This window comes from Lagopus muta, chromosome 10, assembly GCF_023343835.1.
Source record: "Lagopus muta isolate bLagMut1 chromosome 10, bLagMut1 primary, whole genome shotgun sequence".
NCBI lineage: Eukaryota > Metazoa > Chordata > Aves > Galliformes > Phasianidae > Lagopus > Lagopus muta.
Genome location: NC_064442.1, coordinates 2,367,212 through 2,930,021, shown reverse-complemented (window position 1 = coordinate 2,930,021; position 562,810 = coordinate 2,367,212). Strand labels below are relative to the sequence as shown.

General features: G+C 48.2%; 21 protein-coding genes and 2 long non-coding RNA genes across 53 annotated transcripts in view; 10 read left to right on the top strand and 13 right to left on the bottom strand.

Moving 5' to 3' along the window:
• The window catches only part of ALDH1A3 (aldehyde dehydrogenase 1 family member A3), a 35,210-nt gene extending 10,181 nt beyond the window's left edge, over positions 1-25,029 (top strand). The window contains exons 4-13 of the mRNA XM_048956725.1: positions 2,175-2,304; positions 2,792-2,853; positions 5,547-5,675; positions 8,328-8,441; positions 12,383-12,485; positions 13,506-13,690; positions 18,090-18,254; positions 20,257-20,414; positions 21,725-21,799; positions 22,347-25,029. Of these exons, the coding sequence (XP_048812682.1) occupies positions 2,175-2,304; positions 2,792-2,853; positions 5,547-5,675; positions 8,328-8,441; positions 12,383-12,485; positions 13,506-13,690; positions 18,090-18,254; positions 20,257-20,414; positions 21,725-21,799; positions 22,347-22,419 (1,194 nt within the window). The 3' untranslated portion in view covers positions 22,420-25,029. The remainder of the gene's footprint in view (positions 1-2,174; positions 2,305-2,791; positions 2,854-5,546; positions 5,676-8,327; positions 8,442-12,382; positions 12,486-13,505; positions 13,691-18,089; positions 18,255-20,256; positions 20,415-21,724; positions 21,800-22,346) is intronic.
• A 591-nt stretch (positions 25,030-25,620) lies between these two features.
• Positions 25,621-98,329, top strand: LRRK1 (leucine rich repeat kinase 1). Of its 8 annotated transcripts, none has more exons than XM_048956717.1 (35): positions 25,621-26,551; positions 29,424-29,629; positions 45,222-45,385; positions 46,102-46,273; positions 46,819-46,998; positions 47,630-47,778; positions 54,323-54,549; positions 55,070-55,197; positions 55,437-55,600; positions 56,327-56,464; positions 58,637-58,749; positions 59,447-59,506; positions 59,888-59,964; positions 62,880-63,009; positions 63,544-63,656; positions 64,505-64,719; positions 66,735-66,899; positions 68,241-68,413; positions 70,355-70,475; positions 70,728-70,887; positions 71,295-71,571; positions 74,527-74,698; positions 76,298-76,461; positions 77,481-77,620; positions 78,764-79,010; positions 80,353-80,519; positions 81,317-81,514; positions 82,155-82,432; positions 82,576-82,770; positions 83,433-83,584; positions 85,115-85,232; positions 86,506-86,622; positions 91,248-92,083; positions 92,670-92,771; positions 94,016-98,329. In XM_048956717.1, the coding sequence occupies exons 2-35, from the start codon at positions 29,563-29,565 to the stop codon at positions 94,191-94,193; spliced, it is 6,057 nt and encodes a 2,018-aa protein (XP_048812674.1). In that variant the 5' UTR covers positions 25,621-26,551; positions 29,424-29,562; the 3' UTR covers positions 94,194-98,329. The 8 variants fall into 8 exon arrangements, with proteins under 8 accessions (XP_048812674.1, XP_048812672.1, XP_048812671.1 ...); XM_048956715.1 differs by having other exon boundaries at positions 25,621-26,889; XM_048956714.1 differs by lacking the exon at positions 25,621-26,551 and adding an exon at positions 26,921-27,259.
• A 125-nt stretch (positions 98,330-98,454) lies between these two features.
• On the bottom strand, positions 98,455-158,475 carry CHSY1 (chondroitin sulfate synthase 1). Its single transcript, XM_048956723.1, has 3 exons — positions 158,186-158,475; positions 151,579-152,074; positions 98,455-100,790 (listed from the first exon to the last, which is right to left on the bottom strand). The coding sequence occupies exons 1-3, from the start codon at positions 158,473-158,475 to the stop codon at positions 99,198-99,200; spliced, it is 2,379 nt and encodes a 792-aa protein (XP_048812680.1). The 3' UTR covers positions 98,455-99,197.
• An 8,086-nt stretch (positions 158,476-166,561) lies between these two features.
• Positions 166,562-173,376, bottom strand: SELENOS (selenoprotein S). Of its 2 annotated transcripts, XM_048956438.1 has the most exons (7): positions 173,187-173,376; positions 172,859-172,993; positions 170,608-170,714; positions 169,632-169,721; positions 169,457-169,535; positions 168,990-169,047; positions 166,562-167,293 (listed from the first exon to the last, which is right to left on the bottom strand). In XM_048956438.1, exons 1-6 carry the CDS (start codon positions 173,272-173,274, stop codon positions 169,034-169,036), a joined length of 513 nt encoding a protein of 170 aa, XP_048812395.1. In that variant the 5' UTR covers positions 173,275-173,376; the 3' UTR covers positions 166,562-167,293; positions 168,990-169,033. The 2 variants fall into 2 exon arrangements, with proteins under 2 accessions (XP_048812395.1, XP_048812394.1); XM_048956437.1 differs by lacking the exon at positions 168,990-169,047 and having other exon boundaries at positions 173,187-173,372.
• A 108-nt stretch (positions 173,377-173,484) lies between these two features.
• Positions 173,485-179,287, bottom strand: SNRPA1 (small nuclear ribonucleoprotein polypeptide A'). Its single transcript, XM_048956436.1, has 9 exons — positions 179,080-179,287; positions 178,682-178,829; positions 177,033-177,111; positions 176,104-176,150; positions 175,908-176,010; positions 175,313-175,392; positions 174,331-174,406; positions 173,882-173,975; positions 173,485-173,618 (listed from the first exon to the last, which is right to left on the bottom strand). The coding sequence occupies exons 1-9, from the start codon at positions 179,159-179,161 to the stop codon at positions 173,560-173,562; spliced, it is 768 nt and encodes a 255-aa protein (XP_048812393.1). The 5' UTR covers positions 179,162-179,287; the 3' UTR covers positions 173,485-173,559.
• Positions 179,288-182,181: 2,894 nt separating this feature from the next.
• PCSK6 (proprotein convertase subtilisin/kexin type 6) lies at positions 182,182-204,929 on the bottom strand. Of its 3 annotated transcripts, none has more exons than XM_048955938.1 (21): positions 204,696-204,929; positions 202,593-202,697; positions 199,855-199,965; positions 199,192-199,335; positions 198,901-198,977; positions 198,681-198,769; positions 196,173-196,345; positions 193,439-193,651; positions 192,854-192,954; positions 191,848-191,951; positions 191,093-191,210; positions 189,934-190,122; positions 189,610-189,746; positions 187,752-187,928; positions 187,262-187,364; positions 186,753-186,949; positions 186,387-186,474; positions 185,885-185,976; positions 184,596-184,725; positions 184,014-184,126; positions 182,182-183,617 (listed from the first exon to the last, which is right to left on the bottom strand). In XM_048955938.1, exons 1-21 carry the CDS (start codon positions 204,915-204,917, stop codon positions 183,520-183,522), a joined length of 2,781 nt encoding a protein of 926 aa, XP_048811895.1. In that variant the 5' UTR covers positions 204,918-204,929; the 3' UTR covers positions 182,182-183,519. The 3 variants fall into 3 exon arrangements, 2 of the variants coding, with proteins under 2 accessions (XP_048811895.1, XP_048811896.1); XM_048955939.1 differs by having other exon boundaries at positions 183,503-183,617; positions 185,885-186,056; XR_007379061.1 differs by lacking the exons at positions 182,182-183,617; positions 184,014-184,126; positions 184,596-184,725; ... (4 more) ...; positions 187,752-187,928; positions 189,610-189,746 and having other exon boundaries at positions 190,008-190,122; positions 191,093-191,206.
• Positions 204,930-205,308: 379 nt separating this feature from the next.
• On the bottom strand, positions 205,309-213,647 carry LOC125698086 (uncharacterized). The gene is made up of 3 exons (XR_007379066.1): positions 213,550-213,647; positions 205,955-208,462; positions 205,309-205,810 (listed from the first exon to the last, which is right to left on the bottom strand). It is a non-coding gene; the product is annotated as an uncharacterized LOC125698086 (long non-coding RNA).
• Positions 213,648-216,285: 2,638 nt separating this feature from the next.
• On the top strand, positions 216,286-245,622 carry PLEKHO2 (pleckstrin homology domain containing O2). The gene is made up of 6 exons (XM_048955948.1): positions 216,286-216,498; positions 219,928-220,080; positions 226,706-226,822; positions 233,838-233,942; positions 236,222-236,320; positions 238,757-245,622. Exons 1-6 carry the CDS (start codon positions 216,490-216,492, stop codon positions 239,981-239,983), a joined length of 1,710 nt encoding a protein of 569 aa, XP_048811905.1. The 5' UTR covers positions 216,286-216,489; the 3' UTR covers positions 239,984-245,622.
• Positions 245,623-256,958: 11,336 nt separating this feature from the next.
• Positions 256,959-270,939, top strand: ANKDD1A (ankyrin repeat and death domain containing 1A). Of its 3 annotated transcripts, XM_048955952.1 has the most exons (15): positions 256,960-257,101; positions 259,652-259,755; positions 260,154-260,252; positions 260,778-260,876; positions 261,344-261,448; positions 262,062-262,160; positions 262,601-262,699; positions 263,670-263,768; positions 264,318-264,416; positions 264,662-264,760; positions 265,642-265,740; positions 267,053-267,148; positions 268,568-268,769; positions 269,456-269,587; positions 269,904-270,939. In XM_048955952.1, exons 1-15 carry the CDS (start codon positions 257,068-257,070, stop codon positions 269,963-269,965), a joined length of 1,527 nt encoding a protein of 508 aa, XP_048811909.1. In that variant the 5' UTR covers positions 256,960-257,067; the 3' UTR covers positions 269,966-270,939. The 3 variants fall into 3 exon arrangements, with proteins under 3 accessions (XP_048811910.1, XP_048811909.1, XP_048811911.1); XM_048955953.1 differs by lacking the exon at positions 265,642-265,740 and having other exon boundaries at positions 256,959-257,101; XM_048955954.1 differs by lacking the exons at positions 256,960-257,101; positions 259,652-259,755; positions 260,154-260,252 and adding an exon at positions 260,300-260,627.
• A 123-nt stretch (positions 270,940-271,062) lies between these two features.
• On the bottom strand, positions 271,063-280,630 carry SPG21 (SPG21 abhydrolase domain containing, maspardin). The gene is made up of 9 exons (XM_048955969.1): positions 280,518-280,630; positions 278,113-278,201; positions 274,638-274,799; positions 274,448-274,528; positions 273,738-273,883; positions 273,130-273,238; positions 272,540-272,647; positions 272,005-272,145; positions 271,063-271,692 (listed from the first exon to the last, which is right to left on the bottom strand). The coding sequence occupies exons 2-9, from the start codon at positions 278,173-278,175 to the stop codon at positions 271,570-271,572; spliced, it is 933 nt and encodes a 310-aa protein (XP_048811926.1). The 5' UTR covers positions 278,176-278,201; positions 280,518-280,630; the 3' UTR covers positions 271,063-271,569.
• A 987-nt stretch (positions 280,631-281,617) lies between these two features.
• CLPX (caseinolytic mitochondrial matrix peptidase chaperone subunit X) lies at positions 281,618-301,129 on the top strand. Of its 2 annotated transcripts, XM_048955946.1 has the most exons (14): positions 281,618-281,782; positions 285,190-285,350; positions 286,704-286,821; positions 290,707-290,861; positions 291,637-291,796; positions 293,297-293,338; positions 293,800-293,976; positions 294,649-294,813; positions 295,156-295,244; positions 295,749-295,913; positions 296,620-296,919; positions 297,856-297,948; positions 298,168-298,274; positions 299,287-301,129. In XM_048955946.1, exons 1-14 carry the CDS (start codon positions 281,713-281,715, stop codon positions 299,375-299,377), a joined length of 1,893 nt encoding a protein of 630 aa, XP_048811903.1. In that variant the 5' UTR covers positions 281,618-281,712; the 3' UTR covers positions 299,378-301,129. The 2 variants fall into 2 exon arrangements, with proteins under 2 accessions (XP_048811903.1, XP_048811904.1); XM_048955947.1 differs by lacking the exon at positions 293,297-293,338.
• A 433-nt stretch (positions 301,130-301,562) lies between these two features.
• On the top strand, positions 301,563-304,910 carry PDCD7 (programmed cell death 7). Its single transcript, XM_048955956.1, has 5 exons — positions 301,563-302,384; positions 303,316-303,454; positions 303,777-304,013; positions 304,434-304,521; positions 304,767-304,910. The coding sequence occupies exons 1-5, from the start codon at positions 301,659-301,661 to the stop codon at positions 304,882-304,884; spliced, it is 1,308 nt and encodes a 435-aa protein (XP_048811913.1). The 5' UTR covers positions 301,563-301,658; the 3' UTR covers positions 304,885-304,910.
• Positions 304,911-305,022: 112 nt separating this feature from the next.
• Positions 305,023-317,502, top strand: UBAP1L (ubiquitin associated protein 1 like). 2 transcript variants are annotated; one of them, XM_048955959.1, is made up of 6 exons: positions 305,023-305,564; positions 308,595-308,750; positions 310,134-310,853; positions 311,087-311,284; positions 313,434-313,535; positions 314,304-317,502. In XM_048955959.1, exons 2-6 carry the CDS (start codon positions 308,619-308,621, stop codon positions 314,436-314,438), a joined length of 1,287 nt encoding a protein of 428 aa, XP_048811916.1. In that variant the 5' UTR covers positions 305,023-305,564; positions 308,595-308,618; the 3' UTR covers positions 314,439-317,502. The 2 variants fall into 2 exon arrangements, with proteins under 2 accessions (XP_048811916.1, XP_048811915.1); XM_048955958.1 differs by having other exon boundaries at positions 305,023-308,750.
• A 376-nt stretch (positions 317,503-317,878) lies between these two features.
• KBTBD13 (kelch repeat and BTB domain containing 13) lies at positions 317,879-320,260 on the bottom strand. The gene has a single exon (XM_048955955.1). The coding sequence runs from the start codon at positions 319,817-319,819 to the stop codon at positions 318,437-318,439; it is 1,383 nt and encodes a 460-aa protein (XP_048811912.1). The 5' UTR covers positions 319,820-320,260; the 3' UTR covers positions 317,879-318,436.
• Positions 320,261-320,489: 229 nt separating this feature from the next.
• On the top strand, positions 320,490-325,525 carry RASL12 (RAS like family 12). Its single transcript, XM_048955976.1, has 6 exons — positions 320,490-320,884; positions 321,497-321,613; positions 322,301-322,357; positions 323,566-323,639; positions 323,707-323,897; positions 324,233-325,525. Exons 2-6 carry the CDS (start codon positions 321,505-321,507, stop codon positions 324,597-324,599), a joined length of 798 nt encoding a protein of 265 aa, XP_048811933.1. The 5' UTR covers positions 320,490-320,884; positions 321,497-321,504; the 3' UTR covers positions 324,600-325,525.
• A 111-nt stretch (positions 325,526-325,636) lies between these two features.
• On the bottom strand, positions 325,637-332,088 carry SLC51B (solute carrier family 51 subunit beta). Of its 5 annotated transcripts, none has more exons than XM_048955972.1 (7): positions 331,982-332,088; positions 331,768-331,890; positions 328,585-328,685; positions 327,719-328,093; positions 327,294-327,431; positions 326,760-326,850; positions 325,637-326,056 (listed from the first exon to the last, which is right to left on the bottom strand). In XM_048955972.1, the coding sequence occupies exons 3-7, from the start codon at positions 328,622-328,624 to the stop codon at positions 325,837-325,839; spliced, it is 864 nt and encodes a 287-aa protein (XP_048811929.1). In that variant the 5' UTR covers positions 328,625-328,685; positions 331,768-331,890; positions 331,982-332,088; the 3' UTR covers positions 325,637-325,836. The 5 variants fall into 5 exon arrangements, with proteins under 5 accessions (XP_048811929.1, XP_048811930.1, XP_048811932.1 ...); XM_048955973.1 differs by lacking the exon at positions 331,982-332,088 and adding an exon at positions 330,037-330,184 and having other exon boundaries at positions 331,768-331,961; XM_048955975.1 differs by lacking the exon at positions 331,982-332,088 and having other exon boundaries at positions 327,294-327,428; positions 331,768-331,964.
• A 3,741-nt stretch (positions 332,089-335,829) lies between these two features.
• On the top strand, positions 335,830-344,455 carry MTFMT (mitochondrial methionyl-tRNA formyltransferase). Of its 2 annotated transcripts, XM_048955966.1 has the most exons (10): positions 335,830-336,084; positions 336,480-336,692; positions 337,072-337,194; positions 338,092-338,194; positions 338,755-338,830; positions 338,962-339,053; positions 339,215-339,296; positions 339,928-340,010; positions 340,308-340,539; positions 344,321-344,455. In XM_048955966.1, the coding sequence occupies exons 1-9, from the start codon at positions 335,936-335,938 to the stop codon at positions 340,506-340,508; spliced, it is 1,122 nt and encodes a 373-aa protein (XP_048811923.1). In that variant the 5' UTR covers positions 335,830-335,935; the 3' UTR covers positions 340,509-340,539; positions 344,321-344,455. The 2 variants fall into 2 exon arrangements, with proteins under 2 accessions (XP_048811923.1, XP_048811922.1); XM_048955965.1 differs by lacking the exon at positions 344,321-344,455 and having other exon boundaries at positions 335,831-336,084; positions 340,308-340,756.
• Positions 340,862-355,659, bottom strand: LOC125698061 (cartilage intermediate layer protein). Of its 4 annotated transcripts, none has more exons than XM_048955925.1 (10): positions 355,505-355,659; positions 354,172-354,299; positions 353,461-353,544; positions 352,981-353,034; positions 351,282-351,467; positions 350,085-350,399; positions 349,888-349,996; positions 348,800-348,957; positions 345,845-348,204; positions 340,862-341,289 (listed from the first exon to the last, which is right to left on the bottom strand). In XM_048955925.1, the coding sequence occupies exons 2-9, from the start codon at positions 354,239-354,241 to the stop codon at positions 345,863-345,865; spliced, it is 3,318 nt and encodes a 1,105-aa protein (XP_048811882.1). In that variant the 5' UTR covers positions 354,242-354,299; positions 355,505-355,659; the 3' UTR covers positions 340,862-341,289; positions 345,845-345,862. The 4 variants fall into 4 exon arrangements, with proteins under 4 accessions (XP_048811882.1, XP_048811881.1, XP_048811880.1 ...); XM_048955924.1 differs by lacking the exon at positions 340,862-341,289 and adding an exon at positions 355,084-355,229 and having other exon boundaries at positions 344,462-348,204; XM_048955923.1 differs by lacking the exon at positions 340,862-341,289 and having other exon boundaries at positions 344,462-348,204.
• LOC125698075 (gonadotropin-releasing hormone II receptor-like) lies at positions 351,598-372,607 on the top strand. 7 transcript variants are annotated; one of them, XR_007379064.1, is made up of 9 exons: positions 355,663-355,771; positions 359,544-359,744; positions 360,819-360,929; positions 361,562-361,735; positions 362,458-362,824; positions 363,692-364,194; positions 364,564-364,765; positions 364,871-366,140; positions 372,308-372,607. XR_007379064.1 is itself a non-coding variant. In XM_048955962.1 (8 exons), the coding sequence occupies exons 5-8, from the start codon at positions 362,812-362,814 to the stop codon at positions 365,278-365,280; spliced, it is 1,128 nt and encodes a 375-aa protein (XP_048811919.1). In that variant the 5' UTR covers positions 351,598-351,685; positions 359,544-359,744; positions 360,819-360,929; positions 361,562-361,735; positions 362,458-362,811; the 3' UTR covers positions 365,281-369,646. The 7 variants fall into 7 exon arrangements, 5 of the variants coding, with proteins under 5 accessions (XP_048811919.1, XP_048811920.1, XP_048811918.1 ...); XR_007379063.1 differs by lacking the exon at positions 372,308-372,607 and adding an exon at positions 368,633-369,646; XM_048955962.1 differs by lacking the exons at positions 355,663-355,771; positions 372,308-372,607 and adding an exon at positions 351,598-351,685 and having other exon boundaries at positions 364,871-369,646.
• On the bottom strand, positions 369,717-374,259 carry PARP16 (poly(ADP-ribose) polymerase family member 16). Its single transcript, XM_048955968.1, has 6 exons — positions 374,023-374,259; positions 373,463-373,600; positions 372,614-372,820; positions 371,324-371,495; positions 370,516-370,657; positions 369,717-370,380 (listed from the first exon to the last, which is right to left on the bottom strand). The coding sequence occupies exons 1-6, from the start codon at positions 374,203-374,205 to the stop codon at positions 370,242-370,244; spliced, it is 981 nt and encodes a 326-aa protein (XP_048811925.1). The 5' UTR covers positions 374,206-374,259; the 3' UTR covers positions 369,717-370,241.
• A 232-nt stretch (positions 374,260-374,491) lies between these two features.
• LOC125698084 (uncharacterized) lies at positions 374,492-376,870 on the bottom strand. The gene is made up of 3 exons (XR_007379065.1): positions 376,815-376,870; positions 376,281-376,583; positions 374,492-375,609 (listed from the first exon to the last, which is right to left on the bottom strand). It is a non-coding gene; the product is annotated as an uncharacterized LOC125698084 (long non-coding RNA).
• Positions 376,871-388,445: 11,575 nt separating this feature from the next.
• On the bottom strand, positions 388,446-476,437 carry IGDCC3 (immunoglobulin superfamily DCC subclass member 3). Its single transcript, XM_048955944.1, has 14 exons — positions 476,193-476,437; positions 467,594-467,899; positions 427,897-428,041; positions 425,251-425,381; positions 421,126-421,263; positions 414,952-415,110; positions 408,634-408,799; positions 400,894-401,141; positions 400,398-400,562; positions 395,585-395,773; positions 395,232-395,336; positions 394,272-394,410; positions 393,529-393,736; positions 388,446-393,364 (listed from the first exon to the last, which is right to left on the bottom strand). The coding sequence occupies exons 1-14, from the start codon at positions 476,254-476,256 to the stop codon at positions 393,200-393,202; spliced, it is 2,328 nt and encodes a 775-aa protein (XP_048811901.1). The 5' UTR covers positions 476,257-476,437; the 3' UTR covers positions 388,446-393,199.
• Positions 476,438-481,095: 4,658 nt separating this feature from the next.
• IGDCC4 (immunoglobulin superfamily DCC subclass member 4) lies at positions 481,096-560,360 on the bottom strand. 3 transcript variants are annotated; one of them, XM_048955919.1, is made up of 20 exons: positions 559,929-560,360; positions 534,175-534,504; positions 526,226-526,367; positions 521,232-521,365; positions 508,366-508,500; positions 505,827-505,982; positions 504,895-505,305; positions 504,129-504,293; positions 502,942-503,079; positions 501,374-501,547; positions 500,882-501,115; positions 497,069-497,176; positions 496,146-496,329; positions 495,740-495,867; positions 495,169-495,339; positions 494,899-495,036; positions 494,292-494,397; positions 493,366-493,600; positions 487,052-487,216; positions 481,096-485,343 (listed from the first exon to the last, which is right to left on the bottom strand). In XM_048955919.1, exons 1-20 carry the CDS (start codon positions 560,023-560,025, stop codon positions 484,813-484,815), a joined length of 3,882 nt encoding a protein of 1,293 aa, XP_048811876.1. In that variant the 5' UTR covers positions 560,026-560,360; the 3' UTR covers positions 481,096-484,812. The 3 variants fall into 3 exon arrangements, with proteins under 3 accessions (XP_048811876.1, XP_048811877.1, XP_048811879.1); XM_048955920.1 differs by having other exon boundaries at positions 501,374-501,544; XM_048955922.1 differs by lacking the exon at positions 559,929-560,360 and adding an exon at positions 540,849-540,870.
• Between the last annotated feature and the right edge of the window lie 2,450 nt (positions 560,361-562,810).

Here is a 562,810-nt window from a genome sequence, read left to right as displayed (position 1 = left end):
TGCTGAGCTCTGGCACTAACTGTATATGTTCTTTGGAACTGGATGCACTCCTCCCTCCCAGCCCTCCTTCTCCCTTCCCACGTGAAGGGTAGAAGAATCTAGGCAGAAATCATAGCTGATCTTCACTGTTCTGCAGGATGATTCTGGGGATCATAGACAATGACTGTTAGTTATCTATACTGGAGTTCTTACTCAAGACCTTGGCTGGTTATTGAATTGATTGCAGATATTACTATTACTTTTATTTTTAAAGCAATAAATATGTTTCTTGGTGTTAAGTTTATCAATGCTCTTGCATCTCCTAGCTAAGGTAGTATCTACATATTTGAGACAACAACAAGAAAAAGCCTATAAACCACAAAGGAAGGAAAAATGCACAACCAACCAAATCTGCCTCAGTCCTTATTACAAAAATGCAAGGCCAATTTGACTTTTTTTTTTCTTCAAATTTCTTCCCCTAAAATAGGGGGCTGGAAAGAGACTCTTGTTGGATGTCATCCAAAGTTTAGAATGTGTGTAAGTGGGATCTGCTACTTTTCCACTGAATGTACTGGCTCAGGAAAATCTCTTGGTAGCTGTGAGGCTGTGTTAACTTGGACTTTTGCACTGAAGAACTACTGCTAATGATTTCCTACCCTGTCCTAGAAGAATCCTTTTGGTGCAAAACAAGGGGAGTAGGGCCTTGGCTAAGATGTTCTGCAGCTGATAAGAAGCTTTTATGTTGGACTTGCACATTTGTACAAATAGTGCCTACAATTCCTAGTAGCTCTCAGCTTAGAGCTGCTATCTGTACTTTACTAGCTCAACTCGGCACTCTTACTCTGCACTTCTTCAGGAGCAATGCATTTGTGTTGCTCAGTGCTGTTGTATGCAAGAGTTCCTAAGCTGATGTCCCACTGAGAGAGCATGGTGTGTGGGGTGTATTTAGAAGTCTGTACTTGCTTGACTGTTTCAAGCTAGGTCTCTTCCCCCAGTATGTTCTCTGTGAACCGTGTGATGTCCTCCAAGTTCTGTAGAACAGGCTCACAAACTCCAGGTTTGAAGGCAATTCTGGCCAACAAATAAGAAGGGGGAGAAATAAGTGTGTGCAAATATGCTCTGTTTATTTTCTGCCTTTTTTTTTTTGTTTTTTAAATGGAAATTTAAAGCAGCCCCCTTTTCTACAAACCAGGGCACTAATTTCAAGCTTTCTGCTGTCCTTCTGATCTGGGATGACTTTCTTGGCATTGCTACTTTCTCTGAAGAAAAACCAGCCCTAGCTGCTTTGGTTGCATGTTAAGTAATCACTTAAAAAATCAGTTGTTTTAGCAGACATTCAGAGTGGATAACAATCCTAGTCATTCCAAGGGGAATGTCTGTTTAGACCCTAATGTCTGTGGAATATGACAGGGTATGACTTCATTTGTAAACAAAGATGTTTCAATCTACCAAGGGATATTGCTTCCTTTATGGATGTGCTGGCTTTTTTCACCAATATCCTTTTTAATGACCTGAGCAGAACAAAGTATTCACTTAGCTAATGTTCAGAACAGTGAGAAGGGTGCAGTCTGAGACTGGTCTTCGTTTAAAGCTGCTCGATGTCGGTGCAGCTTCAGTGAAATAACTTCTCCCTTGCAGTTGTCTGAGCAGAGATCTGAGCCCAAATGTTACTTTATTAGAACACTGTTTAAAGAAAAAAAAATGTGTTTTCTATCATCCTGTGGATAAAAGAGGCATTTCGGAGGTTGCTTTTAGGACAATGAGGCAGAAAAATAAAAGGAAAGTGGGTCAGGCTGATTTTAGTGGCACCATCTGGAGTCCAGAACATCTGTGTCAGAAGGTCAGATACAGTGAAGTCAAGGGACTTGCATTCCTTCAGATTGGTGCTCCAGACCACAGCCCTGTATCCCACCCACAGCCACCTCCTGGGCTCTTACAGAAAGTGTGCATTCACTGCAGTGATTGAGCAAAGCAACTTGTGCCTGTATCAGTGTTAGTGGGTCCAGCTGCCTCTATTCTACCTGACTTGTACTAACTAGATCTTCCTTTAAAGTGAGGGAAGGAAACTGTCTCCTCAGCACAAAACACAAGAAAATTGAGAGTGTTTTTCAGAAAGATATTTTTGTTTTTAAGAAAAAACTATGGATGTGTTTGACAATGCACATAATTTATTGGTTTTTCTTTTTTTTTTCCAGACTTTGGAAACAATGGACACAGGAAAACCTTTTCTGCAGGCTTATTTCATTGATCTGGAAGGTTGTATAAAGACACTCCGATATTATGCTGGATGGGCTGATAAAATCCAGGGCAGGACTATCCCTGTGGGTAAGTTTCTTCACACCCAAAATCAGGACTGGAAAGGGATCAGGCTTGATTGGACAAGTGACAGGCATGGAAAGATCTGCTTCTGAAAACCTGCAATGGAAGGCATTTATTTTCTGTCTCGGGGTGGATTTTAAGTGGTATCTTCTGAGATTCAAACTCAAATGAGGACTATAAATGCCTGGATAGATCTCTGGGAAAATAATGGAAGGACACTGTCAAATGTTCTAATAGTTGAGTTTTTTCAAAAGATCTTCTAGACTACAGACCTAGAGCAGTCACAGTGCACCCTTGGACCTATTCTGAAACGGATCCTCCTCCACTTGAGGTCAGCTGGAGGTGTGTTTTAAGATCAGCAGAGAGAGGATTCTTTGTCTAATGTGGTTTTGGATCTGTCTCCAACCTCTCTGTTTGCAGTCATCTTAACTGTTCCTGTAGAAGCAAAGATTTTTACTGTGTTTTCTTTTTCCTTTATTCTTTTGTTTTGCAGATGAAAACTTTGTCTGTTTCACCAGGCATGAACCGATGGGTGTTTGTGGAGCTATAACTCCAGTAAGTAACAGCAATGGTGCCCTTGGAAATGGAGGAAGTGTATGTGCATTTCCCTATCTTGTACTGCAGCCATTTGATTCCTAGTTAAGTGCAGCTGTTCTGCAGTGAACTCCCATTTCAGTTGCTTGATGTAGTTTCTTGTTTTACCCCCATGCCAATTGCTCTTGGCAGTGCAAAATCCTCTGCAGTGGAAGGGTGGGTCTTCTAATCAGTTGCTCTGTTCCTCTCTAAGGATGACAGCAGTCACCAGAGAGCAGTCAGAGCTCTCTGACTCTTCCACTGCTAGGACAACCATCTTGTCATTACATGTACTCGCTTCTTGCTGCCTAGAGCTGATGCATAGTTTGGAGTTTCAGAACATATCCATTATTAATAACTCCTGGCTGTTCTCTGAGCTTTCTGTGATCAAATCTCACTGAATGCAGTTTTTCCTTGAGCTCTCTTTCTCTGCTTAGGGGACAGCGTGGCTGGTTCTTGAAATACCTCCAGTTTTAGTATGTGCTGCTTGCTTTGTTTAAACAGACAACCAGAAAGACTTTACAGCTCTATGGGAGACATAGTTCATTCCCGTCTGGTTGTAAAATGCTTTGAACATGGTATCCTACAGGCCATGAAGCAAGTGGTGGTGTGCCAAGATTCTTTGGATACTTGGATCAGTGGAGTCCATGGAATATTTTGACCCATGGGATCAGGTTATAAGGGAGATGGGATAAAATGCATATGTGGTTTGGGATTTTCTGGACCCTGCAGATACCAGGTCTGGACCAATTCCCAAAGACATCTGGAGAAATTCTACCTTTTCCTTTAGCTGGACTGAGCTTGTAAACCTGGTGATAAGATGGTAAAGTCTATTTTGCCCTATGAGGGTTAGGCAAATTGGGAAACAGTTGTTACTATTTATCAGGCATTTGGCTTAATGACACCTGCGTGGCTTTTATGCTTGAATAAGCAAAGTGTCTGCTTGTAAGCAGCTAGAATTTGTGATGCAATATCAAAACATTAGGTATATCAACAAAGATCATTAGTGTTATAAGCATAATTGATCATCAATTAAATGATATTTCGCTGTTATACTTAAGCCACCTTTGGCACTTTTGGAATTGATCATTTTAAAAGCCTGCATGTAGGGTGCTTCGGAGGGCCACTGAAAGGAAAATAGTGGGACTTCTACTGTTTCAGGTGGGCCTTACACTAGCAATAAATACAATAATAAGACCAGATTTGTCTCAAGTTCAACACTGTTTGCAAAAAGCATGATTGGGGTCAACAAAGCCACATCTGTCTCCAGTTTACTTAGAACAAATCCTCTTCAATTTTTTTTCCAGTTTGATCTCTAACATGATCAGTCAGTGGATGTGATTACTCCAACCTGATATAAAAGGATTTGTCACTGTTCTGCATGTCTCCCTAGGCCAATTAACAATCCTCCCTTTTTACTGTGGCTTGACTATACTTAAACAACCCTCTTAGTGAGGGGCACTTTTTGGAAGGTGCATCATATGACTGAACTTTATCCCAGGGTGATATTGTTAGGCAGCCTTCATATCTGTTTCTGTTACATTCACCAGCCATTCTGCAATAGAAAGGTCTCAGTGGAGTTACATTGTGCTCTGAAAGTGTAGAAAAGTAGTGAAGGTGCAGGTGGCCAAAGATGAGAATTCAGGCCTTCGGAAGGCTTAGGAGAAAAAGACAAATGGTTAAATCATAGAATGTGGCCATTGGAGAAATCTCTGAAATGAGACAGGTCTGGAAAATGGGGAGAGAAAAGCTTCAGTCAATGTGCTGCTCTTCAGTTCCACTTTATCTGTGGGTTACAACAGAACTCATCTCTTAAAATCTAAACTGTTAACTTATTGTGAGTGTGAATTTGTGGATTCCTAACATGCTTAGCTTCTTTCTTGCTAGCTGAGGGCCCACGGCTTGAGACTTGACAAGAAGTCCCCTTATTGTTGGCCCACTTCCATCATCCCTAAAGCAGCCTTAATTATTTTTAATGAAGAAATCCTTTTTGTTGCCAAATGACCTTTACTGAGATTCAGTGTGAGCTAGATTTTTCCACTTCTTGCTTAGGCTCCAAAATCTACAAATACACATGACCATGAGACAGATTAGCACAGAGGAAGCTGATGTGGACTTGTTCCTGATTCCAAATAAGAAAACTAATTGGAAAGGAGCATTTTACAGAATGGAGGGAGACTAAGAGCTGCCCTGGTCTTTCATGACTGAACAATCCACTGAAGCTTTCTAATTATAAACCTGGAAATGAATGATACTGTGCAACTCCTAACTCCTCAGGGATTAGCTAATACAGAAAACTGAGTTTCTTTCAATGAGCAGCTTCAGTTCTCCCATATAAGGACTCTGTATGAAAGTGATGCATCAGAACACTACCTTCACCATGGTTTCTGTGAACAGACAAAATTTTGAAGTGTGATCAGACTTCTGTGAGCAATGAGGTTGCAAAGATTTGTTCAAATTAGAGTTAACTTGAGCACTGCCAACAGTATTTGGGATCTCAGTGTGGTACAGGAAGATATGCTCTGTGGACCAAGAAAATGCAGTGTTGTAAACACACGCTTTTCTTTATGGCTGTGCTCCCAGTTGCTGGTTTCTCCCTGAGCTGTCTGAAAGTGGGAGAAGCGCTGTGTGGAAGTGAGTAGGTGGCTGATCCAAATGACCTTGTGTTCTTGCAGTGGAACTTCCCATTGCTGATGCTGGTTTGGAAGATGGCACCGGCGCTGTGCTGTGGAAACACTTTGGTTATTAAGCCAGCTGAACAAACTCCTCTAACATCACTGTACATTGGCTCCCTGATTAAGGAGGTAAGGAAACCTGAATAACACACCTAGGTACTTTTCTTCTAAGACCGTAAGAGTTTGAATTGTCTGAGTAGGTTTGAAAGTTGTTAAGTATATGATGAGGTGTGAGAATGACCTGTATTCTGCCTCTTTTCCCAGAGGCCTTCCTGACTGGCAGGGGCTGGATGACAGGTAACAGAGCACAGAACTTGTAGGCTTTCCTCCTTCTTTAGGAAGCTGCTGATGCTTTTATTTTTCTTCCTTGTCTTTTACTTTCCCAAATGAGCAAAAAAAAATTAAAGCTCAGTTTTATTAGGCAGTGGGTCAAAAAGGAATATGATAGACAACAGTGAGCTTTTAAGTGAGATAATTCAAAAAAGACAGTGATTGCCATAAGAAACAATTCGTCATATTTCCGTGGCTTAAAGAAGAATTTAGCTACATCTGGTCTTTAAGGCCAACTCCTATATAGATGCAGAGGGAGGGTAATAAGCTGAGATCTCAGAGTGTTGTCTAGGTATTGTCAGGTAGGATCCAGAGTGCCCTCAGATCTAGTTACAGATATGGTGGGAGGTGCACAGTACCTTCCAGGACTGGTTAATACATCCTCAGCCTCCTACAGTTAATTACATGACTAACTGTGAATGAAAACTAAAAGGTTTGGAGGTATGTTTTTGCCTCTCAGCTGGAAAAATCCGTTTGTTAGGCTCAGTCTAATGATGAATCTGTCTGTTCTTGGATAGATGAAATGTTAGTAATTGACACAAAGGGCTTCTTTGCCTGCAAAGGAAGTGTAAAAGCACTTCCACTTAAGTGTCTCCTGCAGCTCATTGACTTGATAAGATTTCACAAGTTTAGTGAGCATAGGGTGCAGTTGTCATTACTTCTAGTAGCCCTGCCATGCAACTGATCGTTTGCATGTCATTCTGACATACAGCTCTTTGAACACTTGTATAGCATTTCCCCACAAAAAGCAGCTCTGTTCTGGTAAGGTTAATATTTTGAGCTGAAGTCCAAGCTGTCCATTTCCTGCAGTTGTGCTTCAATACAGAAGTACAATTAGGGCAGAATAATTTGATTTGAAGGTGTCCCTTTCTCCACCCAAAACCAGCTAGACTTCTTGAGGGCTTTTAGAAGAGCAAGTTCAACTTTTTTTAATCTTTAAAAGGATGCAGGTGATTTTTGGTATACAAGCAAAGCTATGTGTTTGGTTGAAAGAAATAACATGAGGCCAGCCAAAATATTTTGGCTTTCATTTTTGCAGAAAGACAGGAAAAAAAATTTAGCTCAGGGAGACCTGAACCAATTTTTACTTCCTTGTGGCTTTGCTGCTGACTCCAAACACCATTACTTGCACAGTTTGACATTCAGTATTTCTTTTTGAAAACTCATTAGCCAAAATGCAAACTCTATTGAACTGTCACTTATTGTTATCACATGCATAGTAGAATCAGATTGCACTGATTTACACAGAAACAAACAAAAAAATCTTACTAAAGCAGTTTTTTTGGTAAGGTGGTACATAAACAATTATTTCAGTTTTCTGTATTAGGAAGGAACAGCTTCATGTACTGAGATTTTGTGTGGAAAGGGCAAAAGGAAAGAAGCAGATGTTTAATATTCTGCCATTCCACTGTTAGTAAATGCAGGGAAAACTGCCTCTGCAATCAGTGGTAGGGAAGGGCTAGCTTCGAAGAGCTTAATCCTTGAAACTATTCTTTCAGGAAGTAAAGAACAGACCAGTAAGTCCCACACTTCTCCTTGTGCTAGAATTTCATCTGAAGTTTTACTATTTGTCTCTTTTGGCAAAATTACTATTTGGATAATCGAAGTTGTAAATGTGGTGGAAACTGGCATACGTCTGTTACCATCTGCTCTTGTATTCCTGTTTTATTAGGCCCATCATGTAGTGAGGTTTTACTGGCTTCTTAATTCCTCTGGCCCCTGAAAAACCACAAGTGTCAACCTTTGTTCAAAACAAACTTTCATTCATTTACCCCTTGGCTCCATCTGCAAAGAAGTACCTGGGGGCCAAGTTTGGCCGAAAGACTTGCTCTTGTTCGGTTTGACATTGGGACTCCTCCAAGAATGCTTACTGAGCCTTGGCATTTCCTAGGCATGGCTGTTATTTTCACCCATATCTATTGCAGCTGATAGCACGCAGCCGTGTTACTGGAAAGTCTGGAAAATACTGATGTATGTAGTTTGGGCTCCTTGTCTGCAGCTTGCAGTTCTTAAGTTCTACATATGCTTTGAAGTACTTTATCATTCACTAGGCATGTTAAAGACTTTTTTTTTGCATATCTGTTTCTTGTATGTTAATAGGGAAATGTATGTTTGTGCCCTTAACCTGATTTCGGCGAGATTAGTAAATTCAGGTGGTGCTGCTCATTATTAAAGGCTAAGATGTTTTGCTCGCTTATCTTCCATGAGGCTACATAGATAAAGGAGTTTTGCACAGCCTTCCTAGAAAGGCTATAGAAATGTTTGCAAGGGAAATGCTGTAGAAATTACTGTGATTGTTTTTAGGGTTGGTCCTCATCCATAAGAATACAGGGCAAGTAATTCAAGCATCCTGGGAACTGAACTGCAGCTCTCAAGAGTGCAGAAAGACTTCTGAGTGTTCAAAATCCCTTAAATCCCTCTCTACAAAGCTGTATTTAACCTCTATTTTAGGTGGGTTTCCCTCCAGGTGTGGTGAACATTGTGCCAGGCTATGGCCCCACAGCTGGAGCAGCCATCTCTACCCATCAGAGCATTGATAAAATTGCTTTTACTGGATCGACAAAGGTAGGTGATGGATTCCTTATAAAACACCTACTGTGCCTCTTTGTATTCACTTCTAAGGCAGCAATTCATAATAGATCATACCAATGGAATATCAGTTATTTCCAACATTATTTTCCATCGTGCTCTGTGAGACAGGATTTCTCAGAAGTGCTCAGGATTTGTCTAGGTCAGGTCCATCTCTTTTTACTACCAGTTCCTGTGCTTGTGACAATCCCACCTCTGGAAACTGGGGTTTTGCCAAACTGCCACATATCTATAAGATCTGTAATAGATGTTCTGACACCAGGTAAGACAGGCTACAGGAGTAACTGGCAGTTATTTAACATCATGTCATTGACCTGATGGAGCTTCTGGACAAGTTTGCTTGCTAATCCTGCCCTGCGTATGTGTGTAACTGGAAAACATGTCACTCAGAGCCCTGAAGAATTCTTCCTTGGCTTTAGTTAACTCTGAGCTAGGACTTAAATGAAAACACGGCCCTGTGCCTACAGCTTCCTCCAGTGATGCAGATGGGATTAACATTTGAGTGTCTTTTGAGACCTGCACAGTATAGCACCTTTCTATTTGTTGTTTTTCCTGTAAACAGCAATAGCTGCCTTGCATAGGAGGGGGGTGGCATTGAGGCCTCTGCAATATCAGACACCTACAGCCATCCTCATCTGTGTAGGGGAATGGAATGCATGGCTTGGCCTGGTCTATAGAACTGAGATACAGCTGTGACACACATCTCTAGTAATCGCTGCTGCAGTTTCTCAAACAAAAGCATGCTTATAAATGTGACTGTTTTTTTCCACTCCACTCACTATTCTAGATTTTTCTTGCAGTGTTTATGCACAAACCCTGAAGAAGGGGCAGCGTGTTAAGAATGGAAATGCTAACACCAATAGGTTCAGTTAAGGCAAACGTAGTCTCTTTGCTTTTATTTCCTTGAATAATATTATTTTTATGATCTTTTGATGACTTTGTGCATTCTAATGCCTATACTCATAATTGCAGAGTGTAATCAAGTTACTTAATTATTGCTAATTACCTTGAATGGAATTCTTGGTCAATAAAGGTAAATCACTAAACATTCAAAAGCTATTGCATTTAACAACAGTACCATCTAGTGGCTTTGTGTACATACTAACTGCTTAACTTAACCCAAAAGAGGGTGTGTGTTAAGCCTCTGTTTCTGTATAAAAAAATAATGGGAACAAATGTGAACTCAAAGTAAAAGTTCACAGTGAGCTCTTACTCTCTTGATAGTTGGCCTAATCTCAGAGCTTATCCAGATACACACTTCTCTCCAAATCCTAGATCATAAGCTTTTAGCCCAGATTAGATGCTGGCTGTGTGAAAACAATAGAGCTTATAGACTTTTCCAGCCCACATGAATCTGTTTGGTTTTTAATGAAAAAGGAGTATCCAGTGGATTAGGGGCAATAAGGAAAACCTCAGCTGCTGGAGCCTATGGGCAAAAAGCTCCTATAGATGCTATGCTTGTCTTTCTAATCCATGGGTGTGCAGGAAGCACCAAGGGAGATGGATTCTTTGCTAATGTGTGTGTGATTTAGAAGCGTTTTCTTCCCCCTCCACCCATCTGTGAGTTCAGCTGCACCTCTGCAGTGTTTGCAGCATAATGCTACTGTTTCTGAGCCAGGAAGTAAAGCTAATTCAAAATACATTTTGACTTAGTTTTTAAGCCCCAGCTTGGGCTCAGTGCCAGCCTGAAAATGCTGATGACAGACTAGACTCCATGAGAGCTTTCCCATCTAGATTTCTTTCTTTCCCTCAGTTTGACTTGCTCCTCCTTGGCCAGCTAGCTTGTAGTAGCACTTCTTGCGTAGCTACGTTCATCTGCAGCATGGTGTATCACTTCTCCTGTCTCTACGGTTAGGCTGCTAAGTGATTAGAACTGATCTGTACTTCTACATTCAGGACTCCATCTTGAGTTACAAGGGCAAACCATGAGAAATGCTGACTTGGAATTGCCAGCTAGCTGCCTCATGGAAACACAGAATGGTTTAGGTTGGTGGGGTCACTAAAGGTCATTTAGTTCCAACCGTCCTGCCATGGACAGGGTTGCCAACCACTAGATCAGGCTGCTCAGTATCCCATCCAACCTTGAATGCTTCCAGGCGTGGCACATCCATGGCCTGTCTGTACAGCCTGTTCAGTGCCTTGCTTCCCTCAGAGCAAAAAATTTCATTGTAATGGCTCACTTAAGTCTCCCGTTTTCTAGTTTAAATCCATTTCCTCCTTGTCCTATCCCTATCAGTGTAAAAAAAATTGGTTCCCCATCCTGCTTGTAAGCTCCCTTCAAGTACTGGGAGGCCACAGTGACGTTTCCTCTCACTGAGTCTTCTCTTCTCCAAGCTAAACTAGCCCAGCTCCTAGCCTTTCTTCATACGAGAGCTACTTCAGCCCTTTGATCATCTTAGTGGCCCTCCTCTGGACCTTCTGCAACAGCTCCACATCATTCCTGTACTGGGTGCCTCAGGCTTGGATGCAGTACTTCAGATGGGGCCTTACAAGGACAGAGTAGAGGGGGACAATCTTGTCCCTCTCCCTGCTGGCCACCCCTCTGCTGATACAGCCCTGGATACTGTTGGCTTTCTGGGCTGCAAGCTCACATTACTGGCTCATGTCCAGCTTTTTGTCCACCAGGATCCCACCCCAGTCCTTCTCTGCTAGGTTGTGCTCACTGGGTTGTTCTCCTGGTCTCTATGCTATCTGGGACTGCCTTGACTAAAGTGCAGTTTCTTGTACTTGGTCTTGTTCAACCTCTTTGGATTTTCACATGCCCACTTTTTGAGCCTGCCCAGGTCTCTCTGAATGGCATCCCTTCTATTGTGTCAACTACACCACTTGGTTTCATGTCACCACGTGCTTTCCTTGCTCACAGCTGCGTTGCAGGGCAACAATATTTCTAGGCAGAAATGAAGTTGATTGCTATATGCCAAGGTAAGACACAAGAAAAGCAGATGCAAAATAAAGTCATATCTAAAATAAAATGCTTATTAACTGGAACTCCTGAAGTGTTTTAATCCATACTATCTCTAACAAGATTAGATTACTAAATTATGCTGACACTTGATTTATGCTCTTCATGTGAGCGGTTTTGGTTTGTTTTTTTTTTTCTGGGGAACTGGGGAGAAATACCCTTGGTTTGTTATGTGGATTACAGTGTGAAACAAGAGTAAATCCATCTCTTCAGGGGAGTTGGCCAGATAACCTCCATCAGATTAGCTGAGCAGGCTGCTGTGCAATGAGTGCTATAGCAAAGCTAGTCAGAATTTATCTGCTGGTATTGTCAGATATTGTCTTGGAAGGGATATGAGTCCACTGTGGAGCAGCTCAGCCCAAACAGTCAGAAAGACACAGGTTTTTCCCTGAGCAACCTGATCTAAGTGAGTGGCAACCCTGTGCTAGCAGGAGAGTTGAAACTAAATAATTCTTAGAGTCCCTTTCAAAATGGCTCTCCAAAATGTCTATATCTTTCCATAGCTTTCTGGCATGAAAGTGGTAATAGAGAGGAAAGGTTAGTTCTTATTACTGCACTAGAAAGTTTTATCTGAAGAAGTTGAATTCTTGATTTTTTTTTTTTAATAGTAGCACTTTACAAATAATTCTCAGAGCCCCACGGGGTGCCAATGCTGCTCACTAGTTTGTGTTGAGTGGGAGATGCCTTATTCTGCAGCTGTAGGTAGCTGGTAACTTCAGAATGCAGTTTCTGTAGGTCTCCCATGTAGCCCATCATTTCAGATCTGCCTAAAACAGGCATTCTGGGGCTGGTTTTGACTCAGCTTATCACAGCAGAAGGGAACTCAAACTGTATGAGGCTGCTAGCACTAACTTCTGCCTGCTGGGCTCTTTGACCTTTTCTGGCATCACACTTTACGCATTTTAAGACTTTTAGGGGAAACTGCCCATGCCCTTTCTTTGTCTCAATGCTGCAGGTTGGAAAACTGATCAAGGAAGCTGCTTCTAAAAGCAACCTGAAAAGGGTGACATTAGAACTCGGAGGAAAAAACCCCTGCATTGTGTGTGCAGATGCAGACTGTAAGTACTGGCTGCTGTGTTTGTTTGCTGTAAGAAACAACGCGGTGCTCTGTTTGCCTCTGCTGTCCTTTGGCAGCTAGCAGGGCTGGTGTTTGCTGCTGCCTCTACCCTAAAGGCTGGAGGAAACCTCTGCTTAAGAGCAGGATGACCTTGTGCTGCACTTGAGCTCTTCTCCAGTGTGGGGACCATTCCCATGAAAAATGAGGAGACCTCATTGCTTTCCCTGGGGATGGCTGTAGCTGCAGACAGATCCTGCGTTGGTGCACATCTGCTGTTGTGGTACCTTCTCTTCTGTGGTTTGTGGTACAGCATAGCCTGAGCAAAGTGGTGGGGAAAGCAGTTTCCTAAAATATAACTCCCCACCCCAGGCATTCATATGACAGGAGAATTCCGTAGGACCTGATCTAATCCAGCTTCCACCTCTATCCTGGGAGCCTGTACAACTCATTTCACATGTTTGGTTAATGAGGAACACTATAAGATGTGTAAACTGTGGCTGCCAAAATGACTTGAAAATTCTGTTTGGCTTGGGAAAAATACTCTCTACTCTTCTGTGTAGTGCAGTGGAGATTGAGTGTCAGAGACACTTGTGTCACCTACTAACTGTGAGTACTGCAAGGAGAGGGTCTGAGCTGGCTGTACAACAGAAGGACACATTGCTTTCTAAACAGTCAGTGCTGAAATAAGTCTTTGGGAACTTGCATTGTGTTTAGGAATCCACATTTGAATTCCCACTGCAGACAGAAACTGGTTAATGCCCTTAATGACTCCTTATGGAAGAAGATATCTGTGGCTGTGGCAAACTAGTCTCAGGCAAAAGACAGGAGAGGGGGTGGAAATAATAAGAGAGCTTTAAGGGCTGTGTGAGCCCCTGTGAGTGCCTTCAGTGGGTGTGGATCATTGTCAGCATTTTTTAAGAAGTGTTTCAAAAGAGAAATGGGACGAAAAGCAGGTCTGAGAACACTGACTGGCTGAAGCTGTGCGTGTGCTAACGCTTCTCCCTCCTGGGCTGTGTTGCAGTGGACCTGGCAGTGGAATGTGCCCATCAAGGTGTGTTCTTCAATCAAGGGCAGTGCTGCACAGCTGCCTCACGAGTGTTTGTGGAAGAGCAGATTTACCCAGAGTTTGTCAAGCGCAGCGTGGAGTATGCCAAGAAGAGACTTGTTGGAGACCCCTTTGATGCCCGAACTGAGCAAGGACCCCAGGTAACTGTGTGCCTGAAAGCAGCTGTTATTTGGTTTTCTGGTTGTTTTTGTTTAATTTGCCTTCTGAAAATATTATCCATGTGAAATATGGTCCTAGCAGAAGCCTGTAAGGGTGAGTAATGTATTGTGGTTTTATTTTTCTCTCTATTTTAAATATGAATCAATCAAAACCGTTGAAATGTGATGTTGTAATTTTTTAAACACAAATGTATTTAATTCACTTCTTATCCAGTGTTATGGAAGGGGTTGCCTCCCTGGTACAGTAATACAAAGCATGTTACAGTGAGGAACAGTGATACACAGATGGGTGCAGCTGCAGAAACCACCATTTCAGCTACTTGGCTGTGTTTGGCTATGCTTGTGATGACAAGTGGTTAAAACCCAGAGACTCCTGAGTCCCCACTTTCTATCTCCTCCTCTGCCTTGCTTCTGATCCTTTGGAGAAGTTTCAGCTGAATTAGCAGGAAGAACCATGCCAAGCTGATGTTGCAAACAGTTTTGTCAGTGCTGCCAGAGCCTTCATCTTATTTCTTCCTTCCAAGGCAGTCCAAGCTGAAGTCAAGAGCTCTGGAGGAGGATGATCCTAAAGTCAGATCTTCTGCAGGGCCACTGTTTGTTTCCAAAAATAAAGGGAGAGTCCCAGAAAGCAATAGCCCAGGCCTCCTGCTTGTAGTATGACACAGATTTTCTTCTTTGATGCTGTATGGGATCCCTCAGAGAAGGGATGACTGGGGACATCTGCCTCCCTTTGCCTGGATCTCTGTGCCCATTCACACATGATCCATGCATGGGAGAACATAAATATGCCCTTTTGAAAGGGGTATAAAATGATGTACGTCTCTGGGTTGTGCTGGGGCTGCATCTTTCCCTGCGACTGGTCTAGAAAGAGATTTCAAATTGCTTAGCACTCTTGGGAAAATAATCCCATGTTGGATCTTGCTTCAGGAGAGATGAGCTGATCCTCAAACAGTTTCAGCATGCTCTCAACTTCCTCTAAGAGCTCTCAGCTTTTAGGCTTGTTAGATTTATATAATATCATCCTAAGACTTACCAGCTTTTGGTAGCAGTTACTGACTGCTTATTTCAGTTCATCTATGCCCTTGGTGCTTGCCAGGCTGGCAGAGCACAACACTGCTGTCACTGCTATATACAGAGCTATAATTAAGGGTAGCAGTAAGTACAGATTGTAACTATGGTCCATATATCTTCTCCTCCTTCTAGCTTACCTGTTACCCTTGTAGCTAGCAGAGATATCATCCCATATGCACACACTTGAAATTCTCTGCATGCAGTTCTCAAAACCAAGATGGGAAAGCGTTGTGAAAGTGGAAGGAAACTGTTAAAGCTTTCATGTGGCTCTGGTGTAAAGAAACAACCACTTCCTCTGCAGATATGGTTGCTCTCCCCTTTATGATGCAACACGCAGAAGTTCAAGCAGAAGAAAAATAATACAGTGTCAGAAGGGCTTAAAATATTTCTGAAAGCAGCAGAGATTCACACCTGCCCACAAACTACTGTTGAACTGTAAAGTTTCCAGACTTCTCTGTACATGCAGTAACCTGCTGGGAGGATGGGGATTATTTTAAACTGATGGAGAAGGGAAGAGTTACCAGGAGAAGAAAACATCTTTCTTCATCTTTCTTTTCATCTCTCTACCTTAGGGCTCAGCTGCCTCAGGTCCAGGTCATTGTTTTATTCTCCTTCTACGGGGCAACTTATGCAATGTTACCAAAACTGTGCAGAAGCTGCTGTATAGACCTCTTTCTGAGATGATCACTGGCTTAGATGCTGACTAGGTGGAGGAGTTGAAGCCTGACCTTAGGCTGTAGTGTTGGTAGCCCGTGGTCCTTTTGATCCTTCACCAGCTTCAGGTGCTTTTGGCCAGACAACAGGACCAGGAACTTTGAGGCAGAGTTCAGACTGTTTGAAACAGGAGATCTTCTGCAGTCTCGATGTTGAATTAGTGTTCAGTGAAAGCAAACCACTCTGTGGCTGAGCATACTTCAAGGAGCTGCTGGGACAGCCTGGCACAGGGCAGCCAGGGTGATAGGCAGTAGTATCCAAGAACTTAAAGTTGATGCAAGCTAGTCCTGGAGAATTGGTGCTGTTTGCAGCTGCTCCTTCCTATATTGTACTGTGCTTGTAAGTTAGATTGAGGAACTGGCTGATTCAGGTTTGAAGCAGCCTTTTTGGAAATGGGGAAGAAACGCTTTACTCAGATCAGTTCCCTGATGTGGATTACTGTACTGGCATGGATGCTGGTGACATGGGTGTGGGGAAAATACTGTGTCAGCTGCAGTGTTGGATTGTGCTGTTATAAACTGCGCTTCTCTGATCAAATTTAAACAGTGTTAAACTTAAATAGAAATGAGGCATGCCTGTGATGTGACTTCTCCAAAACTCGTGTGTCTGACTGTGTGGGCTGGCTGAGATTCAAAGGACACCATAAGAAACCCGGGGGGTGATCAGGACTGTTTGAGTAAGGTGCCAACCTCAAACAACTGACCAAGGGCACTTTTTAACTCTGGATTCCTGTGAACTGTGTCATAGGAAATAATAAAGTAAATCTGTACAAGCTGGTTAACCAGGGCATTTACAAAACTGTGAAAAGCAGAGTACATCCTATAAGACTAAGGTCCTAGTGGACTAGAGCAGGGATTAAATTGGAATGAGGCTAGACTAGCTTTGCTGCTGTAAAGCCTCAAATGCTGAGATCTGTGAAGCATGGTCTACAGGAAGACAATAAACACTCATACTTCTATGTGGCACTTGCTAGCCAGAAATTATTCAGCCCAAGCCCTATCACATGAATTTTAAGACAGTGAATTCTTTTCTTAGACCATAGACATTTGTGTATATTAGAATTAAAGCATGAAAGTAGAACACGTAAGTGAAAAGGGTGTGGGTCAGTCAGTCTGTTGAATGCAGTTGTGGAGTTATTCTGTAAGATTACAAATACTGGGTTTGGGAAAAGAGAATCTGCTTCTCACAGTTGTGGCTTGAATGAAAAAAGACTTAAAGATTTGGGGGTTCTCAGCATGATGGTAATCTTTAAAAGTCTTTTCTTTTGATTGAGTTGGACAAAAAATAGAATTTGCTCTATCAGATCGTGTGTTTTTAATAGAAGGCAATCCTGAAACCATAAATAATAGTAGAGTATGGGGCAGAATTTAAACAAGCTTTGCAAGCTCTAGTTACAATGACAAACAGTTCCACCCTTGCATGTCATTTTTACAAATGTTTTCTTTCCCCAGTGTCTTTTAATCTAACTATAGTTTGCCTTGCAACAAGTTACAGCTGTATAAATATCCTTGTTTTGTTTTCTGTGATGTGAAGTGGATGAACTGGATTGGTCTGGATCACAGACGTGCCAGGATGGAAAGCAGTTGCAGATATTTTCAAATTATTTACATTTGGCAGCTAAGCAACGAGACAAATAGACAATATGCATGACACCTGCCAAACTGCCTGTGACACCCTGTGTCCTACACCAGGGCACAAATTTCCTCATGCAGTGGCATGCAGCGTTTTCTTGGGTAGCACCTGAACACATGAAAGAACATGGGCACTCAGTACAAGCAGTCCACAGTGCACGTGATATGCACATCTGTGTGACAGGAGATGTGCTGTTCTGCTTTCACTGTACCAGAAGTGCCCCGAGGACACCCTCCTGAAGCTTTGATATTTGTCTAAAAGCATGAAAACTTGGATTGCGTGTGGCCAGGATTAACAAGGGACAGGATATAGTCTGTAATCTGAAGGAGTCAAATGTGAAATGCTCCGTGTAAACAGTCCCAACTGGCAACTGGCCCTGTCAAAATTAAAACAGATGTCTAGGGAGGAGCACTGCACCAGTACAAGCATTTGGTGATAACTGGCATTCAGAATAACCTCCCAGGCTGCCAGGCAACCATGAGCCAGTGGCAGAGTCTTGTATTTAATTAACCGCCATGGATTTGTTGGTTTTTGTGTTAGTTTTATGGTTTTTTAACATCTTCATAAGTATTTTACCATCTGCAGCCTGCTGTAATAAGGCGTAGCATTGCTTAATTATGCATCTTTGCATAGCCACATCCATTTGTTTGGGACCTGACTATACTATTCTGTGATTCTATACCTCCAGTGCAATGTTGCATGCTGAGCACGAACTGGTCAGAAGTGCTGTGGGGTCCTGCACATCTTCCCAGCACATGACCTCTGTGCTTATGAAGTGATGAGAACTTCAGAGAACCAGAAGATGCTACTGGTCTGTGAGGTCCTTGAAAGATGATTCTGTTCAGTGGAACTGCACTGCACTAAGTCATCCCAGTAGTAGGGATCTTTTCATGCCATGGATAATGAAGAACTGGCACAGTAATAACGAAGTCACTACTGCCTGCTTTCTTTTTGCGTTTGACAGATTGACCAAAAACAGTTTGATAAGATCCTGGAGCTGATTGAAAGTGGGAAGAAAGAAGGGGCAAAGCTGGAGTGTGGTGGTCTTGCCATTGAAGACAGAGGCCTGTTTATAAAACCCACCGTGTTCTCAGAGGTCACTGACAACATGCGTATTGCCAAAGAAGAGGTACAGTGCAAGTCATTTGAACCTTTACTTGTATGTTCTCCTGTGAAGGTGAAGGTGGCTGTAGAAAAGATGTATGGACACAGTTTCAAGTGAAAACCTGAGAGAATAGAAATCTCCCGTATTACCTAATACAGTATCCTAAAAACAGTAAGATCTGTGTTCCATTAATGGAGTACCTGCAAGGTGAGCTTCTATCTGGGGTAGCACAGGGCTGAGGGTGGGGTTGTGAGAGGAGGAAAAGAGCAGCACAGGCAAAAAGGCTGTCAAAGTGTTTGAGCAGCTTTTGTCTTCTTGCAGTGTTAACGGGGCGTCTGTTTGCCAGCCCTTTCTAATGCACTGCTGCTTTTCCTCGTTTTACTGCAACACAATAGCCTTGTAACAAATCCGTGGTGGGTAGCACTGCCCTAAAGCTTTCGGATCTCATTTGCAGACCACTTGATGTAACACAAAATGTAAGCAAATGCCTCACCTAGATGCAGCTGCTATGAATAGTGCTGCTAGTGGTTTCTGACAGAATCCACGACTTTAAAGCTCAGTAATAATAACTGAGATGGTGTTAGGCTGGAGCAATTCTGTGTTGTCTTTGCCCCGTAGTTGGAAAGGTTTCCTGAAGACAGACTCTGCTGCTCTGTACCAACTGTGCTGAGTGCTCATCTGCACCTCCTGCTGAATGGACTTGAAATTGCTCAGCACTGTTACAGGCTGATCCCAAATGACAGAGGAGAGCACAGTGGGTGTTCTTGCTCCACAGCTTAGTTAAAAGGAGCTGCTTTATCATAGGAAAGTGGAACAAGAACTCCAGGACGTGCAGCTGGTGAGGAGGGAAGGAAGGACCCTGCTACACTGCCACTGAAAACCATTTTTCAATTAGTGTTAGCATCTGAAATAATCTCAGATTCACTTCCCATGGTGAAATCCCCTGAGACTGACTACTTTTTTCCAATTTGAAAATATGGTTGAAGCCAGCAAAATGCAGATCTAACAGTCTGCCTTCCATTATTCATATACAGAAAAATTGAACAAGCTGCACATAATTAGATCCTGTGATATTCCTTTGAAATGTAGTTAATTTACTTTTCATCATGTTCCCCAGTGGAAAATAAGTTGATGCTAAAGTCCAACTGGCCCTCCAAGGAACCTGGGGAAGATATCAGTCAGTCTGGGCATGAGTTACATTCTAAAAATAGATGGAAAGAAAAGCTGCAAATCCCATGACAGGCCTTTTTTGTAATGAACTGACTCCAAATCCCAAGCTGTGATTCATGAGGCTTATCCAGTTTTGTTCATATGTGGTTTAGTTGCAAATACATGTTTCTTTTACCTAGGAACAAGGTTCTACACCTTACCTAGAAACAGTTCAACACCTGGATCTTCCAAAAGGAAAAAAAAACTTAGGAACACTTGTATGTGCCTTAAGGCCCAGCACATTCCTGGACTGGCCCTCTGGCTGGCACAAGTGAGACTTTCTCTCACCTTTGGTGAAGGATTATTGTATTGCAAGGCTATGCCAGCCAGAATGGTGCCTGAGTTCAGGACTGTGCTCGATGGAGGACTCCATCCCAGAAATGGGAAGTTAGGGTGTGCTGGCAGCTTTCATACTTGTGATGCCAAGTTTCTGGTCAGGCACATCCTTCAGAAATGCACTGCATGCAAATTAACTGCATACACTGGCAAAAGGGAAGTTAAAGAAAACTTGCAATGTTTGGAATACACTAATTGCTTTTTGACTTTCTGAAACTTGTCCAGATCTAACTCTGCTTATTTTGATTTTTGTAGCTCATCTGTTAGCTGTGGCTTTCAGCACTTATTAACCACCAAAGCACATCACTGTATTTTAATTCAGTTTAATCAGTAGTTTTAAAGAGAGTCTTCTAGTGAATTCTTGAAGGCTATGAAATGTGTATAATGTTTCAATTATATTATCCAAACAGAGCTTCTGATTGCTTCAAAATTACCATGAGTAGAAAAGGCTTTCTTATACTAATGTTTAATTGATGTGCAGATTTTTGGGCCAGTTCAGCCTATTATGAAGTTCAAGAGTATAGAAGAGGTCATAAGAAGAGCCAACAATACCGAGTATGGACTCACAGCTGCAGTGTTCACAAAGAATCTGGACAGAGCATTAACGTTAGCTTCTGCTCTGCAGTCGGGAACTGTCTGGTAAGCAGGATGGAATATGAGTTTAACCTGGTGTTTTGTTTGCTGGGAATGAGGAGGGCTGTGTAATTTGGAAACCTGTGTAAGTGCTGGAGGTCACATTCATGAGTCTCTTTAATTCTTGGTATTTTGCTGGAAAGCAATGTCCATGTATCAGACTGAAGTGGTGAGGACCAGACGTTCTGGCACGAACTAGTATCTTTGTTAATTCAGTCACTGTAGTTCTTCACTTCTGGATAATTCAGAAGATGAAGGGGTTTTACCAAGTTCCACCAGATACGATGCCTTCCAAAACCATGTATGTAGAAAAAAAGCAGCTCGTGATCTTAAGGCAGCACCAGAAGGGGTCCTGCACAAATGACTATGGGCAGTAGATGGCATCACACCACTGTTGGAAAGATCTGTGGGTATTCTTGCTACAGCGTTTCTTATATTGGAACAATGTTAAAGATGGAATACTGATTTGTTGGTGTTTTTTTTTCCCCAGTAAGGACAGGAATGTGATCTGGTGTCTAATTTTATGCATGCAGAATGATTTCAGAAATCTGTGCCAGAAGAATCTACCTCTGAAAAATACATAAAAATACACAATCATAGAATCATAAATTGCTCAGGTTGGAAAAGACCTTAAAGATCATTGAGTCCAACCTCAACCTAACCATACTACCCTAACTAGCAACCCTTTGCTAAAGCTTTGAAGGATACCCGTGCTGTACCTACATGAAGGTGCAGTCCTACAGCAACAGAGCACACCTGCTTCTCTTCAGTCATTTCATCTCACTGAGTTGCTGAGGAAGTATCTGCATTAGCTCTTTCTACACAGTGCCTATTAGAACTGGGTAGAAGAACTTCTGTTTTACTAGAACACAAGTGTCTAATGCAGGCTAACTTCTTCTCTGTACCTGGAAGTGGGTGGTGAGCATTTAGACAGCTTTTGTAGAAAATGTGTTTATTTTAGAATGACAGAATGGCTTGGGTAGGAAGGAACCTTAAAATCCATCTGGTTCCTACACCATGTTGGAGTTAAATTAGGAGCTGGGCTGGGCTTTTAGTTTACTCTAAACAAGCATAAAATCCAGCTCAAGCATGAATGTCTGAGCCATTAGAGGCTAGGAAGTTGAGACATGAGGCAGACTCAGAGCACCGCCCAAATGTCTTCTGTAGCAAAATAAGATTTTATTGCTAAAATCTGATCTCTCAAGGAAACAAACTGTATAAAAAGAAAACTGACAGCCTTTCTTTATAACGTGTCTGTTGTCATCACCTTGCTTCTCCTTGATGTTATCTTTTTACAATTGATGTTTTCATTGTAGGATCAACTGTTACAATGCTCTGTATGCACAGGCTCCTTTTGGTGGCTTTAAAATGTCAGGAAATGGCAGAGAACTGTAAGTTTTGCTCAGTATTTTGTTTATTTGTGAATTGTAAATGCAGTAATTATTGTGACTTGGTGATTATATTGTTGAATTTTCTTGTGAACTTATGCTTACAGCATGCTGTGCAGGTTGGTGCTAGGCCAGTACAGCATGGATTAAAAGCACAGCTATGGAGGCATAAGCAGTGCCTTCAGGATTACCTTCACCTGCTTTATAAAATCTTAATGGCAGTCAATTCCACCTGCAAGCCTTTTTGCTTACTGGTGTGGTTATTTCTTGTATGACTTACCAGAATAGCATTCAGTTTTCACTGAGAGTCATGAGATGTCATCTTGTGAGTTGGCCAGAAGCATTCAAAGCTGCTGCTGTGACAGTGTAGCTGTATGTATGTGAATGTGTACCATGATTATTAGACACACTGAGCGAAATGATATCTTGGGCAAATTCACATCTGATTTTAGTGGCCTACAGCAGCTGTTGATCTGATGATGCACTTGTGCAGAAACCTCCTAAGGAAGTGCACACAATCATTTGTCCCTTTCTCTCTCTTCTTTTCCAGTGGTGAATATGCTTTGGCAGAATATACTGAGGTGAAAACAGTCACCATTAAACTGTCCCAGAAGAGTCCATGAAAACAGGAGGCCTAAAAATGCTGACATTCTGAATGTGACACACTGGGGACGTGTTCAGAGCAGGTGGGAGGGGAGGGGTAAGAAAGAAAATGGAAATGCCTAACTTCATTCCTCTAGAATCACTGAATTTACTGGACTCCATTTTTTCAACTGGCTCTCTGAAAACTGATTTAACTGACCCTACTGGCAGCAGAGCACACACTTGTGCTGTACAATCCCTGTCTTAACACTCATCTGCTACCTGTGTCTAAAATACTCCCCAGTCACAGTGTTAGCAGGACATCTGCTTTCAAACTATACCCCTAAAGGATCTGAACATCATTGGCATGTTAAAGAGACTTCTGGTACCATTAGCAATTAGCTGACTGTTAAACTTCTTCAGATGCACTTGGATTTCACTTGGTATAAATGGACTTGTGTGATAAGGCTAGTACAACTGACACTGATGGAGTCTGTGTGAAGACTGCAGCTGGAGTTTTAGATGGGAGTGCAAGCTTTCATGGAAGGATCTGTAAAGAAATGGTTTTTGAAAGAGCTATCTTGGTCTCTCTAATTATACATGCATCTTCCACGCTGGTGATATTCTAGCCCTGAATGACATTGGTGGGAGTTACTTAGAGGACTCCTTTGGGGCCAGCATGTCTCTTGACAGAGCTAGACTTCCAAGTGTCCTCTGAAGCTGATGTTTTGGTGTGCACACATCATACATGCTGTAAATGCAAGTTACACACTTGCTAGCTCTTCTGGCTCCCACTGAGTCACAATTGTATCTCATACCTTCACTGTAGCACTTTTTGCAAGAGGATTTTGCACTGTACTTACCGTGATGATACAAAGTTGAATTCTAAACACTTAGCATGGTAGATACCCCATGGAAAACACCCCATGCCACTCCTTCTGAGAGGGAGCAGGAGAGCTGCAGAAGGCTGTCCTCCTCTCTCTTTTGCTGTAACTGTGTGAACATCTCTTCATTTTTTGAGCCAGAGCTATCATTGTGAGAGTAAAACGTATGAGTTCTTCTCACTGCTTCTTTATCCCTTGTGAATGTAGCTTAAAATGGATTTCTGGAAGTACAGTATAAAAAGGCAGGTGCTCCTAAGCTCATACTGAATGTTAAGCATGTAGGTGTACAGATGAGTTAGCCTGGAATGAGTTATGGCTGGACTTAAATGTGTCAGCACTTTGCAGTAAGTGTTGTCATTCTGCAGCTGTTCCTTCACTGAGGAATGAACTGCCATGTCTGTGGCTTACAGTTGTGTAGGCATGCACCCCCATGAACAGCATCCATGGAGTGGCTGTCACACCAAGTTCATGCCTTAGAATCTCCTGCAGTCGTTTCTTTGCATGCCCAGATGTTGCTTACTACAAGGTTAATGAAAAGCCACCTGCTGTCCTCAGTTCCTGGCTTCATTACTTTCCTGATTGTGTACTGGAGAACCACTTACAAATAGATGAGAAGCTCCATGTCTGCAGGAGCTGCAAGAAAGCAGGATTTAGTGGTGTCAGCTGGTTAGGAAGTTCATCTGATGTTGCTAGGCTCATCTTCTGAAAGCAAAGCAATGCAGATTCCTTATGGAACGTGGGCAGTTCTCCATGGAGCACTGGTGAAGACTGTCGCTTGGGGTTTTTCTGGATGTCAGGGCTTGAAGCAGAAATGAAGGTCTAACTTCTCTTCTGTGATCTTAAGCAAGATCTTAACCAGCAACTTCTGTGATCAGAGAGGTAGCTGTCAGTAACGAGTTCAGTTGCATGAGTGGATGTTTATCAGAAGGAGGAAGGAAGGTGGGGGATAGTAAGTTAAGGAAAAAGTTTGCATGAGCCTAAACTTCCTTATTAGTTTGCACTTCAACACTGCTTAATTACTTAAACGACATACCTCCAACAGCTGTGTACATCTGAGTGCCTGTCCTCCCATGGCGGTGGGAGGTGGGCACATCTCCCCATCCAACAAAGAAAGTGTCCTCCCTCACCCCACAAAAGGCCAAATGGGAACATTGTAAATAAGCTTCTATTTTTGTAATACACTTAAAGCTCAAACGTCTTCTCAGACAAACGTTTTACTTTTGCCTACCAGATGATTTACTGGGGCTGCAGTCGGGCAGGATGGAGGTAAGGCAAACAGTAAAAGGCTGGTTATCCTGATGTATCTCTGTATTCACTTTTGATTAACAGCGGTCAATACTGAAATCATTTGAAGTTCTTACAATCCTAATATTTTGGCTTTATATGTATAATATATATTTCAACTTCTTTTTTTTCCCATATCAAGTTTTTTAAGTCAGTGTATCTCGTATTGTATAAATCAGGGTTTGACTCTACACACTGAATTTTCTAAATTATATTACACTAGACACTAACTTTAAAACAACCCCTTAGAGGGTATATATTCTTTCATTGCACAGTAAGGCTTTCATGAAATACTACTTTATAAAAAAAGAAAAAAAAAAAACAACAAACTATATTTATAAATTAGGATACAGTTAATCTAATGTATTTTTATAACCAAGGGTACATGAAAATGCTATGTTTAAACTTCTTGTATATATTTAGACTATGGGCATCTTTTTGTAATAGTTCTTGTTCCTAATAAATGTTTGACTTTGTGAAGTAGTTTCTGCGTGCTGCATATTGATATGGCTCAAAGTAAGAAGGGGGAGTGGGAAACTTCTATTGCTTGTACACTGGAAGGGGTTAAGGCTCCTCACTTGTGGAACAGCATGGCACTGTGCTGTTGGTTGCAGGGGGTTCTTCCTTGAACAGCCTGGTGTCTGTTTCCCCATACAGAAGCAGTGTTCCCCATACAGAAATGTGCTCTGGGCTCACAAGATGTGGTGTCCAGGTGCCCTTTCCGTGCAGCAGGGCTGAATGTGGAGAGTCTGCTGGTGTGTACATGGGGGTTCTGTATCGCACAGGGGAGCTGTGAAGGATTCACAACTTGGATTTGCTTCTGCAATTGGTGAAGAATTGTGTGCTCTAAAAAAAGGCAAGGGAAACCAAGTGCTGAAGTGTGGTCAGCTTTACAAATAAAAGCTGGGTTGAGTGGCTGTTAGCTTACCCTCTGAGCAGGCTCTCTTGAAAGCTGTGCCACTTGCAGTGAGTGGAGAGGGGAGGAGAACTGCAGCTGCCAAAGCAGGCACAGCTCCTTCCAGTGCAAAGCGGGATGGATCCTTTATGCCTTCTGAAATGGGCCTCCAGATGGAGAAATCTGAAGGCACTGCTGCCAGATGGGGCTTCCTGAAACCCTCTGAGACACAGCCACTGTTGTATGACTGCCCCATGATGAGACATTCCTGTCTTATCTCCCTTATCAGCAAAGGAGACAGAGCAGGAACATACCATCATTTTTAACGCTCTTCACATCTGATCACAGAATCACCGAATGGCCTGGGTTGAAAAGGACCTCAAAAATCATGTAGTTTCAACCCTGCCACAGGAAGGGTCACCAACCACTGGACCAGGTGAGAATAGATACAAACGCCTACCATCTCCCTACACACACCAAGCCAAAGCCCATTGATTTTCCACTCGGTAATAGCACCACTCAGGAGCTCTGTGGCCAAACATGAGAAGGGAGAAGCATGGAGATAAAAAGGGATTGTTGTGAGTGATGTGAGCAGTGGAGTTATGAGTAAAGCCGGGAAGAGTGGGATGAGATTTGGAACAGGAAAAAAAGATGGAGCGAAGGAATTAGTGCTAAGGGAAGTTATGGTCTCTTTCAGAACAAAGGGGGAAAACGTGATTGTAGATTTTATTCTTTTTTCACACAGTGGTGGGGGAAAAAAAATAAAGTGTAAGAAGGGTCTGTATAAGAACCAGAGCGTGAGGCATAAAAGACAGCAGACTCGATGGAAGGTGCAGAGGGTGCCCAACAGGTGGCTGCAGCCAGATGCAGATTAATGGACATCTGAACACACTTGAAAGCACCCGTGAAGATCTTCTCTATGTCTCCATAACCACAGAGAGAAAAGCACTGCAGAACAAACTTCAGGCAGCAGCAGCAGCCACGGATATGGCTTTTTCCATCCTCAAGAACCGCATCTCTTGATTTGGTCCAGAGAAGGATCCGTGCGTGTCGTTCAAGGGAGCGTTATAAATAAACGAAAGGCACGCCGAAATGCTTTCCCTTAGTGAGGTACGTCGGGTGGGGAAGATACAGCCGGACTACCGCGCAGTGAAAGCCGGTGCGGCCCCAGGCGGTGCGGGGCGCTGCGGCGGGCAGGGATGCGCGCACCGCACGTGTTGGCTGCGGCGCCCGGCGGGAGGCAGGGGGCGATGCTGCTGTGTTTTTCCTGAGTGGAGCAGCTCCGGGATCCGGGCGAGGAGCAGCCTTTAGAAAACAGATCTCGGGTTGGGCCGGGCCTCGGGCACAAATCCGAGCGTCGAAGCACCCGCACGGCTGAGAGATGGCGGTGCGGCCCCTCCGCCTCCGGTTCTTTCAGGAAGAAAAAGAACGCGCAAAACGAAAGCGGTGTAAGCACGAGTAGGGCGAACCCAGGCAGAGGGCGGACACCAAACGATGGGTGTGGGGAACGAGCCTGGCATCGGGGCAGCCCCGCGGTCCTCGCCGTGCCCCACGGCGGGGAAGGGCGCTGAGCGGCGTCCCGAGCAGCCAACGGGGTTCCGGGCGAGACGCGGCCCCGACCGCGCCCTGACCGCGGCTCCCGGGCGGGCCCAGCCGGGGCCGGTGGCGGAGGAGGCGCCGCGCGGCTGCCCCGCTCCTTTCCCTTTCTTCCTCCCTCCGCCTCCCGCGCAGCACAGCGAGGCGGCCGGCCGGCGCCGGAGGAGGAGGAGGCGGCGGTGGCGGCGGCAGCGGAGAGCCGCCAGCCCCGGGACGCAGGAGGTACGGCTGCCCGTGCCACAGCGCAACGCCGGCTGCGGGGCGGGTGGAGTGGTGTGCGTGTGTGGGGGGGGGGCTTTTCAGTGCGGAGAGAAGCGGGGAACGAGCTTCCGAAAAAAAGTTGGGAGCGAAGTTGCGGAGCGAGCGGGGGCGGCGGGCGCTGCGTGTGCGCGGGGCGGCGGCGGAGCGGGGGCTGTGCGGGGCGGCACCGCGCCGTCATCCCGAACCGCTTCAGCCCGCCCGGGATTTAAGGGCAACGTGGGGCTCGCGTTGCTGGCTGGGATCGATGGTGCCGCTTCCTGGTGAGTTGAACGCACCGGGTGCCTCCTCGATCTCCGTCGTGCGATCTGCTGTGCTTTTTTTCCGCGGTTGTTCCCTGCGGGGCTCCGCTTCACCAAAACGCGGTGACGGAGACTCAGGAGAGGCGTTGGGAATACATGTGATGGGGTTGCAGCCCTCCCCCGGCTGTGTTCTTGTGCTCTTTCTGCGGTGTGGCATTCTGCAGAGCTCAGAGGACCCGCACGGGCCGTTTTTCCGGGAGTTCTCTCTCCCTGCATCAAATCAAGACACGGTATTTGCACGTGTTACAGCTGGGTGCATCTTGCTTAAGGTAAAAGCACCGTGGGGGTGTTTTTAGTAGACACAGAGGCCCTGAAATACGGAAATAGAGTGGTGCACTGACAGCTCGATGCTTGCTGCCATAGCTGCAGCTAAAGGGAACCAATGATCGAAATTATTGCTTTTCCTTCTGCTGGATGTGAAGAACATTTATTCATCCCCTCCACGTGAAAGTTTCCAAACTCAGCCCCTTACAGGTGCCCGAGTTGCACCCTGATGTATGGAGGCCATGATGCTGGGCTGTGTCTGCACACCTGTGTCCATTTAGAATTAGGGCTGCAAAATTGCTCAGCTGTGGGATGGGTGTGAAGGTGCCTGCGTGCAGCCCTCTCCCTTTTCTTATGATCACCCAAATCATTTTTCCCACCTTTGAGAGGCTCCCAAGCACCAAAGCGCCGCCCGTGGCTTTGCCCATTGCCCAGCTCTGAGCTGTGCATCCCACTGCCAGGCACACAAAGTAGGGATTATCAGAAGCTGAGTTTTGCTGTGAGTGCACCTAAAACTCAAACACTTGCCTAGAAACAGCTGATGAAGCATTCAGTGATGATTTTTTTTTAACACTTGGTTTGTGGTTAAAGTGCTGTGTATGCAGCGAGGAAGGAGCAGGCAGCTTTTGGGTGGTGGTGGTGAATCAGTGACCCATCTCCAGCTCAGGAAGCCATCCACACACCTGGGTCCTGCTTACCAAAGTGCTTTGTGTGTTTTGTTCAATGAGGGCTTCTGGTCCAAATCTCAGCATCGCACAGCAGGCGTGAGAAAATCTAATAGGGTTCAAAGGTGAAAAAGGTCACTGTGTTGAATCTGAGAAATGTTTGCAGACCGAAACTGAAAGCAGAAAATGAAGGAAAGCTGGTGTTGGCTGGGCACAGACTGCAAAGTCAGCCCTTGTCTTTAATCTCTGTGGAAGAGGCACAGAAAAGGAGAAAACGTTATGGGTGTGCAGATTGGAAGAGGTGAGAAGGTAGAAATGCCATGGGAGGCGCCTGAGCTGTGTGCAGCCAGCAGCAGCCAGCATGAGAGCTCCTGAGCTTGGTCTGCATGCAGGATGCATTTCAATAAGCTGTTTTGGGAGCACTGGGCTTCTCTAAAAGGAGTGGGCAGAGATGCTGCTGTGTCCCTCTGAGCCCTATTCTTTCTGTAGGGGATTCTCAGTGACCGCATCAACGTTTTCCAGCTTCTCACACCAGAACTGCAGTCGTTGTGGGTGGGAAAGGTTCTGAGGTTGCCTTTAGGATTTTTCCAGCTGCGTTTCATTGTTTCAGCCCTCTGCCTTCACAGAGCTTGTGGGGAATGTGGAGCTGCACCACCCAAAGGCACAGCAGCTTTGGCGGAGGAAAACTGGGAGCAGTAGTGGAGATGTTGTTGGTTTCCCCTCTTAATTCACGCTGTGCTCTTAATGAAGCTATTATGAAAATAATTGTGTTCGCATTTGCATAGCGCGTTTCTTCAAAGCAGCATTTTTGCAGCTGTGTTGGAGTGCATAGGGATGCACTTCTTGCAGTATCAATAGCGGAATGGTTAATTTGCTTTGCTGTTGATTTTCAACCAGGGTAAACGATGCTCCATCAGGACGGCGTTTGGTAGCAGCCGCTCTGCCCTGCATTTAGCTGACATTCAGCTTTGACAACGCTCAGTCGGAGGCGCTGCAGAAAGTTTGCTCTGTTGGATCTTCACCACTGAGACCCAGAATGTACTGGTGCGTGGGGACGGAGGAATCTGCTGTTTCCAGAGAGAGCAACATGGATCCACAGCACGGTAATGGGGCGACTGCTTTCCTTCCTGCACAGATGGGGAGCGGGAGGAGAGTCATAGAATCATAGAATGGCCTGGGTTGAAAAGGACCACAATGATCATCTACTTTCAACCCCCCTGCTATGTGCAGGGTCGCCAACCACCAGACCAGGCTTCCTGGAGAACTCGCATCGCAATGAGTGTTGGATGTATGAAAGATCTATCAGTGCACTGAGCCTTATAGAAAGGCTTGATTATTAGAGCCGCATTAGAAAGGCTGCAGTTCAGAGCAAGGAGTTTTACTTGCAAGGAGAGCAATGTTGGGCTGTTTGTGTGGTAAGAATAGATTTCTTGGAAGAGAAGTTTTCTCCCAAGGCCCGTGGGATTAGTCAATATGTGCATCGTGTCTCGGCAGCTCCTAAATATGTTTTACAGGATCTGTACTTTTTCAGCATGTGAATGCAAATATGTTCCCAGACGCTGTGGCAGTGTGTATTCGGGGTAGGAGAGCTGCTAAAATCAGAGCATCGCTTCCCAGGCTGAACGGGTGCTGCTCCAGTTCTGCTGTCAGCTTCAGGGACTGCAGTGATTTACTGCTGGGGCGGATGGGGAGCTCTGCGTTTATGTAATATAATAGATCTGTGGGTGGAAATGTCTCTGTAGGAAGGGACATATGCTTCAGGTTGTTTCCATTTTTTTTTCCTTTGTTTTTTTTTTTAATTTTTTTAACTTTTGGCCTATTTTTCTCACTGGAACCCTCAGTTCCCGGGCACTGCTGCCCTTCTCTGAGCCAAAACCCAGCTTTATTTCTGCATTGTGGAACAGCCCTCTGCTCGTTGTGTAACGGTGTTCCCCCCTTGGAACAAATGCTTCATTAGGAGGCAGCATCTGCGTGCTGCGTGTGGGATGAAGGTGTGTTTGACGCTTTGTACTGAGTAAGCAGGCTTCGATAGGAGCTAATGTATTTGCAGCCCTATTTTGGGTTTTATCAGCAACGATGAAGCAAGATCTGATACTTGATTCAGAGTCCTCCTCCTCTTGCTTGAAGACATTCCTCACCAGCGTCACAGGGAGCTCTGGGAACTCTTCCCTTCCTCTGTATGTATTCTGCTTATTCCTTAAGCCTTAATTTGTTTAGTTTGGTTAATTAGCACTGCACCTTTCTCTAGTACTCAATAACTGAACGTTTCTGATTGCCTTTAATATCGTTGACTTCTGTCACCTGCATTTCTCTCTGGAGGAAATATCTCCAATTGAATGCTGGCCGATGCGAAGCATCCTTCATGAGCAGGGTTTTAATTCTCAAGTGTTAAGAGCTGCTAATGCTTTTATTCTGCAGTGGTGATTTGACAAGTTTTTCTTGTTTAAAGATACAGCAAATAAGCAAATCAGTGTGTGAGCGAATAATGAGAACAGGGCATGTGTGAATCTCTGTGCTGGGAATTCAGTTCTTCTTCTGAGAAATTTCCTATGTCTTTCTGTTATGTAAATGCAGTCGGTTGAACTGGAGGCACACAGATCTCATGGTTATAACTCTTCTGCTCTGACGTGCGTGGATTGTTTCACTTGATGAGCAGTTTTGGAGTACTGGCAGAGCAATCCCAGGAGAGCAGAAGATCTGTGCTGCCTGCTCCGTTTGCTCTTTGTGATCATACTGCATGTGTTTAAACTCGTTTTTGTTTGGGGATTCTTTGGGTCCTGCCAAGAATAATTGTCATTATCTAGCTGGCCCGCTGGCTGGTCCTTGTTCTGCCTTTGGATCCTGTTACACAACTTGAATGCAGGAATGCAGTGACTCACTCAGCTTCCACTATTGAATCTATTGTTTACATGCATCCATTATCAACCTGGATGCAGCCTCCTGCTGCCATCGGGTGGGAAACGCAGGGAAGGGGAGTGAGATCACAGATATTTAATGCTGAGGACCCCATTTGTGCCTCAAGTCTGCTTTTGGGCAGGATGTGTGGGTATATACAAGCAAGTTGTACATACAGCCCATCCCTTGATTATGTGACAGCATTAAGGCTTTAGGGCTTTTTATCCCTGACAGCTGTGCGTGTGGTCAGATGTTCACAGGGACAACCTGCAGCATCACTGACTCAAGCAAGCAAATGTAACATATGATAAGGTGTGCTCACCTTGCTGTGTCCACACCTCCCTCTGCTATTCCACGTGGCTACAGCAGCAATCCTGCCTGCATCCCAGCTTGCATCCCAGCTTCCCACCAGCATCTGTGGTCTTCAACCAAACCTGAGCAGCCTCAAGGATGCTGCTGGGCTCCTCTTGTGGCTGCAGTGCAGAGCGATGCTCCCTTTTTGGAGCTCTTCAAACTCAGCTTTCCCTCTCTGGATTTGTTCACGTAATCTGAATGAAAAAGTGTGAAGGCCAGCAGAGGTATGGGGTGGCTGCAGGCTCTCCTGAAGCAGTGTGGCTTTATTTTAACTGAGTTGAAGAGCTCTGTGTAATACAGTGAAAGTGACATAACGTGGTTCTGGTAGGAAGGAAGTCCATAGGAAAGGAAACCCATAGAAATTTTACAGTTAGCATTTAATTCTCATACAAGTTTGTAGGAAACAATTCAGCGAAGGTGTAGAAAAGCAATAATTGTCTTCTGAAATGCAAGGATAATTTTGTTAGAGGGCTCATCTCTGTTACCAAGAATCCTCATCAGAGTCCCAGGTTGTTTGTGTGCATTTTGTGTGCTGGAACTGGATTGCCTTTCAGACACAGCAGAGGGTGTCTCTTCTCTCTTCTAAATCTGGAGATGAGTACTGATGAGGTGTGCTGTATCATCATGTGGGTTGTGTTACACAGTGTGGGACAGTGGTGCCAGTGCTTCCCAAATGGCACAGGGCTTTGTGCTTGGTCTGAAAGAAGGGACCTTTGGTGGTGGTGCAGCGGCCCTCCAGCACTGGTGAGAAGAGCTTTGCAGGGAGAGCTAAGGCCATTCAGACAGGAAGCACTGCTCTACCAACCCTGTAGCTCTACATGGGAAGTTTCACAAGGGATTGAATGGCGACAGCCCAGGGTTAAGTAATAGAGACTTAGGATGTCTTTGAAACTGGCTGTGCTCCTGGGACAATGTCTTCTTGCAGGGTCTGGAAGCATCATCTGGGTCTGTTGCAGCAGTGTGGGAGCAAGGAGGAGCAGGAGGATAGCTGGGATGCATGCAGAGCATTGAGACCTGCAAAGCCTGCTGGCTGCTTGAGCTTCTGTACAGCAAGCGCTGTGGGCTCCCTGTTTTTCTTCCTGCTTGTTAAGCTGTGAGTTAATTTGAGTCCAAAAAGTGAATTGAAAGTATTCTCACAAGTGAAAAAACACAACAACAGGGGGAGGATGTGTGGGCAAAAAATAGCTCAGGTATTGATGTGAGCTGGTCTTACTAATGCCCTGCAGAAAGAGAAGTAGGAAATGCTGTGCAGGAATAGGAAGTACACTGGTGAAGTGGCAATAGGCTTGTATTTTTAAACACATTTAAATACACGCTTCATACAGAAGTGGTGAAATCTCACAAGGGACCAAATGATGCAGAAGGGCAGCCTGCAGCCGAAAGCTCGTGTGGTGCAGCCTGCGCTGCTACCAGCCTGTAGCACAGCCACGTGTCACACCAAAATGGCAGTGAATGCAGGGATGTGTACAGTTAGGTGCCCAATTTAAGACGTTTCAGCTGTTCTTCAGGAACATCCCACCGAAGGTGTTCCTTATTTTGAATCAAAGGCATCCAAAAAAGCTGTTTGCTTTGGGAAATTGGTTCTTGTGCTCACGGTTGCTGTGCCAGCCTGGAGTCAAGGGGGTGTAAAGGAACACTGAAGGGTGGCAGCTCCAATTTTTCCCAGTGATTGCTGTAACTTCAGGGCGGCAGCAAGAAGGAAAGCGCTGCTGGGAACGCCAGCGATGTGGCACAGACCTTGGGAAGCCAACTGGGCAGAGTCCAGCCTGAAAGACAGCTTGAATTTCAGGCAGTAGTGGAACGCTGATCTTTATCTGAGCTATGCTTGGCTTTATCTCTTGCTTTACAGCTTTATTTTTCCAAATTCCAGTTAAAATTTACCAGTTGTGTGTTACCCTGACATGGAACTGAAGATAACTCTGTCAGAATGCCAAGAAAAAAAGCAAAGATAGGGTGATAAGGAAAGAAAATCCTTTCCACTTAGAACCTGTGTGCAGGAGCTCCCTACCTGTGGCTGTGTTGCTGTCGGGTGAGGTTGGCACTGTGGTCATGGCCTGAACTGCTGTACTGTATTTCAGTGGGAAAAAGCAATTGATAGTGTTCACACCTACTCAGTCTTTACCAGGCCTGTAATTGATTTATTGTTTTGCCAGTGATGCTGTAGGTAATTTTATACTTGCATTAAAGAAAGTGCTATGATTTTTCTTTTTTTTTTTTTTCATCCTCTCTGAAGCCTTTGGGGGGCCTTATCTAAAACCCATTAAGTCTCTGTGCTGATATAACTGGCTCTGGGCCCGACCTGCAGGAATCCTTAGAGCGTTAAGGCTGCTGTTTGTTTGATTTCCATCTCTCTGATCAGTAATGGGGCTGCCAGGCTGTGCTTGGCAGAAGGCAGCTAACAGAGGAAATGTTTGCATGGTAGATGAGGGTGTCGGGGGAAGGGTTTGATGCCAGCAAGCTCTCAGTCTGCTGTATAAGTGAGTTCTGTCCTTTATTAGGTCCCATCCTGGATTTTAAACGGAGGTCATGGACTCATAGAATGGCTTGGGTTGGAAGGGACCTCAAGGATCATCAAGCTCCACTTCCGTACTGCATGCAAGGCTGCCAGCCTTCGTGTTTAATACTAGACCAGGCTGCCCAGAGCCCCATCCAACCTGGCCTTGAACACCTCCAGGGATGGAGCATCCATAGCCTCTCTGGGCAGCCCGTTAGGGTTAGGAATGATGTTAGGAGTTAGGCTGATATTTAATTCCCTTCCTTAATCAGTCTGTACGCTCAGCGATTGCTTCTCTGCATGGTTAGGTAAAACCACAGCAGAGCCCTTTCATTTGGGTGCTGGTTGTTTCACCATAACTGTGTGTCCGTGAAGACCTTTCCCCTTCAAAGAGCCCTCCTGCAGTCAGAGGGGATCTCTGGTGGAAGCTGCAAAATGGTTTAAATTCCTCCGTAATGCTTCAAATGTGGCAAGCATGGAGGCTGGCATTTCAGGCACTGCTGGGACAGCTCTGTCCCACTCTCTCCGCTGCTCCTTTCCTGTGCGTAGCTGAAAATCATGGAAAAAGAACAAACCGAAGCAGTGATTCAAAGGAGAAGTCGGGATAAATTTAGCTCAAATATTCTCGGTATGTTTGTGGTCGCTGTGGAAATTACATCACTGCTTGTTTTAATGATCAGAATATCGCTTGGAAAGCTGGCGCGGCTACCAGGGAGGAGTTCAGCAGGCAATCTTGTAAAAGCATTTCTGCTTTGGAACTGCCCCACCTGCGTTTAGTTGGTTTGCAGGTTTGTCTGTTGCATTTCCACCTTGGGCAAGGAGTGGTTTGACTGCAGGTTATTGCTGCCACACTCTGCAGTGTGATTATCTGCTTCACACTGAAATCCCATCTAGGGAGTAAGACTCGAAAGGAGTGCTGGTAATTGCTGAAGACCAGACCTCCTCCTGCATGTCTGCCATCCTTCACATCAAAGAGCCTTTGAAAAAGCTTTTATTTTTGCATCAAACAGGAATGTTTTAATTTAAAAAATAAACACTAATGGACACGATCCCTTTTCAGATCTCAGATGTAGCTTGCAAAACAAAAAAGCCATCCCTCAAGTTGGCTTGTTATCACGGTTGCAGTTCTCCAATGTATTGCACCTGGGATCTGTCACGCAATGACAGAGCAAAAGCTATTAAATAAAAGGTTCTCCAATGCTGTGGGTCTGAGTTCCCCATATGTTGGTGGGAAGGAGATGAAACATCCTCGCCTGGTTTTGCCCTCTCTGCCTTGGAGCAGCCATCTGAAAATGCTGTCAGCTGCAGCAGGTTCACAGCACTGCCTTCATTTGAGCACAGCATCTTTGGCTGTCCTCAGCTGAAATGAGAGCTGATGTTCCCAGAAGGGAAGACAAGAAGGAAATATTTCCCCTTTTCCCCCCTCTCTGCTAATGCAGGCACTTCTGCCACTCTGGGGTTTTGCCACTTGCTATGGAAAGGCTTTTTCTGGTAGCCCCTGTTAAATTTTTGGCAGCACATCATCACACAGCCTGACTTGCAACCAGCACTGCTTTGGCCGACAGCAGAGACCCTTTCATCAAAGCTCTCTCTTCTCTTCCAGACACAGCTGCTAAAGTAATATTCCCTCCTTGATATTTTCTCCTGGAAAACTCTGAGGATCTGCTCTTGCTCACATGGAAGCCAATGGAAGCTCACAAGTCCAATAGAAGCTGGAGCAGAGGCTCGCTTTCTCACTTTTTCTTTCTTTCTTTCCTCTTCCAGAATATCACATTCATATCATTTCTCTGGTGTCCTTCCCAGCTCTTCTCTTCCCTTGGCTCTGCTGTTGCCTGTTCATCTCTCTTGATGCCAGCCATATCCAATGCAATGATTGCACTTCCAGTTGAACTAATCTGGAGTTGCTGTCTTCATGATGAGAGGTGGGGACTGCAAAGAGTGAAGTATTTAATAAGATAACAGTTAAAGAAGCACAACAAATTATGTACTGACCTTGGATCTCATGGTGTGGGGTATTTCCCCCCTCAGTTATCTTGCAGGGACTCTTCCCTCAGGTGTGTCTGCATTCCCCCAGATCTACCAGCTTGTTTAATGAACACCCTTCCTTCCTACCAAGTTCCTTGCAAGCAGTCTTTGTTATGCCCATCCATGTCTGATGGCTGGGTTCAGTTCTGTGCATGCATGAAGTTTTTCACCCAGAGGGTGGTGAAGCACTGAACAGGTTGCCCAGGGAGGCTGTGGATGCCCCATTCCTGGAGGCATTCAAGGCCAGGCTGGATGTGGCTCTGTGCAGCCTGGTCTGCTGGTTGGCAGCCCTGCACATAGCAGGGGGTTGGAACTGGATGAGCACTGTGGTCCTTTTCAACGCAGGCCATTCTGTGATGATTCTATGAATTCGGAACACGGCTGTAAGGATGGGCAGGGCTGAGGGCCCATGTCCTGCTGTCACCCTCCTCAATCTTATGCAAGGCATATTTTCAATGAGTTACTCATCTGTTCCTTTTGCTTTTTCTAGAGAACTGTTCCAAAGCCTCATTTCTCCAACTCCTCATACTTTCTTCTAATTGGCAGCTGAAATGTATTCATACCCAGCACACAAATAGCTCTCCTCCTTCCCTGATGTCTCCCTCCGGGTGTATTTATAAACAGTGCTCCCATCTCTATCCAGCCTTCATTCTTCCGTCCTCAGCCAACCAAGCTTGTTTCATTTGTAATCTTACAATTAGGCAGGCCGTTTATCTGATTAATCTTCTTTACCTCTTCCAGATTCTCCAAGAATGTGATAAACTGGAGTTGTGCAAAGTATTTTTACATAGCTTTTTAATGTTGCTACGCCTTTTTTTCCTCCTTTCAGGCCAGTCTTTGCAAAATCTTCAAATATCCAGGTTCTGTAAGAGACCATGCAGGTGACAGCAGCTGCTCAGGACCTCTGTCATGTGATGGAGGGATGGAGGGATGGAGAATTGGGTGTGCAGATGGGTTCAAGGGGGTCAGAATGGAGCAGTGCTCCGTCCAACCACTGTCATCATTTCTTCTCTTACTACTTTTTTAGACGAATACTGAGCAAATGAGTTGTCTGAAAGCAAGAAAACAGTCACGCATGGGAATTTTTCCATTCTGATGAAAGTTTCAAAAGAAGCCAAAGTTATCTGTGAAAATGTACTTTGTGAAGTTGCAAATGGGAATTCAGTCCTGGTTTGGTTTCGTGGTTATATTATTTGATGTAGTTGGACAGCAGTGTCCTTGCTGGAGATACCTTTCATGATTTAACGTTCCTCTCTTCCCAGCCATGCCTGAAAATGGACACAAAGAAAATCCAGAAGCGTAGTTCTACTTCTGCGTGTTTCATGACTGTCTTTCAGTTTAAAGCTTGGAAAGGAAGAGTGGCAGAGCTGGCCTTGCATACAAAAGCATACATTGGAATAACTCAGGCTGTAGGACTGGAACCTACAGCTGGGGCCAGAAGACAAAAATAGAGACTTTCACTTAGGGTTGAGTCTTTGTGTTTTCGATACAGCGGCCGTCCCTTTGCCATGAATGCTTTGAGCACTCCTCCTGTTAGAAGGGACACTGGAGCTGGTGAGGCCTGGCATCTGTCCTCAGGTGAGAGGGCAAAGCCGTGGTCCTCGCTGATGAGGGAATGCCTGGTTCCCTTTGGTGAATCACCATGTTAGTGCAGAGTTGATCAGTGCAGGAGGGTTTGCTCTGGCAGTCGTACCCCAGTGTTCATTTCGTTGTGTTCTTGTTCAGCTCAATTCCGTGTCCTTTGCTTTCTATAGCCTCTTTTCTACATCAGAGAAACAGAAATAGCCATTCCATCAGAAATTCTTAGACAAAGCAAATGATTTCCAGAGTCACGGGGATCTGGTAGGCACATGCACAGATGCAGGAACCTGCTCACATCTGGCAGAGCTCTGCATACAGCCGCTTCTCTCAGTGTTGATGTTCTTGGGGTATTTCTGTCTCCCTTGTTACCCTGGATGATGAAGAAGTGTTTGTGTAAATACATAGCCAGAGCTTTCCAAGGGGTCTGTTGTTCATAACTCAGTTCTGGAGTCCTGAAAAAGGCAGCAGCTCAAAGTACTTTTCTGCCTAGGACTTCATTTTTTTCCTTTCAGATTTGCATGAGCATCTGTTCGTTTTGTTTTTGTTTTTTTTTTTTTCTTTGCAGGTTAAGAGTTGTTGTAAATAGATAATTTCCATTGGCTCTGTGATAATTAGTCACCGTGCATTGCTGTACCTGAAACTGTCAGCATGCCTTTTCCAAAATCCTGTGTGCTTGCTGGAAAACATTTACTGCAGATCAGCACTTAGCGTGCATGATGTTGGCACGCAAACTATTTTAAAATAGCACCAGATTATGCAGGAGTAATGAAAAAGATCCCTTCAGGACTGAACTGTTACGTTTGAAGCATTTTTGTGTGTTCGTTTCTGGTTCTTTGTAGGGTTGTAAGCTTCCTTTGGAAGCAGGGAGCGCTGTGATAAGCCATGTTGTAGATGCAGGTTATATTTCTGCAACATGCATCATGTTTTCTGCTGGTTTGGCAAGCAGACCTTAGCATAAGGCCATTTCTGTAATTAGCTTAAATTGTGGGAATTTGGGTGAAAACAAACCACATATAGTGGGCAGAAAAAGTGTGTGTGTAGGGTTCCCTCCTCGTCCTGAGAGGCTGGTGTGTTTCACTCAGCAAGAGGAGATGTTAGTAATGGTCAGAAGGACACAGCCCACTTCTGTCCCGGCATCTCCAGTGGGAAGCTGGACTTCCCAGGTGAACCACCTTATTCCCCATCAGGCCCATTCACCGTCACTTTCCCTCCTTAGCTCCTCACAGGGACTTCTGTAAGTGCTTCTGACCTCTTTTTAACCCTGCTGGCTTTATTTTACATCTGAATTGATTGGAATATTCCCATTTTTTCCAAAATGTGAAAATGAGACAGAATAGATTATGGGCTTTTTTGCTACAGCCCCTCCTTTGCATGGTTCTGGGCCGGGTGTTGGTTATGGGGCCATGTGGGCAGGCAGAGAAGCTGCCATCTCTGCTGGGCCAGGTCTTGGTTCATGGCTATCTTTTAAGAAATGAATGAATTAAACCTTTATAAATGAATAAGTAGGGAAATGCTGTTTTGATGCGTTAGCATCAAAGGAACCCTAAAGGCATCTTTGTTTCACAAAGCATTTTGGCTGACTTGGCTTGAATTAAAAAAAAAAAAAGAAAAAGATACAATATTATGTTAAATAAACACAGGTTTAATTTTTTCTTCCTTGTTTGGGATGGGAATAATTTTCTTAGAAATTTCCATAGGACTGAAAACCTTTTCCAACCCCGTCTAATTGGAAAGCGCAACGTAGGACTGATCCCTCACCCTTTGAAATGAATGGAGGCTTCCCATGAGCTCAGTTTGTGGGTTCAGTTTGTGGATCTGGAGCTTTTCAGAGCAATGGGAGAGGTATCAGTGTGATGCAGAGACTCTGGTTCCGCACATCAGACTGACACCTCAGCTCTGCCCCATTCTTTCCTCGCTCGAAAGTCAAAATGGTCAAAGATGAAGCTGGTGGAGGTTAGCTGTGGCTGTCTGCTGCTGTTGAGGAATTACTGACTGAGCTCAGCCCGGAAAGGCAGCCTCCTGCCCACCCCCATCCCCAGCTCCTCGCTGAACCGGAGGCTTGGATTTCACCGTAATGGGGCATAGGGATGAAAATAACTGTCAAGGCTAAAATGCAGTGGTTAATTCAGACAAAGCAGCAGCCAGCCAGCCAACAGCGTGATGCACAGTGGCCACGGCAAGAGCTGTCAGTGCTGGAGCAGAGGTGGGTGGCTGACAGTCCAAGGAATTAATAGCTTAATTGAGCGTCGCTGAATGGGAGGCTGTGTTAAAGCCATCGTCTTGATTTGCTTCTGTCTCTGGGAATACCTGCACAAATTATGACAAGGTCAGTAGCACTTTTAAAGTCCTTCTGCTATTATAAGTCTGGATTGAAGTAAGGTAGCTTTCTTCCCAGTTTTCTCCTGTGTTAAGCATCTCGTTTATATCTTTCTCTGATAAATAAAAACATCATTTGCCAAGAACGCCAGTCTTATCAAAGGAAGGAATGCAGCACTTAGAAACTGTGAGGGGTTATGTGTCAAAGTGCAGCAATTTGGGACGTAAAGGTAACAATAATCTGTATGTGTACTGTTCAGTTATGCAGCTGTTTGCTGATTCACAGCATCACCTGCAAGCCATTACCTCTTTACAGGTGATGGCATATTGTAAATCTAGAAATGTTGGGTCTTTCTTCCAGCTGCTTTAATAACAAGGCCTGAGACTGGAGGTAACTGCATCCATCTCTAGCATTGTCATGGTGCCTTTTATTGTTAATTAGACCTCGTTTTATTTCATTTCTTGCAGCTGGAACTGCACAGTCTTCTGCATTTTTAAATTGATGCTGCTGTAGTATTTGAATAGCAATAAAATAACGCTGCTTTCTTATTGATAACCACTGTTTCCATTTTCATATGTTTGATAGAAAATTAGTCTTAGCTTTTTTGAAAGGCTGTTTCTCCAAAGGCAAACTTAAAAACTACTCCCAAAGAATTAAACACAGGACGTGCTCTTGATTTCAGAGTTAGTTGCTGTAGTGCAGGCTGGTAAGTGATGTGGTGAGGAGATGAAGGATATGCTTCTCATTTAAGTTAATACCCTCATTTTTCCTTCACAAACAGGGCTTGGTTTGCTTACAATCATTAGTAGAAGGCAAGCAAAGAAACTGTGGATCTATGGAGAATTTAAATAAATGTAGAGATAAGGGACTGAATAGTAGAGAGTAAACCCTGTAGTCTTAGGTTCATGGAAATTCAGATGTGTTTGAGAAGTGAGCCCAAATATTCTGCTTCAGTTCAAATTGGTTGCGTTTGTCTGCATCCCTGATGCAGCCTCGGGAGTAAGGAGGATGCAGATTTGGGGCCATAGCTTTAAAGCATCCCACGCCAGCACAGGAACTCTGATTTATGGCCAATTCAGCAAAAATTAAAGGAAATCACAAGGAAGTGGGTGCATGAGAGCTTCTTTAGTCTCTAGCAGCCTTTTGTTACAGGAGTACCCAAGAAGTTTTGATACGATATCATAACTTACTGTCCCATATGTGTTGTCAAATATTAATGTAGACCCTCCTGAGCAAAGTGCGAAGCTGGTTCCTAAACCTGCTCCAACCTAATTCCAAGAACTAGGAAGACCTTATTACAGCACATCCCACGATCAGTGCGAGCAGATCCTCTCAGGAAAGCCACAAAGTGTTCAGGGTAAAGAGCATGAAGTTCGTGGGGTTAAAGGTGTAGGCAGAATTTCTTTGGATTTCAGCCCAGATTTTTGCTAAAAGTGACTGATGCATATGCTGGCAAAATGTTATTCCCAACCTACGTGAGTTCAGTACTGATGATAGTTCAGGCATGCATCTTGTAGAAATAAAATGGTCCTTAGTCAGTAGAATGTACTTTTCCACTTTTTCTTCCCCTACTGATGAGTATCAATTAAGCTTATAAATCTGGCTGCTTCTTATTTTTCATCTGCATGTCAGAAATCAATGCATTATTTCTGAAGTCAACAGAAAGTCCTCTGTGAAGGGGGTGATTTGGTTCACAAGATGCTTAGCTTTGCAGCGGGTGGCTTCTGTGCTCTTTGGGAAGCTCAGAATGGTTGGCTGACCTTCTTTGGCTCAATGTTTGAAAGCTCCAGTTAACTTCTACAAAGCCTCGTGGGTAGAGCTGTTGGTTGAGGGCAAGATTTCTGTCACTCTCTGACTCATCAGTTTTGCCCTTTGCAAGCTTGGAATTAGTTCAATTGCAGGGCATTTTTTCATTGAAGATCTTTCATGCCTCTACCTCAGGTCATAGGTGGGAGGTCAGTTTACTCTGCAGAATACAACCGTAGAAATCTTGATGGCAGCTGCATGACAAACATCAATGATGAGCAGCACTGTCTTTCTGCCAATAATATTTAAATATATCAAACAGTAGAATTGCTCGGATCACTTAGATTCAATGAAGCTTTTATTGACATTTACTTGCTGGACTTTCCAGTGCATCCTCATTAGGAAGTTTTGGTTAGGTCGATTAAAAATTTTGATTTGCCTAAGAGAAGGTGAACATTTCAAGTTGGGACCAAAATATACTATCTTGTAGACTCTGATAGCTAACTCTGGGATCACATAACCTCCATGGAACAGCCATTTGTGACTGCAGAAGTGCCCAGAAGTTGGCCACAGGTGATGACCAGCCCATGTTCTCCAAGCAGTGGTTGTTATACAAGCAGTATATTGTTCCAACTACACCATTGCACTGGAAAGCATTTAAAGAATTTATAAAGGGGCCAAAAGTGTAAGAGGAAGTGTGATACATCTGCCAAGTGTTTCCATGAAGCAGTCATTGGGTAAAACAGAAGCGATCTTGGTTAGGTCTAGGCCACTGAGTTCCTCCTTCCCTCAGTCACAGCAGAAGCATCATCTCATTTCTTCAGCTTCCACATAATTTCTCTGGTAATATACACTTCTCACTCACGAATTACTTAATGATGGGCACGTTTGGAAGAGGGGGTGCAACAGCCCAGGGCTTTGCTATCTGGCCATTGTTGATGTGCTTTCCATTGCATTATATATAGTTCTACAGCAAGCTTGTGATTGACGAAGTTTTGCTAATGCAATCCACGCTGCAGCTGGAGAAATGGGGTCCTCATGGTGCTCCCTGGCCCTGCTGGTTTGCTTGTCCTCACTGCACAATGGGGCTGTTTCAGAAAGAGGGGTGGAAAATGCTCCCACGAGAAAAGCTCATGTGGCAGAGGTGCCTGGAGACCTGTCTGGTCAATGAGAAGGTGATGCTGGGACCTCCCAGATCCCAGAATAGCTTCTGATCATGAGACACTCACGTTTTACTTTCCCTGGCTGTGGTTTATATAGAAAGAAAGACGGCCCTGCTGATCCTTCGTCAGAAAGGAGGTGCCTGTGTGCTTGGGATTGGTTCCAGGCGTGACTCTTGAGTGATAGACTCCAAAATCAGGGTTAAGGCCAAAAGGAAATAGAACCAGTCCCTCTTTTCAGCATTTACCTTTAGGAACTAGCTTAAAATTGTTGAGCTCTACCAGCCCTGCTCTGCTGCACTTCCTGCTCAGCTCTCCAGCTGTTTTGGATCTCTGATGTAAGGCATTCTTTCCTCCAAGGGGAATTCCAGCTCTTCTCTCCAGGCTCAGGATTTCATCACAGGCTGCTGAGTGCACTGAGGCTGTGTCTCAAAATCACTTCATGTTTGCTTGCATCTTTGCTTAGACCATTTCTGAATTGTTGGGTTGGAGAACACTTTTGCTTTCAAGTTCTTTTTTTTAATCCCCTTTAAACAGTTACCTGCATAGGAATCGTTTGCATTTCACAGAATCACAGAATGGCCAAGGTTGGAAGGGACCTCAAGGATCATGAATCTCCAACCCCCTGCCACATGCAGGGCAACCAACCGCCCCATTTAATACCAGACCAGGCTGCCCAGGGCTCCATCCAATCTGGCCTTGAGCACCTCCACGGATGGGGCATCCACAGCCTCTCTGGGCAGCCTGTTCCAGCACCTCACCACTCTTCTACTTTTCATTTCCTACTTTGTTGTCTTTTGAAAAAGAGAAATAAAACATAAACAACGTCCATCTGTCCTTCACATGTCCTGCATCGTCTGAGCAAGGTTATCGATGTGAGCACATCTTAATGGCATGAATCTCTGGAGCTGTCTCCGATGTCTGGGTGATCTGAGCTCTGTTTAAATAATTGATGAGAGCTGTTAGTCAGAACGTATTGGTGATTTCAGACTGCATTATTCAAAGGTATTTACTGACAGTTATGTGTAGGTCCGAATTTACTTCTTTTTCCAGACTGCATTAAACTAGCCCTTGCACGTGCACCCCTGTTAACTCATGGAAATCTGTGGGCTTGGTTTAACCAATTGTAAATAAGTGACAATTTAGTAGGGAAGAAAAGGAATGTGAAATAGTCTCTTTTCAAGTGAAAATTGATTCCGTTCTCTGTCCTGCATGTATTTATTTGTGCTTCTCACTGCAGTCAAGTTGACATCTCCTCTCCAGGCCCCTGTGACGGGCACTGAGAGGATCCATGGGGAAGAAGCATCACGACCCCAAAGGGTCTGCAGCCTCAGCATGTGAGTGAGGACAGAGGAAGCTGAGCCTAGAAGATCAGTGCCAGAATCAGGAGTGGACCTGAGCATCTTGCTGTTAACTTGGTGGCTTTCCTGCTGAAATGTGCAGCTTTCCCCATCCTCGTGGTTGGAGCGGGGGGTGGTGTTTTCATGGCTGGCTCTGCTAGCCACTGCAGTCATCTCCTCTAATGGTCTGAAGCTTTTAATCTTTGACTTGTAAGAACTATTTTGGCTCCTAGCAGCATTAAAAAAAAGAACAAGTCTAGCCTAAGAGACTTGCCAAGACTGACCAAGGTAGCACAGGGCATCTTGTGTAATCTTTTGCTCTGTTTTCCCAGAGTAACATTTTTTCAGTGTCTTTCCTTTCACTGTAGCTGTATAAATCTCTGGAGGGAAGTGCTGGAGGAGTGCAGTGGGGTTCTACTCTGTAAGCTCTTCTCATGTTCCTGTACCAGAGGGCTGAGTGTGTGGGCTGCAGTGGAGCATCCCTGTCTGTGTGTGAGCTCTCACCTTCCTTTGGAAACCACCTCTGGGAGCAACTGGGGAACTCACCATCCCTTTCAGTTTCATGTCCCTTCTGGAAAGTACTGTGGCATACAATCACTTTCCTATACCAAAAAAGTTAGTGTCAACTTCTTTTTTCCTCTTTTTAAAAAATGGTATGTGGGAAATATTCCACTGAAGATAACTCCTCACTTTTTGTATTGTCAGAATGCATCGGTGTTGCAGCTGTACAGGCGTAACGGTCGGGGACTTCTTCATGATGCTTCTCTTCTATTTTTGCTATAGGAACTGTGGGCATGGGGGGCAAACAGTCCACGGTTGGCGAAGTCTCCATAACTCAGACACCTGTGACAGAAAGCATTCAGGCTGCTTACAAAGCTGGAGACGCCGCTAAAGCCCAAGAGTTGATTAGGTTGTCGTGTGAGGAGACTGCACTGCAGGTGGAAAAGGTAGGGTTGCTCTTTGTCAAGCCTTTTTGGCCTTGAAAGCACTGATCAGAAAGATGAGACGAACCTCAAGGGAGAGCATATGTAGAAATTGGAACCACAGGGGAGAATCCCTATCCACATTGAAGCAAATGGTAGAGCTGAGGTCAGTACTGCACACCACACTGCTAGTTGGTTGGGTGTGTGGGGGTTGGCTTTGTCAGGTGCAGAGAGTCCTGGGCTTTTCTGCCTGCTCTCCAAATGCAAGCCAGCTCTGATTCAGAGGCTGTGTTACCACCTGAAAACAGCACTGCCCTGCAGCTAATGTGCCCTGCTTTTCAGGAGCGTGTATAACTTGATCTTCAAGGGATGTACTGCACCTCGTGCTGTCAGGATGCTGGTAGAGAGCAGGCAGAGCCCTTGCAAGCATTGCAAGCTGCGTTAGCATGGAACCCAGTCCTACATTCAGTAAGCACACTTTGCTTTTGCACTGAAGTCATGCAGAAAAAAAAACAACAAGCAAAACCAGCTAATTGATCTAATTACTTAACACAGCAATAACAATTACAGTGACTACTGGTGTTTATGATGTTCTCATTTAACCATAGTGACAGTATGTATGCAATTGCACGAGCACAAAAAATAGATAGCTCTAGAAATGCTGTCTTTCTCTGCTTTCTCCCTTCACAGAGATGCAAAATAACATAAGAGAGTTTGTTTTGCTGTGTTTTCGTTACCAGTGTCAGCTTTTAGGTATTGCAGCAGCATATGGAGATCTACAGGCAGTGAGGTATTTACTGAAGGAAGCACTAGTGGTGTTACCAACTGAACCTAATGATGACAACGCAGCTGTGGTGGCCACCTATTTTGGACATAAGGATGTTGTGAAAGAACTGCTGGATTCCCTGCGTGGTGAGACTATTGGGTTGCCTCTCCTTTATGCTTGGTGTCTGTTTGCTATAGCTTTGAGCAGATGATTATTTTTATCCCATCCCTTGAAAGATGAGGGAACTCAGTCGTGGGATGCAGTCATGGAGGGATCTGATCTCTGCTGTGTTTTAAGAGAACTTTATCCATGGGAGAAGAATACATGAATAAAAACACTCCATGTCTGCAAAGCTGTCATTTAGGCAGTTCGTTCCCATCAGCTCTTGCAGCTGGATGATGTCCCAGAACACAAAGAGAAATTAGGGGATTTTCAGGAAACAGCATTGTCCTACTCTGCTGATCGTGCGGGCACAGCAGTGCTGGGAGTGAGTGCAGCACAGCTGCCTGGTGGGTAACAGCCTGGGTTGCACAGCTGGCAGCACATCCTGCGTTGGAATGGGCTGCTCAGGAAAGTGGTGGAGTCACCAACCCCGGAGCATCAGGCCTTTTCATAACCACTGATTATGGATGAGTCTGGCACATTACAGGCCAATGGCATCAACTGAGTCATTGCCTTATCTTCTTGGTAGGTCCCAATACTTGCCAACAGCTCCTGAACTGGATGCTGGCCATCGCCTGCCAGCAGGGACATTTGGACATAGTGAAACTCCTGATTCGTGCATACAGTGCTGACCCCGAGAGCTGTGCAGTCAGGAGGAATGAGTTTCCAGTTCTTATACGGCTGCCTCTGTATGCTGCTATAAAGGCAGGTATGTAATTTTGTGCCTCAAAGCTTTGTCCCTCCTCTGCAAAGTCTTTCAAGGAATAGGCTGAGTTGTTCCAACCTGGGAACACTATTAGTGTGGGCTGGCTCGTCTGGGATTGTTCTGGATTTCCAGCAAGATAAATTAAAACAGAATTGGCTCTGAACCGTTTGACTTAGCCAAACTGAAGTCAGGCCCTTTCTTAGTGAGATTACTGCAAATGCTGAGAGACTGAACTTTCCTCATTAATTTTAAACTCCTGGGGAAACGACCCTCCAAAAATAGAAAACTTTCAAGCAAAAGCAAAAGTGATACAGATACCATGGCGCATAGGCTTGATTTTAGGATGTATAATTTACACTTCAAAGCACAACTGCGTGTGTAATTTAACAAGATGGGGGGGAAAGAGAGGAGAAAAGAAATGGAGCTTGGGCTGATGTTTCTATAGTGCCTTTGGTGCCTCAGTTTGACTAAACTGAATCTTATCAGTGGAGGAAATAGCCCATATATTCAGTTCCCTTTTTCACACCCCCATGGTTTTTTTTCAGAAGTGGTTATTTCCCAGGATTTTGTTCAGCTCCTTGTTGATTTGTTTGCTTGAGAAACAGAGAACAGACAATCTGCCTTTTCTCCAAAGGGAATGAAGATGTAGCTGTGTTCTTACTGCGGAACGGGGCTTTCTTTTGTTCCTACATCCTGATGGACAGCCCTGAATCCAGCAAGCACCTTCTGAGGAAGTACTTCATCGAGACCAGCCCGCTACCAGGTAGTGCTCCAGCAAAAACAGTAAGTAGCCATTTATCTATCTGAAGAGATGTTCTTTCAAAGGAGCCCCATGTTAATAATTGATGTTTGTGCACCATGTGGCTGGTGGTGGTTCTTCTCAGCTGAGAGCCTTGTGGTTTGCCACCCATTTAGAGCACATGCTGTGGAGGTGGCTGTTGTGTCAGTGCTGGGTTGGAAGGTTAAACCATTGGGCCACACCAAGGTGCTGTGTGGCACCTTGCACTTGGCTATTTTAACAATGAAGCCAGGTTTCTGCTGTGAAAAGGAATCACTGACCTTTGCTCCAAGCCTCACAGGGCAATAAGCACTGCTGTAGGCTTCTCTGTGATCCCAGGTAAATCATTCATTAGGCTTCTGTGGTTATGAGCTCCTGCTTGTGAGTTCTGTGCTGCCAGGAGTGTTAGCACACCTTCTCTTGCCCTGGGTCTCTTAGCTCAGATGCAGCACATACAGACAGGCTCGTGTGACTTTGGGTTGGCTAGAGCATAGGTAGAGCAAGCTTACATCTGTTAACTGTATGTTCCTCCCAACCACAAATCTTCATCAGTAAAAGATAACTGGTAGCCTTTACTATCACTCACCGAGGGCACCTCAGCTTTCTGGAGCAGCATCGTGAGTGTCATGTTTGATCAGATCACGCTTAACCCCACAAAATGGGTTTGTGATGGGACAGAGGCTGAGAAAAAGTAGTCAAAGCCATTTTAGGTTGACAAGATCTTTTGACTGCTTAGTCACTGATAACATTTTGACTGTTTGGGGAACGTATTTGCATCTGTTTCTTCTACTGTAAAATGTGGGAATTTCAAATTTCTTGCATCATAGCTGTTGGAAGGATTAACGTATAGTAATGGTGCTGTGAGATCTATGGATGAGTGGCACTGTTTTTGTGCAGGATATTATTACATTTCATGACTATTGTGTATCTTTGCACAATAAGGCTGTATTCTTCATTCTCTTAATCTTGTATTATTCAAGTCTTTTTCATTCAGAAATGAGAAGTAATGAAAGAAAAGAAAGTAAAGAAATGAGAAGTGCAGAAACTGCACATGCTGTTTCTGCTTTGTAGGACTGTGTGTAGCATTTTGTTTGTACCTTTATCCCACAGTTTAGTTATCAGGCATCTTCCATTTTCCTCTTCAATGTATAGATGAACTGCAGTTGAATAGGAGCATCAGAGCTCCGAGCTGAGGGAAATTTGGGGATTGAGGTTCTGACTGCATCAATCCCACCGCCATTGGAGCATCTGCTTGCTCAACTAGTGGGGTTGTGGGGTGTTGATTCTGCTTTGGTGTCAAGTAAAACTAAGCAGAGAGATTCTCATAGCATTCCAAGCTTTTCTGTTCTCTGTTTTCCTGCCAACGCCGTCTTGCAGGATCCCAGACAGCAATGTAAATGGTAGGGACTACAGTCCACATGTGTGACCTTGACTCCTTTGGGTTCAGTCATGAGATTTAGGGCCCTTCCTATGTCATTCTATGTTTTAATGACAGATAGACAAAAGGAAGCTAAATCCAGGATGTTTCTGGACAGGAGTTGATGAGACTGCATGCCTGTTTAGAAGGAAAACAGAATCCTACTATCCTAATGAGATAATTCAGTTTGAATAAACTTCAGAATAAATGTTTGAATCATAGGGGAGAGATCTGTTTTCCATGTGAACTTGCTGGCAATATTTAACTTTGCTGCTGTAAGAAATGACTCAGCCTTGCTCTTGTCACACCCTGAGCAAAGAAGTCTTAAAACATCAGCTAATTGCTAGAAGATCTTGGTTTAAAAGGAAGAAAGAATTAAAAAAAAAAAAAAAAAAAAAACATTAAAGAAACAGGCACTCAGAAATTTGACCTCTTTTAGACCTCTTCTAGAGGCTGTTTATTTGCAGTATGTTGTGGATTCAGGCTTTTCTCTTTGAATTGTTTTTTTCGAACTGGCCCAAATTCAGGAAGGTTTGTCCTAGTTTGCCTGCGGAGCTCAGCTCTCTGGGAGGTGACAGTCACATACCTTTATGGCTTTTTGAAGTCAGACTTCAGTGGCAATTGCAAACCGATAGAGCTCATAAATGTCAGTCTTTCCAAGTGAGTGCCGTGATGCATTCTGCAGTGGGAGGAAGCACAAGGATCGTGCAGAGACAGTGCTGTGCCTGACAGCCAGCTGGATGGCAGCAGCCTCCTCTGGGACAGGGCAGGCTGAGCACTGGGCTCAAAAGAGCTCATCCTATCTGTGCTATCTCTGAGGGAAAGCACTGCACGGTTGACCTGCAGTTGGTTTTGCAGTAGTGTATGCTACAAACTATGCGTAAAATGTGGCTGGGGAGCCTTCCAGGCTGCTCTTGTACACTGTACATCGCTGCCTTTCCTGAGGCAAGAAGACATCTCGTTTTTCAACTTTTTTTTTCCCCTGTTGTATTTTTAATCCCATACCAAGCCTTTCTAAACACACTGGAACAGGTTGCCCAAGGAGGCTGTGGATGCCCCATTCCTGGAGGCATTCAGGGCCAGGCTGGATGTGGGCAGCCAGATCTGGGCAGCCTGATCTGCTGTTTGGCAACCCCTCACATAGCAGGGGGGTTGGAATTAGATGATCACTGTGATCCTTTTCAACCCAGGCCATCCTATGATTCTAAACAGAGGAAGTGCTCTGTTTTTACAGGAACAGGTAGCAAAGTCTGAAAATTCCCCCTGCAGTAAAACAGCTCTGTGCAGATTCCAGACTTTGATATGTGTGTTGTAAGCATGGGGATATTTAACTTTCCAGCGTGTGCAATGGTCGATTTTTTTGCTTTTCCATTACAGACTGGAAAAGAGCTTAAGCTGCTGCATTTCCCCAAGGGAGTGCTTTGCCAGGATTTTTGGCATAGAAGCGTTGTGTGTGTGTGTGTGTGTGTGTGAACCTCTGATTTCTTGATCCGCTGCCTGACTAATCTCAGTTACCATCAATAAAGAAATCTGCAGCAGTTCCACTCAAGGTTCACAACAGCATTATTGATGCAGGAATTAGATCACCACCCTCTGGATATCCTGCCTGCAGCAAGAGTGTGATTCTGGCGGTGCACATGATGTCAGTTGGGAGAAATGCACAACAGCCTTTTCTAATCACCTCACCAAACAGCCCTAAATTGAAGTAAGCTTTTTGGTTTTTTTTTTGTTTGTTTTTTGTTTTTTTTAATTTGGAGTTCACTGTTTGCCCAAAAGCAGTGGGGTTTCTTGCTTCTGCATAATTTCCCATCCACTGCATCCCCTGACATCACTGCAGGAGAAGGTTTCCATTCAGTTTTCAGTACTCAAATTGAGAAGTTATGATCTTGGCAGGAGAAAGATATTTTTTTTTTGGCCTTGCTGACTATGTCCAGGAGTCAAACAGTGTCCCTGTCTGCTTTAGACATGGAGCTCACCAACCAAAACGAGGAGGGCTGAGCTGATTCTTGGACTCTGCAGGTTCAGCACTGCAGCCCTTTGGCATCTGGAAGCTAGTGGTGGTGGTTGAGTTGGGGTGGAAATCCCCTCTCTTCATGACATTGCCACCAGGCTTTCACATAATTACATTTTCACCCTAGCAAATGCAGAGCCAAGTGGATCCATAATATTTCTCATCAGACATCTGGATTCAGACAAAGGTTTGGTGTTCTGCTCCTAAGTAAGATGAAGGGGCTTGGCTGGTTTGCAGAGACACGGACACCAACCCCACAGTTGGTGTTGAATTTCATGATCTTATCTGTGGTTTTAGGAGTCGCTATCTGAATTCTGCAGTTATCCTTCTATCACATTAGATGCCCTGAAGCCAGGACTGCATTTTTGAAGTAAATGATACATGTAATCCGAATGCAAAATAGAGATTAGTATCAGAGAAGTGGCCTCCTGGTCCTGTTTGCACCTGCTGAAAGCAAGCTGTGTATCTTCATATTACTGCATTGGTTGGTCTGCTCAAGGACAAGTTCTTTTTTGTGCTAAAATAAGAATGTGGGCCTGTGTAGGGAGCATCCTCTTGAAACAGGGCAGGAACTGAGAAAGGGGATAAACACAAACAGTTTTTTTTTGTTTTTTTTTTTTAAATTCTTTATTATAGCTCTATTGGGAGCAGTTTGGGAAGAAAGGAGAAATGTGGCAGTTGGGGTTGGCAGCTGGGTGGAATATTCACCCAGACTTTTGGCTGCAATTCTGCGTTTTCTTTTTCATGTATAGATAAATATGTGAATAGTTCAGGGGCTTGGATGCTCCGGTCATGGATATATCCATGGTCATCTGCTGGTGATCCCAGAACATAAGTGATGATTCTGATAGAGAAAGTGAGATGAATCCACGTTCCTACAGCCCTCAGTGCTGTCAGCGGTTAAAATTCCGTTCCAATCTCTGTGTCCTGACCATGGTGTGGGTAAATGTGAAGTCCCTTACTTGCTAGCTGTTGTTTTCAAGACCACAGAGATGTCTGGAACCGCTGCCTAAAAGCTTGGATTTTCCCGTACTCATTGTGGTTTATCCCGCCTCCATCTTGGCTGGATCTCAGCATAGCTTTTGACAAAAACAGTCTGCATTCCTGGAAGGAGCAGAGCAGGATGGAGTCTGCTCTGTCAGCCGAGGTCAGTTGTTAAAAGTAGCAAATCCCCCGTTAAAGCATCTCTCACATCCCTGAGCAAACTGCTTGTATTCTGCTTTCAGTACCTGGATCTCTTACACCTTCCTTCTAGCTGGAGTAAGTCTGTTTCTGGTGACCTCAGCTGGGAGCTCAACCAGCTGAGAATTCTCTACAATGAAAAACAGAAGTACTACAGGTGCTTTGAGCACGCTCCCAAGTGGCTGGACAGGCAGCACTCGAGGCTTCGTAGTGTAGAACTGCTTTCTGCATCACCTGGATTCAGGGGCTGGCTGCTGTTTTCAATTCTTGGGGTAATTCAAAGCACAAGGAAAAATGAGTCAAAATGACCATAAATGTGCTCTTTTCAGTAAGGTTTCCTCGTGCCAGAAAAGTACTCCAGCCTGTTAGCACTTGCCCCACATCCCTGCATCCCTCCTGAAGCATGGGGTAGCTAGAAATGGCTCCCTTTACAGCATAAATCACACGTGGTTGCTGTCTAGGGATGTCAACTTGCTCACTCCTGGGCTTTTACAGCTGAGGGAAAATCGCAAACGAAATTTTAAGCAAGGTTTTGTAAGCAGGAAGCCGTTAAACATACAGATGTGGAAAATCTAACAGCAGAGCAGAGTGCGTTGGGTTTTGATGTAAGAGATTCACACATTAACCCTGGTGGAGTTGATTTCTCATGATGGCTGGCTTGGTCTGTTTGATATGGATGCCTTGCAGCATGGTGGTGAATGTAGCTTTAGGTAAACAGCTTGTTCTCCCCAGTGATGCCATCAGCACAGTATTTCCATTCGTATCTGCTGGGCCATCCTGAGGTTTCACTGTGAACCTTTGAGAAGCATTATGTCTTAGTAATATAGTAACATAATTATTTTTGATTTCTAAAAAGTACTACTTTTTACCTTTTATTCCATCCTCCTTAGACATTAAGCCATGCAGCTTCCATTACCTGGAGTTTTGAGTGGCAAGAAAGCATCTGTAGTACACTTTTGTTTCCCTTTCCTTCTCCCTTTCCCAAATGTATTCCTTTTCATTCAAAATTTAGGGTTAAAAAAGCTTAAGAGTTAAATACTGGAATCTGAAAGCAAATTAAACTTGCTGTCAGGTCCTTGCTGCCTCCTGGTGGTGAATTAACAGTTGCTTCATCGAGGCTTCCATATTGGAGAGAGATGCCAAAAACACTGAGTTTACAAAAACATTTTGAGAACAATAGTGTGAAAGTGAGTCGTTTGAAGTGTAGATCTTCCTGGAAGGCAGTGGAAAGACTTTGTAAATGAAGGCTTGATTTGTTTCCTGACATTGATGACTATTATGTGTTCATGTTTTCTCCTGTCTGAGCTGGAGACTGAAGTAAATAGCTTTGCCTTTCACAACAACTTCTGTTTTTTATTTCCATAAGAGGATAAAACAGCTTCCTCATCTAACTGTCAGAAGCAGCCGAATGTTACCTAGAAAGGAGGCAACTGCCAAAATCATACCTCTTAGTAAAGTACCTTGCTAAATAACATTCAACAGACTTCTGTTGTCGAGAAATGCCTCACAGTAGGACGTTTGCTTGTCCCAGATGCTCCTTTGCAAAGCCCTACCCTGCCCCAGTTGTTCTGGGCTGCTGTTTGCTGGAAGTTTACAATGGAGGAGCAGCGCCTGAGAATCTGCCTGTGGAGCTCTGGGTGGTTTCAGGCCATGGCAGCCCTCCTTTGTGGGGCACACCATAGGCAGTGTGTGGCCCAGGACCCCTGCATGTGCTCGATTGTGGTCTCTGGAGTGAAGTCATTGAGCGACTGTATAGTGCAGGCTGCCGATGTCCAGGCATGACTTCATCTCTGAGTCAGTTTAATTCCTAGAAGCAGATTGGAAAGTGAGCAAAATGTTTACAGCCTGTGCAGTGATCTGCCAGATTCCGAGTGGTGTAACAGGCTGAGGGCAAGCAAGACTTTACTGATGTGTTTTTCTCTTTTCTTGACACGTGCAGGCTTTGTGCGTGAACTGGTCAAACCTCAAACTGCCCTGGGTGGATCTGGACTGGCTGATTGATATCTCCTGTCAGATAACAGAGCTGGATCTGTCTGCCAACTGCCTCGTCTCCCTTCCATCCGTGGTCCCATGGGGCCTGATGAACCTGAGGAAGCTCAGCCTGGCTGACAATCAGCTGGCAGAGTTACCCAGCGTACAGTCATCCGATGAGATTATATGTACAAGGTGTGTGCTGCAAGCCCACAGCAAACCGAGCCCTTATGGAGAGCAGGTGCAAGATTGTTTGCTGGTGTGAGAACTGCCTCTAAGAAAAGCAGATACAGGAGTTTCTCGGTTGTTTTTCTGCCTGTTGTGAAGTTGAACTGAAGATTTGCCCTTTTCCATTCTCAGGATCAAGCAGTTAGTTGTCAGGACAATTGTAGGGAGTTTCAGACCTTATTCCTCACTGTCTCATGCTGCTTCTGCTCCTGCCCAGTTTTGGTGAGCACCATTCCTCTGTGAGGAGAATCTCAGCCCTGAGCTGACCCAGATGGATATTTGATGTCTTACATCAGTTATCCAAACTGCTGTTGTTTCCCTGATAGGGTTAATTTTCTAAATAGAGGTTTTTGCTTTGCTCTGAGAGAATTCACTCCAGCTACTTTCATCCAGACCTAAAGTTGTCCTGATAAAATAGATGCCTACTGCAACAGGAGTCTTGCTAGCATTTTACTGATGACTGACTGAGTGTCTTCTGTAATCACAGGCTACTTGAGGTCGATGTATCCAGCAACAAGCTTTCTACTCTCCCTTCAGGATTCCTACATCTTAAAAACCTTAAAAAGCTCAACGCTGCCAAAAACTATATGGAGAAGTTATTTGACGAGGAAAACAGTACGTACAGTCCCTTGCTGCACTTATGTTTCAAGGCCTGATCTGGGGAGGAGAACCCCAAACTGCTGTTATTACAACTAAAAGCCAGTATTGGCTGCAGATGCTTAACGTCTCCCAAGGCCTGTTTATTTTTAATCACTCACCGTATCTTCTGGCTCTTATCTAGCAAGTCAGAACGTATCTTGCTGGGTCAGAATGCTGTCATGCTTACAAAGTCTGCAACGCTTTGTGTTTTCCAGCAACTAATTGGATTGGCTTAAGGAAGCTGCAGGAGTTTGACGTCTCTGACAACAGGTTGGTGGAACTTCCAACGGTTTTTCTATACTGCTTCAAGTCCCTAAACATACTGAATGTTTCCCGAAATCAGCTGAAAGTGTTTCCAGACCCCTGGGCCTGCCCCTTGGTAAGTCACACTGCTTTGTCAGAGTCAGAGGCTGTAAAAGCTGTTGAAATGGTGCAAATGTATATGTATATATATATATATATATAGTGATGCTTATGAAGCTGTCAGATGTTTTAGGCTAAAGAGATGTCCTGTTTCTGCAGGAGTGCCCCTGCAAGATTTGGTTTATAAGTTTTGGGGCAGGTCTTTCTGAGGTTCTGCCTCTTTCTGTAAACGTTGATGACATTGCTGGAAGTCTTCTAGAAAAATGTCTTAGATTAATTTTCTTTGTAGTTCATATGAGCTGAAGTGCTTTTAGGATTGTTTTTGTTGAACGATCAGCCTTCGTCCAAAGTTAACTTCACCCGAACCAATGGATAAAATGTGGAGTCTATGTCTGCAGATCACTGATGCTTTTATCCTTATTATTATGGGAAAATGTAATGACAAGACCCTATTGATGGCAGAACAGCATGCTTTAGTTAAGAGTTTATGACTGAAAAGCCAATGGGTGTTACTTTCAAAACAACTTTTGAAGTATTTTCTTGCCGAACAAAGAATTTGATCATCAGTTATGTAACTGCATCTCCTCAGCAAATAATACATGCCTACATGCAGAATCATTTACTTAGATCAGAATACCTGAAGAAATCATCTGGAATTAATGTGTAATTGACAGCTGACCTTTTATTTTTTTTAAAGAGATAATTACTACTGTTTGGGTGTTTTTTCTTTTATGCTTTCCAGAAATGTTGCAAAGCATCCAGAAACTTGCTGGAATCCCTACCTGACACATTCACTGTTTTCTGGAAAAATCACCTCAGAGAAGTGGATTTTTCTGAGAATTCACTGAAAGAAGTTCCACCAGGGCTCTTTCAGCTTGAAGTAAGTATCATTCCTTCCCACCTTTGAAAACTGCATGTTTGAATGCCTTTGGCGAAGCTGGTTGGCATCTCTTATCTTTGGTCTTGTGCAAATAAAGCAATTCTTCCCATCAGAGCTCCCAGTGTTACTTCAGAATTCTTCAGAATTTGTGGCTTTGCAGAGTTTTAACTTGAATCAAAGCAGAACTTGGGGGTTTCGTCCAAGGTTCCCTTCTAGCCTGTGGATCTCAAGGTCATGTAGACAGGAACAGGTTATTATTGGTGCAGAAGTTTAGCAGCGCTTGCACTGCTGGCCTCAGTGGGAGTGATGCAGAAGTGATGGTTTGTATCCATGTCCAATTTGGACCTTGGCAGTCTGCTGCAAAGGTACCTCTTGCTTTTGCCCAGAAGAGTGCTGAGGATCATTTGCTCCCTCAGTTGTTTTTAATGATCTTTGCAGATTTGTGCTTCCCTTCTGGTAACCATTTGTTTTCTATTGGTATTTCTCCTGAAGTTGAATGAATCCTATGGGCTGTTGTCTCCAAAACTTTTCTTTATGCCTTAAAATAATTCCAGTAAGTGGAAACTTAGTTTCAAGCCTGGTTAGCTTCTCTCACTGGCTGGAATTGTTCAGATAAGATGCTGGTCAGCTTCTCCATGTCATGAGCTGGCTGAGATGCTGGATGCTGCAGTTCTTTGTCTCTGATAGCAGAGGCCTCTTTGCGTGCTGTGGCAGCAGGTTGGAAGGAAGCTCATTTCTAGAAGCGCTCGTTCCCTTCTTGAATGGCAGCAAAAATGAAGAAGTTAGAGATGAGAGAGAAGAGGCAATTGCAAAACAAGGACTGTCCATCTCCAGAGTTACAGTCATGAAGAGTCACAGCTAGTTAGCAGTAACTATCCTCCCCTTATGGAGAATCACATAAATATTGCATAAAGTCTCACCAGAATTTTAGGTCTCATGGAGAGCAGCTTTTGTCAGTGTTTGTGGGAGATGTATAGCATGGACACAGCTGGCTGAGAACGAAGCACTGCAACTAAGCCGTGCAGAACAAAGTCTGTGCTAACTCTGCACCGCATGGCCTCCCTTTCCTTCAGCCCCTGCTCAGGGATATTTCAGGAGAGAAGTCTGAAGCTTTGTCATGGAGCAGCCCCCTGCTGACCCTTGGAGAGAGCTCTATACAGGGTGCCAAGGGAGGACTGAGCCTTCCTTCCAGTTGGAGGCTTGAGCCAGCAGAAAGCTAGCTGGTGATGAAAGCATTGGCTGTCAGGACACGAGGACAGTGAGGGTTTTTGTGCACGGGTCACCAGCTCCTTTCCCTGCTGGTTCCCTCGGCACATTTGCAGTTTTCTGTTTCACTTTGCCTTCCCCAGGTCCCAGCACGGCCCAGTGCTGCCCCTCTCGTGTCACTAGAGGGAGCACGTTGCATGGCAGTTGCCACCGCAGGGCTGCTGGGTGTCCATCTTTATGTCACATGGATGCCTCCTCTTTTTCCATTTGAGGATGGCCAAGAGACTGGCTTGGTGAGACACTCTTCATCTTCCTTAATGGAAAGGGTCGTAAACCTTTTATATTGTGTGGAGCATATGAAATATTTGACACACTTGAAGCCTAAGGCTCTGCTAGTAAAACAAGATTTCCATTGGGTATAATTCATTAACACTGCTGTAGTTAGGGCATGAGATAATTTAGCCTGCTTATCTGCATTTTCACGGGAGCCCTTCTAGAATAAACCTGGTGGGAAATTCTGCATGTATATATATGCTAACAAAGCACTTACAAACTTTCCTTGTGTGAAGTAATTCACATTTTTCACCTTGTACAATAGATACAAGCCCACTCTGACATGAGCTTCCACACACATGTCCTTATGTGGCCTACTATATATACAGATCATACTGTTCTTTTCCATTTGTAATGATTTCCTTACTAAGAATAAATGCTCTCATAAATGGTTTGTTTCCAATTGAATCTGTCAGCAAGTAGACTAATAATCTCCCAAAACTAACGTTGGCATTGCTTTGCACAAAAGATAAACTTACTGGAGACAGTAATTTCCTTTGCATGCTAGGCATGCTGGACAGGGTGTTCTGATGGAAAAAGGTGTACGTTGTGTTTCAGTTTTTAAAAGTCATGCTGAAAAAACTCTGGGTGTTTGGGATACTTTGTCTTCTAACTGCAAGCTAATTTTTTTAGGCTTTGGTGTCCCTGAAGTTGCTGGGAAATCACTTAACCACGTTACCTTCGCAAGATAAGTGGAATTGCAAGCAGCTTAAATCACTGGATCTTTCAAAAAACCAGCTTGGGAAGTAAGTGTTGGTTGCTCTAAAAATATCTAAGAAAACAAAAGCTAAAGAAATAACAGCAAAGCTGATCCTTCTTGTAATGCAAAGGGTGTCAGTAGTGAATTAATTACCTGCATAGAAGGCATTGATATCTGCATACCATGTCTCTAAGTACATTGTGTGTCTGTGACAGTGATGAATTATTGGTTACTGCTTCTGTGGGCGCTTAGCATGCTATATCATTTATTAAACGGATCGACTACTGATAATGGCAGTTTAATTTCAGAGCATGCAAAAAATTTATTTAACCCTATGTATGGTTCATCACTGCAAGTTCCAGTTTGTGGGGAGCGTATTTTAACCATGAACCATCTGGCTGGACTGTGGCAGGCAGTTAGCGTGGGAGTGTTGTTTTGGAAAAGATGAAAAATCTTTGTTTTTCACATGGAAGTGTAACCAGCTGCAAGTTTATAGAGAGTAGTGATGTTAATAAGGTCATCCAATATAAAGGTGATATTCTTCTGTTTAGCAGTTACAGCAGGGATGTTTAGCACAGAGACTTAAGAGTCCCCAGTCTTCTCCAGAACTGCACTTAACCGTGTCGTACTTTAATCTTCTCATCTGGGAGACTGCCCAGCAAGTTTTCTGGAGTTCTCACGAGTTGCTGTGCCCACTGCTAGAAGGACGTTATCATTCTGTGAGTGTCTCTGTGTCCTTCCAGAGTCACGTTGTTGGGTTGCCTTGTCAGGAACACTCTGCTGAGAGCAGGGAGCGGCAGCAGGTCAGTTGTCTAAGGCTCCTCGTGAAGCTTGTTCAATTTGCTGTTTGACAGGCTACTTAACCTTGACACCCATAAAGCTGCAGGTCAAGTGCTCTCACCCTGGGAGCTGAAAGCACTGCCTTGCAGAGCTCTGTTCATTTGCCAGAAGAAAATCATAGAGCCTGGACAAGTGTTGGTGGAGTCAAGCTCTGTGATTGCGCAGTGGGTTTCAATCCTGTCAAAACCAGACAGGAATCTCTAAGAGCTGAACTGGGCATCCCACAGCCTCGAGTGGAGCACAGCTCTCCTCTCACCTCCCCTGGGCGCAGAGCTCCAGCACAGTTCACACCTGCCACATCCAAGCTCAGTTTTCTACATGTTGCCATTCTGTTTTGCTCACAGGAATGACGAGGGATATAAAACCAAGCGGATTCCCTTTTTTGCAACGAGGAGCAGGGTGCGTGGAGGCCCAGAGGCAGGTAAGGGCATGGCAGAGCAAATGCTGAGCATGGGCTGAGGGGGACTGTGAAGCAGCAGGAATCTGTAGAGTTTGGCTGGGGGAAATAAGTGCAAATTCAGCTGCAACTTTACGTGCAATGGCATTTAAAGAAAGAGGAAGTGTGCTTAGATAAAACGTTCCTAAAGGGATGCAGCTGGTTGATACCATCAGCAAAGATGAAAAGAAAAGGTGAAACCTGTTCCTTTCATGGAGCTTTCTTTCTTTTCATGATGATTACTCTTTACAGCCGGAGTACTAGCTGGTGTATTGAAGGGAAATTAACCCATAATTAGTGTTATTACTCTTAGTATCGTCTCAGTTGTTGATTGTGTAAATGCATATTTTGCCCTGTCTCTATGATTTGCACCTGAGGTTTGTGGCAGAGCAGAGATGTCCTGTGTTAGTGCACATGAAATCTCAGAGAGAACAAAGGAGTATTTGAGGATATTTTTATGGCTTCCTGCTCACTGTGGGATTCATCTCTGTTTCTTTTTGTTTGTTTGTTTTATTTTAAATCACTTGGAGAGCACTCTCGACTGCCTGGAGAATAGCTGGTTCTAAAACATCTTTGAGAATGCTTTCCTAGTGAGTTCCCTCCAAAAATGTGCATCTGCATCAATGTGAAAAGGTAAATCTGGCAAGTGCACTAGGTTATAGTAAGGGAAATTGTACAACTGAGTGAGTTGTGCTGATCTGTGGAGTCTGAAGATAGATGTCAGACCTCCCCTGTCAAGTGCTACAGCATTTCCCAAGGGGAGATAAAGGCAGGAGCAGCGGGCAGAGCTAAAACCAGCTACAAAAGGAACGGCTGCCCTGATGGGAATTTCTGTGTGTTGCAAACCCAGCATAGTTCTTCTACGTAAGGCAGGAAGGGCTGGACTCTGCGTTGTGTACCATCTGAAAATCCTTGATAATGGCCTGGTGCAACCCAGAGCTGCCTGAGATTGCTGCAGGTTGCAGCAGGGCTTGGAGTAGCCTACCTGGCTGGTGCTACGTTGAATAGCCACAGGGACAGAGCAAAGCCAGCTCATCTTTTTCTCTCTGTTCCTTTGCCAAGTATAGCTTGGTGAGACTACAGGATGTGGCCAAGAATTTAAGGCACATCAAGAGAAAACAGAAGCTGGAATACATCAGCTGCTCGCAGAAATCTCCCAGCGAGGTGGAGGGCAGGTTTTCACATGATTTTTACTAACAAAGCTATTTACTCAAGATTATTTAAAGAAAGTAATTTATGGATGCTCACTATACCTGATTGATAAATCTCAGAATAACTTCTTGCGCACGCACGTGGCATTGGTGGCATTTACTCCTCCAAAAATATATTTTCAAGATGGGATTTGTTTTAATTTTTCTAAAGTTCTTTAAAAGAAAATTTGAGCTCAAGCCAGAGAAGTCATAAATAACTCATGAATAAATAATTGCAATTCATAAACACCTTGAGCCTGCCTCCAGTATAGTAGAGTCCTTTTCACCTTGGACTCTTCGGTGAATTGAGTATTGCAGCTATTTTGGGTGCTTGCTCCTACGTGTCCAGGAGGGACTAAATCTGTGCCTAGGTGTGTGCTGAAGAGGAACAATGAAAAGTTTAAGTCCAGTGATGAGCCAGAAATGAAGTAAATGGAATCCATGAATAACCCTGCTGTTCTCCTAAAATAATCCCAAAGATGAATTATTATTTCTTGAAAACTCGAAGGCAGGCTGTGACACCCTGCCCACACCGAGCCGTCCTGACATGTATAGAACAGATGCCTGCAGACAGTGGGACTGTCTCTCGTTTCTTCCTGATCATAGCTCAGGCCTGGAATGCTGTTAAAAAGAGAACTGGGAAGTTTCTCCTGTGAAAACCTCTGCCATTTTCTCTCCTTCTTTCTTTCTTTCTTTTTTTGTTAAATCGAGCTCCAGTTCCTCATCGTGCCTTCTTGGTAAGGGAAGATCTTGGTGGAAGTACAACTGTGTCCATCCCAGAGGAAGGATGTACATCAGGTCTCAGAGCTGCTTTTATAGGCTCTGGAGGCAGCAGATGGTGCTGCTTGTACTTCCCTAATCAGAGGCTCAAAATCTGCATGTTCCTGTGTGGCCTGATTTTCTTTGACTTCAGGATGCTTCTTGGTAGATATATGTGACAGTCTTAAGACAGCAATACAATTCATGGCAGCTTTTCATGCCGCTCTCCCTGGAGTAATTTGTGGAGCAAAATGATGCTCTTTGGAACCAACTGAATTTTCCTTTGTCTGATCCTCCCCAGCAACAGCAAGTCAGCCATGCAATGTCACTGTTATTGCTTGGATTGCTCTCAAAATAAGCTGCTTTTTGCTCAGACGTATAGGAAGGCAGAAATTCTATGAGACCTTGCAGAGTGGAGAGACAAATGCAAGCAATGCTTTAGGTTAGCGGTCTGTCAGTTGCAATTTGGGTTTTCACCTCTGCTGTTCCTGACATGATTTACCACTACTGCTCCGTTTTGCAACATGAAGGCCTGACTGTAAATTCAGACCAATTTTGTTTCCTTTTTCAACACGAAAAAAGCACATTGAGAGCCACTCGTGCCTTTGGCATGCTGTTTCACTGCAAGCTGGTAGGCTGGAGTTGGGACAGTTTGCAAGGTGCAGTGAGAAACGAAATGCCACATCTGCTCCGAAGTACAGTCGTCATGGTAGGCCTGGAGATCCTCACCTTCAGCATGTGCATCTTTATGACTTTAAAACACTGGGATGTGAGCGTGGATGTTTGGTCTGTGTTTTAGGCTCTTGGCTTTTCTGCTGTTGCTTTGTGGTGGTTCCTGCCAAGGAACATGATCTCATGTCCTGCCCACAGAGTGAAGGTGAAGGTTCTTGGTACAGAGCCTTGGTTCTTGTTGTGTTTTAAAGGTGCAGTTTGTTTCCTGTCTTGTTTCAGGTCCTTTTGTGGAGTTCCCAGCATTTCTGAGCGATTCTCTGGAAGTCCTTTATCTGAATGACAATCAGCTGGAGTCCATCCCGCAGTCCGTTTGCCTTCTGAAAGGTTTAACAGAACTCTATTTGGGAAAGTAAGTCCACGTTCTGGGAAAGCTAGGCAGTGTTCTTTCCATGTTGTTTTAGTGACCAATCTTCTGTGAAGCCCCACCCCCGATGTCCAGCGCCTTTGAAGTCACAAAGCTGCAAATAGTGGACTCCTTGTTCGAGCCGTGCCCATCATTTGCTTTAGATAAGGAGGAGGCCAGCCTTATGAATGAGGGGAGATGATCTAATGCTTTGAACACAGGCCTGGGAATCTAGTGTGCCTCTACTTAATTCTGGCTTTTTGCTGTCTGCTTCTATAGCGTTTGAGTCAATAATTCATAATTTTTGCCTGTATTTTCTCAACTGTCCAGTGAAAATGATTACACTTGTCTGCCCCGGAGGATACACTGAGGTTATGCATCACTTTTAGGATGGAAATTACTATTAAAGTGCTGAATGGTCTTATTAAAATGTTAATGGAAGATTTCTACGAGGAGAGAATAGTGTAATGTGAGAGTCCATGAGAGAAGCTACTTAGACACAAAGCCTGGTTGTTGGTAGATGTATTTGTTTTTGTACAGTAACCCTGGTATCCGAGAGCTTCCTCCAGAACTTGGACAGCTGGCTAATCTCTGGCAGCTGGATATCGAGGAACTGAGTATCAGCAATGTTCCTGCAGAGATCAGAAAGGAGGGTAAGTCTGATTCTGTGAGTGCTTTATTACACTGACTGAACTTACAGTGGAAGTAGCTTCTTTGCAACGGTCTTGAACAGGAACATTGTGAGCCCCAATCCTTCTCGAAGTCAACTGCAATTGCATAGGGTGAAACTCCTGCACACGCTGACAAGTTTGGTAGTGCTGTGTTACGGCACCATTTAAGGTAGATTGCATGTGGAAGTGATGACTTACAAATGCAGCACTTCATTTGCAGTGTGCGTGCTGGGTGAACTCCATGGCTTGCTTCCTGAATGCCTATGGTTTAGGGTGTATAGACACTCTTTCTAAAGACTGAAGCATTTAGGATCAGCAGTCGCAGTCACATTGCAGTAACTTTATTGTAAGCTGCTAGGTTTTTGAATCAATTACAATACTGTCTTCTTTTTTGTGTGTTGTAACAAGAAAATCCTGCGGGAATAAAGTTATTAGGAATTATCCCTTCTCTCTAGCACAAGACTAAATCTAATTTTAAGTAGAAACATAAAAGTAGAAGGGAAAACAGTATTTTCCAATACTAAATTAGTATTTTATGTTTCCTTTGAGCTTCTGAAGCACATGAGCCACGGTGTTTGTTTCTTCTTACAGTGCTCCATTGTGGAGTCTCAGAGCAGTGACCTTTTTTGGGCTCTCTGTCTCAGGTTTGTCCACTGGAGGTTTCTTTGTTTATTCTCTGGGTTGTCTCAGCCCAAAGAGAAACTTCAAGGAAAATATTAATTCAGCTGATTCGTCTGCAGCAGTGGGTTTTGTGCAGTCCAGCTTCTACAGATGTGCATTTGTAACTGCAAACCACAGATAAAGCCTGTCTTCTTCCCCCCTCACTGTAGGTCCCAAAACAGTGCTGGCGTACCTACGAGCACAGCTGCGCAAAGCAGAGAAGTGTAAGCTGATGAAGATGATCGTCATTGGTCCTCCACGGCAGGGAAAGTCAACTCTGATAGAGATCCTCCAGACAGGAAAAGTCCCACAGATGATGCACAGTGATGCCACCATACGTACAACAAAATGGGAGCTACCCAAGCCAGTGGGACACAAGGCAAAGGTGAAGAGCAGTTGAAGATATTTATTAACCCTAATGGGCTGTTTGTGCCCCACGGGGAGCGTTGGGGCTGAAAGGGTCCAACAGAAGCAGTTTCCCTTTGCCTGTGAAGCACACCTTGCAAGTGACATTTTAGAGCTGTCACAATCCTTCTGTTCCATTTCCAGTTGATGTTAGAGGACAGTTCTGATTTCCTGAGAATTCAACCTTGACTTTTTGTCCTAAAGAGTGAGAGCCGTTTGTAGACTGCCTGAATTTTGGGTTTCCCAGCTTGGGTGGCTTTTGGACACTTCGAGAGAATATTTTAAATCAGCTTCTCTAAAGCAGATTGTTCATTCATATGGGGCCACAAAACAGGTCATTGTACTTAAGGCTTGACCTCCTTGATGACAGAACTATTGTAAATGTGGAAGATGGGTGGAGGGTAGGATGCCTAAGCTCTGGTTGTGATGCCAGGAGATATTTAAGGCATACCTTAAACATCCAATTCTTAGGCAGCTCATCCGGAGGGTAGGTCCATCCATACTGAGCTAATTTGTACAGCACTGAATTAATTCAAGTATTTGAGAGGTTTGTAGGTGGTCCTTTCTGCCGCCATATAGGGATTAGAGCATGCAGAATTGGTCCTGGGCTATTGACAGAGCTGAGGATGTGCAAACACATGGCTCTCACTTTTCATATGAGAGCCATGGCCACCAGGCTGTTTTGGAAGGGGTAAAGGAGCCTGCTGAGTTCAGCTATTATACAGAAGAGTGCCAAGCCAGAGACAGAAAGAAAAAGAGCAAGCACAGCCCAGCTCTTCAAGGAGAAGACTTTGGTGGGAGAAGGGCTGTGCATTTTGTGTTGAAGAGCAATTGAATAAAACAAAAACCTAGACAGTGCAGGAAACCCAGAGTGGGATCCAAGTTGCTGAACAGGCTATTGTCCCTACCTCTGAGTCTGTCTTTCCATACAAGCACCCACAGCTCAAGGTCTCCTGGATGAACAAGGCAGCCCTGGTGCTAGTTAGGGTTTGGTTTAAACAATATGGAAATTCTTCCAACTGTTACTGGGAAACTCCAGACTGGGACTATGCTAGGAGATTGGAGCCATGCTGAGATGCTCGACTTCTTTCTGAATCTTCTGGGGCAAGATTGGTGTGTGGGATCAGACAGTACTTGGACCTGGATCGATAAACAGACCTCACTCTGATGACATCTTATGTGATGTCATCAAAGGATGGTGGCTGGAGAAGGGTTCCCTGCACAGCTACTGGCTCCTTGCTTCTCCAGAGCTAAATGATTTAGGGACAGAGCCTCAGAGACTTGTAGATAGATCCTACTGCAGGTTGGAGCCTGAATGCCATTCAAGCAGAGAGCTATGCTGTTCTCAGTGCTGTTGTGGGCCTACATTGTGGAATGGATGCTGAACTGAAGAGACTGCCATTCACACGTTCCCCTGAAGTCAGTGGGTGAATTACACTGAGCTGTAATTCTGGCTCTTCTGTGGCGTGGCACACTGACAGGGACGTGCAGGATGTCTTTATGCAAGGCTTGAGAAGTTCCCCACCTCCCAGGCACCTTTCCTCGGTGTGAACTCAGTTGGGGCTGAGCTCCACAGAGTGATTTCAGTGAGGGTTTCCTGCTCCCTGTATCAGTGGCAGATAACTAGCTCCAGCAGTGCTGTCGAGTGTGGCACAGACAAGGATGAAGCCGTTTCTATTCAAGATGCAGCAAAGTGGAGGGCTCAGAATGAAATCCTTGTTTGTACTGGAGAATCCACGGCCTTAACTGGAGATTTACCAGCATCAAGGGCACCTCTATTATTTTAGCAGCAAGTAATTAGTCTTTATTTCCTGTGGGGAAATGGAAGCCATGCTTAACAATTGCTTGTTGATTTTTCTTTCCTGGAGGCACAATTAGGACATTGAAACCCTCCTTGTGTCATACATTATGCAGACGTAGGTTTATGCTTCGGCTATTATCTCGCTGTGATTTACTGCAACCGTTTGATTTGAACACTTCTCTTTGTCTAAGTAGGTTGATTCAGTGGAGTTCAATGTCTGGGATATCGGAGGCCCAGCGAGCATGTCTACAGTCAATCAGTGTTTCTTCACAGACAAAGCATTGTACATAGTTGTATGGAACTTGGCGCTGGGGGAAGAAGCTGTGGCAAACTTACAGTTCTGGTTGCTGAACATTGAGGTAAGAAGTCACTGATGGACTCCAGGGCATCTATTTATCAAGCAGTAGCTCAGCACATAGATATGTGATATTACAGATTCCTTTTGGTCTGCTTTTAAACGCTCTGCATGAATTTTGCATAGCTTTTGGAATTAATTTTCCATTGCACTGTAGGCGTTATTGCTACATTTAAGGATTTAAGTTTATCATCTGCTTTGTTCTCCCTCACACATGTCAGAGAGTAAAACAAAAGCTGATTTATAAACCCTTACTAAGTAAGGACGAGCGTGCTTATTTTGGAATTAGTGTTTGACCACACTGTGCTCTAAGGGAGTTCTGGAGCACCTTCTTTTCTGTGTGGGTTAGACACATGTTAGTCTTGACATTAAGGTTTTAACACTTTAGATCCAGATAAGCTGGGATGTATCTCCTGGACAGCTGTCTGCTGAGCCTCAGAGCTGCAGTGAATTAATTGGCATAGACTGGTTTTAGTTCAGTGCTCATTACTTAAATACTTGCCTTTGCATTATGTGTACAGACAGGGACTCTAAACTAGTGCTCCTCAAAAGAAACATCTTGACATTGCAATGATGTTAGCTTCATATTCAACAGCAATCAACAGCTAAGTAACACAGCAGAGAAGATACTTACTGTATTTCAGACATGTATGATGTGCCTATGGTCCTTCACACATCTCAGTAAGCACATAGCAGCTTCAGAAAAGATACAGAGAAATGTGAGCATGATGCTTGTAAGTATGGAAATATTTTTGAATGCAGAGCAATTAAATAGACCTTTCCAGCTTGGGGAAGGGGCAAATAAGGCCTGTAATAGACTAGGTTATGAGAAGATAAGGCAAAAACCCCAAGGAACTATTTGTTCATGGTCTGTAGGCAAACTAGGAGAGATCAAATGAGAGAAGGAGATGGTGGTTTGAAACAAAAATAGGAACAGGGTATTTTTTTGTGGTTGAAGTCCTTTTGATCCGCTGGCTGATCCCTGCTTGAATTTTTGCAATCCCATTGTACTTGGCAGCGTGTTTCCTGAGATCTGGGTGTTTTCCAGTTCTGTGATAGAATCACGGAAGGGTTGGAAGAAACCACAAGATCTTCTCATCCATTCCTTTCCACTGATTCAAGATTGAGTAGATGATTTGGGCATTTCTAGCAGTTTATCTCACTTCTCCATATACCTCCAGTGCAAATGTTTGTGTTATTTCCCCAGATGTCCTTCCTGTAGTGTCACTTACCTTTTCCAGGGTATCAAAATTAGATCTTCCAGCTGCAGGTTAAGCTAGTTCCTCCTTTGTCCAAGCGGACATAGTTTGCTAGATTAGATCACTGTCCGTGTTTTCTCTTGCAGGCCAAAGCTCCAAATTCAGCAGTGTTAGTGGTAGGAACACACCTTGATTTAATTGAAACCAAATTCCGTGTTGAGAGGATAGCAACGCTGAGGGCTTACGTCCTGGCTCTCTGTCGCTCTCCCTCTGGATCCAGAGCAACTGGTTTCCCAGATATCACATTCAAGCACCTGCAGTAAGTACTTGTGTATTTGCCTTTATGAAGCTCAGTCACCCTATTTTATGTCACTTTAAATGATTTTCGTAATACTTCATCTCCTTGGCAACAGAACCAATTTGTAGACTCGTCAGCACGGCATTTTATCTATTTTTTGATTGAGGTAACATGGTGTAATCAGAGAGGAGTTGAGTGTGGTGCAGAGGGCTGATCATGGGGCTGAAGCTGGGAGCTCTAAAGCCATGACCTTGGCCACATCTTTCAGTGCTCCTGTTCTGCTCAGCTCTCTCATTGGCTAGATGCTGGTATGGTTTATTAATTAGTCACAGGGCTAGAGCACGCAGATTGAGTAATTAATGCTTAGCTTATTTTATAATAAGTTAATAATGCATATAGAATGCAAATATAACAATGCAAAGCTTATTTTACCAGTCATGATGATTACATGGAGGGTGCTGCAAGGTTTGGTAGGGGAGGCTGCGTGGGAACTTCTTGCTGCCTGAGCACAGTGAGGGGTAAGTCAGCCCCACGAGCTACCAGCAGCCCAAAGCTGTGCCGTTTCAGCTCTCTGTATGTGATAGCACAGGGGCTGTGCTGCCTGTCAGACTGGTATCAGGCCACAGAGCCTCACACAGCTCCCTCCCATCTGATGGAGAATGCCCTTGGGAAGAGGAGGCTTTCGTGCTGGGGAAAAAGTGGCTCTGTCAGCCAAGGAGGTGCACAGCACAGAGGAGCGTGGATGCAACCGGCTGGCACCAAACAGCTCCAAACAGCGTGAGGTTGCCAATGCCTGGGGCACGAGCAGGTGGCAGCTGGCAAGTGAAGAAGGGCACTGCTATGTCCCATTGCGCTTCGCATCTGCTGCCTGGCAGAGCTGTCAGGAGACCTCCCACACTCTGCTCTGCAAATGCAAGCTTTGCATCAGGCCCCCCAGCTGGCTCTTTCATCTGGCTGTGGATGGGAGAAGTACCAGGGAGCCAATGTGAGGCATGCGGACGCACAGTGCAGCGGAGAACACATTGTGGTTCAGTCCTCTGAATGTCTTTTCCTGTCATTGTGATCTCATTCCTCCTATCTCAAGGGGACTTTCTCTCTTTCCCTGCCCCACATCCCTCTCATTCCCCTTCATCTTCCTTTCTTCCAGCCTAATTTTGCTGGAGGAGTGTGCAGGGTGCATGTTGTAAAGCCCTGTGTGATGAGCCTGGGGTGTGTTTGTCAGTGATGCACCGTCAGCATCCCAGTGAGCTTAGACTTCCTACTGCCACTGATGGCTGAGGTTTAAGATAAAGCTTGTTGTTTTAGAAGAGGATTTTCTGTTGGCCACAGGAACATGTGTGGGATCAGTTAGAAAGACCTTTTGTTGGGGAAAGTGGAAGGGAACTGTTTTATTCAGCCCACAAAACGACCAGGAATAGCAGGAATTGGAAAGAGAAGTTTGTTAGCTATCAAAGCCGGAATGAAGGCCAGCTTTTAGGATCTAAGCACCAATTCCCAGATAACAGAACCCAGATGAGCGAGGGCCGGAATGAGAGTGGGAAAAGGTGTCTGGTACTCATCATCATCGTGTCTCTTTGATCTGAGGCTGGGAGGACTGGACTCATCTCCAGAGACTGCTGGAACACAGGATTTTCCTCATCTTTCAGTCCCTTCCAGGATGTGTGCAGCACTAAAGGGAAAAAGGCTTTGGTTGGTGTCCCAAGGAAGACCCGATAGGTCACAGTGCATGGAGAATAGAAGAACCCTCTGTGGCAAATGAAGCAAGCAGAGCAGAGTTTGGCTTAGGATTTATTTTCCAGACCTCTTAGTATTTTTCTCTGAAGCTAAAAATGCTCACTGACAGCCTTCCTCCTATTCATCTGACACAGGAAATTTAGTCAGTGATAAGAGAAAGTGAGCATGGAAAGGAAGCCAGCATGCTGATAAGGTTTGGTAATCCTCACCCTTGCATGACTTTTGCAGTGAGCTCTCATGTAAGACTTTGGAAGGCCTCGATGGACTCCGACAGCTGATTTTCCATGTCACTTGCAACATGAAGGACGTTGGCAGCTCAATTTGCTCCCAGAAACTTGCTGGGAGATTGGTGAGAACTATGCTTTGTAGTGGTTTTCCTTCCCAATGGCAGCTTTCTTTTTTTTGTGGGCTGGGTTTGGACTGGGAGGTGAATTTTGGGAGTTGTTGCTGCTGCAGGAGGCATGCAAAGAGTACAAAATGGCTTTGGAAAAAGCAGTATTTTTTAAGATCTCTGTAAAGGGAGATGGTTTAGACAGGTCATCGCTAGCAGAATGGTTGCTGTCTGATACTGATCCTGCTGTTTTTCTTATGTGTCTTGCAGATTCCAAGGAGTTACCTTAGTCTTCAAGAAGCCGTCCTTGCAGAACAGTATAAAAGAAGTCAGAATGATGATGTGCAGTATTTAACAGACAGACAGATAGAGCTGATCATTGAGCAAACCCCTGGAAATGATATCAAAGATTATGAGGACTTGCAGACTGGTAGGTCATGGCAGGCTGATAATTTCTTGGCAATTAGTGTGTGACCAATTGAAACATTCAGTGAAGAATAGGGCCCTTGTCCTGTGATATTTCTGGAAGCCTTGCTCTGCAGGAGCCAGGGACAGGCTTGGTGGGCTGGCAGGAGGAGAATGAAGGGGAGGTGTAATGGGCACAGAAATATGGATGGTTAGACAGTGTGGGGGCTTTACAAGTGGAATGCCAGATAGCAGCACTCCACAAGTACGTGTTGTTTTTGCTTTGCTACATGCTGTCTATACCTGGTGTGAATAAAGCTGCTCAGGATGCCTAATATCCCTCCTCGTCTTCGCTGTGTGCTTTCCTAATGCTGGTCAGTTGCTCATCTACAGTTGTGTTGTTCTTTGTTTTTTTTTTGTTTTGTCTTGCAGCGATTAATTTCCTCATAGAAACAGGTACACTACTCCATTTCCCAGACACAAGCCATGGCCTGAGAAATCTCTACTTCCTTGACCCCGTCTGGCTCTCCGAATGTCTGCAGAGGATTTTCAACATCAAGAGCTCCAAGTCTGTAGCTAAAAATGGAGTCATCAGAGCAGAGGATCTCAGGATGCTGCTAGTTGGGACGGGCTTCACTGAACAAACTGAAGAGCAGTACTTCCAGTTCTTGGCCAAGTTTGAAATCGCCCTGCCGGTAGCCAATAACAGGTAGGTTGATAATTAGAGGTGTTTAGCTAGGCTGGAGGAAACTGGCCGTTTAATCAGTGGACATTAACAGGCTTTGTCATTGTAAGCAGTAGTCTGGCACGAGCATCCTGTAGTCCAAATGAGTTTGAGAACTTTCCAAGGCAAGTCTTTGCCCATGCAGTGCACTGAGACTGGCAGAGTAAGGGATGCTCAGGTGACCAACTCGGCCACCAGCACAGGGGGGCAGTGGCACGGGCAGGAGTGTGGTGGTGAAGAGGTGGGAGCTTTGAGTGCTTGGTTGGCACAGCTGTAGCTGAGAGTGAATGTGAGGTTCCTGGCTGCTAGGCCTGAAACATAGATGGGCTGGAGTCACCTGTTTCTGATGGAAGATCCTCACTCCAGAGTATGGCAGAAGACTTTCTGTAATCAGTAATTACCTCAGCCCTGAATGCAGCGAGTGTTTTATTTCTAGTGAAAGCAGGGAAGTGTTGCTTCAGTAGCTACGTGACTTCCTTATTTTTTAGCATCATCCAAAGCTGCTGATCAATAGTTTTCCTAGAAATAGTGCAGGAAACCTCATTCTCTTTAAATGTCAATGAATCTTCCTCCCCCCTACCTCCCACCCCCCATCCCTTCTGGGCAGAGCTCCCTGCTATTTTTCTCTCTCCCATCTGCTTGGCGACCGCCTGTTGTTGGGTTAATGGTGAAACCGTCCTCGCAGTGCACTTCTACTGCAGCATTTGCATTTCACTACCTTGCCCTTCCAGGACAGCATGGCTGTGTTGCCCTCAGCCTCTTGGGAGCTCTGAATGCCAGCACAAGTGCAGCATTCTCTGTGCTGTCATTATGCCTGTCACTTATCCAGTCCCGGATGCCAACAAATTTTCTCAGGCTTAACACAGATACAGCAGTGAGGTTTCTGCTTAGTCCAAAATGACTTTTGGACTCCTCGTCGCTCTCTGCCATTTTTCTCCAAGGCAATCACATTGTTTGAGCTTCAAGAATAAGGAAACTGCTTTTTCATGGCCTGCCCAATCTTTTTTAGAGTGATTCAAGCCACATTAACAGAATATTCTTCCCACTGACAGACTGCAGCTCTGGCAGGTTGGATTAATTTAACGTGCCAGCCAGACACAGAGCAATTATTTGTTACTGCGCTTCTGCAATTATTGTCTAGATTGCCAGATAGGATTTCTGTGCAGTGAGCAGAGAAAGCAGCTGCTGGTCTCTGTTCTGAAAGGGTGGATGGGGGCATGTTTCACATATTTCCAAAATTTGCATTGGCTGTTGTTCAGGAGCATCAAATCTCCATCTGTATTATAATCCACTATATACTTGTGGTCCAGAAGGGCCTCACTGGCCTTCTTAATTCTAATGCTCATAGACCCTTTCTCTGATGCACTGAGGAAGATTTATTGGCTGTCATAAAGTGTGTCCTCCACTTGTGTAGAGCAAGGCTAATGCACTCCATTTCTCCACCTGAGGTGCATACAACTTAGCATTGATCTGCTTGTAAAAATACAGTTGAAAATATGACTATTGTTACTGTAATTTGTAAGTGAAGAGAAATTTTTATCAGCTGTACATTCCAAAGATAATTTTATGGAAGGGATAATTTGATCATGGGAAACGCAGTCAGATGTTATGGACTGTAACATATGGAGAAAGCTGTTGTCCAGTGATAGGTACCTTTTCCAAAGTGACTTTTCAGTTTTCACAGAGTATTACAGCTGCTGGAGAGAAAATGTGATAGGCTTAAAGCGTTGGATTTCGACCCAACATTAGTTCTAGTAGTGTGTCTTGTCTCTGTCAGTGTGTGTTGGTCGAGGCCCTTGGCTGTTTGCCTCCTTGCTGTCATGATGCCCGTCAGTGATGAGCCCCAGATGCTGACAAATTTTCTCAGGCTCAATGCTGATGAAACAGCAATGTTTCTGCTTACAAGCAAATGTGATTTGGGCTGGTTTTGGATCATATAAGCATCTTGGAATGTTATTTGGTACAGAAGAGTATCACCGATTTACAGATTTATTGGCAGGTATTGAAAGTCATAAGCTTGTAGTTTTCAAAACAGTTTTATGCATCCAAAGTTTTAGCTTCCAAGATCACAAGGATCAGAACAAGTGAATACTCAGTGCTTTCTGAGAGATCTGAAAATAATTTGAAAACTTTCTGTGGGCCTCTGCTCCACCACTGCTCTCTTCTGGTAGTCCTGTAGCTCTGGGTTTCCTCCCACACCTGGGAAAAGATCCACTGCTGGACCTAGTCTGTGCTTGCAGAACGAGATGGAGGAAAGCAAGTAACATCTTTGCAGGCATCAGTCTGGCACAGTGAGTCCTGGCTGTGGAAGTCTGTCAGGACTGCTGCAGGGAGTCCAGCAGCACAGTGCAGCAGGGAACACTGTCATACTGACACATGAGATGCTTAATGCTTAGGGCTGGGATGAGAGCCAGAGCAGCCTCATCCCTGTAGCCTGTAAATGTCTGGTTGCCACCTCCCACCACACCTCCTCTCCCCACCTTCTGGACTTAAAGAAGCCGAGCTGCTGTATGTTTCTGCATTGAGCTTCTGTTGCACGTAGCAGCACAGCTGTATTCTTCTGTTTACTACCAGAGCACGGTGATAAAGACACCGAGCCTGAATGAGGCTCAACATCACAGCTGTTCTAATGACTCTCGTATTTTCACGCATTTAATTTGTGATTACACAAATGTCCTGCTGATTACATCAATTTTAGCCCCGTCCAATAGCCCTGGCTGAATTATGTCATGTCTGTTTTGCCTCTGCTTGCTTCCATAGTGTAAATGAACTTCTCCGTGTATTGCTGCAGTGCCTTCAGCCTAAAAGCTTTTTTATATGCAGTAGGCTGTGCCATTAAAAATCTCTTTGGAGACTGAATCGCCTTATTATCCAGTAACAATGTACTCACTGTTACAAGCTGTAGCTGAAGTTTGAGCTGCTGAATTTGGTTTGTTTCAGCTACCTCCTCCCTCATCTGCTTCCTACCAAGCCAGCGTTAGATATCCACGGGTTCTGCCACCAGACCACAAATACCATCCAGAGGGTCTTCAAGATGAGTTTTGTCCCAGTTGGTTTCTGGCAAAGATTCATTGCACGAATGTTAATTAGCCTGGCAGAGATGGACCTCCAGGTAGGTGACTGTATCTCTCTGCAAGGAAAAAAAGGCTGCTGAAGTTAGTGCTTGGAGTGTTTCTTCCCATCTATCTTGATTCAGTCATGGCCTTCAATATTAAGGCTCATGTAAATATGGGGGGATAAGACTCTGCAATCAAAATCTGAAACTGTTCTTACAGTAGGAGCTATTTAGAACAGCAAATTGGGATGAGGGATGGAAACCTGCCTTTTCCACTGCCTCCTTGTTGCACTGTTCTCTGACAGAGCTCAGTACCCCCAGCACCTTCCAGCAACAAATATTTGGAGTTCTGCCTGCAGCTCTTGTCCATGACCATTCCACCGGGCCAGACTCTGCTCTTGTTTCCCAGTGGAGATCTGGAATACCTCCATCAAGTCAGCTTGCATCTATACGGGTTTAAATGAGGGAAAAAATTACAAGACTGTTGCCTTAATTAGAGATAATGAGTGCAAGCAGGCATCCATTAGTGGAAGTAGTATGCATATTACTAAAGTAGTCTTTGTAAGGTTCTGAAAGCTAAGTGAATTTTGTTGCTATATAGATGTTTTTTTTTACAGTAGCTTATATCTGAAAACACAGATCTGCTGGAAGCTATAATAAATACCAGCAGAATATTTTTAGTATTGCTGTGGTATCTTCTTAACAGCTATTTAATGCTTCTTAACAGCATTTACACTGTGTTCTGTCACTGATGTACAGAACGTGGAAAACTGTTCCTTGTTTTTGGAAGGTACTCTGAGTTCCAGGTTTCTGAAACCATTTTGTAATTTCACCTGTTTTAAACGGCTGCCTTGGCAACTCCTTGCTTACATCCCCACGGACCCTGCATAACCTTAGAACACCTTTGCTAGTGACCTTATTCAGTCCTTGGTGAGGTACATGGAAAAACGTCTGCAGAGAAATAAGTTCCAGGGAAGTGAATACAGTGAAGTTCTGCAGATTAATGCTTTGGTTTGAAAACAAAAGCACCTTTTGCTCGAAGAGCTGGTTTGAAATGCGTTGGAGGGAAGCCATCTTCCTCCCACTGAAACAGGTGGAAAAGTTAGCTCTACACTGAGGGCAGACTTGATCATCTGCTAAATTAGTGGTAAATTGGAGCTAAGCACATAGCTCTGCCCTTTTAAGACTTCTGGAATTGAAGAGTTCATGTCACAAATGTCCTGATTGTAGAATTAAGCTCCCCTAAGTAGTGAAAGGCTGTAGTGAGGTCTCCTTGGAGCCTAATCCAGGCTGAACACGCTCAGCTCCCTCAGCCTTTCTTCACAGGAGATGTGCTCCAAACCCTCTCATCATCTCTGTGGCCTCCTGTTGACCTGTTCCTGCAGCTCTGCATTTTTCTTGTGGAGCTGTTTGCTGCCATGGAACTGTTCTTTTTTGAGCGGCGTGGAAATGTTTTCATTGCTGCGAAACCAGCTTTGAATGTGCCTATTTTCATTCCAGTGCAATTTTTTTATGAGTACAGATTGTCCTGTGTGGAAATGTTATGGTAGCATCTATGAAGGCCAGAAAGAGTCATCACCATAATACCTGATTAAAACAATGTTATTAAGAGCAATTTCAGTGTTTTGATGATTATCATGCTTTCGTGTGTTTCAGCTGTTTGAAAACAAGAAGAACACCAAGACAAGAAACAAAAAGGTGACCATCTACAGCTTCACAGGCACCCAAAGAAACCGCTGCAGCACGTTCCGAGTCAAAAGGACTCACACTGTTTACTGGCAGGAAGGTCTGTTCGTTACCTTTGATGGAGGCTATCTTAGGTAATTTGTGTTTGTAATGCAGCATGCGTTACAGGGGACTAATAGAGTGTGTGAAGCACATCATCTGAATGGAGATGGATGGGCCTGACTCATTGTCAGTGCTCACTCATCGGTGGAAGAGGAGGCTCTTCTGATAGACATAACTCATCTGGTAACAGCTGGTGACAGCAACGATGAGTGAGTGGTTGCATGGCAGTTCTGAATGTATCAGCCTTACGTGTTATTGCAGCCACAAATGTAAAGAGACCTGAAAACAGAGAGTGGTATTCACAGCAGAACACTTTGCCAGGAAAAATCACACATTTACACCTGCAAAGGTTTCCTTAAGTCAGTGAGTTTTCCAGTGAATCCACTATTTCCACTATTGTGTGGCAGCAATCCAGATGAGTGAAGGTGCTTCACTGCTATCAGACTGCGTGTGACGAGAGCTATGGGCAGTGGGTTTAATCTGGCCAAGGCAGATCTGCTGGCTGTGAGGCTGGAGGAAAGCTGCCATCCATGTTCTTTCACAGTTGTGAGGAGCTGGTGGCCACTTCAATGTTCATCTCTGCATTATCTGCAGGTGCATTTACTCTTCCAGTCCCTGAAAAGATAGGGAAAGAACCATTGGTGCTGCTGTGTAGTTGGAAACCAGAAGAATATAGTGTCTTTCCTGAATTCCTTTAGGCAGTCTGCAGCTGAACAGAGACTTGGACAGACATTGCAAATCAGAGGCTAGAACCCTAAACTCTGGACCAAGGTTGTGGTCATAGTATATCTTCTCATGTACTGTGCTTCAGGGAATTACAGAACTAAGCCCTTTGTAGTAAAGATGCATTTACCTACTACGAGCAATTTCTTCTCAAAGTCATTTGCAGAATGGACTGAATTGAAATTCATATTCAAAGCCAAGGTTTTATTTTGATTGCCTATGAACTGCATGTTATTTTGTAGCTCAGCTTTCCTAGGAGAAAGAAAGTTTGTTGACACCGATTCTTAACAAAAGCTTCATTCCACTGTCTTTTGTCTTTCTTAAACAGTGTTGAGTCTTCTGATGTCAACTGGAAAAAGAAAAAAAGTGGGGGAATTAAAATCATTTGCCAGTCAGAAGCAAGAGACTTTTCAGCCATGGCGTTCATCACAGATCATGTCAACTCTTTGATAGACCAGTGGTTTCCTGGTAAGAGAAGTGTTGTAATTTGCGGTGTGGTGTTATGTCTGTGTAACATAAAGTTCTTTGGCAAAGCTCTCCAGGTGTGCAGTATTGCATATTAAACGAAAACCCCTTGGGCTCTGAGAGTCTCGAGCCAATAATGTCTCAGAGAAGCTGATAAGCTGCAAACAGATTGAGATTCTCTGCCAGCAACCATTGGTCTACACCTTGCGTCTTTCATCCCATCAATCTCAGCAAGCACAAGTGAAATATTACAATTGAAGCAAGACCTGCTTGTATAGGAGTGAGAGTCTCTTCCCTTGCTCGTAGTAGGGGCAGGATTTCACCCAAACTACTTGGTGCTGTCCCTCAGTGCCAAAACTCCTTTTGGGGTCAGCCGGGATCAGCTTTTTATCCCCCATTTTGAATAGCTTGTAATTAATAAAATTGAGATGTGAGCGGCATGAGTGAATATGATACCAAGGATTCTGTGCCAAGGTAACTTCCTTGACTCCAGCAGTTATTTTTCCTGTGATCAGCACAGATCATGCTGTTACCCAGCGGGCCGTTTGCAACCCCAGTACACTTTGTTTAAAACCAAAACAAAGTCTCAATATTCTTTGTCATCTCGTATCGGTCACTCAGCGGTCTGGAACACAGTGCCAGAATCTCTTAATTGGAGGTTCTCCCAAGGAAACAGTTGTCGCACATAATCATGTTCTGCATGCTACAAACTTAAAAGGAGATTTTATTTGCCTTTAGATTAAAATAATGATAATGTTAATCACTGGAGCTTGAGAAGAGTCATGACTTCAAAGGCTGCGGCCTGGATGCATCCATTGGATTGTAGGCATTTAATGGGGGCTGACAACACCAAATCCCTCTGTAGTTGATGGGAGAAGTTCTGTCGTGGTAGCTTTTCCCTCAGAGGGTCTGAAAATGTTGCTCATGAGAGAGAGCAATGTGTTTCTGCCTTCAGTGCTGCAGAGAGTGCTTTCTCCTGCCCTGCATCAGCTTTCATAACCCTGCTTTCACAAACTGCTGCAGTCACGAGTCTGACCTTTTCCTGCCACTGGATCCAGGTAGCGGCTGCAGACACTTGAATGCACTCAGAGCCGTTGCTCCTTCTCAGTTTGAGTTATGTTTTCTGTTTGTTTGCCTGGTTTGAAGCACTCACAGCCACTGAGAGTGACGGTACGTTGCTGATGGAGCAGTATGTGCCCTGCCACATCTGTGCTGCTTCCAGGCTGGAGGACGAGTGTGGTGAGAGGGCAGAGGATGCTCAGTACTTCAACATGGAGGACTGCGTCCTGACTGCCATCGAACTGGACTACATCACGTGCCCTAACCACCCCGACATCCCTGTTTCTCTCCAAGAGCTGGTCCCAGAGCTCTTCATGACAGATTTTCCTGCCAGGTAATGTTATTCAATGGCCTCTGGTTTAATTTCAGTGTGCATTCAGTTGTAATTCAGTTGTTTGTGTTCTTCCTAAACCATCTCTGCTAGAGGAGCATGCTGACGGTGAGGATTATGAGTGGAAGGTGTGCCTGCTTATGGCATGGCGATTGGAATTGGGTGGTCTTTTAAGGTCTATTCCAACCAAGCCATTCTGTGGCTTTATTTTCCACTTTATTGAGTCCTCTAGTATCACAGCAGTGCAACATGGAAGTCTCTTTTTGATGTCGCTTTTGTCCTGCATTGTCAGTACTCTGCTGTTGTTGAAGTCTTCCTCAGATGGTATGAACCAGGATGGAAATTTACTATGGCAGGACCAAAAGGCAGTGCTGCTGTGTCACAAGACTGATGCTTAGATCACCTTTAGGAGAATGAATTTATATAGGTGCCACTACAGAACTCACATTGGGCTGAGGCTTCTGCGTGGTTCCACTGCATGTGGATTAGTCGTGTGACAATCCTGAGCACCTGAAACACTTTCCTACCTCTAGCAGCATTTCTAAATTTGTTAGCTGCTTACCTGCATTCCATATGGATCCTGTTCCCCAGCAGGCAGAACACAAGACCAGAGTCCCTTTCAGTTCATATTTCTCAAACCTCTTTGGGCTGGAAGCAGAGCTGTGAGACGCCTCGACCAAATGGTGTCCTGTCAGCTGCTCTTGGAGCCTTTCTGTGTTCCCATTGCTTCCCTTTTTACAGTCATTTTGATAGGTACTTTGGGCTGGCATCACCAGTGGCCGACCACTATGGTCTCTCCTACAGACTTATTTGGCTGGTGTGAGGTGAGTGGAGATGTTTGAGTTCTGGAAGAGTGGGGAAATGATGAATTACAGGGAACAGTAAGCTGATTGAAATAATCAGGTTTTGGAGTGTAGGGCTGTTCATAAACATCCTGTCCTGCCTCAACAGAAAGAAGTGGAACAGGAGGTAAATGAAACAAACAAAAAAAATCATGAACAGATAAATGTTAGAAATGTCTGTAGCTGTGCCATCTGCTTGGAGAAGGAGTTCATGTGCTTTCCAGTTCTATTGGGTTCTCATAGGATAAGCTGGCACCCAGTAAAAAGCCTTTTTCACTTATTTGCTCATTACTTTTCTTTCTGCAAGGAATCTGTTGAGCCGTATGTGAACCAGCACAGAGTACCTTGAGATGAAAAAGGGGATCCTGTCTGTTCAGCAGATATAACAAGAACCCAAGGAGGGATGCGTGAAGATGACAATCATACTAAAAACATGAATTTACAGTGCCTTTAAACTTTAAAGCTTGTCTTTTAATTAAAAAGCCCCAATCTCTTTTTGGCAGATTGTTCTTGGAAAACAGCAAACTGGAATGGAGTGAAAATGAAAACAACGTTCTTGGCCAGGGTGGAAGTGGAACTGTTATATATCGGGCACGATACCAAGGAAAACCAGTGGCTGTGAAGAGATTTCAGATCAAAAAATGCAGTGGTTCTCCCACATCAGCTGCAGGTATGGTACAGAATCAGCACTGAGATTTACTCTTGCAGCCTGAGATCACAAGCTAAGACCAAAAACCTTTGCTCTCTGAAGTGCTGGCAGCACCTGTTTGTATACAGCTTTGAAATAAACTGCAAAACCAATGTGTTTTCATGGAGGAGGAAGGTGTCTTTAAGGAGTCTTTCATGTCAACACCTGTAAGGTACAGAAACTAAGACCATTTTCACTGTAGGATGTCAGAGAAGAAGGTCATTGGCAATGAGAAGTGTGTATTTGTGTGGGTTTGCACTAAGGGTTTGCAGGTCTACCTTTTAATAAGACTTTTAATAAGTCTTATTCCATCTATGCCAGCACATAAAGAAAGGAAATTGGAAATCCTCCTGTTCCACTTCTTGGGCAGGCAGGGATGTCCTCTCATATTGTGTATGCTGGGTGTTGAGCCCAGATTTCCATCAGAAGTTCAGTCCAAGGACAGAAGAAATGGAGAAGGTGCTTCAATTTCTTCATATACCAGGGAAGCCCTGAGATGAAGAAGCAGACAGCTGCTGTCCCACTGGCACGTAGCACACTTGCCTGAGCAGCCTGGAGTGTCCCATGGCAGAAGGACAATAGAGTCCCACTTCTGAGAGGGCAGTTGGGCAAGGGTAGGAAAGACCCCTTCCTCTGAAGGGTCTGCAGTGTAACATCCACCCCCAGAAGACGTTAGTTTAAAAGGGTTCATTTTCTCAGTGATTAGTACCCTCCAAAGAGGGTATAATAAACATTCTTTTTTTTTAGCTGGGGACTGAGGAGTTTGTATGTCTTGCCAGATACCATGCTGAAACACCTGAGAGCCATGGATGCCATGAAGAACTTCTCTGAGTTCCGCCAGGAGGCCAGCATGCTCCACTCGCTGCAGCACCCCTGCATTGTCTCCCTCATTGGCATCAGCATCCATCCACTCTGCTTTGCACTGGAGCTGGCCCCTCTGGGCAGCCTCACCACTGTCTTATCTGAAAACTCCAAAGGTAAAAAGCACAGTCTCCCTCCTGGGAGATCTCACAGCTGAGTCACAGTAGTGACAAATGATTGATAATGCCAAAAGCACTGCTTGATTCACGGAAGGGAAGGAGGGAAACTGGGAGGGATGGCATTGCTCTTCAGCTGTGCCTCTGGGGACTAAGTGTAAAAAGTGATGCTCACTGTTTTGAAAACTACTTTGGAGACTGGATTTTCAGTTTTTCTGCTACGTAGTAAGAAGTGCAACTCTCCCTGTGTAGTGCTGTGTTTTTCCCCCCACAGATGTGTATCTGGCAGTCTGAATTCTCCCGTAACTGTCTGTGTTCTTGTTGCTATCAAATGAATGGCACTCAGAATGAGTTAGATTGAGGCCATCTGACCCTCTTGGAACCTGGGCTTTGTGTCAACTTTCAGTTAAGCATTAATTCTCACCAGAAGATTCAGGGGTCTGGAGGTTGGAAGGGTTTTAAAACCCAGAATACAACTGCCAGATTTGTATAGCAACATGAATGGCAACACTTTGAATGTTGGCACTGGGTGATGTTTTAAAGCATTCTCAGTTATTGCTTTGGAGTTTGAAAGAGAAAGAAAGGGGAAAAAGCAGTTATGATTACAAGACCTGAAGGCAGACTGTTCCTTTTGTGGCAGGGTCTTCCTTTGTGCCGCTGGGACACATGCTGACACACAAAATAGCGTATCAGATTGTGACTGGCCTCGCCTACCTGCATAAGAAGAACATCATCTTTTGTGACCTGAAGTCAGACAATATCTTGGTGTGGTCCTTGGATGTCAAGGAGCACATCAATATCAAGCTGTCTGACTATGGGATCTCTCGGCAGTCGTTCCATGAAGGAGCACTCGGGGTGGAAGGCACACCAGGCTATCAAGCCCCTGAGATCCGGCCTCGCATAGTCTATGATGAGAAGGTAACCGTGGCATGTCCACGGGTGGTGGTGGCTTCGTGCTGAATTCCCTCCTAACTGCTGTGTTGCTGTGCAGTGCTATCTTTCCTGTTGTATTCTTTCATGCTGCCTTTACCATGGGAGGTTTGCTCTGTTGCTGGCTCTAGGTTGACATGTTCTCCTATGGAATGGTGCTGTATGAGCTGCTGTCCGGTCAGCGGCCTGTGCTGGGACAGCATCAACTGCAGATAGCAAAGAAGCTGTCAAAAGGGATCCGTCCTGTTCTTGGTCAGCCGGAGGAGGTGCAGCTGTATAGGATGCAGGCACTCATGATGGAGTGCTGGGACACTAAGCCAGAAAAGGTACCAGACACCCCTTCCTCTTGATACAGCTCTGCAGCTCAGTTGCCTGTTTCCCCCTCCTGCTGATTTGGCCCAGAGCTTCTACTAGCTTAAATTAGAGTTTTATGAATGAAACAATGGCACGTTGGTGGCCTGAGACGTCTGGGGTGATATGCAGGTCCCTTGATGTCAATGGCAGTTAGGCTATTGATTTCGCTTGGGCAAGGCATTACCCATAATTTCTAGAAGCAGCTACAGCATCGTGCTGTGAATGTAACTACAAAGACTTCAAAACCCCTCCAATTATAATGAGGGGATAGAAAAAGGATTTTAGGTATGAAAAAAAAGGATATTGGTGTATTACGTTTCTCGTTAATTAAGTTGGTGGCTTGGAGCCATCAAGTAAAGGTTGCCTTGACTCACAAACAGGCAGAGGTTGGGTCAGGTCCCAGAATTCTTGCATCTTACATCTGAATAAATTCTGGGATACAGAGGAATGCTAAGAACCACTGAGATGGGATTTGTAAGGAGAAGTTGGTGCAGATCTGGGTACATCACAGGAAATTTTATTAAAGGAGTCCTTGGCTCTGTAGCTTTAATATTAATGGTTATGGTTCTGTTCTTCCATCTGGACCTCCAGCTGCCTTTGTGATGTGTGTCCTTCTCTTTTCCTTTCCCCACAGCGTCCGCTGGCCATTTCTGTGGTAGGACAGATGAAAGATCCCACCTTTGCAACATTCATGTACCTGCTGCCCTGTGGGAAGCAGTCTTCTTTCTTCTGCTCCCAAGGACAGGAATACACTGTGGTTTTCTGGGATGGGAAGGAAAATACCAGGTTAGATGGCTCCTATTACCCATTTCTTTTTGAAGTAAAAATCCTTCAGTGTCTTCACTTACCCCTCTGAGGGGAGGTAGAGAAGTTGAAAGTGGATTAGAGTGAATGCCAAGGATACACTGAACGCTGTTTTCCCAAACTCTTTTAATTGGGAACAGTGGTTGCTTTATAAAGGATATTTAATGAGCTTAACTCTGCTTCAGTTAATATGAGGAGAAGATTAGGGCAGTGTAATGATTCATACACACAGGATGGAGCATTTGCACATGAGAACAGACGTGTTCTGCCTTTCCTAATGAGGCCATTTAACGCTAAACCTTTCCTAATTGAGACTGCAGTTCCATCTCTGTTCTGCAAAGCAATTAAGCACATGCTTAAATCCTATTGAAATCATCAGGAGTTAGCCACATGCCTGAAGCTGTGTGTGCATCCAAGTGTACGCTTCCAGTAAAATGTGTGCCATACTGGCTAGGTATGTGCTGTAAGTGTTATTAAATTGTGACTGAGATGATGGTGTTGTGCTCAGCCACCTATGACCCGTGGCTGGTTAGGTTTGCTTTTATGGATGTTACGGATTTTTATAGCCCTTGTTTTATTTGGAAACATTCACAAATGGATCTGAGTTTTGTATTAATTATTCGTAGGCATTAACCTAATGGGAAAGGTACGTGATTTGTTCCTGAGCTGTTTGCTTTGCTATCTGTTGTGCCTGGCCAGCCGTTCAGTGCAGGCAGTAGAGCTATTCCTGCTGAAACACATGGGACCCACAGATGTATTTTGAATATGTGGATGTTGTCCAAGTATTCACAGCAATATATCTCAGGGAATCTGCTTCCTGACCGGACAGTGCAATTGCTGGAGACTGCTGAATAACAAATTGCTTCTATATGACAGATTTCGGGATGTGTGATTGCCTGTGCTGCAGTTGGTCCAACATCTGGGCTCGCAGATGCGATTGTGAATATCCAGTTGTTGTTCAAACACCCAAAGCCAATAAACTCCCCCAAACCCAAAACAAACAAAATCCTTGTAGTTGCAAAAATATTTATAGGTCGTATTTATAAAAGTATTTATCAGGTTACGGATCTTTGCTCTTATGTGGAGGAACCGTCATCTGCTGTTTATGTACCAGAATTAGCAATGAAACAAGATAATACTGAGGCAGTGAGCTTGGGAAAAGAGCATATATTCTCTTGAGAATCTTAATGGGTGAGGGAGGCTGAGAGCTTCCAGCTATTAATTACTGCTCTTCAGCTGGAGCTGCTCATCTCACAGCTGAGTTATAGTAACTGGCAATGGGAGTGCTCCTCATCCACTTCATCCATTGCAAGGTTGGATAGCTGAGCTGAAATCTTCACAGCAGCAATCACACATCCACCCTGAGGAAGAGCTGGCATGTCTTTGTGTCTTTTGCTTTATGAGGACCCTTTGGAGAGCCCTGCAGCACCGTCTGCATCACGCTGTGGCTTGGCCAGAAGTGGCCCTATGCAGGTTGGAGGCTGGCTGCAGCCAACTGTTTGCTCTTTTCAGAAACTACACTGTGGTGAATCCAGAAAAAGGGGTGATAGAAGTGGAGAGGATGAGCTGCCCCGGAATGAAGCTGTGCTGCCAATTGAAATTTCAGAATGCCCTCTGGGCTGCCACGGAGGTAAGGCTATCAGCACCCTGCTGAACTGCTCCTCCTCGCAAGGGGTGCAAACCCACAGCTTCTGCAGTCAGTAGAACTAAGGCAACAGACCTGAGCAGCATGACTTGACACCTGCTGCCTCACGGGGTGTTGGTGCTGCATGCTTATTTGGCTGACACACAGAGGATGGTTGTGTCTCCTGGTGTTCAGAGCAGTCATGGGAAGCTCGGCTGCCTGAGGTGAAAACTGTCTCAGTTGGGGCATATCTGCACCCAGTGTTTCCATCTGGGAAATGTCCTTATCTCTGAGTGATAAAGGGGAGCAGTGAAAGAAACCATGCGTCATAGGCGGGGTTGTAAAACAGGGTGGAGGGATTTGGAATCTGGTGGGAAATGGGCACCCAAGTGCAGCATTCACCATGGAAAACCACTGCTGAAAAGATAAGAGTGAGAGAGCATGGCTGGCTTATCTCTGAGCCTGCATCCGCCCATCAGAAAGGGCTGTGTTAAGTGTCAGCCTGTGCTGCACAACCATCTGACACGAAGCAAGCAAAAAATAGATGAAACAAATGTTCCTGAAGTTCAGTTTCGGGGTGGGGGGGGGAGGAGGCCACATGTGCAGAATAAGTGATCTGTGTTGGTGAATTCACATGGCTGGAGTATGGAAGCTGGAATGGAGTGAAGGTGGATAGCTTTCTCCCATGTTGGTAAATAAGATATTTGGCTTTTCTGTCCACCCAAATTAAAGCAGGGTTCAAATATTCAATTTTTTTTCTTTTTTTTTTTTCTTTTTCCCATAATGAGAAGTATAGAAAAAGTATAATGCAGAGATCTTAAAGCATTTTGTTTTCACCTTTTTGATCCACATTAAATCTGCTGCTATTCTCCAAAGCAAGTGCTCTGTATTAGGTAGAGGTGTAGAGCAGGTTAACTCCAGTATTAGTCTGAACTGACAGGTGAATGCAAAAGAGCACAAAAAGTGTCTCAGTTGTCCTGACAAATTCAGGGTTTGTTCAGAGTCAGGGTTGCCAGTGCTGGTTTAGATATGCTGCTATAACAGCTGTGGTGATGAGTTTGGTTGGGTTTGGGTCACAGCTCGTTCTGGGGATGGCAGCCCCCTGGGTCCTGCCCATAGGCTGATGGTCTCCAGAGAAAACAAAGGGAAATTCAGGCTTTGCATACGAAGAATACAAATAAAAACTGTTTGCAAAGTAGTTGCATCTCATTCAGGTATCAAAGTGTAAAAATTATGAGAACCAATGGAAATTCATTGAATTTGATGTGTTCTTCCACAGGACCAGAAGATTTCAGTGTACAGGCTGCAGGGCATGTGTCCTCTGAAGGCCCCGCAGAAGAGTTTGGACTCTCCTGCTGCTGTCAGCTGCTTCCTGGTGATTCCTGTTGTCAAAAAGGTATGGGGGAATCCTAGATCCTGCTCTGCGTGTGTGGCTGCCAAGGCTTGTGCCACTTGTCACCAGCCAGCATCGAAGTAGTTTGCAGTGTTTGGTGGTGCAAGATGTCTTTGGCTTTTGGTGCCACTGCCAGCAGAGCAAGGGGCAGAGGTGTGGGCATGAACCCATGTCAGGGGTCCGGAGCTGGCACGGCCAACTCTGCCGGGATAATGGTCCAAACAGATCAAATTCCCCCCACAAGGAAGTTTTCCAGCTGTGTTTCCACATGACTGCATGACAAGGTTTAGGCTGATCAAGCAAAGTCGAGGGGATGTGAATGAGTAATTAGTATAGAGACTTGTTAACTCTTAACGCAGGGCTTGGGTATACTCTGGCTCCTGCTCTTGCTCTTTTGCTGGCACGTGTGCAGCTGTTGTGTAGGTAATACTGTGCACACAAACTTCTTCTTGGTTTTGGAAGAGAACGCTTAGATCATAAATGCAGTCTACGAGCTGCCACCTATGACTAATAAAAAGCTGTATGCTATCTAGCTGGTTCTGAAACTGCTACCATCCAATTATTGGCAAGAGGAATCTGACATTACTGCCTATTGCGGGCAAGTCTGGGGGATGTATAAAAATTGCTCTGGGGCTAAATTACCTCCGGTTTGCCTACAGCACCTCGAGTGAAAACACATAATTATACTCCAACGTTAATGGTGACCATGAAGCTTTTGCAGATGCCAGCGGGCTGTCTAAGGCTAAAAGCTCGACATGGAGCAGTTCTCACGGTGGCCGCAGAGCTGTTTAATCCCACGTGTTCTTTCACATTATTGTCCATTTCTGGCTGGTCTGCTCAGACTGCTGTCTGCATCCAGGGCAGATGGTTAGTGTAAGGTGTACCACTTGACTTCCAAACATGGTGTGAGGAGAACTGAAGGAGGGCACAGAGCTGAAGTTGGCAAAGGGACGAGTTTCACCCGTCGGGAGGCTGCGTCTGTCGGCTTTCTTTGGCTCCCATGTCTGCAGCGTTTCTCCACTGTGCAGTTTCATTTCTGACGTGTAGGGTAAATTTCTTTTTCGTGCTGCTTGAGGTTTTGTCCAGGATAGTCGAACGAGTCTTTCACTTTTCAGCTTTTCCACTGTCACACAGCTTGCAAAGCCATTCCTTAGGGGTTACGAGTGGCTTTATGTCTCCTGGTTTCTATTTTCAGTTTGTGGCTTGCCTAGAAAATGTCATAAATAATGCCAGGCTCTACAATAGTAATATTGAGTCTAGACACCTCCCTTCCTCCCCCGACCCTACCCAACCTTCCAGAAATCCACATCCCTTTGCTGCACTCCTTGCTTTATTGCACTTACTTTTTCCTCTCTCCTTTCTATGAATGAACTTGGCAGTGGAACAGCCAGAGCAGCAGCCGTGGGGATGTACAGACCAGGCTGGCAAGAAACTAAGCCATTTTTCGAAGCAGCCAGTTCTTCCCATAAAGCAAAATGGAAAGCTTACACTTGTCAAACCCACTGTACAGCACAGAGTTGTATCAGAGTTATCACACAGTAATTATTGCCTGCTGGAGGAAAGAATTGCTCGCGTTTCTCTGGGAAGAAAGCCTTCAGCTGATGAGATGTGAGGTAACTCGCAGTCAGAGAGCTGCTGAGGGATGTTGCTGGGAAGGGGAATTCTTTATGACTGCCTTGGGAAGGCTGATCCAAAAGAAACAGTTTCCAAAACTTGGTTTCTCATCCAAAGGAAGCATCATGGAAACTTAAAGGCAGCGGAGAGGGGCCCAGAATCCAAATCTCACCCGCCAAGGAAAAGTCTTGTACAGTTTGAGCTTTTTTGTTGTGTGGTTTCTGGGGGAGAGAGATGTGTATGGGTGCAACCCTCCAGCCTCCTGCAGCAACCTGGAACTCATGAAAACAAAAGCTGCATTTAAAGGCTGCAGCGCTCAGTGCCAGCAGTGCCAGACCCTGTGGGAAGGAGGGAGGAGGTGACCGAGGCCATTTTGGGTTTTTAACCTGCTCCTTGTGGCTGTCCCAGCTGCTCCTGTCTTTAGCCACAAGGACAGGATGTCTGGAGCCAGCTCACCCTCTGTGCTGCCCATCGCATCCCATCGCAGCCCCGCTCCAAGGCCTTCCTTGCTGGCACAGCAGGGCTGCTGGCAGGACGCACGCTTCAAATGCAGTTTTGTTGCTGCGTGTTTTTGTTGGCTCTTTGCTGAGCTCGAATGTTGAAAATGAATTCTGAGAAAGTTACTTAAGGTTTCTGGAGCCTGCTGCACTGCCCATCTCTGGTCGCTGTTGCAATAGCCTGGGTCTGAGGGCTTTGCCACACTGCCCTGCCCCACCAGCACCCCATAACGTCTGGTAGCACCTGGGCAGCCTCGGCAGTGCCCCTCTCGTGGTCTCTGCTAGGCCAGAGATGGCAGGTAGAGGGCATTTCCCGGGGTCTGAGTTCTTACTCCTCCTTTCCCAAGCGAAGTGATAACGGCAATGGCTGGAATGAAGCAAATCCTGATAGCAAAGACTGTGAGCAATGAGTGCCCCAAAGCATCAGGTACCTGTCAAGTTTGCTTCCACTGTAGGCTAGCCAGGCTAAAATCTGGCATAATCCTTAAAACTGAGGTGGTATAAATGATGCAGCTCTGCAGTGTTGTTCTCCCAGTCCCACCCCCTGCCATGGGCTGGTTGCCTCCCACCAGATCTCCAGAAGGAATCTGGTTGTTCTGCAGTGGCTGACACTCATCAAGAAAATGGCAATATATATGTATATATATTTTTTTGAGGGCTGTGCTTGGATAATCCAGCATTTACAAAGCAAGCGAGACAGAATCCCAGAGCAGGCTGTAATAGTGCTGTGTGCCATGCTAGCAGCAGCTCAGGTTGGCACACCCAAGTTGCATTCAAGCAGTGCAGCCACAGCACCGGGGAGCTCCTCACCCTCTTAAAATGTGCCTGATAATGAAACTGGGCAATAGTTTTCTGAAGGCCATCAGAGCAATGAAATGTGACCGTTTGATTTCAGGTGTTCCATTTTTAATATGAAATACTTGCTATGCGGGGTCCTTTGGTCTGAAAACATTGGACCATTTTCACCAGAGAGATGTGAGCTGTTCTGCTTTGCTTTGTTCTGTTTTAAATAATAGAACTCTTTTCCAAAGGCAGAAAAAAAGCTGAAACCCAGCTCGTGCAAAGCATCATGCCGTGTTCCAGCCTCTTGACACAACCCCCTGGCAGGTCCATGTCTAAGAACCTTTGCACCAGATCCACTTGGCAGTGGGGACGTGGCACCGAGCACTGCAGGCCGCTTGGGTTTCTTTTAATTAGTGGTTAGAGGATTGGGACCGGGCTGAGTTGGAGTCCAAGTCCCATTTCACAACTTTCCACTTGCTTCCCTAGTTTTTCCCATTACTGTAAAATTCTGCTGTGATTTGGATTAGTCATAGGAGTGCAGCATGCTGATGGCTTAACTCATACTGTGTGTGCAGATAGAATGGTTTAATCCAAGACTCTTAATGAACCTTGCAAACAGTGCTATCCATTAAACTAATAGCCCCGTGCTATCTGCCCCTTGGTATTTGAGAGCAGCTCAAGGTACTGATTTTGGCCTCCGTGGACCCAGACCCATCTCATGGGGCTGGCACAGCCACAAGCCCTGAAGGTTTCCATTGGCTTCAGAGCAGCCAGGGGTGATGCCAGGTCTGCTGTGTTCTTTGGTTCCATTTGCTTTTGGTTTGTAACAGCAGTGAGTAAGCCCTGGGCAAAGGGTCTTTTTTTTCTTTTTTTTTTTTTTCTTTTGAATTTATTGCTCCACAGGGAGGAAATAAAGGCCCTTTGAGGTAGGTATTGTTTTATCTGCTGCACAGATGGGGAGTTTCTGGTACAGCCCTGAGGTCACGGGGAGTTAATTCCCGAGAGTCCCATTTCCCAGCCTGTTTCACAGCCCTCTGCACTGCCTCACTGAGCAGGAGGTGCTTGGGATGCACTGAGCCATGGCCTTCTTGCCAGCCTCCCATACAGGGACATGGCGGTCCCCACTGCAGCCAGCACATCCCAGGGCAGGATGTGATCTACCTGCGGTGTGCTCGGGCACCTGGCAGTGTTTTTGTGCCTGGCACTGGGAACACTGCCTGCGATCCCACACCCAGGGCACATCCCTGGGAGGAGCGCAGCGGTTGAGTGCGGAGTGATCGCTGTGCGCCGGCGTTGGCTGAAGGACCATCTCCCTCTTTCCATTTCCTCCTGCATTGCTTCCATTCCTCTCCTTGACTGATAGCAATAGCTTCACTGTGCTTTACTCCTTTCTGGATATGAGCCGGGTTTCTACAGCTGGATTCCTAGGATCACGATGGCTGCCTCTGAACGGGTTCCAGCTTGAATTTGTTAACCTTGGGGGCAGGCTGCCAGGCCTGTCTATCCTCCCTTGCCAATAAAGAGAGAGGTAATACTGGGTGAGAGGAGTATGGCTCTGCAGCAGCTTCTGTGTAACAGCTTCTTTTTATGTTGCTGTTATCGCTGAGTGATCTGGGGTAAGTTACTGGCACACTTATAGGATTGTGACGGGCAGTCAGCGCCTTGGGGATTGAAGGCTTTTGTCTGGCGGAGAAGTAAAGAATCTGGAGAGAATCTGCCAACTGTTTCTTGCAGAACTCGTACATGGTGCTGGCCGGTCTGTCGGATGGACTCGTAGCAGTGTTCTCAGTGGCCCAGGGCATCCCAGCAGACAGCTGCTCCTACCTGTGCTCCCACACAGCCAACAGGTCGAAATTCAACATTCCCGATGATGACCCACGGCAGAACCCGTACCCGGTGAGGGCCATGGAGATCACCAACAGCGGCACGGAGGTGTGGTACAGCAACGGGCCCGGCGTCCTCGTCATCGACTGCGCCGTGATGGAGATCAGCAGGAGGCTGGAGCCCTTCAGCCCGCCGTCTGCCATCTCATCCATTGCCTGCAACTCGGAGTGCCACGGGGAGGAGGTGGTGTGGTGTCTGGACGAGAAGAGTAACTTCTTGGTGATGTACCACGCCGCCACCTACCAGCTCTGTGCACGCTACTTCTGCGGGGACTGCAGCCCTCTCAGAGACATGTTTGCCATCCAGCAGCCTGCCCCAGCCATTCCTGCTACTGCTCCTGTCAACCCCGGAGCGCTGGAGGGGAACTTGCTGGAGGACATGAGCATCATCTACAGCCCCGAGGTTGGCACCCAGATCCTCAACCACCAGGACTCGCTCACGGATTATTGCTCCGTGTCCTCCTACTCCTCCTCACCTCCCAACAGGTTAACCCGCTGCCCCTCCAGCCTGCCCAGCTCACCCACCAGCTCTTCCAGTGCTCCACTCTCCACAGATTTCGAGGAGTCGGGCAAATTTCATGAACTGAAGCCTTCCCCGGATCACGATGCTGTGCCTACGGGTGACAACTCGCAGCATCTGCAAGCCATCAAGATTCTGCCTGTTAAAGACCTCATATGGATCCCCAGGTAAGTGGGTTGCTTACCAGGACGGCTTGAGCCAAATCCCTCCTGAGCTGAGTAGTGAGAGATTAGCTGCAGGTAATTCAGGAACTTTGCATGCTTATTTTGACTCAGCTATCCAGAAAGTCATCACTAAGAAATTGTGTTCATAGTACAATAGCACATCCATTTCTCTGCTCGTTTTTAAAGATATCTGGTGATGGGCAGAATGGCTGCATCTGAGGCCTCGTGAGATTGATTTCAGCAGAATGGAATAGTGGATGGTGAGCTCGACACCCAGTTTCCCTGGCTACTGAGGAAACAAAGAACAGCAGGCAGCTTCCTTGCTCGGATGTGGTGCTGGCACGTCCCGCTGCCTCCTGTTGAGTTGCTCAGAACTGCTAGAAATGTGATTTGCCAGCTATAGGGGTTCTTACTGCAGCAGATTCAGTCACTTCTTGGTGACACGGCAGTGCCCCTTCCCTGCAGAAATCCCTGTCACTATAGGAGGAGTTGCAGCAGAGAGGATGGGTATCCAACACGGGATTTGCTCAGCTGCCAGCAGTCCCCATTGCAGAGTGTGTGTGTGCAATCTCCCTCCTTTCTCTTGCAGGAGAGGAGGGGATATCATCGTGATTGGACTGGAGAAGGAATCGGGCATGCAGCGGGGCAGAGTGATCGCCGTGCTGAAGGCCGGGGAGCTGGCTCCCTATGGGTAAGGCTGAGTTGGGCACCGGCTCCCAGGGGCACAAGGGGATGGGTTGCAGAGGTGAGGGTGAGATGCTGTGACCACAACCTGGTCTCCAAAAGTCACCCGGTGCCCAGTAACATGATGGGCAGAGCCCAGTGTCGATCTGATCCTGCCTGCTGCTGCCTCCAGGTACTCGGAGGGCACCGGCACCTGGCAGGAGATGGCTGGAGCTTGGCAGGCTCCGGCCCTGTGTTAGGAACAAGTAGTGTATTTATGCAGAGTGCAGCGCTTGTCTGTGGCTTCATTCATGTGGATCAGGTTGAAGTTCTGGCTCTAAATGAGCACCTTTGTGCTGTCGGCAGTGACGGGCCAGGGGACGGCTCCAAGAGCACGGGGGAAAGCAGTTCTATACGTTAATGTAGAAGGTTTCATCCAGCAAACGAGAGTCCGGATAAATAAATAGCTGCTGGGGAGATGGGGGCGCTCCTGCTGATCACTTAAATACCAGTCTGGGATTGTACTATTTATGTCCAAACAAATGGAGGTTAAGCACCGCTAAGGATTATAAATGACCATTTATTACCACTGGGCAAACACAGCATGAGATCAAAGTGCTCCTGCCTTTCCCTCGCCTTGTTCACGGAGCATTTTTATCAGTTAGTTGAGAGTCGGGCATTCCTGACTGTAGGCTTGACTTTATTTTAGCCAACTGTGTAGGGAACCTGCTTTGGCAGGGGGGTTGGACTCGATGATCTCTGGAGGTCCCTTCCAACCCCTACAATTCTGTGATTCTGTGATTCTGTGAAATTAGGTGCAGAGCCACAGCCATTGGGGCTGGGCTGGGGCTGCCACTGGCTCACCTCACAGCACTGCTGTCTGATGCATCCCACCCCATCCAAGCCCGTCACTCGCTTGGGCTGGAGGCTGCTCTGGAAATGCCCGGATGGCAGCAGGAATTGAGCAAATCAGGATGTTATCAGCAACTTCAGAATGTCGTGGCAGGCTTGTGCATGTAGTGTCAGGTTTGGGCACTGGAATCCCTTATGAAATCTTTTCCCGTGTCACTGAACTGCTTGCTTTCACCACAGTGTGGTTTCTCGTTCTTCCCTTTGCCATGCTCTCCCTTCTCAAGGATTTGCAGCTTATAGAAGGAGATTCACCAGCTGGAAAGGACAGCCTGTGAATCAGTGCCTCTGGGATTAGTGGGTCCTGCTGCTTAGTGGGGCTGCAATCCGCCCTGATGCCATTTTCTGCTCTTCCTTCCCCAGGACGCTGGTGGATGCTGCTCTCGTAGCAAAGGACATGGTTGTGTGCTGCTTTCAGAATGAAAACACTGAGTGGTGCCTGGCTGTCTGGAGGGGCTGGAGTGCCAGAGACTTTGACGTTTTCTACCAGGCCTACGAAGAGCTGGGACGGCTTGAAACTTGCATGAGGAAGAGGAGGTAGTGCTTGTGGCACTGGAAACCGAGGGCTGATGGAAGAGGGAAGCATCCTCCCCTGAGCATACAGCCCCACACGGGGAGGGGATGGGGTGCACAGGGTACCACTGTTTTGCTGCTAAAGAGCTCCATGGGGTTTTGGCAGCAGAACCCAGCAGGGCTTTGGGGACAGCCCAGCAGGGGCAGGATATGGGTGCTCGGCGCTCTCCCTGCAGCTGAGAACAGGAGGTGGCTGCAGCTCCGGGAGTGAGCGAGCTATTGAATTGCACTCCTGCAAAGTCAGTTGTAAAATAGAGCTGATACAAAGCAAAGCCACTTGGGCTGACAGCTACTTCCTGATGGGAGAGAAGGGAGAGCTCTGTGACCAGGGAAGCCCATAAGCTGCCTTTGTTTTTCTCCTCTTTCTCTTGGTAACTACACTCTGGAGTAGCAGGAGCACAATAAGCTTCATTTGCCTGTGTATCTGCTCAGCTTCCGCCGCTGCAGCTTTTAGTTTGTCTTCATTAGTGGCCTAGGATGTTTTATTGGCTCTGAGTTGCACTTCCTAATTCTGAGCATGTACAGCGTTGTAAAAGGAGCCTGGCTCCGTGCCCTGTGTAAAGGTGTACAGTTTGGACATTTTTTGTTTTTCTATTCCAAGAAACTTGTGTGAGCATCGGCTGCGTGGGCCGAGGTCTGGTTCACATCCCTGTTGCAGGCTGCTACAACACACTTTGTCTCTGAAGAGGGGTATCTTCAAATAAACAGATTCCTCCCCACCTTGGCACCGTGACACAGGCATTTGTGGTGGGCAATCTGCTGCAGGGGTTCAGGTTTGCAGCACATGATTCTGATGCCTGGCACCTGGTGGTGACTTCCAGCTTCATCTGGTTGTGTGTATTGTTTGCAAAACCACTGCTGGGAAGAGCCACAGTGGCTCTGCATTGCCCTGAGCACCCTGGGCACAGCTTTATGTTCTGCACCCCAGGCTGGCCTTTGCCCCGCAACTCCAGCCCCAACCTCAGCATCACCTCATTGGGCACAAAGCCGCCTTTGTCCTGCTGTTACTGAACGTGAGCACCGCCGCCTGCCCCAGACACATCGTAAAGTGGCTGCTCTGGAAGTCCTGCTGCCAGGAAAAAAGGGAGCTGAGGGGCTGGAGCTGCTGGGAGAGCTGATGCTGCTGGGAGCGAGCGCGTCCCAGTGGGCGGCAGTGGGCTGGGAGTGTGGGATTAGAGCCTGAAATCTGCTTCTCAGCAGTCTTGTTCCCATAACCCCGGTGTCTGGCTGCTGCTGGAGCTTGCTGTGGACACTTGACCTTCCTGTGGGCGACTCAGTGCAGTTTTGGGACTTAAAAGTGTATTTTCAGCTGAAGGTGGCACTGAGGATCTTCTCAGCCTTTTTTTAAGGGGGAGACCCTAAAACAGGAGGCAGCAGCACCCAGCTGGGCTGTATGCTGGGCACAGGACTGCAGCACCTGCACTGCAGAACAGAACCAAAGGAAACCACGATGGAGTGAATGGGATTGGAAGGTGCTGTCACCTGTGTCCATGGAGCAAAGAGTTCTGTCAGGGGGTGTCTCAACTGGGATGGGGAAGGGGAAAGGATAGGAACATGGATGGGATGAGAAGGGAATGGGGATGAGATGAGGATGGTAGCAGGAAGGGAGTGGTGATAGACTGGTGATGGGAATAGACTTGAAGGATGGAGAAGTGAATGGAGATGGAATGGAGAAGGGGAAATGGGAAGAGGATGGAAAAGGGAATGGAAATAGGATGGAGATGAGGAAGGGGATGAGGGATGAGGGTTGGGGAAGGAATCCTGTGGCTGCTGCCCTCCTGTCCAGCCCTGCGGAGCTGCCTGGGGCCCATCTCGTGCTGCTGAGATGCCCCAAATGCCACCTGCAGAGCCAAGGCCACTGCAGCCACCAGCCATTATCTCCTGTTTGCTTTGTGTGTTTGCTTTATCGGGGCATCACTCAGATGACTTAAACTGTGCCCTTTGTAGGAGCCTTCTTGAAATGTCAACAAAGGACAGAGGAGTGGCTCTGATTTTTCCTTTTGTCTTTGTTCTCCAAGGAGACAGAGAAGCAGAGCAGGCCTGGCCAAGCTCCCTGCACTGGGACCCCTGCTTGCTGGAAACTGGAGCTGATTCAGGGCAATTAAAGCCGAGGGTTTTATTGAATTAAAGTGTGAAGGCAAATGCAGCCAGCCTGCTAGGCAGCCCCTTCTTTTCTTGAAGCTAATTCCATCTTATTTTTTCACCCTGCTCATAGCCATGCCTCATGGCGGGGGCTCGCTGCCCATCTGCCCATGGCAAAGTGCTGTGAGACGTTTCCAAACAGCTCTCGTGGGCAAATGCTCGTGACTTCTGCACTAATTCACAACTCAGATGTTAGTTATGAGTATAGTTAGAGATATTAACCTCTCCCTGCACCAAACATGTGTGGTAAGTTAGGAGCAAAGCGTTCCAGCAGTGGTGTCCATGAAAAGTTGGGTCAGCACCTGAGAGCCGACGACTTCCACCTGCTCAGCCTCCCTCACTCGGGCAGCAAAATTACTTTTTTCAGCATAAAATGGTTTTTGTAAGGTTAGAATTTATCATAGACGGCTGTAATTGAAAACTGACCTTTTAAATGATTACTTTGAAGCTGTGAGTCCACAAACGATGCGCTCAATGAAGACGTGGGGCCTCGAAAGCTGACTCCAGCCTGGGTGTAAACCTCACTTTTAGTGCCCCTCTGGCCAATGTGGGAACCAAAGCTGAACTGCAGCAACCGAACAAAACCCCAGCACCAGATGGGGGCTTTTTGTTCAAGGGCTTTTTCCGCTTAACGCGCTTTCTGCTTTTACAGGCTGAATAAAACCTGACATAATCATCAACTTTAATAAACACAGCGTGCATTTTACATGTACAGGCATGCCTGCAGACATCTATCCATGGTTGGATGAGGTGATCTTAGTGGCCTTTTCAAACCTGAATGATTCTGTGCTCTCTAGGAGCTGCAAAACCAGTGGAAAAAGGATCAAAAAGCACTGGGGAAGGCATCAGACCCAGCAGTGGTGGCTCCCACCCACCCCAAAGCTAAGCCCAAGGCTCACCCCACACCAGATCCCTGCAGCATCCCCCCCCTCCCCGCGTCCACGCTGGTGAACAGGGACAAACTGAGGTAGACGACAGCAGGAGCTACGATTGCAAATAAAAAAAAAAACAAAACCTTTATTGCATCTTAGAAGCAAGTCTTTTAAAAAAAAAAAAGAAAAATTCCATGCACTGAATCCATCCAAGTACCTACATCCTTGGGACTGTCACCAAAAAACGATGAACATCTAAAAGACACTGACTCTACGCTAACTGCAGTTCATATTCCATACACGTGTAAACAATGGTTATTTTTTTCTACCAGAATAGCAATTGCTCCATAAGATCCCCTCCAACGTGGCAACAACCTTAGCACTGGTTTCTCTCCTTTCTTTCGCTATTCTCCACTTCCCAAAGAGTAGGCAAAGTGGGACTGAGAACAATGAGACAAAATGGTGCTGGAGGATACGATAGAAAAATATATTGTTCGCTGGTTTTTATTGTTTGTTTCTGCTGAGCAAGATATTTACAGGTAGGTGGGTCCCGATACATCACCTGCTTCAATGACAACGGCCATTCACTGCGTAAGTCTCAGTGTAAAGGGTTCCCTTTCTGGCTTTAAGGCACTTTATTTTGTATGTATGCTCTAACCTTGCTAGGTGTTCCTTCGTAGGGGTCGTCCTTTCCTTGTACTCAGCCTCCCCCATCCGCAGTTCCTCTCCAAATACCACAAAGACTCCTCACTTTTCTGACATCGTTCCAAAAAATGTTAAAGAAATTTAGGGGGTAAAAAAAAAAAAAAAAAAATCCATTAAAAAAAAAAAACAAAACATTTTAGAAAGTAATCTTTGGAGATCATTTGCTGCAATACGATGTACACTACCTTATCAGTGAGAAGATGCAATACATTCCTAATATATATATATATATATATATATTTACACACACATATATATATATATAAAATATTAAAATGACTAACAGATATTCAAGGAAAAGTCAAGAACCTAAAACAATGGATATTAAATAAATTAAAGGTCTATCAGATACAGGAAAAAAATAAAAACGAAAAAAAAAAGCCAACTAGTAATCGAATGTAATAATTGCTCCCATTAACATCAGGTAACTGATGGGACCAAGTAACGCCATCGGGTGCAGCACGCTTTGTAGAGAAGCGCTTGCAAAGTTCTCACGAGGGAGCTCTCCTTGTTCCTGGTGCACTGCTGCTTCTCTGCAAGAGATTCTGGTTCCCTCCGTTCCCCTCCACCTCTCTCTCAGTCTCAGCTCCGTGCAGGACAGCGGTTGAGGAAAATACACAGAATCTACCACGGATTCTTAACGCGTGAGATCCGGATACGGACCGAATATAAAAGACAAAGATTTCCACTGGGCTCTGCAGGGTGCAGGCTGCCCACCCGTAATAAGTGCATGCGTAACCCAAACCGTGGGCCTGTTGGGAAACCTCCTGCACCCATTCCTTTGTTCTGACGTGGTTGGATTTCCAAAAAGCACAGCTCTCCTCAACAAAACTTGGAATCTTTGCACTGCGGTGGTCACAACAGAACGCTCGGACGCAGCGCTTTGTCCCTCGAGCGCTCAGCTCCCAAGCGACAGAATCCAGCAACGGGAAAGGTAGGAAACAGTCTTTTGTTCCTAAGGGAATTCTAATTCAAGTCAGGCGCCTGCAGCTCGCTCAGGTAACTCCGGAACGGTTGGGTTGGTTGGTTGGACTGAAGGCAAATACTGATCACAGTTTTCGTTCAAAACCAAAAAGACAACGACAGAAAAACCAACGGCCTCGTCCTTCTCCAAGTGAGCGCTTTGTAAGAAAACAGCAATGATTGCTAAAATATATCCTGTGTGGTCTTTTAAAAGTGAATTATCAAAAAACATTTTCCCAAAAATAAATTAGATAATTAAAAAAAAAAGTCTTTTCCAGCATAGCTGGATATTAGGCTGTCCTCACTGAGCCATTAGTATTGCTGCTTTTCCCAAAACTGGGGTCGTTTTTTTCAAACCATATTTCAGCCAGCTGCTGTGTGGACCCATACGTGGAAGCTTTGGACCCCAAGCACATTTTATATTGTTTTGGATCAAGATTAGGGTCACAAAAAACAGGGTGATGCACGTGGACTACTCCAATTTCTTGGCTTCGGAAAGTTTTTAAGCCGGCTTGAATGACTTTGTTGAAAAGGTCAACGTCTTCGAGGCCCCAACCTTGGATGGAGACGTCAAAGCCCCCTGCTCGGATAAGGTCACCTTTGTAAATGCAGGTAATACCAAAGCCATAGTTCCTCCAGAAACCTGTTTTCTGGGTGAAGGCAAAATGATTGTCACTAGGAACCTTTCCACTATACACAATCTTTGGATCGTACTGGCTAAAAATGATGGGGAAGTATACTTGTTGACCCAAAACCGTATTGGCTCGACACCTCTGGAGGAATTCTGTGGTAAACACTAAGTCAACATCGCAGAAGAAAAGTAAAGACTCGTTCTGGAACTGAGAGGATCCGACTTCCAGAGCCAGTGCCCTTGAGAACTCCCCGGACACCGGTAAAACCTGCATGTCAGCCTTGGGGTACTTGGAGCGGTACTCTCTCATCAGGTCGATCTGTTTTGCTTTGTCAGGGTTGGAGTTGGAATTGAAGAGCAGGACAACCAGCTTGACGTTCTGGTTGGGAATGAGGCACGTCTTCTCAAAATTCCCCATGAACCTTGCAAACATATCAAAACGTCCAGAGAGAGGAATCAGGATGTTGATCTTCTGGTCTTTGAGTTCCTTCCTCTCTACCCTGGATCTGCTGAGCTGGAATGGAACAAACATCTTCAGCGAGTTGGAGAGGAAAGACAAGGACCCAGAATCCTGGTTGATTTTGCTGGCCAGCTCTTTGGCGTCCATCTCTTCATGCTCCATAAACTGGATCTTGCTGAAGGTCTGCTGCAAGTACGCGTGCCTCCTGACGGGGACGGTCATCTTCTTGCCCTTGTGTTTTTTGTAAAGCAGCAACAAGTCAAGCACATACTCTGCTCCGTACATCGGGTTTACCCTGCGATAGCCATACTGTATCTCCTTGAAATCAATGATCCTCCCCCTGGTCTTAGCATTCGCGTTGATCATCTCCATGACCTGCATCACGATGTCATCCAGCGCTTCCTGCTGGGACGAGTCCATCCCCCTTCGAGGGGGCTGCCCGTCAGCACCAGAGTACAGGTACTTGCCTGTAAGGAACTCCCACTCCAGGATCTCCTCCCGGTGCCGGGGCTGGAACCGCATGAAGGAGGGCGGCATGCCCAGCTGCAGGTCCTCTTTGTGAACTTCTGTATTGCTGTATTTGCTCATCAGGACAATTTCTCGGTGCAGCTGCACGGTCCGGTGACGCAGCTCTGCTATCTTGCGGCTCAGCATGTAGCTGTGCAGTCTGTACTGGTAGGGGGGGTTCTTGTTCGGGTGCAACGTTATGGCTCTGTGTATTTTGCTGTTCCTCAGGTCTCTGATGTAGCCTTTTTTGTTCTGCTCATAGTTTTCATAAAACAGCTGCTGCATCTGGAAGAGAGGAAGGACAGGTTAGCATCTGCAGTGCTGTGCTGAACATCAGCCCCATGGGGATGAATGCCCCGGCTCGCAGGGCCAGGAGGCTGAGTAAGCTGCTCATGGCTTTAGGCGCAGGTTGTAGCAACGCCAGCTGCTAGTCAGGGAAATTAAGAGGATTATTTGTTGTAAAACAATGTAAGAAACATCTACTGCGGATCGGAGATTACTACTGCCCATGCTATGGAGAGCAGGCAAACAGCTGAGCAGTACATGGATCCTGAGCTCATTTTTTTCCCAACAGCACAGCATCGCCAGGAAAAAAGCCACCAGGTATCCAGTACAGAACTCTCTGCTATGCTCCTATGCTCCCGCTTCCCGGGGGCTTTAATAATAATAAAAACAATTAAAAAGACACCATATATAGTAAGTATGATGGCAATTTTTCCATTACACCCAAATGCTGTTCAGGTATGAAAGCCACGCGTTATACTACGGACTACAGGCGTGAAAATGGAGCGTGCTGATCATTCCGGTCAGGATGCTAAGTGTGATATTGAAGCACTGCACTGCCATACAGAAACAATGAAAAAGCAACGGCTTCCCTGTCGTTTTAGAATGTCAGTGTAAAACAGTAAGTGCCTGAGATTGCTGGCAGAAGCTCCTGTAGACACGTAGCACGGGATGCGTGCGTACGATAGAATAAAAGGATCCTTCAAATGGAAATTGCTGTTTCAAAACAACCAGATAGTGAGCTCAGATTGGATTCAGAAGTCTCGCGGAAAACCACCGCATGAGCCAAGCAGGCAAACAGCTTTATGCTTCTGGGCAGCTCAGGCAGCAGTTGATACAATGGAAGGCAGACGCGAGCCAGCATGACAGTGTGGGAAATGAGCTCAAAGGAAAATGAAGAGACGGAGCAAATTCTAACCCCAGCACACCAGCCCAGAGGAGGGATGTTCTAGAAGATCATGGGTTGAGTCTGCATCAAAAATGCCACTGAACGGTCAGAAGAGCAGGCACACCGGCTTTGTTTAATAGAGCCCCAACCTCATTATCAACAGCAAGATTCACCATAGGTGATGCAGTCAATGAAGTACATATAAAAAATCTGTAACGATAGCTAAGAGCTAAAAAGCCAACATCAAAACAGAGGAGAAAAAGACCAGATCTGACGACCACGATGTAGCACACTCAAAGGAAAATCACGTGTCCAGAAAGGTGCCTTTCACAGACAGCACAAGTGATGCCTCCACCAGCTGCCCCAACTCAGAAGCCCTGTTTTATTCGGCTGTCAGCTGCATTTTTCCCATTGCTGTGGACAGACAGTGAATCTCAGGGATCAGCTCACACCTGGCTCCAATTGTCGCTAGCAAAACAAACCAGATGTGTGCATACTTTGACCTGAGGCTCAGCATCTCAGTGCGGGCAGCAAGGAGCAACCTGCTGGGGGCACACACCGCTGCCTGCACCGCTTCCTCTACCAGTAACACCCAGCTGCTGCCTGCTGGCAAGGGCTCCAGCAGACCTCCCATCACACCCATGCAGGGTCAGTCCCTTAGGCATGATTTATTACTAAAGCAGCCAAGCACACATGTATTTTACTCCACTTATCCACAATGTATATAGCACGAGAAGTATTAAACACAGCCAAAGATTGCACTGACATTTTAACTACAATAGAACCATAGGTGCAGGCTTTCTGAGGAGTATTGTGGCATTAGATAAATATTCTTAAAACATGTAATTAGGCAACTATTATTTCAAGGGAAGTTAACAATAGGATTTAATTTCAAATGTTGTTTTCAATTTATACAATAACAAAATCAAGACCATGCAGCCTGGACGCGTTTCTTGCCGAACTGCCATCTAGGGCATTCAGAATTAGCTGCAAGAGGAAACCATGAAAGCAGAACAACTTTTTTAGGTTACACAACAAAGTTTTAATGGGATACTGATGGGTAGGGAAAAATATTACAAAACTTCCCCTTGGAAGTACAGATAGGGATCCCCAGCAAACCATCCTAAAGAAAATTAGCAAGAATACCTAAAGAGAAAGCTTAATGTGCAGGATTCACCTCCTTCGTTCACTTCTGGAAACTTGAGAAAACCTCCTGCCTCTTCTAAAATCTGGGTCTCTTGGAAACATGAACATAGATAAGAAAGATCTCTGCACCATTTCACCAGTGCTTCAACCCAGAGCAATTTAGAGCAGGAGCATCTGCCGATGGCCACCTTGTCCCAGCCAAAGAGACGACAGCCAGCCAACAAGAGGGGCAGGACCAGCACCTGGTGCTCTCCCCAGGAAGCCTCCCCTCAGTGTCCCGCTTATCCCCTGGCTCTCGGCATGCAGGACGTGGCCACGTCTCCATCCATGAGCAGCATGCCATGGGGGAAGCGGGGCACCAGAGGGGATAACCCATCCCCTACAGGGGGCACAGCTCACAAACTGCTTTCCTACAAGCCAGGTCCAAGTGGCCAGCAGCCAACAAGGCAATCCATCCCTCTGCAGGACGTTGACCCGATGCTCCCAAGCATGCCCAGGCCTTTTCCTTTGCCAGAAGCAGCCCCTTGGTGAGTCATGTTTTCTCACCCACGTCTGCAAAACCACAGGTGAATTCCTGTAAGAAATGAGCAGCTCCCCCTGCAAAGGTTGATGGCTTCACCAGTATGAATCCATCTGCTCCAATCATTTCAGCTCTGCTTCTTGCTGCAGTCCCTGGGCTCCATCACTACCAAGGGCAGCAGCCAACTGCAAGCTTCTACTTCACTTGGGTCCCAAACGCCACCTATTACCTTAAGTATCTCTTGTGTTAAGACTGGTGGGCAGGAAGAGAGACAGAGAAAGGAATACCTGTGATGTGCTTGTTCCTCCTACCAAGCACACCCATGCAGCGATGCAAGCCCGTGCGTACTCATCTCACTTCAGTGTTACGTGCCAGCTTCCACATGGCCATGACAAGCCTCCTGCTAGCTGAACTCCTGCAAACCTTGCCTTCGGGGAAACAAGTTTTTCTATGAGTCTTTTTAAAAAAAAAAAGAACCTTTCATGGATATTAATTTTGCAATGATTATATTCTAAGCATGCTTTATTCTAGCACAGAGCACTGAGAGCGCAGGGATACAAAGAAGAGCTACTCTTTATTGACCACTATTTACTCTAGACCTGTTGAAGCCTTAAAAACCCTAATGTTCTCCAAACCTTTAGAGACTGAATGTTTAAACTGTGGTACAGCTGTTGTGGGCACTCCTGGCTCACCTCCAAAAGACCAACTGAAAGAGAGAGTGTTATGTTCTTCATTTTAAATGAAGAAGTCTTTTGCAGGCCAAAAAAAGTGTACTGGAGAAAATGGACTTAAAAAATAAGAGCAGTTTATGCAGAAACTGGCCCGCAGCCACGGATTAGCCCCCAAGGGCTTTCTCTCATAGCTCCAGATTGTACTGGCACAGCCCAGAAAACACAGCCCCCACAAGTCTCATGAAAAGTGTGGACAAGACATGTTGTATGGCAGGCCTCAAAATGCCCGAGATGGGCTTTAAATACAAAGCCAAACTAATTTCAAAAACGAGAAAACTGGCTAAGGTTGCTCGGTGGGGAGCAGCTCACCAGGAAGGAGATAGCAGGGAGTTCAATTTGCCAGTGCAATTGGTTGCTCCTTCCACGACACCGAGTGGATGGGCTGCCCCCCCCATAAGCCTCATGCACCTATTGCCCTCTTCTCAAAGCACTGCAGAATGCATTGCCAAGACCTCAGGTGGGATTTAGCAACCTGGAGGTCAAGGCATCTGCAAACTGGAAGAGTTGCTGCTGGAGCTTAATCTTCTGCTAGCAATAGTCACTGTTTAATTAACAGCTAACCTTCTCCCCATGCTTTCCCATTAAGCTAGAAGAAAAGCTTAAAAGTTACCTACTAGTATAGTGTCTCAATCCAAGTGGCCTTTAGAACACAGAATCACAGAGTGGCTTGGGTTGGAAGGGACCTTAAAGATCATGTGGTTCAAATGCCCAAGTAGTCCTAACTTAGCAACAGCAAGGAGAAAACCAGCATAAATTAATCTGTCTTCAAAACTGGCACCATGTACCTCACTTCTGATCTTCAGCATGACAGCCTTTGTACTCCAAACCTACAGATGGGAGCAACCCACATGCTTGGGAAATGACTGGGATCCTCCTGCCATGCTGCAGAGGAGAACTTCTGGCTTTGCATTAAATACTCCTAATCTAAACAAAAATAAGGGTCCTGGCCCAATGAACTGGGAAGCAAGCCATCCTTCCTTAGGTCTCTCTGCTTTTGGATAAGGGGGACAAATGAATCAGACCTGAGTGAATGAGGAGGAGGAAGATGAATCCACCACAGGCAACTCTCCCAAGCCAGTGCTGCTCACCTCGTGCTATGTCCTCCCCTCAGGTGTATCTGACACACAAAGGACACAGATGCCATCATGCTCTCCATAAAGCCTTTGGCTTCCTCAGAGGCACAGATTATGGCTTTAAAGCACAAACCAGAATCTGACCTGAGAGCCTTTAGTACCTCAGGAGAAATCAGGTAGAAATGAATGTGCCGTTTTGGGAAACAGAGACTGAACAGCACAAACCCGATGAGACCCAGCTGCAACTTTGGGCTGTGCTTCCAAAAGGCTCCAATTGAACAGCAACAAATAAAACACCACTAAACATTAACAAATGTTCCATCCCATATATATCTGCTGTCAAAGAAGCAGAACATCCTAGGTGCTAATAACTAATTATCGTGGCTATTGCTTGAAGAAGTGCACTCGGGATTTCTTTCCGGCATCATTTGCACATCACACGGCCTGGTGAAAGCTGCCATTCTGCACGTGGTTCTGGCCCAGGGGGTGATTCAGCTCTCCCTGCCCCGCCGATAGGGACTGCCTCCCACGGCACCCTGAGGGGAGCCGGAAGCCATCCGTTTCAAGGCCAGGCTGGGGATGACGCCAAATGACTTTCCCACCAAACACACAGCGTCGTGGGATTTCTCGTCCTTGTTGTCAACTCCTCACTTTGCAGACTCTCGGTGCTACAGGCAGAGGACAAGAAAAACTTGGTTTTCATTAGGACTTTCAACAGGCCCACAAAAGGAGCAAGCGCAGTCGTTGAAGCCTGGATCTGCTCTTCCTCACACACAACGTTAGGATGCCAAGGAGCTGCACATAACCCCGGGAGGGCAGTTTCTTGGAGATGATGAGCAGAAAGCTTCTGACACCCTGGCAAACACTTCTTGGATGCTGGAAATGAAAAGAAGGGACTACAGAAGAAAAGACCTCTTCTGGACCGCCGCGTGACTTTCCACCATATGTTTTCAAGAGGCAGTAATGTAATCATTTAGAAATACTTCTGTTCGTGGCATTCAGAGATTCCTGTTTGGGAGCCACTTTCCACACACACAGTGATTTTGTAAGAACCACACCAGATGAGGAGCCCTTTTGCTCCCCAAATACTTGGCAAGGCCATCATGAGCTGCTGTTACAGGGCAGGACACAAATCCTCTGCTCAGAGGGGCCTGGGTTGCGGCCAATACATCCAGGCATCACCCAGCACAACCAGCACAGCTTCCCAGTGTGACACACTGGGCACCACAGCCGGGAGGTACACGGTGCCCAGGTAACGTGGGACAATGCTGGGGCAGCAGGGCCAGGCTGAAGGACAGCCTTAAAGCAGCACAAAGCCCTAAGCCTCTCTGAGCCTTCACAGGATTACAGTGAATTTAATTAGGCGAAGATTTGGCCTCACGATAGCTACAGCCACAGCTTTTCCATGGGTGTACAAGTGAGGTGGGGGTGGGTTTTAAATACCAGGATTCATTTTCAAGATGTTTGGCACTCCCAGCCCAGGCAGCAGTGCTTTAGATGAGGGATCCGGCTGCCTTTCCTTATGGCAGCAGTCCATACTCTGTTTCTGATCCCTTGTGAAGACTCGTGGCAGGAACAGATCTTTTGGAAATGGGTGAGAGGGGAGCTGGGAACGCTGAGCAGAAGCACCAGGACAGAGCCAAGCTCTGAGCTGCCGTGCCAGCAGCACCTCCAACGTGCTGGAGCATCTTCCACCACCACCTTTAGAAATCTGCCTGCAATGTCCTCTCCTGAGGACTTATGGCAATGCCACTGCTCTGCCAGCACCTCATGGAAACTGGGAAATCCATGAGTTCATTAGCTAACAAGCTTTCCCATAGCTGCCACAGCAGCGGTCCCTGGAGGTGCTGGTGGAAGAGCTGCTGCAAGAAGGTCAGTGTTTGGGAGATACCTTCCAAACCTCATCCCTTCCACACTGTGAGCTTGCTCCACTATCCTTCCTCAAGAAAAGGGGATTGGAAAAAACATCACAGCTTTTTCTTGGTAGCAGAAAGGAAGGGCAAGCCACATCATCCCACGGAGTTTGAGCATCCATGATGCACACCAGTGATTTCCACGGTCCTTTTTCAACATCCTCCAATGGGTTCTTCACCACTGATCCTGTTTTTCAGCACAGCCATTGTTTCTGGAGCTGGTTTGGAGGCTATCAACAAGGCACAGCCCTCACCCACCAGCTCGTTCTGCAGGGGGAGCAGCGTGAGATGAGGATCTCCAGGGCTGGCTGCAGCCATGCAGCATTGTTCTGAAGCGTGCATTTGAGCCGTGCGCATGCTGCCCTGCCAAAAGAATTGTTTAATAATTGCTCAGAGGAGGGGAGGGAAATAAAACCACAAAGTCTTGTTTCATGTGGAGAAGCCACATGCTTCAGTCAAGCCATAAGGATACTACAGCTGAGCCCGGGCCTGGGAATTACGCAGCTTCAGAGGGAGCGATGGCAAAGAGCAAAGCGCGGTAATGCTGCACTGCAGACATCATTTCCACAAGATGCCATGATTGCAAAATGCAGAGGTTTTGTGCTTGTGTCATGACCACACAGGACTTCAAGCCTGCCCACTCTTCTGTGCTGAAAAAAGCAAACACTGTCCTCTGTCCCAACAGTGGAAAGCCAGCATGCACTGCCTAAATTGGATGTGGCACTGCCAAAACTGGAGCAAGGCTCTGCTACCTAAAATACAAGCAATATACGGACCTACAATACCTGCAACACATGACGGTTTGGTTGTACAAGATATGGTCATCCAGGGGGATCCGCAGAGGAGCCCTGCCCATCCAGGGGGACGGTGAGCTCTCACAAATCTGATTTTCTTGCCCCAAATGTCAAAAGCTTCATACATTCTGCAGTAATCACACTAACTACAAAGGTCACCTGTTTTTATTACTTTCGTGAAGAACAACGAATTTAAAATGGGCCATAATTTAAGAGAAAGCATCTACATACCAACAGAGCCCCTCTGGATGGGACTCATGGTCACCTACCTCCACACTGAGGGGAAGCAGCATATGCACCACTCTGGGACCAGAACATTCCTCTGCTGTTTCATATATGCTCTGAGCTATAAGGAAGGCAACAACCTTCCATTCAGCCCCAGCCTTCATTGTCCTCCTGTCAGTGGAACAACTTTCTCATTATTAAAACGAGCTGTCAGGCAGACTGGCATTTCCCCCCTCGTGGTATCCAAGTTAGCCCGTTAGTTCAAATATGGTTAAAGACTTCACATAGTGTTGCTGGCTAACTGTATATGGTCTGAGGTTTTCTGGAAGCTCGCTGTCTGGCACAGTTTGGAGAAGTAACAAACAGCACAGCACTGCAGCACAAGGCTGAGTGCCTCTGGCATTACACACCTCTGGCACTGCACACCCCTGGTACTGCATACAGGCTGTGTGAGATGTGGGCTCACCTCTGGGCTGCTCAACCCTACTGCTGGACGCTGTCTGCAGCCTCACTTGGACATGGAGAATATTCAGCTGCTGCTTCTGTAGTGACCTCAATTAACACAGGTGTGGACAGTGACAAACACAGTTATGCTGCGTGCAACTGGAAATGAAAAAAAACCTCATTGCTTCTGATTTTCCCAAGCTTTGTGAAGGATTTTCTACTCCTACAACACACCAGTCTTTCAACCACCACCATGCATACATGTGGGGCTTTCTGGTCCCATCCTGGGGTTTCCTTTGCTCTTGTAGAGCAGACCCATAGGACAGCTCATTCTGATGACTGTGCCTGAGCAGTTTGGGGGGCATGGACCCACTCCAAAGCTGTCCTTTGCACTTTGTCTCTCTGCACCAGGCCGGTGCTCGCTTCCTCTTCCCTCTCCTTGAAGGCTGTAGCCCCTCTGGATGTGGAAACCACTCCGCTTTGAGGAGTGTTTACGTTCCCATGCGTGACACCCCCTTACCCCATTGCGACTTTTCCCTGATGCAGGAGATGGGCAGAGGGAGGAGCAGGGAGACACGGAGATCCGAGCAGTCTGACCACGGGGCCGGGTCCCACTGCCCTGAGGAAAGGCAGGGAGGGAGGAAAGGACATTGCTGAGAAAGCAGAAGCAGTGCTTGCCAACAGATGGAGAAGGCTGTCGGAGTGAGCAGCCCCGTTCACCAGACAGCGATGCCTTGTCTCCTTATGACCCATTTTCAGTTGTTGATCGAGGACATTTCAGGGATTTGACTCATGAATAGCAAATGCCTTATGCCGGGGCTGCCAAAAAGCCTTCTCCTTGCTGCAGGAAGGCAGGGCTGCTTTGAAGCAGCTCCTGAAGCAGGACAATTTACAGCCTGACAGCTTAAAGCTGCATTGAGAGGAGCCGCGTTTCCTCGGGGCGCTGTAAATCGCCGCGGTTCAGACGGAGCCGGGCCATGGGCCGGGAGGGCAGGGTGCATGGATGGGGACAGTGTTCTTCTGCCGTCCCATGGCTGCACGTCCACAGGGAGCCAGAGCCCTTCAATGGGGCTTTCAGTGGGACACACAGGACTACATTCTGCTGCAGCTGCCGCGGTGCCCTTCTGAGATAGAAGTCTATCATCTGCACGGCAGGTTGTTGCTGAGGTCAGTGCGGTTGGAGCTGGAGATACCACGGACTCAGCGTGCTGGCGGCTGTGCTGCTGCCTCCAGCTCCGGCATGTGGGCTGAGCACAGCTCCTGCCTGCACCCCAGGAGCATCCTGTGCCAGACAGCACGCTGGGCATCCATGCTGGCTCTGTGCCCTACAACAGAAGCTCTGGTCCGTACAGTTGGGAGGCGTGCAGAGATCTGGGAGAGGAGGATGCTCACGGATGCGCTCTTTTGCAACAAGTCAGTGTGAGATGCTGAACCCAGTGCTATCAGGATTTTCATCAAATCACAGAATCATTTAAGTCGGAAGGGACCTCTAAAGGCCACCTGGTGCCACTCTCTGCAACAAGCAGGGACGCCACAGCTCCATCAGGTGCTCAGAGCCCATCCAGCCTGACCGTGGCTGTCTCCAAGGATGGGGCATCCGGCACCTCTCTGCCCAGTTTTCCCTTGGGACACATCCCCTAGAAACCCCACCCCTCAACTCCCAGCCACTGTGCCCCTCACCGTGGTGTTTTTCAGATGGCAGTGCCAGTGGGAGGGCACCAGCCATGCTCCTATCACGCCATGCCGCAGCCTCGCCTTGATGCAGGTGCCAAACAAAATCCACCCACCCGCAGCAGATGTTGGGAACCTGTCTGCCCGTCTTCAGCTGCACTCTCAGGGCTGGCCTCCTGTCAAACGCCCGAGGGCACGGCTTTAGTTTTTCTTTTTAAAGCGGAGGTAATGCATCCAAAATATTTTTTTATGCTTGGAGAAGGCAGAGCTACACCTGGTCCAGAATACACAGCAGCAAGCAACATTCCTGTGTCTCAGAGGGAAGCTCGACCTCTTTACTTGAGAAATAACTGCCTTCTACCTGCCTGTATAATTCAGAAGTACTACAGGAACACTGGTAATAAATCTGGCCAAATCTGCTCAGTGCCATATTCTTCAGCAAGCAGTTTGAGGACAGAATCTCTTCCTCCACTATCATATTTGTTTCCACAGAACCTGAAGCCAGAAGGATGCAGAGATGGCCCCTGGGACGCTTTGCTCTCCATGCAAACAGTTGGCTGTTGCGATATCCAACACAGATAGGAAAAAAAGAGGAGCAAAAGATGTGCAAAGATCGAGGGAGAGAGTGGGAGGGAGAGGGCACAGTAATGGACCGGGACAGACACATGTGCACATATCATCTTCCAGCATTTCTTATGCAAGATCTCCCTTTCAGGTACATCGTGTCCCAAAAAAAGAAAAACCCAAACCCAAACCATAACAGCCATCTGTGTTGCGCAAAGAAGAAAGATGGAACACATTATGCTAACCTTAAAACGTAGCTTGGGGGCCTGGTGCATCATAGGCTGTTTAGTGTTAGCAGCATCCAGAAAAGCACTAAAAAAATGCACTGCAGGATATTGAAGAAATCTATATCCGGATATTAAAACTAGTATCCAGTCACACATCCAAAGTGCTGGGAGTGGCTACTGCAATATGGTCAGACCACAAGCTTAACGAAGCCCAGGAAATAAAGCACCAAGACTAATTGGAAGCACGTCAAAAGAAATCACATACAAACTCCGCTAAATCCACTAAATCAGAAATGATTCTTCCCAACCCGACATGGGATGGTGAGGAGACAACAAGCACACATGATTTATGCAAGATGTTGTCCACTGCTTTACACTGATTTTCAACACATGGCAGTGTGTACTCTTGAGCTCTGGGATTTCACACTTGCTGGCTTTCCAAGAAAGGTTTTACAGCTGGATCTGGGCCGATCTGCCCGGCCAGGTGGCACAGTGCCCTGGTGCCTACTGCCTTCCTGCTGCCCAAAGCCCTGTCCTTGTAGTACAGAGCTCCAGGCCATGAGCCTCCAGCAGAGTCCCCGTGTCCCTCAGTGGATCACAGAATCACTGAAGTTGGAGAAGCCCCCCTGAGATGCCCAAGTCCAACCCAGACCACCCCCGCCTGCATCCCTCAGAGCCACATCCCAACAGATGTTAACACAGTGTCCCCATCACCCCCTGGGCAGCTGTGCTGGTGCAGCACTGCTCCTTCCAAGGAGAAATTCCTTCTAATATCCACCCAGACCCTGCCCTGGTGCAACTTGAGGCCATCACCTCTCACCCTGTTGCTGTTAACTGGGAGCAGAGGCCAACCCCAACTCAGCACAACCTCCTCTCAGGGGTCGTGGAGAGTCCCCTGAGCTCCACTTTGGGAATTGATCCACCACAGTGGGCTCCTCTCCCCTCCACTTGGAATAGCAAAGAACCCACCTGACCGATCAACATTTTTTTGTTTTGTCTACTGGCTAAAACACATTGGGGGAAGTAAAAGAACCCCACAGCATCAAAAAGCACACATCAAAAACAAAATAATCCCACCCCATCCCAAAGCATTCCTTTGATCTTCGCCCTGCAGACAGCTCCCACTTGGTACTGAGGCTGGGAATGGTCTCCAAAGGGCACTGTTTACTGAGCTGGGCTGCTCTGGTTGTGCTCTGTGTGACACTGCAGAGCATCCCATAGGCAGTGGGGTAGTCCACGGCAAAGAGACAACACAGAGTGGTGGCTGATCAGGGTACTGGGACCAGGCGTGGATTGTGGCCTGAGAGCTACTGAGCAACAGACAGGGTGCTATGGGGACTCACTGTTTGTAGGAGCTGCACCAGCTCACGTCACTGCTGCATGGAGCCAAACCCTGGTGCCTGATGCACAGCATGAGTCTTCCTTCCTTGCATGGAAGCTGCAGAAACCATTCCCCTGATGCCACAGGTATTGGGTTTTAGTAGCACGAACCTTTTCATCAAAAACAATGAAGAATATAATAATCATCATCATCATCTGTAAGGCTCGGTGGCAAACAGAAGTGTATAATCTGAGTTTGCTCGCCCGCGAAATAATTACACTTACATCATGCTGAAATAAAAGTCTAAGTCGTGTTTTCTGAAAAAACAAGGAAGAGATCAAACCGTCCATAGAAAGAGCCATAAATCCACACTGCAGAGAACCCAGACCAAAGTATGTAATCAGGACATAACAAATGGAGTTTAATACTCAGAGGAAAGCCGCAGCTCTGGAAGACGTTTAAAGGAATATTTCCATTTTCCTAGGTACTATATCAGGTTCTTGGCCAGACATTTTTGATTGCCCTGGACTAAAAATACAGCCCCAATTTCAGGAGACAAGAATTTCAGAAGCATGACGAAACGTGAAAGGTAATTGCAGCACTCCACAGAGCTATTTACTGCATTATCTAACATCTCCAAAGGGATTAGCTCACAGTGCAAACATTCTGGTTCACCCCATGTTTCAGCCCTGGCACCTGGGGAGCAGCAGGAAGAGCTGTGCTGGTGCCAGGGAATGGAATGGAACAGGGCATGCAGCGTGGGATGAGCAAGTGCACTTTGAGGAAGGCCAATGGAGGGCAATACCAAGGGCTTCAGCTTGAGCTCTGCAGCAGCTGTGTGCTGCTACCATCCTGCATACATGTTAGTCCTCTGTAAAACCAGCTTTAACCCTGAGGGCTGTCTTCAAGCAGCCATTAAACCCAGGCTTTTAAGCACAGCGCTGCAAAACTGAAGACTCGTTTCAGACAAGACTGGATGAATTCTATTTTGAATGTTCATTTTCTAGAACTCCACAGGCTGCTGTAACAGCCAGCCAGCCAGCGAGGCTGCCTCCAGAATACGAGGTGTCACTGGTCAAACGTATCCTCATTAGATGGTGGCCAAGTGATATTTATTTAAAGTGTTACGCGCTATGAATTAAACATTTATTTTGTATCACCCAGTAAAATATCTGAACCTCATGTTGGCAGCTGTGCAAATTCTGCCCCGACTGCATTCATGACTTACTGTACTTCCTTTGATTTTTCACAACGCCTCTCTTCTCGTTTGAAGAGAAAAACCTAAAAGTCAAGATTGTCAAAACTGCATAAGTTTGTATGCCAGCCCACGCTGCGCAAAATGAAGTCGAAAACAGATCACCCCTCAAGACATCGTCTTCATCTAGGCTGCAGATGGAATTACAGCGTGACAATTAGCACATTCCAAGACTTGGCAACCTCATCCTGAAAGGAAGGTACTGAATAAACCAGGAACGCAGACTTTCCCCTCCTGGAGCAGTGGTTAAATGGGGACTGGTTAAACACAGGAGTGCCCCCGGAGATCTGACCGCTGGCTCTTACCCCCAGGAGAGATGGAGCCTCACATGCTTTGGCCGGGTGCCCTGCAGGTCCTCTGCCTGGGGTGGCTGAAGCTGGAGAGGACAGCCTGCTGGTAACCTTCACCAGTCTGAAAAGTGTTCCAGCACCATTGGAGCAGGATTGCAAGATTTACTCCATCTCAAATGCTCTTTGGACCATAAAACAAAACAAGGTTGGTGCATGTCACTGCTTCGATGAGGCAGCAGCAGGAACATGCCATTTTTTCCACCCCCAAGCAGGCCTGGAGGGCAGAATTCACCGTCACTACCCAAGGGATGGTAATTACAGGCGGCAAACTGGTTGGTACAAGAACTCCAACAATGAAAGCTGAAATAGGAGCTGCTGACACCTAGTTCTGTCGGGCACAGCAAGTTCAAGAGGCACAGCCACGGTGCTGCCGGATGCACTGAGGAACTGCTGTGGGCCTGTGCTGCCCATGAAACATGGGTTAGGATGGGGCAGGAGTAACAAAGGGTGAGACGGCCTTAGAAATGACAAGAACGGGAAAGAAAGGATGACTGCAAGTACGGCTGCTATCATTTGCTTCATTTTCTTTGAGTGAGCAGTAGCTTAAGAAGAAAAGCTATTTGCAAAGGCCAAGCCACAATTGGAATGCTAGGCGTGGCTAGGTACCTACCTGACAACAGGGGAATGATGCTTCATTAGTGATTTGCAGGCACTGAGATCAGCAAACCTCGCTGTCAAGTGGCCAAACCTTGGAACAGTTCCTCTAAAATGCACTTATACCTTAGATCAAATTCCTGGGAGCTGCTGCATGGCCTCTGTGTCCACAGCATCCCTGCTGCTCAGCTGCAAGCACCCTGCCCGCACCAGAACCTGCAAACCCTCCATTTAGCTGCAAGTGACTGACTTTATCTTGCTTAGCATGTGCTCACCACAAACCCTTAGTACAGATTTGATATCTGGGGCTGTGGCAGCAGTCCACCAGGCTGAGGCTTGCTATTGTTGCATCTGTGGTAGCAAAGGGTGGAGGGGAGCTAGGGGGCTTGAGAAAGGCTTCAGAGCATCTCACACCAGAGCCCTATCCTGCAGCACTGTGCCTGGCCAGCTGTCACAGCAGGGTGTTGGGGTAATTCCTGCCCCAGGACAGATGGTAGAATAAGCTCTTCCCCTGCAGCGTAGGATATGCCTATCTCAGGTCCACTTAAGTACCTCTTCTCTAATCACTCACCCCTGGAGAAGCTCAGAAATGAGCTTAGCAAAATTAGAGCAGGCTAAAATTCTCCAGTTAACACAGCGATACCTGAAATGCGACACACAACATCCAAGGAGCCTGAAGCCCTAGCACAGCCTGCTCCTGCTTCCCCATCCTCGTGCTCTGCATAAACCACGTTGGGTTGGCGGGGCTGCAGGGAGCAGCAGCACCAACAGCTGCCAGCTGGGCACCAGCGTCTGCTGCACCTCGTGGAAAAACCATCGGCAAAGGCTGTGCAGAGCCAGCAAGGCAAGCAATGCCAAGCAGCAGGGAAAGCAGCCGCAGCCTCCCCAGCAACGTGGATGGGCGATGAAGCTGCAAGGACACAGTATTCCTCCAGACACCAGCCGGGCCCAGGCGCGCATTTTATGCTGCTTTGGTCACACCACCGGTTTGGAGCAATCCGAGCCTCAGCCGCAGCGGAACTCCGAGCTAAGCTGTGGGCACGAGAAGCGCTTTGGGATTAAGCAGCATTTTGCTTCCCTCCAACTATTACCCTGGGTGGAGCACAGCAGCTGGTCCAGACATCCCTGAAAGGCACTGCTGCGAGCACAGCTGCATCCTCTGAGCTCTGCCGCTGCCACAGACCAAAGAAAGCTGTTAGATTTTGCAAGAGCAATGCATAGGGCAGGTTGGCTTGGGGTACAGATCCCCACCCTGTCCCAGTAATGCTAGAAAGGCACTGTGTTCCCACACCCTAAGCAGGAAGACAAGGAAAAGGCTCACGCAGCAAGAACCTGACTCAGTGCAATGCACCACAACTCAGCTAACTGCCAGTAAAATGCAGCCTGGTTTGGGGGCAGGGAAAATCTGTGTCATTCAGGTCTACTTGCAAGGGCTGAGCCTGGGGAAATGGGGAGCAGCATGCTTGGACTGGGGGGAAGGGATGAGGGTAGGAAGCAGATTGCCGGCTACAGCCACAGATATACAGAAAGGAGATGAAAAGCTTTACTTAAAGTGCCAACGTCACTTCTGAGGGTTCACAAAGTGCCACCAGCGCAGAACAGCCCAAAGGAGCTCTGCAGCCATGGGATTTCACAGCTCTTTGTTGGCTCTGCTCCACTTCCAGGACTGTAGAGGACACTTACAGGGCCGCCATGAAACAAGCCCCAATCAGAGCAATCAGAGCTACCCCAGTTCTGTCTCTTCCCATCCCCAGCACTGCGCAGCCAGCAGGGCACTCCTCCGGGGAACCGAGAGCTGCAAGCGAGGTGCAGGCTCTCAAAACACTGCTGCCAACTCTTCTGCAATCCACCGTGCTGAATGCAAGATACAAAAAAAACCTCTGCAGCCTTTTGTTCTGTGACGTATTTTTATGACTGGCAAGACCATTATACTTGAGGTTTTCTTATTTTATCTCTGCGTTCAGTTTCTTTTTCTTTTTCTTTTTTTTTTGGTAATCAAAACGGCAATGGTTTTTATATGCTCTGAGGTTTCCTGCACACAAAAAGAAAAAAAAAAAAAGGCTGTGCTGCTATTCCTGTCTCTAATTCATCCCTTTTGCTGTGGGCAAGACATCAAATCATACCCAGCAATTTCATTTGCCTCCCAGTTACCAAAAATGAGTGCTGCGGCTGCTGGCGATGCGCAGGGTTGGTAGCAGCACACCCACTGCACCAGCAGTGCCTGGCAGCCACAGCTCCTCTTCATTGAAGCAGGAAAGCAGGGACAAAAAGCATCCCTGATAAACTACTGAGCACACACTGGCCAAAGGGGCTTCAGGCTGATTGGCTGAGGAATGCCATCTGACTTGTTATCTGATGCATATCTCTATTTGTTGGGACATGCGTCCAAAGGTGAAATCTATAAAATCCACGCCTGAAGACATGCTTACTTCTAACAAAAGATACAGAAAGAGGGGGAACCCCCTACATTAGGATGTATGGGGAAAACTACAGCTGGGATCCTCCACTCACCCCGTTCTGATAACAAATCCCCCCAGGATGGAGCAGCTCAGCATCCTCCTCACACGTCTTCTATATGGATCGGCAGAGGACCACACTCATTTGCATCCACAGAACAATGGAGAAATTAATGGAGATGACTGCGATTCATACCGCCCTATGTCTTCATCAGCGGAAAGGTCAAACAAATTAAAGCTGTGAATTCTGGGCAGAGATTTCAAGCTGGCTCTCTGACACTTGCAACACAAGGGAATAATTAGAAGACATCCATCAGCCCCACTTCCTTCAGAAAGGCAGTTTCTGTTAACACAGCCATGAGCTGTCCTCTGCATAGCTAGATCTGCTGTCAGATTACAGGCTATTATCTCCCCTCAAGCATTTCAGCGCTCGGAGCAGGGCCACACCAACCACACAGGACAGACATCCCATGCAGAAAGAACCCCGCAGGGCCAACTGAACCACTGAGATCCCCATCCCCACCCCTGCAACACCAGGGAGGAAGGCATGGCCCCACACTAACACAGCTCCAGGTATTCCTCAAATAAGAACCATGGGATTTCCACACTGAGTACAGGAACCCACAGCAGCTCCCATCCCCAAACACTCAGTGCTTTAGGAGGCTCATCCCACTGAACCACTGGGGGACAGCGGTGCTGCCATCGCCCCATTTTCCCAGTTTGTATTCGTGTCCCTTTTCCCCACGTTTCTTTTATTCCATTTGAAATCCGAGTTCTAAGTTAGCTGAAGCTCCACTACTTTGGAATGGCACCGAGAGAAAAATAAAACAGACTCCTCTGCTCTGTCCCTCTGCCTTTGGAAATGAAAACGGTTTGGCTGCCAAAGAAAAGAGAGAGCTACACCCATGTAAAGCTCTCACTTAGGAAGAATTAATACAGCCAACTGGGTTGGGTGGACTGCCAGCGAACTACAGTATAAAGACAGAAAAAGAAAAGCAGAAGCCCAAGGCCTGTCCTCTCCCATCGGACTCGCTCCAGTTTCTGCCTTCTGCTGGGTTCCTGTCCGAAGGGAAATCCTCCGTCACCTCTGTCTAGACTGCTCACCTGGTTTGCTTTTGGAAGCACAACTGCTAAAAATGTGCACCATCGTAAGGCAGAGATGCCAATGTCCTGCCCTAGGAGCCTTCAAAGCACAGGAGCTAGAAAGCATATGCAAGCTGTGCTCCATACACTGACAGCGTTTTACCTACGTGCCTCTGCAGCACCGAGCCCAGTGAGATTCCTCACTGTGTATTTCCCTGCTGACCATGGAGTCACGTGCTCCTATCTGCCTTCTGTACACAGAGAAGCTGCACGTGCAGCTCTGGGCGTGATTCCACGAACTCCTGGGGAGAAGTCCTTTAACTTCCCTGATAATTATTAACAATAATTAAGCGCCGATGACGCACAAGACAGAAATAAGAGGTTAATGAGCAGGGAGTGACTTTCCTTTTTGAACAACCAGCACCTGTGCTTCAGAGCAGAGCTATCACAACTGCCCAAGCAAAAGCATGTGGTTGGGGAGGGGAACCAGGAGGAGTCACTCAATGGGCCGGCAGGGGGATGCAGGGACAGCAGTAGGGGGTTCACAAACCCTCAGCACACATGCTTCAAGCCAGGCACAGCTGGAGAGCGCACTGAGGCCTGGGAGCATCCCTCCAGCACCATGAAGGAAGGTTTCTCCATACCGGTGTAATCCTCTTCAGCAATGTGAGCTGGATGAGACCCATTAAAACGCATCACTCTCAACTAAAAGCACGCCGAGTACTTTCTTTTTTCTTTTTTCCACTTAAAGAACAAATTCAGCTCCTTTCCTCCCCCCTTCCTGATCGGGAAGCTCTGAATAACAGTGACTGGGAGGAATTCGCCCACACGCTTCATCCCGAGGCTCCGAGCAAACCAGGACATCTCAAAAACGCTCCCAATTCCCCAGCGCCGCTCTGAGTCGCTTATCAAACATCTGACAGAGAGGCTGCTGGAGACGATGGGTCTGTGCGCCGGTGGCTCGAGCACCGCAGGCTGTTGCTCAACATTGCCCTGCTTTTTTTCCCTCGTCTTCTTCAGAAAAAGGGCAGGCAGCTGTTCCAGCAGACAGCTCCCGGATTTCCCTCGACGTGCGTCAGCGCTGCGATGCGCGCTCCTTCCCAATCTGGCGGCCATCCTTCAGACAGAAGGAAGTAAGACAGTGGTCATATCTAAGCTACCGCCAATCTTGGCTGTATGCTGCAAAGTGAGCCAGACAGACGGCGTGCTAAAAATGAATCTCCAAAAGCCACGACGCTGGATGGAACTCTTTAAGCCAGCCTGCTGAAAAGAAAGCCAAAGCTGAACGGCACTGCCAACGGAGCCCCATTGTGTCATTCCACAGGCAGAAAGGTCTCACAAGCAGTTGCAGACACTTAAATTAAGCCATCGTTAGTGAAATGGACAGCAGGAAGATGCTGACTGCTTGCTAAGCCTCCCAGCTTTTTGCCTTCCTAAAACCACATTCTCTTTAGCATCTTTTAATAGTGCAAATTCAAACACAAATCAACCAAAACAGCGTATCCTATGGGGGAAGGGCTTACCCCTAGGACAGGAGGAGAGAAGTAGCTGTGGGTCTGTGCTGACAAGGGAAGAAGCCAGGCCCCACATCTCCCTCAGTAGCCCTAAATGGAACTGCTCTGCCCCATGCAGAGCCCCGAGAGGGCAAACCCAAACCTCAGCAAGGACTTCCTTCTCACTGTGGAAGCGTCCCACACGCTGCTGGGGTGCTGAGAAGTGCTTCTTAACCTAAAAATCACCAAACACACGCTGAAGAGTTTCTGCCTCACAGTAGAAAAAGATGGTCTTATTCAATACCTCTCACAAGGCAAGACTTTTTGCCAGGGCTGCCTGCAGTATCTATGTCACAGGGGAAAACAAGATCTGCTTCATTTCCTCGCCACCTCCTGCCTAAAAATCCATCCCAGATAATAACATCCCAAAGCTGCCCCTGTTGCATGCAAGCCCAGAGAACATGCCTCACTTCAGCCCTTCACACACCAATTCCTTCCTGACACCTTCAGATCAGCATTTTAAGATCTCTCTTTTTTTTCCCCACCTAAGGAGCACTCACCACAATTCCCACGTTAATAAAACATACCACTGAACCCAGTGTAAGCACAGCCATGTGAAACGGGAGCAATGGCCGGGGCGGCAGCGACTCGGCCGTGCGGTGACAGCCCAGATGTTCCCCATCCGATGCCTCCCCCCACCCTCACAGCATTAGTCACTGAGACGTCGGCACAAAGCCACATCCAGGCTCAGATCAGCTTTTGTTTGCCTCCGAGCAGGGGCGGACAGCTGCTGTGTGCTCTGCGCTGAGGTTTGGGGGTGCTCTGTGGAAGGGCTGAAGGTCTCTGCCCCAGCTCCTGCTCGATGCGAGCGCAGCGCGATGCTTGTCCCATAACCCTATGGCTGCCCTCCCCATAGCTGTAGTGGCTGTCAGATGGGCCCTCAGCTCCTTCCTCACAGCTCCCTCAGCTTCCCGCTGGAGGATGTCTGGGACTCGAAGGTCTCTGGCCATCTTGGTGGGCTCCTGCTAAACCTTTTCCAGTTTCCCCAGGACTCTTTGGGCTCAGAAGGAAATAGGTGCAATCCACTAGCACCAAGCAGAGGGAGATATGAGCTTCCTTCCTGCTGGCTCTCCAGGCAGGTAATAAACATCTAGCCCTATGTGTGCTCATTGCAATTAGGACTCACACATGTCCTCCCCACAGCCCCAGGTCGTCACAGAAACATAGAATGGCTTGGGTTGGAAGGGACCTCAAGGATCATCAAGCTCCAACCCCCTGCCACAGGCAGGGCTGCCAGCCTCCCTATCTAATACTAGACCAGGCTGCCCAGGGCCCCATTCAACCTTGCCTTGAACACCTCGAGGGATAGGGCATCCACAGCCTCTCTGGGCTGGTCCTTTCCAGCTTGTACTAACACAGGAGTAATTCCACCCCATGGACAGAACTTCACATTTTTCATATGAAACCACACAACGTTTGTTAGCCCAGCCGTGGGCCCTCTGAAGTTCTCACACATCCTCTGGGTGAAATGAGAACATTTTGCTTCAAAACATGTTCTCTGTGTGATCCTTCCTGCCTGGAAGGACACCCACCACCCCTACATGCTAAATGAGAGAACAACAGAATGGCTTGGGTTGGAAGGGACCTTTAAAATCATCCAGTTCCAGTGATGCTGCAATGAAGCGTTTCTCCTCTGCAATCCACATTCCCCGTTTAAAAAGAGATAAATACACAGACACCTCCATAAAGGTCCAGGAAACACAGCACAGCCCTGTCTTGAAGATGCCAGTGAAGATGCAAAAGTAATGTGACCATGTTCACACGTCTGCCCCAAATCTATGTTGTTTCCTCCTTAAGACAAACTGTGAAGGTCTTAAACATATGTAATAGTTCATTTGGGAACATTTTCACTCTTAGATTATATACAAATCAGCCCTTACGTAATCAGAGAAAAACAGGGCACTTTAATCCATCATGTTTCTCTCCTCTGTAGACAGGCATTTAATCACCAGAAGATAAAACACAGCATCCGGAAAAACCACTTAAACGATCGGATTTTGCAAGCAAAGCCCTGGTCTTCCTTACAGTTTCTATTACTTTAGGAAAGGAAAGGAAAAAGAAAAGCAGTGGGGCACTTTTGAGAACAGCTGTTCCCACTGATGGGATGTAAGGAGGTCACTTCCCATTCAGACCCTCTCTGAAGAGTCATTGAGGTGAGGCCGTCCTTGTGAATCCGCTCCCCAAAACCACGGGAGCTCAGAGCTAGAAAGATGAAAGTGGAGGTGGGGAATATATGCCTTTTCCCACCCGGCTGAATGCAGCTCTCTGTGGAAGGCTCAAGCCCCAGAAGGCAAAACCCCAGCATTGGCCATACGCCTCCAACCCCACTGCAGAAGCATCTCCCTTGGCAGAGCTGCCACAGACACGTGGTGCTGGATAGGTGCCCCAAAGGACGTGCTTTGACCCCAAACTCACACTTGTGCCCTCTGGATGGCACCTCCGAGCTGTCCCGCACACGGCGGCCGGGCGCCGACCTGCCACATCTTGCTTTGTTCCCCTTTATGGCCTCTTGGACTGACAGTTGTTTAAAAGGTCTTTTTTTCCCCCCTCCTTTTTCTGTTTTTTAAAGGAAGATGCTGACGCTGCAAGTGACCACCCAGGCTTTCAAAGCACTGCAAGAGGCCAGAAAGGAAAGTCACCCATCAAGCTGCTTGTTATCCTGACGTGTCTTTACAAGAAGGCAGCTCTCACAATCCGCCCCATTTACTGCAGACTGTCATTTCACCCACATGGCAGTATCAACTCCTTGGGTACCGCTCTAGTATTGTGTGAATGCCTCTGAGGCAGTATTTCAAATTAACAGAGAAAGGATTTGGGTCACTCCCCACAAACCTACTACGTCCATTTGCAGACTATCATTTTTAACGGACTCATGCAATGCTTTTTGGTGCAGAACACACAAAATAGTTCTGAACCAGCCTCATGAGGAAAGGCCGCATGTGTGATGGTGCATCACGACAAACCTGGGACTTCTAATGCTTCAACCTCCACTTTCAGACCACAAGCCCCAACAACAAGTGCAATTTCTCCTGGCACACACAGGGACGACTGAAGCCAAAGGTTTCAATCTCTTCTAAAAATCTCTGCCGTCCTAAGTTAACGACAGCAAACATATGGCCAGCAGCCATATTATTTTAGTTTATTATGCATAGCACAATACACACAGCAACAAGTATGTGTCAAGATGCAGCCAGTCAAACGTGTTGAAAACATTTACTGGGCCATTAGCAATAAATGCTTCCCTGCCCTCATATTGCACAGATAGAGGTTTACCACACACAACCCAAATTTGAATGCCTTGCCCAATTTGCAGCCAACAGATCCACATCTCAAGTATTTTATGAGCATGTAACTTGGACCCAAGTTAAATGCGAGCAATTTCAGCTAGAGTTGTGTTCACACATGCAATAGACCTCTGATTGCAACAGGACTGCAATAAGATGGCCTTTTTCAGCCGTTTACAAAATGGTGAACTCCAATATCGAAGGTCATTTAGGTTTTTTATTTAGGAACCTCATTAACTGTAACAAAGCCCACAGTTGGGAGGGAGTTCTGCAGACGCTGCTCAGAACAGGGAACTTGCACTGGTCACAGGACCACATTCAGGTTTCAACCACCTTCGCAACAAGGATGTTTTATGTTTAACTCTTCAAGGCCTTTTCCAGCCTAGATGATTCTATACACAAATTTACGTTGCCTCTTGTCACTGCTTAAGGGAGGCTGGCAGGGTCCTCCTCACTGCCCTACATCAGCTCATAATCCTTTAATGTAGAGCCTCCTTTCTGCAGGCTGAGCCTTAAAGCTCTGTCCAGTTCTCCCCATGCATCAGCTTCTCCAGTCTCACCACCTTTGATGCCCGTCACTGGACTGCAGCACATCCAATTCTCTTCCACGCTGGGGAACGCAGCACAGGACAAAGTGCTCAGATGTGCCCCAGTAGGGCTGGGCAGTGGGGAAGGACCCCAGAGGACACCTCCCTCACACCTCCCTCCATCTCCTGACAGAGCTGTGCCCAAAGCAGCCGTTGGCCACCACTGCTGTATGGTCACGCGACTGGTTCACGTGCCACCAGGAGGTCATGAATCTTCCTTGCAAAGTCCCCAGACTATTACCTGAGTGAATTCAGCACACCATTGAACCTTCTCTCCCATCAATGACTACCACCCAGTCCTTATCTATGCTTGCATGAGCAGAAATCTACATGCAAACAAGGGACTCACCCAACACGTGCGCAAACCGACCAGTGCCTCACCCATCCTATGCTATAGGAGAGGTGCAGGTCATTGTCTTGGGGCAAGGACAGGACAAAGTCTAGGTAAGATATGGATTGGAACATTGCCCTAACGATGTGACCAGCGTTTAATTAACAGGACCTTGAAACACAATTGAAATTATGTAAACCAGCAGGTATCGACAGTGGGCTCAAACACGCCTGTTACTGGATTCCCAGTGCACGTGTAACAGAACTAAAAGAAAAGAGGGAAATCAAGTTAATTCTACCAAAATGTAATTGGGAATGGAAGCCAAAAACTACCGCACGTCTCCTTTTCCTTGCAATACAAGCTCCCCCCATCAAAGCTTAACGTCTTGTAAGTGCACACCAGCAAATCCATTTAAAGCTCAAACACAGAATTTCATTCTTCTGTGCCCACACGGCAAAAGAAACCATTCTTTCTTCATAGTGCTGGAAGAGTTTGGGCTGAAAACCAGCAAGAACCAAATCCTGAAGCTGGGTCACCGCTTCCCCTGCCTCTTCATTCTGGTAGGGCACTGGTAGCAACCTTCAGCTTTGTCAAAGGAGATTAGATAAGAGTTTCAGGAGTAGTACAGAAAAAAAGTGTGTTACCTTTAATCATTACCATGAAAGACTTCCACGGCGTTTCCATAGGAATTAATCCTTGTATTAATATTTAAAGCACGAACAAAGAAAGGACTCTGGAAGAAATCATGGGGGAAAAGTGCTAGCAGTTTGCCACCGCAATGCACTTAAAAATAATGACAACATAAAAAGACAACTGGCAATAGCTATTTATAAAAAAAGAAAGGAAGAAATAAAAAGGGCTTCTACACCTTAGCATCCCTTAAGACCTCTGAGGAAACTGGGTTGAACGACAATGTAAGCTCAATCCAGAACCACTTTATTCCCCATTTTACTCCCCCAGACATCTCCAGCAAACAGCACAGCCTTCCCAGATTTCTGCAGTCTCCAACACTGCACTGCCTTCCAAACAGCATTTGGAAGTAAATGCCGTCTCAAGTAAACTGCCTGAACTACAAGAGACTGAGATGCTAAGAAGAAAAACTCCTCTCCAAATTGTGTGGGGCTGTTCTGACTGAAGACAAAGTCTGGCACCATACCAAGCGCTACAAAGTAGGAAAGCATGACACCACGTTTCAAAACGTATTTTCAACAGATGAGCAATATCTGCCTTCCTCTTTGCATCGTTGCTTCACAGCAAGGCCGAGCTGTACCTTCTACAAAGATGGGCAAACCTCAAAGAGCTACAGAAGACAGAGCTTCCTGGGACTGTCCCTGGTGTGCGTGCAGAAACGTGTGTCCCAGCGCCATGCACGTGGCTCCAGACAGAGCTCTGCTCCACTCGGCTCTGTTAGAGCAAGATGCAGGCAAAAAGCAGGCAAGAGAGCATTGCTTGCAGCAGTGTTACATGAACCTGAATGCTTTCAGCGTGATGAAACCCTGTGGAAGCGCTGAGACATGGCAAGGGGTTGCTAAACATAAGGCTCACGCAATATGCCAGACCAGTAAGAAATATGAGGTCTGTGATGCTAGAACAAGTCTCCCTTTAAAGGCCATTATTTCAAGAGAGCTTGCAGATTTCAGCACTGCTCTCTGCAAGAACTGCAAGCTTCAGCCTTTGTTTCCCTGCCAATTTTCCTCTTTTTTTTTTTTTAAAGAAATTTGTACACCAAATGCTGCATTTCTCAACTATGCACATTTACCCCCTCCCTACCAGCATGCTGTACGGATTCTTACAGGCTCTCACATCATTTTAACCTTCTGACAGTTGGACTAGATGATCTTAGAGGTCTTTTCCAACCTTAGTGATTCTGTGATTCATTTGGGAACTCCTCTCCTGTGGGGAAGAGCACAGCACTCTGGGTCCCTTTGCAGGCAGCTCAAAGCAAGGAGTGCCCAGGAGGTTTGGGGGAGCATGCATTTCAAGGAAGACTAACAGCAAATAATAGAAGCTCTCCAGATCTAATTTCCTAAAGTTGATGTCCTGAGTGCTGCAACAACAGCAGAAATAACAAGTCTCTTTTTTCACCCTTTCCCTGTTAGCAACAGCTATAAATGTCACCAACAATAGCCGCAGAAAACCTCCGCAGAGGGCAGGACACGAAGCAATGAAACGCTTGGCTGCTTCAGAAGCCATTACATTTGCCATTTCCACTGAACTCCTACAGTCAGTCCTTCCTGAGAAGTTCAGGGGCTCCAGAAATAAAACAACCTACCCAAGCAGAAAAAGAAATTGCCTCTGCAGGCAGAGCCCTCCTCTGCTACCAAAAACCACAAGGTGATTTCACAGGAACCATCTCACAGCCCACTCTCAGGCACCCAAGATGCCTAAGAGAGCAAGCACCTTTTGGGATGATCTTCTATCTTCAGACAGGTATTCATGCCAATGAATTCCATAGATTTTTCCCAAAGATACTGGATGCTGCTTACAAAAGCCTTTCTATTCAACCTGCAAACCTGTGTGAAGCTGGAAGTCAGTGGGACAGAAGTGAAGCAGAAGTGGATGTGACAGATTTAAGCGTGAACCTTTAAGGTCTGGGGACTGGAAAAAACGACAACATACAAGATGTTAAAATCAATTCTGCCAAATGCAATTAAAAGCAATTTTTCCCCAGTGCCCTCCGTGCCAGGTCTACTGCCAGGCCTGTGCTTTGTAACCTGGGGATGCAACCTTGGTGCTTCTATCATAGCGATGACACCCAGAAGCAGGCTGCATAAGCAGCTTAAGAAAAATCAGCTGCCCCTACTTCCTCAAGCAGCAAAACTTCTGTACTGCAAGTTACTGCTGTTGCGTGGTGCTCTCCTTGCTGGGGTGATACAGGGCTGAGCTATGCAGAACAAGAGTGGTGATCTGCAGGGCAGCAAAGCAACACCCAGACTGACTCTTGCTCTGGCTAAAAGCACACTTCAGCCCCTCCACTCTGTTTGTGCCCTACCTTCCTGCTCAGTCCCTGCCTTTGCACTGCCCCACAGCCCACAGGACCCATTACTCGTGAGCCTATAATTACCCCCAGTCTGAAAAAAATCACCATCATCAATAGGCTGCCAAAGTTCCAACATAATTTTAAAAGACAGTAATGCCACTTAAAAGCAGACCACCACACGCTTGAATGACAGATCCTTACAAACGCCATGCAGCCAGACCCAACTAATAGATGCCTTCCTTCAGCAGGTTGAAAAAAATTAAACACATCATCTGAGCCGCCTCACGTAGCACAGATCCCAGTACTGTCAGTTTGACAAAGATTGCTTGTTAGTCCAGCAACACAGTGCAGCAAGAACTGGTGCCTTGCAGGGTGCTGAATCCCCTCACAGCGCTTCTATGGAAGGAACAAGCCCAGAGCTCCCTGCACTCTGTGAATATGACCAAGCACAATTTGTTGCAAAGGTCAGAATTTGTCACGAGAATGTTGATGGCTTCACAATCCTCAAAGCAGCACTTGAGGCTCGCCTGCAGAAAGGGTTTGAGAAACAGTGGTCAAGAATACGAGTTGTCAGCTAATGCCACAAACACAACAGCTGAGAAGCAGAGCGTTTCAGATGCTGTGTGTGCATGATACCTTGGCACAGCACTTCTGCCAGGGACACAGACAAAGCAACGCTGCACTCACATCCCCTGCTCCACGTCCATGCTATTCTGAGAGATGTTTTGTTGATGTGTCTGTCCTGGTGGGATTATCAGGTCTGCCAGCACCAAGCGTTGATCAGGGCACAGCTAACTCACGTTACACAAGGAGCTGCTGGCTGAGCCCTTATTACAGCGCTTCCGAAAGACAGGAACGTGCGGTTATCTGATGTAAAAGAGAGAGACTGAGGAGTTAGGTGGACACAAAGAAATAAAGCAAGGATTTCTGCAGAAGGGCACACGGATTGCTGCAGTTAACACCAGGTGACAAGCAGCAGGGCCTCTGGTAGCTGAACAGCCCAGCTGCAAAAGAAGGGAGAAAGGCAAAGCAAACATCTGCTGTAGGACTGTTTGTAGAGGCTGGTTTTCAGTAACTAAAGCATTAAAGGCCACTGTCTTGTCCACAATGCTTTACCACCCACTTTTAAAAAGTTGAACAGCATTTCCAAATGCATCCTTGTGTTTTAAACACCACATAGGAGTGTTGTGGAAATCTGTCCAATTTGCCTGGACAGTTTTGACAAATCCAAGCCAGTCTGCTGAAATGTTTAGCGAGGAAACATTTTTCAGGAGATGTAAGATCTTTTATTAGACCAACTGATACAAACAAGAAGCAGGAACGCTGGGGAGCAAAGAGGCTGACAAGCTTTCAGCATCTAAGTTGCCTTTTCCAGCCTGAGAAGCGGTGCTGGCCTGAAAACCTTTCTGCTCAGACTAAATAACATCAGAAAAATTAGAGAACTTGGCTCCTCCTCCAAACCTCACTCCATTTGTAACCTCCAGCTGTCCAGGCTTCAACGCTACTTTGTCAAATGATGAATGTACCTTTGGACGGTGCACTTGAAGATACCAAAAAGTTTGCAAGCCTTTTTTTATATAGTAAGAAAACTTCCATCTGTGTATGGAAAGCATACAGTGTCACCTCTCACCAACCTCTGCTGCCCTGCCCCACAAGGAGATGTCTGCCCCAGAGTCCTTCCCCAGCCTTACTAAGAACAGAGGTGACCCAAGCCTTAGGCTGCTCACGTGGTGAACAGAACAGCAGACCCGTGCGATGCATGCAGGGCAGCAAGCATCTCCTGCTGACCACTCGGTTTTCTATCCTATGACATAGGTGAGGGACCACTGGAGCCATTCAGATGTAATCTCACCAGCACCAAGAAGAGCCAATGGCTGTTTTATAACTGTTGTTGCTAGACAGGAGACACTCACAGGTTCACTTTTAATGGCTGGATATGTTCTGGTGGTGATGCACATTAGGACTCCCTTCACAGACACGCTCTGTGGGTAGAAATACAGATGATTCACCCTCCTGGCCAATTGCTCCTAGGATTTGGTCACCTTACCCAAGGAAACCAAACCATGGCAGCATCAGGAGATCCTTGCCAACAACAGGCAGCAAGCTGTAGAGAAGAAAAACGTCAGCACAGACAGCTGGCTTCTGTGATTTCTCAGACGAAGGAGTGGAGACCACAGCAAACTACAGCCAAGGAACAGGGGAGGAAACCCAGAGCTGCGCCCATCCTTGTGTCTGGCCTCACATCCTGCAGCTCTCAGCAGCCTGATCTCCTGCCAAGCAGAGCTGCAGGTTCCAGCCCAGCTGCCCGGTGTTCCATGGTGATGTGCCACGTGGAGCCAGCAAGGAGAACCACAGCCTGCAGAATGGCTGAGCTGCACAGGTGCAGCTCTAGGAAACACCACCTCTGGTAGCAGCCGTCCTTTGGAGAGCCCTCGCTGGCTTATTCACACACACCTTTCAGAAGGACATGAATAGCAAGAGCAAAACAGGCTGGGAGCATGTGCTGGATGAGTACAATCCTCACCACGACACTCAGCACTGCTAAATGCTTGGAAGAGAACCATAAATAAAAGGCTGAGATATTTTAAACAGCAGTTTCCCTACTCCTCCCTTAAAGAAAGGAAGTGAAAGAATCCAAACTGAGCCCTGGCTGACTAACCTAGGGCCTTAAATGAGCAAGGCAATTTTGCATTTGACTGGAATTTTAGCATTATATCAAACCATATTATTTTTCGTTCTCCCATAGTAAAAAAAAACAAACAAACACCCTTAAATAGATGTAGGTTGACATTAAAAGCAGAGAAAAGTGTCTTTGAAACCCACACCCTGCAGGGTTCCCCGTGCACATACCCAATTATGGACAATTCTATTTCCAAAGTTTTTTCCTGGTAAGAGTCTGGAATAATTTGACATTTCTGTAGCATGTAATACTTCGGGGACTAATCCACACAAGAGTCCTCAGCACTTCATGAACAATTCCTTACAGAGAGCAAAACTAAGCAATGAGGTCAAGATCCAAGCAGGTCCTAGGCAGAGTTTTGCCCTAAAGTCCAAGTGAAAGGCTGCTGCCCAAGAGGTGGTGAGGCTGAAGCAGTGAGAGGGTCAGTAATACCACAGCCAGAAAGTCAAGGATCCTCTCATTGTCCTACAGGGAAACACCCCAGACCACGTGCTGGAGTCAGGGAAGGGTGAAACGGAACTTAAAAAAAAAAGGGAGAGAAAAGAAAAAGAACTTGTCAAAAGATATTTTATTACCATGGAGTCAGAGCCAACTGTACAAGGAAGACTTGCAGGAAGCAGACCGCTCTGCCAGACAGCTGTGAGAACTTCACACTCGTCAAGACAACCAACCTCAGCTCTAATCACCACCTCCAAGAAAGATTTGCTCAGAATCTGCGAGTTGAAGACAATTCTGTTCATAATTTACGGTCTGGGGATAGCTTAAGGCTCTGTTAGCCCAGATGGGAACTCATCAGGCTTGGTAACAAAATGAATGCGGAACAAAAAAAAAATTAATAGTAAAAAAGCCCCAACCTCTCTCTGACCTCCAGAATTTACAATGCAAAAGGAAGGTGACAGGCAACAGGCAAGTAGAGGCAGAGACAGCAGGAGGCGAGGGGTGAGGTCATACCTCGGCATCAGAGGGCAGCGGTGCTGCAAAGCAAACACATCTGGAGCCGACATGCAGGGAAATGGGGCAGCAGACCAAAATGATAATGAACAGATAACACCTCATCGAGGAAACAGCCCTTCCAGTGCATGTCATCCTTTCCTTCTTGCAGACTGAATACACCAAGCACAAACCCTACCCACAAAACTGCTGCTTGCAAACGCGGTGCAGAACAAGTGCATTTCCTACATGCGACCCTATAGGGCCATTTTCGTGCACCTGCTTTGACCCAGTCACCCACTGGAACAACTACTGACAGCAGCAGGAGTCCAAGGGTGGAACAGGAAAAAACATTCCTGAAAGGAAACACACTTTGGGTTTACAGCTCTCTGCAGCACAGAGCCCCAAGCTTTGCATTTCGGCTGTGGCAAAAGTTAAGAAGAGAAGAAAGGCATCGCATCACACTGCTGAGAACTCTCAGGGAGTTCTGCACACTGGTTCAGCAACACTACAGTGCTTAATCACAGCTGTGGTGAAAGGTGATGTATTTGCCCATTATGGCTTACAACTGGGAAACATTCATGGAATGAGCAGCACGTTAGCATGTCTTCATTTCCAGCAGTTAAAAGAGACTTCCGAGAGTCCTCCCTAATGTGGGGGTCATTTGTTTCATTGCATGAGGCTTCACGCTCCAGTTTAGGATTAACGTGTCATAGGGGGATTTACTGACTTAATGAATACTTGCTTTCTGACAGAAATGCTGGTTGTCTCCTCCTCAGCTCTATCTAGCCATCAATACAAGCCAATTCCGACTTCAGCTTTCCTGAACGCCTGAATTAAAAGAAAAAAAAAGGTGAAAATAAAAATCCAGTTTTGCACAAAGGAAAAAAAAAAAGTCAGCCAAGACAACAACAACAAAACCAAGACAAGATCAAAAAGAAAAAAGCACGTGGGTCTCGCCCAAGATCTTCAGACATCCCTTCTGCTCAGCCTTTATTATTTCCAGCTTCACCCAAGCACACAAAGCAGCCAGTCTGACACGCAGGGCTGCTGCTTTCTGCCTGCTGTCCAAACTTGCTGCACAACACAGCAAGGCTGAAGCCTTCAGCAGCACTGCTCTGGGCAGGCAAACACCTTTGCAGCCCAGGAAGCCAAGCTCTGTCTCAAGAAGTTAATCAGCTCTACAGCTATTTTCCATTGTGTTGTAATGTTCAAGCATAAACATGCTTAACTTTGTGCTTACAATACAGAAAGGACAAAGCGTGGCTGCAAAAATCCCTTTTTCATGGCTGATTGTATTGCAGGAGCTATAATCCTGGATAGGAAAAAGGGTTAAGGAGTAACTTCACACTGCCCTTACAGCTCCAGCATCTTGAGAAGTCTGCAGGATTGCAAGTATTTGGGATACATGTATATCCACTCCTTTGTAAGACGTAACACCAAAAGGCATTCAGTAAAACCAGGTAAGTTTTTCTTTTCCTCTTAAGATAATTTCAGATGACACAGTCCTATGATCTATCAAGCCCTGACCCAGGTAAGCCAGAACTGCAAAAAGCAGCATCTAAAGCAGAGAAGCAAGCATATTTATTTCTCCCTTGACCAGACTTCAAAGCACACAAAGCTTTCCTGCAGAGGAGAAACACACACTTGGCAAACACTTGAAGAGCCAGCAGCCCTTACTCATCCCTGTTATTGATCACCATGAAAATGAACAACCTAGAAACTGTTCTCACACCATTAGACATCAGTAGCAAAAGCAGATGTGCCTTCCCTTCCTCCGCACCTGCACACAACCAGCCCCAGGCCACGGCTCTCTACCAAAGGATATTAACTCATTAGATTTAAAAAGCTCTCAGCTTCACGCCGCGCTGCTCAGATGTTCCCTTGCTGCCGCAGTGCCCTTTTGCAGTGCTGCAGAGGGCACATGGGGAGAGAAGGGAGAGGGAGGAAGCCAGAGGAGACATCTGAATTATAAGCAACACAGCCCCGTCTATAAATTGAGAGCTCGACAAGATTTAACAGCAGTTTGGTCAAGGAAGTTTTCCACCAAACAGTGCTGGTTCCCAGACAAAGAGAAGGATGTGGAATCACAGAATGGCTCGGGTTGGAAGGGACCTCATAGATCACCTGGTTCAAACCCCTGCCATGGGCAGAGCTGCCAACCACTCATCAGGCACCAGATCAGGCTGCCCAGGGCTCCTCCAGTCTGGCCCTAAATGCCTCCAGGGAGGGGCCAGCATACTGGAATACACGCATTTGGATGCCCACTTCATTTCCTGACACCAAAACCAACCCTACACCCCGAAGCTTCATTAATCATTACCTTCAAATACAAACTTCTACTAACGTGTTTTCCCTTACCAACAGGAAGGGCAATACCTGAACCTGCATTAAGTGATGGGAAAGGAAACACTTCAGATAGAGCTCTCTCCCACTGGCAATTAAAGAGCTCTTCACGGAAAAGCTGCCCTTTACAATGTTTGCCCTACTTAGCGTTAGCTCTCAATTAGTAAGAGGCAATGCTCCAGAGGATGACAGGAATCCAAAGAAAAATATTACCAGGTAGAGAGTAAAGGCAGAGGGCTGTTAAATGAGCTCCTGAGATCCTCCAGGTGGCAATAAGAGGAGGAAAATGGGATGGAGCACACTGAACACCACTGCCTGTGCTACACAAATGCACTGCACCAGAAAGAAAACGAGTCCTTTGAGCACAGGGGAAAGCTAAAAAGAACCAGAAATCAAAACCAGTGGAGAAGTAGGGACATGGAAAATGGTCCCAGGCTGTAGGGCAGCCATACAGTTTGAGATACCAGGTGGCAGACACAAGGCAGCCCTGCCCTTCCCAGCCTAAGGGCGTCAGCTAACCTGCCATCATTGCCATACTGCACCCACTGTCCTTGCAGAGCAGCTGGAAGAGCTGGGGAGGGAATCCAGAACAGTAACATGCAGCCCCAGTGCATGGCGGGTCCTGAATGGAGAGAGGAAGGCAGCAGAAATGACACAAATTCCAAAGGAGCCAAGGGATGATCTACACAGACGTTTACAAATATTTGCAAAGTAGTAATTCAAATGAGAAGGGACTTTTGAACTGTGGAAATCTGGTGTTCTTCCGTGTTTTTCCTAAGCAAAAGCGTTCAGTTACAGCCTAAAGCGGAAAAACAGATCTCCTATGTGAACAGCAAAGAAAAGTAGGAGTGGTGAGGATGCACCAAACCACCCAGAGCACTCACAGGAGGAAGGCTTAGGTTCTCCTTTACGGCAAGGGAAGGGTTACAGACATCACTGCTGTCCCTTCACTCTCTCCTATTACAAAACCACTCTGCTCCGTTCCGTTTGGGGAACTTCCATTTTGCTGTGTAAATGCTCTCTCTGCTACTTTTCCCATGCGTAGGGCAAAGCTCGCGCCCAGCACTTTGCACGATGGCATTTCTGCTGTCTCTGCAATTAATGCATATTATGCAACCCGCACATCTGACATCTCGGTTTACATGGCAACATGGGCAAGATGGTGCTGCTTTCATTCACTATGAAGGTACCAAACCATGAGGTGTCCAGAACGACCATACAAACCATCGATGGGTTCCCACTTACACCTGCCCTGCAACTCCTGACTCACTTTAAAAAAATCAACAAAGCTCAAAGACAGTTATGGTTTATATTCGCCTGGCTAAACTGCTCTATAAATAAGGGAAAGTGACTGCAGTTCTCAGAATGTTAACATTTACCGAGCAACAAATGAAGCAATAACCTGAATTGATCAGAGGAACTGGAAGCTTTGTGGTTTGTGCAACGTAACCATGAGAAAGTGTTTTAAGAGGGCAGGGCTATGTTCAGCAGCACAATGCGAAGACAAACCAGGGCTGCTTTACTTCCCAGATCGTGCCCTGCACTGTGGAAATAAGGTTCTTCCCCATCACTTGCACGTCTGAATTCACACGTGGCCAACAAGGGGGAAATCTCACTGCGTTCACCGAAGGCTCAGAGGGAAGTGATGGATATCTTGGAGACTTTAATGCTGTGTTTTATAAGCAGTGGTGTTTATCAGTGTATAAATAAAACCACTGATTATTATTCTATGTAAGAACATTTTTCATATCTGTAATTTCTCATTCTCCCCCCCACACACATACACTTCATTTAACCTCCAAACACCAAACCAGCATGCCTCTGCTGCCATGCAGTGCTATCTGTCCCCAACCAAATTGCTTCTCCTTTCTCCCCAGACACAAAATCTGCTACAGAATTCCTTCCTAAGTCACAGTGCATGCAAGACATTGTTGACATCTGCTACAGACAGCAGATCTTAGATAATCACAATCAGCAGCTCAACATCCCACCCGAGACACTATTTATGAAGGGCTTTGCACATTTCAAACGGAGATTCCCAGGTGGATAATGGAAGAGTCAGCACTGCAGCCCCATCCTGCAACAGCCCAAGACACTCAGCTTTAAAGACCTGCCAGTCTCAGGCACAGAACAGCTACGTGGGAGAATTACAGAAGCTGTAAGAATGCCTTTGGAGACCCACGAAGCAGAGCTCACTGCAGCTAAGAGCCGTAGTTCTGCAGGCAGAGGCTTCTAAAGAAGGGACTCCCTTTCTTTGAACAGGGTCCACCATCCTTTAGACCTCTGTTTTCTTGCAGCACATGACAGCCAGAAGCCAGATTTATGAGTCTGATCTATGCTGATGTAAGCCAGCATAACTTTGCTATCTGACCAATTCATGCCCATCTACACCAGAGGCAAAGTCAGCCTGATGCCAGGCCATGTTTAGAAGTAACTCTGGTAGCCCAGCTGTATTTCTGTTACACTATAAACAACACCTTAAATCTTGTCTGACGCAGCAGCACTTGCTGTTTTGAACTGAACTCTGTTACAGCAAAATTTATTTCCTATTGTGCACACATGAGAGACAGCTGAACCCAAAAAGGCAGCAGCGTGCATGCTGGAAGAAGGGCAAGAGGAACAAAGGTAAGCACAAGGACCTGTGTGCAGCTGCACCCCACACCTCCATCCCTGGGCATCGCTGCCCATGCGTTCTGTGCTGCTTTCTGAGGTGTCCCCTGCAGCCTCACCTCGCAGCAGAGCAGAGGAGGCACTGCTGCCTCGTGGCAGGGCATGCTCTGCTCCTCAGGCAGAAGGGTGCTGTGAAAGCCAGCAAGAAATGGCACTGAAAGATGCTAAGATACCAAACTCCTGCTAGCTATTGTGCATCTCAGCCCTTGCTGAGGTCCTGAGTGCAGCCTCCACGTTTTCAATCCCTTCTGTTAAACGGGCATGATTAATTCCCCTGCAGTCCTCCCAGCCTGCTTCTGCTTGGAAGCCAATATAGCAATTAAATGAATCGTCGAATATTTCTTGCCAGAGAGTAAAAAGGGAGTTTCACCTCGCCTGGGCAAAATGCAATTCCCAAAGGATCTGAGAAGTTAATGAGTGGAACAGTTACAAAAAGGAAAAAAATGTAAAAAATTGGCAAATCAGACGGCCAAGAAAGAGACAGGAAGTGACAGATTTAAGAAAATACCTCTAAAGTAGAGGAAATGAGTCGTCCTTTAAGGAGAAATCATACACATAAAGCACATAAAACAGAGTATTCTTTGTAGACTTGACTGAGGAAGGGAAAAAAAAAAAGATTATAAAAAAAAAAAGTACATCCTGAATAGCATTAGAAGCAAGGCAGCTCCAGCAGCCTCAGCCATCGAAGGTGGAAACTGGAACAATTTTAAAAGCAGTGGCCCAAATCTATCTGCAAAAGAAGAGAAGGGGAAGAATGAAAGGAAAATTAGGGAAAAGGCCACTAAATGCAGCAGGAGGGGGGAGCTGAGCCCACCACCTCTCACTGAGCAGAGTGCTGCTGGACTATGCAGCACAGGTCTTTGTGGTTGTGTTACTGAACGGATGAGCAATTTTTACAAGTGCATCAGCTCCCACTGGGAGAGGGGTGCTGGGAAAAGCCTTGCGTGGAGTTCTTGCTTCGATGGAGCTCCCAACTTCATCCATGAGCTACCAAACAGACATCTTCACTGCATTAAGGGGGCGTTACACACAGCTTGAAGAGCACATAAAGACACACACACACCTCTGTCACTGGCATAGCAGGCTGCTCCCTGAGCTCACAGACACACAGCCCACATGGGAAGGGGCAGCAGCAATGGTGAGGAAGGCACTCAGCCTTTGTCAAGTGGCACTGACATATTTAAAAGGAAGCTACGTACAGCTCATATGAAATGAAGCCTTCTTTACATGCTATTTTTAAAGGCAGTTGCTATAGCACAATAAATGTCATATATAAAAGAGCTTTAACTGAGTGCAAACACCTCACAGAGCAAATTTCACCTCGCTGATTGTGAGCTCAAACCAACAAAAGAACATTCACTGTGCAGATGCATTCTGCAAGGCTTTGCCCTCAGGGGGGAAGAAAAAAAGAAAATGCAAGAGGAAAAAAAAAAAAATTACTGCATTTTAGGACCGGGAAAGGCATTTATTAAGACATTTCTGTTTAGCTAAAATGTTCTCTTTCATTATAATGTTATCTCATTAAAGATAAATGTACCTGCAGCTGACTCTCTACTTCTGGAATGATTTAAGACCTCTTTCGCTAGGCTGAGAAATTAGACCAATTAATAAACCTGATATCCTTCTGCCACAAGGATTTCCCCTGTAAGGACTTCAACAACAGATTTAGCACTGAATTGCTCCAAGGAGCTCACAGCAGGGCTTTCTGGGGCTGCAAGTAACAACTCTGCTGCTGTAACATATCACCCATGGCATGCAACCACGATGAAGTGTCTGCTGGTGAGGGGATGCCATAGCCAGCCCTAACAAAGACCATTTCACCGAGCATCTCCTACAAATCAGTTTGAAAAAAGGACAATAAAAAGCCCAGGTCCTGTGCTGTGCCCATGGGGAGCACTGGGAAGCTTCCAGCCCCTGCTGCCCCAAGGAACAGGGAGCTGCTGCCTGAGCTCTCCTCGCAGCCACCCTGCAAGTGCATAGAGGTAAGTGCAATGCTGCAGTAATCACTTGCTTATTTATTAACATTACCTGCAGATACTGCCAGCAGTTTCCTCCAGCAGCTTGCTGAGTGGGTAAGATTTATGAGAAACCTAAATTAGCCAAGGTCATCCTCATTGCATAAGGAGGAATAAAACTTGGATTAGGTCCCCTCCCAGGTTGTTTGTCCCCTGCTCTGCCCGCTCCTCCTGGCACAGCTCCAGTCCCCAAGAGCTGCAGGTGCAGCTGTGGGATGATGGCAGGGATGCAACACTGCGTGGTGTCCACTATTTACTGTACGTCTCCCAAACCTCTTGGCTCTGGAGCTTCTCAAAGCAAAGGCTGCAGCACACGGCCCTCCGAGGTCTCTGCATGGGCACAGGGATTACAACCCTCACATCACATGAGGTCAGGCACAGAGGAACTCTGTTGTCAGCCTGTTACCTGCAGCCCAGGATCGCTCCTGGGGAGCTAAAAGCAGCTTGAATTGGATCATATCTACCTCTGATCACAGCACCATGAGCCAATGGCCCAAACAGGAGGCAGTGCCAGCATCTTTCCTGGCAGGATAGGCTCAAATCCACCGGGCAACTGGATCGAAGAAGAATGGACAATCCCATGGTCTGTTTGAAATGTTATAGAAGACACAGGTTGAATGCTAATCAGAACGAAAAAAATACTGATCATCAACATATCAATGGGCTCTGTTCAGCTTCCAGCGCTTGTTATTGTCTGGTGGGAGATGCAGGACTGGGTTTGGAGGGATATTTCCAAGTCTGATTCACAAAGGAGGATGCAGAAAGTACTGTAGGACTCTACGAAACACTTGAAGACTTAAATAACAATAATAAAAAAATACAAAACCAACACAACAGCATGGTCCAAGCAGCAGTGCTCAGGAACAGGGTCTGGGATATTTAACAGAGATTCTGTTACAGTCCAGCACATCCAAAGATGAGGATTTACTTTAGCTAACCACAGAGTGCATGGGCATGCAGGGTTCCATGAACAGGGGTGCTGCCCAGCACAATCTGCAGCACTGGGGGGAGACCAACCACAATACTAAGAGATGGCCATGTTTCACTACTATTCACCACTGAAACACCACATGAACCACCACTGGTCTTTTCTTCTGCATATAATCATCATATTGATAAAACTGGCACCAACCCCAAGCTGGATCTGGCTGTTTTGTCCCATCACGCAAAGGGACAGAGGCACAAAGACAACTAGTGATGTTATATTGGCTCCCAAAGAAAACAAAATCCACTGCTCTTCCCTGCACACTCTCTTCTTGGACAGGAAGAAATCACACTCTCAGAAGACACTCTCAAACCTCTTTCTTGGATGAGGAGTTGACTATTTTGCTTGGTAACCAGGCATGAAATTATACCAGCTACAATGCAGGCTGCCCGGGGTTTTTTTCTGTACTGGCCACCAGTCAGGTGCCTGAGTGCTCCCACTTGGATTTCAGTCAGATGCCATGCCAGAACACGTCCCATCAGCATCACACTCGTCACATTAGTGCAGGGTGGTTTTGCTGCCATGCCAAAGCAGCTGAGTTTCAGAGCGCATTGCTTGCTTGGCAGGTATTCCTCTTTGCCTAGGGGAGACAGGCACTGGGGAGTTCTATGTCTAGAAAAAATAAGATTATTGTAGCCCATCAGATATGATTCCGGCTTTAAGGATTATAGCTGTGTCACAGTGAGAGCCAGGGAAAACAGCAGGTTCTTCCTTGACTCGCACCTTGTAACATTTTACTGTTTACTTACTTATTTCAGGCTGACTTCCTTTCTGAAAGCACATCTCAGTTCTCCTCTGCCTTCCCCACCACCATGTCCAGCTCTCTTATTCTTACCAGAAAAGCTGCCTGCAACCAAGGTTAAGTGCATTTAAGGTGTTGTCCTCACACTCCATAAGGCGACAGTACCTTCAGTAACTGCAGGAGATAGCTTATCCCTCAGCACTTCCAACCTCACCTTTTATTACTGTGAACATGAACACCTCTAACAGGCCACTTGATTTACATACAGGCAGACAGACGAGAAACTCTGAGCAGCACTTACAAAAGCAGCAACATCTGCTCAGTAACCGTGCGGCAGAGCATTGCACAAGAGCAGCTCTTTCAGTCAGCCTGATATTGCAAATGCTGAAAGAATTTGGTTCCCTCGTATCTCTGCTCACGGGACCTCTGTTTAGAATATTTGGAATTACTTGGACTCCACACGCTAACAAGACCCCACTGGGTTTCACTCTTGCTCTGGCTGCCTTTCACCTCCAGGAGGTTTTTCCCCACTGCTCCGTGCTGCTCCCTGATGCCAGCAGTGGGTCCCATCAGAACCCCTCATTTTCATTAACTAATTGCCTCCAATGAGAGCTCCGGGCTGCAGTTCAGAAGGGCTGTGGGAGAACTGCAGCTTTGTCCCTGCAGGGCTCCTTGCTTCCACTTCAATCTGTTCAACTCTTTGATGCCCTCGGGGAACCGAAGCAAACAATGCTGATTACTTTTTGCAATCTCTACCTGTGGCTTTTCTGCACCATCCTGGTGGGGAGGGGGCACTTCCTGAGCTCACCCTGGGAAAAGGCTCATTCTGGCAGAAAATTCACTTCTCCCTAAAAACAAGTCAGCTCCTGCCTCCCCTCACCTTAGCCCTGATGGTGGAATTTTAATTGAAGTGACTGGGGCAGGAGGGAGGAAAGTGTGGCCTGGCTGCATGCAGGACCCCAGGCTGGGCTCCCCACCTCATGCCAATGCTCCTCCTTCTGTGCCCCACACCATCTGCTCCTTAGAATCACAGAATCACAGAATCACCAAGGTTGGAAAAGACCTTCAAGATCATCCAGTCCAACCGTTCACCTATTCCCAGTAGCTCCCACTAAACCATGTCCCTCAACATGGGACCAGAGGATGAGAGAGCATGGGAAAGGTTTGCAAGACACCTTGATGCTGAAGCAAAGAATTCTAGACCCAAGGTAACAGTTGCCTCAGTGTCCTGGGAAAGCTGGTTCTGAGTTTTCCCTGCAAGCAAGGTCAAAACCACCCTTCTTCAAGCTTGCTTGAGAAAAGGCAACCAGTCTAAAATTAAGCTGAAAAGTAATTTCTCAACCTCTCGTGAAACGCGTCTTCAAAGCCTCAGCAGACCTGTGGTGAGAACACAACAATCCCCAGAGAGCAGAGCAAGTATGGGCACATGTGGCTGCAGGACAGGGCTGCTGCTCTCGAGGGATGAGGCTGGTGGCATGCAGCACCACCCCGAGTCACCCCGTGCCACCCCCAGCTCCAGGTTTCAGCATTTATCCACAGGAGAACGTCACTGTGGAAAGCAAAAGAGCTTGATGGGAAACAGAGCACGTCTCTCTTGTGCTCTTCCTATATCCCACAAGATCTATTTCGTGGTAATTTGATGAAAAGTTGTTTTTCCAGCCGAGCTCTACTTTAAGTCAAAAAGTCAGCGGTGACAGCATGGGAATGCTATTTGGGAATGGAACTGGGGAGCTGTCAGCTAGCTTTGTGGGGTTAAGGAAAACCAACAGAGTAAACCAAACACAGGAACTGGGAGATGGCATACCTGAGAAATGCCTGAAAGCCAACGGGGACAAACAGCAGAGGTTCAGCACTCACCGGGGCTCTGTCAGCTGGCAGCCTGCTCTCATGCTTTGCTCCCTCCCCTGGATTTCAAAAGATGAGCGTGCATTTCTGTGCAGGACTGGTTTCAGCAAAAAGTCTCTTTATTAAATCAGCACGAGGACACATGCAGGAAAAAAATTACTGGGGCAGATGGGACGAGATGGTGGGGAGGAGAAAGACAGGAAGAAAGTCATCCAGAGGCCACAATAAAGTTGAACATCTCCAAAGCGAGGGCTTCCCTCCAGCTGTGAGGTGCCCTGTGAAGGATGGAGTCCTTCCACTGGTGCACACACAGTGTTCCAAGCCAGGTCTATCTCCAGTGTAGAAATTCAACACATCTTTCCCCAGCGAACATTCTATTGTCCTACAGCCACACTGCCAAATTCAGACATTTAATTCAGCTCCTGAGTGTGAAACAGAGGGATCCCAGTCCTGCCTTTACAGCAAAAACCTCCAAGCTAGCACTCCAGCACAACCAGAGCTGGCTTTGCCCGGGGCAGGACACAGCACAGCTCCTTGTCCCCAGACGGAAAGGGAGGCAGCACGCAAACAACATCTCCCTGTGCATCGCAGCCTCGGAGCACCTCGCACAGCAGCAACCGGCGCTAACAGTCTGAGGCACCTCGGCAGATGTATGGCCAAGCTCCTATAAAAGAGCCTTTGTGCCGGCTGGAGGGAAACAAGGCATTTCTGTCCGTGAGACAGCCCCGACCACCTCGCAGGACGAGCGGGGCCGCACATTGCACACTTCCTCTGCACTGGGATGCAGGAGGGCAGATGGCACGGAGCAGCCGCAGCCCGTGGCCTGCAGAGGAGCCCGGGGTCACCCAGACGCTGCTCCACAGCCAGACACGCACCCGACATCCTCATCTCCAGGCCTCCTGCTGCTATCCTGCACACTGTCAAATATCCTTTTCACCTTCACCCTAGTTTCCCATTCTAGACTGGGCTAATTCCTTAAGGCTGCAGGAGCTGTGCTGTTATTTCTGGCCTGCAACAGATAAGAAACCACGTGGATGGTTTCTCTTCAGAACAAGCACAAGCAGCAGCGACGATACCATCAGCAAAGCTCAGGGTTCAGCTCAACGCATTATTCCATGGGCTCAGAGATGGCTCAGCTTCCAGCTGGTCCCAGCAACAAGGACTGTGCAGCTGCAAGAGGCTTCTGCAGCAACCACGGCACGATTTCAATGCTACGGAGCCAGAGAGAAAGGGATAAAAAAAGATTATTTGGAAACGTTGAAGAAAAATGGCTCTGCTCAAAACCTGGAAAAGTCACAGCTTACTCATATTGCCAGGGAAGCAAAAGCCCTGCTGCTTTACAAAGATTAAACCTGCTATTGTCTCTCAGTTGTTGGCTTTCTTCTTTAATAAAGTTCGGCTTGGCCGAAGATGTTAGGAAGTGTCTTCAGCAGAAGGACACAAAACCAAACACGTCAGCTGTAAGCTGCGATAAGGTTACACAAACACACAAGGCAAGGTAAGGGTGAGGTTTCTTGACAAATCATCTGTGAGAAGGTTAAACAAACTTCTTTCTTGTCAGGGCAGCAAAGATATGCATGCACAGGAAGCGTATTTCTGCTGACCTGGACCACGACCATGAGAAGCATGACTTCTGCAGTCACTCTGGTCCAACAGAGCTGGTTTTAGCAAAGCATCTGCTCTGGAGGTCCTCTGCAATGACTAAAAAAGTTGGGTCTGCACTCATATATGGAGGGGGACTGCAGAAAAAAGGATTTATGAAACGCTCGGGCCTAAGACACAGCCAGATAGCCATATAGTGCTTGTGCAAGATTACACCTTGTGTTAATTACAAACACCCACTTCCTAAGAACTTTCTCAGTCCTTACTAAGGACAAAGAACTTCCCCTTTCACAGAGATGCTGAGGAGTGAACTTTGCTGTCTCATGCAGGGCAAATGTCTTCTCTCCCTGTAAGACAGTAACACACATTACGAAGTGTGGTTACAAAGGATTAAAGCAGCTCAGTTAATACAAACTAGCACTCTCTCCTGCATTCCTCACTAATACAGTGGTGACATAACCAGCCAAAACATTTAGCTTTAATTTAAATAAGGTTTAAGGAAGTTACTGCCAAGTAATTAAACCCATTGAAGGCTTGTGAGCAGAGGAACCCTCGTTAATACGAACAGAGCACTTCTCTAACCAGCTGCACCGATCTGAAATGGCAGCTGTGAACACCAGCAGGGTTTTCAGGATCAGACTTGTACCTCTCAGAGCACGCTGCCAGAGCTTGGAGGGGCTGCAGCAGCCCCACTATAGGCAAGTTTCCTGGTGCCATGCTGCTTCTCCCTGTTCTGATTCAAAGAAGGTGACAGGAGCACTTCTGGACCCGCAGGCAGCTTGCCTCTCCCCATTTTCCTGCTTTCTTATGAACTGAGCCCAAACCATGGGCTCCCACTCATTTCATTGCTAGAACTAACCTCTGCCAAAGAACCTGTGCTTAATCCACAGAGAGCATTGGATGCTTCTGAAAAGCACTCACAAGAGCAAAAATACAGCACTCAGTAGGAGTCCCTAAAGCCATTCAGTTTGAAGGATTAAACTCAGAAGCCTGGGTGGAGTTTAGATCCAGCAGGCATGACCCTACCCGTGCTCCCTTCAATCCACACTGTGCCTTCTCCTCAACACCTCCCTAAACTAATGCCTCTGAAGTCTAGGAGCAGCATCTCACAGCTCTGTGCAAATGTCTCAGGGCCCATCCTGCATGTGTTCTGAGCCAGGGCAAGCCATGCCACACAGCCTGCAAAGCTCAGCTGGGAGCAGGAAAGCTGCTAGGGTTGGTAAGCAGCTCATTGCAGTGGCTTCTTGCTCGGTGCTTGTGCTAGCAGTGCTGACATTTCCCATGTAGAAAGTCTTAAAAGCACTCAGGGTCGTTACTGGCAACGTAAGCTGCATGCAGGCCTTTGATTCTTTCTCTGAATTCCCCATTGGCACTGCAGGTCACCAGCACGAAGCTGAATCAGTACAACAATCCCACTGATGCCAATCAGTCACAACTTTCACTTTTGCTTCATTACCACAACAGGATTGTAGATGTGCTCAAAATGCTTCCAAGCAATCACTGACAACTCAAGGGCATCATCAGAATTCTGCCTGTAAGTGAACTAACCAGAAATAACCAGCACTAAACTTTCAGTTCTGCAAGGAGCCCAGACACGTTTTCTACCCAAAACTTTAAGACTTAAGAAATCAAGACCAGTTAGGTCCCCCAAATCTTCCAACTGTGTTCCCAGCTTCTCTGTGACACATAAAGGTCACGTTGTTCTAAGCATGTAGGAGGATAATCCCCACCCTTCATGCAATCAGGATTCCTGGCAAGACTTTAAGAGGTCTCCAGCTGATAACCATAAAAGTTCACACCGCCAGGAGTCCAGATAAGCTCTTAACTCAGGAAATTAGTGCTAAAATGTTTTAAGCATTTCAGGGATCAATTAAGGAAGGTGTAGCAAAGTAGAATAAAGGTTTTTTTTCCCCCCCAAATCAGATGGTTTTAGAACACAAAACAACAGCAGCAGCTCTTCAGCAGGGAAGTTTCACAGGAAATGAGGTTAGACAGATGCTGAACAATTAATCCTCCTTTAGCAAGGGCTATGTGCTGCCACTGGTTTGCATACACCATCTGCAGAACCACCAGGCATCAAGCAAAGCTACAGCCCTGCTGCAAGAGCTCGGTGCCGAGGCTGTCATCCTGCATCATCCAGGCTGGATGTGGCTCTGGGCAGCCTGGTCTGGTGCTTGGCAACCCTGCACATAGCAGGAGGGTTGAAACTGGATGATCATTGTGGTCCTTTTCAGCCCAGGCCATTCTATGATTCTATGATCTTCTGCAGGGCTGTGCAGGAAGCAGCAGTCACGCACACAGCATCAGCCCAGTGGGTGTTACTTTCCCCCAAAACATTAAGAAAAGCCCTCAAAGCACATTAATACACCAGCATGGTTGGCTATGAGCAGTGTCTAGAGCAACTCGAGGTAATTATCTGGTGCCCTCACTTGAAGTGGGGAAAAAAAAAACGTTTCACAGTGAATTGTTTTTGTTTTTACAGAAATCAAATCCATCACATCCGTCCATTTAAAAAAAAACGCCTTTTGTTTCTTCTCTGCAACAATTTAGTTGCTTTTATTAAAGAAATCGCATCAGAAGCGTAACAACAGCCAGCACTGAGAGCATCCGAACTGGATGTGCCATCCCTTCAGTGACCTCAGTTAGTTTACATTAAGCCCCTTCCCCACATCAGCACTTCATTTGTATTTCCCATCGCCAAACAGGCCTGGCTTTTGTCTCCCTTTCTTACAGGCTCTGACACCTCCGTGCTGCTGGGCCTTTCACTGCTTACACAACTTGGTGGTAACAGAAAAAAGCAGCTATTCCCCCCCAGATTTACACACAGCCTCCCAAAACATCCAGGTCACTGTTACCTTCTCCCCATACACCAGCTACAAAGCTCCATGCCAAGAGCCCCAGCTGAAACTGCCTCACATCCACTTCAACTGAGAAAGCCAATTTGCTTTTCCTTTTTACAGCCCAGTCACTTGGGGCATTTCACAACGAATTTGTTTGTACAGCGGCATGCAGCAGTTTATTGCCCCAGGGTGAGGGGTTACTGGCTTTTAAACCACTCCAATCCCATCCTGAACCAACTGGTGTCCTTCCAAAGGCCCCAGGCAGGTGGCATTCACCAGGGATTACTGCACAAAGCTAGTTAAGGACAAGGAAGGATCTGAATGCTGTGCCTCATGGCTCCAGCAAGAACCTACCCTGCAAACCTGGAGGAACATTCCCACTGCTTCAGGAGGGAAAAATACACCAGAAAGCTTCAGGGCACAGCCTCCTCTCTGCCTACCCCACAGCTGCTAAACCCAGCAAACCCAAACCCTCGGCTATCTCCTATGCACCTTAATTAAGCAGCTGGGATGACGAGGCATTTTATTTGAGTTCTTTATCCCACCATGCAATGAAGGATTAGCCTTGTCCTCAAGACAGCAGCTAATCCAGGCAGCTACCAAATTCAGCAGGCAGGCAGATCCCAATCTTAACAGAACCACTGCACTCCAAAAAGCCAATAATGGCGAAAAAGCAATGCTTCTGCTTCCTGTGCTCACTAGTAAAGCTTCCTTAGTGTCTACCCCACAGCACCAACAAACCTCAGCACAGGCACTGCAAGCCATCCAGCCAACCAGGAACAGATTAACTGCTCATGTGCTCTACAAAAATGGGTCAGTCTTAAACAATTACCTACAGCCTGCAAAGGTTCATGTAAGCACGAACCACATGGGGTTCCCCTTTTAAACCAAGGGCATGCAGAAATCAGTGAGATCCAGGCTCAGGTGACTTTGGTCCAACACTCAGATCTGATACAAAGCAGTTCTTGGTCTCCGTAACAAAGAGAAATCTTTTACCAGCCCAGGTTTAGAGGTCACTACGAAATGATCCAGTGGTGCCTTCACTTTTTCCTCTCTCAGATATTTGTTTCTCAAACATATAATTATTTTCTGAAGTGAAAGAGTTTGGTCAAGAGTTGGGTGCAGATCTGAGATCACTGCTCCTATTCCGAACCCTCCCAACCCACATCTTGGTTACATCAACCCAAACTGCTGCCTCTGCTCCTTCTGTGACCTCTCTGCCCTCCTTAGCAAACATCGCTCCCAAAATTAGGCCCTGTGGTCACCTCTCGCTGCCTCCCCCTTCACACCACAGACACCCTGTGCCATCAGCAGGCATTTTAGCCTCCCCAGGCATCACCTCCCCCACCTGGACAAGGCTCCTCTCTATTCTTACCTGCATGCTCTGACAGTACCACTGCTCGTTACCCTCATGAAGAGCAATCTCTATCCATGCACCACCCCAGGACCAATGGCCACCCACCCACCTCTAACTTCATCTGAAGCCAAGCAGACATCTCTGAAGCATCTCAAAGATTAAATTCGCTGCTTAAGATAAGCCCATTTATAAACATGCACTGTACAACACCGGGATGCTCGTATCCTCCCTCTCTCACACACACGATTTAGACTGTAGGTTCCTTGAATGAAGAGCTTCAAGGGGCTGCATGCACACGGCAGGATGCAGGTCTCTGCTGCTGTCAGGCTTGCCAAGTTCTGCATTTTCACTTCAAAAATTTGAAAGAAAAAAAAAAAAAAAAGAAGAAAAAGAAGAAAACAAGAGCACAAGCTTTGAAGCCAGGACAACGCATATAAATCAGAGCACCTGATTTCAGAAGCACAGCTGGATGCTGCTCCCCAGAAGACACGTCGAGCCTCATGTCTGCTGCCTGGAGTCCAACACAAGGATCCACCAACCCAACATCGCAGCTCAGCGCAGCCCATGGAGAACCACAGTGCCCACAGCACAGCAGCTCCAGGCCCATTCCTGCACATCCCACCCCACACCGGGCATCAGCCAGCTGGAAACAGGCTGCTCTCCTTCCTCCTTTCTCAGAGGGCAAAGCAAGGGAGCCGGAGTTCAGCAGGCAGGAGGTGCATCTGTTCCCAGTGTTTGGGTTCTGATCAATAGCTGCAGGACTTGCCTTTTTTCTTCTTCTTTTTTTTTTTTTTTTTTTTGACTTCTGGCTATCATACAGAAAACCATAAACCTTAGTTTTGCCCAGGGGAGAGTCCATTCCAGAAACAGTATGTTCTGGCACTGCCAATGTACTTGGCAGATGGAACGTGCACTTCGAGGGCTTTCCTAACTTCAGTGAGTTTCAGAGTAGCAATTATCCTCAATTACTGCAGATGAAAGACCGCACGAGACGCCAGCACAACCCACCCTCCTCCCAAAAGCCCCCCATCACCCACAGCCACCAGCACCCCACTCCTCCCCAGCCAACGCCCGGAGGTTGGACCACTCCTTGGTGCCCACCAAGGATAGCTGTCCCTTTGGCACAACTTTTTTTGATTTGCCATTTACAGAGGGGTTCATTACTGAAGAAACAACTGGGTATGTATCAGCAATACCTTGATTTCCAGCAGCTGCAGAGACTTCATGTTAAAGGTACCAGCACTCTTAAGCTGATATCAAAGATACCAAACCCTCCATACTGAAACAATGCTCAGTCTTTGCAACAAACAAGGTAGAAAGGATACCGAGCAACACAAGGATGGTTTCACAATTCAGATGTGTTTAAAGGAAACCTAAACTTGAAATGAAAACCGAGATCAGCAATTTGTTGTGATGGTTAACTCACAGATGAGATGCCTGCCATCAATGCTGGGACACAAGGCAGCACACAGCTCTGCACTGCCACAGCACACAGGAGCAGCCCTGGCATCTTCTCAGTGCCAACCAGATTGCTGCCAGGGGGAGATGGGAGAAAGAAGGAGACTCAGATACATAAATTGTTTCTGAGGAGAACACCCAGCAGTGTGCCATGAGTCCAAAGCACCAATATTCACTAGAAATGCACAGTCACATCCCAGCAAGTGCAGCACAAGCCTTTCCTCCTCTTCAAGAGAAAGGGCTGCACTGCAATATTGCCTCGTAAACCATCAAGCTCCCATCTGTACTCTGCAGATATTTCACAGCCCTGCTCTTTTTATGGGTTTTTATCCATAGCTTTGGCTGCTCCACCCTACAGGCAGCTGAGGTTTAGAACTATTTGTTGATAGCCATGGCAGCCTCAGTTTTCTTTTTCAATGACGATAATCTTTGCTGTAAAGAAGTCAACATTTTAAGATGTGTGTCTCACTCATGACTCACTCGACCTGTCCCATGGAGGGCCACAGCCACACACCAGCCACAGGAGCTCAAAACCTATAGGTGCTCCAAACTGCTCCCAGAGCAGAGCTGGAGGGTGAGCTGGGTTTTCCTGCAGCATACCCCTATTTTTGTTGCATCTTCCCTGGGCAAGACGAAGCAGGAAGTCTATCCAAAGAATCGCGGTGTCAGTTCTTGTACTGTATCTGCTGACAAGCTCCAGAGGGCAGGAAGAGCACCAACAAATGTTCACAGGTCTCAAAATGGGCAATAAGCAGTGCTGCTAACGGAGCGGTCTGAGAGGCACTGCAGAGAGCAGCAAAGTGACAGAAACACAGGAAGGGGAGAAAAAGGGCTTAGAGACAGATTTAGAGACAGGCTGCCTGGAGCAGAAAAAAAAACACAGAGCCAGGACTGGAGGCGCGGCTGGGCACACCACCAGAGAAAGAGGCAGCGAAGATGAGCAGCACAGTGAGGACATTGTAGGATCCTAAAATCAGAGAAAGGGGGCACTGACAGTCGTGGCAATGAGTAAAACGACTCCGGGCACCGTGCCCACGGCAAGGGCAGTGCAGGAAAAGAAACCGCCCGAGGGGAGCTCCAGTGGGGCCCTGCGTGTGCTGGGGCTGAAACCAAAGAGCCGGGGGCAGCCCAGCCAAGGACCCGAGCTCCTCACTGCTGCTGCAATGTGAGCCTGCAGAGAGGCAGCGCAGGAGGAGAAGGTGGAGCTGACTGGGCTTGGTTTTACGGAGGCCAACACAGCCCTGTTTGCGGAACCTCGCGCTGCAGCCGCTTCCCTTTCAATGGGAATTCTGAGAAAGGCAGTGCCCCAGCGCAGATAACCCTGCTCCATCAGAAGTCCATGCAACACAACACTGCACAGTGCTCGCAGTGCCCTGTTACGTGACATTCATCAATGTACAAGACATGGAAAACGTCGTTTTTACACCCAGTTACCCTAACACAGCTGTTAGGACAGCTGTGCTGCTTCACACTGCTACTGCTTTGTCTTTGATAAAATACCAGGCATGTTTCATCTGCTTGCCCAGGCAGTGAGAGGACCAGGTTGAAAAGCACAAAAAGACAGCAGGATTTGAAGCTGAGGCCTCAACTGAATGAGAGCAGAGCTGTTCCTTAAGTGGTACCACCCAAAGAAGTCTTCCCTCTCTCCAAAACTTGCCTCGGAGCGTAGGGAGGCCCAAAGAAGGAACTTGGGGTCACCCCATGCCTGGAGATGCTGAGGTTGGATGGGGCCTTGGGCAGCCTGAGCTGGTGGGGGGCAACCAGCCCACAGGAGGGGTTGGAACTGAACCATCTTTAGGGTCACTTTGAGCCACTCAGTGTTTCCAAGAAACAAGTGAGCATCAGCAGCGCACAGCCACGAGCTCTTCTGAGTGCCCTGCAGCTCACACACCTCCAGGCAGCTCACCTGGAAGAACCCAGTGCCGCAGGCCACTCCACAGAAGCTGATCAAACAAAGCTGCCTTTGAGGTGTGGTTGCACGTTGCCATTATTTCAACCCCAAATCTGATCACAATGAATTGCTGGGTTCTCTGCCAGTTTTTCTCTGCCAGTTTCAGTAGGACCAAAACGCTGACCTTCAGGAAGCACCAAACGCCACATGGTAGAGGCATTCATAACGAAAGTTGTTCCAATTCAGAATGACTGAAGTGAAAATTTTATGCTGCCAGAAACTGTGGAAAAAACATTACTGACTCCTTGTGAAGGCCTAGCCACAAGGCTGGCAGCGCATAAACTAATTCCAGGTCGGTGAGCAGGGAATGTGGACAGCCACCGTCAGTCCAGAAAGCCTTTATGAACAAAAGATAGGAGTAAGTTACTGCTGCTGGAAACCTCCTTCCCCTCCCACAGCAGCTCTCCTGTCACCGAACTGCGAGCTGAAATGAAGCACGAGCTCTTGGGGGCAGAGGACTCAGTAAACACGTCAAAGTTTAACGCGAGGCTCTGCCAGTGAAAGAGGAGTCAGCAGCAGCCTCCGTGACCACGGCTCTGCTGTCAGATGGATGGAAGAATCTCCCTTTTTACCACATCTCATAAAAGGACAAAGCAGCAGTTGTAAACCAGTCATAAATGTTTGCATAAAAAAGATAAACCGTTCGCCCTCTGCTGCGCTCTCGTCCAACTTCCCAGAGAAACCCTCTAGCATTTCCCCAGGAGAGGCTGCAGGTTGAGCACAGCGGCTGTTTCCAATCAGACAGCCTGCAAACAACCAGGGCTCACTTCAAAAAGCTGAGGACCCCAGCAGGAGAACCCCGCTGCCCCCCACAGCATCACGAAGCGCTGCCAAAAGCAGGCTGGCCAACCCTGTAGCCACAGCAGCATGGGCAAATGCTGTTTGTCAGTGTTAGAGCAGTGGCTTGGTCCTGCTGTCACCAAGGAGCTGCTTGATGGGTGCTGGCAGGACAGCATGACAGCACCAGTGCCGATGAGGCAGCTCTGCAGTGGAAGTAGTTTGGAAAACACTGCCACTGTCAAGGCCAAAAGCTGTCTGCCTGGCATCTTTTAACTGTGACAAGAAACAAGCAACAGTACCACCTATTTTCCGTGCTGATACTGTGACATAGCCAGCAAAAAAAGTCACCGCTTATTTAAGCTTATTCCCCTTTTGATTAAACATATTCACTACAAACAACAAACATTCCTCCCACCATCCCAACGTGCCCAGCTGGGCTCTGGTTCACGTTCAAGCAGGACTCTCCTGGGACAACACATGTAAGAAACAAGAGCACCAAAACCACCCAGTGGCACAGGGAGGTGAGCTCTGGATCAGCTGCTGTGTGGCCCTACAGCCTCCGCCTCCCCCCAAACACGCTCCCTGCCCCCCAGCCTTACCTCATATGACCACACGCACTGCACGCCCGCAAACCTCCGCACGCATCTTCCCACTTCCACGTCCTCGTGGGTGGTGTACATCTCTCGCAGGCACTCGCCAATGTGGGGCACCATTCTCCGCAGGACCTCCCGGCTCATGATCACTCCGGGTCCCCCCATGCAGAAGTTCTCACCCGGCTCCAGCGCCAGCTTCCCCATCTCCTCCGTGGTACCCAGGCCGGTCTGCCCAAGAAAGAGGGGCTCACTGCTGTTCAAACTCCTCAGGAAGTTCTCCAGTTTGTCCCCTTTGATGTAAACGTCGTCATCGGCTCTCATAAACCATTCGTATTTGTCCAAGTAGTGGTCATGCATGTATTTGAGCATCATAAAAGATTTCTTCTGGGGTGGGTAAGAGTCATCGACACCGGGGAGCGGCACGATGGGGATGGGGATGGAGGTGTCCGAACCCTCACTGGAGAAGAATTCAACCTTGCCAGGAATGCTTTTGGACCAGGTTCTAGGTGAAAAAAGACAGTAAGAACTCACTGAGTATGCAAACAGGAGGAAGCAGAAAGCACTACCCAACAGACATAATTCAAAGCAACTACACCTCATTTGCTTCACAGATTTTCTTTTTAAATGCCTGGAAGGGTTATTTTTTTTTTCCATGCAAACGAAGGCATTTGTGCTGCACCTTGAGGAACTGGTGCAGCATGCAGAAACATCTGAGACAGTGAGCACCTGAACACTGCCTTTGCAGCTGCACCTGGTAAAAAATAATACAGTAAGAGCAGTTCATTCTGTCCTTAGGCATATTCAGTGTCCATTTAACAGCAACATCAAAGCGAACCAAGACAGGCAAGCAGCCACTACAACTGGATTTAATGCCTCAGAAATTCCCTGCGAGTTATTCAGCATCATACCCACATCCCATCTCCTCCAAGCCTCCTCAAAGCTCAAAATCACGTTCAGAAGTACTGATTTCCAAGGGCTAAATAGATGGCAGATTACACATTAACACAGAGGCTGTGCCCTATGGGAAAAGCACAGTGTGTGGTAGCAACACGATGGCTCTGTCACACCAGCACAGGATTGGTGTAAAAAGCAGACTGGAACACTGATGACAGATATGTAACAGCACTTCTGAGGTGAAGGATGCAGTCCTCCTTCAATACATCACCATCACTTTACCAGCTGACTCCCTACACGGGTTCACTGCCAAAAGCAGAACAGACTTTGGGCAGCAGAAACCACATGCAATTGGAAATGTACAGAATTAGCCACCACACCAAGCCAGAAACTTAAAAATATTTCCAAAGAATCCAACCTTAACTTTGCCTGGGAAATGCTAAAGCATTTAAGTGGGTCTAACTACGTACCAACTTGGACAGTTAGACAATCCAGCTTTGTGTAATGAATATCATCCAATTGCTTTAAAAGCTTTGTCTTCTGCATTTCTTACTCATAGGGGTAGAGTTACACTGGAAAAGTTTAGATCCTGGCTTCCCACAGAAGCACACAGCGAATGAAGTCAATGGAAACATTCCTGTTGACTTCACAACAGAGGTGATGGGGCCCTTAATCATCAGTGATGTAATTAATGCACACTGATAGTTACATCCTGGCAGAGCGCGGCAAGCTGCCTGTCTTGCAATGACACATCCTCATTTTCAGCTTCCCTTAGCTGCAAAGAAATGTGTTTATTTTCTGACGGCCGTGCTCTGGTTGCACATCAAAGGGTTTGAATGAAAAGATGACATGGGAAATTGCTCTTCCCATAGCAACTCACTTGAAGGATTTCATCAAAAAGCAAGTTCAACACGCACTCAGATTTGCATCTCAGAGAAAGGAAAGGTGGGAGCTGAGAGCTGCAGCTCATCTCACCTCTGAGACCACTGTGATCTCTGCAGGACCGACCTTCACTATTTTACTTTATGTTTAACGCCCTTCTCCTGCTGGTTCCTGGTTTCAATTTTCTCCCCTCCCTCTAACCAGTCTCCCTCACCCTGGGACCCCCTTTGGTATTGTCAGCACAGAGATCCCATTCAACAGAGGCGGAACAAAACATATGTACATCTATAAACCGGGGCAGATTTGATTTCCAGCCCTCATATTGCATTAAAGCCCCAGGCTCAAAGCCAGCTTGGCCCAATTGTTTCTTGGACCTGGGCCATATTTAAAGTTTCATGCTAAAACAGGAGGAAAGCAGAGAAATCTCCCTGTAGTTTCAGGGTCACAGTGCACAGCACAGGACCGTGCCCATGCAGTGACTGCAGCCTGGGGCAGCACTGGGACACGGCTGTGGGATTGCAATGCATGTCTGAACTCACACAGATGAAATGTGCTCCCACACCAAAAAGTTGCCTGTGTTTCTGTGTCAGTGTGAGCGCTGCTCAGCACTGACTGAAACAACACCAATGTGCTGCTCTTCTTGTCCAAGCCGTGGCCTGCTGCTTAGTGCGTCCCCTCATGGGGACAGGACACAGCAATTTGTTTGCAATACATATGACAGCACCCACCAAAAGAACCTGCGCTGGTGCAGCACCACTCTTCCTGGGAAGAAACATTCCCCAGTATCCAACCTGACCCACCCTGGTGCAACTTAGGGTCATTACCTCTTGTCACAGGCCATACATATCACTGTACAGGCATCTTTCCAACCCCAGTCTCCCCCCAGAATTAAGGACTGATAAATGCAGGGCTAGATTCTGATCAAAGGTACTTCTAACTGTGTTCTCTGACTCAGGTTATGGGCAGCAGCCTGACCTGCCCAGCTCCTCAGGCATAGCCAGCAACTCCCTACTGCAGCACTGCTCCCACCAGCTGACACTGCTCTCCTGGTCGGGGCTTCTAAAGTAAGACCTACAAATGAATGTTTGATAATTAAACAGAAAAAACACAGAGGAAAATAGAGAAACCTGGCACTGCCCTTCCCTCAGGAGGACGCCCTGGTCACCCTCAGCTGTCACCACATCCCCGCCATCAGACCCTGCCAGCCCTGCTGGTGGCCTTGGTCAGCTGAAGCTCCAGGATGCTCGACTGCCCAGAGAGCAATATCAGGTTCAGGACACAACCGATACGTGCGCTGCATCGGTCATTTAAAAACCAAACAACCCCCAACCTTATCTCCTCTGTGTAATCTGAATCTGCTCAGTTAAATAGGAGGATGCTCATGAATCAGGACAGCACAGCTCTCTGTTACCTCCCCAAGAGCACGTTGACAGCACGCCTGGCCATGTGCAACCTGCTTTCTCCATGCACTGAGAAGGTAACACTGACAGAGCACAGCACGGGGCAGGAGGAACACAGACACAGAGTGCTGCATCTTCTGTTTTCACACTGTTCCTGATTTATCTGCATTACCTTGCTCTACCAGCAGCTCTGCAGACTCAGCATGAACAGCCTGCCACCTCAACAGCCTGCCACCTCAGGTTTCCCTGTGAAACAGAGGATGGAAACTGACCCATCACCTGCAGGCACATGGACTCAGGGTGTGTTCCACAGCCCCAGGCCACGTGGCAGGTGGCCAATGGACTCCATAATCTTGGGAAGCTCCCTCCATCTGAACTGTTCTGTATGCTTATTTTGGGGTACACAGACGACCTAATTTCTCCTGCTGGCCCACGCACTAGCACCATATACTCCTATTTGATGTGTGTCATACTGTTCTGTAAACATTTGCATAAATTTTTGGTGGTTTTTTACCACCAGGAAAGCCCAGCATGTCGTGTTTGCCCCAGGTGCTACAGGAGCAGCTAACACAGCATTGTGACACAACCAGAACAGCTGACACATTGACCAGAACATGTCAAGTGCTGTCATGATGTTCAAAGTCACTCCTTCCAAGAGATAAAAGAGTGCACACACTGCAATCCACCCTATTATCTCACCACCAACCAGAAAGGACCAGAAACAACAAATACCACCCAGAAGCCTAGACAGAGGCTCTGAATTTATTAAAAAAAGAAGAAAAAAAAAGCATAAAAATGTGTTTGGCATTATGCTTCTGCAGCAGCTATTGGGAGCTTATAGAGATAATACCAATGCCTTTCAATCCCAAATCCTGCTGGCTGCCTTTCACTCAGGCTCCTCCAAGCACTCAGGTATTTAGATCCCAGAGAGTTCAAGGCACAGGCTCCCAAGGGCACCCTTCTGCCCTGCGCTCAAGGGACAAGGGTTCAGCCCAGGCACACAGGTGGTTCTATGGGACTGTCCCAAACCAAGAAATCCCATGGCCCTCTTCCCACAGAGCTATGAAGCAGTCACAGTGCTGTGGACGAGGCAGACGTGGTCTCAGATGCCAAGCCCTAACACCCAGCCATCAGCTGCATTCGCCCTGCTCTGCTTGCAGGTTTCCCAGGAAATCCAGTTGCTATGCAATTAAAAAAAAAAAACAAAAAAGGTCAACTGCCTGATATTTCTGCTCCTGAGACAGCAAGCTTCAGTCTTTTGGGAGAATGCTTATCCCTATGCTCTCCTTCCTGTATGTCCTTTAGCACAACTCCTCTGAATTGCAACCTACTGCTGCACTTTCCCTGAACCCCCGCTGTACCTCACCTCCTTCCTGCGCTGCTCCTTCCCTGCCTTTCATGTGTCACTGCTTCTGCTGCTGCACTCTACCAGCCTGCTCATAGGGAACCTGGCTGTCAGAGAACTGCCCAGAGCAAACCTGGCCATCAAGCTTATTCTCTGCCTGGCTACAAAAGCACAACTGTTTCAAAGAGCCGGCCTCTCCTGACAATCCAGCGGCCCGCTCTGCCTTGCAGCGGTCATTTTGCAGTGATTGATGTTCAGGAAGTGGATTGCTTCCCCTCTCCTTAGATCCTATCTGGATTCACAGCAGCGCCGATCGGCGAATGCTTTCCGCTCCGGCCCCTTTCAGCAGTGTCTGTCAATGGCCTTTGAGCCGCGGCAGTGCGGAGGTATTCAGCCCCTGCATCCTTAATTCCTTTCAGCCGAATCGAGGCTCCGCACACGCTGCCACCCGGGAAAGCCTTGCGAGCAGCTTCCCGTTGGGCGCCCTGTGCCAGCGATTCAGCTCCCCAGGATGCTTTGTCAATGCGGTAATCCCAGCGATTGTCTGCTTGAACACTTCATGGCAATCAAAAGCCATTTAGGATTTCAGGTTTGTCTTCCTCTCCTCTCCCCCTCCCCACCTTCTCCCAAAGATGTCTTCCTGTCACCAGGACATGAGCTCATTTCTTTTGCCCATGGCAGGAGGAAGATGCATTCAGCCCTACCGCATCGCTAAGAGCCCCCATTATTCAGTCCTTCCGAGAGCTGACAGCCCCTCTGGAGGTTAAACCAAAATAGAAGCGCAATAAAAAGTGACGCTCTGCCTCCTTCCCAGGGCTGGAGGAGCCCAATCTCCTATACTGCATCTTTAACCGTTTTATTTCATGCACGGATGTTGCAGATTTGGATCCATATATCTTTCAAGCACGGAACCGTTCAGCAAGAACAAACCAAGGGGTGAGGGGCCTCCTTACTTCCCATCCTAGCAAGGAGAGGATCAGATTGGATACTGACAGACATTTACTCTCAGAAAGAGCAGCAATGCACTGACACAGGCTGCCCAGATGGTGGGATCACCATCCCTGGAGGTGCAACAGAACCACGTAGGTGCAGTGTGGTCAGTGGGCACGGCGGGGTGGGCTTGGGGATCTCAGAGGTCCTTTCCACCCTCCGTGACTCTATGAATGAGAAGACACCCCCAACCAACCCCATCCGCAGCCCACACTGTGAGAACTGCCCCTTCTAGGATCCCTGACACAAGGCTGATGGCTGCCACACAAACAGCCCTGCCCCAAGCCCTGTTCCACGTGTCCCAGCACAGCTCCATGTCAGTGCCCATTGCGCAGCTCGTGGGATCTGCAATCCAGCACGCTCCAACCCACGCGGTAAAGAAAATTCATAACCCTGAAGAAACACATTCCTTCACCTATTTCAAAGCATCAGTCACACACCCTCCATAACTTAATTACAGATCTTCTGCTGGAAGAAGGCGTTAAAGCTCCATTAAAACCGACTCCGGTGCCCGACGTGCTTCAGACTGCCCTGACCGAGCCATTTCACCGCGTTTAACGCTGACGTGAAGAGAAGCGGTGGGACAGGGCACATCCCAGCGACGGAGCGGGGTTTGTCTCAGCATAGGAATAAAAGAAGGGGCCGTTTTATTGAGTTAGGGCCGCCCCGGAGCCCCGCTGCACCCAGCTCCGAACTCTTTCCGATCCCGGCCCCGCATCGGGGCTACGGGTGCGTTTCGGCGGGGCTCCGCGCGGCCACATCTCCGCTTCGGGGCAGCAGACTGGGGTGTGACAGCGGCACACGGCCGCGCTCGGAGCGCAGCTCCCAGCCCGCGGCGCCGCTCCCCGCTCCGGCACGGCGGCCGCTGCCACCCTTTGTTCCCGGAGCCGCGGCGGCTCTCCGCACAGCCACTCGCCCGCAGATCGGGGCCGTCCGCGGACCGGCGGCGCGCCCCAACTTTCTCGCCCTCACGTCCCTCGGCCGCCCGAACCGCGAGGGAGCGGCGCGGCTCAGCGCGGGGCTCCGTCCCACCCTCGGCCGCCGCTCCATCCCCGCGGCGCGGCCCCCGGCGGAGCACCGCCTGCCTCTCCCTCCGTCTCACCGGTGCGCGGCCACGGCGCGGCTCCTCAGGTACTTCTGCGCCGTCATCACCCCCACGAAGAGGAAGCTCTGCGCCGGCGGACCGGGGCGGCGCGGCTGCGGGAGAAGAGGGGCGGCGGCGGCTGCGGCCGCTGCCGGCGGCGGGCGGCACCCCGACGGGCGGCTCCGACGGGGCCGCGCCGCCGCCGCCAGCTCGGAGGCGCGGGGCAGGACGAGCCGCGAGGCGAGCACGAAGCCCAGCACCAGCCCCAGCAGCACGCTGAGCCAGGCGCGGCGGCCGCGGCCCGCCATAGCCCGGCGCCCGCCCGCCCGGCAGGCCCAGGCCCCGCGCTGCGCCTCCTCACAGCGCCGCCGCCGCCGCCCCGCGCTGCGCCGCCGCCGCCGCCGCCAGCCGCGCCGTGCCGCCCAGCGCCGCCATGGGGGGAAGGGGAAGGGACGGGAAGCGGAGGGAAGGGGGCGCCCGCCTCCCGGCCCTGCCCCTCGGCACAGGCGCCGTGTGCGGCCCCGCGCCGCGCGCTGCCCGGCGCCGCTGGCCCCGCCCGGAGAGGGGCGGTGGGGGCGGGGGTGAGGAGGGGGACGGGGGCGGCGCGGATTGGAGCGGAGCGGAGCGGGGCCGAGGGAGGCGCCGCCCCGCAGCGACGGGCAGGGTGGGAGTCGGGGTGCGGAGGGGAGTCTCGAACTCGGGACCTCGGGGTGCGGAGCCGGGGGCGGGGCGGGGCGGGGCGGGGGCGCGGGGACTGCCACGGAGGGTGAAGGGACCTCGGGGGGGACCGGGACTGAGACAGCAGGGCGAGAGAGAGCCCAGGGCAGAAGCCGGGACTGAGAGAACGGACGCTGAGGGCAGGGCCGGAGCCAGGGCTGAATCCCGAACTTCAGGGCGAGACCCGGCGCTGAGATCCCAGAGCCCAGCACGGGAGCCGGGACTGGGAGCCTCAGACCGGAGCCTCTCGGGGGTCAACCGCAGCCAGGACGGGCGGCAGCCCCAGCACGAGCATCCATCCCTGCAGACAGGCGGCTCCCGGCCAGAAGCCTCCACTTCTGCACCGTCCTCGGTTTAGCACAGAGGGACACCAGCTCTCCCCACACCGCTGGCACACGGCCCTCCGGCCCCAGCTTTGCTTAGTGCTGCTGCATTCAACCCTGCTCTGCTGCCAGGGGGAAACGCAGGCACGAGCAGCTCCATCGTCCCCACCTTGCTAATTAAAGCCCCCAGAAATAGGTCAGGCTATTTCCATCCCGAGGCCATAATGACCGCTCAACAGGGTGAAGTGTTTCCTTTCTCTTTGCCCACGCTAACTCTCCACGTGCAATTCATCTACAGAGAGCTTCGGCTTCAAACACTGCAGCCCCCGAGCCTTGACATTTTAAAGGAAAAAACCTCCAGCCTTCACAGAAGCAATACATCTAGTCCAGCCCACTGCCCACCCACTTATCACTGTGGTTTCTTCCACTTCCTACGCAGCTTTGCATCTCCAACTGCCAGTCTTTCCCTTTGCATCTTATAAAAGAAGTTATTTATATTGCAGTGTCATCCACGACAAGCTCAGACGAAAGTCTCAGCATATGGCAGCCTGTTATTGAGCAAGGAGCATTGTGAAAGGGAGCACCAAAGCAGCCTTTCGTGACACAAACAGGCACGTAGGATGGGTTTTTATGGTCTTTCTACATTAAGTGCCACATTTCTGGGAAACAGCAGGTAATGCTACAAACCAATTATCTGACACATGATGGTACATCTTGAAAAAGAATGCTTGTGAGTGGCTTTATTGCTACTGTGATAACACAAGCCTGATAGCGAGGTCAGCACCAACGAGCTCAGCAGCAATAAATACCATGTGTCATAATGGTTGATTGTATTAAGCAAAAATAAAATAGAAACTGGAGAAGAAATGGAAGCAAATTAAAGAAAAGCAGGTCTGCTTTTAGTTACCAACAAGAGGAACACGGTGGTATTGTGTGATGTGTTTGTGGGAAAAGGAAGAAAAGCAGAACTAAAAGGCAGAAGGCGGGGAAAGTGGGGAAAAAAATGAAGTGTAATTCCCTGCTATGTCCCAGGATTTACAATGCTTTGCTGCTATTTCCAACTGTTGTTGACCTGATCTCTTTCTCCTGGAGCTACCCTCAGCCTGTGCCACTCTAGATTTGTTATTCCCTCTTGGAAAACTTCCTTAAAAGGAGCCTCACCCAACTCTGCTTCTCCCCTCTCTCCACTTCTTCCTCCCCACAATCGTCAGGTCCTAAAGCATGGGAAAATGACAGATGTTCAAGCTAAAATAAAAAGGCCTCTGCTTCTTTCCAAGAGAGGGAGATGTGGCAAGTTTGTGAGCACGAACAGGATTACTCTCAGCGTGCTCCAGATCAGCAGGAAAAATCTCCTGATTCAAGGGAAAGATGCTGCGGCCTATGAATTGCAGGAAAAGGCAGAGCTAGTGTGGTTAAAAGGCAATAAAAAAGGAGGGTTGGGGCAGCGGAGCTGTCAGCTGGCTTCTTCCCATGAAGAAAAGGAGTTAGTCATCAGAACTGAAAACTTCATGCAACTTCAGCACACATGGAAACGATGAAGCGAGGAGCAGCGAGGAGAGGCAGCCAGCATCCTCCCCACACTGCCTTCAGAGCAGGTAGGACAGTCCTTTGGGAGCCTGCTGTGAGCCAGCAGGACCACAGTGGGACACCAGTTCACTCCACAGAGTGGAGTTTAACCCAGCCCAGCTCACATGTGAGGTGCGAGTGCTGCTCTGCCACGCTGTTTTCACTGTCCTGGGATTTCTTTTGGCACATTCCTACTTTTGGTAGAGGAAAAGCACACTTCCCAGTGCCATCCTACGCCCTATGAGAGCACATACACTCAGCCTTCCTACTGTCACAGGTCTGCAAGCAATGCAGTTGCGTGCATCACACTGCCAGCTCAAAAGGCTGAGCAGCAGCTGTATGGGTGGTGGGCAAACCCAAGCCTCACACTGCAGCAGGAGGTTGGCTGCCCTCCTACTTCCAGGCAGGTACATTAATGCCACCCACGTGCAGGCTTCAGCCTCTACCTGGAAGAACATTGCTGCCCTGTTGTCTGAGGCTTACAGAAGCCGTAACCAAGTATGTCTGGGGCGTGCTGCCAGGGCGAGACGTCCTGCGAGCATCCCACACAGGGCTTCAGCACTGCCGGGGGTCAGGAACTGCTTCGCTTTGAAGGAACTGCAGGGAGAATCATCACTGCATGAGCTGCACCGCAGCTCTCAGCACAGCCACGTCCTGCCAGGCAGCACGCAGCCAAGCAGCCCTCCACAGCACATCACCACATCTAACTGCTTTCCCCTCCTAGCACAGCTCCTGTAGTCTTCACAAATACTTGACGCTATGCATTATTGCTAGCATAAAATAAAAGGTGAGGCATTCTCCTAACGTAAAGGTGCATACAAGCACAAACATGCCGATTTTTATGCAGTGTGCTTTCTATTCTGCATGCAGATTTTGTGGGATTGCTTGAGGAAATACTGTGAAGGCTCTCCCAAGTCTGAAGAGGACGCACACCGCATGCATGCAGCACACCTCCGAGCTCCCATCCCACTGCTCCTGTGAGATCAGCACACACACCAACAGGGAGAACCCCCTCAACAGACCCATTCAGCTTGGACTCCACATCAGATGAACAAAACAGTAATCCTATTTTTAAAGGAAGAGAAAGCCATGCACTTAAAGCAGCAAACTGTTCTGTACGCGTGCAGTATAGATGCTGTCCCTTTGGAATAAAGGAGCAGAACAGGAGGAAGTTTCTTCCACGTAGAGGACATTACCCTATATAGGAAAGAGAGACTGTCTTGCACTGTGATAATCCTTTTCCCCATCAGTTTTGATTGCCAACACATCCACAGTCATGAGCCCGCTTACAGGATGTGCCTTCTACCTTATGCATCTTTTAACATATTTTAAATCATACCTAAGAAACAAACTAGTTTCCCAGTACTCCAGCAGCTTTAATTATTAATGTTCCAGTACTTAAACCGATACTGTAAAATCTACCCAGACACTGGAAAATGAGCATACTTCATACATTCAAGGTAACAGACTCACGATGGAAAAAATCTAGCTGGGCAACCAGCAGCATTTGTCTTTGTCACAGTATTTCCAGCAGCTCTGCATTTTCCTGAATGATGCAGAAACTCCTGCCCCAGTTCCAGCACCCACTTTTTCATCCCATCCCTTGACACGGACCAATCCTCACTTCTTCTCCCAGCTGAATCACTCGGAAGGCACACGTTCAAGGGACAGGAAAATGTCACCAGCTGCTGCTTGCTCTCAAGCCAGGACAACATTGCCATCCCACGGCCCAGCACCGCAGTGCAGCTCCCACGTTTGGTCGCTGCTGCCCTTGCAGCACCACAGTTCATTACGTAGCACACAGCAAGAATCTCGGTTTGTAAACCGTGGTAGAGACAGAAGAAGGAATGAAAGTATTCATTTATCACTGCAAATTTTGCTCTGTGCTGAAAATGCCTCATAGCAGGCACGCGTTTCAAAACTAAAGCCATCAAAAGTCAGATGAATCAGAGCAGAGCCTGCATATCCGCCAGCCCATCACGACAGAAATCTGCAACAAAACATGTGTTTGCACGTGGGTCAGCCCCAAAACCGAGCTGAGGAGACCCATTCCATTGCAGTCGTTGATTGCTTTATAAAAACTCATGGAAGTTTTGGAAGATGCTGGCTCTGGAGCTGGCAATACAGGCAGGCCGTGTGCCAGCACTGGAACAGCTGGGCTGGAAGCTCACACTTCAGCTACACAGCAGTGCAGCAGGGCCAGGACGCCGCCCAGCCAGCAGCCGTGTGCTCTGCCTTTGTGGTTGCAGAGCTGTTCCAAAAGCTAAGCTTCCATTCCAAAAAGGGGGAAAAAAAAAAATAATAAACCCACATTTTCAGCTAACTCAAGCTTAGATTGATTTCTTCTACAGTTGGGAATTGTACTGTTTTAGGGTTCAGTGATAGCGTGGACAGAAGCACGCTGTGCCCCACTGTTGGCTAATGGTGTGGCTTTGCAGCCTGGACAACAAAGATCCTTCACAGGGTGGATCTGATGCAGAGATATGAGCAGCTGTCAGCCAGTCCTGAATAAAATGCCACTGCCAGGGATGGGAACGGCCTCACTGAGTGCAGAAGGCAGGAATTAAAGTGTTAGCATGGTTCAAAGACAAACCAACCCAATCCAAGCACGTGAATTAGAACCAGCACAGTCCAAGGCTCAGGGCACAGAGCAGCAGCAGAACAGCCTGGTCCCATGAGATACAGAGCTTAGGGTCAAAATAGTACAAAATAGTACACATCTTTATACATCAGTGAAATATGTGTTAGCACTCATTGCAGCACATCTGCATCCAGCCTCTGCTGGAACTGCACTTCTCCACAGAAAGGAGTAAAGCGATCATTTCCACTCACATGATGTCTGGGTAACACGGCGGGATGCCTGGCAGCAGCTCTGCTCACAGATCTGCTGTTTGCCCTCACCTCAAGTCCACCTTCTGCTGCTCACTACCAAAAACATCTCCTGTCAGAAACGCCTTTTGTTGCTGCCAACAATTAAGCATGCAGTGCAATACAAGCTCCTTCCAGCTTTTCCTCAGGTCATAACATTTTTGAAAGGCCTCAGTAAATCCAAACAAATTTTAAGTGATTGCTTTTTGTTCAATTCCAGGACTCAGAATTGTTGGTGAATATTTAACAGAACTATGCACAGATTAGACCTCACCTGCAACTTGAAGTTTCTCCAGCATATAACGCATCTGAAGGGCCATGGAAGTCAGCCTATCTGTATTTCTCAAGCAACCACCATTTTCAGGATGTTTTTGTCCCACCAAAGTTAGCTGCTTGTCTTAGAACACTTCAATGCTCAAGACAAATTCCAGTTCAGCTGTTAAGTACCACGATAAGCAGCATTTTAACTCCACTGCATCAGCTCTAAGCTTGTTGTCTGGTTTCTTCCAGTTGAAGATGCTTCCAGAACATCAGCATCAGTAGATTAAGAGGCTTCTTGCAAAACTGCTATTAAAAAAAAAAAAAAAAAAAGAATTCTCCTGAAGGCTTTCTAATATATCTTTCATAATGGCAAGTTCTTGGGAGTTCATACCAAAGCAGGAAAACAGATTTACGAGTGAGTTCACTATCATAGAATGTTTTCTGCATGCTTCACTCAACAGCTACAAGGCAACAAGCAACCAGACTTGTTTGTGGTCAAGGCAGAGCTGCTATTTGAAGTCAGAGGAAAAAAACCCTTCTGCCTGTTTCCATAATTCATGAGGCAGAGGTTTTACAAACTGAGGTTCTTCCTCCCACTCTGTTCAGTAGCTTTGAAGCATCTGATGATGAAAAATGTAAGGACTTGCAAGTTGAGGCAGGGGGAAGGAAGAGAGAAAAATGGAGTTTCAAGAAATATGTAAGTCACTGTGCTCTCTGGATATGACTCCATATCTTAGAGTTGGGCAGAAACCCATAACCCCAGTCCTGGCCAGAAGCAAGAGCCAGTGAAAGATCAGCATATGCTCAGCTCAGACCTGCTTATTTATTCCTTTAGATGTTTTTACTGAACTAAATCAACCCATCTTCACCATTTTATCAACACAAAGAATTCTATCTCTCTAAGACAGCAATCTGCCCTAAATGTTTTTCTGAAGACAGCTCCCAGCCTGTTATTTGTTTCCCCAAACTCAAGGGGAAGGAGTTTGCCATAGGCACAAGTAAGACAACCCAGTTGTTTTTACTGATGAAGATCTTGTAAAATCTTTCCCTGCCTCTGTTTTCTGTTTGTTTCAATGTAGATGAAAACCTGAAGTTCTCACACTGCACTCTGTTACAGTAATGAAAATTCAAGCATCAAAACGTACAGAAGTAAGGAAAGTAAGAAAAAACTCACGCAGCTCTGTCTCAAGATAGAACACCTCAAGGATCTCCATTTCACTTCATCTTCTCTGTGCGTTACAACACCCACCTGTAGGTCTGGAGTAAAAGGTTCTTCCTTCTTCCATTTTGTTAGCTGGCAACTTTAAAACTTCGCAGCAATATGCTGCTGTTATTTACAGCCAACAGAAAACCACGGAGCAGTGAGGAAACTGTACCTACACACAGTGTATTCAAAGCTAGCCATCATACACACTGACAAGGCCTTGCAAGCATAAGCATTTAGAAGCAAGTTCTCAAGCAGCCCTAAACTATATAATAAGGTACTGATACAAACATAATGCCTACCTACAAACCCAGCAGTCAGGCACACACAGATGGGAGCTATTTCACTCTTCACCAAGGACAGCCTGGATTTTAGTCATCTTTTGTATTTGTGCCAGAAAGAGTAACAAGGGAATTGGGGGGGGGGGGGGGGGGGAAGAAAAGCATTCTTACGATGACCGATTGCAACTGTATTTTCTGTCTGTGTTGCTGGGTATGTCAGAAGGATGAAGACCCCATGTGCTTCTGCTATTGGTCCCATACAGTCTCTCATGTTACACGTTTGGTGGTCACAGGCTCTTTTCAGGGGGAAAAAGAACAACAGCTGATTGTGCTAGACAAGCTGAGAGCAAGGTAAGAACACCCATCAGAATCCAGCAGGGCCATTCAGGACAGCCATGCAGCCAGGCCATCAGTTCACATTGTGAGACACCTTCAGAACGGAAAACAGAGCAGCAGCTCTTTGCATTGCCGAGGTGAAACCCTGCCACCACATGGCCAGTGCTGAGTGCAGTCCTGCTGCCAGGAGAACAGGCACCACACAGGGCCCAGGGCAGGTCGGGCTGCTCTTTCCCCTTTCAAAGTGCTGACCGTGCCCAAGCTGACCATGCTTGTGAATACTCTCCTCCTCAAACTGTATTTGTTAGCAGCAATTCGGAAAGAAATTTGGCTCTGCTAAGAGCAAAATCTTTGTTGTCTATTTTCTTCATTCAAATTCAGCTAGGATGAAGTGCCTAACAGCTACTAACCCAGCCTACCCGTGTCACAATCACTGCAGGTGGGGAAGGCAATGGAGAGTTGCACTTGCTAAGCTCGAGGAAGTTTGATTTGGTCTCAACTGAAGGTGATTCTTCTAGAAAGCACAATTTTGAACACAGAACACCTGAAGAAAACAAAATGGTTAAAAAACAAATGAATCACTTAAAGACAAGCCAACAAAACAGCCACTGTTTGTGGAGACAACCAACTGGAAACGATTTCATTTGATCTCACATGTTTTGCTTCACACATATACAAAACACTTCAACTTTCCACTTCATCCACATTCATTGCACAGGAACATATGCCTTCCATATAAAAAGATGCTGTAGAAAACCACAAGATTGTAAATACTAGATTCATGATTTGTTTGCAATTATATTTAATATTAATTGTATCATTTTTACAAAGCAGTGGAAAATAAAAAAAAAAAAAAAAGAATAGCAAGAACCCCTCATCTGCTGCCTAGCATCAGTAATCCTTAGTGGTTTGTTCACCATTTATAAGGAAAACATCATACAAAGCTGCTTGTCACAGAGACTCTTCCACAATAAGGAGCTTCTGGTGCAAACCCAACCCACCTGTCAGTTCATCCAGGTTTCCTCAAAGGCCCTCCTTCTAAAATTGAACTTGTCTGCCAGTGATAATATTCTTCCCTCCCATGTATCTTCCAGCCAAACACAGTAAATCCCATTGCACTCGTGTAAGGTTGGCGAAGCCCCTCGTTGTTAAGCAGGTAAACTGAGGTCTAGTCATTGATTTGTTTGAGGCCAGACTTCTGGATGGTCAGCCATGGAACCCAGCTCTCACAACCACAAATGATCGTCCTGGCTGGAGGCTACTTCCTCACTAAAGAGAAAACAAAGTGACTAATTACACTGACATGATTTCTTCCTTCACCCTCTCTTAGAGGATCAGGTATTTTTCTCGTGCAGCTGCTGTTAATATTCAGAAATGGTGTGAATCTGTGTTAACACCTGTGCTCAAACAAATCCCAAAGGAGGCAGTGTGACAGCAAACTGTAGGCAGCAGACAGTGGGTAAGCTGAAGGGACCCCAGGCAGGTTAGCCTCATCCACCTGCAGAGGGGCCCCTACGGCCTGGTCTCCAGGAACAAGTTCCACCTCCTTCTCCAGACAGGGGGTTATAGCCTGGAAGGACAGATGAGAAATCCACAGTCACAGCCAACAGGAATTTGCCAACACACATGGAACGCCACAATTAAATTTCACAATGATTTGCACCTTATTGCACAGAGAGCAACTCAAGGAAAACATGAGGAAAAGGAAAGCAGAGAAATTATCCAGACTTGAGAAGGTTCATTTTATAGTGCTGATGGTAAAAGCCATTGCAAAATGTTTGTGTTCTAGTTGGACCACGGGGATTAAATTAAATTGAAATTAATTGCCACTTAATTCCTCTAAGTCTGCATTAAAGCCTTAATGGTGCTCTGCAGTTGCAGCAGAACAGTAAGGGTTTATCTGTCCTCCAAGAGCCCAAATAGCTAAGGACATCAAATAATCATAGAATGGCCTGGGCTGCAAAGGACCACAATGCTCATCCAGTTTCAACCCCCTGCTGTGTGCAGGTCACCAACAGCAGACCAGGCTGCACAGAGCCTCATCCAGCCTGGCCTTGAATGCCTGCAGGGATGGGGCATCCACAGCCTCCTTGGGCAACCTGTTCCAACTCTGTCACCATCTTCAAATCATCTTTTATTCCAGTCCTGCATGGAATATTCTAAAGGTCAAAAAACCAATACTGTAAGACGTGTCTTTAAATGAATCAGAAAAGGCAAATGTGTGCAGTGAGGCAAACAGCCACTTCAGCCGAACCTCCTACTGCCACAGCTACAGGCAACTTCATGTTATCAGTAAGTACTTGGAAAGATTCAACGTGGCAAATACCTTCACTCAGTACAAGGTAAAGGAAAGTGGAAGCCTGCTCCTAGCCTTGCTAACGAGCAGGTTTCAAAGCAACCTGTCTGAAACTTCAAGGGTCTTTGAAGCTCGTTTTTCTCATACTAGCAAAGTTCTGCTTTCTAGCTCAATTCAGCAGCTGAACAGTACAGATGGTTCTTTTGCTTCATCCGTAGCTAACTCATGAGGAGATCAGAGACCTCTAATTCTATAATCTGTTAGTTGAGCCAAGATTCTGTTCAGCTGAAACTAGGACAGGTAGCATCTGGAAGGATGCCTCAGCCCAGCTGCCCCAGTCATGTTTCCCAGCACGTGAAGGAAACGTGCTAAGAGAAAGCATGCATTTCTCATCCCTGTAGTGGTCAACGTTCTGTGCAGGAGCTACAAAAGATACTGGACAGCAGCAGACACTCGACTGCATATAATGGGATGAATCAATCCATCAGACAGTTCCTTCAAACGTTGCCAGCAGCTGTTGGTATGGATGCTCAAAGCAGAACTCAGCACTGAACTGCTACTGACATGCAATACTCTTTAATCAAGAATCAAAGGGTTCAATACATTCAATCATGTAATTTACTCACTCCTGCACCCTAAGTGCATTTCCCTTTTAGCTTGTTGTGATTGAGGTTTATCTGTATAACCCAATCCACTGTGGAGAAATCATTATTAAATTATGATAAATTAACAATTGCAAGTATAGCAAAAGTTGTTAGGCCAAGAGGAGAGAAAGGACAACAGCTGCACAGCTGATTCACAGCAGTGATCCTTATGTGGAGGATTTAAGGCTACAGACAACAAGTAATTAATCCATCAAGACAAATTTCAGTGGTTGATATTAAGTGTGGTGGTAAGACAGTAATGGTGGTTTGCAGAGCTGGCAGCCATTCTATGGGTCAGCAGGATTTGTGCATCCAGCAGTCGTTACCTCAACACTGATAAACAAGGCCACATTCTTCTTAGGGAAAGGTTTCAGTGGACGGAATCTACATAACACAAAGTAAGATTTTCTTCTTACACTTCATTATTATTGCAGGTGACCAAAGGACAGACCCAATGGAATTAGATGGCTTTCAAACAGTGAAGGAGGAGTCCCAGAAGTATTGCAAGAGCCTGCAGTTTTAGTCACAACAATCTCAGTGAGTTATGGCCAAAATGCTGTCTCTCCCTGGGGAAAAGCACGAGGGAGCTTCCTGCTGCTCTGCCCAGAATTCAAACAGACCACAGTGGGTAGAGCTAAAGAACTCACTCGTAAGGCACATTTTGTTTCCTCCTTGAATAAGAGAAAAATGATGGGTAATAATGTAACGGCTTTGTACACAGCAACAGGAGCAGAGCACTGAGCTGCACGCAGCTCTGCCTCAAGACAGAACACCTCAAGGGTTTCATACTCACCACCTCCTCGCAAGGGCTTCTTGTTTGGTTTAGATTTCGGGACTGCTGATGAGGTGGAGGCACCAGATTCTGCTTCTTGCTGTTCAGCAAAGCAAACATTGCTCAGAACTCAGTCAGTGTGAATTCAGCTGATCTAATTACGAGCATGTAACCTGATTAACAACACAGTTGTTACCTGACTCAGTTTCAGGTTTCCTTTATAACTTTTTCCTTCTTGCATACTTTCCCACATTTCTATCTTCTGCCTTCGCTTCTGTTCTTCAAGCTAAGAAACAAAATGAGGACACATCAGACTAAGATTTTAGCATGAACTGCCATTGCTACAGGAACAGCTACAGCAGGGTACATGAAAGCCACTGGATCCATCTTTACCTGATGCAGTACCTCAGCTTACAGGAGCATTGACTTTTTAAATGCTCAAGCTTTCCCAAGGACAGAACAGCAACCCCTCTTTCCCCAGCACACACACATTTGGACTGCAGCTTATTCTGACACCTTGATGCTTGAAAGTACAATAAAACTGAGTGGCCAGCTTATATCATTCGTCTATGGAAAGGATGAAGCATTGCATCTGATGGTCACTGGATGCACAGTGAAGGGCTCTACATAGCAAAAGGTGCTTTTCAAATTAGCAAGATAACCAGCTATGCTTCTGGAAGTGTCAGTTATAAGCTGACATCTGGATGTAGCTGATTTCAGAAGCAAAGATGAAAGAACCAGGATTAATGAGCAATATTACTGTTTTGCTGATCACATCCACTCTTCTACATTGATTTACAACTCCAAGATGGCAAGGCCCAAAGTGCTCCAGCCAAATACATTCTTGCAGAGAAGCATTGATCACGTCAAGAATGAGCAAAACACTAACCGTATCAATCACTCTAATTAATTAACTAAGAGCAGGAGGACCTCAGGCCAACACATCATACAAGTACACTGAACGGCCATCATGATACCTAATGCCTGTTATCACAAAGTGCATCAACCATATGAAAAGCAGATCGGATGAAGGAGGGAGAAGAATCCCACCTCCCCCATCCCAGCAGAGGGATCCTATTCTGGTATCCAGCATGGTATGCAGCTTTCTGCAGCAGCAGCAAAGCACCTGATGACAAGTTAGGGAGTTAAAGAAAGAGCAGCTCTCCAGTTACCTGTCTTTGTTTTTCTTTGTATCTTTCTGCTTGTGCATTCAGCTCCTCTTGCATCCTCAGACGAGATGCCAACAAAGCTTCTTGTCTTCTTACCACCATGTCAGGCTCTAGGGAACAGTCAGAGAGTTTGCAACGCAGTTTAAAATGGACTCTAAACGGTATCCTGAAAGAACCACAATAAGGAAAGGCACACATCTCTCACTGCAGCAGCTCCACAGAAAATCACAGCTCAAGCTCAGTTTGCAGCTGATTTTTTACAGTAACTCATATGCTGATTTAAATTTCATATTTGAATATTTTTAGAGCAATTGCTTTAACGAGCTTTTAACGAACATGGACACTGATGGAACAAACCCATACAAAATTAACATCCAAGCATCTAGGATATTTGCTTCTATTTCTGAAGCATTTGCTCAATACAACTTCAGAAATATCATCCATGCTTCACAGGAATCCCATTTTTATCCACAGAACTTGTTTGATGCAGAAGCAGAAGGCAATCAGCCCACATCCACTCCTCCTCCCCCTTGGAATTGCTGCTGCTGCTTGGGTTACAGCAGCAAAGCAGAGGCAGATTTAACATGCTCTATCAGCAGGGAAATTACTCACAGATGTCAAACGTATCTCAACAGAAAACTGGCAGCCTTGGGAAATCTACATTAAGAAACTGCCTCCCTTCACCATTGGCCTTTAGAAGATTGGCCTTCTCACCCAGAGGTGGTGAAGCACTGAACAGGCTGCCCAAGGAGGCTGTGGATGCCCCATCCCTGCAGGCATTCAAGGCCAGGTTGGATGTGGCTCTGGGCAGCCTGGGCTGCTGGTTGGTGACCTGCACACAGCAGGGGGTTGGAACTACATGAGCATTGTGATCCTTTGCAACCCAGGCCATTCTGTGATTCTATAAAGAAGTTAAAAGAAAAATGCTACCCAAACCAAGGGTAAATATCACCTTTTTCTTTTTTTCCCAGTTACTGAAGTATCTCCAACATTTGTTTGACTCCTTAAGTGTTTGTTACCACCCAACAAACGTGAAAAAGAAATTTAAGTGGTTTCAGGAATTTTGTTTTATAGGCAGATCTGGCAATTGAACCAAGATTCAATTATGACACAAAAGACCATCAGCAGAATAAAGGCATGTAAATAACATTTTCTGAGGCCAGCGTGCCAGAGGGATTAGTGCCAATCACTCATTCTTTCAGCAGATCCATAAGGAAAGACCACGATTTACAGCAACAAGTCTTCAAGAGAGGCAAGACCATAACCCTGTGAGATTTTCAACCTTTACCACAGTTAAAGGGCAACACAAGCAAGAGGCAGATACACCCCAAAGGTACACAATCCTAATGGAGTAGGAATTGTGAAGGAATAATTCATACAGAGACAATGAATATTAACCAAAAGTTTGGCTTTTTTCAAGCTTTTAGCTATTGCTTTTCTTTGAGAATTCTCTTTTTATACTTGACTGCAGCTCCTTTAAAGCATGTGGCTCTCTAAAATCCTGCACTGTCAGAGCAGTTATTCCCTTGCACTGCCCTGCTCCTTCTCTCCCAATCTCATTACTTTGTGCCCCAATCCCATCACATTACAGACTTTTAGAGGCATTTCTCCTGGTTTAACCTTTCCTTATTGTTGCTTTCAAAAAAGATCTGTACAGTTTTGCAGACCTTACAATCATAGGCTCATTAAGGTTGGAAAAGACCCCTGAGTTCACCAAGCCCAAGAGCACCCCAAACCCATCCCACTACGCCCACTGACCTCGTCCCTCAGCCCCACATCTCCACAGCTCCTGATCATCTCTGCACAGTGACTTCACCACCTCCCTGGGCAGCCCGTGCCAACGCACCACTGCTCTTTTTTTCCTGACATCCAACCTTTGGTCCAATGTCAGACCTTCACCTCCCATCCCATTGCTGTTACCTGGGACCAGAGGCTGAACCCCCCCCCCCCCCAACACCACACCCTCCTCTCAGGGATCAGCAGAAAGCAATAAGGATTCCTGAGCCTCCTTTACTCCAGACAGCCCCGTTCCCTGACCTGCTCTCCATAAGACTGCGCTCCTTCACAGCTTCGTTGCCTTTCTGTGGACACAGCCCAGCGTTAAGATCCCCCTCTGCAGAATACCTTCTCGCTGCCATGAAGCAACATTCTGCACGTGTGGAACCAAACAGCTGTCAGACAGCTGAGCAGCCCCCCGCAGGCACCCGGAAGCCGACAGCCAGGATGAGCACACAGCCCTCAGCGCAGTACAAACCTATGTCTGCTCCAGCTGCTCCTCGCTGGCTGCTGGGCCTCATCCCCCACCGCGAGGAAATCTTCTGCACGATGAGATAGATGGCGACGCAGGCCAGGAGGAGGTACCAGCCATAGCTCGACAGCAGGGCGCCCACTGGGAGGAGAACGAGGCGTCGCTCGCGGCCCCTCAGCACGGACCACCGCCGCCCGAGGCAGGCCGGACAACGCGGCTCCAACCGCGGCTCCTCACACCGCCGCCCCCGAGGCCCAGCTCCCCCCGCCTCACGCCCGGTTCTCCTCACCCGCTCCCCTCACCCCACCGCTCCCCGTCTCCACCCCGGCCCCACCCGTGTGCTGCAGCAGCTCGAGCCCTTCCCGTTCCACAGCCGGTTTCCCCGGGCCCAGCCCGGCTCCGCCGCGGTCTCCGAGCTCCATGGCCCCGCTGCCGCCTCACGTCCGGGAGCCGCCCCTCCGCCAATCACCGCCCTCCCCGTCCTCTGCCGCCTCGCGGACAAAGAGCCAATCGGCAAACGAAAGGGATGACGTCACAGCCGCATACACCAATAAGAAGAAGGGAAAGGCGAAGGGACCAATCGCGGAGCTAGCCCCTCCCCCCGGATGCAGGAAGTAAGCGGGGCACAGGCAGAGCGGGCACGGCGCTTTATTGAGCGCGGCGCGGCGCGGCACAACGCCACGTGGGCAGCTCGGCGTCGGCGGGAGCTACGAGCCGGTGGGGACGGGATCTTCCTCCATCTCCTCCTCGGCGTCCTCGGCCGAGCCTGTAAGAGAGCAGAACACGGCGCGATGAGCGCACGCTGTGAGTCTGGTGCTGCACGCCAGATGCGGGTCTGGCCGTGAACACTCTGCCGGCCGGGCAGCTCGCGCGCTGAGTGCACGGACAGAGGGAGGTGGTCCTGTGCCATCCCAACTAGCAAATCACAGCCGTCTCACATCTGTGAGGTTTTTCAACGCCCTCCCAGTGTAACCTCCTTGCTGAGATCACAGAAAGGAATCGAAAGAGGGGGGTTGTTTGCACCGTCACCTGGTTTCCGTTCTCTGCCGGGGATCTGGCCGGCCTGCAGCAAGCCTTTCAGCCTCTCCACTTCAGCCAATGTTGAGGCATTTGCTATGGCAGTCTGAAAAACAGACAGAGGAGCACAGTGAATCTTCACGTGCAGCACACCAGCCCATAGAGAATAAACACAGCAAGTTGGTTTTGTTTTGCAGGTAAGTTAAGCCAAGCACAGTCTTGTTCCCCCCAGTTACACAAGCTGAGCTGTCCTGGGCAAGCTCCAGGCTCAAAACAAAGTTTTAGTTAAGTTTTCCATATGACATGGTAGAAGCTACAGAAAAAGCACCTAGAACAAACAGAACCTTCTGTTCTACTCATCTGAACAGTCAGCCATTGCCAGGAAGAAGAAAACATTTCTTCAGCTGGGATTCCCAATTGTTTTCCTCTGCTTTTGTCTGAGTGCTGTTGGGCACACTCACCTTAATTGCCTCAACATCACCCGGTGAGGGCCCGGCTTTCTTTTTGTCTGTTGGCAGACCAGCGCCTGGGTTGAAGCTTCAGAGGAAAAAGCAAAGAGGTGCCATTACTCCCTGGGAGGAGTGCGTGCTTCTCTTACTTCCAAAGCAGGTTTGGAAGCATTTCATTCAATCAAGTGTAGTATCTTATCTTTGTTAACAAACTGATACAGTGATGAATTGCCTCCTTCAGAAACACCAACCACTTGTCCTCGCTGTCCCGTCCCCCCTCCCATCTTTTCATCTGCTCATAACAAGAGGCAGACTGTCACTTTATAAGCAAGCAGCTGACAAAAGCCAATGGATTTGGATGTTGTTGAACACACGGGAGGTCTGTAACCATTACAAAAAGCAGAGTGGATAAAGACAGAGTAAATGCAGTTGGATTTCCTCTTCTGACATGTCTAATGGGATACTGTGACAGCCCATACATAAGCCTATGTTAGGAGAACACATCTGTCTCTGAAAATGGAAGTCACAGAGCGCACAGCTGGAAAGAACTTCCCAAAATAGTGACTCAGTTCAGAGACCTGCAGCCTCTCCTGCAGCTGCACGTGGACATTTGGTGTGTTTATTGGGTATTTAGTTCAGTGATTTACTTGCTCTAATGCTATCACAGACCTCAATCATTTCCACTCACAAACCATCGTGAGAGCCCATCTGTTAACAGTTTCGAATGCTCACAGTCACTGGCAAACCAGATTTTTCAGTTCCCAATCAAAACTGAGCAAACAACAGCCACCTCTCTGCAGTAAAGTAACAAAGAGCAAAAAACCAAGAAGTTTCCTGCATTCTGATATACAGCAACCCACCCTGACCAAACTGATTTCTGAGATGTGTTCACCACCATCCAAAAACTTAGGGATGTCTCAGGGCAGTCGTAATGCTGCACACAAAGTGGTGTTTCTGAAGGAGAATGCCAGTGGAAGTGTTTGTTTTATCTTACGTTTTGGATCTCCTGGCAATATCCTTTGCAAGCTGTGCACCCCGTTTGCCCTTGAACATTTTCTCTGCCTCCTGTCGCTCCTACAGCGATACCACACACACAAAGTTAATTTGAGAACGTAGCATTGTGCAAAGCTGCTGTCTTTGCAAAGAAAGATGCTCTGGCTCATCTTCAGTGAACAACGGCACGAGGAGAGCAGGCATAAAAACAAGCACCAACACACTGCAACACTGCACTCGAGGTGCATCACATCAGTGCTCCTACAACAACCCAACGCTTCTACAGGGAAAGCAGAGGGCTCTGCTGTCATCTCTCATTCCTTTCTCTAGGTTTGTCTTACCACCACTGTTAGCAGCCAGAAAAGTCAGACTAAACAAACAACAGCAGCAAAACACATTAAAACTAATGAAGCAGACTGTATCCTTAACAGTGTGAAACCATCAAAGAGAAGCATGGCTTTCAGAGCCTCGCAGGACACAGAGTTTCACTACAGTTTACAACTGGGGCAAAATGCTCCTTGTTTTCACTACAATCCCAACAGTTAACAGGAGAAAAGGTCTCCATCTGGTGTTCAATCAGAAGGTGACAGACTTACTTTGAGTTTCACTTTCTGAAAATCCAGCACTCTGACTTGGGGAACTTTGTAGATAACATATAATCTGTAATGCTTCTTATTTGTTACTGGATTCCTTAAAATGCTACAAGGCAAATAAAGGTCATAAAGAGTTACTTAGTTTGCAATGTATTACAGTAAATTACAAACAATGGCTTTTCTTTTCAAGATGACATACCTCAGGTAAGTCAACGATTTAATACTTGACAGTGGATCCAGTTCACCCTATGTAACGGGAAGAACAGAGTAAGAATCTCAGATCCATTTCACAGCCATCAAATATTTCAGAACGAAGCTCCTGAGCTCCTGGCTCTGAAAGAGGACCTAAAATCCCCCACTCCTTTCAAGCTCACTTGTTTGGAAACGGCAGCATTTGCACCATTGTGGCAAATGACTGCAGTGAGTCAACAGTGTTCCATTCAATGGCACTGTATGCAATTTAAAACTGAAGAGGTTTGGTTTCCTCTATGGAAAACACACATCCCAGAAAAAGGAAAAAAAACCAAGACAGTAACAAAGCAGGTTTCAGTCCTAACACATAACTAAGAATTGTAAGCTTCAAGCAGACCTGCTGGCTATTAAATCTGCATAAATGGATTCAAATCTGTCTAATTTCTACACGTAAGACAGCAACAAAACCAATGAAGTTGCACTAAGGCACCTTGCTTATGAATTCATTAATTCAAAGGAAGAACATGAGAAATTGTGCTCTTAGGTTTTCTACTTTTGAGTAAGAGACAACAAAAGTTCAAAGTGAATTTTCATATCTTAAAAAAAAAACAACAACAAAACCAGGGGCTGTTTATTCAGTCCAAAATTAGACCTAAAATATTTCATTTCAAGGTATTGAGGTCACTTCCCTGAGTGCCCCTTAGTGGACTCTCGTTTGCATTTTAGAGACCAAGCATAATTACTACAGTTAGTTTAGCAGGAAGCCCACCAAGACTTTGATTGCTGCTCCACTGCATGCTGCAAATGATGTTCATTAGGATACATGCACCACCACGACTACCAAATTCACATCATTCTGAAGAAAAAACTAATCAGAAAGGTGACAAAAACGCACAGTTTAGAGCCATTAAGATGTTTTCTGCATCAATAACTTACCAGTTCAGATATGTTGTTGTTGGTAAGAATGAGCTCTGTGAGACTGGGCAGAGCTTGTTCAAGTCCTTCCCCAATCCGACTACAGAAGAACAAAAACACAAAGATTTCACCTTTGGCTGGAAATTAACAATGATGAACGTATAAAGAGAAATACAAAAATCACAGAATCATTAAGGCTGGAAAGACCTCTGAGATCATTCGTATTAGGTTAGATGTTAGGAGGAAGTTTGTCACCCAGGGGGTGGTGAAGCACTGGCACAGGTTGCCCAAGGAGGTTGTGGATTCTCCATCCCTGGAGGCATTCAAGGCCAGGCTGGATGTGGCTCTGGGCAGCCTGGGCTGGTGGCTGGCGACCCTGCATGTAGCAGGGGGTTGGAATTACATGATCATTGTGGTCCTTTGCAACCCAGGCCATTCTATGATTCTATGACGTGATTCGTTCAGCCCAATCCCAGCCCACCCCCACCATTCCCACTAAACCACATCCCTCTGTGCCACATCTCCATGGCTCTGGAAAACCTCCAGGGTCAGTGACTCCAGCACCAACCTGGGCAGCTGTGCCAATACAGAGCACCTCACTTAAACACAACCAAGTATGGCACCAGCAGAAGTTTGGGTTAGCATAGCTTTCTAACAAAGCTAGCATAAAACACTAGCAGCCACTGTAAGGGCATGAGGTGCAGCACAGCAGCCCAGTTCATTCAGTTGCAGGTATCCTTGTCTGTGTGTCTCTGAATGTGAGCCGACAGTGTGCCCAGGTGGCCAAGAGGGCCAGTGCCACCCTGGCCTGCATTAGAAATAGTGTGGGCAGCAGGAGCAGGGAGGTGATCATCCCCAGGTACTCAGCACTGGTGAGGCCGCACCTTGAGTACTGCACTCAGTTTTGGGCCCCTTACTACAAAAAAGGCATTGAGGCCCTGGAACGTGTCCAGAGAAGGGCAACAAAACTGGTGAGGGGTCTGGAGCACAGGTCTTATGAGGAGCTGCTGAGGGAGCTGGGATTGTTCAGTCTGCAGAAGAGGAGGCTCAGGGGAGACCTCACTGCACTCTACAACTTCCTGAAGGGAGGCTGTGGTGAGGAGGGGTTTGGCCTCTTCTCGCAGGCAACAAACAGGACCTGAGGAAATGGCTGCAAGTTGAACCGGAGGAGGTTTGGGTTGGACATAAGGAAGAACTTTTTCTCTCCAAGAGTGGTCAGGCACTGCAATGGCTGCCCAGGGAGGTGGTGGAGTTGCCATCCCTGGCAGTGTTCAAAAGGCGTCTGGATGAGGAGCTGCAAGATCTGGCTTAGTGCCTGTGGTAGCAGTGGTAGTGGGAGGGCGGTTGGACTGGATGATTTTGTAGATCGTTCCAACCTCATGATTCTATGATTCTACTATGGGAGTAGTGAACGAACTTCAAAGACTCAAAACAAATTCCAGACCCTGCATCTCATTGTCTTTCTGAAAAGGGAACACAGACCTGGGGCAGAACTCTGCAATGAACAAAGCTGGCTAATTGAGGGCTGAAGCAAATACTGAGCGTTATTTCTTCCCCATAAAGCAAACGTTTCTACTGCTATCCAGTACTAAAAGACGCAGGCACACTTCTCTTCCCAAAAGCATTCTCGCCTATCCCAGGTCCCGTCAGATCACAACACAAGCACATACCAAATTCTGTTGTTATTCATCAGAAGAGTTTTCAGCCTTCTCAACAGAGGGAACCCATCCAGTTTCCGGATCTCATTATCCGAGAAATCAATCGCATCAAACTGATCCAACGTGGCCCCTAAGTTCTCAATGACGGGGATTTTATATCCTGCGGGGGGAGAGAAAAGCAAGGAGGGAATCAGCACCCACAGGTCAAGGAAAGAAAGGAGGCGCAGTGCCGCCTCGGGGGCAGATCTGAGCGGGAAGAGCGGGAAGAGCCGCAACAGCCGCACAGCCGCTCCGCAGCCCGGCCCGTTCCCCTGCAGGCCCCGCGCCGCCCTTCCCGCGCACGCCGCTCCCACACGGGCCCGCGCCCCCCCCCAACCCAGGCACGGCTCCGCCCGGCAGATCCGTCGCACCCCGCAGGTCGAGCTCGCGGTCTCGGACGGCGTTGGTGTATTGAGCCGCCTGCTCGATCAGCTCCGCCGTCAGCTTCACCATCCCGCCAGGCCGTGCCGAACCGCCAACACGCCGGACCGCCTTGCCAGCCGAGCGCCGAGCAGCCGAGCGCAGCCGAACACAACCGAGCGCAGCCGAACACAACCGAGCGCAGCCGAACACAACCGAGCGCAGCCGAACACAACCGAGCGCCGAGCAGCCGAGAGCAAGCGAGCGGGGCCGATCTCTGCCGAGTCCCGCCAGGCCGCGCAGCCGAGCGCCGAGAGGGAATGGGCCGTGCTCTGCTCCCTTCAGCTCCTCCTCCGCAAAATGGCGGTCGGGGAGGCGTTGCGTGGAGGTGGATTTACTGAACGTCCCGGACTGGAAGGGAAGGGCACAGATCACGGAATCACAGGATCACAGCGTGGTTGGGTGGGAAGGAACTTCGCAGGGTGCTGCAGGGAGGAGCATCCACCGCCTCCCGGGGCAACATGTGCCAATGCATCACCAGCCTTACTATAAATAAAAGCCACGTTTTCCTTGTGCTCATCTAACTCTGCTGTGATCACAGCTGAAGCACTTCGGCAGCTTGTCAGCAGAGGGAACTGATGTCCTATGAACACCTCTGCCTGTGGCCAACACAGCTGGAAGCATTTCGGGCCACCTCTGTCCCCTCTCTGTCCCAGGCTGCCCTCTCACTACCATACGGATTTGCTAAGCTGAGCACATCTGGCCGTAGCTGCTGGGGAGCTGGGATGGCTCCGCCTGCAGCTTTCACTTCAGCAGGAACCAAATCACCAGGCCTACAGCTGGCACACTGGCGCTCCTTAATTTGGGCTGTGTGAACACATGAGCACAGCTGACATGAACTGAAGGGGACATGGGAAAGGAAGCCCCGGGTCCCCACGTCCTGCTGAAAGTCACCGAGCCACCACGTGTGTGACTCCAGAAGGCTCCTCCAGCACTGCAGGCTCCCTCCATGAGATGAGAAGGAATGATTTCTGCACTGCCTGCTATCTATTGGGGAGGGTTCTTCGTGAGCTGTGATGTTTCAGCAAGCCCAGAGGACATGGCAATAGTTGAAACACTGCAGCCGTGTTTGGCAGTACATAGTGGTGGCTCATACTTACTCTGGGAGCACCTAAAGCATCGCCATGCTTGATCCACAGGATCTGTTCTGGCTGGGGTCAGCTCCTATGCTCTGCATCAAAAACACCCTCACCACTACCTGACACCACAGGTGACATGGGAGAGCGCATAGTCAGGTTGTCACATCTGCATCCTCCTTAAAAGAAGTTAGGAGAGAGGAGAGAGAAACAAATATCATAAGGAGAAGTGAAGAATTAGCAGCGCAGTTTGACTCAGGAATCCAGGGATGCTGAAGACAAACATTGCCTTCAGTCGTGTCAGGCATTGAAAGGGGATGCTTCAGCCTCCTGGAAAGCAAATAAAATGCGGACCTTTCTCTTTTCACAATACAGCTGTATGCCTCAGCTCTAAGGCTGTAATGGAGTTGTAACTGCGAGCAGACGTTCTTGGTTTCAGATGCTGTACACGAGCTCTTGAAAGCTCCTCCTTTGTACTGGAATGTCAAAGCAATGATTTGTAAGATGCGTGCTCCCCACTTGTCAGCTACCAGGCAGCAGATGGCTGTGGATGCAGCCTCACAGCCCAACAGCAAGCAGGGCTGCAGGCTGCCCTAAGAAGATTTTCCAGAAAACAGCTATTGTAGTTCAGTCATTGGCACCAAGAGACAACAGAGAAACGGGCTTTAATAAATTGCCCAAGTATTCGTTTATCTGGAAGAGACAGACACTTTGATCCTCTGCACATACCAGTGGCAGAGAGACTTTAATAGCTCTGAGCGAGCATTGCAATAGCCTAGATAAATAATCTGAATGTTATTACTTTCCAGGAATGAATTCTGAGGGAGTCGCAGCCCTGGGAAACACTGGGAGCTGATGTTGTTGCATGAACTCAACTTGTAGAATTTGTTTCTCTTTCCCTGCAGGCTGAAGGGCAGCAGAAAGCTGAGACTGCTGGGGATTGGTTATCTTCAATTGCATTGCCTCACCCAGGCTGTATTTTCACATTTTAAGTTGTGCCAAGGACGTAGGGGTAAACATTGTTCTCTTTCCTGTTTTCTTTTTCAGCATTTCAGTGCATCTAAATATACCATGGAGCAGTACTGCAGGCAGAGCTGAGCCAGGGAACTGGAAGTCAGAGCTGACACGATGCTTCTGGTTGGGACTGGGACACAGCAACAGAAATGGAAGTTTGTTATTTTATGACCAAAGTGGCAGAAGCCAGAAGCATTTCACCCCACTCCTGACCTCTGGTTTGGCCTGAGACCAAAAGGGGGATCCCAGAGCAGCAAAAGGAATCAGTGTGTGATAAATCATCTGGCTCACTCCCGTCTATCCTCTGATAAATGTGAAGAGCTGAGAGAGGCACGAGCCCACAGCAGCATAGCTCTGAGGAAGCATCTTCTCTCAGATTCTGTGATCCTTGTGGATCCCTTCCAACTTGGGATATTCTATAAGCCCCACATGGGAAGGCTGTTTTCTCCTTTTTCATACTTAGAAAGCTCAGTACCAGATACCCAGGCACTACCCTGGGCACTTGGCCCACAGTTAATCGCTGCAAAACAAACACAGTAACAGGCTCCAGAGCTTCCTCTGCTCCCAGTCAAGGAGGGGAGGGTGTGAGCTGCAGTGTGGGCAGCAGGGTTGCAGGATGCTGAGCATGGTTGGGAAGAGAGCGAGCCCCCTGCCAGCACAGCTGGAGGAAAGTCCATCTGTAGTTGAGTGCCCTCTAAGACCCAGCCAGAGGGGCTGGGGTACACCAAAGCACAGAGCCCAGCCTGGCACTGGGACCGTTCAGGAGAGCAAAAGGTCTGAAAGCAGAAGATCTTTCTGAGAATTAATGTGACCTTGCACGTGCAGCAGATGCTCAGGAGCCATTCCTCTTGCAGGTGCTGGGCCGATCAGGGGATCCGATCCAGCAAACCAACAAGACCAACCTGAGCTGCCTCCAGACAGGGCAGTGGCTGCACAGATTTGCAAAAAGCACAGATCCATCGCTCAGGGGAGATCAACAGTTTATTAACTTAAAGGTCAGTTCACCCAAGGCTCTCAGGCCAGGCTTTCCCCTCTTCGCCCCACAGAGGCAAGCCTGGGCAGGGTGCAGCGTGGCAATGGAGAACAAGCAGGGATCAGCCCAGCTCCAACAGGAACCAGCGTTGATTCACACTGTGAGTTTCACTGGCAGAAGGTTTAACTCATTCAATCTATCAGCAATGAAAACCAGAACAAGCAGCATAGGGAAATACTGTGGATGTCTGGTTAAAAAGAGCATCTCTGTGAGGTCGGAGAGGAGAAGGATGAAGGACACCAAAGATTCCCCACTCCCCATATTAAAAAAAAATAGTCTACAGAGAAAAACAAGGACTGTATAAGTTATTTTTTAAAAAATCTGTAAAACAACATAGCCAAGGATATTTTAAACACAATTGTATAAACACCACGTGACGTACTAGGAAGAGAGAGCATGGAGAAGGTTGTTTGGGGGAGGGTTAGTGGAACTGAGTGTTTCCTGGCCAGATCCCTGGAATGTCTCTTTTGGAAGCAGAAAGGAAAGAAAATCACTGCCGTGGCTGGGAGGTATCCCAGCAAAAGGTAGGATGGTGATGCAAAATGCTGGAAGAGATGAACTGGGAAACCACCTCGGAGAGGAAGGACGGTGCTCCTTCCCCAACTAAACGGCGACTCCGCGTCGGGGGAGGAAAATGCATTTTGCCGTAACGCTGCTCCGTGTGGACGAACCCTCCCTGCAGGCACCCGGCTCTGCCTGCACACAGGGGCCTTTGCTCTGCGGAGTTCCAGTCGTTGCCACACTCACAGCCAGGGAGAAGCAGCTGGATCCGAACGGGGTGGCAGAGCGGCACAGAGCCCGCTCCAGGCAGTGCCCGCTCGTCGTTTCACATGGGTATGGAGCACGGCGCTGGCTGGCAGCAGTGCAGGTCTCTGGGGCTGTCACCGAGCACAAAGCGGGGCCAGACCCGCGTGTGTGTGCCATCCCATGTCCCCTCGGCCACTCCAAGCACACACATCTGCAGGATTTCTGTGCGGACCCAAACCTGGGTGCACGGGTCGTGCCTTGCTCCCTGCTCACGAGGAGTGTTTGAGAGTATTAATATCACTGCCTGCCTGGGGCCTTTCAGGTCTCCATCATTCAGGCTACGATCCGCTCTCTGCTTAACGTATTGCTATAGAAACAAGCTGACAGTGATATTAAAGCCATCAAACTTACGACAGCACCATGTAAACTCTCCCAAAGCTGAAAAAATAAAACTTTTGTCCTAAACGTTTGGCAAAACCGGGCTGGCAGTCGGTGGAAGTCCTGGATGCTGCTACTGGACTTTACCCGGCCATAAGACACGTCTGACAGCAGAACTGCACAAACAGCTTCTTTTCACAGAGCTTGTTTGATTTCACCATCTCACAGAAAGTCTTGTCAGCTGGGAGGCCGGCCGAGGAACAAGAGAAAATGAGAGCAGATTAACATTTTAAATAAACAAACATGGCACGTAACAGGCGGTGCAATTCGTTCCAGTGTTTGAGAAGAGAGAATGGAAAAGGCGTTGCTTTTTCAGGGCATCTTTCACATGGTTTTAATGAAGGAAGAAAGAAGCTTTGCAGCAAGGGGGAGAATTAGCCCCGAGACTAAAGCAGAATGAAGAATAAACACTTGGGTAAATGCTTGGATGCATTTGAGCAACAGGCAGACAGCCAGCAGCTCTGCCAGCCACCCTCACCCCAGCAAGCCCAGCTGCTGTTAGCTCTATCTACACTATAAAGGGAATCCTCCAAACACCTCATTTTTGCAACAGGGGAGAACCATCAGTGCCACTCACCATTGGTACAGGTCTCGTTGGTCACACAGGAGCCACCAAGCAGGCTGAAGCCGTCCTTACACCGCACGCAGTTCCCACTGGAGCCCTCGCAGGCAGAGCAGTGCTCATCGCACCTGGGGAGAGACCACACTGTGCTCTGCTTGCTGCTCCAAAGCTGGGCTCTGCAGGCAGCGGAGCAGAAGAGGTGGAAAGCAGCAAATCTGAAACCTCGTGCCTCTGAAAACCACACTGCCTTCCAACCCTCCCTTGCACATTGGCCCCACGGGGAGCGCAGCCAAATTGCTGCCCTGCGGCACCTCCAAGCCCTGTGCTGGGTGCTGGGGTGGGTGAACGCTGTGGCTGCAGGGCAGGGACTGCTGAGAGCTGGAACACGTGCTCAACATCGCCCTGCCTCCCACATTGCCCAGAGAGACTGGAGCCGGGCTCAGCCCCTCCATATAGCCCCAGGGCACCTTGGCTGGGTGGCAGAGGGGATGTGCAGAGCTGGTTCCCTCCTCCTCTTTTTGTTTGATTTCCCCACAAACAGCTCCAGCTGCAAGCTGTTTTCACCATTGTCACTTATTTCTTTGACCAGGTCCGTACCTCTTGCAGACCTTGTTGGGCAGCCCGTGGCTGTCAGCAGGATAGAAGCCCTCCCTGCAGGCGAGAACACAGCGCCAGTGAGGGGCAGGGCTGTCGGGGGTGCAGGGTGTGCAGTCATCCTCACCGGGTCCTGTGGGACAGGGGACAGAAGCCACTTCACATCTCAGTCCCACTTGGGAGTGAACAAGATGCTCATGGTGCCAGTGGAGCCCTGCGTGCTGCTCCCACCCCAAAAACCCATCCAACATCCTGCCCTGGCAGCCTTTGTATCAAAATCCCCTGTTCCCTCCAAGCATCCCTTCCTACTCCAGACGTGCATAAATGATTTTCCCACCCTGCTCAGTGCAATGCATGGAAAAAAAAAGACAGATGCAAAATGCAGCCAGGGAGGAGATGTGGGGTGTCCATGTGTTGTGGCTGTGCTGTCATTAGGAGCCTTCCACGCACTGTGCATGAGAAATGGTTATGGGGGAAAAAGAGAGGGGAAAAGACTTGAAAAATAACAGTGGGAAGTGCATTTACACTGCCCGGAATAAGAATTAGAAGGAAAATAATTTTCTTAAGGGATTAAGAGTCCGTTCCCTTCCAGGTTTGCCAACAAGATCAATAAATATTTTGGATTTAGCCCTAGGAAATTGCCTGTGCATGATAAGTGAGATTCATACAACTGAACATGAATTGTCTGGAGATCATATTATCATCAGATCTATGATGATTTCAAGAACAGGCACAAACATTAACCATGGAAAACAATGAGACACGCAGACAGCAAAAAAGGCAAAATTTAAAGGGGACATCCAGTGACTTAGGGACATGAGTGGATGTCCCCAGCCCTGGGGAGAGCACACGTTGAGCACATGACATTTTTAAGCACTGCAGAGCCATCCTCCATCACTGAGAAGGTTTTACTGCCTCCCCCACAACCTTATTAAACCACAGCACCTGGATTCGGACGAATCAGGAAATAAAGAATGGCTCTAATCAAAATGTTAAAACTCCTTACAAGCCTTTCCAGCAGGAATACAGCCCAGCACCTGCACTGTCTGCAGGAGCACTCTGTCCCTGGGGCTCCTCCAGGCATTTCCCTACGGACATGGTTATTCAGTAGGATGGCTGCAGGGATAGTAATGCAGCCCACAGCCTCCCAGTGCTGTAATTTCTCTTCCTTGCTTGGGAATTGCTCCCCTCCTGCTGCAGCCAGCATGGTCCTGGGTGTTGTGGGCTCCTGTGTGTGATGTGCAAAGATTTGGGTTTTTTTTGCAGGGAGATGCTGGGGATGAAGGCTGTACCTGTGCCAGCAGGGCAGGTCTCGCAGCGCCGGTGCTCACGGCTGAGGTACATGGCAGGCTGGCACTCAGGCACGCAGCTCTCTCCCACCAGGCTGACAGAAAAGCAGAGAACATTGACACCCCCACGTTGGCTCTGGGGACCTGGTGCAGCCCATCCCCAGCTCCTGCAGCCCTGTATGAAGCACACAGTCAGCCTGACCCTTATGCGGTTTGCAGTGTGCAGTGCAAATGTTTTCATTGCTCTTTCCCTTGTGTTAGACGCCACTGAATTCAGATGGGTGCTTCTGAACCACCCCCGTGGGTGCTTTCCATCTTCCAAACAGACCGCCAAAGTGCCGCCTCTCCATTCCCTTCACACCGTTTTGCAGCACAGCCTCCAAAGCAGGATCTGAAGTCTTTAACTAACGATTCTCTAATTTCCCCCCACGGGCAGGCTGCTCATCCATTTCCCAAATTTAAAACACAGGCCTCGGTGCTGAAGGTACAAGCTCTGGTATTTTACCTGAACCCATCTTTGCATGCAGTACACTTATCCGGCTCGCCGAGACACTTTTTACAGCTTTGATGGCATTTCAGACAGCGTTTCTGACCTTTCAAAAAAATACAAAAAAAATTAAAAACCACAAGGAGAGTAGGTGAGGACAAAACCTGGATGGGGATCTGCAGGCAGAGCCGCGTGTCCCTATTAACAACTGCCCTTACTTAACAGCTCTGAATGCATTTTGTACCCCTTGTGCACACCTCCTCCCTCCATTCTGGTGGCACTTGAGCTGGCATTTGGAAATCAAAGTGTTTTCTCCATTGGAAAGCGCACGAATGCACGCGGGGTTTAGCCCTGTGATACACAGCCATTTATCAGCATCCTTACGTTCATCGGCGTAAAAGCTGGGGGGGCACAGGGGCAGGCAGGCACCCATCTCGGGGTGGTGGTAGAGGCTCCTCTTGCACGCTGTGCACTGCCCTGGGCCCCGACCAACACAGCTCTCACAGCCCTTGTAGCACCGCCGGCACCTCCGCGCTGCCTTGTCGCCAAAGAACCCTGCTGGGCAGGAGCTGACGCACATCCTGGGGGAAGAACAGAGGGGCTGAGCCTTAGGGTTGGATTTGTTCTGCCCATCCACCGCCACTCATGTTTTGGGGTTGCCCAGCCCCATGGCCATCATAGCAAAGCCCAACTTCAGGTGCCAGCTGGCACCTCAGCCATGCATCCTTTGATCATCAGTGGCTCTGGCCAACAAAGCCAACAAACACAACTTACCCTTCTGGCTCCATTTCTCCCATGCCACCCTACCCCAGGGCAGGGGTTCCCATGCTTCCTGCCTCTGTTTTCTCTCCCTTATGCTTCTTGCTCCATGCAAGCACCCCGCAGGCCCTCACCTGCCGGTTTTCACACTGCCCAGGCTGTAGTGGATGCAGTTCAAGCACTGATCGGCGCTGGGGCCATCGCAGCCCTGGTCACCACACTCGGGGTGGCAGGGACCTGGTGGGAGATGGCAGCTCAGTCAGCAGCTCTGGCAGCTCTGGCACAAGGACAGAGCCTGCGAGCCCCCCAGGGGCTGCGGGGATGCTCCCACCACAGAATTCTCCCCCGACCCAGGACAGACAGACAGAGGGAAGGGGACACATTTCATTGTTTGCTCCAAGGGGAGGTGAGCAGAAGATCTTTGTTTTTTTATTCGCCAGACGCCTCCACCATCAATTTGTGGTGGGAGTGCCGGCGTGCTGTTTTTCTACCTTCTAATTTTACTGTCCTGCTGCCCTGCTCCAGCCACAGCCACTGATCCTCCCCACTCCCCCACCTCACCCTTATTATCCCAGCTCAGATTTTTGGGGTTACCTTGGAGGAAGGACACCCCGAGGCGCTTACCCGCATACTCCTCCTCCTCCTCCTCTGCCATCTCCACCTGGCTCTGCAGGAAGGCAGCCCTTGATGGCTCCATCTCCGATACTTCCAGTGTCCTCGTGCGGGGCTGGGGGGCCCCTGGCGTGTTGTAGGGGTGCTCAGCTGTCCCGTAGAAGAGGATGCTCCATTCCTTCAGCTTCCCTGTGGGGTATGTGTGCCATCACACCAAGTTTCCCACACAGTGCTTGCTCCGTCCCATGCTTCAGGGCTGAGCTCAGTGTGTGACAAGATTAGAAGGCATGGTTGGGATGGGTTGATAGTTGGACTCAATGATCTTAGTGGCCTTTTCCAACCTTAATGATTCTATGATCAACTAAAATATCGTGGGTGCCTGACCCCTACACCCCAAATTTTACCCCCATTCATTGAAAGTGTCCCCAGTGCACAACGGGTGCAGCCCCATCAGGGACAGCTGCTCATGGGTGTCCTGCCCTGACCCACATGCTTTTGGGACCATCCGGAGCACACAGCTGCTCCCTCCCAGCAGTTCTTTCTGTTGCAATTCTTGATCAATGCAAGTCTCTTCAAGCCTGTGGTGCATTCTGTTTTAACCACTAATCCCCGCGTTTCCAAGAAAGGCTTAATGATTTCAAATAAATACCTTGGCTCTTGGTGCTTTACACTCTGTTCTCAGGCAGGAAGGCAAGAAGCCACCTGCTCCATCCAGCATGGACAGTGTGGAGCCAGCAAAAGGGCAATCTCAGGTGCCCTCAGCAAGGACAACTCAGTCACAACCTCCAGCCACCAAAAAACCAAAATGACTTTAAGGTTTTGCCTCCCATCTCAGTAGATGAGTGCCAGCAAATGTCAGCCCTGCACTGGGCTGTGAGTGGCGGTGAAGGGGAAGATCCCAGCCCTGGCCACGTTCATCTCTTCCCTTTCTTCCCCTTCATCTTTCTTCCCTTCTGTTTTGTGCACTCTGCTTCAAACACACTGTTGCAGGTCCCTAAGGGGTGACTTTATGTGCTCATTTGGGGTTTATTCCACACAGCCAGGTAAGGCAGAGCCCTGGGGCAGTATGCAGCCACATGGAGCTGATTCCCTAATGCCAACTGAGAACCACAAATACAGGGGCAAAGCAGCTCTGGGGGTGTTTTGCTGCTGCTCCAATGAGTTCAAAAGCTTTCAGGCCAAGGCAGCAAACAGCAACACCTTCTACACAATGAGCCCCCATGTGTTCCTCCTGCCAGAGAGCAGCGTGGGTGAGGTTTTTAATTTTCTCCTGGCTTTCTATCAATGAGAACGCAAATTTTTACACCCCCATATGGCACACCAGCCTGGGGCACGATACTTTATGTTCCACATTCCCTTCCCACGAGGCTGGATCCCACCAGCCCGGTTCCTTGGCCACTAAGGGGACAAGGACTGGAGCCAGGCTGAGGATGGGGGCACCTGGGAGGCTCTAGTTGAGGACAGTCCCCCCCAGCCTGTGTGGTGGCAGCTCAGTCAGGACGTCCGTCTGCACCCACAGGGCACTGTCCCCTTGCGCCATTGCACAACCATCCCACGCTCCAGATGTTCGAGCAGCACAGCAAAACAAACAAACAACAATTACAGCTCTCGGGTTTCCTCATTTTGGACTCATTACGGTTTAATTTTGGAAACCTCGCTCTCGGTTGCAGCAAATTTGCCAGAGGGAGAAAACCTGCTGCCGGCTCAGCCCAGCCTCTGTGCAGTAGGGCTTGGCTTTTACACCCATTCTTTGGGGTGATTTCTTTGGGAAATTTGGGTGAATTTAGGCAAAAGATCTGAGATCTAAAAGTTTGGGGCAAGTGGAATTTGGGGCAAAGAGCCTGGGGGAGGCAGGAGTGCGGGCGCTTACCTTGCGTGGTGGGGCTGCGCACCTGGGACGGCGTGTCCTGGATCTCCAGTGTCCACTCGCCGGCTGCCCTCTCACCCCAGCAGTGCACCGTCATGAACTCCCAGCCCTTGAAACCCTCATTGGAATGGTCAAACACTCTGCGACAGGAGAAGGAAAGCCATGCAGGTCTCATTCAATCAGGAAAGGGAGGTGTGGAATGAAGGATGCGTTTGGCATCGTTGCACAGGTCCAAGATGTACAGATCCCCTTGCAACCAAGACGTGCTAAAGGTCTCCCCACCAAAAACTCCAAGCATCGAGCACAGCCCAAGGCGGCTGCTCTTACCTCCTGGCCAGGAGCTGTGACCTGGTCCCCGCTGGAGACACGAGGCTGATCTGCAGGTCACCACGGCGTGGGTGCGCGATGCTGAGCCGCACCACCACGTGCTCCAGGTACAGCACGTGCTGCTCGCGCTGCTCGCTGCAGGCGCTGCTCAGGGTGCTGGCACGCAGCACGTGGTCCGGGCGGATGTACCTGCCGGGATGCAAGGGTAACCAATGAAAGGTGAGGCAAATCCTGAGCCCTCACACCGTGTGCGTGGGTAATGTTTGCTCCTCACTGCAAAAAAAAAATCCCTTTTTTACAGGATGGAAGGGTTGGGGCATCAAACTCCCATTGATGGGAACTGGGTATACCATCCCACTGATGGGAGCTGGGCACCCAAATGCACTTCAGCTCTGCCTAGAGGTGGATGGAACGAGGGCTCGTGTTTGGGAGTATTTGGGAGCACTTCCCTCGGTGCCCTATTGGTTCTGCGTTTCCCCATTTCTTCTCAGTTGTGTTTAAACCCAGACTCCTACCGTTTTACAGCAAAGAGTGGCAAATTATCACCTCCTCTGTGTCAATGCATTGTCCTAGCAGGGGGATTTGCTGAATTGCCCGATGGTAACGAGATGCTTTTGAACCGCTTCTAAGATCTATGCTTTATGGGTTGCAAGGGCACTTTTTTATTATAATTATCAGTGCAGCATTCCTCCTTGGGTTGTAATTAGTGTCTGTATCAGATAAATAGTTTCATGAACACACTTGGCTCCAAATCCATTCCTGCTTTGCATACTTGATGCTCTCCAAAGAAACTGCGCTTTCCTGCTGAACAGCTAACTGCAAGGCTAGGTGGTGCCACGGTTGGAGGCTCTGTTCTGTCTCAACAGACCCTAGCAACCCTGAGGAAACCAGGGGTCACTACAGAGCCTGGTGTCCCCCCAGGATGCCTAAGCACAAGAGGGAGCAGGAGAATCACCCACCATCAGAGCTGGTCCCAGAACACAGCCCACAAGGCCTCCTGCCTTAATATCCCATCGCAGAGTAATACCAGCCACAAAACGAACCACAGAACAAAAGCAGAAGAAATGCTCCTGGCTTGTTCAGGAGGCTGACAGTGACCCAGGACTGCAGCCCCAGTTCTTCCAGTTCAAGGGATCCATGCCCCAGTCCCACCACTCACTTGGGCACCCTGTCCAGGCTTCCCACGCAGATGTGCTGGGGTGGCACCGTCTTCCATTTCTTGGCTTCCACTACTATAGCTTCTGCATCAACCAGGCCAAAGCCATATAGATGGCTAACTGGAAAGAGAGAAGACTCAGAAATCTCCACTCTGCCTGACAGATGCTGCTCCTTGCATGTCTTGATGTTTCAGGTCCTCCACCCATCTGGGATGACATAGAGCTGATCCTACTGTGGCAGGAGGTGTTCCAACACGTGGGGCTCACCAACCTGCCTGACTTACACCCTGAAATCATCTTGGTGACACAAAAAACCAGGAGCAGCCCAATGGACATTGAATATCCCAAGTTGGAAGAGACCCACAAGAATCATTGGGTCCAACTCATTGGACCACCCAAATGCAAACCTGATGTCCGAGAGCAGTGTCCCAACATTCTCTGAGCTCTGGCAACCCAGGGCTGTGCTTACTGCCCTACGGAGATGTTCGACACCCACCACTCTCTGGGGCAGACAGTTCCCAAACATCCAACCTGACCCTGCCCTGACTCCATGCTGTTCCCTCAGGTCCTGTCACTCCACTACCACCCAACACTGCAGATGTGGAGATGGCAAACCTCCACCAGGTAAGGCTGCAAAGCTCCCCCAACAGCAGAGTCCCCAACCCAGCTGTAAGCACCCATCCAGTGTGAATCCCCTGGATCTGGGGGCCTCTAATTTCCCTTTGGATGCTGTTTTTGCCATCCCACGGCACCTCACCTTTATGCCCTGCTCCATTGGTCTTCCAGTCAGCTGCCCGTAGGTGTACCGGCCGTGACGTCCTGACCAGGAGGTGCTGGACATCCCTCCATGTGAGCAGGGGACTGCAAGGAGATGTGGTCAAGCACAGCTCTGCTGCCCCCAGTCTCCCATCAGGCTAAAAATCAGGCTATCCTACTCAAATAGGGTATGAATTGGTTATTTCAATGCTCACACCCTGCCTGGGGGTGGCCATTGCTTGGGGTGCTCAAACAGAGGGAGAGTACCCAGGGAGGGATGCTGTGTGCCCATGAACAGGGGGTATATGGTTCCTACGCTAAAGAAAAAATAAAAGCTAGACAAAACCTTGGTTTGTTCATTTAACATAAAAACAAAACCCAAAGTGCTTTAAAAAAAACCCTTAGGCAGGGTTGACATGATGTCCGAGTTCATGGTGCCATGCAGAAACCACGTTTCTATGCCTCAACCCAGGAATATTTCTGAAGAATTTTCCATGCTTTTCTTGCAGTCTCCTTAGCATCTCAAGTTATTGATATTGCTCTCCAACACCATTTAGAAAAAAGAAATATAATTTATTCCTTCTCATCATAATGGGGCATCTGAGTGCCTGCATCTCCCTGCACCCAGCCCTGGTACTTGATGTTGCGTTTTATGCCCTGGATAAACAATGCAGATCCTACACCTAATACTCTTAAGAAGGAAAACAGCATCTCCCAAAACGTGATCACTCAACCTGGGCACCAAGATCAAACTGAAAGAGATGAAGTCTGCTGAGCGTGACTGCCCCCAAATGCAATGGCAGCATTGCCCCACGGCTCATTCATGGCAAGGGGAGAGAGAGCCTTGCTTGTATTCCACTCAATAAAAACAGTAACAGAAGTTCATGAGCAGATGCCCTGCAAGCCAAGCGATGGCTGGAGCAAGGCTGAGAGTGCGTTTGGTGTTATGCAAAAGTAATCCTTTTCCCTAAGCTTGGGAAGGTCCCACCCCAGTGGGGTTGACTTACTTTGCTTCCAAAGCCAAGGCGATGATGCCGGCCACCATGGGTGCAGACACGGAGGTGCCGGTGTGGCCATCGGTGCAGCGGTGCCGGAGGTCAGTGGTGACCTGCAGAGAGAGCAGCTGCAGCCCCGCGATGCCAGAGGTGCTCCCAGTGCTGGCCATTGAGAGCTCCATGGAAACCATGGCACCATGGCATGGGTAATGAACCCTCACCACATTTCCCACATCATCAGCCCAAAAAAGGGGCTGCAGATATATCTGGCATGTAAGAAAACACCTGTGTTTGTGTTTTCCCTTGCAAAAAAACTGTTTGAAAAGGACAAAAAGTTAGTTTTGTTGTGGATCAGCTGGAGGAAAATATGGCTGGAGCAGAGCTGGAAAAAATGTCCATGAGCTCATGCTTGTTTTCATTTTTATGTGCTTGTTTTCATTTTTACACACCAATGGGAAAACCCAGATTTTGGAGCCTCCTGAGGACAAGACCACCAGGGCCAACACACTGAGCAGCTGTCACCAAAACAACCCCACAAGCAGAAGCCCTCACCACAAACACCCAAGGGGCTGCTGATCTGCTCAGGGCTGAACTTACAATTTTCCGCTCATAGAAGGCCCCGCTGCTGTAGGTGGTGGCCAGGGTGGATGCACACTCCTCCAGGTACCAGGGTTTGTAGCCGTTCTCAGTAGTGCTGCTGATGGAGATGGTGTAGATGCTGTTGGTGTAGCCATCACAGGAGCAGTAGTCACCCTCCCGGCCGCCGTTTCCTGATGCCCAGACAAAAATGGACCCCAAGCCCCTGCGGCCCTGTGGGCAGAGAGGGAAAGGGGTGAGGAGACCGAGTGTTTGCCCAGGATGAGAGTGGGGAGCAGCCCGGGGAGCAGGGGACAGTGGCAGGGGCAGCCACCACCTACTGGGTTTGGGGCAGGATTTAGGGTTTGGTTAGGGTGGAATGGTGGCATCAGCATGCAGTTTTCTCCCTGGGTAAGAGCAGCTGGGTCACCTCATCCTAGTGGAACATCGAGAAACTCCCTAAAACCTGTGCCCCACTTCTCTCCAGCCCACAAAGCCCATCGCAAAGCCACCCACCACCCACCCAAACCATCAGAGAGCTTCCTGCAACGCATCCTTTAGGCTTTGTTTGTTTGCTTCTTTCCTTCCCTCATGGCTTGGCACGAACATCTGATGGAGCATCCCCACCGGGCAGCTTTGCTGGCTGCCCAGACCTCCCTGGAGCCAGGGAAAGTCCCATGTGGGAGCAGCCACACTGCTAACAAGGGGCCCCTAATGAAGCTGGCAGCACAGCAGAATCGGGGCCCATTTGCTCCCCTTGGGGCACACAGAGCTAATGTGTTATTGCACATCCTGATGCTCTGAGCGGGTACCGAGCAGGCATGGAATGGAGCACCATTCCTGTGCATCCCTCTCATTTAATTAAGTCTCCTTCCCCTAAATGGCTGACTTGGTCCTTTGCCTCCTTGGAGCCCTGGCCTCCTTGCAGAGACCTCAAGGTTCACCTGGGCAGATCGGTGCCTGCCTGCATCCCCACCCTCTGTTTGGCTGTCTGCTCTGACAGAAAAAGATGCAAAGTCAGAGCAATTTGCTGGGATTTATCACGTCTCCCATGTATATGGCCATGCATACATTGGGCCGGCCGGCCGCGTGACGCGTGACAGCCAACAAGAACTAGCAGCAAGAAAGCACCAACAGAACTCATGTGCCACCTACAGCATCTAATGGTACCCACGGACCACATGCAGGGATGTGGCTATGGGCTCCATTCGGGTACACGCATGGGGAAGCCAAAATCTCCCTCGCAAGGATGCTCCAGGCTCTGCCTGTGTCATTGCATCCACAGTGGGAGTCAGCTCCAGAGCCAAGAGGACACGCAAGCAACATCCCTCCATCCCAGCACAGCACCACTCACACCCAATGGCAATTCCCAACAGAGCAGAACATTGCCTCACTTTGCAACTTGGTTGGCCCTAAGCCATCCCTGCACTCCTCACTCAGCCATGAAGCTTCCCACAAGCAGACCCAAAACACCCACTGGCTTTATTGGCCACCTCGCCAAACCAATACCACCCCAGAAAGGCTGCAATAAAAACAGGACGCAGACAGCATCTCAACCCCTGCAATTTCCCCCTTGGCCAGTGCTTGGGACCAAGGAATCAGTGGGACACAAGGTGCACATCCCCTGCTTCTGCAGTGCTGGAGCCCTATGGTGCCAGGAAAAATATTGCCCTATTAGCTCGGGAGCTAACAAGTATGGTGAGTAACGAGATGATAAATGACCCCCGTGCAGCCCTACTGCTAACAGATAAAGGTTATTTTAATGTTTCCATTAAAAACTCAATTTTAAGGATTTATAACTCAGACGCAGCCATTTGCTTGGGCTAAAGGTTGCTGCTAGCTCTCTGCTTATGACTTTCCTCATTAATTAAGGGGAGGCAGGCGGCAATTAGGAGCTCTGCAAGGAGGGTGGTGAGGGCTGCAAACATGGGTGGCATTGGTCAACAGGGAGTGCGAGACGGGGGTGGTGCAGAACTCAAATCAGCTTGGTATGGAGTGGGAAAGGCAACACGGGCCTCAGGAACACAGCAATCCATCAGTAACTCTGCCTCAGTCAAAAAATGGGGAAAAAGGAAGGGGGAAAGGGAGAAGAAAAAAGGGAGAGGGAAAAGGGGAGAGGGAAAAGGGGGCACCCAGGGGTACAGGGGTACTTCATCCAAATCCCCTCCCTTGTCCAACCACTCTGAGCTCAGCCACAGCTCCTGTCTTCAAATAAAGGCAGAGATGTGGAGAACTCTTCCCGAAACGGCGGGTCCATGCCGGACAGGGACCCCACTGCTGCCTGCTCACTTCCACATGGAAAAAAGCTCTGTGAAGGGCGGCCTGTTCCCTGTATTTACACGACATGAACTCCCAGCAACTTCAATGAATTCCTCTTCAGCCCGACCGCCCCGGCAGGAAATCAAGTAAATAGTGGGAAAACACTCCACCCTATTTATAGATAACATGAGGGCGGCAGAGCTGAGAGCAGAGAGGAGGAAGGGAGGGAATGGTCTCAGGGCAGCCAAACCCAACCCCGAGCTGCCCCAGAACATGGGGGTTGCATCACTTACCCACCAAGGGGCCGCAGAAGGGCTTTTCCCAGTGCTCTGAGCCAATATTTGCCCTTTTTTAATATAAAAGCACCAGGTCTTTGCCACTCGAGGGGTCTCCCATCACCAAACCCTCGGAGCTCAGGGATGGGACGCGGGGGGCCGAGCAGGGGTCCCACGGGGCAGGGGAGGAGTGCCAGCGCTGGGCGCTGCGCGGTCCACACCTTTTTAATGCCATGCTCAAAAGCCTGCTTGGCCAATAGGCCGGGTCCATCAACTGTCTTCCCATCATCATCTGGCCCCCAGCTCGCGCTGTAAATGTCAATGTAATCGGGTCTGATGCCAAGCGACTTCGCTTCAACAACATCTGTTACATCTCCATCTAACATACGAATGCCTAAAAGCACAAAAACATCAGACATTAGGGCTTAATGGCTTTTATGAAAGTGCAAGGATTGCAATCAAAGGCCTTTGTTAGCGGTGGCGGAAACCGCGAGGCTCGGCATGCCTCCAATAGCTGCAACAAGCGGCAGCGCCGGCGAGCCCCACGGCCAGGAGCTGGAAGGGCATGCAGGGAGCTCTGCTCGTGCTCCCTGCACTGCTTTATTGCAAGCAATGAGGTTTTGGGTGAGGGTTTAAAATCAGCTCCAGTGGGCCTGGGCAGGTTAGAAGGAAGGTCCGCTCCCATCATTGAAATTCCCATCCGAAAACCCTGGTATCCCCATCCAAAAACATTGGTTTCCCATCCTAAAACCTTGTTTGCCCCATCTAATCCAACATCACCTGGATGACAGCAGCTTTTCCCCAGTGCTCACAGCCCATTGGCTTTGGGCACATACGACCCCATGTATAGAAACAGCAGTGCCCATCACTATGTCATCAGTGGCCAACTGGTGCCGACAGTGCCTGGACAAGGACAGCTCCAGGAGCAGCAGTGACCCCATGCTGGGGTTGCCTGGCATCCCCACTGAGATAGCATGGAAAACCGCATTCCCAGCCCCAAGGAAAACCCAAAACTGGGGTAAGAAGAGCAGAAGGCCCTGCAGATGCAAGCGCTGATCCTTTGTATGGAGAGCCCCGAGCGATGCCCAGCATCCAGTCAGGCAGACTCTGGTTTACACTGATGCATTTCCCCTTCCACATGTGCTTCTCTTAAAGAAGACAACTGCGGGCAGACGGAATTACACTGCAGCTGTGCTCCAGACAACACTCAGCTCAACTGCATTTCTCTGATGCTGTCCCACATTAGCCAAACACAAGCTTGGAAATGCAGGAAGCTGTGCCTCAAACTCCCTGTCCCAGGAAACGTGAAGGGAAGCTGCCTTCCAGGAGAGCGTTGCAGGAAAGAAGAGAGGAGGAGGTATGACAGGAGCCCTCCTTGCTTATGGCAACGTTTTGCCCACAGCAAATGAAAAGCGATGCATGAGTGATGCAGAGCAGCGAGCCCAATTAGGTGGGAGCTCCCTGAGTGTGACAAATGGGCTTCCCCAGCAAGTCATGCTCATTCATCACTGCTTTATTTGAGTCATCCATCTAAAGTCACTCTCACTGAAGTGAGAGTGCAGTGAGAGAGAAGTGCAGTGTTTTCTTCCTCAAATGCAAAGGTGATAGGTCTGGAGGCTGGGTTTCTTGGCTCTGTCAGGTTGATTCACTCACCACCCCCAGCGCACACACAAGTCAAGAAAAGGAAGCAAATTAAAATAGAACTCATAATAAAGGCAGCAAGCAACACTCGTTTCTGCAGCCCTTATTGGGGAAATACAGACACCAGGACCTGAACTGCAGGGTGCCAAACCTTAAATCCCACTGAGTGGAGCAGAGCCAGAGCGTGAACAACCCGTCCAAACGATGAGCAGAAAGCATCACGCAGGTGGGATGGGATGGGGACGGGGCCACGACACAGCCTTTGCCAGCCCCCCGGTCACTCTCCCCAGAACAACATCTTCCACTGAGGCTTTCCTCATCATCAGGTCCCTGCTGCCAGTCATGCACAGAAGGACGCAACTCAATGGAAAGCAGTGTGGTGCATTGCTGGGATGCAAAGAACCAGACACTGTGCACTTGGGACTGCTCCCAGTGCCTGGGGTGGCACAAGGGCTCACAGATCCTTTGGCAAAGCCCCACTCCTGCTGAGGTACCCGCTGAGTGCACAGCCAGCTCTGGGCTCACCACACACAGTCCCAGCAGCCACACAATGTGCTCGCACCCCTTTCTGCACAACCATTTTATTTTCCCATGAGGACATTTTGGGGTCCCCCAGACAATCCCTCCTGACTGCTCACTGACAGACAACAACCTCACAAATGAGTGTTTTCTGGAGCTAACTCATTGCCACCAGCCAAACCAAATACATGTCCCATCCAGACCAACCCCCCGACACTTCAGGTCAAAGCCAACTCTACCCATACACACGCATGGACTTACGACAGGGATGTGACCCAAGCGGTTTTCCACCCCAAAACACACAGAGCCAGTGTCCCCCATACCCTGGGATCACCTGCATGGGGCTGGGGACCCCCATCCTCCCACAAGCCCCCCCTAGAGCTCCCTCCTCCCCATGCTGGGGTTTGCCCAAATGGGGGATGATCCACATTGAGCCACGTTGGTGCCATATTCCCGGCAATATGTGGGGGAATGACATCCCTCTACCCACCCCAGGAGCCCACCAACCCCATCATGGCCCTGTGGGGGGACTAGGAAGGGCAGGGGGCTGCAGACAGTGCTGGCCTCACCTCCAATGCGTGCGTTGTAGGCAATGCCCACAATGCAGTACGAGTTGTTGGCTGCTGCTGCCACCTCCCCCGCGCAGCGCGTGCCGTGCCTGCAGGGAGAAAGCCCTGTGAGCAGATTTTGCATAAAGCCCCTAAAGCAGCATTTCCAGAAGGGATGGGATGGGATTCCATGGGATACAATGGACAGGGGCTCATCAGCTATGCAATTAGCACCACATACTTATTCTCATTGCTGGCATCGTAGCGAGGCGTTGGATCATGGTCATTCCCATTAACATCGTAGCTTGCAAGAGGGTCCTGAAATGGGTTTTCCACCATTAGGTTCCGCTTGTTTTCATGGGACAGCAGCCCAGACCCTGCCAGAGTTTCCCCACATTCTCATTTCTCCTTCCTAAAACACCCCCTTCCTTTGACCTCCTGCTGTGCAGCCTCATGCTGTGCTTATTCCCTGCGATCCAGCAGAAACAAACCCCCTCCACCGGCACCATTCAGCCCCAGGTGCCCCACTCACGTAGTTCTGCAGCAGGTCGGGGTGGTTCCTCTCTATCCCGTCATCAAGGATGGTGACCACCACGTTCCTGCCGGTGTAGCCCCTCTGCCAGGCAGCGACCACATTCATCTCCGAGCGGCAGCGGCTGTTCCTGTCCCCGCAGTGCTACAGGGGCAGCAATGGCAGAGCACAGCCTACAACAGGGCTGCGACCCCACAGCCTGGGCTTCAGCCCTTGGAGCTCATTTACCAACCCAAAAGCACATCCCAATCCCAACCCCTCCCAGTAACTCATAGATCTGCTCCAACCACACTGACTGAGGCCACCAGCAGCGGTCAGCTCAGGAGCACACTCTCCTCTCCCCATCATTCCTTCCCTCCACCACTCCTCACACCGCAGGCTCTTGGCTTTTGAAGCGCTCATTTCCTCTCTGCACTTAATTTCAAACAAATTTCCCCTGTCAAACACGGATCGATGAACCAGGCAGGAGGAAAAATGATATTGCAAATAGATGGTAGCAGCTCTTTGATGGGCAAAGATGTGCCAGCACTGCAGCTGTGATGCTCTGATGTCTACGCGCACAGTGCAGCGAAGGCACTGCTGAAACACTTCCAACCAAACCCCTTTGTACAAAAGATAAATGACCTGATTTTTTAGCTCACTTTTCATGGAGGCAATACGCACCAGGTACCACATGTTGGGCCACACCGGGTCGTTGAAGGGCAGGGAGGGGGGATCACCACGGACGTGTCTCTTCACCCGCCGCCGCACCTCCTGCTGCTGCAGCCACTCCACCTGTGGGCACAGAGCACTGCTGGGCAAAGGGCTGTGGGGGGATGTGCCCCCAGGCCCCAGCCAGCTCCGTCTGCAGGCAGAAGGGCAGGATGGACAGGCAGGCAGCCAGGAACCGCTGGCTGAAAGCCGTCATGAGTTTTACATGTTTCGTTCATTCCTTGCACTGCATCCTGCAGAGCAGCTTCAGATCTTGGAGATAAACAAGGCTCATCCAGGGGAGGGTCAGGGTGGATATTAGGAAATGTTTCCCAGAAGGAGCGGTGCTGCACCGGCACAGGTTGCCCAAGGGCAGCGGGGTGACTGACCCTGGGAGTGCTCCAGAACCACAGGGATGAGGGCAGTAGGCACAGCAGGGTGGACTTGGGAATCTTGGAAGTCCTTTTCAACTTTAACAATTCTATTCATTTATATTAAAGTCACACAATTCTATACTGGAGGTGTGTGTAAACTTCGATACGATGCCAAGGTGCTGCTGTTCCATCCTAATGCCCATCTCTGATGAGTCCCCACCCTGCAGCCCCACCAGCACTCACCTGGACGCTCCTGGCTTTATGCAGCCCCAAGCACTGAAGGTTCATCAAAAACAACCCCATGTACCCCCAGGCATTTACCCCCACACGCTCCCTGTGTCGATGTTGGGCACAGAGCTCCCCAACCCTTCACCCCCACATCTCTTAGCCCTGACCTCCATGTGGCCGTGGCTCTGATCTTTAGACAGACACTTTTCTACCAAAAAAAAAAAAAAGAATACAAATCCAAACGGTAAGTTTTTGTTTGGCTCATTTATGCTGGAGCTGCCAGCCAAAGCGAGAGCTCCGCACTTGGTTTATGGCTTTATGGCTCTGATTTACAGAGATAGAGGCAGAACGGTGAGCATCACTCCCAGCCTAGAGCTGCGTTTTTAAACCTATATATTTCCAAGGAAAGGGGGGGAGGGGGGAGGGAATAAAATAAAATAACTGTTGAAACAAACAAAAATATATTTCATAGGAAAATATGGTTCCGTGGCGCCTTGCCTGCTGATAGCAAGCTGCTTCATTTGTGCAGCGACGGATTTAAGTGTTGGAAGCAAAAACAAAACACGGCTTCATGGTCTGGTTGAAAAAACTATGTTAAATAGAGGAAATTGCCCAATTAGGCAGCTTTTCTCCCCAAAGCAGCGCTCCTTGTCTGAGGGACTCGCTGCCCACCCCCTTCCCAGCACTGCTACTTATGTGACGATGGGAAGGAGCCTGGGGCAGCCCTCAGCTTGTGACATTCCTGACAGCTCCCATCACCCTTCACAGGAGGCAAAGGCTTCTTGGAAATTACATTAAAAAAAGAAAAGAATGGGGTTTTGCTACAAGAAACAGTTACAACACAGCCCTGTGCCGGGATCCCGGGCTGGGAGTAGAGGGGGAGCTCCTGTGCTCCCCAGAGCTCTGGGATCTCCACTGAGTGACATGGGCAGCTCCATCCAGCATCTTCTCCTTTCACCCACAGTTTGCCCCCCAAATTGCCAGATTTGCTAAATCCCTTTATCTTCACCACACCATTTGGTGAACGTTAGCCCCACAGTGAGCAGCCAGGACCTCAAAGGGTTCTCCGTGGGTATGAGTGCAGTTTAGGGTGTCCCAAGGACCCTTCTTGCACGTTCCATCATCTCCCTTACTGCCAGAGCCTGAGGGGACCTGGCTCCTGCGGTGGAACCAACCAATAAATCCCCAGGCTGGAACAATAGCCCCCTGGAAGACACGAGATGTGGAACATCTGCAATTGATTGCATTTGCTGCTTCTTCGGGGTTTCTGCAATGTTTGTTTCCCAGCTTGTGATGCCGTGTCTCCTTGTGCCTCGCAGGGATTTTTTTATTGCACTGTGCACGCTCAAATGCCGAGACACCTCTAAAATGAGCTGGAAACATGGGAGAGAGGGACAACACATGCCAAGAGGTCCTAAACTCAGGGTGAGTGCCAAGAGCGGGACCTCAGAGCTCTGAGGACCGCAGAGCAATGCAAGGCACACGCTCACAGACTGAAAGCCCATTGACTCGGCCCCATCCGTTGGCCCCAGATTCATTGAGATGGAAGTATTTCCATTGCAGATCGGAACCCATCATTTGCTTGTTCCCTGAGCAGCTCTGCCACCACTCCAGCGCTCTGCACATCTCCAGGCATGAGCACTGAGGATTTGTCCTTTGCTCTGCCAAAATAACATATCACAGGGCTGCAGCCCTCGACACCGCCCGGGCTCACTTGTTCTGCATCCTCCTGGTCCCCCATTGCTTTTGTCAACTCAGCTGCAACTCAAATCCCTTCGGATGTTTGCTCTAGGAAAAAGCAATGCACGCCGATTGCCAACGATTTCACACATAGCAACCATTGAGACAGCAAATGTTGTGGCAACTGGATCAACACCCGAGTATGCAGCAGCCTCTCGATCCTGTAAGGCTTTTTCCTCCCTTTGCTTTCCCCCCATCCTTCAGGCAGATGTTAGCATTTAGTCACTTTAAGTGTTTTTCATCACTGATAAACATCCCAATGCCCAGTGAGTCACCGTGTGCATGCACAGGGCTGCATCTCAAGGACAGAGCTGTCATCGTGCAGTGCTGCAGACCATGGCTGTGGGGTTTGGGGGTACAGCCCCATACCTTGGGGTCCATGCGGAGGAAGGTGTGTGGTCCCCGGCTGCTCAGCGTCGAGCGCTTGAACGTTTTGCTGTGGTGGAAGTGGTAGTAGTTTTCCAAGCTGCCGATCTGGGAAAAAGAAAGATTTGTTTTACAAAGGCAAGGGTTGCCCACAGTCTGTAGAAAAATGCAAACCCCAAGGCTGTGCTGTCCTCAGACCCCTCATCTCGCAGCCAGTGATGCTGTGGACTGCGCTCTGAGCACCTGCTTGAGCTGTGGGTGCCCCTGTTCAGTGCAGGAGAGTTGGACCAGATGGCCTTTAAGGGGCCCTTCCAACTCAATGACCCTATGGCTCTATGTGGACACTCTCTTCCCAAAAGCATCACTCAGTCAACCCAATATCCTGTGGAGATGCAGTGAGATGGGCAAGGAGGTTATAAACTGGAGTTCTTCATTCCCACAGGATTACTGAGAGCCAGCCCTGCTGTGAGCAGGACGTTGGGTCAAGGGACCCTTTGAACCTAACTTTAAACCCAAGTAGAAGAACTCAAAAATGTGATTTCCGTCTTAAAAAAAAATAAATTGATGGAAGAGTATTTGCTCTCCTCTCTGTGGGATCAGAGAGGACACTGCTGGAGCTCTTGCCCCACTCACTTGGAGCAGCATGAGCCCCACAGGTGGGAGCTCTGGGGAAGCTGAGGACACTTCGGTTATTCCCATGGATGGCATCAATAGGGCTGAAACCCCACAAGCACAACAAAGGGAGTGCTGGAAACCCCGAGAGCAGCAGAGTCCCAAAGAGAAACACAACAGCAAAAGAGGTGAGTTGATCCCTTCTGCCTCCAGACAAGCTCACACATCCTAGTTCCAATGGGAATTGCTCTACAAATGTCATTCTTGATGTTAAGCAGCAATACAACCACACAGGTATGGCTGCCTCCTGCTCCGCTTCCCATCCCCTTCTCTCCCAAACGCCGTGAGCACAGGGGCAGGGAGAGCAGCTCTCATGGTGGCACTGGAGTCTCCACATCCAAGGTCCCAATGGGGTCTGAAATCCCAGAAGCTGAAGGAGGGAAGCACCACATGTCCCTCTGCCAGAGCAAGGACAAGCGCAGAGGTCCCCAAATCCTCATGCCACTGTTTCTCCCCTCCTCGTCCCCACAAGCCCCAGGCACACGTGCACAAAGGGGGACGTGGATGCATGGGGTTCAGCACTTGGTGACCTCCCCCTGGGTGAGCCCCGGGCTGGGGATGGCCTGGAGCAGCCAGAGCACTGCAGAGGTGCACGCGCCGGAGGAGAAGCAGGAACGCCCTGATGCAAGCACAGAAATATTTCCCTTGGTCTGCAGCCTGCTGCCGGCTGTCCTGGGAGGGCTCAGGGGAGAGGGAGGGATGGACGGGACAGACAGATGGATGGGACAGGCAGACAGAAATGATGGATGGATGGATGGGACAAAGGAGTGGATGAATGGAATGGACAGATGGATGGAGTGGAGAGGGATCGCTGCACAGGGCAGCCGATATAAGGCAAAGCAAAACCCCAAAGCAGGAGCACAGCGTTGGGTCGACGCAAAAGCCTAAAGCAGGAGCACGTCTGCTGCAAAGCGGGACGTTTAATGGAGACGTTGAGCTGAATGGGGAGAACCAGCAGAAGGGCGCGCTCCCAGCTCCGCGAAGGAGGTCGGGATGGGGCTGGACGGCCGGGGAGGGCAGAGCGCGGCGCTGCAGGTGGGGGACACGGGATGGAGGGACGCGGGCTGGAGGACGCTGCCGCCCAACAGCTGCGGGACACGGGCACGGGACGGGTTTGTTGATGATGCAACACCCGAATTGCACTCCGCAGGGTTAGGGCAGAAAGCAGAGCTGCAATCAGTCGCTGGGACGCGGCTCCCGCAGGGGAAAGGGCGGAATCCCCAGACCCGGGGGGAACCGTGCCGGGACCCCCCGGCAACCGCAGCGCGCTCGGACCGGGGAGAACCGCCCGCTCCTCGCGTTCCCGACACCTCCGATCAACCCCGGGCGGAGAGTCCAAAGTTTCCCCGATCCACCCGTGCAACTTCCCGGCCCCACGCGCGAACCCGAACGGCCCCGTACGGCCCCTCCGCACCTCCCCCCGCACCCCCTTACCTGCCCTAAGCTGATGTACCCATAGGCGGCTGCCAGGCGGGCGGCCTCGGCCGGGCCCCCCCGCACGCGGACGGCCCAGTGGTTGGTATAGACGGTGCGGGAGGGCCCCGCCGCCCCCCCCTGGCCCCAAAGGAGCAGGGTCAGGGCCAGGAGGCAGAGGGGGGTGGGCGGCGGGGGGGCTGCGCGGCGCGGGGCGGGCGCGGAGGCCGGAGGTGCGCGCATGGTGCTCGGCGCTCCGCGGGGCCGCGCTGGGCGGAGCGGGGAGAGGCGGCTTTTAAAGCGGCCCCGGAGCCCGGCGGGGGCGGGGGGATGCTCCCGGGGTGTGTGTGTGTGAGAGAGAGAATGGGGGGGGGGGGGAGGTGGAGAACGGCCCTGCCCGGAGGTAGAGAGGGGAGAAGGAGGATGGGGACGGAGCGGGGGGTGAGGCGTGCCTGCGGGCATCGCTCCCGCACCCACTGGGTCCCGCTGCATCGTCTGGCACTGAGCGCCGGGAGTCCTTTCTGTACCCCCCCCCCCCCCCCCCCCGGCATCCCACTTCTGCAATCCCGCAGCCCCCTGCACCCTCATTACATCTCCGGACATCCCCCCCATACACCCTCTATGCCCCCCTGCACCCCCTAAGTGCCTCCAGCACACTCCCAGCACCGTCTCCTAAGCAGCCCACACCCCTGTCCATATCCCCTGCATGTCTTCAGGCAGCCCTCCCTGCACCTCTTCAATAACCCCTGGCACTCCCATCTGTATTTCCCTGCATCCCACTAGGCATCTCCTCTGTATTCCCCCTACATCCCACTGGGCATCGTTATCCCCCTGCATCCCTCTGTCATCACCCCAGGTAATCATCCCTCACCCTCCCCACATCACCCAGATACCCCACTACACATCCCTGCATCCCCTCCACAGCCCACTGTAGCATCCCACGTGCACCACCCAGCCCAGCCCTGTAACCCTGGACACCCCCCTGCACCCCCAGACCCTACTTAGGGGATATCAGAAGCTCATGACGTGTCAGCAAACAGGTTTGTTACAGGACAGGCAGCAGAATCTCCTCTTCCCTGTATCCAGCATCCAGCTGACCCACTGGGTCATGGTGAACTTGACCTTGGTGTGCAAACCTGATAAAAGACAGCAGGGCCACAGTGAACTTCAGCTGCTCACATGCAGCCGTGCTCCAAACCAGCTGGGATATCTTTGGGACATGAGCACAGCTGTCACCCAGAGGTCACCCCGCAGCCACCCCCACTGGCCCTCCCGATTACCCTGTGATGATGAGTGGGAAACGTGGAGTTGGGTTTCCCATGGGAAGGCATCAGAAACTCAGCACGGAGATGAATCCAAGAGGAACCCATGGGGAGCCCAGATTCTCCCATAGGGTCTGAGCCCTGTGAGTGGCACATCCCTTGGGAGCAGCAGAGGAGACAATGAGAAGTTGAGAAATGGGGATCTGGGGAGTAGAGCACTGGTGATGGACCCCTTGAGGGGAAGTAAAAACAGCTGGTGTTGCCCATGAAGGTGGCATTGCTGAGAAACACTTTTCAGCTAAGAAAATGTCAGAGCACATTAACGGCTGCTCTGGTTAAGTGGGGAAGGATGGTCTCCATTAGCACCAGGAGGTGGGAAATCCACTGCTCATCCCCCACCTGTTTTATGCGCTTTGCCTCGAGATTCCCCTCTAATTAAGAGCTCACTGAGCAGAGGAGAGGTGGGAACAGGGCACAAAACCACCCCAAAGCTGCAGCAACGGGGCTGCTCACAAGTTGGGTGCCCACTGTGCATCACAGTGGTTCCAAAACCCAGCACGCTGCTCCTGCCCATTTCCTTTCCAAACAAGAAAAAAAAAAAAAGAAAAAGAAAAAAGCTCATCAGAGAATGAGGGAAAAGCCTTTGGAGCACTGCGAACATCGATCGGAGGGGAGGAAGGCAGTGTTCCGCTCTCGGTGCCAGCAGGGAGGTGCCGTCTGCTGGCTGACCCCGCAGTGCCGTGAAGCAGACTTTGTCCCCACCGCGGTGCAGCGGGGCACAGCCTGGCTCGGCGCTCACTCTTTTTTCCTGGGCTGATTTCAAAACCAGAGAGCTGCAGCGCGATCCAGCCGGGCGCGGAGATTACAGCAGGAATCAGGTTAAACCCCGGTTATGGGATGCGTGCCGGGGTACGGCGGTGGCACGGCACAGCCCCAGCTGCTTGCGAGTGGCCGTTAAGTCATGCCGTGCGCTTGGAAATAGCTCTTTCTGTAGCTTGCAGGTTTAACCAAATGAGTGAAAATTGTGCTGGTGTAATTAAAGCAGTGCGGTTTGTGATCCGGCTGTGCGCTGGAGTTATTCTGCAGATGGAAAATCCGTGGACGGCTGCAGCCTCGCATCCTGCGTGGTTCCAGTTTCCATTGCTGTGAAGGTGCCTGTGGACATCACCTTCCTCCTGGGCTGGGCTGCTCCCAGGTGTTCTGCTTTCATCCCAAAAATGCTGCATGGAAATGAGCTGAGTGCAACAGTCAGAAATGAAGATCCGCAGCACCGTGGCCAACGGGTCATTTTTTCACTTTGGGAAAATCCTGAGTGGATTTCCAGAGATTTGTGCTTGATGGAGACATGCTGCACCTGCTGGTTGGAGTCTGGATGAGAAATGAGGAAGAATCAGAGAAAAAAGGCTCTGGGAGAGGGCTGCCATTGGGGCTGGAAGAGCCCAGCTTAGAACAAGGAGGGCCATGTGGATGGGCTTTGCCATGCAGCAGCTCTCCCAGCCATCAGAAACTGAAGGCAGCAGCACAGGAGATTTAAACTGGAGATTAGAGAGGCAGCAGGGAGATGGGAGCTCGTGCCAGAGCTGCAGTGAGAACAGCATCCACGGTCTGGATTTCTGCAATCTTGGAGTGATCTGCAGCATTTTCTATCATTGCTCTCCAGAAAGATTAAATCTTGATTGTCAGGAAGCAGTGCGGCGGGTGAGAAGATTTCCCAGACCAGTCAAAATGTCATCCTGGTAAAAATGCCGGTAATAAAAGATGAAAGGAGAGGGCCCACTGTGGGCTCAAGCCTGTAAAGATGGCCAGAAGATGGATCTGGAAGTTTAGAAACAATTTTAAGCACGGTGCGAATGGTCGCTGCAGGGACAGAAGGGCTCAGCACAGATATCCATGGTGGAGGGAAGAACTGATAAATTAATAACAATCAGCGGCGCGCCCAGTGTTGAATTAAAAGAAGAGAATTAAAGCCAATGGTTTCATAGGTCTCAAAGGGCTTTGTTGGTGCCTAAGAAATGTGGGCAATGAAGAAGATGCCCAGTGGGGTTGGTGGGATGCTCAGCCCCAGCTGGGACCAGGCACTGTTCCTTGTGCCAAAAGCAAGCTTGAAATAACCTGAGACAAAGCCAACCCCACCCACTGGAATAGCAGGTCTGACAGAGCTGGGCTATGCAGGCACTGGGCAGGGGCAGCACCGTGGCTGAGCAAAGGAGGATATTTCAGGTCCCCCTGGCCGGAGCCATGCATCTGCCACTGTCATTGTGGCTCTCCCCAGGGCTAAAATTGGGCTAAAGCTGGGACTCCGAGTGCTACCCGTGTGTCCATGGGGATGTGAGTCACCAGCAAGGACGTCCGCCTGCTTGTGCTGAGGCTTCTGCAAAGCACATGCAGCTCCTCTGCTCTGTCTCCAAAGTGGATGATGTCCACGAGGATCCACTGTGACCAGCACTGCTGTGTTTTCACACCTGAAACCTTTCGGCAAAGGTTTTTGAGCACTGGGAGCGCGAACGTGCGGGGCGAGAGATGAGCCTGAAGGGGAGAGATGCAAAGATCAAAACAACAGCGATTTCAAAATAAAATCTGACAGCCAAGGGAAAACACAGCTTGTCCCTGCCGAGACTATCATTTATGGCAATTAAAAAAAAATTGGCATGGCAATAAGGAGAACAGCGTGGTATTTCCTGACAGGGGCGTAGGGAGCATCCTTGGAAAGTCTTCCCTGCACAGCGTGCTGGCTGCTTCCAGAAAAACAAAGGTTGCTGTGACCCACCTGTCCCTGAAAAGCAGCTATTTGGGGCTGTAATATGGCTCTTGTTTCAGCTAGGCCAAGGAGAACAAAAGTCACTGGCTGAATATGGCAGAGCTATTGGCAGCTTTTCCCGGCTCTGAGGTTTGGGTATTTGCCTGCAGCTCTGTAATTGCTGTGAAACTCCTTTAAAAAAAAAAAAACAACAACAAAAAAAACAACACTGTAGAGCTGGGCTGCAGCAGCCCATATGAGATGAAGGAGAGCTGGTCACACGTATCCCCATGTCCCCACAGGACAGCCAGGGCTGGGACGCACTTGGGGCTCACCCAGGGCGTATCTGAGGGTTTCAGTGGCGTAACAAGGATTGCCAAAGCCCAACCTCTGGGAGCGATTACCTTTTGCACAGTACTTCAAGGGGGAGCATGGAAAGCAAACAGAAACCCACAGTTTTCTTCACCTGATGCTGCCTATCCCTCCTCAGAGCCGCAGCCAGGCGTTGTTTGTGTGATGAGACCCGCACTGCCGCCAGACATGCCATGATGCTGAAGAGAAGCAGCTCCACCTAGGCAAGCACTGCTGCTAATGCAGAGCCCACATGTGCTGCTGCACTGCCAGCTCACCCACCATCAATTAATGACCATCAGTCATTGACCATCGATCACCGACTACCAAATATTGAGCACCAACAGCTGACCATCGACCGCTAACCACTGACCATCGTCCACGGATCATTAACCATTGACCAGCAATCACTGACCATCAGCCATTGACTGTTGCCCACCGACAATTGATCATCAACCACTGAGCATTGATCACTGGCCGCTGACTGTCAACTATTGACACTGGCTATTGACCATGGGCCGTCAACCCTGGGACCATGGGCCATCGCCCCATCCAGCTGAGCACCAGCCTTGGCACCACCCAGTTCAAACTGCAGCTGGGTTTCAAACTGCATTGAGGTCCTAAATCCTGGAGCCAGTTGGAGTCTTGTAACCAAGTTTTCCTTTCACTGAAGCAAAACAGCACCTTCAAAACCCCCAATGTTCATTTTCTTTCCCAAAGAGGTTAGCAGCCTTAAGCAGTTGCCACTTGCAAAGTCATACTGAGAGCAGTGGGAGGGAAAATCCTGTAGGAAACAAAACTGAACTTCAGTAAGACAGTCCGAGGTGAGAAAAGACCCTCTGTGAGCTCTGAAATTGGTCAATTACAGTGGTGTAAGGCAAAGCGGGGCTTTGTGGAGCCCTGGGCATGTCTGGATTAGCCCCATAGAAATTTGTTTCAGCAGCTGGTGGTAACTGTGGGTTTCCCTGCAGGAGACAGCAGAGAGATGTTCACCTGTGCTCATTTTGAGAGCTGCTCATTAGTCCTCATCAAAGATAATTACACTTCAAATCAGAATCAGATGTCCAGCAGAATTTTGAACAACCATGACAAAGTGGGTCCCCATTTGTTTACCCAGGGGGAAAAGGGGTTCCTGGCTGCTGGGATGCTGGCACCTGGAGGAGTTTCTGCCCACCCTGCTTCCCCCTCCCTGTGAAAGTACTTTGTTGGTTTTCTCCTTTTCAGGAGAAAATGCACCCAACATGGAAACAAGAGCATGGCAATACCTTTTGGTGAGGAAATGGGCAGGAAATGAGGGGAAATGGGCAACGAGCTGCATGGGGAGGGCAGCTTCACCCCAGCTCCACCTTGGCAGGTCGCTGCTGCTGTGCGCTGCCTTCCCAGATATTACTCTAATGCTTTCTTTCAGCCTGCAGATAAATGGGCCTCTTCAGAAGGCATTAAGCCCTCTCTGTTCCAACATTTTCTTTAAGAGAGCAGAGGAAAAGTTTGGATTACGCTGAGCTTCTGAATTCAGCTTTTATGGGTGAGCTGTGAGGGGTTTCCTTCCAAGACAAAATAGAGCCAGTGTGCTTTTTTCTCCTTTCCTTCTGAACGATGACGGAGGCCGTGCTGCCCCTTCACCTCCTGCATTTTCCTCCCCTCCTGTGGTTCCCTGTGGGCTGCATGGCACCACAAATGTGATGCTTAAGGGGAGGATCAGTGCTGCAATTGTGCAGTGCCAGAGAGCCCCGCACCACAGGCAGGTCCAACTCTTGTTGAGACAATGATTTGTGTTCCAATTTTGAAATTCCTGGGTGGGATCTTTCCCTGGCTCCAGAGCAGCAGCTGTGAGCATTGAATCACAGCAGAAATAGGGAGAAGCGTCTAGTGGGAGCAGCACTGGGTGGGAGCAGCAAAGTGAGACCCAGAGACTGCTGGGCTGAGGAAATGGCAATGTAATAATGGTGCAGGGGAGGTGGAACTGGAGGAAGGACAAAAATGAGCCAAATTTGGGAAGAATTATGTTCAAGGAGAACATAATGAGAAGACCTCAGAAGGCTGGTTGAAGCCACCTCCTCCCAGCCTAAATTACCCAGTGATTCAGCCACTGGGGATGGTGCAAGCCCAGCGAGCTCCACGTGGGCGAGCAGGGTTGGTCACCGCTCACCTCTTCCCAGACAAGGGACGGGTGACAGCGGGTGACACGGCGTCAGCGGGGACAGCCTGAGGGAGGTGGCTCACGGCGGCTCTCGACCACAGGGACGCATTGGCTGCAGAGCCCCAGGGCTGCATGGGGGCAATTAGTGGAAGATAAATTAAAAGACACTGTCTGCAGCTCTTGGGAGTCCCTGATTGGCAATCTGCTGGAGGGGAGCAGTGCTGGAGGCTTGTCCTGGCTTTGTGCTCTGCCCTAAGCATCCACAGTGGGGATTGTTGAGCCTGGGTGGGCAGGAGGAGACGGTGCTCTGTGGGCTCTGAGACACCTGGAGTCCTTGGGATGCATCCATGAGGTCCTTGGGGATGTGTCCGTGGAGACTCTGGGTTTGCATCCGTGGGATCCTTGGGATGTGTCCATGGGAAATGCAGCAGATGGGGTCCCCAACCTGAGATGTGCGGATGCATCCTGGAGAGGTGCGCAGGTATGTCCAGTCCTGTCGCTGGGACAAGCTCAACATGCAGCACCTGCGGCATTGCCCCTTGTCCCCAGCCGTGCTCACAGTTCTGGAGAGGGGACATCCCGGCTGAGGGATGGGTACAAAGAAACAAACAGCCCTAAGGATCCGCAGCCCCGTGAGAGGGCTGCGTCCCCAGAGCCGATCAGATTACCGCTTGGGCGCCATCCCGAGACCGTGCAGCCGCAGCTCCGCGCAGTCGGGGTCGGTGTTACACCGGGCGGGCGCTAGGGGGGGATGGCTGCACGCAGAGCAGCAGGAGGTGCGAGCAGCAGGAGGATGAGGAAGAGGAGGAAGGCCGAATCAGGCTCCAGGCGCAAGCAGGGGACGAGGGCAGGAATGGGGACTATCTTCTGCGTATTGAGCACATCCCAGCTCCCCACCCAGGAGCAAAAAGAGGAGCATACTTTTACCCTACAATATAGCCAAAACTGCAGATCCCAAACTGGGGTTTGCCGGGGGTAGCAGAACCCCACTATTGCCCACTGTGCAGTGAAGGCAGCGGGTCGGCCACCGGATCCCACCCTGGCACTGAGACTGCCATCAACATGAGCACTGCACAGCCAATGAGTTCCACACTGATCACCAACATTAATTATACTTTGCAATTTCAGACAAAAAGCATCGCCCACTGGGATTCCCATCCCAGCCTCCTTCCATGTCACAGCATATTCCCCCCGTGTGGCTGCAGAGCCTGGCAGGACAAGCCATCGCTGCAGCAATTCAACTGACTGAGAGACTCCTGGTCTCACCACCATCAAGAACATCATTTTGGGAACCATCAGCACTTCAGCTGCACCCTGCACACCCACCCCTGTACGCGTTCACTGCACAGCTACGTGAGAGCCCCAGCTCAGGCACAGAGGATGAACCCTACAGCACTCCATATGAAGGAGTTTAGTTTCCAGCTCTGAGTGTAAATTCTCTAATCATTTGATCCCAACCTGCTCCCCCAGTCGTCATCATACATTGCCTCCATTGTACCCCCAGTGCTTGGCTGCCCTGGGCTGGTTCCTGCAGGATTCACAAGGAACTGCACTCAGCCACCCCTCCACCAAATTCCCAGATGTCCCTTTCCCATCCCTGTGCACTGACTGCACAACCCTGGCAGCATCTGTGGAGGATTAGAGCCTCCCTAATTTCCAGTCTCCATTCATTCCTGTCCAGCTCCAATCCCATTTGTTCTGGTGCCAACATTGTCTCCTGGTGCACACAGCTCGTCTCCCTTCCTGGTGCTGCCCCTTGATGTATTAATAGCGGGCAGCTCCCTGCCCTGCCTTTGTTCCCCCCGCACATGGCAGAGAAGGATGTGGCTTTTCAGAAGAGGCTCAGGGACAAGAAGGCCCATTCAGCAAATCCTCATGCTCAGTGCACTGCCATGATGAAATATCCCCAAAAACGGCACCGGGAGCTGCTTCCCATCAGACCCAAGCAGAAAATGAGCTTTTTGCCTCTCCTGCAAACTGTTCCTTCCCACTCTTCCCAGAAGGATGATATTTTTGAAGCTTGCAGGAAACGAGGTTTTGGCAATGCCTGAGAAGCAATGGGAGGGGTGGGTGGGTGGGGGCTCCCTGGATGCTTGGCGTGACTGGAGTGGTCTGAAGCTGGGAGCTGTGGGCTGGGGTTAAGCTCTGGCATGCTGGGAAGGGCAGGGGCAAGGGGTGACGACAAGATCCCCAAACTAAGATGAGCATCAAGGAGCAGCTCTGGGACTCCCTTCTGCACCCCAGGTTGGGATGCTGATGTCAGCAGCTTGCTTGGTGCACATATAGCCATATTCAGGTGGTTGCTTCATTTTGTTTTTCTCCCCTTTTTTTAAAGCACAAAATCACTCCAAATCTCATTGCCCGTTTCCCCAGATCCACACTCACAGTAGAAGTGGTAGCTCAGAGCCTCCAGCGGTGTCAGTGCCTTCATATGGGGACACAGGGCAGTGACAGGCAGCCCCTGGCAGGAGTCTCAACCACAGCGATCCCAACCTGGATTTAAACACATGGCCTTCATCACACTCCTTCATAAGCTAACTTAAGGCATCCCCAACTCTACCCCAGCAAGTGACGGCCTTTCCGTGATTTTGGGTTTGCTTTGTTCCCACTGCAAACACCTGCAGGCTGAAACTCCCAACACCCAGGGGCATTTCCAAGTGTATAGCAGGGAACCATAGAATCACTGAGGTCAGAAAAGATCTCTAAGATCATCAGGTCTAACCCTACACCCATTGCCACCATGCCCACTGACCATGTGTCCCCACGCCACCTGCTGCAGCCTTTGCTGCTGCCAAACCCAGTGTGGGGGCTCCTGCCGCTCACCATGCCCAGGTGTTCCCAGGCTGCCTGCTCCTCCCAGTCCAATTACAACACCCAGCCTCTGCTCCAGGTGGTCTTCAGCCAGATGCTGACAAAGGAGGCTGTCCAGTGCCCTGAAGAAGTGCTATTACCATTGGGTGCAGAGGGAAATCAAAGCATGTGACTTGCCAAGGTGTCTAGGTGCTGCGGGCTGGGGATGGGTGGCAGTGTCACAGCTCTCCTGTTGGCCACAGAGATGGGTCACAGACCCCACTGCCAGCACCACACAGGGCTTAGAGCAAAGGGCTGCCTCACCAGCTGAGGTCCTCGTTGCACGCCTCACCAGCACCAGCTGCTTGGTGTCACCCCCAGCAGCATCGCCCCACTTTTACCAATGACCACGCACCGGGGCGGACAGCGCTTCCCTGCTGCAAACCCAGCCATGATGCCCGTCCCCAAGCTGCCAGCAAGCCACTGCATTTGTGCAACTGTGTTCTCACTCTGCAAACACCTTCCCTTAATTACTTTCATTCAACAACAGGTCCTCCCGGAGCTGCTGCTCCCTGCGGATGGGGACTGCCCTCGCAGCAGCTGATAAACCCCAACGATAGGGCCCTGGCGTCGCGGCTCCCCAGCAGCCGCGTGTCCTCGCATGCACGGTGACTGCATGCTAAAAACATTCTGCACTTTTTCACCGATTAAAATTTTCCAGGAGAGAGTCAGAACCGCAGCCCACACCCTATCGGCTGGGCCAGAGGTTTCCCCTCACTCTCCGCAGCCCTGCCAGGAAAATCAAGAATACAGAGAAGCATTTCTGCTGGTTTGGGTCATTTTGAAAGTTTGGCTGCAGCATCATTTGTTTAACAATAACTCATTCTGTGCTGCACCCTGAACTTTGGGCCCAGCCTTGCAGGGATGAAACGGATGGATGCTCACAGCTGCATGCCAGGCCCCATGCCTGCCCCGAATCAGAATCTTCTGTGCCCAATTTTGCTACCACTGGTGGCAGAAGGAACACTGAGGCTGCAGACAGTGTTTACCCAGCAAAGGGATCACACTGGTGAGACTGGAGCCTCTGCCAAAGCCACAGCCAAGCTGATAAGAAGGAGATGCAATCAGGTGTTTCTTCTCATTACCACTAATTGCTGTTTGCGTGCTCTCAGGAGCTCTGTCCTAGACTGGACCCTGTGCAAGTGGAGCAAGCAGAGATACCTGTGAAAAAGTGCATTTAACCTGGAGATATCAGTGCTTTTCTTCTCCTTTCCTTCTCACCCTGCCGAGAACAATGGAGGCAAGGTTTGCAGAGGGAGGTAATATCTTTTTTTAGCCCAACTGAAATAATTAGGAGAAAAACAGGCAGGCTGCAGGGTACACGAGCCCTTCAGCAGGACTGAAATAGAAGCAGAAGTCTGCGGAGCTGAATACCAACAGAGAACAATAGCTGGAGCGTGACTAGTAGTGTTAACCAGTTCTGCCACCAAGGACCACTTTCCAGCTGTTTTCCTTGGGCACTGCCAAAATCCATCATCCTGATGGTGCTGCCAGGAGCCAGCACCGCTCCAAGGAATGGTGCCAGCCCACAGAGCCCCAGGATGTGCACCAGGGCTTTGAGAAGCTCAGGGCCCAGATGGTGCCTGACTGGGCATCATTCTGCACCCTGCATCCCATCCTGCTGCTCCCGGGGCACTGTTGCCCTAACCTGCACCCTGCCTGACCCTCATGAGTCACCACTTCCAGGGGTCCCATCCCTCCATGGGGGTGTGGCCTGAATGCTGGGGACCCCAGCCTGACCCTGGGGGCTGTGGCTGACCCTCAGGGACCTGTTACACACCACAGTTCTTTGCCCCAGACCAGGAGCTCCAGGTTCACATCCCACCACTGGGTACTCTGTCTCACCCCTATGGTCCACGTCCCACTTCCACGGCACATTTCCCACCTTGCAGAACTTGTCCCACCTCCACGGTCCATGTCCCATCCTCCAGATCCTGTCCTACCCTTATGGTGTATGTCCCATTCTCTAGACCCTGTCCCATCTCTCTCGTCCGTGTACCACTCTCCAGACTTTGTCCCATCCCTATGGTCCGTACAACATTCTGCAGACCCTGCCCCATCTCACGCACCCTTTCCCTTGAGCCTTGGCACCCCATGTGACCCCAGAACCACGTCCCAGCTCCCTGACCGACCCCGGTCCCTCCGTCCCGACGTCTCCGACCCGGCTCCCGCCGCGGGCGCGGCCTCACGGAGCTGCGGAGCCGGGGCTGGGCCAGGCGGGGGCCGGGCCAGGCGAGGCGGCGGCGGGGCCGGGGCCGGAGGAGGGGGATCCCCGCCTCCCTGGGGCCGCGCTCGCAGCTCCGGAGCTGCCGGAAACCCGGCGCTGCCGCTCGGCCGGTGCTGCTGCTCCTCGGCGTGAAGTTGGTGCGGAGGCAGAGCACGGCCCGGCCCGGCATGTCCCCCCGCCCGGCTGCGGGACGCCGGCGGCGGCGGAGCCCCTGAGTGGGCGGCGAGGAGCGGCGGCCGGTCCCGACCATGGAGCAAGTGAGTACCGGGACGCGTTAGGGGCTCAGCCCCAGGGAGGGGCGTCGCGACCGGTCCCATGTCGGGGGGTCCCTCTGCTGCTACCGCGGCATCCCCAGCCCCGCGGCTTGTGCAACTTGCTGCTGAGTTGGGGTGCTGCGGGAGGGCGAGCGGAGCGGGGCCGCTCCCGGTGGCACGCCGCTCAGGGCACCCCGCGCTGCGTCCCGCTGCGTGCTGTGCTTCCAACGGGCGCGAGCTGGGTGCTGGCCGGGTGCCTGGCAGCGGCCGTCCTTCTCCTCCTCCTTCTCCTCCTCCTCCTCTTTTGGGGAAGGCTGTCGTGCTTCTGCACGTGGAGCTTTTCACGGCCCCCTGATGCCACAGATCTGTTGGCAAGTTTAGCAGGTCCTCTCCTCCACGCGTCTCCTCACCCGATTATTCCTTTTTCCCTTCCACCCGACGAGGTTTTGCTGCTGATGCACGAGGAAGGTGCGGCAGGACAGGCTGCGGGCTCCGGGACATGCAACACTGGAGCTTGGCTTGCTCTCCCCGTGCTTAACTCCCCAAATGTTGTGGTGAAAATAAGGGCTTCTTCCAAAAGGGCCACGACAGCGGGGAGACCAAAAGGCAGCCCAGCGTGGTAGGGACTGAAAGTTGTCATTATCCGCCGGCATCCATGAAATTAATCTGTAGCACAAAAGTGCTTCCAGCTGGCGGCTGCACGCAGCGGGTGCTGCCGGGTTGGGGGCTGCGTGCCCTTCGTTGGCCACAAATGAGTCCTCCTGGCAGTGGGCAACGGTGCAACTTCCAGGGTCTCACATCTATGTGTGCGGTGTCTGGTACTGCTCCTGCATCATGCAGATGTGAAGTGCCAGCAACATGTCAGGAGTGAACGTGGAGGGGTAGGAAACGAGCTGAGGTCTGGGAACGCAACTGGGGATGCATCTGGAGATGCATCCGTGCTGCAGTATGGGATGGACCAGTTGCACCACTTGCTTGCCAAGTAAAATGCTCCTGTGCAGGGTGTGCAACTTGTGAAAGCACTGCTGCAGTCCGACTGTTGGCTTCTGCTGTTGTCAGAAGACACAGAAAGTGTGTGGTTTTGTGGGGCCCTAAACTCAGGGGGAGGAAGGCAGAAATAACTGCCTAATTGTTAAATTAAAAGCCATCCCACGTCTTTAATTTGACATCTCTGCTGAGCTGTAAAACATGAAGGTAAAGGAGAGTCCAACTCGTGCTGCACTTCTAATGCCACCATGCTGTAAATCGCACCAATGACTTGTACTGGCTGTGGGACCAGCGCCGCTGGCTCGGGCAGTGACAGAATAACTCAGTTCTTCCCTTGGTTATGCTGGCTCTCTTGGCTGATGTCAGTGGGTTTATTCTGATGGATTTACACCAGCATCAGGCACGAATCCAGCCCGGGAACATCCTGGAATGGCTATCTTAGTATTTCTTGCCTCCAGCAGAAGGAATACCCGCAGAAAGCTGAATTAACAACAACAAATCATCTCTTTGTGCTGCCCTCCAATTTTAGTCATGGAATCACAGGCAGCGAGCATGGAGCGGACACTGAGTCCTGCTCCCAGCGCTCTGCCCTGGCAAACCTCCCCTTGCTGACAGATCGAGGGGCTGCACAAGCCAGAGGCATGGGATGCCAGCACTGTGGGAAGCGCCGCGTGGTTGGGAGAGCATCCCATGCATGTGTCCTGCTTGTGTGTGGATCGAAGCGTCACTCCTGCTACAAACAGAGGGGGTGAGCAGCCAGGCTTTAGGCACAGACGGGGACAATTTGGCCCAGAAGTGGAAATCCTGATGGGGTGGAGAAAAGAGATTGTCCCAAGATGTCAGGGAGCTGGTGAATGCTGTGAGATCACAGGAGTGCAAGCATGAGAATTCCCTCCAACCAAAGCGGTGATGAGGATGGGTTGCTTTTTCAGCAGTAGATGTGAAGTGCTGCAACTTTATAGTGAGTCATTTTATTGTAAAACCATGGAGGAGAGGGTTTTCACACTGCAGAGTAAAGAGGCCACGGATAGGCTGATTTGCTGTGTGTTTTCAGGCAGCCATTTTGCCATCGAGAGAAAAAATAAAAATTGATCTGCAGAGCAGAAAACTCCAACCCATTTGGGAGTAGCAGGAAGACAGGCGAGGAGTCACTCTTGGTGCAGCTACATCCAAGCAGAACTGCTAGGTGTGAGGTCAAAGCCCGTGCCCAGTTACCCAAGCATGACATCAAAAGGGATGATGCACCAACAGGTCTGTATTGGTGCAGCCGTTGATGTTTGCTGAAGGAGCAAATCGCAACTGACTGCAACTTCCTGGCAACCTAAAAAAGTCGAGCTTAAAAAAACCACAGTGCTCCTCATTTCCCGGAAAAGTTGTTGGTGTGCTGCCATCCTGTCGCAGGGCCTGTCAAACACAGCACAGCACCAAGAAACAGCTTCATTCTGCAAAGTGCACCGGGGCTGCTGGCCATTTCCGTGTGATTTACCTTTACCTGAGGAAGTCTGGCTGTGTTTCAGGCATCGAGCCTCTTCCTGACCTTGCTGGAGGCTGGAATAAACGTTTGCACACAGCAAATTTAATCTGTTTTGCTTCTCATTATGGGTGCAAGTTCTATCTTTAAGGAACAGCTCACCCAAATACTATCCAAGGGTGTGTTTGCTGGGAGTCTGGTTCATGAAAACAGATCTGTTAGTAAGGCTTTCCTCTGGATTTTTGGAACCTGTCTGTACTCACTTGCCCTATCTCCACTCCCTTCTGGCCACGGGAGTGCCTGGCTCTGACTCCTTATGATGCACATGGGATTTCCTCATGGTAGGAAACATGATGTTTAAGCTACAGACATTCTGATTTGTTTTGTTTTGATTTTTCCCTATCAGCAGCTAGCTAGAGCCATTTGAGGATGCTTGGGGCTCTGCCTTGGTCGTGCATCCTTTGGTTTGTGAAAATACTGCTTAGTGCCATTACAGGCAACAACAGGTCCTGTGTCCCGGGAGAAAAGCCAAATCTGGGGTAACAGTGTGGTTCTGGGAAGGGCTCTGGAGGATTTGGGGTTGGCCTCCTCTTAAGGGTCACGAGTTTGGTGAGGTGTTTTTCTAAGGGGATTTGGCTCTGCTTGCTCCTGGGAAAGGCTTAGGGCAGCAGCCGTGCCGGATTCTGCATGCAGGGCAGCAGCAGCCTCAGGGTCCATGCCCACTCCCCAGCCCTGTTCCAGAGGTCTGGGCTGCGGGGCAGGAGCTGCCTGAGCTCTCTTCTTCCCTGTACAAGTGTTCTCTGGAAGATGCCAGTCTGGTCCCAGCCTTTCTCCCTGTGAGCTGCTGGGGAAGGACTGCACATGGTGGGTGCTGCGGTCTTTGCTGGGCAGGCTTTTCCAAGGCCTGTCATTAGATGGATGGAAGGTGCTCTCAGTGTAACTTCTCCCTTCTGCTTTTCTTGGTGGTCCTTCAGGATACAAAGGAGGAGGTCTCGGAGAAACCAAAGCCTGCTCCCAGTGCAGAGAAATTTGGCTGGATAAAGAAAAGCAGTGGAGGACTCCTGGGACTGTGGAAGGATCGCTACGTCCAGCTGCGGAAAACACAGCTCGTGGTCTATGAGGATGAGGTATGCTCACAGCTTAACCCCCTTGGGCAGGATCAAGTCCTCGGTGACACAGTCCTTTGATTTTCACTCCTCTTTCCAGCCCATTCCTTTCAGAAGGACTTCTGTAGATACTTTCAGGGAGGTTAAATGCAGAAGAGACAGCTGCTGCGTTTTAGAGAATATTATATACCATAAATATTTCAGCCAGTAAATATTTTGACAGTAGCATTGTTAAAAAAAAAAAAAAAGGCAACGGGGGCAGGACATCCTGTGAGAAGGTGAACAGGGTAAGACTTGAGGCGGAAGCAGGATATGTGCTCGCAGTTTTTGGCATTTAAGGGCTAAAACTGCATTGTAGCAGCCTGACTGCCCACCTGCTGCTGGAGGGCACGACTGGCAGCCCTGCAGCTGTTGAGCACTCCACAAGCAGCTGGAGCCGCTGGCTGCCAGGCTGTGCAGGGTCTTGTTTAGCCACGATGGACACAGGATGAGGTTGTGAGTGCTTGATTTATCCTTAAATAAGGACACGGTTTGGGTTTGGCTCATCCCTTCCTGTTGGTTGAGCAAGCCAGAGCTAAGAGAAGGACTCCTGGGAGCCTTTTCCTGAACTTCCCTAGATAAGTTGAATGCCTTAAGTTCATGGCTTCATTTAGAGCAGTTTCTAATCCAATGAGGAATAAGAGCCAAGCCAAATCTGCTCTGTATCTTCATGCGAGAAGAATGAAAAGTGAAATATCTCTGAGTCTGCTGCTCTGTTGTTGGGCCGAAAGGGCTCTGTAAGAGTGAGATTGTCCTCAGAGGTCCCCAGAGGAACATATTAGTGGGCAGATCACATAAGCTCAGCCCAGAGGGGTCTGAGACAGGGGCAGCTGAGGCTAAGCCCTGCTGGTATGTGTGCTTCTGTGGCACCTGGCACGAGAGGACTGGGGCATTTGTGGGCATCAGAACGCTAGAAGACAAAAGCAGCCCAGTTTCTGTGCAGCATGTCAAGAGAACGGGAATGGGGAAACACGTCAGCAGTTGCACTGCTGTGATGGTTTCAGGAACAACAGGACTGACAAAAGAGTTTGGTTCTCTTTTCTAAAAACAGTATTGCCTAATATGGAAGATTTGTTATGAGCGCTTTGGGTTAAATTATGTTACCTTCTGCTCTCCCCACATCCCAAGGCTTTCAGGAGGCGTTTGTTCTTGGTTTTGAAATGTCACGAAGAGTGCAAGAATACTGAAATGAGAAGTCAGGTCAGGTAACGAGGAGCTTGGAAGACAGGCAGAGTGGTGGGGGTGTGGAGACCTGCAGCTTTTCTGCAGAGATACAGCCTGTCCTGCAAACTGCTGGCTGTCTGCAGATCACATCCGAGTGCCCCAGACACCTGTTGACTCCAGCTGAAGCTACAGGAACAAACAGATTCAAATCTATAAACACGACATGGTGGGGGTTTTTTTTGTTGTTTTTTGTTTTTTGTTTTTGTTTAAACAGCATGCCTTTAAAAACAAGATACATGGAGGTTCTTATTACCACAAGGGAAAAAAAAAGCTTTTAAAGTAAGATTAATTTTCACAGACATTCAGAAGAAGGAAAAATCCTGATCATTTAAAGAGTTATTTTACTATCTCAACAAGGAAAATGGCATTTGTAACAACCAGACATAATGTTTTCTGGTAGCCTGCGGATTGTGGTAACATCCTGTAATAAATTGCATCTGTAAGCTACAGTAGCTACAAGGCTCCATTATTGTAAATAAGGGATCATGTTAATATCTATAGGCTATTAAAACTAGCTTATAGTGAAGTCAAATATCTCAAGAGAGGAAATTGCTACAAAATTATCTGGTAGCACAATAGGATAGCATGTGATTGTGCAGACTGACAACAAGGAAACTGAAGGAAATGGCAATTTTCTGTACTCAGGAGGGGTCCTGTTACTGCAGAATTGTAGTTCATGTTTATTACTGTATTTATCTTCCAGTAGCGTGAATTACGGCAGTGCTGCTGTCTCTGTCTCACAACTGGGGAAGTTTTGGAGATGAGAAGTGACTTGCCCAATGTCAAAGGAGAGTCTGTGGCGCAGCACGCTCTGGTGGCTTCTATTTCCTTATCTCAATCTGCATTTTTTGGCTCTTAAGAAGAGAGATTTTTAAATGGGATTATTCAGTGCTTGCTGAACAGGAGGTTAACAGCCCTCAGAAAGCAAGGAGATAAAATATTGGCTAACAGAAATACAAGCTAAGTTAGACAAAAGTAGTTATGTGGGAGGGAGGCCAGCTTCCATGTCTGAGGGCAAGTGGAGAGTCTGCTCATTGAAACCCATCCGATTTCCACGAAACGAGCTGGTGACTTGGACATGCTGTCCTTTTATCAGTCCCTGGTGCGTTGGAGCCCTTCCTGCAGAGGTGTTAACATTGCCTTCAGCAGTTGTTCCATATGCAGGCACACTTGTTTATGCAATTGCACAGGGCTGGCAGCTGCACTTGTCTCTGAAGTTTGTATGTGCAGAGTAACAGAAGAGAAGGCCAACAAAAGATGCTGGCAATAACATTGTAAGTACAGCCTAAGCGTAACACAAACACTGTATTTTAGCATCATCAATAGAAATCTCTTGGAATGTGCCTCTGACCTACCTTGGAAGCAGGTTCCCTATATTGCATCTGTTCATCTGTTTTAAAGCATAGCTACCTCCTGAAGGCAAATTGCAAATGGCCATTGTATTACTTGCAGCAGATGGTGGGTGAAAGCTGTGCATCTCTGTGCTGCAGGTTTCATCCAGCTGATGCAATGTATTCCTCGTTATCTGATGAGGCTCCATCCACAGGGCCCTGCAGGTGCACCCTGATGTGAACCTAGGACTCAGTTCAGAAGGATGTATGTACAAGGTACATATTACATACCCAAACGGCAGGAGAGATGCACCTATGCAAACACATACAGCTCTGTGACATTCAGATCCCAAGGAAATTACTGATGCATCTCAGTGACAGGCAATTGCACACAAGCCCACAAAGAACCAAATAGGCAGGTCATTTTGTAGTGATGTTTCCTGTCTCTGCATATTCTTGCTGGAATAAAAACCAAGCCCACGGAACTGCACAGGGCATCTGCAGAACAGGCAGTCCTGTGCAAAGAGGCCAGATGAATCCATGCCATCACTCCACGGATCAGAGAGAGTCAGTCTTTTTGATTTTAACTTTTCTTTCCCCTCTTTTGATGATTTTTTCTTTTTTCTTTTTTCTTTTTTTAAAGTATGCCACATGACAGGGCAAAAATCTACTGTGCAAGATGGCTGCTAGGGAGCAGAGGTTCCACGAGGCCTTTGGCTTCCTGTGTGACCTCAGCAGTGCAACTGATGTCTGCACTTCTGCATTGGTAAAGTGGTAGCAATGTATAACCAAATGTGATTTATCACTGCGCTTTGAGATCCTCAGATGGAAAAGAGGATTATTATTTCAAGCATTCCAGGCATTGTACAGAGAACGGAGGCTCATAGGCCATTAGGATGTATTGGTGATGCAGTCTTTGCTGGAAATTTTATTTTCAGATAAGTAAAAATTTTACCAGTTCTATTTTCCCTTTTTATCAACACTTCATTCAGGAAATTCTAGCTTTGCCAAATATGATTCCTTGGTTAAGCACATGCATTAATATGTATGGGTATTTAGTAATGTTCTCCCTCAGGCATTGAAATGCTTACAAACACACACATGTTTAAGTAGCAGTGTGTGCTCCACGAATAGCTAATGGTATTGTTTTTCTGCATTAAATCATGAGTGTAAGATTTTCTGTACCAGGATTTTAAGTGTCTTATTGATTGTCCCTTACAGCAACTACAAAAGCAATTTAAAAAGCAGGCACTAAAATCTATAGAGGGAAGAAGGCCTCAAGGGAACTCCCTGTTTCCTGGGCATGTCTGTAGCCATGGGAGAGGTGTGGCGATGGGCAGCAGATGCAGCCTTATGGGACACCCTGCAGGCCATGCTTTGCTGGGAGGAGAGACTACTGAGTGGGGATTCGGGCAGCTCAATCCAGCATTTGTGTCTTAGTGCAATAGGAAAGAATTGTTTTCACTTCCCTGGGATACAAGAGGCAAAATGCAGCAGGAGCTTGTGTCTGAGACCAGTTTGTAGGGGCAAGGCTCTGATGGAAACCTTGTCTCTGCCTGATGCTGAGCATCCTCCAGGTCCCAGGAGGTTGGAGGGACCTGGAGACTGTTGGGAGGGTCAGGCCCTTTGGTCTTTATCTGAGTCATAGAGAACAGAAATAAAAGATTTCTTTGTGCCCAGGTAGGCACACAGAGGGGCTGGCCATTTGCCAAGGGTAAAACAGAGACAAAAGTCCCATTTTGCCATTGCCTGAACTTCAGTCTTTTCCCTTACCTCATGCGTGGGGTTTTCTTTTTTCTCTGGCTGCTCTCTTCCCTGCCTTCCTTGAAAGGGATAACTTGAGAAGCTCAGAAGCTCCAGTCTCTGAGATGAAGGAGCAAAGTCAAGTCACTGCCCTTGGGAGGCAGGGCCCTGCATGTCCCTATCCTTTCTGTCTTTATTCCCTGAGCAGCCCATAATCCCAAAGCCTCCCAGGGGAAAAGGGGCAGCTGAAAGTCAAAAGACAGCGTAGCAGAGCTGCTCAACCTGCAGTGTCCTTTATGTCCTCCAGCTTCATCACAGCCCATGGCAGTCCATAGGATAAGGAGGATGGCTTGTGCAGGATCTGAGGGAAGTTTCCTGTCCAAGAGGCAGGCAGGAAGGCGTGGACAAGGGGGGTGGCACAGAACAACTGTGCTCTGCTGGAGGCAGAGCTGCTCTCCAAGGATGTGTAGGGTTGCCAGGGGACTCTGTCCAGATCTCTCATCAGTGTCCAGCCAAACCACCTACATTTACACCCCAAGCTCAGCAAACTTTCCCATAGGAGGTGGTGACCACAGCAGTCACGTGACAGCACTGAGATGTGGGTGGTCACCTACCCAAGGCCAGGATGAGATCACCGTCCCCTAGGCATGTATCACTAACCTCACCCTTCTCTCTGATTTGTTGGCTGCTGAGGGGTTATTATTTCCAGTTTTTGCAGTGACATTGCAAAACTAGGCAGCAGGAGCCTTTAAAGGGCTCAGTAATGTCAGCAGGATTTTATCTGTGAGGTTTTAGGTTTGGGCAGATTAATCTCCTCCTCCTAATATACCTCTTCCCAGTTCCCTGGTCACATTCACCTACTCAGTGTTAAACGAAATAAACAGTAATGCATAACAATAATAAACCTAAATTAGATCCAGACAGCCCTCTGTGGCTCAGAACTCGCTCTGCATTCTCGCATTGGCTCTGCTGTGCCCCCATCTCCAGATCAGAGGTTTAAAAAAAACTGAATGCAGCACGGGCTCTGCACAGTGACTTAAATGTCAAGTGGTAAGCGAAGGAAATTCCCCGCAGCCCACTTCCCTCTGAACTCTCCATTCCCTGCCTCCAGCCACGCAGTAACTTCCTGGCTACGACACATTTCCTCACCCCACACCCCCTTGCTGCTACAGAATTGCTAAATACAAACTCATACCACTACAAATATGAGCAGAGTCAGACCTGGGTATGGTCGTGGCTGGAGGTTTTAATTTAGGATGGTAACAGAGAGGTTCACGAGGCATGCTGACTGAAGCACTTTACTGGCAAGAACTGCTTGGCAATTCTCACTGCTTATTTATGTAATATGTTGCAAAAGGGAGTTTTGGTCTGTTCTGAGACATGAATAATATTATCTGCCTGGCGCTACACTGCAATTCCTATTAGGGATGGTGCTCTGCAGCTGAACTGAGCCATGTACCACGTGTGGAATTTTAGTTATGTTACTGGGAGAAATGAGCCAAGTTCACGGCCTGCAGTCATCAGTGCAGATACACCAGAGATAAATACTCCCCAATGGGACGTTGGCCCTGACAGTTGTGCTGGCTGTATGGGCTGCGTTTCCAGTCCTAGGCATTCTGACAGCTCAGAGCATGGCTGTGAGAGAAGTGTGTCCCAGTCACACGGGGCTGCCACCAACCTTGCTCACAGGAGGGCCAGGCTGCCTGGCTCAGCGTGCCGGCAGGGCTCAGCTCAGCCCACATCCACCACGGGCTTCCTGCAGGGCTGGGCAGTTGTGACGCCTGCTCCATCTTCTTCCCTGTGAAAAAGCAGAATAACGTTGGCGTCATTCATTGCAGGAAGAAGGTGATTTTGCCAGGCTAAGTGGGAACTTGGGGGGGCTTTGAGATCACATCAGGAAACCTTATGAAAGTGTGGGGTGTTACTTGTTGGATAGATGAACAAGAATCCATGCAGCAGGACTGGCAGCACTGTAGCTTGGCAAAATCCTTCTCACCTTGCATCTGACTGTGAATCATTGGAAGGAGCCACCAGACATGGAAGAGGCTGATGTTCTTGTCCACACTGCGTTATTTGCTCAGCTGCTGTGGACCAGTAGCCACACATCAGCCCATAGCTTAGAGACCTTCATGCTTTCTTGAGTGTGGGATACCAACCTGATCTGTGGGGGCTTGCTGTCTGCATGCAGATTTATTTTTAAGGCAGAAGAGCTTTTAGACAGATGCAAAGGGAAAACACACAGAGGTTGATGGTATATGACTGATTTCAGTGACTCCTATTCGTAATAATGTTTCATTCCCTCTCTGCAGGATGAGCAGAAATGCATAGAAACAGTGGAACTGGAGAGTTACGACAAGTGCCAGGAGCTGCGTGCACTACTAAAAAAGAAAAACCGTTTCATTTTAATCCGCTCCCCGGGTAAGAAGGTAGGATTGCTTTCTCTTCACCCTCAATTCTGCTAACTTCAAAATGAGTCCCCAGGCAGCAGACAAAAGGCTCTGAAATTTACTTGTTTGGCAGTTAGGAGAAATTGCCTGTGTTTGTGAATGGCCTAGGATGTACAGAGATGAACATCACTGTCCTGTAGACTTCATTCTTGTGCTGGGGAAAGGATCTTCCTTTTACTGGATTTACGAGAACATTTTACTCTTGATATTTTCCTGCTTTATCATTTTCTTTCTCCCAGTACTCCTTGAGCAGTGGTGTGAGACCATACCCTGCTGTTCCCACTGTGCCCTGAGTGAGGAAGTGTCCCTGCCCCAGCTGTGCATGCTGTAGCTTTGCTGAAGTTCCAGTGAAGTCAATGATGCCAATCCATGACTGGGACAGTTCCTGTCCTTGGACACGCTCATATGAGAATCTCCAAGTAACTGCAAAGTAGCTGCAAAGTTTCTTGCAGCCAAACAGTTCCTAGAAGAAAATCTGTTTTGGAGATTTAATGAAACTGTGCAATCTTAGCTGCCTATGCAGCACCTAGTTGTACCCAGAACCTAATAACCAGGCTGATGTTGCAAAGAAGTTCTATATCCACCTGAGCACAACTGTATGCAAGGAAGCCCTTTTGTCTTATGTATAGGCCAATATATGTTCATCATCACTGCACATACTTGGGAAGATTTTCTTCATTCCTGCTGACAGTGTATCAGCATCTTTCTGGGCTCAGATGTTTCTGTTGTTGCTCTTAAATAACTCACTTTGACTTACATTCTAATTTCAATGTGATTTTATTGGCTTAAAAGATCTTATTAAATTTTTCCATGCAGATCCGAGAGGTTGTTAGGGGACAAAAAAGAAATATTAATTTCCATAAGAATACGAACAGCCAAAAATATCAGCTTGCATGCATTTCCTCATCTCCATTTTGTTTGAATAAATGGAGACTGTTTAGTCCTTGCTGTCATTGCTGCTTATTCTTTCACTTCATTCACGTAGTGTTTATTTGTGTAACGCTGCCTCAAGACCCCAGCTGAGTTCAGAGCATCTCTGTGCTAAACTTGATTCACAACAACAAAACAAGGATAGTTCCCCTGCCCCAAAGCATTCACTTGGGCTGGGGTTGGGGTGGAGAGAGAAGGGGAATGATGTTTGTTTTGCAAGTAGGCCCAGTCTGCGTCAGGAAGAAAAGTGATATTAAGCACAACACACCAAGGTTATGGTAGCCTGGAATTTGAGCCCTCTGCTAGAGAGCTCCTGCTCAGCACTGGATACAGAGCAGTGAGTCTCTCCAGTTTGGCTGGAGGTTTAATGTTTGTTTCGTAACTTCATTAATCACAAATCATGTCAATTTTAGATCAGAAATGCCTAACCTTGGCAGGCTTGGTGCATTTTCTAGAGGGAGACGGGACCACAACAACTGCCCCTGCTGAATGCCTCTGGCTACCTTGTGTGTGCACACCTACTCCCAGGGAGGCAAATAATTGCATGTGTGAGCAGAGATGGAGGCACAGTAGGAATTAATAATTATTTGCTAGTATATTACTTAGGCAAAGTGTATAATAGCTGTATGTTTCTGCATGAATCAACAAAGAGTGTGGGATGTGTTCCTAAACCTTTTGTTTCTTTCTAAAGAAAGATATGTCCAAATTCTGCACTGAAAGGGAAACTTCATCCTTTTGGCATCCTGGCAAGTTTACATCTCCCCTGGTTCTCATGCCAGTGATTAAATGGAAACCTAGATAGCAGCCACTTTTCATAAGGCTCTTTTGGTAAAAGGGAAGGCTTTTATAAATGAAAAGTTCCCTGTTTGTAGCTCCTCTCCCACCCTCCTTTTGGCTGGGAGTCTGGTGAGGGTGTTGACACGCACCGTGCTTTTGCAGATGTTAGAACAAACTTCAGTAAGGAGCCCAACATACACAACTGTCCTTCTTCTGTTTTGGAATTGCAGCTGTGGCAATAGATATCTGCTCAACATTTTCCTTTGGGGAGACTAGCTGCCATCTGCAGCTTGCACTACAGCTTGAAGTCACCCTGTGAAGTGCCTTGCCAAGCCCTTCCATGTTTCACTAGTGTTCTCAGCCCCTTATCCTGAGCACAGGGCTGGAGAATGCAGAAAGCAAGCGAATAAAGCCAGGAAAGGCCATTTCTATTCCAGTGTGCAAATAGAAATGTCACTGTAGAAAGCGGGGATCCGAGTTCAACTTTGGGGGAATCCAGGTTTAAATACTTGATGGGATGTTTCTGAAGAGCAAAGGACACTTGGAAAGAGCAAACAATAAAACAGAAACTGTTCAGACCCTTCCCAGAGTCTGATGGAACTGTGAGCTCAATGTAGGACTGTGAACTCTGCTCACAGTGAATCTATCCGTTAAAACAGCTCTGTAGCTACAGTTGCACCCAAATAAGTAAGCTGCCTTGCTAAGCACTGCTCTTTGATGGCAATACCCCAGATTTTGCTTGCCCAGATCACAAGATAACACTTCTGTGAAGCCACAACAATATGAGCGTGTCACACGCCTGCACTGGACAGCTTCCTTATGTGGAACTGAAACAAAGTGCTGTCCCCAGTGCTTTGGTTCTTCAGCAAAGGAAGTTGGAAGTGTGCAGAAGACCCATTCTGCTTAGAAATCTCAAATGCTTCACGTCAGTCACACTAATTAAATGAAAACTGCTGAACAGAGAGAGCCGAGCAGAGAATTTGTAAGAAGGGGCAGCAGCCTTGGCTTGGAGACCTTAAATGTACTCATGATGCAAAGAGCAGCATAAACCATGCCTTCTCGTGTAAGCTGCCTAGAGACTCCAGAGATTGGCACAAGTCCGGTATTCGGCAGGTCTGAAAGCCTTCAGCTACCAGGATGAAGAATGGGAAGAAAGAGGGTGGCAGTATGGGAAAGAGTCCATGGGCAAGTGCTGCAGCTTCCCACACGTCCTGCCCAGCACTGCCAGGCACAAACTCAGCGCTCGTGGAAATTTCCACTACTTTGTTTTTTTTTTCCCTCAGTCGACTTTGGAGGTACCTGTGGCTCCCTTCAGCAGGGGCCCAAATTGGAAGCTGACAAGATCTCAGTGAAGCACATTTGCTTGTGCTCTGAGGGGATGCTCCAGGAGTCTGCCCAGGCTGAGTGTGGCAGAGGTGCTGCGTTATTCCCAGGGATGAGGCAGCTCTTGGTTCAGCTGCAGAAAAAAAACCAGGAATCCCCTAATTGATCGTCCCCTTGCTTCTACTTTTTCCTCTGTGATCCAACCTGACGAGGACTCAGATTCAGGAGATCACATCTGGCAGATAGCCTCTGCTGCACCCTGCGTGGTTACTGACCCAGCTGTGCTCTGGCATCTGCTGGAGGTGACCCTCAGTGACAAAAGTCAGCAGAGGAGAATGTGTTCCCACACCTCAGCCAGCAGAACACAAGCAGTTCACAGGCTAGTTTAGCCTACCCTTGCCAGCAGCTGAAGCTTTGCACTGAAATGGCTTAGAATACACAGATTTCTGTCACTCACCTCTTGACAGATTGGTAGCATCAAGCAGAAGAGCTCAACAAAGAGCTTGTATTGGTAAATGTCAAAAACTGCAGCTTTTGGGTTCTCCGGGCTTGTCAGATAAATCACTTAGGGCTGGCCCTGGGCAGTGGGGTCAGCATAGCCATGAGACTGTCCCTGCTTGCAGAAGAGTGATGTCTGAGAAGACACAGGGCAGTCAGAGAGAGGTGCTCACTGTCGTCACGGGCAGCGACCAGAGTGTGAGCCTCTTTTATTGCATGACATGCAGCCAGTGATTCAGCAGGAACTGACTGGCTGCGCTGTGCTCTGAACTCACTTACAGTAAACTGCATACACTGTATTCATGGCTCACAATGGCCACTATCACATTAGGTTCAGTCTGACAGCTTTTCCTGGCACACCAGGCAGTTGTTTATGTCATGAGTCAGTCTCAGCTGGCTTAGCAGGTAGGAAGGCAGATGGGCTGCCCTGCTTCCTGGCTTTAGGCTTGGTGTCACTGACCCTCTACCTAAAATTGCTGCTGGAGATCAGACTAAAGCTAAATGGAGATCAGGCTAAAGCTGTGTGTCCTCTGATATCTGAATACTCAGATGAATAAAGACAAAGTAAATTAATTTGTTCCTTATCTCACTCTAGTCTACAGAACCACAGTGGCAAGCAGAACTGAGAACAACATCTCTGGCTTGTTCCTCTATTTCCTCAGCTTTATAGAAAGCTTCCATCCCAATACGGGCAAACCCTCTCACCCCAGTGCCCGTGGTGGAGGACATGAACTTCAGAGGGAGGCAGACAAGCAGTGCAGTGCAAGGAAACAATGAGGCTCTGTACGGCAGCATCCCAAGCGCCAGCCTCAGAGCTCCAGCAGCCTGATTTTTCCTTAGTATCTGTGGATATTATGCTAAAAAGGAAAAAAATGTTCTTGTAGAAAGGAAACTTGAGTGCAATGGCTCTGTGCTGCTGCCTTTGGAGCATCTCCCCGCGCTTTCCCCTCCCCCTGCTGTCCACTCGGTCTGTGATCGGCGGCTGCAGCGGTTGGTCAGCATGAAATAGGCCATGCCAGAGGGACACCTCAGCTTCTCAGTAATGACCAGCAATTCCTCAGGGCCTTCACTCTGCCCTGCTGCGCAGTCGCGAGCTGACAGCAGCACTCTGTCACAGTCAGCTTTGGGAAGTCAGCGGCTTTTGTCCTGGGCAGAGAATAAGGCACAGGAAGTGGCATTAGAAGAGGAAGCTTGAACTAAGGCAGGAATCCTTCCCTTGAACGCCATTTATGTTTGTAAACCTTGGTGCAGGATGCCAGGTCTTTGCCAGGCAGTGCAGCAGCACAGCTGCTCACAAGTAGAGCTTTCTCAGATGCTTTTGTAATCACAAAACTTTGGGGTGAAATCATTTCCAAACAAAGAAGTTTTCAAGCACACACAAAAACAGGCCTGCTTAGGCTAAAACAAAACCTGGCTGTCATGTTCTGGAGCCTTGCCTTCCTTAGATTCCCTGGTTAGTGTGATCCCTCTGCACCCCAGACAAAGAACCCTTTTTCCAGAGTGCTGTGGTTGAGGCCCTAACCTCTTCTCTGGGCTCTTAAAAAGGCATTTGGCCCCATCACCTTATGTGCAAACTAATTGAACAAATATACTCTCCCAAAAATGCTTCTTAACTCCCTGCTGGCCATGCTGGCTGCAAAGGCCTTGAGCTTTGTTGCTGTGGTGTGCAGGTATAAAACCTTGGCACTGCAGCGAGCAATAAATGCAGAAAGGAAGGGTAGCATGTTCCTAACTAAACAGCCAGGGTGAGTGTAAGGAGATCAGGCTTCAGCTGTACAGAATTTTTAATGGTGCTGTAAGGGTCAGGAAAGCATCCCTACTGGGAGGCCTCGAGTATAGGCATGTAGGATTTCAGAAGTTGCTGAAACCCCGAACAGTTGCTGCCTCGTTGTACCATAAACAAAACAGGAAGCTGCTAAGAGCACTAGCCTTGTCACCCTCATTTTGTATAGTCTGGATGTTCTGACCCTGTTGTGATTTCAGAATGTGGGGCCTGATTTACAAAAAGGCTGAGACTGCAGCTGGTCTTGAAGGCAGTACAAATGACTGTAGGATGTTAAATACCTGGAAAAAAATATTTTAACTGAGGCTCTACTAGGATGTGGTTTAGGTAAGCCTCTATGTAACTCACCTCCCCACCTGTAAAATGTGGATGATTGTTCTGAAAAGTAGTTTGTGAAGCCCTCAGGTATCGTAGTGATAAGCAGCAAAGAAGAGATCATCAGTGGAATTGGTAATTCTGTCTTCGGGGCAGGGCTGCAGCGCAGTGCCATCAATATTGACCCACACAGCACACTATGAGATAGCGCAGTAGGAAGCTCCACCCCTGTCATTAGGGATAGACACATGAGGAACTTGTGTGGTGGCTGGGTTAAGGTTACCTAGGCAACTTTGGGATTTTCCAGTTTTTTTGAGTGCTTGATTTTGCAGCTTTCGTGATGTTCTTTAGCACGAGAGCATTTATCTGTGTCTGTACAGTGCAGATTGCAGCTATTTGGATTCAGTGGAGCTATGTGGATCCAAGCCAGTCTGCTATACAGTAACCTGTAATATGAAGATGGTATTTTTCTCACCTGAAGTGTACTTTGGGGCAAAACTACACAATAGCACACAGCAGAAAAATAAATAGCATCTTACTTATTGTTCCTGCTGTGGTCAATTAGAGATTAAAAAGCACAGCCCTGGGATGACTCTGGAGGAAGGCAGAGCTGGTTGAATGGGGGACAGCCATACGATCATTGCTCCCGTCCTCATTTTTGTCCTGTGCTTTTTTACCAGCTGTCTCTTTTATGGCCTAAGATTGTTCTGTATTCTTAGGATAGCTGTTCAGACCCCAGAAAATGTACATCTGTAGAGTCCGCTTTTATTTTCTTCATTTGCAAGCAGGAAAAGATATTGTTAATTTTTTCAGTTATGCTGCGCTTAGCTGCATCCTGTCCACGTGCAGCTGAAGCAGGGTTGGTGCAGCCAAGGTCAGAGCCCTGATTCCTGTATTGGCTCTGCTCTGCAGAGCCACAGGAACAGGGAAGCAGGCAGAACCTATGGCATGTGGGTTTCCTACTTGCAGCCTGTGGCAGAATTGGAGATAAAGCAGCTGATAGCATCTGAACTGCCACAAAACAACTTGCACTCAGTCTGATTCGCTGCACGCAGTTTGACCATTCACTGTACAAACAACTTTCTGCTATAAGAGCTATTCCATAGATTTTACAGAAGTAAGAAGCTCATAACTTACTTACTACTTTAATTGCTAATTGCAAAAATAGAACGACAGCAGCAAACAGCTCAGCATAACAAAATTCTGTTCACAGGAGCTATGAAGGGAAGTACTTGCCAAAGTGCAAAGGAATCTGTACTTTAAACACAGACTGGAACTGGATGTTATATAAAAACTGAAGGGATATACAGAATGCAGAACGCTGCCTCTCTGTAATGCTTAGGCAAAATTCTCTCTCTGCTCTTGCAGGTTCATGATATCAAATTTCAAGCTGCAACTTTGGAAGAAAAGGAATCGTGGATAAAAGCCCTGAATGAGGGCATCAATAGAGGCAAAAACAAAATATTTGATGAGGTAAGAGATGCTGTTTTCAAACTCATGTACTTCTGTGTCACTTCTCATTCACTGCTTATTTAGCTAGCAACAGAACTTGTGTGAGACCCCAGGCTCCCTGTCCTTCCTGAATGCCAGGCACTGCCAAAGGAAAGAAAGCCCATTCACAGGTGGATGCAAGGCAGACCAAGCTGCATCCTTACAGGCTAGGAGTCTTTAGTCCCTCTAGTTCCCAGCCCAAGAGGCTCGATCATATCAAGGGGTGTTTGCATCCATTCTGGTAGGGTTAGAAGCAGGCACAGTAGGATAAGTAGATGGTACAGAGACATCGTCAGTGCTGCAAGAGCTAACATCTCACTGAGAGACCCATGGGACACCAGAGCTCACCAAAGTCAGTGGGAGATGGTCTGATGGCATCAGTGGCTTTTGGTGACATGGTGTTCCCCTGTCCTGGAGGATGCGACTGGCTGCGACTGGCAGGACTTGTCTTCCCCACATTGTCATGATGCCCAGCACCAAGCAGCCTGGAAATTGAGGTATTTGGTTAGGACAGTCTTCAAGACTGGAAAAATGTGCAGTGACTCAGTCCACCAGCTATTCTTGCTTCAGGCTGGAGAGAAGTCCAGTGGAAAGTTACTCCAAGGTTTCTCAAGCCCATGCACTCTTCCTGCCTTTCTCTCCACTGGCCCTAGTTCCCCACTCATTCTGGTGTGCAGAGGCAAGGATGAAAACTGCACATCCTCAAGCCTGACTAACTTTGCCCTGCTCCCTGTTACCTTGTAATTGGCCCCTAATTAAACTGAAAGAGCAGTATGTATTCTTTAGTTGTTTTTGTAACTGAAAGGAAGTGTACAAAACCACCATTACAGGAATGACATGAAGAATTATGCAGGATTAACTAGGAGACTAAGAAAACAGCAAGATCTGTTTAGCAAAGGAAACCAAAGCAGTGAGTAAAAGTCTTGAGAAAAAAGCTAAGTTCCTTTGACAGTGCTCGAGTGCAAACTCTGAGAGCTGAGAGCTTGGGCTTTGCTTTTATTCAGGACAGGGCAAAAGCTGGAGAAGAGGCTGGAACATGCTCCTTTTTCACCTGGGCAAATCACATCTCACATCAGGTTTTTAATGGTACCTGGAGCCCTTGGATCAAGGAGGAAGCAGCATGTGTAATTACAGGGAGCAGCTGTGTGGAGCCTGAGAATCCATTACAAAGCAGAACAGCAAAGAGCTGAGCAGCTAGGTCTACTCTCACGTTACAGTGGGTAGGAGATACAGTGTCGTCTAACATAATGCTGCTCAGCCCTCCCTGGAGCCACTGACACAGACAGAGCTGCCTGCAGCAGCAGGGCAGTGGGCAGCAAAGCCCACAGCCCCCTCCCCAGCATGGTGTGGTGAGGTCTGGGGTCACCTCCCTCTCCTTTCTCCCTTCTCCCGGAGACAGTGTTCCTGATGAGGATCCAGGGCAGAGCTAGACTTTAATTCTTGTTCATTCCGCTAAAGATCAGATTTCAGATTTGAAATGTTTCTGCACAGACTAGGCACAAGCTAATGGGTCAGGCCTCAACTGGCTTGGATTTGCTTTTCTTCAGCCTATTAAACTGCCCAGAGAAGCTGTGGAGGCTTCTTCCTTGGAAATCTCCTTGGAGATCTTCAGAAGAGCTCTGGGTGGTCCTGCTTGATGGGCAGTTTAGAGCAGGTGACCTCCAGAGGTCCCTTCCAACCTTAACCATTCGGTGATTCCTTCCTGCTCACACGTGGGTGGCAGTGGATTACTCCTCTGATTCCAGGAAATAAATTTGTTAATTCAGCTACAGTTGCAATTAATCCAGGTCACTGCTCACACCTTCTATTCAGCTTCCTGCAGCCATTAGAGCTGTACAAGGGAAGGTCTATTACGAAGAACTGCTGATACAGTTCACCGTCAGGTCACGGTTATTAATGGGCTTTCACCTCTAAGATGACAACAGCAGTTTCGGAGCTCAGGCTGCATGGGGACAACAAAGCCCTCCTGTGTCCTTCTCTTACCTGCCCTTTCGGTAGAGGGGAGGCTAGTGATTGCAGAACTCTGAGGGTGGGGTGCTTTGATGTAGAGTGCCTTTTTAGATAAACATGCGCTGAAGATACCTTAAATATCCATCACATACACACAGGGCTTTGCAGGCAAGCTGGAACTAAGGGAAAATATTCAAAAACCTTCCCTGGATCAAATGCTGCATCCCTTCATGTGTGACAGTGAGAATTTTATAGATGGATTGTGAGAAATTAACGACCTTCTTCCTTTTCTGTTTCCCTTCCTTTTAAAGGTGAAAGTAGATGAGAGCCTTTCCTTGGACCACGTAACTCGGGACAGAGTGAAAGTGGCCCATGGTCGCAGGCCGCCCACAAGAAGCCACCTCAAGGAGGTAGGTACATCCCATGGGGACTGAGCCACCTCCCCAGCTGGGACCAGCTGCACACTGCACACTGCTCCTTCCAGCTACGGGCAAACCCTCAGGAAAACCCAGGTGCAGACAGTCCAGAGAAAGCTCAGGAGGGAAATGGCTTCCCCTGGGAGACACGGCGCCCACACCTCTTTAACTAATCTCCAGGTTAACCCATAGATCTGTAGTTGCTGCGCCGTGTTCCAATATATTTAGCTTCCCATAAGTCACGAGCTGCTTCGCTGTCTGGTGAGAGCCTTTATAGTTTCATTTTAATCAGAAGAGACCGAAGCTGCTATATTTATTTGCAAAGAAGTGATGATTTTGTAGCCACAGTGGTGTAAAGATACAAGAACTGCACGGTCTGTGGGGAGAAGCTGTATTTTTTATTAAACTAACTGGAAAAAACAGACAAGCTTTCAGGTTTACAAACCCTTCCTTAGCTCTGAAACAGAATACATTATTCTCCCAGGCAGTTTTATAGACTAGCCTGTCTACCCTTAACCGATTTTCTGGATCTGTCACTTAAAAAAAAAGGGAAAGAAATAACACTGCAAAAATAAACCTGCAGCTCATTTCAGTGGGAGAGGTTCTTATGAATGTTTGATTCCTGTGATTTATGAAAAAGCTTCCACAGACAGATTGATATTTTAGCAGAACATTAATCTAAACCAACGAAGGTTTCTAAATCAAACCTTCTTTCTTCAGACTTCCCAGACTCTGACTTATGTGTCTGCACAGCACTCAGATGGCCCTAGTGCAGGAAATGAGATGCCCCAAGATTTTTCACTTTGCATAGAAATGGAGGGAGAGTGTGTCTTCTGGAGGTATGCATAAGAATGAATCACAGGTTCTCATCCATCCCTTCAGAAAACAACAGAGCAAAACATGACAGAAGTTGCAGAAGCAATGAAGTGTGGATTCTCTGATGCATAGAATGGGTTCAGCAAAGCTGGATGCCCTTCCCTGGGCACTGATAAGCCCTCTCAGCCCTACTCAGCTCTCTATTTTCATGAGATACCTCAGACATAAATATCTAAGTGCTCCCGCTTTCAGCCAAATTCGAGAAAAACTAGCTTCCAATTTCAAAAGCAGTAACAAGGAGAGAGAACAGAGCCTGCAGAAAGATGAGAATGAGAGTTGCTGGCTGCAGCATTGTGAGAGAAATGGGATGAATGAATATTTTCAGTGCCAAAGCAGGCCAGGTAAGGATGCAGCATGCCTGTCTCTCAGTCTGTTAAAGGCTGGAAAGGCAAGAGAGCCTTTACCTAAATTCTGCACTGCAGGGCTCTGGCTCTAGTTGCAGTTTGGTGCAGCATTGGGTTCCCTCACACAGGAACTGTCACTGCATCTCTCCGTCCAGCACACTAAGCTCACATCCTGCAGTGTGTTTACCACATCCACCCTTTTTAGGATATCCCCCTGCTAGAGAAGTTTGCAGGCAGCCTGTGGTTTGCAGGAGGTGTAACCAGCTAGTTTTAGCCCCAGTGTGGCAGCAATGGCATCAGGCTGAGAGAGAGTGAGAAGGCAATGGTGTTACAATAGAACCTCTGGCCAAGTGATCTCAGTGCATGCCAACTTGTTTTATGTGTTCACATGGAAATATGACAGTTCCAAAAGCAGAAAGCAGCAGTGCTTTGGGTAAGCACACAGGAAATGAGGTGGGTAGAGGGATCCAGCTACTACAGGGCGAAGAACTCAAATGAATAAGAGCTGACTGCTTAGCATCGACAGGAAAACAGAAATAGGAGTGTGGAGCAGGCTTTGAGATGTTCTGCTCAAAGAAAGTATTAAAATAAATTCTATGCTTTGGTCCTAATTTTTGACTGCTTGTGGCTCTTGGGTTTGTTATTCTTGTGCAAGCTGCTGCACCATCAGGCAGGAAATAATTCAGCAGCAAAACCACCCATAGCATTCACAGAGCATGTTGGTCTGTAGAAAAAGTGGGCTAGGCAGAGGGATAGGAATCTTCATTGATGCATTCAACATTTGCTGTACGGTACATGACTTGACCCTACTTTCTTCTTTGTCGGGTAAAATGTTTTGGTTTATCACAGCTCATTAAATTTGGGCATTGCAGATTGCATTGGGTTTCACAGCTACTGCTGTGAGGTGGTATTACAGGGTGATGCTGCATAGCAGCAGCACAAGCTCTGTGGATTGCTCTTGAGCTGCAGAAGCAGCTGCTCTTAAGAGCGCCGTTTTTGTTATCAGTCAGATTCTCCTGGCAGTTTCGACAGGTGTGAGTATAAATAGGGGGTGGATGTGCAAAACAGTAATCCCTCACCTTCTCCTTACAGCTGAAGTTTTATGCTGCAAGTGTTTGTACTGCTGTATCCATAGCAATTCCTTGAAGTTAAAGGATTGAGCAGGGGATTGATGGAATAGAAATTGATAAAGTTCTCTCTTATGTTTCAGGCTGCCAAGTCTACATCAGATGGGATCCTGCGACTAGATCTGGATATAGTAGACAACGGACCACCAAACTTTGACTCCACTGTCAGTGAAAATGACAATCCGCCACCTCACAAAGAAACTCCAAAGCCACCTATGCCACCTACAAAACCTTCTGGCACAAAAGAAAACCATGATGCAGAGAACAGTGTTCCTGATCAGGAACATAAAATGTCCCCTCCGTTGCCTCCAAATAAGAAGCTTAAGGAAGGCTTAGCATCGAAGGAGAACGCAGATGCCAGGGAAGAGGACTGTGTAAGCAGAGAGGAGAATGTGGAAGAATCTAGTGAGGAGAACAGAGATCAGCTTGTTGAGATCAGCAACAAGGGCACAGCAAAAGCTCCAATTCCTCTTCCTAAGAGTGTGTCAGACAAGCTAAAAGTTGCTTGGGACCAACCAGTCCTTGAGCCTAAAAATGCAAAAGACTTGGAATTATCAGGAGATAGTGGCAAAGACAGCCTTGCTACAATTGCTACCTCAGATGTTGCAAAGCCTCCTGTTCCTCCTCCTAAGGTTCTATCAGAAAAAATGATAGCCGCTATGAACTCCAACCACAGTGATCTGGAAGCTGGGGGTTTGGAAGAACTGGGGTCTGGCAGTTCCAAGTCCCCGGTGAATGGCATTGAAGCTGGTGAAGCAGCAGAGTCAGCATCCCAAACAGCTGTAACTGAAGAAGGAAATGGGAGAACCTCAACTGAGACGGAACAGCAAACTTCAGCAGAACAGAGAGAGAGTTCCCCAGCTACAGAGTCAGGCCATGAGAGTATAAAAGGAACTATTGAGAAAAAATTATCTGTAGAAACCCCTTCAGTTCTGAAACTTCGCAGTTCTTCTCTGGGAGACTTGCTGTCTGATTTCAAAAGTACACAGAGAGCACTTCCACGCCAAGGTCTCGCTGAGGATTCCCATTACTGCTTAGCTAAAATGGAGGAGAAAGTTGCTAACGAACGGGAGAAGGCAGAAAAACTTCTGCAGAAGGTTTTAAGGGAAGGGTTGGAGCAGGCCCAGGAGGGCAATGGACCCCCGGTGGTGGCAGAGACATTACTCAATGAGGCTGTAGAACAACTTCGGCAAGCTACACAAGTCTTGCAAGAAATTAAAAGTCTTGGAGAACTGAAAAAAGAAGCAACACAGAAACAGAAAGACAAGCAAAAAGATCTAGTGACTCTTTATAGGAGAAGTGCTCCCTGACACACTCCTCAGAGACTTCTTTTGCGGAACTCAAAGCTAAACTTTTGCCATTTATGATTTGTACTATTGCTAGGCCAGTGTTCAAAAGGTGGTGTTCTGCTGTGCATGCACCATGTTTATGGAACAGAACTGAGCTTTCAGTTATAGCCTCTCTCTCTTTCTTCACGCTGTACATACGTACTAGTCCAGCTCTGATCCTCTTAGCGCAGCAGAAGTTTACAAGACACTGAACAGTTTGAAAATGTGAACAGTCTTTATGGACTTGATCCAAAGTCTTTTCGAGTGAATGGATCAGGCCTTAACAATTTCCGATAGTCAAACCAAGTTCAATTTTTGAAAGAAGCAGAATGGTTATTCTAGCAAAAGCCCCTGTCCATCTGTATTTACAAGCAGATACCAGATTACACTGGCACATATCTAGTCTTCCCATTTAATTCATTTAAGGATAAATATAGTCAGAGAAAACTTTACTTTGTTTATACTTTTGTTGGCAAGGTTTCCTGGAGCACCTGGCTCAGTGATATCTAGGAATGTAAGGATAAATGGCTTCAACTTCTCTGAAGACGCTCATAAAACTACATTCACAGTTAAAAAGTGACCTCACACAGAGGCAAGCAAAACTGGCCAGCTCCTGCCTACAAGAAGTGTCCTCAGATCTAGCAAGTCTGTATGAAGGCACTCTTCTGAATCCAGCTGGGCAGAGCTGTAGGTGTGCTAGGCACTGTGTAAGTGAATGCAAGTCTCAGTGCAGCACTGCCAGGCAAGTATTAATTGTTCCTGTTCCATGAATGTAGAAACTGAGGACACGATGCAAAGCAGGAAGAAGTGTTTTGTAGCATCACAACACGTTTGTTTGTAAGGACCATACGCATCCATAACTCTGAATGCCATCGGGGTTGGGAACAATTAGCCGGCTGTTTGGAGAGCTTGTGTCCAGGAGATGCCCTGGGGCAGCCTGTGGTAAGAAGCTCATATTCTAAGGACATGCATTCCCTTAGCCATTGGCTCTGCTGTGGGATGTTAGCTGACAGGAGCATGCACATCAGGCAGCCAGTCTGGATGGGATCCCCCTTCCTATTTAACATGTTTCTACCTGCTGTGTTCTGGCCAGCCCGAGAGCCATGGTTTGGCACAAACATCCGGAGTAATTGGAGTATGGAGGGAAAGGCATTTTGTGTGCATAACTTTGGGGCTGGTCCCTGTGGCTTAAGTATATTAAAATAAAAGTACATTGCTGCAGAAGGGTCTGAAAAAGGCACTGCAAGAAGGCTCTGGCACAGTTCCCACAGCTTTCCCACCCACCTGCTGAAAGCAGCCCCAGTTCCCATGGTCTCTAGTGATTAACATTGTGATAAAATCACGTCTGTGCTGCTACTGCATAGCACTGTACCTGAGCTGGGTCCCCTCACCTATTCTCTGCAGTATTTGCTCTCAGGGGAATCATATGACACCATGAAGGGCTTCTCCTTTGCTTAAGGCAGGCTCTGGAAGCACAGAAAATGACAATCTTCCCTGACTGGTTTTAAGGAGTGACATGCTGCCTTAGCTCTTTTTTCTCATTTGTCAGCACTGCACTCCACTCCCCCATTTCCATTTCTTCCATTTTCTTTGTATAACTTCCCAGGTTCTGCAAAGCTGCAGTCAGCTGCAAACTCTTCCCTTTGCAGCAGCCCAGTAAAGCTTTTTCTTTATCTCTTCTTAGCCTCGCCAATGGGCTCATGTGTCTCAGCATAGAAATATCGCCTTTGGGCTTCCAAATGTCCCATTTTTCACCACCCAGAGCCTCTTTTGATTAAAGCAGCCATGGTGGTCTGTCCCCCTCTCTTGAGCTGTAGACATTGCATGGAAAATCACTTGTCTTTCTCTCACATGAGAGGTTCTACATGGTCAAACACTCAGGGCTCAGGTGCCACAAAAGCTTTGCTGTGAGACAAAAAGATTCCTATGTCCTAAGCCCACTGCCAGGCACGCAGCCCCGAACAAAGTCTGGGTCTGTGTAATTTGCTGCTGTAGACTGAATGTGAACTGTGGGTTTTGCTCTCAAGTATTCTTAGGACAAGGGCTAACAATACAGAAAATATTCAGTGCCTATCTGCTATCTAAATGTATTTTTCTGCATGTGCACTTTTGTTTACCGAACACTGTGTGGTATGAATGTGAGCTGTCAGAACCCTGTGCGCACTGGAAGTCGAGGGACATCAGCTTCAGAGAGCAGGCAGGCATTTGAAGGATGCAGTTTTGTAATAAGGGATGAAGTAGATGCGGAAAAGAAGTTCACTCTACCAAGAAGACACACAAACCACGGCAATCTCTTGGTACAGGTTCAGATCCCAAGGTTGAAGCCAGTCGTAAACTCCAGGATGAGCAAATCAAAGCCTGAAACTGAAAGCCCATGAGAATGGAAATAGCTTATGGGACAGCTCCACCCCAAGATATATACAAATGCTTTTGCTCTCACAGGTGTTTCTTGTGGCAGTGTGTTCTGTGGACTTTTCTTTCCCATCTGGGACATCAAAGTACTGATGAAGATACTGAGACATCCTTAACCGTTACAGCCAAACCTACAGGATGTGCTTATATTTACTGTGTATTTTTATATAATACTGAATATTCTAATGAATAAATGTCTGACATTTTATTGAATACCAATCAGTAGAAATCTTAACAGAACAAACCTCTATTTGTAACAAAATGGGCATGTTAAATCATTTTACAGGCTGCAGCTAATTACTGTTTTTATGTACTAACAGAACTTACTAGATGGAATCTCCATAGCACCCAGTAACTCCACTGCTGAAAACATTATGTTAGACACTTTTTGTTTTTAACTGCTTTTGCTCATAGGGTTAGCAGTTTCATCCTAAAATATCTAGCTTGGCCATACGCCTGATTCACCCAGTCTTTACAAGGAACAACAATATCATATTGCTTCTGCAGTCTTCGCACTTGTTCTCCTCATTCTGGTTCTAAGCTGGGCTCTCCCTAAAGCAGGAGGGTGAATTACCCTGTAGCTGCCTTCTGAAGTGCTTCATGCTCCTCTGCAAATGGCAGTGCTGGTCACAGTCAGAGGCTGCATCCTGCTCCATTCAGCCTTTGCTCTGAACTCCTGCAGCAACTCCTTTGGTCAGTGTACATCAAGCACTTTTTTTCCCTCCCTTTAAACGTACACTTCTAATTTCTGACTACATTAAGACTTCTTTCTAGTGCCTAGAAGCCCTGTGGGCATGAAGCGCTGGGGTGCAATTCTGTGTTTCAGGCTGTGCCACTAGGTTACGTTTGTGACAGGAAGGAAGTGAACTTGCAAGCAAGTAAATGTGGATGGCTATCTCAAAAGCAGCCACTGCATCCAGCGGAAAGGCGGCACTTTGTCTCCTCCTTGTAAAGAGCTTTGAGATTTGGCAATAAACCCCCTTTTAAATATCAGCTGCTTAAGAGCCATTTGTCCTAAACAGGAGCAAAGATGAGCCACAGGGTTTGATGAGAAGGAGGGTGTGTTACACAGGCTATGGTCAGGCTGGGGCCAGATTGCTGCAGTGCTAACCACAAGCCTGGAGGAAGGAGAAGCACCAGGGCTGCTGCACCCAAGCAATTTCAGTCTCCTGCAAATGTTAAGTTTGCTCAGAAGTCATCCTCTTGGTGGGAAGCAGCACTAAAGCCTCATTCCTCTTCAAGATTCCAGGAAGATAGGAACTTGTATTGTAGTGAGTGCATCTCTTCTGTGAAACTGGGTGGAAACTGGCCAGTGGGTTCAGAAATTACAAAGAGGCAGAGAAAAGAGTTCAAGAGTGCTTGCCATCGTATTGCACAATGTTCTTGGTAAGCTCTGTAAGCCATTGCTGGGAGGGAATAGTTCCTTAAAGGAATTTCCAAGACACTGATTAGTTTATATGGATGTGCTACAGAAAAGACAGTGCTTTTTAAGAAAACAGACAATGCATCACATCTAGGTCTTAAACTGATGTTGGTAAGGAAGGGAAGTGCCTCACTTTACATAAAGTCTATGGAACATGATTTTATAAGCCCATACAAATGAAAACACACATTGCATTGGCATGTGAAACATTTGCATGGCTGCTTTTCATTCAAGGGACAGTCATATTTATGGATTGAAACAGACTGTGTCATTGTGTAATCTGAAATAGAGAGTGGGGGTCCTATGTTTCACCCAGCGATCCTGCAGAATTTGGTAATTTGCAAGTAAGAGCGGAAAGAACTCCTCCAGTCCCAGAATGCCAAAGGATTTACTACAGCATTGGCTAGTCTGCTGTGATGACTTACTATTCTTGCTATTAAAAAATGTGTTTTATCTTAAAGATGAATCATCAACAGTAAAGCTCTCCAAGATTTCGCCTTCCAGTTTAAGAGTCAGAAAGTTTGCCGGCACAGCACATATCCACTGTCTTCAGAGAACAGAGATCCCTGTTTTGTTATGCCATGTGAACTCACATTTTTCAGAAAGCCAGTGCTTAATTTGTTCCAGGAAACTTGTGTTCCTCTAGTGCCTTACCTCATGGCTCTGCAACCCGTAATATTCCTGTGAAAACTGCCGATGTGATTTACAAAGCATTAACAATTTCATTCTCAGCAGCAGTCTGCTCTCTGAGGGCAATGTGAGGGACTTCAAGCAATGTGTTTTCCATCCTTTCCTCTTCTCAGTATCAGTGACCCAGTCTGACAAATATCCCTCACAGAGCAGAGGGCAGCTGGCACCTCCTGCTGCTCGACCTTGGTCCCCTCTCCCTGAGCTCCCACCAGGGCCACTTCATAGTTTGCAAAACTGAGGCTAAGAAACAGTGTAGCAAAATTAATTTAGTGCACGTTTACTGGAGATCACGTACAAAGCACTGGTGCTCAATCCTATAGATGAGAAGACAACTTCTGTGGAATATTACCATTTGTAAGAGGTTACTATGAGATGGTTGTCTGTCGCTTACCATATTGGTTGTGTAAAGAAAAATCAGGTTGGCTTAATTTGCAGCAAAGAGGACTAAACTCTTCAGGAAGGTCTTCCAAGCTCAGAGTGGAGGTATTCTGGAATGGGGTCTGCAGGAGGACCTCCATCACCAGGATCTCTTAAAAGCAGATATGCAAGAAGGGTGGTCCGCCTTCCTCTTCTGCCCGGAAAGGCAGATTAAACCCTTGCCTGAGGTCCTTTGCAAACATATGGTGTCTGCAGAAGGCAGAAGCCACAGCAACCAGACTCAGTGGCTAATCAACCCCAGAGGCTATTCACTTCCTTAATCTTGTTTGCTCTCTCACTGGGGATGGTGCGTGACTCTTGGAGCTGCAGGATGACAAACAACGCAGTGCTTGAGCAATCCCACGCTGGCCCTGCTCACACCTCCCGCAGCCTGCCCTTCTCTCCCCAGCTTTCTCCTCTTCTGCTCCAGGCTTCAGACCTGCCCCCTTAGTTTCTCATCTCATTCCCCCCTTCTCTGCCAGAACAACTCTTTCCTAGAAAGGTTGGTGCTGTGGTGATAGAAGCTCTCCATAAGTTGCACTGCTGCCTAGAAAACCTCTTTACTCCTCACCCCTGTTTGATCCATGGGACAGCTTCCACATCCCCGTAGAGGATAAGTTTATGCTTTGTAACATGGGCATTTTTCAAAGTTGGGAAATGACTCAAAATAAGTGAATGAAATTAAAATGCTGGGAAACAAAGAACTAGCTTTTTTAAAAATAAAAAATTTAAAAAGCCCACAAAACTACCACCATTATTGGCAGTTCTTCTATACCATCTTCCTCTATGAGGACTTTATGGTGTTTCCTGGTGAGACAGTGGAGATTCTCAGCCTGCAGAATGAGGGAAAGGCACACGGTTCCTGAAGTGCTGGACTCCAAACCCATTTTCCTGCAGTAAATTCTGTTCTTTTTTAATTGGTGCAGTACTGACATTTTGCAGCAAAATTTAGATAACCTGAACAGTGTTAGCAGCCAACGTACCCTTAGAAAGAACAGCAAAGCCAACAAAAACCAATGCTGAGAATTTGTCTTTTGATGATTTTTCTAACACTTTGTAGGAACAGGAATGGAACACCAAATCCTGCCTCTTTGGTTGAAGAGCTATTATTCCTAGTCCATACACTGATAAGCACTACAGACAGCTATTAAATCTACCATAGTGTTCATTTAAAGGAGGAATAAGAACCTGAATTATTTTTGGAGATGTTCTGGTGTAAAAGAGAAAGCCATCAGAGAATGTAAGTAGAGTTCTAGAGAAGGGGTCAAAAGCAGGAAGGCAGCAGGCTGTGTACATGCCAAGCACTAGCTCCTGTTCAGGGCAAGGATGTGGCAGACATGCAGAACAGATCCAGACTCTCCTTCCCCTCAGAACGACACATCAGGGCCATATTCAGAAATGAGGATATTTGAAAACTGGTTACTGGTTTCCCCTTACCCCCTCTTGAAGTATTTACTTCCCTCTTGATCTCTAAATGGTTTACAGATGCTTAGTAAAATTTTTAACAATATAAGTATTTTCCCCTTTAACTCAAAGAAACTCAAGTAGTTTGGGAGGAAAATTGTTACTCCCTGTCAAAGAAACCTACCTTGCACAGAAAGAAATGCTTAAAGGAGAAAATGCTAATCAGTTTTATGTGGAAGCTGTCACTGCACAGAGATATCTGCCACTGAAACTGACAAAACACAAGAGGATCTCTGAAAGTCCAGCAGACATGTATGACTCAGAGTCTCAGGTGACAAAGCGTACAAACAAAACAGCAAGTTCCTCTGCTTTCTCATTCGCAACAAGAATTTCAGTTTTGAAATACTGGCAAAGTGCTCTGCGTTTGTTTAGACCACATCACCATGACAGCACAACGCTGCTCAGCATATTGCTCGTATTTGCAAGAAACAGCGGTGAAGGGGAAATGAAGCTCAAAGGAAAAACACGGCTACATGTCAGAAGGGAGATCACAGTAGATACAGATCTGAACCTATGTTTGCCAGCATCAGTCCCAGGCACATGGTCAGCCTTCTTGTCCGAGCCACCAAGCCTTCTCTCAGCTCTCTGAACCAATGCTGAATTTTCAACTGTAGGGGTTGAATTTTCCTGAGCCAGTCAAATGAATTCACTTGTTTTCAACTGCCAAGAACTAATGAACTTCTGAATGGTTGTCAGTTCAAGCAACAGTCATGTATTCGAATGACAGCACTGCTCTCAGCTTAGCCATGCTCCTGCTTTTCTGTCCATCTGAGATCAAAACCACCCACCTCCAACTGTGAAATCAGGGACCCGCTGGATTTGCTGACAAGAAATTTCCTGGCAAAATATTTTCAGAGTAAAGCAGTGACCCAAAACTGTTAACAGAGAAATATGTATTTAGAAAAGTGTCCCAGATTTAAAAATGTACAAAAAAAAAAGCTTTGCAAAGTTGATATTTCTAAAGTGGAGAGTTTTGAAAACACAATTTCAACACAGAATCACAGAGCAACTCAAGTTGGAAGGGACCCACAGGGATCCAGTCCAACATCCCAGTTAATTCACTTCTTTTTTTTACTTTTCCCTGGGAGTTTTCAAATCTTTGAAACAGTATGAGATATTTTGATGGAACTCCTGTAGCTACCTCATGTCTTCTTCTGTAAGTATGTAAGTTTTCAAAAAGTTTTATTTTTTGCCTTGATCTAAATGGGGCAAGAGAATTTAAACGCCTGGGAAAACTCAGAAGATGGCAAAGCTCTTCCAGTCTTGCTCTGGCCATAGAGAACAGGATTCCTGTGCATTTCAGTCTTCAAAATGGGGCGTGGGGGCCCAGCCTGACTTCTCTGTGACCATGTCCTCCAAGGACCATCATTTCATTCTCAGATGGTCCTCTCACACTATGGGCTGCACTCCATCAGATTTGGCTCAAGAAAACCTTAGCTGTGCAGGTATGGGGTTGGTTTTTAAAATGTGTCTGCTACCGCCCAGGGAGAGTATCTTATTTTTTTTAAACACAATCACAGCACATTTACAGATGTCGAAAGAAGCACCCCCTAGAACTTCTTCAGGAGTCTGCTCTCATTCCTGCGACGTTTGCGTTCAAGAGTGTCATGTTTTTCTGGCAAACAACTCCTTTGGAATTAAACTATTTTCAGTGCTGAACACAAGAGATGTAAATCTGGGGGCTTGCAGCCAAAGCCACCATCCCTATAGAACAGACAGAGCACAGAGTGTTCTCTACAGCACTGCGTGTTCCCACTCTGTTTTTGCGACAGAGCGGAGGGCAAGCTCTGCAGCAGCCCCGTCCCAGTTAGACATCTCCCCTGTGGACTACGAGACATGGCAGTAGAATAGAAGGAATTTTTAGGCCTTCGAATCAGGACCCTTGGAGGACCCCTCCCATTCACCACAGTGAATAAGAGCAAATTGAAATGCAGCCACTGCCTACCCCAGTTTCCTGGCATTTAGCAGACACTCGTGGTGGCTAATTATCACCAGTCTTGTACTACCCAGGGCTCCCTAATCTTCTGACAAACTTCTTCACGGGAGAATACTGTATCTGCGTAGGACTCCACTAATACCACAGTTACAGCACCTGGGTTTGAAGATGCAGTATCCATAGATTGTTTCTGCACTGATGAGAGAACCAGACCTTTGGTTTTTCCCTGCAGTTTCCAGATTCAGCAATCACTAGCAAACAGCAGAAGCCAGCAGAGTGTAATTGTATTTTTTTCCAAAACAGTGAGGTGCTCAGCTGCAGAGCACTGTGGATGTAACTCAGCCACATTACAAGACGTCTCTAGCAAGAAGGCACTGGAGCAGGAGGTAATTGAGGGCTGGCTCCCGGAGGGAATTTTCCCTTAAAAGGACAACTACATTGTCATGATGAAACCAGCTTGCTTCCACTGCCTGCAGAGCTTTTTGCAAACACGCCTGCCAGATCTGGGGGCGGTGGCAATTATTCCAGCAGGCAGCTGGAGCAGCAGGGCAGTGGCTACTGCTCCAAATACTGTGGGATCTCTAGCCTGGCTCAGCCATCCTCTCCCACAAAGGGCAGCCCCGGAGGGTCACTTCAGTGCCATGTAACAAGAGGCCAGCTCCTACCATCTGCTGAGGGAAAAGGGATACTTCAGCTAGGGTTGCAACCAAAGCCATCAGCTTCACAAGAAGTGCCTGCACTCATAATCAGTAATATTTTCAGAGAGGGGCAGGCAGGATGCCAGCTGAAAGCATACCAGAGCTACACTGGAATTTTTCCGATGAAATATTTTTTTCCTCCACCAGAAAATAACTGAAATCCCAGCTTTAAATCTGAAAGTCCATGGAACAATTCTGATCAAAGCTCTTTGGATGGGTTTGCAGCAAAATAGGAGAGCAGAACTCTGGTGTGGCCCCTCACGCAGCAGCAGGCTGCTGATAAAGGAGAGCCAGGTCTGGGGTCAAGAAGCCCCCTTCCTGACAGGTCTACATCAGTGACTCAAACCTCAGTGTCCCACAAAGGAAAAAGAAACGGCTGTAACTCCAACGCAGCCACTGCTCCAGGCCTGAGCTCCCTCCTTGCCCTCTGCAAAGCCCACCCACCTGGATTCTGCTCTGTGCTCTCCTGTGCAGTGCAGGAAGGGCTGTGCTGTGGTTTTTAGATGGAATGAGGCTGGAATGGAAAAGACTGGTTTGGGCCCAGCTGTAGCGGCAGTCACGTGTTCCTACCTCGCAACCAAAGCCTCCCTATGCAGATCTTGGTTGAGATTTTCAGATGCGATTAATGGTCATGCAGTCTCTCTAACATGGAATAACCCATGCATTATGCAATGAAAGAATGGACCAGGGATCAGAGTTTCCCTGAGTTCTGATCAGCGGACAAAACACATGCAAGTGAGCAACGAGCAAGTCTCACATGAGCAAACGTGCCATCCTTATATCACAGCGGGGAGTCAAGGCATGGGACAGAAGCTTAAAGAGGTGACAAGACGAATTTCCCAAACATCTGGTCCCCAGCAAACCACTGCCACTGGAAATGCTGAGCACGTTACCAGGCAGACCAGCAGCAGCTCACCACAGGCCACAATAGTCAGCTCAGGGGTTGCAGTAATTCTTCAGCCGTTCTGGGATCTGTCTGGTGTTTGCTCCACTTGGCAACAGCTCATTGCTACTGCTGTCAAGTGTCAGATTGAAATAGTCCCATTTCAGGAACTCTGTGAGCAGCCATGGAGGATCAGTGCTCTTCTTAGCTTTGGGGTAGAAAACTTCCTCATTAGTCCTTCTCTGCAAAGAGAAGTTTCAACAGGATAAGTGTACTGGTGCTGATAAACAGAAACTCGTCCAGAGATACACAGCAGAAAGCTGGAGAATTACAGGTGTCTACAGGCACAGACCAGTTGCCATTTGGCTTTCCCTTTCTATGAGTAATTCTATGAAGATTAAACAAGCTCTATAGCTGAGTCACAGCAAGTGAATGTAAACTTCTCCAGACTGGAAGGACCTGGAGGTGGAGGTGGAGGAGGGACAGGTGGAGGAAGAGCCCTGTATGTTCGTATGTCCTGGATAAACACAGCATGGTGAGTCCACAGAACGGTACAATTACTGCTCCAAGGTCTGGGATGTGCAAGCCTGTCCCAGAGGAAGACTCAGTGGTGGAAACATATGATAAACATATGACAACATCTGCCTTCTGTTTCCTGTACTCTGTACAGATTACTGCTCTCTACAGATAACCCTGTCCCTTCTCTAAGAGAAAGCTGGGTTTGGGCTTTTTTAAAGGTCTGCTGAGACCAGCTACAATATGAGCTAGCTCATTCCATATCTGTTCTCATATCACGTGCACCCACTAGACACTCAAGCAATGTGATCTCACATCTGCCCAGGGTTGTTTGTTCTCTCAATCCTCCTTCTATGAGTGCACTGCTCTGAAACCAGAGACAGGACAGTCAGAGCACTCTCTGCAATCAGGAGTACTCTCTCCATGAACAGAGCTAACGCCCAGCTGAGCTCCCCCACCTCCTCTCCACTGACGTCATTATTTTCCATGTTGTTTGTTGTGCCCAGTAGTGAGGATGCCCGTGGAACACAGCAGCCTGTGTCAGAGCTTTCTGCACTGATCATCAGCAATTCTAGTAGCAGACTTTAAAGGGAAGCCTGGTGGGCTGCAATAAAATAAAAGTAATCAGGCTGCAATTTGACCTCCACAGATCTCCATGTAAAGTACACAACTCCAGCTGCTGTCCCAGCCCCCTCTCACTGCCTTTCATTCCAAGACCATGAAATTACTCATTAGTTTTGGAACAAAGTTTCAGTGCACTTGCATGTGGTTGGGGACAGAGACAGATGTTGTGGGTTCTGGAAAAAGATTGCTGAGAGACAGAAACGAAACACTTCCAAAGCTGCACGGCTACCTCCCAACAGCATGCTCGCTGGCTTCTGCTGCACTCCTTGGCTTAGCATGGAGTTAGATACAAAGGCAACGATGGCTTCACAGCTCTATTGACTCTTCACTTCCACTGTGATTTTATTGTATGCTCAAACATAAGACTTTCTGTTTTGCTTAAAATTTCACACCGGGCTTACTGAATGATATTGGAGAAGCTCAGAGCTGTGCCACTGGCAGTAGGTTCCAGCAATTGAGGTTTATGGTTACAAAGCCCTGCATCTCAACTGCAATTTTTTCCTGCTAAAAGCAAGGGAAAGATTGCCTTTAAGAGCCAGACAGAGGCCCAGGAACCAGAGAAACCAGACCTCTTTTTACACATGCAGAAAGTGAGAATAAAAGCATGGCCTGCAGGCATGTCAGAGAGGGGATTATGATGCAGCATCCAATTATGGTTCAGTTTACAGGATGCAGCCATCCCCGCCTCCCGCAACCAAGGGCTCACTACATTCAAACCAGGAAGAGACAGGACAGCAGATCTATCACACAGCTTCTGTTCAGAAAATAGTATTTTCTGCCCTTCTGATCCTTCCCTGCTGCTCTTGTTTTCCTTCACATATAAAATGTTTTAAGAGAACACCAGTCTTACATTCCTGGTCTTGAAAGACCAGGCTGATCTCTGCCTGCAAGGAGTACAGTTCAGAACAAGGACAGGACTGCTGTGACCTGGTGATCACTGTAGGATTGAGGCTGTCACACCAGTGATCTCCCAGCCTTCTCCCAGGTTGGCCCTTCCTTCCCACCAGGTGCTCAATCACTGGTTCAGACTGTGACTTAGCATTCCCACTACAACTCAAAGGAGAATAAACTGAGTTGGAAGACGCAGTGAAATCATGACAGTAAATTGTGTGAAAGGCAGAGATCAGCAGGAGCGTCATGGACATCAGGAATAACCCTGCCGGCTGTGTTAATTGAGTGTAAGCTTCACTTTCAAAGCTACACAGAAGCTTAAGCCCAATCATCTTTTCAAGGGATTTAAAGGCCTATGAGCTTTGGAAAGTGGCACTGACAGGACAGGAAAGTCCAAATCACCAATTGCAACTTCCAGTAGCTGTTAACATGGATTGAACTATCTGTGTCAAGCCCACATGGCATCTTGCCAGGCAAGACTTGCTTCACTGCTCTGAGATTTCCTGGCATCTTTGAGACTTTTACTTAAAAACAAACAAACAACAATTTCTCTAACATGTGATTTCATCCCAAATCCATAATATTGGATTCTTCCTAAGTCTGAAGACAGAGAAAATCATTTTGTGGTACAGGCTACTTTCTGAGCTAGGAGCAGCAGCTCTGCTGAACTGCCTCATTCTGTGTTGTCTGAAAGGCTACACAGGATAAGCAGAGTCTGGGAGACGGGAAAAACTGAATTATAGGCTTATGAGATGGACACTGACAAAAAAAAAATGAAGTGACAAGCTTGCTCAGATGCCCACTGTGTTTAATCCAGTCATCACACAGCCTGTTTAACTAAATATTTGACTTCAGAACTAGGCCTGAATTATTACTGGCAAAATTTTCAAGCTCCACAGGTCCTTCTAACAAGCTGCTCCTCTGTGGAAGCTTTGCAAGCAGATGAATGCAGCCTTTGAGGAAAGTGATGGATCTCTCCTCAGGCTTCCAGAGTGGGTTCGCAGAGTCTCCTCAGGTTTCCAGGGTTTCTGAAAGCTTCATATGTCTGACTGCAAGAAGCTACACAACTGATGTTTGTGAGCACTTCTGGAACGTTCCCAGATTTTTGGCTCTGTTGCAGGTCCCACTGCTAACAAAGAAAGCGGCAAAATAACCTATAGAACTACTAAAAGCTTGGACCGGACAGATAATAAGATAAAGCCACACATAAAGAGATGTAGACAGAGCCCTAACATGTATTCTAAGGGGACATGTCTGAAAGTGCAGTTTGCAAACCTAGACACAAAGGCTGTACAGTTATCCCCTTTCATACCCACAGCAGGGACATAAAGCAGCACAAACATACAATTCCCCACAGCATCACTGGTGGCTTCACAGCACAGTGCCAAGGGAAGTCATTAAGGTGCTGCCACGTAGAGCCTACAGCACACTCATCTCAGCACACTGTGCCATTTGACACCCGGTCATGTTAAGACAGACCATCAACACAGAAAGAGGATGGTGGTTGTCTCTTTTCCCACGCAATATTCAACTTCTTGACTGTGGCAGCATATGCCAGGCAATACAACCCTGCAGGGCTGGAGGCTGTCGTCTCCCTCCCCAGCTGAGGGCAGCTCCAGGGTAGCAGTGGCTTGGCTATTTGGGCCGCAATCAGCTGCAGGCAGGAGGAGTCACCTTCCAGTTTTGCTTCCAAAGGAAGATTATAAATTAAAGTCCAATTTGCTAAACCTTTTGGTAAGCAACTGTTTCTGCATAAACACATACCGGTTTGTGGGCTGTATTACATGGTTAGCTGCAAATCTTACTGACTTTAAAATCACTGTGTATACAACTAAACCAGAGGGCGAACAGAGGCACATTTTAATATGGCATGGATTTAAACAACCTGACTCATGATTTTTGAAAGCTGGAGATTGAAAATAATGATTATCCTAAAGTGACACATAAAAATGGGGCACAAAATGCTATGTCAAAGAGCTTCCCTTTTAAGCAAGAAAGAGCACATAGCCAGCTTAACTAAAATTTTTCTTCAAGTGAAATAAAGTCGAAAACTTTAATGCCTTTCTGAAGACAGGGTCAATATCAAGGATATATTGCAAGAAGAATTCAAATTATTACCTCCCCCTGGCATTCAGTATGGTACAACATTAGTGGAAAAATCCCAAAGCTCTTTTAGTTCTGTTAGCTAATAAATGGATCACTAGGCAAGTGTTCAGCATGTGAATAAATCCTTGCAACATTCTGTTATTAGTATCAGCAGAAAGTCTTTACCCCTTCCACACCTGAACACGTACCTATTTTATAAGGAGGGAAGAAACTGCCTACGTTGCTATTTTTTCTGCCTGCTGGAAACACCCAAGCCCACAGATGCAAACTTCCAGTGCATCTGTGCTACTTCTCTCTGAGGTCAGCATTAAGCAGCAGAAAAGCCACAAGAGATCAATCCTAGCTGATTCAGGTTCTGGGAGAGGTGCAGACAGTGATGTTGACAGTGACAAGCTCAGTCCAAACAGCTTTCCATCTCTGAATCTCTTCTAGCAAAGTGAAAGAGTAGCAGAAGCCAGAAGTGCCACCTAGGGCTGAGAGGTTGCTGAGCTGGGCACAGTAGGTACACACAAGCAGGGATTATTCTCTGCCCTATTCAGTGCTGTTTCCCCAGCCCTCGGGCAGTAGGGTACCCACTGGGGAAGGCTCAGCCCTTCTCAGTCGTTCCTGCTGGCTCTGTTCCAATTTGTCTAAAACACTTAAATATTCATTGTGAGAGAGAGCAAGTCTGTGTCTAGCCGGGTGCACAGACTCCTCTCCAGGGAGACAGGACACCTGCCTTCTACACTCAGTGCTTCATCAAATCATTAATTATTTAAAATAACAGGAAAAAGCAAGAAAAACTCATGCTTGCAGCCTGCTGCTTACAGTACTCTCTGGGGTCCTGCGGAGACCAGGGTTTGCAACTCCCCTCCGGCAGAGGAGAGGATCAAACCTAGCTTTCCACTTCCCTCGGGAAGGATGCTTTACCCACTGAGCTATTGTACAGAAGGGCTTTTCCTTCACCCACGCAGCCCTTAGGCTTGCTTTTCCTATCACTGAGAGTGTTTCTTTTTTTTTTTTAATTCAATTTGAATAAATGGAAAACAAACCCCAAATCCTAAGCTCTGAGACCAGCAGCTAACCACAGACCCCTACACAATCTTGTGTTCGCTTTAGAGATTAGGGTCTACCAAGGCAATAGGCATTCTTCTCCATTTCACAGCTGCAACTGCTGCCAGTGGTCCCACAGCAAGACAGCTGCATCAGTGCAGCACTTGGGTGCACAGTCCTCATCAGTGTGCCTTTGACGAGGTGGAAACCCATGGATCAGCCCAGCACTTTAGTTAGTTCTGGTGTGTCTGTATGGGGTGCAGCTGTGCCCACAGACATTTCTCCTTTAGTAAAGGGTCTCTATATCTCTGCATCCTCTGGGCCTGCTTCACTGCATCTCAGCACACATAGGAGCAGCTAAGACCTGCACGAGATCCCCAGGACGGTGGTGTCTAAGCATGGCCTGAGCCCGAGGGCAGCCCCAGCTGCAGCCTTGAGCTCACTGCACAGCACAGCGAATCCCGGCAGGTAAACAGCACTGGCACCCTCGTGTGGTCGCTCTGCGCTCTCAGCCAAAACCGGTCGTCCAGCACATCTAGATGATTCCTCTAGGGATTCCTTCTAAGGAGGATAGGGGCCCGGGAAAAGCATGAAGTCTGACGGAGCCAGTTGGCATGGTGCAGGGAGGGAATGCAAATGTGATGCTACAGAGAAAGCAGAGCGTCAGGGCTAGCAAGGGCCTCGCAAGGTCGCTTCTACCACAAGATGAGCCTCTCTTCCCTGTGATCAGCAGCAAAGAAATCCCTGTCACACAGCTTGCTCCCCTTTGCTGTCTTGGCCACTGGAAAGCTACATGCAAAAGAAACTGAAGTCCTGGCTACTGAGATTTAAGCTCATGCTTCCCAGTCCTGCCCATTTTAAGTTTGCAGAACAGGTTCTTCCTTTCTCTCCACAGCATCTTCCTTGAAGGACCAGCAAACAACAGCATTTACTCAAGCAAGCCAACATGTCACTCAAGGTGTCACCCTGTATTAAAGGCATGACAGAGCGCAAGCAGACACAAGAAAGCATAGAAAATGTAAGGAGATGTGAGGTAAAACAAAAGCATGCGTCGAGAGTACTTCACAGCATCTGCCCAGGCTCCTGGCATGTCAAAGCAGGGCCAGAGGGTTGGGCTGAGCAGCCAGCTTTGTCATTTCTGTGTCCTCACACACTGCTGCTTTGGACCCTGCTTTTTTCTGCTTGCCTCAGGCCTCCCCAAGAGGGATTGGATCCTTCCCCCACCCCTAGCTCAACCATTATCTGGTTCCTTCCTCCTAGAATTATCAGAAGGAAAGAGAAAATGAAAGACAAAACTAGATCCTGATGCTGAAACAGGAGAATTAACTCAAACCATGGGTAAAGAACCGATTTAACCCCATTCTGCACCTTCTGCTGTGCCTTGGCCACACAGCGAGGAAATGCCAAATCTTACATTCAGGAAACAAACAAACAGCAACAACAACAAAAAAACAAATTAAAAAACAAATACACAAAAACAACACAACAACCCACTCTGTATTTCCCACAGGAAAACCCTCTCCTCTCAAATCGGTGTGGAAACAGAACGAAACCACCCATAGCGCCGTATTAGTGAGGGCGCTGAAGCTGCACACCCTGAGGGGAAGGCAGCACCGGGCTGAGGAGTCACGGCACGGAGCCCAGAATGAGATGCCTGGGCTTTGCCCCTCGCAGCCATTCCACAACGGCCTATTTTAACAAACAAAAAGCAAAATTAAATATATATATATTTTTAAAGCAAGGATTGCTGACCCAAGGCCACCTTCTCCCCTTTATGAGGATTGCATCAAAACAACTGGCGAGCCCCTGCAGCCGTTCTGCTTTTCAAACGGCGGCGTGTACGGAAACGACGGCGATATTCTATTCATCTTACTTTAAACAGCAGCGAAAGAGACGCTCTGCGGCGGTGCAGCCCGGCAGTCGGCCCGCCCATGAGGCGGCGGGGCTGTGCCCGACCTGCCTTGAGGAGGTGACATGGGGGACGAGCCGGCCTCGGAGGACGACACGCGTGAGTGGGGCCGCGGCGGGCGGAGGCGGGAAAGCCGTGAGGAGGGGGTTTGGGCGGGAAAGCCGTGAGGAGGGGGTGTGGGTGCGAGCGGCGCTGCCCGCGCTGTGGGCAATGAGGTGGAGCGCTGTGGGATCCCCCTCACCCCATCCTAGCTGTGGTTATAGGAGCAATAAAGATTCCCCCCCTCCCTCACCCGCTTACGGAAATGCTTTTAGGAATAATTGAAGATGCAAAATTCCATTCAAAACACAGCTAGGTGTAGAGCAGGTTGCTTTTGCTTTAAAGCACTGCATGCGCCTGAGGTGTGCGTAAGTACCCCAAATTCTGCGTTTTGGCCTGCTGCCACCCTGAGTGGTCTCTCAACATGTTTCTGTGCCTGTATTTCTGCTCTTCTACTGCCTTGCATAATAAGCTGCCTGCTTGTTGGTGCGTTGCGTTGAGAATAAAGTGTTTGAAGTGTTTTCTGTGCTGTTTGGGATCACTGAACTCATATTGAGCACTTTAAGGGTGGTCATACCCCAGAACCTCAGCTCAAACAGTAGAACATTAAATGAATATAAATGGTGCTTGTGGGGCAGGTGTGTGCTGTGATGGGGAGTGCATCCACATTCACAGGGATAACTTCCTCAGTGTCGATGCTGAAGAGGCAATCACACCATCCGGTTGTTTCTCCTACATTGCTGAAAATAAATAAGTTTCAGCTTCTGCAGCCTTAGAGATCTTAGCTTTGTTGCTTTATCTTGGCCATTAGAGGAGAGAGTGAGTGAAGTGGTGGTGTGGCACCTCCCAGCGAGTCACCTGTGCTTTGTGTGTACGCAGAGGGCATTTCTGCCTGAGAAATTAAGGCATTCGCTTAACTAAGACTGAAAGTCTCTTGTTTATCTCCTGAATGGGACAGTGAAAAGTTCTGGTGCCTCTCAATGGCTTGTGGTTTGTCTCTGATTGATAACATTTTCTCAGTAGTAATGAAGTGTCAGGCCCTATATGTTTGCAGGCACATAGAATTAATGGAAGGTGTTCAAAACCTCTTGATTTACATTAGATAATGCTAAGGCAGAGGCTTATCCATATCTAGATCAGCAGTCAAGTGAATGGAATTCTGCTTAATTACAGCTGAGAACCTGCCTGCCACCATTTGCTTTCCAACGTTCTCAGAGTTAGTCAATACAAATGAAATAAACTAACCTGAGCAAAACCATCCCTACATAGTCCAGCATTTCCTTCTTGTTTGTTGGGTCATTAGGGGTTGATTTTTGGTTAATGCAGGCAGCCTTGTCGTTCCTGCAGTTTTCAGGCTGTGGGAACCAGTGGAGAGTGGAGCTGCTCAGGAGCTGTTTTGCCAGAATATAAGCAGAACCACTTTGCTGATGCTCTGCATTTGCAGGGTGGATTTAGATCTATCTAGCACTTGAAGCTGTGCACCTGTGAGGACCTTTTCATAGACTGGGGCATCTTTAGTGGCACAGAGCAAAACAGAGAAGATGGTTGTGCTCCCAGAGAGTGACGGTTCTGTACGATCCTGAAGTGCTTATATATAGTAGGTTTGAAAATCAGAATGGGCTGTGTCAAGCAGCAGCAAAAGAGTGTGATTGAAGATTACTACCTAGACTTACATTTGGGTTAAAACATGAGCAGGTTTGGTTGACACAGGCCTGTATTCTTGAGGAGGGGAAAACAACAAACAAAAGTTGCATTGGTCCCCTGCTATCCTCGAACAGCAGCCCGAGAGCTACAGAAAAAAAATAGAAGACAGCAGAGCATCTGTGCCAGCTCTCCAGCAGGATGTGACAGGCCGAGGGTCTGACTCAATCACTTCTCTAAAGAATTCTCTAAAGCCATTAGGGCAGTGACTGAATCTGACAAAGGCTCGCAGCAGCCTTGCTAAAAACCCTGAGATCCTCCCTGTCAGGCTGCAGCAGGCCCAGAGTCACATTGCTCTCATTTCTTGGCAGGAGGGTTTGTTCGATTAAGGAGAAGATTGCTGAGGCAAGGCCCAGCATGGAGAGTAAACACCCTTAAATTATGCCTTGCTGTGCAAGACAAATGCTGCCATTTGTGTAAATTAATGTGCAGAACTGCCACAGTCTATTAGGAGATGCAACACTAATCACAGCTGGACAGTGGTTGTGTCCTGCCTGGCTGGTTCACGTTGCAGGAAAGGAGAACCATGTGCAAGGGCATCCTTGTAGAGCAGCAGGTAGTAAGTGGAGTGACAGAAGGAAGAGTCTGTGTCTTCTGCTTGAGTCTTCACATCGGTTCTGGGCTTGGAGGGTACCAGATGTCATGGACCAGAAGGATAGAACAAATCCCTACAAACAGGAGATACTGAATTAGAACTGGAAGAGCACTGATTTGTGGTCAGGAAAGGGGAGATAGCAGGCGAAGATGAATCCAGCAAACAGGCCAGCATCCCAGCCAGGAATCTTTCTGCTGTCTTCCTTCCCTGAAGTCATAAGAACTGGTGAGCTGAAGGGGAGGTTTGTTGGGGCACGCTGCTCCGTGCTTCATCCCAGCACTGTTTCAATACCAGCTCTTCTGTCTCTGCTGCAGTGCTTCATTCAGAGAAGGAGTTCCACGATGCAGCGAAGCGTAATGACACGGCCAGGATGGAGGAGCTCATCAAGAGGGGGGTTGATATCAAAGCCAAAAACAATGTAAGTGCCAAGTTTTCCTGCCTCCAAGCTGCCGGAAGTGCTGAATGTGTTTGAGAACTACAGCTCTGTTACACTGCTCTCCTCATTAGCTGCTCAATTGCCCAAAGCTTTAAAGTACACTGCCCAGTGCCAAATAGAACCTGTGGCAACTGGGCAGCTTCACAGCACACTTGAAAGCAACAGAAATGGCATGCTGAGCAGACTGGAAAGTTGCAAGCACTGACAAAGGGTTGTAATTTATGGTTCTCTTTGAAGCCAGTGAGGTCACTATCTGCAGAGCAAGGAGGGAGAGGCTGTGGCCAAAGAAAACTGCACAGATTTGGGTCTTCTAGGAGGGTGGTAAAAATGCACACATTCTGCATACATCAGCTTTGGCTCTTTCCTTCATTCTCTTCCAGACAGAGCGAACTGCCTTGCACTGGGCTGCAGGAGCTGGGAATGTGGATGCTGTGCGACTGCTCCTGGACCATGATGTGCCAGTGGATGATGAGGACAGTGTATGAAGGCAAACATCTCTTGCTCATCCTGCACATGTGTGCGCTGCTGGGGGGTGCTGGGCTGGCTAAGGCTGCACCTTAGTTTTGAGTGGATGGCACAAGGCTGTAGCTTCTCTGCAAAGGTGTAGTGGCTTTTTGGAGCTTGCCACATTTTAGGCTGCCTCTGTGCTTTGTCTTCTAGCCTTTTTTTCTCCAAGCACAGTGACCAAGAAAATGTCTGGGAGGATGCAAGGTTTTTGTATAGCACAGGAATGCTTAGCTTCTTGTCATCATGTTGGTGAGGCTTGTGGAAATGCTATGACTGCCATCAAGTTCTCTCTTCCTCATAACAACCAGGCTAATGGACACCACTGACTAGGAGGTGGCAGTTAAGAGGTATGACTGCTCAGCTTTTGAGACCATTGGTGGCAGGAATGGCAGTAGCTGGGCTAAATGGCAGTTTGTGGACAGCTTAGCATTAGAGTGGGGATGGTAGTGGTCTGCAGTTTAGCTGTACATGTTTCTCTTCTCTTCTCTTCTGCCCAGTTTGGAATGAACGCACTTCTCCTGTCTGCTTGGTTTGGCCACCTCCATGTCCTGCATATCCTTGTCAATGCTGGGGCGAAGATAAACTGTGTTAATAAGGTGAGAGTCTCTGCATCTGGGTTTGTCATGCAGAGCCAGAGAGTGACAGAAAGAGAGAGAGGCTTACCTATTAGCCAAGGTAATTGTGTGTGACAACATCATCTCTCTGATGGGGTGACCTTAGGTGAAGCCATCTTCACTTTCAAGCCTAGACTTACTCCTGAAACAGATGTAATCATTGTAGCTATAGAGATGTATGAGGCTTTCTCAGCTCAAGTTTCTGCAGTGCGGACATGGAAGGCATTACAGAACTGGAGAATGGACCACGCTTTTTAAAATAAACCTTGGATGGGGAAAGGAGCATGAATACTTCAGTCATAATGTCCCTGTCTGCAGTAGATACTAGTACAGCTCTGGAGGTAAAGGGAGACTTCAGACAAGTCATTGCTAGCAGGAATAAGTTGTTGAAAGAGACTGTCCCTCAGCATTCAACTTGCTAAATAAACTGTCTTTGATCTCCTCTCCAGAATGGCAGGAACCTGCTTCATTGTGCAGCACAGAAGGGACACCTCCGGGTGATGGAATTCATCATGGAGGACCTAGAAGATGTGTGCGTGGATCAGACAGACAAGGTGGGAACTCTCTTCACTCATTTGTTTGGCTAGGTCTGATCTTGCTCTGCTGAGCTTAGCAAGAATGTTGCCATTTGTTACAACCACGGGTGACTCTCAGCATTTTCCAGCCATGGCTGATCTGGTCCTGGAGACCGGAACATGCAGGAGTTGGCACATGTTTTTTTTCTATTCCTTGGCACTCGTGGTTCCTAGAATGATCCCCATTCTGGTCCTTAGAGGCTAAATCAGGCAGCATAAGATCTACCTTTTTCCAGAAGAAATTCTGACTTGCTTGATAACTGATGTCTCAAATATTATTTCTCTATTTTGTGTTATCCTTGGTTGCTATTAGTAAGCTTTTTATTCTCTATTTTTATAAACTTTCCAGTGTTTTGTGAGACAGAGTTGTGAACACTGGTCTGTAGTTCTGTTCAGCTCGTGTTGTTACCTTAACCCAAAGTAAAGCAGAATACAAGTTAACAGCAAAATAAAAGAGAACTATTTTAGAAGTGTGACACTTTTTGCCTGCACGGACACTAGCTTTGCTGAGAACTGTGTGCTTGCAGCAGATGATGTAATCTGCTTTCTGAGCCTTGTTGGGCTGTGTTTTTTTTTCTGCTTTCTTTCAAAGATGGACAGGACAGCATTTCACCTGGCTGCAGAGCATGGTCAGCTGGAGGTGGTGGAGTTCCTAATCCGGCACGGTTGTTCTCACAGTGCTAAAGACAAGGTATGGGCATAAAACCACGCACGAGGGAATATAAAATCCAAGAATCAGAGGATGTGAGAGTCAGGCATGGGATTCCAAATAAGGTCAATGCAGGCAAGTTGTCAGCATTCCTAACTGTGGTTGTGATATGTCAGGACTTTTCTTCCCTACCTACCTGCAAGCCATTTGCTCCTCAGTCCATGCTGGGTTTCTCTCCAGAATTTTGCAGGTGGATACACCAGCAAGCCTGGTGGACCATACTCCACTTTAAGATGGCTGGGTTTCTTGACTTCATGCTGCTCTTAATACAAGACTGTATTTCAGATTGTTACTGCTGGTTATGGCCTCTTCTTCAGTCACTCTTGGGTACACTGCAAAATTATGTTGTATGAACACTCAATCCTATGATATTTATATAAGCATATATGTGTGTATATGTATGAAATGATGTCTGCTTTCAGGAAAAGGATACAGCACTGCATTTAGCTGCTAAAAATGGACATCTTTCTGTGCTGCAGAAGATTGTAGATGTTGGAGTTGACCTTGATGAAAAGAACTTAGTAAGTACATTTAATGAAATGAAAATCACACAAGTTTTGCTCTTTCTATCTCTAGAAATACTCTCCTGCCACAGTCATCAGGCTGAATGATCACTATGAGGTTTAGAAGATAACTGATTTTATCTAATGTGTTTAAAAGGAAGTCACACTAGGAGAGTATCAGTGAAAAGCAACATCCTTCTTGGACCAATATCCAATTTTAAGGTGTCTCATTTTCTTTCAGTTGTACCTCCTCACCTACCTTATCATTCTGTTATCTCCCTTTTTCTCTCTGACCCTTGTACATTCAAGTGCCTAAATAGTTATTGAGTGTGTTTTAAACTCAGCTTCAGTGTGCTTTATAGTATTGACTTAGCCACGGAACATATGGCCCTTCTGTTTGAGATCTCTCTTTGATAGACCTGCTTCAGAAAATTCTGTGGCTAGAACACAGTTAATGACTTAGATAGCAAATATTGGCTCAGTTAAGCTAGTATTCATTCCACGGCACACTTCCAATTAAGTTTATCAGCTATTTTTTAGTCTTATTTGGTTACAGTTCTTCCAAAGTACATTTGATTGTCACTAAGATCTGAAAGAAAAAGGAAACCAGCAATTTTAGTAACTGGTAGCATTTGTTACTCCCAGAATAGCTGCCCCCTCTGCAAGAGCTATAATAAAACCAGATGAACTCACCTATGAATTCTGCTGCTTTCTTGCAAAGAAATGAGCTGTAGCCCTCAGGAGGAAAAGGGAGAAGCAGTGTGGCCTGTGGGCCAGCTGCTTCCCATGGCATAAGGACAGAGCAGTACTCTGTTAGTGACAGATAATTGTGTTCATTATTTTCCTAACAATCACACTTGTTATTTTAACATGTCATGAATTCAGAACATATGGTTGAGACTTGCTTGTTCTACTACTTCATCTTGTCCTTGCTTACAGAAGAGCAGTGTGTTTCCCTTTTTGCTTCTCTCGTCCTGCCTTGTTCCAGGAAGGACTTACATGTTTACACCTGGCTGCTGAGGGAGGTCACAGTGACTGTGTAAAGCTGCTCTTGGCAGCAGGTGCTGATGTCAATGTCCAAACTCAGGTGAGCTCTGTGGAGGTGACTCCTTTGTCAGAAGCTTTCTCTAGTGTGACTACTGTACCTGCACAGCTTGTGCAACTGTGTTGGTACAGCCAGCAGCTTGTGCAGGGTTAGTTTTGAGCTTTCTTTTGGAGAATGGCTGGGTGATGTAGTGTGAGCGTGGAGAAGCCCTTTGTGCAGTCACCTAAGTCTTGAGAGAGCCCCTTCATCACAGAGGCTAGTCTTCCTCTGTAGATTCCTTTATAACCCTGTTGCTGTCATGACAGGATACCTGTAGAAAGGTCTTGGGTTCAGGTCTGCCTTAAGAAAATTGGAGTTGGCAGAAGTAGAGCAGAGAGTGCAGATGAAAGCCTGTGTGGCTTTGTACAAAGGGGTACATGAAGCTGCTCTGGGACCAGAGAGCTGTGGAGATGATCTGTGTGGATTTACTAGTTCTGGGGCATGGGTTTCTTGCAGGAAGGAAGCGTGGAGGTTTCTGTGAATAGTCTGTAACAAATGTGGCTTCTGAGAAGAAGCCCTGACTAATACTTGTATTTTTTGATGTGCCTCTAGAAGAAAATGAACTGCCTTCATTATGCAGCGCTACATGGCTATGAGGAGATAGCCAGGATCCTTGTGGATGCAGGAATCCACGTCGATGCTGTTAATCATGTGAGTCCCACTCATTGCTCTCGTTCCATACCAATAGGCAAAGACAGCTGGTGAAGCTGTTCAAGAGCACCAAGCAACTTTGTAAAGACCGGTGCTTCTGTGGAGCCTGTGCTTATGAGGCAGTATCCCCAGTACCCCCCAGTCCAGGCTGGCACTTGTCTTATTTTGGACACTGTGGGCACAATGCAGTCTTTTTATGTGATGGAAGTGAGTGCTGTCTAAGCACAGGTTCTTTTCTTGTACAGCAAAATGCTTCAGCAACACACTTGGCGGTACTGCAGAACTTCCCAGCACTGGTGAAGCTCCTCATTGATGCAGAGTGTGACCTTGACATTCCAGATAATGTAAGTCTGCAACTTTTTTTTTTTTTCCTCTGCAATGTGAACCCATTTTGTGGAAGATGGGGACCTTGGGGATGGGACTAAAGAGGAGTGCTTTAAAATGGGGAAAAGCTGGAAGTGTAATTTAGGAAATGTGAAGCCTGTGAAATGATACTGGGTGCTACAGTGAGGTAAGCTCTTGATAGTGCTCACTCACCGTGTGGGCTGTGCCGTGTCCCTGGGACATGGTGTAAACTCTGCCCTCTGCTGGAATCAGGTGACTGAAATTTCAGGCCAGAAGGTATTCCCCAAAGGTAATTGGTTGTCTTGACTGATTATAATTTTGGGAATGAGGGGCTTTATTTGCAACTTTGTGGCTTGTTTGTAGTGTTTTGGATAATATTCATTCCTGTGGAGATATTCTGTCCGTGCAACCACGCAATCACCACATTTTGTATTTGATTTTTAATTTTTTCTATTAAGTAATTCCAGATTGCAGTGTGTAAGCACTAAGCAGACCCTTTATCCTCAGAACAAAGAATTGGCACAGGTTCATTGCTTCCTTGCCAAACTATTTGCCTACAGAAAACGTTTAAATAACATGAAATAAAACGTTCCTACAAGTGAGCCCCAGGAGATGTATGAGACTGAAGAGGTTCCTTCTTCAGATTGAAATGTCATCAGGGAGGCATCCCAGTGCTAGGACAGGGGCAGACCGTGGCTCAGCTTGAGGAACCCAGTGCCAGTTCAAGGTGTTTGTGTCTCAGTTGAAAAAGGGTTAGAGAGGAAAGGAAGGCAGAGCTGATTGTTCTTCCAGTGCTTCCGTCTGCTACTGCTCCTTCCTAACTTCACAGCCTCACGCTTGTGCCTCTTTGAAACTTACTCCTTTCACCCTTCTTATGCAGAGGCAGCAGACCTCACTTCACATCGCTGCAGAGCACGGCAGGCAGGACATCGCCGAGATGATTCTCATTGCAGGAGTAAATCTGAAACTAACGGACAAGGTGAACGTCTCCGTGGGTTGAATAGATCTTTCTCATTTTACAGATACTTCTCCTAATTTTTAAGAAGCACTAGGGAGAATATTAAAATCTGGGTACTTCCAGGGATAAGGTCTGGAAATGTTACTGAGTAGGTTGGTTTGATGCCTTTTCCAGTAAGGAAGTGACTGGTTCTTAGGAAGACAGAACACAGAAAACTTCTGGTTGAGATACTGTATACATTAATATCAAAGGTTAATACCTTTGATGGAAGTATGATAAATAATGTTAATCAGGGATCACAGTGTACATTTTAACGGGTTTAAAGTATCTGGTTTGTATAAATTTGGTACCAGTGTCCTGGGTTTTAGGTCCTAAATTTAAAAAGAAAAGGGAATTGTAGAGGAGTCATGCACGTTGTGTGCAGCCTGAAAGCATTGTAATGTGCCTAGAAAATGCTGAAAGGGGCTTGGGCAGAGGTTAATGAAGTGTCTTCCATTAATACATGGGTAAAAGCAGATCCAAAGCCACCTGGCTGAAACAGCCTTTAGCTATAATAAACATTTGTCATCTTCCAGCAGTCTGTGGAACCACAGCAAGGCTCAGTGCAGAGAACACATTCACACTTTTCTGTGTGAAACTGGGCTTCTGCTCATATCTGAGACTAGAATCCTTCATATGCCCGATGGCTGAGCTGGCTCACCTACCTATGTGCAGCTTTCTAATCTTGTGCCTTTCTTCTCTATGCTCTATATAGATACATATACACACTCTCCCCACTGGCCAATCACTTTATCCAAAATTATGTTTATGTAAGGAGTGTAGTTACATTTTCATAGTCCCATCCACCTGTGCTTCTCCCAGGAGACCATTTTTAATCACACATTGTGGATCCTATAAAGTTAATGAGGTTGCACAAACTACTTCAGCTTTGTGCATCAACAAACCTGCTATGCAAAAGGCTGTAAAATGTCTCAGATTGCAGAGCTGAGCTAATCTGTTGAAGACAGCACCCATATTGCTGGTGCCTAAGAGCATCCTACAATCCACTGTGACTTACAAGATGCATTCCCAGATGCTGCTGCCAAACTGATAGTTCTCCCATGGCAGCAGAAGAAATACTGAAGATATTGGCAAATGACTCCCTAAGCCTTGCATGCAATAAGTTGAAGGTAATTCATGGTTTACATGAGGAGACCTGGTTTACAGGTGGAGAATAAGGATCCTTCATCACAGCTAGGTACATTGCTCAATAGGATCAGCTGCCTGCTGTTAATGACTGCCAGGTGAGCATAGTTAGGTCTTTTCCAGCTCATTTTTCCCCTTCTGATTTCAGCAGGGAAAAACATCTCTGGATGTTGCTGCCCGAGGCAATCACATCAACTTGGCAGACATGATTATCAAGGCAGATCGGTTTTACAAATGGGAAAAGGTGAGCACCTCATACCACCATACCCTGTGTTTTACAAGGTAGATGTGCCTTTATTGTCTCCACTGAGACTCCACATTATCAACTATCAAAAAAAAAAGAAAGAAATGCAGGACATTCCATGACAACCTGACCTCAGCTTTCATTTAAAGGAAAACAAAAGCCCTCAGCATGTCACATCTACTTAAGGCTTTGTATTTTTTAAAAAGCCTGTGTTGTTAGAAGCTTCAGGCTGTGGTGAAGTGAACAGGGGTTTTCAAAGATTCTCTGGCAGCTTTCCCAAAGCCTTGCAGAAAAGAATGGGGTATAATTATTTCCTTTTCCCAGAAGGAGAAACTGAAGCACTGAGTAGGTAAATGTTGGCTTGAGGTCAATAACTGTGACCTTGGGAGTTACAGCAGTGGGGGACACCTCACCTCTTACAAATATCATTTCTTGCAAGGTGAGTGATAGTTTCTTGTTGGAATCATACAACCAACTTCCCTCTCAAACTTCCCCACAGCTGGGGCTGTTCCTCCTGTGTTCCCCAATTGTGGGACAGCAGTGTCTCCTGTGTGTAGGGTACAGCTGCTCAACCTCAGCCCCCTCCAAGTCCCAGATCTGTGCCCAACGCAGTCTGAGCAGAGAGCATGTTAAAAGCACAGCTGAACACCACATTCCTTGCGTCTTCATGGACCTGGAGCATTCCCTGCTACCAGGAAATGCAGTACTCTAGAAGGGAAGGAATAGAAGGGAAAGGAGGGCATAAGCTTGTGGCATAGGCACAGAAATAATGCTGTGTGTCAGAGCCTTGTATGGGCTTCCCATGTAGCCCTTAGCAAAGTCATTTATCCTGCTTACAGTCTGGCAGGCAAAGGAGGTGAGCACGTGTCTGTGTTCTAGGGGAGCAAGGAAATCTGATTAAATAATTCTTCATACAAGTCCCAGATAAAAGGTGCTATAGAAATGCAAACTGATTTCCATGGGCTTCCACAGCAAAGTTGCTATTAACTGTGTTTGTTAACATGCATCATTAAAGTAGACTGAAACAGGAATAAAAGAAATGTGCTGTGCCAGAGTGAGCTTGTAGCAACCTGTGGGTGTGTGGGAGACAGCAGAGTGACAACTATGTAAAAAGCTTTGGTGATAGCAGGAGGGCATGTGCAGGTCTTGGTCTAGGGAGCACGATGGGGCTGATGTCAGTAATACCAACAGAACAGATCTTTAATGTCCCAGCTTCACTGAGATTGTCAGCCCCAACAGGACAAAACCTATTGTAGATTGACATGAGAACGAGATGCAGTTTTGCACTTTGATGCCAGCAGGAAAGCTGAATTGCAACATGAAAGCAGCAGGACCCACCAAACTGCATCTTATCCCACAAAAGACTGTGATAGCAATTCTGCAATATCCCACGCTGAAACTCCTGTTCTGGCTTTGCAGGACAACCTGAACAGTGACTCCAATTCCTGGGTGGCAAAGCACTTGACCTTTAAGCAAGATCACAGGGTGGAAACACAGCACATTCGCTCAGTAATGTGGAGGTTAGCCACTAAATACCTCAAACCTGGTGAATGGAAGAAGCTGGCACATTACTGGAAATTCACTGATGCACATATTAGAGCCATTGAGCAACAATGGACAGGTATAAAACATTGCCCAACTGTTTTCTGTACTTCATTTGGACTGCGTTTCCAGGACAAAGGTCTGCAGTACTACTGAAGTGTAAAGAAAGCCACCTGGCTTACTTGAAGCAACCAAAATGTACTTAATGAGCAGGGAGATATCTGTACACTTCTTCTGGGAGTCAACATGAGCACGGATGTCAGTTGTCCATTGCTTTGTGAGGTGCTGCCAGATCTTGACGTCTTGCTACAGAAATTGAATTAATTTTTTTTTTCTTTAGGACAGAAAAAACACTTGTTTATCCTCTGTAGGAAGCTGAATGAAGGCAACAGCAGAGTTCCATTGGGGATTTAACAGATGCCTTAGTAGCACCAGGTTCTGGAAACAGATCACTGCCAGTTTGGTGGTCACCATAGGGAGCCCCTGTAGTTTGCATAATGCAAGCAAGGAACTAAGCTATGCTTCAAAGGCTGAAATTCTGTACTGATATAAAAGGTTGCCTGACAAGCCCAAGCTCATCCATCACCTCCTAAGTTAGCTTTAATATTAATCTAGCAATCTGACCAAACAGGAGTTAAGACAGATTGTACTTTACAGCCTCAAATCCAAAGAGGAGGGGCGTTCAGACACAGGAGGTCAGAAATCAGCTTCAGTCAGGGCAATGGATTGCAAAGTGCAGAGTTTCAGTCAGTTTCATTTCACCAGGTACTGCAAGCTACAGAGAGCATGGCCACAGGATGTTGCTAATCTGGCTTCACGGTGTGATCATGGCAGGAGAAAATCCAGTCAAGGGGTTGTATGAAGGTCTTGTGGGCATTGGAAGAAGAGATTTAGCAGGTAACACTTTTGTTTTCCTTCAAACAGTACACACTAAGCACTAGCTGAATTCTGTTGCTAATACAGCATACAGAGAAAAACTTAAATGAAACCAAATCACAGGGGCTGCAAGACACTGTGCCATGTCTCGCCCCTTACCACCACTCCATATGTCATTTCTCTTTTAGTTCTTTGATAAATTAATGCATCCCGCCACAGCTTTATGCCTGCAGCATGAGAACAACCAGCAAACACGGATCAAAACATCCATTAGTAATCATACTGTGTTATCAATACCCACCCAAACCCTTAATGCTCAGAAAATTCTCTTTTACAGAAAGCATTCGGAAAAAAGCAAACGCAGACCCTGCTTCTCCAAAGAAGTGCACAGCAATGTAACCCCCACTGGTTGTCACTGGCTGTCTTATGAGCTACAAGAGAATCACTTGCTATGCTACTTACCAGAAGGCAGCTGTAAGTTCAGGGCTTGTCATAAAAGTCACTGCTGCTTCCTTCTTGGTCTGGAACTACCAGGATATCAGCAAACAGTAGCAGTCCAAATGCCTCCTTTATAAAGAAGTGGGATTTTATTGGCTATTCCGTATGTTCCAAATACTGTAATAAGAGGTAAGTCACAGCATGGCAAGTGAGACTATCAGAAAATACTGCAGTATTGTACTGTAACTTGTTTGTGTCACAATTTTGTATATAAGTTTTTAATTGTCAATTTTATAAACTGGGGAGAATGCCTTTGTTTTGAGAAATGTTCTTTGCTTATCTGTTTTGTGTTTGTTTCTAGTGCTTGCGCCTTAGATTTGTTCTCAACTTCCCTCTTAGCACAGGAGTTTGTTCAGAAAAGTTGAGGTGACTGCATGGTCTGTGATCTTTAAGGAGAAGATCGTTAACTTCATCGGTGTAACATTTATAAATCAGCTGGGTAACTTGAAAAGCCTAGATGAGCACGGAGTTATCTGTGTTCTAGGAAACAAAGAGTGAAGTTGTTAAGATGACCTGAAGTTTTCATCTAGAAACCTGAATGTTTTCATCTAGAGCACCGCTGTGTGGATTTTACTGTTATAACTCAAAGATGTTAGCATTGATTATTTTACATAATCTCTCATAAGGCCAGTTTTCATAAACACAGATTTGACTCGTCAGCTTTTGTATTTTTAGAGTGTTTTGAGTAGAAATAATGTCTGTATTTCAATGAATCAGAATTTTACTGTTAAATTTGCACACTATTGCATATTATATCCTAGTCATTCTTTTCTTAAAAAAAGAAAAAATACATAAAGAAACGAATCCAACAACAACAAAAAAATGTGCAATTCTGTCTCATTGCTGACCCACCACAACCTTGTAAGTAGAACTGTTCAACACAAGAGGCAAGTTCATGCAGAAGATTCCTTAACTTCTAAAAGGTACCTGTACAGGTAGACCTAGACCTCAGAAAGCCACGCTTCTGTTCTCTTGTAATCAGTAGAAGAGGCAATTGCTGAAATCAAAGTTTTATTGAAAACTATTTTTAACAGCTAGCAAGAAAGTTAAAAATTTCAAATAGAAACTAACTTGCAACACAACATTTAGAGCAAATAAGTGATGGCAACATTGGCACTTAAACATCTTTAAACATTCAACAAAAATATATGTCAGCTTATAAGTACACAAACTGCATGTGGCAATATGTACAGCTGAGTGAAAATATAAAAAGAAATACCATTCTGTGTGAGAACATGATAGTGAAGACTTTGGTAGCAAAAATGTCCTTGTTTTTAAAACTGTAGTCTTCCAAGGTACCTTCTTGAATTCAGAGACTGAAAATTAAACAGATGTCCTGTTACACTGCTCAGTGCTTATTGTCCGCGAGCGGCTCACTGCCTTGATCCTGCTGGAGTCGCACAGTGGTAACCGGCTGACACAAGGAGAAAGGCAGAGTAGGAACAGATGATTGTACACAGGAAGACCACCAAACCGATGCCTCATTCTCACTGGCAGTCATAAACCTACTGCTCTTCTTGCTCACTACTGCTATGAAGACTGATCTTTTGGACCTCTAGTTCTTCTGCACTGACCATAGAGGGATCAATGGCTGCATACCGGGTACCATGGAACTGCAGTAAATGAATCTGTTAGATACAGAAAATAAGAGTGACACTGGTGTAGAGTGAGACATTCTTTAAGGGTTATTTTTCTGTGAGGATGAAATTGTTGGCCTGGAATACAAGAGTATAGATGAGGGACAGAGGAAACAGCCAGCAACCAAGCCCCCAAAGCCAACCCTTGATAAACATGGCAACCTGCAGTGCAGTTCTTCTGTATCAGTGATATGGGAGCATGAGTAAACAGAGCAGGCAGGCAAAAAAAAAGAGCTCAGAAAAAGTTTCCTATTGCTGTTTCAGCAACACAGCTGTAGATTAGCTTTGAATGCAGACACTCACTTGAATGTATAAATTGACCTCAGCACTCCTGCAGAGATAAGGGAAATTGCCTCCTGTTTTGAGATGAGCTCTTCTGGCATTAGGATAAAGCTTATACATTTCTTCTTTTGCTTCAGTTGAGAGCGCACTCTGGTCAAACACCTGTGCAACAAGTCACAGCAGTTAATTAGGAGGATTTTGCTTATTAAATCAACTGAGTGGACCCTGTTTCTAGAAGCAGTTGCCAGCTTGTCTGTGGAACAGTTTTAATGAAACAAAACAAGCAAACAAGTTAAGCATCAGCGACTAGAAAGCTAACACTGATAGGTAAACATTTGGGTATTCTGTGCAGTAACAGCCATTAGCTCAACACAGAAAAGCCACTGTCTTATCCAGTCAGTAGAAAAAACTATTTAAATGCAAAATTAAATGCTGCAAATATTTATTAAGTTGCTAACACAATACCCAGGCCCTGCTTTCCAAGAGTTTCCAAGAGTTTCCAAGTGATGTCTGGGGAAAAAAAAGTATTTAAAAAATGAAGGTGAAATAAACTTACATCCATAATAGTTACAGGGATATCTCGAATTTTATGAGGTTCCACATAGGAGTTCTGGCAATTGAGGGTTAGTCTTGAGGCAAGCTCACTCTGGCCCAGACTCTCCAGCTTTCAGTAGAGACAAATACTGATTAATAACATATTTCACTGCAGGAAGTTAATGCAATAGTAACAACAGAGCCAAAGAGAAGACAGCTCCTTAGTTTTAAAGGGAAACAAGACTGCACTTCAGATAAGGATTACAGTTCCAACTTAATATCTCTCTGCATGAGACAAATACTTAAAATGTTTAATTAATTGTTCCTGCCTCCAGAGCATAGCCTGTATCTCAGCACTTTATTCCTCTCCATCTCTTTCTTAGCCACTTCTCTTCCCATATACATAAGTAAATGGAGTCGTAAGGCAGACAAGTCACAGCAACAGCTAAATTGCAAGGGCTGTCACAGCCAACACCTGCTGAGAATCCATCCACCGTTCACTTCTGGGTACGTAAATGAAGAAAGCAGAAGAAATACCTACAACCTCCTGTCTACTAAGTGAATCTCTCACAAAGACTGACATTACAGCCATTGGAGTGCACAGCCACCTACCCTGTCCACCATGAAATCAATCCCGTCAGCCATTTCAGGATCTAAAGGACCAGATGCAAAATTCCCAAGGACAATTTTTTTCAGCATAAAAGCAGGCATCAGCCAAAAGCTAAAACAGAAACGAGATGTAACCATCAGAATTAAGATGCTTTCTTTTAAGACCTCCCTTTTCTTGCACTGACTTTGTGCAAGAATTTCAAATGAAATTGTGAAGAGCTTCAAGAGCAGAGCTGGAAAACCTTGCAAATAAGTGATTGAAATGCTCTGGAAAGCTGCTGCGTTACAAGGGTGTATTTTAAACATGGTGAATAGCACTCTAAAAGGTTTTGCTGGAAATCAAGTAGAATTCTTAAGTCTGGCCACATCCTTAGAGAATCACAGGAAATAAATGCAAGAGTGGTCTGTCAAATTCCACTCTCCCAATTGTGATAACTTCTGTTTCCTCTGTAGCGTGGTTTTAGAAGTTGCATGTATTCCAGCCCTCACCATTTCAGGCAGGCTGAAAACAAGTCAGACACATGTCAAACCAGATCAGCAGATCAGTGTGAAGTTTCATCAGAAAACAGGTGAATGCCCCCAACCTCATTGCTTGTCTCAGTCTTCCTTACCTGTTTGCTGTCCACGTCTGATTGAAGATGGAAGTGTCACTAAAGGCATTACACAGAATCAGAGATTGAACTCTGGGAGATTTGTGTGTGTATTCAGCAAATTTTTGAGCCAGAAAGCCTCCCAGAGAAGCTCCAAAAAGGTGAACCTAATTCAACAAGGAAAAACAAAACAGATCACGTTACATCTGAGAAATAAGCGACCCTTAAGGGTCACATTACAAAAAGACATTCAAGTTTTACATTGTCTTTATAGCTAATTTTTAAAGAAAAAAACAAAACAAAACTTCAATAGAGGTTCTTTGATTTACAGGAAGAGATAAATACTGAAAAAAGGAAGTGCTTCCTGATCACACTTCCAATCTCTGTGTGCTCATCATGCTAAAGTAAAAAGTGAACCTTTCACTTTATATTCAGGTTTTCCAATCCAAGATAATTTATGGTGGCATTCTGTACAACATGGGTTATGAAGGATAACTTCAGCAGGATCTCATGAAAAAAGAAAAATGCAGTTGGCAACACAATTCAATAGGCCTACAGCAGCAGTGAATTTAGTCAAATTTTCAAGGGGATTTCCTTTCGAAAATAAACTCACAACACAGCTTCTTTATTTATAGGCTGGCTTTGCATCATGTACTACACATCTGCTCTTAAATGAGACTTGCAAACATCAGGTTTTTATGGCAACTATATATCCATCTCTGGGCACTCACTTTATCCAGCTGAAGGTGGTCTAACAGTTTTCTGAATCCATCACAGAACTCGAGGTGATCCCAATACACTGGGTACTGCAACTGAAACAATATATGAGTTACAGAAGGCCAATTTCTAATCATCAGATGTCAACCTGCTGCTAGAAAGTTACACCAATTCTCACATTTAAGGTTTCTAGATCATACTCACAGCAATAACTCTGTAACCCCATCCGGTCAGTGCCAAAATTTGCTGGAAAAACACATCTGCAGTTCCACTTACAGGAGGAAGAAATATGAGTGGGCACCGAATGCTCCTAGGTCCTGCATCGTACAGCGACCAGACCTTACTGTCATCATCATCCACTATTATCTGGAAGAAGAGAAGCAGAGGGGGTGAGAAACACAAGACTGAAATGAGCTTCTTCAAGCACATTCCAGGATTGCTACTACAAAATATCTGTCGTTCAGTAAATCTCACAGTATTCAAGACTCTTTCAAACCAGACTGTCTTTTACTTCTCACCACAACTTTCTTCTCTAAGGTTGTTTACTAAGCAATGATGCAGCTGGAGCCAGAACTACAACCACTGTCAGACCAAATGGTGTCAGAGGCAGCACAGCACACGGTGCCTCCTAAGAGCTCATCCTTCTGCAGATACCAAGAGTGCAAGCACTGGGAATAGTGAATTATGTTGCTTTTATAGTGATTGAGTGCATTTCAGAAATTGTAACACAAAAATCACTTCTTTTCTGAAAAAGAGAGCAGAAAGTCAGAAGGATGGTACATCGTGATCTGAAAATGCAGATGGAGATCATAGAATCATAGAATCACTAAGGTTGGAAAAGACCTAAAAGATCACCCAGTCCAACCGTTCACCTATTCCCAATAGCTCCTACTAAACCATGTCCCTCAACACAACATCCAGTGATAAATAATGGGAACAGCGAGGCTCTGGCTCCCTCAAAAAAAAAAAAGAAATCAGGTTTATACAATTCCACATGAGGGGAAATATGCTTGGAGCTGCTGTGCCACAGCCCAAAAGAGACCCAGGTGGCCACCTCAGTGCCAAGCACAGCAGCCTTAGGCTGGAAGAGCCTGCACTGCCCCAGGGTCAGATTTTTAACCAGTCACTGACACTTCCATTTACTGGACAAAAGATGTTACAGGTCTGGATACATGTGAGTCTACTGAATTCAGCAGCTAACAGCACATTATCGATTTGAAGCAGTTACACCTGATTGCTAGGTTGTACACAACTCCCAGAGCAGCACTGCACAGCTGACCTGGAAAGAGATGAGCACATGTCAGGAGCCTGGAGTCCCTGTGACACAGCTGGCTGAAACAGCTGATGCACACATGAGCTGCTCACAGGGGGCGCATAGCATGCCAGAAGCGAGAATTCACAGCAGAAATGGTATCTTCAGAAGTACAGGATTCAGGTAACAATTCTCTGCTCCAGCAGTGTTGAAGCCTGGCTTGATTTTACAGGGCCTGACCTACCAACAAGCTGTTGTGTGTATTTAGCATGCTGGTTTCAACCCTCCTCACCCCAGCAAAAGCATGCAGTTCATTCCAGATCAACAATCACAGATCTAAGGCAAGCCTGCGTCACACAGCAGGAGTTCACCCCCGTGTCAAGATTTTGTCATTTTTTGAATAGCAACACAGAAGCATAATTCGCTTTCCCAGCACAGCGATTAAGCTTCTCAGGCAGTTAGAGAACAGTGTATCACATTTGCTTGATTAACAAATCTGCTTGTAATAAAGCCAGTATTTCAAGCTCTGGGAACATGTGAGGAATCACATGATACTGCTGCTTTGTTGAGGTCTTCACAAAAAAACAAAGAAAGATAGATTGCATAGCAGGGCTTCCCAGACCACTGAAGCCATTAAAAAGAGAAAAAAGAAAGGAAAAAAAAAACCCAAAAACACACATACACAAAAAAGCCCCTTTGCACAAAAGCCCTCCTAAAGCCTCCCAAAATCAACCCTTTGCATAATCTCCAAAAATCAGTTCTCAGCTGTTATTCCACAGTAACTTTGGAGACATTCAAAGTAGCTTCCAATGGCTACAACAGAACCTTGAGTATTTCCAAAGGTGAAGCAACACCTTGCTTCGCATCCTGCTCAAAATTACAGTTACATGAAGGGAATGGAGGCTCAGAGGTCATGCTTCTTTCCTCAAGCTCAGCAAAATCAGGGGGTTTAAACTGTTCTATTTGATTTCTAGCCACATACCAGACACTACTACAGCTCAAAGACAAAGCTAAGTGCTGTGGGATGGTTAAATGCTGGCTTGGTAGGGCACTAGCTTTTTTCTTGCTCAGGTCCATTGCTCAAGAACACTTACAGTCAAAAGTCAAAACAGTTGACAGTCACAGCCAGAAGGGCACAATTCATACTGCACTGAAACAAGCAGCAGAAATTCCCTTCAGTTTAGCAGAACCAGAGTGTCCTCTGCTGATGACTTTAAGGAAGGACTGATCTAAAACAGCAAGGTGTATGCTGAGGAGATCCCTATACACTGATACAGCGTCCGGTCAGATTCAGCCTTAATTTGTACTCCTTTCTTCATTTTAGGCCTGAGAAGCTGCAGTACCTGAACAACAGTACATCAGCCATGACGAGGACCAACATGGCTGCAGCTTCCTGTGGAGAACCAGAATGTTTATGAGCTGAAAAACCATGTCAGAGCCACTCACCTTGTGGCACTTGTTAACTTCAGGGGCCACAAATCCAAACATGGGTTCATAGGCAGAGCTGAAGACTTTGCCTAAGAACATTATTTTCTGTGCTGTACTTCCTGTTTCTGACAAGAACAGGAAGAGCAACAGAGCCGTGCATTTCCTGCTGCTTTTGAGAGGAGCATCTTAATCTGTTTTCAAACAGTGCTGGCTCTGCTTTTTTAGGGCAACCTGACAGCAGTAACAGGCACTGATCAGGACTAACAACGATTGGCCATTCCTTCCTCCACAGGGCACATGCTTTGCCTAAACCTTTGGGAAGATAATGCAAGCAGATGTACTTGCCACATCTTCCAGAAACTAGGACTGTTTTACTTCTACCTTCTTCATACCCCATATTCATCCCTGTGGCATCACTTTACTATGGAGATGGCTGAATCTCTCAAGGGGGAAAGGTATTCCCTAGTCTGAAGGTCACCAGAAACCCTGGTGCAGCTTTGGCTTACACATGTTCTTATTTCTGAAATCCTGAGCAGTCAGCAGCAGCTGAAGGCAGTGGCTGCTGGCAGCAAGTTGCAGAACCCTGTAATGAAGTTAATGTCTTAGAGAAAGCCACACACTGCTCAGGGGAAACAATGCACACTTAAGCACTGTTCCTTAGGACTGGGGACACAGTCCCTTTATAGTGGCCCAAATGCAATCAGCTTGTTGAAAGAAGTAGTGTTGTTCTTGCCTCTTCTGCCAGTACCATCCTGCAGCCCAAAGAGCTGCCCAGATTAAAGAACAGAACCAGCTGCAAGGCAGCAACTGCAAGCTGCTGCGGAAGTGCCAGAAGCACGTGAAAAGTAAGAGTGTGCTTTCATGCACTCCTAAGACATGTGAGGAAACAGTTTGGCTGGACAAGCGCTGCCACAACTGTTCTGCGTTATCCAGAGCCAAACGGCTTGAACAGAGCACAAGGAGAGATGTAGCATGCAAGCTGAGGACAGCGGAACATACCTTTTTAAGAGGAACTGTGCTTCTGAACCAGTTGTAGTCAGGAGAGACTTTAATCTCTCCCATGATGTTTAGGAAAAACTCAGGTCAGACTGAAACAAAGAAAAACAGTGTTTGAAATCAAGAATATGGGCTTCCCTTACGCAGCAGGCAGGAGCTGTGCTATGCACACAAAGCGTTTGCAGGGAGTTGCTGACAGCAGCTGACTGCTCTGCCTGTGACTCGCACCGAGTTTACTTATCCTTACTTTTCATCACAAACCACATAACTGTGCTGCCAAGAGGCAGCCACCCAACTGCCTTACTGCACTACTCCAATTAGGGAATGACAAGGCTCTTGTAACAGCACGCTCCCGGTAACAGTTGTAGAGAAAGACAACTGTTGCAGGCTGTAAGGGCCTCATAGAGCTATCGGCATATTTTCACCTTGCTTTTAAATGCACTGAGGAGTCCTGAGGCTTTAAATCTGTCCATGCAGCAGCTGACTTGTCAGGAGTTATGCACAAATATATCCTTAATTAATACTAACTGATTTCCCAATCAGACTCACTGAGATGTCCACTAATTTACTCTGAAATACATATTCAATACGACATGAATATAAAGGAGTTTTTTTTACAGTTGATAACTTCTAGATTTAACTTTTTAAACCTGAGACCATTAGCTTCCATTTATACAACTGATGGCATCAAACAGTTCTGAAGCTCACAGGCATTGCAGCTTTATCCTTTTTGAAGCCAGCTGCCCCAGGAGATTATTTCCATGCAGTCATACATGGCACCATGCACAATAAAACAAAGCGACTTTGACAGTCATTACTTCACAGTCGCCAAATACAAATCAATAGCTATTATTTCTTAATTCCTGATAAAATAAGACACCAGTGTGTTCTGTAAACCATTCCAATTCATTTCACCTTGCAGAAAAGCTGCCAGCGTGTAGCTTTAATTACCTTTGAACTACAGCTGGATTAGCAGTTATTTACAATTTCCTCATCTCTCAGTCTTCATTTGCTATTTCCCATGTACAGGAAGCATGAATTTTAAAAGGGGAAGCACTTTCCACACTACAAGGCAATGGCCACCTTCCCCACGTCGCTGCGTGATGCACCTTGCACACCTAACGAAGGGTTTCAGAGCTGCAGGGTTTCATCTTGGCGCCTGCATCAACTGTTCTGCTACTCGTCAGAATCTGGCAGCACATAAAACTGCAATGAAGGTAAAAACAGCATTTCCAGCAGCCTGCAGATCACAGCAGCACACTCACATCTGCACTAAGGGGACTGCTGGTCATTACTGAAAGGAAACAGCACTTCAACTACTAATTGACTTCCAGAGCTTGCAGTAATTAGTTTTCAAAAAGCCATTCAGCAAAACACGTCGTGGCAAATTTATGGCAGAAATAACAAATTGCGGCGATGTAACGCTGTAACGCAGCCCCTGATGTTCTGTTACAGCAGGGCCAGTCACACTCAGCCTCACAGCTCTGTGCACAGACACGAAGACAACAACTTTCTGCAAGTCAACGTGCTCACTGCAAGCGGTCCCTGAGCTCCCACTGCCATCGGCTCTCCTCTTCTGCACCGTTAAGCTGATCCGTGGGCTGACACACAGCTGTCTGCCAGCAGACGGGATAAAGGAGCAGGCACAACTCATGCGAGCTCTGCCCTGCACCCTGGCCAGCACCCAAACGGTCCAGAGTTCACCTGGATCTCAGCACCGGGGTTTCCAAGGGAACTGTCAGCACCTGCGGAAGGGAACCTGGCCCTGGGCTGAGCTCAGCTCCTTCCTCGCACAGTGCCTCAGTGAGCGCCCTGCCTGCGGGCCGCCTGCTGACCGGTCGGTGGGCGGCTTGGATCACAGAAGTGTTTGCAAGTCAGTGACCTCGTATCGAAGTGTTGTTTTTTGGGGTTTTTTTTTTTTCTTTTCCCTTTGACACAGAAATGAGGCATTAAACGTGCGTGCAGATGTGTGCCAAAGAGGGCTGCGTGCAAGCAGAGCTGAGCCGCGGGGCAGCCAACAGAGCAGCGATTTGGGGTACAAACACGTAACCCGACGCTGATCGCAATCAAACCCGTACAAATCGGAGCTTCACCTCCAGTTAAAAACAGCACCCCGAGGACCTCCAGCCTCAGTAGTGCTCCTCCAAGCGCAGAGCCACATCAGCAGCCCCGTGACCACTCGGCGATGAGGGCTTCCCCCACGGCGAGCCCCACACCAGCACGGCCGCCCCGCCTCACCCTGCCCTCGCCCACCCGCACAGCTCCCGCCCCTCGGCCTTAGCCCCGGGCGAGCCTTCCTCGCACAGCCCCTCAGGCCGCCCCCAACCCACCGGAGCCTAAGAGACCCCGCAGCCCCCCTCAGGCGCACTGAGAGCCCCGCCGGTCTCCATGGCGATGCCCCCACACACCTCCGCGCAGCTCTCGCGGCTCGGCCCTCCCCGGCTCAGCGGGGCGCGGTGCCGGCTGCACCGCTCTCCTCCGCCTCCGGCCGCTACTTCCGGGTGCTGCCCCGCGCCGGCCACGTGACGGCAGGGAGGGGCGCCATCGCTACCGAGGCGGAAGAACAGAGGCAGAGAGGCGGATCGCGTGGCCACGCCTCCGGATCGTGATTGGTCGGCGGGGCTGTGAGGGCGCTTTCGCGATCCTGAATTTCTCCTTTTTGCGCGTGCGTCTACAAACTAGGAAAGAGCCGTGACAGCTCTCTGCTCGGGCTTCTCTCCCTTCTGTGACCTGTCGTGCCACCCAGCGGGTGATTGTATTATCTGCAGCTGTCTGTGAAAAACGTCGAGTGATTTAAAGCGGAAGCGCTGCTGAGGTGAACGCTGTGCTTCAAAGAGCTCCTGGCAGGACGTGCTGCTGGGTTTAGTGCAGATTAAAGTCAGGTTGGCAGCTGCTGTAGCGTTGAAGCTGTGTGTTACCAGATTAGAACCAAGAGGAGCTGAGCAGAAGTTAGGAAAGGCCCTGCTCGGCCGCTGGAGGCTGTTTTCCCCCTCGACTGAGGATCACCCAGCAGACGGCTCCATTTCTCGAGAGATTGTTTCGTTTCTCTTAATGATTTCCAGCTGCTTTTTCAGCTTCATTTTTATGAAAGGCTTTTTAGGAAAAAAAAAAAAAAAAATCTTTATGAAAGTATTTCTCTTGCATTTAAGATTGGGAAGTGAAAAACAACGTGGTGATGTCAGGAGTTCTGGGAAAAGACGAGGTTAATTGCTATTAGAAGTAAGGAATTACCTAAAATTGACGTGCAAAGGGAAACTGAATTGCCAGACACCGCCGCGGAACCGCGGGAGGCGGCAGGGCGCAGCCGCACCGTCCGCACTACGCTTCCCACCATGCAACGCGGCGCGGCCCACCGCTCCCTCGCTTCCCACGAGGACTACATCTCCCAGAAGGTCCCGCGCGGCGGCCGTCCCCTGAGTTCAGACGGGGCGCCTCGCGCGCTGCCTGCTGGGAACGGTAGTCCGCAGGAGGAGAGGCGTGCGCGGTGACGTCACGAGGCGGCGCCGAGTGGGGGGAAGGGGTGTTTACGCCGCGGGCGGAGCGCGCAGCTCCGCCGCCAGCGAAGGCCTCGTCGGGGGTAGCGGGCCGGGCCGCGGCCGCGCCATGTCCGCCTGCCACAGCTGTGCCGCGGCCGCGCGCCTGCTGGGCTCTACGCTGCCCTCTGCGCGGAGAGGTAACCGCCCCGACCCTCCGCTCCTCTCGGCCCTTCCCGGCTCCTTCGCGCTGTCCCGCGGGGCCCGGCCCTCCTCCCCGCGCCGCTGTGGCGGCTGTCAGCGCCGCAGGTGCCGTGCGATAAGGGCCGGGGCGGCCCCGTGTCTGCCGAGCGCTCTCCTCGAGGAGGTTCAGGGCTGTGGGGAGCTGCGGGAAGCGGGCTCTCGTTGGCGTCGTTCCGTGCTGGCTTGGCGGAAAGCGTGTCCAGCTGGCGAGCGGCGCGAGGCCCGCGCCAGCCCTGCGAGGGGGCTGCAGCCTTCCGCCCCGGTCCGGCTCTCTCCTCGTGCTGTGCCTTTGTTGCTGTGCGCAGCCCTCCCCGCTTTTCAATGAGCTTTTTGGGGCTCATAAGGCAGAGGGCCGTTCGTGGCTCCCCGGCGTGAGCTCTGCGCCCGCCTTTGTGTGTGACACCTGCCCTGAGGGCTGAACGTGGCCTTCAGAGCCACGCAAATCGGGGGAACGAGGAGTCTGAAAACAGGCAGTGCTCTACGTTTAACTCAGAAGTACTGCTTTTCTTTGTGCCTTTCTAAGGAACAAACAGAGCTTGTGTTTTTTCCCCTCAGAACTAAGAATTCAGAGGGATGTGTACAAAAGCAAATAAGGCTGGAATGTATTTGTGGAGTCATATTGCACATCTGCTTACCTGGGGCTTATAAAAGTCTTCACTTGGCACATTCTGGTGGTTGTGACAGATCAGTTTGTGGGGCATCGCTGATGGGTGTGGTGGCAGTTGGTATAAACTTGAGGTTGTCAGAGCCTCATCTCCTGTTAGCCTCCCTGTGACAATTTGGGACAAAACACTCTTACAGAATACTTGAGGTTTGGCCCAAAGGTTGGCGTTTCGTTCCTCACCCCTCAATGTTTAATAAGTTGTAAAGGAGCCTTCTGTTTTGTCACAGCCTGCTGATCTAGGCAAGTTATGGAGAGGTGCTGTTGCTGCTGCCACAGCTCTTATGTTTGACACGTGTTCTTATAGCTACAAAAAGTGCCCAAACCTGACTGCTGGTGTGTGTGAGAATGCTGCTGTGCTGCCATGTATCTGCACCCTTACAGTGCCTGCATCCTTCAGCAGGAAGTGCCAGCACTGGGCTGGAATTGCTTTTGGATTTACTTTTGGAGGACAGTCGTTGTGATAACTTTCTTCCTCCTTTAGTCTTTAATTACACAATGAAGTTCTGTCTGAAAAAGATAATAAAGCAAGAATCACTCAGATCTCTGGGTTGGCTGAACACGGCAAGCTTTGTCCCAGGGCCTGAAGCTGATGGAGCAGTAATGTGGTTTTGTTTTCTTCTGCTTTAACCAATCTGTACCCTTTAGAATTCAGCACATGCGGCACAGTCAGTTTGATGTTGTACCCTACAGACTGACCAGATTGTGAGAGAGAGGAGGGAGGGGGTCAGCAGCACAGGCACTGCTGCAGGGTGGATGGCTGCCTGGATCCATTGCCTGCAGCCCAACAGACTCTGGGTGCAGTCACACGGCTGTGGTGGTGCTGATTGGTAGAGCAGAAACGTGGTGCTTATCAGCTCAGGCACTTCTCATGTCATTTCATACCCAGTGTGTTTTCAGGACATCTTCTGTGTCATTCAATTAAAATTGGCCACCTTCTGTCGCTGTACAGCGCTCAGCGGTAGTGAAGTGTTTGAGTCTCTTTATTAGGACTTTGTTCTCTGTAGGCAGGAGAATTGTGATACTGGTTTTTCCCTCAGCAGAGATGCTTTTTTGTTGTGGTGGTTGTTTTTTTTTTTTAAGATGTCCTGTTCCTTTCCCTTTGGAGGAAGCAAGACGAAGCTCAATAAAGAAACCATTTATGAGGAATAAGCCCCCCAGGACTGGGAAGTGCTGTGTAACTGCTGTGACACGTTGGGCACTCAGCACAGTGTGTTTGGTAGTGACAAGTGCACTCAGCACTCCAACTGTGGGTGCGGGTTTGCTCAGCAGGGCACAGCTGCTTGTGAAACTGAACCAGCATTTGCAGTTTGTTTCTGGTGTGGAGCAATCTGTGTGTTTGCATCGCTTGTGCTATGTTGCAAGCTAAGGTGCTTTTCCACACTAGTGTCTCTCAGCAGGGAAGTTGAAATTCTGTTAATTCTTTTTATGTTTACACATGGATTTATCATATACGTTTTAAAACAACAAACCAGAAATGTTTACTTCTTCCAGAGCAAATGAATTGTGCTTCTATTGCCAATTTTTTTTTCTGAGTGACTTTTTTGTAGATTTTTTTCATTGCTCTGACTTAGAGCAAAAACCAGGCAGGAGCAGCAAGGTTTGAACTCTCCTGGTCACTGTACAGCTCTTCTGTCAGTAACGTTCAGAGCTCCTGTCAAGTACATGAAGCAAGTCAAAAAAGTGCTTCCTTAAATAAAAGGAAGGTGGAAGATAACGATTGCAGGCTCCTTGTTTGTGCCCAGATGTTGCAATCACAAGGATGACACACGTTGATTCACCCCATACCCAGGCATGGAGTGTAACCTTACACGCCGCTTGGTTTCTCAGTACGTTTTCCTTCTCGTTGGCAGTAAGCCACGTCCACAGCATTCACCCTGTTTAATATTTATCGTGCCTCTCTGCAGAGGCTCAGTGTGTGCCAGCTGTAACGCTGCCTTTTCAGTTTCCCCTGCAACAACTTTTTTTTTGTGTGTGTGTCAGACGTTTCCTCCGATTCCTGGAAATGATTTCGCAGTGAAATCCAAATCCAGGCACAAGGGCTGGGCCTCTGACGCTCCTCTTAGGTAACTGCTGCACAATAAGGGCATGTTCCGATGGTCTCTTTTTTACTCTGATGGTTTCACAGGAGCTGGATGCTGGTTGTTCTGAGGATTGCTTTCACACACGGGATGTTCCCAGTCCTGTGGCACGATGGGACTCTGAGCCCTCTGACGTCAGAGGACATAGGATTACTTTCAGGTCATTTTTGGACCATCTGGCAGCTTTTTATGGAGTAAACTTTAAGGTGGTGAAATGAATTCATTTTGCATTGCTGAAATGTGGCTGCTCGGAGTTCTGCTGTTGGTGGCTTTTATTTAACGTAAATCAGCTTTGGGATTCAGTGACGTCAGAGTCAGAACTGGGGTATTTTCAATTGAGATCCAAAATTTAGGTACTTAACATGTAGGTAAAAGACTGCATTTTGAGCAGAGTATGCTTGAGGAAAACATTGGTTTGGTTTTATCTTACTGATTTTCCCTAAAGAGCTGGATAAGAGTATAAGGCAGTGCATTGAAACTGAGCAGATACAGTCACAGCCAGCATGCTTGAGTCAGATGCTAATGAGGTGTTCTGTTGTCTGGCTGTGATACTGGCAAGATTTTCACCACGCTGTAATGCTTGGTGAAATTGTTTTCCTTCTGTGCCTTCATTTGTTTCCAGGTATTTCCTGTGGCCGTACACGCATCCCTGTTCTGGGGAAACTTGGGACTTTTGAAACTTGTTCTCTCAGGCGGATTCCTCTTAGAAGCTTTTCGGAAACACCGGCGTATTTTGCTTCAAAGGATGGCACGGGCAAGGATGGCTCTGGAGAAGGAAGCAAGGTAATCTCCGTGTGTTATGCTGTTCAGTAGTTTTGGTCAAGATGTTTCCTAAATGTTTTTAGTAGATATGATTCTTCAAATTGCTGCAGCTGACAGCAAAGAAAAATTCTACTGTGAATCTACGGGCAGACAAACTGTATCAATGTTCCGTAATGCTTGTCCTAGTTCTATTAATCTTTTTGCCTGGGGACACTTCAGAGGTCTCTGTAGAATGTTATAAATTCACAACAGTTCTCAGCAGCTCAGGGAAGAGTAGTGATCACAACTGTTCTTCAGAAGCCTGCTGCTGCCAAGTGGGCTTTCAAAAGTACAGTTTCCAATGTTCCTTCTCAGCTCTGGTTTGGTAGTTGTGTTTCAGTTGTCACAAGGCGACTTTGTGAGGAGACCTGCTTTATTCTTGGAAGTAAATTTTAATCTATTTTCATCCTGGCCTTTCTCTGTAATTATAGTTAATAAACAGCTTCTTCAGATAAATGATTACCTGAGAATAAAATTGCTCTTTAGTCAGCAAATAACGTTTTGAGAGTTTGAGCGATAACTTTTGCCTTCGCATGGTGGTACGTCATCTGAGTGACTGTCCAGGTGACACAGGTGTGTTCTGAAGCTTCAGATTGAACTTGAACAACGAAGAAGGAAATCTGAGATTTTTTTCTTCTTATTCTGTGCTTGAGAAAGGTTCTGAGGAAAAGTGGGCACGTAAGGCTTAAAAAAGTGCAGAAGTGTCTTGAAAGAGGGGAGAGATCTTTGGTGTTCTCTAAAATTAATTGCTACCAGTTAACATTAAACACCACTGAAAGCAGAACACGGAGAAAGAGCAGGATTCTGCCTTAGAGGTCAGAAGAGGATTTTTTTCAAACAGTTTCTGAGATGCTTGTTTTATAGGCATATCTGCCCTACAGCCATCTGCCTGCACAGGGACGTCTGCCAAGGACACAAGAAGAGATGTGGCGTCCAGAACCTTCAGAATAAACAGTTTTGATAGTGACGTGATGCTCTATAAGAATGAACTGTTTTCTTCTCTGTGCTTAGTATAAACTGTTGGAATGTGCTGTTAAAACACTCCTAACACGGCATAGCTTGCTATTATTGCAGTGCCAATCTAGCAGTTGTAATGCAGACATGGGATACTTATGTGAGCATCCAAAATTGGTGCAACTGGGAAATGCAGGTGCTCGTACGTTTCAGGTTGGTTTTATTGTGCTGCTGAGCTCTCAAAGCCTTTCAAAGTCCTGACAGGGGTTATTTCATTACACAGGTATTACAGTATTCACGTGGCTGGATTCCACAAACAGCCAAATGCCCGGTGTCACAGCGCTGCTGTTTGGCACTAATTGTCTGGAAATCTCTTTTTAGAAGTCTGTCGGTGAGGGGGGAGGTAAGAAGTCGAGCTCTGGAAGTTCTGGAAAAGGAGGGAACCAGCTGCGCTGCCCCAAGTGCGGAGACCTGTGCACACACGTGGAGACCTTCGTGTGTAAGTGCTGATGGGTGCCTTCTTCATAGATGGCTGCAGGGCTGGTTGGGTTAATGATCTGATGCCGTCCTGGTCGTTATGTTTTAGTCTGCGTGGAACTTCAATTAATTACACAATGTGGGAGGGAAAAAACAGTTTAGTTTGACCACGTTGGAATAAGCACGTACTGTCTGATGCATTTGTGTAATTGCCTGTGATGTGGAGCAGAATATGATAGTGGAATTTGGACTGCAATTTTGAATGTGCTCATTTATAACAGCTTGTCTCCATTTTATGGAGTCGTAGAGATGCCTGTGTAAACAGTACTGCTTTAACTACTAATAGTTCTTTTCTGTCCATTTATAGATGTAAATGTCAGTACTGTCTGTCCTCTGCTTGCTAAATAACAGGACTAATCCTGTATGCACTGAAACCAGAGTGGTTATCCAGCAGAGGAATCAGCACGTGACAGATGGCTTACTAGGCTGGGTTTTGTGACAAAATCAAACACGTAATGCCTTCCAAACAGGAATTGGGAAAGTGCAAACAAAACCCAAAGTGTGTGGGGTGCCTGATGTCCAGCAGGAATAGCAGCCTTTTGAAATACAATTCAGAGTAATGCCAGCTATGCTGCAGGTTCTGTTGCATTCAAAGATGTTTCTCCTTTTTTTTCAACACTAATGAGACCTGTCTAGAAAATAGGTGTCAGAAAGCAAACACTCATTGTCACTTGGTGGGGCTCAAGGAGGAAGTATCAAATCCTAATCAGTCTTGTGCACTAAGAAGCTTCAGACAAGGACAGCATTAACTTGTTAAATGGTTGTTAATATCACAGTGAAAATGAGCAGATGTGCTTTTATTCACTGCTGCTTGTATAAAGCATGCTATTCATTTAAAATGATCAGGCAGCATGAATCACAAGACCGTTGTGTAGCAACGGTGTACTTAAATAAAAGGATCAATCATTGGTAGCTGTTTTGTTTCTTCTTTTCTGTTTATAAATAATGGGTATTTTTATTTGAAACTGCAGACAACAAACCATTCTGAAAAACCCAACACAACTGATGTAACAAGAAATGGAATCCTTTGGGTATTGTCCTTTAATTTGGAAATACCATTCAGGCATTGATGTGGAGTAGAATAATGGCTGTGTCCCTACACAGCAGAAATGTAACCTGGTTTATTTTCATTAGCACTAGGAATATTTAAACATGCTTGAGAACTTTCTTATGAAGAGAATTAATTTCTAGTAGTATTATGGGAGAAAGTAGGAGCAAGCCTGCTTGTTGGTAGCAGAGTGCATCTGCTTCTTACATCCTTGTGTTCTACTCAGACTTCAGGGCTGCACAGCCTTTAAAGCCTGTTAGCAGTTCTAACTGAGCACCATGGCACTGACAGTGGGCTGGAGTGGGCTTCTCATTCTGAGAACAGCAATCTTGAGTCTTAGTTGTTAACTTGAAAGCTTTGTCTTCAATTTTATTTTATAATTCTCTCAAGTTTTCTCCGGGTGTGTCTTTTTCTGGCTTTGTTAATTCAATCAGGCAGCTTCCAGCCAAATCATAGAGTGTGAAGGTGTTGGAAAACAAAAGGGATAAGTTCTAATTCTTCTAAAAATACTAGAAACAAAGAAAAAGGGAAAAAACTGATCAAAAATGAATGGGTTTCAAGTCTTCTTATACATTGTAACTTTAAGTTTTCAGATAGGCCTTCAACATTGCTTAGCAAATCTAATGAATTCAACCAATTCCAGTTTGAATTACAGGCTGCAGAGCATTATGTACTGAGAGCCAAAAGGAAAATAAGGAATTAGCAGTCGCTTCATTTTACTGCAGTAACAAACTGCTAAGGAAGAATGAAACAAATCAAGAGTTGTGTGCTTGACATATTTCCTCAGCAGTTCCTGTGCTGCTTTGGTTTGCCAAACTATGCAAAGAGTTTTGCGATGAGTGAAACAAGACGTGAGCTGCAGAGGTGGAGTGAAATCTAATAGCTTTAAAGCTGGTTGGCACAAGAAGCCTTCAGCAGGCCCTGCTGTTGCTGCCTTCAGCTGACACCATGAACTCTCATCCTCAAAAGCAAGACTTTCTTGCTACCTACTTCGCGGGGTAGAAGCTCCCCTGATTGCTTTTACCTTAGCAGTTTGGTAGCACTTTGTCTCAGCCCCACAAGTGTTTTTGAGATTAATTCTCTTGCTCTGACTTCCTGTGTGTATTGTAGAAACCCAGCATTTCTCTTTGACGGGATCAGCTTGTGTGTGCTTTGGAAACTGTGTACAAACACAGCCTCTGGTACGCTATGGTAACGTTGCCTGAATCAAAAACAACACTCAGCTTGTTTTCTTATTACATAATAAGTATTTGCAAATATCTTAATGACAGTGAGATAATTTGACCTGAAAGCTCTTCCCTGTGTTCTTGTGTATTTGCCAACTCACCACATAAAGCGTGGCATACGAAAACAACCAGCAGTGTACAAGAACATTGGTATTTAAGAACAGAGAAGTTGCTTGAAGTTTTGTGCTCACTTCTAGGAGAACAGCAGTGCTGGGATGTGATTTCCCTAGAAAACTGCTCAAAACTTCTGCCACCCAGTAGAACTTCTGTAACTGCATGCACCAATGCTTGTTTCCCAGTGCTGTGCAGACAATGGGAGCTGCCCTCCACTGCTGTGTTTTGCCAGCTGAGGGCGGTTACCAAATTAATCTGGGGCCTCCCACACATCAAAGCTGCTCTGTACCTATTGACCCTGTGAGTCTCACTGAAAATAGGAGAGGTCTCTAATTTACCTTCCTGTCTGCTGCTTGGAATAATTGAGGCAAGTGTATTCTGCACAATGATTTTTTCTTTTTTTTTTTTTTTTTAATGGATGATGTTTTAAGAGAGCATTGGATTCTTACAGCTTGCTGTTCAGTCACTTTCTTTTTTTTTTCCCCCCACCATTCCTGTGGATCTGTAAAGGGGACAAGTATTCTTGTGGTTACTCCTTGCTAACCAGGCTGCTAGCATTGCAGAAGGAAGGACAGCAGCCTTGTGGCTCTGCAGACATAAAGGAGAGCAGGGCTCTTCTGAGTGAGCATTGGGAGTGTGTCTTCCTGCTGTGCTCTGACTCAGTAAGAGCTAAAACAGGTGAATGTGTGCCAGTGATTGCGTTCATATCAGGTAGATAACAGCTGGAATGTTGCCAGAGGAACTTGTCAGCTGTTGTATGAATTTTCTCTGTAGTATTTATTAACTCCACTACAGCTGTGATAATTGCTGTTTTATTAAATAGTCTGGTCTTTTTTTACTCAGTTGTAAGGTGCATTTAATATTAACGCTGATGCCAGCTCCTTGGAAGGCAAAAACAAGCTATAAATAAGCAGCTGGTGTATGGCTGGAGGCTGCTGGTAGAATCAGCTGTACTGAACTGTACACGCCATTTTCTGAAAGCTTTTTATGAGTTCAGAAGTTCAGACACAGAAGATTTTCCTGTGGTTGTCTTGCTGCATTCACTTTGCTTTTAATTTAATAAGTTCACTAGCGTATTTAGTTTAAACCAGTCTTACTGTATTTAACAGAACACATTGGTATTGTTAGACCTATTTCAGGTTATAAGCTTGTTTTTTCTGTTGCCTATTTTGGGTTATTTCAACTTGGATTTCTGAAAGTAGTAAAGTAGTAGTGCAAGTTCTGCTGTGCAATTCTTGAAGCCAGTGTTGGCACATAACATAACATGGCTCTTTGAGGAAATAATTCACAAAGTTGGCAGTAGGAGGGTTTGGCTTTTGGCTTTTGAAAGTAAGAACGGACAGCAGAACTAAGCAGAAGGTGTTGCAAAGCATCCTGAGCACCTGTTGCATCCCCAGACTGTCTCTTGTTGGGATGAGCAAGTGATTTTTCTTACCGTTTGGATTCTCTTTTTTCACAGCTTCCACCCGTTTCGTGAAGTGTGAAAAGTGTCACCATTTTTTTGTTGTACTGTCAGAGGCAGACACTAAAAAGAGCATCATTAAGGAGCCCGAGTCAGCAGCAGAAGCTGTGAAGTTGGCATTCCAGCAGAAGCCGCCTCCTCCACCCAAAAAGGTACAGTCCTTGTCGTACCCCACTTTCCTTTGCACTACAGCATGCTGCAATACTTCACTTCTTAATCTGCTTTGGGTGTAACGGTTCACCGTGACAGAGCAACGAGGAATAAAGATGATGAGTTCAAGATTAAACCTTTGAGAGCTTTGTGACCTGGCAGAGCACTGATAAAGAAACAGTAGATCCCATAAGAGGAGTTGGGCTCGGTTTCCTCTGCCTTTTGTCTTGTGACTGAGATGCAGTACCTTAATTTTCTCCTTGTGACCTTAAGATAACCTCAACCCTCTCCAGCCGTGGTATCCTTAATTTCCTGCCATGGCCTCACATTCCACACTGTCAGCTTCTTTCTGTAATTGCAAAACCTTTTGTTTGACTTCTTTTTGGTTGAGAATTACAGCAAGTTAGCGTGTGGCTGCAACCTGTCTACTGCAGCACCCATCTTACATCATTTGGTTTCCTTAGATAGTGAGGGAGCACTGTTGCTGATAGGTGGATGGTTGGACTGGATGATCTTGTAGGTTTTTTCCAACCCTGGTGACTCTGTGTGATTCTGGGAGCTCACTGTGTTTCTCACTTCCTCATGGACTGCAGTGGGGTCTGTTCTGAAATGCAGGGTTCAGCTGTGCTTAATTAGGAAGTTCTCAGAATGTGTGTCAAAATCTTAACACAAAAAAAGCCCTAAAACTGCAGTCAAGTTTTGAGTGTCCTGTAAAGGCTGTCTTCTAAATTCCTGCAGTTATTTAGAACTGTTACTAATACTGAGTCACTTCTTCAGATTTATAACTACCTCGACAAATACGTTGTTGGTCAGTGTTTTGCCAAGAAGGTGCTCTCAGTTGCTGTGTATAATCATTACAAGAGGATCTACAACAATATCCCAGCTAACCTGAGACAGCAAGCTGAAGTTGAGAAGCAGACTTCTCTAACACCAAGAGGTTTGTGTGATGTTTTCTATTCTTCTGTTCAAATAAAATCCACCATTTCAGAACCCTGCCTCATACTTTTGACCTTCTAATGGTAGTAGCTGAGCTGCAATCTGTGCATATTTTACACGTGTTTCCCAAAGGAAGAGAAATGTCAAAGCTTCCCAGAATGGCTGTTGATAGACTCAAACATTGCATTCTTAGGTAAAACACAGCATTTTCAAAACATTGCATGTGAGCAAATTACTGCCTTAACAGTGTATGAAAGCTCAGAAGTGATGAACCTGACTGCTTTCACTGTCTGAATGAAGGGGGATAAGCAAATACTGCACTGGTGAGTTAATGAAATCTCACCTAAGGATGGCTTCACTTGATGCTCAGTGTTCTGTAATTTGAATTATTAAAGAGTATATACAGTGAAATTCAGATTTTACAGAAATAATTTTCTGTGACTTATTTAAATAGCAGTCCAGAAGGTTCATGATTTCACAGGTGTTGTCTACCCTACTAAATATTTAGTGTTTTTCTTACTGACACGTTAGTAGGTATCTTGCTTTATAAAGTAAGCTTGCAAATTTTACTTCCAATCTCTTTTACTGCATATCTTAATCTAATTGCTGCTTAATCTGCAGGCAGCCACGCAGATCACACAGACAATATTTTGCATAGAGAATTTGATGAATAGTTACCTTCCTAGACTTGATGGCTGCTGTTGGCAGCGCCTGTTGGTCACTGTAGCATTGTTCCATATCTAGCAGGTGGAGTCTGAGCTCCTCTTGGCAGTACTTCTGCTGCTGAGTAAATATGGGGCTGTGTTGATCTACATTATTTTTAGAAGTAGGATTAAGTGGCTGTTCCTGATTCAAAGCGTACCTTGGTTTTCTTAAGGTGTTCTGTTCTGTGTTGCAATGAATAGTATGCTGAGAAAAGGAATCTTTGTTTCTTGAGTTTACTTCAAAAAACAAAACAAAAAACAGCACAAGCAAAACCTCGAATGTGCAGGGGAGAACCTTAGCAGCACTGTTTTGTACCTGGCCTGTGGAAGTTCCTGATCCTCTGCAGGAAGTTTTGTGTGCACTCAGAGAAACTGCCAGTGGATGTTTGTGATTTATATGTTTGCAGTTCATAACACTTTGAAATATGTTTCATCTGCCATTCTATCACTCAGATATAAACGTGTGAGTTTTAAGTCTCTTCCAAGCAGAATTGTCTTATGGTGTGTGTGTGTATATATATATATCTTTTTATTTTTCTGCAAGTGCTTCTAAAACAAAAATCCATGTAGAGGTCTCAGTATTAATGTATTACGTAATAAATAGCTTGCTGTCACTTTAATTAAAAGCATGCATGTTGAACCTGGGGCTAAACTTGATGGCAATAAAAGCAAACTTGTGGGGACTTCTCGTTAAAGTCCTTGATACACATCAATGATAAGTATTCAGAAGAGGGCAAGAGGTAGAGAAGCTGTAAGATTTTATAAATTTTCACTACTGTTTTCATCCTCTCTCTTAGAATTAGAAATCAGAAGACGGGAGGATGAGTACAGATTTACAAGTAAGTGATCTCTCTCCTCATGTCCTCCTCTGCAATATTTACCCTTTTGATATTCACATAGAATAGTATTTAGTGACCACTACAAGTGCTGGGTAAAAATTCTGCTCACTTTTCCCTTTTGTTATTAAATTCAATTGATGACATTGAGCATTTTTTGGGGGGGGTGAGGTGTTTAAGATCTGACTCTGTTTGGTTTTGTATGGAAAGCAGCAAAGTGTAAGGAGGAATGTTTCTGCATAATATGCTGTGCCATTAGAGATTCTCTTCCTATGTGCACTAAACAAAAGCATAACTGAAAGCTGTGTTTTTTTAGTAGTTGCTTGAAGTTTATGCAGTCCTCTCTAAATTTCTGCACAAATGGCTGTATCTGTAGATCTGCAGAACAGAGCAGAAAGCTGTTATGTATGGAAGGTACTGATGGCCTTGCAGTGCTCAAACAGTGCTATCATTATTCTCTTCAGAACTGCTGCAGATTGCTGGGATTAGTCCACACGGCAACGCTTTGGGAGCATCTATGCAGCAACAAATGAACCAGCAGATACCTCAGGAAAAACGGGGAGGTGAAGTACTGGATTCGCCCAACGATGACATAAAACTTGAAAAAAGTAATATTTTGCTGCTTGGACCAACTGGATCAGGTATACAGCTGTGTGATTTTATGTGTCTTAATTCTTTTTTGCTTTTTAAATTGTATTTTAATGCCTTTTTGTATTGACTGATTAAAAAGATGCAACTTTGTTACGCTGAAACAAAACGCCTCTAAAGTCTGTCTGCTTTCTAGGAGGCAAGTTGTGATGCAGTTCAAGTGATCTTTCACCCCTGGGACAGATCAGTTGCAGGTGGTTAAATGAAACGGTGGCTGTGTGTTCTTAGGAAGTGGGCTGATGTCACAACGTTGTGCAGGTTATCTGAGAGAGCACTCACTCAATAATATGGTACTTCTGTTTCTCTCCAAAGAAGGAGCAGTGGAACTTTGCACTGCACTTTGAGTGTCTGCAAAGGACTATTGATTGATGTAATCTGTAGTCTATTCAAGTACGTGGATCTTGTTTTGTGTACTGTGTGATCCTTTGTTTGTGGTACAGTATGCATTTCAAGCTGCCTCAGTACAGAATTGGCCTTATTCAAAACTACAGCTTGCTTGTGAACGCTGTCTGACTTGGAAACTTTTTCTTGTATGAGCATCTATGAATATACTGGTAACATTCTCAGTGTTTAATCACAGTAGTGGCAATCCTCTGATAAATAGCTGACTTTGTGTGCTCTGCAGAACTACCTGCAGTTATAACATACGGGTTTTGTTTCACCAGGTAAAACCTTGCTGGCTCAGACTCTAGCGAAATGCCTGGACGTCCCATTTGCTATCTGTGACTGTACTACCTTGACTCAGGCTGGCTATGTTGGTGAAGACATTGAATCTGTCATTGCAAAACTGCTGCAAGATGCCAACTACAACGTAGAAAAAGCTCAGCAAGGTAAACTTATACAGTGTTTTCTCAAGTTCATGAGCAAGTTATGTTAACCTTACTTAGGTGCTGTGAACTTGCAGATCATCAGTATTTCTGCAAACTATATTTTTGTGGCGTGTACCTGAATTTTTCTACTTTCAAAGCAGAAATAATAAACATGAAGAGAACTATAAACATATATTCTAGTTCTTGTTTTAGCTTTGTTTATGTATTCTGGTCGTACATTTTTGCAATCTGAAATACAGAAGTAGAACAGATTCTAACTTAAATTGCTTTCTTCCCAGTGTGTAAATTTTTGCTTGTCTTAAGGAGTAGAATCTTCCTTAAGCCCATTTTCTCTAACTGTAGGAATTGTTTTTCTGGATGAAGTGGATAAGATTGGCAGTGTTCCTGGCATTCATCAGTTACGGGATGTTGGAGGAGAAGGGGTTCAACAAGTACGTACTCAATGCAGTGGCTTTACTTTATAAGCAAACTGTTCATCAGGTCTGCTGTGTGCAGCATGGATCAGCTCCTTCATGATTAACCCCTGAAACTCTCACTTTTCCTCTTGAATTTCTTTTCTCAAAAAATCCCCAGAGCAACTTAGGACCACAGGGTTGCAGGGAAGTTTTAATTTAAAAGCACCCTTGCAGCATTCGGATAGGAAGTTGCTTCATGGAGGCAGTAATGGAGAGCGTTTTGTTTTTGGCAAAACCCTCAACTCATTACTGCGTGCCACTGGCTGGGTGTATGGGAATGGCATTCAAAGGTTTTTGTCTGTAAGTGGGATTGCTTCTCATTGAAAACTGATTTCTTTAAGCTTTTACTGATAGTATGTGGGCATAAGAAATGATAACACGTGAGTACACCTGTGAAGATACACACAGTGTGGGATCTGTACGCCTTTGTGTGTGATGCTGCTGTGTGAATTTTTTTATTGCTTATTCTTTGCTCTTCAGGGCCTGTTAAAATTGCTGGAAGGCACAATAGTAAACGTTCCAGAGAAGAACTCACGTAAACTACGTGGAGAAACGGTGCAGGTTGACACAACAAACATCCTCTTTGTAGCTTCTGGTGCTTTTAATGGCCTGGACAGAATTATCAGCAGGAGGAAAAATGAAAAAGTGAGTACAGCAGGCTGTATTTGAACTGAGAAGTTGTTATCCTGAGTACCACTCGCAGCACTGGCTCCTGAAGGTCTTGCTATACTTGTAAATCTAGTAAGTTTGTGCCTAGAGCAGCAGTTTTCCATCTGTTACCTCAGATCAGGGAGGCTTAAGAAAGGTAGCAAAGAGCAAACCTATTGTTAGTAGGCTTAAGGAGCTTGCAGTAGTCTCTGTTTCTACAGGGAATTTTTTAGCATTTGCAATAAGAAAGAGGTTAAGCTGTTGACAGAACACTTGCTGGTGCAGTTCTTAATCTGTTGCAATACCCTGTGTTTCTTTAAAAACAGAACAAGACACGCATTGTTCTAGCAGTGATAACAGGATTTCTTTCATTGGGAGTGTGCCAAGTATGAAGCTGAGAAAACATTTGCATATCAGTAGAGGTTTGGAAATGTCTTAAGATGTGTCACTTTTCTTTTATTAAAGAAAAACCTACTCTTATTCAGTCAAGCATCTTAATGCCTTGCAGTGGCAATCAAGTATTATAAGGAGCTGATTGTGTGCCAGGGCTTTAATTTCACTAATAGTAATTCATTCAGCTTAAAGTAACGTGTAATGATGTAATTATTCCTTTTCTTTATGGAGCTGGAACATGATTTAGTTACATAAAGAAACTGAAATAGTTTCATAGGCACTTCAGGTTGTTGTTTTTCCTTTTTTGCAGTATTTAGGATTCGGTACACCATCTAACATGGGGAAAGGCAGAAGGGCTGCAGCAGCAGCTGATCTCGCTAATATAAGTGGAGAGTCCAACACACATGAAGATATTGAAGAAAAGGATCGCTTGCTGCGTCACGTGGAGGCCAGAGATCTCATAGAGTTTGGAATGATTCCTGAGTTCGTGGGGCGTTTGCCTGTCGTGGTTCCTCTGCACAGCCTGGATGAGAAAACCCTCGTACGGATTCTCACGGAGCCGCGGAACGCTGTGGTTCCCCAGTACCAGGCATTATTCAGCATGGATAAGGTTGGACCTTGTGACAGCTTTTCAATGGCCTTGTGTACAAATAATGTTATGACAGCTTTTCAGTGGTCTTGTGTACAAATAAGGTTAAAAAGCTGCCTCGCTCTAAAGATGCACTGTCTGTTTTGTGGCTGAGGAAAGTGACTTTACGTACTTTCTAGCTTTGTAGGGAAAGAAATAGAGCTTACCTGTCTCAGTCTAAAAACTTGCAGATTGCTTGTTTAGGCCAGTGTTCTGTGAGGACATTGCTTACAAAACATTGGACAAGAATTTGATGCTCTTTTTTTACAACACACATAAGAATGAAGTAGTGTCATCTTCTCTTTACCTAATTGCTGTCATTTCAAGGCTATGTGTCCAGCTTGTTTGGTTAATGCCTGTTCTTTAAAGCACCTTTCCTTTCCATTCAAAAAATAAAAAAGGGAAGAATGGGCAGCTTTCACTTTGAAGGGAAGTTTTTCACTGAGTGGAAGTGCCCAGATATATGCATAATATTTTTTTTCAACTCCTGATTCAGATTGTTGGAGAGGGCCTTGACTTGAGTGATTTAATGCTAGGGGGTGAGGAGGCCTTTGTATTCTGATCATCAGTTCTTCATTCTTCCTTACTCTACAAGCCTTTTCTTTAAATGCTATTTGCAGTGTGTGAAGTGCTTTGGAGATCTGCAGAGCACGAGTAACTGAAGAGTGAATTCAGTAGTTGTCTATAATTACTATTCTTGTCTTTCTGTCCCTTCAGCACTTGTAGAAGTTGTATGTAAAGGGATGGTCACCAGTGGTAACTTCAGGTGTAACAGAAGTGTAGCAGAAGTTTTATGTAGTTTAAATGTTAACTGTTCTGGTCTGCAACAAGTGAAAGACAAATACTTGCACTGTTACACTTGAAGTGCTGTTGAATTATAAATGAAATGTTAACTGAAATTGTTCTCTGTGTGTGCAGTGTGAATTGAATGTAACTGAAGATGCATTGAAGGCTATAGCCAGACTGGCCCTGGAGAGGAAAACTGGCGCAAGAGGTCTGCGATCTATAATGGTGAGTAAATCAAGTCTCATCTTGTGTAAGTGAACCTTCTCATATCGGTTCTGTGGCCCTCATCGTGGCAATTTGCAGTCAACACCTTGCTTATAAACGTGTGCATTCGGATCTCTTCCAAGAAGACCTCTAGCTCTGACAATCACTTACTGGCTGTATGTATTTTTTCTCTGTAGAAGACACCATACCTAAATATTTCTTCTCTTTGTGTTCTTGTAGGAAAAGCTGTTGCTGGAGCCCATGTTTGAAGTGCCCAATTCTGACATCGTATGCGTGGAAGTTGACAAAGATGTTGTAGAAGGCAAAAAAGAGCCAGGATACGTTAGGTAAAGCCATAATGAAGTGTCAGATGAGTAACAGGCAAATGATCTGATGTTTGTCATAGGGACAAGTGCATAAGCACAGAACCATGCACACAACCTAAAAAGAATCCAGTATCTGTGTATTCTACACAGTTGTGTTAGTGCCTATTCTGTCCTAGAAACTTTGGGTTTGTATTGCTTTAGTTTTTAAAAAGAAGCTAAAAAATAAACCTTGTGTTTGAAGTTTCTTTAAATCTCGTGTGTGTGTACCTGGAGAAATAAAGGAACCAATCAGCATCATAAGATAACAGTAAAAAACCTGAAGTTCTAAATGTAGGCAAGATTCTGAAGCAGAATTTTTCCTCCTTGTAACTTCTACCACTCCGAGGTACTTCGAATGCAAGCTGTGGGCTGCAGCAAGCTTTCTCCTCCACTGTGCTTGGAGGAGTAGAGTGTTTAAAAAAATATATAATAATAATAATAAATAAAATCTGTTGATTGGCTGAGCTCATTAAAATAATGACAGTCATAAAGATTATATTGTGCTGGAGTACTGAAAGCACTGGACAAATATAGGTTTAAAAAGTAATAGTTCTAATGGCCAAGCAGTGGAGTTGAGGGGGATGAGTCAGGTTAAAATAAACAGAGGAATGATATTTAGGAACTTGAGCTTGGTCCACTTGGACTTTGTGCACTGAGGTGCGTGCTCTGCATTTGTCTGTATGCACATAATTTCCCAAGGGAAAGGTTATTATGGCTTGCTTTGCAGCACTCATGTCTGCTGAAAACTTAACATTTACTGATGAAATCAAATGACTTAACTGAATTCATGAGCCTTGGGATTGGCGTTCAGTAACGAGCTTACTAAATCTGCATAGCACCACTTTCAGATCAAAAGGTCATTAAACAGATGGAGATCTGAACAGCTTTCATCAGGGCGCTTTGCAGGTAGCAAATTGCCCACAAGATGCAGAAACTGTCTCCATCTTTTTCTCCTCCAATTACAGAGTATCTGATGAGTTCATTTTAATTACAGGGCTCCCACTAAAGATTCATCTGAAGAAGAATATGACTCTGGAGTTGAGGAAGACGGCTGGCCTCGACAAGCAGATGCTGCTCACCATTAAATCCTGTCAGAATGCTCTCCTGCAAAAAGCGCACTTGGTTATTTCCTTAGGATTTGCCTCTGGCTTCACAATCTGATACTAACAGCATTGGATCTGTCTCGGATACGATACGTGATGAGGAACCTTACCAGATAAATCAGATCATGTCTTTTACTGTAACATCACATTGATTTATTCGATGGACATTGTGTGGACTTGAATGGCATAATGTTCAAATATAAATTGTATACTACACTTGTTCAATTAAAACATAGCAAATACAGCAACACCTGGATTGCTCTTTCTAAAAAGTAAACAGCAATGCAGGTGCTGCCATAGGTAGATTTTACAGTAATGCTACTCTACAAATGGGAAAACAAGTTTAATAATTAGCAGAGGGTGAACAAATGATCAGCTCCTCGTAGGACTCACGTGGGGGTATGCAGTGTTAGACTTCTGCTGGTGTTGGGAGCCAGCAGTGCTGGAGTGACTTGTTACATGGGCTGGAAGGGAAGCCCTTGCACCAGGACTCTGAAAAGCTTGGGGGCACTGCAGACAGTGCTGGGAAATACTGCTAAAAATGTACCACTGGCTTGTTAGTTAAATTGGATACTGAATACATCCTGTTGTTCACCTCTCCATCGGGAGAAAGTTTGGGTCACCTTAAATGCTGCGGATGAAGGTGAAGACAATAATTTGCTCACTTTTCCAGAAGGGTAAATGAAATTGAGGGAGTGCTAAGCCGCCAGAGTTTGGATGACAAGTTGGCATAAATTTTTAAATATTAATGTTCTAATATAGTACATTTTGTTTAACGTATTGGAACGATCATGCATCAATTTTTTGGTGCCAGGTATTTGCCCAACCTATCTTATAATGTTAAGAGACAAAGAGTAAGTGTATAATATTTTTGATGTAATCAGTAGTGAGTGTTCACACGGCAGTGCTTTTTAAGTTATGCGCTCAAATGCTATAGTATTGCATCTTGTGCTTTTGTCTTTGGTTTTTAGGCTCACAGCAAAGCAATCCTCCTGTTCTACATCCAAATGAATTCAGTCCCTTAGGAAAGCATTTGTAAAAACCCAGTTGGACCTGTACGTTTTCAGTCTGTTTCAGGAATTAAAATTGTTGCTTACAACTCGGTTTTGTCCTTCAGTGATGGATTGAGGTTTTCCTGAGCCCTTCTCCTGAAGGTTTATCTCGTGCTTTTTACAGAAAACTTGTCTCATTCTTTTCCACCCTGTAGGTGTTTTATGTAGGGAAGGGTTCTGTGGGTGCTTGGCCCTCGTTTTTTTGTTCATTTTTGTCATGTAAATTTGAAGTGACAGTCATGTAATCGTTGTGTTCTTCCATAGGAAGCAGCGTGAGCCAGATGCATCAGGTACTGCATTAGGATTCCACCTTTTTTCTGTTCAGTCACCCATCTGTGGTTTGGAAAAAGCTGCTTTTAGAATTGGGAGTGTTTCTAGAGAAGCTTCGTCGCCTCAGATGGGAATCTGTGGTGAGCTGTAACATGTCCTCATTTTCCTTTTTGTAGAGTGAGAAATAGATTCGCTTTTAACTCAGAGCTCTTTAATCAGATTGTTTTTTAAATGGATTGAAAAGAAGAATAACCACCATTCTAGGCAGAACTGTTAAACAACTTAGTTTTGGAAGTTGTTTGGGATTATTTGCAATTATGTAATCAAGAACTGTTTTTAAGGAAACAAATGCTGTGTAACTGCAGTTTGTACCTCACTGCTGGAGTTTGAATAAAACCAATGAATACTGGGAGCTGGAGCCGTGTCATCCCTGCTGCTCCGCGGCCAGAGCTGCTGCTTAGCCTGGGATCGGAATTCAGTTCTGTTCAGTCACGGATGGACACCAAAGGAGCCCAGTGATGGCGATGAGGCTCTTTTAACTCGGTTTTAATAAATTAGGGTGAGAGCTAATGCCCTGAAATTGTGCCGGGGGAGGCTCAGGTTGGATAGCAGGTGAGGCACGGGCACGGACCGCCCGGGCGGTAGGGGCGGCTGTGCCTGGAGGGGACCTGCGGACAGCGGGCACGGTGGGGGCGCGCTGAGGGCTGGGCGGGGGATGCGAGCGGTGCAGGTGATTCTACAGCTCTAAGCAAAACAGCGGCCTTTCCCTTCAGTCACGCCGCCCGCTTCTTCAACCTCAGCCCGTCCCTTCCCCGCCCGCCCCCAGCCGCTCGGGCCGCTCTTCCCCTCGGGCCCCGCCCCCAGAGCGCCGTCACCGCCCGCCAGGCCCGTTCCTCCTGGCCGCCTGGGGGCGCCGTCGCAGACGCCGCCGCGCCTCCAAGATGGCGCAGCCTCCGCCGCCGCCGCCGTTCCTGGGCCGCTTCGCGCCGCCGTTCCGCGCCTTCCCTCCTCAGGCACCGGGCCCGTTCCCGCCGCCCCCCGCTCCCTTCCCCGTCCCCGCCGCCCGCCCGCCTCTCCCTCCCTTCCTCCCGCCTCCTTCCTCCGAGCCCGGTCCCTTCTTCCGCGGCCCCGCCGCCCCGCCGCTCTTTCCCCCGTGGCCCTCGGCCGAGCGGCCGCCGCCCCCGCGGGACCCGGAGGACGAGGACGCTGCGCAGCGGCAGCGCGATGAGCAATGGTTGGTGCAGTTCCTCGAGCGGCGCGGCCCCCCGGCGGAGCCCCCACCGCCTCCCCGCGGCGCCGGCCTCGAGCTCGGGCGGCGGCTGGCGGTGCGGGCGCTGGGGACCGTGAGCCGCCTGGTGGCGCTGTGCCGGGCCCTGCGGTGCCGCGAGGCCGAGGGTCGAGAGGAGGGCTGGGAGCGAGAGCGGGCCGAGGCCGAGGAGCTGCTGGAAGAGCTGAGGGAGACGGTGCGGCCGCTGAGGGAGCCCGGCTACCTGCGGGAACTGGGCCGGAAGGCCGAGAAGGCGAGGAAGAGGAGGGAGCGGCTGCAGAGAAGGAAGCGGGAGGCCCGAGCGGCCCAGGAGGAGGAGGCGGCCCGCGCCGCAGAGCGGGAGGCTGAGATCGACCGATGGAGGGCGGGGCGCATCCAGGAGGTGGAGGAGAAGAACCGGGTACGGAAGAGCGGCCTCGGCCCGCTGCTCTGTGCCTGCGGCTCTGCTCGCGGGCTCCGATGGAGCGGCGCGCGGCCGCGTTGTGGGTTTCCGTGCTTGTGGATTCCCCGGCTGCGTGCAGCGTTGGGCCCCTCGCGATGAGAAGGACGTGGAGGCCCTTGGAGCGCGGTCCTGCGGGCAGCAGCCGAGGGAACTGGGGTGGGGCGGTCAGAGAAGACGAGCTCGGGGGCCCCTGACTGCGCTCCACAAGCCCTGAGAGGAGGTTGTGCAGAGCTGGGGTCGGCCTCTGCTCCCGTTAACAGCGATGGGGCGGGAGGTGATGACCTCGAGTTGTGCCAGGGAGGGTCTGGCTGGATGTTAGGAGAAATTTCTAATCAGAAGGAGTAACGTTGCACCAGCACAAACTGCCCAGGCGTGGTGGGGACACTCATTGTGACACTGAGGGACATGGGCAGTGGGGGTGGCTCCAGAGGGAAAAAAACAACAAAAACCCACCCAAATTAAGCTCGGTAGGAAGTGGTGTTGGCACTGCACTGGCTGCCAAAAATTCATCTCTGTTGGTTGCTGGGCCCATTGCTGGGGTGGCACAGAGCTGATGTGCAAGGCGTTGTATCCTGACTGGCATGCTAACGGTCCGTAACTGCACAGCTGTGAAGTCTGCATGGTTTATATTCACTGTACATTTTTACTGACTTCCTGAGGTTAAAGGCTTTATGTGTGCAGCTGTTCTGGCCCAGATTTGTGTGTGGCTCCCCATTCTTTTTTCCCTGAAATTTCATTGTTAAGGGTTTTTTTTTCTCCCAGAAGGTCAGCTGGTTGACTCACCTGCTGCGGCGCTGTAACTAGGAAGCTGTGTTTGTTTGACAGCACCTTTTCATTCTGGTCTGGGGGGGATAATCCATGCATCCTGTTGCTTTTCTTTCCTTTGCAGGAGCGGGAGCTTAAGGCTGCTGCAGACAGTGTCTTATCTGAAGTCAGGAAGAAGCAGGCAGACACAAAGAGAATGGTGGACATCCTGGGCTCCTTAGAAAAGCTTCGGAAACTGAGGAAAGAGGCTGCTGCCAGGAAAGGTTAATTAGGAGAATTTTTCCTAACTTTTCTAATGGTGCATGCAGGAAATAACAGGATGTGGAAGGTGCACTTTGAAGAAGCTGTTTCTTTATTCTTGTTGTTATGTGGTTCTGCAAGAATAGCTATAAAATCCTGAGCAGCAAATTGGATGCAGTGACTGTGTTCCTATGTTTCTAAACTTCCTTACCAGAAAAAAAAAACCTTCTGTTGAGATAATTGTTAGCTTATATTTCTCTGAGACTTTGCCAGCTCTGCTTTTAAGTCTCATAACAGAGCTCCTTCTGAATTTGGAAACATTATATTAATTCTCCTTCTCTTTAGGTGTTTGTCCACCTCCCTCAGCAGATGAAGCCTTTGAAAATCAGGTGGAAAGTCTCAGAGCATTGCTCAAAAATCGCACAGAGCTGTATGAAGCTGAGGAGAGAGCACTGAGAGTGATGTTGGAAGGAGAACAGGAGGAGGAAAGGAAGAGAGAAATGGAAAAGAAGCAGAAGAAGGAAAGAGAAAAGCTTCTACAGCAGAAACGTGACATTGATTCCAAGCTGTTTGGGGATCCAGGTAAATCCTGTCAGACCTCACTCTATATTCTGCTTTCAGCTCTTAGGCATTGGGTTTAAAATAAAGGCACAAAAAAGATTGTAGGTTAAGCTGAAGTGGGAATAAACTGAATGGATTGAAGACTTCCAGCATGCAGCAGGTGCTTTATTCTGATGGTTTGGTTAGTGCAGTTTGTGTGATGGGGAACAATTCACTGTCCATATGTTCCCTTGGTGCAGAGGATGGAGACAGGAAAAAGTTTTGCTAGTCTGAGCTTCGCTCTGACAGCTTTGATGAGGGTGAGTTGGTGTGCAGAACACGTAATAATAGGTAAGGATTTCAAGTTTTAAGAGCAGCAAACCAGTCAGCAAACTTGGAACTTCTCTGACAGTGGCATCAAAGGTCTCTCTGGTTTATTGAACAATTTCTGTGTTTTAACAGATGAATTTCCTCTTGCTGATCTGCTGCAGCCTTTCAGGGAATATTACTTACAAGCTGAGCTTTCTGTAGCAGCTCTAATCCAGATCAGGTAAAAGCTTTGTGTTGGTGTCTGAGGTGTCAAACATTGTTTGTTGAGGTTGCAAAATATAGTTCATTCGCTTCCATGCATGGCTGTGTGATGAATTCTTTCAGTTCCTTTGTCAGTTAAATACAGAGCATGGTTTAGAGTCTTGTGCATTGATTGGTGTGAAGAAATGTGTATGTGTGCATGTAAGCCTTCTGCTGAAGCTCTCTTGTGCTGGATGTCCTCTCAAACACCTTTCTGTATTGAAGGCACGAATGGGATCAGTACCTGGTGCCCGCTGATCACCCTGAAGGAAGCTGCATCCCTCCTGGATGGGTTCTTCCGACTCTCCCCACGAATGACACTTGGGCCACTGCTGTCAGATAACTCAGAAATAAATTGTTTTTGCACTGGAGGAGTGTTTGGTTGTCATTGGTGGTGTCAGTGTGAGAGGATCCAGCGAGGAGGTGGCGCCTGGGTCCTCTGTGCTCGGGAAGCCTGCAGCCAGGGTCTGGAGTGCCTTGAAGAGAACTGGAAGGGATGGCTTTGCTTTCTAACTCTGCGAGGTGATACCTGAGTGACTGCAAAGCTGTCAGCCCTTTCGTGGCACAGAATTACAGTGCTGCTGTGTGTTTTTATTAACGAGTCACAATCTCAATAAAGTAATGCTGCTGACAAGGTGATTGGTGCCAGGATTCATGAACTATTCTTAGTGACTTTACAAGCTGAAATCAAGATGTTGAAATCTCCAGAATTTTGTTGTTTTTTTTTTTTTAAAGAGCTCATTACTGGATGTGTTTTTCTTCTCAAATGAGGCACGTCAGGCATTGCTTTCAAAATAGTTTCTGTGTTTTTGTGCATAGAAACGAGCTATTACGTTTTTAAACAAATTCTAAGTACAAACAAGACATCGATTTGGGAGCTTGATTAAAGCAGCTGCTGACATTTTGCTTTGCTGGACTAAAATGGGTACCACAGCATGGAAAAAATTCCCTGTTGTGTTGAAAGAGGTCGGCCAGCCTTGTGAATATCTATAAATCTGACAAATAAGCCTGCTGGGGAAAAAGGTAATAAAACCTGAAGTTTAACCTACTTCAATTGTTTCTGCCTTCAAAGCTATTTTCCTGCAGGAACAGATTGTTTATACAGCATTTGGTTAAAAGTGCAGCTCTGTTTAGTAAGTTGGTTTCTGCACAGAATAAGCAGAGAAAATTGGATTGTTTTTGAAACATTTTTGCTCCAACGGATTTGTTCTAATGCTTGGCATCAGTGTGACCAGAGCTATTGGGAGAGCTGTCAGCAAAAGGTTTGTGTGCAGGAACTGCTCCCTCCTACAAGATGACAGAGGCTTATGGCTTCAAATCCTCCCATCCTCAGGACTATTTGCTTAAAGCAGCGATGGCCCCATATGGTTTTGGGGCTTTGCTTGTCTACGCAGGTTGCCTTGGCTTCTTTCCAGAGCTGCAGTCATGTTCTCACTTAGCCTGAAGGCGTGGGAATAGATGTGATCTTTCCCATTCCTTATCTCTTAGCATCACCATTGTGTAATTCCTGGAGGAGGCAGCACATGATTGCCTACTCGCAGCTGATAAATTCAGCCCTCAACGCTGGGCTTATGTCAGTGGTTCCTTGGCTGAAGGCTCCTGTTGATTTCTGTTAGTAAGAGCATACTAAGCAGTAATCTATGACAGAGCTGGAGTTTGGGTGCAGGAGTTGGCAGTTGTTGCTCCAAGCCATAGCACCACAAAATACAGTTCACCATTAAGTCCTCCAAAGAGTTCTGATGTGTGTGTCCATACGTCCCCCCCTTCCCTGCCGTGTCTTTTAGCTCCGTGTCATTCCAAGTCTTTATAGGTAGGTCACATCCTGGGAGTTTTTCCTGGCAAAATAGCATGAAAGCTATTTCAAAATCAACACTTTGCATCTAATAAGATAAATGGCCAAAGGATGCTCTGCTTCAGCAGCTAGGCTCCTTATCCCATCAGTGTCTCTGCTGAGACAGGCTAACCACTTAAGCCACTATAATCTTGATATTGTCAAAGTCAGATGCTCGTCAGATGCATGGATTTAAAGATTTAAGCAGTGGATGAGGAGGTGGTATAAAAGCAACTGCTCTCCCTGCCATGTGAGAGGAGCTACTTGGTTTCATCTAACGGTAAGGATAACTTGATATTATTGATAAGAGTTACAACTGCTGGTGCATATGGTGTACATGCAGGCATATTTCAATCTCACGAGCTTGGTGTGGTTTATTTGCGCTTTTCTAACGATGTCTGCTTTAAAATGTTTTATGTTTTGAGTGAGAAAGGATGAAGTCACAGTTGAAGGAAGAGGAATGTTTGAAATCTCAGACACAAAATGAGTGTGTTTGAGTATTGATTCGTAAAAACAAGAGCCACATGTATTCAGATTCAGTCCTAAGATTCAGATTTGAGTATAGCAAGGGATTTCTTATTGCTGTCCGGATGGATGCTGTGAGAAGCAATGAAATTGCTGAAATCTGAGAAGGTGAATCAGCAGGTGTCCTTTGGCCAGCCAGATGGGGAAGCTCGTGGTGAAAGGAGATGGAGTTGGTTACAAGGGGCTTTTCCCTGGGCTGTGTTTATGCAGGGCACCCAGGGGTGTCACAGCTTTTTGCAAACAAGCCTGGGTCTTTGGGAACTGTTGTGGGCACTGCCAGCAAAATACGCCCTGCTGGCACCGCTGGGTGCACACAGCTGCTGGGAGGTGAATTCCTGCAGGAAGGGGCTGTGCCTTGCAGGCGGGGGCTGCGTGGGGATGTTAAGGAGATGGAGAAAATGGGGACAAGGCAGCTCTGCTGACGTTGTGCTGTTCTTTGTTGGCACTCACGTGGATGGTAAGCACTCTTAGCCAGGCAGCAGGTGGCCCTGGCACGTTGCACGCTGTGTGTCAGTGGCTGTGTGTGTGGGGCAGAGCTGGTCCAGGGCTGCAGATGGATTAAGGGATCCTGGTGTCAGCCTGGGGTGGGTGCTGCTGAGCCCAGCTGCGTGTCACTCTTCATTTGCAGGCTACAGGTGGTTGGTTGCGTTCCTTTCCCAAGGTGAGGAGCTGCCTTTCTCAAATGTTTCCTGTTGTAGACCTTTATTTTCATGCTGCGTTCATAGGCCCGTATACATTCTGCTGCTTATTTTTGCTTTGTGGAGTGTTTATCTATTGCTATAGAAGCCATGCTTTTCTCAGAGGGGGAAAAAAAAGTGGTAAAAGCACTTTTGTGTATACAGATGTCCCATAAACTACATATTGCACAGTGAGCGTGGCTGGCAAGCGTTGCCTTGGGACAAGCAGGCACCAGTTGCAGATTCCAGAAGTCGGAGGAAGACTTGCCATCAGACTTTGCCAGTCAACAAAGGAAACTATTCTGCATGTTGTCATCACTGGGATGTGGGGACTCGGGACTTAATGCAGCAAGTTGTGGCTTATTTTTCACTAAACTGAGTCATTAGTACAGAACTCATGGCTACGTGATGGCAGTAATATTTTCCATTCTGTTCATTTGAATTCTTTCTCTCCCTGCTATTCCTACTCTAAGAAACATCACTGTGCTTAAAATGAGCTGGTTCACCTTTTTCAAATGGTTCATTCAACATCCCTCAAACGCTGCACTGTGCACCACTGTGAACCTCAGCAAAAAAGTACCCGAGTAGAGAATAGGAATAAAGCTCAGGTGGTTCTGTAGCTCTGCATTTAGCTGGGGGAAAAGGGGAGCGTGGCAGAGGGCGGGCCTGCTGAGTGGGAGCAAGGGGAGGAAAGCAGTGGGGTTATGCACAGAGGTGTCAGCAGGGGTGGAACTGGAGGAAGAAAGTGCTGAAGATCCCTGCTGAAGGTCGTAATCTTGGTTGGGCTGTGTTGACTCAAGCTCTGAATGGCAGTGATTAGTTCTTACAGATTTTCCTGCTTTCTAGTAATTAACACTTTACAAATCTGGACGTTGCACACAGCAGGGCTTACCTCTCTCAAAAGATGGCAAAAATAGCTTATTTTTCTCTCCTTCCACCCAAATTTGCTGTGGTTACAGCATCACTTCTGTGCAGCTGCCAGTCTTTCCTGTTCCTTTTTTTTTTCCATCCCTTCTTTAGGCAGTGAGCAATCAGGCAGGGACAATGAGCTACCTGGATGGAGTGCCCTTCCGGACTGCTGTGAGCCTCGAGGGCAACTCTGCAGGAGAAAGCACCTTCATCAAGGCACCAGCCATAGAGCTCCCTGACTGCACCGACATCCTCATGAGCACCATGGTGGGTTGGCCTCTTCCAAGCCTGTTCCTGGTAGGATGCTCAAAGGGATGCTCTTCTTGGGGAAGGAGAGGGAAGGAAAATCTCTTCTCCATGTTGGTGTCCTGCCTGTTGGTTGTTTTCAGTTGGAACATGAGGTGAGGGTGTTGGGAGGATGGGTGAGAGGAAGGGTTTTGGTTGGGGTTGGGTTTTGTTAAACCTGTCCAAGCTTGAGGACGGGATGGGTGGAGGGTTGCAAGATGGTCTTTCTTAGATGGAAAGTTTGATTTGTCCTTGAAAAGTGCAAATTTCAGGCTCTAGTACAGAAAATGGAGCTGCTCGCTTTCTTGCTGCTCCTGCTGTTCTGCTGAGCAAGCTTCAGCAGTCTCACCCATAGGTGGGGTCAGTGCACTGTGCAGGGGATATCCCCCTGAGCACCCCCAGGCCTTCCTGGTCCTGTGACTTGTGCACCATCACTAAAGCATGCTCAATTTTTGAGGTGTTTATTTGGGATTCCTCAAAGGAAATGTTTGTGGGCAGGATTCCATGCAGGTGATGGTTTGCAAGTGGAGGCGTCACTGAGCTGAGTGTGTCCCTGGTGTCCCACCCCAGGGACTCTGGCTCGCTGTGGATGGGGACACATCTGTGCATGGTTCTGGAAGCATGCAGTGGTGTTCTCCTTGGGGAGCTTGGTTTGGGTCAGGCATAGCACAGTAACAGCAACATTCCTGTGCTGTGAATGTGCCTGCCTGCCAGGAGACCTTGTTTGGAGAGCTCTGGGACACGCACGGCTTGTTTGTTCCCGGAAAGCACTCAGATGTAAGTCAAAAACATGTTCTAAGGATTCTAAGGCAGGCAGTTTATGACCCCTGTGCTCTGCTCTGGTTACTTGGGAGCTACTCCTCTGCAATCTGCTCTTCCCTCTCTGCAGCAGCCAAGGTGACACAGAACCCTTCCGTGCCTAAAGCATCTCAACAGGATTCCAAATACAACTGAAAGCAGTAATAATGCTGCAAACGGGTGTTTCCAAGTGAAATCCCATAGGGATAAGGCTGGGAGTGTCCAACCCCACAGTCCTGGTGCCCAGTGGCAATGAGACATTAGTAACATAGAATTGTAGGATCAGAGAATTGCAAAATAACCAGAGTAGGAAGGGACCCACAAGGATTAAGCCCAACGCATGTCACACTTCTGCTCAAACCCAAACCCATTGTTTGAGAGTGATGTCCCAGTGTGAGCGCCGTCAGCTCAGGGCCTCCCCTCAGCCCCCTCTGGGCTGAACAAACCCAGGGCCCTCAGCCCCTCCCCACACGTTTTGCCCCCAGGCCTTTCCCCATCTTTGTAGGTTCCCTTCCACAAAGGTGTAAATACTGGTGTTTCTTACTCGCTCTTCCTGCGCTCCCACAGCACGACTTCTCACTGGAGCGAAAGGTGCAGTACTGGCTGGAGGCCGCTTCTCAGCACCAAACCTCCTGGCAGCAGCTCCACACTGACGCCATCCCCACGGCCCCCCCATGCTGGCTGCTGCTGGTGGACCCCGCTGAGGGCAAGGAGACAGCAGCGAGCAGAGTGAAGGAGGGCACGGTGCGGCGCAGCATCAGCCTCAGCGCCGAGCGGGGCCGGGGAAGAGCCTCCGACACAGAGAGCGAGGCTGGGTGCTCAGAGGACGATGAGTGCTGGGAGGATGATGAGTATTCCTCCACCTCCTGGGAGGAAAATGACAGGGAGGAGCACATTCTCCGGAGGAGAAACCAGCATGGCTTGCAGCAGATCCGACCAAAGACGTCGCCTGGCTTGCTGGAGCCTCCTTCAGAGAACGGCTTCAAGGCCGCGAGCCCAGATCCAGGCAAGCAGAGGAGGTCCATGGTTTTGTTCAACAACATGAAGAATGAGCTGGAAGCAGCCAGGAGGAAGCTGGCTGCATTGGTGCATCCTTTAAACAGAGCCACAGCCGAAAGCAAAGGGGCTCCCATGCCACCAGCGCTCCCCCAGCACTGCCGAAGCAACAGGAGCCTCAAGTTTGGACCGGCAGCAGAGGGGTCTCACATGGGAAGCCTGGTGCCAGCTCCCCCCGCGGCACCCAATGCCTCCATGCCACCCATCCGCAAGCACAAGCCTACAGTCCCGGTGAGCTGCCTCGTGATGGGGGAGAGGTGGAGGGCAAAGCACCCGGTCCTGGGCTCCAGCCAGCAGAGCTGAGCCAAAACTGGGCAACGATGTTCCGTGATGAGTGCCAGGGTAATGCTCTGCAGTGCCTGCCGTCACCTGTCGGTTTGGGGACTGACCATTGCACATGGGCGCCGCGGTGGCGGCTCCATCCATCCCCGCTGGCTAACATGAGCTTCTGTCTTGTCTTGCAGTCCCTCAGCCCCTACTCCTGCCTGCCCCCAGCACGGCCGCTGGCATCCCGCAAAGCCAAGCCAGATTCAGCGGCTGACCTGCTGTCAGCGCTGAGCCAGGAGGAGCGCGACCTCATCGAGCCCGTCATTGCCTTGGGCTACCCGGCCCGCAAAGCCATCCTCACTCTTCAGAAGACCGGGAGGCAAAGCCTGGGGCAGGTTGGTGGAGCTGGCACAGCTGAAATGGTGTGGGATGCTGTGGGGGCACAAAATTCATGTTTCACAGTGATGCGAGCGACTCCCTTTTGCTCACGGTGGTCTCCCTTGTTCTGCGTTGGGGAAAATGAAGCTATTTCTCTTGCTTTGGTATCAGAGCAGGGTTTTCTGTTGGATCAAATGCCAGCAGTTTTGCTGTAATACAATCTCAGTGAGCGCTCCGCTTGTCAGCGAGCAGTAACAGGCGGGTGCTGCTATCTTCCCCATCTGTTGCATGGAGCACAGTGTCCTTCTAGTGCAAATCTTGCCCCCGTATATGGAAATTTTCTGCACACCATTTTGTCTCAGCTGTTAGGTTCGTGTGACCATTTTCATGGCTCATCCTGTCAGCCCAGGACCATAAGAATATCCCAGAGATTTATCTGGTTCTCCAAAACCCCAAACTCCCAAACTGGAGCAACCAATGACTCCACACAAGCATTGCTTTTGGGTCACTGAACACTGAACACTGCCATTCTCCCGAAGAGATGATTAATGTGCCAAAATACAGGATCTGCCTCATATGCCAAAATACAGGGTCTTCTCCACCAAACGTTCCCATTTTTCCCTTTTGTGCCCCATGCATCCAAGATGAAATGTAAGGCCTAGCTGTGCGTGCAACTGCTACAAGCATAAAACTACCAAATTAGGCTAAGATCTTCCTGGAAAATATGTTTCATGTTAAAAACAAGAGCTGTGGATGCTCTTTATTGCTTGCCAGTGTCACGTAAGCTTTCTGCATGTGACTGTGACAGCTTCAGACATGAAGATTGATTGTGGCACCAGACGGTAGCTAAAAATCGTTCCGTTTCTTTACTGTATCAAATAAAGCTGGCAGAGTCCACCTTGGGGAGATAGCAAGCTTTGTAAGCAAACAAACAGCCCCAAACAGCCAGCACATGGGTCTGAGAGTGGGGACATCTGCAGCAATGTTTTGGGTGTGTAGAAGCTCGCTGCAACCCTGTATGCCTATTGGATTTCCCATTGCATTTCTGTGCTGGAAAACCAAGCACTGAGCTTGCTGGCCCTTGACCACACTCCTTGTAGGGTGAGCAGGATCAGCTCCTCCTCCTTCCCCAGTGAACAGTCAGCCCTTTGCTGAACCCAGGAAGTAAGTAGGTCAAAGTACATAAAAAACTGGTTTTGTTTAGTCTTGAGGATAGTTTTCGGGTTTTTTTTAATGATAAAAATCATGTAGCTGACAGCAGCACAGATTTTGTGCGTGGCTTGAGCAGCATGTCAGATTGCCAAGACTGGCTGCGTTCTGCCTGGAACATGGGGAGTGACTCCTTGTAGCAAGAAAATACAGCTATGATGTCGGGTTTTAGTTAGAAAGATAATGAGGAAAATCAAGCCAGGTTCTGAATGCCAGCAAGCAGAGCATAAGTCATGTTTGTATTAATAAGCTGCTCCTTAGGGCTGACATTTTGTACAATTCTTGCTCTGCTACAGGAGAGCTAACATTTGAGGGACTGTTTTTGGCTGTTTCATGTGTTTTATGGTCTTTGCGTTCCCCTCCTTGGGCTACAGCAGAGCTGAGGAGGGCGGAGGTCCGAGTGCTGGCAGAGCTGGGAGGTACAGATCAGCTTCTCTTCAGATGGGGCAGGCACAGCTTTGCAGACACCCCTGGGCTGCTCAGCTTTTCTCCAGGTGGACATTTTCATATCTCCTTTTTTTTCTGCTATGGTACAGCCCATTTATTATGGTCTGTCACATGAGTTTTTTGGACAGTGAATGATTCTTGTGGTATTCCAAGGAGACCACTGGGAATTGTGCTGTCAGCACTCCAAGAACAATGAGGAAAGCCAAAAATAACTGTTTACTTTTGGTAATGAGAGCGCACAGGCCTCTCCTGGGGATGTGGGGAGTTCGCACAGGTCCAGCAGGGGCCTGGGGCTGGGAGCATCAAAGGGATGTTGGCCTGGATAGGGTTAGAGATCAGCACCACCTGGCATTTCACCCAAATGGTCTCTGCCAAATGAGAAAACAACTTGAAGATCCTTGCTTTGTGTTCAGACAGTTCAGGTGTTGCTCTACTCCCATCCTCCCTTCGTGTTATTCGCATTCCCATTTGGGATCAGGATGCATTAACCCTCACTGTTCTCTTTTCCAGTTTCTGGGCTACCTGCGCGCCTGTGACCGGCTGCTGAAGCAGGGCTATGAGGAGGGGCAGGTGGAGGAGGCCATGGAAATGTTCCAGTACTCGGAGAAAAAGGTCAGCAGCACAGCGCAGCCTTTTGTGTTTTGTCCATTTCCACCCCCCTGCCTCCTCGTGCCACCTCCTGCCAGGTCAGGTCCCGTCACTCTGCAAGAAGTGAACCCACATAGACTGCAGATTGGGCTCAGAGCCCCAGGAGAGCATTGTGTGGCCATAAGGACTTGCAGAGGACGGACTCACCTCGTGCTGTGTGAGCATGACACTGGTGTGGGAATCCCACCCCCAGGCATGCTTGCCACCTCTTGGCTTCCTGTCTCCTCATCCCATAGCAGGACTGTGGTTCTGTCCCGTGCTCTGGTCCCCATCAGCAGTCCCACCGTTTGGGAGGTGTAGGATCCTGCTCGCCTCCTGTGCAAGGCTCAGCACTGGGATGGTGCTGCCTCGGTGCAGGAGGTGTGGTTTGCTGAGAACGGGACTCTGGGTGAGCTGTGGTGGTGAGGCTCACCCTGAGCAATGGGAGAAATAGGAGCAATGAATGACAGAAATTCCCCAGTCAGGTGTGACAGTTCCACAGTGCAAACACGTGAGTGGAACTCGTATTCAATTTCATGATGAATAAGTGAAGTTAGAGGCTGACTTTATTAACTAAAGAAAGACTTGATGCATAAAGACTGTTAAAAGTTAGCACTTGTCCTGGCAGCGGGGTCCACGGTGCCCTTCAGCAGTAATACAACCCTGTGGGATTATCTGGCCCTGCTGCTGAAATGTCGCGGTGAATTCGTCCTTACAGCCCGGCGCTGACATCGCTCCTTTCCCTCCTTCCAGGCAGCTGAATTCCTGCACTTGTTAGCTCAGTTCAATGACATGGGTTTCCAGCAAAATGAAATCAAAGAAGTCCTCCTGCTCTGTGGGAACCAGAGGGAGAAGGCACTGGAAGAGCTCGTGATGAAGAGGCAGTGAATGTGCCCAGCACCTACAAAGCAGGATGCATCCTGCTGCCCATCCCTTTCTAGGCCACATTTACAAATACAGCCACGTGCAGATTCTTACACTGTGATATAAGTCACCTGAATTGATTGTTTTTACAAAAGCTGGGTGCTCTTTGCAGGAACATTGGTTCCTCCTTTCCTGGGAAGATTCTCAGCAGACTTTATGACGTTTGAATGTTGTGATGGGAAATCTAGATGTTAGTGTCTCCTTGTGAACTAGAAACTTGACAAAAATGCACAGCTCAATGAGGGGAACACAGAGAGAACGTGGGCTGAGGTTGCTCTAGATAGCTAACGTGTGACTTTTGACCCAGGACGGTGCAAAATGTCTTATGCAAGGCTTTATGCTCAGGAATTGTCATGAAATCTGAACAGAGAGATGGACAACTGGCTTGCCTCTGCCTTTTATTAAGCAAATTCAAAGGGTGCTTCTCTAAATGGCAAAGACAATGGCTCAAAACCAGGTTTAGCACATCTGGGTGCCTGGGGGAGTTCCTGTGCTCGGCTAAGTACGGACAACAGGAGATTCAGATTGCCTTACAGGACATTGCTCTTGTTTTGGCAGTGCAGCGATGGATGATGTTCTCACATAGAAGTACATTGTTCCCCTGTCTGTTAGCTACAGATGTAGTTTATCTGAGTCAAGATGCTCGGAGGGGTTTTTATAAAAAGTATTAATGTCTTTTCCTATGGAAATGCCAACTGGCTCAACCTAGCAGAGACAGCTCCTAATGAGTCCCAAAGTAGTTACCATTTTCCACGGTGTCCTTCCAAGCGGTCTCCTCGCCCAATACAGTTCAGCTGAGTTAATGCAGCGTGTTCCTGCTCCACATCTCTCTGACCAACTCCCAAACACAGGCACACAGGTGTAGCTCTCTATGGCTGCCTCCATCCTTGCCAAGTGCCAGAGTGACAGTGACAACGTGCATCCAGATTTTGGCCTGGAACTGACCTTTCCATACCCAAGAGTGGGTGTTTTACACCAGTGTTGTGGTCAACATCTCCCTTGGATGGCCAAGGGAGATATTCTGCTAGTAAAAAGGACAGGGAAACTGCAGTCAGTGGGGCATGGGGTGGCAGGGCAGATCCAGATCCATCCATCCATGCTGTGCCAACGTGGGGAGTGGCTTTGTCCTGACCTCCTTGCACCAAATCAGCCAACATGGGGCAGTCGTCCTTCTCCAAAGCACAGTGCTTTCTGAGCCCATCTGCACAGCAAGCTCCCAGGCTCTTCTTGGAGCACCCGTTTCTTCTTTTCCTGCAGTGCTCTTGCTTGGTTATACAAGTTTTTATTTTTGATATGGTCCTTATAAGGCAAGTCCATTCTACAGGCAGCTTTTTGTTACGTTCAGCCTTGCCAAGATGATGTCACCTTCAACAGAAACTTGCAAAAGGTTGAGCTATGATTAGATAGACTGCACTGGGTCTAACTATGGTCTTTGGCAGAGTGGACACCATTAAGACTGGAAGGGGCAGATAATGGTGGTGTTCTCATGCCGGCAGTGCGTAACACCAAGTGCTGAATCCTGCTGCAACAGATCTGCAGCACCCTGCCCACTCACTGTGCAAAGGCTGAACAGCTTCTCATGCTGGCTCATACTTTTTCCCCCGCTTGCAGAGGTACAAACAACATCTTTCTGCTTCCCTCTGCGTTACAGTCTGTACCACGGTCTGGTGACACAGATGCAACCACGTTACTCCTCTCTTGGAACATCCATGCCACACTCAACAGCGCCTGCCGAGACCGCCAAGTAGAAGTCAAATCTGTTTTCTTTGCAGTTTGGGCTACATTGTCTCCTCCTTTCAGGTTGGACATTAGCAACAATCTCTCCAAGAGTGGTCAGGCACTGGAATGGGCTTCCCAGGGCGGTGGTGGAGTCATCATCCCTGGAGGTGTTCAAGAAACATTTAGATGTTGTACTGAGGGACATGGGTTAGTGGGGAGATGTTGGTGGTAGGGGGACAGTTGGACTGGATGATCTTGGAGGTCTTTTCCAGCCCAGGTGATTGACTCTATGATTCTAAGACCAGATTTTTCAGTGGTTCTACCATAATAATCTATTTTTGGCGGTGTTATCTTTGCCAACTTGCAAACTGTTGAAAAAACGATGCACAAAGGTGGGGTAGAAGTTTTTCTGCTTGGTGGTTTTGGAGCTGGAAGGAATGGGAGAGGCTGCCAAGTCAAATGGCCTTGGGTTACTTACAGCAGCTCGCCATAAATACTTGAGTAACAGAATTATTTGAACTTTATATTGATGGAGTCCTTACGCCGGTTGTTCAACTTAGCATGGTTTAAAACAGAGTGCTGCTTCCAGTTAGGAGAAGACAGCATAAAATGTTAATGGGCTTCATCTGGGAAGGGAGCGTGGATTGGACTTGATGGGATTTATGCTCGCAGTGTGCCTGGCGAGCGCCAGCAGCTCCTCTGAATTCCTCCCTGGGTAAGGCATGAGGTTACAGCAGCGCCAGTGGAGGCGGATGGAAAACACAACCCTGTCAGATGGAGCCAGTGTGGGGCTGCTCCTGGGACTGGGGTTGATGCTGGGGCTGTGGTTGCCACTTCCCTGTCCCAAGCAGGGTTGGAGGGCAAATGGGGACAGGCACATACTGTGTTTTAAATAAGGTCATGGATGCAAGCTTGGGTTTTCTTGTCTGTTTTGGTTGATTTTTTTCTTCTCTAATGCTCTCTGTTTTGAAAACGCTGAGAACTTGGCGAGGGTCAGCAGTGGAAGTATTTGAGGCATCCAGCTGGTATTCCCTTCCCTCCTCATGCGAGGAGCACAGCTAGCCTGGGGCATGGGAGCCCAGCTGGGCATTATTTGGGCTCTGATGAGTGCGTGGCTGCCAGGTTGACTCCTGGTCCCCGTCTCCCTTGAGGGACAGCAGCATGAAGCATTTAGGGACACAGTGGGCATGGTGGGGATGGGCTGATGGCTGGACATGATGATCTTAGAGGTCTTTTCCAACAGTAATGACTCTATGATTCGGCAAGGGGATGAGGGCAGCCCTTCTCCAGTCATCCCCTGGGCAAAGCCTGGAGCTGTGCTGAGGACAACCTTCAGCATCATGGGGCTGAGTCCCAACAGACAGCTTATCTGGCTGCAGAGCTCCGTTCACAAAGCAGACTTGGCAGCCTGGCATCTGCACAGTCTGAATGCAGCCCTGCTGATGCTCTCTCCTCTCCTTTCATTTTTGCGAGTTTGCCATCTCCTAAAAATATCCTTTGGATCAAATGAGAGCATTTGGGTCTGTTGGGAGCTGGCAGGCAGGCTTGGAGAAGACGGTGGCTGTTTATTGCACTCATGGGCATGATGGATGGTTCCCAGGGAGGAACCTGCTCACTCTGGACCACAGCTTTCTCCTGTGTGGGTTTTTGGAGATAAACTCCTCGCGGTCTTTGCCCTCCACCCCCCTCCTGTGTCCCTTTGTCCCCTCATCCCAGGCGATGTCTCCCCGGGGAGCCCGGGACTGCCTGGGAACTGTGTGAGCAGCTCTGAACGCTGCTGCAGCTGAAAACACTCAGCAGGCAGGAACGGGTCTTGATGTGGGTCCTCTGTTAGGAGACATTTTCCTTCAGGAGGAGAAAAGAACACAAGAGAAGAGTAATGACACAGGGCTTTCTACAGCTTTCCTTTTAATTCCAGGATATAAGGAACCATTAGAGCAGAGAGCAGGTTTTATGCTGCACACCTTCAGCGTGCAGTCCAAATAAATGTCTGCATCTCTCCAGAGCCTGTTCTCTGCAGAAGCCACAAAGCCCTGTGTGCCGCGGGCTCGCCCGTCGTGGCACTTTGCACGAGGCTGCTGTGCCAGCAGTTCCTGTCACCCCTTCCCCTGTTGCAGGGTGCCTCGTCACCTCTGGGTCCAATGTGGGGTATCCTTGGCAAGAGGAGGAGAGGAGCCCAGGGGAGCTGTGCACAGAGCTGAGGCCATATGCAAGGAGAGCACCCCAAGGTGGGATGGGGCCAGCTACGTGGCGATGTCGTGATTGCGCCGGGGCAGCCGCAGCAGGAAGGTCTGCAGGGAGCCACTGCGCGGGAAGCCTGCCCGCTCCTTCTTGACCCTCCAGGCCTCCTCCTCCACCGAGTAGAGCTGCGTCAGCATCTTGTTGACAGTGTACACCGTGTCACCCTTGATGGTGGCGGTGAAGAGAGCTCCTTTGCTGTTCATGAACTGCCCGGGCAGAGCCGTCCACTGCCGTGACCTCAGGTTGAAGCAGTCGATGACGCAGCGCAGGAAGTCGTCTCCGGGGCCGTTGCGCATGACGTAGAGGTTGTCGCGGTGGGCCACCATGCAGTGCCCGTAGCTCTGGTGCCGCTTGAGCTCGGTGACGGGAAGCCACGCGTCCTGCTGGCTCTCATACTCATAGATGACAGTGGTGTCCAATGGCTTCCACAAGCAGACGAAGATCTGCCCCATGGCCTGGGCGCAGGGTGCAGCCGAGCTCGGCTGCGGCAGATCGGAGATGAACGTCCAAGTGTTGGAGGCCACGTCGTATCTCTCCACAGACTTGAGCGAGATCTTCTCGTACTCCCCGCCGATAGCATAAAGGCAGCCCTCGTGGCCCACCAGCCGGACGTCGTAGCGCAGCTGGTGTGGGCTGGGGAACTCGCTCCAGGCGTCGCTGTCGGCGTCGTAGCAGAAGCTGCTCTCCACCACCTGCTTGCTGGCCCCGTAGACGCCGCCCACAATGTAAATCTTGTTGTCCATGGTCGCCATGCCGGCTAGGAACGTGCTGGCGCTCAGCGGCAGGCAGGAGAGCGTCCTCCACGTGTTGCTCTCCTCGTCCAGGTAGCAGATGGTCCTGGAGAGATCCTCCAGGAACTCAAAGGTGGGCGTGTGGGCTCCCACCGCCACGAAGGTGCTGGGCAGCAGGGCCTGCACGTAGGCCAGCAGGTCAGCAGGCAGGCAGCCCAGGTGCTCCTCCAGCTCAGCGTAGCTGTCCCGGATGTAGAGCGCAGCACAATGGAAGAGGTCCAGGAGGCCGAACACGGCGGCAGCGTGGTACAGCAGGAGGCAGTTGTCGGAGTCGATGGAGTGGATGAGGTACTTGGCCAAGGGCTTCACCTGCAGGAAGGCCGCGCACTCCACCGCCCGGAAGGTCTCCTCGCCGCCCAGCACGGGCCGCTCGCCTGCCAGCACGCGCAGCATGGCCAGGAATCCAGCAGCGCTCAGCCCGCCCAGCCTGATCTCCTCCTGCGTGCTCTCCCTCATGCCCGAGCGGAACAGGGCACGGAAGTACTCGCTGCTCTCCACCAGCAACGCCTTCTCCACCGAGAAGCACTGCTCCTCCACACGGATCCGCACCCTTCCCGAAGGCCCTACCCGAGCACCTTCATCCTCTGGGCTCATCCTGCCCGGCTCTGGGGCAGCCCCTCCTCGCTGTGCCCACCCTCGGGTGTCTGCCCTGCGTCCCGGCGGCTGCTTGCTGTAACCTAAATCCTTTCAGCTAAAGATAGCCCGGCTCGTGATCGGCCCCCGGGCAGCGTGCCCCTTCCACAGCTCCGTCCCAAAGCACAGCGAGGTTCCCTGGTGGCTGTGGAGCTGCCGGCAGGTTGGGGCATCCTCCTCCTCATTTCCCACCACAGGCCATGGGCATCACAGGGCGGGCTGCACGTGGCTGCCCTCCCTGCTGGGAAGAGCACAGGGCCGTGCTATTTTTTCTCTATTTTTTCCCTTAGTTGTACGGCCGCAGTGGGGGACGGATGTGAGCAAATCTCCATGCCTTCAGCTCAGCCGTGGGAAAGGAGCTTTGCATGGCCCAGGGCAGGAGAGCCCTCCTTTGTGGGTTCCCCCAGGAGGAGCAATGGGGGCAGAATCCATCCCTGGTACACGGTCAGTAACACGGTCTGTGCTCTGTGGGGACGGTGCTGGCGCAGTGTCAGAGCAGCAGTGGGGCACCAGTGGTGACAGTGCTGTGCTCCCCAAAAGGTCCCTGTGCAGGAGAAGGGTGAAGCTTTGCTGCGCCCTGTGCTGGGAAGCAGAGCTTTCCCAGATCTGTAATGGCTTAAGGAAAAAAGTAAGATTTCTTTCGGATTGCTTTGGATCACTCTCCACCTGCATCCAAAGGGGGGTGTAGGGCAGGAGCGTGTGGCCATCCCCCCGAAATCAGTCCCCAAATGGCTGTCCTTCCTTCCACGGGGGGTTGATCCCGTCCCCCCTTGGAACTGTTTGCCGGCACTTTCACGTTCACAGACTATTTTGGGAGGGTTTAAAAATATCCTCCACACGCTCCCTGCTACTGATACCGCCCGCACCCCGGATTGGGGCTGTGCACGGACCGCGGGGGCCGCGTCCAGCCCCATCTGGGTGCCCCATCCCAACCGCTGTGATCTCCATGACAACGCTGCCTCCAGCTCCCACCTCCTCCCCGGGTTTGGATCCCATCGCGCTGATGGCTCGGGGCGGTCGGCAGCGGTGAGTACTGCCCGTGCTCTGCTCTCCCTCTCTTTGCGTTTTGGATGCAAAAAGGGTGGTTTTTTGTGCTTGCTTCTTTGTTTTCTCCCCACCAACCCTGCCGGCACCAGACGTTATCCATGCTGAAGCGCATTGAAGGAGCAGGGAACGCACAGGGATAGATAGGAGCACGCTGTGCCGGTGGGAGATGCACTGAGCGCGCTGTCCTCAGCTGAGCAGCACGGGAGGATTTAGGGGGTCCGTGCCCATTGGGGGGTCCCAGCAAGGCGCATGGGATCATCGCAGAGCCGATACCAGCCGTTGTCTCTCTGCAAATCTGCTGCGGGGGCAAAGCAGGCAGAGGGACGGCAGTAGGGTGGCCGGGGACGCGTGTCCAGCCCGGCCCCGTGCGGCAGCTTGCCTTACAAGGAGTTTGGCTGCGACCCGAGCGGCGGGAGCAGCGCTCGCCTCCTCCTGCCTCATTCATTGCGAGCGGCACTGGGGCCGCTGCTCCCCGGCACCGCCGTGAGCTCCGAGCGCCCAACATCCCAGCGGCAGGTGGGACGCTGCTTTCTCTCTTTCTGGGGTGCGGGTAGAAATGGGGTCCCCCATCGTTGCTTCGCTCTCTCGCAGGACCGAGGATGGCCTCGATGTTCGGCAAACCGCGGGTCAGCACCGAGCGACCGCCGCAGAGCCCCGTGGCAGAGTGCAACGTGGCCATCCTGGGCTGCCGGGGGGCCGGAAAGTCAGGTGGGAGCAGCGCTGAGCCGCAGCTGCTGTATGGCTTTTCGGGAGCCGCGGGTGCCTGCACCGCTCCTGCTTCCAGCATTGGCACCACTGCAGCATCCCTGCCCCGGTGCCGGGCAGCATCCCTGCTACAATGGGGTTTTGTGTGTTTGGGAAAGCAAAAAGTTCCTCTGCAATCGTTCCAGAGCCCCCTGGGTCATGTGCACGGCTGTGGCTGCGTTTGCTTGTTTTGCATGTGATTCCCATGGATGTATATTTATATTAATGGCTATTTGTGGACCTTTTTGGTAGCAGCAATGTTTCCACCTGTGCGATTTGGGGCTGCATTCTGCATGAGTCCTGCAGGAAGCACACAGGTCACCAAAAGTGGGTCCCCAGAGGCCATCTCTGTGCCCCACTGGTGAGGTGAAAGCCTCTAAAAATCATCAAATCGTAGATGTTTGGCCCAGAATGGCTTTCTTTTTAGTGGAGAAAACAACCTCACTTTGTAAGAGGCAATCCTGGGAAAGCCATGGGACAAGTGGGCAGGATTTGGGAGAAAAAAAGTTGCTTTTGGGCTGGGAAAAGGGGTGGAAGGCAGATGGGAGAGGGGTGAATGGCCCCACTGCTGCGGGTGGGGTGTGATGGGATGGGAGGTGACAGCATGCTGCTCAGTGGGGTGACCATGCCATCCTCCTCCACCTCCTGCAGCACTGACAGTGAAGTTTCTCACCAAGAGGTTTATCAGCGAGTACGACCCCAACCTGGGTAAGGCATTTCTCCCCCCAGTTATTGCACCCCAGCATTCTCTGAATGTCCCCAGTGTGCTCTGCTTCCCATCTCCCACACTTCCCATGAGTACGGCATCTAAAAGGGGGAAAAAAAAACAACACGGCACCAAAAAGCAAAACAAGGAAACAAAACCCATCAAATAAACAAACAAACAAACCCAAAAGACATGAGAAACGTCAAAAGGGCCGAATTCAACCCAAAACAGCGGTGAGAACAGGCACGTCCCATAGGAAGCAGCCATTCCTTGCATCTCCTCTCCAGATGTGGCCCTCCTTTAGGTGTGGCCCCCCATCCCTCTTTGGGATGTTGGCTGAGATGAGGAGCGCTGCACTGCAGGTGTCTCTGGGGACCGTGTGGTGCTGTGGAGTGGCTCTGGGCAGTTTCTTTTCCACCCTGTTTGAGCAATTAATAACTATTTTCTTGGGCTTGTTTCCAGTCTGCAGTGAAGAGCTGTAAATGATTTATCAGGGACATTCGGGAGATATGGAGCCCGTCCAGGAAGCGGCTCCAGCCCCTCATCGCTTCTAGGAAAGAAGGAAAAATCCTCTGTTCAGTTTCACAGCGGCTCTGCCATCTTCCCACTGCAAAACCTCCCCGAAAGGCACCCACCAGGAGCAGCTGGCAGAAGGCATCCCCCGATGGAGGAGCCCTCCTGGTTCCCAAAGCCAGGCCTTGCTGCTTTTGCCCGAGTGATGGGCGCTCAGCCCCGTGCTGAGCCCTTGACTGCCATGTCTCACTGGGTCGTGGCATTGAGATAAGGGCTGAGCCAGGGGTGATGGCCATGCTGGAGCCCATGGTGGGGGTGGAGAGCAATCAGCCGCCGCTTGCAAAAATGCAGCAGATTCTGGGGTTAAACCTCAAGGAGATGAACCCTGTCAGGTTAGGGAGGCTGTGGTTAGGGTGGTTCAGAGCGGGTGGGAGCTCGATTTCTTGCCAAGTGGAGTCAGGAGGTGGAAAGAATAAATATGCCACCCTGCTTTCTGCATGCAGTGGGAGAAAGCAGCTCCCAGCCAGGCCTGTCCCCACTGCATCCTTCCAAACGATGCTGTTGGAAGGAGCACAGTGTGTCCCCCAGCAGCGGATGCTCCTTACCAGAGGCTGAGCTATTTCCATGACACCTCAGCCAGGCTTTGCCTGGCACTGGGGTCGCACAACCCATCCTCAGAGCCACCCTTGCCTTGCAGAGGACACCTACGCCTCGGAGGAGCTGGTGGACCAGCAGCCCGTGCTGCTGAAGGTGATGGACACGGCCGACCAGGTGAGGGCCGGGCAGCGCCGGTGCCACAGTGACATGGTGCCACGCTCACCTCTCCTCTCATCCTCAGGACGGCCCCGTCAACTGCGAGCGCTACCTGCACTGGGCCAACGCCTTCCTCGTTGTCTACAGCATCGACAACAGGAGGAGCTTTGAGGGCTGTGGCCGCTACCTCGATGTCCTCGCCCGGCACGCGCGGGGCTGCCAGCGCCAGAGCCCAGTGCTGCTGCTGGGCAACAAGCTGGACATGGAGCAGTACAGGTACCCACCGCCCTTCTTTTCCCAGTGGGAAACGGCCCCACTGCCAATGGGGCAGTGTGCTTGCTTGGAGCCCGTTGCTGCCTTTGGTGGGATGCCTTGGAGTAGCTATGGGGCCTTGACAAACTGAGCCTTCATCCCTCTGGTCCTCAACCAGTGGTCCTGCTCTCAAGACCTGTCCCCTTTCCAAAGGGTTCTGTCATCACTTCCACATCCTACACCCTCACTTGCCTTTTTTTGTTGTCCCCTCGTTGCCAAAACAAGAGGACCCCTCAGCCCTTTCTAATGGGCCAAGTGCACCAAGTGAGACCATGCCATTGCCCCTCCGCTCTCCTCAGGCAGGTGACCAAAGCCGAAGGGATGTCCCTGGCCACCAAGTTTGGGTGCCTGTTCTACGAGGTGTCGGCGTGCCAGGACTTCGCGGCGGTGCAGCACGTCTTCCACCAGGTGGTGCGGGAGCTGCGGCGCGAGGCAGAGCACAGCCCAGCCCTGCGGCCTCTCTTCGTCGCCGAGGAGCAGCCCTGCCTGGCCGTGGCCACCCGGCATGGCCTGGCCAGCTGCACCATCAACACTCTGTCTACTGCCAACCTCAAGGAGATCCCCTCGGTGGCCCAGGCCAAGCTGGTCACTGTCAAGTCGTCGCGAGCTCAGAGCAAAAGAAAAGCGCCCACGCTCACCTTGCTAAAAGGTTTCAAGATATTTTGAGGTGCATCCCTTCCCTGTCCTGCAGGGGGCTGGTAGCACTGGGGATGGGGACCTCATCCCACTGACCCCTGCACAGCCCTGCCTGGGTGATGCATCTGTGGATTTGGGCTCGCCTGGAGCCAAGAAGCATTGCTGGAGAGCCGTGCTGTGCATGGCTGCTCGGGCTTCTGTGTGTGAATGGGACCAACTCACCAGCAGGCAGATGGGAACCCAGGGAGTGAGAACCGCTCCTTCATCAAACACAGAGATGCCTGTGTCTCACGGGTCCCCTCACCAAGCAATAACCAGGAAGAATTCATTTTTTTCCTCCAAATGAGAAAGATGTGGAGAATGTCACAGGTGACTGCGGGCCTCAGGTGCCCTGAAACTGGTCCCTGTGCATTGAAGTAAGGAACACCAAAACAGCTGGTTTTTTAACCAACTTTTTACAGGACTATGTTCCTTTTCAAAGGTTTTGCAAGCAGAGATGCTTCATCGACCAGAACACATTCTTAAAAGCTTTTCTTTAAAAAAAAACTGTTGTCTTTTCCAAATGTCTTAAGTTATTTCACGGCCTCCATGTGTGCCCTGTGAAGGGTGTGAAGCAGATCCTACAGCAGAGTGCTGTGTGCCATAGGCAGGCTGTGCCCATGCCAAGGCCCGGGGCTGTGTGCTCGTGTTTCTTGAGGTGAACGTTCTGCTTCTCCCCAGAGTCGCATCTATCCGCAGAGCAAGATACCATGTGCATATTTGTACATACATTCATACAGATACGACTACAGTGATTAGAGAGATTCAACACAGGATTTTGATCGAGCACTTTGGAAAATATTTTAATAAAGGTAACTTTTGAAAAGAACAAACGCTCCCCTGCTTCAGTGTCAGTGTTTCCATGTCTGCAGGTGAGGGCCTGGGCCCTGGCTGACTGTGAGCCCCCACCTCTCCTCCCATCCCAGCAGGCGGCAGCTGAGCGAGGGGCGTAAAGAGCAGCCAGAGGAGGCTGCAGAGGGGAGGCACAGGTTTGCCTCTGAGACCTGAGCTGCTTCTACTGACACAGCTCTTTTGTCTTTTCTTTTTCTTTTTCTTTTTCTTTTTCTTTTTCTTTTTCTTTTTCTTTTTCTTTTTCTTTTTCTTTTTTCTTTTTTCTTTTTTTTTTTCTTTTTTTTTTTTTTCCAGGCTACAATTTTTCAACTTTTCAATCTCCAGTTTCTGTGCATTGAGACGTTCTGGTAGGTTCCTTATGGCCTCACATCAGCTGTTACATGGCATCCTCTGCTGTCTCCCTGTACAGAGAGGTGACAGTCCCATCCTTCCACTGCACCAGCACCTCTCCCGATCTCTCATCCTGTGGCGGTGGCTCTGGCTTCTGCGGGCTTTCTGGGCTGTATTCTGGCACAGTTATGAGGGCTTGCTTGGTTTCCAGCTCAGAATTCTGGGCAGCTTGCGCCGCTTCTTTATACATGTGGATCTTCCTTTTCCTGCAGGGAAGGCATAAAAAGAAACTAAGGAGTGAAGCAGCGAGCCAGGCCCACATTTGGGGTGCGTGCCTACCTGAGCTGACTGCTCCCTCCATCTCTCTGCACGCTCAACACTGGGAATGCTTCAGCTGCTTACAGGAAGCCCTGCCAGCTGCACTGTGTCATGTAAGTGGTCTCAAGTGTTTGAGTACACACAGCCACAATGCTTACATTTGAAGAACACACAGTGCCCCACATCGCTTAAAGCAAAGCAGTAACACCCAGCAAGCCACCACTGAAATGAGAGGATGGCAGGGCAGACCTGCAGCATCTCTGTTCCTCTTACTTCAAGATGAAAGCTCTGACGCAGGTGTATGTTTCTCAGCCTAGAAGGCAGTGAGTTATCCCTCAGCTGAAGGACTGCTGTGCAGTGGGACAGCACAGGGAAACACAGTGGGAATGCAGATGGCTGGGAAGTCCTGCTTGAGTCCCTGAGTGCTCCTGTACTTATAGGAGAGCCCCTCACATACACATATTCCTCCTAACACATCTCTTGGGCTAGCCAATGCTTTGACAGATGCTTTACTAAGGATTCACAGAGAAGTGGCTTGTTCTGAGTGACACACGAGGAGAGCAAAGAGCCATGCAAGGTTTTACAATGAACTGTTTGATGTTCTCACTGCAGCACCACACCTCAAACGACCTCTATGTTTTCCTGACTTACCTGTTTCGTGAAATGTTAATGGACAGAAGGACAAAACCCAAAATTGTGACCACGAAGGAAAGCGCAAGGATGGAGTAATTCCACGGTGATGCTGGGGGAAAGCACAAACAGGCAGTGTTGGCATGCATGGAGCAGTGTGGCCTGCAGAGCCCACCCAGGTTTCCTTAACAATCCCTACACTCTGGCTGCTATATCTCAGTTGCAGGCTGAGGCCAGAGGTGTTCAGCATCAAAAGCAGAACATTCAGCTCTTGTTTTTGGAGATAACCTCAGCCAACCCTCCCTCACTGGGTTGGAGACTTGGAGAATTGGTTCCTGCCTGTCACAGCTCTCTAAACCAGATCACAGCAAAGCCTCGTGCCTTGGCCTCAGGCATGTCCCACTTCCTTTGGAGGTGAAACTGAGGGTTTGTATTTCTGGGGTAAGTAACCCCCTTAGATAAATCTCTCAGGCACCTCAAGTAGCAGGAGGATTCACATCCAAGGACTGTACATTTCTGTGTCAACTCTCAACCCCATAAATCGATGGGACTTACGGTCTTCTCTGCGGAAGAACCACAGCAGCTCCTCCAGCTTTTCTGGCTCCATATCCAGCAGAAGGCCAGCACTGTATGCTGTGTGGTCATACACGTCTGTGCTGGTAAGGGCTGCGGATAAGTAGCTATATTGTGCTGCTGTGGAGGAAAAGAACAGAAAGCCATGATGGTCTTTCACTGCAGGCAAAAAATAGCCTTCCCCTTAGCTCCCAAGGTTGTCCATGACATCTCTTCAAGCAAACAGAATGAAGCTCTGATGCACAACCTCATTTCATATGCTCAGAAAGTAGGGAGCATCTTTGAGGAATGCATTTCTGCATTGCCCCCAAGTGGGGCACCCAGAGCTGGAAAGACCCCAGGGTGCCCACTGCCCTCCCACATTTCCCAGCAGTGCGTGTGCACTGGGCCCCACGGGCAACACTGACCTGGTTTCTCCTTGCACACACTCCTCTCTGCAGCACTTTGCCACTGAGCCTTGAGACCTCTCACATTCTCGAGCGCGACTCCTTTTTTGCTTGCCACCAGGTAGCCCTGGCTGCTGCCCAGAGGAAAGAGCAACGAATTGGAGCAGTTCCAGCTCGTGAAGCCCACGCTGTCACAAGGACTTATCTGCACTCTGTCGGCTTCCACCACGGAGAGGCAGCTCTGTGTGCCATGATTCCTCAAAGAATCTCCTTGCCAAAACCAGTTCTGGAAATCTGATGCTGAATTACAGTCTGACAGCAATAAATCCCCATCCGTTAGGCTGGCCTGTAAACACTGCTTGACTTTAGCATTTTGCAGCAGGAAAGTTTCAGTGTCTGCAAAGAAATCAGAATGTAAGCATGGACACCCACACACAGTTCGTGTGTCACCCTCATGACAGTCAAATGTCCTCCTTGGTGCAAAAGAGGCTGCAATACTGCTGTGAACAAAGGTCTAGGGTGCAGATTTCCTCATGCCTAGGCCCAGCTGCTCATGGTGTATTGTGAGAAAAAGAGGGCCCATGTCCTGGAGGTGGAAAAGACCTATTTCCAGACAGCTGAGGTCCACATATGCATGCCTCTGCCATGATACTACATGTGCACACTCAAAGAGGTGTTTGCCCTCAGCCAGTGAGGCATTTGTAAGGCCATACAACAACGCTGGAAACACTTGTACATGTGCCTCCAGCTCCTGTGAGCCTGCCCTGCACACAACCTCATGCTGTAACCCCTGCTGAGCCTGGAGTGGGTGAGCCCATAAAGACACACAGCCCTAGCAAATGTAACCTACTTCACCCACACCATTGTCCTCTAAGCGAACACTCTACCTTGCAGCAGAAAAAATGAGATAATCCAGAGTAACTTCATATTTGTCTGTGCAACTGGGGTGGATCACGACTTCACCGGTGTTTCTTCAGTTTGCGGATGCCTGGGAAAGAAAGGCAAGAGGTGAAGATTCAGTCACCAAGAGCCCTGGAAGTTACAAGAGTTATTGAGCACAAGGAGTGCAGACAGGGGGCCATTGTGTTTCTCTTCTGATGTCTACAGAAGATGAGACAAAAGTACAAGTAGAAATGATAATCTTTTAAACAAACCTGTGCTCATAAGGGTGTGGGATGAGGGAGAAGAAGGCTCAGCTTCAAGAGGAATAATAGCCTGCTTGCCATCGAGGCAAAGGTATCTCCCATTCATACGGGAAGCAGAAAGCAATTCCTTGACCTTTAGTCCCCGACTTGTCAGTGGCATTAGTCCAGGTTTTATAGCTGCTTGTCCAATGTAGTTATTCAGCCTCCCTTAGAGGGCCCTGATCTGAGCAGAAGACTTTCAGTTTCCCTGGTCCCATCCCACCCAGCCTGACTGTATCTCTGCCACCTCCCAGTCCATGAGGCTGCCAGGACAATGTGAGCTGGGGCAGTTTTGTCCACACAGCCCATAAAAGCACAGCTTGAGTGCAGCCAGCACTACCAAGGATATTGCCTGGAGACTAATGACTGCCAAGGGAAGGAATGGAGTCAGAGGCAAGGAAAACTGTCCATTCTAAGTTCTCTTGAAACCAGAAATGTTGGATCTACTCAGCCCACTGCTCAGCCGCGAGGCAGTAGAGATGCTGTCGCTGCTCACTGGCTTTATCTGAATTGTCATCCATTCATAGGTGAATGGCCCCACGGGCGATTAATTATTATCTGAAGGCTGGACTTTAGTGGCTGTTTGATACTCACAACTTCTAGTTGTATTTATAGCATGGCCAGGAGCTGACTGAAGCTGTTCCCTGGAAGTCACTCACAGGCATGTTCCACAGCACCAGTTGTGTCAGTAACGCTCCTGCTGACTCCATGGGCAGGCGTTTGTCCTATCGGTTATAGACCTAATGATTGCTCCTATTTCCACCCCCCACTCTCAATGTCTTCACGATTCAAAGTCCACAGTTTATAGCCAATCATGCATGCAGGCTTGCTCCCTGCTGCCAGAAAATCTCCTGTTAGCGATGCTTTTAGGACAGGACTCTGAAATACATCACGTGGTCTGCTTTGATCTTACACTTCGGAATATACAAATAAAACTGTTTGCAGCAGTTAGGCATGCCAATAGCCTCACAGTCCAGGTAAGCTTTAGCTGTTCACACAGCTCACTCCTCAGAAAGAAGGAAATGGAGTGCTGGTGCCAACGAAATCAACTTATAAGTCTGCTACACCCTTGTAAGAATGCCACCTGAATGCATTAAATCTTGCTGTGCAAGGCTTCTGTCTAATCATTTGCTTGAGCAGGAAAATTAGACATACTTGTTGCCGATTTTCTCCTGAGGTGTTCCTCAACTTGAGAGACACCTCTGAGCAGCTGCACAGCAGGAACGCTCCAGAAGATTGCTAAAAGATGCCTCTTGGGAAGATGGATATTGATCTTGTATTAGCAGGACAAGTCGGTAAAAGCCTTTAAAGGAAACTCCTGTTATTGCAAGGATCTTTTACATCCACTGAACTAGTTTGGAAGTTTTGTTCACCAAAACTACAAATAAAGTGCTCTCAGGCCTGTATGCACCCCGTGGGAGAGCTCCCTCAGGACTGTCAATCCTCCACGTGTGGCTGACCAGCTCGACCCAGAGCACTGCACCACCAGTTAACCCATAAGGACCAGCGAGCCCCACATCGAGCACACCCTCAAGAGTTTGGATCTCCTCCAAAGTCATCTCCTCCACCTTTCCTCAGGAGATGCTTTGCTCTGCTCTCCGTGTCCCAGCTCGGCTGAGCACTGCATCACCAAACAAGGTGAGAGATCGCGGGTGATGCCTTCCCCATTGCTCCTTACCCCTGTGTCTCAGTTGGATGGGGGCACGCCCTTAGATACAGGCCTCAGACAACTCAAGGCTGTGGAATTTGGTCACAGCCTCTGAAGACAGGGGGTGCTTCCCAGATCTGGTACAACATGGGGAACACAAATGAGAGGTAGTATGTGCATTTTGAGCATGTGTGGAAGCAGAAGGGATAAACAGGCCAGTGCCTATGAAGGAAGCATTCTGCCTGTGCTGTTCTGAATGTATGTTTGTACCTGAGCCATCTCATCTTTGTTTTCGTTTTGGAAATGGCATTTTCACACTGAAACCTGCAAAATGCAGATGCTGTGTCCTTGTCAAACAAGGAGTCACTCACCAATGCCACCCCCAAATCCTCTTGCTCAAACCTAGGATTTCTGGGATTTGATGGCATTTTATGAAACCTCAAGAAAACTGATCTTGTTCCACATATGCTGTGGAGCCACCTTTGCTTTCTATGTGGATCCTTATCAGGCCTAACACTTTGGTTGCTTATCAAGCCAGACGTTGCTCTCACCCTGCGAATGACAAGTCCTCAGAGGCTCACTATAGTGATATAGGTGGAAACAAAAAACATCTGGAAAGGCCATCCTGTTGGTGTCCCTCCTCAATACTCACTACACAGTATGAGACAATGTGCTTGTCGCATCCCAGACTCTGTAGAACCGTCTCCTCTTGTCATCCAGACCCTTTATCTGCTGGTTGTCTTAACTGATCATGTTAAGCTGTGTCAGTTATTCCAAACATATTACCCAAGCGGGACGCCCTGTCTTTGGGATTCATACAGGATATACAGTGTCACATCATGAAGAAACAAATGGATGAGTTTGTATATACAAAGGTACATTGAGAGCTGAGTTCACTTAAAGAACACAGGAAGAATGTTTAGTATTTAAAGCATCGAGACAGGAAGGCAGACTGTACTATTTTTCAAGCTTTGAAAAGTCAAAAGGTAAAGAGCAAATCTCAGTTAAAGCAGATGCCCCTTTAAGTGCTTCCAGGGCTGTTTATATGCAGGAGTTATCCCAGCCCACCCCTCCCTTGCCATTCAGTCTCTTCTTAGATGAGAAATGCAGCCTTTGCTTAAAATTGAGAATCTTAGCTTTCTATGCAAAACAAATAAATGAACTTTCAAGGAACAGTAGCTGTACATGAACTCACAGGCGAGAGCACCAGGAATGGCAGCTAATCCCAGTTAACTCACCATGTCTCCAAGCCCCACCGTGTGAAGACGTCTCCCCAAGCACCCGTCAGCTCCTTCCTACGGCGACCAGGTCCTGTCCTCTCGGAGTGCTATGCACTGTGATTCATTCTGCTTCTGAGTCACCTGTGAAGGGAGTCCAACAGATGAGGTTTGCCCCAGTCCCTGAAAAAACACACCTCTTTAGTGGGGCCATGCACAGCAGAGGGTGAATGACCTTTCTCCAAAGAATGAGCCGTCAGGAACTTCCAGTTTATTTGCTCAGGCTATTGGCATAATCAGTATTAAAAGAGCACGCTGAGTAAATGACGCTGCAATCAGTTACCCTGGGTTAAAACAAGTGATTCTGTTCATTCTGACTGGCTCAGCCCTAGTTACATAGAGGAAATGCATCCTGATAAATCAGATATTAGGCTTTTTTTTTTTTTTTTCCTCTCTTTCTTTTAAGAAAATGGTCATTCTGAGGCTCTCAGAGCATCTTAGATACCAACTGGTTTTGCAGACACAGAGATTGTGCCACCGTTTTTTTACAGGTACTGGCAAGTGAGTTAGCAAAGTCAACAGGCTGCTAAGAGGCTGTACAGCCTGACAAGACTGATGTGCAGCATTTCTGTGCCAGTCACATCTGGGAAGAATGATTCCTTTTCAATACAGCCTCACTGCACTATGTGACTCCTGAATGGAGCTGCATATGGCACAACAAGCTTTGTGCACACAGTTAGCACCGCTTAGCTAAAGCTTAATGGGAGATGGGCACAGTCTCCATATGCTTGTCCAGTCCTGGGTGTTTTCCAGCCTGGAACAAAGCATCTTTGGCACTGCAGTCCTGTTCCAGAGTGATTAATCTTTTGAATCCCACTCCACATCCGACTGAAAGTTTCCTCTGGCTGCCCCTGTGAAACTTCATCCCACATACATGCATCCTCCCCAGAGGGTGATGCTCTGCTGTTCATTGTCAGCCTGGCAGGGCTCGGGTCAGAGCTCTCACTCAGAACCATGTTCTCTGGGAAACAAGATCTCCCCACCTCAGAGGGAGACAAGTCAAAGTGTCACACATGCTGTAATCACTCTCTTGTTCCTCCCCATTTCAGGGGGGACTGTTTAAAAAAATGCCGTCACACTAGGGGAGGTGTTTCCTTGTGAGCAAGGAAAAGCATCCTTGTGAGCCTTTCTTTATGCCAGGTACAGTGACAGGCCAGCAAGTGGTCCCATGAGCAACACAACCAAACTCCCTTGCCCACTGCCTTTGAAAAATGTGCAAGGAAAGAGGTGCCCAATAGCTCCTCCTGCACAGGAGACCCTCAATGCCCTGCTGTACCGCTTCCAAACCTAACAGCCAGAGCGGGGGGACAGCAAAACTTATCAGTGCACCAGGAAAGTAGCTCCTGTTTCAATCCTTGTCCCCCACAAAAAGAGGCAGAATGCAGGCTCATAGCCAAGGTGCCTTTAGGACGTAGCACTGGAAATAAAACCAGTTCCCCTATGGTTACAGCAGGCTCTTGTTCCCAGTAATCCTCTGGGGAGGCACTCAGAAGCAATCTCTTCATCAGTGAGTGTTTTATTTCATGCTTCCCTTGACAACACTGGCACGCTAATGGGAGATCTATTTACTTCTTGGAGACTCTTTCAGTGTCTTTGGCAAGGAAGCAAAGTGTAGATAGGACATTGATTTGTGTTCTGCTTCCTCATTGGATTTGTCTTCACTCCTCTTAAGAAGAACTCCTCTGACCTTGGTGTTTTAATTTTCTTATCTTTTTTGAACTCTTCTGTGTCTTTGACCTGAAATGCCTGGTTACAGAATAACTAAATGTTCAAGGCTTTTTTTTTTTTTTCCCTATATAAAAAAGCAGAGTTCAAATCCAGCAAGAAAGCAAGATTTGGAAGCTGTTCTTTTTTTCTTTTTTTTTCTTTTTCACAAAACAATTAGGTTGTTGCTTCCATTCTGCTATAAAAATTCACATTCAGATGAATTATCAGTTAAAATTCATGTACACTGTGGGCAAGGCATAAAGTAGACTGAATTACACAGTTATGTTAGAGCTGAGGATGGATTACTTGGGAGTAAGTATTTTGAAGTGAATTTAAGTCCACTTCATAAATGCACTTCAAATGAAACATTAATTATTTCACGAGTATGTCTGGCAAGATCTCAGCATGGACTTGCAGTATGTCCAGGAGCTTTAACTACTGTCAAAACTGAGAATACTGCTCCTGGGTCCATGACGGGCTGAAGCTGAAGCTTCTTACACACTGCAGATTTACCACTGGCACTGTCAGCTCCAACTGTATTGGGATCCAACAGCAAGAAACTAACACTGGGTTTGAACTGCCAGCTTCTTGGGCCATTCAAACTCGTGCAGTAAATTCCAGGCTGTTCTGAAGGCCACAAAGTGGTGGTGATAAATACAAGGTTCACCCAGGGAGCTGGTACTCCTCTGCACGACACAGAATGTTGTCTTCAGTTTGATCCGTGCAAGAGCTTAACACTAGTGATGAGAGCCAGCTTTAGGGTAAGCTGGCATCGCAGGGCCGGTCCGTGAGCCTTCCTCCCGTGAACTGCTCACTCTGCTTGTGGAAATCTTGAATACTCTCAGAATCTGAGATAATTTACACGGTCAGATTACACAGTGTGTGGAACGCTGCTTCCTCTCCTGTGGAGCCTGATACCAGTAAGGGCCTGATAATATTTTTTGTAATCTCACCGTTATTGTGCAACAACTGATTGTTCCTTGTCTACCAGCCTCACATTATTTATGGTCAGATTGTCAGACTGCCTCTTTCCTACATTTTTTCCAAGCAGAAATACTCCGGTTTCTTTAACCTCTTCTTGAACAGGTGCCACTCCTTCACCCTTGTTACTCTTTTGTTCATCTATTTTTCGCTATGTTCTTTCACCCTGCACCCTGAGGAGCTGGCTGGAATTGCAGAGAGGCCTAAATGTGACCCAACTGAGGATTTTCATGGGCTCCACGAATGACAGAGAATTCCACAGCTAACAGAGAATTAACTTTCTGGAGCACACAAATTCAATGTGTTGATGCTCAACTAGGAAATTATTTCTCTATTTGCTATCTCATTTTGTCAGGGTACAAAACTGACACTGTTAGAATCACTTGGCTCTTTTCCTTTTCTCACGTACATTTTCTCATTAATTCTTCTCTGCTTCTACCAAAGGAGATGGAGGCATTTTCTTTACCAGAGGGAAAAATAAAACCCAAACGATGGACAAATGTGGCAGGGAGAGTAAAACCAGACAGCGCCATTCTATGTGACACAGAATCTCCTTTTCCCTACTGACCTTTCCCTGGGGTACCTTGTCATCACCTGCCCTCTATTTCCACCTCTTCTTTCTTTTTTCCCTGGCACATATAAATTGTTCACAGGTTCTCATGTGCTACATTTTAGAAATTCCTAGCGTCAAAGATACTGGGGTATATCGAGACTGAGATGTACAAGGAATTTTGGAGGCAATGTGCATTAAAGGAAGTTCTACATGAGTAAACCACCATCCCAAGCGGGGAAAGAATGTTCTCAGCAAAATGATAAAATATTTTTGTTCTTATGTTATGGGAGAAGACACTTCTTTAAGTGATTATCCTGACCTCGTGGTTTACAAGAAAACATTCTTTAAACTATAATCACTGTTAGAACGAAACTGCGCAGAGCAGGACACAGCCATTAGCTTCTTGAACACTGCATTGGAGCCAGGGGAAAGCAGTGGCCGCCGTGTCAACATCCCTTCCTGCCCCCACATTACCTTTGCACTGGGGCTGAGCAGCCAATGGTGAGGAGGGCCAGGGGGCACTGCCCCTGCTTCCCCCCCCCCCCCCCAAATAGCGGCTCCACCCACAAAATGGTGGCCCCACCCTAAAATGGCTGTCCCGCCCACAAAATGGCGGCTCCGCCCCAAAATGGCTGCTCCGCCCCAAAATGGCTGTCCCGCCCACAAAATGGCGGCCCCACCCTCAAAATGACGGTCCCACCCACAAAATGGCGACCCCGCCCTAAAATGGCGGCTCCGCCCTAAAATGGCTGTCCCGCCCTCAAAATGGCGGTTCTGCCCTCAAGTGGCGGCCCCGCCCACAAAATGGCGGCCGCGTCCCACAGCAGCCCCTAGGGAAGAGGGCGCTGCCCACTCGTGACGTAATCTTTTTACGCCGGAAGTGCCGCCATGCGGGGGCGGCTTCTCCGCGCTTGGCGCGAGGGGCTGAAGGCGGCGGACAGCGGAGTGCGGCCTCGGCGGGAGCCGCCATGGCGGGTGTTGTTCTTTGGCACCGACCGCTTCGCTGTTACTACTTTGCGTGCCTTGCAGGCCGCCAGGTACTGCTCGGAAGGCTAGACAGCGAGGTTTGCCAGGTTGGGCCGGTGATGGTGTGCGCTTTGGAGGCCCCTGGGGGAGGGCAGGGCCCAGGGGTGAGTGTGGGTGTCGGTATGGGTGGGGAGGGCAGCGGCTGTGCTTTGCGACTGAGATCGTGGGATCACGAATGTGTCGGTGGTGAGGAAGCAAGCTACAGAGGGCGACGAAATTGATAAGAGTGTCTGGGATTGAAAAGGGGTTGGGAAGAGGGTTGGGCTGAGAGTCCGGGGGCTATCTGGAGGTTGGCGTGCGGAGAGGCAGGCGATGTAGGAAGGAGTACAGTGAGGGTTCGGGGGTGAGCAGACTGACTATCGTTAGTCCTGCTTGCACGAGTTCTCCAATTCTTTTCCTATCTCAGGGAGCCCAGCAGGGGCTTGCTTGTGTCCAGGCTGGAGGTGGTGACGCTGCCCTCCCGTCTGCCCGTAGAACTGCCTGTGAAGAGCTGTGCCCGTGAGCTCCAGCTGCCTGTGCACGAGTGGCCACAGACAGGGCCTGCGGGGCAGTTTGATGTTGGTGTGGTGGCATCGTTTGGGCGTCTCTTGAGCGAGGACCTTATTCTGCAGTTCCCATAGTAAGTGAGTTGACATCTGCGGCTGCTTTCTTAGTTAAACAAGCTCTATTTTTGACTATTATTGCATTTTATGCCTGTAACTTGCAGCTGGTGAGGTGAACATCTTCCATGAAATTACCTGCTTATCTGAGTCCTTTTGTTATTGTAAGGCTCTTTATCATGCTGATAGAAATCTATGCAAACATTCAGCATAACCTGTTGTTTCCTTCCACTTGAATGTTTGCTGGGAAGTTGAAGGTTACATAGTGTGAATTTCCCTTATGTGTGTCTTTAAATCTCAGAAGTTCTGAGCAGGTAATTCCTGAAGTAGTTCCAATATACTGTTACAGACACGTTAACATAAATTTCAGTTACTGTTCCTACTCAAACTTCATTTCAGTGGCGTGCTGAATGTCCATCCCAGCTGCCTCCCACGGTGGCGTGGTCCTGCACCAATAGTCCACACAGTACTTCATGGTGACAAAGTGACCGGGGTAACAGTTATGGAAATAAGACCAAAGAGGTGTGTTCCCAAAACAACTCTCTGCTGCTGCTCTGTGTAATCACTAGTTGCTGTTGGTTTTGTTGTTTCTTTTTTAAATGCTTGTTTAATATTGAAATATGAAGCACTTAGAATATGAGACTTGCCACAGATTTAATGTGTGTAATTTGTACTCTAGGCTGCTGTGATGATGATTTAGTTTTTTAACGTTTTAAAAACTAGTCTTTATTGGTGAAATTATTCCCTAGTCATGACAGTCGGAATGCTATATTTTTTTGTATTAATTGCTCCTCAGTAATCTTTAAATGTGTGGTTAATATTGAAATCATTACATACGTTTAAAGAATTCCCACCCTGTTCTTTAATTTTTAATGTTATTACAGAGAGCAGGCAGATCAAATGGTCAGTGCAGATAGATTGATAGGTTTGGTATGACAGTACAGAAAAGAATGGGCTTTCAGTCTTCAGAGCTGTCCACAACCTACTGTAAGAAAGGGCAAGAAACTGCTTGACTTGGGAAAAGAGGGATAATCTATTTTAGCTTCAGCAGAAGTTCTGGCTTAGATGGCTTGTGAAAACACATCATAGTTCGGTCTTTGCTTTGTGAGACAATTGTCTTGATAACAGAACTCAGTAAAGTATGCAAAAAACTCTGAATGTTTCAGGCTGTTTCTTCTGAAGTTTTATATGTCTGAACAGTAAGTTGTATTTACAGTTACTGAAACTTGAGTCTTGCTTGGTAAAATGATTCCCGTTTTCCCCATTTCTCATATTTTTAAAATTTATGTTTAAAATTTCTATTTTGTTATTTAAAAAAAAAAAAAAGTAACAAAGTTAACATATTTACTGTAAAATTTTGAACTGTTAGTTAAACCAGAGTTTTTCCTCCTGTAAGCTCGTATGTTTTCTGCTTTGTAGGTTCGATGTGGGTCCAATTATTAAGCAAGAAGAGTGTCCTGTTCCTCCTCAATGTACAACAAAGGAGTTGGAAGTGATATTAGCAGAGATGGGTGCAAACATGGTAAAGTCATGCAAGCTGGTATTGCCTCTGATCAGCACCTTGCTTTCAACATGCCAGCTATTCTTTGTAATCTTGTTCTCAGTTGGCTACAGTAGTTAGGAGGAGAATGATCCAAAATTGAGTATTTGTGAATATTATCTCTCACTGAGAGGAAAATTTAAGTGGTGTGTGATAAGCTGTTGGTGTTGATCCCTGTGCGTTGCTATTCTGTTTGTAATCAGTGAAGAACTCACTTGCTTTGTGTGGAAGCAGTGCAACTGCTTCTTTTGTTGAAGAGAATGTTTGCTTGTTGATCTTAAAAATCAGCTTTCAGTCTGTTGTAGGGTTAACATCATAGAGCAGATCATCCAGAGAAGAGTACTTGTTTTTTTTTTATTGTGAGAAGTGCCAGTGTTGTGTCTATGCTATACTCAGGTTTTTGTGACCAGATTTTCTAAAATCTGTGAGAAAGATTGACTAATAAAAGATGAAGTGCTGCATTTATATGTCTTAGATTTAGTCTTCCTTTCACTAAACATACTCAGATTTCCCAGTGTTCTTTACTAACGTTTATTTTGCAGCTGCTGTCAGTTTTGAAAAACTTGCCTGAAAGCTTAAAAAATAAAAAAGAGCAACCAAAAGGAGGAGTAACATTTGGTAGGTGCACTTTTTGTTTTTTTAATAATGCAATTTTATTTTTTCTTTTATTATTTAGATATCTTTTTTACTGTGGTTTCTCTGCTGCTGCCTCTGGCTTAAAATCAGATATATATATTTTTTTCTCCTAGCTCCTAAAATATCTGTAGCTAAGAGCTGTATAAATTGGGAAGAGCAAACAGCTGCACAGATAATTCAGCTGCATCGTGCCATAGGAAGTATGGTAAGAGTAGATTTTCTAACTCTTTTCTGTCCTCCAGCAGAGGATGTCTAGCATAAGGGGAGGGAAATGGAAAAGAAAAAACAAACAAAGCAACAAAACAACAAAAACTAGAGTGGAAATGATGAAAATTGTCCCAGTGTGTTGTCTTTTTCTGTTTGCAGTTTCCTTTGCAGACGCTTTGGAAGGGCAGTACTGTTAAACTTCTGGATTTCGTAGAAGTGGACAATATCCTTGGTTCTGCTGGTATGTGCTCTTAAATTAATCTGCTAAGTAAAGTTCTTGTGTGTTTGCAAGCACTGACTTGAAGATTGTACACAATTGTGCTGAACAGGTACTGCTTTCTGAAACTGGTGTAACTAAAGCAGTCTAATGTGCCCAAAACTGTATTGAATTTCTGTGCCCAAAGGTGAGCATGATAGGGATTCTAAGGTTGTTCCTGCTTCATGATGGCAATGAGAGAACAGCAGGCATAGCTCTGTAAATCCTGAGCTTTGATTATTTTAATTCTGTAATGAGTTGAGAGCTCCTGTTGTAATGCTGATGCCTCGTGATTTCCCAAGAGCGAAGCTAGATCTGTGTTATCACTTAAACAATTTTCTGTAGTCACCTGTGAATCTGGGAGCTTTGCATGCTCTGAGTGCTGTACTGAAGTGTGCAGGACTTAATGGCTGCCTGTGGGTGAGGTAGGGAGCAGTGCTAGAGAGTAACTGTTCTGATTCTTTCCTGCTTTTTTGAGTATAATAGAACATAGAATATGGTAAAAATATTATTGAGCAAAATAGTAACACAAAGTAACTGCATTTCAGAGACAAGTGTTTTAAACTTCTTTTGCTTGTTTGCATAAAAATGCAAAGCAATCATTTTTTGCTTCTAGATCAAGTATTAAGTGACCATGGAGCTGTTCCTGGCTCACTGCTCTACCATAAAATGTCCCAAACACTGATAGCTCGTTGCAAGGTAGGCTTCTGTTTTTGTATTCATTGCCTTAAAGATGAGGTTTTCGTTATCTGTTATTAACGTCTATCTTAATTGTCCAGTGTTATTCACTGACATAGTTTAGATCAGCATCAGTCTTTTTACTTGATACCTCAAAGAGCTTTTAATTTTCAGTAACAGACTTTCCATTTGCAACTGGGAATTCTGACTCAACTCATAGCATAAGCTTGGTGATACAGAACACATTTAGTAAGTCAACCTAATATTTAAAACATGGAAGAAGCTTACTGCTGTTCTTTGTTGTTTTGTATTTTCTAGGAGGGCTGGGTTGGATTCAAAACAGTAGTATTAAAGAAGAAGCTTACAGCTGTTGACTTCTACAATGGCTACATGCACTCTTGGTTCCAGCAGAACTCAAGAACAGTTCATCAGGAATGCAGGTTTCAAACGCTCAAACTTAACACAGCAAAGAAGACTCTGAAAGAGAAGGAAGTATTGTTGCAGGATATAAAGCGATAGATGTTTTTTTCCCACATCTTAAAGTATACCTGTAAGTTAATATAAAATATTTCAATTCCAAACAGTAACTGGGTGAAGTTTTCCTTCCCAGAATGCGTGACCTTATTGTCAAGCATTCTGTTCTCATCTTGGATCTCTGATGATGATGATTTCTTTTATCCCATTAAGGAGCAGAATCTCTGTATACACCAAGGGCAGTGAATAAATCTGTTTCCACTGTTGGGTAATAAATCTATTTTTATATCATGTTTTCAATCTTTTTTTTTTCCTTGGACTTTCAGTATAACTTCCTTCAAGCTTAAGCTTTGCTCAGATGCTTCAATCTAGAAACATTCCCTTGCTTCTCTGTAATTCATACGTAGTTTCAGAAAAGCAGACAAAAGCCTGTAACACTTTAAGGAGAGCAACAAAATGAAGATGAGGCAGGTGACAGGAGCTGCTGTAGCATTATTTGCTCAGTGTATTCCTTCTTTTTTTCTGAATACTGTTGCAGTAAAAGCAATTACTAAAGTTATTCAGACTAGTGAGGCACCGTTCTGTTAGCTTCTTATTTACAGCATTTGCACAGAAATTTTGTGAGCCTTAGAGAAAAACAGAATTGCAAGCCACATCCTCTTCCACCTGTCCTTTTGGCTCTTCAGGGTTTCCTGACCATTCATGCCTTTTCAAGCAGTTGTGGCAGAATGTTAAAGCTCAAGTTGTGTGTTGAATGCATGATACTTACGTCAAGGTGGCAGGAACATGACACGCTTGAATGTGACTCACTGAATGAGAGCAAAATCTAAAATAAAAAAGAAGTGTTATATAATGTGGATTCAAATGTTTGTGAAGAAGCATCTGTTAAAGCGGATGCTGCAGTATTTTTCTTCCCCTGCCATTGGTCCAACAATGAATCTGTCTCTGACAGGTTGTCTAGAACACATGATCCTCCACGAAATCCACGTCTGTGCATGCAAGGCAAAAGCTGCAAGCACCAGTAAGGTAGAAGTTGGACTTCTGTGGAGAATTCCTTTGTATCTTCTTGCAGCCTCCAGCAGTTTGTGCTGCAGACTTTTTAAAACCGCTGACAGAATTCCTTGGAAGTTCTTTTAACTTAAACTCCTTTGCTTTTCTTGAACCTGTTATGGCATCATAGCAGCAAAGAACTGTGTAGGGATCCCAGAGAAAGATCCTCTGGATTACTTCATTTTTAGATTTTACCAAAGGTGCCATTCTATTCTGCTGTGTTTAAATTATTCGGAGAGCAAACCCCTTTGGTCAGAGCATATCGCTCCTAACTGATGTGAGCAAAGCAGTGTTCCTGCTGAGTGGCATTATTGCTGGTAGCTGGAATACTGGCTTCCAACTAGCAGTGTCTGCTTTAACTGTTGGCATCAACAAGAATCCATGGGGCGATCTGCACATCTCCTACTGACAGTTTGAGATTATGCCTTGTGTGAGATGTATTGCTGTTAGGCAGTAGTGGTGGTGGTGATGATTTCAGTTCGGAAGCGCAGGGTTCAGTTCGAAAGCACAGTTTCCTTCTGTCTTACAGGGGGTTTGAAGAGGCATACACTCAGACACCCAGTAGGTGGTGCTCACTGCATCGCTTCTAGGGGAAGAACAAGGTCAGTGGGCAGAAGATATTGAAAAATCTGGTTCAGTATCTCTTTAGTTATGTTTAATTCCAAATAATGTCTAAACTTTGCAGTGGCCAGAATTCTTATATGTTTTGAAGTTAATCTCCTCAAAATTTCTTTCTCTACAAGAGCTTATCAAAGATCAGACAGTTTGCTGTAGCTTAGCTGTTGGTTATCCTAGCTTTGAATATGCACAACTTTCTGCAGTTGTTTTATGGAGGAATTATGCTTAATTTATTTCTTTATGGAGGAAATCTTTGTCATGGTGGAGGAGCTTTAAAGGGAATTGGAGTTCCCCAGGCAGCTCTTAGCCAAAATGTTTCTTTGGAAATTTCTCCTTCACCTGACTCTATGGGGATTTAATCCAGAAGGTAATGAAAATCTGATTATTTTTGCAGATCAGGCAAAACAAGAATAGGGCATTCACTGATGAGGTGTGGAATAGCATGTCAAGGTTGACTCTGGAACATAGACGTGGTGATTCAATCCCCAGGACTACTGTTTTGCTCAAGCACAGCCACCCTAGCAATTGGAATGTGATATTAGCAAAATAAAACAGCTGTCCTCTTGGAGAGAGGAAGCACAGCAGAGATATTCATAGACCCAGCATCCACTAGGGCTCAGTTCAGGAGCACTGAAGCCAAGTTACTGCTAGAACTGCAAAACCTTTGGTTACCAGACGGGCTCTGGTGTTCAGCAGGGATGACTTCATCTTGTGTTTCAAGTAAATGTTACAGGGAGTGATATTTTCTAGTATGCTGATGACTAGCAGTTGGTTGCATCTGTTCTATAATCAAACCTTACCAGTCCCCCCGCTTCCTAGGAAACATTTTTCCTGTTTTCTACTAAATACAAACAAGTGGTGTTGGTGATTAATCACAGTAATGCTTTAGGCTTTTAGAGAAGTTGTTTGGGGAAATCAATGAATAATGCAAAGGTTGAGTTCAGATGAGAATATCTCTACTTGCGTTTGTCCTCGTTGCTGACACCCAGATAGCTTCTGGGAGGTACTATTTTTCCTTTCTTAATAATAAGAGGAGAGAGAGGTCACTGGGATTGGAAACCAGGTGACCTTAATGGAAGCTTCTTTGCCATTAGCCCTAAACCTACGGATGTTTGGGAGCAAGGCCTCTTGCTTCAGCCTGCTTCTCAAGGTTGGTGGTCTGAAAACTAATGCAGAGGGCGGAGCTGAGTCACAGCCTCCCTGCATTCCTGGAGTTGATGCTCTCCTTTGATATGTGGGAGTGTGCCTTAGGTTTCAGGTTGCAGAAGGGATGCTGTAGTACACTGACCATAAACATAGGCACTCAGGAACTGGAAAAGTCATATTATTGAACTGTAGCGTAACACTGCTGTGAAGGGTGAAGATTAGGATGTGCTGTAAGTTTTCTCCTACATAAACTCTTGACTTATTTGACATGGTGACTTATCAGTGGTGAAGAAGTGTTAACTCTGAGTGGTAGTTTTTGGCTTCTTTTCTGGTAATAGTACTTCAGTGCCCATGTTTGAAACCTCTCTGTTCTGCTTTATATGCAGTGTACTCTGTCAGCAGTCTCTTCTGAGGGCTCAGGGACTCAGTGCAGCGATAAGCTTGTTTCTCCAACTTGGAATTAAGCTGCAGTGGGGGACAGCTTGGGGAAACTTGGAGAACTTCTTGCTGTTTCATGGGTAGGCAGAATTTCAGGGCTGTCACCACTTCACTGGGGAGAAAATTCTGTTTAACAGCAAAGTAAGAGCCCTAAACACTGCCTTTTGGCTCTGGTAAGTCCCTTAGTAGCACAGGGACCAGATCCTGAACCCGTTTTCCTCCCAGTAACTCCTGGGTTGATCTGGAGAAGTCATTTGCATTACTTCACTCACAAAATGATGAAACCAGGGCCAGGATTTGGCTGACTGTCTGTGTAGAGAAGAGACGTTTCTCTGTAAGTCTGCAGTGCAAGCCAAGAGCTCTGTGGGAAGGTCTAAGCTAATGCTCCCCACTGGCTGCCTTGGCCCCAGCTCGTGCCAAGCCCTTGCAGCAGGCTAGACACAAAAGAAAACACGCAGTCTAAATTCGTTGGTATGAAGAAGTTGTGCCAAAGTATTCCATAGCTCATCTTTTTCTGTTTCTCTTTGTTAATTGTCAATTTGCATGAAAACAAAGACTATAAAGATTTGTTGTTGTGTTGTTTTTTTTTTTTTTTCCAAGCATAGTTCAGGCTGCATTGGCATTTAGTCCTGCACAGTCCTGAGTTTAATATCCAAGATGCTTCATGACAGACCTGAGAAGCTGTTCCAGATGTTGCTAAAGGCTATTGAAAGATTCCCCATACCCTTCATGAGCTCTAGGTAAGACACAGACCTGTATCAGGATTGTATTAATATCTGTAGGAGAGGAACGAGTGGTAGGAGAGAGGGAAATGCACAGTGGGGCGTGCGTTTCAAGTCAGTTTTCGTTAAAAAGGAGCCCTTTTTTTGTGATCCCTGTCTGTGAAGATTTGAGTGCTGGAGGCCTGTTGGCTTACCTGCTCCAAAAAAGTTTGCCAGATATGTTTGGGTGCAAACCTGGGATGTGCTCTGTGCTGATGAGGTCCCAGATTCCTCTCTACAAGTAGTGGCACAAAGGCACAGCCACAGGGTTTTGTAGGGCACTGTTAAGTAGAGCTCTTGGAGTTTGGTCACACTCTGACCTCTTCTGTGGCCATCTGTGTTTATGTGTTACCTAAATTTTCTGTCATCTTTAAAACGCTGATCCCCAGCCTTTTTCCTTCCCAGTGCTCTCAAACTCTAGGAACTCTGCTGCTCCCTTTTAGGCACCCCTTGCCCTGACCTCCCAACACTTGCTGCCCCTTTTAATCTCGTGGATGTGGTGCTGCTTGCAAGTTGGAGACTGATTCCCTGACTGCAGTGTTTTGGGGCAAAGCCTTGGACTTGGGAGCAGCAGCTGCCCACCAAATCCCTTTCCAATACCCAGTGTCAGTCTCACATTGAAAAGTGAAATTTTGTAGGTTGTTCTTTGGTCAGCTCTACACATGGTTTATTTACTTGGGCATGTCAAACACAAAGGTAATATAGCATTGCCAAAATTACACAAAATGGCTTTTTTTTTTTTTTTTTTTTTAAATTCATCTACCCTACTGTAGAGCATTACTTGAGGAGAAAAACCATGCAAGAAGCAAGAGAAAACTAATTTTATCCATGCGGAGCCTACAGATCCATATGGCTTCTCTGTGCTCTCAAGCATGTGACTTCTTAGAAATGCAGCTGGTGGTAGTTTAGCTTGAATACAATCATTCTAAAACAAGCTAGAAATAAATAAAATACTTACATTTCAAGTACAAAACCTTGCAGTTGAATTCAGTATGGGAAAATCAGTTTATTCCTTTTCATGTTACCAACTACTGTACAGGTACTTGGGCTGGCAAAGTCTGCAAATGCAGAATAGGAGGATGTCTTGTGTATGTGACTTAATTGAACTGTGTGTTTAGTCTTCCCTTTAGGCTATCAGGTGAAGTTGTTTTATCTCAGATTTTTTTGATGCTGTTAGTAAGGCAGGAATTCACTTACAAGAACTGCCTTATATCTTTCCTTTGTGGTGCAATGCAAAAATAAAACTAAAAAAAAAAAAAGGGAGTGGGAGGGGAATATAATGTCTCAAAAATGCTGACATCTGCCTGCTTTGAATTAGGCTATTTGCAGGTAGATACTTTTTTTTTAATCAAACGTGAGTGACTTTACCTAGGCTCCTCTATAGCTCTAGTATGAAGAAGGACGTTGACCTCTCATCTGGATTCTGCTTTGGGTGATCTGGCGGCTTCCCACCGGCCTTTGGTATGCAGGGCTCTCCCTTGGTGGTACCTGCACGGACTGCTGGCCTAAGTTCCTCTGGGACTCAAATAAGCTTTGCTCTGCTGCGCTCCTCTCCGAACAGGTGAAAGTCAGCGCAACACCGATATCACTCTTCATGATTCTGGAGGTGCCATCTGATGTGCCATCGAAACACCTGCCCAAAGCAATTTCCTTGGCGATCCTCGGGTCCTGGTCAGTGACGGTGTAGATGCCATAGTTATGCCCCAGGGGGTCAAGGGGTGCCAGCATTGTGTATTCACTGGAATCGTTGTTGGTAGCCATGGGGAGGTGGTTCACCAGGTACTCGTGGAGCATGCTGTTAACGCTCTCCCGGCGACAGCTGCCTTGTGGGATGACTTTCACAAGCGTGCGATCCACACGGTCTTGGTCGAAGAGCATGCCACTGCACTTGAACTCCAGGCAGGCTGCTGACACGTCCTGCTGCTCAGGATCCCGAATGCTGCGGACGTCCCTGATGCCATAGAGCCTGCCAATGGTGCGTGGATGCGTCCCACCCATGTTGCGAGACCTTATGTTCACTTCTTGGGGTCCATTAATTTTGACTTTTATGTAGCAAGCCCTAAATTCCATGGGTTTGGGCCACCATGCCAGATAGTCATCGGTCCAGCTCATGAGGTCATCTTCACTGAAGGGAACAGTATTGTAGTCGTACCGATCTCCCTCTATCCTGTAAAACCTGAAGTGAGCAGCGCTGTATGGAGCTTCCTCACATTCTTTCAGATTTTCATAGGCATAAATAGGGCCATTGTTCTCATCTGCAGAATTTGGACTTGGCTTGGCCATATTGATTCTGAATGCGGTTTTCTTTGTGTTAGGATCCTCGTGGTCTGTTCTCCTGTAGTTGAGCTTGTTGAGATATGGCTGTGGGACGCCAATGGCATTAGGATTGAGTTTGGGAGCAGAGGGCACTGCTTCAAGTTCTTCACCCCCCAAGCTCGCCAAAATGTAAGCTGCATAGGCCTCCGGGTTCTGCTCGTCACAGAAAGCTGGCACACAAGCACCATTGGGACCAGTGACCACGCTGTCAAAACGGCCCCATGCTCTAGGGTTGGAGGAGAACCCTGGTTCTGGCTCCGTGTTTATAACAGAAATCACCACCCCTTGGATCTGCTCGCTTGGCAAAAATCTCTCACTTCTGTATGCTCGGACTTTGACGTAGCACCGTCTGCTCTCTGGGACGTCCAGGTTAAAAAGCCGCCTTTCCTTGATCTCCATGTTCCCAACCAAAAAAGTCCTCTCCTCTCTTCTGCGCCGTCTGCTTTTCTCCAGGTTGAAGTCCCCCTCTTCCTCCCATAAGCCTGTCTCAGGGTTCAGTGACCAAAGCTTCATTTCTTGTATGTGCTCTGGCATCCTCACCTGAGCAGTGTCCAAGTGGACCTTCACATCTTCTGCATTAAGAGTCTCGGTGCCCTGTTCATCAGTGAAGTCCAGGGAAAACATGCCATACGTGCGGAGCGGGAACACATCTCCTTCGTCATCTACAAAGTTCAGGTCGCTTTGTGTCACAGGCGCTGTTGAGAGTTCTCTTGGGTCCAGAAACGTCACGCTGGCTTTCACTTTTCCTCTGTAAGGTTCTCCATTCTTCCTGTAAAATGAATCAGGAGGGATTTCTAATTCAGCAATAGGATCCTCATCTTCCTTTTCTCCCAAGGGAATTACACTGGTTTCAGTGGATTCCAGTGTAACAGGGGCTTTCTTTCGTAGTAACTTAATGTCATGAAACACAGCACCTCCATTTTCCTTGAACGGCAAAACTTTTGTTGTGTTCACAAACTTCTGCAGCCGATCAACGAAGGTTAGAACCAGTCTTTCAGTATCCGGTGGGACGTGGATGGAGAAGGTTCCCTTGTAGCCAGTCATACTCACTCTCTTGTTCCCCATGTAGATGTGGCCAAACCTCAGTGGCTCACCGTTATCCACCGCTGTAGCTCTGCCCCGAACTGTTATTTTTGTCTCGGTGCATTTTTTGCAACCGCATTCTACGGCGACTTTGGTGGGGAGCGTGTACCCATCGCACAGGATCTCTCTCACTTCCATCTTAGACACCCCACAGCAGTAGGAGATGTTGTCCTTACAGCGGAGTCCCTTATCCAGCTTCCCAACGCAGGTCCTTGCTGGGCACTTGCCCACGTCGTAGTAGAACGAGTCAGTTGCTTTTTGGAAACAGTCGTGCGGAAGACGAATGAGGTGGCTTTGAGGCTGGGAGCTGCAGGCTGCCTCTTGTTTTCCTGTTGAATAGCATTTCTTAATGAGCAGCATGAAATAATTGTACAGTCATCTGTATGCGGTCAGAAACCCTCTGAGCTAAACATTGCTTCCAATCACAGGGAGGCTTTTGCAGCAATAAAACAGATGGTTTGCAGAGTTTTGGTTAGCTGGATTCATCTGGCCTTTGTTACACTGCAGCAGGTGCTCAGCTTTAGTTTAAGACACCTGATTAAGAGCAGTGCTGTTTGCAGGAGTGTCCCAGCTCCTGCTTACCAGCTACATGCTCAGCAGCTGCCTGGCTTCTTGGCTATGAACAGACTTAAATGGGTCCCAGGATTTAAAAAAGAAACAGAAATATTCACACGCTGGGCAGTGATTACAGTGAGAAATGGCTGCCCAGTGGATTAAGTTTGGCAGGTCATTCTGAAACCCAGAGCTCCGGATTGTAGCGAGCAGCTGGCTGATAACCAGCACAGTCAGGCTTATCTGCTAATGGGTGCGTAAAATAGCACCTGAATGTTTTTCCTGCACCTTTCCTTTCATGCATGGGTCATAATTTCTGAGCACTTTCTGTACCCCTGCTGCTTGGAGCAAATCACACACGTTTTCTCTTACCTATTACAGAAAGCGTGGCAGGTTGGGATTTTGCTGAACCTCCATCACTGATGGCCTTGCAGAAATATTCTCCTGCCTGCCCTCTGTTCAGGTTCTTCAGAATGAGGTTGTTTTTATATCTATATATAGAAGGATCCAGCAGGGAGCCATTGTGGTACCTGCCAGGAACAGGCAGATGGTTAATGGGACAGAGGCCTGACCGCATGGCTTGGGCAGAGCAGGGCCCAGATCCTGTCTGTGTGGATTTTGCCACACCTCCTCCCTCTGTTACACCACTTATTTCATGGAGCAGCCCTGTCCCAGGAGCTGCCCTTTCAGACTTGTGGTCATGCTTAAAAGCATCTCCCCACTGTGTTGCATGGGGTGCTACTCATGCTGCAAATTCTTGCAGGGGCTTCCCCTAAAACCCATTCCAGACACAGCTGTCAGTCATGCCTGCCAAGGTTTTTGAAACTCCTATCTGGGTGTTTTTTCCATTAAGTCCCTCTGCAGATTATATTACTGCACCTGCGAGAAATGCCAGCTCTGCAAATGTGCAGGAAATGATCATTTGTAGCACGGGGTTCTCAGTGTATTTATGCTTAAAAAAAAAAAACACAATCCAGCTTTATGGAGATGGAAAGGAGGTACAAATCAACAAAATTAATGGGATCGTTGGAGTTGGAAGGGACCCTTAAAGACCATCTTGTCCAACTGCTCTGCAATGAGCATGGACACCTAGAGCTCCGTCAGGTGCTCAGAGCCCATCCAGCCTGACCTTGAGTGTCCCAAGAGATGGGGCACCCACCACCCCTCTGGGCAGCCTGTGCCAGTGCCTCACAGCCCTTATTGGAGACAACTTTTTTCTTACATCCAGTGCAATCTCCCATTTTAGTTTGAAACCATTTCTCCTTGTCCTCTCACGTCAGACCCTGATGAATTCTGTCCCCTTCTTTTTATAGCCAGCTTGTATTGATAGCAGCTGTTGCTGCAACCCAATGCAACACCTTGCCCTTGGCTTTGTTGAGCCTCATGAGGTTCCCCTGGGCGCGCAGCTCCAGCTTTCTGCCCTTCTGCCAGGTGGTCTGGGATCAATGGGAGTTCCTTACCACAGATAGCGATCTGGGGCCGGAGTCCCCACAGCATTGCAGCAGAGTGACACGCTCTGCCCCACTCTCCTCGCCTTGTCATCAGGGCTCTTGAAAACATAGGGTTTGCCTGCAGGAGGATGAAAGACAGCCTCATTACTCTTATTTTTGTTAGTTGCTCTTAACGGTGCTGGGCTTCCCTGTCTCTATAGTTCTACCTGATCTCTTCAGCTGCACTTGGAGCGCCAGGTTCTTCCTGTTGGTCTCCGGTACAGTGATGGCTGCGGTCGTGTATTTGGCTTTCTTTATTTTGAGGGTGTTGCTGCCATCGGGACAGACCCCAGGAATCCTAAACGTGCCCTTATTGTCAGCTGTCGTCAACAGCTTGAGATTGTTGGCTTGCAGGTAGACCCGGGCGTTGTCTGCGGGTGAACCATCCTCCAAGGAGACCTTTCCATGCAGGGTCACGTCCTCGCACATGCATGCATCGCAGTCGGCGTTCACGCGGCCCATGGGGCAGGTGATGTTGCAGCCTGGGGTAAGGCAGGTAGGTAAGGAAGCAGCCTGATGCCCTGCCACGCTCCTAGCATGGCCTCACGCCTGCTTTCCATTTAGATGCAATAGGGCAGATACTGCATAAGGAATAGATTGTATCCAAAATGTATTTCCAGAGATTATCAGCAGCTGTGTATTAGAAACGTGGGGCTGATGGAGTGCTGAGCCTCGTAATTAGGAGAAAGCACCCACATGGATGTAATTACAGCTAGCAACTTTTCATTACCATCCCCAAAGGGCTGAATTTCAGGGATGCTTGAATCCCAATCTGCATGTGAGCTGAACCCTGGCAAAATCACAAATCCAAATGCCTTCAGCTTTGTAGATTCCTGTTGCCAGCCCATGCCCACATGCCATGGCATTGGTTTGTCTTAAAAGCCGCCTCTCTTAGCAGCATCCTGGCTTGCATAGGACATAGGCTAGGTCCTAATAGCCTAACTGTTGAATAAGCGTGATCTGATGAATCCAACAAATAGTCTCCCAAAGAGTGATTCTGTGATGTTTTCTTACCTATAGCAGTTAATCTTACATATCCCTGTTTCTTTCCATTTACAAGGGCACTCCCTTTACAATCACAGAGCCTCCGCCTACAGCAGCTGTGTGATAATCTATTTATTTGCAGCAATAAAAAGAAGAACCCGGAGAAAACCCTATAACAACTTTCCTGGAGAAAACACAGACTGTTTTTCAGAGTGATTTGTTTAAAAGGGGAGTATAACTGTAATACAATGAATTACAAGCTGCTGTAACGTCTTCCTGGGGCTGGCTGCAGGCAGCTCTCAGAACTTTGGCAAGGAGGAGAACAGAGGTAACGTGACTATGAGGGGAGTAAAAAAACGTAACCAAGGTTATGTGAGCACCTGAGCAGACGTGTCCGATGCAGAGCCGCCCTTCCTCCATGACTTCATTGCAGTGCACGCCCCAGAGGCGATCCGCCAGGCAGGATCGGGTCCGCTTCTGCACACCAGTTTGGCCACACGTTCCTGAGCACTCACTCCATTTTGACCATGGAGACAAGAACTTTCTGGGATCTTGCACCAGAACAGCTTGAATGACATCATTGGGGTGTTAGTGAGACACACATTCAACGCAGGACTGCCCTAAAGCAAGCAGTTTCCATACAGCTTCTACGTGGCTCAGGCATGAGTTTGTATTTGGATATTATGCACCACAAACTCAAAGCATGTTGAGGGAGCTGGAAAACAAAGCACGTGAAGGTGCCTCAATGCTTCAAACATCATTGCCTGAATTTAGGACGATTAAGGTAAGCCTAAGGGGCAGAGTGCAGCAGCTCACGCTTAATCTCCAATAACTTTGACTTAGAGGAGCTCAAACCCACATTGTCAACTGAGTGCTATCTGAGTGGCAGTGTTTGCATGTGGTTAAATGAAAAAAGCAACAAAGAAGGGTGCTATTGTTGGTAGGGCTGTGCTGAATGCCTTTAACCCTACTTCAACATATGTTCTCTATAGGGGAAGTGTGTGTCACAGAATCGTAGGGGTTGGAAGGGACCTCCAGAGATCATTAAGTCCAACCCCCCTGCCAAAGCAGGTTCCCTACAGCAGGTCGCACAGGTAGGCACCCAGGCAGGTCTTGAACATCTCCAGAGAAGGAGACTCTGTGTCCTGTTGGGAGCACCAGCTTTGCTGTGTGCAGAACAGAAGGCTGAGATGCTGAGCGTGCTGGGGCTCTGCTGATTTGTCAAACACAAAGAGGTTTATTGGGAGTTTGGTGTGCGGTTGGATGTTCCAAGGAATTCCTTTAAAAGTTACTGGACGTAATTAATTTAAGCTGTTTGAATGGGTGAGATCCACCCCCAGCCTGTGGTTAGGGTTTATTTTTAAATGATGATGTTCTAATAATGTTTACGAAGATGTGCTGGTGACTAAATGCTCTAAAAATGAGATCTCTTGGAAACATGTGCATGCACCACACCATCTCCCACACCTGTACTTCCACAAGGTTCACTGTATGCCAGGGCAAGTTATGTCTGCCAAGAGGCAGGCAAGGTTGTGTCTGGAGTGTTGGAATAGCAGGTTTTGAAAATGAACCCTGGCTTCCACAAGCAGGTGTTGTAGGGGGATTTTGTGGCTGGAACAGATGACTTAAATGACAGCAACAGTGCAATGTCTGGTTTGGAGCAAGTGCCTAGTTTAGCTGGCTAGATTCTTAATCTGTTGGCACATTAACTTCTCCAGTTCACCATCCCCATTGGTACATAGATAGACATTATTTAATAATTTGGGGTGACACTGAGGGGATGCAGGAAGAGGTGCATTTGGAGACACAGTCTCCTTCTAGGAGCACACTCAGAAATGCTGTTCATCTTTGCCCCAAGCAAGTGTTCAGTTTGCAACAGATTGATGTGGTGTTTCTCTACAGCCCTTCACAGCTCTGTCTATCAGCAGCTATCAGGTGCTTGAATCTGCAGGGCTGGTGATGGCAAGAAAGGCAGAGGGGAGGCCCATGGCTCCAGACAGCACCTTGACTGTGGGAAAAGCAGAGGGCAGGGAGAAGCCAAGGGGTGCACGGGGAGTGAGGTAGGGAAGCAGGACGTACTGCGTCTGGCGCTGGTGAAGATCGGGTCCAACCGACGGGGGCTGCTCCTCGTACCTGTGGGCAGAGGATGTCTGGTATGACCCTGCATGCTCAACTCATGGAGGTCTTCTAGACCCACTCCCAGAGGTAAAGATTGAGGTTGGGGCTTACTGCAGTGAAAGGCAGATGTCTGGTTTTCTAATTGCTGTGGCCCAAACCTCAGTGTTTTGCTGGGTGTAACCCACAGCACCGCCATCCTCACCCCATGGCCCCGAGGACAAGCTGTGGTCACGCAGCTGACCTTCAGCTTTCCAGGACTGAAGCCAGTGGTGTGTGTCAGCCAGAGCTCCAACCCCACAGGAGGGTGCAGGGTCAGCATCATTTGTTCCACTGTCTCAATGTCCCATCTACTCCAGTGAATTGATTCAGTTTGAAATGAAGACTGAAAAGAATAAAAGATGTCCCAGTGAGGGGAAGCCATCAGGGTAGAACGTAACTTACCCTCTAGGCTGAGCATCACTATCGGTCTGAAGGTTTTCTGTCCTATCTGGATCCTGCCAAGGCCTTGTCTAACAAGCCTTTGACCTAGGGGTTCAAGAAATTAGAGATTAAAATAGATTATTATTAATAATATAATTGGATGTGAGTGGTCAGGCATAGTTTGGCTGTGTTCCACGTCCCTCCTGCTGGGATTTCCCCTGGCCCTGCTGCGTTTTGGGCTTGCTGCCCTCTGTGTTGGAGCAGCTGTGACCAAAACATCTTTTTATATCTGGAGGTATAAGACGCATCCCCCCCTCTCCCTGCATGGGGGAGGAACAAATCCAATGAGGGGATGAGCTTGGGTTAACCTGGGGAGCTGAGCCCAGGGCTGCCTGATGCAGAGCAGGGGTCTGGAACCTCCCCATCAAGTTCTGACCTTTCTGTGCTTCTCCCCAAGCTTGTCGCCAGAGCCCTTCAGAGCAAAATTCCTCCATGCCCTCAAAACAAATCCAAACAGCCTGCAGGCACCCTGCTCTACAAAACCTATCTAAGTAAATTGGGTCCTGCTCATCTTGGAGATGGGCACTCTGCCCTTGCAGTGTCTGCTGATTTCATAAAATCATCAAGGTTGAAAATGATCTCTGAGATCGCGTCCAACCATCAACCCATCACCACCACACCCACTAAGCCATGTCAGAACTGTGTTTGGGGTCACCAGTGTTGCACCTTCACCTGAACTGGCTGTGGCTCCCAACAGCAGCAGTAGCAGCAGCATCCATCCTCTTGCGGTGACCAGCATCATGTCCAGAGGTAACTGGGAGCTTCCTCAAGGACCTGGAGCTGTCCCACGTCCCTCAGACCTATGGGGACAAACCTAGCTGTGTCAAATCCTACCTACGGGATGCTGCTCCCAGCGGGTGCCCAACCTCCCATCCTGGTTGTTCACCAAACGTCGCCCCATTCCCGTTGCAGAAATCTCTCTCAGAGGTTATCCACTTGTGGCAGCTCCTACCCATTTGTCCCCCATGGCGGAGGCACCGTATCCTGCTGCTCTTTGCAGTGGCATCCCATCCCCGCTTCAAATCTTTTCTGCAGAAGAGTGCTTTGTAATGACATCTCCTTACTGGGCCCTTTTCAGGATAAGTGCTTCTGCAGAGCCTCAGCCCCCGTCCTTCTGCCCACAGCCTGGGCTCAGAGCTCCTGGGAAGGCTCACAGGCAAAGCTGGGAGTGTAAAACCCCATGCATAAGCCAAGCTCTTACTGTGATGCTGTGATTGTCAGCAAGCAGCCAGAAATTGTCCTTTTTTTCCATCACGTAGCCTTGTGGCTTTGAGCACTGAGATACCCAGGTTTTGAGCAGCTGTTGCTCAGTTGCCCTGTGCATCACAACAAATGAATCTGGGGCATAATTGGGGTATTCTGTGATTCCATGTTTGCCGTAGCTGCTCAGTGCCTCAGTTTACCCCAACCCAAGGCTGCAAGCAACAAAACTGCCTCTGCTTGTAACTAACTAACCTCCCCAGGAACGGGTGCTATGGGAATAGGAAATACTTTGATTACAGCTCAGCGAATCCCAGTCAAGCACAAATAACGAGCAACACATGAGCAGGATTTTGTGAGCTTACGGCAGGGTCACGAACTCACAGCCAGACAATAACCAGGAGAAATGCAGGCAGGCGGAAAGCCCCGTTCCCACTTGCAGGTTATTTTGGGATCCGGCTGCGACTCATCCGGGATTTCATACAAATGCAGGGACACATCCCCCCTCTCTGGGGCTCAGTCCTGAAGTGCTGCAGGACAAAGTGCAGGAACAGAGCTCTGTTGTCCCCAAACCCCCCTCCAGACCCTGTGCGAAACCCATTTGGTGACGTTGCAGCGGGATGGCTGGGGATGCCGAGCAGCCCGGCAGCCTCCCACACCGCAGCAACAATTCCCACTTCACCCTCAATCACAGCCGTTTGTAATTACACTGCCTTAATTACCCAGCGAAGTTATATAACGCCTGTGCTGCAGAGGAAGGAAAAGCTTAGAGTGATTCTTTGCTATTATTATTTTTTTGTCTTACCTACAAAAACCATAAAACCTCCAACGAAGGAGCGTCCCGTCCTCTCGTTCCGGGGAGCGCGGGCTGGAAGCAGCTGAAGGGATTTGCGGAGCCTTGCTTTCCCCGCGTCTCAGCGCTGCCTGCAAAGCACACGGTCCCCACAGCCCGAGCGCAGAGAGCGCTTATATAGCGCGGCGTGAGGCTCCGGAATGGCACCGCGCCACGGGCTGCAGCGGGTCGGGCGGGCGAGGAAAGCGCCGGCGGAATAAATCCCTCGGCGAGGTGATGGTAAACACGGGGCTGGGCTGCGGGAATGGGGCTTTGGGGTTGGAGTTGTGGCCAAGTCGGGGACGCTGAGCTGTCAGTGCCATCAGGCTGTGCTGCGGGAGATGCTCCGGGTTCGGTTCCCAGTTGAACGGCAGTGGCAGTTTGTACGGGATATCACACAGATGCTGCAGTGAGGATGCTCTGAGGTTCTGAGCTGGCTGGGGATGAGGTGGTGCCCCTCAGTGCCCCAAGGGTTCCCCACATTTGGGATACATACAGCTGTCCTGGGTATATGGGGCATGGGATGTGGCCAGATGCTTGCTTGGATCCCATGGTGTTTCAGGAGAAGGTTCTGCCCCAGCACGCAGTGGGCATGGAATGCTCCCCAGGGCAGCGGGCACAGGCCTGAGCCAGAGTTCAGGCAGCTCTGGAACACCTCTCTCAGGAGTAGGGTTTGGAAAGAGCTGCACTGACACAGGCTGCCCAAGGTGTGGTGGGGTGTTCCAGAACCGTGGAGATGTAATGCTGAGGGACACAGTGTTCATGATGGGGGGTGAGCTGGTGTTGGACTTGGGCATCTCAGCAGTCTTTTCCAACCTTAGTGATTCTATGGTTTTGTGGTGGCCCTGCGTGGATGTAGGAGGTGGATCAGTGGTCCCAGTGGGTTACTTTCAGCTTGGGATATTCTCTGATTCTCTGATCCTATGGAGCAGCACATAGCTGCAGAGGCAGGATGCCATCCTCGCTGGGACCCTCCTTGCAAGTCAGTGTGCCCTCATCTCTCTTGAGCCATGGGGACAACTGGCAAAGCTCCTGGTGAGACCCCCCCCTCACCCCCCCCCCCCCCCCAATGGAACTCCACAAAAGGAAGTTTGGAGCTGTGTGCAAGTGTGTACGCCTGCGGGGCCATATCTGCTGCAGCATGGCACAACATGGAGTGTGCATTCAGGATGGGGACAGGACAGAATAGAACAGGCTGCCCTCTTAGTAATCCCTCCTGGCCCTGCTGCCAGAGGGAGCAGTGCAGGAAGACATTGATCAGTGTCACATAAAAATTAATTGGAGGTGTCCGGCGCTGACTCCTGTTTCTGTTTATGAGGGAAAAGAAGAAAACAAGCTGGGATTTGCCAAGAAATGGTAGAATGTTTATCCAGCGAGCAAGGAGCAGCCAGGTCAGGAGTTGCCTTGGTGCGAGGTTAGGCTGATCACAGCCCAGGGATGCTCAGGGGAAGGCAGGATGCTGCCCATAGCCATGGGGAAGGATGCAGCTCACATGTGTAGATGTGGTACTTAAGAATGTGATTTAGTGGATAATACTGGTGGTAGGTGGGTGTTTGGACTGGATGATCTTAGAGGTGTTTTCCAACCTCGATTCTATGGTTATTTGATCTGCTTATCCATTGCTGGCATTTCCCTGCACAAAGCCAAGGGCTGGAGAGGCCACGTTCCCCTCCCGCCCCACGCCACGATGAGCCCTGGGAGGCCCAGCTGGCTCTTACAGACTTTTTTCCATGATTTGCTCACCGATGCGTAATTAGAAAACAATAGTGTATTGATGGGAATGCTGCCATGCTGAATGCTTTCCCCCAGCCCAGCACCGAGATGCAGTAGTGCATGAGGACCATGATACAGGCAGCGGGACCCCACTTCCCTGTCCACACTCCTTCTCAGGGCACGTCCGTTGCTCTTCTCTTGCCCAAACGAGGGGAAAACATGGCCATGATGTTCACCCAGCTGTCTGTGCTTCCCCTCCTGTTCAGTACGCCACTGACACAATGACCATCACCAAAATCACTGCACCACACTGGGGATCAGTGGGGTTTGCACCCTGTGAAGTCCACAAGGGACCAGCAGGGCCACGTTCTGCTCCTCTCTGCCCATGACACCAGAAGGAGGTGACGCTTTTTTTCCCCTGCTCTGTGTCTCTGAACTTGCTCCTGTTTACAGAGATCGGAGTGAAAATAACTGATTGATGACTTTGTTCCATCCCAAGCGCTTTGGGGAAGGCTGTGTGTTCTCAGAGCTGGGAGCTGGGATTTCGCTAAGCACTTGGCTCCCAGTGGTGCTCCAGTGGTGGCTGATGCAGAGCTGGAGCTGTTGTTTTTAAATCCTGTTTTGACATCCTGGGACTTGGACCGTCCCTGTTTATGGGCTGGATGAAATTTTGGAGGTGTTGTGGATCTCTGGACTTAGCGCTGAGGTTTGAACCACCACCAGCAAACCTCTCAGCTGCCACAATATTGTTTCGCTTAAGCCCTCCTCCACCGCTTCATCAGCACAAAAGCAAACTCCAGCTGCCTAAAAGCTTTGGGAAAGAGCCCAAAGAAGGAACTACTGGAGTTTGTTTTTATTACACAGATGAGGATTTATGGGCTGTGGCTAGGCAAGAAGGAGCAGTCTGGTGTTTCCCCCTGGAAGGATTCACTTAGGGGCTGAACCCAGAGTGCAGGCTCCACCTGCAGCATTGATAGAGTTATGGAATTGTTTGTGTTGGAAGGGGCCTTTAAAGGTCATCTGGCCCAACTTTTCTTACAATGATAGGGACACCTCCAGTTCCAGAGGAGGGCCACAAAGATGATCAAAGGGCTGAAGCATCTCTCAAATGAAGAAAGCTTGGGAGCTGGTCTTGTTTACCTTGGAAAAGAGAAGACTCAGTGAGGGCAGACCTCACTGTGGCCTTACAATGCTTGAAAGGAGCTTATAAGAAGGAGGAGGGCATATTTTTTACATGGTCTGAAAGTGACAGAACAAGGGGGAATGGCTATGAACTAATAGAGGGGAGATTTAGCTTAGATGTTAGGAAGAAATTTTTATTCACAGGCCGGTGAGGCCTTTGCACAGCTGCCCAGAGAAATTGTGGATGCCCCATCTCTGGAGGTGCTCAAGGCCAAGTTGGATGGGGTCCTGGACAGCCTGAGCTGGGGAGGGAGGGGGGCACCCAGCCCCCACCATGGCAGGGATGGTGGCAGGGTGGGCTTTGAGGTCCCTTCCAAAGTAAGATCTATAGCTTGATCAGGCTGCTTGGAGCTGTGAACAACCTGGCCTTGAATGTCTCCAGGGATGGAGCATCCACCCATATCTGGGAAACAGGAGCAGAAGGCACTGCAGAGTGGGCACAACACAGTGGTCTTGGGGTCAGCAGGGTCCCCTAGTATGTCTCTCCTGATGTCATGGCCATCACTGGGCTCAGTCCTTCCCCATCATACCTCCAAAGAGGTGAGATGGAGGTTGCTCCAAGAGCACCAGAAAGTCTCAATAGCAAATCCCTTTATAATCACATTGCTGAGCACAACTCATCTCAACACCACAAGATGTGGCCACTGTTTCATAGAGTCACAGGGTCATTAAGGCTGGAAAAGATAACCAAGTCCAACCATTGACCCATCACACTGTGCCCACTGAACCATGGCCCTCTGAGTACTGCACGTCCCAGCCAGCACCTTCCTGTCCCACACCTGCAGTGTGAGTGGTGCAATACAGAGGTCAGTGCCAGGCAGTGTGTGATGGGACCACTTGGATTGGACCACTCTGAATGGGGACATTTAACATGCAAAGGAAAGGCAGTAGCAGAGCTCCAAACCACAGCCCTCCAGGTGTTTGGTTTTCTGCTTGGTGGACAAAGATCACCCTGTGTTGGCTTGAGCAATTAATTAGTCCTGAAGAAATCTGTAATTTATTGCTCTTATTTACATGCAATTGCTTCAGGCTCGGATGCACTCAGAGCTGGAGGAAGGTGATGGGGTAGTAGCTTTTGTTTCACTCATAATTTTTCTTGCTCCATTTTTCCCTCTAGATCAGGTCAAGGCAGGGAGGGTGGCAGCTGATTGATGCTGGCAAAGCACTGTCAGGATTTCATGAACTGGAGCATCAAGCCAAGAGCTGCTCTTTGGCAACATCTGGATAACTCACAGTGCCTTCTGGGAATGGATTTGCAAATGGCAACCCCCAAAAAAGCAGCACCATGTCCTCCCCAGGAGGGAAAGAGGATGCCATGGTGAGTTCTGTGGCTCAGCTCCATCCTGTGGATACAGCTTTTCCCGTAAGAAACATCAGATTTGGGTCCAAACACCCTGGGGAGCTTGAGAGAGAGAAGGGCGTTTGATGCACGCGGCCAGCAGGAAGAGACAGGAGGTGATGGAAGCAGAGAGTAAAAATAGCATGGATGAAAGAGGGCATGGAAGATGAGGAGGAGGAGAGCCACTAAAACCCATCCAAAACCAAGAGCAAAATTGTTTGCTTCCGTAAGTTAGTCACAATGAAAACATTTGGATTTCATCACTTCCAGCTCAAGAAAAATAGCAGGGTCAGGCAGCAAGGTCACTGGGCAGGTCACCAAACCTATGTGCTGATGGTCTACACCTCGAGGCTTGTTCTACAGAAACCAACTCACCTCTCTCATCCACTTTAGGCATGGCAAAGGGTGGGAGTGAGGGGAGAGCATCCTCCTTGTCAGCTTGCTCACCTTCCTGCCATCCTTCCCAGCTCCCTATGGACATTGCTAGGAACGACTGGCCATGGCTCACTGAGCTCTGCAACACCAGGCTACCAAAAACCAACCACTCTGATGAGACTGAGCATTGAGAACGTTTTTCTCGATGCTTAGAGGCACAACACACCTGAAGAAGGGTCTGAGTGCTGCAGCACCTCTGAATCCAGAAACAGAGCATTATTGCACAAAGAAACACCCAAAGAAGTTGTAAAGATGTCTGCGAACAGCTGTGTGCACCCCATTGGGTACAGCCTTCTTGCTGTATGGTTTTGCCACAGTGACACCCAATGTATATATTGAACCACCCCTTGCAGAGGGGCTCACAGGTGTCCTGTGACCCCCTTGCTGCTTTCTGCTGTATTTCAGCAAACTGGTGTGATGCACAGCTCCAGTGCAGATTTTAGTGAGCAGGAGGAGAGCAGGGAGCCACGCACTGTCTGCTGTGGACTTTGGGAAAGAATAGAAGCCATTCCAGGGCTGAGCTCATCTCTAACCCCGGGAAATGACTTCATGGACACTGGTATTTACTCACAAAAACACCGCATGTCAGATGTCTCTGACTAGACTTTCTGTTTCAAGTCCAGTATGAGACAAGAATTTCCTTGGACGAGCTGCTCCGGAGACAATTCAGGGCTTGGAGGAGGAAAAGAAGAACCAGAAGAAAAATGTCTGCATTTGAGAGTCTGAAGGGTGAGGCTCACTGAGCAAACAGGGATTCAGGGATGCCAAAAGCACCTGCACAAGGGCAGGGAATGAGGGTCTGCGAGACCCCAGTTTATATGGGATGTGCAATGCGAAACGTGCTTCAGCTGCACTTCTGCTGCAGGTGATCCCATGCTTCTTGTGGTCCCAGGACAGCATTCCAGCCCAGTGGGGGCTGTATGGGAACAGCCCAGCAGTGCTGCTTCCCAATCCTTCTGCCCAACAACGTGATGGTTAAACCAGTGCTCAGCAGGCAGCTGACCTTTAGGGAGAGGAGCAGCAACAGCAACGAAAAGAAAACACAGGAGATTTACTATGAAAAAATTTTTTAAAATGGGGAAAAATAGTTATTTTAACAAGGGACCACACCCTTAAATTGTCTCATTAGTAATGCATGCCCAGGACATGGCTGTGTGATGGCATGCTGCAAAAATCCTCTCTGAACAGGAACCAAAGCCTTTGTTGTGGCATGAGCGGGGCGGATGGTTCCCAGGAAAAATCCTGTCCTTCTCTTGCATCATGCATTTGGGGTCGGGAGGACGTTTCCAGACATGGGGCAGCTGGCCAGGAGGGAGGACAAACAGGGAATGCATTCCTGACCCACTATTTAATTGCCTTAGTGCAGGTGCAAAGAGCTAAGTGAAAGGAAAAATCAAGATGTGGGGCTGCATTCTTCTCCGCTTTGTCCAGAAGAGAAGGCTGCTGCCATGAGTGGGCTCACACCCAGCTCCTGTGTGCTTTCAGTGCTTTTTTCTGCCCCAGGAACAGTCTCTCCTCACAGATGTCCATGCCAGGTAAGGAGCCAGTGGGGACTGTTCCCTGCTGCTCTGCCCGCCATGGCTTTGGGTCTTTGGGGACAAGCTCCCTCCATTTCCATGAGCTGACATTTTGGGGGTGCCTTTGCTTTTCTCTTTCCCTTTGGATGCAGAAGTGATCCCGGGTGTAGGATGCTGGATGTAGTCCCATAAAGGCTGTGTGTGCCCTGGATCTCAAGGTTCTGCCACGTGCTGCCTTTGCCCAAAACCCTGGGTGAGCCACCAGCTGCCATGGTAGGCAGCACGACTGAAACCACAGAGAGGGGAAACGAGCCCCAGCCTTGTGGTTTTTAAGCCCCCGTGAGCTCTTTGTCCACTCTAAGACTTTGTGTGACCATGGAGTCATCATAGAATCATTAAGGTTGGAAAAGACCTCTAATATCATCTAGTCTGCCTACCACTAAAACGCTGAAATAAACTCAAAAAATAATGAGATGGGAATTAGGAAAGCAGAGATAAATGAGTTTATTTATTAAAGTGGTAACACAACCAAAGTTCCCCTCTGGGTTTAATCCCTCCTTATGGCATTTCCAGGCCAGCACACACCTGAGCTCACCTCCAGGCTCACACAGACCCAGCCAGTGGCGGAGCATCGCTGGGTGCGCACATGGCCATGTAGGCTGCGAGCTCCCGGTTGTCTGAGCAACAGGATGCTCATCACCAACCCCGGTGATAATTAACTCATTTCCCTGTATTTATAGAAAACCGATGCGGTGCATGCTGGCGCTGGTCCCTGATGGGGCCACGTTTGGTCACAATACCAACAGACAACATCCTGAGCGCTGGCCACTTCTTGCCATCCATCAGCTCCACTCCCACAGCCGGCTCATTAGGACTAAAAGCGGATCGCTCGTTAAGCCAGCAGGGCAGGGGTGCCCACCTCCAGGTTTGCTGCAGGGAATGTTTGCGTCGGCGTTGCCTTCTCCAGATGCCAGGGGCTGCATACATCTCCGCTAATAGCAGTGAGCTGCCGGCGGTGCAGACGCACGGATGCTCAGCACTGGAGCTGCCTGACTTGCTGCGGGGACGGGCAGCATTTCTCTTCGCTTCAGGGCATGTGTGTGCCAGGTATGTCCCCATCTGCTGGGACAAGTCCACATGGACAGCAATGGCTTGGGACTTTGTACTGCTGTTTCTTTTCTTTGCTTGCTTTCTGGGTGTTGGGGAGGAAAGGGAGGGATACAGCGAAGGGACTGGAGGAGGGCATTGGTGTCTCCATCCCACAGACACATTGGGTGGGATGGACAAGTTCCCTGGGGGAACAGGTTGGTCTCTGCAACTCGTTTTAAGGTGGGGAATGTGTTAATTGGGTATTGGCAACCAGAAGGCTCTCAGGATGCTCAGAGACCTCCTGGCAGTGGGGAGCATTAATGCTTGTGTGCATGAGAGTTTGGAGCATTTGCCCTTGAAATGCAAGCTGTCCCCAAGCTGGCTGTGCTTGGGAATAAAGGGGCAATTAGATCAAACCAGAGGCACTCATCAGCTGGGCACAGGGGACCTGGCACCATGGATGGAGGCAGACCATTAAGCGTTAAATTGCTAATGGGAAGCACTGTGGGGTTTTTTAAAAGGTTGAAATCTATTTGCAAAGGAAGGACGTGCCATCCCATGGCTACAGCCACCGCTCCCCAGCTCCTCTACTGCTTTGCAAAAAGCTAAAAATACATCTAGGCGAGCAATTGCTATAGCTACAGGGGGCTGAGTGAGAGCCGGGGAAGGCACCTGGGCAGCCCAAATGAGCATCACATGGATGGGCAGTGTGGAGCTAGCATTGATTGCTGCCAGACTGCACATCCCACCTTCTCCTGATCTAAGGGTAAATGTTGCAGAGTGATATGGTCTAGAGCACTCACAGGCATGGGTTGGTGGTTGGACTGGATGATCGCATTGGTCTTTTCAACCTTAATAACTCTATGATTTCTCTCTAATTACCAGCTGCTTTAATTGAAGCTGAACCACCCCACCACCCCACCACGGAGGGGGTCACCAACACCTCGGCTGCTCGCTGCCCTCAGCACTGGGTCGAGCCCCGGTTCACGCAGGCTGCAAAGGTGCGCGTGGCCGTCACGGCCATTTTCTTCTTGCTGGCAGCGTGCAGCAATACAGCAGTGCTGGGCAGCCTGCTGAGGAAGAGGAAGAAGTGCCACGTGCGGCCACTAATTCTCAGCCTGGCGCTGGCCGACCTGCTGGTGACGGTGGCAGTGATGCCCTTGGATGCAGCATGGAATGTGACAGTGCAGTGGTACGGCGGAGATCTTTCCTGCAAGCTCCTCAACTTCCTCAAGCTCTTTGCTATGTATGCAGCTGCCCTGGTGCTGGTGGTCATCAGCCTGGACCGGCATGCTGCCGTCCTCCAGCCCTTTGCTCGTGCCCGACGCCGCAATGGGCTGCTGTTGCGTGCTGCATGGCTGGGCAGTGTGCTGCTAGCATCACCCCAGGTAGGGCTGGGTGGTTTCCTTATGGGGTTACTGATCTGGTTGGGTTGGAGAAGGGCTAAAGCAACAAATTCATCCCAATCTGTGATCCCACCATGGCCAGATTGGCTTTGCTGTGTTTGGTGCACTGAAGAGTGGTGGAGGTCTCTTGGTTTGTTCATTGCAGGAAGCTGAGGGGAGGCCAAGAGCCTCCTCATAGTATCCTCCAGCTTCCTGCCAAGGGGAGAGGCAGGGATCTCCTCTCTCTTGTGACAGTGACATGATCCAAGAGAATAGCACGGGGCTGCATGCATTGGCCCCAAGCACTGCATGGATGCAGTGTGTGTCCTGCCCCAGAGCTTTTCTGAGTTGTGATTTGGTTCTTGATTTCAGCTATTTCTCTTCCACCTTCACACGGTCCCAGGAGGGAACTTCACACAGTGCGTTACTCACGGCAGCTTCCGAGCACACTGGGAAGAAACTGTCTACAACATGTTCACCTTCACCACCCTCTATATCACCCCCCTGAGCATCATGATTGTTTGCTACGTCCGAATCATTTGGGAGATCAGTAAGCAGCTAAAGATCAACAAAAGTAAGCAGGTCCTTAGGGCTCAGCAGGATTCTGGGATTCCCACTGGTGGTTACGTTCTCCTTGTTCTCTCACACCTCCTGCTGTCCTTTTGACTCTCCCCAACAGGTCTGGTAAGAAGTCAAAATGACCACATCTCCAAGGCACGCATGAAGACTCTCAAGATGACCATTGTGATTGTTGCCACCTTCATCATCTGCTGGACCCCGTACTACCTCCTGGGCTTGTGGTACTGGTTCCAGCCAGCCATGATCCAGAGGATGCCTGAGTACATCAACCACAGCTTCTTTCTCTTCGGCTTGCTGCACACATGCACCGACCCCATCATTTATGGGCTGTACACCCCCTCGTTTCGGGAGGACGTGCAGTCGTGTCTCAGGGGAATTGAAGCAGCCATTACCAGGCATGAGAGACACAAACCCGTCTTAGTCTCAGAGAAGACCACCAAAGATGGGGCTGTCAATGGCCAGGTGGCATCGGGTGGCTCCAATGGGACAACCATTAACACGGTGTGCTGAAGAGATGTACCAGGAGACTAGCAGCATCAGGGGCTGCTTTGTCTGGATGATTTTGGAGACAAGTCCACTGACTGACTGGGGGGGGTGTGGGTCTACAGCCATAAACCATGAACATTTCTCCTGCCTGTACTGAGAGTGAATCCTCAGGTAGGAGCTACTCTCTCACCCAGCACAAGGAAGATGCAGCAGAGGGGCTGGGCCTCATTTATTAGAGACTGACAAGCCTGAGGTCTTGTCCAGTCTTCTCCTTGCTATGGCATCCATAAAAGCAATTTTGGGGTCATTACCTGACCCACCTCCCCTCAGGCTGCCCCTGTAGGGAGGGAGGAGATGCTGTGGGAGATGGAGACAGACAAGAACGATACAAAGAGCTGCAGTGGGCTGAGATAGGATTGAAAGGGACACAGTGGTGTCTCTCCTCATGCAGGGGTGGTGTGGATACATCCTTATGTAGCAACAGTCTGGGACACAGGGTTGACCAGGAGTGAGTATTTGGGATAACCAAAGGGTGAGAACAAGACCTGCTGCTGCCTAGCCCCTCCCAACTGCCATCTTGCACATGCTAACAGAATTAAACCACCTTTTCTCCTCCCTGCTTTCCCCTTTATCACACACTCATGTCTGCTTTGCCCTACCACCCACACCTCACTGCTGACTCCAATCAGAGTGCATGCAGCCAGGTGCACTTGATGACCCTGTGCATCCTAAGGAGGACTGTGATGGGAAACACCTGTGGGGGGAGGGCTCATCAGCTGCTGTGGGTGCCAGCTGGGTGCTGATGGCCTTTAAATGCACAGCACAGAGCAGAGAAGCTGCTAGAAGAGGCAGGGTGGAGGAAGGAAGGAGTTGGCTGAGCTCTGGTGAGTAAAATGGTTTATTTTTATTTTGTTTTTATTTATTGTCTTTTCATTAACATGCCAGAAGTTTATGGAGATCTTTCTCTTTAGGTGTATGTTGAAGGTATGAATTTATTCAGCTGTATTGTTATCTTCTATGCAGTTAGGGGTGATTGATTACTTCTCTGTGAGATGCTTGTTAAATGTTTGGGTTTTTTTGTTTCTGAAGGCAACTTTAGTTGGAGCTAAGAGGAGTTCTTTAGTGGTATGGTTGCCTGTTTTTTGTTGTGTGAACTCCATGGGCAACTGAGGTTCTGGATTTGTCAGGAAACAGTTCTGAGTATTTTTGTGACTACTGTAGCTTTGAATGAGCACTTGAGCTTTATCAGCATGAATGTATTAATAAGACTCTTGACTTGTGGCTGTAAATGTGTGTGTGGGGAAGCTGAGATCCTCCTGGAAATCAATTACTTTATGAGAAGCCTGGAGTGATGAATCCCTGTTGGTAAGAAAGGACCTGGACTGGTCTCCCAGTGCCCAGCCCACAAAAACCAAGTGGGGTTTGAACAAAAGGAGTGGTAAGGGGTGTTGGCTGGGCAGCTGTGGTGCTTTGGGTGATAGCAGGCTGGGGACAGCTGTTGAGTACTTGCCTTTCACTATGTTAAGCATTGTCTCAACTGCCTGAAGTGGGGGGGGATCAATCAGAGCTGTAAGAGCCCAGTCAGCCAACTGGGATCAACTTGAGCCCTTCAGAAAGCATCTGAACTGCAGTGAGATATGTAATTGCCTTTTGGCTTTTCTGGGCTTGCTCCACTCAAGGTTAATTTTGCAATGCTAGCAGAGTAGGGCTCATGGTGCCAGGCGGTCTTGGTTTAACTGGTGCCAGTTGGGTTTCTTGAAGGGTGGTGGGAATGGGTTCTGGTGGGGAAAGCAACTTGCTCATCAGACCCTCCTTTGGCAACCCTATCTGTAGCAGGGGCTTAGAACTAGATGAACTTCAAGGTCCATTCCAACTTATGCTATTCTACGTTCTATTGGTCCTGCTGTCAGGCTGAAGATCCCTATGGGGAGAAAAACATGTTGGTTGTTTGAGCCTTGAATTAGTGGTGAAGTGCCTTTAATCTCTTAAACATTCTTTAGTGAATTTCTGCTGAGTGGGAGCAAATTGTATCCAGACTTATTTAAGGTCACTTGTCCACTCTTGTATGGTGTTAGGAGAGCTTGTAGGCATCTAAGAAGTGTGTTTCTTTTTGGGAGGGACTTGTTACCTTTATGGCCTATAGGTATGGTGGGAGAGCATAAAGTGTTCTGGCTTTGGGATATTTTTAAGGAATTCTTTCCTATGAGGGTGGTGAGGCACTGGGAGAGGTTGTCCAGAGAAGCTGTGGCAGCCACATCCATGGAGGTGCTCGAGGCCAGGCTGGATGAGGCTTCGAGCAGCCTGGTGTAGTGGAAAGCATCCCTGCTCTTACTGGGGAGGTTAAACTAGATGATGTTAAAGCTCCATTTCAACCCCAACCACTTGGTGATGCTATGAACTGTGGCACAATAGGAAAACTCTTCTCCTTGGGATGCTGGGGAGGACACATCCCTCAGTCCTTGGGACGTGGTCCCCAAGATGCTTGTGGGTGCTTTGTGCATGCTGTGCGTTACTCCCTACTGCTTCCTTTCTTCCCTTTTCTGGTGCTTAAAGGCTGACATTTTGGCGAGCCCAGAGCATGGGCAAGATGCCCAAAGTGACAGCTTTCATGATAGAAGGGAAATGTCACTGGGGGAGTGTGCTGCCAAGCAGTACCCTGCTCCTCCTCGCCCTGCGTGCTTCTGCTTTCTGCCCTGGTTGCCTGCTTGCACGACCTCAGCTGTGGCACTGAGGGACATGGCCCAGTGGGGATGGTGGGGATGGGCTGATGTTGGACTTGGTGACCTCTGGAGGTCTTTTCCAACCTTAATGATTCTATGTTTCTAACCCTGTGCTTCAGTGTTTCTTTCTTCAGGAAGAAGCTCTGATTTGTTTTCCATTAGCAGTTTTATAGCACTGTGCGTGTTCAAAGAGCCACACAAGTGGCTTAAGAGCTTAACAGAACCTCAGGTTAATTCAGAATATTGTTGGTTATTCAACACAACACTCGCATTAATTCAGTTGACTGCATCTCACCACGTTGGGAAACACATGCTGAAATCAGCAGGGAGCACAGAAAACAAGCACCAGAGTTGGCTATTAAGTATTTTGATGGCCCACTAAGATAGAATGCATTCATTTTCCTATTGCCTTTGAGGTCAGCAGTCCCAAATGGGGCTCTAGAGCTCCAGAGAACAGCCAGGGCACCAGCCCATGGTTCCCTGCCTGCAGCTCCTCTCTCCTGTGGGTCTGCTCAAACCTGGGAGTGGAAAAATCCACTCTTTGGTATTGCTGGTTTAACACAGTGCTGGTTTAAAGCCAAGTAAAAGCCCAGACAGACACTGGGAGATAGTGCTGAATGGCCACTATGCATTAATTCATTCTGCTTATCCTTCAGGAAATTTCTCTATGCAAAGGAGCCTTCAAACCGTGCCATGTTTCTTCCCATCTGTTCCTTCTGCCTGGCTGCTGGGTTCCAGGTCTGTGCCTTTCCCCGCAGCAAAGCAACCATCCATCAAACAACTGCTGCTTCAGCCCCTTCCTTTTCAAAGGGCCCCAGATATCCCATCTGTTCCCAAAGATGTTTCACTTGCAGGCACACACCAAGGCTCTTACCAACACAGTACCATCCACCAAACAGCTTTAGGATTTCTGCCTGGCATCCTACCTACCCTAAACTCATGGCACATTAAAGATCACTTGTTGAAATAGACCAAAAGCAGGCAAAAAAAAATCTCAGAAACACAATGCATGTTTCAAACCCCAAATTCCTAGATTGAAATATCCAGCTACTGTAGCCAAATCTGTTGTGCAGTAAATTGTTGGTTTATGTATATTTTAATTGCAAATCAGAGCTATAATTAGCACGTATGTTTCGTGGGCTGTGGCAATGCAATGTGCTGTACCAGTGAGCATTATTAATGGACTGTAAAAGGCAATGGGGAATTGGACTATAATGTTCTTGTTTTGCAAGCTGTATGGTGAATAAATAAATTGGTCTTGGCAGTAAAATTAACTGGAATAAATGCTTCCAGCTCTATCCACCAAGGAGACGGGTTGCTGTATGTGTCCTCAGAATTGAGTTAGGAAACCTGATTGGCAGGTTGTCATTTCTGGCAATTAGGTAACAGAATAATGTTAGAGAAAGACAGATATTTGAAATATTTCATGAGTAGGGTTAGGAATCATAGACTCCTTTGCTATGGATATGTGATGAGATCTTGTTCTGGTTAGCTCCAACCCTATAAAGGCTGTCAGGTGGCTGTGCATGGAACCCTTTACCCTCTCTCTTCCTCCTGTGGAAAACAGAAGTGGAAAGCAGTCTGACAGCAAAATGCACATTCAGTATTGATGCTGAAGTGCCCAAGTCTGTCTGATCTTATGTGCTAACCAAGGTGGGTTGTGGCTGAGCGCAGCAATCCTGTATGTGTTCCACTGGGGAGTAGGAGGGCTGGGGGGGGGGGAAAGGGAAGGATGGCACTTAGGTAGAAGTCATTTAGTTTCTTCCATTTTGGTTGCTGTTTTATTTCATTTCTTTCTTTCTTACAATCATTATGCTTAAATATAAAAATTAATGGTCAAAATCATAGTCTGTTTTAAATGTGAACCCACCTGCACTGATACATACCAAACATCTCTACATACAGTTTCTGAAAACAAACTTGGACTTTGACATACAGGGAGAAACTCCCTTCCACCTAGTGCAAACATTACTAACTCAATCTGACAGAAAATAATGACAGCAGAATATTTCCACACTTAGTTTTCATTAATTTTAAATAACTTTCTCCATGGACCCTTAAGAATCAGTTCATGCTAAGCTGCACTATTAAGATCCTTCTCAGCTGTACTGGGTGTCTTCATGAATCACAGGAATACAGAAATAATAACTGGAAAGTGCCAAACACCTTTTATTTGCAGAGCTCTGGAACAGATGCAGAGCTTGGTGGATTCCTTGTTATTAAGGCACGTAGTGAAAATAGCAGTTTATTATCTTGGAGGGCAATTCATTCTGAGTGAAACATTCTGTGCCAGTAGTAGAGGAAGGCTGGTGAATTGCTGGCTCCAATCACGATCAGCAGCAGGAGGTACAGCATCATTGCTATGGCAAAACGGTGGGTGGAAAACCAGGACTGACCTGAAGGCCTGAAAAGGGAAAAGTGCATGGATTTCATGAGAGATGCGGGTCTCCGCAGCTTGTTCCCGTTGCTCTTTCACAAATAGGGTACATTTATCTATCTGTTCCACCATGCTCATCAATCTAGGCGGCTGAGCTCTTACCTCCTGTGCTGTTTCTGTGAATAGACCAGCAAGTATTTAACTCGGAGGAGCTGATTGTTTGTGACAACAAAGTATTTCTGTGGCACGTCACCACCTTCGCTGTTCTTCACTCTTGCTCTTTTTCTGTCTATTTCTTCTGAATCTGCATGGGAAGGAGAAAGAAGAGCTCTTCAAGGAACAGAGCAGCCAAACTCCCATGTGACTGTAAAACAAACAAACAACCTTCACATGCATGTACACCCACAGGGGTGGGAATGAGATAATCAAAGATCTCAGCATTCCCCAGAATCCTTTAGCATCCAGGAATAGACTGAAAAGTTTGCTTGAGGCTACACCACTCCTAGTCATCCCTGGTATGGGTGGTATTCCAGCACAGACCAGGGTGAGATGGAGGCGGGTCACACACAGGGCTGGAGGGCTGCTCATGTTAACAGGGAAAGAAAAACAACGCTGAAGGACTGAGTCCTGCAAGCAAAAAGAAGATGGACAACCTGAGCAGAGGCTTCTTAGTCTAGGTATCTAAGATAGTTCCTTTTTGCTACACACTGATGCTCCTGTCCCACCATCATAGGCATCAGGGAAGGTGAACTTATCATAAGAATAAATGATGCAGCCAAATTAGTGTCTATCCTTCAAATATGCATCTGAAGATAGTATTGCAAGGCTTATATGTGCTTGGTGAGGGGTCAATCAGAAAAGAAAGCCCCATATACCACACTGTCTAACGCCATGTATGTGCCCAGAGCTGAAACACAAATGGTGCTGAACAAGGGCTGAACTTTTGTAGTTATTACTGCAGCAGGCTCACCTTTCTTCTTCACCTGGCACTTGACATCAGGGTGGTCGATGATCTCGCAGACAGCAACGCAGCTCAGGATGGAGCCCAATGTGCTTCGCTGCCACCCGAGGCCGTGTGGGCTGTAGAGCAGAGCCAGGCTGAGGTCACTGGTGAGATAGGTGCCTTCACCAAACAGCGATGTCTGAAACAGGACAGAAATGTATCCTACTGTCCTGCAGGGCAAGTTATAAACAGCACGCAAGTGTTCTTTACTGTCAGTCTGGTGGCTCTGTTTCTTGAGGTGAATTAACAAAGGTTTTTCTACCCACATTTGGCCTGGTCCTCTGCACTGCTTTTGTCCTGGCACAACTTCCTGCCCTCTCCCATCCCTCAGATTAGCTGTTTGGCACAGCCCCTGGTGAGGACAGATTCATGCTTTCCCGGATTTGGATTGAGCTCGCCAGTGTAAGCATTTTATATCAACATGACTGCACTGCTGTCAGGGGCATTGCACTGATTTATTGAGACTGCCATCATTCAAGTAATCCAGCCTTCATGTACGGACAAGGCTTTAACTCACATTTAAATCCCTGCTTCACAGGAAAAGAGGGGAGCATGTTTCACTTGTGAATTCCTTTCAAAAATAACTGTTTCAATAACTTTGAATCAGAGGATTTGCCACGCTGACTGCAGTTATTAAGCCAGTAGATCCGGCATAGCTGAGGAGCCTTGTTCACAAAGGGCATCCGGGAGGGGGGGAGGTGGGAAAACATGGTCCAGGTTGATGGGAAGGATATGCAGCTGTTGTGTCAGAACTGCTTTACAGACAGCGGAGTCCCAGCTTCCTTTCTGTTGAACTCAGAAGGGCTGAAAATCCTGTGGGATATTTCCCTTAGCTGGGCCACTTAGAAAGGGATCTGCAAGTGGCATCTGAAGCTACTTGACCTGACCCTGCAGCAAGGTGGAGAGAGAATTCCCTGTGTTCTCTGGGTTGCTGTTTTGTTCTATGCACAGGCATGTTCCAGCTGCAGGCTTCCAGAGAGGCTGCTATTTCCAGAGGCATTACACCTCCTTACAAAGGATAGACAGAATTTGTCACGCTGGAGGAAACTATTTCATGCTGCTTCCAGTTTTTACCCTTAGGCTGGAACAGAAGACTGAATGCAACTGTAGGCCAAGGCCTACACTGAAGTGAAAACAGGACTAACTCGTCAGCATGCTTTGTGCCCTTCCTTCAAGGACTCTGCAGCCAGTTCAAGTGTTACTGGCTGCAGGTGACCAACAAGAGATGGTGCCCATAAGGGGCATCAGGAGCCTCACCCTGTTCAGATGGCAATGCAGGCCGTTGTGCAGAATGGAATGGAAGTTCTCCAGGCGACTGCCATGGAAGGCATAGATGAGGTCCTGCTCACCCCTAGTCTCAGCAAACTTGGCATTCATTTGATCACAGTATGTGACCTCAAAGAGGAAGTCCGGGGCAGGAACAGCAGCATCAGACATCCCAGTGAGCTCCTGGATCTTCTCATACTTGAAAACAGGAAGGAACAGGAGTGTCAGTTGATGGGGTTGGGCCATTCACTGGAAATCCCATTTTTCATCCCTTCATCTTTCAGACTGCTTTATGTATTTTGATCGTGCCTCCTGGGTTAGAATTCAGTGTTCCCAGGGAGAACAAGTGTGTACAGTCATAGTTTTGATAGGTTTTGCTCTTGACTGATGTTAGAACATCATCGTTCCACCAAGCTGTGCTGGCTGCTAAGATGACCCCGCATCACCTGACCTTGGAAAATGTGAAAAGAGAAGTTGTTTTCTTGCTACTAATCCCTACAACTATTTTGATCCCTGTTACAGAAGTGCTCTTAACCTTTCTGTTTTTGGGCCAAGCATGCATGACACAAACTTGTCTTTGAGTAAGGAGCAAGGCCCAGCCCCAGGAAACCTGAGCAGGACTATCTTGGTCTGGTACAAGCACATACGTGTCCTGTTAATGGCAGCACCCAGCTGCAGCACTGCCAACCATCAGCTACTGAAAGCAATAACTATTTCTTCTACTTGCTTTTTCTCAAAGCTATTAAAAAGAGAAATCCTCTCTACCTCCAGGAAAAATGTGTTGAACAGCAAAGTTGCCTGCAGACAAATTCTAATGGGCTGTTTGAGTTCAGGCCTTACCTCCTGCTTCTTAATGCTTTGTATCGTGAAGGTCTTAGATGACAAAATCCAGCTTAGCAAATCCCAGGTCCTTTTCTCTGCGTTCGGGACGGCTCCCAGGAGTTCCTTCAGGCTGGGCAGCGCCTCGGTATCTGCAAGCTGACAACAGGAGCTCAGCCCGAGCTCCTCATCGTGATTAAACAGAGACCTCTAGTGAAAACAACCGAGTATTTCAGCCCGGCGGGCTGGAATCTGAGACCAGTCTCTGTTTATCGGTGGCGTCAGCGCCGCGCACGCAGGGGCAGGCGGAAGGGGAGCGGTCTGGGTGCGGGGCCGCGGCGGGGCAGACACGAAGGGTTGGGGGCCGGGGGGCGCGGACCGTTCCGGCGTCGTTCTCAAGGCACACATGTAACAGCTCCGCATCCCCGCTCCGGGGCAGCGCGGCGTTCCCGCTGCGGCTCGAGCCCTGCCACCCCCGCCCCACGCACGGCCCTCCCGCCGCCCGGCTCAGCCCTGCCCGGCTCAGCCCTCCCCGTCCCCGCTGCGGGCCGGCTGCGGCGCCGTGGCCGCGTGCCGCTCACCAGCGCCTCGAAGTCCTTGGAGGCGGCGTCGGCGCCGCCGTAGCGGCTCGGGAAGGGCCGGAGCGCCGAGTCCCGCCTGTAGCTCTGCAGCGCGGCGGCGAACAGACTGCAGCGCAGCTCGGCGCCCAGCGGGTCCCTCCGCACCGCCTCCCGCACCGCCTCGCCGGGACGCGGCGGCCGCATCGCTCCGACGGAGGGGGAGGGGAGGGAAGAGCCGCGGCCCTTCCGCCTCGGGGCCGCCGCTCCGCCCCGCGGCCCGACGCTCACCTGCAGCGGGGAGCGGCCGTCAGAGCGAGCGGAACGGGAGCTTCGTGCCCGACTGCGGAGCTCGGGCGGTTACTTACCTGCGCGATCGGCTCGGGAGCATCGGAGCAGCGCCGATGCTTGAGGGCAGAGCCTGGTGGATAGCAGGCTGAGCACGGTTGCGTCGCGTTGACGGCGATTTCACGGCGATAGATGCGTTGGCTTGAGTTGTGGCTTCGCTCAACGGCTTTTATGAGAAGTGAATAGTTTAATAAGAGCCGCGTGAGCAGCTCCCGTTGAGCTGCTGGTGCTAAGGCAGCACGGAGTGGGTTCAGCAACCCTTAGGATCTCCTCCAGCTTGGAGATGCTGTGACTGTGAGCACGGAAGCACGCTGATTGTAAAGGCTGCTTTGCTTTACATCACTCAAATTGCCGGATGCAATTTGTCTCTAAACCCATCCTGTGAGCTCAGTGCTAGCTTTCCCTTCTTACCACACTGGATGTGATTGTTGTGTGGGCTTGGGGTGAAGGTTTGGAATCTGGATTCCGCCCTTTCCAGATGCTGCAAACCCACATGAACTCCGTGCATTGATGGAGGCTTGTCTGAGTGTCACAACTGGTGCACATAGGGTCATCAATGACTTGAAATTAGCCCCCAGCAGGACTAAAACATTAACCATTATAATGTTGGCAATGGAAATTCTGAGAGCACTGATCCCCAACTGCTCCCTACCTCTGAATTTCTAATGGACAGAGCTTCCATTACAGCAAGCTGGGCCAAGTTGGGCAATGACAGCTATTGATGAGATAAGTTTGCTGTGTTGAAGCTGGCTATCCACTCCCGTTCCTCTGCCACTGGATGAAACCCCATTTCACAGAGCAGCCGCTTTGCTGGAGATGAAGGATGGAAAGCTTTCGGTGCTGCTTTTAAGGGAGATGTATCCTTGTGTGTTCTATTGCTGCAGGGCTGGCTGTGGCATGGGCAAGCAGCTGTCCTCCTCTTTCTTCTCTCAGACAAGTGCCCTTCAAACCTATTTACCTTTTCCCGTGTTGTTTTTGCTAGATAGGAAAGCTGCCCTCGGTGCTTTGCTGCGGCTCGGTGCAAAGATGGCTTTGTAAGAGGGTCACTGCCAGCACAGCAGATTGAATAGCACTGCTGTTCTGCTCCTCATGAAACTGAAGATCTGATTATTTAACGTAGGCTGTAATAAAAATAGTTTCTGGTGTCGGTGGATGCATTTCAGCGTAGAAACAGGGCTTAAATGTCTTCATTTAATTCCAGCGTGTTTAAAATTGATCTCACGGACCGGAAAAGAGATTTTTTTCCCCCTCCTTAACTAGGGCCTGTGAAGGAAATTAATATAGGGAAGGGAAAATAGAAATACAATACTACACTCAGTAAAACAAATGCTTATGGCTGAGGGGTTCGTTACTGGCTGGTAAGGCTGGAAAAGCCAGCTGTATGAGGTATGTTTTATTATGGAATTAACCTTGACCCAGGGTTCAAAGAGAAAGGTTAGCTGGAAATAAATCAGTGGTACGCTCAGGTCACTTCAAAGAGCCTAAAGCTGAGCTTGAAGATTACATGCTGTTTGTGTGTATGCCATTGGAAGGGAACATATGGTAAAGATAATAGATGTAAACTATTTATCTCTCTTTTTCTCCCTCTTGTAGGGTTTAATTTTTTTTGTCCTTTGCCTATAAGTGCTGCAGGGTTTGGCCTGGCTCCCTTTTCCCCAGTGCAGTACATGCACTGTGCAGATAGTGGCATGTTCTAAGATTTACGATGGCCTGATTTTTTTTCACATTATGGGGAAATCTGATGATTTTCCATTTTAAAGTAATTGCTGAACAATAGGAAGGAGTCCACTTGTTAAAAGTGAACATAAAAGCGAGCTGCATCTACCTCAGGGCACTGTGCCTTTGCTAGATCTGCTCCTTACAGCACTCTTTAATCTGCCACGCTGGGAAATGAACAAAGTGGGAGATTAGAGGTGGGATATATAGCAACTCACCTCTGGGTCATGGGCTCTGATGCAAGGCAGGTGAGGAGCTGGCCTGCAGGGCAGCATGGAAGGCAGCAATGTCCTTCTGGAACAGCACTGTTGGGCTTGCTCTGGTGGCAAAACACAGCATCTCCATCAGTCTCTCTTTAGTCCTGCATTGCCACGTTTCTGAGGTGTTTGATGCGGACCAGAGTTCCTCATCTGATTACAGATGTCTGCAGCACAGCAGCCCAGTGCTCTGAAGCTTGAAGTTTGCCCCTCCAGGCTTGGCAATATGGGTTGGCCACCAGCACTCCTCTGTGGCTGCTGCTCCTACAGCCAGGGCAAGGAGATGTGGTAGGGGCTCAAGGAGAACCAAAGGCACTGCTGGGGTTTACAAACAGGACTCACATACCTGTCCTCAGGTGGGAAGCTACCTGGTAGGTTGCTAGAATTAGGGTAGCCTTACAGTCAAAAAGATTAACACAGTGGAAAGGTGATAAAGGACAAACAGTAAAAGGGACTAACACAAACAGGATGGTGTTACAAAGAGAAAGTGCTCACCTGTCTCTGAAGATCTAAGCTCCCAGGGAAGCTCCACAACAGAGGGACCTCCAACCACAGCTCCTTCCCCAGCAGCAGTCAGTCCTTAAATGAGGTCTAAGAGAGGTGAAGTTGGGTTCCACCCCTTCCTGTCTCACAGCTGAATCGCCTTCACCTGTGCTCCCAGGGCTGCCAGGTCCTTTCCCAGGTGCTCAATCAGTGGTTCAGGCCATGACTTAACAGTTCCCATACAGGTAGTATGGTTAGGTTGTGGCTGGGCTTGATGACCTTGAAGGTCTTGTCCAACCTGAGCAATTCTGTGAACCCCAGGATGGATTCCTTCATGCGTTGCTTTCTAGTGACCCTGCCCCAAAACCTGACTCTGAGCTGAGAAGGAACGTGGGAGAAAAATAGAAATCAGGTGTAAGAAGTGAAATGCTCAGGGACCTTCAGTGCTGGGGAAGGCCTTTGTGTTCTGTCTGATGGTTCCAAAAACGGGGATTTTGCTGCACCTCGGCTGCATCAGATCTGAGAACTGGTTCTGTTTTCCCTCACACCAGAGGCAACTGCCAAGGTTTATCTTTGTGGGTTTTTGTTGCAGAAAGGGAAATGGGAGTGTGAAAGGTCCAGAAGCCTCGTGTAGCTCTGGCCAAAACCGCGTTGTCTGCAATAGCAGGTTAGCTGAACCGTGGCCAAACCTCACTCTGCACCTCTCTCAACATCAGGCTAGAGCTGTGAGGATAGAGCCAAACCCTTAGAGCAGACCCAGGCTGTTTGCTGGGGGCCTGCACAGCTGAAAAATGGGTCTCTGTCCCCAGAGGAACAGTCTGGAGAGGCTCCAAAGGAAGCTGAAGTTCTCAGTGCAGGTGGCAGCAGCCTCCCACAGCACCCTGTCTGCTGCCATGCTCTTATTTGTGGCCCTAAACGGCGCTTTCCTTGCCCCAAGCAGGATCGTGCCCCTGTGCTGGTTCTGTTTGCCGGATGATGGCAGCAATGCATCTAACCTGGAGGCAGCCGCTCTGCCTGCTCAGAGCATCCCTTTCCTTTGCTGCTTCCCACCAGCCTGTGTGAGACAGCCGGTGTGCTGCACTGTCATGTATACAACATCATGTGCTGTATTTAGCAGCTGGGCAAAAACGTTGTCAGGTAGAACTTCTCTCTTTCTCTTGCCTGGGCTGTCCCAGACTTGGGAATCTCAGCACAGCATTGAGCAACAGCGTGCTGCAAAGTTTTGATGCTCCTACAGGTCCTTATCACACCACCCTGCAAAGTTCAGGATGGGTTTTTAAAGCATTTTGATGACGTTGCTATTTGGAGCAGGACCCCTTTGGTGTGGGGTTGAGTCGCTCATAGCCGTGCTGCTGTGAAAGGACAGGGAAAAATGGGGCAAGAGGGAAAGAAATGCATGCCCTATTCCAAGGAAGTTACCTTTTCACCTCCCTAAACCTCCAAGGTGAAGCTCTTGATAAATTTTGGATTAAAAGGAGCAGTATGCCTGCATGGACATCTGATCCATTGTCAGTAGTGACACTGGGATCTGTCATGTAGGAATTGCCATCTGTAATCTGGTTGGAGGTGTTCCAAGGGGTAGGGAATGGGAGGTTTAGTAGGGGGTTGAAATACAGGGGTGGTTTGCTGCAGGGAAGAGTGACTACAAGCCTAAAAGGTGCGGGTGCCCTTTCTTTCCAAACCACTCCATTCCTCCACCAGCTCGAGCAAAAAAAGTAGAAAAAATCAGGAAAAAAAAAGGCATTTTTCTATGGGATGGGTGCTGCATCCATGGGACACATAGGCACCCAAGATTAATCCAACCACCAGCCATCAGCTATTTATTTAAAGAGGTAAATTCTCATCTTGTGTTTTAGCCATCAATCCCCATTAGTTTCCCTCCATGGTTGATTGAATAGTCCATCGGCTGTACTAATAAGCACCCATTAGCTGTCCCACGGAGCTTTCGTTTTATTAGAAACAATTCACGTCAGCCTCAGCCAGATGGAATGCTTTTAGCCCAGTTGTTTTGATTGCATTATTTGGAAGGTGCAATCTGAGCGCCTGGATGGCCACAGAGGGGCAGGAGCTGTGGGGCCATACAGGAGCTATGGGGCCATACAGGAGCTGTGGGGCCATGGAGGAGCTATGGGGCTGTGGGGAGCTGTAGGGCCATGGGGCCTTCCTTCATCTCTTCTTCTTTGGACCAAACAAACCAAGAGACCTCAGCTGCTCCTCACATCTTTTGCCTTCCGGACCCTTTCCCCATCGTCATAACCCTCTTTTGGATGCCTTCTGATAGTTACATATCCTTGTATCGAGGTCCTTGAGGCAATGCCTTGCTTGGAGGGACGAGTTTCCTCCAAGGATTTGCAGCAGTTGTTTCCATCACCTCCCTTCTGTCTTTGGGCTTTGGAAAGCCCACACCTCAGGACTCACTGTCAGTGTTCCTCATCCCATTTTGTCCTGCTTCTTCATTCCTCAGAGCACAAGTGCAGAAGTTGCCCCTTTTGCAGTGTTTCAGGTTGGGGTAAGCTGTTCCCAAGCAGTTTGGCTCACTGCTCCACAGGGATTGCTGCAAATCACTGCTCAGCTGCTCTTCATCACGCAGGCCTGGCTTCCATCTACCCGACAGTCCTGCTAAAAGGATAATAATGCTTTAAAAATTAAAGTCAGCCAAACAACTACTTCATAAATTCATGGCCTTGCCCTGATCCTTTCCAGAAGTTTTTCTTTTGGATGGAACTCGTATCAGACCTTGGATTCTTTTCCTTTGGAAATGCTGCTGCTTTTCTCCTTTGAGAGCGTGCTGGGTCACCCGGCTATGCAGAGGGGGTTACCAATTATCTGTCATTAGCTCAACACAAACAAGCCTCACTTCAGAATAATCTTGTGATCTCTCCTTCAGAGAACACAGGATAATCTCTCCGTGATATTGTCTCACTGTGGGATTTTTGTCCTTGATGGATAAACCAGCCCTGAATCCTATTAAGAGCTATTCTGCATCCCTTGAAAACAGACAAACTCGTGGGAGAGGCAAATCCCAAAGAGACTCTTAGCTTCACCTACCTGATGAGAAGCAGCTCTGTTTAGCAGCGGCTGTTTCTATCTGAAGTGCTTCTGAAAGCAGTTTAGGTCTGAGCGCAGTCCTGGCTCTTCCATGGGGCTGATGGTCCTCAGCTCTTCAGATCTGGCCACCAGCAGGTAACCATGGCAGGTGAACTGAGGGCCAGTGGAAGGCAGCACTGGGCACCAAGGCTTGTCTAATGGGTGATACAGCATCTTCTCCATCAATGACAGGTCCCCAGGTACTAAGGCCTTGGAGCCCCCTGCAAGGCGCATGGCTCACAGCTGTGGGTTTCAGCCCAGGCTTTTCCCATGCTTTGCTCTTTAATGATAGGAACAGGCTTTTATTTTTAAATCATCCTCTTGCATCACCATCTGACTGAGGACTGCCTGATTCCCAAGGAGATCCTTGGGTGGGGACTGATTGAACACGACGTGCAATTTGCTGCTAGGTGTGCCAGTGGGGGTCAGGTGCCTGTTGCATCTAAAAGAACCAAGGAATTGACTTCTGAGTACTGAATGTGAAACTGTCAGTGCCTTGGCTGCTTTCCCATGGCAGCTTCATGGCTTTACACTGGCGCATAGACTTCAAGGAGCAAAGAGACGTTGGCTTAGCAGGAGTCTCTCAGACACCACTGCAGTAAATACAAGTGGTAAATTTTTGGCAATCCCTGCTTTCTCTTAAAATCTGGGGTCTTTATATCTTGAAGAGAGTTATGACAGCGAAAGAAAAACAAATCCATCAGCCACGAGGGGAGTTTGGAAATGTTTTTTTTTTAAAAAAAAAAACAACACGTAGATTTGATAGGAAATATTGAGCAAAGTGTAAAAGGGAAAATCTCATCTTGCGGAAATCTGACAGCTCCAGTAAAGTCAAATTGCTTCTCAAGGGATGTCAGTGGGAGGAAGGAGCCTACTAAAGCCTGAAATTCGTTAAAAAGAAAGAAAAGGGAAAGAAAATTGTCTACCTTGCCTTAGATATTTTGTTTTTCAGTGCTGAGGTCCCAACAGTCTTTCTCCTCCCAACCTCTCCTGGTGCCACCAGCCATTTCCAATCGGTGCAAAGAGTGGATCTGATTTTTAGCAGTGAGTGTTGCAAAGGGTTTAACCACGGTGTTGTGCTTGTCCTCTGGGTCCCAGGGGATGGGGCAGCATCCTGGGCAGCTCCTTGCCTGGGGATGGCTAATCACACAGTGGTTTTCAGCAATAAATCCATTGCAGGGGCAGAGAGTGGATGGGGATGCTGAAGATATGAAAGTCATGTTATGAAGGCCTGTTAAAATATGCTCGTAGGGAACGACAGCTCATAAGAGCCCTGTTATCTAATTACTTCTGCCAGGCAGAGAATTCTGGGCAGCAATTATTTTTAACCGGACCACTGCTGGAGGAGCTTTCTTGCTTCTCAGCACTTCTTAAGGGCAAAACGAGAGGCTCTGCAGAACAAACCTCTGTCTCAAAGGGTTCATTTTTCACTTCTCCTCCGGTGTCTGAAATTTGGGTCGCTTCTTTCTTTTTCTGGCATGGGATTGAACAGGGCACATCTGCACCCCAAAAAGGAACCGGGTGTTTGGGCTGATGGTCCACACAACCATATGACACCGGCTGGACTTCCAGCGCCTGCATGACCTCACGTCTTCCATCAAGCTGAGAAAAGCTTCCTAACCAAATTAATTCCTCTGTCCTGTACAGAGAGATCCTGGGACAGCGTCTCATCTTACAGAGCACTTCAGTCCCAGCTCTTTGACCCTTGCTTGGGGAGCTGCCCCCTGTTTTCTCAAGGTCTTTTGAATATCAGTGGGGACATTCATCATCCCGGGGCATGCAGGAAGGTATCGATCACATATGATGAATTGGTGCATGTGTCGTGCAGGAGGAGTGATTAGTTAATGGACGAACGATGGCAAAACTCGTGCTTTCATCCCTAATGGCTGCTTGTTCCCCTTCCTGAGGAGGAGGAACTTTGGGTTTTGGGGTGAGGGAAATGGTGCTGTGAAACCACGAGGACCTCACCCAGCAGATAACACAAGGGGCCACACGGCTCTTGGTGAAATCAACTTCTCTTCCAGCTTCCCACCAGTGCAATGGAGCCCTCCACAGACCAGCACTGATTCCCCCCTCTACCCCCTCATTTTTTTTTTCCCCTATACGAACGTTTTGGAAGCAAAGCACATTATTCCAAATGGGATTAAGTCGTTTGGAAGAGGATTATGGTGTTTTGGGAATAACACCCTCTTATTCCCGAATGAGATCAGTCACACAGGGAGTTAATCGGGGGCTCTGCTAAGCCTGCAGCCCCACATCAATCCCAACCTTGGCATCATAGCAAGCAGCAGCAGCCATGCAGCCATGGCTTGCATCATCCCCCAGCGTGATTTGTTTTTTTTTCTTTCATCCTCTGATATGTATTTATTATTGAAAATTAACGGGTTTCCTAAATTTTGATTTCCAGGCTGGGACCAAACGCAGCTTAGGCAGTTAGCGATGCATATTTATTTCCATCTCGAGCAGGAAAAATATAACTTCTTTACTCGTGTTTCTATAATTTCTTTTCTGCCCATATGCAAATTGCTGGTTTATTTGTGCGAGATTTATGCAGCTAAATGATGGGGAATTATAGAGGCAATTCAGCACTTAGAAAGGAGAGAGACAATTGCTGCAATTTGCTTGTGCCGTGCACTAATTCCTTCAGAAAATGCTTTTGCTCATTTATTTGCACCAATTTCTGCACCCCTAAGCAAGCTTGGAAAATCTTCTCCAGGGTCAGCACGCAGCAAATGGTGTGTATTTCTTTCTGCCCATGCCATCGCCTCCCCATAATCCTTTATAGCAATTAGTAACAATAATGAAATATAGCTGTGATTTCTCGGTGCTGGCTGAAGAAACGCAGCCTGTGCTGTGAATCAAGCACATTTTCTGGTCAAATTGGCCATGCGAGCTCGCTGCTCAGGAAGCTTTAAATCCTCCTCTGCATTGCTATGAGCTAAGCTCAGCAGGGGGAAAAACAGCGCTAGGAGCAGAATTGTTCCCTGCTCCTAACCAGGACTTTGTCCTTGCCAAAAACACTCCACCGTGCAATGCTTACTTTTGGGACAACATGGGATCATAGAATCACTCTTGGAAGAGAGTTCTAAGTCCAACCCATCCCACGTGGCCATGGGATGGAGATGGGACGCGGGGCAGAGGAGCAAGGCTGCAGGTCCTGCAGGGGCACTTGCTGTGCTCGGACATCACCGGGCAGCTGGAGGCCAACTATGGGAGAAAGGGAAGTGATTTAGGTTTGACCATTACCAGAAAAACATGTGCAGAGGACGGGGCAAAGAGAAGAGCAGCCGTTTCCTATTAGGATAAGAGTAGGTCAGGTGTAGTTAAAACTGAGTAAATGGAGCAGGAAATGTGGCCGTATATTACTCACCCGAGATATATTGCACACATTAGCTCTGTTTGATCGGGCTGTGCTGAGGTGCGGGGCTGTGGGGTGGCCAAAGCCCAGCTTTGTGCTCTATTAAAATAAATATATGGCCGGTGTTTAATAACGCCGCTGCGTTGGGATGTAATCGAAAGCCTGCGCGGGCTCTTCTGGAAGGCTGGGCCTGTAATGAACCCGTGCCTTTTGAAGGCGGAAGGTGCGATATTAATACTGTTTACATAGCAAAATAATTTATGGATATTCACTTAGCAACGTCACTGACTTGTAATGCGTGTCTGCTCCTCCCAGGAGCAGCTGGGGCGTTTCTGGGAGTTGCAGCTGGGCAGAGATGAAGCTCTGCTGCCTTTATTTTTGCTAGGAATTAAGAAAATAATGCACTTTTTTTTTTGGTTAAAAACCACACTTGGGGTGGGCAGCATCAAGGGTGAAAATGTGCTGAGATTCTGGTGATGGAGCTTGGGCATTGAGTCTTAATGGAGAGTTGTGCTGCTTCTCAGCACGGAGCGGTGGGGATGGGGCTGTGCAGGACAGCCACTGCGGATGGTGCAAATCCATTTGCAAAAATAATTGGAAAATAATAATGATAGAAAAATGCCAGCATGGGCAGAAGGTGCGATAGGTTCGGGGGAAGGACGCTGTCGCCCCAGGGAGACGCCGCCGTGTCCTGTGCGCATTAATGAAACACTTTCTTTCCGGTTAGGACTTGAGTGATGCTCATTGAAAATCAGGCTGCCATGGAAACCGGAGGTGTTTGGTCTTTTGGGAACGCTGTCGGACGGAGGTGCGGGGAGGGGGAGGAGGCGGCTCTGCCAAATGCCCCATTTGCTGTTCCCGGGTCCCCATGGCCGTGGCTGGGGCGGGCAGCCTCATGATTTTCCTTGCTCTTCGCACTTTGGTTTCTGTCTCTGGGATTTTACAATCTCCTTTTGGAAGCGGTTGGTGGTGGGTTGGGCTGAAAGGTGACGTTCTGTTTCCCAACGGCCAGAGCCGCTCTGTGCGCTGCACTGCAGGGATTCCCAAATCTCCCAGCGCCTGCGGCTGTCCTCCCAGGGAGGGGCTTTGCTTCCGAGATTCCCCCAAAGAGCGCACATTAGAAATACCCTGGGAGAAAACAGGGGCTGTAAACCGAATCTGGTGATACTCAGCCTCTCACCTGTAGAGATTTTTCCTCTTTTTTTTTTTCCTCCTTTTTTTTTTTTTTTTTTTGAATCCTATAGAACCAAACCCAAAGCCCCAAGCCCAAAATCACTGCGTGTTCAGAAGGTCTCTATCCCTAAACCCACACGTGAGGGCTGAATTTGCTTCCACCCTGAAGGCTTGTGTTCCCTTTGGGGGTGCTGGGCTCTGCACATCCGGAGTTGGACTCAGTGACCCTTAGGGGCCCCCCTTCCCCCTCGGGATGTTCTGTGGCTCCACGCATCCAGAGCCACATGGGTGGGTTTCTGTGGGCACCCTTGTCCCTGCAGCTGCTCGAGGTTGGTCTGTGTGTTGCATGCAGCTTCGTGTAGTTCTGCTGTAGCAAATACAGAAATAACGTGAGGGTTAAAAAAACAACAAAAGTCTGGAGGATGGCATTGTTCGTGCTGGCTAAAATCCTGTGAACAAAGCAAGCGGCGTCATTTCACTTGCAAATCGAGCAGCAGAGCAAAATACCGTTTATGAAACTGTAATTTATTCTTGGAAAATCAAGCACTTGGAGTGTCTGCTCATCGTAGGTTAAGTTACAGAAAGGGAAAAAATAGATTAATGATGAATGTGACAACATTTCAGGCTCAATCATTGCAGCAAAATCCTGCTCAGGTTGGGTTTCTGTGGCATTAAGGTAGCGATTGCTTTAGGGTTGGAGACGTTGGTCCCATTGGCAGCTGGGGACATTGCCAAACCACCAATGGGCACCAAAGCCCATCATTGGGGCACTGCAGGAGGTGCTCCGTGGTTCGTTGAAGGTCTCCCAAAGCCTGCTTTTGGCACTGGGCTTTGCTCCCCGTCCCTCTCAGTCCTTCCATGGCACAGAGCAGTGTGGGTTCCTGTTGTGGTTGAGCCTGGTGGGTGGCTTGGCACTGCACAGCTGTTTGCTCACTCCTCCATTCCCGGTGGGATGAGGAGAGAATGGGAAAAAAACAGAGTATAACTCATGGGTTGAGGTAAAGCTATTTACTGTGATAGAGAAAAGGAAAAGGAAAACAGTTATGACTGTATATACAAGGGATGCACAAGTGATTGCTCCCCAACCCCTGATGCCACACTAGTCCCTCAGCGAGTGGAAGAGCCACAGATGAACTCCCACCCCTTTCAAAACTCTCCTTCCATATGGTATGGAACATCATTTTGGCCAGTTAATTCAGCTGTCCTCATTCTGTTCCATCTATATCTCCTTGGGCCCTTGGCTGAGAATAACGGCCTTGGCTCCTTACAACGCTGCTTAGCAGCACCTATAAACATCAATGTGTAATCAACATTGATAGATCCAGAACACAAACCATACCAGGCACTGGGATAAAAACTATTCCATTTCAGCTGGAACAAAGACAGTGCCCCCTTCCCTGGAGGTGCCCGAGGCCATGGACGGTGCCCTGGGCAGCCTGAGCTGGTGGGGCAACCAGACCCCAGCAGGAGGTCCTGGTTAGGGTGAATGGACCCAATTCTGATTCTTATTACAGGTGATGGCCACATACCCAGTGCTCAGCCCTGGTGCCAGCAGTGCACTCCCCTGGTACTGCAGGCAGTGACTGTTGCTCCGTGTATCCCTGCTGCCTGTGATTGCCACTGAGTGCCCTGAGATCCCAAACCCCAGTCCTGCTTTTTGGGCTGCTGGTGGACCAGTGGGAGGCTCCGTGTGCAGGAACAGCACTGGGTTTTGGCTCTGCACCCTGGAGCTGCTGGCTCAGTGCGCTCTGCAGGGTCCCACATTGAGCTCCGATGGAACGGAGTTCGCGACCCGGGGAGCTGTTGCCAGTGTAATAGTGTGTCACGTATTAAGGGAGCATGTTTGAAACCACATTATATTATTAAAATTCATAGCAGTGATTTATAGGGTGTTTTAAAAACAGCAGCTTGCCAATATAAATTGGCTTAGAAAAGTCAACTGTAATCCACACAGGTCCAAATAATGACATTTCCTCCAATACATCGAAAAAGCTGAAAAGCAGAAAATAATATCCAGGCTCCAGAGATAAGGCGAGTGCCCAAGGGAGAGAGGACTCTGAAATATTCATGCAGTTGTAGATTGAACGTTGGAAACGGCCGTTCCCAGTGGCTATGTTTAGGGACTGATGAATTTAGTTACTGTACCTTTATATTTATCGCTCAATAAACAAGACAAGCTCCTTTACAACTCCAAGCAAGACTAATTTAGCTGTTTTAGTGCTTAGGAAGTGGCTTTCTGGACCACGCTAGGATTTGATAAGGAGTGAATTTCATAGGAAATTAGGAGAACTTTAATTCAGCCCGATGGGAAGCAGAGCACTGGGGTGGAGCTGTATGTAGCGGGGTGGAAAACCCCAATTTGAGGGCTGTGATGGTTAAAAACCAAGGAGGTGGGAGCCAGGACCCCCCCATGGCACACGTGTGGCAGTCAGGGCACCCAGAGCCCAGTTTTGTCCCTTGGTGAGCACAGGACCAGCCCTGTCAGACGGCGCTGATGAAGATGTTCCAGCTCGTGGCTTTTAAAGGTTATTTTTCGAGGCAGAGAACAGTGCTGTAAAGGTTTTACGGCAGCTGCGCCGGAATTAAGCGGCGATTCATAAAAGTGTCACAAATGAAACTGTAATGCCTGAGCTGTATTAGCGCTAAAATGACCTTTCAGATAGAGAGGGTTTATGGGATATTATAAATTCCCAACGTGCTGCAGGGTTACACCTCCAACAGCAGCAGCGGCAGCATGTGAGGCAGGAAGAGGGAGGTTGGTGCCATTGGCCACACCAATGAGGCCATGGGAACATTTGGGATCCCCGAAACACCCATCCTGAGCATCCTCCTGCTGCAGGGAGCGGGGGACATCTGGGGACCTTTTTGGGGTGACTTCTTGGGAGCGCTAATCATCCCAACAGCCCCAAATCAAAGAGATTTACAAGTATTGCTTGGCTTCTTTTTCTTTCTTTAGTTTCTAAGGCCCTAGCTTAATATCATTGAGCTTTTTGTTATTGCTCTGAAGGCAGGGGAAGTCCTTTTTTAATGAAAGCTGAGAGCTCTGTGTAATACCCCGACTCCAAAGCCGCGATTTGAAGCACCGTATTGCACAGAACTTACAAGAAAATCCCCGGAGTGAACCAGCTCTGATCTTTCTTCACCTCTTGCGTTGCCACTGGGAAATAAGATCAGTTTTTATGCCCGTGTTTATTAGGAGGTGTGTGTTCAGCCGGCGCGTGGCAGGGAGCGGCTGTGGGGAGCTGTGATGCGGCCCTTTGCACTCACTGCTTATTGAAGGGCTCTTCCCAGGAGCGTCTGCCTGAGCGGCAGGGTTGTGTTCCTGTCTCCATTGGGACCCACTGTGCCCCAAAAAGTCAACGTTCAGCCCCGTATCCAGGCATCCCCCAGAAAGCAAAGGGCCCAGCACGGTGTCTCCGTTGCAGCTCACAGTGCTCAGCCCTTCCCAATGGGTCTGCAATCTGCGGTCAAGGAAGCACTTTGCTTAATTGCCAAGACTTCATTAGCTGTTCTTAACCCAGTTAAGAATCGTCTGCCCATCCCCACGCGCTCTGCTCGCTGCCGGCCCCCTCCCTCCCTCCTTCTCCCCTGGGACGTTGGCTGAAAATACCATTCTTCAGCAGGTAGAGGAAGGAGCCCAAAGCCTCCTCCGATGGCCGTGGGGCTGCCGATGGCTTTGTGCTTCCCAGCCCCAACCCTCAGCCCTTACTGACGGCCTTTTGGAAGCTGTTCTGTACCGAGAGCAGCCAACCCAGCAGCCTCCGCCGCCGCCATCCCGGCACACCGCGCGCTTCCCACGCTGCCGCCATTCATCTGCTGCGGCAGGAACAAAGCACGGCTCAGGCTGAATAGCTCTAGCTCATTTATTCTAGCTTTATTTTCCTTGTACAAGTAGCCACGGGCTAAAATCTAAACAGAGCAAACTACAAAAAAAAAAAAAAAAAAAAAAAAAAAAAAGAAGAGGGGGTTTTTCCTTTTTTTTTTTTCTTTTCCTTCTTTTTTTTTTTCAATACAGAGCTAGCAATTGTAGGATCAATGGGATTTCAAATATCAAGACAGTTCAAAGTAAGAAAGGTAGAAAATAAACAGTAGAAAAAAAGTGCTTTGCAATTTGGGTTTTTATCATCACTCTTTAACGGTAGATTTCCATAAAGGACCGGGACAAAAGCTGAGCATCATCTTTTTTATTACTTTCTTACAAACTCAAGGACATTGCAAGTTCCAATGACGCAGTGATGACCAAAGTGAAATCTCTCAGCTCTGCAGGACTGTGACCAGAGCTCTTAAAATCTTTTCCCCTATCTCTGGGCTTTGCCCTGGCCCACCACCCTTATTGTACAAAACGAGGTGACCAAACATTGCTCCAGGGGTAACCCTGGAACCGCTGTCCTGGGTTGCACTGCTGCATGGATGTGATGCACGTTGGCAGCCCACATAACCATGTCCAGAGGTGCTTCCCTTCCCCTATTTCTTTTTAATTTGCCGAGGGAGGAAAATAAATCAGCCGGTGTTGGGTTTGCTAGATAGGATCTTTAATCTGCCTCAAACAGCCCAGCATCAGGAGGGATCCGTTTCCAAATCCTGTTTGCACAGATGAAGGGAGTCAGTCGCTCCCCCTGTGCTGCTTGTTTTCATAGGGCTTTCATTTCCTTTTCCCCTCCTTCCTGGGCAGCTCGGCGAGGATCCCAACGCCTGATGGGTTTGAGGCCATTGCAATGAGCGCGGGTAGGGATGGAGGAAAATGCTGCGGGCATGGAGACGGAGTATGCATGGCCACACTGACTGCCTATCAGTTTGAGCGGTGGTGGAAATGACTGCTCAGTAATTCTCTAATTAGCAGCGTGTTTGTACATACTTACATAGAATAAACCCGTCGGTGCAATTATGGTCTGATTTTGGGGTGGTCCCATGTGGAGCCAGGAGATGGAATCAGTGATCCCTATGGGTCCCTTCCAACTCGGGATATTCTATGATTCCATGAAATGTATTACGTTCAGCTCTGCTTTTGCAGCCCTGCACCTATCTCCCTTATGCACACACCAAGCAGCTGCCACCCAACTGACACCAAAATGTCTCTGGCACAGCATCTCTCATCGTATACTGCCAACCAAAAACATACCATCTGGGGTGGAACCTTTAATATTCCCAAATTGGTCCAGCACTTAAAGATTTCAGCATCTTTCCAAAACAAGGAAGAAGAAAGGTACGTTAAGACAAATAAATACCTGAATCCAACAGCGTGAAAATACCCTGTCACAGCATCAAACTAGTCCCTGTCCAACTAAACACAACGTGGATACTATCCCTGAGGTAGCAGCCATCTCTGGTAGACTTGAGAGCTCTGAGAATAGGTTGTGCCCATTATGGGTTACCAAAAAAAATAATAAAATGAAAGTCAGTTTTTGGATACCTTAATTCCTTGCTGCAATTTCATCTCACCACAGCCAGAAAAGTGAGGGGGTTTCTGGATGTGCCCTGAAAAGGCAGGTGGGGTTGAATTAGTGGGATTATTTTCTTGTAAAATACTTCAGGACGCGACTCCTGCTCCAACCATGGGTGATTGCCAGCAGCCGGCTTGGGACCCAAAGCCTGCCCTTATCCACTGCTTTTTGCATCTGGATAAAACATTCTGAGCAAAGAGGAAAAGGGAAGAAGAGAAGGAATCCAAAAGCCGGCGAGCTTTGGGTTGAACGTTTGGGATGTGGTGGAGCACAGCAGTGGGGCTCATCTGCGTCTTCTGGTGAGCCAACACCCAATGCAGAAACAAAGCCCTGGTGACACAGTACAGGGAAGGGCTCACAGAACACCTGCGATGAGCATTTTGACACCTGCAGCCTCCCCCCAAAGCCACGCGGGGACCTGCTGTCCTACTTGTCCTCCCAGTGGCAGCACAGAAATCCCATGGTTTCCAGCAAAAACAGGGCAACAGTTTGGATGAACCGAGGGCAGGCTTGATCCTCTGCCCCGAACTGAAACCAAACACAAGCTCTTATTTTTTCCTCCTTCCTGCTTTACAAATTAAAGCCACTCCAGACAACACTTCCCTCACTTTTTCTGGCACAGGTTTGCCTACAGCCTGGCTCATGATGACCCCACAGACCGGCTCTTGCCACCTTTTGGAGGGTTTTTTTGCCCAGTTTGGTATACTCAGGAGGCTTTGATGAGGTGGGGAAGGCTGCATCCTTCTGGCCACACAGCCTCAGCCCTGCAGGGCTGCCCCACCATCGGCATGGGTTGACAAGAGCGTCAAAGAAACCCAACAAGAGGAAGAGCTACACACCTAAAAACAGCCTTTAAAGATTCACATCCATCTTCAAGCGTCTCAAACCAACCCAGAATCTGCACTGGTTTAAGCCATTACATATCTGCATAATTATTTAAAAAGAAAAAAAAAATCTACTCTCGACGTACTACCATATTCCAACTAGTCAAATGGCACAGCATTTCCCTTTAATAAAAGGAAGTAATGAGAAATACTATTACAATATCACAGTAATATGATATTAAATTAATAGCATATTCACAGCTCCGGGGATCCTGAGCTGAAAGCTACTCTAAGTCATGGGTTCACTTTGGCAACAGTACTTCAATGTGAGCTTCGGCGTTCCGCACAACGACAAGGAAACAAGAAGCGGGGCCGGGAGCAGGATGGGAAGAGGTTTGGGTTTCTGGTCACGGCTCAGCTCCGGCCCTGTTTCAGTGATGGATGGATGGTGCTGTCCCCCATGGCACACCGGAGCAGGAATACGGCCAGGGGGGTGAGAGGGGCTGCTTGAATCTGGTCTGGAAGCACAGGGACCCACTCACACCTGGCCCTCACCATCCCCAGGATGCAGCACACGGGACAGGACTTTCCTTACCATCCCACATATTGTATTATTTACACACTTACCGGCAGCATCCCGTTGCCAAATATGAAGGTGGTGGGGGATGCTTCTGACATAAGAGACTCTCCCATTGGTACCATTTAAAAAAATACAATTATTATTTCTCTTAAACTCATTTCTTTTCCTGATTCTTTTTGCTTTTCTCTGCAAACACGGTGACGTTGGATTTGCCACCACCTCTACAAGAGTTCAAACCTTCATGCTTGTCTGGTTTTAATAACCACATGGCAGGGGACCTGACGGGCAACATCAGTCACACACCAAGCTGTGAGGCTGGGACAACATAAAACAAGCTGCCCAGTGCTGTGGGTGCCCATGGTCAGGATGGATGGGGCCCTGGGCAGCCTGAGCTGCTGGAAGGCAGCCTTGTCCCCATCAAGGGGGTTGGACATAGATGATCACGTTCCTTCCAACCCAACCGTTCTGTGATTCTAAGAATCTATGAATCCCAAAATGGTGGCAGGTTGGTGGAGGCCACAAAACCTCTCTTTGGTGTTGCTAGCCCTTCTGCATCGCAGTCAGAGCTCCCATACCCCGTCCTGACAGGAGCAACGAGACCTTGTAGGCCATGCATGGACCACGGTGACCACTTCAAGACGAGGCCCTGCTCACTGGAAACCCACTCAGGAGCATCTCAGTGGGTTCCGGAAGTGCTGAGCTGGGGTTTCCACGAGCTCCTGGCCACAGGGTGCCCTGGTCTTAGCACAGAGACCAGAGCACCCATCCCACATACACCCAAGGATGGGCCAAGACAGCTATTTGGGACCACCAAGTGGGCTCTGTGAGAGCAACAGTGCTGGCAAGCCGCAGGGCATCAACCACCATGTGGGCCATATCCGTGATGGTCCCCAGAGTCTTTAAAGGTAAAAAAAAGAAACACGACACAAATCTCCACCAGGCGAAATCCCACCGTGCCTAAAATAAAGCTCATAACACCAGCTGCCTGCACGAGAGGCAGGAGGAGGGGGTGAGGACGCACACACACGAATTTCTCGCACACTTGAGGTAGAACATTGCTTTCAAGGTTTGGAAGTGCTTTACACAGGAAGGACGACAACAAAAACAACAACGATGCGGCAGGTACAGAGCGGGACGGCTGAGGTAGGACCAAGCTTGTACTGACCAAGTGCTACACTACTTGTTTTTGAACACGAAGGAAGACGCAGGCATTTCTGCTTCCCAGAAGACATTCATTCCGGTTGAGGTAGGTTCTGATTTCACTCGGGTTGTTCATCCAAGTCTTTCAGTAGCCCTCAGGCAGGCTTCCTCTGACACATTTTTTTTTCTTTTTTCTTTTTTTCTTCATATTCTATAATCAATCAGCAAAAAAATATCCTGAGAAATAGTGAAAGTGTACAAAATCATCCAATCCACAGAGAGATGGCCTTCCCAGGCCTCAATTTTTGGAGTCAAGTTAGAAGGACTGCTCCGAATCCAGTCTTCTCAAAATAAAAAATAGATCCAAAAAGTAGTCCTAAAGCTGCTGGTCAGGAAGAAGTCTGTGATGCCAAGAGACCGAGGCATCCCGGGCCATCGGGGACAGGAGTTTGCCAGGCTCTGCAAGGAGCCTTTTACTTAGCAGCTATGGGAAAACCAATCATGACCAGTCTTGGTAAAGCCATCGTTGAAAGAAATGCACCAAGGGGCCTGAGACAGGTCAGAAAGATAAACTTCACGGAGTTTCAAAAAGGCTGTATACACACACACATATATATATATATATACTTTTATATATATATATATATATAAAAAAAATAAAGCAAAACAAAAAAATAACAATCAGACTGCAGAAATCTTCAATTGACCTGAGATTGATGAATCATTGTAAAGACATCACCAGCTGCAGTTTTGGTTTCTGGTAACTCCTGCAAGAGGGTTTGAGTCTTGGCAGTTTATCCTTCATTGGCAGGGCCGTGGCGGGGAGCCGAAGCAGCGGGGCTGCCATTGTGAGGGCTTTTGGGGGGAGAGTCTGGCTGCTCCTCAACAATGCTGAACTCGTCCATTGGCAACGTGGATATCTGGGTGTCGTCGTGGGCAGCAGGAGGGCTGTGAGCAGGCTGCAAAGAAAGAAAGTTCACTGATGGTGGCAGGTGACCAATTCTCTTAGGCATTTCATGGAATCGTAACGTCATTAAGGTTGGAAAAGACCACTAAGATGAGCTAGACCAACCAGCAACCCACCCCCACCAGGTGCGCTCCCACCTCGTGCTGCTGGACTTACCGTTATCCCCTTGTCCTGCTGCTCTGGACATGGTGATGCTGGGAACAACCTCTCCAGCTCGTTCATGTCCAGCTGCTTTCCGTTCAGGTCCCGCTCGTCCCTGTCCCTGCGGGCGGCTCCATTCAGGATGATCCCCGCAGCGCTCCTCTGGCTCCTCGGGATCTGTGGAGTCGACAGCTGCTCCTGCACGTTTTTACACATCAGCAGCCTGAAAAACAACGAGGCAATGCCTGAGGGTGAGCAGAGCCAGTGGCTCTCCTTCTCCCTCCTCCCTCCCTCCCTCCCTCCCTTCCTTCCTGCCTGCCTGCCTTCCTGCCTGCCTTCCTTCCTGCCTGCCTTCCTGCCTGCCTGCCTTCCTTCCTTCCTGCCTGCCTGCCTGCCTTCCTTCCTGCCTGCCTTCCTGCCTTCCTTCCTTCCTTCCTTCCTGCCTTCCTTCCTTCCTTCCTGCCTTCCTGCCTTCCTTCCTTCCTGCCTTCCTTCCTTCCTTCCTTCCTTCCTTCCTTCCTTCCTTCCTTCCTTCCTTCCTTCCTGCCTGCCTGCCTGCCTTCCCCCAAGCTTAAATCTGCCTTATTTCTTTGCTACCTTCCTTCACTCTTGAAATCCCTCCTATAAAGTTACATCAGGGTCTGTGTGCCCGGGGGGAAGGCAGGGAACACGGTACCAACATCACCAGTGCGGCATTCCCAGGGCTGTGCAATGATGCTGCAGGATGCACAACCCACTGCATGGTGAGCAGCTCTTACCTTCCTCTGTACCCAAACATGAGGAAAAGGACGCAGAATATGATGCACGTGACACCAATGTGGATCCCAATGATGATACCAGTCGCAGAGGTTTTGTTGTTCTGCTCGTCCTTCATGCAGTCGCACGGGGGGTTCAGCACTGCCAGAGGAAAGCGGGGGCAGGAGGTTAGCAGTGAAAGTTTCCTTTTTCTTGGCATACATAAGCATCTCCCCTGTTCCTGGTACCCCATAGAGGCTGTAGAGAGCCATCCCCATCACGCAGGCTGCTGTTATCAGACTTTCCCTGAGTGAGCACGGCACCTGGCAGAAGGCACAGAGCTGGCAGCTGCCAACAGGATGAGTATTTACTCTAGCATAGACAGAGGAGTAATACCTCTCTCTTGGAGATATTCCCACTGGAAGGCTTAAAAGAACTGTAAGAGCAGCAGGATGTTTCTTACACATAGGTGAAAATTAAAGGTGTGAGCAGTTAGAGATTCCCTCTAGAGATTTCCTCTTCTGCCTCATATTGTAATGCTCATGCTCTGCAGCCCTTCTTCTCAAAGCCATGTGACCTCCTTCCTCACCACCAATAAAGCTCAAATGTCAGTGGGGGCTGAGCAAAGATGCTCAGTGCGCCATGTCTCTCCTGAGGGCAGCAGTTTTTACCTAATGCTTTGAGGTGTTGGCTTCTAAACCTAATGAAGGGCAGCTGGGATGGATCGTGGCAAGGGAGCCAAGTCCTATCAGCACAGCATGGTCCCAGCCCCACACACACTCATCATTTGTGAGGCTGAAAATAACAGTGACTGAAAGTGGTGCTGTCTGGGGGATGTGTTGCCACTTGCCTCCAAATGGTCTGATTTTTGAGTGGTCCTTTTGAGTCAGGTAATGATCCTTATGGGTCCTTTCAACTCGGGACAGTCTGTGATTCTATAAATCAGTATTCATTAACTACAGCTGAGAACAGCCTCGTCCTACCTGTCCTCTCCGCGGTTTCTCTCAAGGACACAAAGCGGACAGTCGAGTTTCCATCCCCATGCTGGTTATAGGCAAGGAGTTTGACCTCATACACCATTGATGCATCTGTTTGGAGAAACAAGAAGGATATTTCAGGCTTCATCATCAGCGTTCTCTCCACAGCGCAGCAGTTCTTTAGGAAACACACGTCACCAACACCATCACCAACGAGATGCTGCAAACAAGTCACAAGACAAACTGCACCACCTGCAAAGTGCCCATAAACCTGAGACAGAGCTGCAGCACCCCTGGCTCAATGGCTGAGCCCTCCGGGCGTCAGGAGGTGGTGCAGATGGAGCAGTCAGTGCACTCACCCAGGTGGGTGATGTTGTACGCCGTGACGTTGCTGGCCAGCAGCACCGGGCCTGTGTACTGGGAGAGGTGGACTTTGCGGTAGTAGAGCTTGAAGCCTTCGTGCTGGCCCAGTTTGATGGAGGGCTCCCACGTCGCCTGCACGGCCGTGCTGTTAATGACTTTAATAAAGAGGGATGGCATGGCTGGGACTGGAACATACAAAGAGAGACAGTGGGTTGTGCGCGCTCTGTATCTGTACAATGAGAAATTCCCCACCAGCATTTCCCTGCAGCCACTGCGACAAAGAATGTGCTAGATGAGACTGAGAAAATCAAATTAGACCAGGGCCCTGGTTTAACAGCCTAGACTCTCTTCAGGGAGCTGTGTGAATTTCCAGGGGCTCCCTGTGCTCAGCTCATCCGGCACAGAGGCTACTCTGACAAGCAGCTGCAATCTGATGCTCAGCCCCGCCGGGTCAGGGCAGGAATGCAGCCACTTTGGAAACGCATTCTCAGCTTCCACTTTTCTGCCCTCACCCCGAGGGCAGCGAGGACCTTTCAGAGTGATTAATCCCCACGGGAGGAAGGAACCAGAAAGGATGGAGCCGGAGACATCTGTCTTAAAGCAGAACGTGAGGTATGTATGCTGCTGCCTGGCTGAGCGCACTTGGTACCTGCAAGGGCTTGCACGGTGTGCTGGGCTGCTCTCCCTGCTGGCTTTCAGAGGGACATTTGGTTCCCTGCTGGGGGAATGAGGAGGGAATGGAGGCACCTTCAGTAAGAGCCCTACTTCCCTGAGCAGCCTGAGCTCCATGCACAGCTGTGGCTGGCACTTACCTGGCTGTAAGGGTGCAGGGGGATTTAGTGGGGAAGACGGCCATGCTGCTGCCCACTGCCACCAAGCCCTGAATCAGAGCCCACCTGGAAGCCTTCTGCTACCATCAGTGGCACTCTGCTCAATAGACCCAAAATCCTGCCTTCGTTTTTGGGGTTACAAACAGCAAAGTGTCATTGCCACTTTGTCCCCAGGTCCCCAAAAGCTGCCCAGTCGCATCCTGCCCCATCAGGCCAAGATTTGCAAACCAGAGTCATTTTCTTTGAATCAAATAAATCAGTTTTCCAAAGCTGGTTCTGCACAAAACCCCGTGCAGAGCGGTGGCACACAGCACCACGTGCCCCTAAGCATCCTCCTTCCCATCTCCCTCCCTCTCTCCCACACTGAGCACATCAGTGCAGAGATGTGTCTCAGCAGGACCTTTCACTGATGATATTTTCACTTCATTTCCACACAACTCCCCCAGGCCAGATGCTCCCATCAGCTCCTGTGCCTTTTTCAGAAGGTGGATGGATGGCAGCAGGCACTGTGGGCTCTGTCTTGCCCAAGGGCTCTGCTCCCACACGGGTTTTTGGGCAGGGAGCTTGGCTAAACCCAGCACAAAAATCACCGAGCAGAACAACAGCCCTGCTTGTCTTTCAGCCTTTAGCTAAGAGAAGGCTTTGAGGCAGAGTTATTTTCCAGTTCTGAGTGATTATAAGCTCAAAATACCCCAAACATGAGGGCTGGTGGACTTGCATTGCACTGATGCTGCTTTTTATCTGGTTTTCCCCACAGGTCTCTAAACGATGAGCAGTGAAACCCGGCCCTGACACTGTCCTTTGGCACTGAGTTCAGCGCAGCCGTTTAGCGAGCACTGCTGAAAAGCAGATGAAATGTGGCTGTGACAGTCTGAGACTGACAAGAGCTAAAAAGGGCACTGCCTCCATTTAATAGGAAAGTCAGAACAACACAGCACAACAGTTGGCCTGTTCCCGGGCACTGAGAGCCCAGGTTCCCACAAGGAGATTTAGGGGGAGGCGAAGAGATTTCTCCTGGTGAGTATCCCAAAAAGATACTCACTCTTCTCTTCTTCTCTGAGCCAATGGAATAACAGAAACACGTTTAATTTCTCTCAGTTCCCATTAGGGCAAAATAAGGAATCGGATCTCCCCTCCGAGAAGTCGAACTCTTGCTCAGAGCATCAGTTCCTGAATCATCAGTGCAAACACCACAGAAAGGGAAACTGCATTATGGAGAAAGAAATACTAGCGTGGCCCATCCTGATTGTGAAGAGTTGGCTTTATTTTATGGTTGCAGAGCCTTACATTTAATAAAAACCACAAGAATCTCTCCCCTTCAAGGTATGAAATATATAGTATTTATTCAAACTCTGAGTATATATAAGTATAATATTGATTAGATGGACGTACTTGTAGGATGCACGTGCTGCTTATAATGCCATTACACAAATAAGTGTATACAGATGGAGCACATCTGTGTGTGCAGCAATATATGTACTACACACACGAGTGTATATGCGCTTCACAGAAGTATATATTCAAAACATAATATGACTCTAATATAAGTAAGGCATCTCCCTCATGCTAAGGGCTGGGATATTCGTTTTCCTCTTCTGTGCTGTTTGGAATTTTCCCCAGGTCATTTCAACTTTCTTCTTGAAGGCGTCTTTAGCCGAAGGTGACTAAAGGAACAGTCTTCATCCTAGAGAAATGTCAAAAAGTCCTGGAGAAAACCCTAAAAAGCATTAAAAGACAAGAACAGGACTGCATGCTGCTTAATGAAGCGCACAGAGTCTGAGATTTAAAATACCGTGGCATAAAGAAGCCCTGAGCTGGGCACAAGAGCTCCCAGAAAAGCACTGGGTTGCCAAATTGAGGAAGTCAAAGGGTTTTCTATGGCGAGTGCTCCCTGCCTACCCAGATCCCAGCACCAGCACAGGATGGGCACCAGGCAGAAGGGCCACCAGTGCTGGGGGGAGGAAGAACAGCGAGGAGGCGAGCAGACCTTTCTAGCAAGGAGGACAAGGTTGTCTTGTTTGGTTTCTCTGCAGCACCTTGCTGCCTTCCTCTCATCCAAAATTATCACTGGCCACAAAGGAAGGGGCACTGTGCTTACAGGAAGCATTGGGATCTTCAGCCATGTGCACTGTCTCAGCGTATTACTACCCTGAAAAGCAGCCCTGCTCTGAGAACCACACCAGCAGAACACGGTCAATGCAAGGTAGGTCTGAGCAGTTCCAGCTGCCCACACCTTTGCCTGCAGCTCTGACAAGCTCTGTGGAGCTGAGCTATATCCTGCAGCCAAAAGGAGCCCTCAGCTTCTTTCCAGCAAAGCAGGACAACTCTGCTCCCTTCCAAGGCCGTTTAACAGTACGGCTCCCCAGATACAAAGGGACACTCACTGCTCTTTGGTGTAACCTGGGGAGGCACAGTGTGACATGGCTTGGCTGTGCATGAGAAGGGGCATATCTGCAGCAAAACCTTTTGGTGGCCAGAGCTGCTGGATCCTGGCTCCCTGCCCCTCTCAACTCTGTGAGCAAGAGTGAAGCAAAGCAAAAAAAATTCAGAGAGAGCCAGCACTGTCTGCACCATGTCTACTTACAAATCAAGACAGAAGTGGGCTTGTAAATCTCCTTTTATCATCCTGGGAGGCAACCCCAGGTTGAGTGATCTTAACCAGGCCAGCCTGTCCATCCTGAACACGTAGCTAATTGCTGCAGGTTCATTAACACAGAATAAGACTTTTTGAAGGGTAGCAGAGCAGGACAACGATGCTTTGCAATTTCAGAGAGCCTGGAAATTTATGATCCCATTACCAGATACTTAACTATTCCTGCTGTGATTGAAGGTAATAATGACAAAACGCCCTATCTTGCTTGACCCAAACTTGAGCAGAAGCACCAGACTCTGTGAAGCATGGCTGGCTTTTAGCTGCAGTAGCTGAACTCAGAGCATCGGGTCAAGGAATTTCAAGTTGCAGCTTGGTCAGTTCCTCTGTCTCTAAATTGGAAGGAAAAACAAACTCAAAGGGTGACTGATTTCCTGTGGAGCACCAATAAAATAAACTTGCGAGGCAAGTGTCTAGTGGTGGTGTTGCTTAAATGCTGTAGTAAATGGCAGCAACAGCTCAAGATGGAAGGAGGGCCGGATTCCCCACCTGTAAGTCAGCATACTCTTTCATTTAATCTTACATTGTACCTCATGCCCTCCCTGCTGCAAATTTGTAAATACTGAGTGTTCAGGAGAACAACGGCAGGCTCCTAGGAAATGATTCTCAGTGAGACAAGGACTCAGAGGTGCTGGAGAGGCACATGAGATGGTAGGAAAACGTCCTCCAAATGCCAGCAGCCAGATGGGTGATGTTTGCAGATCACACTCAGACTGTGGTTTCTGGCTGGTGTCCATACACAAAGTGCCCTGCATCAGAGTTCCCACTTTAACTGGAGAAGCCAACCAGAGGCCACATCTGGGAGGCCAAGGCAGAGAAAAGACCTGGAGACCTGCCTAACTTCCCACTGAAACAGAGGGCTACTCCAGGGCAGGGACTCGTGGGCTAGGACAACCCAAGTCAGTGTGCTTTCTCAAAGGCAGAGCATAAAAAGGTTAAATTCAGAAAAGCGTGGCACCTATCAGGTAAGAGCTGTGAGTACCAGAGCTGCAGAGGAACTTCTCCAAGAGGAAATGTGCATTTAGCCAGCAGTTTAGGAAAAGCCCACAGCTGCTGCAAGATGAATGAGAGGACTGATTTGCACTCACACTCTGCTACAGCATAAGTGAGTAAAACACAACATTTAAGGCCATTGGTTGATCCCCATGTAACAACAATAAATGTGAGCTTTAAACAATACCCCACAGTGTGAGAAGAGCAGAAATCAGGAGCAACAACAACACAGGCTGCGTGCCAAGGCGCTGGGGAATGGGTATCAGGGTGAGTGGTGCTGCTGCTGTGCACAGCAGGTTTCAGCATCTGACGGCCCAAGAGCAAAGCGATCCTTACCTTCTCCCAGTGTGCTCACCACTGTGACTTCTGAGGCTTTGCTGGCACCCCGGGAGGTGTAAGCCTTTATATAGAAGCTATAGCTGGTCGAGGGTTCTAAATCAGTCACTAGCTGCTGGAAGGTGCTCTTGCTAACAGCCTCCTGATACTCCATCTCCACGGGATCTAAGTTGAAGGACAGAACAGAGACACATTAGACTTTGCAAGAGGTAAAGGGATTAAAGAGATTTTGTAAGCAGTAAGTTTGGTCCCTAGTGAAGAGACTTTTGGGTCCCTATACCCTCTTTTGGGTCCCTATACCCTCTTCTGATGCGATTTGATCATTCAGCTTCACTCTCCCAACCCTTTTGCTACTCATACCACCCCTTATTGCCCGACCTGTCTTTCAGAAAGACGGAGGAGATGGAGTTGATGGCAGCCCTGCAGTGCATCTATTGGACCTCACTGCTACATTCTGTGAAGGCTGAGGAACCTCTGGGCAGTGGGCAGACCATACCTGCAGCTTTCCGGATGTGCAGCACGTAGCCGATGATCTCCTTGGTGTTCTGCAGGGGCTCCTCCCAGGACACCTGGATGGTGGTGGCAGACACCGTCTCGGCCCTCACGCTCTGCGGGGGTCCAGGCAGCCCTTCTGCCCACAGGACCGTCAGGCGGGCGCTGGCCTGCGTGGAGCCGGCGCTGTTCTCGGCGATGCATTGGTAGATGGCTTCATCCGCCTGGTTGATCCCATAGATGGACAGAGTGCTGCACGGGGACACGAGAGGGCCAAGCATAGAATCATCAAGGTAGGAAAAGACCTTAGATCGTCGGATCCAACCATCAACCCATCAGCGCAATGGGGATTACGTGAGTTCCCAAGGACACTCCTACCCAGATCCATGCTGAAGAGGTGAAGGTAAATAGAAGGATCTCCAGATGGCCACAGGTAACCCAGCCACACAGCACGGCAAACAGCCACCAGCAGCGATTCTGTTCAGGCACCGCACATGGGTGCTAAGCCAGGACTGACTGAGTGCAGCCAGAATGCCCCTCGGTGATGCTCTAACTGTATTACAGCACATTAGAGCAGTCTTAGGGTGACAGGAGGATTAGCTGACTTATTCAGCAGGGTTACGTGCTCAGCTCCTAGCTCTGTATTCTCAAAAAAACAGTCACCATGAGCCCAAAGCCAAAGCCTATGAGTACAGTGCAGGTTTAAAGCATCTGCAAAAACCCTCAGTGCATTTCCATGCTTCAAAGACAACTATAGGCTACCCTGCTGGAAAACAACCCTAATAGAGGGAAAAAGCCACTGAAGCACCTCTTCCCCAAAAGACAGTGCTGAGCGCGCTGCCCATCTCTGCACCACCCCTGGTGAGCGCACTCTGGGATGCTGCTGGTGGCTTGGTGGGCACATAGACAACTAGACTGCATGTACACATGGGTACCTCAACTGTTTCATTCCAGAGGTAAAGTTCCTGCTCGAGCCCCCGGTCCACTTCATTTGAATTTTGGCAGAACGTTTGGGAGACCTCAATGCCTCTCAGTTTTAGCATCATCTCTTTGCCTTGTGCCAAAGCTTACACAAGCCTTTTGTTCACTGTTTTTTCTGCAAGAAATGAGCCAAATGTAACCAAAACCACACCTGCTGCTTCTAGGGAAGATGAGACCAGTTTCTTCTCCTGAAGTGAATTCCAGGTGGACCTCAGAGCTGAGTGCACACAAGTAAATCATGAGCACCTCTGCTGATGCAAGGGGCACTCTGTGGTTTTTAGGGAGTCATAATCAAAGCTGTCTTTTATGCAAATGAAAGACAGTACATGGGAGGAGGCAATGATAAATAACCTGCCTGGATGACAGAATGAATGCTTCTAATTGCAGCAAAATATTGGTCTTCCAGTGTTAAAATTTATTATCGCTGTTGATCTAACATTTGTATTTCTGCCTTGCAAATTATCCAGACCATGGTGAGTGAGCAAATGTTTAACAGCCATCTATTTATGCCCCGTGCCTTTGTTTCCTTGGAAACATTGTAAATGGAATATCAAATGTGATGGTTTCAGCTGATATGGTGATTTTACAGAACAAGCCCTAAGCCCCTCTCATCGCCACGGGCTCAGCAGATCTGATTAAATGGAAGGGGAGCCCTGGCGTGTGGCTCAACTCAACGGCCCGACTCCGGCGAGGACAGATGGCAGCAGGCAGGATTATGCAGTGCAAGAGCTGCACTTGCAGCTCTGCATAAAGCAGATGTGTGCAGGGAGCAGCGGTGTTTCCTCCTGCCCTGTCAATGTGGGGATTATTTCTGCACGGCTGCAGTGCGTCTGGGCACCGGGAGCAGGCAGCCAGGGCTGGCATACACACCAAGAGCAGTGTTAAGCACAAAGCCAGCCAGGAACAAGGACCATTTATCTGCTGCCTCCAAGTGTACTTACTTATCTGCTTTGCATTTAAAAGACAGAGAGAGGAGGGAAAAGGGGAGGATGCTTGAGATGCATTGGCAGAGCCCCGGCCATCCTCTGCAGAGTGCTAGTGGGTGCCAAGCCAGAAGGAATAGAAATAAGGCAAATTGCATCAAAGTGCTCATGAAGATAGCTTCAAACGTGCCTCTGGCTTTGAAAAGTCCATCTTAATCATGATTTGCAATGAAAAACAAAACAGCTGGGTTTGGCTGTACAATGAGTCACCTGGAAGGACGCACAAGCAACAGGGTCAGTAAAGCTGCCGGATTTGCAGCTCTGCCTATAAACCTGGGGGAGGAGCACAAATCAAGTGAGTGGGATGCCCAGCATCTAAACACCAGCTCTGTGAACACCAGTTTCTCTCCCTTCAACTCACGGACAGAGCCCTACAAGGGGCTGCCAAGCTGCAATATAAGGAGTTGGCAGTGGGTTAGGGTTAGGGTTACTCTCTTTGCTGTGCATCCTTTTGCATCTGAACTACTGACACATTCTGCCTACCTCACACAGCACCCCTGGATGCAGAAGATGCTTTTTTAATTGTTCTCTTTTTCTAAGGAAGCTCCAACAAAAGGAAAAGAGGTGGCTGCTGTGTGAGGCAGCGCAGAGCATCGCCGTGCATCAACCATCTGAAATAGGAGGTGTCCTTTTCTTCCTTCCCGTCACCAGGAAAAATCTGTCACTCCTGGGACATCTGCTGCTGGAAAACTTTCCTGTGAGCGGCAGGCCAGCAGCGCCGCCACCACGGCGAGATGCCAGAGGACTTTGTGCTGCTCACCAGAGCCGCGCGGGCTGCGTCACATCTGGGCACAAAGCCCCGCTGGGTGTTGATGGAGGTGGGGAAAAGAAAGGCTGTGGGTTCACACTCTGCTGAGCCAGAGTGAGGAGGGGAGTGGGAGGGCTCCGAGCTGCTATTCCCAAGCTGTCTCGCGGCTTGCAGGCAATCAGGATGACTGATCTTGCTGAGGTCAGGGGTCCGGGCCGTTGACCAGAGATCAGCTTTCCAAAGGCTCCTCTGCAAAAGTCTGAGGATTGAAGGAAGGCTCTTCATCGATTCAGCGGCACAAAGGAGGAGAGGGGCCCAGCTGGAAGGAGATCAGCATGCGCGCGCACGCACAAAGCGGGAGTGTGATGAAATTAATGCAGAAATGCCTGGGTTTGGAGGCTGCCTTTAGTGTAGGCTGAGAATAAGGTGCAAAACATAAAGGGTGACACTCGTTGGCCCAGACGGACGCTACAGATCATTCCCAGCCTTTCACACACATTCTAATGCCCCTAGGAATTAAATGCCCTGCAGGCTTCTTAGGTGGAACCGAATTGCCTGGGTCGTGCTATGCAGGACAGGAGGATAATCCCTTTCTGTGCAGCCTGGCTGGTGTCTAGAAAACACAGGCCAGGATCCCACCCAGCTCTTTGGTTACAGACTCACCCCAGTGCAGTTCCTGCAGGAATGCTGCCATTCCCAAATAGGATGCATGGTGCCAGTGGGAGCCTCCCCACCCGCTCACCTGCAGGACAAAAGGATCACAGCCAATGCTCAGCCCTGCAAAGCTGTCAGACAGAGATGCTGCTCTTTCTTGCAGCCCTGGGAGAGGACAGCTTCCAGCAGGACAGGGATGTGGCTGTAGGATGGCTTTTCTCAGAAGAGGATGCTGTAAAAAGGTACAGCAGCAGGACCACTTCATCCTGAAATGCTCATCCTTCCTTGCTGGCTTCAGGACACCTGGGTTTGCAATGTTACATAGCACTGAGGACATGTAGTGAATGAGCTGCTGCCACTTGCTCTGTTTGAAACTACAGATTTAACAGAATCCTGTCCGAGGCAGGGAGCAGAGAAGGTTTTACATCTACAGAAACACAGAGCACAGAACATCTCAGAAGAAGCTCCTGGAAAGGAGGGTGGATGCCTGTGTTGGAAGCAGTAATACAGACAGCTGAGAGAGCTACTGCTGCTCAATAATAAGCCCTCCCAGGTGTATTTTGTCCCAAGAAACACTGAAGCCCCTGAATTGCACTTCCTGAGTAGAGCAGCAGCAACACAACAGCAGCCACAAGAGAACAGACTGACACCCATCACCACTACCTGCCCTGGGGCTGCAGTGTGACCCTGGCACAGGACTGGTGCCCATGGAAGGGGCTGCCCCACTGAGCATCACGCTGTGTGCGACCGTGCACAGACCCACCCCCCCACAAAGCAATTAGGAGCCTGCACAGCCTCCCCACGTGTCTCTTCCAAATGAAGTCAAACCCATAAATTATTCTTAAATCACAAGCAGCTGGTTCGCATCCCGGTCCTCCACGTGCTTATTTGTCGTGCTTCTGGGAACTGAAATATGATTTTCAATATCTTCTCATAATCACCAAAGGTCTTTAAGCTCACTGCGTGCACAACCCACAGGCTCGCCTGTCCTCCTGCAAGGTGCCCAAATCCCTCCAAATTCAGGAGCTTGAAGGGATGCACAAATCCCTTTGTACCTCTCTGCACCCAGCTAACATGGATTCCGTTGCCAAATGCCTCCTTGCCAGCAGCAGGCTGTGGTTGCCATGGGTTTGGTACCCAAAAGCACATGAAGGTATCTCCTTGAAGCCCATTCTCCGTATCTGCGACACAACCAGTCAAGAAAAGCAAAGTTGTCCTCAAATCTAGGTAGAGGGGTATTTTCTCTGATAATCCCTTGAAGTACATGCACAGCCCTTGAAGTGAGTCATTCCCACTGCACTAAAACAAGGACAAACCAGTGATGAAGAATTTAAGCAGCAGACAGTTCATAAGCAAAGGTCACAAGGAGAGCAAACACCACCTGAGCCTGAGTTCTAACGAAGCCTTCCTCCCGTGGAACAAATTAAGTCCCTTAATTACCATTTTGTAAATAAAATCTTCTTGGAAAATCAATATTTAGAGCCTGCCTTCTCTGAAGATGTTAGCCTTTGTTCCTTGCTATTACAGCAACATAACCCCCACTTCTGGGCTGAAAATTATCCCCCTGAACCTGATTGGGTTAAAGGAAGAAAAGCAATAAACCTCTCAGAGCAGTAATTTAGGTAGTATTTCATGCTTCCTTGTAGATTTTGAAGTAATAACCTAAAAAGCATGATTTTACACAAGCTCACAACTAATACATCCAGTTACCACCCCTTCCTGCTGCAGCAGCCCACATGCGTTAGGGCTGTGTTGCCAGGTGGGAATGCAGCTGAAAGTGCCGATTTCTCTTTCTCTTAGGCCAGAGCACTGGTATCGCCATCGATCCAAATCACCCCATCAAAAACAAGGGCAGCATGTCAGCTCTGAACCCAGGGGCACGGCTGAGCACAGCATCCCTCTGACACCTCTCAACCCCCTCCCCAACCCGGGGATCACATGGCAGGACACCCCCCATCATCAGCCCCTCCAGTGCTTCTTATTCACAGATTTTAATGGCAAACCCCACAGTTCCCCACACCTGAGCCTTCATGCATTTTTCATCAACAATTATCCACTATCCCAGAACTGCTTTTGATTTTTGCTAATCATCGATTGGGTATTTTGTTCCCACGCAGCTGGCATTTACAAAACATAACAACCACCTCCAGAGAGGGCACAGCAGAAGGCTGATCTTTAATGCTAATGTGTCAAGAAACCATCAGCACACCAGGCAGTGACGATTCGCATCAGAAGGACCACGAGGGAAGAGGAATTTATTGGACACAGCCAGAAGATCCGTGCCTCAAGCAGGATCTCAAGCAGGGGCTGTGCTTGCAGAGCTCCACCTCGGACACTGCAGGTCTGGATCACACTTCTAGTTGGGTTCCTTTCCAAGAACAAGGTTGCTCTGAGTAACATACTTTGAAAACAATTAGCACATGGTATGATTTGGGATGATGATTTGGGATGATGTACTCTTTTTTTTTTCCTAAAAATCCCTATGGGGGCATTGAGACCTTTATTGCTATATTAAGCAGAGTTTTAATCCAAATGAATTTTCTAGGAAACCATGAAATCTAATTAAATAGTTCATGGTGCAGTTTAGTAGCTTCATTACTAGTAGATTTGTGATCCATCTTTACATGGACAAATATTTTCCAACTTCAATAGACTGATAAATCCAAGGCACAGTCGCAGATTCTGCCTGGAACTAAGTGAACTCAGTCATGCCCATGAGAAAGAAACAAAGCACAGCTTGAAAAAGGTCAGGAATAAAACACTAATCCATCTTTTCCCTTGATTCATGGAGCACCCAACAACACACTGGACAAGCAAGAGCATTTTTCAGACTGAAAGCTTTGGAAACTGCCAGGCACAGACATTTTGCTGAACTCAGGGTTGGAGTAGGCCAAAAGTAGAAGAAAAGAAGCCAAAAGTTCAGTATTGTCAACTGCGATGGCCTCGGGGTTCTGCTTCACAACTGCATTACTACAGCTGCAGAAGACAGCACATGTCAGCTGAGCCCAGGAATTGGCTGAGCTCCCCCAGCCTGTTACAGATGCACTGTAATCTGATCGGTTTGCTTGCAATGGAAAAGGCTGAAGCTAAATTGCATTAAATGACTGCCATAAGAAAATGATTACAGCCATGTTCACCGAGTGGCAGTTAACAGGCACGTGGAGAGCAGCTCTGGGCAATGGGACTGGCTGGAAGTCGTTGTCATGATCAAAGACCCTACTTTTGCCTTCCTTTAACAGGGAGGAGGGATGATTTCACAGGCAAGGCACAAGGAAAGACCCAGATCTGGACTCTGTGCGAGTTTATTCATGGCTTTTGAAGTCTTTGGTCTCTCGTGACTCTGCCTCCTGGCCGATACAAGGGGACGCACTGATTTCCCTTCTCCCATTTCTGTTCATATTCTAAGGGCAGACATGCCTCAGAAACCCAAGCAGTGAGCTATTACACCGTGAGGATGGAATGAGTGGCATCTGTAAGTGCACACACAAAGTTCACTGAAGCTTTCTGAAATCTCAGTATGAAAAACCCTCCACTGATCAAGAAGATGTTATTACATTTCACACCTTGTCCTTCCTGCAATTCACATCCTTCATGTAACAAACCTTAAAAATGCCTCGACCCTGAAAACAAAAAGCTGCCTTACAGAGAACCTTACAGAAATAAAACCCCCTTTTCTCCTAGGGAACACGTGTTGGTACCAACCCAGTCCGAACTGAAGGTCCTGACTTTCCATCGAGGTGGACTTGTGAGTCACATTTATCAATACAGAGAGCAACTACATGACACTACAGAGTGCAAATCTCTACCAATAATTTAGGTTTACAACACAGGTAATGTTATTTTTCAGCACACTGTTCAATGCCATTTCCATAGGAAATATGTTGTCAACTTGCAATTTTCACAGTAAGTGCATCCCACCGTATCATTTGCGCAGTGCAAACATCCCCATCCCCTCGAATGGAAATGCAGTTATTTGGTACTCAGAGAAAACACTCTTCCCTGGTGAGATAAAAGGCTGTAGTTCAGTGACAGCCAGCTTCCATGCAAATATCTCAAACGGGGAAATGCATTTGCACACCCAGACAGATCAGTGTATGAGCTCCTCCACCATGGTGTGAGCGTGGTGTCCTAGCCAGCATCAGGGACAACATTTGGCCCTCCCAGAAACACCCAGAAGAGGATCAGGACGGTTGCCAGGTCCCACGGGTCAAAGCCTGTGTGAGCTAACGTGCTCTTTATTCAGTTTGATCCCATGTTTGTAGCAAATAATGTGAAACAGACCTGCAGCGACAGCTATTTCTGGGCCATCAGGTAGGTGATGTCAATCCTTTGTGCATGGCAACTCCAGGCTGACGCTGCCCTTCACCCTGGCACTTACCTGTTGTTATTCTTCAGCTTGATGTGGTCACTCGTCTCCAGGATCTGCCCATTCCTCAGCCAAGTGATCTGTGGGGGGGGCTCCCCTTGGGCCACACACGTGAAGATGGCTGTGGTCCCCACGGGCCTGGAGATGGACTGGGGATGCTGCACGAACTCTGCAGGGGCTGCAGGGAGGAAGAAGGAGAGAAGTCAGGATGATTAGTCTTCATTCTGGCATGAAAAGCAACCTTGTAGCTTGGTTTGCATCGTCTCAGGTACTTGGAAAGAAAGTCCTATTATTGTCAGATCCAGGGACATATTTGGCTAAGCCACAGCATAGGCAGCAAATAACATATAAAATGGCATTAGCAAACTGCTTGCAAATGGACAGGAATGTACAGACATGCACATGGCAATCTGGCAGGTTCTTCTGTCCCCAGCAAATATGGGATTTGCTGCACATCATCCTGATGGCAATAGACAGGAAGCCCTTTTTAGCTCAGATCCGCAGCCTGGGACCCTTCTGGAACTGCTGAGCCTTGGAGGAGATTGCATAGCCTGTAACTGCTGTAACCTCATAACCAAACATTTTTACCTTCAGATTTGTAAACAGAAAGTGATTTCTCCCCCTCCCAGCAGCTCTGAATAGATTTAAAACCATTTATCAGAATAAAACAGCACAGCAGCCTACAGAAAGCGGGGCTGAAAGGCGCTGCCAAACCGGTGAGTTTATTCAAGCAGTTACGCTTCAAAGGGCAAAGTGATAAATACACTCCATGCTGATGCTGAGACCTAAAATCAGGTGGAACCAGCAGCAGCCGCAATGAAGACAAACAGACGAGAGGCATGAGCCCATAATGAATTTACCAACCAGTGCTGCACAGCGGATGGCTGGCGTTAAATTCTTCCGACAAAAGCAAGATCATCCAGGGAGAAACACTCAGTGCTACCTGCAAGATTTTCCATGCATGGTGCCGGTGTGAGATGCAGGGATGGGAGGAAGGAGCAGACTGGTCCAGCAAAATGTGCTGGCTGGGTGCAAGCTGCAGGCAGAAGCAGCTATGCAAGAGCAGAGCCTCGTGGTTCATGGCCAAAAACACCCCAGAACAAAAACCAAGGGGTTTAGCTATGACAGCACAGCATGATTAAGCTTTTCCCCACCTGCATGCATGCAAGGAACAGCATCATTATCACTGCAGCAAGGCCAAGGCACACCAAAAGGTGCCTCTGTCTCAAAGCAAAGTCACTGGTTAGAAGTCCTGCAAGCAGAAAGACACAGAAGCTCACTGAAGAGCTCATCTACCTTGAAGGAACCCCTTATTTCAGTTTTAATAACCGAAGGGAAGTGGAGCATGGCAGCCCTGACTTATGTTAGCAGTCAGGGGCGTCCCCCAGCAGAGTTTATTGTCAGGCACTCGGGTCTACTAATGAACCTGAGCTCAACAACCTAATGGACACATATTTTCAGAACCTCCTGCTAAACTTCGCCAGGTGCCGATCGATGCATTGTCCTTCTTTTTCCTTTCCACATTTTTCCCCCTAGACTTATAAATTAAAATAAAATTCAGGACAGGTTCAATAAAGCTGGGAGCACAGACAAATGGGGATGAAATCTCCCTTCCCTGCACACGCTGGTTCCCTTTGTGGCACACACTGAGAGCACAGCACGTTAGGGACCTGATTTTCAAGGCTTCCTTAACCTCCTGCCCCCCATTTTGTGCTGGCGAAGGTTTTGCAGGAGCAATTATTCTGCAAGTGGCTGTGTACCTCCTGGCTTTCATCTGGGCTCAGGAGTCACGCCTGCAATGCTCACAGGTGCAAGATGCAGTGCTAAGGAAGGGCATGGCCATCTTTGGATAGCTTCATTATGGACCCCTCTGATGGCTCACCCCATACCGAGGGGTTGGAAATCACCTCTAAGACCACCAAATCCAACCCCAACCCATCCCCACGGCCTATGTGCCTCAGTGCCACATCTCCATGGATCCAGCCTACCCACATCCCTCTGTAGGGCCTTCCTACCCCCAGGCAGATCAGCACTTCCTCCCAGCTTGGTGTCATCTGCAAACCTACTGAGACTGCACTCAATCCCCTCACTGGGAAGAAAGGAGCAGCAGCACAGCCCTGTCTTATTTTCATTCATAATTAACAGAGCATCTCATTAGTGCTCAGCACATTGAGGTACAGCGGCCTCAAAAGCTCACGTCCTTCCACCCTGCAGCCAAAAGGCCACTGCAGGTGGTGAGGGGAAGCATCTCAGCCCTCCCAGGAAAGTCTTAATGTAGACCTTAACAAAGATCACTCTTCAGAACAGAGGATTCCATCCAAGGAGGAGCAGGCAGGCTCCAGCTCTTGCTTCTATGGGATGAGGAAACCAGAATGTTGATTCTTCAGGACTTAACGGGAGGGAGGGGATCATTTTTAATGAATTTTTAATGAATATTTAAGGGCATGACATTGGTATCAAAAAGCAATAATGCTTAATGCTACCTTCAGAATCGTTAACAAAGTGCTGCAATAGGTTTTTCTGTGCACAAACTGTGATAGCACAAAGATGCACTGTAACAGCAGGCTGCAATGGGAGAGCTGGGCTGGATCCATCTCTTCTCAGCCCTTGGGCCTCAGATAATGGGGAGCCTCTCTATGCAGCCCCAGCCCCAGCACTGGCTTGGGGTGCAGTCTTTATTGCAGTGAAATTCGAGGTGCCAGTGCCCCTTGCACCCAAACACTGAGCAGTCATTAATTCTCAATTAGCTACAGTCATAGGTTAAGGGAGGGAGGCTGGGGTAAGGAGGAGGAAGAATAATCTAGAAGCAACAAAACCTCATAAATTAGGCGTCCACAGTGCACAAGAAGGGCATAAAGGAGAAGATGGGTCAGCAGGGAAGTCAGTCAAGCACAGCATCAGATGACAGAAGATAGAGAACCACCCCTCATTTTGCCTCTTTCCACTGCCTAAGAGGATGCACAGATGCTTCTGTGAGAAACTGCGTAAGCTGCAGAGCTGGTGGGACTGCTGGGGCCAAAGACAGAACCATGGCCATGTCACCTCCTGGTCACCTACCTGGCCCAGGGTGGACACACTGGGGCTCCAGCACCACAGCTCACTACATCATTCTAATGGATGAGATCCAACATCCCTGCTCAGCTGCTTTCCTTGGGAAGGCAACCGAGCAGGAGGGCAGGCTGACCCACGCAGCGGGTCACAGGGCCAGTTCTGAAGCATGAATTTCAGCCAGGGCTAAGGTGCAAACCATGTGCCATGGAGCTGAGCCTTAACCACAGCAACTGCAGCACATCTGCTGGCAAACTCAGCCCTACAGCAACACCAACAAGGCACGGAGATGGAGGAAACACCAGGAAGTGCAGCGGCAGCCAGATCTGTTGGACCGAGGAGCAATGCTCTGTTCTGCCAGCAGAAAACAACACGAACAAGGCAAGCATTGTCGGCAGAGCCTTCAAAACCACGTCCTTAAGATGGGTACCCATTTATGAGATGGGCTCTCATTTTTCTGCATAGCTTTCAGGAGGAAATGAAGCGTGGAGTGGAGAACACTGGTGACCATCTGGCCATTCACAGCCCATCAGTTTGTTATGACACCAAACACATAATAAAGCACAAAAGATTGCACAGGAGGTAGGGAGAAAGCGCTTTGATATGTTTTTCTCCCCTTGCCACCAAAGCTTGCTCTTCCCTTGCACCGCACACACGCATGCCCTATGCTTGGCCGTGCTGCGTTCGGCCCTTCCACAGCTCCCCTGGGAGACTTCCATTGGCAGCCCGGCACAAAGCAATATTCAAATGTCTGCACTGGGATCTGGAGAGAAAATGGAAACTTTCTTGTGTGAGAACCTTACAAAAGAGATCAAAGGAGCCTAAATGGCCAGGGGAGGGCAAGGAGGGAGGGAGGGAGGGGGGGATTGAGGCCTTATCCTCTGAAGGGAGGAGGAATTCCCAGGAAGATAATAAGACGATCTGAAGGAGAGCCTGCAACGTGAAAAGCTGGAGGAAAAGCAGAGCCCTGTGACAAAACACCTCTGTGGCTGCTGGGATGGGGACCCTGGCATCCTGCAGAGAGGCAGAGGCGGCAGCAGGAGGGCGGATGGGGTTTCAGTCCCTGCCTCCTGCCAGCTCCTCTCCTTACAACAGGAAACATCGCTCTTTCTGCCCGTGTTTCCCATCTATAAAACTGTGCCTCCTTCAAAAGGCACAGGGCAAGTTAATTTGTGCCTGCAGGCACTTCAATGGCCCTGTATAAAGGCAGCAAGTACCTGGCCTGGCGCTTTGAGGATTCTGGCATTGTCCTAGCCCTGTACTAACTTCCTCTCCAACCAGGCTTTTGATAGCCTGTTCTTGGCTTTTATTCTCTTTATGGATGTAATCTGCATCGCTGCCATCTCAACAAAGATAAAATCAGTCTCCCACATCAGTCATTACCGGTGTTTGCTTCCCAGGCAAACCTGAACGGCAATCATTTGTACCTCTCAGCTGGAAAAATTCAGGCAAAATGAGATTCAGATGGAGAAGTTGCTTCTAGAAGGAGGGTGAGCAAAGCCAGGATGAGCCCAGCCACCTCCTGGGGAAGCACAGCCGGCCTCAACATCGGGCACTTTATGGATGGCAACGCAGGTTCGACTCTTGTACAGCGCAGCTCATGTCCATAAGTGCTTCACAAAGGATATTCCACACCACTGCTCACTTCTCTGCTCATCTCCAGCACTGAAACAACTCCCTTCTATAGTGAGGCTGGGCTCCTTTTTAGGGACGAATTCTCATATTGGTTTCCTAGGTGAAAATCCACAGTAATCCTACTCCAGACAAACTGCTGCTGCTCAGGGGCTGATGTTCAGCTCCCCAAAGAGACTGCTTTGTGGCAATGAGAAACTGTGTTACCCTTTCCCCTCTCCTCCAATTGCTAACTGGAACCCCCAGGTGTATCTAATTTCTGCATTTTTACAACATCATAGATTTTTCAAGTAATTTCTTCTGGCTCTGCCTGTCTGCTACCTAGAAATCAGCTTTGTGCTTGGGCAGCACATGCAGCATGTGCAGAGCCATCTTGCAGCAGCTCAAAATTGTCTGTGTCAGTACAGTGAGGTTTTCTCAATGCTTGGGTTGTTCTCAATGCCTGGGCTGTGTTGCTTGAAAAGAGACTCCCAGGCCAGCTGGCAGTGCTCACTGCACAGTTCACTTAGAAATGCAACAGCAAAAGAAATGGCAAGTTCTCACCTCCCGCCGGCACCTGAGACCCAGGAGGATCACTCAGCCCTGTACAAGCTTCCCTTCTGCTGCTCCCAAAGCAAAAGGGAACAGGGATGCCAGCACACAGGGACTGCAGGCGCTGCTGGATCACGGCAGCCACTCTCAGGACCTGTCAGGTGAGCATCAGGGCTGGAGCAGGGCACTTTCCCCATCACCAGCATGAAAGGTTCAATTAGCTCGCTCCGGCAGGAGGTGTATAATTTCAGATTCAGGATATCATCAGTCAATAGTTAATGAGTGAACTGATGAGAGCACGCACGATGCTTTAAGTGGACTAGCTTGAAGAGGAGGTGAGTGCCTGTAATCAGGGGCGGATTACTGCCATTCAGAGCACACTGCCAGCTGGGTTTGCCTTCTGAAATACTTGCCTGGCTCCCCTCACCATGGAGACTGGTTACACAGAGCATATGCAGGGGATTTGTTTGGTTTCTTCAGGGTTGAACTCTACTCTGGGCTGAATCACCCTCTCACAGTGACATTTCAGGACAGTTGCTGCAGGGAAGAGGAGCAGCATGCATTCTCTGAGCATGAACCCAAATGGGGCTTTACTCACACTGGAGCAAGATGCTCAGATGCAGTGTAGACTGCTAAAGCAAACAGTCTTGCTGACTTTCTGGAAATGGCTTTAGTTTTATTTGTGCCATATCTACTCCTGGATATCACTGCACGAATGATGCAGATTTGTCCAGTAAGAGAACAGTGCCCACATCCCTGTATCACTAAGACCATGCAGAGGGAAAGAGACAAATCTGGCTAACTAATTCATCCTGTGCTCTCTGCTGAGATGTACAGGTAACAGCAGAAGTCTGCTCAGCCATATACTTCCGATGAGGGCTGAGACACTGCAACTCTTACAGCTGAGACCTCAGTTCAAGGATACCAAGTTACCACTCACCTTTGTGGGATACAGAAACTTTCACCCACCTGAAGAACCACAGCTAAAAAAGAACTGCTTTGTCTGACACCGTCAGTGAAGCCCAAACCAACCCGTCTCACTGCCCAGAGACACACAGAAGCTGTGCAAAGTGCATGGGTACCATCACTCTGCAATTGTGACACCCCTGCTGTGCTCACCTTGTACAACGAGCCTGCCCTGAGCAGTCCTTCGCACCCGAGTGCCAGGTTTGTTTGCAGCACACACGTAGATGCCAGAATGCTGCACGCTGAGGTCTGAGATCATCAGATTTCCTGTCCCCAGCACCTGGATTCCCTCCACACCAATTGGGCGGCCGTCTGTAAGAAAGGGAAAAATATAAAGGTTGCAAACTGGGCCTTTGTCTGAAATTCTCCAAGGCACAGACTTTCTTGAGGTCCAGTCCAAGTTCTTATGGAGTGGTACCACGCACTTGTACTGGGATCTGCCAAGTAAAGTCAATGGCTTATAGCTGATGCTCTTAGCAGAACTGTCTTTGGAGAAAAACAGCATTCTCAGTTAAGTGTTTGCCCAAAGCCACGCTTTGTGCTGCTTGGAAAACCAAGGCACCATCACAGGAAATGTGGAACCTTTCAACATCACGTTCAGGTTAAGATGAAGTTCCCAGAATGCTTTTCACTAGAGCAATAAAACCAAATAAAATCACACCAACTTCTGAAAGTCACTGTCCAAGTTCCTACATTGGACTGACCAAGGATTCAACAGACATGTTGTGGAAAGCAAGCAAACACCCTGATGCACTTCCCTTGCCACCAGCAATTTATGACTTGGGGATTTCCTGAGCTAGAAGTGATGCTTTGTGTCTGTTAACTCTTAGTGGATCGGTGCACTGCCTTCAGAGACTGCATGAACATTGGGTTTTCGATTCCTGAACTCCTGAGTACACAGAATAGCCAGGAGTCAAACTCTGAGCTAAAAGGGCTGCCTTCATCCTGAGTGCTGGGTCTGAAGGAGGATGGCTGGAGAGCAGCAACATTTTCAAAACTGAAACACTTAATATTAAATAGTTCAGAATCAGAGAATTCTTCTTTCTCCAACAAAGCCTGCTTTCACTGGAAAACTCTCAGCCAGCTCTAATTACAATGTGTTTCATTAGTATCAGGCTATTGCTTTTTATTGTTTCATTGGTTTGTGTTTTAAGACACTGTCTGACAAAGGCAGCTTTAAATCACTCCTAGCATGTGTCAGGGTGTCTGAGCAGAGGGGCAAGGCAGGGAATTCGCCTTACTGGAGCAGCAGTTAGAAAGCATACTTTCCTCAGATGGGAACTGGGAATCCAGTTTAAGGAGCTTACAGAAAAGGAGAAGCAAGAACCACCCTTGATGATTACTGCATCTGAAAACCCCGTGAGCCCTCCAGACGTGTGTGCTTCCCAGCAGAAGAGTCTGTGCCTTACACTTCAGAGCTGTGGTTAGGAAAGGGAAACATTAACCCAAAAAATTTCCTCCCAGGAGCTCTGCTGGTCTGTGCCATAGTCTTACCCACCTCAAGTGGGCAGAAATTGTTGCTGGGGTCCATTAGCACCAGACAACCTCAAGAAAGTCACCTTGTAATAGCACGCTTTAGATCTCATCTTATGCTTTGCGTAATAAAGAATGTTATGAGGATTGGATCCACTGGATAACCAACAGGCTCTGGAACAGACTGGGAAAACAGAAAGGCAAAGCAGCACCTGGAAGGAAGGGCAAATTAACTACCAAGACATACGGATCCACTTCGCAGGGCAAGGATGGGATGGGGAGCTCATGCCTCTGACAGCAGCATTGGAGGGATCCCATTTCAGACTGGCAGCATCAGGCTACTGGCAAAACACAGTCCAAAAGCTACCGAGCACTTCATAAACATTTCTCCTGTCATCCTCGTTGTATTGTTTTTCAGGAAATTTCTAAGCTTCAAGGTTTCCTTGCTTCATTAGGCAGGCAATGCTAGATCACTTCATTATTTGCATTGCAAAGAAAAATGCTTGGGTCTTCTAGACAGAGAAAAACAATGTCATTAAATGATTAAATGATCACATAGCTGGCCAAGCCGCTGCAGCAGTAAATGGCTCAGTCATAAAAGGGACAATAAAACATGACCTGTCCCGCGTTTAATGAGCAATAAGAAGGAACCATTTCCTTCAAACATCATTTGAACTGAAGTGTAAAGAGGTCTGAATTAAATTCAAATTGAACTTGATTTCATCTTTTAAATTAGACCTTTTGGATGCCTGTATTTACAATGGGTGTAAAAATCAAATCTCCCTCTCGAGGGAGGGACGGGATCAGCAAAAATGCAAAGCAGCCGTACTTGGATGCTTCATCCCATCATTGCCTTGAGAAACACCACAGAAATGTGACTTGAATGTCAGTAGATTTACTGTATTATTTATCATGTGCTGCATAATTTAAGCACAACGGTCCCAGCCTGCAGCAGATACTCCACACAGCCTGAATACCTGCATCGATACTTCCCTCAGTCGTTTCTCTGGCTCCAAGTATTAATTAGAGGTGTGATGCTCTGAAGAAACTCTCCTGTCAACCCAGCATCTTTCATCTCCCTGAGGAACAAAGCCCTCCGAGCCCAGAAGCCCCAAGGGAGCTGCTGTTTGATTCAAATAGCACAGCCACGTCTAGCAGCCACACAGGGTCCCTGTGCCAAATCAGCCCATATGTTTTTCTCATTTGCTGTTTTCTAAAAAGTCCTGCAAGCTTCTAGCATAACATCTGTACGTTCCCAACTTCTTATCCTTCTTGCTCTATTTGCTTTAAGGATAAAGAGGCAGATCCAGCACTCTTGAACCCCAATGGGAGGGCTGGGACACAAGGGAGGGCCACGCAGCACCACACAGCTGTGATGGGTTTGGAGAAATGTATGGAAAGGGCTCTGGAACCCAAACCAGCTCAAACTGAGCCACGCTGAGATCAGTTAGAAGGTTTTCAGCTAATATGAGGTCTAACTTGGTAACACCGACAACGCGTACAGATAATACAAAGCATTTAAATAAGAAATCCTTTGTACCCAGGAAGCTCAACACACTGCAGAAGTGCTGCGCATTGGGACTGATGTCTCACATCCACTTTGCAAAGACCGACATCTCTTTTAACCTTGTTTTTCTTGCTTGGAGGCTTGGATCAGGAGATTAAGACCCTGAAAACCCACCTTCTTGGCACTGCTTCCCATCAACAAGTCATTTCTCCAGGCTTCAAACTGTTGATCATTTACTGTGACCTTCCACTTATGAACTCAAAAGCACAACATCTGAGAGCTGAAAACAAGCCAGACTAGGGGGAAATGACCACCAGGTTATCTCTGTCGGTCCGTAATTGAAGACAGATGAAGGACGTGAAGAGCAGCCTGGAATAAACTGGAGTGTTCTCCTAGTGGGAGATGCTCCCAAAGAATGCCTGCTGTGGAGCATTAGAGGCTCCCAGGTTTCCTGTTGGAGCAAAGGCTGGATGCAAGATGCCTGGGGTTTGGGAGCTGTGTTATTTGTTTTTCCAAGGTGTACACGATGCCTTCAGGAGTCCTTTCTCTGCCTGCTAAGAAGTGATTGGCACACTGGTACCAATTACAGGGGCCTGTTAAAACACGCCAGGAGATATGAATATGCAACAACACCAACGCCTTTCTTTTTTAAGTAGCAAGTAGAAAGACAGTAACAACTTTCCAATGTTGATCATTTAGGTCTTTTGTGAATTCTTTGTATTGTGCCATAGTAGCCTTCTACTTCTTAGGCACATGGGTCTCCTGCTCCAGCGGACACTGGGCGCAGTGGATTAGCATATTTAGAGCACATTGCAACAGTTGACTATTCAGTATGTGAAGTGGTGAAATTTACTCTATTATTTCTAAACACTTACAGGAACGGTGCTCCTGTCAACCAGTCAGCCATCTATTGCAAGCTTCTGTGTCCAATAAGTTACCAATTAATTGGCTCCTACAATTGTTGTATAGTTTACTTCTTGAATGGCTCCCTCTTCAGTAATTTCCTTCCCATTGTGTGACCCCTTCTGACAACTCCTGTATAACGCTATCAGATAATCACTGTCTTTTCTTTTTCGCCTCACTTTTCTGTATCTCTCTAAATAGTGTATTATTCTGCCTTGGTACCTTTTATGGAGGCCAGCTCAGTGGCCTGTCAGTTAAAGGGTAAGGATACATTAAAATCGTCATTCATTCAAAAGGCTTTGCTGGAAGTGCCCAGGATATTCATTTGTGCACACATACAGGTCCAAGCCTGAAGTGCGTAGCTCTGAAAGGAAAAGCCCTATCTTCCCTGAACAAACTCTTAATGATTTTACATTTCTCTCAGAGCCTGCTCCCTAATGAATGTTGACATTACACGCACTGCGACACACAGGAATTCTGTTTGTGGTCAGCAGCTACAACATATTCCCAAGGAAATTAAATTCAAAATTGATCGTGTGACAGTCAAAAACTGGCCCAGAATTATAGCTGCCTTTCCCACTGAAAACCGGCCAGGTTTTAGCAAACGCAAAGCAGAACGTGCAAATGTTTTTATGGCTTGCTTCCCCTTGCAACAGATAGCTGTAAAAGCAGAATTGTTCTTCTGCTTCTTTCTGATAGAAGAAAAGCCACAACATCAAAACTGTGAGCAAATGGATTGAAACAGACTCTCCAAAATGGCAAGACTCCCTGGGCAAAGTCCTGGCAGAACAGCAATGCTGTGACTCTTTCCCTCCACCAAGCAGGAGGGCTTGCCATATATCATTAACTTTGTTTAAATTAAGCCAGGTCTACAGCCAAAGCAGGTGCACATCTTTGAGACCTCATGACCATGGATTTTATCACTTCTGGGAGGGGATGAAGGCAGGAAAATGCATCTGAAATCACTGCAATGAGACAGCAGGCCTACAGACTTATCAGAGGGCCTGTAAGCCACATCGCTGTTGAGATTGTTGAAATGTCATGAAGATATCGTCATCCTTTGGACGTGGAACGTTCACACTGAAGGGTAGGGAAAGTAACGAGATCTGCTTCCTGTTCAGCAGCTCTAAATCCACTGCTTTGCCACAAGGGGTGTTTATTTTTGGTGGAAGACAGCGCTGAGCTCACACCATCCAGACAAATCTAGCATGAAGCCATTACATCTTCGTTATTGCACTGCTCTATAGAGACAAGTGTTTTGAAGAAGGTAATAAGCACTTATAATTAAGGCAATTATAACATAGTTTATTATAGTTGAGCACTAACATAGAGCTGCTTTGTGTCCAGGAGAACCAGAACAGTGCTAGAGCTTATCTGGGGAATTTTTAAACCAGCATCCATCTGATGGTTATGGCTCTGGGGGAAAAGCAGTCAGTGGCAGATTTTATAATCCACCAGAGGAAGCGAGCGGGAAGGCAAGCATGGAGAAATGCACTATTACTGCTGGTACGTGTCCTTGTGCCCTCACAGATGGCTCTGTGGTGGGACATCACTCCTCCCACAAGCCTCACTTGACCCTAGCAGCACGGACCTGAAGCCCCACATCCAGCCCAGCAGCACAGGACAAGATTATCCCTGTTTGTGCTTCAGAGCCACTTGGGGTGACTCGGAGAAATTAGCTTCTAAGAACCACACGACCTCGCAGATCACAAGGCCTTGGGGAATGCTGACTAAACCCAACCCCACAGCATGCTCACACAGAGTTACAAGCTCCAGAAGACAAATCAAAAGCCATCAGCTCTTCGCTCAGCACAGACATCTGTTGGGCAACAGAAATGTTGCTCTGCACAAAGTATTTTCTGAGTATTCCAGTTAGAGACTAAAATAACCCTTGCTTTCAGACTGGGAATAACGTTACATTCCGCTTGTATGATGCCATCAGACACTGGCCCTGGTTTCCATGCCGATTAAAGAATATCACTGACCTCGGCAGTGAGCATCTGTTTTTTCAGAGCTTCAGACATGGCTACTTTAAGCTCCCTCTGCTTTTATAGAACTCTCTGAACAGGCAGCAAGTTTCTTTTAAGTCTGTTTTACATGGAAGACATGTTTGTGTTGTATGATTCTGTTTCTCTGGGGCCAACAGTGGTGATGTTTTTGATGCAGCTGAAGGAGATGCTGTCAGTCGGGGAAAGAAAATTATCACCTTTCATGATACATCTACAGATTGAACCAGCCCACTCCTTAACAGCTGAAAACAGGATCTCGGCAGAGGGAAAAAGCAAAGCGTAGACAAGAAAATAAAAAGCACTTCAAGCATACAATTAATCACTGCAGGAATGAAAAGAGTGAATCACTTGTTGCTGAGACAGCCAGTGGCACTCCCTGTTTCCCCTACGATGGCAATGAAGAGACATGAGACACCCCATCACCCCAGGGCTCACCTAGGCGGCTCCAGGAGACGATGGGCCGGGGGTTGCCTGTGGCGATGCACTCCAGCACTGCAGTCTGATGCACTGTCAGCGTGAGGTTCTCCGGTCCAACAAGAATCATGGGGTCCTTGTAAACGGTGGAGTGGGAGCCTGCAAGGACAGACACATCATTAGAAGGCATCCGCACGGCCTCGCAGCATTTGATTCTCTCTTGTTTGATGGGAACATAGAGGGATCTGTTCATCCTCTAAGGACAAAGGACGTGGCTGGTGCCATCTTCAATATATTTAGGAAACACATGAAACAACAGGATTGCAATACTTGTGAGGCAGCTGCGTTGTCTGAATGTGTTTTAAGAGGGCACTGATATTTCTGGGGAAAACTCAGCCATCTGACAAGCAGTTCTGTTGATCCCTGCACATGTATGGTAGAGAGAAGGGAACTGCTCTGCTGGCTGCAGGCCATAGGGCAATCATTCCTTGTCTTCTGCAGCACACCAGTGCTGGTTCACTTTGGTGTACCAGGGTGCACGATGGGCTGCATCACATCGCCCTGTGACAGTCACAGTACAATCACTGCTCATGGTGAGATCACAAGTACTCAGCTGCACTACAGCAGCACCAACGTGCAGCAGCCAAGAACAAAAACCATCACCCAAGATCAGAGATTCATGGAATCTCCTGACATGGAAGGGACCCTTAAGTTCTATTGTGTCCAACTCGTGGATCTACATTAAAAGCTCTGGTGCAAGGGCACTGGGACCAGCAGAGGCAAAGGATAAGAGACAGAAATCACATTTCACCAGGCAAAAGACGACTAGGGACAAAACCATCACCCTGTGTCACAGCTGAACCTCCTGTGAACCCCAGAAAGTGCCTTATTTCTGGGCTGAAGCTCCCATCAACCTTCACCCCCATTTCTTTGGAAGGAAGAAAGAGAGGAACTAAAGGAGGTACTCTCAGTTCTCCATCAGCGAACAAGAACACTGACAGCCTCCTCATTAGTCTTCACGCTCCACATTTCCAACAAGAGCTGGGTTGCACTCCAGAAATGCTGAGGTCAAGCAACATTTGAGCAACCAAAGCAATCTGACAGCTGCTGCTGACAAAAATGCTCTGTGAAAAACACCTGCAGGGAAGAATACATGGGCTGACCACCCCAAAAGGGCACTGAGGAGTGGGAGCAGAGGTCTGCCACAGGCAGGAATGCAGTGCAGGGCCTGTTCCCCACCAAAGAAAAAACCTATCTACAAGAGTTCTTCTCCAAGATTTCCTCTCTTCCTGCATTTTTTTAGGGCTACCCTGTCGGAGCAGGGGCATTTCACAGTGGTCCACATGGCCAGCATGGATCAGAGCAGCTCGTGTGTTCATCATCCCTGCAGGAAAAAAGCTCTGAGGTTGTGTTTAAATGGGCAAAATGCAGGAAAAATCACCGTGTCGGTGTGACTTAAGAGCTGACTTTCTCATTGAATGCATTTCACTGCAAGCCATAAAATGTAGATTTTTTTGATGAGAACCAGAATGCACAATAAATTCATATGACCGGTTGGCTAACCCCAAGAGATCTGAAAAACAATACCTTCCCCTCAGTATCTCAGAGTGCCTTTAAAACCCATGTAAATTTATTGTTCTAAATCACAATAGTAGATGTTCACGCTTAGAATAATACGATATTATCATCGTATTATATACAGATTTCAGTATTTCAAAACACTGAAAAATGAAACGAATTATCCAAGGTCACCCAAGAATATCAGCAAACGGGAGCTGAGACCAAAGCAGAATTTATAAAATGCTCCATTTTGCCAACAACAACAAAGGAATCACACTCTTTGATTTACACCCTGAGTCCTACATATGCAATCAAGCTTCCAGGCATGGGATCAGCTCCATGAGTTTGGTCAGATCGTGACCATCTCTGGGACTGATGCTTCCGCCACTGCCAGCTCCAAAAGCTCCCCAGAGGGGACAGTCGCCACCCTGGCCATCAGGGAGGAGGTTTCCTCCTCCAGCCAACGTGCAGGGGGGAAGGAGCGACACAGTGAGGGATTCGCATCCTCGATGTTCAAGGCAACGTGAGGGGGATTTCTTCTGAAAGGGAAAAAGCCTCCATTGATGCTTGCGGTCTGCAGGGACTCCTCCAGCAACAATTGCAGAGGATGGGGAGGTCCCCAGCTCTGTTGGAGTGACAGACACTTCGGCAGTGACGGCACGGGCCGTTAGATCTCGATCAAAAGGATGGCAGCAGAGAGAGATGCAGCTCATGCTGAAAAGGTGTCAGCGCCGAGAGGCAGGCAGCCCCTGGGGAGCAGCTCCGCTAAGCAGGCACTTGAAAATAATCAATCAGCAAGGCTGCAAGGCAGGGCTGTGGGCAAGAGGAAGGGATGGGCTGCAAGCAGGCTGCTTCCTCCCCTGCAGCAGCCATCCTCCTCTTTGCAAACACCCGGAGCACACAAACCTGTTTCTTTGAGATTTAACCCACTGCAGTGTGTTTTCAGCAGGCTCAGAGCATGCAAGGGTGCAGTTACAGCTGCGCTGCTCACATGCAGTAATTGAAGCACAGCCCAAGCCCTTCAGCAGACACTTAAATGCTGAGCCCGTATTCATCATCTGAGTGCTGTAAGGAAAAGAGAAACCACAAACATCGCATAGACAGGAAACCTGGAAAATATCCATTTGCAATGAGGGATGGTAAGACGACAACAGCTAACAGCTTTCTGTCTTACAAGAAACAATAGCTCAGACCAGAAAATTGACACAAAGAACTTCAATGCATCGATAATTTACTGTACTTTTCCCCCTCCATGCAGTTACTGTTCACAGAGACCAAGAGAACAGGCATCAAAAGCTCCCAGGTCTTTCAGAACCGGCTAACCTGATTTGTTTCTCCACAAGAGCTGACATACACAGCATCACTCACTCCTCAGCTTCTCCCCATTTCACACACACTGCTTTTTTACAGTCTGTAGGGGCTCATCTGACACTTGGTGCAGGTGTAAACCTCCCGCTGCAGGACCAGTGGCCAGGCAGCTGAAGGCAGGCCATGCGATTTCTAAGAAGAGAGACAATGGTGTCATTCACCACTGAGGCTGGGTTGTATAATTTGACTTAATACTTTCCACTTGCTCATGCCAGGAGCAGCTACTGAAGCACCAACAGAGACTTCTGAAGCTAAAAGCGTTTCGAATTAAAAAGACTGACCAGCAAAGACATTCCTAAGCAGAAGGAGGCAATCTAAAAATCAAGTTTAGAAATTGCCCCACAGGGCTCCAAGAGGTCAGCTTGACTCCCACAGGAATGGCTAATGGAAGATGGGCAGTTGGCAGGGCAGTGGAGTACGACACAGCTATGGAAACATGGTAGTGTATTTGCAACCTCCTTCTTCCTCAACTACACTCAAGCTCATCACTTCCAGGGCACAGTTTGTGTAGCCTCCTAAACAGACTGAACTTCTGCACATGCAAAATGTGGATGGGAGTTGCTTTGGTTTGAATTCACAGTAGTTCTATTGCATTGTATTTCCAGCAGCACACAAAAAAGCAGACAGTATATGACTTGGGTCTGTGTTTTCTGTGCAGGGACCATTAGACACTGTCATTCCTTCAGCTGGAGCTTTCAGAGGTGAAAAACCAGTTTTCTGCCAATTGCTTCAAATCTGGATGGAGAGCTGAGTCAAAATTCAGACTGGGGAGCTCAGGGTTTTTCCTTCTCATCTTCCAAAAGAAAGGTTAGCTCACTCTGGTTGCAGTGTAACACTAACAGCCTACAGAACATAATTCCCCTATTAGATAAATAATTGATCACCGTGTGTGCTGCAATTACTTCCAGGGTGGGCATGTCTCACAAGGAAATGATGAATCTTCCACGTTTCCAGAAGAATTTATTTAATGTAAAGATGCTCTAACCCTTGTTTGCACTGTCCTCCCTCTCTCCAGAAACTGGCATTAATTTGAAGGCTAAGAGACAGATTTATCTGCTAGCAAATGGGCTAATCCTGAACGAGGAAAGTGCTTTTGCCTGACAGAGGAATGCTTCTCAGTGCTGTCAGCCTGAAGCACTCTTAAATGGTTCCAGTTTAGAACAGCAACAGGTAGAAAAAGAAGGAAAGGCAGCCAGGATAGCGTGTGCTGGTACCGACCTGACACAGTGAGCCTGGCCTCCCGGCTGAACTTCACATTAGCAATATTGGTGGCAACACAGTGAAAAATCCCACTGTCTTCTGCTCTTAGTCCTGTAATCTGGAGGACCCCCTTGGGAAGCAGCGTGTACCTGCAGCAGGAGGAAAAGCTGAATCAGAACCCTGCAAAGCAGGACACGATGTGAAAGCAGGACATGACATCACACAAGGGAGGAAGGTTGGATCCCTTTTTCATCTTCTGATGCATCCTTGGGAAAGGATGGATTCTGATGGAAGGCTACAAAGTAGGTGTCTCCTACTTACCTGTGAAAAGCTTTGGAAGTGTGTTCTCATGTGAACACAGCTGATGTGTGTTACATCCCATCAGCTGAAGCACAACGACTGCAAGCAAGCACCAGGGGAAGTGTGCATTCCACACTCCCAGCTCCAGGCCCAACGCAGGACTCAAACCCATGCAACCTTAAAACCTCAAATGCATGGAAAAGAGTCTTTAAAATAGATACTGTGCAGGCATATATGTAACTGTAAATATTTTGTATATATAAAACAGATTAATTTGGAGCATGCATGCATATACACACACACACGTGTACACACATCACAGGTTGCTTGGCAACTGTGTGTTTAAATTGGCTGTAGTATGTCATTACACTATGATGAGTTAATAATCCACTTCCGCCTGGAAGATGAAGAATATCTTCTTCTATGGCAGCATATGGTTAAATGCCTGCAACCTGCTCCCTGTGCCACCTTCCACGTGTGTGGCTCAGTGTCGGTGACAGCCTGACAGCAATCAGTTCTACACGTCCTGAAGTTGATTGCAATCTCTCCAGGACTTTAAAATGCCCGTTGTTTTGGATGAATTATACCACAAGAAGCCTTCATTTTGTTAACAATCTGCCCACAGCATTAGAAGATTCAATTCCAAAGCTATTATTCTGCCTTCAAAGCCTCCAAGTGCAAGACTCAGCATACAAATTTATATACGCGTCTATAAGCAGAATTGTGCCAAGCATGATTAATGCAGAAATTCAATTCAGTTAGAGAAACAACCCTCACCACCTAGGACCACTGGTGTCAGAGATTAATCTACTGAGCTAACAATAAAAATCTTCCCTATAAATGTACTCCTATTAAAAGCCTGTTCAAAATCAGGACACCAAACATAGAAAACCTGCTCCTAGGCCACATCCTGGGCAAGCTCCCTGCCCCATACAGAAGTAGTGGGATGAATGCAGTTCGTGGTGGTCTGCCTCTTCCTCCCCAGTCTTGGAAAAAAAGAGCCCATATCACATTTGGATCATGCCATAGGTCTGGCTATCCCCACATCAGTAACCTCGAGCTCAAAAAGGGGGCAATGAGCAACTTCACCCATCCACCCATCCCGCAACATCTCACTAGGATGTACACGAGGTGTCAGGCTCAACTCTTCACCTCCACTCCTGCTGATGCTACCTTAGACCAGATGCCCTACTCTGCTACATAGTTGGTTTAGCGCTTGTTTGAGTGAGGAGCCTTCAGAGGAGATTAAATTTAACAAACCAACCATGTACCAGGCTAAAAAAAGCTCAGATGAAAAACACCAAGAAAAACACAACCTGACAGTTGCAGTTTTCCACTGCAGGGTTGGGCCTCTTGGGTCCTTCTACTGTAAGTTCACTGTAGCACTGAAAAGGTCAGGTATTGTTCCAATCCTCATGTTTTCTCCTGCCTCCAAAGAACCCAACCACGCGCTGCAGTAGGACTGACATTTCAAGAATAGAGGCTTTCAGGAAAAATATTTACAGCTTCCTGGTTTCGCCTATTCCCAACACACAGCCATCAGTTGGTGATGGAGGTGTGCTGCGACCGATTGTCTCCCACCGCCGGTCATGAAGACCTCCAGCTGCAGCTGGGAACACTGGTGTGGAGCACGCACTTCCTGCCACCTGTTGGGATTTAGGGATGTTTCCGACACGAATGGAGCAGCCTGGCAAACACAGGAAGTGAGGACGTGCCGTCCCAGGTCTAGCATGGGGGAAGGGGAGAGGTTGGCGTTTCTCTGCTGGAAGATTGCAGGGGAAACAGCAGCACTGTGGGATGCTCTGCAGAGCTTCCCTGCTGCCACCCACAAAACACCGTGGTGTAACTTGGTGCTTGTAGAGGTTCAGGAGACACCTTTAAGACCAGAAATCATGATTCTAGCTTGGAAAGAGTTGCACAAAACGGGGCCATAGAGTGATGAGGGGTGCCAGAGTTGCTCTGAGCTCTGCTAGGACTGCTGGTGGCTCTCCATGCTGGAATGTCAGCCTGGAGGAGGGCTGCCTCCTCTCAGGAGAGGGCAATGTAAGCCTATGCCCCAGAAAAATCAGCTAAAAGGGTTTAACTAGCTCTCCTGTAACACAGAATCATTTGAGTTGGAAGGGGCCTTTAAAGGTCCTCTAGCCCAATTCCCCTACAACAAACAGGGACACCTACAGCACGAGCTATTTCTGGACAGTCTTTAGCCAGAAGGTGCCCAGACAACTCAAAACATGAACTGAAAGAGTTTTCCATGGCAGAAATGGTAGATAAGAGTCTCAGCCCGCATCAGTCATGCCATAGTACAACTCTGTCACCTGTTTCCACAGGTGTGGAATAGTGTTATGTGGCTTGGACATGCCCTACCTTTCATTGTCCGTGTTGACCGGCATGCGGTTCTTCTGCCAGAGGATGACGGGCTCAGGGAGACCATGAATCTGGCACTGGAATCTTGCAACACCCCCTTCCTCCACCACTGCATTCTGAGGGTGGATGTGGAAGTCAGACATGGCTGGAAGACACAAAGAGAGACAAAAATCATAGAATCACAGAATGGCTTGGGTTAGAATGGACCTTAAAGACCATCTAGTTCCAATCCCTGCCATGGACTGGTTGACCCCCACCAGATCAGGCTGCCCAATACCCCATCCAACCTGTGGATCTCCAAGGATGGGGCATCCACAGCTTCTCTGGGCAGCAGTGCCAGAGCCTCGAAAATATTCACATGTGAAAAGAGATCCATGACCAACAGCTGCACATCAACTACAAATGTCTCAATTTCCTACAGCTGGCAAACTGCATCGCCCTGCATCCGCCGTGGCAGAAGAGCAGGCTGCTTGAAACCTCTTCTCCTACCTCGTGGCCAACTCTTGCTGTACACCTGCACACCGAGCCAACTGACGCACTGCACCTTCTACCTTCAAGCATTCCCAGACTGCAGAGCAACAGGTTTCAGGCAACACATAACAGGCTGCCAGGAGCTCAGCAGCCCCGCTCACCAACGTTGGTGATGTCAAGACCACCCCACAGCGAATGACAGACCCCAGCATGCCCACACAGGGTGCATGCAGACCTGCCCACTGCAGCACAGCCACAGCTGTAACCATTGTGCAGAAAGACGCTGCCGTGTTGTTAGAGCTACATAAATAATACAGTAATTATTACTATTAATTAATTGGAAGGTGCTGCCTGTTGACTCCGCAATAAACATATTCAAGGCTAATAAACATCCCAGTGGTTACTTAGCTCGTGATTCATTGATAGTGCTGCATCTGCAGGAAGATTGCTCACATTATCATATAAAATAAACTCAGAGAGAGCCTCTGCTCCACCACCCCAGCCCCATCACACCAGCCAGAAAGCCCCATCCCTGTTACATGTGTCAGGCATAATGAATGTACCTCTGCTAAGGAACAAGCTGCCCATGTGTCAGGGCAGCTTAATCATTCATCTGCAAACTCCAGTTGGGCTCAGGCAGATGGGAGGTGGCCATTAGCAATCATACATTAAATATGTGTTGCATTAACCCGCCCTGCTCCCCGACCCACGGCTCGCAGCAGATTTGTTAAGAGGATTGCAACGATGCACAGCAAAACCTTGACCTGGTCGTGGGGTTCGAGGGGTTTTCAGCCATACAGGAGTGGGTTGGGGCCCCCAGCCCCGTGCCAGGCTGCACACATCAGCACAAGGCAAAAGATCAGGCACTGATTATTTCCCTTTCCCAAGATGGAAGCTAATGCAAATAGCCCCTCTGGCACGGGGCAGAGCCCAATGCTCAAATGGTAATTTACCCAGTTGCTACAGGTTCAGCCTGGAAATGAGACTGCTTGTGTCCCAGAGCACCCAGCCACATGGGAAGGACTCCAAAGGCAGCCGGTGGGTCTTGCACAGCAGCCTCCAACCCAGGCAACCCCTTTCCAAAGTGAAACAAATGGGAATTCTCAAGGCAGGAGAGCTCAGGCTGGGGTGAGCATCTCACAACCAAAGCCGATGAATCCTCAGCTTTGAATGAAGAACTGTGAATCCAAGAATTAAAGAGAATGACACAGAGGTTGTTAATAAAGAGGAAAAAAAAGCAAAAAAAAGCAGGGATTCAGATGCCTGCAGGAAAATTGGTTACAAATGTACAGATGCTCAGCACTGAGGTTTTTTCAGTGGCTGACAGGGCTGATAAGAAGGAGGTGTGAATGAGAACAGCCCCAGCACAGACGTCGCTCTGCTGGCTGTAGAATTCACTGTCGTTCCTTTATTTCAATAATATCACCTCTTATAGGTAAAACTGCAGCAATAACCTCCGCTCCTAAAGACACCAGTATTAATATTTATCATGAATAAAACATGGAAAGTTATAAATAATTCAGTTATGAGGATGTTAAGTAAAATATTACTTTTCAACGACCCTATAATGTGGCTTTGAAGCACGGTTTTATGTTAAATGCCTAGGAAACACTGTGACCCTTGCCAAGACCAGCTGGTTTGCAGAAGATGCATTAAAAATTCATTCACTGAGCTACAAAATGCTATTTTTAACACAGGTTTACGAGTTTATTTACACTTGACAAGACAAAGGCTTTCGCAGCACCTCCTGTAAAACAGCACCCAAACTTAAATGCAGGTGGCTGCCTGGATGCTGCTTTCAGCCAGCAATAAATCTCAAGGTGTGCAGAGAGGAGCAGAACAGGAGCGCGGCTGCTTTGCTGGGCATTGCTCAGAGGGCCTCCATCTCTGCTGAGCCACCCAAGAATCTTACATACGTGCCAGGTGACTGTAAACAAACTCCTGCAGCGAAGTGCTTGCTCATGGTTGTCACTTGTCCTTCGGCAGACTCCTGCTGCCAGCACACAGAGAGGAGCTGCACGGCAGCCCGGTGGGGTTGGCCAGCAGCCAGGGAGCTGCATCTAATTTCTCTGCTAATGGCCATAATCATTTAAAAAGTAAATACATGCGATCACAATATTCCCTCTTAATATAAGCCCCTAAGCAGGGAGACACGGGGAATCCAGCAGCCCATGTTACCCATCGCTCTCCCACAGTCTCCACCATCCGTGCGCCAACGGAGGAACTGGTGCTGCCCCAGGGCCCTCTGTAGTGTCATCAGGTATCCCATTTATCTGCCCTCTTTCACCTCCTTGTGGAGCACAGTTCCATGCATGGTGAGCACAGGGTACCCAGCAAACAGTAAAGCCAGACCTGAATCCTGCACACAGCCCCTACTCCACGCTGATGCTACAAACCATGGTGTCTCAGTGCTTTTGCTCACATCACTCCTGGACTTCAGCCATGGTACGCAGAGACTGACACAAAGCAGAGAGATAAAAAACCAAAATGCCACAGAATAAGGCTTGCAGAAGATGGGGAAACAGAATCACAGAATAGAATCATAGAATCACTAAGGCCGGAGAAAACCACTTACTCAATCCATCAGCACCACAACCACCAAACCGTGTTCCTCAGTGCCAATGGCTTTAACAGCCCCTCCGTGCCACTCATGTAGGTGTACATTCCCACCTGGGAAGTCTAAGGCCTGAGGCAAAGGAGTTACTCTTCCATTCTTTTAATCTTGGAGGACCTCTGTCAAAATGGAGTTGGTTCCCCAAAGAGCAGCCCTCATCCCAGTGCATGTCCTACAGACACCGCTCCAAAGCCACAGCATCACACAGGTGAGCAACAGCTCTCATCCTCATCCATATTCACAAGGGATTTGTTCTGGCAAACAAGCACGCTGGGGCTCCTTTAATCAAAGAGCAAACACACTCCCAGCCTATCAGCTCCCGTGAAAAGGCCAATGGAATAAAACTGAGAATAACTATCAAATGAAATTTCCTTGACTCCATGAAGAACTAAATTGAAACCATTAGTGGCCAATCCTTTTTTGCTCAGCACAGCATTACTGCTAAGCCAGAGATTGACCTAGATTTGATATAGAAGAAGAAAACATTAACTTGGTATGTCAAAGTAAATCCCAGGCCTGCTAGAATCATTAAAACGCAAACATTATTATCAGCTACAGACACAAGGGTAGGAAGAAAACTTACAAGGTTTGGTGCCAAGCATGGGGTTAGGAGAGTATTGGGAAGCCCACCTAGATCTGGAGTTGCATTGCCTGTTGCTTCTAAATTTCTTGTGGGAAGCAAATACCCAGGGCTGCGATGCCCAAGGATACTGGGGAGATGCTGAACATCCCAAACCAAGGCTAGAGAGCCCACGAATTGCAACCCAAGGGAAAGACCTTTTCTCCACGTTTCTGTCACCAACCCATTACATTTGAGCCTCTTCCAATGGAGACACGTGGCTAAAATGCCTCTGAATTAATTCAGTACATGGAACAAGGAAGTACCTGAGCTTCCAGCTGCTCCTGATGAGGAAGGCAGGCTTCGTTAGCTCTATTACAGCTGAGGAATATGAATCCTGAGAGGAACATGGTGAGAACAAGTCACGGGCAGGCATAGTTCTATCCTGGTGCTGGTAAGGCTGCTGATTTTCATACCAATATTTCCAACTTCCTAATTAAACTGAATTTCCCTTTGGGCCAGCAGAAGTCAGGGTTGTTTTTAAATCACCACAGCCCACCATACCAGTTCAACACAGTCCTGAACTGGTCTCAGATCAGGCTCAGCTGCAGCAGAACCAACCCTTGGTATGGCTGAGGCTCATTAAATACCTGTCCTGGTTGGCACCACAACAAGGCACCTGCCTCAAACCACAGACTCGTTGAGGTTGGAACAGAACTCTCAGATTCCCAAGCCCAACCCACCCCCCCATGCCCACTGACCATGTCCCCAGCCACCACATCTCCATGGCTCTTGAACACCTCCAGGGACGGCGACTCCACCACCTCCTTTTCCAATACAAGCGGAGAGAGAAGAGCTTCTTCCACTTTCTCCCAGCCTAAGTCACCTTCCCACTGCCAGACTGCTTCCTCAATCTTTAAGACAAGACGCTGCATCTTCTTTCCCCATGCTTTTTAAAATAAAAGATGCATTTATGTACAAAAAAAGCTGACACCACCTCAGCCCGGTGGCAGCTCCAGCTGCAGAGCTGCCCTGCGTGTCTAATGATGCCATTGTGCGAGGCCGGCGCCCAGCGCTGAGCGTCAGCCGCTTTGTGCATAGCGAAGCGTGAATGGCAGCGCCGCCCATTTGGCTGTTTAATTCTCCAGGAGGAGCGGCGGTGAGAAAAATCGCCTTTCTCTCAGCTTTGGAAAGGGAAAGAAATCTTCAAGAGCAGCTGTACTGCTCCCAGCACAGCGAAAATCCCCTCTGCCCCTGCCCGCTAATCAGAGCGCCGAAATCCTCAATCTCTATTGTCCGTGCTGGGCCTCAGATCCCAAAAGAAAACAGGCAGCAAGACTTAGGAGTCAAGGAAGACATTTTGGAGTTTAGCTCTTGGAAGAGAACCCAAAATGCATGGGGGTAGGAAAGAAGGGGAAGCCCATCTTGCTCTCTGTGCCGGGCAGGTGGAAGGAGGGTCACACTTTGCTCACAGCCTCTGCACCAAACGCTCTCTGCCTGCTGCTGTCCTTTCCTCCCCAAGCTGGTGCAGGCTCTCTGCCTTCCCTGCATTCTGGGAGCTCCTGTTTGCTGCTGTCACACACTGTCAACCTCAAACAGAGCTGAGTGCAATAATTTAAACGAGGTTGGGCGGTGCTCCCATTGGTCACACTCCTCTGGCTGAAGGATAAAGTTCCCACCTGGCTTTTCTTCCCTGCCTTAAGCCCCTGGGACAGGGATGAAAGGGAGAACGCAGAGTTAATGCCTAGCAGCAGCTGCCCACAAGAGGCAACATGCAACAGATACTTTTGCAAGACGGGGAAAAAACTATCTGCCCGACTCCAGTCCACCAGGAGGCAAGTTGCTGTAGATGCAATTCCATTCAGATACATCTCAATTGCATTGAGATGGTAAATCTCTGCTAAGCACCAACTGAAGGAGGAGTGAGGCTTTGGCAACATCTGCAAGCTCAGTGACACCCTCTGGATTGCACATGGAGCATCCTCGATGCCCAACGCCCACGGTGCCATTGCAAAGCTCCCTCTGAAACCCAACAAGCAGCCAAGGCTCTGCATCCTCTAACCTCTCCTACAACCCACCTACCTTGTTATAGAGTAGATGGGCACAAAGTGACACCCACAATCACAGCCCAAACCCAAGGTCCATCCCTACCAAGAGGCAACTCCATATATAAATCACTCCAAAAGATGCATCTGGGCAATCTCAGGGACCGAAGGCCTCCCTCCCTCTCCAGCACATCCCACCACGTGCACCCCATGTGGCCATTTGCCTTCCTGCACCCTGTCCTTGCACAGGGGAATCAAGTAATAACCAGTGCCTTCAGCACTCTAAAATTGGTTTCAGGGAGGGAAGTTTCTGGAGGAGAAACAGAAAGATTGGGAGAGACCTTTATCATGCAGTGCTATTGCAGTAATTTTTCAAGATGAAATTGCTCTCTGGCTCGTGACAGCATTTAGTGTATCCTGAGGCGACCATTTGTGACGCCAAACCTGTGGTCCTGCTGCCCTGCTGCTGGAGGGAGGGAGGAGTATTAAATGTCATAAACAACTCTTAATTTGCTCAGGAGGGCTGCATATGGGGCCTGCGATTCTGCAGTTCAGGAAGAGGTTATCTGTCAGCGTCACAGCATGCCGGCACCAAGGGTGATGGCAGTGATGAACCACAAAAGGCTCCTGTGTGTCTGTAAGGGGATTTCTCAAGTACAGCAAACCCCAGCACTGCAGGAGGCTCCTGCACCCCAAGTAGGTCCAGCATTGCAGCGTGCCTCCTGTTGCACCCACAACTCACTGTGCCCTGTGCCACTCCAACATCTCACCATCTGCCAGGCTTTCTCCAAAGCACATTTGCTCTTTGCAAAATATCTATGTGTTATCCCACTGAAATACCAAGGAGATGGAGGGCACGTTGCCCTACAGACTGCAGGAGGCTGCAGGAAGCAACACGTGGCAGCCCCACCAGCTTCCATTATGGTTTTCCCACTCCGATGCAGACAATTAAGGCGAATTACATGGTTACCACTGTCATTTGTTGCACAATCATGTTTTTCAGCCCGCTCCCAAATGTTGATGGGGATGGTACAAGAGCAAGCTCCTGCACAGCCATTTTTGGCTGCGGAGCATCTTGTTTGCAGCCAAGTGCTCCTGACAGCAAGCACAGACAAACACTCCCGCTTTTAGCAGCCCAGAGAGTCTGTGAGCCATCCCAACATTGCACAGAAGAGCAGAACAGTGCCAGGCGCTCTCCTGCCCCATTGCAATACCCCCGTAGGAACATCTCCATGTCAGTATGTCCCCACTCAGAGCTCCTGGCTGGGTTGCACACATAGCACTGCAAACCCTACAGCTGTGCTACCTTTTTGGGCTTAAAATCATTTCAGTAGCTCCAGGGGATACAGTGGAATTCAGAAAGGTGAAGGACAGGAAGCATCCCATCAGCGCTGCCCACGGAAATGCCATTGGCCCCACTCGCAGACTGGGAGCCAGCCTGATTTACAGGCTAATGAATTTTAAATGAGATGCATTTCTTAATTTTTTGTTGTCAGCCCCCATTTTTCTGCTAGCCATCATTCCAATAATAGCTTTAAATTTTCAGCATCTGTTTTTACCAGCTCTCTTGTAATTAGTTTACTAATGTATTTCAGTGCGCCTTTGTTATTTTCAGAGAATTGCCTCGTTCCCAGCTATCACAGATAGCGCACTTCAGTCTATAAGGAGTTTGGCCTTTGTTCCCTCCTGGTTATTCACAGGGGGGAAGATGGCACGGCGAATGACAAGCCTTTCTATCACCGCACATTCTCCATTTAATGTCTTTATACCGGCTCATTAATTACCACAGAAAACTCCTTTCCGAATGGAACCTGTGATTTATAGGAGACTTGGGCAAGGTGCCATTTTTATCAGGCCGACAGCAACCAGCCCCGGCGCCGCTATTTCACTCTGCATTTCCCCTCCTGCTGCAGGGTTGTAGGGACTTCTACACAACATGGGCTGCTCTTGGCTGTAGGACCCCCAGACATGTCAGGCTTGCAAACGTCAGGGCCAGACCAAGGAGAAGAGCTGCACAAAGACATGGAGCAAAGCTTCTGCAGGTTGAGAGCAGATCCCTTCCTTCCAAAGGGAGCAACCTGCACAGCGGTCTCTCTGTCCAAGAAAAATGAGCTGTAAATCCCTCCATACATTGCTTCTTTCACCACTCCCATACACTGCGTTGAGCAGAACAAACGTCCTCTTTTCTTTTTTTTTTTTTATAAGTAATGAAGTGGAGGTAGGAATGGTGCACATGCTGACTAAAGAAGTGATTCAAAGTGGAAAATGAATCGCCCTGGATGTATTCCCATGGCTGGATGCAGAGGAGCCACCTCACAGCACTGCATGGGATCATTCAGCATCCTCTGTGCAGAGGAAGGACCAGGGGCCAAAGGACCAAATGCAGACGCAGAGCAAAAGGCACAGAGTTAGCATCACAAAGCACTGCCCTAACACTCCTTTCCATTCATTTTAACACCCAATTTCTCTTGAGGGTACGATTTTCCAACATGTTCTGCTCCCATCCCTGGTGGCAAGCAATGCCATTGTGTAAGGGTGCTACCTGATCCAGACTGAAGGTGATAACGATAAGATTTAGAAAGGACTGAGCTGCTGTGATATCGAGAAAATACAACTTCCTCCACGGCTTGCTTTCCTCCGAGCAGCGGCGAAGCCGTCAGCTGTCATCTCTTCCCTGTGACTGCGTTACTTACATGAATTCCTGTTCGCTCCTTGGCAATAGCAACAGCTTCCTATTTTTCTGGCAGCCATCCAGTGAAATTCAAGCTGAATTACAGCCATTCTTCAGAAAATAGGCCAAATCCACGAAAGCGGCACACATGACCGCGGACGTAGAGCTTGTCCTTTTTTTTTCCTTTCTATTTATTCGCAGCGAGGAGCCCCGGCGGCTGAAAATAGCTTATCTCTGGAAGTTCCCTTTTCCGTTCGCGGCTGCCGCTCCTGGCTGCTGGCCAGACCATTACCACCTCAAAGAGAAAGTTCACAGCCGAGGCACGTCGGCCACGCTGTGCAGTGGCTGCGTTCTGATGTTGGCCGTGATTCCTCTCGGTGAGATGCAGATTGCGTTTCGGCACAAGCGCCAATGCCTGTTAGCTCCTTTCTGCTCCTCCACTGCGACGGCTGCCACCCCAGGGCTGAGCCCATTGCAAAGCAGGGCCTGTAGGATGTCTGCATATAGATGCATGTGTGTCAGAGCTCTGCAGACAACAGGAGCTAGGCTCTGAGACCAGGTGAAGTGAAAGTGAAGTAATGAGATCCCTTCTGACACCCCAGGGTGTCTGAGAGCTGTGGCTTACCCTTGTGGGGTCCACAAGGAGCAGCTGCTCCATCCCACAGCAGTTCTGTGCCTGAAACGAGTCCCTGTCTCCTCCACCTGCACCACAAAAGATCCTAAATATGGTTGGGAAATGCATCCCTACCCAGAAGCACGCAGAAACACAAGCAAGGGACAGGACAGTGATGTGGAGGATGGTAATGCTGAGCATGAAACTGATGGCAGCTTTCAAAGAGGAGTCAGAACCTGCAGATCCCACCTTGCTATCACTGGACCATCACCAAACTCACGGACACACTCCAGAAAACATCGTTCTCCAAAGACAGTTGGCATCTGGTTGGCAGGAAGCAGGGAGGCTTAGCTCCCAACCTCTCCATACAAGCTCTACTGATCAAATTAAACTCATCAGATGTATCAAATCAAACTCGTCACCTTTGAGGACTCCCCAGAAAGAAACGGATCAAGGAGGCACTGCTCCCACCATCCTGCTGCGCTGCTCCTGGCTCTCATTGCCTCCAAAATCATCAGCAACGCCACAATACCCCAATATCACATCGAGGCAGAACCACAGCAAAGGTCAGAAATAGGGGGATGCACAAATCCACTGCGAGTGCTGAGGTTTCCACAGGTACTCACACCATGGAGTGCTGTGGATTTCCTGTCCATCACGTGGCACAGAACTGCAGGAAGGCAGGGCCAGCAGCTGGCAGGGCTGCATGGAGGGACTCTACCAATTTGCTGCAGGAGGAGAAGGAGGGATGGGAAGAGCATGCACTATTTCCTATGGTGGAACTTGAAAATATTTTACCCAAATGTTTGAGGAAGCAAAAACACATGAAGAAGCGTGAGCACCCCTCCAGAAATACACCACCACTTGCCAGCATTGCTTCTCAACATCTCCTTGGCAGCAAAATTCATGAGCAACAGACAAGAGGAGATGCACAATGCTCAGCCCAGAAGAGGACTCAGCTCCTGCCAAAGGAAAGGCAGCAGGCACAGAAGAAAAGCTGAGCATGATGATCTTAGTTGGACTACACGATCGTAGTGGTCTTTTCCAACTTCAATGATTCTTTGATGCTATGAAAGCAGCCAAGAGATCCCAGTCTACCAACCAAAGAAACAACATTCAAGCAACTAAGCTCCCTGTCCTCATGAGGTTCCATTTTAGTTAAGGCATGTTAAAGGTTTGGGATGCTAAGTAACAACACTGACAAAGCAATTTGGGTTCTGGAGAGCAGGCAGGGGTCAAACACTGTGCCTGGCCAGAGGGGCTGCAGGGGGCATTATCACTGACTGTGAGCTCTGAGCTGAGCTTTAAGCTTTGCAGCACATGGGGGAAATCAGAGCCAAAACCTTCTCAGTTTGCTCCTGTGTGAGCTGAGCGCTCCCCACGCCTGGCTATCAGTCCTGTCCCTTCTGAAATCTGCATCTTCATTGGAAAAAATGCTCACACCTCAACTTCTGCTGCTACCCAGAGATGGAGAGCCAGTAACAGATGTGTGATTGAGGCACAGACTGCCAGAGTGCTGAAAAACTGCTGGGACACCTGAAATAAACAGGATGGTGATTAAGTGCATCTTAACAAAACCTCGTGGCACATAATGGCTCCCTGGGAGACTGATGGTGACATCCGAACAACTTGTTTATGTGACCAGATTGTCCAATAAGGGGTTTTGTGCATGCACAGGGCAGCACATCCTGCGTGTACGTTCAGGTGGGGAATAAAAGATAGGAAGCAGGAAAATCAGTAAGGTGCTGGCCTGGGACAAGGCACAGGAATCTGCATGGAAAACATCAGTAGCGACTTCACAGCTCTCCCAGCCACGAAATGAAACAAATAAATAGAGAGCTCCAGGAACTAGCTGTGATGGTGACAGCACTGAAAGAAAATGAAAGCAGAAGGGGGAAAAAATAAATAAATCCAGCCAGGCCAGCTTTTGTGTCACCGCACAATGGGGCACGTCAGCCCTGGAGCCTCCGCAAGCCATCACCCGCCATCTGGCACTGGGCTGGGCTGCTAATGGGGGGCCCCGGCCCCCAGCTGACTCGCAGAGCCACGGGGGAAATCAAGCTGACGAGCTACCCGCATTAAGCCATCTAAATGAAGGCAGATGCGCGGCCGCTCGCGAGAAACTTGGCTGGTGAGCTGCTCGGATGGTGCAAGATCGCTGCAGCACGCCCTGGAGCATGCACAGCACCGGGGCTGCAGCAGGGTCAGGGTGTGTGCAAGTCATCCCTGCCTGTTTGTAAGATGAGCTGCGTGCAAAGGGATCCATTCTTAGCGCTCCCAGCTTGGTGCAGAGATGCACGATGGTCTCCACATGCAGATGTCGGGATGCAGCAGCCCAGCAGCAGCCCAGCTGAGCACTGTCTGTTCAATGCACTGTTCTCAAAAGCAGCCTCCAGCTGCTGTTCTTCTAACACTTCATCAAAGCAGATTTGCTAGGAGACTGCTGTGCAAGGGATGCATGCAGAGAAGGGGATGAAGGTACTGACATCAGCACTCAGTGCCAGGCTCACCATCCTGCAGAGACGGAGGGCAGCACCTCATCCCCCTGAGCCAACCCCATTGATTTTGGCAGGGTCATCGCCACAGAGAAACACTCATCTCATTTCCCCAAACTCTGTGGTACTGAATAAGGGTCCCAGAGCCTGGCACTGCATCACAAGAAGAAATTCTGCACTGTTCTGCTGAGGCAAAAGGTTGGCTGAGTGCCTCACGGCCCACACAAGGTCCGGCTTCAGTCCTCTCCCTGCCAGCTGCTGCACAAGATCAGAACAAGCCACTGGGGATTAAGGATGCACGGCACTTCCTACACAGGGAATTACAAGCTGGGGAGCACATCTTCATCCCATGGAGCATGCACTGCTCTGAACAAAGCTTAGATGCCAACATTTCAGCATTGCTATGTGCACTCGAGGAACCTCCTGGAGGGCAGCAGCATCTCACAACAAGCAGGTATTTGGGATCTATCACAGCTGCTGACAGCTGAGCTCCCGCTCACAGCACTGAGGCTAAACCCAGAGCCTTTCAGCAGGCAGCAGCCTGAGTGATTATGGTCCAGCTCTGCAGAGCTGCTATCAATCGCAGGGAGGCAGAAACACCCATATTTTACCTAATGAGGAGGGTGGTAGCATATGGTAAGCGTGGGTTACACTTGGCCCCAGGAGCAACACTGCAGCTCCTGCACAGCTCCCACTATCCCCACATCACATTCCAGGTCTGTAATGTGCCACCAGAAGAGAAGCAGAGTTTTTGCTGGGGTGAGAGAATGGAAGAAAACCTCTCCACACAATTAATTTGCCTCCAAATTGAAGGTTGTTGAAATAACCTGTTGGTAAACACAACACACCACTGGGATAACAGCTGAGCGGAGGCTCGTGTTAAACAAGTATCTCCAGATGAAAATATCACTCATCTAAAAGGCATCACCATTCATTCATGCTCAATAAAACACAAAATGGTTACAGATAGAACTGATGGAAAATGAGAGCAAGAGATGGAAGCAAAGGTAAACCTGCCAGGCAGAAAACGGCGTTGGAAAGGAAAAACAGAACTGTGAAGAGGCTGACTCGGCAGCCTGCTTTAGCAGAATATTCAAAGGCGGGTTTTAATACCTAACAGAACTTTCCTGCTGGCTGATGGAAGCGCAGGAAGGGACTAACAGCCCCAGCACCCCACAAAAACACATTTCAAGCAGTGTCGCTTTACTCAGTCCTGCTGCTTTTAAGGACACTAATGGTTCATGTCCATCCCTCGGTGCCTTACACCCACCCCGAGCATCTCCTCTACCTGCCAGGCAACGGCTTCTTCCACGGCTGAGCTTCTCCAGCTCACACATTGTCACAGCTGTGACACTGCTGCAAGGGGCCAAGCGTGAAGGATGACAGGAGCCAGCCAGGACTGTCCCCTCTGAGCTCTTCCAGCCAGCACTGCTCCCTCGCAACTGCTTGGCTCCCTTTTGCAGATGATTTCCCCATCTAATAAAGAAGCAAAACATTATCTGCCACTGCTTCTCTTATTTCCCAAGGAACAATAAGGCTGGCAACATCTTTTTGTCTTGCTAATAAAACCTTTACAACCTTCTTCCCTGACAGCCCCTGAGCAACAGCATTTTCTTAGACAAGAAACATGGGACCAGTGGGGAAGGAAGAAATGCACTCTGTGTTCAGGGACCACTCCAGCTTGGGTGGGAGTGTGAAATGCCACACCAGCACTGCAGACAGCAAAGCTCTTCTCCCCACATCTCAGCATTTCCAGCATTGTCAAGCTGGTGTAGGTACAGAGGCAAAGCCGTTCAAAACACACAGCAGGCTGCAGCTATCATGAGATGGAAGATGATAGTAATTTCTCTAAAAAGCATGTGGTCATCAACAAATAAACCCAATGTGTATCAGTAATTTCCACTCTGCATTTCCAGGAAGGAGACACAGAACATAAAGGGCTGTCAGAATCTCCGGGTCGATGTCAACTGAGAAAGGAAGGGGTTGGCCATGGCAGATAATTACTGAGAAGCCCTAATTAGAAGGATGAACGGGGAGCAAGGAGGAGAAAAAAAACACCCAAGGCAAGATGGCTTAATCACACAGGAGGAGCTTCCATTCCGGTCCATCCACACATGGATGTCTTTGAAAGCATTTAAATCCAGGAAACCGCTCCTGGCCACAAGCACAGGTCAGAAACAACAGCAAATCCATAAACCAGGGGGAAGAAAGCTGCAGAGGAGGAGGAGGAGGAAAGCAGGGAACATTTTCTTTTTTTAATCACACAAATCAAAGGACAGAGAAGACTCCATGTCACAGAAACCCAAAGCTCAGCTACTCACAGTCATAAAGCCCAGGAAGGAAAGCGCTTTCCTTCCTTTCCGCCAAATGCTTTTTTTTCTTTTTTGGCACAACTGGTTTTAATTAGCAGCCTGCCTCTCTGATGCCCGTCCATGAAGCTGAGCATCCCAGCAGGACTCAGCCCTGCTCCCAGCGGCAGCTCGTGCTCCTGGACCCAAACCTGAGAGCAGCAGTGGAGCAGAGCACGGGGTTGGTGTCAGGATGGTCAGATTTCTAAGGGCTCTCTGTGCTTCTCAGCAGCCTTGCGCTCCCCAGCAAGCTCCAGGTACAGCTCTGAGCTCCCTCTCCTCCCCACTTTTAACCAGTTTCCACAGATCAGCAAGGACACGGCTAACACAGCGCTGCTCCTGCGTCAGCACTCCGTGGACATTGCCAAGAGCTCCACTATTAATGGCCAATCCCATGTCCAACCGAGTGCCCTCCACGTGCCAAAATGTCCACGCCATTTCCTTGGATGCTCCCTAGGTTTAGGGACATGGTTTAGTGGGCATGGTAGTGATGGGTCAACAGCAGGACTAAATGATCTTAGTGGTCTTTTGACCACAATGATTCCATGATTCTAGGGTTCTTGCTCTTGTCCTGGACCTCAAGTTGCTCAGATCCTAGCTTGGCATGCTGCAAACAGCTGGGAAAAAGCTCCTGTTGGAGCTAACATTATCCTTTCCCTGTAGTCATTCAACATATCTGATAATAAGAACTACTGGTTCCTAAAAGCACAGTCTTGTTTAGAAGAGCACTCACCACTTCCTTCTACATTAAAATAGCAACCTGACCTCAATAAAGTATAGAACAATTAACTTACTAATTAGTCAACAAATAACTGTTTCACCCAAGTAGATACTAAGTTGTTAGGAAATCTATTAGCATTTCCACTGTAATTTCATGCTTTGCTGATGATGAATAAAACAAGGTTGAATGGGACCTATTCACAACCTGAGCACAACGCCCATTAGCTGTAAGGATGCTAGTAGGAAACTGCCTCCACGGTGCCATGTGGAGAGACCTGAACCTCTGACATGGCATCAGCAACACCACAGCAGTCCCAAAAGCCAGTCAAGGTGAGTATAGTCAAAAGAAAGAGCAAGGGGTAGGAGGGAGCAAGCTCTCCCTGTGCTCCCCATGGAATCTGTAGGGCAAGGTCATGCACGCAGTTGGGCCAACGCAATCCTACTTAAATGAACTGTTTTAACTATCCCAGCCAGCCCCATCGTAGGCAACAGAAATTTTACAAGACAAAAGTTGGCTTTTTGACCATCCTCCTTTTTGATAAGATCAGTGCTCCATTCACAAAGCACTGCAGGGTGACGACACTGGGACCATCTGCAGCTCTGCCATCCAAGAGCCCACGCCACCCAGCAACGTGCAACCTCACAACACAGCCCCGCTTTCCTTTTATCCCCATGTATGCCAGCACGGGAAGAATTTGCATGTTAGAACAATTAGATGTGAAACATTACATGCCTTATCTCGGTGATATTACATAATTGGATTTGCAGCGCATAGAGATAATGAAAGCCAGAGCTTCCAGCAGCCAAAAATATAAATCATACGCTGCATTTTCTGCAGTTAAAGTTTGGAATATTTTAAGAGGCCTCACCAAAGACACTGTTTACGTTAAGAAATCAAATCATGTTATTAGGCCCTGCATTTATCTAGTAAAATCTTTAAAAAGCTCATAAACTCGTTACTATATTAGTTCAGACTTATTATACGTATTTGAAGTGATACTCGGAGGTATTGTTAAGCTACTGCAGGCAAGGGTTATAGGTCTTATGTATTTTCCTTTTGGTAGGACCAGATGCGTAAGGGCTGGTCTGGAAGCTTTGCTCAGAGTAAACCCAAGCAAACCTCTGTGTGTTCCTGCTCCGCTGGGACCTCCAGCATGCTCAGCTCAGGTTTTGGGATAACTCTTCCCCTGCCTGCCCTCCCCCCAAAAAGGAAGGCCACCTGTCCATGCAAACCCAGCTGCAGACCTGCTCCTGAGGTGCTGGTGCCTGGATTCCTTGTGCTAATTAACCCAAATGCATTCCCGCCCTGTCACCGGAGCGCCCAGTGTGTGTAAGATCCTGGTGTGACAGAGAACCGTTTACACAGTGATCCATCTCTATCACCCTCTCTGACGCAGAGGTCTTATGCAAATAGATTAGTGCGTTCATTTGCATGTTTGATGAATATGCATTGTCACGCCCATAGAAGTGACAGCAAACATCCTAATTACCAGCTTGTGAAGCAGAGCGGTGCCAGGACTCTGTCAGTAACACCATTACTGCTTGCAGCTCTGGTGGGAGCAGGGCAAAGAGCTCTGATCCTACAGCCTCCTGCTACCTCCCACATGCATGCTTTGATTTGCAGCACTGCATGGGATTCCCCTGCCACCCTGCTCACAGGGATCTGCGGGAGGATGACGGCTGAGATGGGGAGAAATAAAACCCAACCTCAACAGGGGAACCCACAGCATCCTCAACACCCAGAGTGCAAAGCCACAGATCCCCAGAACGAAGGGGATGTTTTCTGATGGCGGTCTTGTTATTTTAACCAGCCTCTCTGATTTTGGGGGCTTGGATTTGATTCAGAAGGGCTTATAACCATCCACAGCAGGATGCATGACCATAAGGGTAGAGAGCCCAGTCTCCAAAGGGAGCACCCCCACGAGCCAGAATCATGCTCCCAAGTCTCCCAGACATGTGCAAAACTCTGTTAAATTGCTTTGGGCAGCATTACTCTGACAGAGCTATGCTTTTTCTGCTCTGCCTCTGTGTCTCAGCCCCCCCACCCCAAAGCTGGCCCCGCACTATCCCTCAGGCTCAGTCCCATGTCCCCCCATCCCACAGCAGCTGGGCACCAGGTGAGCAAGGAGCCGCTCAGGGGCTCGCGGTCCCCATGACCCCGCTGCTCCTCTCCCCACTCCCCGCCGCCCGCCTGCCTTTGAAGCTCAGCTAATGACAAAATGACATCCTGCCCCTGCCACCCCCCTGCGCAGCCATGGGGCCCCTCTCCTGACCTTAAGGTGTGACAGCTCGTCAGGTTCAAAGCCCGGGGAGGATGCTCAGAGCTGTGGCCATTTTGCAGCCCCAGAGGCGACAGCGCTAATGGACGGTGCAAACCACCATGTTCTGCCTTTCCCCACAGCCCCCAAGCACTCAGGAAAACAGTTTTCCCTTTTTTTTTTTTTTTTGCCAGCTGAAATATCAACAGATTCAAAGACAACGCTGGGAGTTTGTCCCTGGAAATCAAGTCTTTCCCACAGAGCTCCCCGTGCCACCAGAGCCTCAATACTTTATAAGGTCTAATTATCGACTCACGCCAACGGGGCACTGATCGCTGCTAAGAGAGGGATTAGATGAAAGCAGCTCTGTTTGATTTAATATACCATTACATCAGGCTCCCCTTACCTGCTTCTCAGCTCTGACACTGGTGAGAACAGCCAAGGCTTTATCTCTTCAAGTGTCTCCTATCTCCTCTTTAAAAAACAATAATTAAAACACTTGAACAAAGTCCTCCCAAGGTTTCTGAGCAGACAGGGAAAACATTTTTAATCTCTCCCTCCGCAGTTTAATATTGGCAATCAGTTACCCTGGGCTCAGATTTATTTAACAGAACATACAGCATGAACAAGCAAGCGTCTCCTATTAGAAGCTGGGGATGCAAAACTTCATCACTGGCGGCTGCAAGCGTCATAAAGGCCATTAAGGGAGCCAGTCTGCCTAAACGCACATAATCAGCAAATTTATGGCCTGTTCCTTCTGTGCAGTGAGGAATTGGCAGAGGAAACAAAGCTGTGAGATGCTCAGGAGCGTCGGCTCCCTGAAACCCGCAACAGTTTGGTGCAGGAATGCGCCATGTGTGCACACCGAGCAGCCCGCGTTGATTTAATGGACTCCCCCAAGGGCTTTGGTATGGGTTTTATAGTGCATAACTAATACTGATAAGCAGGCGTGATAAGGTAGTGTTATTACCCAACTAATGGGTCACTTCATCCACAAATACTTTTTAATTTAATTGAAAACAGCAATGTGAGCTGCCAGCAGCCAAACCTCTGCTACCATCGGCACCAGCACTCCTGGTGGTGTTCTGCTTTCCCCTTCCCACCTTCAGTAGCTCCTGAACCATGGCAGATGCCTCCAGACTGTGTTTTGTGACTACAGATTCACAGCCAAAGACCTCTGGATTCAATTCAGCCGTGCAGCGAGGGAGTGCAGCTCCCAGGGACTTCAAAGGGAACTGCATCCATCACTTTCAGCAAGGCTGAATTGCCTTTTGCTTATACCTACCTCCCCAGGTCTGCCCTGAAAAGGAAATTCCTTGAATAACTTTCATGTGCTTAACCCTTCGGAAATGGTAGGCATTAATAAAGCCACCCCCCCCCCCAGCATCCGCTCACCCAACAGAGGTTGGAGGCCATCACAGCAGTGATGCTGGCTGGTCATTAGCAGAACAACACACCTCCATGTTTCCATTCTGCTGGAGAGCAGCCTACTGCTCGCCTCTCCCGAGGACATTCCTGAAGAGCACAGCTCCCATTAAGCAAATTGCTCTAACGAGAGCCTGGCCTCCTTTAATAACAGCGACGAGATCAGACTGAGATATCAGATCAACTTCGCAGTTACTGGGTGCTGGGGGAAAACACCACAGCTTCTGACCCACAGAGAAGAAAACATTTTCTCTCTTTTCTCCCTTTCCAGTTGGCACAGAGCTAGCCCTGCTCCTCGGGGTGCTTCAGCCCATTCTCACCAATCCTCTGCTCGGTTCCATGAGGTGCAGCACATGGCAGTGCTCCAGCTCGGCTCACGCTCACAAATCAGACCAATGCCTATTGCTGGAAACGAGGATTACTGAAGTATCAGAAGTTACCTCTCCAACTTGTGCCTACAAACGCCACGAGAGGCGGCAAGCCCCCATCCTGTTTAAAATCAGAAGTTTTCCTAAATTAAACAACAGGAAAGGCAGACCCCCTCATCCACCAGAAAGCACTGAGGTTGGCAAAGCAGCAATACGTCTAAAGGAAAATAAAATGTTTCCCAGCCCGTCTGTGTGTGCATTTCCTTTCATTAGCACTAAGATCAACAATTTAACAGGAGGCAGCTAGGGGATAGCAAGACCAATCCAAACAGTCTTGCTTAAATTCCATCTAAATGAACCCAGTTTTCTGGGCTTTTAGCAATGGAGGGATAATGTATGGCTATTAAAGAGCATGTCAAAGCCCCAGTCACACAGTCTGGGCATTCAGTTAAAGCGAAGGTCACAGATATGTGCCCTGGGGCCAAGAGAAAAAGGCTCAGAGGAAGAGGAGTGGCCATCTGGTCCCCCGCTTATGCAGAGGTCACTGCTTTCTGTCACCCCCCTCCCCGTGGCCTCTGACTTCTAGGACTCAAAGAGAAAAAAAAAAAGCCAGGCATGATGAAAGCGGAGCCCTGATGTGCCGAGACAACTCGCTAAAAGAGCTCTAACTAAAACCAGCCCCGTGCTCCGTGCGGATCAAGGGACAGCTCTGACCGCCGGTGCCCGCTGTGGCTCTGCCGCGTGTTTTTCCACGCACGGAAAACGCTTGGGACGAAACCCGGTGCGGGGCAGAAACCTGCAGCCCTCCAACAGCTGCAACGGGGCAGCAGCGACCTGGGGAGATGCACACGAATACAGCGGCAGAGAGGTCGGGCTGGAAAGCAGGGGCAGGACAGAAACACAGCCAGTTTGCAAAGGTCTCTGAAGTGCCAGATCCTTGCACATGCCTGAGAGCAAGATTGATGTTATTCATGCCCAGCGTGCTCGCTTCCTGCTCAGCAATGGCATGTGCACTGAATCGAATCCACTAATTGTTCTGTCCGCATTGCCATTTGCAAACTGGATGGCTGAGGAGCCAAGAGAAAATAAATGAGGTGTTTATGAGAAGGAAGGCTGGTTTCATACTCTTTATAAAAGCTGAACAGCGCTGATTCTCCGTGCCCCAGCCCGGCTTTCTGGGTGAGATGTGACTTTGAGCTGTGAGGGGCTTTTATCCCTCCGGAGATACCCATTCAGCATTCAGAGCAGAAGGGCATTCTAGCAACTCTGCCATTTATTTTCAGAGTAAACAGGTTTCTTGTTCATTAATTACATGGGTCTTCAGATAACACGCACCATTTCCCATTACCTGGGCTCCGTGCAGTTTGTTCCCTGCGTGCCTGAACACTGCAGTCGTTTTATCAAGCAATCCCGCTTCATTTTAATCTGTGATTTATCTGAGGGCCCAGCATTGGTGCCTGAAGGGTATTGTTTAAGTAACAATACTGATGTACACATTCCCACATCAAATGTCAAGGGAGAAGAGGGCTGCTCCGAAGGATGCACGGCCTCAAAGGAAATCATTAAAAGCCACTGGCCTGCAGAAACCAAATTGGATTCCAAAAGAAAAACTAACAGCAGGCAGGAAGCCATTGGCAATCAGGCACAGCTTAGGGGGCAACAGCTCAGTTCTCCCCTACAAACTCTCATCACAACCCAGGTTTCATTTTTAGGCAGTCACAGTCCTGGACTTCAATTCCTAGTTGTGTGGATCGGTATCGTTTGAATTTAATTCTTATTTCTCAACATCACAAAAAATCCCTTTGAGGCAATGGGGACCCCTCACCTCCTCACTCCCCAGCAGCTTTACAGCCATTGCAAATTAGTGCAGTTCCATCAGAACCAACAACTCCAATTCAAAGCTCTTGAGAACCTTTCCCACTTTACATCCCGGATGCACTCCTGTTGCAGCAGAGCCCAAACAGAGCACAAATCAACCTCAGGGAACACAGTTCTGCGACAGTCAGAAAAGAGTCACCTCGTGCTGCCTCTTTCCCTGTTTGCTCAGGAGCAGTGCTTGCTTCTAGGATGCAACCTGCACCACAGTTGACTTAGGAGCTACTTCTACACCAAGGAGCAGGCACAGCGCTGTGTGAAGGGTTAACCAGTGCAGCTTGGACTGGAGCCTCTGAAGGGTAGCAGGGAGAAGAGTTCTGGCTTTAGTTTTTCAGTAACTGTTATTAATGTCTCGATACTATGGAGGATTTGGGCTGCATTGCGAGCACGGGTGTCATCAGCTCTTTCCCTCCCTGAAGGCCAGCAGTGTTGGTGGTCTGCAGGAGCCAGGGACACGGCTACAGCCAAACTCTGCAGCATCTTCCAAGACAAAATAGCTATAAAGGTGCTCCTTCCTTTGGAAGCCACTACGAAACAGAGGGAGAAGGGAAGGACGCCCTAAGAACAGTGAAGCTGACAAGAACTGAGCTGGGCTGCGAGGTCCTAGGGGCAAGCATTGCTTTCTGAGCACTGTGAGACATGGTGACACCAGTTCCAAAAGCAACAGCATCACCAGAAATGCCACTTACTGCTCAATCATCAATGGACATCGTTGTTTGCAGCACAGTTGCACTCTGAATTCAAACAGCAGCTCCTAGATGAGTTAGAAATGTAATGGATCTCCTCTCAAAGCAGTACGAAATGCCAGTGCCTTTAGGGAAAAAAGCATTTCCAATATACTTCACAACAAGGAAGGGATAGAGGAATTAGATGCTAATTCATCTGCAAATATAATTAAAATCAGCAACACCAAGACTTCATTGTTAATCCACTTGCATGTCCGTGTCATATATGCAACAAATCAGAAACAGGCCCATTAATTTACAACTTTACATATAATATATCCAGAACGTAGCATAAAATGGCAGGAATACAGGCAGTTCCATCTAAAACTCTGCAGTTGGTAAATTAAATCTATTTGCAGCAAAGTAAATTGAAATACATACTGAACTTATTACTGTGTCTAGTTTAATATCTACAAATGGGCTGGATTTCTCCAGGTGAATGTTAGCCATATGCAGCGGAAGAAATTTGGCTCTTTCCATCCCTGCTCATATTGCTCTCATCCTAGGGGTGCTCCCAAGCCCTGATGCTGCTGGGGTTTTGGGGTGGATGGTGGGGGGAATTGCCAGCATGCACAATTGCCAAAATTTCACAGTCTTCCAAACGCTAATAGGAATAAATAGCATCTTTTCAAAGCGTGGGTGTGTTCTGCAGCATCAGAGTGGAAAAATGGCTGAACCACAGAATGATTGGGGTTGGAAGGGACCTTAGAGACCACCTGGTTCCAGCCCCACACTACAGGCAGAGCAGGGCAATGGGAAAGAGCCTTTAGAATAACAGAGAACGGCAATGCCAGAAAATAAAACGTATTTTGCTCTGGTACTTAAGGAAATAAAAGACAACACAAGATGCAGCAGTAAGGAACACAGCTGTATTGGAACGCTTCCATGGAAGCACTGTTTGGAAACTGTCCTAGCAGAAAACATCATGCTTTTAATTACGTAGGGGCCACACTCACTAAATACCAACAGCCCTTTTCTCTGGCACTCCCCAGAATCACACCCTAATGCAAAGCTGTTATTATTCTCAAAAAGGAGAAGAGTTTCACTGCTGCGCCTATGAGGCTCAACTCCAGTTGAGCACCAATGCAAGAGGCGTTCCTGTCCTCGTCCTCCTCCAACATGGAAAGTAATGGGGAAAAAAAGAAAATCACAGGCACTTTATATACCCTGGATATAAAGGTGTTTTAGTCCTCTGCAGAAATATTTAGATGTTTTCACACCCTGGTGACTGGGCACCGAGCCTCCAAACAACGCAGCCAGCCGGAGCTGGGCTGCGTTCTGCTAACTTCAAGCAAAGAATACCAGGAGCAGCACATGAGCCTGCAATCAAATTTAATTTTCAGAAAAAAACAGCCCTCGTTCCACCCCCACCAGCCTGCTCCTGCCTAATGGGCTTTATTTAAACACAGCTCACAGCAGCTCTCCCCCCACCCGCCAAATACTTTCAATCCATAATGCCTGAAAGGATCTTTCCCTGGACCTTGCACGGTTTATAGGGTTAATTGAATGCACACTGATCTACTAAGTGTCCAGAAGAAGAAGAGCCATTCTTTAAGATGTCATTTGTCCCCCCCCCAGCCCCCTCCCCGGTCCCCCAGACAATGCTGTGGGGCTGTGCCTGGCCAGCCCTGGCCCCAGCGAGGTTATTGTTCCAGGGCAGGGGGGGCCCTTCAGAAACAAAGCAAAACAAAAGAATCCCTGACATGCCTAAAAAGGAGACTTCATGCCAGAGCTAACCTTTGAAGATTTATTCCCTGCTGCCCTTGTGACCCAATTCAACCTCCATTACTCAGGAATTCCCCAGACAAGCCCCAAAAGGCAGGGATGGAATTTCGGACTTTCTAACTCATTTGTTTGTGCAGGACAGGGTGGTCTGGCAACCCTGGTCAGAAAGGGGACTTGTGCGCTGGAGAGGGGTGAGGTTTGCATAGATACACATCTGTATTTATAGGTACTTTAGGTATTATATATTACTATCATGACAATTCCCTTGCCCTCTGCTTTAAAATTACAAATCCCCACCTTGCAAAATGCGACGCAATTGTAATAGGCTTTTGTGTGGTTGCTTCCTTCAAGCCTTAGAAGCTGTACGCTTCTAGGGCTGGAAACTGGATGGGGCAAAGGGGGCAGGGAGAGGTTCATCTACATTATAAAACTGAAGCATGTTTCTCTTGAGAATATCTCTAGTGGAGTGAGAACTTGGGAAATGCTCATTTGAGACATCTGCTGCGAAACACACCTTGTGTAACAAAGGCTTGAAAGAGCTGTGGGCAGCCCTTAGAGCAGGGCCACAGGAAATGCCCAGACAGATGTGTCTGTGCTTGGCACAAAGTCAGACAAACCCTACAGGAAAGATGCAAGAGCCATGAACTCAGACAGAGCCACCCTGCTCACGTTATCTCCACATCGCTCTTCATCTGCAGATGGCTCCAACAGCACCGCTGGGGGCAGCGGGAAGAATCCAATTTAAGCACTGAAAACTTGGAGGAAATAGCTTGGGAAGGAGTCATAAAAATGTCACACGCCTGGTCTCATTAGTCCAGCAAAGGGATGCGTCCCACCCGCCATGCTGACTGCAAACTGAGCCAGAGCACGAGATCATCCTGGAGGGACAAACGGCGCAGCCCTCTGAGCAAGGTCCTTGCAGCCCTGGGGTCTGGGTAGTGCTGCATGAGGTCTGTGGCACAGCACAGCACTGCCTGGTAAGCTAGGCTGGGAATAACAGGGAAGCTGTGCTTGTGCTCCGGCCAGACCAATGCTGCCAGCTGCCTGAGAAGTGCCGTGCTCCCTCCAAGCCTCCTGCAAAGTAACACAAGCAAGATTTTTAGCCAGTGTTTTGCTCTGGGCTCGCTAATCAGCCGTGGCCTCCCTCGGACCCTTGCTCCAGGATGGCAAGGGGGATTTTGCATGCCTCAGGTGCTGGGAACAATGAGGTCTCGCTCTCCAGAGGAAGGGGAGAATTCTCTCCCCACGGGAAGCAGTAGGTTAGAAAAAGTGCCTGGATGGAAAATAACTGCTTGCATCCCCAGCTGCCCACTGGCCCTGTGCTGTGTCCATAGCTTGGGAAGAGCTCAGGCCATATCTTTGCCCAAGATACTATCCCCACACAGAGGAGATCCACTCCAGGGAGCAGCCCTTATCCCAGCCCCACTTCGCTGTGCTTGGTGGAAAAAAAGAAACATTTTTGCTAAGAAATACCAATGGAGCTGCTGAATGCCCCAGAAGGCACAGGCTGCATGCAAGCAAGAAGCCAGCAGAGGTTTTTCTGCAGGTGACCTTAGAGATATTCTTCTCCATGAGACAAGCTGCTCTACACTCACCAGCACAAAAAAACACATCATTGCTTTCTCCTTCCAAAAGGCCTGGTCCTGCCTGCTTATGTTGGGAGTAAGGCAGGAGAACTGAGCACTTGCAGGCCATTGAGCATGACATGGAAATACCCAAAGTCAACTGCTCCTCACAGTGCCAGAAAAGCACCACCAGCGCTTGAAGCTCACAAGCACAGTGCATTTAAACACTGAAATCGGTTAAGTGCCACAGTTAATAAACTTTTTGCCACTTGTGCATCTAAAAAAATCTAATTAGAACAGGAAATTTTGACGTTGGCTTTGAAAAAGCATGAATGACTCCAGCAGAGCAGGTCTGAATTCCTCTCCAAGCACCAATCAGTTCTGCAGTAGAGCTCTGGACTGTCTCAGCACTTTCCTACCCCTCCTGTTTCTTCAAGTCCCCTCTGAAAAATGACAGTGATAGCATTCACCTGCTCTGCTGGCCCTGCAAGCATTCCCTCACTAATCTTGGCACCGTCCTTTGTAGATAGAGAGCTGTTCTCAGCTTGAACTGTGCTGATATACACCAGCTGGATATCTGTCCCATTAAAGAGTAGGTGTTACTCAAGTCTATGTTCAATACCTAGGAAACAGGCTTGGGAAATGAGGTTATGTACACAGCATGGTGCTGCACATGAACTAGTAAAAAGCTTTCTTTCTGCCTCGCTGAGGCAGCCCCGAGTGACTGGCTGATTACTGCACCTACATACAGTAAGGCTACGCTGTAAATACGTCAGCAAACAAACCTCAGAAGTGGTAAACACAAGGTGAGAGTATGGAACGTAGAAACAATCACACTTTTTGCTGGCATTTGCTAAGTGCATTGGATAAATGCCTGAGCTGCTGCAGGAAGGAGCTTCGAAGGCACTCAGCACAGCCCAAATCACAGGCATGGATGCAACACAGCCTCATGTGCTCACAAACCAGGGAAAAGTCGATTGGAAAATTCACCATCGGGTTATCTGAATCTTTACAAAGTTACAACAGACTTACTAAAAGTCCCTCGGGTTTCTTCTGAAACTTCTCTCCCTAAGAAAGTCCCCAGGGGACATCAGCATTAAATTCCACGTAGTCAGAAGCCCCCAGCTAAAAGCCCCACACACCCAAAATGCAGATGTGTCCTCCAACACACACAGGGCAGGCTGCAACACCCTCACTAAGTAAAACTCAATTAATCTCCTGACCCTCCTCATTAAGATAAATGAGGTCTGACTGTCACTTTACCTTGCCACCCTTTCACTTAAAGCTGAGAAGGAAGCAGATTCTTAATTAGCATCCATTACGGTATTCACAGGTCTCAGTGTAAGGAGTAAGCAATCTGCTATGGCTTAGCAGCCCTGGGTGACATTCTCCATCCCTGGGGGATGCCTGCCTTGTGCTGCAGGGAACAGAGCCCCAGCTGTGGCACCAGGGCAGTGCTACATCTCACCTCCAGCACAGAAGGCAGCCAGGTGCCCATGTCAAACACCTACAAGGTCTGTGTGATCTCTGCATCTCTTCACTGTGGTTAAGGCTTAAGGTTTTCTAGCTCTTAGCCAAGACAACTCATCCACTCCAGTTAGAGCCAAAAATCCCATTCGCTGTCAGATGTGCACGAGCTCTCATTAGCAGAGGAGAGCTGGATGGTGAATGAGCAACCCTGGCTGCCTTACAGAGAGCTTCTTTTGTTCATGCCAGAGAGCTTCCTGCCACAGAATGCAAGGAGCACAGAACAGTTTCAGGAAGGATTAAAAAAAGCAGGTGGAACAGATTCAGGTTTTTTATACAGCCAGGGTTTAAGAAACTCATTGAGGAGCTGCAGCTACAAGGCCACTCTGACAGAAACCACAGGGCCCAAGCAAAACCACGTGTACCTTCAAACATCCCAGTGCTGGCCACCTCTGACCTGCATGCGATGCCTTCTCCTGAAGCACAGCTGTAACGCTCCCAGGGCACGAATGCAAAGTGCAGCCTGCATCTCCCAGCACTTCTCACCTGCATCTCAGGGAGGGGCTGCTACAGGGAACGTTAATGAGGAATAGGAAATCCCTGGGCTGCTGAGGTTGTCTCAGAGCATCACACACTGAGGCGTGACCCAGGCACTCCTGCTCTACCTGATGGGACAATCAGCTCCTGCCTCCAATGAAAGCACTGTGATCTCCATTGAGGAAGAGCAACGGATTTGATCCCATAGGAAAAAAGACCAAACGGTCTACTGGCTGTTTTAAGAATTCCCGACCTGAGGAGGACTGGACTGCGGTTCAATTTTATCAGCTGCTCAATAGGTGCGTTTAATGAACTTCATCGCTGCCTGGCTCTCAGCTCAGATGGGGATTAGCATTAAGCTGGGAGAAAACAAAGCCATGTGATGGAAAAACACAACTGAGGGTGGAATGCTATGGGGCCAAACCCATAAAAAAAAAATCCCCAAATATTCCCACGTTATAAAGAAAATCATAAATCCCCCACAGTTCACCTTTCAGCAATCCTCCATTTATTCCCCATTAAAATCTCCCGGTTGTGCAAATTGGATTCAAATGAACGCATTTCCATTTGCAGGAGGAACCTCGACGTCAAGCTGTCAAAATGTCACTCTGTCACTCATGTTTTCATTGCTCCCTGTCACAACAGCGAGGCGTTCCCCTCCCCAGCGGCCTCCTTGGACACAAGGGAATGAGTGGCGGGGGGGGGACGGCTGCTGGAGGGGTGTCTCGTGGGGATGCCATGGTGCAGAAGTGTTGTTTGCCCGTGAATCCAGGCCCACCGGGCCCTTACTGGCATTGGCCGTCAGCCAAGCGCCGCCGGAGCACAAAAAGTCAATTTAGATGGGGATTTTCATTGACTGGCTGCCCCTCGTTCTTCATGTTTTCAGGGCGACTTATTACGAAAGCTGGCACCGGCCATACGCGGAGCTCTCATGTAATGGTTTGACTCCGTTAGCAGCACCCAGGATGGAGACTGAATTATAGCCAGGGTGAAAAATATGTGCTATTAATTGAGGATAATCTACTGTGTGTCAGGGATTACGCTGCTCCTCTCGCCTTCCTTAAAGCCAAGCCCATGGGAAAAGTCTTTAGAAACAGACCAGACCCATAAAATCCCTCTGTTCTAAGGGAAGTTTCTGAAAGCAGGAAAAATCTCCAGAACAAAAGTAAATCCCAAGTAGGGCCAAGATTTACCACTTGAGGCTACAGGGGGAAGGGGAAGCAGCAGTGACATTGCATGTGGGCTGGTTATAGGGCGCAGGAGACGACCAGGGACACAACCCAAAATCCAGGAGACAATACAAAATAAAACTAGGGATCTTTAAGCTCAGATCCCAATTTTTATACACAGCTGCTCTCAGTGCAGAGATGGGAGCTTATCCATGCACGAGAACATCCCATGTTTTATTGATCATACTGAAAAAATACAAAGCACATCTCCTGAATGCCCAAACCATGGGCATGAGGCCGTACCAACCAGAGCCCCAAACCACCCTCAGTTCTGCACTGAGATGTTGCCTTCCAGCTCATGACCCCAAGCCTACGCTGCAAAGACTTGAATGCCATCATCTCACATCCCAGCAGGAAAAGGAAAAAACCACAGAATGAGATTCACAAACCCGTGCTCTAACAAGGAAAGAAACTTCCAGTCCCGAAGCAATTGTCAGTTTCTCACCCTGCAAAGCACACGGGACTGCTGCTACACTTCTGCTTCCATAACACCCAGCAGTGATCAGCGTTAGGCCTTCCTAATGTGTTTCTGAAACAATAGCAATTACAGAGTCGCCCATTCAGATCTAAAGGCTTAGCAGACTACAACTTCCCTCAGGAGGCTACAGACATTTCATTGAAGCAATTATATTTATGTTGCATTAAAGTACTTTCCTTAGAGCCCCACAATCACCTTTATACATAAGAAGCAGAGCAAAAAGGAGGAGCCCTCTCAACCCATCCAACTCCTCCAAGCAGATATTTTTGCCTGCTTAAAGACTGCTAAAACACACATCAGGGTTTCTTGCTGCCTTCTTTTTAATGCTATTATACTCGCTCACCCGTAGCATCTGACATGCAGATTGGAGCCTATTTACATGACAAGGAGCCAAAATGGAAGACACTCATCAGTTTATTCCACTCTCCCAGCTCTTGGAGTCTCATCAAGGAGCCAGTAATGCCTGGCAGTGTTGTGAGACCCCAACTTGAGGTGTTCTGCACCTCTATCAACCTTAGCTCTCATTACGGTGAGATGCTTTCTAGCTTTTTTCTCTTCACTTATCATGCTATGCTAGAAACAGGACTCCAGTGTAGGAGAACAGCCATAGGTCAACAGACAAGCGAAAGGAATTAATAATTTGGTAGGTTTAAAAATCAAAATTAAATATCTGAGTTCAGAACCAGTGTTGTAATTTCGGGAGGGGAGAGATAGCCTGACTCAGAGCGTCTGAACACCAGAAGCTGTCAGCACAGTACAGTACTTATTTTTCTTTTTTCCTCCCCTTTTCCTTCAGGAAGCAAAGCAGTCCTCCAGAGATATTCCACCTATGCATTTCAGAGCATGCAGTCAAAAATCATGTTGTCCCAAAGCCCTGCGATCCAGCAGCTGAAAACCTCTCCCTTCTGAGCGGCTCCAGCTGCTCCCTCCCAGCACCCCTGGGGCTCCTGGTCTGTGCCAGCAGCTAAGATCCAGGGCTGAAAAGACACGTCTTGCAAAGCATACACACTGGGGGAGATCTTAGCACTACTGCTCAGAGCACTAAGGAGGGAACAGCTTCTTTGGCTCAGATCTGGGCTCCCCATCTGCCCTCCCAAGCTCTCTGCGTTGCAGGGCAATAGCTACCGCAGCTCTGCATGCTGGTGCTGCCCAGTTCAGTGGCCCAAAGGCATTGCCAGAGGCTGGAAACCAGCAGCCTGACTTCTGCAGCTAGCAGAGCATCTTGCAGGCATGAAACCCATCTCTGCTGCCTTGCTGGACATTACTCGGAATGCCACGGGCTGGGCTGGCCCCTGGTCGCATTGTCATGTCGCACCCAAGCTGTCCTGGCCTAGGGATGAACTTGTTGCCATGGAGGGAATCAAGGCATGCATCGCGCTGCCGGCACGGCTTGCTTTTTCTTGCTTCGTTCCCATCCTCTCACAGTGCTGGAGCAGCCCAGCAAAAGCCAGCTGAGCAGAAAGCCCGAGAGCTCAGCGCTGCATTTCCCTGCTGCGCACACTGCCTTTCCCCTGGGCTGCCTCCCGCTGGCAGGACACCACAACAGGCGAGAGATGCCAAAGCTTTGAGGCAGGAGCTCTGACCTGTTCAGAACAGGCTTTAAGTGACAGGAGGCAGCTCGCTCCATAAGGAGGTTGTCTCCTGCAATGTCACCCCTGGGCACGGCCAATGCGGTACTGCTGCGGGGATGTTTGTCACAGCAGCAGTATCTTTTAAAACTCCTCTCAGCATTGATTAGCCTCGGTAAAAAACTAAGGGTCTCTCTCATTCATACATTAATGAGTTGCTGAGGTTGGTATCCCTCGTCGCTACGGGCTTTAACAAGGAGGAAAGAAAAGGTGGACTTAAAAATGAAAGCGCCGCTCCTTCCTGAGCAGCGGTTTCAGTGCCTCTGAGATTACAAGGCAGCGCTGCTCTGCGTGTCAGCAAGCCTTGCCAAAATAATGAGCCTGCTTCCGTCCCAAACAGCTCCTGTTGCACTGGAGAAATGAGCAGAAAGGTATTATGGGCTCACACTCACCAGATGGATGTCCTGCTTTGTTCTCCGCTTACAGAAAACCCTACACACACAGTTTGGATTATCTTCATTGTAATTCTAATCACTGCCTCTCTGCAAGGCAAGGAGGGAAGGAGGGATCCTTGCCTCGGTCAGGAGAGCTAATTAAAAGTTGTGAGCCATCCAGGCTCCTTCGCATGCAGGAAGCACTCTTTGGAAGAGCAGGTAATCTCTCATTCTTAGGGGAGCCTCGTTAGCGAAAGAAAAATTAAGCAGGCTTCCCTTGGGCAGGGCGCTGTGCAAGCACGAACCCTGCTTCTCCTGCAGGACCACAGAGGTGCTTCACACGGATGCAAACTATACAGAAAGGTTTGTATGTGGTCCGTGGGTGCACAAACGCCTCTGTATGTATATCCAATGCTACCTTTTCTAAGTAGCTGCCTAGGAGCTGTAATGGGGCTGGACTGCTCCAAGCAGAGGCAAGGCTCCAGCCAGACCCCACCAGCTGGGAGGGGACCAGGAGGATCAGAGCCTCCATCCCCAATTCCAGAGAACAGATGGCTGTCACAGAGGTGCCCAAGGTCAATAGGATGCCATCAGTGGAGCCAGGCTTCCCAAGGCATTACCCACCACACTGCTTTGGCCAAAGCAGTCACACCTGAATCCTTACAGCCAGCTCCCAGGTGCTGTGCTTAAGGTGCAGACAAGTCCTTTGATAGGTGATGGGCAGCCCGCTGCTCTGGGTTTCTGGGGCAGAGCCTGCAGAACCCCAAGTGTGCCCTGGAGCATCTCCTCCACAGCCCCTTCAGCACAAGCCCTGTATCTATCTAAAGACAGATTTTTCCCAATGCTCATAAAATACCTCCAAGCCTTATTACCTATGGGCTCACTTAAGACTCATTATTTTTATATGGACGACTTCTTCTTTCCCCTCCTTATTTTGGAGGGGGATTTTAAGCTGACCTACTTCTCCTCTCTGTGCATCAGGATCATCACAGACAGAGGCAGTCAGGACTTCCCCTGTCACTGCAAAGAACTCAAGATGAAGCAAAACCCTCAACCAAGACTGTCCCACAGCCCTCTGGGAGGAAGGAGGCTTATGGAAAACAAACACCACCAGACCTCACAGATTTCACAGTGAGGTCTTTTCACTCACCTTTCACAACCTTTCACAAACCTTTCACAGTTTTCACAGGTTATGTGAAAACCACAATCCCAAAACGTGCAGGAGCCAAGCCACAGGTTTTCACTGCACGGGACGGTGGCAGGACAAGCACAGGAGATGCTGAGCTGCAGGGAAAACACACAGCAATGGGCAACCACACCAAGAAACAAGTGGAAATAGAACTGCTGCTGTTGCCTGATCCTTGGGGAGTAGCACAAATCTGGTCTTTGCCTCATGGGAATCCAGCTGCCCTGGGGAACTCTCCTGGCAGAAGGATGCTCTGGTTAATGCTCCTACCTTTATGCCCAAAGCAAATCCAAACACAAACAGGATCCGTTTCTACTACCAGAAGGATCTGCAAACTGACTTTAAATGGCACAGCTTAGACATCTGCAAACAGCTTACCCCAAAAAACACATCAACTCTCACCTTTCCTTTTATGTGAAGACTTGGGAGTGGCCAAAGGAACACAAGAAAGATCCCGCTGCCCGCCACAACCATCTCGTTGTGATCCACAATGACTCGATGCGGCAGGATTGCTGCCCCTGCCCTTCCTGGGCACAGCAGGCAGGAAAACACTTGGTTTTCCCTTGATGAATGAGCACAGAAGTATTGATCAAATGCAGCAGAGCACAATGCTGCAGCTCAAGTATGCACACACAGAGTCTTTTCTGCTAGGGCAACACCGCCGCTCATTTACACACCAGCAGCCTAAAACTCTCTCTTTTGTACATCCAAATTGATCCTCACTCTTAATTAGCGCTCTCAGTTGCAGCTAAATTTCATTTGTTTCTTCCAAACGTGGCCTGATCCATTGTCCCTCTCCTCTGACCTGTGAAAATTAGTCATTGAGCTCACTGACAGTGGTAAGTGCGAAATGCAGCATCAAAGGGACATAATGGGGGCCTCAGGACTGACAAAAAACCACCATTAATCAAGGCATGCTCAAGAGGTGCCAACTTACAGAGGCATGCGAGAGGTGCTGGTCTCAGGGAGGAGGGACAGGAGAGGATTCTGCCAGTACACAGAGAACATCTCCGCTCCTGGAGACATCCCAAGGATTCGCCTGCCTGCTCTCTCAGGGATCTCCTCGGTGCGAGGAGTGGGGATGGAGCTCGTCTCACGACATCACTGCTCTGCTCCAGATGCAGCCTGGCCCCTGCTGCTGTCAGGAGTGATGTGTGGGACACCCCATGGGATCACGAGGGGAGCGTCAGCACTTCCTCCTGTGCTTCTAGAGCTGGCACGAGTGCCTGCAGGCTCCCAGAGCTGAACATGGCATCATTCAGACAGGAGAGCCCAGTGCTGAGCCCTTGTGTCATCCCAGGGCTGAGCCAAGGAGAAGCTCAGGCAGCACTGACAGCACAGCAAGGCAAAACCAGGACACAGTCATCACATGGAGAGGGACCCTGCAATACGACTGCAGCTGAGAGGTAAAGCTTCCTTTAGCTGGTAGGGGCAGAGAGACTTTCAATATCAGGAATCCAGAGCTAAGAGGAAAACCTCTGCAAAATTCCAACCTCTGTAGCGGAGCGGCCTGCTGAAACCCTGTCCCGCAAATCCACATCGTTAAACAGACTCAGCAAATCCAAACGACTCTCACTTTCAAGGTCCTGCATTCAGAAGCCCACAATGGAGAACAATGAGGTAGAGAAAAAAACGAGGATCTTGACGCTGCATTCAGAAGGCCATCTGGTCCAGCCGGCGCAGCCAGCGCTGGGAACGGGCAGCGCTGTGAGTTGAGATTTAATCTGAGCCACTTATTGAGTGACCTCAGGCGAATCGTTTGACCTCCTTTTGCCTCAGTCAACCCAACTGTAAAATTGGGTTTAAAGCAAGAACCTCTCTGAAAACCATATGCTGTGCCAAGGAGGAGTGGGAGCAGATCCCCTTCCCAGCAACAGGGCTGTGATGGAGGGTCAAGCCAAAAGTGGAGCAGAAGAGACAGGATCCAGCATCCCAACTGCCGTCTGCTCACTGATTTGTTCCTCCCAGCTTCACACCACGCTGGGGAAGCATGGAGGTCACTGGGGGACTGCCTTTGCTCATGTCACTTCTGCACCCAATGACCTCAAACATCCCAAATCAGGGTCCTCAAATCCCAAACTCATGGCGGGATCAGGGTGAACTACACAGCCCTGAGATGTCTCTACCGACTGCTTCCTACGTCTCTTTATTTATTTGTATTTTGGTCACTTTCAGTAACTGTAAGTCACAGGCACCATCAGAGCTTCGAGGCAAAAGCAGCAGCACATTCCTTTACCTTGCAGATACTTGCTGTTACCCACCAGATTAAGAGCACTGACTGCTATGGTCAAACACCCTGGAAAGTTAATTCCTACTCACAGCCTTGCCAATGAAGGGCAGCAGGAACACAATCCCCTCTCTCACCTGAGCACCAGCACTGCATTGGCCTCTTGGCAGGCTTGCAGTGAAGCAAAGACGCAGATGAAACAATTCCCCAGCTAATGCGGGTCCCCAGCTTGTCCCCAAGGTGCTCAGTGCGCTTTGCAATAGCACCGACATGCACAGGGATTTGCAAAGGGCAAATCACCCCATGTTCAGAGAAACTGAGGCACAGCTGGCTGGGGGGCTGGGCCTTTCTCAGGATAGGAGAATGAAAGCCATACCTGTGGCACCATGCTAACACCCCAGGCAGAGAACTGGGGAGCATCCCCACACTGCAGAGCTGGCAGAATTTCTGTGCTCCGAGAGTTAATTGAGACAAATAACTCAACAGTGCTACCATTAATGAAATTCTTCTGATATATTTCCCCTGAGCTTTCTATAAATGACTAAGTGACATTACTGCCTGCAGTGCAAACCCACTATATGAGAGATAACATTGCTGGAGCGAAGGTTGGCGCATCTACGTCAGAAGCCTTGTGGAGAAGTGTGAGATGATATTTAAATAACTATCACACTGCTACGAAATGAGCAGCCGAGAGAAATATGGCCTTATAATGTGCTCGAGTCTCAGGATGGATTCTGGCTCTTAGATGCAGACACTGAAATGTGGCGGGTGGTTAAGTGATAAACTCTTTTAATCCCCCAAAACGACAAGAATTGCCAGCCGAATCTCCCCGCTCCCCCCCAGTGGCTCCTAAATCTGTGTGTTTGCTTTGCAGCACATGTGGGGCCACAGTGTAGATGTAAGAGGCGGCATCATGTGAGCCAGAGTGTCCTGGAGGCAGCAGGAAGAGCTGCTGAAGGGAAAGAGCCCACTCACCATCATCTCCCTCCCCTGGAAGCCTCTCAGTCTTTTTGCTCCACTCCATTTTATTTTTTCCTTCTCTTTTCCTGTAGCTCCTGTCGGGAATTTTTCCCCCCTGAGAACCACTGCTACACACCCAGAATTTGTGCTGGGTTCACCAAGACCTGTGAGCATGCAGAGCACAGACATCAGGAGGATGGAGGAAGTTCTTCACACAGAGGTGGTAAAGCACTGGAACAGGCTGCCCAAGGAGGCTGTGGATGCCCCATCCCTGGAGGCAATCAAGGCCAGGCTGGATGTGGCTCTGTGCAGCCTGGTCTGCTGGTTGGCAGCCCTGCACACAGCAGGATGATCATTGTGGTCCTTTTCAACCCAGGCCACTCTATGATTCTATGACCAGCCAGAGAAGCACAGCAGGTATCAACATGAAGCCCTTCTGCTCAAACTCAATATTCAGCACCCGATAAGAAAGAGCAATAAATGCAAACACAACTGTGTTTGTGAGTGCAGGAAGCCTGGTATGCAGCAGTGGATGTTAAACTGTGATAAACTGCAAGTGAACAACAGCCAGAAGTTGCTGGGAGGAGCACAACTGTATCTACAAAGCAGCAATGTGACACCAGGACACATTCTTTCCCACCAGCACGTGTCTCACACCCCAGAACAGACCACCACAACAGCATCCCATCCCAGCAGTGAGAACAGCCTCGCACGGTGCAAGCACAGGTGACAGGCAGGGCTCTGCTCACACGGAAGGCACAGAAAATCCCATAGCAAACCCATGTGTTTAAGGTCTCACTTCCCAGACTCAGCCTGCATCCCACAGTGGCACTGCCCAGGAAATACGCTGGTGACAAATTTGGTGCCACCTTATATAAACCTTAATTTTAAATGCTAACTTCATAATGAGTGGAACAAAACTGTGTAAAAACATTTCCCACTCTAAGCCTGGTTTGATCCCCCCAGTATGGCCTTCTTTTGTAATTACATCCCTTTGTGATCTCGCTCTAATGCCTTGTATTGTGACCCATAAAATAATCAGCCCCCTTTGTCTCTCTCTAATCCTTTTAGACTTCCTTCTTGTCTCTACACTCTTATAAATGCTGCCATTATTTGGGCTCAGCAGCTCTTCCCACCACCCCAGAGCCTGGAAAAGGGGCTGCAGGTTAAACCCTGAATGTATTCCGCGCAGAGGAGCTGAACCCATGGGAAGAAGTGGGCTGCTTGGAAAACCCCACAACTCGCAACCTCCTCCCCTCAGCAGCAGCTTAGCAGGGAAAACAACTCGTGAGCATGCATATTCAGCAGACCTCCCTCTCTTTATATTTTGTAAACGGCCTCCAGACCCTCGGCCTGGCAGTCTGTGGGGAGAGCAGGTGACCCCAAGATAGGCTGAGAATGACCAGGGGGATGGAGGAATGGGATACAGGGCTAGATGCAGAAGGGAAGGGGTAAGGGAGCCCTGTGGGCACAGGGGATGCAGGGTGCTAAGATAGGTGATGAGTGGTCCCCGATGGCAAGGCAGAGGAGGAGTGTGGCACTGCCAGCCCAGGTCTGTCCAGAGCTGCTCTCACACCCAAGCTGTCACACACTGGGCCCGTTTCAACAAGCTTCAAGAAATGTCTCCGGATCCAAGTTGCACGATTGACTTACTTTCTCTTTTCTAATCTTTTTTTAATAGCACCAGATCAAACAGTGAAAATTGCTACTCTCAGGCTGGATGCGTGCAGAGCCTGAACCAATACCCAGTTAGATGGTGATTTCCAATTAGTGGTAACTGCTTGTTATTGAGTGATATAATCAATGGGTCTTACTTCACTGGCCGGCCTGTGATTTATGATGATGCAGAGCCAGCTCCATCAAATTACAGCACTGGCAAAAGGGCTGGAAATGCCACGAGACAACATGAGGAAGGCTGAGCTGAGCAAAGGGCAGCAGTGAGAAGAAAAGTGCAATCAATAGGCAGAGCTGTAAGAGAGCCACAGGTGGCTGCGGGTCAGGGAGCTTCCAAAGGAGTGGGTCCAGAGCTCAGGGGGTGTCTTCACCCACAGCCGGGCTCTCCTGGACACCGCTGCCTCAGGAAAACATCAAACTGATATTAATTAAAACAGCACCGAGTCATGAGAAATCATGAAACTGTCATTAGGGAAAAGATCTGTATTCAATAAGCTGATCAGATCATAAAAGCACGCTGCATTCCACCTCTTCAACCTCCACACCAGGCTCTGAACAGGAGCAGAGACACCAACCGAGGGCACTCCAAGCAGTGTGCCAGGCAGAGGGTGGGAATGCCGAGGCTCCTGCCTGGCTCAGCCACGTGTGCACTGCTTGCACAGTCATTCAAAAGGAGGTGACAGCACAAAAATATGAGCAACGTGCTTCACACACAACTTGCCAACCCACAGAACAGACAAGATCTGCTTCCCTCCACTCCGTATCTTTGCTTATTAGGGACAAAATACAGAAATTCCCAAAGACTTCAGGCAATTTCATCAGCCCGTTTGGAGGAGGAAGGTTTTAAGACGTGTTCGCTCCATGGGGAAACTGAGGCAGGGGAGTAATAAGATCCGGGGCGGATGGGACTGACAACACAGGCTGCCCCGTTTCCCACTTCTACACACACCTATCACCGTGGCAGAGTTACAAACTGCAGCACCTCGGTGGTTTACAGCCTGTGCCAAAGCTGTGGTCTCTTCGTCAGGGGATACCTGCCCTCCCAGCGCCAGCAGAGCCGCACGCGCCACGGCTGCGAGCCCCATATTCTTCCACTTAAACTTTGCTTCATGCCAACTGTCAGAGTACATTTGAAACATAAAAATATGATATCCAACCCACATTTCCTGAATGCAAATATGTACATTCCTCCGAGCCAAGAAGATTATATTCCAAGCAATAATACAAAGCCGGGGTCTGTAACGGTGATATGAGACTAACAGCGTGCCTTTGAAGACAGCAGAAAGTGCAGCAGAGCTCTCGAGGGGCTCTGCTCTGTCAGATCCCTTTTATTCCTCAGTAGCACGGCCTTGATCAACTTTCAAGATTTCTGTTTGCAAAAGGTTTCTGTTTCTCCTTTGCTTTTGTGCTCAGATGTCAGGCTCAGAGGGAAGAAGAGATCAGCGCTGGGATGAGGTTTTACTCGCTGGCAGTGTTTACTTTGCTCTGCACAGGGCTGCTCAGCTTTTTTCTTCCAGGCAGCCAGCACCCATGGCTTCAATGCGGTGCTCCCCTAAGATGCAGCTGACAACCCTTTGTTTGATTTGATTATCTGGAGCATGGAAGATCGCTGTTACCCACAGGTAACCACCCTGAGATACAAAGGCTGGAGGGGTCAGCTGGGATCTGCTCTCAGGAGGTAGAAGCGAGCCCTGCGCTGCCATCCATCACACCAGGAGCTGAGTAGGGCAGCAGGTTACACCTGCCCACAGTTTTCCCCAGTCACTCCTGTTATCAGCAGAAGCTGTGGCATCGAGGCCAGGTGCCCTACCACTCTGTGCTGGCCTCAACTCAGAGCCTGAAGACAGAATGGGCTTCTGAGCATCTTCAGCGTGATCCCTTTTTTGTTTTGATTCACACGAAGATGGCTACAAAAGGAAATGCTATTCGGGGACACACAGCACATCACATACATATTGATGCCACAGCCGAGATAACAGTGTTTATTGACGATCTGCTATCCCAAAGGTAATTCCTCTGGCTCTCATGTCTCCTGTTTACAGGTCTGAGAAGTCTGACACTGTTCTTGCACGTCAGCCAGCTCCCAGCTCATAAATGCCAGAGCCATTCACAAAAGCGCTCTGAGGTTTAGCACTGCAAGACTGACAAGTTTTAGATCCAGCTGCTAATCTGGCACGGACCCAAAGCCCTTGGCTCCTGGACAATGTCATTTCTTACACTACTGAAAAGCTAGGTTTGCAGATGGCCACTTCATGCACTTGGGAATTGTTATACACAAGGGCTGAAGTGTTCCCTTGGTGGGCTGCCAGCGGACCCCAGCGCAGCGGGGAGCGGGACGCAGAGCTTCAAAGGGCCCCCCAGGCAGGGGACTGCCATCAGGGGACCCTGGGTCTGGCCCCATACTTTGCCATAGACTTTTCTGCTTTGCACCAAGAAAGCATGGGGTAGCTTGCATATACAATGGAAGTAGTAAGGGGATTGCACACTAAGAATAGCGGTAGCCACCTTCCAAACAAGCTGGAAGACAGTTCAATAACACTTAATCTAACAGATCAGCATTTGGCCAGGTCTCAGGATCTTATCGGATGCCCATGTTCCCAGCTTTACAGAAATTATACTTAGCAGCAACTTCTCATTACAAGCAAAAAGGATAAGCAGCAGTCTGAGAGCAAAGCCATCTACACAAGGACAGAAGCCACAGTGAACAGCTCCTGAGCTCTGCTTCAGTCTCAGGACAGATCCACAACCAGAGCTAGCAAAGGAGGAAAGTCACCAGAATCACAAGGTTGGAAACTACCTGCTGGATCATCCAGTCCAACAGCAGACACCCCAAGAGGAGCACAGCCACTGCAGCATTTCCAGATGCAATGGGCTGGAGTTGCAGCCAGCCCTGTAATTCTTCCTCCCCCACCTTTAAATTTCATTCCCTCGCTGACATTTTCATCTCTCTCCTCCTCCAGGCTCACCCACCAGACTATCTGTCTGGTGTTGTTAGCCTTGCCCCCAAAGGCACTGCCACGCTTGATAGTAAATAAGACCTTGCTGCCTCCACACTGCCTGTCTTAAATAACAAAATGAGAGAAACCATGACCTTCTGAAGGTCTTCGTCTCTGGTTTGGGAAGTACTGCCTGCCAAGCAGAGTCCATCAAGCTGCAAAGCTGACCCTGGTTTCAATCTCCCTGCCGTGGGCTGGCTGCCCCCACCAGCTCAGGGCCCCATTCACCCCTGCCTTGAGCACCTCCAGGGATGGGGCACACACAGCTCTCCGGGCAGCAGTGCCAGGGCCTCACCACCCTCTGAGTAAAGAACTTCCACCTGACACCTAGCCTAAATCTCTGTTCTTTCAGTTTAAAATCATTTCCCCTTGTCCTATCACCATCACACCACGCTTCCCAGCAAAACCAGAGCCCACAGCAGAACCACAGCACGAGGCGCAGGCAGGGCAAAGCCTCTACTTACTCGCTGCCTGGATCTTCGCCTTCCGGCTCACCACCAGCCCATAATGGTTCTGTGCCATGCAGTCGTACTCGCCCTCATCGGAGGAGCCGTCTCCCCTCACCCTCTGGAAGCGGGAGACGTACAGCGAGCCGTTGGCCAACATGAAGGCGTTCTCGCTGTCCACGATCAGGGCGCCGTTCTTGCGCCACGTGATGGTGATGGGCTGGATGCCTTCCACCTGGCAGTAGAGGATCAGGGGCTGCTCCTGCACCGCTATGTCATCGCTGGGCTCCACAACGAACGCCAGCTCAGAGGAGTGACCGAAATCTGAAAAGCGAGGAGAGAGAAGGGCAACACATCAGCAACAAGATGAAGCGACAGTCAACACTAAGGCAGCTAACAGGCCATTAAAATCCAGAAAAATAAGCAACCTTTGGGCATGCTTTGCATCCAAAGGCTTTGCCCTCAAAGTCCCAGGTTCGGTTTCCAAAGGCACATCCACAGACGCAGCCCTCCAAGGCTGAGATAAGTTACTGCAGAATTTGTCCTGACAACAGGCAAACCCCCCCTTCCCATCGCACAGATACACACTCCTTTACTTCTTTTGCCAACTGAACGTTTAAACTCTATGTCTTTGGCCTGTTATGCTTCATTTGGTCCAGCACCCCTTTTTAGGGTGTAATTTGCCATACAACTATGATTAGGCACTACAGAAGGCGACGGAAATAGAGCTGTTGTTTAAAGGTTAGCCCAAAACACACACTGACATGAAAGACCAAGAAACAGGAGTCATATAAATATTTGAAGGGTGTAAACACAGTGATGGAGGCAATTTTTTTAATTTTTTTTAAGGGAAGAGCAATGAAGAAATTCCAGAAGAGCAAGAAAACTGGTATTTCCAAGCACAGGGAAAACCATTCTGGCCGTACTTTTGGTGCAGCTCCCACAGCTCTGCTCTGACACCCAGCTTCCCCCTTCTCCTGGGCTCCTGGGGCCCAATGCCACGGCTTCCTGGAGGACTGCGATGCATGTGGCCAACATCTCCCAGCAGACAAAAGCCATAAAATGGTCTTTGGGATGCCTGCCTCTGGCAGACCCCAGCACGGCCAGGATCCCACCACGAGAAAGGTCCAACTGGGTGGAGAGCAGATCGTTAATGCATGGGAGGAGTAGGAGAGAGCTATCCTAAAAGAAGGGAGAAAAAAAAAAAGAAAAAAAGAAAAAATGCCTGCCTTTTTTTTTGCTCTGCAAACCCAGCGAGATTTTTTTCTTTCTTTCTGCAAATCCCCATTGCTTTCTACAGCAACTTAAATTGGATTACGGGGGATAAACATTGAGTGCAACCTGAGCCAAGGCAGATGGACGGAGCAGACAAAGAAGGCCGGGGTAGTGCAGGCAGGTCAAAGGTACTGCTGTCAAGGTATGAGTGTGTGCAGGGAATGGACAAACTCTACTTAGTGACAGACACCTAAAGCACACACTTTATTAACCCATTAAGTCTTAAAACGTCAGGCTAGCCCCAGCCATCTCAGTGATCTATCGCTCGCCGTGACTGCTCTCTTTACGAGATAGCCTTGGGGTCCTCTCTGCAAGTTACACTGCAGCCAGCACAAAGCCATCAATTACTTTATGAAAATTAAGGAATTGAGATGAATGCTCTGCATTTTTCTGCAAAGTGGACAGAGCCTCATCAGCACCAACCATGCTGGGGCCCCACTCCATGTTATGCAGGATAGGGACCCCCTCCTGCCTCCCCTCTGAGCTTCTGGCTCTCTACAGACTGACCAGGAATTTAGGATTTAACCTAAAAGACAACTGAAAGAAAACAACCAACACAAATCCTAATGAATTAAATGCCCCATCTTCCCCCAGCTCCCCTGTATTCTCAGATAAAACAGCTTATTATTATACGTACAATAAAGGAAGTAAGGAAGAATCAACATAATTACATGCCCTTCCCACAATAGCTGTCATTATAATAACCATCATTAAGGCGTGTGATTGGAGATAATCATGTTTACCTCCATAAACATTCGGTCTGCATCCAAACCACGGGCTGCTCGAGCAGCAGCAGTGAGGGCACTCACAATTAGGACTGGTGGGACACAAAGTGGGGCAGGGACGGCTGCTGGCTGCTCCTGGGGTCTCCTTGGGACTGTGCCTCCAGGGGTGACACAGGACATCGACTGCTTTGTTCCCTACAGATGCCTGACAGCACCAGAAGCGCCCCAAATTCTGGCTCCTGGGATGCTTTTCTGTCCTTGAAGAAATCCCACTGCCACTTTCCTGAGCTTCAGGGCAAGGCAACCAGCTGATGGGATGCATGAGGAGAGGGAAGCCCAGCCCCTCCTTACATCAGACAGATAACAAGTGCTAATATGGGATTAAGGGAAAAGCCAAGCTCCGTCCTTCACCCCAACACCCCATATAAGCTCTGGGACGCTGCCCCATCCAGTGCTGCACAGCATGAGGAACAAGCACGAGAAACCAGCCCACAAACTGCCCAGCCTAGGGCCCATGGGCTGCTGCACAGCTGCTCTGAAGAAAGCAGGGCACAAGACACAGTAGGACCTGGGCACCTTACACGTTTTGTCCTCTTGGAAATATTTCCCTGCATCCACTTGGCTGTAACCACAGTGGGAATTTCCACTCAGTGGGATTAGTCACAAATAGCATGGGTTTCAAGAACTGGGCTCTGAACAGATGAAGCTGAGATCTGGCCTTCCAAATGGGCACTGTGGGACACAAGTCCTCAAATCAGACCCCAGACCTGGGATAAGAGGTGAAGGCAGCAGGATGAGGTACTGGGGACAAGGGGCAGCAGCTCCATTAGCAGCAATATCTGACCAGGCAGCAGCGAGGCACAGAAATGATGGAAAGGAAGCAAATGATGCTCTGAACATGCATGGAAACAGCAAAAGTGCAACTAATTGTGAGAGAAGAAATCACTGAGGTCATATGTGTTCCCTATAGAGTCTAAAAGCCCCAGCCACGGGCTGAGTACCAAACCTGCCCATCCCACACGGCATCCCAGGCCCCAGCCCTGCAGCATTATGCTCTGCAGTGCCTCTCCTGCAAGCAGGCACGGGGCTGGAGGTGAGGAGATCACCCATCAGAGCCCCAGCCCTTTGCTGGGCAACCTCCTTCTCTCCTACAGAAGGATGAAGGGAGGAAGCCTTATCAGCTCTGACATAAAGGCCACGAGAAAATTATTGGAACCCTCACCCTACAAGTCTGCCTTTGAGAAACATTTACCATCTCCCTGAGCTACACAATATGAGACGATATGTGCAAATATTTAACAAAAACTACTTCCCCTATTGATCAAGCAGACAGGCATACTCAGAGAAACCAATTAGCACTTGTGCTTTTGAACCAAGAGATTTATTTAGTGCTGAGAGAAAGAACTTGGAATTAATGGGAAGCTTAAAAGACACTTTGAAGTATATTTAAAAAAAAAAAAAAGTTTAATTATTTTTCACTTGACACTGTGATTCATGCTCAAGGCTTCAAAAGGACTCGCTCATATCTGAGTATTGTCCTTTTCCATTTGGGAAACGTGGCGTTGGCTTTCTGTCCTGTTCTTTGGAAAGGTACAGCATCCCACCAAGAAAGCCAATCCCATAGAATAGAGTGATAGAATGGCCTGGGTTGCAAAGGACCACAATGCTCATCCACTTCCAACCCCCTGCTATGTGCAGGGCTGCCAACCAGCAGACCAGGCTGCCCAGAGCCACATCCAGCCTGGCCTTGAATGCCTCCAGGACAGGGCATCCACAGCCTCCCTGGGCAACCTGTTCAGTGCCTCACCACCCCTGTGTGAAAAATTCCTCCTATTCCTATCAGGAATGCCAATCCCAAAGGCTCAGCTCCCAACATCCTGGGGCAGGATCCCTGCATTGCCCATGGTCACGGATGGGGCCTGGGCAACCCAACGTGGTGAGGGCAATCAGCCCACTGCAGTGGGACTGGGCGATCTTTAAGGTCCCTTCCAACACATCCACTCCACGACCCTACAATTCGCCCCGGTGCACCGACCTGCCCTGCACCCAGCCCTGTCCCAGCAGCACATCCTTGTGTGAGCAGAAAGCTCTCGTGTGCCCTCCCCTGATTTACTGTGTTTGTTCCCAATGCAACGCAGCATAAATCAGCAGCGCCCCACCAGCAGCCATCACCAAGGTTATGCTCTGGTCCTGCTTCAATACAGCCAAAAGAAAGCATCCCCACTCACGAGCAGAGATGTGGGGCTGTGGGTTGGTGTTAGGACAAAGCACATGGGAGCAGGGCAGGTTGGGATGGCCCAACAAAATACAGCTCCTGCTTACTGTTGGTGCTTTTATTTTTAAGCACTCCTGCAAATGCAAAAAGGTGGAGGGAGCAGCTCTCCACAGCTGAAAGGCGTTCTCCTGCAGATTAAAACAGGTTTCAGCTGATGAAATTGGCAACCTAAAAACCCAGCTGGTGCCCCTTAAATCTCCTCCAGGCTGACCCAGACACTAACGAGAAAAGCACTACACTGCAGTAAAGTGCAAATTGGCTCTTTAGGGCATCCAGAAAAAATTTACATGCAAAGAAGAGGAGAATAGGCTGCAGCATGCCCCACGTCTTGCTGGCAGTAAAGTTTACTAGCTCAGAATTTTTCATTCCCTTTCCTTTTGGACAGAGGCTACGCAAAGCGATTTCTCCGTCAGGTACCCACTTGCTATGGGACTGCAGGAGGCTCTGTGGGGATAACAGGAGATCTTGGCTACCTGATGCCAAGTTCAGCCACGCAGCCAGCAGCTCCGCCCTGGGTTTCATCCAGGGAAGGCAAACCCCACTCAGAGAGGCACAGAAACGGCTCCAAATAATTTTCAGATGTTTGAGACCAGATCGGGCCAATCCCAGGAGGCTGCTTGTTAAGCACAGAGTGGAGGCAGGAAGCATTCCCAGCACAAAGGGCCCTTCCAGGACACGCTCCATGAGCCCTAAAGAAAGGGCACAGCCTGGCAGTGGAGCTGGAAAGGGCAAAGACCCTTTTCATGCTAACAGCTCTACCCACAGGAAGGAACCCCGAGCACACAGCAGCCCCATGCTGTTATCCGTTCCCCACGTGGTCAGCAGCCCCAACCTGATCTCACCTCTCATACAAACACAGAATGACCAGGGAGAGAAAGGATGAATGCGGAGCTGGGCTCGGCATGGCCACAGGCACCCCGACATCACCGGGTCCCATCGCATCGCCCTGAAATTTGTGTGCAGTGCTGGTGGGCAGGAGCACGCAATGCACAGGGAGAGGCAAGGTCCTTCTGGAGGCACAGAGCTTTCTGCACGTGTTAAACACTATGAAAGCCTTCACCACAGCGCATTCTCAGGAAGCACCCCATTCCCAACTCCCTCCTTTCGCTTCCCTCCCCCTCTGCTCCATCACCTCCCACCCCACAGCTCTGAAATTTGGGATGGAGGGAAACACCACCTCAGCCATCTCAATGCACAGCTGAGCATCGCAGTACTCCCTTAGGTCCAAAAGCAGAGTGAAACCCAACCACTTCTCTCCTGTTTTGTGCACTCTCAGGTTCCAGCAGCAAAGCTCCTCATACAGAAACATCCCCCACGTGCAAAAAGCCAGAAAGGCAGCAAATCCTCCACTCTGGCTTTAAGTTACCAGCACAGGAGCACACTGGCTGATAAGTGAGCGGGCTCCTCTTGATGCAGAAGCAAGGCAGAGCAGCATGCTGTGCACTTTGCCAACGTGCCTCCCTCTTCTCTTAAAGTGCGATTATTGACATGTTTGCCTCCTTAAACCATTGGTTTTATGTGCTTGCCAATGGCTCCTGAACACGTGCAAACAATTATTTTTATTTTCTTGCAAAACCAAAATGTTGCATATTCTTTTGGATAAACCAAGCTCGGGTAGGTTTTCATGAGCCCCGCTCCATAATTTATTAGTTTCTAAACTCTGTAAAACTAAAAGCTCCAGTAAAGTTCAAATAAGTTTGTGATTTCAAAGTAATTTTGAGCAGACCGTTTGTGTTCCTGCCCAGCACTATTCAGCTGATTTCAGTGGGAATTCTTCATCTGCACAGGGGGGCTCTGGCATTGTTCTGTTAGATCAAATAAAAGGACAATATCCAGGGTCAGAAGCCCAGGAGCGCAAAGCACGAGGAAATGATGGTGGGGGAAGGGGACACAGGAGAAGCATCTCCTGCTGGCTATGGAATGGAACCGCTGGGGCAGTGCGTGGCTTTGGGGCCACATCAACACTGGCAGCAGCTTTGTGTGATAGCCACTGCCCCACGTCACACTGCCATCAGAACCAGCACAAGGTCCCCGCACGGCTTTGCTGCCCCAGCGTTACACACAAAAGTGTTCCTGTTGGAAAGTGGGATGGGAGGAGATGGGGCTGTGAGCCCCAGGTTTGGGCTGCAGGGGGTCAATGCTCAGCACTGTGTGTGCTGTGAAATGGGGTTCTGCAGAGCAAGAAATCACAGGGAGAAAAGCTCAAGCAGAGGGAAAGGAAGTAGGAGGCTTTCTCATGTACACACACGTCGGGGGAAAGGTGTTGCAGCTCTCTGCTGGGCTGCTCTGCACTGCCTGCACAGGGGTGCAGCAGCCAAAACTGGGATCGAGCAAAGAGGCAGGGACCCAGGCTGCAACTTCGGATACTCTGCCACCATCCACTCCTAACGAGAGCAGGAGCTCGCAATGTGCATGACAAGTAACAAGGCAAAGAGCCACCCGATCAGTGCAGCATTTCCAGCTCCCTGTGCTGGGGGTGGCAGGGTGGAGTGGGGGCACCAACCTGCCCTGCAGCCCCATCCTTCAGCTGGCTCTCAAATCCCCCAAAGGAAGCTCAGTATGGGTGGCACCAGCAGACACAAGCCCTACCTACACTGGTCCCAAACGCAGCACCGGTCCCAGTGACACACACAGTCCCCCAGACCGCCCTGCTCTGGGGAAAGCAGCAGCCCTGTGCCCAGAGCTTCTCCTGTTGTACCCCTCAAGAGAAACAAAACTCAAACGCGGGCTCGAATTTCATCCACTGTCTTTGAGTGGTACTGAGGAAATGATACCAGATACCCTCTTAGATATATTGAGAAAAAATTGTGTATTGTGTTACACCAATTTAGCAGAAGGAAGTCCTTTCTCACATCAAAAACCAAAAACACAAAGCCACGCAGAGCAGGACTTAGTGAAAGCTTACGGCTTCAATAATTCAGAAGTTAAGCCTACTTAAATATAAATGACGATGCTTAATTCCGAGGCTGCTACTGAGCACAGCCCTAGTATCCTATGCCTGCCTCTGAATGCTGGGCTCAGCAAGAAAGAAAAAAGCTGCCCACCAACCAAAACAAAGAGCTCCAGGAAATTAAGGGGGAGAAAAGAAAGAAAAAAAGAAGAAGCAAAAAGAGTCCCAGTGCTGAGCGCATCCAACGCGCTGCGTTTGAGCCGCGCGAACGGCAGCCAAGCGGGCGGGAAGGGCGAAGCACACCGGCCAGCACCTGCGCTCATCGTCCCCATCCGTCCCTTCTGCCCCGGCCGCAGGAGGCTGTTCGGGACGCAGCCGTACCTCACTGCTAAACACAGCGAGGGTGGGGGGAAAACTCAGCGCTGCAAAACTTCTCACGCAGAGCCAAGCGTCCGTGTTGGTCCTTTACAACCGGACAGCGCGCAGCCCAGGGGCTGCCCGACCGAACCGCAACAGAACGCAACACGGGACAAGGAGACAGCGGCAGGCAAAGAACCGGGCAAACCCAGCTCAGTAAGGTGTTGCTTTCAACGATTCTCTCCTTTTCTCAACCCCTTAAAAAAGAGGTACATTGGCAGCCAACCCCAGCAGTGCGGCAGGACCCATGCCTTCACATCCCCTCGCATCCCCCGCAGGTTGCTCCCGTTTCCCAGCACAAACCGCTGCGAACCACGTGGCGAAGTCTGCGCCGGGAACAGCCCGCAGCCCATCTCAGGACGCCCCGCATCGCAAGCCAATCTCCCGCACCCTCCGCTCCCTCTGCCCGCACCGGGCTGTCTCAAGCAGTTTCCGCATTGCTTTACGCGGCTGCTGAGCAGAAGGAGGGCACGGGAGGCACGGCAAGCACCGCGCGGCAGCACCGCTCCGCAGCAGCGCGGCACAGCGCGAGCCCCGCGTCGTGTCAGCGGGAAGCGTCCCGTGCGCTGCGTGCAGGCAGCTCTGCACGGTGCACGGGCTGCACGCCGAGCCGGGGAAGCACGGGCACGGCACCGCGGGGTTCAGATCGGCGCGTGCCGCTCTTACAGCCGCCGAAGCACACCTCGGTCTCATGCCTGCAGCCGCGGCTTCGGCCGGGCGCAGCGCTCAATGTGGCCGGGCCCCCAGCGGGTCGGGGGCCGCTCCGTCCGGCAGCCCCGAAATCTCAGCCCCACGGCCCCGTCCTTCCATCCCACGTACGGACGGTACCGCGGGCGGCTCCGGGCCCCGCTCAGCCCAACGGGAGCCCGACGGAGCGGCGGTGGCCGCAGGCGGGGAAGGGACCGGGAGAGGCGGGGGGTCCCAGAACGGAGCGCGGAGCGGGGGCTGAGCCCATTCAATGAAGGGGGGTGAGGAACCGACCGACGGACAGAAAGCGGCGACGGCTGCAGGTCCCGCCGCTCCCCACGCCCTTACCTCCGCAGCAGAGCAGCAGCAGCCCCAGCAGGCGGGCGGGCAGCGCGGAGCCCCGCGGGGCCATGGCATCCCGGGCGGACGGCTCGGCTCCCCGCGCCCCACCGAGAGGGAGCGGCCCAGGAGGGAGAGGAGAGAGACGAGAGCCACCCTCCAGTGGAGAGAAGAAAGAGAGAAAGAAAAACTAAAAAAAAAAAAAAAAGAACACCAAACAACCGAAAACGGGGGTGAAGAAAGCAAAAAGCGGATTTCAGCGCAGCTCCCCTCCGAGCGAGCACGCCGCCGCGCCGGGCGGGCGGGGGGCGGTGCTGAGGGAGCGGGGCCGGCGGGGGCGGGCAGCGACTTGCGCCATCTTGCGTGTCCGCCCGCCGCGCCGCGCTGCGCTCCGTCAGGGGCCGCGCGCCTATCGCGTGGGCGCCGCGCCGTCCCTCGGGGCTGTGCTTTGCCGGTGTTCCCTCAGCAGAGCCGCCTCGGGGGTCTCCCACCGCCGTTCTCCTGTGAGGGTCTTCTTCGCCCGAGCTGCCCCGTGGATCACCGCCGAGGCATCTGTCCTCTCCGGTCTCCCTTCGCTACTGCTCGGTCTCTTCGCCGCAGCTGCCTCACGGCTTTCCTCTGAGCGGCATTCCCTCATGATGTCCTCTCACCGTCTTCCCCTCCCTGGTCTCCTGACTGCTCTCCCCTCGCCGCTGTTCCCCCACAGGTGGCGGTTGGCTGGGGCAGCCCATGCGATCAGTAGAATCACAAGGTTGAAAACGACCTGTCTGATCATCTAGTCCAACCGTCTTCTCGTTACCGTTGCTACCACAGAGTAAACCATAGGGCTTAGGGGATGTAGGGGGTGTTCTCATCGTGGCTGCCTCAGGCCTGGCCCCTCGCTGCGCCCGTCGGTGCTCAGTCCCTGTGTTGGAAATGGTGCCCAGGCCTGCAGCACACGGTGAGCTCAAAGCTCTCAGCCCCACGGCTGCAGTGCTTCCCAGTGAGTGCCTCAGCTGTGCCCGCACCTGGGAGCTGCCTCTTACCCGCCTACAGGGATGATAACAACAAACCTGGCGTTAAACTGGGCTGCAAAGAGAAAAGGTGCTGTTGAGATGGAGCAGCTTCAGACTGCTCTGTTGTGGGTTTCATTCTCAGGCTATCTTGGAAACCCAAACTGCCCACTGAGTTGGTTGTCAGTGCCTGGAAATGCATCTGCAGAGAGCGGGGCAGTGGGGTTGCAGGGTGGCAGCTGGGAAGAGATCCCAAATCTGGGGAGGCACAGAGGACAGGCATGACAAAGAAGCAGCTTGGCTTGTCCCAGCCCAGCGCTCCTTGTTCTAAGTCACCATGATGTGACTTAGCTGGGTGAGTCATACAGCCATACTGCCTTTGAAGGTGCTCTTGTATTCGATGAACAACCCAGCGAGGAAGGACTCAGCAGGGGATGAGGTGCCCAAATCCTACAGCAGCCTGAAGATAACGTCCCAGCTTATGTCATGAAATGAGGTAACAACGCTGCCCAGCTCTCAGCCCTAATGCCAGAACAGTACCTTGCTAACACAGAATCACAGAATGGTAGGGGTTGGAAGGGACCTCCAGAGATCACCGAGTCCAACCCCCCTGCCAAAGCAGGTTCCCTACAGTAGGTCGCACAGGTAGGCATCCAGGCAGTCTTGAACATCTCCAGAGAAGGAGACTCCACCACCTCCCTGGGCAGACTGTTCCAGTGCTACCAGTCCTTCCACTGGTGCTGCCCAATACTCTGCCCCTCTCTGCAACCACAACTTCTTCACAACTTAGTGAAGTCATCTCTTCAGTGACTGCTCAGTCTTTTGTGTGTTTGTCTGAGGGCAGAGGGGGCAGACAACAGGAAAAAAACAACAGAATTAGATCTTAAGTCTAATTCTTTGCACCAAAACAGGTTACTAATCCTGCCTGGGTCAGAAACTGATGAGAACACATTGTAAAGACAGGCAATGGATGGAGACAGCTCCCTGTATGGTGTGCTCTGATGCGGTGGAGCCGGTTAGCATGGAAAGGAGACGTCACTGCATCTGCTCCACATTAAAGGTTTGCTCATTTAGAGTAGAACTGATCTGTAAGAAGTTGCTTTCAGTGGGGAAGAATTTGCTCTGGGCTGAACTGGCCCTGTTGGCCCCTCAGGAACATCTGAATTCCTGCACCGTTGCTGACCTTTTGCACAAACTCTGCTCCTGCTTCCTGCTCCCCAGCCGTCTCCCTGGCTGCCACCATGCGAGCATTTCTCTATCACTCACAGCCACTACAGGCTCATAGCAGCTCCAGGGACACTACCAGTGTGGTAAACATCTCCAGAGTCTGACCAGCCCCAAGGATTTCTTGTCAGAATCAATAATTCTAAGGGAAAAAAAACACAAAAGAAACAAACAACAAAAAAAACCAACCCACCACAGTGTGTTTTGTAGTGCTTCTTTCCCCCAGAAGCCTGATTTTGGATGCTTTTGCTCCTGTGCGTAGGTGATGGCAAGGGTGGCAGTGGCAGGACACAGGACTGGGGACAGGCAGCCATCTCTTCGAGAGCATGACTCAGTGCAGCCCACATCTTGCAGCTGACATGGGTGACACCACTGGTGTCACATTTAGAAATCCCAAGTGTGCCCAACAATGGGACTCATGTTCAAAGCAATGAGATTTTCAAAGAAAAATGCAAGTTTGCAGCCTTTCTTAGAGTTACTTGAGGACAGCATCTGGAGCACTCATGTTTTTCTGTGCTCTTCTGTAACTATGAGGGCTTAAAAAGTTTCGTAGTGTTGGACCCAGGAATTTGTTTATCACGCTGTGAGCAGAAATCTGAAAAACGGCCCCTCATGCAGAGGGGTCCCAGCACCATCTGTGTGTTGTCCCCCTCAGAAGTTACCCAAGTTATCCTCCATGAGAAGCAGCTCAAAGGGCTCAGCTCACCGCCTGCTCAGTGAACTTCTATCAGTGCCAGAAGTGCTCCTGATTTACACCAATTAATTGCAGACTGAGGTCCCCAAGACACCATTAGTAATTTCAGGGAACGAAGCGGGAGATTAACTTGTCTGAATTAACTCCATTTATTATTCTCTGTGTAACTGTGGTTTCCCTGTCTGCTAACAGTCTGGGAGCTTTTCGCTTCCATAAATATAGGTGGGGTTTTGATGTGTTTTGTGATCTGTGTCATAGGAGAGCCAAAATCAGGGCACCCATCTGGAGGTACCGAGCTCTGCCGCTCCTGGGAAGTGCTCCTGGAAGCTGCTTTTCAGCATGAAAACTCTGCTATCCGTGCTCAGGGCTGTGGCTGGGATCAGCCCAGGCTGTGTGACAGAGGGGTGATGACATGGTGTTGCTGCATGTCCTTGGTCAGACCTCTCTCCCTCGGGCATGGCTGTAAAATACTGCATGGAGGCATGCTGCTGTTTGGAAAGCCTGGGAGAGGCTTTATAACTGCTTTATAACACATTGCTTGCAGTGCAGAGTGTAGTATGGGGTGCGTGCAGCTGTGGAGCATCATCCCAAGCCACCTCCCTGCATCACAGCCCTTTGCCTCATTGTGCCACTTCCCACCAGGCTGTGCTGGGCAGCGTTCTATACCGGCTGCTTACCGACTGAGCTGACCAGAGCCTTGAGCATCACAGCACTGGATACAGGGGTGATAAAAGAATGAAAGGCAGACAGATGCCTTGCTCTTACCTTCACTCCTCTGTAATCCCAGTTCCCCTGTAACTGCTCTGTCTGTGAATCCCTCTGCTGTTAACTCAGTTGCTGTCTTGTTTCCAGTTGTCCCACTCAGCAGCATCACACTGAGAAGTGGGACAAGCAGTCAACCCCCCACAAAGGTCCTTCCTCGCTCATTACCTGTCATTAAGAGAAAGACTCATCGGAGTTACAGTTTGACAGAGTTCCCTTCAACCACCATCAGAGAACACTATGCTAAGTGCAGATTTATTACCACTGTAATGCAGATAAAATGAGATTTTATGGCCCTGTAGTCCTGGAAGCATAAAGCAATAATGGAAGCTATCTACTCAAGTAGGGAATGCATCCTAGGAAGAAAGGGAGATGCACGGGAGGTTAATAGCGTTCCTCAGGCACTGCCAGGCATCTTCTCACCAATCTGGCTGGACACAAGCCACTAAGTGTTTAATTTAGTGCATCGTCTAAGAGAGGTCTCACCATTTGTTTGCTAGATGCTTCTGCTTATTTTCCAAATAAAATTCCTCAATAATGTAATGGATAAAACTGGAGGGTTTGGGGTTGTTTGTTTTTTTTTTTTAAATAGGAATCAGCTCAATAGCTGAGAAATGAGCAAGCATCAAGAAAGACCTGCTGACCCCAAACTGTGCCTGAAATCCCAGCAGAGTGATGTCTAAGGAAGAAAGCACTCACCACCATAACACTCCCAGCCTCCATGGTTACAAGCTCAGGCACTGAAGTGAGCATGAATCCCCAGTCCTGCTCCCACCAGCAAGCACTGCAGCTGCAATATAACCTCCAGTTAGCAGACCTGACACTGGTTCTGGGGCATTTGCCTCCACTCTTTCCATCAGTGATCTCTATCAACTCACACAGATGAACAAGTCCTGCATCAGTCAGGTATGGGCTGCAGAGAGGTGGTGAAACCTATGCCATCTTCTCACTGTGACCAAGCACAACACCAGAGGCACTCTGCCACGTAGCCTCAGGGCGCTCAGCTGCAAGGTCTTGCTCAGATCCATCGTGAGTTCCTCGGGTAAGCATGAGGAGATTGGCGATGTAAGCAAATGCACATGCGGTCCCTCTCACACCACAAGGCACAGCTCTAGTCAGGCTGCAGAGATACACAAGCATTGGGGCAGGATCAGCCTTCCACAGCAAAACTCTTCCTCAGAGCAAGAGCTGTAAAAGATGGACTCAGGAGACAAATTCCACTGGTTTTCTGTTGTGCGTGTGAGGTTTTTTAGGGTTTTATTAATAATCCATTAGTTAAGGAATATAAGGACAACGTTTTCTTACACTTCAGCACTCGAGTATTTGTGGAGTAAGAACAGTCTCTGAAGAAAGAAAGTTATAATTAAGTACAGCATGGAACCAAATACAGACACAATCTTCAAACAAGACCAAGCTCTGGTTACACATCCTTATGCACTGTGCAGAAAGTGAAACGAAATTTAATTTTAAAATATTAGCATAGGAACATGATAACAGAACTAGATGGTAGGTTTCTGCTGGACTACACACCTCCTTTCTAACAAGGGTATTGATTAGAAAAGACACAACGATCCCTTCCAAACATCTATTTCTAATGAGATCAAAAACATACACAGCGATCCACTACAATGGGTGTTTTCTTATAGGTGTGTTTCATGGGCTGATCTCAGGATTATTAGCTAGTAACATAACAAATTCTCAAAGCCTAGGTTATAAGTTAGCTCATCTTAACTATTTAAACCAGAACCTTACTGTCTGTTAAGTAAGAAATCAAATTGCAAAGTTGAGATATTCAGCTCAGTCGTGTATTTCACCTAACAAAGATCTAAAAGAAGAAAAGGATAAGAATTGTGACTCTTGCAGCAGCATGGAAATATACAGTTGTGTAGCCAAACGGTAACATTAATACCACAAAATTATGCCAGAGAGACAGATTTGACATTTTAACAAAGTAAAACAACACACACTGGCAAAAAACTGAATAGCAATAACCTTTAGTGTTACTGGAAGGGAGAAAAGGGGGAAGGGAGCCTGATGATTAGGAACATATATTAAGTACAATGGGTAATTAAAGGTATCCACAGTTTGAGCGTCTGTGAGAAACTGGCAAGAAAGCTACTTATTTCATGATAAAAAAATATACGCACTGGTTGTTTCAAGCTTTACACAAAATGTATGTTATCTGTCTTCTTCCTTTCACTTCTAATCCAGTCCCACATGTGCCCAATCAGCATGGGGGGGCTGGGGTACAGCTGCACCAAACGAGGGCACAGAGATCAGCTTTGCTGCTGCCAATCAGCAGTGATCTCTTGTTTCTGAGAGACCCGCTCTGATTTCTGCAGCTGAGGTTTGCTGCCTCAGTCCACGTCACGCAGCACCTGGACATCCAAGCTTCATGCTTCAGAAGCCTCAACATGAGGAAACAAAGAACTTCTGTGGTGCTTAAGGAGAGCACTCTGCTCTCAGACTATGCAGCTAGCCCAGTGGTTTGGGACTGGCCCAAGATGATCCAGGTGAGCAGTGCCACACCATGCTTGCTTGTGCGAGCTTCCGTGACAGGCAGGGATGGATAGTGGGCTGACCAGCATTGCTCAGCTCATGGTTATGTGATTCCTAAAGCTGGTACAGACAAAGCAGAGGGTGGATGTACCCAGGAGTGTCCCTATGGCACAGCCCCTCATCAGCCATGGGACTAAGCCTCCATCCACACAAGTCCTCTGTATGGAAAGATCAGGGCTGACACGTGACCTGCCCCAGGTACAGCATGACCACAGGAAGCCAGCAGAGCTCCAACATCCATTGTGCCTGCTGCTGGCCCAACTCCTCCTGGCGCTGCCCTCCAGCAGTGGGATATCAGTGGAAGTAATCCTTTGACGTGCCTTCATGCTTGCAGATGGCAACTTGGCTTTGGAGATGAAAGAAGTCACAGAGGTTCTTCTAGAGCGAGCTTTTTTGGAGCATGGTCGTCATCTTTTGCACACCAAAGTTAGCATGGCTTGTCCAGGCAAGGACTCCCCCATGAAATTGACTACCAGCTCAGGTCCAGCTACAGAAATCTGCCCCCACCTCCACAGCTGGTGCCTGATAGTCCCCAGTTGGAGGGTTTACACTCCTGCAATTGCATCCGCTCTCATATAACTGTGAATGACCCTTATTGCCTGCAATAACACTTCACTGCCTTATCGGTAACACTGCTAAGTTGTTAGTTTCAAAGTCTTGTGGCAGTGAGTTCTTGGAGGTTAATTATGCACTTCCACTGCCCAGTTATCATGGCTTTCTAGCTTCATGCATTAACTCCTGCCTACCAATGATTTCCAGCCTCTGCTTTTCAGCCATGGTGCTTCAGAGCCCAGAACAGCATTTCTGAGACTCCTGGGCTGGAGTCGCTCCAAACACCAACTGGAGCAGCTGAGTCAACAAGTAGAAGTACAGACGTGTAACAGAGTGTCATGCTGGGGGGAGAAACTGTAGGATGGGGAAAGGTGGAAGCTTCAACAACAGCTTCCCAACAGTGTACATGGAGGCTTAGAGGTTCCCTGCTGAACAGCAGTCTGGCAGCAAGGACAAAGGCTGGTCCAGCTCAGCTCCAACGCAGGGCACATTGAGAGGGTTCTCAGAAATGATGAGAAATTATCTCCTGTTCATCCAAAACCTTCAGCAAGCTCGCTGCTTACGGGAGGCTGAGTTGCTCTCTGGAACTTGAGCATGAATGGTCTCCATTTGAGCACAAAAGATGTCCCCAGGCTCACAAGTTGATTTTGTAATTGTTGGTTCTTTTCTTCCTCTTTGCTAGCATAAATTTCTTAAAGAAAAACTGATCAACATCCTGCCAGCTGAAGCAGTCTCCTTTGGCCAGCTCCTGTAAAACACAGTCCTACAAAGAAACACAACCCCCTGCAGCTGTAGGGAACGTGTCTAAGCAATACTTAGAAACAAAGCAAGATAGACATCAGCTCTGCAGCACTATTCAAAAAAATAGTCAACAACCAGTGCAAACATATTCTTTAGAAAAAGGCAGTATAAGAATAAGTTAAAACCTATAATGGACTATAACAAAAGAGTAGATCTACTGCTTTTTTCTCCAACAGACATGAGGTAGTTGTGTTGTTAGGGAGGACAAAAAAACAAAGGAAAGAGAGAAGTAGTAAAAATGCTACTCTATACCACACGCTACTCCACTTCATAAAATTAAATAATATAAAGATGCTCCAAGGAAATAAAAATACATGTCGTACATTAAAAGGACAGATGCGTACCTAAAATATTAGGTACAAGAACCTTCATAAAACAAAGTCCAGGTTGGTGAAATGACCCAGACACCAAAGAAGGTTCTATACAGTACAAGTTGTTAGAGGCACTCGTAGAGTGTGTAATAAAAGGCCACTACATCAGCCTGCTAGCAATGGTTACTGTGGCAGCGTACCAAGAGAGCCTTATAATCCTTTTAACCACGGGAGGGCAGAAAAGGCTGGTGGTTACAGCTCTGTTGGTTGCGTTGGTTCCACCCCCGTGTGGGACTCTGACAAAGTCCATCCCAACACCAGAAGGCAGCAGGTAGTCCAAGGCCTCCGTGGAGAAGAGAAGTTGAGGAGACTGGCTCAGCACACCGTGCCTCTTGCCAGGCGTACAGGGGCCTACAGTGAGGTGATGGCGCCAGCCCAACACAGAAGGCTCTGCTCTAGCTGTGGTTTCATGTCAGTCTTCGGCAGACACCTCAGTTCTGCTCCCAGAACAACAGGTTGCTCATTAGCTTCGGCGGAAAGATGGGCCCTTATCAGTCTACCTACTGATTTCTTGAAGGCGATATGTACAGCTGACAGGTCCTAACCCCGTTCTGGTGAGATGCTGCACCTTCTTAGCTCGATCCAGTGAACTGAGGGCATGCAGTACCTCAAGGGAACAGGCCCTTAGCGGTGCTTCTAGCTCTCCCATGATCAAAATCAGATTAGTTTACTCTTCAATGATTGTGGACACATGCTATGTTCTCAGATGCTGAGGATGAACTGGTTAAACCAGAGTTACTACACAGGGGAGCCTCCTCTGGGGCCACAGATAGCGCCTGGCACTTGACTGCCTGCACATCCCCCCTGCCTTCCGGGATGGAGTCCAAATCTCCACTCTCCACTGAATCCAAACTTTCCCCGTTCCTGTGGAAGCCATTGGTGAGCCCAGGGATGCAAACAGCCTCTGCTGTGTTAGTCTTTCTGGTGGCATACAACAGCTCATCCTGGGTCTGAGCCTCCACGCTGCCCGAGCAGTCCATCAATGCTTGGAGAGCATCCTGCTGGGTGCTGGGAGAGCTGGGGAGAGCCAAGTCACCAGAGGAAAACTCTTCAGGGTCCTGCTCCTCAGTTTCTGTCTCTTGAGTATCCAGGATGCGCAGCTGGGAGTCGTAGTCTCTGTCAGAGGCTGAAAAGTCAGAATGAACAATGACCTCTGCTTCCACTTGGTGGAGGCTGGCTGGCGGGTGACTCTTCTTTACTTCATTCTGTTATCAGAAATGGGGAGAAAAAAAGAAAAAAAAGCCATGTAAATTAATTGAGGCTGTGACCTAACCAAGCACTGCAACGTGTGGGTTTTTTTAATTCCACAGAGTGCAATGGGATGCACACCTGCTGCTATTAAGCACTATCTTGATATGTTTCTCAGAGCTGAAGCCTTAAGAAGCAACTCAAATAATCTCAGGATCATTATTCATGTTTTACATTTGGGAAAGCAAGTCCCAGGGGTGATCTGCCCAAGGTTTCTTGGCAGGCTGGAGCAACCACTCCTCCAAGCCTCTGTCAGACAACAACTTTCAAAACTCACCACTCCATTTCCATATTGACAACCAGATTTCAAGAGCAGCACTTGAGAAAATTGGCTGCTGAGAAAGCTCGTGGTAAAGACCCACACCAAGGCTCCCTTCCCTTTTCTGGTTTAATCTTGGTACATGCCACCAAAGGTTTGCTCATTTGCTCATTACAACCCTTGTCACAACTTGCAAGGGTTGGTATAAATTCAAACACTTCAAATCAGAAAGAAAGCAGTTAACTTCTGCAGAGTTTAAGCAGAATTCAGGCTATAGGTCTCCACAAGCCTGGCTAACAGGTCACTCATTCTGCCAAATTATCATTCAGTAATTTAACAGTCAAACTAGTTTGGAAGATCCCAAAGAGCTCTTTAGGCAAATCAGTGCTCAGACTCTGCACTGTGTGATTTAGCAGTAAGAAGACAATTCAAAGTATGGAAGTGAGATATCTCGTGTGTAATTTGTGCCTTCTGTTGAAGGCAATTTTTTGCATCATTTACATATTTTAACAGTTTTCCCCTTTTGTTGACAAACTCTGATGGATAAGCTGTGCTGTAAACAGTGCCCTGTAATTGGGTTGTAAAACATCATCTTAACTCTATCCACAATGTTAATTACATCCTGTGTATAATTGATTTTCACACTACTATCTAGGAAGAAAACATAGGTGGGTTACTTAGAAGTATTTGTTGGGGGTGAGCTTCTTAAAGCAGTAATTAGATCCACCTTCTGGTACAGAGCCAACCCGAATAGGTACTGGCTTACTTTGCTGGGATGGCACAGATGTTACGTGGCACAAATGCTATTTATTCCAATGAAACAAAACCAGAAATAGCATTTTCTCCCAATCTATGCATGCACACAAAGGTGCAGTGGAAATTGCTATACTCTATCTGGAGTTTCAGGAGCTTAAATCAACCCTCAACCTTTGACTCCTACTGTAGACCAAAATGCAATTCCTTCTCCAAGCAGGCACACCATGCATGTTAGTGAGACTGTGCTGAGCACTGCAGCTCCTAACCCACGGCCACAGCGAAGGCCCAAAGGAACCAGGGCTACTGCAGCCCTCCTGCCAGCTGAGCTGCCCAAGACCTGTGGACATCACCAAGAGGACAAAGCCCTGTTCAGCTTTTGTTTTTCTTCCAGCCCTTTTCAGGCCCCCTGGGCTGCCTGAAGTCAAGGCAATGAGGGGAGAGCTGAGGCTTTCGGAAATGAGTGGAAAAAAATATGCACAGATCTTACTCAAATCCCACCAGTGGCACAAGCATACACTCCTATACCTAGGAAAAAATAAAGCCCATGGTCAGCTATTTTTTCCGATGCTGCAAAAAGGAAAAACAGAGCTGGCATACAGAAATGGAAAAAACACTCCAAACCCACAAGGCAATAAACCAAAGACACCCACCATCATGGCATCATAAACCAGAGCTTGGAACAAAAGCTTCTGTCCTGCACTGGAAGGGAGCTTCAGTGATCCGTTCACAGCAGGGAGAGGCTCTTTTGTGATACTGTCCCCATATCTGGCTGTGCTGTTTGTCCAGGGCTGGTTAGCTGATTTATTCCATGAAGACTGCAGGAAAAAAAAAAATCAGAAGAGAGAAGAGATCCAATTACCACAGATACAGATTCTTATCCTGTTAAACCTGAAATGAGAAGCAGCTCAAGAAAGGAAAGAGCAAGTTGGGAAAAATACCATGGTGTCAGAAGAGCGAGTTAAATGCAGGGAATGCTTCCAACAGCATCAAAATAGAAATGCTCGTCACAGTGGGCCAGTGCAGTCACCACATTACAGCAGGGTTACAAGGTCTTGATGCAGAGCAAGGGGATAAAAGTTGCCAGAGGGCTCACGAGCGGACTCAGAAGGGGCTTTCCTCTGCTTCCTACATATTGAGGCTAACTGCATCACTGTGCAAGACCCTACACCGCAGGGCCCACTGACACCAGCTCCCTGCAAAGCTGCCAACAGCCCAGAGCTGTGCAAGCCTGCTGAAAAACACTGCAAAACTGAACAGGGGTGGCGGAAGTCTGGAGCTGAGTGCTTCCGGTGTTTGCTTTGGCAAAGCAATGCTCCGCAGCATGGAGAAGGGCTGTCACCTGTGAGTGCTGGCATGTGTGCTCCAGTATGAGTTGGGGACAACTGCTCTCTCTTTCCTGCTCCGAGCTAGGGCCTGGGTAAACACTCTGCTATTGCCCATCCATAAAGAGGCACAAAATTTGGGCCTTATTTTATTGATTTATTGCAACAGACCACCAAGCAATTCTTAGCTCAGCTTAAATCCCCTGGGCAACCAGTGTTACCTTGTTTGTAGATCTAATTAAATTATATGAGCTGAATGCAATTTGTTCTGGGTTCTCTCAGCTTCCCCTTCCAATAAACTGTTGAATGCACACCTCTGTGTATGGGAAATGTGTACCTTTAAGAGCTGAAGTTATTTAACAGCTCAGACTATTAGTTCACAGGCAGAAAAGTATTTTCTTTCCAGGGTCTGATTTTACTGGGCCGCCCTGCGTGTACCTGAGCTCAGCCTTGCTGCTGGCACACACACACACACACACACACACACACACACAGACAGCACGAGGAAGATGCGAGCCAGCCAGCTCTGGGTGTGTTCCACAGATGTTACGTGTTGCCTGGATAGAAGGGAAAGAACAGTGTAAGGCTGAAGCCAAGAGAAAGTGAAGAGGAAATCTGGACCTGACACAGCTGTGAGCATGCATGTCTGTGTGCGCATACAGAATGCCGTGGTGTCAGCATAATGGCACGTCTATCCAAACCCACCAGACACCCATTGCTTACTGTCAGCCAGGGGAAACACAAGTTTCTGCTCTGCATATGTGGCCACCACTTACACAGGCCCACTCAATTCCAGCAACGAGGAGCACAGAATGACCCAGCTGAGACGGCAAGGAGATTTCTGACATCAGCCTGACCTAGCATGAGTCATTTGACCTCCTTATGCCTCGGTCCATCTGGCTGGAAATTAGGTAGAAATACATGATCAGATGTTATACATGAGCCAGGCGTTTCTAAGTCAGCTATTTAGCAAGAAGCAAATGCTACCTCATGCTGTCGGTGCTGGCAGAAGGCACAGCTAAGCAGTCACATAGAGCAGAGCACTGGACCCTGACTGCAACACCCAGTGGGAGGCAGAGCAGTGTTACACCCCGTGCCAAGCCCAACTCACAGCAGCTCTGCCATAGCCTCAGGATCCAGCCCCTAGAAAACAGCCTTGGTTATGTGACAGCACCCTGCAGAACAGCAGCTTCTGCGCTGCAGCTGTGGATGTCAGGCAGTCCTTCATGTAGACACGGATACTAGAGGTGGCATCTTCGCCATTCCTCTCTCCACAATCTTTGATGAGGATTGCCAAGAGCATTCCCTAATTGCTCCCCTTCTAAGTGAACAATCATTAAACCACACTAACAAGAAGAAATTAACCAAACAACGGCACGCGGCTCACACTAAGGAGCATCACTGAACACGACTGCCCAACGAACGCGTTCAGTTTGCTTCTCCTGCCATCTGAAAGGCTTTCTGCAGCGACAGCGCTGACTGATGGCTTCTGTGCCTTTTCCAAGGAACATACGTTACTGAGCAAATACTGCCTGGAAACTTCAGCATTCAACCTACACAAATCTGCACACACACACACTGAAAGGCGTGTGTCCTATTATAGATGCTTACATGCATATTTGCCATCAGAGAGATCTGAGCATCACACGCATACACATACACAGACCAAACTTGAAAACCTTCTTGCAGGCATCTTGTGAATACCAAAAAATGTGGAAAGAAACAGGCAGCTCTACTGCAATCCCCAAAGGACCATCTGTTAGCGGAAATGTCAATCTGCCATGTTTACATAGGTTTTGATGACTCTGGGAACAGCCTGTTCGGCTCTGGCTGAAATTGGCTGCAATGAAGAACAAACTTGTTTTGTACCACTTTGCAACTTTCAACAAACAGAAAAAAACCATCAGCCACACAACATGGCCTGTATCCCACATGTTGTTCATGCACACTGTGTTTGAGGGGGGAAAAAAACAACAAGCTCTCTCTGGGCTTTGTCTGTAAGGCTGGGTAGCTGCAGTTAACTCCAGGTCTGCTTTCACCATGGACCTGAAGAAGGTCTTGTGTGCCCAAACATTTCTGCTTTTTAAGTTTTTGGCATAAAAAATGATACTTTTTATTTCTACACAAGCACAGTGATGAATTGCTGAAGGAAGACAAGGAAATGGTCTCTTGGTTTTTACAGCAGAAGAATGAAAGCAAGGAGTGTCAGTCTAATACCATTTTGAAGAGGGAAAAATCCCCTTTTCAGTTCACTGCAAAGACGAAAATGGAAACTAAGAAAAACATCTTCCAATAAAAGGTGCTTCCATTACAGCTAAATCCTTATCAAAGCAAACAAGCCTCTTCATTTTAGCCTTTTTATAGAAACTCCAACCAGTAAAAATGTGCTGAGATCATATTACCTTCGCAGCGACAAGGAATGATTTCATGCAAATATATGAGCTGAGAATGAACACGTAGGAAATGTTGACATTGAAACCCTCTCTGTTTCACATGGACAGTTACTCAAAGTAGCTTGAAATCCTGCACAGAACCAGGCTGGGGATGTTTGAGATGTGCCCGGCATTTAAAGGTGTCACGGTGGAGAGAAGGGATTTGTCCCAGACCAGCAGTCTGCAGGAGTGGGGAACCACCATGGCATGCAAACATGTGGCATCCCTGCCAACAGCTGTGCCCCAAAACACACTGCAACACAACAGACCTCTCCCATCACACAAAGGGAAATCTCTGCTAGCTGTCAGCAGGAACACAGCTCTCATGGAAGACTTTTGAGAAAACATGAGGATTTTTCTTCTACACAGAAGAATGTCAGTGCGAAGATGAAAAACAACCCATGTTGCTCCAAGCTCCTGATGCATTGCAGCTTTTGCTCTCTGAGTCCCAGGGATGCTTCATGGGAAGCACATGGGAGACAGTGGGGCAGCAAGCAAGCAAGGCCCCATCCAGCTCACAAGCAGCACATTGTGATGTGAACATTTCCAAGCCAAAGTGCTTGAGTTTGGCTCCGTTCAACAAAAACCTCAAGTATTCCATGGAAAGCAGATGCTTCTTAACACTCTCCCCCACCCCCAAATCACTTGGCCCACAAGTAGCAGTGACAGGGATGTCTGGAGCAGAGCCATTTTATCATCCTCAGTCCATCTGTCAGGGAAGCAGAGCCGCAGCACCACAGTCTGCACGTTACAGCACCATTTATAAGGCGGGCTACTGGGGGCTGCAGGCTGGGCTCACTGCAAAGGGGAAGACATTCAAAGAGGAAAATCACACAAGGACTTGCACACGCACCAACAAGTGTTTCCACTGGGAAATGCAGAGAGAGGAAGGAAAAGGGCCTGCTCAATGGCTGAGTGCAGGCCTGCCTAATGAGCTGCAGCCATCAGAGGGTCCCGTGCCAACAGATCGGTCGCAGCAGGAGCGTGCTGTATGAGGGGACACGTCCCCATCCAGGATGGGAGCAGAGCTCAAACCCACACCGTGCCCTTCCACTCACACCATCCCACTCCCCCAGCAGTACTGATAGCGGCTCAGGACTCAAAGCCTGCATGTGAAGAACCCTGTGATCCAAACGTTCAGAACACCCAATGTCTCTTCTCAAAGCCCTTGCCTATGACTCTTTGCAGGAGCCTGCTCAGTCTTGGTGTCATTAAAGGCTTCCTGCCCTCACTCTCTGTTCTCCATCCCTGCAAAACAGCATTCATTTGCTTCTGACTGCTTATGGCACAGGGATAGTCCCTTCGTAGTGTCTGCACATCTCCTAACAACATGGAGCTTCCAATCTCCACTGAAGCCTGAGGCTGCAACAAGAACAAGACCAATGGAGAATAATCTGTGAAATGCTAAGTAATGCACCAGCATGGGAAAAGTCTGCAAGCACAGGAGCAGCAATTGCTGCCACTAACAGCAAGTGCTACCCAGCCAACACAAAGCATGTTTCAGGATAGATTCTCAGGGCAGAGGGCCCAGCAGGCAATTGGAGAAGGTCACACATCCTCAGTTGCCAGCTCGTTGGCACTGCAGCTCTGTGAACCTGCCCCACAGCAGCAGCGTCAGACTGTGAGGCTGTCTCAGCCAAAGTCCTGAGTTCTGCAGTGACGTGATACGATGCAGTCCAAGAACTTCTTTCGATGAGGACTTTCCTTCCTGCAGCTCTACCACATCCTTTGCCTTCAGTTTTCAAAACCTCAACCACACGCGGCACACGAGCACAAAAGAAATGGCAACCGAAGTGTGAAAATGGCTTCAACCTCAGCCTTCTCAGCTTTGAATATGCAGACTGAAGGAGGAGATTGGCTCAGGGGGCACCTCCTGCAGGAAGGGGCAGTGGGGCCTGCTGTGTGGAAGCACATCTCCCTCCAGTGCCCACTGCCAGCAACAGCAGCCTGTTGCTCCCGGCTGCCAGCCAGCTCTGTCACCTGCCAGGTCATCCTCACTGGGCAGCACGGGTGACAGCACTGCTCTTCGGGTGGCTGCTCCTCAGTGATCCTTGATTCTCTGTCCACATCCATCAAAAGCCAGGCCCTCTGTTCTGTTAGCAAATCTCCTTGGCAAATTTAACTCCTAGTTGCCTTTCCCCATCCAATTAGGGAGGCAGAGAAACTGCAGCTGTAATTGCCCCCTCCCTGAAGCGCTCATCTCTGAACATCCCCTGACTGCTACCAACTTCCAGCCTCCGTGACAGAACCCAGGGCCCTGAGCTCACAGCCCATGCCCTGAATGGCTGGACCTTGGCACTGCCCTTTCCAGCCTCTGCTTTGTAGGCACAAAAACCTTTCAGCAGAGCTTTGTGAATAGGATCCTTTTGCAAAAGAGAGACCTGGATACACCGCCCCTAAAAAGGCCTCTCAGAGGAGGGGATTTCCCTCCACTAGACCTGTTTTCTGGGTAAGTCACCATCATTGAAAACATTTGTTCCTTATTTAACTGAAAGATCTGTAGGAAATTCCTCACACGCTTCGGCCTGGGTCCAGAATGGGAGCCGCATTCCACTGACATCCATGGATGCAGTTTGGCTGCAAACTGTCTCCTTCAGCTGAGCACTGATCCAACACAACACCTGGGGATGGTCACGAGCATGGCTTCAGTGCACAGGACTATTAACAGCAGCTGGAAATTTCTCATTTCTAAAAGGCCATAGCTGCTTCACTGCTAGCAACAAGCACAGGTTCGCCAGGTATCCTCCTGTGACATGCAGGCATATCGTCAATGCAAACATGAAATCCCGTGTGTTCACAATGCATTTGTTTTACTGAACCTCCTAATTACTTTACATGCTCTCCCTGGGTTACAAAGAGAGACATAAACAGATTAACTAAATTAGGCCAATTAAAGGTTCCCTAATGGAATGAAATGTTTCAGACAAGCTTGAGAGAGGAAATGGGCAGGGAGGAGTGAAAGACAACACAATGTCAGGCAAACCAAGTACGGCAGGAAAAGACTTCTTCAAAATAAAGCGTTCACAAAAATAAAAGGGTTTTACTTCTTGTACGCCTTCAAGGGTAAACACAGTGCATGTGGTCAAAGCACCTCTCACCCTAATTGCAACAGTATCTACCGGCACTTTGCAGAGCTAAGACAGAATCAGATCTGGACTTCCCAGCAGCAGAACACCAAACGGAGGCTCCCGCCTGGGGAGGAGTCATTACCTTCCTCTTCCCATGGACAGTGTCTTCAGGGAGGCTCGTGTGGATGAGGCTGTGCACTTCTGTCAGTTCTGTGATGTCTCCCAGGGGCACAGGTGCATCCTCTGGCAGTGGGGACATGAGGGACTCCAGCTCATGTGTGTCCGAGGTAGCACAGGGAGCTGCCACCCCTTGCCTGCCCCGATGGTAATAAGTATGGTTGCCAGTTGCTTGGGAATCCAGGCCTGGCAGAGCCTCCCTGAGGAAAAAGAAGCAGGAGCTGACATCTCCAATTATCCTCACATTTCCTCTGCCCCAAACAGCCACAAGACTGCCAGACACAGCAGTCCAGCCAAGTCAGCTCAGCCTGCCCCTGCAGAAGCAACTAGACCCAAGCCCCAGCCCTGACACTCTGAAGAAGTTGCTCACTCCTAGTCCTAGCATCCCTTACCAGCCTAAAGCCCTTCTCAAGAACTAAGCTGGTTTCCTACCAAGGTCTTTCCAAAAGTTTATGGCTGCATTCAGACTGTTGGAATAGCAGGAGGCTTTAGGCTGAGTCCAATCCTACTGAAACCAATCTGTCTGTCACGGGAAATCTTTCAACATCTTCCCAAGAGAACGCTAATGTATCCTTTTCAAACATCCTTAGAGTTGCCCAACCTCAGAAACAAAACCTGCCCGAGCACACAGGCAATAATTTGGCAAATAGTGCTTTTTCTCTTCTCTTGATATTTTTTCCACTGCAAAAATCTATTACTCTAACGATAGAAAATACTGAGAAAATAAATCAGTGAGATTACACGAAGTATGCTCCTTAGCTAGCTACTCCCATGACTCAGTCTTTACATTAACTGCTGTCATTCACTGCATCCCAAACAGCCCATCTGAACAGAGGGAAGCTCACAGCACATTTTGTCTCCTTTATCCCCTGGGATCTGAGTGACACCTACCTCTGCTTGCTGTTGCGGAAGCTGGCACACATGCAGAAGAGTATGCAGAGCAGCCCCAGGCAGACTCCCACAATGATTCCCGTGACAGAGTGGATATCCAGGACATCTAGCAGGGGAAAGACAGATGATGCATCATTTCAGCTGTTAGTAGAAAGAAGGCACAAAGTATCCTGTATTCAGAGAAGCATCAGCTACACTAAAACCAATGGGTGATACTTCTATATACACAAATGAAAAGAGTGTTGGCAGTGACAGTTTAGAACACCTAAAAGCAAACTGGCATCTATGCACATTCATTAATTTCATGCTACGCAGGCCTAATAAAGGCAGCGAGATGCAGATGGCATGTGATTTTCCACAGGGCAGAGACAGAGGAAGGAGATCAAGTTCTATTGTTGGATGGGTTCTGCAGCCACTTGGGGCCTACAGAGATGCACCTCTGAGGACTGCTGTGATCCTCTTCACTGACCTATCCCACAGTCACATCCCACATTCTGCAGTGACACCAGGCAATTCACTGGCAAAAGGAGAAATGCTACTGCTAATAAACAGTGATTTCCAGCTGTGCAACTTGTGTCCTGCTCTGGAACAAAGGGGAAATTCATACCAGACAGCTTCTCCCGGAGGGTGTGCACATCCTTCACGTTTGAGTAGGGACCAGATCCCACGACCGTCTTTGCTCCCATCTTGAAGAAGTATCTGGTATCACTTTCCAGGCCATGCACCTCAGTGCTGAAGATATTTCCTGATCAAAAACCGAGCCAAGAAAGGATCACAATGTGCAGTTTCAAGCATATTCGTATGGTGGTGGCAAAGCAGCAGCAGAACTCTGGTATTTAGTTACGTGTTTGTGTGCCAGTACCTCAGGATGGCTCACCTTCTCGTGTCAGCAAGGTCCACATTTCATCAGGCTGCGTGTTGTTGGCGTTGTACAGGATGAGGTACTCCACGATGATGCCGTTGGGCTCAGCAGGGGGACACCAGTGCACCTGGACTGCATAGGGGTTGAGGGGGTGCAGCCGCAGGTCAGATGGAGGGGTCGAGGGACCTGGTAGATGCAAGCAGAGACCCAGCGTGAACAGTAGAAATGAGGAGCAGAGCATTTGAATGTTCTGTGTTTACTATGAATTCTTTTCAGTAGTGCCATAGTTATCTTTGATTGCACAAAATGAGGTGTGACCCAGGTGAGCAGGCATCTCATCCCAACAAGCTGTAGAGAGTGCGGAGGGAAGGCTCCTGAGCCCAGCACAGGGCAGGACTTGTGGCCAAGCACTGTAGCCAAACACCCAAGGGAAACATGACAGTGCTGATACTGCTCAGTTTGAGGTTGTGCAGTGCTGATCATCTTTAGGACAATGAGAACACACCCCCCCCTCCTTTCTTTCATCTCCATCTCCCCTAAAGCTCTATCCAGGAAAGGGAAGGATTCAATTTCCATCAATACTCACGGTCAGGAAGGGTGAATCGCTCCACCACGCTGCCAAAGGGCCCATCAACACCAACACCATTGGACTGCACAGCAAACTCGTATCTGGTATAGGGCTTCAACCCACTAATGAGAATGTCTTCATCCGAGCTGCCAAAAAAGGAGGCATTCACGAGACCATGAGTATCAGATGGCACGAAGGGCCACCTCAGTACCTTTACCAAATGAATGGATAAATCCCCACTGTGGAAGTTCCACTGCCACATTTCAGCAGCTCTGACTGTGTCTATGACAAAGCAGACATTTCCAGCATTTCAAACACCTGAGATATTGCTCAGCACTGTGACTTCCCTGCAGATTCCTCCTTCCTTGTGTTTATTCCTGATATGAGTAATGCATGGCAGATGAATCCTTAGCATCCCCCTTACCTTGTGTAGTACGTAACAAGAGAGGCATTTTTCAGGCCCCAAGGGCTGAAGCGCACGGTGTAGTTGACAATCTTGACAGTGGTGAAGTCAGGTTTCTTCCATCTGAGCCATATAGAAGTTGAGCTGTTGGACTCTGCATAGACTTGGACTGGAGGCAGTGGAGGACCCTTCTGCACAGGGGGATCTATAGTGGTGCAAGATGTAAAGAGAAAAGAGATGTGGGAACGTAAATGACAGTGAGGTAAGGGACACGGACACAAAACGGGGGAAAAAATACACCAAGGTTGTGAAGCCTGCAAAAAAAAGTGCCTCCAGCATTATCATGCTTAACCTGCCTGTGTACGCAGCCCATCCATGTTTTTCTTTATGTGTGAAAAAAATCCCACTGAGGATCCACACGCCTTATTGGCACTGTACTACTGTGGTGCACAGGAGGTCAGCCTCAAAGGCACCCACTCAAAAGACCCACATCAGATAAGGACGAGCACAGGCTCTTTGAACACCCCACAACAGACTGGCAGAGCTACAAATGGAGTCTGGGTCCTCAGAGCTTTTAATTTCTATGTAATGATGTGAGAAAAGTGGTATCCTGCTTACTCATGTTCTTTAACGTTTACAGGCATACCCGGCATTTCCATGACCAGCCCTGAGCCACTAACAGGGCCAGAGAGAAGACCACGAAGGCTATTCAACTCTGCACAAGAACAATCCTAATGAAAAAGGGGTAATTTGCTCTTTTCTCTCCTTCTCAGCATAACTCCTCCAATGCAACTGCAATGACTGTCCAAGGGAGTTCCCTTATGTAGGGTCTTCTTGTGTTTTGCTAATGTCCCTCCTGAAGTCCTTCTTCTGTAACTCTACCTTGCTTTTGAAGCCACATGCCAAACAGAAGAGACAGACAACAAACAGAGGGCATTCCTCACCTACTGCTGTTGCAGGTGCCTTTTCTGTTTTGCCCTTCCAAACCGCTGCATAACCATCTTCGTGCTTATTGAACGCCACCAGCTTCACCTCATAGAGCTTCCCAGGAGCTAGAAAAAAAATCAGTCAGGGTTTAACCAGGGTTATGTTTGTAAGCAGCTCTCCTCATTTTGACATGTTTTCTTAAATCTGACTCAAGAAAGCAGCTCTGATGGAGCTGAATTTGCTAAAACAAATCAGGACACATTTCCCCTTAGAGGATTTTTGCACTCAAATACTGTCTCACAACTGGAGCATGTATTATCACAGCCACTCCCAAGCTCTCCATTCCCTTTTCACAGAAGTGATCGGCAGCAAATTGACTTTCTGCAGCCACCAAGGGGGCTAACCAGTGTCACAGCCTGTAGCACATCATCTCAGGACCTCCTGATTTTTCTCCCCTTTAAACTAACAAAATCCCCATGGGAGTGGATGTGCTGTATTGTTTATTTTTGGAGTAAGAACATCCTGTTGTCTCTTCAAAACGCACCTCTTGTTTCTACAGTCCTGCTTTACTCACTGCTGGGAGGAACTTGCTCTCTGGAAGTCCTTAAGCTGCCCATCACCAAAGTCACTTTGCCGTGCCAAGCAACATCAAAGGGTTTTTTTTCATGGAGACATTCAATTGAGAAAACAGACTGGGACATCCAAAATTCTCAACTGACACTCAGCAGCTCCTCCCTTCAGCCCATCAAGGAGCTCAGGAAGAGCACTCTGGACTATCTTTAGCTGAAGTGTGTTAATGAAGTTTGTTAATTTGGGACGTGCCTGTTCGTTCCCTGCCCTGATGGATCACTGCTCCCTTTGCCAGACAACATACGCAGAACAAACCCCTTCTTATTGATGCCAATTTTATTATTACTGCACTCATTATGCTCCCAGAGGCTAATGGTACCAATTACCAAAGGCTCTCACTGCTCCACAACACATGTTCATGCTCAGAATATAAAAACAGTTCAGCCGCATTTTTCTCCCTGAAATAATCTCAAAAGCAAACAGAGTTCTGTCTGCCTCCAAAGATATCCGATCTGCATTTCAAACTCACAGGAAAACACTTCAAACCCACACAAGGAGGAAAAGGCAAAAAGGGAGTTGCCTTTTAAACAGTTGGGACCATAGACTTGATGGAACCAAGAACCCATCTCCTGCCAGCTTGAGCATTTGGCTGGGCTTCACTGGGACACGAGCTCATCACAGATGATGAGATCCAAAAATGAAGAGGAAGAGCATGCAGATGTGATGCAGCTGTGGGCAGCTCCTAGCAGAGAATGAAGTGAAGGGAAGGAGAAGTCCTGTCTCCATCCTCGTGTAGGATCAATACAGCAGACACTTACACACGAAGCCAGAGCAGCTCTGCTACATGATCAAGCACTTCATATTCTGCAAACGGGTATTTTGGGCTTCTCAGTCAGAGGTTTGGCTTCAATTTTTATACACAGGCCCAGATGTTCAAGCTCTTAGAACTGGCAGACATAAAGCTCTATCAAGCTGTCAAGAAGCTAGTAGGCAGCATGAAAACAGATGTATTTCACTACATTCCATCATACATTAAATATAAGCAGAATAATCTAGTCCAGATCATTTCAAGTCACTAATCTAGATGACTGTGTAATATATTCAATATGCTAAATATGTTGTTTCATTCAATTTTTCAAGGTGTTCATGTAGGCCAGATGCCATACCTTCCCCTGAATGGGAAAACACCCAGATCTCCGGGGAGTCACTTGCAGAGGAATGCACTCTTCCTTCACAGGAACGTGGAAGACAGGATCAGATGCTTATTGTTTATTTTTCAGTCAGTGACAGCTCTGGCCGTAACACACCATTACAAAGACTAATTGCAGAACACAGAAATTGGTGAGAACTTCTCAGCAATAAGTTACCCCAGCAATCCAGGACAACTTCCTTTGGGTTTCAGGGGATCATGAAATTGCTGTGTTCCTTCTGTAACTTTGAACAGCTGCCCACCTCTCTGACAGGATTTCAGCATATCTCCCCAGAGGAGATAAAAAGAGAGACCTTAGTGATATCACTCCAAGGAGATACAGTTTCCTTCAGAGTTTAACAAGAGCACAGGAGAAAATACCTTCCATTGTTTCAGACAGCTCAAATAGAGAGAGCTGGGACATAACCAAAATCAAGAAGACAAATACTGGGGGGAAGAAGGATGAGGAAAAGGAAGCCTGCAAGACAGAGAAGAGGTGATAGAGACAACTGGAACCCATTTATTGGCAAGACTTTTACTCTGAGGGATCTTAAGAGAAGCTTCCTTTCCATTGCTGTGGTTTCCACATGGACATCCTTGTGCTGGAAGCCCTTCCGGCTGATTCCCATCAGCCACATGCAACAGTGTAAACTGTGTCAAGTCTGCCAGTCTGCCCTGAGACTGGTACCAGCTCTGCCTGCAGGACCCCCAAAGCAGATAAAACCACCTGCCCTGGGGAGCTCTGAGCCTAAACCCTTCCAAATCCCCACCACTGCTCCTCCCTGCTCCATGCTCAGTCCTCTCTTTCACAGCACAGCCAGATTCTGACCCCTTTCTGTACTGTACACATGCAGGAGGACATCATTCAGCAGCTCAGGGGTAGAAAAGAGAACGTCCATGCTGGAAGAAACTCAAGACTTTCTTCCTGATACAATGATAGCTGATACACAACAGCCAAATCATAAGGAAGCCATTAGGCCTTGACGGATGCCCAAATTTAAGGAAGTAATTACAGAAGAACAAGCAGCCTTCTAGCATTGCCATGCCAGAGCATTTGGAACCAATTGAGCCCACTCCCGAGTCCCTCTGCTCACTGATTTGCCAGTGGTTAGAGCAGCACGTGAGGATGTTCACATGTGGTTTCCTCAGTGCAATAATTACAGACCTAAATTCTTCAGAGAAACTCGTAACTGTTAACACTCTGTGGCAGGATGGCTGCTGCACTGGAGTGCTGGAAACTTGCTCAGTGATGACACAAGCTGTTCTTCCAGGTGCTGCAGGCTGACCTTCACACCACGCATCATACATATGCTAGACACTTCTCAGTTTCAGCAGCAGGCACAGATGAAGCATGAAGTGGGTGATGGAAGAACTCCTAAGAAGCGGAATACTGCTTTAAGGACTCATCTGCCATGATTCTTTTCATTCTCCATCCTGTATCGATCAGCAAGTCAATTAATTAGTACAATCAGATGTTAAAACGTAATGTCTTATGGGAAAAAAAACAAAGGCAGTCAGCCCAGCAGGTATACCTGACTGCAATGCAGGCTTGTTCTCCACTCACAGACACTCTGCTATCTCTTTTCCTTTAGGGGAGGTGGAGGAGAATACTGACCCAAAATTAGTATGCTGTGAATTAACCCTTATCTGCATTTTAGCATAGAAACATTTCAAAAAATATGCAATTGTGAAGTTTCTTAGAACTAGATAGCCAAGGAGAGATCACTGCCCTGACTGGTGATCTTAATCCAAGCACTCTCATATTGACATAGCAATGAACAGTAATTGATTCATATCCTTTCATCAGTATATACTATGCATTGGTGTAGTCCTTACTTAAAAATACTATCTGGTTTCATCCGTTTCTTTCTTTTATACTCTTCTCAGAATATGTCCCAAAAAGCCCAGACCACAAAGTACTTTGAGTGCTCTTAGAAACAAATTCAGGAAGGGTGCTCATATGGCCATGGACCTACACAGCTGTAGGCGAGGAGAGAATCCTGGGACTGCTATCAAGTGTGAAAGTCAGACCCTGGGTTTCCATACCTATGCTGGGGTGCAACCAGCTCACCTAGTCGAGTCAGTTCATACTGCTTCACTTTCTTCTTTAGCTTTATGGGTCCTACGTCCCAGCTCTCATCTTCAGCGCCATCCAGAGGGCTTTCATCACTGGACTCCTCCTGGCCCACCTCCCGGTAGTAGAGTTTGTAGCCTGATATCTGGGCATGGTTGGCTGGGGGTTGCCAAGTGATCAGGAGAGACTCCATCTTCGCTCGGACTTTTAATTCTGCTGGTGCAAATGGAACTGGAAGAACAAGAAAAAAAATGTTCAGTCACTTATCTCCATTACCAACTACACATAGAAGGAGGAAAGACCCACTACCCAAGACATACAGGGGCTGCTCAACAGAAAGTCAGAGGCAGGCGTTCTGCTCTAATCAAAACCAATAGTTAGAATTCCCTAATGAACACAAGCATTTCTGGTTATGCCTCAAGTTCCCAATCTGAGAAATAACACCCTGCACCCCACGTCCCCAACCCCAAGCAACACCCAGCCTCCTACCATGTGTCTGGTTGTCCCTGTCAGGTGTCCGATGCTGGGTCCACTCAGACGGGGCCCCATAGCCCACGCTGGTGCTGGCTGCAATGCGCACTTTGTACACCTTGTTGGGATGCAGCGAGTACAGAGTGATTTGTGTCTCATTTCCACCCACTTCAATGGAGTTAACCTGATCTGCTGGAACCAAGGTGACACCAGTGAAAAAGGGCTTTCCCAATCAAAGTGTAGAAACAAACCCAGCAACAATCACATGGTCTACATGCACTCTTGCCACCAGGAAAATTGAGAACTGAAGACTGGGCAGAGCTGATATCCTGACTGACTCCTTCCTCACATTCAGAACCTCAGAGTGCCTTCAGCACCACTGAGCCTGCCTGGGGGCAGTTGTCAGAAACCTTGCTGCTGCTGACACGAGAGAAGAACATGAGCACAGGCTGATGGGAACTGATGGCACTCACTGCTGTACTTAAAGCGTCACCTTAATTTGAAGAGGAACCATGCAGCAGCCTTGCTTCTGTAAAATTCACAACCTCACCAATGCTACATTGAGGTCTGACTGCTCCGTTTTCAGCTTACCCAAATTCATAAGGAACATAACAGGAAATTTAAACTGAGAGCGACCTGAGATTTCAGCTGTAACAACCAATGGGTCTTGCTAGGATTCATCCTGACTATTGGTGAATGCACAGCTCTTGCTTTTCAGCTGCACTTGACCTAAGCTCAGCTGAGAGTGCTGTCCTGATATGTAGCAAGGAACTGCTGGGTGCAAATCCTGGACTGCAAATGTCTAAGGTCTTATGATCCCACAGAGGTGCATGCAGGCTCAAGGCAAAAAATAAAAATAAAAACAAAACAAAAACACAAGAGCCAGGAGTCACACTGCAGACTACTAATTCAGATCAAACACACAGCAACATGTCCAGCACTTCATCATGTTCCTCATTGCTTTCTTACACAGAAGCATAACCTTGGGAAGTGGAAGCTGCAGAGTTTTGATGATTTTAAAAGTGAACACCCAGAAAGATTTGCAAAGCAAGCACACATGGAATCAGAACAACTGCATTCAGAATATGGAAGTGTTACCATCCCTGCTGAAGGCTTCTTAGAGTGGCTGACAATATAAAACCAGATAAAACTTAGCAACAGAGCAACACAACCTTGCCAGGATACTTACATACAGATCATTGAGTAGACTTGGTTTTAAAGGAACCAAATGCATTCACCCTTCTTCCCCAGCCAGCATCAAGCTCTTCTCCCAAAATACAAAGCACACCAAAGAGCTGTTTATGCAAGCATTCATGGGGCAGCACAAACACACGCCATCCCCTGGGCACACTGGTTCCTCCACAACCACAGAAAAAAGCACCTCAGAGGAGTATGAAGTGCACAGTAGCAGCACTGTTATGACTACCACCAGCAGAGCCCAGATATAAGGGAGGGCTGTTCTGCTCCTGGCAAAAATGGGTCCCTCCGTTTTCAGTCTTATACCTCTTCCCCTCAGCAAGCCATGTTGTTGAAGCTGCTGGAGCAAAAGACAACCTTCCTCCCTTCAAACACACTTTTTTCCTTACCTTCCTTGATAGTGCAGTAGTCAATCTTGTACTTCGTTATCTTGCCATTACTCAGCTCCGGAGGAAGAGGTAACCATGTCACACGGATGTCACCAGGAGTCATGCTTGACAGGGACAGCTGAGGAGCAGCACTAGGAACTGAGAAAATGCAAAAGAAAGTCAGCAAAGGTGGTGGCAAGACCTTGACACATCTCAGTTGGCTGGAGGCCACTACCTGGCACAGCTGCTGGTGACAAGCTGTCATGGGGCGTATCCAACATGCTACAGATCCCCAACAGCTCGGAGAACCAGGAGCTTTCTGAGGAGGAGGGAAGGTGAGTTGCTCAGCTTCAACAGGCTGCTCAGAGCCTGCTGGCCACACCACACTGTGTTGCCACATCCAGGTGACCCTGCGTTAACTACAAACCAGGCAGGTTAACAGGCTGGTTAATCTGCCTGTGCGGTACCATGGAGCATCAAAGAGACACTAACTGACACTAAAGATACCAGACTTCAGCTTGGTGATCCCCCTCTCCTGCAGAATCACAGCTCTGTGCTGCAGGCAGCTTTCATGCTTTCAACTCAGCTTTTCAAGCTTCAGACAAATAGGTGTGAGACCATGCAGTGCTCTATGTCAGGAGCATTAAAGCACACAATGCACTCCACAGCATAGCAGGGGCTTGCATGAGGTCTGCCAAAAACATTGCTTCTATCTCTGTCCTGCAGTATGTTGTGAGCTGTACATGTTCTCTGTTGGGCAGCAGTCCTTCTGGCACTCTGCCTTCACTGCTCAAAGAAATGCTACGTGATAAGTGGCAAAATCAACACAAACTGACTCTTAAGGGATCCTACTTCAAGCCTGTTCCCAGCTCTACAAATTGTAATAGACATCTTTCTTCTGAGTTGAAATCATGTCTGGCCTAGCAGCAAGTTTGGAGCAATGCTACATTATGTCCGTGAAAGTCCAGAGGACCTGAATGCAACAAGTCCCATTGTCAGCAAAGTCACTTTCATGCTCACCATCACCCAAGCCAATGATCAGATCAGGGTGGGTTTCTTTATTTCTACAAAGGATTTACAACAAAAAGCTACAGGACATAGGTGTAGGCTTCCAGAAGTTGATACTATTCTCTACATCATCTTCAACACTCACCAGGAAACAGGAAAGAATATCTTTTAGACACTAGTACCCATCTAATTCAACGCACCGTCCTCCAAGGTCTGAACAACTATGGAAGAGGATGTCCGGCTGGCTCCAAGCTGAGAATACGCGACCACATAGAAGACATAGTTGGTGTTGGGTTCCAGGTCCTTGACTTGCAGCTCGGTGGTATCATTATTGACAGCAAACTGGTACTCCACGTTATCTGTTCCTGGAGTCAAGGAAACACCAATCAGCAGGTCAGTGAACTGCCAGGACACTGCAAGGTGCCAGGAGTTGGAAGCAGAGACTCTCTAGCTTTTCTTAGTTTCTACAGTAACAGAACCTAGTTCCCAGAAAAAGAGTCTAGCTGCCACTGCAACTGTTTCCAGAAAGGGGAGAAAACACAACTTAGGAGATAGTTTGGGTAGTTTCCAAAGCATCTGGATGCACTAAAGCTCTTCCAGCCCTGTTGGAAGAGAAATGGGAGTATGGGAGTAGATGGAAGAGGTGTTGCAATCACCCGGCTACAGCAGCTTGAACTACCCAAACTAACACGTACAGTTCTTTGCTTTAAGCACAGTCACAGAATCACAGAATTGCAGGGATTGGAAGGGACCTCCAGCGGGTCCAACCCCCCTGCCAAAGCAGGTTCCCTACACCAGGTAACGATCCAGGGGAACTCCTGCCATTATAAAAGGCCCAGTACTAAGGTGGGTCTCCTGCTGGTTTTGGAAGGATCTTCTGTGCCCAGAACCAGGGACACAGACCTTCATCCTTTATCACCACATCCCCGCGGCCACTGCCTGGTTGCACAAGCAGGTAACACCTACCCACAGCCCGCTGGTAATGTAACGAGAAGCCAATGATCTGCTCGCTGTTGTACTCTGGCCGCTCCCAGGACACTAAGACTGTGGTGCTGGAGAGGGACACGGCTGAGACCTTCTTGGGAGCGCTGGGCAAACCCTCCCGCACGATCACGGAGAGCTTGGCAGTGGCGCACGCCATGCCCAGGCTGTTCTCAGCCACGCACTGGTAGTAGCCAGCATCCTCCAGCCCGATCTGATTGATCACCAAGCTGCCGCTGCTCTGGACCTTCACTCGCCCATTGGAGAGGATGGCCTCGCCGTTCTTCAGCCAGTGAATGGTGGGGGCTGGCTCGCCCTCCGCCTTGCAGACGAATCGAGCCGTGCTGGCTCGGGTGCGCGAGATGGTTTCAGGAGCCTGGGAGATGCTGGGCGTAGCTGGGAGGAGAGAGGACAAATTAATGCAGTAAGGAGGAGGGAAAGATAGCACAGAAAATCCTTTCTCCTCCCCCCTCACTGCTATGTTTTATTCAGTAGCAGCTTTGCTTACAAGATAGGATTTGCCAGGCAGACTCTAGAGGCTTAATTTAGATTCTATCCAAAAGGAAAAATAAATTCCGTATCAATCATGCACTGCATTCCCTGATCCTAGGCTGTTCTCCCTCCTGAATTCCACAATACTGAAAGTTAATTGCTGATCCAGATTTCCACAGGGAAACCCTGGAGAACAGGAATAAGGCATAAAACGGTTCAGTAAATAGAAGGAACCAAACCCCAAATTAAAAAGGTTACATTCACCCCAAGAGCTATCCCAGCACAGGGCCTTCTGACTCCAACCTGGCTCCCTTCTTCCTCAGCAGGGGTCACAAACACAACGCAAACTCCGGATGCCAGACCAGGTAATCCACAGCTACCTGGCAGCATTTCTCCCTGCAGCAGTTACTCTGCTCTCCACTCACCCAGGACCCGGAGCTCAGCCGCAGCTGTAACAAACTGCCTGGTCTGGGGTTTGTTAGCACGGCAAACATATACTCCAGAGTGATGGGGCTGGCTGGAAGGAATGAGGAGGTTTGTCCGACCCAGCACGATCACATCTGTGGAAACAGGCTTTCCATCTGCAGGAAGAAAGAAGCACAAATGCGGGAGGAAGTTCTAAGCAGAGACCCCAAATCCCAAACCCCAGCCCAAAGGAATATTACTGCTCGAACATTCCTCCGCGCATGACTGAGCGTAGGCCAGCCCGAGTCAAAACTGCCTCAAGGTTTAGTTTAGCAATAATCAAAAAAGTCATGTTTCAAATCAAAATAGTCTGTAGTGTAAAGACTGTGCCTGGAATGAGATCCTCCAGGAATAGCACATTTGAGGGAATGCTATGCTAGCATATTCTTTGGAAAAGCTGCTGGATCTCCTTGCTGACTCCCATGCACAAATGCACATCTCTCCTCACGTGCTAATGCAAATGTCAGAGAATACTGAACTGCTAATGACTTGGGGTTCTTCCACCTTCTGGGACCTGGAAGTGAACTCAAATTTAGGCAAGACAGCTTGTGGAGAAGAAGGAAGTATCCTGAACCAAGGGCTGGAGTTTGGGCAAACACAGCATGGCTGAGGAGAGGCACAGCTGGGCAACTGGGAACCCAATGCCAGCTCTGGCAAGAGTTACTGAGTTGAGAGAGCCAGCCAATTTACTGTATCTGCAAACATTACCTCTCATCCCTCTCCAGCTGCAGATAAATGGGTGTCTCAAGCAGCAAAACCTACATCACTCCTCTGCCCTCAAAGACTCAGCTGAATCAGAGCAGCTGTGCCTACTTAGCACCATCAGCAGGGAACAAAGCTGCGATCAGATTCTCTGCCCCCTCCATTTATTTCATGGAGCTTCAGGTGGCCTCACAGTTCAGTGGTTGCACTCTCACAGGAGGAGAGAATCAGCACACCCCACTAGCACAGGAGCAGTCTGAAAATCCAACCCCAGATGGTAGCAATTAGCTGACCCCACCAGGGCTGGCAACAGCCAAACTGACAACTTGGAGATAGAATCCTGTGTTACCTACATGACTAATCCTCCAGCAACCCAGCCTGCCCCTTACTGCTGTCTTCCTTGCATAGCACAGAACTGCTATTGCAATTAACCCATCCTTTCCAATCTGAAGAGTCTATGCTGGAAAGCAGAGGAGAGCAAGCAAACACTTGAAAATAGCAAGGAAGCACTTGAATGCATGCAAGGAACTGCTTCACCAGCCAGTTCAAGGAATCGTAGAATCCTTAGAGTTGGAAGGGACCTTTAAAGGTCATCTAGTCCAACTCCCCTGCAATGAACAGGGACATGCACAGCTAAATCAGGTTGCCTAGGGCTTGATCCAGCAATTCCCTTCCCTTTTCTTTCCCCCATTAAAAAAAAATAATAAAAAAGTTAAAAAAATCATAGCAATAATTAGCTTTGATAATATCTACTCTGAGCATCAGCAGTATCCAGTATAGCAAAAAGTGGTGTAGCACGGGAAAAATGGTAATTTCTAATTGTGAAGTGCACAGGATAAAACAGAAACACTGCTGCCAAAACATGTAATCCTCACTGATTTGATTTCCCAACTTGTGTCCTGTGAGACTGTTTTTGCTCCTTTTTTGAAGGGAAGAGGAAATATTTGTGTACACTAAAAATCACTGCCTGTGGACAAGTCTGGGCTGAAGACCAACCACAATGAATGGTTACAGGGGAAAGGAGTCTTAAATCATGAGTCGGATTTGTGAAAATAACTGAGAGCCTTTTCTGGGAGAGAATCAATCCCTGAGCTGGAAACGGCCTCAGTCAGAGCCTCGAAGCATCGGACGATGTGACACTGCTGAAGTGACACTTGTGACTCGGGCTGTCAGCCCTGGGTAACCTATGCCAGTCTGGCTCATTTGTACACCTCTAATGAGAACTGAGCATCTTCTCAGCTTCCATTACGGTGGGGAAAACAAAACCAGAAAAAAACAAAAGCCAGTAATTTGAACACAATGGGACTTTAGAACAAAAACCTCCCAGCAACACTCCCAGCTCACAGCTACTCCAATGATTAACAGATCTTATCCTGTTTTATAATCCTGCAAGATAATACAGGTTCTTTCTCCAAGGCAATGGCAGATTCCACAGAGTCCCCACTAAGCTCTGAGTCACCGGAGGAGTGGCACAGGCCCGACCCCACCTCACGACCTTTACTACTGCTCAAGCTCCTACACTGAGTATAACTAATTTAGATCCAAAGGCATCCAGACACCAAAACTTCGTAATATTTCACAGGCCAGGTGAATTGCGTGCTTTGTAACCTTCCAGATTTAATCAGTAATTCCAGTTGTTGAAGACATCCTACACCATGACTCCACCTGCATCATCAGGCAGCAATGTAAATGGCTCTCACCTTGTCCCACTGATTTGTCTGCCTTCTAACAAGTTTTGAAAATGAATGCCCGGGTTCCTCCTGCTGACAGAGGCTCCTTTCCATCCCTTGCACTCACCCTGCCGTATCCAGGAGACAAACGGGGTGGGATCAGCAGCTGCCATGCACTCCATCACCACACTCTCCCCTGCCACCACCGTGGTGTTCTCCGGAGCAGCAATGATGGTGACATCTCCTCCTGCTGGCTGGGAACCTAATGCCAAAAACAAAAAGAAAGGGCTGTTCTTCACTGGAGAACTGTGTAGAGATGCACAGCACACCAGACCCCGCCATGCTCCCGTTGTCTCACATGTGCTGTCTCGTGCCTAGCTGGAGGAGAAAAATAGGTCTTGTTTTTATGTGACAGCATTGTTTTCCCTTAGGATACGAACACAGAGGTGTCCTAAAGATTTATTCTCGTCATATCAACACCAATAGAAGTTAGTATCAGGACTTTCTCATGGAAGATAAGAAGAGTTTCAGCCCAGAACGTTCATCAGCTCTTGCTAATTTGTTAATCAGATGGCACTCAGGGACATGGTTTAGCAGGCACGGTGCAGACGGGTTGATGGTTAAACTTGATCATGTTTGAGGTCTTTTCCAACCTCTAATTCTAAGACACCGCTATTCCTCAAACACAACAACTGCTCAGGACACAGCGTATCCTTTGCCAAGGCACTTTAAGAGTTCAGAAAGAATCTAACATCTTGGCTAAAGAAATTCTGATACCCAGACGTGTGCTGTGAACTGCAACGAAGAGAGGCCAACACTCAGTGCCCAGGTTTTCACCTCAGGGCACAGAGACTGACTCAGTCACTCCGCACCCAGAGGAGAGCAATATTTAGCTGATAGGCGCAAAGACAAATGGCCGGCACGTAAAATCAAGCAACATTTACATGAAGATTTATAGGCTACATTGCACAACTTCTTGAGAAAGGGACAGGGATTTTTTGCTCGAAATGAACCTTCTGTGTCTATCCACTACTAAGCAGAGGTTAAGGGAAGGTTAAGGAAATGCCTTTGCAGCGGCCAGATTTCTGTTGTCAGATTAAAACAATCAGAGCACGCTTGAGAAGACCAGACTGTTCATGACCTTCGACAGCAGCAAGGTTCTTTTTTCCCAGCTCTCCCAGAAACATTCAACTCTGAGGGACACTGTTGGTTGTTGTCCTCAGGAAGGGAGAAATAACTGCAGAGGAATCACGTAGCATGAGGAATTCCTGAGCCTGCTCCAGGTGCTCCCAGGATTGAGCAGAGAAAGCTGTGGGCAGCAAATCCAACACAGATCAAAGCAGCTTTTGGCACAGCCTGCAGTTAAGCCTACTGTCTCCCGATGCTGCAGGGTATAAAACAAAGAGGTTCAGGCAAACTCACAAAGGACACACTTAGCAGGATGGTTAAATCGAAGCACTCACTGCAGTCCCCAGCCCAGGATGTCCCTACATCTCCAACTGCCAGACCCTGAGATATCCAAGGAAAGCACCATGCCCTCCTTGCCCTGTTTCTAATGTACTTGCCTTTTGTGGTTGCTGTGCCTGCACACTGCAGCACCCAACATGTGCTCAGCACATCTCCAGCCTCGCTGCCATCTGCTCAGTGCACAAATCTTACCAAAGAGAGTTGGTATCACTGTGATTTTCCGTCAGCCCATACAGATGTGAAAGGAAATTCCATCTGTAGTAGGATGAGTATTAGAAGCAGTAGGTAGAATTGCCAAGGCAGAGCAAGGAGAGCAGGAGCCTGTGCTTGACCAGCAGATGGAAGCAGAGACCGAGGAGTGCCCGCAGCCCCCCCAGCTGGGGCCATGGCTGGGCACACCGAGCTGCACCCCAGCCCTGGGCAAACACCAGCAAAAAGAGCTGGCTGCACTGCCTAGGGCTTTGCTCTGTTCTATTACATTTGCTATGTGTATCACTCACACCTGCAGATGCTTTCAGCCTAACATCCATCACATCCAGTTGCAGCAGGACAACCTGGGGCAGGATAGGGGCAAGAAGGAGTTACGTCAAAATGTGGTGGGTTCAGGAACCTCATCTCCACACAGGTCAGAGCCTTGGCTTCCTGCAGCACCAGCGCTGGGCTTGAGAACTACTGAGCCAGAAATGGGTTAAATGTAAACCAGGCCTGAGAGCTTCCGCAAGAGACACGTAAGCTGGAGGCTCAGAGAAATATAAGGTTCTCTAGAATGGCAGCTTTTGTTTAGCTCCAGTTCCAGTTCAGCAAAGCACTAAAATCCACAATCAGTCATCAGTTCTGTCCACAGGAACAGGCCAAGGGCTCACTGCTCCAACAGCATTAAGAGCAGCTGCAGCCACAGGGACCTGCAGCTCAACCATCCTGGTCTGAGGCAGCCAGGAGTCAGGTCTCAGCCTCAAAAACCCAGTGGAAAAACAGTTCAGATGCCAGGTGTTTGTCACTGATTGCTACTGAAATCATATTACAAAAGTAAACAGTCCTGCTTGCTCTTCCAGCACATTCCTCAGTATGCACATGGATGAATGCCCCATGCACCTCTTGTACACAGGGGCAGCTCTCTCCAGCTCTGCATTTTGGAGTGCAATCCTGTAAGTCAAGATCCCCTTAAACAGCATCCTTTAGAGCACATTTTTCTCTTGCTATCTCAACAGGCCAGCTGGATAGGATGGAGCTCAGGTTAACTGCTATGAACTGGGTTTGGTTTGAAGACTTCCCAAGAAGAGTACTCAGCTAACCAGGAAAACTCTGCTCAGTGCTGTCTGACAAACATCAAGAGCAAAACCAACTTCAGTTTTTGTCTCCACTGCCACTGAAATAATTTCAGGTCAAGAGGGAACACTGTCAGAACCAAAGGAAAAGGGAGCTGCAGTTTCCAAGACATCTTTCGCTGCCTGAACAAAACAGGTCACTGAACACATCTGCACCATGCAGTCTGTTTCGGAGTACTAAAAGCTTCTGCAGTGCTGCTATTTTAAAACTTGGGGTTTGAGATTCCTCTCCCAGTTCCCAGCTTTGTTTTGTCTCTCCAAGCAGCAGGGCTGCTCTAGGCAAAAGCTCTGCACAGCCCAAGGCACAAGCCCTGAATTCCTAGAAAAGCTCACCGTCACTGCTGCCTTTGCAGACTTGTTGCCCTTCTGAATCAATTTTGCTGAATGAGCAGAGCTCTGGGCACTGGGAAACGCTGAGATGAAGGCACTACTCCTGCACGTTTTGCCACCCTGTGCCCATGTTTGTGTCTGCGCAGGGAGACACAAGGATGCCATCTCAGCATTAAGGGACAAGACTTACTGACAATATGCAGAAATACTTCCAAGTGTCCCCTAGGTTTTCCTGCTCACGAGTGACTCAGTGCAGCTGATTTTCAGCATTTATGCATTTTCCCATCTTCCCATCACAAGTCAGCACAGTCAGGCTAAATTCAGGCGCTCCACTCCTTCACACCATCACTCACACAACATGGAGTGTAGCGTCAGGTGCAGTGTAGAAATCAAATGGATGCAGCAAGGGGAGCACAGGAGGCTCTGAGCAAAACGCCCAGTATAAGAAACAGTTCTGTAGAGTCTTAAAGAGAAGAGAAAGTGAGCAGGGATGTGAAGGGAGGCACCATGGGGAGCTGCTTGGGACAAAGCACAAAATGTTTATTTGAAGTTTGAGCTTGAGTTATAAAATACAGCAGCAATCTGAAACTCTCAGAGCCTACAAGCCGGCTCTGCCTCCAGAGCATCCATAATTCATCAGCTCTTTTCTCCCACCTCTCCGCTCTTCTTAGCGCAGAGCATCCGCTAAGAATTCAGGCAGAGCAACAGGAGGAAAATGGTTTCTGTTCAGCTAATTTGTGATGGTTGTTTGCAGTGACAAGAAGATGATTCTGGTCGGGAACTAACAGATCTTCTCCTGCTTCCATAAACACCCTGCCTCAGCAGAACTGCCGCAGGTGAAACACGACTTGAGTGGAGTCACAGTCAGCTCTCAGCTGTCAGCATTTCAAGACCTGGAGATACCCAATGATCAAGCAACAACCTTCTGCTCAGAGAACTTTCTCACCCTCTCCAGAGGAGGAGCATGAAACCTTATTCATCCCCGCGAATCTCCTCCGGGAATAGATCCTAGCACTGAGCAGCTGTTCATTAGGGAAAGTCAATGCTGTCACTGCTGTTATTCCGCAGACAATAAAGGAGCAAATTGCCCATTGCAAGCACACACCTTCAAAAATGCAAGCGCAGTGTTTGCTGAGCACGACTCACTCCCACACCCAGCTCTCGGCTCAAAGACCTCCTGGATCACGCAGGGAGAGTGCTGACAGCAGCCACAGAAGAGAACAACATCCTCCACACCCATCTTCCTCCTCTGTTCACACTGTCCTGGGAAGTTATCTGTGATTTATTTCTACTTCTGGTCTAGACCCAGAACGGTACAAAATCTCTAGGCAGGATGCTTGGCAAACCATATACTGACACACTGATGGATCTGATCTGGGGGCAGTATCACTGACATCAGGTCTCAACATTGAGCATGCAAGCAAGAGTTTCTTCTTTTGCAGCTGCCCTCACCTGAACTCAGCAATGCACCACTTCGCAGTAAGGAGCCAAGGGAGAAGCAACCCCAGTGGCTTCCAGAACTGCCACGTACAGCTCCTCACACACCCTAGCACCCAGGCTTCCCCAGCATGTCATCAGCCAAGTGCTATCTCCTCTCCACAAAAGCAGCTCTTGCAACCACACATCCTTTCCAAAAATTACTATTAACTCCTCTGAGCCTCCTCCTGCCCTTTTGCTATGCCAGTCCCTGTGATTCTTTGAATCCAAGCTCTGTTTTCCTTCATTAGTACAGCTGGAGATGAGTAACTTTTGCTTTCAATACAACAGGCTCAGGAGCTTTTAGATATGCATCCCAGAGGCTCAAAGGAACAGCTCCAGCACTAACCACACCTAAGTATTGAGACTGCAAAAATCTTCTCACTGTGATCTAGCAGCACCGATGCCCATAGCTTCACTAGAAATGCTCATTTCTTCCCTTCTTAGGGGCTGCGATGGCACAAATCCAACCTGGAAAAGCAGATGAAAAGGAACTGCTTTTTGCTTGGCTTGAGAGAAACAGCCTGGCTTTCCCCAGCTCCTAGTGCCCTGCATGGAGCTTGGGAGCACACAGTGACAGCCCCGACACCAGAGGGGCCAATGGGCACTCCTCCTTCATTCCCTTCAACTTACTACAACTGAGAGATTTCAGCCCAGGAACTGCTTGTAACCAGATGCCCAGGAGGGGCTGAACAGTGGCAAGTTTCCAGGAACTGCCCAGCATTTTCAGGGGGCTTTCCCCCACCCAAACCATGGAGCATTTGGAGTACAGAGCCTTATACATCCAGGGGACGTTCAGCTCTGCTGGAAAGCAGCCGGAGCGTGCTTTGCCCACCACTCCTCCTCCTGTAAAGCTGTCAACATTGGCTCTCTGTTTGCGTACACGCAGTTGGAACTGCTCTTCATTACGCCAAGAGGGACTGGAGCCAGCCAGACTGCACGAGGAATTCCTGCTTGCTTCCCCAGTGAGTGCTTGGAAGCGCCCACGTTTCGCTGCTCCGCGCAGGAGCCAGGCAAAATAAACAGGAGCTGAGAGCTCCACGGCACGGAGCGGCTGCCGACCAGCACTGGGGTTCTGCTGCTTTCCTGCGGGAGGCCCCAGTTAGCTGAGGGGCCGGGGAGCTGGGCCATGCGTCTGCATTTGCAGAAGCCTGAAGATATGCTGCATAGAGCTTTGAGAGGCAGAAGGCAACAAACGCAACTGTTCAAGTGTCACTGATAATGTCAGCACTGCAGATAAAAACTATCATTTAATAAGCTTTTAACCAGTCCTGGCACCTTTCCATAGATCTTCACGTAAAACTCCTTGTCAGAAAGTCCCTCAGTGCGCATCAGGATTTAACCCCCAGGTCAGATGAGAGGACTGCTGAAGAAAGGAAAGCAGCAGCACTATCTAGGGGTATCTGAAGCTCTTTGCAGAAGGCAGAGCAGCCCCCAGCCCAGCTCCCTGCCTTAACCCACCCCACAACCCAGACAGCTTAACCCAAACAACCCTGGGGCCCCAAGCCTGCCAGCCTCTGGGATTCAGCGGGAACATTCCCACATTTCTTTAACCATCATAACTGATTATACCAGCTCTGTGTGTAATTTAAGTGTGACAGAGGGGCTTCAGAGCGGAGCACAGGACACAAAGGCTGTCCTGTAGCTGCTTTCACCACCTAACAGAGATCCTCACAAGTATGGTTAGTTAGCTGATGACTGCTCTGTGCTAGCAAAGCAGCCTGTCTCCACATTTTGGCTCTGCCTTCAGGCTAGTGTGCAGGCAAAAAAACTTGCTTGTCTGCACCTGCCTAGCCAGAGCTGCAGGCAACATCACTCCTGGGTCGGAGGGGTCAGCCCTGCACTGAGCGCAGGGGAGAACACCTGTGGCAGAGCACAGGGTGGACTTGTCACAATCTCTGACACCAGCCAGCCCTTTCCCAGAGGGATTCTCCAGGACAACGTATCCAATTTCCAGGATGCCGCAGGTGAAACTTCCCAGAAAAACAAGCTGTAAGGTAGGCAAAGATATTCTGCTGCCTTTCCTGCAGAAAAGAGATACAGACACGGTCAACAGAAGGCTTTCTGGCTCATTCACACATTCACAAGCCCTGGAACGCCTCCTTTCTCAGTCAGCCCAACTTGTGTCAGCGCCCGGAGCCATTTCACTCCGCTAACTTCCTGCCTGTGCTCAGAGGCTGACATTTCACAGGGACTGACACCTATTTCATCAGATCTATTTGCAATTCAGATCTACTTGCAACATTGGATCTATTTGCAATTCATGTAATCTGTACCTCTAGCTACAGCAGAGAGGGAACAGGCTGGAGGCCCCAGGCTGTGCAGAAGGACACAGCCTGCTTTCTTTGTCACCAAGGCTTGTGCTTTGTCCCACTCCTGCTGCCAGCCATGGGCACTCATGTTACCATCGTGCATGGCTTTGAAAAGAGAAATTACCTTGTGGTGTGTTCTCCTGATGCCAGGTATGCGGAATGCTTCCTACAAGCTATGCTTCAAACACACAACACACTGGGATCCTACAATAACACAGTCTGGCAGCAAATGATGACTGCCAACTTGGAAGGAAGAGCTAAAAGCAGATGGCTGCATCTGCATTAACTCAGGACAATGCAAATCTGTTTTCTAAGAAAAGTCTGGAAGGAAAGCTGGCTTTCTACAGGAAAAGATCATTAGTGATATCCATATTTTGTGTCAAACGGCTTCAGTTGGACACTTGCTGGAGTGCTGTAGCGATTCCCAATCTGTCTCAAGCAGTGCCTGAAGACAGAGAGCTCAGTAACACCACCTGCCCCAATCCCCTCCCTCTCTTCTGCTCTTCATTCTCCTCCACAATTCACGCAGCACTGCTCCTCATCTGCACTGTACACAGAGTTGGGCAAGAGCATCTCTCGCTGAGGACAAGGCCTTAGATCTGTCCCACATCCAAAGAAATGGGACCACAAGCTCTGCTGTGTCTCTGGACACTCGCAGCAACAGCATCCTCACTCGAGCTGTTAAGATTCTGTAAGCACTGCAGGGCACCACTAACGGCCAAGGCTCTGCAGTAACACAGGCAATTAATAATTAACAAGTGCCATCAGGAACCCAACCATATCCACCTTGCTGTCCCACAGCCCTTTGCAAGCTGCTGACCTAATTATTATCTCTATTCTTAGCTGCCTCCCAGGCTCAGCAGGCAGGTACAGCTGCTTTACACGCCCCAGGAGAGGCCAAGTGCAGTCCTGTAGTGCTGCTGTGATGTGCCACAGGGATCCACCAGCACCAAAAGACTCCCAGAGGAGAGCTGGCTGCAGTCTGCAGCTTAAACACTGCTTCAGCCAGAGCCTTACCAAACACCAGCTCTTATTTCAAAAAGCCTCAGAAGTGCAGTGCATGTGGACTATTAAGAGCTGCAGGTGGAGAACAAGGAGGACTGCAAACCAGTCCCAAATCCAGCCAGCTGCGATCTCGGGAGGCAGAGCTGCCTGTAACACAGGAGCCGAGCCAACCCCAAAAACTGCTATGTGTGGGGGAGACCAGTTTGCCCTCAGGACCTGGAAACAGCTCACCTATTCCCTGCCTCACATCTCTAGTCCTGCTCGATTATCCTTGACACCTCTGTTGCCACTCACTTTGGTGCCAACCTCAGGTTTAGCTGTTCTGCTTAATAGGAGGTGAGGGCTCTGAGTTTTCTATCAAACCCTCTGTCACCGCGGGCTGCTGGAGCTGTCAGAAGCACAGCATATCACAGCCCTGCAGAACTTCACAGACAGCTGATCTGAAATTCCCCCTCTGGCTCCCGGGAACAGGCTGCTGATGCTCGAGCTACGGGAAGTTCTCTCTCGGCGATCTGCATGCTGTGATGTGTGCTGGCCCCAAACTGACCCCAGTCAAGGGAAGAGCTGGGTGTTTGGGTGGGTGTCTGCTAAGTGCCTGCACTAATCTTCACAAGTTTCACCAAAAATCTGTGGTCTCAGTCCTGCTCCATGTCTGCTCGAAGTCATTGGCATTGTGAGGCTCAGTAAAGGGAGACAGAATGAAGAGTTTGCAGTTCATTTTAGGCAGAAGGTCACTTTTAGTTTACAGATTCGTTTATTAAGCTAGAAGAGTGTACATCTCCTCCTTCATCTGCCATGAATCATCTCTAAATTTATACTTACTATGGTTGGTTTAGCATCTTCTACTGCAAAGGAAGAATCAAGAGCATTTTTCACAATCCAGCAGATCTGACATGTGAACAGCTTCAGCTACCTGCAGAAACCTGAGCTGGGAAATGTGTGCAAACAGAGACCTCATGGGTTAGAATTTGGGATGTCAAGTGCAGAGCAAATCCCTGCTTAAGAGCCAGAGGAAGAAGAAAACCAGGATGCTACACAGGAATAGTGGCAGAGGACAATGCTCAGTGGAAGAGACAAGGAACACGGACACAGCAGTTGCAGACTGAAGCTGGGATCCCCCCCCATCTACAGAGGAGAAGCTCTTCACTTGTTGGCTGAATCAACAACTCACAGTGTTTGCTCTCCCCACGCTCCCCCTGCCCCACGTTGCACAGCACCCACATCCCAAGCTGCGAGGGGAGCACAGCGCGTGTCGGCAGGGCTCAGGCTGAGAGCCAGCCCAGCATCCTGCACGTCATTCACACATGCAGCGACTGAAAACCCACTTGTGGTAACAGCACGTCTGTTTCTGCGAGGTGGTGGCCAACTGCGAGTGCTGCTCACTTCATCACCACCTTCCCAATGAGCCCCAAAGCTGGTCCAGTCCTCTAGCTGTGTTCTTCTACAGCCTTTGGGGCAGAAGCCAGCCAGGTCCCAGCACCCGGAGCCTGGCTCTCCCTTAACACCCACAAATAAACCACCGCAATAGGAACACCAAAAGAACACAAAATGCAAAGGTGTTTCACAGCTGCCTCCAAGCTCTGTCCCTGTTATCGTATTTCATAGAAATGCTTGACTGAAAAATACATTTCCTGGGACACTGCTGCAGTAAGCTGCTACAACTGTCAACGTAAATGATGTTCTGCCAACGGCAATCTTGTGGTGTCATCTCTAATAACACAGTACTAAATCCCAGCTCAGGGAGGACGAGCTCATCTGTTGGAAGGCTCCTTGGGGGCTGCTCACTGCAGCCCCTAGCCCTGCTGCATCTACACATGCAGATCTGTACTCCCCATTCCCGTGTTTATTCCAGTGCAGGCACAGGATCACGTGGGCATGGCTGTGAGACCACTGTGGCAACACTGCTGCACTGACGTCTTGTCAGTGTCCCAGCAAGGCTGGTTGGGCATTCTGATTCTAGCCAGCCAGGTCTGGGACAAAGATTCTTACCCAAGTATCAGCATGAAGTGTGATCTGACATTGCAGCTGTAGTTACTCTACATGCACAAATCAAGAATAGGGTGCACAAGGACACAAGAAAAAAAACATATCCCACCAGGTAACACATCAGCATCCTCCTGTGCTTGTGCACAGGATCTGCAACTCACCTGAGCAGGCAGATCTCCAGCACCACGTGCCCACATTGACACATTATTTTAAGAGAGCAGCTTCAAGCCTATTGCTGTTATTTCTGCCTCTGGAAGTGCAGATAAAGAGTTAAGGAGCAGATTCTCGTCTGTGGCACACGGTCAGAAAGCGGAGACGCCAAGAGCCCTGTCTTGCAGGACCATGCTTTGTTCATTCTGCTGCGGTGACCAATCTCTCACTGCAGATATAAACACTGAAATCTCCAGGATGGAGTTGTGGGGTCAAGATCTCAAAACAGATAGCTTTGTTTTAAGCTCCTGTACTTTTCTCAGCCCAGAGCTCTGTTATGATCTGAAGCTGCTAGGATGTTTACCTTTCTGCAGGCATGTAGGCCATACCACAACAGATGTGGGGCAAAGAAACAGCACAAAGAGCCAGCACTGTGCATAGCATGGAGGGGAGAAGTGGAGCAACAGGCAAAGCGACCTGCTGAGATCACACATCATGATGCCCAAACTTTTCTGCTATCCTTCCTTGAGATAAAAGCACCCGAATGGTAAAGGAATGGCACTGCCAGATGGGCTTGGTGCTTCATCTGCTGGGAGCAGCAGAGATTCAGGGGGAAAATCCGAGTTATCCCTCTGCTCCTATTCCTACAGCAGGCTCTGTTTCTGGGCTGAATGACAGAGGCCTGCTCTCCGGCTGCTCACAACACCAATTCTCCAGGGAACGTCTGGAAATTTGTACCATGAAGTCTGCACAGCCCAAACATCTGCAGAGCTCGCAGCCTGCCGCACTCTGCTGTGCCTCTGCACAGCCACTGACACACAGTGCAGCCTTCAGCATGTGATGAGGAAGGCACACGACCGAGAGAAATCACACTTTGGGAAGTGTTTTAGTGGGGCTTTAGCATGGTAGAAAGGGGTTGTGCTAACTGCTGTCTCTCCTGTGAAAAGGCCTTTAGTAAAGGAGACGGAACAACTCCCATCCATCACCCAAGAACAGGGATGGGGAGGGACAGAAAGAACTGGGCAGAGGATCTACAGGGAAACAGATTCCTTTGCTACATACAGACAGCTCAGCCCCGCAATGCCTGGCAGAAGTAGAGGCATGAGCAGGAGCTCCCAGGCCTGAGACCTGCCTACCCAGTGCCAGTGGAAGTGTTTGCATTACAACCAGCACAGCCCTGAAGTCCACCTGGAGCACCCACACTCAGTCATCACCACATGGCACTGTCTCATTGTTCCTGGCAGCAGACATGGAATAGTTTGGCCTCTGAAATGCCTGAACAAACAACTCAAGCAATACTAAATGGCTGTACCTTGAGCTTTACTTATTTTCTTTCATTCTCTCACATCTCTTCTCCAATCTCCTCCAGCCAAAGGATTTCTGCCTTACAGTTCGCTCCAACTACTGCCAGCTACTTCTGAACAGGGAGTAAAAAACTCCTCAAGGCACTCAGGCACCCAGAAACATGCCTCTGATGGAGACATGCTGAAACTCAAAAGGATCAATGCCATGCCAGTCACTGCTGGAGGAGCTTGTGGCCTGCACAGGTCACTACAGTTTCCCATCTGTCTCGGAGATACTTTTCCCCAATTATAAAAATCCCCAGAGATTTAACAGGCATGTTTTTCATCACTATCAGCTCAATCTGGTGAAAAACTCAACCTCGCATATTTGTTTTTGCAGCCAGCGGGTGGTGCAGTGCTGCAGAAGCGAGATTTGGGCGAGAACTGCAGGCAGAAATCTGCTCAGCCGGCTGCTGCTCCAGAAGGAACGCTTCCCATTTAACCTCTTCCCTTGCCTCCATTTGCAAAGCAGATTAAACATTGCAGAATACAAGATGCAATTATGCTGAACAAGTTACGATGCCAAGGACAGCATATTCACCTTTGTAGCTTGATCAATATTACTTATCGATATCAAACCAGACCCAATGGCACAGCGGTCTCTGGAATGTGGAACTGCCCATAGCAAGCGTTCTCCTTGCCTCTGAGCTTCATTAAGCTGGCAAGGGCTGACAATTAGATACAGAGCATTCAGCTGCTCATGAATTCTCTGCAGATTCCATACAGATTACCTCCATGACACAATCCATTGATCAGAGGTGTATTCTCAGGCTCCACAGTTAATTACACTCCCTGCTGATGGATGAACAGCAAAGCCATCTCTGTGAAAATACACTGGTAGCAAAAAAATCCCTAAACAAAGACAAAAGGAGCTGGGAAGCATTTCAGAGTTTTCAAGGTGAAATCTGCCATGTAAACAAACAGGATTCAGCACGAGCAGCAGATCGACATTGGCCGAGGGACACCATCCAGAGAGCAGGACAGCTCAGCCAGACCTGGTGATCTCACCCACTAGCAGGATGAGGCTTACACAACACCGGGAAGTATGCGGGGTCTGGAGACCCACAGCACTGAGGCTCTCGGCTCCCTTCCCTTGCCCAGACTTGTCCACCATGCTCCTGGTTTACAGAGAAAAATGCACACAGAGGCTGAGGCCCAGACAGGGGGGCAAAGGACAGCTCACATGCAAAGCCCTGCTCAGTCTGCACCACCTGCAGAAATCCCAGATGAGGGTGTGTCCAAATGGCACAGAGATCTCTGGAGCCTCCCCACAGCTCAGCAGTGAGCCAGCCACATGGACACAGTGCTTGTCGGGTGTCAACGTGCTGCTCCTCTGGAGCAGCTCGCTATGCAATCTGGGGTAGACACAGCCCTGCTAACTATTCCATCCTCTGACTGTTTCTTTTGCTAGATTGTGCATCTTCCTCTACACATACCATCCTTCGCTCATCTTCTACCTTGCCATCATGCACAACTTCCCAGCACACACACAGAATCATCACAGAATGACCTGGGTTGGAAGGGACCTTAAAGATCACACACCCAGACCAACCTGTCCCTGCCCTGTACCCTAACCCTAACCCTAACCTTACACCTTACCTTTCAGGACACTGAGGACTGCAGCGTTGCTGTAGCGCTTGCGAGCAGCATTGCTGGCCACGCAGTGGTACACCCCAGCATCACTCTCCTGCACGTCAACAATCTGGAGCACACCATTTGGAAGAGTTATAAACCTGAGTGAACAAAAGGAAGAACATTAGACAGGATATGCCTTGCCTGAGCTATTCATCAGCTCAAAGCCCTTTTATCTCTGCCTTTTCTCCTTCAGAGGTATCACTTGCAGGTCCTGGTAACCACAGCAGAGTGGAACTGATGCATCCCAGTGGCTGAAAGAATGAGTGGTTCTTAAACAGCAGCAGCTACCGACCCACCCATGGTTCTGGGGCCTTCACAAGATAGATCAGCTTCTGGGAGACTAGGGCTTTCCTGATGTAAATCAAATGCACAGCAGAAAATAATGTACACACACATTCCTGCCTGCAGACTTGTAGATATCTAAGTGTACCAGTGCCTTTGCACACAGTCTGCCACTAACCTTTCACAAAAGGTTGGAAGAAAAGCCAGAGGAAAAAAAACACTGCATAGAATCTTTTTCCTGCCGCACCTCAGGTACACAAATGGACCAAGTCACACACAGATGCACCTTCACGGCCCAAAGCAGCCAGGACAATGCTCCTGCAGTGAGCAGCTGCCTGAAACCATGCCATTCCCGGGTTGTGTTGATTACTTTTGCTCTCACAAGAGCTCCTGGCTTTCATGAGCTGGCAAACTTACACCCAGGCATTCAGCATCCCTTATTTGCCCATGGGGTTCTACTGGGGAACACCTCCAAGGAGTGCAGTGGCTACATGGCTCACAACATGAACACAATCCTTGCTGCATTATACTGAACAAAGCAGATGATTAGCAATTAGCATAAAAGTAGGAGCTGGTTGTCAGCATCTCCGTTTTCTGCCTGGATTCCTAGATGGCAGCCTCTTTATTCTTGAATGCAAGGCGCAAAGCCTACGTGATCCTTTTTAATTATATATGAGATCCATTTTTAATTGCAAACCTCTATAAACAGAGCTGCCGAGCTTTGACAGGCAGCTCTAGGTTATCAGTCTTCATTATGAAGAGGACACATTCAAAGGCAATTGCTAAGGGGAGAGACAGCAGCTATTCCGCAGCAGTAGCACAAAGACAAGTTATAGTCATGAATGCCAGCCCTTTCATCCACAAAGATTCCTGAAAGTAGCTGTGATAGGCCAGGAGCATGGAATTAAAAGGACCTTAGGACATGATCCACCCCAAGTTCAAGACGTGGTCACCAAGAGCAGCTCACCCAATCCTGCAAGGCCTTAAACCTCTAGTGATGGAAATGCCATCCCTTCCCTAAGCAGTCTGTTCCAGAGATTAACATCCCCACTGCAAACCTAGAGCCCAGCCTGGACCTCAGCTGCCACAGTCTGAGCTCTTCACTTCTTTGTCTTCTGCACAACAGACATAGAAGACCTAACAGAGCTTCTCCCATCACTACATGCACCATCCTACAGCCTGATTTAAGAATACAGACTTGCTGAAGCTTCCCATATTAGCAAGGGCAACTGCCCCAGACCCCTAAAGCCTCAAGCCATGCTTGCACTGTTTCCAAGATACTTTTCTCAGGATCAAGTTCCACAGTCCCTAGGAGTCGTGGTACCCTGAAAACCCTTATAAGGATGCCTCATTAGGACACAAAAGGAAGAAGACAAATATTTGCATCCTCTCAGCACTGGAGGGAAAGCTTCCCACTGCGATAGTATTTATTTTTGTCGTGCATCTGCTCTTTGAGTCTGTAATTAATATCAACATATTTCAAGCACTACGCAAAGCAACTCACAGCCACATGAAGGAGACTCCAATTCTGTATCACAGAATCGTGGAGGCTGGGAGGACCTCTGGAAAACCCTCTATAGCCTTCTCATCTACAGCCTTCTCCCTCTGGGGTAAGGCTCTGGTAGGCCAGGCTGCTCAGGGCCAAGGTCAGGAAGGTTCTGAACATCTCAGAGGATGCCCATGCTTGGCCACCCTCACAGAGAAGAATTTTTATCTCACATTTAAATAGAATTTCCCAAATTACAGTTTGTGCCCTCTTGCCTCTTCCACTTGCTCCTCACTCCTTCCTCCTCAGGTAAGGTATTCACACACATGGATGAGATCCCTGCCAGCCACTCATTCCCCAGCCTGTCCTGGTGCACAGCAGGGGACACTTCCCTGTATTGAAGCCTCTTAGGTTCCCGAGAACCCATTTCTCCAGCCTGCCCCAGTCAGGCAGCCCTACAAGTATCAGCCGCTTCTGTCTGCTTTCTAACACCTGGAACTTGCCGAGGGTGAGCTCTGCCCCACCATCCAGGTAATTAATGAAAATGTGAAACATGAAGTGTCCAGAAGTGCCTTCAAGCTGTTCTACAAGTTCACAAAGCTTCTTCAAGCTCTTTGTGATCCTACAGCTGTAGAGCAAAGAATATTCTAGCATTAACAGCCCACTTCCCTTTCTTACCTCTCCCTACTACTCTGCTGCCAGATACTGACTGCAGATCATGTGATCTGAGGTACATGTTTATGTGCAGACTAAAGATCTCCATTTCTTAGCAAGTGTTCATTTTGGCTGTACAGAAAACAATCAGCAATTTGGAGCCCGGTGTGAAACTCAGCCAGAAAGAAACAGAGAAGAGATGATGCCAAAAGCTGTAGCTGCATCCCAAAGCAACTACAGTCCAGTGAAATCCTGCAAGCCGCCCCTCAGCAGCTGATGCAGATTTAAGACTTTTCTTTTTTAAAAAGTACTTCAGAGCCAGAATTGCAAAATAATTCTGTCTTATTTCTATGCAGAAATTGGATTCTGTCCTGAACTTCAGCAGGGTGGGAAAGGTGTTTTGAAAACGTCCCTAAACAGCCCAAAAAGTGAAGAAGTGCTTAAGGATTTTTTAAGCTAAGCCTTCAACACATTCAGGGTGACACCACAGTGGAGCCTGTGTGCAAGAGTGACGTGAGAAGAAGAAAAAAAAAGAGGTAAAAAAAAAAAGCTATGATCAGTTTTATCAGTTTCTTGTGATTGTTCTATCTGTCATAAAAGAAACCATAAGCACCAGTGTAAGAGCATTGTCTGCAAGGCTGCATCTCCAGCCCCAAAGCCGATGTGTGCGTACATCTAACGGCGCTGTGCCAGAATACCAAGTCATCCCCTTGATGCTGCCTACCCAAAGGACTGCACTTTCACAGGCTCATCAGATGTGTGCACAGGAGGGAGTCCCAGAAGCAGAGGCTGTCCCCAGGCCTGGTCGTTCGGCACAGTGGGGTGAGGATAACAGAGGTCTGGTTGGCAGCCGGCGTTTCCTGGAATTCGCTTAATTCCTTCAAAAGCCGGTTATATTAAATCCAGCAACAACGAGACAACAAGAAAGCAAATCCTTCTGAAGAAGCATATTAGCTAAAACACGATTTAAAAAGCAAGATCTGCAGCTAGAGATTATGCTCTGGTTTTTACAGGGAAAACAATTTTCAGGCTGCCTGTGTTGAAAGCAATCTCCGAGCAAGTAATTTCAGAACATCCATCCAGCTGTCTCATTAAAAAGCCATTGCCCTATCTACGGCACACTTCCCTCTGCCATCCCTTCTTTTGTTTTGTTTTGCTTTTTTTCCTTTGCTTTTTTATTAATTAATTTTTGTCTCATTACAAAGCAATAGCTTTGTATGAACCCTAGAACCCTTAGATGCCACTCTTCAGATTCAAGTAACAGAAACCATTTTTTGTTGAAAAATTATTTCTAGATCTTATATCCCCCTTTCCTTTCTATCTTCTGCCCCACTCCTGGCTTAATCTTCTTGGGAGAAACAACTCCTTCTTCAGAACAGAAATGAGTTTTTGCAAACTAAAGGACAACATGATCACTGATGCCATGCAGGGATGATGTCTACAGATCAGCTCCTATCCAGCTTAGGATTTATTCCCTTCCCTTGCCTGTAAGTGTCTTTCATTACTAAAAGCAACTTTCATGCTGCAGGACTCTACCTTTCGCCCTAAAAACAAAATGTGTTGAACTAGACAACCCCATACGTAGGAGTAAAATAAGTGGAAAGATCACCCAGGTTACTGAGCACACACAGAGCTCCAGAGAAATCATTAACACCAAGACAAATCTGGGTGAGAGAACAGTGAAGAAAATGACTGGCTCTAAAGTCACTACTGAAACGAAAGAGAAATGACATCTGGGTTCTGTCAGGTACACGCAGCCCCAGCACCATCCCCCACAGCCAGCTGGGGAAACGCTCCTCAAGCCACGACCCAATGCCCCAGAAGGTTTCCATCTACTGAGCTTTGCACAGGACTGCCCCAGGCAGCCCCTACTGCCATGCTCTGCTCCACACACACGTGGGCTTTTACAGGGTGCAGGATCTGTGCTGTAAGAACCTGGACGATCTCGAGTTTCTCCATTCGCATTCATGCGCTCTGCTCATCAGCATGCTTGTTTATTTCCCTTGAACTCTCTAGATGAGGAGTAAGTGGCTGATAAAAACCATGCTGAAATTGTGCATCCTTGCGTGCAGACCTTCCAGACCACCAGAGAATTGAGGCACAGGTCTCATTTAATTACTTTGCTCATTAGCCAATTTCTACCCAATTTCATTTCTACAAACTATTACAGACTACAAGACTATTACAGAGCACTTGGTCCGTTGTGGCAAAGGCTCAGGAAGAAGAGGTATGTAACAAAAAAGGGAATGATTTTGTTCTTACTGCTATTTTGGGCTGTTTGGTTTTGGCTTTTTTTTTTTCAGTACTTTGGATGATGTTTGTGGAAAGTCTTACTTTGTGTTTTATCAGCTCATTCGCACGGGTCCCTCCAACAAGTGCTGCTCTTTCAGCACTTCGTTTTCAGGTTGAAAACTGATTCAGACCATTTCTCTCCTCATGCTAGCTTTTCATGAAAGACTTTCACATTTTAAGTGATCAGGTTTGGGATTTTTTTTTCTTTTCCTTTAAATAAATGGGAAAACAATCAGGACATCACCTGGGTTCTTCTGGAACAGCTACGTGATCCTTCTCCCACGTGATGACAGGGGAAGGTAAGCCTTCGATGCGGCACTCAAACCGAGCCATGCCATTTTCTTCCACTGTCTGCGACTCCGGCTGTTGGAAGAAGCGTGCCAAGCCTGGGAAAAGAAGAAAGCAAGGCAAGTTAGGAACTTGAGTTTCTGCTGAGAAACGCAAACGTGGTATGGAGGACAAGTTGGCTGTAAATGAGCCTGAAGTGCAATTCCTCCCTTTGCCATCCCCTACAAGCCCCCAGCAGTCCAAGAACAGCAACTGAAATGTTTCAACCTGCAAATTTGCTTCTCACCTCGTTTTATCCTTGAAGGCAACAGTGTGAGAGAAGACAGACAACTAGCTGGTTTTGCCAGTTGCTCTTCTAAATCGCTTCCTTTGCTCATTTACTCCACTGGGGAGCCGCACACAGAATGAGAAACAGAAGAGGGGAAGCACGGGTTCCCCTTTACCTTGTGGCACACTCATAGCCCAAGTCAAGAACAGGTAAGAGGAAGAACAGAGCCAGATGTCAGCCTTCGTGACCAAAACTGCCCGCAGGCTGGCAATGCTGGAGCAGCACATACTTCATGGTGGCGTTAGCCTGAGGAAGCACGTACATTTTGAAAAGAAAATGCTTTTACATGCCATATTTTAACCTCAGCATATTCTCAACTGTCATTAGAACCCTGTTTCACTTAAATAGTTATCGCATGTTTAAAGCGACTCGTTGCTCTCTGCAGCAGTTGCAGACTGAATTCTCGCACCAGCTGAACGCCAGGTAGAGTTCTTCAGTTCAATGAATGATAATGAAAAACCGCTTTCTATTTCTGGAAAAGTTTGAAAAATAAATGAATATAAGGCCCCAATTCAGGCAACAGTTTTAGTATTTTCAAATATACTCCGCAGAGCACCTGAGTGCAGAGTAATTTCCAAGAACTGCATGATCTTTTAAGCTCACGTTAATATATTTTGCTGAACCCAAGAGTTTAAAAGGAAATCCATCAAACACAAGTGCACTTTCAGGTTGGCACCATCAAAACAACCTCCTTCTTGTATCCATAATGCTCTTTCCTGTTGTACTCTTTTCATCCTATGAGTGTAAATGAAAGCACTTTGTCAGTCTCCAAAGGCTCAACATGCCTGGAAATGGCACGAAGGTATGCAGGAACCCCTCTAAAAAGATGAAATCTGTCAGCATCTCTGTTCTCTCTGCTTCAAGTCAGGTCACCTGTTTTTCTTCCATTCATTTTTAAGTGGCACAATCTAAGCTGATACAATGGAGCCCCAAATTTTCCAGCAGCTTCAGATGAGCCTCCAGAGACGAGAAAACTTACGTGCAAACCATGGGCTACAAACAGCAATGCTACTGCTAACAGCAGCAAAAAGGCTCCATAAATTGCAGCAGGCAGCTCCTCACTCTTTGCTCTCCCACATGGCTGCAGGCAGGTGCATTTTATACATTCTCCTAAGGGATGCGGGGTGTTCAGCAAGCCAGGCTCACCCCTGCACATTTTGCCATGAAGGCCAAAGGGGTACGAAAGGGAGCAGTGCTTTTTGAGTCCCTGGGCTCACCAGAGCAGCAACCTGTCCCAAAAGAAACGACAGCTGGCTGCCCCTTCCCCATCCCCTGCCAGACCTGTGTCTGCAAGCTTGAAATACGCTGTTGAGAACCAAACCCTGCCCTACACCTCAAACCAGCTCCATGTCTGCTGTGCTGGGCTCCAGCACGGCTCTTCAAAAGCAAAGAGCCAAGAAATGCACCCATGACAGATTTCTCATTACGGTGTGGAGGAGTGTGACTAAACAGTGACCCTGATTAGGGAGCGCAGCATCCTGAGAGCTAGCAAGGGCTGAGAGCTCAGTGGCTGTAGCACGTGGAGTAAACCTTCACTTGCCTGCTGGTGTCTCCTCCAGATAGCTCTCAGGGTGGGACTGGGAAGCTGGGCAGCTCTGCCATCCAAGTTCGGGATCCTGTTCCCTGTTACAGGGACATCCTGTTAGGACATCAGGATAGGGATTGCTGAGGACATCCTGGGAAAGAAAACTATCTCAGGAAGCTTTGAGAGGAGCAGCCTGCAAAGTCATGCACTGCCTGCAGGACAGAACAGCAAGGACCTTTGTGCACAGAAAGCAACACCAAACCAAGGTAAGAAAAGTGGAAAGGTTTGTTTGATGCAGGGCTGAGCAAGAACACCAGATCCCAGCACTGGTGAGATTCAGGTAAAGACAGCCTTCCTGGCCAACTTCATTGCTGCTCCACAAGCATCTCCTGCACCAGTTCAGAGCCATGACCATGGCATGCTGGCATCCTTTGTGATCCTCTTCTGTCATCCAAGTGATGTCTGGCTGGAGAGGAGGAGGCAGCACATGCCTGGCACCCACAGAGTGGCACAGCCTGGTCTCAGAGCTGTTCTGCAAGCTCATCCTAGGAGTATTCAAGCAGGGTCTATTCTCTTTCCATAAATGTTCTTGTGGAAAAAAACTTGCTGCAGAAGATGATCTTGCAGGTCATTTCCAACCTTGTGATTCTATGATTCTACGATTCTGCAGAGTAACAGGTTTCAAGGAGGCATGGAAGAAAAACGCCAGGAGTGAAAAGGGAAACAAAGCAGATAGATAAGACTCAATGGTCTTTTCAACTCCTCAGCTAGGGTTTAACTCACTAAGCCTGCTAAAAGCCATGCCATGCCACAAAACAACTCCCAGCCATGTTGTGCTGGTTTCCCTGAGCACCTTAAGGCCACTCAGTAAAAAATGACGGACTGCAGGTGAAGAGGTGGAGGAGCACTACAGAAGCGTGCCAAAGCACCACACTGCACCTTTGGGAGCGCATCACACCTTCCCACTTCCTTCCCACTCCCTTCCCACTCACATGCTCAGCCCAGCTGGAGCCAAGCTGTGTGCCAAGGCTCCCAGCCCGGGGGTGCCAGCGGCACAGGGAATGCTGCAGCCTCCCCCCCTCCCAGCAGCTCAGGAGGCCCTGAGCTTGGAAAGGCTGCCAGGCAGCAACACTACACCCAAGGCAGAAAATGCAGCCTATGCGAGGAATTCGGCCTTCTGAAAGAGGCTCACAGCTCTCTCGCACAGCGCTTTGCCCCCCCCCCAAGTTTCCACGTGCATATCCCCTGCCTGCCTTTTGTGATTATCCCAAGGTGCTTTTAAGATGGGGGGGGCGACTAAAGCCCCCAGTGAGATCATATATACTGCCCAGACAAACTGCTCTGAACTGCTAAATGGGACGGGGAGGCAGCAGGGAGACTGCAGGATTTGCTGTGATTGGTGTGATTTGCCACGGTTCCACAGCGCAGAGGAGGCAGAGCCAGAGCTCAGTCTGCAGGCCAGTTGGCAATGTAGGACCTGTGCTGCCCAGCTTACCCTCACAGGGCTCACTCCTACCTCTGCAGAGCCCCTGGTTCCCTATCTACACCCAAGAACATCCAAGAGGCACAGCTAGAGGCGATCCAGAGCCTGTGCACTGATGTGCTGGAAATTCTCCGGCCCAATTGGAGGGAAGCAGAGAGACCTGGTGATGCACCTGGTGCCCAGAATAAATAGTATCAAATCCATAAAGTAAATCCTTAAAAATACAACTAAATCCCTGTCTTTCAGAGACAGTGCAGCACAGAGAGCTCTCTCTCAGGAGAGGAGCCCATGCACACACATACACCTCTCCCTGCTGCAGCATGTGCTGCCAGCTGCAACACCAAACCTCTGCAGCTCTGCCAGCAGCCACACGGCGCAGGCCTGTTCCCTCCAGGCACAGCAAACGTTTTCATCTGACAGCTACAATTACTGTAATTTTCTAGAACCTCCCTCACACAAAATGTTTAGGCTAAATTAACAGCTTTAACAAATCTTCACCAATGTAGTTATTAACAGGTAGAAAGCTACACCTTCCCACGATGACAATAACGCCCCTGGTATTTCCATGTAGGAGCAGGCACGGCTTGGAGAAACCTGCAAATCTAATCCAGCAGCCCAAACAGGCTGTACCATGCTTGTACCATGAGCCATGGTGTGCAGGTGGTGAACAGTGACGCAGGTCCCAGCCAGCAGCACACTGGGATGAGCTCCAAGGTGCTGCTGTGTCACACATGTATTCAGCAAAACATGAGCCAACACAGAGGTGACAATGGAAGGGAAAGCATGGAGGGCACTGCAATGTTAGGTTCCCCTGGAAGGCACTGCTGGGGCCAAGGCATCTGGGCACCTCCACCTGTGGCAGATCCGTGTGTGCTGTCCCCCACCCATCACTGCTCTGTTGTTTGTCCCACCAAGGCTGTGCTCCCCGGGTCTCCTCTGCTGGCTGTGGCTGTCTCCAGTGATCCAAGCAGTGACCCAGCAAAGTCCCAGGCACTCAAGAGGACAGGCGGCACCCAGCACATGCATGAATGTCTTCTCAGCAACTCCTGAAGGAGGGCTGCCTATGAGGCCATCTTCATCGCTCTAGCATGGGCAGAGAGAGCCTTTCATGTCCATACACATAACAGCAGGCTTATGCATTCTGGCAGCTCCTGTCAGACAAGAGATGTGGACTTCTGTGCCTCCTTTAGTAATCACCTCCAGCAGCCTACAACTCAATCCCTCATAGTGCTTCCTTGGACACTGCTGCCCTGTTAGCCAGCCAGCCTGCAAACTGCCCAGCCTCTGTCACTCCAGCCCTCACCAAGGTCCCATCTGTCTGCACCAATCAGCCACTCCTAGTCTCCCAACTCACCTGGCTGACAGAGCAAGCACAGCAACGCTGGAGCGAGCTGCCCTCAGCTTCTGGGGCTACTGAGAAGGTATATCTAATTGTGTAGAAGCACTAAGAAAGCAAGAGAGAAGCAAAATAAGTGCCTGAATGCACTGGTGCTGATAGGAGGGCAGTCTGGCAGGACTGCCCTCTGGCAGAGGGGAATCTTGTCCCAATTGCCCTGCAACTGCCTTGGCACTGAGTTTAGCAGATGCTGAGACAACCCACAGCTCCAGTCCCACAGTTTCCTCATGGTACTTTGCCTATATGGGGCAAGGCAGTGGTGAATGAACAAAGAAACGAGTATGAAAAACCACAGGAGATGACTCGATGTTATGAATGCTAAATGTTCTTGTCATCGCAGTGCTGTGTGGTGCACAGAGCCAGCCCTACAGCACAGCACAGGATCTCCCCTGTGCGGTGTATCAGGAGCGCAGGCTGAGGGTAGTGTTGATATAACCTACCTGCTAAACAGGTTTTCATCTGTCTGGTATTGATCAGCAGCGCCCAGGGCAGTCAGCACAAAGAATAACTCCATCTACCCATAGACAACTTCAGACAGACTGCTGTATTCAACCAGCAGGAAAAAAAAAGAGCCTGTATGATCCTCATTTGCACCAGCTGAATGCTAATGCAGCAAGCGCCTCTGCCCACCCCATGGAACAAAACACAGCCAGAGATGCATTTCATTAATAATTCTCTCTCTGCTCTCCATTCAGAAATGAGTGTTATGTCAGGTGCATTCATTTGCCATAGCAGCACCTTGCCTGTGCAGCTGGCTGTTAAGGAGGCCTACGGATCCATGTCAGGAAATGAGCTGGAAAGTTCACCCGTAATCCCTTGGTTCTGGGAGGAACCCACAGCACTCCTCTGCAAAAATCCACAGGGAGAGAAAGGCAATCCAAGCCTGTCTCCCATTTTTGAGACATTTTCACTGTTCTCACTCATGAAACACAAAACAATACACCCAAATCCGTAACAGGAGCACACAGAGACACACTGGAAAGGGAATCGATGCCAGTTCAGGGTGACTGAGACTGGGGGAGGAGGAGCTGAATAGACCACCAGGACTCATGATGCCTCTTCCACTGCATGTCTCCCAGACAATATCTGTATGCAGAATCCTTGACTCCAGTTTGCAAGAACCCTTGTGAGATCCTCAGTGGTCTCTGTGTAGCATGGGTGGTACAGCATCATCTGCACGTTCACTTACCACAGCTCTGTGCAAGTTCACAAGCATCTCAGCCCTAATTTCCCAAGACTGGGAACGTGTTTCAGGCTTGCATCTCACGGCGTGCTGTCTGGCTGCATTTGTCAACATTTACATAGGTCTGCACTAGAGAGAAGTGCTATTGTGTTTGTATTATTTTCTAACCTCTCTTGTTTGGTAGGTCAAGGAATCATTTATTGGCACTCTCATACTTAGAATAGCTTTGGTAGCCATTTCTGAATACAAAAGAATTTTATTCTTGAACAAAGATTCAGTGGCTCAGATCTTAGAGTCTTGTTCTGAGACTGAAATGAAAAACAGCCTGAAGAGCTCTCTTTCATCTCTTCCATTATAGAGGGACATTTGCCTCACAATCGGTCCCGACACGGAGTGGAGCAACACTGTTTGACACACAGACAGATGTCTGTCCCAGCCTCAGTGAGCACCGCCCTTCAGTGTCTGGTGCTGCCCCAGAGCTCTGAGCTCCGAGCTCCGCACCATGCTGAGATGGGGTAAATTCTGCCTGTGGGAACATCCCACAAAGGGATGATGGCAGAAGGCTGCCTGGGAACACAAGTCCAAAGCCCAGTCTCTGTGGGAAGAAAGGTTTCCATTATGGGCATTTCAGGCCATGCTGATGCACAAAGATGCCCTTATCTGGGAAGCCACAAGCAGACTGCTCTCTCCTGGTGCATGATGCAGTTGGACAGCAGGGGGCTGGACACATATTTCCAAATTGGGATGTTCTCAGTGACATCCAAGCACCATAAAACTGCTTTGCCTTAATTGCCTTCTCACCATACCTGAAATTAGCAGTGCTGCTTTAGGAGAGCATGCTTGGAAACTGACATTCAGGGCACCTGCCCCATCCAGGACCTGGTGCCTCCCTTGGCCCCACCAAGCACATAGGGGGCCTTGGCAACCCCCCTGCTCACTGTGGCTACCAGCTTGGGCTCTCAAGCAGATAAGTTGCATTAAGCTCCTGCTTTTTCGCCACTCGCTGTGCTGAAGTCAGAGCTAAGATTTCACAAACAAAGGACATCTGAAGAGGAGACATTCAACATCCTGTCTGTCAGAACCCCACAGAGTAGATGAAAGACCCAAAGGCCTCCCTTGGTTCATCAGATCTTAACTATGTTCACAGTCTATCATTTTCACAAGACCACACTCAGACACACTAAAGCCATCAGCGTCACCAGACATCGCAAACAGGGAAAGCAGCAGATGCCCCTAGAAGGCTGTTCTGATTTAAGCTAGTGATGGAGAGCAGGGACAAAGGGGAACTGGGACCACCTGAGCACAGCCTGGCCTGTTTCCAGCACTTTCTGTCCTCAGGTGGCCACCCACACCCACCTGACCATCCCTCAGTGATAACTCTTTCAGTAGCATAACTATGCTGCTCACTCATGGCAAATTCCCAGATGGGACACAGAGCTCAGCACAGTCAAGCAGGGAACACAGAGAACAGCAAAGCATGTTGTCCCACCCCAAACAGGGCTGATTCTCCCAGCTGCTCCCATGCAAGTAATGCAGGTGCATTCTGCACACACCATCCAGGACTGATGGATGCATGGGGAATGCAAAGGACACTTTCTCCCAACTCTTCCCATCACAGTTCCCCTCACACCAGGCAGAGCTCAGACTCAGAGCAATGCTTCTTAACTATATCTACTACAGCCTTTGCCAGGGCTGCCAGAGCTCCACAGCCAACCCCTCCACCCCCACATTCCTACAAAAATGGTGCTGATGCATGGCTTTGAGGTACTGATTTCCCCACAAAAGCAAACACCAATTTCTGGAGAGCAAGTATGATCCTGGTTTTAATTTAAGGCTCATGGCACTTACCTGGGAGTGTTGCACATGAGAATGCCATTGGGTCAAGAGAGACACCACAGCTTACCTGTGGGCTGTCCCAAATCCCACATACACATCATTAATAGAATTTCAATTCATAGTCATTAGAAAAGAAAAAACAAGACCCACTTACTTGAAAATCTGACTGCAGCCGTTTGACTGGTGACAGCCCCTAGGGAGCTGTGGGACACACAGGAGTAATTACCCTCAGCATCAGCTCTCTCAGAGTATTTACTGTCCTTTGCCATAGCCTGCGATGAGATGAAGAGCGATCCATTTGGAAGCACGTGCAGATGTTCCTGCTCCACTAGTGGAAACCCATTCCTCTTCCATGTGATATTGATCACCTGCTCAGCAGGGGCCAGGTTACAGTCCAAAACCACGACTTGGTTTGGCTCCAATATCACCTTTGCAGGACCAGCACTACAGCTCAGCTCCACAGAATCCCCTTCCAACAGCCTCCCTGCAAAGAGAAGACAGCATTTCTTCAGGGGTTGCCCTGCTCGGTTAATAACATCCCGGTTACACACAAAAGTGGTTAGGGATAAGACATGACATTCAGCCCCATAGTACAGCCAGCACCTCCCACGACACCTGTGCACTAACTTCTCCATCATACATCTCTTGGGCTGCAAGCACAGCCTGCACCACCTCTGCTGCTCCCCACCACGCCCAGCAGCAGCCTTGTATCCACACTTGCTTTTTCCATCCTGGGTTCAAGCACAGAACAACTGCAAATCAAAGACGATGCAGCACGGGCCCCAACCCCACCTTCACCTGCCACAGCTGCCCATAAGTAGCAAATACTTCCTCCCCCCTGCCTCCTTGGAAGGATATTCCTACTGCAAACTGGCAGCCCGAGGGGCAGCCCCACATGCTCAGCCAGCTCAAACCCTCAGGCAGCTGTGTGCTGCAGCCGCAGGCAGAGCGCTGAGCGGCCGCTGGCTGAGCTGAGCTGGGTTGGGGCTGGCCCACTTCCAAACCCACGTACTCATAGGAGAGCTCCACCTCTGAAACAAGGCTCAGCATTTCCTAAAAGAATATTGCCATTAATAAAATGCATTTGCCGTTAGAGTCCTCCAGAGACACTAAGTCAATGTTAGCTGGCAGCGCTGCTTCCACACACCAGCAATTTCAATCTCTGCTGCACTCAAACCATCACCATCCACTCTTTTTATGGCTCTGCTCCAAATTATTTTGTCACTGCTCCAATCAGAAATGTTTCCTGCCTCTATAACAAGTTTATCAACACTGGATATGAACCACATGGCTCCCTGCCCGTCTCCTATCGCAGAAGGCTACAGATTAATTTTATAGGAATTCAAACACTCTATTAAACCTGCTACTACCTACTGCTGATAAAAGGGCTGCCTTTTAAAAGCGTGCGAGTTAAGCAAGCAATTAGGAGCAATGACACGCAAAATTACACGTGCAGGGAGATGGAAACTCCGGGTGTCCCGTAAGGAAGGGCCTTGCCCTGCCCACACTTGGGGCTCATTTGGTGCCCAACTAAGCACGCAGGGACAGGTACTCATTAGGAGGCTCCAGCCTTCTCTATGCTTTGCCCCTTACCTCCTCTGAACCAGCACTGCCAGCAGCGTCACATCAACGCATCTTGAGCATCAGGTGGCCCGTGTTGCTTGCCAGGCACTCCTGCTCATCGCTCTGCAAGACAGCCTGCATCTCTGTCCTATTTTCTGCCTTCCTCAGGCTGCAATTTTAATGGTTTTTTGCTGAAAATACTCCTCCTCTCAGAGAGGAGCAGCATGCGGGGACAGCTGGCAGCTAGGAATAGAGCAGAGCTCTGCGGAGTGCTTCCTACGCCAGCACAGGTTGGCAAGAAGCAATTATCAGCCTCTCAGGCTTCTGCCTTCTGAAAACCAACCTGCTTGCAGTCCGAACTGACAGCACCACAGCAGAAGAAATACGTGGTGTTCTTTTTTTAATACGGAATTTCTTTACCCCTGAATATTGCCCAGATCTTCTCCCAGGAGTCAAAACCCAATAGGATCCAAGTTGCCAGCTGAAAAAAGAAGCACTTACACAACTCAGAGCCTGGCTGCAGACCCAGCTCAGGTCCCTGGTGCTGCATCAAGAGAGCATAAACAGTTACTGGAAGGAAATACATGTGAAGCTGAACACACAGTCCAGGAACATGCTCACCAAGGCACATGTTTCACCACGAGCAAGGGATCCTCCATGAGAAACCAGTGCTCTCTCTGCTTCTAAGATTTGGTGCACGTGCTGAGCTGCTTGTGTGAATGCAGTCTCACTGGTAACGACAGGAGGAGGTTGCCTCAACACTTCACCCCAGTGAGCACACACATGCACAAGATCTTTAAAAAGCAGTAGTCAATCCTTTCCTGGAAACCTGCTTGTACCACACAACCCACTCAGTAACAGCAGCAACTAACCTCCGGGGTATCAATGTTTCTACTTGTACACACCTACAGCACTGCCAAGCAGCGCAGCCTCCATGCAATGCTAAGAGATACACGAGTGCTCAAACCACTGCCCTTCATCCCAGGAGTGCCATAAGCGCTTCCAGACCAAGAAGCCAAGCAAAAGCCCTGGTGTGCTCACAACCTGTGACATCGGGCTGCTCTGACAGGTGAGCATAGGCTGCCCTCAGCCACCCAGCCTCTTCAGCCCCCAGTACTGCAGGTTTTTAGGGACAAGCCCTTGGCACACACAGGTTGGGGCAGCAAGTGCCCAGGACTCAGATATATCATTGAAAAAGCTCCAACTACACTTCTGATGTTCAAAGAACTGTATAAGCACTCCCTGATTAAACAAAACATACCTTCCAGGCTCTGAAAATGTAGGTGGAGGTCTGGTTCAAAACACCGCCCTAAATTAGCAAGCCTGACAATGAGATAAAAACGCTTTCAAGGAAAAGGATCAGAAGAGAGTAAAAATGAGATCAAAGACAAATGAAATCAGGAATGTTGAGTGCTTACAGAAGCTGCTGACTCTTTCCAACCTCCATTCTTCATCGCTCAGTGACAGAAATAGATACAACCCTGCTCAAACACAGCCCCACGCAGCCTGCTGCTCACCTTCGCCCTCTTGCCTACTGGAGGTAATGGATGAGCGAATGCAGGGAAGCCACCCCACACACCACCTGCCTCATGCAGCAAGCACAGCCACTTCAAGGGAGAGCTGCAGCAGAACAGAGGCAGGCTGCTGAGCCAGGAAGTCTTCTCACATCTCAGCTCAGGGCAGGTGGTTCAGCTGCAGACCTGTGCTACGGAGCTGGAGAGAGAGAGCTCCAGGATGCAGCTTCAAGCATTGAAGCCTGGCAGAACCGCAAGTTTTCAGCTCATGGATCTCCAAATTGAGGCCATGAAACCCTGTACAGCGTTTCCCTATGGAAGGCAACACAGCTTCTACATTCAAAGCAGGCTTTTACATCACAGCACGCAGAGCAACACTCAGAAATTGCCTAACACAACTGAGAACATTTCAAAATAACTCTTTGGAAGATAAAGTAGGGAAAAGGGGACCAAAAGCAGAGAGGGGATTTACTGGGAGAGAACAGAGATGTCTGTGTCTGACCGGCCCCAGGTAACAGGCAGAGCTCACACCAAACCTCACTAAGGCCAGCAAATCACTGAGCTGTCCCAAGGCAGTCAGTAGTGGTTCAGGACTATAAATATATATGCTAATACACACATAACACATAGGTATATGCAGCATCCATCTATATGCACACACACACAGAGTTCTGCAGGAACATAAACATACTGAAATATTAACATACTGAAATATTTACATGCCCTGAAACGGAGGGCCTTCGATGCAGCAAGGTAAGTGGTTTGCTCCCATGAAACCACATTCTCCTCTGGCCCCAGGTGTTTTATTCTCTCCCATGTTGCCAACACCTACGCTACACTACACACAAAAACAGTCCAAAAGATAAAAAGTCCTTTTCTCCCAATCTATTTCATCACTTCCTCACTCCCACTACCCACCCATATACTTTTGCTGCCCATGCCTAGTGAAAAAAAAGGCAGCATCTCCTCTTGAACAGCAAAGAAACAACCAAAAAAAAAAACCAAAAAACCCCACCCACAAAGCAGGGCCTTGCAGACAAACACAGGCTGCAAAATCTTTAAGGCACAGCCCCTGCCAGCAGCAGCCTTCATTCCAGACCCAGTGCAGGCAGCTACAAACCATATTAAAGCAGCCAACATCTCCTTCCCAATGCACGCATCTCAACGCACAGCCAAAAACAACTCCTGCATCTCCTTTCCTTTGCACCAAATGGAGGCAGAAATTGACTTACTATTGAGCAAAGGGGAAAGAATCAGTTCTCCTTCTTTCATGATTACAAAACTGTAAATAACCAGGTGAAGTGTGAGCTAGCTACACAGCAAGGTTTGACAGATCCCTGACATGCAATTACTTGGTCAGAGGCAGGGCCCTCGGAGCAGTGTTTTCACATCACGAGACGCAGTACTCCAAGCCCGTCAATCTGGTGGGAGCTTGCACTCTGTGTCCGAGTCCAGCACAACACACCACCAGCCTCTGTATGCAGTTATTTCCCTGCCCTGGGGTTCACCACGCAAAGCAAGGAGGAAAGACCTACACAAGTGAGGTGCTTGTTCTGGTGAAATTTTGGCTATCAGCAGTAAGCGTGTCCTTGAGCTCTGTTACATGGCACAAGCAAATAAAAGGTTACTGTTCAACAGGAGACCGGTAGCTTCGTTTGGAGATGTCCCAGCTTCAAACACGGCTCTGCCATTATATCACCAGACAAACCCTTAACAGCTGGGCAGCACAGCTTTCCTCTAGCTGGTCACAGCACCTCCTCATCACGGCCACAACCTTACTTCCATCCAGCAGCCCTTCACCACAGCCACAGCCCTGACCCCATCCCAACAGGCTGTCCCAAGGACAGACAGAAGGGCAGTGTATGGGGGAGATACACCATCTTGTTGAACAAACCAGCTGAGCAAGAGGAAGCCAAGAAGGTTTAAGCACCTGCAAGGACTTCTTCAGGACTGAGCAGGGCACAGCAGACATCAAGCCAAGCTCCAGGTGCTGTCAGGCTGCACCCCACCACATTCATTTAGGGCTACATCCAAGCAGACAGCTTCGTGCACCCCAACACCTGCCCACTGAACCTACTACGTCAGCTGACTCAGTAGAAGAACCTCTCCTACTCTTGAAGCACCAAGACCAAATACTGCTACTAGTGGCACAGGCATCTGACATCCTGCAGCCGAACCCAGATCCTCACCTTCTGCCACAGGAACCCCAAATCCGGGTGGGACCCCACCAGTCCCAGGGCACTACTGGCTCTGTAACCTACCCCAGACCATTCTGACTGGCTGGCAATTGCAAGGTTTACACCTTCCCTTCAAGTGCAGGACAGGCATCTTCAGCACAGATAGAACTTAAGGCCAAAGCCATTTAAGCAGAGCTGCTGACAGCCTCCAGCACCTCTAAACAAAATCCTCAGTGCCTCTAACCCAAAACAAATAAAGTTGCACCGAGCCAGACAGGACCCGTTACAGCACAGGCTGTACAGGGAGATTAATACTTCACAGGGAGCAAAGTACAAGGGTTTTTAATCTGACACACTTCCAGAGCTGACATCACTCCTGGCTCTTGGCAGCCAGAGATTTTCCTGGGGAGCCACTGTGTTGCAGGTCCCACGGGCTGGAGCCTGGCCAGCACGTTTCCTATTCCACACACATCTGGCACTTTGGAACCCTTGTGCACCTTGCAGAGCTGCAGCCAAAGAAAACCTTCCCAGGAGCGAGGAACAGGCAGTGCAGGCAGAGCACTCATCGTCGTGTGTGTTCTGCGGGATACGGGGCTGCAGAAGGGCTGCTCCTCGTGCCCCACATCCTGCAGGAGGTGGCAGGCATTCAAGAGGCAGTTTAAGCCTCTGTGCTGTCACCCCTCTTAATTTATGTATTTATTTTGGATGCTGAACTTGTGGAACTCAACAACACAATTAATCTCATTTAAGTGGGAGCGAACAGCACCAAAGAAAAAGTGCAGTTATTACTTAACAAATAACTATCAGCACATCAACTACTGCGCTATTGTTCTGCTGCAACCTCACCTTCTGCTGATGCTCTTCAGATACTCCTAGAGCCACAGAAAGACTTTAATTTCACATTGTCTAATTCAGAGAGCAACTGTACTTCAATACATTCCCGCTGCAGAGCGAACACCCACCCAGGCAGCACAAGGGGCTCTCAGACCATCTCCTGTCACTGACAGCATCACAGCCTTTCCCAGCAGCCCAGCACTGTGAGCAGCCTGCGTGCAACACCACAGGGGCAGGCAAACAGCAACACCCCCCCTTCCTACAGCTCCACTCCACTTAATTATAGACATCTTCGCATCTAACGGTTCTTTACGAGGCTTGGTGGCTTTGGAACATCGATCCTAACCCATCCACTTCATAGCAGCCCATTATTATATTTTCACATGTATACAAAGCCCCTCCATTTAAAAGTTAAATTAATCATAACTCATCGATCTGTTGTAGCATGCTCTAAATGCAGTTCTCCCCAAAGAACCGTGCTGGGCAAGAGCCCCTTGGCTTTGTTCTGTTCAAATTCCTGCTTAAAAACAAGAGAGCAGAAGGGATGGCACGAAAAACAACAACACTGTCTGAAACAAATGCGATGTCACATTGCTGCTTACAGGCTGTATCTGAAAAGCCCGATTTTATCTAAAGCTGTAATTAAGGTAAATAGGTTAATGACTAGACTCACTTAGATAAAAGCAAAGGCTGCTGAAGCCCCTGGTAGATGAAAATCTGTACGTATAAATATCACATACCAGGCATCAAAGAAATAAAGGAGTTGAAAAGGTTTCCATCTAAGTGCTTTAACGATGCTTCTGATGCTCCTATTGCTGAAGCCAGCTGCAGCTGCTCCTTTTGGCTACCTGAGACCACAGCCACTGACCTGCAGTGGATTGTCACCCTGCTGACTCTAAGGTGGCCTTAGAGTCCAACTACTGAAGGACAGAACCGGTTTCTAGGAAGGACCAAACACTCTCATGCTTCTATGCAAGACCAGATTGGCCAAAGCATCTACAGACTGCAGCGACCAGTAGGGATGAACACAAAACCAGCTCTCAGCTGAGCGTGGGTTCATCAAGATGTGTGTTATTCCAATGCATCCCCTGCAAACAGATAGTTCAGAAAGATTAAGCAAATCAATAGCACTAATAATTTATTCATTGTGTTGAACTGTCAATAGCAATCATAATGCTAGAGTGCCTGACTCTTACACGAAGGTGAAGCCTTTCCATTTCCTTCTCTCTGATCCCAGGAAGGCTTTTGAAACAGCAGCTGAAGTCCAAAGTGGGCTCTGCAGAAGCCTTTACTTCAAGCTGTCATCTTTCTCTTTTCATATGTCGATGAGGCAGAGCTGAGATGACCACTGCAGAAGCTGCTGCAAGCGTGGGATGCGTGGTGAGCTCAGGACAGAGCTTTGGGTTCACATTCATACATTTACAGTGTAGAGGCATATTAAAATTACAAGCTTGAACAAACACACTGGAACAATAACACATCAGAGCCCTGTAATTGGGCCCTGAAATATACTTAGCGAAAAATACAGACCAGCTGCAATGTTGGAAATGCTCCTAATGCTATCCAAGGTAATTATTGGTAACAGACCATCAAACAAGTGCATTAATATGCTCTGATCAGAGGGAGAATCAGATGGGCAGCCTGGCACAGCAGCCTGTACCTGCAAATTATGTAAATGATTGGAAAGAGCAAAGCCCCAAAGCCCTAGAAACACTAACTGTAATGAAAGTTATTAAATGCTATTTTTGTTATCCGCTGGTGTTAACATTATAGGGCCCATTTGCTGAGGTAACTGTAATTTTGCTGCTGAGCAGCAAGCTGAGCTGAATAAGCCTGAGATTTGCCATTTTAAAGGGCTCCATCAAGCTAAAATGACTGCCTGGGATTTGCATGATTTCCTGGACAACATTTTAAACACTTGCGGCGTTTTTTTTACCGACGTTCGGAGGAAATCCATTCACGTTGCTTTTGTTCGAGGCAGAAGTTCCTGTTTTTATTCCATGCACACGTTTGATCTGTAAACATCACAGGAGAGTCCTAAAGGATCTCCTGTTACAATGTTATCTATTTCTGCACTTGAACTATTTAAGTCAAGCGTATTTTTAGGTCATACTTTCATCTTTCAATGCTTGAGAAAGCTAAAAACATGCAGCACGATACGATCTGCTGTAATGCCTCTTGAGAACATCAACTAGAAAGTAATATTATCAAACAGAGGACACAAAGCTCTTTCACCTATGGGCTACAATTAAACTCAAGTAGGTTCTGTGCCATTTTCCTCAGTTGGCAATTTTACATAATCTACAAGACAAATAAAAACACACTGGATGGAACAGCATCCAGAGAACACATCATCCCTCAGTTCTTCAGCACCCTACGGAGTAGCACGGTGCTCAATGTCAAACCCTGGGTGAAGAAACGAAGGCACAGAGGAGCGACACAACACGGGGATGTGCTGCAATCAATGCAAGCAGCCCCAAGCAGCAGGAGGGGACGCAGCTCAGCAGCAATATCCATCCACACACACGGGGTGCTGCAGCCCAGAGTGCAGCCAGCTCTCCTGAGCGTTTCCACTGCTTGCACCGAGCTCAGAAAATTAAAATGATATTTTACGGTTAATGGTTGGAACAGGACCTGTGAAGTCCTCCTCACAGCCCCATTTACAACACAAACGCCAATGACAGAGCAGCAGATGGTCAGAAACACTCCCCCAGAATATTCAGGCGATTCTACTTGAATCCATGCCCAAATCATTTAACCTTAATGGATTCTTTCATTAACAACCAAAGAAAGGGAATCTGGTTGCCAGGACATTAAAATCACTTTTTCAATTATACCGTTATAAAATCGAACAAATTAGCTGTAATTCTTAGCTGAAGCCTAAATGAAAGCACGACTTTATGAAAGAAATGAAAATTGATTTGGATTAGTGGGCATCGAGGGCTTTTTAAAAATTAACAAGATTCTTGTGACTTCATAGCATGGATGGATTAGCTGGAGGGTTTGCTGCCCTGTGTTTGGTACCTGCCAAGGCACCGCAGCTGGCCCCGCTGCATTTGTTACAGCAGGTTCTAATTAGGCCAAGGGGAAGAGGATGCAAAGATTGAAGCTGAAACCCAAGGTGTGGGGAAGCTGGGTGGTGCCCAAATTCACCTGTCGGACCTGGCCCAGCTGGGTCTTGGTAAAAAGTATGGAAGTCAGAACCTCTCAGCTGCAGCAGCATGTGGACAGCCAGCTGTATTTCTTTGTTTGGGGGGGCCTCACTCCAGGATCAAGGCAAAAGTGCATTGGATGCTTCACAAAACATGAAAAGCAAGCCCAAGATATTGCTGCAAAGAGCACACGACCTTAATGCAGACTATTTAGAACTCCCCTCCCTCCAAAAAAGAACACCCAAAACCACAAAACAACAGGTAAGGGTAACCATGGAAGCACCAGAAAGTCATTAAAAAGGATAAAGGAGCCGTACCACTGGGCACCAGATACAAGGGAAGTACAACACAGAGCAGTGGGATCACACTACGAAGGAAAGAAGATCTTTGTATTGTATATTACAACTTTAATGAGAGACATTTGCTGATCTGACAAACCCAGGAAACCTAAGGGATGTTCTAGAGAGCCGCTCTGCTGCAGGGGAGGTGAAGACAGAAAACAAACCTTCAGGATTTTATACGTGCACTGGACCAAGTGTTGAGGACTTATTTTTTTAATTAGAGAGGAAGGCAGCACTGCTGGAAACAATTCTGAGCAAAAAAGATTGCGAAAGATGGGATGTTCCAGCACACACTGAGCCCCACACATCTCCAGGACGAAGCAGTGCTGGGAGCACCTGGCAGAGCTGTTCCCTCTGTAAGGTAAATGCAGCAGAACATTTCAAAACCGTTTTCATGAGATCTTGCAACACAAAGCACTTTCAACGATCCCCTTTACGAGTCAGCATTTCACATTTAGTTATTTTCACTCTTTATTGCAACACTGCGGTTGACAATTTGCATCAGTAAAAGCTGGCCTGAAAAGTTAATCTTTGGACAATTCTGAATGTTGTTTCTTTGCCATAACCACACTGGTTTGTCACCCTGCATCGGGCTTCCTGATATGCCACAGGGTATGTTCCAACAAGTACAGAGCTCTTCCCTCTGAGCCAAGCTCTGTAATGCAGCCCACAGGGCTCCACATGCTTGTTTGCAGTTCTTGTATTTAAGAAAACATAAGAACACATTTAATGCAGAACCTATCAAGCTCCATGTGTCTGAGAAATCTCTAGTGATCTGAAAAACAGAGGACCTCGTGATTTTCTGATACAGCAGACAGGTTTTGGCATAGAAGAGCAGCAACTATATAGCCAAAGACAGTGTCTGCAAGCAAGAGTTCATGTCTTGCCTGGGTTTGCTGCTCGAAAAGCAGAGCGGTTTAAGAAAGGACAGCCCCAGATGAGACTGTCACTGCCAGTGACCTCTCTGCAAAGCAAAGCAGAATGGCCTCTCCAAACTGATGCTTTAGGCTGAAGGTGACTTAAGCAACATTGCTTTCCTTTTACACTGCTGCAATGGAACAGGAGAGTGCACTCATCAAATTACTGTGCTTCTGCTGAATGGCAGCAAATGCCAGGGTAGGGAACAGTAATTTCCAGCTAAAAGCATTGGACCTTCCTGACCCAGCCAGCCAGCACAGATGAGCACACTCGACCTTACCTGGGAAGTCTGCCCTCCCAGGCTCACTGCCAACTGGCAGAAACTGGCACTTCTCACCACATTGCACACACACCAGTACCTCCCTGTCCACCAGCTGAGATTTAAAAGTGCCTACGGGGCTTCTGCACATGCATTGATTGTCTAGGAGAAGCAGCTTATTATTATAATTATTAGTAACAATTATACAACTATTATATATGTTAATATATGTCAACAGAATAAGAATATTAACATATTCTCTACAGGGTATTCCACAGAATTAATGAGATCTAGTAATGAGACTAACCTCTCTGACATCTCACTGATGCTTATTTCTAAGCAAACAACTGAATTCAGCACACATCTGCTCAGGGAGAGCACTGGGCTGCAGCTAACTCAGTACCTGTAGGTCAAAAGGACACGAATGCTGATGAACAGAGGTTTGTGTCTCACTTGGAACAGTGTTGGAAATGGTAGACATGCATTTGCTTGTTAGCCACGCTATCAAGCTAGTACCCTCTTCCACAGGAATTGGCAGACAGTTCTGAGCAACCCTGTCTCTAACCACACCAGCTGTCTGCTGCAGTGAACGCCAATCAGCCCCTGAGAGCTCCCTGCCTTTGTCATATTAATTCAAGCGTTTCACACGGCCGTCCCTATTTGCAGTCCCACCTCTGCTCCAAGACCTTCAAGCTTGGCATGCTGCAGGATGAAGAAGACTCCAGTGCTGTCACCAGGACACAGCCCTGTGAGCGCTTCTAGCAGGGCTTCCCATCCTCTGACACCTTCCCATCACTCTCAGGAGCCAAGGAAAGAGAAACAACTCTCCAGTGCACTGAGATCAGCGGCAGCCCTAAGTCCAGAGAAGTGCTCTTGGGACAGCCTCAGCAGTACACGGGGCAACTGCACTGCTATTTTGCAGCCTGCCTCCTCTGCAAGCTGGGCAGCTCTGGAAGAGCAGACAGCTCACATCATTTCAGCAGCAGACCCTAAAAGCTCCAACTCTGGTGCAGTAAAACCAGCAGCAAAATTCCTCCAGACTGAGGATGGAGGATTCAGCCCTAGAGAAGTGCAGAACAAAAGCAGAAGCACTTCTGTGCCTCATCCATGAGACACACAGCACATGATGCTGCCTCCCAGAGAATGATTTCAAAGCTGCTCTCCTTGCAGCCCCCACCTCTGGGCCCACTTTGGCCCGCTTCTGTTCTACACTGGGTATTTGCATGGATACAAAGAGCCTCATCTCTCAGCTGCTCATCTCCACCTGCTGTGTACCCTTCCCCAGCAGAGGACACACTACACAGAAGGCCTGTTTTTGCATGCAAACAGCCTACAAGGAGCCCTGCAGAGGAACAAAGCGTGTGAGCATCTCACACTGGGAAGAGTTCACTGGGAGATGTGGGGCATCTTCAGGGAAGGTCAGTGTCTGAGATCATGGCCAGCCAGGAAAAGTCCCGGTACCCTCAAACACATGGAAGTGGGCAGGAGATGGTCAGCAAGAGACTCAGCCTCTCCCCAAAATGGCAGTGGTTACAGCAGGTTAAGAACCTCTCTGAGGCTCTTGGCCCTCAATCTTCCTGTGATTTTTTGGCCCTTTTATATACACGTTAGCACTGTCCTGGCAGGTCAGTTCTGTGGACACCCAGCCAACAGGGAGCCTGCCAGCACCCAGCTCTGGATACCCTCGGAGCCTGAGCCAGACAGCACTGTCAAAGGGCAAAGAATACACTCTGCAAACAAAGCCTCTTTGTTCCTCTAATTTTGTTCCAGTTAAGTCAGTTCAGCTGTTCCATATAACCAGTCAAAAACATTCAGCATTTCCCAAAGTATTTTAAGACTTCAAAGTTGTAAGTTTTGTTTTGACACTTTAAAACTGCAAGAGCTTTTTTTCTTTACAGATTTTTTTTGTATTAAAAAACAAAGCTGTTTAATAAATTAAGCTTTTAAAACAACCACCGCTGCTCTGCTTTTATCATGCCTTCAATTAAAATATTGTTTCTTGAAGACTGATAATGACTTCTGAAGGAAAAAAAACAAGTGTGTTACACTGAGAATGTTTTCAGTGGATTCCATTTGTTAAAACTTACAATTAAAACCAAACTCCAAGTGGGACAGGCTCAAAACCGGGGCGCTGTAGGTTAGCTATCTGAACTTAGCACTTTCCAGCCTTAAAGGAATGTATTTACCCCCCAAAAATAAACTCACATCCATAGCCACTGCTGTGATCCTTGCAACAGAAGACCCTCTGAAAGAGCCACATTCACCCTCGAGGTGGGACTGTGACACCAGGGAGGTGGGGAATGGCTGCTGGGGGGACACCAGTAACAACGAGCCCCTGTGAGTCTGCATGGAAGGAGATGCTTGCAGTTATCGAGGTTCAACAGAAGCAGTAGCAAGGGTGAGCACAAGCAGCTAACAGCTCTCCAGCACTCACCCGTGAGGAACATGCAGGAAAAGCACTGCCTAGATGAGTGCCCGGCAGCTCGGCAGACGGAGCTGATTGGGAGCAGGCTGTTCCAGAACAAACCTTTCTGCATAACCCCGGCAACAGACCTGACCTTTTCATCTACAGAAAGCAGTCAACCACCGCTGAGCTCATGAACGTGGGAGATCTGCCCCTGCAACTTGTTTTGTTAGCAGCAGCGGGGCCAAGGCAGCATTGACAGCGATTGGCTCCTGTCAGGAAAGAGCCGAACAGCTCAGGGACCAGACCTGGGCTGAAACCAAAGCTGCCCCAACTCTCCCTGCGTAACGTGAATGCTGACGCCGACCCCACAGCGAACCAGAACTTGCATCTTCAAAAGCAAAGAAAAGAAGGTTATAAAAACTCATTAGTTGCTTGTGCTTACAACAGTGCTCTTCTGCAAAGCTGTAAGCATGGTGGGCTATGGGAAGCAAGCACACCTCTGAGCGCCTCTTACAGGCAGTGCTAGGATGGACTGGGCCGGGCCAGCTTCGCAGTGCCAGCAGCACAGGCACTAATCCCTTCGTTTTGAGGCCAAAGCTCCACTCACACAGTTCACAGTGCAGCCCACAACCAGCTGTGTCAGCACAACCCAGAGAGCAGGATCAAGCAGCCGTGGGGGGGGGAGCTTTTAAGCCCGCGATGCTGCCAAATGCTTCATATCACAGCCCTGCCTATTTGCATTTCTGCCTTGGGCCCCATCTGTAGCTTCCCATCCATGTAAAAGCTGTCCCCAGGGAGAAGGGAGGCCACTGTCCATTTGTTCGATGTGTCTCAGGCGCATCCAGTTTCAAATGAACTAGGTGGTAAAACTCCCAGTGCTAATCTCTGCAATGCAGTTCTGGAGCTTTTGGCACCTGGGGGCAGAGAAAAATCCGAATCGCAAAGCCTGGTCCAGCGGCTGTGCTCAGGCAGTGCCAGCAGTGCCTCCCAGCCCTCTAGCAAGCAGTTCTGCCTCTTACCACCTCCAACACAAGCACTACACTCTTCTCCACTTATTGGGAAACGCTGATTTACACTTCAGTTGAGGGTGATCTTGTAAGGTAGGTCTCCAAATGCAGCCTCACTTAAAATCAGTTAGCAATGAGAACATAAGGAATAAAATAAAACATGGTTACATTCCATGGCAGAAGCCTTAATGGACTGTATTTTTAGCCCTGGAACAACCTGAAAGCCAGCGCTGACATACTGCAACACCGAAGCTATGTCACTGCAAAGCTGTGTCATTACAAGCCACAGCTCTTCTTGCACAGACAATTTCTTCCACAAGCCCAGATGAGTCGGTGCAAAGTTTGCCAGCACACACACGTGTATGGCAGCCAGAAACGAGCCCAGAATGCCAGTTAAAATTGAGAATCAGGAGAAAGAATCCAAGAAATGCAAGCGACCAGTCCCTTTCAACACACACATCTCAAGAGAGGTCACTGCAGTGACTTGGAGCTGGAAGAGGGCCAAGGCACCATGCAGGCGCCTGTCCAAGGTGGCACCCAGGCTCCACACTGGCTGCAAAAGCACAGGAGCTCAGGCTGAGACCACACGTCCTCCTCCTGAGCCTCCTGGTACCGCAGCGATGAACTGCCCCACACAGAGTGCCACTGAGCTCTGCACCAGCCTCGTGCTGCACCTGAAGCCCTTCCCCTTGCCCCTTAGGGAAATGGCAATGACCTTTCTGATTTCGTACAACAGAACAGCTCTGGCAGGTTGCAGGCTGGGCTGGGAGCAGCTGAACATCTTCCTGTTCCAAAGAATTGCAGATCAAAAACCTGATCTGGATGAAAAGCTCATGATTCAGACAGCACACAGTAAGCAAGGGGTAATGTTGGCCGTGCACGGTTTGCAGCGGTTGTAGTGTGGATGGCCTGCAAGCCTGAATCTCCAAAGACTTCAGTGGATCTCAGCCTGCAGAGATAAACTGTACCGTGCTCTTCTGGAAGCTGCTCACCCCTGCATAACCCTGGAAGAGCTGGAGTGAGAGCACCCACGCAGTCCTTATCTCCCTCATTAGGAGGGAAAGAAGTTGCTCAAGGATCTAAAACTGGCTGCTCCTCCGAATGAGTTGCAAAACCATCTCTGGAAAGGTTTATCTGCCAGCAGCCCAAGCCACTCCTACCCACAGGATAATAAAGCCATTAGTACCAGCAATGAGACTGTTACATTGTTGTTTTACGTGGCTATAATTTAACAGTTCCTCACTGTTTACTTAAGGAAATCTCTTGAAAGGTCTATAAAATTATACACTCTTGATACAGTCTGAAAACATTGGCATACACAGGGATTTCTGTTCTTTAATAAATCCAATTCCCAAACTAGTAAACACCAGCTCATAGGAAACATCTCTTGTTTATTGAAACTAAGTTGCATGAAGATATTTTAAACAAAAAGAAGGTGGGAGGCTGAAAGGAACTGACAGATTATGTTTTCCACTTTCATTTTGCCTTGTGTCTAAACAAACAGTTCCTAACAGCTTTGTTTTCCAAACCAACTTTCTCCCAGCTGCTGCCTGGAGCCTCAGAAAAAGGAAAGCCATGCTCAGACCCTGCAAGAGTTATTTGACTTCATGCACTCGCTTCACTCAGCCCTCAGTGTGTGGATACACAAACCATGGGGAGCGCTACCAGGAGGAAGCAGTGGCCTTGCAGAGGCTGGAAGACTTCAGCTACCAAGCAACAGCAGCAGGGCTCAGTCAGAGCCCAGGCCATGCAGGGGACACGGGGGCAACCTGCCCTTTGCTGAGCTCTGGTGCCAGCTTGCTTGCCATGGGACCAACCTATTGCCTCCCACCCCGCCACGATGGTTGGAAGAGGGCTCTGAACCCATACAACATAATTAAGGGCAGCACAGAGACGCTGACCCAAAGAAGATCCAAGAAACTGTGTAAGGGTTGAGCACATCTAATGTTTCTGTGTTTTTCTTTATCTGAAAGATCAAAGATCTTAATCATCAAAGATCTTTCTCATCCCTCTGCCTTCAGCTGCTGATCAAGGATTACATTTCTGCCCTCCTCTCCCTTCTTGCTACACGGTTTAGTGTTATTTAGACTGTACATATCTCAGAGCTCCTTGCCTACACAAGAGATGTGACAACGCTGCTAAGGCTTTAGGACAAGAATAGCTGTCGTGTTAATAGAACTTTCACCCCCATTTCATTCAAATATCAGAAAATTCCTCAGATTTGACCATAAATGGAGACATGTCTCCATCAGAACCCCAGAGATGCTGTGCAAACACATGGCTCTCACAGCCCTCGCACACACATCCCTGAAACTTGCCCCATCTAAGCCTCCACCACAGGTTACAGGCTTGTTCTAAATACTCCTAAAAAGAAAGAAGGGAAAATGCCAAAGCCCTCCACGCCTGGGCTGCCACAATTATGCACTGAGAGCTTCCTGCCCGGGCAGCTATCAGCTTTATGGCCACAGATGGGGCTCAGCCCATGTGCTCCTGCAGGGAACCCCTCACAACCAGAGGACACCACTCACACACCAGCCCTTCCCTGCCAGCCCAGCACAGCAGCTAACTCCCCCTGACAGCACACGGATTTCACTGCTATCACAGCACAAATAAGGTAATTAGGCTGACATCTTCAAAGCCCTGCCATTGCTGTTGGTAATGAGATTCTGCAGTTCACTTGAAAATAAAGCAGGGATATGAAGAATGGGCTTTACCTGCTCCACCAACAGCCTGAGCTCTGACTGCAGAGCCATGAGCCCAACAGTTTGGCTTCGAGGCCACTCATGGTAGCTCAGAAGTCCATGTGCAAATACAAACCTTAGAAAGAAGAGCATTCATACAAAGAAGCCAATGGCATGACACATTTACCAATAAAACATAAGCTACAAGAAGACAAACTCTGATGTTTTCATCAGTGACAGCCCTTTTATCTTGCTATGTTCCGTGCAAAAAGGTGGCACATCACACCTCTACTCTTACCTGAAAAACCACCTGCCAAGAGAAAGGGCAGAGAACTCTTTTGCTGGGGTGATGCTGCTCTGACACACATCCCTAGGCACATTCATTCCTCAAACTGAGCTTAAAGCTTTCATAGCAAAGACCCCAGGATGTATTTAGAATTATTAACTGCATGTTTTTGTTGAGCATGTTTGCTCACAGTGTCTTGACGGGCTGGGGTTCAACCTGGAGTCTCTGTTCTGGACAGGGTGTGCAGGGCTATAACACAGGGCACATACAACACTCCTATCACAAACAATCCAGCCTCAGCTCTAGCAAGCACTGAGAAGTGTGCACATTCAGCCCTATTCTCTGCTTCCCCCACACAGCCCACCTGTCCCAGAGCCCCAGGAGTTGCAGTCTCAAGGAGCTGCAGCTCTCATGTGCTGCAATTAGAAAGTCACCTACCCCAAAAAGAGAAGTCAGGCTTCTGAAACTCCTGCCAGCTCTCCTGCATTTCCCAGGTAATTGCTCAGATCAGGAATTAATGAGAAATAATGAGCCAGCACACAGGGGAAGAGAAGACAATTCAGAACAGCAACAAAGAAAACTAATGGAAGTATGCTTTAACCGCTCTCTGTAGATGGCTTCCAGCCTGTATCACCCCAAGAGGCTTCACCTCTGCAGGAAGGCACAGGGGCCTCGGCATGTGTACCAGCCACACTGCATGGCAACACAGAGCAACTTGGTAGGGCTCTCCCTCCTTCTGCACAGCAAGCAGAGGGCTCAGTCCTGCAGCTCCATAGCCATCCATGAACGGCCTCTGGGAACTCACAGTCAGTCTGGGCTTCCTGGCCTGGCTGCAGCTGCACTCTGTGACATGGGCTCCATTCCCACATGCAGACCAAGCCTGGCCTTATCTAGCTGCACTCCCCTCCTAGTTATCTCTTAACTAACAAAGGCATGTTATCAGTACAGCTAGACAACAAACCCTATGTGGACAATAGCAGATAAGAGGAAAGGCTTGAGAAGGAGACATAAATTATAAAATATGAGGTGCTGAACTGTTAAGTCGTTGGAATGTCCACAAAGGGACAACACCATAACCTACCCAAGGACTTGATCACTGCAGGACTTGGCATCCCCTTGGCACAGCTTCTCACATAGATCAGCTCTAAAAGATAATCTTCAACTGTGACTTGGAAAGTCAGTTATGATTGAGAACAACACAAGCCTGTAGAGCTCAGGCACCATTCTAGGAGGGACTGACAGGCTGCTCGTGTCCTTAGCTGCTGCAGTGCACCTGGAGAGGCAGTGAGGAGCACCTCCTGAGGACTGCCAGAACCAAGGGTCAGACTGGGGGGATAGGGGAGAGACATCCCCTCCTGTTCCAAATTTAAAGTTCCATCTTAACAAGAGGAGGAAACCAAATTTCACAGCCTGTTCCAAAACCCCTCACACTTACTTTGCTATTTACCTCTCCAACATCAAGAACACAGTTACCCGCTGTCAGCACAAGCTTCTTTTCAGAGCATGTAAATCTCCACTTTTTCCAAAGCTGCAGCCAGTTGAAGCCTGACAGTTTGAGGACAAAGCACTGAAGGAACTGGCTCCGTTTGCAAGCACATAAGACATGCTTTCAGCTCCAGGTAGAGCACAGTACAATGCCTGGGGACTGCATTCCACTCTGGGGTCCCCCCGCATCCACAGCATTCATTCGAGGTGACACTTCTCCCTCCATCCCTGCACCTGTACTTATTCCACTTACCAAAACTAAGACATACCTTTAGGCAGAGCCCAAATTACCCATTTTTTCCCACAGAGCAGAGAGGTTCTGCCCCTGCACCCCAAACTGCTGGATAAGCTCTATGGATGGAGGTTGCTGTGGACCAAAGAACACAACCTCATTTGCTAGTAAAAACAGATTTATTCCCGTTAATCTAGGCGAATCACTGCTCTTTCTCTCCTAATGAGGCCCTGTGTGCCTCAGCACATAGCATCAACAGAGGAGAAAACTCTTCAGAAGCAGGCAACCTTGGGGCACTTTGAATGGCACCTTCCCCTTCTTAAGGAAGATAAGGATGGGGATGGTGCCCCTCCAGAGAGCCTCTCATGTTCAGGCCACTAACAGCCGCGCAAAATCTCTTTGTCTTGATCCAACTTTTACTACTGCTGATCAGGGATTAACATTAATTGTGCCATCCCATATTAGCCAAGGATTATTTGTGAGGCACCAGCCTATAATCACTTGTGTTTTCCAGCACAGACCTTACGCACATGGCTGGGATAGCTAGCGGGATAATCCCAGTCACATTTCTAATGAAATCTACATAAGAACTGCACATCCACACCCTTGTCTTCCCCCTTCCAAAATACCTAATTAGTTCAGCTTAGAGAACGCCATAAAAATTAATACTGTGAAATTTCCAGTCTAACAAGTTTCTGGTGAGAAAAAATATTCCCTACAAGGGCAACATTTTTTTTGTTTTTTTAAACCATAAACTTTAAAATACGCAAACAAGTAATTAGCCCACAGGAATTTTAATTTGCACACACTGTTGGGTCCGGCTCCTGACCCCATGCAGGAGCCACACTGAAGTTTGGCACGCAGTGGGGAACTCATGCCTGCTACCCAAATGCAGCAAGATCTCACCAGTGTTTTCCTGCTTGTGATGCACCACGGCACCAGCGACAGGCTGCCTGCTCACCAAAGCAGCTCTCAGAGCTGATGTCTCTGCACCTTTCCCCCTACATAGCTCCAACCCAGCTGTGTGGCCGGGCTGAGGCAGCAGGTGTCATCAGGACTCACTGGGGCAGAATCACAAACCAGGCTCTGAAGAGAAGAGGCGCAAAAATCCGCTTTGCTCAGCGAACACTGAGCTGCTGGGAAAAGCCAGGCTGTTCCTTGCACTGCCATCAGCTGCAGGATGGCAAGCGGGTGAGACCCAAGGACCTGCATGAAATCAGCTTAGTGAAGCACAGGTTAACAGGGAACTCGATCAGCACACATACAGGCTTGCACACCAGCACATGCCTTCACAACCACCAATAAAGCACAGCTCACTGCATGCAGCCTGCCTGCAAGTGCATGCTGCTGAACGAGGACACCAAGTAGCTTACCAAGGGCTGTGACAGGCAAGCACCCACTTCTAACAAAACAAAACACAGTGTCAGAAGAGTGGTGCTCTTAAAGAGATGCCCTTGCTTGAGCACCAGCAACACACCCTGACTCCCACCGCCTGCAGAAGAGCAAGGCAGCCGGACTTCACTAGCCTTAAAGCTACAGATACGTCCCATGGTATTAAAAAAGAAGTGGAGACTGATGGCTGAGCCTCCTGCCCTTGTGCTCAAGTGTTGCTGAAGCCTTTCACCCCACACTTAACTCCCTCTGCTGCTAAACAGTGAATCCTGGCAGCTGCCATGGGCAGTAAGGAAATGGGAAACGATTCTCTGGCAGCAGCTGGGAGAAACTTCCTACTCTCCCCGCTTTGCACAGAAAGAAAAGCCCACAAGAGCACTTGAGGTACTGCTGCCCGCCAGATTTCCAGCAGCACACTCTCGAGGAAAGCTTGTAGACAGGGAATCTGCTTCTGAAGGTGCTCTTCAGACAGATGGCATTTGACTTGAGGAAACTCATCTCCTCCAGGAAAAGTCCTTTGTTTTCAGTGTGGAGAAAGAGAACAATGGAAAAGAAATAAAAGTTGTATTCACTGTGACCCAGGAAAAACTGAGCTCAAGGGTTTTGATCAATATTTTGATTTCTCTGTCAAAAGCTGCAACCAGCACTGACACAAACAGCTGGATAGAGAGCGTGGGGGGGAGTGTGCGGGGGAGGGGAGGCAGGAAGGGTCAGTTGCACCCCAGCGTCCAGGCACTCCTCTTTCCATCACAACAATTGCCACTAATGGCAGTAATTTACATGGCTAATAGGCAGTGCTATGTTTACAAAATCATTCTTGGGAAGAAGGACTTAAACAATTCTTGCCAAGCCAGCAAAGGCACTGCTGTGGGATCAGAGCCTGCATTTCTTTTTTCCTCTTTTCTGTGCACGTTCTGCCAACGTGCTCTGCTACACAGCAGTGCAGCGTAGCACTCAGCACACACAGAGCTGTGCCATGCCTCCTCCCACTCCAGGGGCAGGATCAGCCCAACAGCAGCAGTGCTGCCCCAGCCCTGCAGCAGAGGGTTCCAACCCAGCAGGAAATGATGGAGCAGCAAGCCTGTGTGCCCAGATTCCCCCACCCCACCACCGTCACAGCCGCGGGCAAGTGCCAGCATCTCGCACACCAGCCTTATCTCCACGCAGTGACAGGTTCCGTCACTCCCCAACCCTCTGCGCATCGCCCTGAACATCTGCTGACCCCTGCCCTCCCACCCTCGCCCCGCAGTGAGCTGCACGTCTCCTGAGGAGCTCGCTCAGTGCTTTGCCCAGAGCCAGGCACGCCGACGTGACAGGCAGGGCACGGACACAGCACAGGTGCCCCGGGTCAGCATGATAAACAGGAGGGCTACGTGAGACATCTTGGTAAAGCAGCACTGGTATTTCCAGAAAGGCGAGAGAATGCCGTGTCACGGGACATCTCCTGGAAGGTAACAGCATGACGAGGCACACGTTTCTCACTAAACTCCATCAGCTATTGACAGCCATTCAGGAACTCTCAAGCACGGCCAGCAGAGCAAAGCAGGGCCTGCCCTGTCTCAGCTCCGAGTTGTGCCAGCCTGCCTCCCTTCTCAGGAGCAGTCCTTCCTGCTCCATTTCCCGAGGCCTTGCACTGAACAAGGTGGGAAGCACCCCAAATCCAAAGGGAAAGTGGCACCAAGGTCTAAGTAATAGACAAGAGCAAGGAAGGAAGGCAGAGCAAGGGAGCAACGCAGACCCAACGCAGGTGCAATGCCTTCACTGGTAGACTTTAAATTTCCCATCGATTTGGATGAAGAACAGCCTCTCAGGATGCTCAAATTTCATTATACACCTTTAATACTAACAGCCTGTCCTCAAGAAAGCCTCCCAATGGGACATCTTGGAAAAAAAAAGAAAAAACCCAAACCAAAGAAACACAGAACAGATCACGCCGTTCCACAGCTCCGTTAAATTTAACGGGGCAGTACCCAGCAATTCCATTTACAATGCAGACACAGACTTTTAAATAATTTCGGAAGATTTGATATTAATGTTCCAGTGGAGTACAGCAATTGCTTATCATAGCAGTCACAGAGTACGTTTATTATCCGCTGACATAATAAACTGCATTGTATTACTCTCTGCTGGACTTCTCACAGAAAGCAGATCCCTATCGCAGCAGCAGGATCCTGAGGATGAAGGGCAGAACGGGATCTGCCTCACACACTCACACCAAAGGCACCGGTGCCACCAGCAGAGCCCAGGCCAACACCGCAGGCTGCGCCTGACCTGCAGGTCCTACTGCTGTGCGGAAGAGGGAAGGCAGATGGACAGACACAAGGCACGGCCACGTCAGTCTCTTTCATACAAAACCAGCAGACAAACCCTGCAGACAAGTCCAGTTCTGCTCCAGAAAGCAACAAAATTGCACCAGAGTTGATTTTGGCCCAACGTGTACTTGGCAAATACTGATAAGAAGGATTTACCATATCCCTTCCAGTATTACAGCTGAATATAAAGCAAACATTTGCTTCCTACAGATAACAAAATGACTACGATTGCTCTGGGTCTATAAGGTTAGGGTTTCTTCCTACACCCAGTTCTCTGTCTCCCAGCAAAATCCCCTCTGTGAAACATGAGTCCTCCCACAGGTACCCACTCACCTCACACAGAGATACAGCCAGGGATGGGCTTGGGATGGATTCCAACAACAAATTACAATCAGATTAAATATTAATTCCCATCTTAATTATACAACCATGACAAGGCTTAATGGTTGGGCAGTCATTTAAACAGGAGAGAAGCGTGTAAAGAGTGCAAGCACCATCTCTTACTCTGCAAATGCCTGAACTCCTGGGATTCCTCCCCAGGAGATCAGCCAGCCTTTGGGAAAGCAGCTGTGAGGGAGAAGAGTTCCAGCCTCCCAGTGAGTGACAAGGCACCAGAAGTCAGCTTGAACCACGAGCCAACCCAGAACACGCAGCACCCTGCCTTCAGGGCACTTACATGCTGACAATTAGACAAGTACTGAGCACTCATTGATGGATTTTATCCTCTCAGCACTTTGGACACACAAGAGAGAAGTGTGCAGCACCGTTAGTTGTGTTAGCCCTGAGGATACCAGAGCAGACGAAGCAGCTGGCCTAAGATGACAGTAGGCACTTTAGTACAACATCCCATATGACACCACAGTTTCTAGCACAATTCCCAACTGCAGGTGACCCCAGTGCACTGGGCTGCCAGCATACACAGGGACAACCTCCTCCCTTCGTCCTCAGGGAAATGCAGATTGCCAAACTCTTCCTTGTTGAATTATTGCTTACACCACTTTGAAGCTCCTCGTGCACCATCCGCGATGCTCTCACCCCGCACCGGGCCCCCTGCGGCAGATCAAGCTTTGTGCAGCTGTCAGTGGAAAGCCTACTGCAGAAAGTGGGAGAAACATCAGAAAACGAGCTGGTTCTGCCTCACTTTAGACTTCAAGGTAGCGAAAGGAGAGGGCATTAAAAAGAGAACAGAAAGAACTGCCTCTCCATATGGAGCAGCGGAGAAAACAAGAGCACAGTCAAACCCAAGCTGCTTCTCTTTCAGCCTCACATGCCAACAGAGAAATACCAATGGAAACACTGCACTCTGCAGCAGCCTCAGCCATCAGGGTTGGAAGCATGACCATCCCAACAGCCACAGCAGGCAGCAGCAGCTCCCAGCAGGAGAAACGTGCCCCAAGAACACAACACAGGCACAACCGCACCAATGTGCTGTCCTCAGTGCAGCCAGCGCTCCGCAGGGCAGGGAGGTCCCAAATAAATGGAAAAAATGGGGACTGAGTGACTCCCCTTCTTCACATGGCTCATTCTGCCTTCTCATATCCCACCCTGCAGGACCCACATGCAGGGGACATCCTGTGAATGCGATCCTGAACAATAGCAATGCAGGCAGCTGCCAGCCCCGCAGGGCTGTGGTGCCAAGAGGAATGCGACAGGAAGGGCAGAGCAAACCAGAGCTCAAAGTTCGGTGATGTCAAAACAGAAAATCTGCTCTGCAGCAGCAGATGGGCTCAAGCACAAACGCAGGTGACACAGCCCCAGATAGATTTCAGCGGATCCTTCTGATGGAAGGCTCAGCCCACTTCCCACTGCCGCATCCCTTGCAGAAAGCCCCTTGCTAGAATATACCAAAGAGGGTTTTCTTTCCCTTAAACCCAGTCCCACAGGGAAAGCTGCCTCTGAGCAGGACAGGCAAAGGGCTCCCAGTGACCCCCTTATCGAGCAAGCTGGCACAGCTGCCTCCACGTCCACCCAACAGGGACGGTTCTCCAGCCTGCTTCTCTCCACAGCACTCCATACCCAGCAAGCTCAGAACTTCAGATCAAACCACATAGGCTTCGGGATCAGACGTGTGCTCTCCCAAAAGCATTTCAACCCCCTGCCAAATTAATTTCAGACTGATAGGCGAGCGTGTTTTTCTTTGTGGAATCAAAGCCACCTGTTGGGAAGCACACTCGTGATCCGCACGTCCACAGGCTGCGTGGACAGGCGCACGGCCCATTGTTGGACAACACACACCAACAGCATTTGCTGGCTGCCCAATCGCTGGTAGAAAAGCGGAGAAGGCAGGGCTGCAAATCGGCTCAAAGCTTTTGAAGTTTGCTTGTTGAAGTGTGTTTGGAAACAACATTCCCCTTCTAACCTCCTCTGCTTTGAATCACTGTGCTCCGCCAGCAGCCCCAGGATGCGTTTTGCAGGAACAGGGGATGGCTCCCAACTGCCCCTCCTCACCTTAACCCCGCAGGGAGGCTCAGAGCTGAGGGACACACACACATTGGTGACGATGGAATGATTCCATGGACCGTTATTTGCTGCCTGCATCCTCACCAAGCGCTGCCCTAACCCACACAGGACTCTATGCAATGCTCCAAAAATAATAAATACAAACACCTTCCAGCACACTGCCTTTCTCCCTAGAAGGCTCTTTGAAACCACAAATTAAGACATTCTGTCGAGTCCGAAAGCATTAAAAGAAAAAAGAAAAACATCCAGCGCCACAGGGCTGAGCTCCCTCTGCCACCTCCGCTCAGAGGGGACACGCACAGGGCTGGGGGCGTTAGGAGCGGTTCCGCACCTCCTCAGTGCTGGGGAAGCGTTCCCAGTGGATGCAGCGGGCACTGCCACGCACCCCCGGACCGCGCAGCCAACTCCGCCGGCCGACGCGCGGTCCGCGCCCGCGCACGGTGCCCTTCACACAACCACCGCAACGGGGCCGAGACCCGGAGCCCTCCGTGAACCGGGCAGGCAGCAGACCGGGCGGGTCGCACCTCCGCCGCGGGTGCAGAGGCTGCTGCCAGCGCTCGGCCCGCCGCGGCCGAACCCCCAACCCAACCGCAACCCCCACCGCCTGGTAACGGCCCCGGAGCTCGGAGAGGGTCTCACCTTAAAAGGTGAGCCCAAAACTGGGCTCCGCAAAGAGACGAGCTTCAGAAAGTGGGAGGGGGACGCGGGAAGGGCTGAGAGCCGCGGGGCCGAAAAGAAGGCTGAGCGAGGGGAGCGGGCGCTGAGGGGAGCGGGCGCACCGCTGCCTCCCGCCCCGTTGAGCGCTGCGGGCAGGTGGCAGCGCGGCCCCACGCGTGACCGCCGCCTCCCACGGGCGCGATCCCGCTCTGCTCCCTCCTCCTCGCCTACCTTGCACGGTCAGCACGGCGAAGCAGACACAAAGCAGATCCTCCAGCGCCATGTAAGCCCCGCCGGGCGCCGGGAGCTGGGGCCGCCGCGGCCGCATTTACCAGGGGAGCGCGCTCTCCCGCCGCCCCACCGCCATCTTGTGCGAGCGCCCCGGCCCCGCGCTGCCCGCCGGGCCCGCTGCCGCCGGCGGGGGGAGGAGGAGAAGAAGAAGGAGGAGGAGGAGGAGGAGGAGGGGGCGGCCGGGCTGCGCTGCACTGCTCGCCGCTCCGCCTTTGTCAGCGAGCTGCCGCCGAGCCGAGCCCCGCACCGCCGCTTTCTCCTCCTCCTCCTCCGCCCGCCCAACAGGTTGCTGGCAGCCGGGGCCGGCCCGCTGCTGAGGGCGGGCGGCAGGTGCGGGGCTGAGGGGAACGGGGCTCAGAACCGCTCGCTGGGCTTTTTGCTCACGGTGTTAAGATTCCTTCTCGTTAAGGGTATTTAGTCACTTATCGGCGCGCACCACGGCAGCCGAGCCGTGCCGCACATCGCGCACGCAGCTGCCCGCCGGCGCTGCTCCGCCGCGCGGTTGGCGCGAAGCCGGAGGCGGCCGCGTGCTGAGCGAGCTCCGCTCCAGGCTCGGAACGCGCGGCTCGCGGGAACGGACCCGAGGCAGAGCTCGGGGTGTGACAGCAGGCTGACAGCGCAGCTCCGTCCCGCAGCTCTCGCATGCAGAGCTGACGATTGACAGCCCTCCTTTCTCTCCGGCTTTTTCCCACCTGCTCCCTTCTGTGAGAGGTGGCTTTAAAGGTGCTGTCAGATGGTTTTAATGAGGCTGGAGGAATGCCTCCTCATTGTGCCTGCTCTGGTTTGCTTGCAGACACACCCCTGCTCTTTTTTCCTCGTATCCTGCACATTTCTCCTTCCCTGTAAGCAAGGAAACCTTTACCTAAATTCTAGGCTAGCCCAGCATGAAATAAGAAATGAAAACTGCTCTTTGGCTGCTTCTTGTGCAGTGGGGTTCAGAGCCTGGAGGTGTGGTTCAGTCAGAGACCTTAAAGGAAATGAAAGAGACAGAAGTTACTTGCAAATTCAGGAGGATACAGACTTAAAGCAGGATGACTATTTTAAAAACCAGCGTGTGTGTGTTCTTATTTTGGGCTGAACTTGTTTTGTATTCCCTTATTTTAACCCTGCACACTAAAGAGGACAATTTCCATTTGGAATATGCACTTGCTTTCCAGACTGCTTGCCCTGCAAACCCCCTATCAGAAGCAGCTCCACCTCAAACCCTGTGCTGTCAAACCCCAACACCCTGAACTCAGAGCACACTGAAGCCTTTGTAGACATGAAACCATCCCCTCCCCGGGCTTAGTGCCCTCCAGTTCCACAGATAATCCCTTCTGCCCACAGCCATCACACAGGGGTCAGTGCTGGAGATGCTCACGTTGCTGCTCTTCCAAACAGGACTGAGCAGCCCGTTCTTACACAGCCCCTGCCCTGGTTGCCACCTGCCTTTAGCTGCAGACAGGTCTCCAACATGGGGCTCTATGATGGATGTGAACTGCTCTCATTACCAGAAGAGGTGGCTGCTTTCTCCTTTGAGCCAGCATTAGTGCATGAATGAGCCTGGAGATGGACAGGGGAAGGGACGGAGCTGAAAACTTGACTGGCAACAGCAATAGCAGCAAAATCAACCCTCTGCTCCAGCTGCCTGTTCAGTCACCCATGAGCTGGTGCCAGCAGAACAAAAGCAGTGGGAACAAGTAGGCAGAGGCATGAAGAAGCTTTCAGTGGCAACACAAAGCCAGTGCTCAAACTCATTGCAAAGCTGCAGCCTCACTCATCCCAGAGCAGGAATCTCTCAGGGACCTTTCCTATGAGGATCACTTCTTTGCCAGACTTTTGGTCTGGCAGCAACTCCTGCACGAGGATGCATTGACTTCCAGATGAGAGAAGCGACGGTAGCCTCCTGCTCTGTATGTGCAAGCAATGCCAAACAGGAGCAGCTGGTTGCACATAATAACATGCATTGTGTAAGTGAGCAACACAATAAGCAATTTGCTCGACAACCCGGGGACATCAGGACAGTTCTGTACAACAGAGAATAAAGAAAAGGGGAAAAAAACATGTGATGACCAAACCCTAAGGGATCCTTAGTCTACTACACATTCATTTCATTACGCTTGCTCTTATAAATATTTATTATGCTGGCTATCTCATCATTCTTCCAGCAATGGGTGCTGCGTTACTGCTGTGCCCAGAGAGGGCTTTCCCCCTTCCCTGGTTCTGCTGCAGGCAGTCGGCACTTGCCAAAGATAGATAGGGAGCAGGAGCATGACATTAACAATGGAAAATGCCACTTAAAATGGGGCTCTGGGGCAGATATTGGCAGGTGCATTGTTAGGAGAAAAACAAATAGAAGAGGAAAAGCCAGCAGGTAATGAGATTTGGAAGCTCGTATTTAAAACACGCACACTGCAGACAAGGGGCTGGTCCTACAGCCAGAACCACGAGTGCAGAAATCTGCGTGCACCCAGGATGGGGGAGGCTGGATTCAGATGAGTGCTGGGCTGTGAAATGGCTCACAGCGAGACCAAGGCTTGGTCTGAATAGCAACATCACCTGCCTGCACATGGGAACCATCATGCTAAAGCAACCTGCATACATAAAGCGTGGGGTTTGGGTTTTTTTGTCTCTTCATCTCATATCACTGCCTGGACATCCTCCATGCCCTGCTCCCAGCTGCTCACTGGGACTTGTCACCCAAGTGAGGATTTGAATGATCGAATGCTAACCTGCCTTGCACAGAACCCCACCACTGCTTCGTTATTCGAGACAGTGGCTGGGGTTGGGTTACTGAAAGCCTGCTTCAGGAAAACATGCTGAGACAGCCCAGATTGGCAGAT

Excerpts from the sequence above, each read along its gene's own strand:
- PDCD7 (XM_048955956.1), top strand. The coding sequence starts at position 301,659 with ATGGCGCAGCCTCCGCCGCCGCCGCCGTTCCTGGGCCGCTTCGCGCCG. Across the intron at positions 302,385-303,315 it reads AGGTGGAGGAGAAGAACCGG|GAGCGGGAGCTTAAGGCTGC; the intron begins GTACGGAAGAGC and ends TTTCCTTTGCAG. Across the intron at positions 304,522-304,766 it reads GCAGCTCTAATCCAGATCAG|GCACGAATGGGATCAGTACC; the intron begins GTAAAAGCTTTG and ends TCTGTATTGAAG.
- KBTBD13 (XM_048955955.1), bottom strand. The coding sequence starts at position 319,819 with ATGAGCCCAGAGGATGAAGGTGCTCGGGTAGGGCCTTCGGGAAGGGTG.
- PARP16 (XM_048955968.1), bottom strand. The coding sequence starts at position 374,205 with ATGCGGCCGCCGCGTCCCGGCGAGGCGGTGCGGGAGGCGGTGCGGAGG. Across the intron at positions 371,496-372,613 it reads TGCATTGCCATCTGAACAGG|ACATCGCTGTTTGGTGAAGG; the intron begins GTGAGGCTCCTG and ends GTCCTGTTTCAG. Across the intron at positions 370,381-370,515 it reads TCACAGAAACAGCACAGGAG|GCCTTCAGGTCAGTCCTGGT; the intron begins GTAAGAGCTCAG and ends TTCCCTTTTCAG.
- PCSK6 (XM_048955938.1), bottom strand. The coding sequence starts at position 204,917 with ATGCGCGCACCTCCGGCCTCCGCGCCCGCCCCGCGCCGCGCAGCCCCC. Across the intron at positions 198,978-199,191 it reads CCGACCTGCTGCAGAACTAC|GACCCTCTTGCAAGCTACGA; the intron begins GTGAGTGGGGCA and ends AACCCATTTCAG. Across the intron at positions 184,726-185,884 it reads GACCTGCCCTGCTGGCACAG|GACCCGGTGAGGATGACTGC; the intron begins GTACAGCCTTCA and ends CCTGTCCCACAG.
- MTFMT (XM_048955966.1), top strand. The coding sequence starts at position 335,936 with ATGCGGGGGCGGCTTCTCCGCGCTTGGCGCGAGGGGCTGAAGGCGGCG. Across the intron at positions 336,693-337,071 it reads CTTATTCTGCAGTTCCCATA|TGGCGTGCTGAATGTCCATC; the intron begins GTAAGTGAGTTG and ends ACTTCATTTCAG. Across the intron at positions 339,297-339,927 it reads CAATATCCTTGGTTCTGCTG|ATCAAGTATTAAGTGACCAT; the intron begins GTATGTGCTCTT and ends TTTTGCTTCTAG.
- LRRK1 (XM_048956717.1), top strand. The coding sequence starts at position 29,563 with ATGTACTGGTGCGTGGGGACGGAGGAATCTGCTGTTTCCAGAGAGAGC. Across the intron at positions 58,750-59,446 it reads TCAAAAAACCAGCTTGGGAA|AGTCACGTTGTTGGGTTGCC; the intron begins GTAAGTGTTGGT and ends GTGTCCTTCCAG. Across the intron at positions 77,621-78,763 it reads GATAGACCAGTGGTTTCCTG|CACTCACAGCCACTGAGAGT; the intron begins GTAAGAGAAGTG and ends CCTGGTTTGAAG.
- SELENOS (XM_048956437.1), bottom strand. The coding sequence starts at position 173,274 with ATGGAGCTCGGAGACCGCGGCGGAGCCGGGCTGGGCCCGGGGAAACCG. Across the intron at positions 172,994-173,186 it reads CGAGCTGCTGCAGCACACGG|TGGGCGCCCTGCTGTCGAGC; the intron begins GTGGGGCCGGGG and ends TTCTCCTCCCAG. Across the intron at positions 167,294-169,456 it reads GAAGCCCTTGCGAGGAGGTG|GCTATAACCCCCTGTCTGGA; the intron begins GTGAGTATGAAA and ends CTGTCCTTCCAG.
- PLEKHO2 (XM_048955948.1), top strand. Across the intron at positions 226,823-233,837 it reads TCCGCTCCCCGGGTAAGAAG|GTTCATGATATCAAATTTCA; the intron begins GTAGGATTGCTT and ends CTGCTCTTGCAG. Across the intron at positions 236,321-238,756 it reads CAAGAAGCCACCTCAAGGAG|GCTGCCAAGTCTACATCAGA; the intron begins GTAGGTACATCC and ends CTTATGTTTCAG.
- IGDCC3 (XM_048955944.1), bottom strand. The coding sequence starts at position 476,256 with ATGGCCCCGCGGGGCTCCGCGCTGCCCGCCCGCCTGCTGGGGCTGCTG. Across the intron at positions 467,900-476,192 it reads GCTGCTGCTCTGCTGCGGAG|ATTTCGGTCACTCCTCTGAG; the intron begins GTAAGGGCGTGG and ends CTCGCTTTTCAG. Across the intron at positions 395,774-400,397 it reads GGTGAGCACACTGGGAGAAG|TCCCAGCCATGCCATCCCTC; the intron begins GTAAGGATCGCT and ends TGTATGTTCCAG.
- RASL12 (XM_048955976.1), top strand. The coding sequence starts at position 321,505 with ATGGCCTCGATGTTCGGCAAACCGCGGGTCAGCACCGAGCGACCGCCG. Across the intron at positions 321,614-322,300 it reads CCGGGGGGCCGGAAAGTCAG|CACTGACAGTGAAGTTTCTC; the intron begins GTGGGAGCAGCG and ends CACCTCCTGCAG. Across the intron at positions 322,358-323,565 it reads CGAGTACGACCCCAACCTGG|AGGACACCTACGCCTCGGAG; the intron begins GTAAGGCATTTC and ends CTTGCCTTGCAG.
- LOC125698061 (XM_048955925.1), bottom strand. The coding sequence starts at position 354,241 with ATGATGCTGGTCACCGCAAGAGGATGGATGCTGCTGCTACTGCTGCTG. Across the intron at positions 353,035-353,460 it reads AGTGATGCTCAGCCTAGAGG|GTACGAGGAGCAGCCCCCGT; the intron begins GTAAGTTACGTT and ends CTCTGCCCACAG. Across the intron at positions 351,468-352,980 it reads CTTCACCAGCGCCAGACGCA|CTGTTCTGGTGCAAGATCCC; the intron begins GTACGTCCTGCT and ends ATGTCATTCAAG.
- CHSY1 (XM_048956723.1), bottom strand. The coding sequence starts at position 158,475 with ATGGCGGGCCGCGGCCGCCGCGCCTGGCTCAGCGTGCTGCTGGGGCTG. Across the intron at positions 152,075-158,185 it reads CGCGCCGTGGCCGCGCACCG|AACCTGGTCCAAAAGCATTC; the intron begins GTGAGACGGAGG and ends TTTTTCACCTAG. Across the intron at positions 100,791-151,578 it reads AGTGCGTGTGGTCATATGAG|ATGCAGCAGCTGTTTTATGA; the intron begins GTAAGGCTGGGG and ends CCTCTCTTCCAG.
- CLPX (XM_048955946.1), top strand. The coding sequence starts at position 281,713 with ATGTCCGCCTGCCACAGCTGTGCCGCGGCCGCGCGCCTGCTGGGCTCT. Across the intron at positions 281,783-285,189 it reads GCTGCCCTCTGCGCGGAGAG|GTATTTCCTGTGGCCGTACA; the intron begins GTAACCGCCCCG and ends ATTTGTTTCCAG. Across the intron at positions 290,862-291,636 it reads CGCCTCCTCCACCCAAAAAG|ATTTATAACTACCTCGACAA; the intron begins GTACAGTCCTTG and ends TCACTTCTTCAG.
- UBAP1L (XM_048955959.1), top strand. The coding sequence starts at position 308,619 with ATGAGCTACCTGGATGGAGTGCCCTTCCGGACTGCTGTGAGCCTCGAG. Across the intron at positions 308,751-310,133 it reads ACATCCTCATGAGCACCATG|CACGACTTCTCACTGGAGCG; the intron begins GTGGGTTGGCCT and ends GCGCTCCCACAG. Across the intron at positions 313,536-314,303 it reads TCCAGTACTCGGAGAAAAAG|GCAGCTGAATTCCTGCACTT; the intron begins GTCAGCAGCACA and ends CCCTCCTTCCAG.
- SNRPA1 (XM_048956436.1), bottom strand. The coding sequence starts at position 179,161 with ATGGTGAAGCTGACGGCGGAGCTGATCGAGCAGGCGGCTCAATACACC. Across the intron at positions 175,393-175,907 it reads TTCAGAAAGTGAAACTCAAA|GAGCGACAGGAGGCAGAGAA; the intron begins GTAAGTCTGTCA and ends GTATCGCTGTAG. Across the intron at positions 174,407-175,312 it reads ATTGCCAGGAGATCCAAAAC|CTTCAACCCAGGCGCTGGTC; the intron begins GTAAGATAAAAC and ends TTTCCTCTGAAG.
- SLC51B (XM_048955972.1), bottom strand. The coding sequence starts at position 328,624 with ATGAAGTTACTCTGGATTATCTCATTTTTTCTGCTGCAAG. Across the intron at positions 326,851-327,293 it reads GTTCTTCCGCAGAGAAGACC|CATCACCGTGGAATTACTCC; the intron begins GTAAGTCCCATC and ends GCTTTCCCCCAG. Across the intron at positions 326,057-326,759 it reads ATTAACATTTCACGAAACAG|GAAAAGGAAGATCCACATGT; the intron begins GTAAGTCAGGAA and ends CCTTCCCTGCAG.
- LOC125698075 (XM_048955962.1), top strand. Across the intron at positions 364,195-364,563 it reads TGCTGCTAGCATCACCCCAG|CTATTTCTCTTCCACCTTCA; the intron begins GTAGGGCTGGGT and ends TCTTGATTTCAG. Across the intron at positions 364,766-364,870 it reads GCAGCTAAAGATCAACAAAA|GTCTGGTAAGAAGTCAAAAT; the intron begins GTAAGCAGGTCC and ends TCTCCCCAACAG.
- ANKDD1A (XM_048955952.1), top strand. The coding sequence starts at position 257,068 with ATGGGGGACGAGCCGGCCTCGGAGGACGACACGC. Across the intron at positions 260,877-261,343 it reads AGATAAACTGTGTTAATAAG|AATGGCAGGAACCTGCTTCA; the intron begins GTGAGAGTCTCT and ends TCTCCTCTCCAG. Across the intron at positions 262,700-263,669 it reads ACCTTGATGAAAAGAACTTA|GAAGGACTTACATGTTTACA; the intron begins GTAAGTACATTT and ends GCCTTGTTCCAG.
- SPG21 (XM_048955969.1), bottom strand. The coding sequence starts at position 278,175 with ATGGGAGAGATTAAAGTCTCTCCTGACTACAACTGGTTCAGAAGCACA. Across the intron at positions 273,884-274,447 it reads ACCACCTTCAGCTGGATAAA|GTTCACCTTTTTGGAGCTTC; the intron begins GTGAGTGCCCAG and ends TTGTTGAATTAG. Across the intron at positions 271,693-272,004 it reads AGGTCAATTTATACATTCAA|ATTCATTTACTGCAGTTCCA; the intron begins GTGAGTGTCTGC and ends TGTATCTAACAG.
- IGDCC4 (XM_048955919.1), bottom strand. The coding sequence starts at position 560,025 with ATGCGGCCGCGGCGGCCCCAGCTCCCGGCGCCCGGCGGGGCTTACATG. Across the intron at positions 504,294-504,894 it reads ACATTACCAGCGGGCTGTGG|GAACAGATAACGTGGAGTAC; the intron begins GTAGGTGTTACC and ends CCTTGACTCCAG. Across the intron at positions 487,217-493,365 it reads CTGTCCATGGGAAGAGGAAG|TCTTCATGGAATAAATCAGC; the intron begins GTAATGACTCCT and ends TTTTTCCTGCAG.